The sequence below is a fragment of the Pseudopodoces humilis genome, chromosome 14 (assembly GCF_049639895.1).
Source record: "Pseudopodoces humilis isolate 2021_Gansu_Grassland_sample_001 chromosome 14, ASM4963989v1, whole genome shotgun sequence".
In the NCBI taxonomy this organism is placed as follows: domain Eukaryota; kingdom Metazoa; phylum Chordata; class Aves; order Passeriformes; family Paridae; genus Pseudopodoces; species Pseudopodoces humilis.
In genome coordinates, this window is record NC_142213.1 from 3658354 (window position 1) to 4235069 (window position 576716).

Below are 576716 nucleotides of genomic sequence, written 5' to 3' on the forward strand. Positions count from 1 at the left end.
AAGGTGCAAACATGCAGTGATGGGTTCTGAGGTGGTTTTGGGGCTGTGGGGGTGCTGGGGAATGGCCAGCAGAGGAGTTTGGCCAGCTCAGCTTGGGGTTCCCAGGAGATGCTGGCACTGGTGACATCTCTGCTGGCTCAGAGCAGTGACAAGGTCACTGGATTTTCACCGTGGCCACAGAAGAAGAGCTGAGAACCCAAATATAAGAAGGCAGCATTAACTAAAATAGATGAAGAGGTAATTAACCTTCAGACTTGTCAGTATTTCCAAGAACTGTAGGCAACCCAAAGACTACCAGGCTTCTCTGTGTCATTGTATTGTGAATCACCCCAGGAAGATTTATTTTTCACGTGCCCAATTTCACTGCATCTTCTTCTTGTAAAAATCAAAGCAGTATAACTTGCTTAGGGTAAAAAAAAAGAAAAAAAGGCAGCATAATATCTTGATGATTTCTTAAGAGATCTCTTCTCACAGTTTTAGGTATCTTAGAAAGGAAATTGATGCATCTTCCTTTCTTCTTTGTGTGTTCTTGGTGCCACAAGCTGTGCACAGCATGCTTTCAATTAATTTAAACTAACTTTCCATCTGCTCCAGCAAATGTAGGATTTGAGTGAAAGACAGTATGATGGAGTGACACGGAGTCTGCTGATGGCCACTAATGTGGGAGCCAGTCTGCTGTGGAAAATGGAATATCCACTGCAAAATGGAATATCCCTTTCCACTCCACATTAAAGGCTCGCTTTAGTGAAAAATGATTATTGTTTTCAATATTTGCCTAATCAGGACGGGGAAGGAAAGCTTTAGTGCTGGAGATGGTGATTTACATTTTACAGAGCGTGGTAATGTGGAGAGCAGGATGTACCAGATCGATTCCTTTTTAATTGCCACTTTCATCAAGCTTTATGGTATGGAATTATTTCATTATGTTTCTGCACTTAAAACAAAACCACAAAAACGCTGGATATGATTGGAACTTGGAAAGCTTTGGCTTCGCTATCAGTCTGATCAGAATACTGTGCGTGTTGCAAATATACTGCTTTTCCCCAAGGAATTAAATTCCAACAAAGGTATTTAAATTAGAAAAGCCAAAGCTGCAGCAAAACAGCGACAATGGCAACATTCAAGTAATGACACAGTCTAAATTATAGTAAATGTGTACAATAAAAGCCTTTTGCTATTAAATGCGTGCACTTTACAGACATTAATTAGTCCTTTGTGTGGGGGTTATGCTGTTGGGTTTTTTTCAGAGCTGATGGTGTTTTTTCTTTATTTTTACGTTATGAAATAGGAACTAACTGTAATTCTGGCACCAGCCCTTCAAGCAATAACTGTTTAAAGCAATGTGGTAATTAAGTTTTACCTTTAGTCCAACCTTGTTCCCAGTTTAACTCAGGAGAATAAGTTTATGGCTTTTTTCCCCCCAATTTAAATTAGCACATGAATTTGCAAAGTGGAATTAATGCAGGGCCCTGCTTCCTCCTCCCTGTATTTCTTACTTTAAGTACTGTGCTTTCAGCCCTGCTTGGCCTCTTCAGCTGGTCAAACACATGGAAATCAAAATCCTGGGGCTTGGTGGGATGTGCAGGGAGCTGTGGTGGCTGTGCTTGTGTGAGCAGCAGCAGGGAGAAGATAAGAAACTGCCCCTTGGAATTCAAACCTCAAACTCAACACCACTTGCACTTAGGAGTGGATTTCATGGAGAATAATAATTCTGTATAATCCTGTGCAGTTTCATGGAAATTGATGTCATGTTTTCATGGCAATTATGTACCTGCAGTAAGGGCAGATTCTTCCCTGCTGCTGCCACCTCTGTCCCCTCAAGTACTGGCAGTTCTTGGTTTGGGGGGTGTTTTCCTGTTTGTTTAGTTTGCTTTTTGTTTATTTTTTTTTTTTTAAATACCTCATTCTTGGCAAGGCTGAGCAAGAGCTGAATTTCAGGTGACCTCACAGCCTACCTGTAGATCAAACACTGTAAGATACCCAGTGAGTGTGGGAGAGGGTCCTTCCCCTTCCCCTTCCCCTTCCCCTTCCCCTTCCCCTTCCCATTTTGGGGGTGACATTTCTTGCTGGAGCTGTTCCATTCTGCAGACAAGAGTTTCAGATTTCCCAGGGCAGGATGATATGTGAGTAGGAACTGTTTAATTTCCTTTATTTCCTTTCTGGTTTGCTGCAGACAGACCCAACCAAAGAGATGTCTGCTCATCTAAAAGCTGCTTTTCCTCACTGGATATGTTTTATATGTGGCAGTGGTTTCAAACTTAGAAAAATATGAGGCAGAAAAGTTTATTACTAATTTTATCTGACCAGCTGAGAGAGTTGAGGAAAAGAAAAAACAAAAAGAGGTTCTTTTGGGCACGTGGTGAAATCATTACTCACTGATATTTAGCAGAGATCCCGTGTGTCCAAAACCTTGTCTGCTCCCCCAGTTATGTCATCTTGCCTAATGAAAAGTGTTAACTTTCCCTCCAGACCTCTCCTCCCTGCTATTCTGCAGGACATTTATACACCTACAGCAGATAATGGCCTCAGGAATTTATATGCTCAACCTGAAACCCTTGTAAGAGAAGTAATTAGACAGGCTTAATTAGAGCTGGCATGACAAAATTTATGTCAGTAAACGTGCCCAATTCTGCCCAGAAAGGCATTTTCAAAGGGCTCTGACTGCTGTGTTAGTCATGCTCATTTTCAGGCAGTGTGTACAAGTGTATAATATTTAACCACCATTAAATGTTTTTCCAGTTGGAACTGTTTCATGCGGAACTCATCCATTTAATCAATCCATCTCGTTCATTGTTAGACTGCAACTGGTGTGGCTGCAAAGAAGGGAGAGAAAAGGAGAAAATGAGATGCTCCATTAGAAATCACCATTTGGAAGTGACAGATTAAACTATTTGAAATGAAGGAAAACGTGAGTCATTTTGGGGACACTTTATTTAATGCGTAAATTGGATCATTGGCTGAAAAATAATCACTTGGTCCATCAAAGACATAACCCAGAAATGAGGTGGAGAGAGAAGTTAACAGAGGATGAGTAATAGAGGTAAGAGAACAAGCGTGTAGCAAGGCAGGAAAGATAATACAAGTTATTTAACATGGCAAACAATGGCAGCTAATGGTAATTAACAGCTAAGTGAACACATTTTTCCCCTTAAAAATCTGTTGTTGGTGTCAGTGGGACTTGCCTGACTGCAGATGTCGAGGGGAAACATGGATCTAAAGCAGGAAAGGATTATCAGAGCATCACTTTCAGGAGGAGAGGAGAAGTCCAAGGAGAGGAATAAAAATTAAAAATAAGGATATCAGGAAAAATGTGCAGTCTCCTGGCTCACGTTTCTAGATCTTTCCTCTGCCTATCAGAATAAAATTCCTTTATGAATATATCAAGATGTATGTTTAACCTGTGGTTTCCACATGTTGTCAGGGCAATTGTGCTCCAAAACACAGCCCCTTACAGCTCTTCCAGGGTGAAAACTGTGTCCTGAAACCATTCCAGGGTCTCTGGACATGCAGCTGCCACAGCCGAGGCCACAGCAGCACAGGACTCTTCCAGGGTATCACAATAACCTGGAATAAATCTGGCTTGGTAGCCAGAACAGCTCCCTGCTAAAACCTGTTCCCAGCTGTGATGGTATAAACATTTTATTCAATGCAGTTCCAGCATTCTTTACATTGTTAATACAAAGGTATGTTTTCCTGCTGGAATAGGAGAAAACATTCTGAGCAATAGCTCAGGTATTATTTTCAATAATATTCTGGGACATGATAAAGAATAACAGATATTTGTGGTTTAACCTGCCTGCTTGAGGCAAATTGCCTGGCTCCACTCTCTGCTTTCCTGCCTGTTTCTGTGCAGCTCCATTTGAAACAGCCATTTTTGGAGTATATTCATTTATCCAGCGTGTGTGGGTGCACAGCTCTGCAGTCCCCACAAGTGGAAGGTGTTTTCAGGCACAGATTGTCCTGTGTAGGGTGCAGGAGACAAAAATTCAGCTGTCAAAGATTCAATATTCCTCATTCAGCCACAGAGAATTCTCTCTGTCCTCTCCCTATCTTCAGGAATGCTCATTCCTTGGAATAATTCTTTGTCCCAGTCATGAAGGATGTGAAGAAGAGGATTTAGGGTTAAGTAAAGCTGTTTTTTCCAGAAAGATTCACTCTGGGGTCTTCTGGGTTCGGCTGGAAGTTAAATTTGTCTGGCAATAGCATAAAATCCAAATAGCCCATCCTGAGCAAGGAGTTCAATATTCAGGGAGAAGACCATGGTTAAAGGACATTAATAATTAACCATTATTCAGAGACAGTTTGCATCAGGCTGTAGGAATTATAAAAAATACAAATTAAGGCTGGAAAAGTCAGCTGAGTTTGAAATCACCTCCTTTCCCAGCCTATATTGTATGTAGGATTAAGAATTGGGTTATTTCAGATTTTTAGGGCTGCACTCATTCCTGGGCCACTGGATGAATAAAGATGTCTGTTATTTTTATAGCAGGCTGTTGAAAATACAAATTTATTTATAATGCAGATAATGGTTGAAAGCATGTAATACTTTTAAAATTATTTTAGACATTAAATTTTAGCTTCCCAGTCTAAAAATGTAGGCTATAATTTTTAAACATTTAAGGTATTCCATGGTTACAAGGAATGTTTCTGGAGCACTATTTACTATTTTCTTTTTTCAACTTAATTTCTTGTTTTTTGGGAGGTTGGGAGTTTTTGTTCCTATTTTGTTGTTTTGTGGTTTTGTTTTGTATTTTTTTTAGGAAATCTGTCTTTGATGTTTATGGTACCTTGGAGGTAATTATTGAGATTAAGCACCTGGCTTCTACAAATTGTTATCTCAATTCACATCCAACTAAATCAGAATTGCAGCGTATAAGAGAAGTCTTTCTAGAATTCTCTTAAAATGCTGGGATATTTGTGCACTCCAGTTCTTCATGCTCTCATTTTTGTCTTGGTTTCCGTGGACTGCTTTTAAATTAATAAACAGGCTTTCAAGGCTCATGGTAGGTCCTAGATAAGGTGCAAAAATTATGCTAAAATATGCGGCGATAATTGGGTGTCAATTTAAGAACATGTTTCCCATTGAACAGGTGCCTGTTGTTTGCTGTGCACCCGAGGTTATTGGTAATTCACTGTTAACAGGTTCCCAGGGGGCTCCACGCAGTTCATTTCACACTTGGACCTTGCAGTATTTGCAACAATTCTCAGAGTTCAGAGATGTCCAGGGGACTTTGGCAGGGACAGCCAAGCAAAATGTTAATAAGGGAAACAGAGCAGGAGCCTGAGCCAGGATTCAGCTGTTGCCAGACTCCATCAGCGCTGCACAATGTTGACACAGAAAAAAAGAATTCTTTCATCTCTCCCAGCCCTAAACCAAAGGGTATTTTATTTATTTATTAACAGAGAAATAACAGAATGAAATGCAAGGGAGGGATTGGAAGCAGGCACTGTGTTAGGCCAGCGACACCTCTCTTGAATGAGCGCCTGTGAATGGGTTTTGCTCCTCACCACAGCTAAAAACCGCAGTGCTCCAACGTCAGAACAGAGTGTTCCATCCTGCAGAGTGATTTACAGCTCTGCAAACTGGGGGAAGAGCTCCAGCATCAAAGCTGAGCTGGTTTTATGTCTTGTGCTCTGGTGTAAATGCTCCAGCTGTATAAATGTGCTCAGGTGTAAAGTGAGACTCAAAAGGATTCCCAAAACCAAAGCCAGTCAAGCTTCAGGTGCTGAGAACATCTTTAGTGCAGGTGGGAGCAGCAAATATTAAAGTTGTGTTATGTAATGAAAGACTGACCTCCACAGGGCAGAAATCAGAGCTGGCTGCTTTGTGAGGTTCCCACCAAATCGCACAACAAGGCTCAGACTTCCAGCGGGGAGCACCAGCACCAAACTCTAGTTTGGCTTTTAGCCTGAAACCCACCCTGGGTTTGGGTGTAAACAAGTGTTCTTAGTAAATCTCTGCTATTTACCTCTCTGTGAGATGTCCATGTTATCAGAAATGAGGGGCAAATTTCACTGTCTGGACTCCTGCTTCTAATCAGGAAAACTATTGGTTTGAAGGCTTAAAAATGCAAACAAACAAACAAAAAGGCTATCAGGCTCCTTCAGTGTTTTTTTCCTTAGAAAGATAGCATTCTTCTTTCATTTCAGCTATGAGAAATGCAAATTCCTTCCCCTGAAGATCTGGTTTACACCTGGTGAATGTCTTCTGGCTCACAGGAAATTGGGCACCTCTTAACAATGGTTCATGGCACAGCAGCCTTTGGGAAAAACCAACTTACAGGGATCTCCTAAAGGGAAAAATGCTCCATGGCTGAGGAGCTGAGCAGGCTGAGGATTCTGTTGTCAAATCAAGGTAATTTCAAATGTTATTTGTTAAAAGGAATGATGCAGAGAGCCAAGAGAGGGTCTGTGCAGGAACAAAGGGAAAGGTGTTTTATGGGGTAAGTAGATTATCATCTTTTATATTTATCCAGGCCGTGTGAAAACCCACAGAAAAAAAATTCCCATTTCACTCCCCTCTATGTCCTTTGAAACTGAAACCAAAAAATAGAACCTTCTCAAAGCCCTCAAGAAGAAGGAAATCCATCTGCCAGGCCAATCAAGATGACTGGTACAAATCCATGCTGCCAACTGTTCCCACGTCCACCTCTTTAAAGGTATTAGAATTGCCTCAATTCCCATATTAATTAGTCTGTACTATAATTTAATTGCATGTTATTTTTTTTCCCAATGAACCGAGGTTTTAATGAGCATTCACTGTTTAATAAGCAATTAAAAATAGCCTATTATTTAGTGTGTGCGTGTAATAATGAAGCGCATCACCTTAACAGCTTATATTTTTATGTACATATATTTTATAACTTTGATTTGAACAATGAATCTAGTACACCTAATTATTTATCTCTGTTTTAAATGAGCTATACCTTCACTTAACCACTCACAATGCCTCCCTCACTTATTTAGCTTAAACAGGAAGAAGAGCTGCAGTGGCAAGAGGACTTTGCCTGAAATTGAAGGAAGAGCTGAGGAAAACAAGGCTTGGATTGCATCCCCTGAAGGCCAGAAGAGATGTGACCACAGCACCCATTTACTTTTGCCTCAGGTAACTGGGAGAACCAGAAGAGTGCCAGAAAAAGGGAATTCGGAGCGTGAGGAAGGGCTGAGCTCCCCAGGTGTGAGGGAAGGCAGACACTGCAGTTGGAAGTAGATTTATCGCAGAACTGGTGAAAGAGAGAGCTCTGGTGGTTCTTCCTCAAGGTGCCAAGGACAGGAGCGATGGCAGGACATCAGTGCACAGAAACCAGAGCTGAGACAGAGGGGGAAAAGTCCAACCAAAGGGAAAAAACCTCCCACAAGCAATGTTGTTCCGTTTCCTGGGTGTCTAATCACCCAGCACCGGTGCTGACTGGCACAAACTGGGGCTCTGGGAGGGCTCCAGCTCTCTGCCCAGTGCCTGGCACAGGTTCTGGGGTGACGTGTCCCTGCACTGTGGCTCTTTGCTGTCACACCTCTGCCCTTGCAGAATCTCCACCTGGTGTGGTTTGAGCAGGCCTGAGGGTACAGAGGGCTTCTCAGCACAAAGGATTCCTCTCCAGAGCCATTTCTGCTTTGACTTCTCCATGCAGGATCCAAGGCCAAGCCATTTGCACGTGGATGGACGCAGTTTCTGGCATTTGTCACAGTGGCAGAACTTGCCAGGCACTGTGACTGGGCTCTCTAGCACCAGGGTGGATCTAACATGATGCAGTCAATGGTCACAGCTTGTACATGTGAGTTTAATGGCACAAAAAGTTTAAATCTTTCCTTCAGACACTCTTGTAACAACGGTTTTTCTAATTACTGCAATATATGGTTTCTCCTGTGCTTTATCTATGGACTCTGTCACATTCTCTGTGATCTCCACATGAATTACACATCCCTCATGTTGTTCTTTTTCTTTTCAGCAATCAAGGATATGAAAGGCTGGGAATCTGTTAATTGGGGCCCCTGTTCTCTGGAGGTTTTGCTGGTTTAGCTCAGTATGAAGCATGATGCCAATTAAGTTACCTTGGAGATGCAGGAAAAAAATTTAGTGCGTGTATTAGCTCATGATGACTTAAAACCAGAGGAAGTGCTTTATAGTTATATAATTATTCTATCCGTTGGGGGAGGAGTCGTTCAGCTCTTAGGTTTTTAGTATTTTAGTGATTCCAGTGGGAACCAGGTGCATAAATCCCACCAAAGGCTATTTCCCTTGGTGCCAGCTGAGCCAATACTGCACACTGCAACCCCACGGCAGGTTATAATTGCTGCTTTCAATTATATGACACACTTAATTACAACTGTCCAGCTATGCTTTGCTTTCTGAGTTTTCAGCATCCCTGGCAGTAATCAAAGAGTCTAAACACTTTTTCTTGTTTTGGGCAGCCTGTCTTGGAAAGTGCATCCAGGCACAGAGCAGGTGGGGATATCCCACAGCCGCACATGGAGCAGTAAGCTGGGAATGAGAGGAGTGAGCTGTGCTGCCACAGACACTGGGCTGGGCTGGAGTCACTCCCTGCAGCAGCCACGGGAGCAGCAAAAGGTCAGCAGGCACTGGCAGGAGGATGAGCAGAGTCCGGCTAAAGGCGAGGAGGTTCAGCCTCCCAAAAGCTTCGCAGCAGGAGCAGTGACCCTTGCTTTGTTTCTGCAGGTAAGAAGCTTGTGCTGAAGGCAGAGGGATTGTTCTGATTTACTGCTGCTGGAGGAAAACCATAACTGGGCTGAACTGTGCAAAGTTACCAACTAACAGCAGTCTGCAGTCCAGACAGGGAGGTGTGAGATGAGACACGGGAAGGTTGAAAGGGCAACACAAAACTTCCCCCAGCTAAAAACCATTCAGCATTCTCTCTGTGTTAATGTCTCATTGCTTATGATTTAACTTTGTGCTCTTTCAAACCTTCTCTCAAGGTACAAGGTACAGCATTAGCTTAGGACAGCGATCTCAGCTGAGACCAAAGGAGGTGACACATGTTTGCTGTGGCTTTCAGGTAATGAATGACCTTCTGCTCAATTACACCACAAGCTTCATGTAGGCTCTTTCATCCTCTACTTATTATGGACCACGTGAAAAAACCCCTGTAGATTCAAAGCCTGATAAAGCATCAGCAATAGGCAGGAGCTGGAGGTGGGTCTCAGTGACAGAAAGCTGCTGGGGCTTGTACTCAAAATGTTTCCTTTAACTGCTGCCCTCCCTCCCCAGCTTCCTCTATTCTCACAGGTATTAAAAGGATATTTTAAGAGATATTCTATCTTTGTGTGGCTCTGTCACTTTAGATAACTTCCTAGAAGATCTAAAATACAACCCACAGGAATTTCAGGAAGATGGCAGGCTTCAGCTTTAGGCTGGAATGAGAATTCCCTGGTAAAGAGGAATTTGTTCAGCCTTTTTCTGGGTGGTTTGTGCAGTTCTGGTGCCTGGCTGCTCTCTCTAAGCTGAACTGATGGTAGTGGGTGGGGAAGGGGACCAGGTGAGGCACAAAGGAAATGCACAGAAATCCGTGAGAGCTCCTGGCTGCAGTACAGCCTGGGGATATCTGGTTTGGGTTTGGCTCAAGGCAACCTCTTTAATGGAAATGGAACTTTAGACAGCGAATGATTGTTGTCACCTGAATATTCAGCTGCTGCTCTCTTGTGTGAGCAGAGCTTTTTCTTGTGTGGTCAAACCATCCCTGGAGTGTCCAAGGCCAGGCTGGATGGGGCTCTGAGCAGCCTGGTCTGGTGGTTGGAAGGAATATCCTTGATATTTAGATAATTCAAAAGATGATTTTTAAGGTCCTTCCCAACCCAAACCATTCTCTATGATTCTATTTACCTCTCTAAGTTCCCGATTCTCATTCTCAAACCACATCATGGCTGCAATTTATCCCCTTCACTATGAACATCCTGGGCTTTCTGATGTTTAACACTTCCATTCCTTTGCCAACCTGGAGGTCAGTTTGTGGCTCCCCGTTCCTGTGGCGAGGTCTACGTCCAGACAGAAGGTAAAAGCCCATACATCCTTTATTTGAGCATTTCACAAATAAATTACAAGTTTCTTTGCAACCACGTCATAAATCAAAACGTTTATTTACACCTCAGAAACAGCAAGCGATTCAGCAACTAGGGCCCAAAGGAATGATTAACTGGAAAAGTAGCTGAATAAAGCATCTTGAAAATCAAACAAAATATTTTCCTCCTTGCTTGGACTATTAAAAAAGAAAAAAAGAATCATAAAAAGAATTAATCTTGATGGTAACTTAAAGGGACAGAGGTTGTTATGGGGTAGATGTGGTTTTACAGGAGGGTTCTGGATGAAATGGCAACAACAACACAATTTGTTTGTGCTGAGTTCCCCATCACAGTGCCCAAGACATGGATTTATTCCTCAGCTCCAGTCCCAGGGAGGACATGTGTGCACCTCCAAACACCCAGCCTGGCTCTAGACTACATTCATTTCACCCCAAATTATGGGGTGCAGTCACTTGCTGATGCAGAGGAGGAGTGGAATGTTCAAGGCTGGATGAAACTTTCCCAAGCAGCTGTCCCACTGTAAGCTCAGGAATGAGGAATTCTGGCTCTTAACCCTTCCCTTTCCACCACTGGTGACCTGCTGATCCACAGACAACTAAAAATGAGTCGGTAAACAGTGATGCATATCTTCAAATGATGTAATTGTGCTCTGAGGGGACAGCTCAAGGTAGCAGAAATACAACAGGAGAGTTGAGATAAGCCTAGGGTTTAGTGTGTGGGCTTTTACCTTTTTTATTTGCTTTAAATCAGACTGCCAGTACATGCTGTCCCTTATCTCATGAATTCATCCTTAATTGAGGGAATTAAACTGCTTATTCCAAGTCCCTGTGTTGTATCAACCTCCTTCCACCTGCATATATATATTATATATATATTTATATGTGTATATCTCTATATATCTACATATATACACACATAGCAGTTGTGCAACTGGAACCTTTCCACGGAGGGTGGGGAGCACATCCATCCCACAGGGACAAACCCAGAGCAGCTCCTGGTGGGTGAGTGAGGCAGGAGAGCAGGGCAGCCCAGTGGGTTATGGGCTTTGTGCAGGAAAGACTCAGCTCTATCTGCTTTAAAGAGAATAGTTATAATGATAATTACTAATGTGCACTGCATGTTACTTCTTCAGGATTATAGAGCACAGAGTTTACTGAAAGAAAATAATTTCTGTTTTGTTTTCCTTTGTGTTAGCATTGGACTGGATCTCTCAGACAACAGAGTTTTCTGGAGATGCAATAAAGGTAAGACAGGAGCAGAGTTTTGCTTTAGACCTGGTGTTCTTGAGCCAATGTGACTTTAGTACAATTATATTTTTTCTTTTGATTAAATAAGACATTTTTAAACCTATTCTGAAAGTAACTTAGCCTTTGGACCAAGTGATGTAAAATTATTTGTGTACAGAATTCTGCTCCAAGTGAATTAGCAACATTTGAGAAGAAAATTGGCAGCTTCTCAGTATTTCAGACAAGAAGCCTTTGCGAAGGAAAGACAAAAGTTGTCAATATCATAGATGTCTTTTTGTAGTGATAAGGCATTTAAGATAGGGCCCTACAAACTTCTTGTAAATCCATAATTTAATAAGGTTTGTATTATAGTGATCCAAAAAACAACTATGTAAGAAAACAGGACAAATTATCTGACCCCATCTATTTCAAATAAAGATTAAACCAAATTACTCTGGGAGCTTTAGAGACACCTTCAGATGGTCAGTGAAGGGCAGGAGTCACCTGTGGGTGGCTGGATGTCACAAACCCCAGACTTCTGATAATGTGTAAGCACTCAGCAATCCTGTGACAAATACTGCAGCTTTACTCTTCACAGCCAACCAGCAAAAAATAAAAAAACAAAACAGTATGTGGGGAGGTAAAATTTCACCTAAATTTGATTAGTTGAATCTCAGTTTGGGTGATGGAGCTGCTGTTTGATTTCCAGCAGTGTAAGCACGATGAGAACAGGGCTCAGGGAGTGGGTTACCAGTGCTCCATCCTTACCTAATTTTCCTCCACACCCAGCAGGAAATTCACCTCATTTCCCTCTTTTTTCTTACTCTTCAGACCTACAGCTGCTGAACAAAATGGACATTAATAAATGCACACAGGCATCTTGGAAAAGCACACAGGAGGAGCACAGAGCAGGGTTCAATTAACAAGCACACCAAAAATGAGACTTTTCCCTTGATAATAAACCCCTCTCACTGATTGTTATTCCCAATTTTTGTTTCAGCAACACATAGCCTTTTCAAGTGAAATGACTTTTACAAATAAAAAGTTTTGTGCATGTTATGAAATGATAACAAGTTCACTGCCTTTCCAGCTCTAGACAGAATTTATATATCTGCAAACACAGACTGAAATAAATGTTGGTGGGACTGAAATAGCTGGGTAGGAATAAGGGGTATGCTATAAAACCAGCAAACTTGGCTGAACAAATGTTAAACATAATCAACTATTAGAAAATTATACAAGCAATTTTGTAAATTTTCTCCTTTTTCATTGTATTGTAGAATTAAATCACTGGTAATCATAGGGTAAATCATTGTTGCTCCATTGTTTCAGGAAATGGACATTGGTTTTTTGAGCCAGAGGTGACACTCTCTATTCAGGTAGGAAAATTCAGATTTTGCTGCAGTTCCTCACTTGTGTCACACCACGAATGTACCACAGTCTGTGTCAAACGGGGAGAAGCATTGACATGGCAGCTTCATCTTCTCCTGCAGTGCTTGGGTACGCTTGGGAAAGGCTTTGTTATTATTCCTGCTTTAATGTGGGAGCAGAAATAAAGGGAAAATAGGAATGGAGGCTTGGAGGCACCATGGGTCAGAGCTTCAGCCAGATTCTGACCTCGATGCACATCAAAATTTTGCAGTGGATCCAAGAAGAAAGATCTTATCCTTGGGCACAGGGTGGTAGGAAGAGTCTTCCCCCTGTTCTAGCTCCAGGCAGAAGAGTTTTCTCTTTGTTTCTCATTTTGGCTGCCCTTGGAATGATCCACCAAGTGCTCAGTGAGCCTTGGTTTAAAGCAGGGAGGGGCAGATTTTTCTGGCATTTGTTGACACCAGAGTCAAGGGGGGTCTTTCCAGAGGTGGGTTTGGCTGGGTGGAGAGAGGAAAAAAGCAAGTAGAAAAGAGTATTTGTGGGGGAGGGTAATATAATTTCTTTTATTCAAGATAGAGGTTTTGTAGCTCAAAGCACAGGGTGCAGAATATCTTTGGGTGCATTCATTGAACATACACGTTGGAATTCCAGAGGTGCCGTACAGGAGTTTAAATCGTTCCTTTTGGAAATATTTCATTGAAAAGAATATATAATTTTTTTAATAAAAAAGATGTGATCGTTGATGGCAAAGCAGCAGCGTGGGCTCAGTAGAAGGCATGGGCAGGGAGAGAGGAAAAGAAGAGTGCCCATGTTAATGTTTGGGATCAGGCACTTCCCACCTGGGATGCCTGAAGCTGCCAAAGCCACTCCTGCTGTCCTTGACCAGCTCCCACTGACCCTGAAGAGCCTCTTTGGTGACCCAGAGGCTCCTGCAGGGACCAGGGGGGGATTTCACTTGGTCAGGACTGCAGGAGTTAAGCTGGAAGAGAAAAACTGGTCTGAAGGCAGCTCATATCTTATCAAGAAATCTACAATGCTAGGAAAGCTCACAACACAAACTCATTTTTCCTCTGTCGCTGTTGTTATTACTCCTTTTGATTAAAAAAAAAATGGAAGAAAGATAAAAAAAAAAACCTGTTTCATATTTGGTACAATACAGGTAGTCGGAGAAAAGCTATTGTACAGCAGATTTTAACCACCAACACACATTTAATATCTAGTGTAGCATTATGGGAAACTAAATATATGTCTGGACTTATTTTTAACGTTTCCAAAAATCTTTACTATTGTGAAACATAGACGTGGTGTGGAAGATATGCTCATAATCTCACTGTAGTAAGGATGCCATTGAGTATGACCCATAAGTACTGTAAAAATGCTAACTAAAGAATGCAGCTGCAAAGTTCTATTGCATAAGGAAGCTTTCTTGTTTAAACTTTAAATAAGCAAGTTTATTAAAATAGTCTAAGACACTTACCTTACCCTAGTTACTGGCAAGCTCTAATAAAAGCCACAGTCTGTCACTAGTATACTTTTTGTGTTAATTTTATAAAAATTTGGTGTGAGCTTTGATGGATCATTTACAATTTATTAACAAGATGATCATCTTCATACAGTTAGAAGGAATTTTTTTTTTGACCTTACATGCTCACAGAATAAAAAAGGATCCATATTCATAGAGAACAAACACCCTTTTTTCCCATGTCTGCAAACAGGTGTGGTAAGTTTACACACACAAAGAAATGCTCTTGTTACTCTTAACTGGAAACTGTGTACATGTGTATGTATGTATATATATATATATCTCCAAAACGATGTGTTTGTGTGTTTGTGAGGGTATTTATAGAACAGGGCACCTGTGCTGCTCCTGGCACAGAGGCTGAGATCAGCACTCTGGCAAACACCGAGGCTCTGTTGGCTTCTCACCTGCAGAGCTGATAAAAACATTCTGCCACCTGCCCCAGAGAACCTTTCCAGCCTTCAGCCCCTCAAACCAGGCTGAGCTGTGCTTGGGTCACACCTGGCTGCTCCTCCTGCATCCTCAGCTCCCTCTGGGGCCCAGCAGAGCAGTTCAGATCAGGAACAAGCCCCGGGGACTGGCATTTCTTGTTTGCTGAACCTGAGGTACGAGAAGGGCCACGGCAGAGCCCGGGGTGGGGTGGGGTGGCCACAGGCTCGCTCCTCCTGGCCACGCTCTAGACAGCAAACACAGCAGGTTTAGCCATGGTGGAACAGCTACAATTCATCTGTGGCTCTGGTTTTCTGCTCCCTCCCCTCTCACGCTCCAGATGAACACGGTATAAAAGCTAAACCTGTGGTATAACTCTTCTCTCTATATAAATATATATATATATATATACATACACTCATACATATACAAATACTAACCCACAGACAAAATATTTTCTGAACAGTTGAATAGCAACAAGTCAACAGATAGAAAAAAATGGAGTCAATCTGTTTTGATTTGTTTTTTTTTTCTGCTCCCCCAAGGTCGGGTTTGGATGTCATGGTCTTTTAACATTCAGAGAAAATTTTGAGTAAACCTTGTGTCCTGCAGGAGGAATCCAGGGACAAAGGGCAGAGGGGGTGGAGGCTGTCGAACACCAAGGTACAGTCGGACAGATTGAGTGAGATTGCAAACTAAACTGGAGCAACTGAGGCCGAGGAGTGAAGAACAGTAATTGTAAACTGCAATCTTCAGATCTGACGGGTTTTTCCTTCTTCTTGTTGCCGTGGCAACTCAGTAGGACAGCTTCAAATGGCAGGAATTCTTACAGACCTAAAGGACACGAGATGGGGGTGAGTTTTGCTATGCAAATCACAGGATCTTTTAACTGTTCGGGGTTTTTTTCCCCCCCAGTCAAATCATTGATTGAGTGCATGAGCATTGCCAATAGTTAAATATCAATTATCTGGGTCCAGCAGCAATTATTTGTGAATGCAGAAATGTTCTAGAGGAAATGTGGGGCAGTCAGAGACTTTTGTGGTGCAATTCTGGAAGATGTGGTGAGGGGATAAATCCTGAGCCAGGACTTGATTCCCCCTCCTTTGGACACCTCCATTGGTTACATTTGTGCAGGAGCACAAGGAAATGCCAGCCCCTCCCTCCCTGCACACCCTGACAAGAAAAGAGCAAACAAACAATATCTTTTGAAAAATAACACTCTAATAGAGCCTTATAGTTTGTGAATATACCAGGGAATAAAAGGGCTGGTGAATCATATTAATATCGCTACAGAAATATAAGACTTATACGTGGATCTTTTATTAAATAAAGTGAATGTGGCACTTGAATTCTGTTTTAGATGGACACTCTGATAATACCAAGGCAGCAAAGAAATTCAGAAAGGAGAGTTTAGGAGCAAATCTAACATTAGCTGTAGCTTACACTCAGCCTATAAAACCAGGAGAATGACACATCAAAACTCACTCAGCAAATGTTTGTCTAATATTTATTGTATCTGTTCGCTTCAAAGATTGTGAGATTGCAGTATTGACAGTTTTGTCACCACCACAGAAATGCAATGGTCAATGGTTAGATTCTGGTTTGTACCCTTTAAAATTTTTAATTATCTGTTTGCCTTTTAGGGCAAATCAAATTTAATATAATTATTGATAAGGCTGTTTTGTTTTATCTGTTTCTTTCTTGTTATCGTTTGAATTGATGTCAGTATTGAATTCTGCAGCGATGCAGGCACCTGGATGCCAACACCTGCCTGGCCCCTTCCCTGCAGCTCTTCAGTTCTCATAAACAAAGGTAAATAAAGCAAATTAAGTGTAAGAAATCCATAGAGGTGCTGATGGCTGGGGTTCACTGAAGAGAGAAGTTTAACTGAGATTTCCAAATAGGACAAAATCTGGAATTGCTTGGCATATGGATTTTTATCCTGCTGCTTAAAGAAAAAGTCTGGCCACAAAATCAGGATCCAGACTCACATATAGGAGATTTATGGTCATGACTGCCAAAGTCTGGATATATTTGAGTTAGGGATTCAGCTAGAACTAAATTCTCGTAAACAACCTGATCTCCTCGGTAGTGAAAAGAAAGAATCTGAGACTCTGATCTCACAGACAACATGAAAAATAGCATTTCCAGATCCCAATGAAGCTTAGTGTCATTAAAGGGCATTTGTTTAACCCTGGCTCAAAGGAGCTGACACTGGCTCTGGGATTGACGAAGCTGCTCTGAACCCTTAGGAGATCCTTGGAAGGCTTCCTGCTAAGGACTGACACTTGTACATGATGAATGAGCAGCAGCTGTGGCGCTGAGTTTCTGTGCAATCCACAGGCTGAAACGTCACCAGAGAAATCTGTCAGCACAAATTTATAAATATCCCACCAATCTGAGCAGCCAGTGAGCTGCTTCACCAACAGCCTGTAAATAAAGGGCAGGATTTGGTGATTTATGTGCACACCTGAAGGAAAGCTTGTATATTTGACATTATATTGACAGACATAATGAATGTTACCGCCTTTTGCACACATTGTCTTTCATGAGTAAATGATGTACAAAAACTAGTTAGCTCAGCTTTAATTATGAATCTTTTTCCTTTGTTATTTTTGTATCTATTGAAGGCTGGTTTGTCTCTCACAATAACCTCTTGATCCTCCCCATTACCCCACCTGCCTGTGCAAGCACCACCCCAGTCTTTACTCCTTTCACCTCAAAGCTCTACAATACCTGCCAAGATTTTCTTTCACTGAAATCGCTTCCCCACATCCTTCCTTGCTTTTGATCCATTAAATCACCTGCCTGGAAATCTGATGTTCCCCTGGTTCCTGGGACTATCTCCTCCTATAATTTTACTATGATTTCTCTAATCACTTTTCCAGCCTGTCCTTCGGCCTCATTCCTCCAGACCCTCATTTTTTAAATTTAATTTTCACCCCCACTTTGGTTTCTTCCCCTTCTCAGTGACACCATCCGTCCCTGCTCTGCAATCACATCGATGCTGACAGTTCAGAGCTCTTACTCTCTTCTCCCACTTTTCCATTTAGTCTAAAATGTCAGCCTCTAGCTCTGATAACTTTTGGATGTTTTCCTGACAGCTCAGCACAGCTACAGCTCAACTCTTAAATCTTCCCCCTGAAGCACTCCCTTCTTTGATTGCTCAGGACACCACCATCATCCTGCCTCTTGTTCAAGCCTGAAAGCACAAACAAACCAGAGGAGGTTTTTGTCATGGAATCTCCTTTCTAGGTCTGTATATTTAGGTTATGTCAATCTAGAGGATTCTCTCTCACACATTGTCCCAAAGGACTTTTTGTAGCCATTCAAACAGATAAATCTCCTACCCAGGCTCTCATTTAGCAGGTTTGCAGTGTCTTTTTTGAGCCCTTGACAAATTGAGCTGCTGTGTGCTCATCTCCTGCCGGCCTTGTGCTGTACAGAGCATTTTCCTGCTCTGCCACTTGGACAAAACGCTCTCTACCTGTGGCTCCTTCACTGCCTCTTCCCCCTGCACATTCCTGGATTTTCCTTGCAGGACCTGTTTTACCTGTCATTCACAGCCCGGGGTGACAACTTCCCCTTGATGTGTGTTCAAAGAAACCTGGATTTTTTTGTTTTCCATAGAGAGCTGTGTCCCAACATCTGCTGACACTTCCACAAAACCCTTGGCATTGGCAGAGGGTGCCAAGACAATTCTGAATTCAGCTAAGCCTTGACTGAGGTTGTGGTAAAAGAATTATTCCAAAGCTGGAAGCCATTAGTGGTGATTGACCCTTTTTCACAGGTGGATTATTGAAGGAGTAGCTTTTGCCTCTGGAAATCAGATTCAACACTCAAAGTTATGGTCTGTAGAGCTTCAGTAGAAAACCATCTTTGGTAAGTAAGAGTACACAAGATCAAATCTATCTTGGTTCTTCCCACTGCACACGAAATTGATTGGAAATTGTTTCTGTCCTAGAGAGCATTGGTCTTTTAGTTTCTGTGGTTAATAACAGTGTCAGCCACAAATTTACTTCCTACAAAGAGTGGTAAGGTCATATAAGGTGTTAATTGGCCAAACATTCTGGCCAGTAACTTTTTTAATACAGGAATCAAGGATAACCAAAGTATTTCCCAGAAAACTCAGTTCTGAATGTGGGGAAATCCACTGAAAACAGCACAACTGCTCTGTTAGAAACTCACTGGGGAGCTCTGAGCCTCTGGTCCATATTTAAAATCTCTCTGTTCTCCCAGCTGGATCTCCAGTGTTCATTATTGTTTCCTGTATAAGAATTGTAGTTTTCTTGCTGGCTTTTCTTTTTCTTTATTGTCCCCATAAAGAAGGAACAAATAAAAGTTCCAGAAATGCTCACACAGAACCAAATTTTTAGTCTACTTATTTGAGCCCCAGCTCTAACCAGCTCACCTGGTGACTTTTCCACTCACTTTGAAGGGGTTGCATTGGTTTTTAATTTTATTTTTTTTAACCCATTCTTATGCATTTTATAGCACAGACAATTTAAAGTTTGCAGCTGGCAGCAGCTCATAAAATATATTAGTATTTAAGGAATACTGTGAGCATAAAATGTGCAAATAATGCGTGCAGGGAGCGCATTCGCTGATCAATGAGAACTATTTCTTTTAAGAACTTAATTCCCTGGTAAGCCTGTGCCTGGCAGGTTTAGATCTGCACACTAATGATAATTAGGCCTAATAATTATTTTATTTTCTTTTTGTCAGCTCTGTCTCCGTACCTGGCCTCAGCACTCAGGAATTATTACACACCATGTGTTTTAGATGCAGGCAGACAGAAATTACCTACAATGAGTGATTTGCTGCCCAAGACATTCAAGCCATGAAGGTGGGGTGGGAATTTTTGCTCTTATTTTGTCCCTTCCACCTTTCCCTTTGGGTACCCAGGGGTGGACAGCAGTACCAAGTGAGCACAGCTACAGGGAACTCATTTCTCCTGAAATCTCTCTCATTTCAATCTCTAATGCGATCTTCACCAATTCTATCTCACAGTTCTCCTCTGCTCTTCTCTGATACTTGAGAGACACATTCAGCCTCATTCCTTCTAAGATAACAGTGGGATAGCAGTGTAAAAGGCAGGGTTTGGTGCCATGTGCTTCTGAATTATTCCATTTCTGGTCAATGGCCTCAGATAAGAAAGTGCAGCACGTTCTCAGAGTCAGCTGCTGGCTGTTGGCATCAGGGCTTTGGCCTTGGAAGAGGAGATTTGCTTCTGCTGGTCAAGAAAACTGACAAACATTGTGAGAGTTTGTCTGGATCTAATGCACTGATAGCATTATTAAAAATAATTATGATAGCATTATTAAAAATAATTATACTGTGGGGATATAGGTCTAAGTACCCAGTTCAGGGTAGGGAGACTCATGACATAGAAAATTAGATGCAATAAATCCCTCTTTCTACCAAGCCAAAGTCTGCTGACTGTATTTGGAGTTGGTGGTGGCCAACTCCACAGGAAAGCCCTGAATTAGGGTTTTAAAAGCTGATTTGGTTTGAAAAGGTGCAATTCACTTAATTCAGCCCAAGTGTTCTTAATATTGGCCTTTTCAATGCCTGCAGAGACAGCTCCCTGCCTCTTTCACACTGGGCTAACTCAAGGTTTGCTCCTCATGTTCATCCATGCAACAGAAGAAATTGGAGGAAAAAAAATACACATATTTTAAGACAAAGATTTCATAAGCTGCATTCCAGGGAAAAAGCAACTGGTAGGATGTAAATGCATTCCCCGTGGTTCAGGCTGCCAAGAGCTCATATTGCAGCAGAACCCTTCCCTTCAGCCAGCTAGCAGTGGCGTTTGCAGAACTTCTGATCTCAGAAAACGCTCTTTTGGTATTTCCCAGCTTTCCCTGTTGCGGCCTGAGCTTTCTCTGAATGTGTTTAGATATTATTTTATTTTTTTAAAATGCTTATTTTAAAGAAACAGGTCAAGATTGAGAATTCAGCTTGGAAGATGTGCTCCTTATGAGGCCAAGCTCACCCTCTATTACACAGACACTGTTTCTACATTGCAGTTAAAACCTCATAAAATTTAAAGGCTTTTAAGTTTCCTGCTGACCCTCTGTACAGGAATGAGCTTTACCCAAAATGCATTCATCCTTTAATTCCCATTAAAATAAGAGAGTTAACGCAGCTGGAGTTTGGAGTTCAGTTCATGCATGCTCCATTTCTTTCAATTACCCTTTCATCAGAAATATTACATTAATCTGGCATAATTAAAAGTCTACATTACATCATGGACTTTATTGAAACTTCAATAATGCTAAAGAGGTAACAAAAATGATAGAAGACATCAGCACCGTGTTTCTGATTAGGCAGCTAATCAACATCCAGGTACTTCTTTCCTGGATTTAACATCTAGGAAAGGTCATTAATTAGAGGCATAGTTATTAGTTTAGATGTAGAAGTTTGAAAAATATAAATTATTTTCATGTGCATCACTGGTTGATTTGTCACAGGTAGCTTTCAACCTCAGAAGTTTCAGTGTTTGCACCATGTGCCTATAAATTATTATAAATTTCCCCCCAAATCCCACTGCATTTGAAGGACTATTCTCAGACAGATACCCTGTGTTTTCATTCCTGCAATCAAGAAATTTGGGGTTAATACCAGCCAGAGCAAACTGGTGATCTCACTGGACACAACACATTGGGGAAAACATTATAAAGTCTCCAAGAGTAAATTAGTTTATCCTGAAAATATGCAGCTTATAACATCACACACAATTTGTTTCTCATTTATGTGAGAAATTATTTGGAAGTTATTAAAGATGGGAAAAGCTCTGTGTGCATCAGGGCTGTGTGTGTGAATTGAGAGGCTCATAATTGCACTCAGAGCTTCGGTGGGCTCTGGTAAATCAGTGCTGGTGTTTAACACCAGGAGCTGAAACGCTGCCAGGGGCTCTGCAACCAGCCCAGACCAGCAGGGCACAGGGGGAAGGTGCCAGTCCCAGGGGACACATCCCCCTGCTGGGCTCATTTCACCTGTGTGACACCAGGAGAGGATATTTCCCAGAGTGCTGGGAATATCACACTGCTAATTTATTATAATTCTATTTTTATTTATTTATTTTTATTTATATTTATTTATATATTTAAATATTTCTATAAAGTTTATATTATAATTTATTATAATTATATTTATTATAATAATTTATTATTACACTTTATAATAGATATTTTATCTATTATAAATGTATGATATATGATATATGATATATGATATATGATATATGATATATGATATATTATATATTATATATTATATATTATATATTATATATATATATAATGGCAGATCCAAAGCAGTGCTGGTGGAAGCCAAAGTGCCCTTCTGATGCTGGCAAGGGAACTGCTGAATCCTTGTTTGTGCCTTCCCTGTCAGGTACTCACACCCCTCTCTATGTAATGAGCTGTTCCTAAGTGCAGAAAAGAAACATTTATTGAAAGAAAAGTTGCTCAGATGAAGCAAAATTCCAACTCTCCTTGCTTGGAAATTCAGTGTCACATGCTACCAGCTCAGCGCTAGGTTTATCAAATAAAACACCTCCTAACAAAATTCCTCTTCTCCAGGGATATGAAGTATCTCACTGGGAGAGGGGGAGTTTAAGGGTAGAACAGCCAAGATGTACTCCGTTATTATTTTTTAAAATTGATGTGAATTTCATTTGGATACTTTGCCAAAGCAGTGTTGCCTTCATTTAAGCAATAAAGGAATAAACGCTTCCTTCATTTTCCAGTTCTGTCAAAACTAAAGAATTGCAGAGGTGGCTGCCTGCAGCCTGCATGGATTATTTTCTCCTGCTCTAATCTGATAAATTGAATGGAATTGTTGAAAATATTCAACAAGTGAAATGAATAAGTACAGTTTTGAAATAGCAGCATTGAACAAGTCTGCTGATTTTTTCACAGGGATGCTGGAAATGAAATGCATCAGCTGTAGCAGGAAGCCAGCGTTTTAAAGGACTGGAAGCTGCTCAGGCAGTCAGATCTCATCTCCCACAGCAGCACAGCACAGGTTACCATCAGTTCTAAACAAGCAGAACATGAACAATCCAGACACATTCAGATCTGTAGGTATAGAAAAAACCCAGCTTGAAATCCTAAATTAATCATCTGAAGAAATTCTTGTTGGGTAAGAATAAAAACTAGAGAGAAGTATTATGCTTAGAAGCCACAGAAAAGGAAAAAACCAAATAGAAAATTGCTGGGTTTGGCTGTGTTGGTATCAATGTGCTGATTTCAAATTTTTTGAAGAACTGCTCCTAAATGTGGCACTTATCTAAGCACCAAGCAATGACCTATCCCAATTAATTTTATGAAAAAATTATGGATTTGAGATGTAATCTGAAATACTCCAAACATTAATGGTCCTTTTAAAGGGCTTTGTAAGTATCCACTGGGTATTACAGAAGCAAAGGCAACATCACCAAACCTTTAGGCTCCTCCTAATCTTTAATATCCCTCCCAAATCTGAATAGAAAGCTGTTTACATCAAATTATTTGGATGTTATAGAGTAGGAAAAGATCCAAAACAAAGAAAAGAAACAAACATCCCACGGTGTATAATGACCATTAATGGCAGAAAAATGATACATCAACTGGTCATCTGTTCAGTGCTGGTTTTTAATCATAGGCCACTCCAGAGCAATCCTGATGATAACTATCTGAAATTCGATATTTATGTGGCTTTAAGAAGTTGTTCGGAAAAGAAATACAAAATATTATATATCAACAATTACTGTGAAGTACTGTTGAGAAAATGAAAACATAAAAGCGCTCACTTGAATTCACAGCACTAAATGGGCTATCAAACCAATCTCTTTAAATGTCCATTCCATGCCTCCAGAATGACCATCAGCAGTAATAGTGCAGCTCTTAGGGAAGGAGCTGTGTCTGCTCCCTCCAGCATTCCAAACACACACCTTCCAAACTGCCCTGTTTTCTCACCTCTGCACTTCTGGAATGTGTTTGGACGGTTTCAAATGTGTGTAAAATGCCATTTCCCACCTAATTGACTCGATAAAATGTGATGTTATTAAGCACATTTTAAATATGCTGATGTGTAGTTTGGGGGCATTTCTATTTGTCTTGTCTGGTGTACAAACATCCTGTTCCCAATTATGGACATCCATATGGATTGCTGGGCCATTCCAAGCCCCATTAACTTTAGGTGGGCTCCCAAACTGTGCAATATGTTGCAGGACTGGAAAAACCTGCAGAGAAATCAGAAGAATGGACACAGCTCTGTGTTAAAATTGAGATTCAAATCAAGGCTGGCTCAAATTGAAGCACCTCCTTAACCCCCAAGGCAGCCTTTCCTTAATAATCAACCAAAATCTTTAAGGACACAAATAAAAGTGGTGTTTTCCTCGTACAGGCATTTGAGAAAGCATCTATTTCAGTGATATTTGGCTGCAAAAATAAGAATATCAATGTGGTCCAAAGCATCTGTAAAAAGGGCAGTGAGTGATTACTGGATATTGCTGCTGTTATTTGGTTTAGGAGGTGAGATTTGCATTTCTGGAACTCACTAGATATCAATATAAATATATAATATATATTGTAGTCTATCTATATATATATTATACAAAAATATCTATTATCTATACTTATTGTATTTTATATATTATATATAAATATATATTTATATAATATACAGAATATTATATATCTATATAATATATATTATTTATATAAACATATACATACATTATATATATATATATAAATATTTTACTTGGAGAGCAAAATTCAGGTGATATTTTAGGTACCTACATGGTTGTGCTCTAGCACAAGAATGCAATTCAATTTAGAGCAGTGCAAAAAAAAAACCAACAAAACAAACAACCACCTCAATAAAACACCTCTCAGAGCAAAACTCTCCCCATTTTGATAATTTTCACAATTCTAGCCAAAATAGGGATATTTCACTTCTCAGAAATGGGAAAATGTATCTTGCAGACTTCCTCAGTCTTTTTAATTTAGCTGATTTTTTTTTAACTTATTTTTAAATAAACTGCTCTGCAAAGTAGAAAATTGCTGTAGAAGATTAAAAGGTGCTAAAATGACTTAAAATGTAAAGAGAAAACCACCAAACCCAACCAACAAAACAAAGAAACAGACAAGAATTATTGGTTTTAGCAAATTCACCTATTGGGAACCCTTCCTCTCATGGTTCCTCTGGAACTGGATGGAACAGGGATGAACTTTTTCCTTTGGAAAAACCCAAAATTCGACTGGAACAACTGAACTGTTGAGCCCTGAACTAAAAAATCAACCTGAATGGTTAAAACTAAGCCAAGTAATTCAAAATAAAGGCTGAAAAGTGGGAATGAGCAGGTAACAAATCTGCACAGGTAATGGGAAGAGCAGTGACCTTAAAGTTCTGCTGCATTTCAAACCTGCTGGGGTTTGTCTGATTTTGGCACCTTTCAGGAATTCATTGTTTCACTTTTCAGCCACTTGATGTTCCTACACAAGTAACAAGGGGAAAACAAGAGATACAGAGGCTGCTGTTGCTTTGAAAAATGAGTTGGGTGAGAGATAACACTGCAGGATTAACTCTGCCTGTCCAGCTCCATGGAAATTCAAACCCACCAGTTAAATATAATTAGATTTGGTTTTTTGGTGGTTTTTTTTTTTGTTTTTTTTTCTTTTGTAGTGGTTTAATAATAAATATATCATTTTCAAGGGGAAAAAAAAGCCACCTGTATTTTCTCTATGGGCCCTGTAGCTGCATTCCTCAAATCAGAAAAAGACAATACAGTGAGGGACAGCCAGCACTAAATAGGAAAAGTTTGTGGAAATTACTAGGAAATTAAATTCAGGGGTATCTCTAAGGCTTCTTTGCAATTGCAGCACAGACATCTGTGCAAGTCTGTTTTACAAACACACCTGAGGCCTTTCACCCTGACTTTAACAAATTAATTGCAATGTAGAGACCTCCAGCTTATTTAATTTCTTTCAGGAAGTGTTTTCCTCCCTCATCTGGCACCTCACTTTCCGTTCAGAATAATGGAACACTGCTTATTTCAGCTCAAGTCAACTTCCAGCCTTGTACTGGCCAGGTGAACAAAAAAAGCTTATTCCTGGTTGATAGTCAAAAAAGATAAAAAATTGGGTTTTTTCAATGTGAAGTGTTAGAATCTCAGTCTTTTTATAGCAAAGAAATGTAAGTAAAAATATGTGACTATTGTGCCTTTGGTTGTTCTTTTATTCCCTTCATTCCACACATTTGAATCTAACGTGGTCTTTTATGTTGGTAGAATGTGAAAGAAGATATGAAATGCAATTACCATTCTATGATTATGCAATTAAGTGAAATAGTTATTATAAAATCAAAAGCCCAGAATTCAAATACTACTTTAATTACTAATAATAATATAAATAATTTGTAATAGATCTAAAGCTTAGTTCTGCCAGCCAGAGTGGTTCTTTCTCAGTCTCCCATAGGGCCTGGGGGAGATTTTGTTGCTGACTTTGTTATGGCAATATGCACAAATTTGGTTTTTGCTTGTTTTGCTTTGCCTCTATCTCCATCCCTCATCCTCGTGCAATGTTAGAGCTGCTCTCTCCCTGAACACACTGAGGAGCCTTCCAGAGGGAAGCTGTTTGCAATTCTGGTGGTGTCGAGGTGTCCCTTTTTTACATTAATTCTGGGCAGAGCTGGTTCAGCTGTGTCCCTGGAAACACGAAGTGACTGAGGCAGTGCAGAACTCAGGGCATCATGGACAATCTCACACCAGCACCAGACCTGCTCCTGACACATTTTCATTTTTCCCCACTTGCTCTTCTCCTCAAGGAACTGTTTGCTGTACTTCCCCTCCCTGACCAGGAACACAGATTTTCTTTTCACATTTTTTCCTCAACCTAAAGCACTAAATTCTGGATATCTGAACATTTGATCCTGTCTCGTCTCCAGTAATGGCAAGGAAAAGCTGACACAGGACAAAATGCCACCACATGAAGTCTCATCTTAAACATGCATTAATGACAAGTGACAATATTCTTTCCAATATTTGTCACAATTGAAACTTTGGAAACTTCTGTGCCTGTCCAGTCTCCATCATCCCAGCCTGACCTCAGTAAATCCCAGTGGTAATTAGGTCAAATACAAAATATATAAAGATGCTCCTTTTTCCAATCAACTTTGCACTCATCACCTTTTAATTCCACCTCGATGTTTTGTTGTGCAAATCTGCCCATGTATTTTGGCATTTTATATTTTCTATTTCTGGCTGCCAGAAACTCCTAAATTTTTCTGGTTCTGACTATATCTACCTTCCCAGGGGCTTCTGGGCAGCTCTGCAGTCTGTATCCCATTATCCTTCAATATAGTGAGCACAGTAGGATAGCTCCAGAATGGGAGGAACTGCTGGGTTTTGCATCCATTTCAGTTTTAATCAGGCTCTTCACTTGTGTGCTCAGACACTTCAGAAATCTGCCACATCTGACTTCTTTCATGATTTACGAAGGAGGCACATATTCTAAGTATAGATAATAATTGCACCATTTAAATGATAATACCAAGATGTTTTCTATAGGAAAGATATTCATGCAAGACTCTTTTACCACGAGCAGCTCTTTCAGAGGGCTATCTATCCTCACACCAGATGTCAAATACAAAAAGAAATACTTTGGCATGAGTAACAAAGTTCATTTGACTGAAGGATTTACCTTCCAGGAACAAGAGCCACATAAAACACAAATACTGGGAGCAAAGTGAGCCACGTAAGGGCTTTTGCTAAAATTAAACCCATAACTTGCCACTAGAAATAGGACGTTTCATCTGTTCAATAAGCACTAAAGTCCTCTTTGTTTTTATGGCATCGTAATCTTTGATTACTCTGATAAATATTTGGACTATACAAAACATTGCAATGGAGCTAATCACAGTTATAAAAAATCTGTGTGTGGAAATGAATTGGGAAGGGGATGATAGCAGAGCATTTCAGAGAAGTTCAAACACAGAACCACATTATTTTAACCAGCTCCCAGCCCCATTCTTTCCTGCCTCCGTGCAGTCGTTCACACCTGAGGAAAATGCTCAGGGGTGTTGTGGTGCTTGCTGGCTTTGCAGAGACATGGCTGGGTAACAGCTCCAGAGGTGGAATGACAGCCATGGGATACCCTTGGGATGCCCTTGGGATACCCTTGGGATGTATTCCACTCACAGCTGAGCTGGACAAGACCTGTAGCCAAGGAGAACAACTCAAAAAGTGCTTTCCAATACTTAAAACTGGCTTTATAATTCAACCTAAGGAAAATGATCATACTTCTTGGTGGGGGCTGTAAAGAACCAACATGAAAATAACAGCTTTCCAAAGTAAAAAAGCTTTTTCTACCTCATTGTATTCTGAGCAGATGCACCAATGTAAATAAAGTTCAAGTGCAAATCACGTCAGATAAGAAAGTAATTCCAGTGGTGAAAGTCACGCCTAGCGTAGCAGCAGCAACATTTATGAAGTGGCAACAAGAATATATTTGAATCAATGGGCTGCATATTTATATCACTGCTGCAATAGTGTCACACCCTGTCAAATATTTTTAACATATTACTCCTAACAGCTGAAGTTTGCATTTGGTTCCAGGAGACTAAACCCAGCCCAGCTGAACCAAAGCCAAAGCAGACACTTTAGATGTCACTGATTGAGACTAAGAGCAGGAATTTGCACTTAGCATTTATATAGTCCTTTTCATCTTCAAAGAGCATCACAAACATTAGCTGGTACCAGCTCGCTCACGACCTTCATGCCAACCTTTTGGGATAAAAGGAGAAGAAAACATGGACAGGATGTGTAATCAAGCACACACCAAGCCTCAGATGTGTAAAGGATCTCTGCCTTGACCTCGTGGCAGATTTTCTCTGATGGACAGTACAAGGCCTTGAAAGTCACCAGACAATGTAGTCTGTTAATGGAAGGTGAAAGTAACAGTCCTTAAGTAACAGATTTACTATCTGTAGCTACAGATACTCCTTTGAAACAGAGAAAATTCAAACCTAACACTGCATCAAAAATTTTGCTGGCAGCTGTCACAGGACTAGCCAGGGACACACCCAGTTTAAATGGTGGATTCCATGGCTTGGAATTCCTACTTTTGAATCATTCTGGGATTTTTTTTTTCCCACTTCCAGTTCAAGTTAGCTTTCCAAATAAGATTTACAAAATTCCCTTCCCAGAAACAGCAGAAATTTCTTTTATCTGTCAGTTCTCTCTGCCCTCCAACCCAGACTGGGCATTTGATTATCAGCTCTGGGTGGTTCTAAGCCCAGAATCTCAAATAAGTTCCTCATGTTCCAATCACTTGCACATTTTATGTGGAGGAATAGATTGAAGCAGACAGTCCTCGTTTTCCTGGTGACCCAGAACAGCCATTGTTACATGAACACCTTTAATCTCCTCTTTCTGGGTTTGAACTGAATTCAAGTGGGGAGAGATGAAAGCAAGCATTGCACAAATCTGCTACTACAGCTGGTACTTCTTAGTTCATCATATGTTAGCTCTGATCCCCTTTGATTCTTCTTAAAATTATTGCTTCTATTTCTTAATTGGACAATCAGGCATTCATTGCTATTTTATTTTTTTTTACTATGGAAATCCCCCTACCCCCACCTTTCTCACAGCTATTCCCTCATGGAAAAAGAACCCAAAATTACAGCATTATGGTATCAATGTGTGAATTTAACTTCTCCCTTGGAGGGTTTTCTGATGTAGAGTTCAAATGAGCAGATCAACAACACCTCATTACTTACAGCTCAGCAAAAGACTTACAAAATAAACTGAGGAGTGAAAGGAGGATTAGGGTCAGGCTGATGTGGAGAGCATCAGATGCACTGCAGTCCATTTTGGATTTCTTGCAGGTACACACTTGTAATCTCAGTTCTGTGGTGTTGGTCAGAGGCGGTTTTCCAGAATCTGTCACTGAGATGGGGATGTTGTAATTGGCCTTTTTCAGGTTCTGAAGCAGGATGACCTGGGCATGGGTATCTGCAAAGGATGAGGGGAGAATTAATCAAATGTTGGTTGCTTGAAAGAGTGAAAGAATCTACAAGCAACATCAGACACACCAGTTAGCCATGGAAATCAGGAAGAAAATGAGAATACACTAAGAAAAAGGCAAATTAATTGAATTGGAGAGAAGAGACAGTACTGAAATTCTTTCATGGGCCGAAATCTAATTACAAACTTATTCCAAACCCCACCAAAAGAAAGACTTGCAAGAGCCTCTTTTGTTTAAATACATTATTTGGTCTGTAAATTATTGGTAGAAGTTTCCAGTTAAAACTAATATACTATTGACATGCTAAGGGCACGTCACCCCAAAAACGACAAGAAGAGATAATAAATTAACTTGCTAAAGGAAAAAATAACTCTTCTTGCCAGGAAGTACAGGCAAAGCTGCTGAAGCACTTCCACAATTTCCCAGAGAAGGCAGGGAAGGGAAGTAAAGCCCCTTCCAGATCCACAGATCTTCTCCACCTGGGAACTGAGGGCCACAGCAGCCCTTGGCACACAGGTGGGTGTGATAATTCCTTTAGGGTGGAACAGAGGGGTGCTTTGATGTCTGGGGAATAGCCCAGAAAACAGCTCCTCCCCTTTGTCCTGCAGGCAGGCACAGCCATCACATCCATCTCTAGTTTCTTCTAAAAATATGGCATGGACTAAAAGATTGGAGAGTGGCAGAGAAAAAGAATACATTCCAGAATAGAAATAATCTACATTAAAAAGAAATTTTGTACTTTGTGCCCTCAATTTGGCATACAAACCTTCTGCAACTGGGGTATTTTATTTGGGAAGAGTTTAAATACTTAAAATTAGGAAGTTTTTCAATTAAATTGCTAAAGTCCATGCAAAACTTTCATGCTGTCCTATAGCAAGGCCTTGTGCACCTCGTGCAAACAAATTGTGTGCCATGTGATACAGTAATCTTCACAAAATCCTCAGTCATTGTAGCCCCTCATTAACGCAAAAGTGAAAGGAGAAAGTTCAGCCAACATAACAAGAGAAGGAGCTGCAGGTTTTGGAGCTGGAGTGTTCCACAGGCAGCTGGTCCAGCAGACACAGCACAGGGTAAAGCAGCAGCAGTGGGTCCATCCTACAAACCTTTCACACAAAACCCCTCCTAAATTCCCCCAGTCCCTCTGGGGGAGTACACTGGGATGGAGGAGTGGGGGGAATCAATGCACAATAATCAAAATTACAGCCTTACTGTTAAGCCTGTTGATTCTCCACAACTTTTCTGGGCCGGATTGCTTGCTGAGTTCAAATTTGAATGGGTCTGTGTTGGGGTGAAGGTCTTTATCTGATGCTCCTAGAACCACTACCCTGAGATCTTTTGCGTCGTCACAAACTTTTGCCAGTGTTGGATAAAGGGATGGGACGTTGTCATTGACATCCTCCAAGGTGATGTGCAAAGTTCCAGTACCCGTAGCAGGAGGGTTACCTGTAGGAAAAAAAAACAAACATCTGTTTATTAAATCACATTTCCATAAACTCTTGCTCCTATTTGCACCTGCAGGCTTGCAAAGGGAAATAATTTTTATTGTTCTTACCTCTTTTATATGGAAATTATTGCTTAAAAAACCTGATGAGTCACTCCTGTAAATTCATTGCTGATTTTCAGAATGAAGCCTGTCTGATTCTCCACAGTGTGGAAAATTATTCTAATGAAAACCTCTGGGAGAGGAATATTTTGAAGTTAAAATGAGAGTAGGACATGAATAGATATCTGGAACAGAATCTGTTCATCAGCACATACTGAGAGAAACATACCCGGAACCATCCCCCAGATAGATAGCGCTGTATTAAAAGAGTCAGGAATAAGATAAGTCAGAGGAGAAGTGTCAGCAGAGAGGAATCAGGTTGTGTGGTGGGTGCCCAGAAGCAGAACAGGAGCAGATCATTCCTAACAACGCTGAGGGCCACGTGCAGCTCTGTCAGAGAAGTGAAAGCTGCCAGAGGCAGCTCTGGGAAATGAGATGGGTTATTTACCCGGTACCAGCAGCGCTTTCAAACCTTTGCAATGATTTGCCAGCCAGCCTCAGCCCTGACCCCAGAGCCAGCTGCAGAGGTGAGGCTGCTGTTTATTCTGCACTCCAAGGCTCCGTGCCAGGGCTGTGAGTGACAAACCAGCACTGGGGGAGCTGGGAAGGCAGAGTTTGCCTGCTGGGAGCGGGGCTGGGACCAGCACCTCATTTCACAGGGGTCACACAGGAGCTGACAGGAGGTAATAACTCCAGTCACTGCAGTCTGTGCCATGGCTGAGCCGCTGCCTCCAGCCCAAAGCACAACAGCTCCTCTCAGCTCCCTTTGGCACCCCGATAAAATCATCTCAAAGTTTTCTGAACACTCATTTTGTCCTTTATTGTGGCCAGCACTTAACGGGGTCTCTCATCTGAAACGCTGCACTCGTGGGTTGTTAATTCCTCTTTTTTTCTGGTTTAGCACAGGGAAAACTGTGATCCTGCACCTCCCTGAGCACAAACCCTGCCCAGAATGGGTTCAGGAGGCTGGATTCAGGGCAAGGTGCCACAACATTTACAGTTCAGCCCTGCAAGAGATTCCCCTCAGCATAATCACCCCGCCACAGCAGCCCAATAACCTGGGCTTTCGAAAGGATCCATACCCTGAGATCTATCCATAGAATATTTTAATAAACTGAGTTATTGCTGTGCTGGGAGAGAATCCCAAAGCAGAAGCAAACACCCCGTGGTCTGGATCTGATAAAGTGCTGCCTCCAGCAGAACCAATCAGTCCTTTCAATAACAAATGTTACTAATGGTGACACTTCATCTGTTTCCTGCACACAGAAATGCATCACAAAGGCAGAATGTTCATCCTTCTCCAGCCTTGCCCTCCCTTCTCATCTCACACTTTGTCATCAGAAGGGTTAGGGTTGAGTTCTTTTTAATGAAAAAGAAACTATTTTTCACTTTTTATTGGACTAATTGAATTTACAGAAAGACACCAATACGTTTTTTATTCTTGATATATTATTAAGTAAAGTCATACGGCAGAATGGATGAAAAGACATTCTAGTATTTGAAATATGATCATAAAAGCCAGCCTTTCATGCACTTAATTAAACTGCTGTCTTTAATTTTGAATGCATTATTTCCACACTGGACTGATAATGTCTTATGCACTGCCCTTCTTATCTTTCTCTGAAGTCAGTGATATTAAAATCTGCCCTTTGAAATGAAGAAGCCAACAGCATTATGGATGTCCTGCTATTTTGTCACACACAGATATGGCTGCGTTCTCCCTGCCATGCAAATGTTTCACTCTTTGTATGGTTCAGGGGCTGGGCAAATATTACACACACACGAAAAAAAAAGAGAGGAAGGAAATTGCTTCTGTCTATTTCAATGACTTATTCTCAGCTTGGTTTATTTATAATGATTTAAGCAAAAATCTTTCATTGATTTATGAAGACCTCCAAAAGAAAAACAAGCAAATGTCAGGGTCATAAACTGGAGCTTGTTAACACATGTCCTAAAAATGTAACAAGAAATGAATCAAGCAGAAATGGTCACAGCTCATCCATTGGGAATACATAACTTTCATAAATTTGATGGTATTATGCTGTTGAAATAATTCAAAATCCCAGGATCTCCATACACCTTTGATTTTGAAAGGAAAGTTACCCATAGGATATTTTAATTCTGAAGTAAAATTTTTAATTTGTATTGTCAAACCTTGTGTCTGAAAGCAGAATTAATGAGCAAAGCAAGACCTAAAGGGTCCAACAATCCTCAGGAGCAGCTTTTCCAAAGAACTCTGATCCCATTTGCCACTGACCAGAACTGGCCTCCTCTTTATTTAACAATTTAAATATTTGTGTGCCCTTAGAGCCACTGGGGACAGAGAGAATTCCAGACTCCCAGAAGTGGCACATCTGGGAATGTACCGTGGCAATCATGGGAGTGAAACAGCATCACTGCTCTGTGTAAAAGCTGCTGAAACAAAGGCTGAAGGATGGAAAATTTCCTACTAAAACAAAGTGAAAACTTGCTGGTGAACTGAGTCTCCAATGCAAGGGGCTGGTACCAGGAAAAGTGGATTTCAAATTGGATTTTAGTGCTACCAGCATAAATAGGCCATGTTGGTATCTCCAGTTGAAAAAAATTAGTTTGAAAAGAAATGTTACAGAAAAAGATACTCTATACTTTTAATGCTTGAATCTTAATGAAGAGCTGCACAGAATAATAGCAGGATTATTAAAGTCACACGACTTACACCCTGCTCTTCAGACAAGGGCTCTGAGAACAGTGCTTCTCACGCTTTCTAATGCTGCTGCTCTGAGAATCTAAACACAAATTTCTGTCTCATCCCTCACATTGGGTTTTTTTCCCCCTCCATATGCTGTTTTTCTGCTCAGAAAATCTGTGCTGGGTGCTTTGGCAGCAGTCCCATCCCTGCAGGCAGGGATCCCAGCAGACAGCCCCGTTCTGCTGCATCCCCTGCTCAGGATGAACTCCAGAATGGTTCAGCCAAAGCAAATGGGACCAGGAGAGGGGGACGACACCAAAATCTGGGTGTGCTGCTCACAGAGCTGTTCTCCTCAAAGCCATATGCTGACATTTTGTCCCTAATTCCCCATGAATTCAAATTTCCTATGCGTTTTCCATATATAATAACATATAGATGCTTTGTAAAATATATAAAATAAATAAGCTTCCAAAGTTACAACCCTTCATTCATCCCCTCAGATAATATATGCTGCTTCTGTTTTTGAGTAATTACATTTCAGAAGAGCACAGCTCTTTCAGCATATCAAATTGCTACTGACATATGCCATCCGTCTTAAATACTGTTTTCAGCATTCTAATTTCTTTTTCCAATCATGAGTCCATGATGACAAATTAAAACAATATTTTGTGTGCAATTCATACTTTACTGAAATTTAAAACGGCAAGAAAAGGATGATTCTTCAATTTATTTTCTCTTCTCAATTAATACAGCAATTAAGATAAGGGGTATAAAACCGGCTTAATTGGGTTGCCATGGTAACTAATTGCCTGATTTCTTCAAAAATAGCGTGTTTTAGGTGGAATCAATCTATGGTAATTTAATTATGTACATCATGGAGCGAGAAGACAGGTTAGATACATGCAAGGAACAGTTCTGATTGCAAACTGCCACACATCTCTTTGTTACTCCAGCTTTTTCGAGGTGCTGCATGTTACTGCTCATCACACAGAGTGCAGAATAATAAGTTTTCTTTCTAATGATTAGCAGTGCCAAGACCTGCACAATAAATGGGATTCAGGATTGTTTGGGCTCAGCTGCTCCTTGGGAACACGGGAAAAAGTGAAAACTAAACCTTAATTCACTATTTCTTCATTTTGCTCAGGAAAACTGGAACAGTTGCACAGCTCACAAGTGTGACTCTGCCACAAGCGAGGTCCAAGCTGCTCTTTTTTTAAACTGGCCAGTGTAGCTCAAGGCAAACCCTCAACTCACAACTAAAATTAATTTTAATGAGGTTTATTCTCTTTAGTTAATGCAGCAGAAGTTCTTATATTCCCAATTTTTGTCTCAGCAGCTCCCTGGTGATAGGAATGGCAGGGAAGGAAGGTGGAATTCTCATACTGGATCAGAGTCTCACACTGGGACAACATTTCTGGCTTTAGGTGGGACCCCACTGGGGTGCCACGAGAAAAGTGAAATCCAACTTCAGTTTGCATTTAGCCCAAGCAGCAAGATTGTTTTGTCATTATTTGTCTCCAGGTGACAGCCTTGGGCAACACAGGTGGGTTTTCCATCAGTCAAGCAAACAAAAAAAAACCCCAAAGATTTTGTTTTTACAGAGATAGATAAAGGCTACACAATGGGATATTAATTCCACAAGAAAAGAGTGATTATTGCATAAATAAGGGAAATCTGGGGACAAATTATTATTCGTGCCTCTAAAAGGAAGTGGAGAAATGAATCTTTTAAAGATTTAACACATTTTCCAGGTATTTTTTAGCTTCACCTCCAGCCATTGTTTCCTCTTCCCTTACTTTTTCTAGACTGTGACTCAAACTCTCAGAACACAGGGCAAAAATGACCTTTCCTGGTGAGTTTCTAGCTTGGCTGAATGAGAAAAACATACAGGTGTTCTGCTTTGTGCTCCTCATCCCAAATTTCCAGTGAATAATAGAATCTGCAGGGTGACACCACAGTGTGGTCACAGAGCACATTTGGGAGGTCTGTTCCACACGGGTTTCTCAAACCCAGACGATTTCTGTGTGTTTCACAAGGGTGTGACTGGCAGAAAAGCTCCCAAGAATGCTGTGACACCGCATTGGCTTCAGGGATTAGAGTGCTCAACCCAGGAAATAAAATTATCACCGTTGTTGGCACTTTTATTAATTGAATGAAACCTCTGATGTTTCCCAAGTTTGCATAAACCTGACTTTGCCCCATTATTAGCTCATTCTCAGATTAAACACAGTTCATGACACTTTAATGTGTTAACTCTGCTGCATGGTATTTCCTACCAGTGTTTAATTTCTTCTTTAATAGGCCAGAGACTCTGTGCTCACACAGGTCTTTAATAAAAAGTTTTCAAATTCTAAGGACACTACGTTGACCTTTTACTGAAATCAAATGTACTGAGAAAATTAGGATATTTCTTCCAAAAAGTCCTTTTTAAAGTGTAATGCACCCCCATAAAAGGTCAAAAATTATTATCTATAAATTAACACTCTTTCCATCAAATTTGCTGTTACACATTGTTTCAAGTGTGTTTGGGAAGATACAGGAAATGTTTAGATCAGGAATAACATAATTCATACTTAACCACCTTCAGCTGCAGTTAATTTGATAATGCTGAGAAATAATTTCATAAAGGTCAAAAGGAATCTCAGAAAGAGCTAATGTATTTCCTGCAGTGGAGTGACTCCATTTTCCATGCCCCTTTCACTGCCCCCTGTCCTACTGGTAAAGAACAGTTTTGTGACATCCCAAAAGAAGATAAAGATGTGATGGATTTATACAAAGAATTACCAAGCACAAAGCTCCAGGATTTTCTTATGACAGAAATATCCAAGACTTTACAGATAAAAAAGAAATGCCCTGGCACTTGCTCCTTGCACTGAAGTGTAGTAACAAGGAGTCAGTTCCTGCTGGAACTGGTGACAGATTCTCTACTGACATCAGCAAAAGGGGATGGAAAAAGGATCACTGTGGAGTTTGTTTTCAGCTGTCTCCTCTCCTCACCCGAGAATGTCAGGGCATTTTAGAAAGAGGTGAGCATGGAACACAATGGCACAACAGCAGCTTTTCTGTAATCCTACAAACTCTAATGCTGTGAGCATTAAATATTTGTATTTATGTGTTAGAATATGTCTCATGTACTTTAGCACAAGGTACAAGGCTTTGTATGATTTTTGAGTTATTGACTATAAATTCTGGTAAAGATGATCACAGATCTGGCAATGCCTGCTCTGCTGGGAGCTGTTCTGGGTTCCAGTTCCCACTGCTGGGCTGTGCCCTGGGCATTACCTGGGCTCTCTGTACTTCCAGGAAAGGAAAGGAAAGCCTGTGGCAGCTCAGACTTCCTCAGTGCCTGTGCCAGCACATCTCAGGTTTGACTCAGAGATAAGCTGAGAGGCCAAAGGAAATAAAAACCTGCACTGAACACATTTGAGAAAACAATTTCTGCTAAAGAATTTCTTTTTTCCTCTCTTCCCTTTACACCACAGGTCTGTTAGCCCAAGCAAATGACTTGTTCTATTGGAAATGCCTCTAAATTTTCACTTTATTACCCTATTTCATTTGGCAATTCTTAATCCTGCCTTTGGCTGCCCTCTCACTGAGAAGTCCCAGGCATATTCACTGGTGCTAGACAGGCTCCACTTATTAACCTGAAGAGATCGTCAATCTGTGGACAATGCTGCTTGAAAGAGATGCAGATAGTTATGCTCAATCTGATTTTTTCTCCTTTTTAAGTTAACACAACCTTCTTTTAGAGTCCTGAAATAATTCCGTATTCATTTCATATCATTCTCCCACAATTTGTCTTCTCATCTAATGCAATATTTCAAGTTGGACATTAGCTCTGATGGTTGGAGAGATAAAGTGGGTCTCCCAGCTGTGCTAGTTCACACTCTCAGTGGCCTGGAAACCAGTTTGGGAACTAATCCCAGGATTAGTCAGTCCCTGCTGTCCCTGCAGGGGACAAGGCTCACCCCCAACCTGTTGAGATCAGCTCTAAAACTTGCTTGGCTGCTTTAGCCACAGAGCCATTCATCCAGGCCAGCAGAAAATTTTCCCACTCCCCAGCCCATCTCTAAGTTTAATGTGCTCCCCAAGCTGCCTGGTAATTAATGCAGAGCCACAAGGTTAATATCAGCTAATTAATTCTACTGTTTGCTCCCACTGCCACGTGTGGCAGGGCTGCAGGCTGCAGGAGTGCAGTGCTCTGAAATGATCATTATTAACACCTTAGCATGACAGTCTGAGTGTGCTTTGTAATCATTGCCTTCACAGGAGTCAATAACGCTGGAGGAGATGAACTCTGCGCTGACAGAGCTGCACAATCTCAAATAAACACAATTACAGGGGCTGGAACAAGGTGCTGGCTCAGAACCCCAAGTGAACAGCATTCCTCTCATCTCTTGCCCCGATGTTCAGCACAGCTTCCCCTTCTCCCGTGTTTCCAGAATGGAAAAGAAAAATCTGAGCATTAAAAGCAGCAAAGTTTTGGGTTTAAAATAAATGAGCAAGGCCTAAATTGCAGCATAAAGGTGTCCCCCAAAATCCACATTACTCAGGCTGCTTCCCACAGTCAAAAACACTCATCTCCTTTGTCCACCTATTCTCTTTGACAATAACTGACTTCACCTTTAAAACACAGCTTTGTCCTTTGGGTAACCCCTCAGTAATATCCCAAATTTTTACTTTCATTGTGAGATGACATTTCCCAGTGCACCTGATTTTGAGATGCATTAAAATAAAATAAAAAAAACTCAATAGAAAGCAAAAAATAGAAATATCTTTAGTGCTACATTTCCCCCCAGAAATTTCCTAAGGAAAATATGTATATCAATGTATAAGTAAATCATTTTTTTTCTGTTATACTTAAGGCGATATTTTCTTTCTCCTGTCAGACCCTGCAAATGTTCCCTGAGTCATGTGCTTACAAAAATGTAGAATTGCTCTCTTAAAAACAGCATTTTACAATTCATCACCAGAGCTAAACCAGCTGCAGCTGTGAAAAAGTGTTAGCATATTAGCTGTTATATTACAGGCAAATCTTTTATTTATTTTGTGCCTTTAGCTCGGGAGATTTGGAACATTCAGGATTTTCTCTTTCTTCCTCTGCTCCAAAGTCACTTGCTGAATTTTTCCTGGATAGCTTAATTTGGATTCTATTTGACAGGAGGAACTTTAGTACACACAATATGCAAAAATTATTGCATTTTAACAAGGAGTTTAGTTATGTTTTTATTGTCACTCTCATTTGTTGAATAGATTATAATCCAGCATATCAAGGATGAGTTGTTATTGGTGTTTAAGTGCCTCAGGCACGCTGACTGCTCAAATATTGTGAAGAAATTAGCTCTGATTAGGATGATTTATTACATTTCCAAGAATGTTTCTAAACTAATTGCACCTAGCATTAAGACAACAGTGCAGGAATAAACAAGTGAGATATAAACCTATATTAAAACTGTAACAAATTTGAAGTTGCAAATTAATTCCTCTTTCTTCTGTTTTCCAGAATGGTCTCTAACACATTTAGGTGTCCAGGCAGAGAAGTGCTGCAGCTCATGGTTATTTTTACACGTGCAGCTTTCAGGACAGAGCATTTCAAGCAGGAAATCAGGATTTTATCCCTGCTGGGTACTCACCACTGTCGATGGCCAGGAACAGAGCAGTGTAGACGTTGTTCTGCACGAAGGGAGATTCCCTGTCCAGCACTGCCGTGGTGCCAACCGTGCCATTGGTGGGGTTGATTTCCAGCCACCCTGCTGGGTCCTTGTACACTGAGTACCTGAACAGAAGTGCAGAAGTTGTTATCAAATTATTGATCTGAACATGAAACAATTGCATTGCTGCAAAGGAATTTGTCTGTGCACTCAGTGGCTTTCGTGAGTGGATCTCTTAATATTTCTAAAACACAATTTAAGCTTGTGCCTTCCCTTAGAGACAGTTCAGTGTTGTCAGGCTTAGCTGGCAGAGGCAGATATAGAGAGAGGTTTCAGTCAATTCCTTTGGATATATATATATGTCCCAAAGTTTAGCAGAGAAATCAATATTTAGGATATTATATAGGACCTGTTTCCTACTGCTGTGTAATACAGCCAGAACGCTTCCAACAGGCCTCTGCACCCACCTTGACCTCATGAATCCTATCACAGCCCTTCTTTTTCCAGACCCAAAATTCCAGTTGGACTGGAAGTTGTATTTTTAATTTACATTGGAGTGATTTTAATTGTCTTTTTCTTACCATTACATATTTTGGGTGAGCTGGAAAGGTACTAAATTGGGGGGGATGGTAGCAAAAAGAGAGGCAATGAATTGCCCAGGTCTGTGGGGAGGTGGTCACACCCAGCCCTGCTTGCACACATTTGTTCTGCACTCTGGGGTCTGGAGCTTCCTCCTTCTTCTGATTAAATTCAACCACATTCACGTTGTCTCAATCAGAGTTTGGAAATGCTGTCTCCAAGATTCCCCCAACATGAAATTCCCTGGTGTGATTTTTTCCCTTTAATCAGCACAAATATTCAGCCCCCAAAACTGGAAATGCTTAGAGAGATTGTGGAGTTTACACACTGGGAACTTCCCTGCCTGACTGAAGCAATAAATGTAAGAATGTTCATGATTAGGGCCTAATTCTATACTCAGTTAAATATATTAAGTAATAGAACAACCCAGAGCTGAATTAACTGACACCAATTCCCTCTCCAATTAAATGTGTTAATATTTTAAACCAAAACTCCAATCATATAATCAATACCTGGGATAATAACGTGTTTATCTTTTTTTTTTGTAGTGAATTGTTATAGGTAATAAACCACCATACAACCTTTTATAGACATTTTAAATTACCAGTAATTGACGTGGAACCTGTTATTATTTAATGAGTCTGTGCTAAGGCAATGCCTCTCAGTGGCATTCACCTGAAAGTGAATTCACCTGAAAATCCTGTGTGATAATGTTGCAAAAACAAAAAAAATATCAGTGCAAGTATGAGGGAATAAACAAAAATAACACATTTTTTTGGGAAGTAAGAAAACTAAAAGGTAGAATGAAATAAAATGCCAGCTTCTAACAAAGTGCTGACAGACAGCCCTGCCCAGGCTGCTGCTTTTTACCACAACTTTGCTTCAGGCTTGAAAAATGAAACTTCCTGGGGGCTGTTGAGCCTGACTGTGGTGCACAGGAACATTCTGGTGCTCAGGCAGCCAGAGGGAGCATCCAAACTTCAGCATATACAGCCAGGAAAAATTACACATCTTTATGGGCTCTTATGATATTAAAATAAGTTAAAGAGCAGATTTGGAAACCAGAAGATTTTGGAATTTATGCAGAAGAAGAGATAAATAGGGAAAATTGTTGGCTTATTTATGCTGGCAGAAAAGTAACTCGAGAGTTTCACCACTGGCTTCCCCAGGAGCAGAAATTATCCCTTAGGGAATATGTGGAAAGGAATCAAAGGAAAGCGTTAGTGTGCAGTGAGATGTTCCATCAAGCCAACACGTCCCTCCTCTTAATAGCCATTTAAACATTAATCAATACCTCAGCTTTATCTCCTGCAAAAATGAGTGCCTGCAATGGCAACAATGCAGATCATTATTTCATTTCATTTCTTTGTTTCTTCTTTTATTGTTGTTTTTATAACTTTGCAACAAAGGTATGCACAAAAATATGAAACAAGGGCAGCCTAAACAATTCCTAGTCTATTGTAAAGCTGCAAATTCTCAATTAACCCCGAAACCATTTCAGAAGATTCAACACTTCTGAAGTAATGAGAATGTAAAATGGATTGTATTATCTTCCCTGATTGCTCTACAAAGCACTGTTGGCTGTGCAAATAAAAACCTGGATTGTATAACCTGTGATTTGGCACAGGATATTGTAAAAGTAGTACTTTGTCTTTCCCACCACATTTTTTACTTATTGTGAGAGCATATTGCAGTACAGTTAAGATGATTGTTCTTTGTTCCATTTTTTTGAGGGCTCTGCTAGCAAAGGTTTAGAATAGAGCCATCATAAAAACTGTGATAAAAACAGAAGTTTTGAATGCAAAGATTCACTTCCCACTTTTGACTTCGGTGGGATCTGTCGATAGCACAGCAGCTTTTAAAATCAGACCATTTTTTAGGTGGTCAAACATGAGCTTTTCTACCTGTACTTCCTGTATCTTCAGTCCTGAGCACTGTGATATATCAGAGGTACACAGAGCTGTGCTCTCTGCTGTGCCAATTACTCTTTAGTTTGGTTTTATTCTGCTTTGCAGCAGTGCAGTTTAGTGCTGCTCGTGGAGTTTATTTCATTGTGGATTTTTTTTTATTTTTTTAACATTGTAAACTGTGTCAAGAGCTCACAGTTCCCAAGGGCCTGTGTGACAAGAGAGGGAAGGGAAAGTGGGTGTAACATATTCTGACTGTGACCTCCATGCACTGGGTTCGTGTCCTGGTGCTGTCTGAGCCAGGTATTGCAAAGAGAGCAGCAAAAACAACTCCCTTAGACTGGAAATTGTCTGCTCCAATGTTTGAGTGCACACCTTAAACACAGACCTCCAAGGAGACACAGAGAGGCTATGGATGCAGAACAGAAATCAGAATTTGCACTTGGTGCACAACTAAAATAGACTAGCAGATATATGGAAATAATTTAAAATTTATAAGCGGCATTACATCAAGGCTGGTTGAAAAATCGTGAGCCACTAGCCCTGGGAAAAGGTTCACAGGTATTTGGGAGAGACTGGTGCAGCAATTACAGCACAAATATCCACACCCAGGGAAGCAGTGGAGCTTCTCAGAGAAAGATAAAAAAACCTTCCCAAAATATAAGTGCAACATTAAAAATCTGGATCAAAACTGTATTGTGCTCGATACAGGGATGACATAATGCAGAGTTTGAGAGATCAACCTGCTTCCCATGGAGCTCCCTCTTCTCCACTGTGCTCTCATTACCTTTTGCCTGCACTAATTACGGCAGCATATGGCACCAGGAAGAGCAGAAAGGGAACCTTATTGCAGCACAGCAATTCTCCAGCTGAACCACTCTCCACGCTCATTACTGAGGACACAGAAATTTTTCTGCTTTTTGGCCATGAGATAACAAAGGTATTCCTGCTCCCAGGCTGGGTTGTAAGCTTTGGGGAGGGCAAAACCCAGATATATATATAAATATATATTTATATATCTGTACATCCCCAGCCTTGCATAGCTGGGTCTCTAATTCCTATCCCATGTGAGATGAAAACAATAACAACAATTGTCTAGTGCATGTTATAGTAATGTCCTGTCACAGGACTGACATTTGATTCTGTAAAGATCATTTGGATGCAGCTTCCAAGATTGTGTTGCTTTGTTTTGTGGGGTTCTTTTATAATTTTAAAATGTTTGTGGCACTAAAGTCATTGGAGGAATATTGGATCAGGGCTTTCATTTTCCAAGGCCAGGTTGGGTGGGGCCTGGAGCATCCTGGTCGAGTGGGTGACATCCCTACCCCTGGCAGGGGGGCTGGAATGAGATCATCTTTAAGGGCTCTTCCAACCCAAACCATTCCATTATTTTGTGATTCACTTTCTTTTTCCACAATGTGGATTGATTGAATGTATTAATTAGGAGGTGCAGGTGAATACAGAGATTTGGATTCCATTTTTTTTTTTTACTCATATATAAGGCCACTGCCTAAAATCTGCTGCTGCAGCCCCTAAACAGGGCATAACTCCTGGTCCTTGTGACAAAGCCTGTCCTAACAGCACAGGGAAGGCATTATTTGCTCTGCCTGAATTAATTTCCACTGCAGGTAGGGACTGAAGGCAACCAGATGATTTCATCTCAAAGGGAAAAAGAAGCATAAATGCTTTATCACACAGTGCTATTGAGACAAAATGTAAGAATTTAGACATCTGAAGAACTACAGGCCAGGTTATGAGAGAAATGCTAAAGGGAGCAGTGGTGACCCCACTAAAGGGCTTTTCCAGATTTTCTCCTGTCAGGTGTAAATGTGTACATGCTGGTTCCTGATCCTCAAGGCTTTCAGAGCTCTCTGTATGTCTGACTTTGGGATCCCACAGAATCACAGAGTGGCTGGGGTTGGGAGGAACCCCTGGAGATCATCATTAACAGTTTTCAAAACCTTTTGTGAGTTTTAAACCTCACTGTGTCTAAACCTGAGCCTAAACACATTCCTTGTAACCATGCTCTGTTAACACAGAGTTAACCCAAAAGATGCTGTTAAAAAGTCAGAAAGGAAAATAAAAACTCTCTTCTGCTTGTGCTTTCCAGTGCCCATCTTTGATTTACACACTCCAGCTACCAAGCTAAGCCTAAGGCAGGCTTCTTTACCATTAAATCACATGAAATGAACAGATTTGAATTTGGATTTAAATGCACTAAAAGTGTGACTCTATGCTACATGAGCAGTAGGCTGTGAAAAACCTCCTGCAGTGCTCTCCTGCAGAGATTCGGACATGCTCAAATTGTTTTGGCTGGATTCTTTAAAAAAATAAGAAATTTAAAATTTAAAAAAAAGCAAATTTAACTGAAATCGATACTATTAGCAATGAGAATAAACATATCATTAACAAAATCTAAAACCTGAAATAAATCACATTTTCTGGAAACACTGCTAAGGAAGGTGTTAGGTCAGATGCAATTTTAAACTCACTGAAGATTTAGGATTTATGCAAGAGCCATTTTTCAGCTTTATGGAACAGATTTATGGCCTTACAGTATTTCCACAGACTGGAAATGTTAACTTAGAGTACAATTAAAAAAAAACCCAAACAACTAAAACCTCCCATCAGTGTTGTGCCACAAGTGGCTGTGCATTTTTGGTCACTGGAAACCCAAGTTTCACTGATAGCCCAGACACACCCCAGGCTGAATCCATCAGCTCTGCTGGTGGGGCACCTGCAGCAGCTTTTTCCTGGGTGATCCCAGAGCGTCCCTCAAATTCCTGGGAGTTTATACCCAGATTGAACCTTGCAGATGATTTATGCAGTGCCAGCCTGGCCCTGATCTCAGATTTTAGCCCTGGCAGGGGTTCCTGGGCCCTGGGGTGTGACCTCAGTGCAGGCAGGGTTTGCTGCAGAGCACTCACAGAAACATGCACCCCATCTCCCCGTGAGCAAAAAGGGTCCTCAGCTTTGTTTTGCTTGTCACATCAGGGATTTAACAGGCTGGTTCTCATCACAACCCTCCATCTCCAATGATACCATCAAAAAAGAATGAAAAATTAGATGAAATTCAGTTTTCAGTCCCCCGCCACTGAGAAATGAGAAACTGGTTGACTAATTAGTTATTTGTGTGGAGAAGTAAACCCCTTGGTAAACACGAAGAACGTAACAGGAGAGTCATTGCAACTCAAATAATATAATAAATCCGAACTCAAAACTTCCAGCAATTAATCCAATCAAAATAATAAAACTGTATTAATGAGGTGGTTAAAGAAAATATTCTGGAAACAAAAATGTTTTTTATTATTATTGTACAGTCTTTCAAACATTTCTCTATGCTGAAACCTAATTTTCTCTTTTTCTTTCCTTCAGGGCAAAAAAAAAACCCTAAAAGCTGAGGTGTAAAAATAAAATAAAACCCCACAAACTCATTTATGTATGTTTTAATCAGAAGTGATTAGGGCTATGGTTAAATGAAGCCAGAGGCCATAACTATCAGAATTATTCCTAAAGCTAGGGAATAATACACCATATCTGGGACTAACACACTGGTATAATCAGGTTGCTACTGTTAGAATAATTGTCAACACATGCAAATCGGTAAAAATTTTCTCATTGTAGCAATTGTGCCTCAAAAGCTAATCAGCGTCAGATGAGCTTCAGGGTCTTTTACAAACTACCCAGAGAAGGATTTTGGCAACAAAACTCCATCAAAGTTTCTGCACATGCTTGTTCTTTGTGCCTGTGCTTCCAGCAAAGGCAGCTGCTCCCGCTGCAAATCCAATTGCTGCTCTCACAGTCCAAGAACTGCCCTGGTAGCTCTTGAAAAACTGGGAAATTTTTATAAGAGCCCAGCAGATTCACCACAGAAATGCCAGTATTGAACACAGCCCGGACATTTTACAGCTTCTCCAGATTTTTTCCTAAGGGATGGACAGAAAGGAGGTAGGAAGTGGCTCAGGCTGTGAAGTTTTTCTCTGCCTGGACTGATAAAGCTCCTGCTGGCCTGTGGCTGCTCCCAGCCAAGGCATGGCTCTGGCAGCTGCCAGCAAGCCTCAGCTGGGCCCTGGCTGATACAAGAGTCCCACAGGACACACCCTGACCTGGGAACACCTCCCAGAAGGGCAGGGCAGGGGAGATTTACAACCTGAGCCTGAGTATCCAAACATATCCCAGCCCCAACCACTATTGACTCCGGGACCCATCTCTTCAGGAAGGGAATCTGTTTCTGCAAGTGAATTTCTGAGAGGGAGGGATAACAAAAGTGCTGAATAACCATTTCAGCCCAGTCTGTGTCTGTGCTGGTGCAAAGCCTTCACAGCAGCGATGCCTCAGAGCAGAGTGAGAGCAGCAGACATCCCTGGGCACCTTCAGCTGCCTCTTGCACACTCACTTGCCTCTTTTGTTGCCCTTTCTAATCAATACTTTTCAAAGAATTCCAGTCCAATATAAATCTGGAGGACACTGCATATCCCAGTGATGAGGAATAACACCCTGCCACTGTGAAAATAATGAATGATAAAGTCTAGAACTATCACAGGTCTTTCTCCCAGGACCAGGAAATATCAAGGGGGACATTTTGGGAATTAACTCCTGGAGATTTAGCAGAATTCCTTCCTTTGGTACTAAAAATTAACAAAATGTCCTGTTAATGACAGATCTTTGAGAAGGAAAAACTGTTCACAAATGACCCAAACAGAAGGGAGACAGTGTCTCAGTCTGAACATACACACATGGGATCCTGGCCACTCCCAGAAAAAGACTTTTCTCCATCCTATCCCTTACTACATGCAGTAGTTTTAACTTCTACAGTGCTAGAGGAAATCCTAGAATGGTTTGGGTTGAAAGGAAGGATGAACCAGCATGAATATTTTCATTTGCATTTTCTTAGCCTAGTAACAAACACCTCCCCCCCTCCAAAAAAATAAAAAGGGGGTAGCCTAAGAAAGGACAAAATCTAACACACAATAAATTGGCTGAGCAAGAAATGGCAATTCAGAAAGAAAATCTGTGAAGGAGCTGATAGTGCCAGAAAAGCAGTGGCAATATTCTCCTGTGCTGACAGAGCTGGGGCATTCCCGAGCTGGCTGAACTTGCACAGGGCTCATTTCTGAGACTCAGCTATTCCCAAGGCCTAACAGGGAGATGATGGGAGAGAAACAATGTTCTGCTGACTTAGGAAAGCCTCCGAGTTTGTTGGCACGTTGCAGTCAGGAAAGCAGCCCAGCCCTGCTCCTTCCCTGTGCTGTGAACACACAGCACTGCCCCAGCTCTGGTTAAACACGATGGGACAGCCAGGATCCTGCTGCTGCTGCAGGGCTCCCCCAGACACCCATTCTGCTGAGATATTGGCTGCTAATCCCATGATTAAAAGTGTGTTTTCATGTATTTGACAGGCATAATCTTGAGTGGCAAAGATCCATGCTGGAATCCAGACTTCACTGAAGGAAAAGGAAAACGCTGATCCTGGGAGTTGAGCTGAACCTGATCCAGGCAAAACCTGGCTTAAGTCTTGGGTTTTTTCTCACATTAGGGCACTGCCTGAGCCATTATTGTGGTCTTTGCTGAGTGTGGAGCTGAGCCCCAGAAGGATATTTCGTGCTTGCAATTCACAACAGCAGCTGAATTAAGAGCTGACATCTCAGAGGGGGGATTTGCTCAGTGGGCAGAGCTGTGTGACCCCTCAGGGGGCTGCAGCAGCACCCTCAGCCTCTGCAGGGCTGCTGCTCCTGCTGTCACAGCCTCTGGCTGCCACCAGCTCCTGGAGACACAGCCCAGGCACACAGGGACAGGTTCCCATCAGCTCCGTGCTCCTGCAGGCCGGGAGGTGCCAGGGGCACGTCTGTAGCCAGCCACGATGCCATGGATGCCAGCTCTGAGCCAACAAAATGCCACTGCTTCTCCCTCTGTGCCCACTGCGTCCCTGAAGGAGGGAGCTGGACAGAGCCCTGTGCTGGACATTCAGGTTCCTGCTGCCACAAAGAGTCATGGAATTATTAAGACTGGAAAAGATATTTAAGATCATCAAGGCCAGCCATTAAGCCAGCACTGCCAAGGCCACCACTAACTCGTGTCCCCGAGTGCCACATCCACAGGGCTTTGGGCAGGGATGGGGACTCCAGCCTGTCCTAACTCCAGCTGGGACACTGGCAGTGAAAGGCTTCTCCTGGCTCCAGTTCTTCATGTGGCCTTGTGAGATGTTTCCTTCAGGGAGACAGGGGAGTCCCAAAGCCAGGCAAAGCACTCCAGGGTGAAACAGAATCAAAGCAGAATTGTCACAGTTTGATGGCAATCGAGGAGTTAATTAGGGCTGTTAGTTAGGAGTCCTTGCTGCCTAGTTAAACTCCAAGCATTATTATGAAAGCTGAACTCTCCAGGACAGTGAAAGAGCAGGAGATAATATATTAAAATAAAATATGGCACTTTGTGATTAGTAATGCAAAAACTGATGTGTTTTTCCTTTCAGTTCCTTTGTTTATCTTTGTTTAGAAAGAACTGAATTCATAGTAGGAAAATAGACTCTTCTGGTGATGGGTAGAGTTATGTAGCCCAGAGGAATTAAGACCCATCAAGAGAAAACCCTTTCCAAACTTGTAGCATCAATAACAAGAAAAGGAAAGGGTATGTGAGAAATTCAGTAACATGTTTAATTATGTGAGTGCATAATATCCAAGGAAAAATTACATTACCACCTGATAATGTGAAGAAAAAGCACATTTATTCCTGGCTAATAATAACTTTTAAATTAAGATTTTTTTTTTTTTTTTTCCCAGCTGAACAAATACACTATGTACTTCATGGGTGTAGTTCTTACAGAAGAAAATTAATTCTCTTTCATTCTTTTGGTAATAATGGACAATCTCCTATTTGAGTTTTATTTGACCGATTACATTGAACTATACAAAAAATACGTGACCTCTTTCTGTCCTGAGTGTTGGAGCAATGCATGATATCATGTCACATCTTCTCCTTTATTTTCAGACAGTTTCTTTTGTTTGCCTAACTGGCTGTATTTAATGACCATGAAAAATAAGCAGGTCAGTGTGATTCACCTCCTCAAACCTCAGTGAACCAGATTCTCAGGCTGTCTCTGACCCACCAGGCCCTTATCACGTTTCCAGGTTGTGCATAACCACGTCTTTGGTGTTTTATTTCTAAAGTCATCAAGTGCAGGCTGTTCCATTTGTTAGAGGTTGCTGTGCTGGTTTCCCCTCCTCTCCACCTTTCTGCCTGTAGGAATCTCTAACATCCAACCTCCAAGGGATGTTAGAAAACAAAATACTGCTTGAACACTTGTTGAACAAAGCCATTCAAACTCAGATTCCACACTTTGTTATGTTCATTGTAACATCCCTTGTCTGAGTGATGTTACTGCAAAACAAAACTGTCCTTGCACAAGTAAATATTAATAGAGGATGCTCAAAATTAAATCCTGACAGATATTTTGAAAAAAAAAAAAAAGTCACAAGGTGTCTTGCAATATATAATATACAATATATAATATACAATGTATTAAACCCTCTTGTGTTTTCCAAGGAAATAAAAAACTTAAGTATATTCTTTAGAGAAAAATTATCCTTTAAATACTAAAAGGTGAGTTTATGCTGAAGAAGTCAGAAATTTCCCTCTGCAGGTTAAAAAGCTGCTTTCTTGCCAGGTTACACATCCTGTGTGCATCTGAGGGCTTGCTCTGATGTGCTGCCTACAACAAATCTATGATGCACAGCACAATTTTTATATCATGCTCATCATCATAATAACCAAGCCCCCTTCAGACATGCACTAAACAACATGACAAATGTGTGTCATTTAAGAAATCTGCTGGCCAGTGATGGAAAATGTGAAGAGGTTAGAGGGGAAAGCTCTAAAGAAGTATTCATTTATGATATAAAATGAATACTTTCATTAGATGTTGTGGGCTTAGGCACTGAAAAAAGAGGAAATGGAAGATTCAGAGTTGCTTGTTTAACCTTAATTTACCTCACTGACAGTCCTGATAAACTTTTTATCCAGGCCTTGCCTGACTGCAGGGTGGTACCAATGAGATAAATACTTTACCAAAAGTATTCCACTATTTGGCCATATATAGTTTTATTTTCTGCTTGACATCCTTTGCATTCAGTGCACACAAATATAGTGCTCTGTGAATTTCATGTATTTTATCTCCCAAGATTCTATTATGCCCTAGTTACTTCATGCTGTTTAACCCTGGGTTGGAAGCCCAGGAATTAGACTTCTCACACCCTTGTCTTTTGGGATCTGAATGTTTTGCCAGCCACTTTCCATGTAGGTCCAGAGCATCACTGTGAGGTGAATTTTAATTTGACAGAAAAAAAACTGGAAGTCTCAAAACTTGTAAAACTGAAATAATCTGGTTTTTTTACACCCCCTGAAATGACAGAAGCTGTAATAAAAAGACTCACCTGGCTGCACAAAGAAGGATGTGTTCAAAAGCACAGTTATACAAAGATTAAAGACATTAGAGGCTTTTCCTTCTTTTTCTTTTTCCTGGCACTTCAAAACCTAAACTGCAGCAGTTTCCATGAATCAACTGACTTAACAGCCTTGACATGGACATGTGCAGAAAGCTGAGACAGTGTTGTTTTCTTTCTGTGCTAAAATGTTTTTTAAACACTGATTAATAACTTAGAAGATTCCAGGGCCAGAATCTGCACACCTTGTTTCCTCCTAATAGAAAAATTCCTAATTTTTCTCCTGAAGCATTATCAGATAAAGGCTGGGGCTGCATTTGTGCAAAACGCTACCAAGGAATCTCCAGAGAGGCTGGGCCTCAGGCTGCGAGAATTCTTGTGGAAATTTCCCATGTGAGAGAGGAAACAGTACTCTGCCAGACCCATTAAAACAGGTAATTGTGTAAAAATTCTTCAGGGTTTGGAGTATTCAGTGAAATCTGGATGAGAAGGGTTGGTATCTCCAAGGTGATGTGGTGCTAAGCACGAGCCAGAGGAGCTGCCCAAGGGATCCCATGGATAATAATTATCTGGCTCTATGTAGAGCAGGCATGCATGTCTCTGTAGGCATATTTACCTAGAGTATAATGGTCATAAAATTAGGAAGAAGTCAGTCCCTAGTAATTCACATTTGAACCGAGAATGAATCTGCAGGCTTGCTGCTGCTTAACAAAGTGCATAATTTCACTCTTACTCAGAAACTATTTTGCAGAAATTGGCATCCTTATTACAAAGTTAATAGAAAAATTCCAACTGAACTCTACAAGGCGTTTTTCCTATTAAAGTAACACTGCAGAGCTCCATTTAGCAAAAATGAGTGCTTAAACCTTCTGACAATTTCTTCAGTGAACACGAATTCCACTCCAAGGATAACTATCAGTGAGCCTGAGAGGAGATGGGGCTTTTGTACCTTGAAATGCATGGACTGGGGCTGCCTTGCCACCGAGCAGTGGCTGCAAACACAGGACAGAAATTCTGCTTTTGGGAAATCTCCTGCTCCCAGATGAAAACCTATTCCTGGCAGGAATTTTGCCACTGAATTGGGAGCGCCCATGATTTATTCTATCCTTAGTCTGAAGATGGTAAATTAATGAAATATGGCCAGAATGTGCCAGACACCACCTGCTCAGTGCCACACAAGATCTGTACCTGCTTTAAGGACACAAGTGCTGAATTGCTTAATTAGACACTTTCCCTTCATGGCAGGATTCAGGCTGGGGGCAGCACCAATCTCCTTGGAAAACTTTGGCTTCAGTGCTTGCTTTTGCAGCTTTTGCCATCATGTAAAACACCACTGGTCCCTGTTCTAATCACACACATAACCAGCCCAAATAACTTTCTATCAAAGCACCACTGAAAGCTCTAACTACACACAGACGTTCACACACGATCAAACCCAGCTGAGTGAGACTCCAAAATTCAACAGCTTTAAAATATTAAGAGAAATTCATACCACCCCCTTCCCCATCAACACAGCTCCTCACACTGTGTCCTCAAACTTGATAGCTAACTTATTATAATCAAGATACTCTTTACTCCTTCCCGAGACAAAATCCTGCCTTTTCTGAGACTAGAAGAGAACAGTAATGACAAAGTGAGTTATTGTCTAGATCTGCCTTCCACTGCAAGCATAACTTGTGACTGATAGATCCTATTGTTATATTTCTCAAGAAGATCTGCAATATTGTTTAGTCAGTGACATGAAAAATGTGCCCTATAATTTCACAGTTCACCGCCATTCATTCTGAGTGCTGACACGGTTGAAATCATAATGTGGCATAATATTGTTATGCAGGATAAAGACAGAAGGTCTAATTAAACTCCCCTTAAATGCTACATTCATCCTTATTAATCAAGAATTCGGGATTCTAAAGGTAATATCAAGGCAAGTTGAAATAGGTGACTGTGGCTTATTTGATTTCATGGAAACACAGATTTTCAATGCTATCATCCACAGCTTTAATATCAACATATTAAGTATGATTTATGCCAACAGAGTAGAGCAGTGGAAAATTTTAAGAACAGGATCTTCTGACAAGTGTTGTCAGGAGTGAGGAAGTCTAGCTTCAGGTAACTGGGTTCTGGGCAAAACTATGAATCATGGATTGAGAATTCCTGAGCCCCCTGCTTTAGGTATCCTTTAATAATTTAATTCAGACACTTCTGCTATTTAAGAAGCCAATCAAGGAGAGAGGGGATGCTTTTTTTTTTCCCCTTAGGAAAGGGACACTTTTGAGACTTTTACAGAACAGCCTCACTCAGTCTGGATGAAAATTTCCCCCCTGCTCTGCCTCCTTTTCTACCAGGAGAGGAAAAGGAAATAATGCTATACCAACCAGTTTATGTACATTAACCTTTCCTCAAACTTTGGCAAGTGCTAGGAAGAATCGAGAATCCAGCCAGGATAGCAAGGCAAAAACTGATATAACAAAGCTTAGCTCCAACTGGTAAGCTGGGATTGGCCTCAAGCACTGAAAATTAAGATTTGCAAATGCAGAAAGAAGTAAAGAAGAGGTCAAACATCTGTCCCAACACAGAGGCAGAGAATATCAGTAAAAAAAGGGCAAAAAAACCATCAGGGGAGACTTAGAGGTGTCCCTCAGGATGAGAGACACTGAAAGCAGCTGGGGAATCAGTGATCCAGGGATGCTCCCAGTGCGAGCAGGGAGGTGCTGACAGGTTGGTGGCAAATTAAAGCAGCCAGGAAAAGCCTGTGAGGAACAAAGGGGCTGAGTGACAGAGCTTGGGAGGCAGACTATCAACATCTGCTCCCAGCTCCCAGGGAAAGCACATCCTGTTACTCTGCAGCTCTGCTGTGGGAGCTGACAGAGATGGAACTGGCTCTCCTGAATGGTCAGCATCAGGTGCTGTCCACAGCTTTTACAGGCCCTGCACCCCAGCTTTGGCAGACGTTTCAATTCTCTCAGCAGTGGGATTTAATTCCAGTCATTTGTTCTCTTCTGTCCCATCTCTGTAGCTCCCACCCAAAAATTTTTATTTATTTTCCTTTTTTTTTTTTTCTGTTTTAACCAGCTGCTTCCTCCACCAGCCTTGGTGATCAACCCAGACAGTTCTGGCCAGCTACAAACAACCTTCTGCACAGGGAAAATGGGGCTGACTTGGCTCTTGAGCCATTTTCACCCTTCCAGAGTTACACCAGTGTGGTTCTAGGTATGACAGGAGGTACACCACCACTCCAGAACCAACTTTGCTTTTCCCTTACTGCTGTAGGCCTGAAGAGTTTGCTGTATGGGGAAAGAGGAGTCATCTACTTTGCTCAGTAAATGAAAAGTAGAAGTCAGTTTGGGCAAGCTGACCAAAACAAACCAAAAAAAAAAAGACAATGCAAGCTTTTTTAGTATTTTTTTCCTTCAGATATTTGTTCTATGATAGTAAAATATAAACATCACAATAATAACCCACTGGGTAATAATTATCAGATAGTATTAACACCTTCAAGGAACAGTGTCAGGAAAGACTGCTGTGTAAAATACCCTTGAGCCAGTGGTTGACCAGTGGGAACCTGCAATTACCAGCGGTGTTTGTGTAGCACGAGGGAAACGCCCAAGTTTGTTCTTTCAGAGTTGGTTAAATCTTTTCTGCTAGATACCCCAATAGCCACAGCTCTCCAGAGCTGGTATTTCTGTGTTTCAGAGTTTACAAAGACAGAAGTGAAAAAACTTTTCTTTGCTTCAAGCAGATTCCGTCTCTCCCTGCCTTTCCATCTAACTCAAAAAAAGAGAAAGGAAGAGAAAAACAATGTACACTGCTCAATACACAGCAACTTCAGATCCAGAGATGCACTACAAATTCCCAGTGGCTGGGTTCAGGCAGGCCATCAATAAAACTGCAGAGCCAACTTGAGATGCTCCTGGGTATAACTTACAGTGAAAAACTCTGGTGCTGCATGCTGAGAGCATGGCTCAGCCATTCATTTGTAACAATGGAGCTATTCTTCTGTCTGCACAAGGAAAACAAATCTCCTGTTGTTAGGAATCAAAGACAAGTCCTTCAGACTCTAGGAGACATATTTAACCATGACTAAGTGTGTTGCTTCCTAAGCATTCACTCTTTAAGTCTTCCTATCCCTCTCTCATTATGTAGTACTTCTGGAAGTGATTGGAGTGTATCCCGAAAAAGCAAGTTTATTGACCTCCACCAGCAACAAAAGTGCTTTAAAAAGGCTTGATGTGCAACAAAGTATGCAAAATTGATCTCTTAAGTGGTTGTGAGCATCGTGATGTGAAGCTTCATCCTTGCTCACAGGGGGTTCAGGATCTCTCAAAAAATCCTGGCAAGAGACATGAAAAAGGCTTTTTGAATTGTCTTTGCAATTCATGGCTTATGCATTCGCTGTGTGGAAGGGTGGGGATTGGCAGCCAAGGAGAGGAACAGAAGTAAACCTCACTTTTTCCAGAGAATTCTCCTTAGTTTTCTCAACCATTTGAGATTTGGGAGAAAATCTCTGAGCTATGAATCCCATTTCAGTGTAGTTTCAGCACGATTTTAGAAAATTTTAAGCATTCATTTTATTGGCTTTTTTTTCTTTTTGATGATGATGATGGCTGCCATTGATTAGAGGTTGGAACATTTCCACTGATTTCCACCAGCTCCATGGACACCAACCCCAAAGCCAGGGTGATCTAATCTAAAGCAAAACACATCCCAGCAGTAAAAATCCTGTTCCCAAAGACATTGACCAGTCCATTATCCAGAGGTGAAAAGACAAACCATGCACAGAATCATCAGGGCTGCAAGAGATCCTCAAGATCCAACAGTCAACCCAGATTCAGCTCCTAAATTACATCTCCAAGTGCCACATAATCTTGACACTTCCAGATCTGTGTCCCCACCATCTCCCTGAGCAGATTATTCTAAAACCTGACCACTCTTGCACTGATTTTTTTTTTTCCAGTGTCTAATCTGAACCTCCTGTGGGAAACTGAAGGCCATTTCCTCTCATCCTTTCCCTGGAGACTTGGCAGAAGAGGCTCACCACAACCTCCTTCAAGGCAAACAAACACAGTCACTTTTAATTCACTTGGGTTCAGCCTCCTCCCTCCCCTGCTCTCATGCTCCAGCATGAAACCTCATTAACACTTAATTTGCAGCACAGAAAAATGCAATTTATATCAAGAGAAACAGAGTCTATCCCCTTCCAGACACACCAGTAGCTGTTATTTGGAAACGCTGGCAATAATAAATGAGTTTGCTCCTGTTTCCAGACTAGCAGGGCTTGGAAAGAGCGTCCCTGTGCTTCCAGGAGCCACCTGTACTATGTGGGGCAGCTTGATATAAATATTATATACAATTATATACCTTATCTACGTAAAGAGTTTCAGATATCTCTGCAGCCTTTCATGTTCCTGTAAAACTCGGTGCAGTTTGGGTTCTGAGTTCTCCAGCTTCAAATGTTGCATTTTAATTCTACTTAATGAATTAGATATGCTTTAGAGCTGTAATAAACTTTTCTTATGAAGATATTTCTGAAGCACTGAGTCACATTGCTTACTGAGAATAAACGCTGAAACAATATGTTTACATAAATAATTTAAAATCCAAGAGCACAGTAGGTAATAAAAATATATTGCCATGATAAGCCACGAAACCAGAAAACAACACTGCTCTAATTACAAATTACAAATACATGGCAGTAAACAACTTATTTACACGTAGTTAAAAGTCTAACTATTGAATATTCTGGACTTGTTGAATCCCATAAAAGGGAAAAATACTGAAACCAATCTCTTCACACAGTCAAATATTGAGAACCATAACTGTGTTTAATTAAGATCTACTGTTAATAATGGATTTCAGAGTGAGGTTCTTCTTTTAATTTCCCAAGGTAGAAAATGTTATTAAATTTGGCCTTTAACTTCTCTTTGACATGTACACTTGAAACTTCTGATTAAAATTTCAGAGGTTGGGAAGAAGTACCCAAAATTAAACTCTCAAATCTGGCACAAAAATAACAATGGTCCCTGATTAAGAAATCAAATTTCAGAAACTTCATTACTGTTCTATTAATAAATTGTTGGGTTATAATTAAAATGGGGCCTGCTGGATTTCTTTCATTTTTTAATTCTAGAAAAGATGGAAACTGTAGAGAGATTTAAATGCTTAAAGAAAAAAAAAATAGAAAAAAGAAAAAAAAAAGAAAGGCTAATGTATCTGAGAAATGTGACCCAGCTTGAACTGGTTCTTTTTCTTCCTGGGAGCAATGAGGAGTGGAACAAACACTGTTTTCCACCTCTTATTTCCAGGATGATGCTTCCACATCTACATCAAGTTCCTCTGGAATTTTAATGTCAATGGGATAGGGAAGAGCTGGCACCGTGCAAACTCTGCCGGTGCAGACAAATGGCCACAGCCTGAGGTCTGTGATTTGGAGTCTTTTTTCTTTCATTGAAACACATTTTTTGCCAGCTTGTTTGAGCTTTGAAATGAAATTCTTCCTCAGCCTGCAAAAACACTTGAAGCTGAAGAATAAGAAGGAAAATTGCTTCAAAAGTACAGCTGTCTTCAGGAAATTTTACAAAGTAAGCTATGTTTTTCAGAGATAAGTAATTTGATTCTGATTCAGATCTGCATTGTTCAAAGAATAAATTCAATCTAGTTGCAGACAATGGCAAAAATGGTTTCTCTACTCTTTTTTGTTGGTCTTGAAATGCATTTATCATGTTATATCTAGCAGAGTAACTAAATTTCCTGATTACAAATAATCAGCAGCTCCTTCTACAAGTTCTATACAGAAAATTAACTAAAAATATCCTTGCAGTTAGATGTATTTCAATTGTAACAGGCTGAAAAAAAGAACCCAAAGCCCACCAACATTACTAATTTTCTGCTGGTCTGCCCATTTTAAAGAGATTTATACTGTGTTGGGGGTGACGTACACTGCTCACACAGCACAAATCTGACATTCGTGGCTTCTTGCAGACAAAACATTGCTTGCTCATGGTCATTAATATTCAAATAATCCACAGACTCATTCAGTAGCCTGTGCTGTCCCTGCTTGGCCTTTATTTTATCATATAGCCATAGCAAGGACTGATGGCACAGTTATAGACTGGCAACCACAAATTTTGTATCAGTGCTCTGTAAAAGTCCTGCACATTGTCCCTCACTCCAAACACACGATTGGAATTGGAGGTAAATATTTCAGCCAGACCCCAGCCAGTGAGAGCAGTTTTGGCTTTTACATGTGGAATTTGACCCTGTCCTTCACTGCAGATGCTGCTCTCATACCACAGCCTGCCTCTTTCACTGCTGGTACCCAGCTGTTTCAACACCTGGCAGCATTAAAACATCTTTTAAAATGCTGTTTTATGCTTCCCTGTGATTTTAGCAATGGGACTGACAGGTAGTCAAATTAGCCTTTTCCTGATGCATTCTACCATTTCCAGATTTCCATTACATTTGCATTATTTTCCTCTAACACAACCAGTTTCATAGTTTCTTTATATGATCATTCCTCATTCCAGTCTAGCTTAATTCTGCTTTCTTTTCTGCACATAAAAAGAAAAAAAAATAAATAAATAAAAATTAAAATCTTTCTTTTGGCTATAAGCCTTCCATGCCTGGCTATGCAGATATAGTAAAACTTCCGGGAAAATTCTCTTTGAGTTAATCAAGATTTGGGGGTTCCTTGGCAGGCAGTTGTGAGGTGTGGTGAACTGCAGTTTATGTTATTTGGCTATTTATACACCACCCTTAAAGCTGATTGAAGAGTACTCAGTAACTCCCTGGGTGCCCTTTTCATTCTGGGTCAGTGTAATTTGGATAAATTCAGCAAAATCGTAGGTGAAGGGAAAATTACAGCTAATAGCTCCTGGAATGCTGGTTTTGATAACAAAATCCTCACATTTTCATGGCTTTTCTCTTTTAGCATCACAAAATCAGCTGTTACATTAATGAATGTTAGTTTTCCCATCTCCCATGAAAAGATGTAAATTAAGGAGAACATCAATAAATTTGTTTCTTAAACTCTGTCCAAAAGCCAAAGAAAATAAATATCTGTTTCCTGCACAAGCCAGGTTCTGAGCAAAGGTGCTGAGGGTCACATTGCCCTGTCTGACAAGCAACAGAAATTCCATCCATAGACAGAGATTTTTGTGTTTGAAATAAGAGCTCTTTGGAGCAAAAGCTAAAATTAAGAATAAGAAATTATTCTATAAATAAATCCATTTAGAAAACAAGAGAAATTATATGCTAAGAATCATCCTCCAGGTAAACTGTCATTTCCATGGTAGAAGAGAAACTGAACTATTAATGATATTAACTACATTATCTTTGAGGTGATGCAGAGAATTGAAACTTTTAATTATCTGCCTCTCATTTTCCTCTTTCCTTGGAGATGAGCACACTCACCTGCTTAAATTCACCTCCTCATCATTCAAATCCAAGTCCTTTGCAGTGACATTTTCACCAAGACTTGCTACTGACAGAGAACATCTTCAAGATCAGCAGCTTTCTTTATTGTAGAGCAGTACATGTGTCAAACCTTCTTTAAGGATTGCACAATCACTGCTAAATAACCCTGTGACAGCAGAGATCTCTGCCTGTGCTCTGGATTGACAGAGCCATTGTTCAGCTGCAGCTTTGAAGTCGTTCTCACAAAGTATTTATCCCCTTTTATATACACTGAGACCTGGGGGAAATGATACTTACAAGGAGAAATGAAAAATTAAACACGGATGTAGGTTTTAGTGGTAGTGCCTAACCTGTAATTCTCAAATGCTGAGAAAATCTGTCTGGAAAGCCAATTTAGTTTTAGAGAACAAAGTGGTTGGTTTTTCATTTTTCATGGAATCTAAGGCCAAAAAGACCAAACCAGGTGGAACAAAATTTAAGATGATGTTACCACATAATGCCCAGCTTTGCTCCTTGAGACACGGCACAAGTGTGGGTTTATATTATAGCACAGAAAAAATAATTTATTTTCATTTATCTGGACAAGGCCAAGTTGTAGTTTCCTTTAGCTTCAGTCTTTCACTGGGAAATATTTTCTCAGCTCTTGCAAGTGGATGGATGGCCATTATTTTACTGAAAAACATTATAAATGATCATAAACTGATTTAAACACTATGTAAAACAGATGCATCATTTCTACAGACATTTTTAAATTTTATATATCTACCCTGGATCTCATGAAGGAAGAGGAATAAACAAGCAGATTAAAATTTTGAAACTATTCAAAACCAAGTCTATTGCTTGTGGCACTTGATTGTTTTACTGTAGGAATCTCACGGTGTGGAAAATTATTGCTTCCTGTCTAATACAGCACTGTGTTTTCAACAAACTGAATCTATAATTGCAGCAAAATATAAAAAAATATAAATTGAAACTTCATACTGTGCAGAGCCAAAACAAGTTAAACTTAATTCTGCACTGGCAGGCAAATTCTTGGGCAGAAAAGACATTCCCTTAGTGAGGGATGAAAATGAGAGGGCTCTGCTCTCACCTGATGGTCTGGTGCTGCAAAGTGTCGGGGTCGGTGGCGTTCACCGTGAGCACCACGCTGCCAATGGGGATGTTCTCCTGCTTGGTCACTGCCATGGGGTTTGGGTGGAAAACGGGGCCTTCGTTGACGTCCTCCACAGTGATCTGGACGGTGGCTGTGGAGCTGGGGCCGTAGGCGATGTCTGGGATCAGCGGGTCTTCGTTTTCCACTTTGATCAGCAGCGTGTGAAAGGCCGAGATCTCGTAGTCTAAAGGCTGTAGAAGGGAAGGGCAAAGCTCAAACACAATGACAACACTTTTTCCTTCAGCCCATGGCAAACTTGCAGACAGCAGAATTAGCCGGAAAGGGACAACAACATTCCCTGCACCCAGGACTTGGTGAGAGTTTAGGATTAGACACACTCAGTTCTAAATGCATTGAAGATAATAAACTTCAAAACATAACAGACTTCAAAACCCGTGGAGACATCCCTCTGCCCAAGAGCTTACATTTTTTTGCCATTTACAGACACAATTCAATGCTTATATATACATGTTTATTTATATGTAGCATGTATTTAACAAACAAATGAGTCACACTCAGTAGCTACTCATGACAATAACACAAGCTGCTTTCTCAACTCCTGTCTTAAAATCAAAGCCACTGCCATGGAAATACATGCATTTGTCCTAAGAATTGACAATGCCTCTTCTGAAGCAAAAAAGAGAGCATTCTGGTATAGGCAGCAAACAGGGCTATTTTCTTCTTTTTTTTTATTTTTTTTATTTGTTAAATTTGAGACATAGGACTGTCTTCGTACAAAGACAGGCAGTGAATTTTCCTATGAGACTTTAGAAACGTGGGACTAATCCTCTTTAGAAATGTGGATTCAGTCTGAATCCATGTCCCTTTCTTTCCTGCTACTTGCACATGTTCTCTAAGTGAGACCAAAATGGGGCTCCTGAATTCTAATTGTACCTCCAGCAACAAACACGATATTGTTGTCAAATCTCACTATTAATTGTGATGATTACTGCAAGTCTGGGTGTTATTTAAACACAATGGCAATACAGTAAGGAACAGACAGTCCTTGTGACTGAAGAATAAGGTTACTGTGACAGAAGAAGGGGTTATACACACAGTTTGGACAAGGGCTGGCAGCCAACTTTATATCTTGGAACAACCTATCCCTGCTGTGCCTTGTTTCATGCAATGAGCCCAGGGGATGGACCCGACAACAAAGATACAGGGCAGGAGGGCATTGCTCTTACCTTGACAACAGAGAGCATTCCCTCATTAGTCTGGGGGTTGGTGTGGATCTCGAAGCTCTGCCCTGGGTTCCCGTTAATGATGGAGTAGACGGCTCTCCACGCCCCGGTGGCGGGGTCGTCCCGGTCACCCACAGTTAAGTTCACTATTACACCTGTGACCCCCTCCTTCACTGTGGCCTGGAACTGGAAAATAAAACACAGAGGAAATCATTACTATTTCCACTTAATGACCACACACACACACAAAATATCCAAGGCAGCGTTAATTATTTACCCCAGCAGGAGGAAGGTGGAATCCTTGACCGAAAATGAATGTTGTGGGCTTTAAATAATACATTCTCACTTATGAAATATGAGGCAGCACATTTCAGCTGTTCTTCACTTAATAGATGGCAGATAAGCAGCGATTTTACAGGAATGGAGCTCGGGAAGGTTCTGATCACAAGAAGAGAGCTCAGCTCATATTGCTGGAAAGTGAAGCATGAAAATGCCAGCAGTGCTGCACAGCTGCATGTATTTCCAGCACAGGAACTGAGGGAAGAGGAACCTGCCTTGTACAGACCACTCATGCCTTCAAATCTACTTTTATTTACAAACAACTCCAGTTTTGCATTTCACACTCTTTTTTTTTTTTTTTTTTCATGAATTATCCCACCCACATTCCTTTTTACAATGCATCGTTACCAGGACACAAAACAGGTCTCACAAAAACCATTCCCAAAGCATTTTTTTGAGGGTTTGCTCTAAGACACTCAAAAATAATTGGACCTCATGCTACCACTTTGGCTGCATAACTAAAAGCCAGCGTTGTTTTGTTTTTGCAGCAGAAGAATTTTTTATGATCTTGCGAAATGTGTTGCTGAACGATTCAACCAGCCAAGCCCTGTAAGAAGTTTCTAGTTTATTCTCCATCATTCTTGTTTATGTAGGAAAAAACATTAAGCAAACCATTGGAAAAGCTTGTAAGGGTCACACTTAATAACACTCCTCACCTTTCAAGTACTTGAGGCTGACGTGCTAAAAGCACTGTATAAAAGAGTGATAAGAAAATGCGTGCTTTAGAGGTGGATAAACCAGGCTGATAACAGACCTAATCCTGAGAAGTGCTGAACATCAGCACTGCCATTACAGATCATTAAGAAATCTTAACATTTCCAGGGATTAAACCTTCAAAAGTCCAAAATTACAAACTTTAATAACACAAATAGGTTTTGCTGTGCTATGGTTGGTGACAATGCATCACTCAAGGGCAAGAGTCACCCAAGTGGCTTCAAGACCTGAATAAACTGTCTTTCCCTCTTACAGAATACAAGAAGTCATAACACTGCAGAAGAGTTTGTGAAAATACCGAATCCAAAAAATGGCGTTTTATTAATATATAGATTTCCCAATCTGGACAAATAGGAGGTAAAGTGGATTTCCTCATATGAAAATAAAGAAAAGATGACTATGTCTTCCCCTGTGTTCACTTATCTTTGTTTTTCTTTTTTTTCCAATAGATTTAATTTCTCTTTCCAAACCCTTTTTCAATTTGTCTGTGAAATTTGAGTGCATGCACTCAGTTCAAGCTTTCCAGCCTCAAACTTGATTTCATAAAAGGATGACATTAATAACTGGCTATTTCTATCTTCCTTGGTGAATATAACAAAGAATTTAAAGATTCTTTTGATTTTGATAGTTAATATGTAACAGGTTGTGATTGAGCTTTGTTTCAGACAGTTCATTAAGCTCATTTGCAGTTTAATTAACTCTAAATGATAATATAACAATATTTTCACTTGCTTTGAAACAAATTAAAAGGAAAACTCTATTAAGAATCTCAGAAATAACAGAAGAATGATTACCAAGATTGTGTTCCTTCCAGCTCAGCCAAATATTGTCACAAGCAGACTTGGATACCTCTTACTCTGATTGAAAATAACCAATTAGCTCGATTGATATTTTATATTATTTCATATTGTCCCAATTTGAGCATGCATAATGAGACATTAGACCCATAAGGGTCAGAATTTTTCCCACAAGTGGGCGGTACCCACCAATTTCCATTCAGCTGCGTAAAAAAAGGTGACCAGACTTCAAGGAGCCTAATACTAAAAAATCTAACCCTGAGATTTGACCAGGCATCTGCTCCTAATTCATATTGATCCTTCAGAAAAATCTCTTCCTTAATCCTCCAGTCTGATTCAATTAAGTGTTCAATACTCCCTGGCTCACCTTGGGAGCTGTAAGAGCTGTTAGGGTAAAATATTAAAAGATATGGCTGTTTTATTCAGATGCATTATTGTGAAGCCTGTGAGAGGAATTTATTATTTTTACCCCATCAGTGCCAGACTGGGATGGAAAAGGTTGCCATGGTGTGCCAGCTAGTTCAAAAAAATATGGAATGTCCAGCTAAGGATATCTAAATCAAGGATATCTCAGCTGGGATTGGCTTTCTTCTGCATCCCTGTTTTCTCCTGGTTTAGGAAGAGCTCTCAGGAACTGCAGCTGCAGAGAGAAAGGGCACATGGACCTGCTGGGGGCACAGCACTGCTGAGCTTCTGACTCCTGCAGGTCAAGGAAATGCCAGCATTCACAGGGAAAGGCTGTGCCAAGCCAAATAATTCCTGCTACTGTGGTACCCTCACCCCTAGAATCCTTCACATTTTGGAAACGACCACGTAAAAACAGATATTTGAAGCTGTCTGGAAGGTTAGAGTAAAATCTGTTCAAGATGGATGGAAAAGCAGAATGATCAGACCACAGAAGTTGTCACAGTGGTCTACTCTAAATTTATAATATGAAAAGTGTAATAAATCACAGATTTATGATAGCAAAAGACACATATCTACTGTGAAACCATGTGCCTAGAAAAATATAGTGTATTTTATCTAGAAGGTGAACTCTTTTGTCTGTTCAGTCACCTTTATGTAAGGAATAAACCTCCCAACATTTAGAAAAACCTGTTACACTTATACCGAGTCCCTTTCAAAAACAAAGGTAAAAAAGGGAATTTAAAAATGATAAAAGGGCAAAAATAGGAATTAGATTTGGAAACAGAAAAAAAAAATAACCACAGGTTCCTCATATTTCACAGTGAAAGGTTTGCACTCTCAAAGCACAGTGCTTAACTGGGAAAGTCTGAACCAGTGCTCTAAAATAAAACCCCACAGTGGCTAACACAAATAATTGGATCACAAGTTAATTGATTTTACTCATTTTAAATATCTGCACATCCCTTAAGCACCACTATAAATTAAGAATAAAGTAGATGAGTTCGGTACTTTATTTAAACTGCTATCATTTGGACCTATTTTAACACTAATAACTTAGAAGGCAAATACCCTGGGCCAGAGTGGGTTTGCTGGAAGGAACTCTGTGCATTTAGTGCTTCTGAGTATTTGAAATGTGAGGTTAACCTGCTCTGTGATGTGCCACTCTGTCATTTATTGTGCCAGAGATTTTAGCAATTCTGTCATTTTTAAAGTTTTATAAATATAAGGGAGAAAAAAGATGCAGTTCTTCTTTCTTTGCATCCAAAATCCCATGGCAAAATACATAGAAAAGGGACTGATACAAACTTGGAAGGAAACACTGAGTGGCCAGCAGCTAATGGGGAACTGAAAGATTTTGAGGAAATATAGTGATGGATGTAAATGAAGAGAGTGAGGCTTGTGAGGGTGCATAAATAGACTTGAAAATGTAACAAGCAGCAATGTTTGCCATCACGATGGACTGAGGGGAAGCAGATGAGCACAGTGGAATTCTCGTGAGGGATCACCAGCGTGGTTCCACAGGACATGGAGGTCCTGGAGGGTGACAAGGAGCAGTTTCTGTTTCTTACAGGAGTCAGTACAGGGATGGCAGGGAGACCAGAAATGTTCAAAGCTGCTGTGCTCAAACACAGCCTGAGCAGAGGAGAGAGTCTCATCCCAACAGACTGTTTCTCCCTTCCCTGGATTTTACAAGCTTAATTTAGGGGTTGTTTCCTGCTGGAGCCAGGGGGTAACACTGAGCCAAATCCCCCTCCAGGCTGAGCCCCACCATGAACTGAAAGGACAGTGCACTGCCTGCTCTTACTGACAGAAAGTTCCTCTGCATGGTCTCAGGACAAACCACGCTTGTCAGATTCCCACCACAGGGCAGGTACACAAAAAGATCGCTCTGCAAAACGCTATCACCTGAGGACCCAAGCACCGACCCCACCTCATCTCAGACACAGCTGAAAATCAGGTTCTTATCTCACAGCCTCATTTAAAGCTGCTGTAGTAAATGAGATTCTGTTTACTAACTTCTGAGAGCAGATGAAGAGATGAACTTGAGCGATCAGAACCCCCTGAATGCCTCCTGTCCAACAGCAGTGTGAGCAGGCACAAACAACAACTTCATGAAGCCACTAAAAAACTGTCTCAGAGTGGGGCACTGACACCCAAATTAAAGAGCTGCTACAAGCAGCAAACACAAAGCAAGATAAACGTGCCTGGGGTCGGTGATCACTACCCAACGGCTCATTAAGATTCTGCACGCTGTGATTCCCAATCAGGAACAAACAAATTAAAACTCTATGTCAGTTTGCATTTATCAGGGTGATATTCCAGTGGAAGGTATTCTGTGCTTTCTTTCCTCTTCTATATATCATAAAAGATGGAAAATAATGGGATGTATTAAATTCATATGTCTGTGTTTGAAATTCCACAGAGAAATTGTATTATTGCAATTATCTCCCTCCACTGAAGCCCACTGCCTTTGTTACCATATTTTGTCTGTTTAATTTCCTGAGAATGTGATGACAAGTTATAGAATCTCTTGCAACCTGCTTTTTGCCTTTTCTTTTGCAGGCTGTCATTCAGTACAAATGCACCTGAACTGCCAGGATTTATTTGCCAAGGAAACAACGTATTTTCCATAGCTCTGTACCTGGAACGTCTCCAAGTACAAATGAATTTTCAGAGTGGTCACAAAGGTCTGCATTCTGGATCAATCAGGAATGAGAGTCTCATAAATGTCAGAAACGAGCATTTCAGGTGGAATTCAGTGGGACACAAATTCCAGTTTCCAAAGGACAAACCAAGTCATGGGTGTTTAAGGCAGGGGAAGCACAAGGAGGAAAGAGAATTTGTGATTGCCCAAAGTGGTGCAGCTGATCCTGCTGCCACTTTCCTCCCATCCCAGGGGACTAACCTGGGCCCCTGGAGGGCTGGAAAACTCCACCTGAGCAAAATCAGTTCATATCAAACCCTCCACTGGAGCAATTTAATGGAAAATGGTGTGGTCAAGGGGAATTTTAACTTGGTGCTTCATCTCCCTAATCTCTTCTGCAGATTTTAAAGGTATTTTACTTCTTAAGACTGTGCACAGCCTTTGCTACATGGACACAAGCAGCGGCTGTATCATAGTACAAAAATATCTGTACTGAAGTGATGGATTAATTTGATGTAAGCTGCACACCAAGCAACACATGAAACACTTGGAAAGCCATTTAGATGAAAGACACCACATAAATATAAAGCATTTTCATGGTATGACAAGGATTTGATGGTGTAAATGAGATGCAAAGCAGAAATTATAGCTGTGAGTCACCTAAACAAGCTTTATTATTGTCATTGTCTTACTGCCATAATGCTGGCTCATAGGCACAGCATTGTTTCTTAACAGAAAGTGTTTCTTTCAGCTTATTCTATATTTTTTCTGACTACATAATATTCTTCCACCTCCCTGGTGAAATTACAGAAATAATTCAATCGTAGCTTAGAAGAAAGAAAAAAAACAAAAAACCAAAAAAACTCAACAACTTTTCAAATATATGAAATTGACCATAATAATTTTGGATGCATTTTCAGTTTTTACTTTTGATTTTTCACAGCCTCTGCATTGTAAATGCTTTGTGATCTTTCAAGGCACAAACCAGTTTGCTTTACAAAGTAAAAGTAGGACTCAGTAATGAAGGACTGAATTAATTTTTTTTCTGCAAAATCTTTGTCTACAAGTCTGCAGCAAGAACAACCAATCCAAAAGATCAGTTAGGTAAATGGAAGGTTAAGGATTAAATTCTGCTCTCTGGAACATGGCTACAATGTCTGCAGGCTCTGAATTTGTGCCTTTTTATAGAAAAACACAAAGATGCTTAAAACCACTGATATTCATCAGGTATGGGCAAAAAAAGGGAAGTTTCTGCATGGCTTCATTTTGTTCTGCTGCTCATCAATCTACCTGGAAAGGTACTCACACAAACAAAAACTAATTAATTAGGCTCCAGGTAAAAGTCCCTCTGGGAAAACCTCCCAAACTATTTCTGGGACTGAGACCCCTTCAAGAACTCTTCAGGTGTTAAAATTCATGATTGAATTGTGGTGGGTTAGAATGAAAAAATAATGGGGTAAAATGGGGGGGAAGGAGGAAGGAAGGGAAGGGGAAGGGAAGGGAAGGAGCTGGGTGCTGCAAGAGCTGCCTGTAAGGCTGCCAATGTGAAGGAACATCCTATCCCTTTCTCAGGCACCATAAATCTTTGAAAAGTTTGGAAAATCTACAGAATAAGATCCTGACAGGAGCCATAAATTAATTTACAGAACTTTCTCCCTGCTTCTTCCCCACAGCAGTACTGAAAGCCCATTCAGAGGTGGTGCTGGTTTCAATCCTGTCACTTATAGGCTTGCAGAAGACTAAACAGCCATTTGGGGATGGTAAATAAGCAAATGGTGAAGGTTACTTGAAAAGCAGACGCTTTTCGGAATTATTTTGAAGATTGTGCACAAGATTCTGACTCTTTCTCACTGAGCAAAGGCAGAAAGATAATTCTAACACGTATTAATCATGTGTTGAATGCCTGCTCCAAAGCCAGTTACCTCCAGGTATGCATCAAATGTCTGAAGATTCAGAAGGAAGACAAAGGTGCTCTCTTTTATTTTTTTTTTTCCTGAATATATAAATAATTTAGAAATGATTCATTCTTTTTCACTTTTCCACTTATAAATGCAAGGTGCATTCAGTGGTTTCTGGAATAAATCAGGTACCCACAAATAATTGGACACCTCTAGAATGCTAGTTGTATCAGAGGAAAACAAATACTCCTTCTCCAGGTGGACAGAGCACAGTGAAAGGTCACTGTATTTATTACCTTTAAGGAACTTCTGAGAAAACCTCAAATAATGATGTTATTTTCTGAGCTATAAAAAATTCCTTCACCGCAGGTAGAACAAACCTTATGTTTAAAACAGCAGCATGAGAGAAAATGATGATCTGAGCAGGGCTGAAGGAGCAGACTGCACCTATTCACCTGCCCAGGGAGCAGGGAGAGCTCTGCCTTTCACATTTATGAGGTTCCTTGTGCTGAATTCAGCCAGCCCAGCTCCTCTCATTTCTTCCTCAGTGCACTCCCCATCAAGGGCAGTGTTAAGCCTGTATTCTTCCTAAGATGCTGGATGTCTTCTTTAAATGGAATGAGCTTTAAATAGAACACACCTCACTGGATTTTGCTTTCTTTTTTCATCCACTGGATTTGAGGAGCACAAAGATTTTGCAGGATTTTTTCCCCACTTGTCCTAATGATGGTGACATGGGAAGGGAAGAAGGCTTTGTAAAATGGTCCTTTTTCATTTTTAGCAGAGACTTTTTCATACCCAAACCAACTTTTCTGATGCTGAAGATGAACACCTGAACATATATGGTGGAACTGATACCGCTCTCCTAAAAGGAAAAACTGGAAGTCACCTATGACCCATTTTGCAAGGAATTCCTGGCAGTCCCAGTTAGAGGTGGGATTCATTTACTCCAAGGACCTTAAAGCAACAGCTTCCTCCCACTGCTTCCCTGAATGTCACATTTTTGGGGCCTGGACACAGAATGTGTTCAGAAAACACATTCTCCTTCACTGTTGCAGTTGTTACCTGCACCACAAAGAACCCTGAATAGCAGAAAAGGTGAATTTACTCTTCTCTGAATATTAAACTGGTAGAAAAAGGGAGAATTTAATGACAATAAGTTGTTGTTTTTTTTCTTAATATCAGCATTAACATATGGAGAGACCAGTTAATTTGCTAGAAATTTTGAGAGAATGAGGGAAGTGAAGGAGAGATTTCTCCAAGGGCTTTAGTCTGCTCCCAGGTGTAAATAAATGCAATGTAGCCTCAGTACTGATGGGCAGAGAGCTGGGCAATGATAAGACCTTCAGCAGATGAAACCCACTGATGATTTTAAAATTATTATCATATTTACCTCTAGGAAGCAGACAAGGTATTTTAGTGTTCTATAAAAGTACTAAACTAAGAGGAGTTAAAAAAAACCCAACAACAACACAAACAGAAAGGAATGCCTCATTCTAAATAGGTGAAAAACCAAAAATTTTCTAGATAAAAATCTAGAGGCATCTTGTTCAACTATTTGTGTACCTTGATATTTGAAAACAGAGGCATATCCTTGCTAGTTCAAGACTCCTGGTCTCTGCAGAGAGGTAGAAGTTGCAATGAAAATGAGACTTTCTCCATGTCAGAATCTCTGGCCTGGTTGAGAACAAGCAGCATATGCAGCCAGATGAGAAATCCTGCCTTTTCTGCCCCGGGAGGGCACTGATTCCAGAGGAGGGGCTCATTCTTTGTGCCAGTTTACAGCTGATAGAGAACCAAGCTGCCAACAACAGATGTTCTGACAGCGGTTCAGGTTCTTCATGGGGCCTTTGGTGGGCAGTGCTGAGCAGCCCCACTCCAAGCATTCAGAGCAACTTGTATCTCCAGAATATTTCAGCTACAAATTTCACCAATTCCCCGAACTTCTGGCATTTTAGGTTGTGCCAGTTGATGGGATGAGACGCCCTAGATTTACAAGCCCCTCCAGCTGAGAGCTGTCTGAAGTTATCCCAGTTTGAAAACTCTATTTTGGAAGCAGATAAGAACTCTGCAAGGTTTCACACTGTTCCAGTGGAAGCAGGAGGTACAGATGGAAGTTTACAGGCAGCATAATCTGCAGTGATACAGAATCTGCCTGAATTTTAAAAATGAAATCTCGAGCCAGCATTTTGTTTTCTGTGAAAAGCTGAGTGAGGAAAGGAGAATTTGGGCTGAACGCTCCATATTTCAATCCATCTGAACACAATAAGTCTTCCAAGTCTGCTGACAAAGTGATGAATGAAGTCTACTGCACACAGTTTCTTCTACTGGATATACATGACTTTTTTTTTTTTTTCTCAAATTATCCAGTCTACATCCAGTTGGCTCAACATTCATTGAGCAAAACATTACTGCTCTATCAAAAAGCTATGATACAAGAATAATCATTTAGAGATCAGAGACATAAGTGAACTTTCATGATTAATGATCTCTTTCCTTTTCTGTTTTCCTCTCATAGCAGAAAATCTTTATTATATCCTGAACATCCAGGTGAGCATCGAGTTCTCATTACCCAGGATGGGAACAACGAAAACCTGGGGCCTCTAACCCTGTTAGCACAGAAAAATTCTGTTTCCAAGGTCAAGAATAAAGAATAATAGATAGAAATGCAGTTTATTTGACTAATGACCACGGGTGATGTGAGCCTGCCCATCCAGCATGTGAGGGGAGCATTCCAAGAGCAGGGTCAGGGGAGTTCACTGGCAGCTGGGGTGAACCTGCTTTGGAAACTGAGATTTAAGCATATATTGCAGCAACAGATGTATGGTTTGGCACTGCACAGCTGTGAAAAGGTCAGGAAAAAAAATCTCAGCTATGCTAAACGGATTTATTTCTTTCTGCTTTAAGGCTACTGATGGTCTCCATCTCCCACCACCCAGCTCCTTTTGCCAGTGCTCATTTCATCTTTCCATGAAAGAAAAATATTTGTGATAAAGGAAAATGAAACATTCCTCTTGTAAGGGCCCGTTGTGTGCTTATTTCTTGTCTAGAATGTCACAGGGGGAACATTCAGGGCCCTTTCATTTTCTCACTGGTAATTTATGTTTTCCTACCCAAACATTCTCTGTTTTTTTTCCTCATCCTTCTGGAACACAAACACCACTGCAGCCTCAGCTGGATAAGTTTTGTGCAAATGGTTAAGCAACTATTTGCTCCTTTTTATTAATAAGGAAGATAAAAATGAGCTAAGGGTATTTTTCTATCCTGATACTGAATTCTCTCTGAGCTGTTTAGAGTTTGGGAATGACTGGCAGGACTCCCCAGTCTGAGATTTAGCAGCGAGGTCAAAACAGGCCAAGGTTCTGCACTTGTGTTCTGGGCAGAGAGGAGAGGGGCACACCCAAACACACACCCAAACCTGTCAGCCCTGCCTTGTGTGTGCTGCAGGGTCCCCTGAGGCTGCAGCCTTAGAGCCCGCTCCAAAACCTAAAGGGCACTTTAGTATTATTGTATTGTATCCATCAATACATCATTGTATTGATGAGTGATAGGACAAGGGACAACGGCTGCACTCTGGAGAAGGGCAGGGCTGCGATATTGGGAAGGAATTCCTGGCTGTGAGGACGGCAAGGCCTCGGCACAGGTTACCCAGAGAAGCTGTGGCTGCCCCTGGATCCCTGGAAATGTCCAAGGCCAGGCTGGACAGGGTTTGGAGCAACCTGGGACAGTGGAAGGTGTCCCTGCAGGGGCAGGGGGTGAAACAAGATGAGTTTTAAGTTCCCTACTAAGGTCTCTGGGGGAGAGCAGGCAGCACAAGGCACCTACACAGCCACCGGTCACTAGAGCTGACACTTGCTGGGATACCCAGAGTTTGTGCAATTCCCTCATCCCAATCCCAGCTAACACTCTGGGATGCCTGGAAATCCTTCAGAGCACCTTAGGTCCTCTGGTTCCAGGCACACCAAATGTCTCGTGCAAATAAAGGCAATTCCCGGGAAATACAGGTGGCACCAATAAGACAAAAAAGAATTTGGTATCATCTTCAGTTTATATCAGAAAGCTTTTCCTCAGGGCTAAACGTTTATTAAATCAGGACTTGTGTGAAGAGCATGAGTTCATTAAGAGACTCTGCTATTCCTCTCTTTTAAGGCTGGTTCTCCTTCTCCTGCAGAATCCTCCATGTAATGTGCTCATACATCTGCATCAATATTGCCACACTGAGCCCTTCCCAAGGACAGCCAGTACAGGAGGAATTAATTGGATCCTGACACACATTTCTAGATACAGATTTTTCACCTGAGCTTGCCAGTTCTAGGGGAAATCATTTTAAGGGACAATAAATACCACTTTATTTCTGTACACAGCAGTGTGATATACTGTAAGCAGCCACCCTTCCTCCCCTTGGAAGGCAGAAAAATGCTGTGCTTGCAGGTACCTCAGAAACATCTCCTATTTCTTGCCTCTGAGTAAGCTCGTAATTAGAGTAGAAACACAAGGAACAATTTCAATGGAGCTGTAAAATTCCAACAGGAGGGAAAAAAAAAATCTATTTGAGGTTAGAACAAAATCTTTTTTTAATCTGGCTAATGCTGCTTTTGTGCTGATGCCGATCATTATATTTATGACTAACTGTGGGACATTCCAAAGCATTGACACCTGACTTCACTTACTAGAAAAGCAATCACTTGCAGATATTCAACTTGGTGATTAATATGTAGATACCTAATTTTTAGTGGATTAAACCATGTTGTATCAATTTGGTGGTCTTTAGGATTTATAATCAAACCCTGACGACATCTGATTAATGCCAGCTCAGGCTCCCTGAACCTTACAATATTCTTGCTCCTTTGGAGCTTGGATCACAGCAGGCTGATTACCCCCTGATTATCCTGAATAACTGGGGTCAGAGGTTCACTGGCACCACAGAACACATTTAATTCAATCAATTCAGTGAGTGAAGCAGTAGGGGGAAGAAAAAAGATATTACAATTGCTGTAATATAACATTAGAAAAATTGCCCAGGACTTCTGTGCTCCAGCTGATGAGTATTTTTGCTTAATTTCTAATTTAGTATTCTGCTGGGGTTTGCAACTTCAATTACTTGTGATATTTTCACTCAAAGTCAGGGGCACTGAGCTTGGAGGGAGGGAGGGAAACCAGAGGGAGACAAGTTGCCTGCATTTAGCTGGATAAAAACCTTTGTGACAGCCACACAGGCCGGCATAGCTCAGCTCCTGGTTACCCTCTCCACTGGGAACTCACAAACTCCTCCTGGCTCTCACTGCCTTGCCTTTTTGCCACTGCCAGGTTTTTTGGTCTTACTTTCATTTCTGGTGGATTTTTGCTGTTTAGCAGAGAAGCACTCCATTTTTCTTGTAAGCAGGGAGACTTTGATCAGCTGTGACAGCACAGTGGTGATTTCAGACAGCCCAGCGCCCTCGTGGGTGCTCAGAGGAGTTGGGGAGCTCATTAAAGGCACCTCAGCCACCCCAAGCACCAAGTGCTGTGTCTGGGATGAAACACAAAAAGCTCCTCTTTCTGTTCTCTGAAAACCTCGAGGCACTTCACCTACAAGTGTCCAGCAGCTCAGTTTGACTCCTGCGAGTGAGGTTTGTGTCCTACAGAAGGATCCTGCGCCTGCTGATGCACAAATGTTCTAATTGTGCATCCTGAGGCTGCTGCCACAGCCAGACTCTGCCTTCTGTCCCTGGGGTGGGTGATTAGCACTGATGAGGGTGGAGAGACTGCTCAGGAGGGGCAGTAGAGGATCTAACAAATGTGAGGGACATCAGACACAGTAAATTTGGACCTAACGTGGAGCTTCAGGCCGAGGAAGAGGGCACAACACACAAAAACACATCCTCAAAGACATAAACGTGACCCCAAATGATCCCAAGGGCAGGAGGGGGAAATGATCAGAGTCAGTTTGTCCTGGCAAAGGACTCCCCACAGCACCCTGAGCTCAAACACCTGCAATGAAACCAACTTTATGGCCCAGAGGAGCAAGGAAATGGTGAGAGAAACAGCAAGAAAAGGGGTAGGAGTTAAGAAAGGTGTGTACAACACTTTTACATCTGTACTATTATCACTATTGAAAATTTTTCTAAGTCAAAGAAGATTTGTTTGTTTGTTTGAGTAATTCAATTGGAATTAACAATGATACTTGGATTAGTTTCCAATTTAATTAACAATAAATTCTTGGCTATATATGAAAGGTGGGCTTCCCAAACAACAAGATTTTGAGTGTAAAAATACAACATCAGCGTCAGCCGTTACCTGTAACGCTTCCTCAGAAATGAAAGCAACTTTCCTGAGTAGAATTCTTTAATAAAAGAAATGAAGTCTTAGACCGCTGTTTTCTCTGCAAGCAGCAGAAAGTTGCAATTTAATTTTCTGCTTGCCCACTGAGAAGATCCATTTTCTGCATGTTCCTTTGGGGTTCTTTGGAATGAAAAATGCTGTATGGTTATAAAACATTCTTTTAATGAAGCTCATTCTCAACTATCCCTGGAACTGATGAATTTCCTCCTGAAGTCCTGGGCACATTTGCCCACAGGACAAAAGTTTGGTGTGTTAGAGAAGATCACAGTGTTCTAAATGGGACATAAAGCTGGGAACCTATAGACAGTGCCTATAGTGCCCTACACAGTGCCTGCAGGCTCTCCTTTGTGTGTGAAATATTCTTAGCTTGTTCTACTAAAAAAATCCAAAACAAATAATAAGACAACACCCAAATGACTTAATCAATTCTCCACATCAAGCACAAAACCACAGGTAGAGAAGAAAACAAACAGCAACAAAATCCCATTGCATCAAAGTCCTCAAAATCTATACACTCCTCCTGTGCTGAGGATGAAAGGAGAAGAAACCACAGCCAGCAGATGCTGGTTTTGTCACTTTGTGCTGGAAAAAGAATTGTGGACAATAAAGAGGATTTGATGTTGTGCAAACAGCAAAGCTCTGCTGAGAAGTGGGAGAAGTTGCTGCACAGGCAGGGCGGAGGCAGGAATTGCTCCATCTGCTCGGAAATGGATGGCCACAGCCCCTGGCTCCTGCCCACAGCTGGAAGGAAAGAGCACTGGGACAGGCAGGGGTCTAAGGAACGTGGTCTGGGATCATTCTGGGTAGAAAACAGGCTGTTGTGGATAAAAGGATTGTCTGAGTGTCACCTGCACAGGGACAAGGCCAACAACTCTGGGCTTCGCTGGAGGCAAGGGAAATCTTCCCCAGATATGAGGCAAAACTTGTCCCCTGCAGGGAAGCTGAAGGACTGTAGAGGATTGCTGGGAGGTCACAGAGACTGCAGCATCAAAGCTCTTAAAGGAAAAATAAGCAAATACTGGAAATTATATAAATAGGAGGGAGGAATTTGAGGATATCATGAGAACCCTTCCCTGAAACTTGCACCCAAATCCAAGAATCCATGCAGAACAAAACACTGATTTTCTAACATTTTTATGGTTCATGATACTCATGAACACCCTGGAAATTTGCTGAATTGCCATGATTTTTTTTTTTTTTTTGTGCCAAAACCAAGTGATAGGAAAGAATTTCCCAGCTGAGATTCCAGTCTGGAACTCCCCATCACCCAAGGCTCCTCATCTCCTCATTATGCTGGGTTTGGTGCTGACAGCTGGAGATTCAGGGTGCAACTGCAAAATAACACTTGCCCTCCTTACTGCAGATAAAAATTGTGCCTGTAGCTTTCCTAGCTGGTCCTGTCCTCTTTTGGCAACAAAATGTAAGGAAAGGGGAGAGGAAAATAACTCTGATCTCAGCCTGGGGAAGGATCCAAAGAGGACAAGAGTGGCAGCACTAGATAGCGAAATTTAGTTGTTTTGAGGCTACAATGTGGCCACTGTAGCAAAATTCCTGCTCCAATTAGAACTCTTCTGCTTTTATTAGTGAATTAAAACTCTTCCCTTGCAGTCCCACAGGAACAAACTGCCCCTGCCAAGCAGACAAGATTTCTGAAGAAAATCATGCTTTTAACAAATCTCAACCATTATTTCATCATTTTCCTGAATTGTCTGGCAAAAAGGAATTTAAGGGCCTGCATTTAAATTCTGGAGCAGCTCTGAAATGAAGAAAGCAGATTGATTTGCATTCTGTTCCACTCCTCTCTTTGCCAAAATGATTTTTATAAAAAAAACCTAAAAATTAAAAAGACTTAAAACCCTACAATCTGAGCCTGAGAATTCAGTTTTCAACATGAAACCACCAAGGGTTTTTTTGATTTGCTTACGATATAAGCCCTTAGAAATACGGTTTACAGAAGAAATGCTGCCAGAACCCCTAGAACGTGTCATCCACTCATTCCTCACATGGAATTAAAGCAAAATGCCACCCTTACATTGCCTACAAACCCTGCCAACAAATAAAGATTGCGACAGGCTGAGAGCACTGTCTGGGGTTTTTATGCTCATTTTTTTCCATGGCAACATCTCCGTTTCACGTGCATGGTTTCATTGCCTCCAATCTCTGCATAGTCTTGTTTGGTTTATCCCTTCCAGGGAGCACCTGCCACGTCTCCACTCTGCTGCAAGACACAGAAAGCACATTTGGAGTGACTGGGGCCAGCTGACACTTGTTCCTCAGCCATAAATTTCACTCCAATCACTCTCACCTCTCACCACTCCCAGCCATTATTTGTCCTTTCCTTGGTTTCCCCCAACATCCAGCTGAGAAATTGCATCTCCTCCAGTGGCACTGTAAATGAAACACTGCTCTGTGCTGTCCTGTCAGGGACAATGTCCTTGGAGGCCACCTGCACTGACAGCAAGGGACTTTTCCACTCAGATGCTGGGTGTCCCAGTGCCTGGCTTTTGAGAATAGCCTTGAAGAGATGGGATTTAAATTGTATTGAGGGTATTAGTCTAAAGTGAATGAAGTGGAGAGTATACTTCTTTATATCCCCAGAGTGATAAATGAGAGTGGAATATTTTTTTTTTCCTTTCTAAGGCAAAGAAAATGGGAAACCAACATGGATTTCAGGCACATGAGAAATAGCTTATGAATTTAGATGATAGTTCAGCAGAAATAAATTGTACATCTGTTCATTCATTTTAACAAAGCAGGGAAATGACACGCTGCTGGAGCCTTTGGAGAATGCTGGTATTTTTAAATGATGATCCTATAATAGTAGCATTAACATTTGTAATGCTGCCCATACTTTAAGAATTTAAGAAAAATACATTTATGGGATAAGTGAGCTTCAACCTATAGTCTGGACTCCAGGCATTAAAAAGTGAATAAGGTGCTTCCTGAATACTCCCAAATTAGTTCAGGAGAGGCTCTACAATGGCTTTCCCATGTACCACAGATAATCCTCTCAGTGTGGTGATAAAGCACTCTTATTATTTCTGAATAAATAATTCAGATGTGCAACATGTAGCTGAATTTCTGCTGACTAGAATCCCAGTCTGCATTTACAGGCAGCTAAAGAGGAGAGTTTTCCTTGAAAGTAGTCCATTAAAGAAGTCAACGAGATGCTTTTCCCAGCTGCATGGATGCATGGAAACATGTCCTACCCCCTGCTGGATTCAGGCAGGAAAAGAACCTTTCCCCTGCATCTCCCATAACACAGAAGTTAGAAATGGAAACTACTCCATTGCTTCATTGTTTCTATGCTGCCATTATTTACAAATCCAACGTGCAAATTTAAGGAATAAACCAGTGAGACTGCAGGGGATGGTGCATTTTAAAAGCTATGTTTTGATTTTCCAAACTGATCTCTATGGGAAATAATAAATTAGGAGTTCAGTAATAGCTGCCATGTTCCCTTTAAAAGCACAATTATTAAGATCATTAAAATCTTCTTTTAATTGATTGCATTAAAGCAATTGCTGCTGGAAACTGATTAGCGCTCACATATTACTCTTTGATCAACTTGGGGTAATCCTCACTCAAGGAAAGGGAAACAGGTAAGTCTGGAATCCTTGAGAAGTGGAGAAATTCACCTAGAATTTGATCCCAGAACCTGAGACCCTTTTATAATGTGCCAATGCTGTTCCCCCCGACAGCAAAGGAGTGGAGGCTGCGCTATTGGATCTTCCCAGAGCAGAGATTTCCCAGAGGTGCTGCTGGAACTCCTCAGAGCTGACATCCCTGCCTCATCCAGCAGCGCTGAGAGTGCTCCTGTGCTGCTCCCTCCAGCTCCAGGCAGCCAAAAACAACCTCAGTGGGCAGGCCAGCTGAGCAGGGCTCTTTGCAATTTGGTTCTCCCATGAATACAGGAGGACTGAAGAAAAGAAATACCCCTGGGACACAGAGGCTCCCTGAGCGAAGACTTCCCAGCCACAGAACCCTCACAGATTTATTGATTGGAACTGCATTTTAATAATTTGTCTGGAGGAAAGAAAACAGTTCCCAGGGACTGTCAGCCAGCCCTAGCACGGGGCATGATAAACCTGTTTGTGCCAGGACTATCAGGCAGTGCCTGTGTCACAGGAAAAGGACATTAAAGAGTTCAACATCTGCAGGCAAAGTTGAATTTATTTACTTAGGGCTTCAATTATTATTTAAGATGGAAAATTTGAAAAGGTCAGAACTGCTAAATCAGAAAGGCTGCCTTTCATTTGTCTTCAGACCTACACAGGTTTCTTAGCTTCGTTCTGCACTGAATCAATTAATCAGAAACAATGTTCTTTGCTTTCAAATGCCAGTTGTGTTATTTCTCAATATGGAAATATATTGTGTTATTTCCAAATGGACTTGTTGATCTTAGAGCCCTTTTCCAACATAAATGATTCTGTGGCTCTGTGAAACAGACAAGTAAATCCAGGCTCCATTTTTGTTTTAACCCACGTTAGAAAATGCAGCTTTAGGAAAAGGAAACATTAGGCCTTCAGTTTAGGTAGGCAGCCACCTGTGGGCCTGTGTTTCTATTTATATGTATATACATGTATAGAAATCCAGATTTACTTCCCAGTGTAAAACTGCACTCCCATCTCCGTTTGGATGGGAGCCACAGCTTGGATGCCGGCAGTTAAGAATATCAATGCTACAGATAAATCTTCCTCCCTGATATTATTTCAGACAACTGTTGGTTTAGATTTAAGCTTATTTAGCAGGATTGATTTTCCTTATGTTTCTTTCAAAACTTCCTCACATAACTCCTTTGAATTTTCAAACTTTATTATTTTTTTTTAGCTAAAAGATTGCTTTCAACCCTTTAAACTTCTTGAGGACAGCAGCGCTCTCCTCACCATCAGTCTTCTGAATGAAGCAAAATCATTGCTCTAAGAACATCTGACAGTAGCAGTTAATGTATGGGCACTGCCAGCCTGGGTGGTGGAGATGGGCAGAACAAATGAGCAGGGGAGGAGGAAATAAAGCCTAAAAGGAGCAAATGAGGGGATGTGTGGGAGCCAACAGCAATGGGGCTCGATTTGTAGGAGGAAAAGGGACTTCTGTGAGCTCTGAGCAGATAATCTGTTTAAGGCACTGAAAAGAAGAAGGTGGCTCCCAAGGGAAGCAGGTGATGAGGGCATGAGGAAGAGTTCACTGGGGGATGGTTTCAAGGGGCGGGAGAAGGAAGGTCTTCAGAAATGATGAAAAAGGGTAAAAAACATGGGGACAGAACGAGGATCATGAAAGGACAAAGGTCAGAAAAAGATTTTGGTTGTATAGCAAAAAAAAAAAAGTTTTCCATGTAGGAAGACAGGGGAGAAGTGACGAAAGCAAGAGCAGGGAGAAAGGGGAGCTCAGCAAAAAGCAGTCGGGGGTTGCATCACTGGAGGGTCTCAGGAGTTCTGAGGCAGCACCTGGAAACAGGAGCAGAGGGGTTTAAGGAATGTGAGGTGATCAGGCTCAGAGTCCAGGAGTTTGGAGCAGAAGCAAAATGTAAAGCTAATTATTAAAATTCAGAGAAGGCTCCTAAGAGACTCCTGACTAAAGAATAGGCTCGGAAGGGGGAAAACCCAAGAGTTTGCTCCTTGGTTAGTTGGAATGGGGAGGTTTGTTTTGTCCTAAAAAAAAGAGAATGGTGTAACAGGCAGAAGGAATTTTGAAGGATAAATTTCATCACTGGGCAAATTAAATATCAAGAGAAGGCACAAGTGATTAACACAGAGAAGTGCAAAAAAAAAATCTCTATAACAGGTGCATCAAGAGGAGAACAGGAGTTAGAATATAAGTTCCAAAGGACTGGATGTAGAGCAATAGTGTTGGAGGGAAATATTGGGTGAGGAAAACAACTGGAATTCAGGGATTTTTCCTAATCAGGTCAAAGTCTAGAATGGGAAAGGGAGGATAACATCAATACTCTGCGTGGAGCTGGGCTTACACTTTGTTTGTGACATATGGACTGAGAACACTGGGAACACATTTGTAAAACAAACAAATATTATGTGACTGTTAGACAGACGGCTGGAGAAAGGGCTGCCCTTTTAGCAAATAAGCATCTGGAACTCTAAGGCAAACAAGTCCTGGAAACAGGCCAAGGTAGGAACTACAAGGATATGAATAAATTCCACTTCTGAATCATTTTCTTCAAAAGAGACTATAACTATAAGGAGTGCTCTACAAACCCCCTAATCTGCTTTCTCTTACATGTAACAACACCATTTTCATTCCATTAAGTACAAGACACAATCAGGCCTATATATTTTAAATTTTTCCAAAATTAATATCTTCCACAAGCATTTGCTAAAAGTTTTACTTGAATAAACCTACAGTTCCTTTTAGCATGGTGAGTTTTAGCCATTGTCTATTTTAATGCTTCAGAGCAGAAGGAAAAAAGATATTTTGTCTAAATAATCCTGACATTTTGATTCATGTGCACAGATGGTTAGCAAATTTTGGAGTAGCCAAATCAGTTTTAGTGTTGCTGAGAAAAACCTTAAAATCTCACTTGTCAGTGAAGGAATTGATAAACTGATCACAAAACTCATTCCACTCTAGCAGAATGACCCAAGCAGTCACATAAACTATTATTTTTGAATGAATAGACTTCAGCTTTACAAATTCCCTCTGCTCACATAAACTGCAGCTATGATACCAGCTCACACATATTGTGTAATTGGTATTAAATAGGGTTTTGTCTGCTGCAAATTGAATATGTTAAGATCTATAGTGTGTTATCATGTTTGATCCTGCTTTTAAAACAGAACTCCCACAGATGCTGCAGGCATATTAACAGTGTGGGTTTCTGAACTCGTGGGATTACTGTGATATTTTGCAACACATCTAACAATTCCTCTATTTGTTCTCAAATCAGCTGCGCTGTGCCAGACAAAGAGATTTAGAATTCTTGGTATTTCTGTTAGAATTCCGCATTCCACGGGTGAGGAACTGAAATAATTTATACACGGAGTAAAAGGTCCTTTGAGACTAAAGAGGTAACACCTGGTCATCTCTTCTTCACTGCCTGATAACCAATTTACATTCTGAATTATTTAAACTGAAAGAGGGAAGATTAGATTGGATATTAGGGAGAAATTCTGCCCTGGGAGGGTGGGCAGGCCCTGGCACAGGTGCCCAGAGAAGCTGTGGCTGCCCCTGGATCCCTGGAAGTGTCCAAGGCCAGGCTGGATGGGGCTTGGAGAAGCCTGGGATAGTGAAAGGTGTCCCTGTCCATGGCACATGGAATGAGATGATTTTAATGTCTCTTACAACCCAAATAATTCTGGGATTCTATGAACAAGATAAGGATGGCTTAAGGATCACTCTGCAATGAATATCACGAGTAGAAATCACTGTTTCCACACTACGGAATTTTGTCAGCTGGATGTCACATAGTCAGGTGAGGTCTCCCAGCAGAGACCCCCAAAGATAATTTCAGGAAAGAGATTGATGCATCATTTTGTATCTTAATCTGAAAGCAACTGTGTGAGGCTTCCTGAAAGTCTCTGTGTCATGTGCCAGCACTCAGTGTTGAAGCTGGAGTTGCTTGGACAGTTAATGGAATACAATATGCTGTGAACGCTCTTGGAGAAGAGTGAAATCAAAGGAATTTTCTATGGACTGCTTCAACAGTACATTTAGAGGAAAAAAAATATTATCAGGGGAAAATCCTCAAATTTTTAAATGTCCATTACAATTGAAATCTGCAGAAAACAATTCTAATTTGATTTGAAGGCAACTGCAAAATTCCAGCTGGCAGGGGTGTTTTTTTGTTTAATTGGAACATCACACAGCCACTCCTGGCAATGATTGCTAATAATTATGTTTACACAGCTTCCCTGAACAAGTGGTCCAAGACTAGGTCTGGAAACATCACATTATCTTTGTTTAGCTTGTGCTTCCCTCAAGAGCCTTTGTTTGAGCTTTCCTTCCTTTTTAAATTCTACTCCCCAGCTCCTCACCCAAACGTGTTTGTGCTAGAGGTACTCCAGACTCTCACTGCTACTGTTTACTTTGCAATCCTGACCTTAATATCTGTCGTAAAGTTCACACTTCATAGACCACATTGAGGAAGCATATTAACCTTCACTTCCTGGAGAAGAGAACAATAAATTGTGGGTTTATGGCTTTTCTGCTGCTCGCAGTGTTTGGATATTTGCTGTCTGCAGAAGCAGATGGAAGAAACCTTCCGAGGATAAGTCGGCACCGGAATGGGTTTGTGGTGAGAATTTGCCAGCTGCAGTGGGAATTGTTGTTATTACCACGGAGCTGCTGCTGACCTTCCCAGCACAACCAAAGGCTTGCAAAAGGCAAGGGCTTGCCCAGGAGCTGGCATCGGGATGGGTCAGGTCAGCTGATGACAACAAATCGGGGCAACTATACAAAGGGCAGGGAGGGAACAGCGCCAAAGGAGTGGGGAAAGAAAAAGGACTGGCAAAAATGCAAGTTTATCGTGTGAGCCTACTTGGAGAGCAAGAGAGCCAGGAGGAAAATCAGATCTGAAGGAGCAGCGCAGTGCCTTTGTGCTCCTCCCCAAATTCCTACTGGTTGAATGGTCATTTCTATTCACAGACCCTTTCCCTTATGCTCCTCCCCAAATTCCTACTGGTTGAATGGTCATTTCTATTCACAGACCCTTTCCCTTATGCTCCTCCCCAAATTCCTACTGGTTGAATGGTCATTTCTATTCACAGACCCTTTCCTGTATCCTACAAGTGTTTCTCAGCTGCTCCCAGGTTATAAAGCAAGCACTCTGTTGTTTTATGTACCACTGAAATGTGTTTATCCGGAGATTAAATAGACAACCTCATGTATTCCCTGACCTTGGTGGAGAGAAACAAAGCAATGAACTCACCCCTCACAAGCAAAGATAAATGCAGGAGTCTGCTGCCTCTGCCACGCAGCGTATCCAGCCCTAATTATGTGATAAGTGGATGGACTCTGTGTTAAACATATTTTACAAAAGTTCTTGAACAAAATGTTTACACTGGTTATGCAGATAGCTTGCTGAAAGACACATGAATACAGATTATTTTGCACACAGTGTGAATCTGGATGAGTACAGGAACCACTGGTCTGCCAAACAATATTATTTCATTGCTTTGGTTTTGTTTTTTTGCTGAAGAGTTCTGTGTTTCAGATGATGCACAGAATAATTGCATTTGTTCTCCTTTCTCTGAAATTATTCTATTCTTGAAATGCTACAGCAGAGTATTTGTTGTTAAGGTCATTGGTAATTCAATCCTGAGTGGTGCTGAGCATTTCTCATCACATGAGAATCCTCAAGCCAGCTAATTCTGATAAAAACTGACAAAATATATTCAAGAAAAGGTAAAAAAAAAATAACAAAAAGAGTAATTTCATTATCCAGATAGCCAGACTGTTTAAATAAGTCTTCCAGATGTCCTTGGTTTGGTAGCACCACAACACAACTCAGAAATATTAATCAACCTTCTTCTTGATCATGGGCATTTTTCCAGGTTATTTGAAAGTGTTTAGCAGAGAGACAGACATTTGGAATCCTAATTGCACTGAGAGTCAAAGCAATCTATGCTCCTAAACCCACTGGGCACTAAATGTCTTTACAGCTACTTTATTAAGTCCAATAATATTTTAAAAAATATTTTTGACATCTAAAATTACTTAAGGAAAAAAAAAAGCAAAAGGAGAGGATGTCTACATGCCTGGTATTTAGATTTTTAGGTTCCTAAACTGCTTATGTGATTTTGAAATCTGTTCTGCAAGTCACGAGAGCTCAGAAAACTCCTGAAGTGTACCATGGGTGAGACCAATGACCAATTATTAACCATGAAGAAATGGTACAGTCACAGAAAATTTCAATTTCATTTTTGCAGTGACAACAGAATGCTCACAGTCTTCATTTAGAAAACAAAATATTTGCTGCTATTTAGATGTTTGTTTCCTTTCTTGAATTCCGCCTCTCACACATGAGAAATGTACCAGGTAACATCTTTGCTTTGCTTTCAAGGAGACTTTTGGGCACTTGGAGATATGTCAAGTGTGTTGGTGAACTGCTGCAAGAGGATGAAGTGGAAACAAAGCTGAGTGAAAAGGTCAGTGCAAATATTTATCTGATGTAGAGGTTTCTGAAGGTTAAGATATGCTCCAGGAGCCTTTCTAGCTGTATTTACAGCTCTGGAAAAAACAAGGGTGGCCAAAGAGCTCCTCTGTGGTGATCCCCAGCCATCCTAAAGCTGTTCTTTGTGCCAAAGTTTACTGACAGCTGGAGAGGCTTTGCCCTGCTCTGTCGAGCTTCTGTATGAATTCTGATTTCTCTGCATGTAAACAGTTTCACAGCCCAAAAACAGGAGCCAAATGGAAATTCCAGTATGCATTCTGTTCATGTGGTTTTGCTGTAATGGATTTATCCACCCCACAAAACGATTTCTCCTGACAAATCAGCTCTGGGGGAGTTTGATCCAATTTGAACAAGCTGCTGGAATTTTAGATTGGTTCCCATCACTTTTAGGCCATAATGGAACTCTGATTCTTAGCTGTCAGCCTGGCTGGAAGAGGCTTGTCATCTGCTCAGATCTGCTGATGCTGCTCAAGCACCTCAGCCCTTCCACCATAGGAGTCTGTGATGTGGGAAGAATCCAAACTGCTTTATTTGGCAGCTCCTGCTGGTTTTGTTTCTGTTCAGCCTGGTTTGCACTGTGATTTCCATCCCAACAGGGAATGGGAGAGGGCTGCAGCCCTGGCCTTGCTCCAAAGCTGGGTTTGTCAGGGAACAGCACCTCTTTGGCTCTGTTTTCCACACAGTTGTGGTTCTCACTAGAAATTTCTCCCTGTCAGACATAAAGGCCTGTGGGAGAGGGTTGGAAGGGGAATCATCTACCATAAACATGATTGTGTCTAAAGGTGTGCTCCAGCTCACTGGGAGTCCTGCACAGAAAGGAACAAAATTAATTAGGAGTCCCAAAGGGCAAAATTTTCCCTGCAGGACAAGGTAAGAAGGACTCAGTCCACAGAAGAAGGAGAGGTGATTTTGGCTGGTTTTAAACATGCAAAGTCAATGGGCAGATCTGGTCTGGGTTGCCAAAGTCTGTTTACCACAGAAAATAAAAGTACCATGTCCAAGAGAGATATTTTTATAAAAGAAGAATGGAAAAGTGATCCAGGAGGAACCTGAAAATTGCTTTTAGCTCCATATCTGTTCCTCAGTACGGTTTAGCCAATACCAAGAATCAAGACAGGGACTCTCAAAAGCTTCAGGCCCATTTCTCAACAGCCTGAGCTGCAGAAGAAATCTCTCCAGATGGCGCTGGGAAAGTCTCCTGTCCTCTGAGAGCCACGAGCAGACGGAGGTGCAGATTGTCCTCCAGGGGCTGCTTTACCCAGTGGGTAACACAACTGAGTCAGGAGACAGCACTGCAAGACACCATAAATCACAGTGACAAGCAACCTAGCCACTTACAGGCCTCTCCAGGAACTGATGAATCATTTAGTAAAGCTCCCATTAGTCACTTATTACTCTTTTATAAACCATTTATCAGCTGGTATTCAAAATGTGAGCAAATCATATTTTTCACTTAAGAATCTCAGCACTAGTGTATCTCAAATCTCACTGTGGTGGTGTTTTGTCAAATTACACAAATTTTATTCTGTTCACAGGAGGCAAGGTCTTTATTTTACCAGAAAATTCTTTTCTAAGAACATATATATTATAAAAAAAAATATACCAGGAAAAATATTTTCCCTAATCTTGGTCTCCCTGGTGTGACAGAATTATTTCTGTGTTACATTTCTTTGTCCCAGAAATGGATGGCATTGATGGTGAGGCTGGAAGTGGCAGAATGAAGAATTGTGTGAGGAATGGCTGTTCCCTGGCCAAATGTAGTCTCTGTTATGTGCCAGGGACAGTACTGTGACAAATCCCACTTTTCCAGGTTTGGCTAGGGATGGGCTGCAGTCCCAAATCTGTGGCAGAGGAGAAATGTGGGAACTGGGGGCACTGCAGAAAAATCCTCCCCTTCAGCCACAGCACTGCATTCCTCTCTCAAGTGCCTGACAGGATTTACCCAGGGAACACAATCTATCTGGCATTAAGGGAAAATAACACATTAAAGAGCAACAATGGAAGTTTTAAAAATTCAGGGCAGAAGATAAAGGCAAACAGAGGAATCTCATTTTTGAGCACACACTCTGCAGGCAGGAATGGGATAAGTAGGATTCATTGGACTATTCTTTTGGAGAAGGAAGACAAGACAGAAAGGGGTCAAGTCCATATCTTTCTTGTGTTAAAGCTCATTTTTTCCCTCCCCTAGGTCTTAGGCAGTATCTGGGCAGAGCCAGGCCTCCAGGAACAGATACAAGAGGAGAATTTGCCAGTTCATGTCTTTCAGCAGATGCCACATTGTTAATTTTTCATCACACCACAGCCACAGTGACATTACCTCTGTACTAAAATCCCTTTTTCTTTTGCAGGATACAGCACTGCAGTGATCTGTCAGGCACTCTTAAAGGGACACAAGAAAAGAATTCTCATTTTTGTGAATGTTCCAGTATAAAAACAATACTCAGCACCATTAGTGTTCACTCAGTCCAGCTCATCCCCACCCACCTGGAATATCCTGCAGGATTCAAGACAGGTATCAGATTTTCCAGAACAATCTGTGCCTGCTCCTTGCATTGCTTCAACCCTTATTTTCACATAAGCAAACCCTGAACAAAATTTGAGCCTAAGGCCTTTTCCTGCTGGAAAGGAAACTCCAAAATCCTTTGTGACACAAAATAATAATTCACAAAATTAATTTTAAAACTTTTTCCCATTATAGAAATAAGGTTGTAAATTTTACAAAGAGGCCACTAACTTTATAAGTATCTCTATTTTCAGCCTCTGTAATTTAAATCTGGCACAATATCCCAGCCACTGTGACCTTTTAAAAGGTAGACCTTGCTACCTCACCTGGGATTTTTGCAGGAACTCTTAAATATTGCTCTATTTAGCATTAAAGATGAAATTATTAAAACCCCTGGAGGGAACAGGGTACTGTTTGCACACCTGAATGGATTTTTACACCGCTCAGAGCCCATTATTGCCAGCAAGTATGGATGTGAGAGGGAAGAGATATTTTGGAAGAGTGTGGAGTGATGAGGCAGTAAGCAAACAATGAATCCACAAAGCAATGTCTCATTTATTGAGCCATCAAAGCACCTGACACACGCTCAGAGCCTCCAGGGCTCTGCTGGATCACAGCCAGGATGCTCAGCTGCTCCTGGGGTCACACCCCGACTCTCCATGGATGAACTTTTCCTGCCTCAGCCTGGCCCAGGAGTGGCTGCAGGGAGGGGAAAAGGCTGGGTGGAAGAACAGAACCTCGGGACAAGCACTCCCTCTTCCAGGAGAGGCACTTGTCACAAGATCAGGTAGGGACAGGACAAGTGGGAATAGCCTTTAGCTGAAGAAATGTGGATTTTAAAGAAATTTTTGAAGAATTTTTGCATAAATTTCACCCTGTGAGGGTGGTGAGGAGCAGGTCACCCAGAGAAGCTGTGGCTGCCCCATCCCTGGAAGTGTCCAAGGCCAGGTAATAAAATAAATAAAAGAAGCTGCACTCTGGAATCAGAGCTTCAGATTTACTGAATTTGAGCTTTCTCCTTCAGAAGTTACCTTGAAAAATATTGTCTCTTTCTTTCAGCTCTAATTCAAATCAATAGTATTGCAGCCTGTGGTATGCAACTGGTATTAAAATGCAATAACTAAGCACTTTCAGCAGAAAATCAAATAAAGTGGCATTAAATCAGCTGAGAGACACCTCCATCCCCTTACACTGTTAATTTTAAACTGAGAATCTGCTCCTAAAGGGGGTGGGCACCATACATTAAAGACTGATTTTTCCTGCCTTCTTCATGGAATATGAATATCACCTAGCAAGGCAGAGGGAAGATTTCCGAGGTCATTAGCATCTCTAAATAGTGAAAGGTTTAAACCCACGTCAAACCATTAAAAAGATAAAGACATGCTGCTTCAGAAAAGAAAACAAAATGAAAGAAAAATTCTAAGAGCAGACTTTTCAAAGAAAACAATATAAATGCTTCTCTTCACACCTATTTAATTTCCATGCTAAAACCCCCATAATTTTTCAGGGTATAAAGTATCTTTTACTGTCACTGACAGAACTGAATGTATGAGAATTTATGAATTTTCACAGAAATTGATGCTAACAATACATTTGTATCTAAGCAGGCACATGAATTTTTGTCTCCAAGTCACCAAACTATTAAGTCAAGCAGGACTATAACTACAGAAAGACTTCTAAAATAATTCAATCTTGAAATATTTTTTCCAGAGAAGAATTCTCCAACTTCAGAAATTCAAGCAGGTAGGACTCTGAGTGACATGAATTGCTATCAATATTGATTAATCCAATAAATTCTTATTTCTAAATACACCAAGCTGTCCTTTTACACTGTTATTTTCCAGAGGGTTAAAAAAAAACCTCCAACATTTCAAAGATATTTTAAGTATTGGTTGTCAGGAATCAGATTTCAGAGCATTAAAAGCCTGATCTAAAAGTTAATTCTAAAGGAATTAAGAGTTTGATCATAGTTATCACTGATGTACTTGAAAGGTTTGGATCAGTCTCTCCATGGTAATTTTTAGGTGACTGAAACACTACTGCCAAAGCATTTTACTGATGTAGTTATAGATATTCCCTTGGTAAAATTGTCATTGCTTCTACTTTCTTCTTATTTTTTCTTTTTTTAAAAAGTCCTTCTCTGTCATGTTTGAATCTGGTATTCATTTACTTTGCATTTATAAAAGAAATAATTATTCAAGTAAAATAAAGGCAATTTGTTTCAATACAATCTAATCTCAAATCACTAATTTTAGGCCAGGAAACACATTTTAACAAAGGTAAAAATATACTTCAGGTTAAATAAAAAAACTTCTACAGCAACAGGCTTCCCTTTTCTTCTTCCACAATTATCTTAAAACCAGGATCCCTGGTTATAAATATCCCAGATATTTTGGGAATTTTTCCTTAAAAGTTTGCAGAGCCCCAGGAAACTTTTATATCAAGATCCAACCTGGCTGTTCTTAGGTAAAACTTTTAAAGTTCTCTCATTCTGTCCAGATACTGAAAGATCAGGCTCATGGAAGAGAACAATGTGAGCAGGGCAGGAAATCTGGTGGATTCAGGCAGGGAATTCCCTCTCCTGGATTTCAGCACCCTTCACCTGAATTCAATTTACAGGGAAAAAACCTTTCCTTGCAAATTCCACCTGCAGGTTAAGTTTGAAGCTTTTAGGACTGGAGTTTTAATTACAGAACCCCAAACTCTGGCTGGCTCACAGGGGAAGTGCTGTAGACAGGAATAAAATGCTGTTTTCATCCACAGTCCTGACCATCCAAAGCCTTAAGCTAGTTTTGTTATTTCCCCCCACAGGAGCAAAAGGAGAAAGTTACCACCAGCAGATTTATTTTACAGGTTTTATCCTGCTCTAAATGTATCCAGTCTCTAAATTAAAAGGTTTTTTTTTACCTTGTGGTTGTACTGTAGTTTGGAGCTGATGCACACACGTTTATTAACGTGAAAAAGAAAAGAGCAGCTCCAGGAAACTCTGTCACACCGAGCTAAAAACATTCTGTACGTGTCTTCTTTCCTTAAAGAACATCTTTATATTTAGAAACAAGCTAATTATGATTATTTGCAGTGTTTTGTAGAGAACAGATGGCCAGCTCTTACCTCCTTCTTGGTGAATTCTGGTGCGTGGTCATTTTTGTCATCGATAAGAATGGTGGCAGTGGCTGTGCCTGTCAGTCCCACATCCATCCCACCCATATCCTTGGCTTCTATAACCAGCTCATACTTCGGGCTTTCCATAGTCTGAAAAAAAACCCAAACAACAGAAAAGGAAAGGTTAAAGAAAAAAAAATTACAGAGATAACATACTACTTTTAATTAATATTAAAATAATAAATTTAACAAAAAAACAACAAAATTTTATTTGGCCTAATAAAACACAGAGAAATAGATCTGTTATCACAGTTGTACTGAAACACAAGCACAGCTTTCTATGAGATCAGCTGCTACCCTGGAAACCTCATTTGCAATCCAGCATGAAGGTGAATATTGGTAAACAGCTCATAATTTATCCTGTTATTTAGGAAGATTAAGAAAGAGGTAAGAAATTAAAATATACTTGCTCTTTAAGAGTAAGCTCTACTTTCAGTGCACCAATATTTAGCAGCTTGCTTCATCAGTGTTATGATGGGTACATAATTAAATACTAATGTCACAATCTACATATAAATTCACTTTATTAAATCCCATTCATTCTGGGTATTAGCATTTAGGCTGGTAATCTAAGTTTGCTTCACTGTGAGAAACAACAAAGCAGTTTCCAAAACGGGCAGAAATCTCTAGTTATGGCCCAAAACAAAGGTGTCAAGTGATATTAATGATTTATGTTGCTGATGTCTGATTGCCATGTCATGGGTGCTTACCTGGCTGCCCACCTACTGCAGAACCAGGCAGCACAGGCCCACAGTAAAATCCAACTTCATTTCCTCTCATAAAACACAGCCTTAATCTGGAAAAAATCCTATTTGTTTTCAGCTCTGGAATGGGAATGTGCCAGCCTCTGGAATTCACACCTCTCCCAGCAGGGATGAAAGCACAGGGGTGGGCAACACTGTCACAGGGAGCTGCTCTCAGCATCAAAACCTGCTCCCCTAGAATTCTGAGATGGATTTCACTTCATCAAAATGAGTTTTGTGTGGCTGCCTCGAATGGAACCACCCTCCCAAAGCCCAGGTGAGCACCACCAGCCCAGAGGACACTGCTGGGGAAGGGCTGCATGGTGAGGACATCACACTGCCCAGGAATGTTTATCCAAACCCCTCTGGAAAAGAAACCTGGATCCCACGGGGAAAGCTGCAACAAAGGCCCTGCTTCTGGAACCTTTTGGAGCAGTGTCTGCCAGAGCCCAGGATTTCCAGCTTTGACATCCCTCATCCATATCCTCTATCCAACACTCTCCCAGGGAATTGGCAGCAGGGACACAGCCCAGCAAAGGAACCTCTTGGGTTCCCAGTCTGCTCTGCAGCCAAGGGATTTGGAAGCTTTTCCCAAATGGTGAATTTTGCAATATAAATTTTCCTGGGCACATCTCACCATCTCTTTTTTTTTGGAGAATGTGTGAGAAGGAGATCCCAGCTCCTCAGTACGTAGATTTTGAGGCATTTTTAGCAACCACCTTGGTTGCTCATCAGATCAGCTATTATGAAACATATTTGCATGTAAAGTCAACAAGTCAAGCCAGAAGATAAATTTTGTTCTAAAAACATATGAACTAGGAAATCAAACACCACTGCCACACAGGGGATCCTAAGAAATGTATCTCCTGAATTCTTACAACATTATACCATGAATTTCATCTCAGAAGGCAGAAAACCAAGAACAGGAATTTGATTTATAACATCATAAAGATATACGCAAAGAAGTATTACTGACATGTCTGCAACACAAAATCACGTCATGGAGGGAAACTAAATTTACAGTTTTCATATATTTGTTTTCTAAATTGCATTAAAACCTGAATGAGACTTCCCTCCCCTCCCCTAGCTGCAACTTTTTCATTATTTTGATTAGAAAGTCATTATTATTGTATGGAAAACTTGCAAAGCCATTTATCACTTCATGTTTATAAGCCTCTTTGCTCAGAAAGAAGCCCATTTTTACTCACAAATTGGCCTTTTTTCCTTTGAAAACCGTCCCATTTTCTATTGAAAGCAAGCTCATTTATGCTAGAAATTGCATCTACTGCAGCAGAAATGTCTGTGACTGGAGTCCAATGTTTAAGCTAGCACAAAATGTGAAAAACATTGAATTTTGAGTAGTATTTGATATAATTATGAATACTTTACACTTCCCTGCTATGCAGCACTTCCTACAACTCGTTCTGTCACCAAATATTTGCTTTGTTAGAGGAAGCAGCAGCTAACAGATGCAAACCCCGAGCAGAGCCTTGTTCCCATCACAGGCTCTCTTTGCACTCGCTTGTAAAGGAGCTTTCAGAATTCTCCTGCTTCCAGCCCAGCAGAGTCAGGCAGAGCAGGGATTGTTTGGAGCAGTGTGATTTACCAAAAACTGGATTTCTGCAGCTGGAGCAGGGCTCCCTGTGCTGCCAGCAGCCCCGTTCCGCAGGGATGCCACTGCAGATGGGTTGCCCTGGAAGATCTCATGGCACCTCCTTGGCATTTCCCTCTTCCCAGGGCTCAGAGCTTTGACCCCAGTGTGTTCTCCTTCCTTTTTCTCCTGTCTTGTGAGGAGCATGTGCTGGAAGGAGGCAGTGGAGGAGAGCATCCTTCCTTCCCCATCTCCATCCCTGCCCAGCTGCAGGTGAGCAATAAATGCAACACCCAAATTTGTATCATTTTGGGACCCCACAGAGACTCAGACATGTCCCACCAAGTCACTGCCAGTCACTAAACCCTGGCCAGCTCCTAAATGACCTAAGCACAGCCTTGCAGAAGCAATCCAGTCAATACCACTTGGATAGTGAGATACTGGCAACAGAAATAAGCCCCAGCTCTCAACAAGTGGGATCTGCAGCTCCAGAGGATAATGGATTATTTTAATAAATGAACATCAAGTCGTTGCTGGTGTGGCTTATTATTTATCAGCTGTGACTTTGTGGAGTGTGGCACTGTTGAGAGGGTTTGTATAATTACAGCAGGAGAACCATTCCTTTCCCCATAAATTTTCCTTTTAGTCATTCAGCCGCGGCAGGGGTGACACAGCCAGCTTGTGTGGTTTGCCAAGGAGGTGAGCTGTGTCCTGCTTTCCTTCACAGGTCCCTGCCATCCCCACCAGAGTTCACAATCCCATCAGCTCCCGCTCCCCTGCTGCCCTGGCAGAGCTGGCTCAGCACCACAGAGCAGGGAGAGGCCAGCAAAGGCACTTTTCCAGAGTTCAGCTCCGGGACAAAGCCAGCAGCAGCTAACCACAGCACAGGGAAATAAACTGGGCAGTGCAGAGTGAACCAAGGGAGAGCTTTGGGGAAATGCTGAATGAAACCCCACATGATAATGGCTTTCTGCTGGGCTTTAATCTTTCAGTGTCACAGGTACAATAAAAAGCCATCAGTGAGAGAAGAGGAGCGAGCCCTGGCTGTCAGTATTTCACATCCTTGGTCTGGGCTGTAGGCAGCCAAATTCAGCTGGAATTGGCAGCACCATCGGAGCAGCACAGCTCCAAATGTAGGGTGGGAACCAGTGGAGCTGCTTGGGTGGTTACAGGGGAGGTTTCTGGCCCCTGGGGATGTGATTCCCCACAGCAGCACCCAGGGCTCTGTCAGCAGCAGGACTGCAACCACTTTCCCCAGAAGCCAAGAGGAATCCAAGGTTCCTCCAGTGCCCCCCTGCAGGACACCCATGGGTCGCTTATTTTGGACAGGGCACACTCAGTTCCACAGCACCAAGACTTCATTTAGTGCAAAAAAAAATATATATATAGTGGGGAGAATAGAAATCCCCAAATTTGCAGAAAGTTGCTGAAATCAAAATAAACTGTGTTTGGGAAGGAAACAACTCACAGAACGTTCAAAACACATACAAGGGTTTAAAAGATCCTTTCAATAATAATTATCAATAGAGAGTTTTCTGACTATTCCATGGATATTTATATTTCTGTAATGATGCAACAGTGCTTTGACTCTTCTACTTATAATTGTGCTTATAAACTATGTATTCATGCATAATATTGTATCAGGAGTGTGCTGCCATATCATATTTGGTACTAATGACTTTATAATATAATGCTAACCAGAAAGAAAAAATCCTTTGGATTGAAATAATTTCAGTTGGTGCTAAATAAATGCTTGTGTTCATTTAAGATGATAATTGCATATAATGCATACTGAATATGTCCTATTAAGACATAATCAATGTTCTTGTTGAGTAACAATATCAACATTGAATCTAACATTATCTCAGAGTAAGCTTGTCAGGATTTTGACAAATGTAAAATTAAAAAAAAAGGAAGCAAAGTGATTATTAGCAGCTCTAACAGACATAATGCTTTGATAATTATAATATCAGCATTTATTTTAAATGCCAGTTGCTGCTGCTTAAAAAGGGCGATATACACAGAGGCTTTGCATTTAGAGCTTGAATTACAGTTTGATGAATAGAAAAACCCAAACTATTTTGTAATATAAATCCTCTTTAGCTCACCAATTTCCAATTTTTTCATATCATAAAGGAATGTCTACAGTTTAATCACTGTAATAATGTACTTCTGTTATGAAGAAAATCAATATCTATTTACTACCCGAGGGAGTCCATGGGTATATCTGGAAGCAAAAGGAAGACTAAATTTTCTCCTTCAGCAGTAGCCATTAAAAAAGGAAAGAAGTTGCTCCAAAGTGTTTGAACCAAATTGGTTTCCTGGCCAGAGTTATTAGTTTTTCATCATGATGAAATCTGTGACTATTTAATATATAGGATGTATAGGATCAAGACTTAAATTTGTCATAACTTACACATATATTTTGAATTACACATAAATTTACACATTTAATTCTCCATAATGCTGGCCTAACCACAGGGCTTGTGTACATTGATGAGTTTGTTACATTTTACATGAAGATACAGGAACTTTATGGTCATATTTTCAACAGTCTGTGTAAAATTATAAGTTTTGACTGCTGTGCAAATTAGGATTTGGATATTGAATTAACATCACTTTGTAGAAGGCTGTACACATGTGCATTGTGGCTGTTATATATCTATTAATATAAATATTAATACAAATATTAACACCACTTAAGGGAGTTTCCTTACATGGATGATGATATTTACAAGAATTTCTCCTCAGGTAGAAAACACCAATCTCTAAGACAGAACAAGGGCTGAAGCTCAGGTTTAGTCTGAGATATTTCCCCTTAAATCATTATTGTTAGTTAGGCTGCTACTAAAATTAAGCCCAGAGAAGAGAGAAAATATTCAATATTGTAAATAAAATTGTCATAAAAGACACAACACCAGTGAAGTTGGTGTATCTACACTGGTTTTTACCAGGCAAAGATATTTCCCTTCATAGCAGAGGGATGTTGATCTGCTACAGCTATTCACAAGATGCTCATGGTTTGGGAAAAAGATTATTTTCCATGCCAGCTGTGCTAGAAATATAAAATACTATAATAATTTTTAATAGCTTTGGAGAATAAGAATCACAATGTTCCAAGGAAAATACCTGCTGTCAAATAAATATACTGAAATCACTCTTTTCTTTTTAAAATACAAGCTATGTTTCAGCTTTCCTCCTGGACTAATGTATGTAATTTCTTTTTTTTTTTTTTTTTTTCAGGCAAAAAAATCAGTTATTCCTCATAATTAAACAGTGCTGCAGAAATCTTTCACTCCAGTGTGAAAGCATCAATTATTATGTAACTTCTTGTGCTGATTTTAGACCACCGAATCACCCTTATTATTCCACACTCAGAGGTGCCAGGAATACGAATCCAAAGCTGCTCTCACCCAGACCCGCTGTCAGGGGCAGACAGTGGCTGGAGAGAGGGTCTGCTCCCCAGGAATGGGCTTGATTGGAGAAAAAACAACTCCATTATGGTCTGTAAGCAATTACAGACCCTGCTGGGTGCAAACAGTCCCTGCCTGTGTGGGGACCCTTCCAGGGGCTCTAAGGAACACACACAGCCATCCTCGCTGGGACAGAGCTCCTCTGGGCTCACAACCCATGGCAATTCCAGAGCTCACAACCCACGGCAATTCCAGGACTCACAACCCATGGCAATTCCAGAGCTCACAATCCATGGCAATTCCAGAGCTCACAATCCATGGCAGTTCCAGAGCTCACAACCCATGGCAATTCCAGAGCTCACAACCCATGGCAATTCCAGAGCTCACAACCCACGGCAATTCCAGAGCTCACAACCCACGGCAATTCCAGAGCTCACAACCCACGGCAATTCCAGAGCTCACAACCCACGGCAATTCCGGAGCTCACAACCCATGGCAATTCCAGAGCTCACAATCCATGGCAATTCCAGAGCTCACAATTCCTGACAATCCAGCCTGCTGGAGCAACCCTGCCCTTCCTGCAACCACAGGATTCTTTTGGGAGAGGAACCATGGAAATTAGGGTGCAGCTTCCCATGTGCTGTGTCACAATTCCCCGTTCCCAGAGCCTCCCACCCTCCCTGCACATGCAGCACTGAGTATTCTGGTGCTTGAAATGGCCCCTGGCACTACTCCTACTCCTTACAGACTCTAAACCTACCACTGTTTATACTCCAGTTTTTGGTGCTGGACAGAAAACACTCTATGTCATCCATCTTAATGAACTGTACCCCAAAAAACCCCAAGGATGGACTCGGTTACATCATTTTCCTGATGCTTAACATTTTCCAAAGCTTCATACTGAACACCTCAATAATGTTAGAAAGCAAAAGAATTTCCAAGGGTTTTTCCATTCAAATCAGAATATATGGTTGGAGACATTAAGAGCCTGACTGACAAGTGTAGGAGGCACCATTCTCACCAGTCCTGATTATTACACTTCTAAAAAAATATTACAACAACTACACAATCTGCCAAGTTATGTCTAATTATATTTACCGAGGTAACAATTTGGACAGAGCACACAAAAAAGAACTGTGTCTCAGAACAAATAAATGTCTGTGTCAGGACACCTGGCTGGGTGAGGGAAGGTAAAAAGCAGTTCAACTTTTCCAACAGGACTTTCAATCTGGTTGTCTCCACCAGCAAAATCTCAAGTGAGCTGTCAGGAGCACTCAAGAATTCCCTTCTGTATTACAAATATTTACTTCAAAAAAGTTTTTTATTTCCAAATCACTGTGTTGCTGTAATAAATGTTCATTTCGACAAACCAATATATTTCCATGAAAACTGGTCTCCTGCAACACCCAATCAGCTCTATTTGCAGTGTTAATTATATATTTCATTTTAACAGTCACAATTTGCAATTCAAATAATCCACAGGCCAAAAGGTATTTGCTAAAAAAAATGGTCAAATAATTTTCAGCTATTAACATATTAGAGTTGTACAATTGTCTGTTTGCAGACAATTTGCGAGGAGAAAGGAGGGCAAAGTTGTTCTAATAAATTATTAGTTGCAAATTATTGAATCATTCCTAGACCCTGCTGTAGGTAGGAATGAGTCTATTTAAATCCAAAAACATGAGAGACAAGTTTCTCCTACACAGGAACCTCAAGTGGCTTTTAGTAGAGACAGCTTTTCAAAGATCTCTGTATAAAAATCCCAGGGCCAAGAGAATTCCCGGAGTGTGTGGAGGGTGTAAAGGTGAGATAAAATGGATCAGGACACAGATGAGTTCTGCTGGAACTCTGAGAGAGGAGAAATCAGGAGCATCTCTGAAAAGATTCTCAGGCTAGAATAAATCAGCACAGCTCCACTGACTTCAAATGGACTTCCCATGTTTATTTATACTTTTATTAAGCTTTACTGTGCCCAGTTTGTGAATGAAAAACTGGCAGGTTTCCATGGGTTTGTACTCAAAACAGAACTCAGGCTGAGAGAGGCTGTTTGTTTGCTAAAACAAACCTGGCTGGGACAAGATCTTTGCACAGCAGCTGAAGAGAAAAGTTTTCCATGAGGTCTGATTTATAATCACCTAACCCAATATTTTCTGCCTAGGCAATAAAAGATAATAAGTTTTGTGATATTTGCCTAATGCCAGATTTTTAGATGATGTGTTATCGAATGAATCAAAATGCACCTTACTGGGTTAACACTAGAAACGACATTGCCACAAATTAGGCCCACTTAGATTATATTTTCCTCCCTAAACATTCCAGTTCCCCCAACAGAAAGCAATGTGATAAAGGTCAGGATGAAAATTGCCTTTCTGCTGTGTAATCTGCTTTGCAAATTTGTATCAGTGGTCAAAATGCCCAGAAAACTCAATTACCGACTTGTTAGGACAACCATACATCAGCAGGCCCTGGCAGACAGGGGTTATTTCTAAAATTAGTACCCTAATGCAAAAAGCATATTCTGTGATTCCAGATGTACAGCCTTTGCTTGATGTTTATATTGTTAAATATTAATGGAAGCACTGTCTATTATTTCAGGCAAATTATCAGGGACATAATAGTCTAGTTAAATAGCTGCATTGTCAGCTGGAGCTGGAGGGGTAAAAAAGCCTCTGTGTCTGTTTGAATACCACATTTCAACGTGGTATTCTAATCAAAATAGTCATCAAATGTTACTTTTGATCACCTTTATCATTCTTTTCCTTGAACTTTCATTTTTTATGCAAATCTTATTTTAGAGTTTAGTGTTATATTGCCAGCAATAATTCCAGGTAGCTTTTGAAAGAGAGGACCCTGCTGAGAGTGTAATGAATCAGTAAATGGTACCAGCTTTGCTCGTGGATAAAAACAATTCTGGTGGCTGCATTTACACTCTCATTGGGTTGTACCTGCAGAATATAAATTGGCCTAATTCTAAATCATGCAAGGGAAAACGATGCAAAATGGATTTCAATTACACTATTTCTGTTTTACCAAAAAGCTTATCGCACTATGGGGTGAAAAATCAACCCCTCCATAGGATTTATGTTCTGATGAAAGATGTAACAATGGAATTTTACATTTAAAATTTCTCCAGTCAATTTAATTCTTTTCTTTCTTACTCCTACTTATCTTTTTATCACTTTCCTTCATGATAAAAAAATAATTAAATGCCTTTTTTGGAAGTCCTGCATTTTCTGCTTCAGTTAAAAAGTTCTCTTTTTGCTAGACTTTCAGAACCCTACTCTTATTTTCTAAGAGCATCTGACAACCAAACAGCTGCCCACCATTGTCCTTAAGTCAGGCTTTGTCTTCTTGCAACCCAACCAACATTTGTAGGTTATTCTCACATTCAGACTTAGCCTGTCACTGCCTCATGCAGATTTTGCACTGCAGTACAGTTGCTTTAGTGAAACAATAATTTACATGACAGAAAATATAGGACAGGTTGCTCAAATAAATAATACTGCAGTATAAAGTCAGCTTCCCTGCTGTGCTCACGCTACTCAACGTCAGAAATTTCTGGAGGCCTGGTGCTCTAAAAAGTAGTTTTATATAAAGCTTATATACAACTCCCAAGGCACACTGGAAAGAAAAACAAATTCTTGCTAATGTGCAGAATAAAGAAAGAAATGAAGATAAGAGTTAATGACTGAGAGAAATCCACTGGATTTGTATTAAAGGAGTACAAACCGCAATTAAGTGAAGAACATGTAGCACCATGAGCCAGAGGGAGGTGAGTGCAGGAGGTGGGACACAAGAGGACGTGGGGGTGAGCAGAGGTCAGGGAACTACAATGGAGAGAGCTCAGAAAGAGTTCTGCAAACTCCAAATCCCGTTCCCAGGCAGTTCTTGTAGACTAAAAGCAGTAAAGCCAACAATGGGGAGAACGGTATGGGAGGCACTGGTAGCGGGAGGAGAAGTGGGAGGAAAGGAGACCTGAGCCTTTGAAGAACTGGGGAGAGACATCCACAACGTTATTAAAAGAGCTTTTCAAAGGCAGGAAGAGCTGAGCTGTGGATCTGAGCAGCATTTCCACACCCAGCCCAGCCCTGGGAGCCCTGTGCCTCCGGGGCAGCTTTCAGAATCCCAGCCCTGTGCTCCCCTCCTTCCCTGCTCTGAAGGTGAAGGATTTGGATTTCGCTGCTTGTCCAGGCTGTGCTTCCTAGGGACACGGAATGCTCCTCAACTCCCTGTCATATGGGAGGTGAGACACAAATCACAGTTTGGGAGCCTCTGCTCTGCCAAACCCACTCCCAGCTGCTCTGGAGAGAGATGTGCAGTCCCTGCTCGCTCCTGAAGGGATCCACACATCCCTGAATTCCCAGTGTGGCTCCCATGGCCACATCTCATCTTATTGTGATAAGCAAGCTGGGCCACAGGCAAGAGCTTTGAGAAGTATGAAAGAAACCGGGTCAAAATCCAGCCCCTCTTAGACACACGTAGACAAATGCAATTTTGTATTGCTGACAGCTCCTAAGGATCTGCAATTAAACCAAATCAATGACTCAGGCACCTTTGCCATTCTTTGCAGGCTGGCATTTCCTGTGTCTGGAATGTGCACTGTGAAACATCAAATTTGTATTTCAGGGCATTCTCCAACACCTGTTGGTCCAACAGGACATTTGATACTGACCTCAACCAGCTCAAGATCTAATTCCTGACATTTCTGCAGGCCACAGATCGTCTGACATTCTGGAACCTTTACTGAGCCCAAGAAACTTTTATTCACATAATTAATTTATGTGCACTAATCTCTTGCTGAAACTAACACTGAGCTCCAGGATCAGGTTCATGTGCTGGAATTACTCCAAAACACTTCTGCAGAATGGGAATCAAAGCAGGCCCAGCAACCACAGATCTAATGGGATTTAAATATAATTAATATTGAATACTAAAAATTATGATGTGTAATCATAATGACAGTTCAAGCTTAACAAGAGCAGCACGGTAATGAAAGAATTAAAAGCAATACACTTCCTCACTCTCAACAGAAGTGTTTGAAACTATGTTTTAATACAAATCCACTGTTTGAACTGAGATTAACAAATATTAGTCTCATTATAAATTTTAATATTATTTGCATAAACTTTATTGAGAGAGAAAGGAAAGGAAGAAAGAAATTTCAATTTCACAAAACTGGAAAATTGAATTTTCTTAAAAGCCTATCTTAAAAGTCACTTCAAGTTAAACAGATTTCCAGAGGCAGGAAACGCTGAGTTAACACTACAACAAATTGGAAGGGAGGCTACAAGTGAGACTATTAGCTTAATAAACAGATGGAGAAGATGCTTCTAAAATTACTGCCTTTGTCAAATGTTCAGCATCTTAAGCCTGGTAAGATGCTCTTCATCAAAGCAAGAATGCAATTGCTGGTGAAAAATGTGAAATAAAATGGATATTATTAGACAGACAATGTTTTAGAGCAGGACTGTGGTACACAACTGAAAGTAAAGCACAATAAAAATAAATCAGCACCTAGGTTTCTTCTCTGGTACCCAAAGGCTGGCAACAGATAACCAAGGAAGAATTCAGTTGTCTCCCAGTGTTCTCCCTCTCCCCAAGCTTTGCCTTCTCTGTATCTACCCTTGGTTAAAAAAAACCATTATTTGCCTAAAAATGTGGGTTTTTTCTTGTGAAGGAGGACCTAAAAGAGAGTGTCAAAATATGGTGAGTTTGGACACCACTGATTTCCTTGGACCTGATATTTTGACTCGGTTCTAAGCCAGGGTAGGTAAAATGGATTTATAATATCCATGGTATTTATCAGACACATTTTTTTCCCACCAAGTGATTCCAGTTCCAGGTGGTGAAGAACAGCATCAAACAACACCCATTTGAGAGGTCATTCAGATCATTCATCATCTCAAGTATCCCACTGAACCCTCCTTACACAGAGACAACCAACACCTTATTTGGGCCATTATGGAAATTTTCCCTTACAGCACACTTAGGAAAGGAGCACTTGAAAGGAAAATGTCACAGCACCAGGAGAGGAAAATATGCAGCTTTTAAAGTGCCTACAAACAGTGGCAAATTATGAAGCATTTTTTGATTATTCCTGGCAGATTGAAGGGTTATATTGAAGTTAATCACTATTTTTGAGACATGACTGCACAGAACCCAAATCTTTTAACCAGAATTTTATACATTTGAGACATTCCTCCATGAATATTGAGACCAGATGATTGATCCTTCTATTGGGCAAAATATAATGTCTCCAAAACCAGCCCTACATTAAAAAAGCATCACATCCTGCCTTTAAAGTTTATTTACAGATGCTCTGTTTACCAAAGGTCAGCATACTTGTTCCTGACAGCATCCAGAACCTCACCCTGCAGGGATCTAAGGAAATATTATGGGATCTTTGACTAGCATGGAACTGCTGGAACTTTTTCCATCAACCCCCCAAACAACTGGCTAATAATAAAGGCATTTCTGAACATAATTCTGTCTTCAAAAGGACCTATTGGAATGTGCAGTGGGGACTGGGCCAGGAGGGCTTCAGTTCCACCTGGAGGATAAATCCAGCAGTGCCCGCTTTGTACGTGCTGTTGGTATCTGGTGACTTGAGAATTCATATGCTGCTCTTCTATTCACTCCTTTCCCCACACAGACAAGTCACCAGGAAATGCAATTTGATTATAAAATAAGATCTGGTTACAGGTGGAAAAGGAATGGGAGAAAAGCTGCACAGAAATCCACACTTAGAGTGAAGGGTACTGCAGTATCTCCCAAGTCAGCAGGTGTATGAATTAACGTCAATGAACATGTTAATAAATAACAGTTTAGGTTAAGAAACTTTAAAAACCCCAAGATTTCATCCTCACAAGTGCCTTTTTAAGCAGGACATCTTTCCCCAAGCCTTGCAGGACAGCGAGGATCCAGCTATCGAAGGACACACTATTTAAATCTGACAGTGTTACTCGTGCTGTACAAGCCATCAGCTCTGTGTGCAGCAGGACACCCAGAAGTTATGAAATGTGTCCTCACATGCAGATCCTGATGCACAAACACCCATTAACTGGCTGCAGCATCAGCCCACGGGCAGGTTAATTGATACTGTGATAAATGGCACTGCACGAGGTCATGCTGAAAATCTCTACATCTACAGATTGAGAGCGTTCCAGTTCTTAATCTGGAGCTCTAAGCCCTTCCTCCCTTTTAGTTATGAATGAAAAGATTGAGATTCCCTTCCTGTTTTTCTAAAGACCTGCACAATTCCCTTGATGGCTGATGCACCAGTCCCTCGTGCTCCTCTCTCAGTCCCCACCTTGCCTGGCTGGCTCAAAACCTGCAGCCTGCAAGGTCGCGTTCCCCACACATCCAACCCCACAGGAAAACAGCACGTGTCCTCCTTGTGTCTGCTGGCCTGGCCTCTGTGTTTCAGCAGTTTTCTTGTTTGAATATTTTCATCTTCACTGAGTGTTTCAGTAAAATCAAGAGTTTAATTACCTCGGGAGGCAGCAGGGTGTCAGGGTTTCGGGTGAGGTCAGCTGCTGACTGCTTGTCACTGAGGGACTCTAATTGGAGCATTTGCCTGACAATTTTAAAGGCAATAAGCTTCATAATAAGATATTTGCATTTCTAGTTTGGTTTAGGTTTATCTTTGCCCTTATTAGGGCTTCTGAGGAAACAGCATTCACATGCTTATGTTCCTGAGACTAACTTTAAGCCCTCTGAGCCTCTAGAAGTTTGTTTCTACCATGTAATTGCTAGTTGGTGTTTGGTGCAGCAGGGCTCTCTGATGCTCGCACAGAGTTTGAGGCTTTACTGCTCAGATGCAGTTTTTATCAGGAGGACAGCACCTGAGCTTCACTTGGGAAAACAATAAGGAAAATAAAATCAAAATTTATAAGCCACATGCCCTGGATTTCTCGACGGCCAAGCGACACAGAGCTATGTAAATGTAAAACCACCACATATTCCCTGCAGAGGCAATAAAAATATTGTGATAATAAAGAGATCATCACACACACCTAGAAAATACTCTGTGAGTGTCAAGCTTTGAAGGCCTGAGGAAAGACCTCTGTTATTCATGCTATTGTAAGCTCTGTGTACCTTCCAATTCTTTATATAGAAAGCTTAATGGCCGTGGATTATTTGCCTCATTGGTTATGGTGCTTGGAAATAAAACAATGGGAAATATTCATTATAATGCTCCCTTGTATTGAACTTCCACTTGGCTGAAGTATTAAAACAAGCTGTAAGGAAAATTAAACCTCAGAAAAAAATGGCAGGTTTATTTATGAAAGTGAAAGACAAACTAACAGCTCTATTCCTCTTGGTTTGCAGCGGTTCTGCTGTAAGAGCTCTCTGCTCTGGGCTTACCCTGTCTCTCCAACAGGTTTTTGTTCTCTTCTATTACTAGGTGGCAGCCTAAGAACAGGAACTGGGGGCATATGGGAGGTGAGATTACAAAAAACAACAACAAAGCCATCAAATAACTGCAAAGAATAAAAAAAAGAAACCCATATTCGGTAGCTCAAGAAAAAATTATTTGTGTTGTCAAATTTGAAGGTCTAAATAATTAGAAAATCCAAAACAGACTGACTAAAGAGTAATCACAGAAAAAGATTTTAATGGAACAAAGGTTTTGGCTGAGGCCTACTGGAGTGAAAATTTACCTATAATTTCTTCATCAGTTATAGATTATGGCAGATAATTTTTGAGAAACTTCTGCAAAATATTTTGACAAAACCAATATCAAAATATCATCTCAAATGGCATGGAAATATTCATTTATATTATTTTATTGTGACTAAAGATCAGAGATTTACCAGTTGATTATAGTTTGCTGTGTGGAATCAATAACATCAATCAGTCAGAATGATCCCTAAAAGCTTTAAATTATGCTTAGCTGAGAAGCTAAATATAGGCTTTAAATGAATGCCTGTGAAAAGTGTACATCAGATATCACTGGATATTGACAATTTATTAACTGAATATTCGCTAATTACCTTTTCTGACATCCTAATGACCAGTGCTTTCTGCTGTCAATAAGCTGTGGCTGTAATCCCAAAATGCTGCTCTAGGTCAACACTGAACTAAATCCACATCACTCAGTAAAAGTGGTAAATTACTCCCCTGAAACTGGAATTCCTTAAGCCCTGGTTAGTGCATTTGATGACTGTCTCATTAATAACAGAGCAAAAACGCTTCAGGGATTTATGGTGGCAAGAACTGATGATTAAATCCTTTTTTAGATTTAAGGGTGGCATGAAGGAGCCATCTGAGATCCAGGAAGAGCGATAGGGATTTCATCTTGCTTGCTTCTTCCTGAAGATAAGGTGACTTCTTTCCCAGCACTTCTACATTTCATCTCTTAAGTGAATTAATATTTTTAAAGGCCAAGCTTGTGGTTTCATTTTTCACTTTGACAGGTTCTGAAATGCAGATAGATTTGATATCATATAGAATACTTCTCTTGTTTTAGTTTAGTCATCTTTTGTTCTAATGCCATGGAACAAACCACTGACTTTTCAAATGACCCTGTAAGAACACAACACCAGAAAACAGAGCTGTTCCTGTCCAGCTGGGAAATCACCTTCTCATCTTGAGAAAGCTGCTTTTTGTTCTTATTTTGTTTTATTTTCCCAGCAGTTTCTTTTTAATCTATTTTAGCAAGGGGTTTAACAACAAAGGATCTCTTTGAAAAATCCTGTTGAGGTTTATAATAGTGAAAATTCTTAGCACTGAAGTTCAAAGGTGACACGACAACAAACCGCTTGTCTCACCTGTGTCCTTTTATTCTCCTGCTTGCTAATTATTTTGGGGGGTTTTGCAAAGCTAAAAGGAAACACCAAACACTGAGAATTAAATAATTACAATATGTAAATATAGATTCCTGTAGATAAAGCTATAAGTGAAGAGAGGGAACCCATGGACTGTAGGAATAACCAATGTCCTTATGTACATCGGGCCACAAGAGATGGAAAACAATTTCTAGGGAATGGATTTGTTATTTTAAGGAGAATATTGTTTTATTTGCCATGGAAAAAGATACCTTGCTTTCACTTAGGGAAAGAACTGACAGTTTTAGAAACAGTTTTGCCTCCCAGCTGTCTGGATCACCCCGGTGTGCCTGGGGGAAGAACTGATGAAATCCAAGCCTGTTGAGGTATTGAACTTACACTTGTTTTTGTAGAGCTGCAGGTAAGGACTCTTTTACAAAAAAAAAAAAAATGAAAAATGTGTTTATTAGAAAATTGTCTATATAATGCATGCAAGAAGTGCAAAGGAGATGTCAGCAGGGTTTATCTAACACATGAATTAAAGCATTAGCATGACTGTGCTGACTATGCAGAAGATATAATTTCTTGGTCTAGAAACTTGCTTTAAGTGCTGCAATCTTGATTTTAAATTAGCTAATAAATTATAATATGTAGTTTACTAAACAGTAATTAAAATCTAATTTTTATTAATGCTGTGAATATTAATCCATCTCAGGTTAATTTTATTTTTTTTTAAACAATTCTTATAAAGCAATGCATTGCTGCTCTTCTAAAATAATTTTTGTGCAGCATTTCCTCCAAGAAGGACTGGAAAAGGTCCCTGTATGCATCCAACAGTTCTCAGTGTGATTTATTTTTGAGAAACTAACACCATATGGGCTCTCACAGCATCCACTGTAATGGTATTGGGCACTGGCTTATTTTTCTGTGCTGTTTTGTAGACTCTGAGGACATGAGGTGAATGCAAAACCTGTCTGGAAGGTATCAAAGTGATGGAGTGTTAGTCAGGAGAAGAGAAAACTTCTCCAAGTGATGATTGACTAGGGATGTGTTTTCCTGCAGACATTTTACATTGTATAATGAAGCCATAATATGAGCATACATTATCCTGTGTCTTCATTAGAAATTTAAACAAGCTGTAACAGCACCGGGGATGGACCCCAACGTGCACAGCAGAGCTCAGAGGGTGATTTATTTTCATCTTAAACAGAAGCAGAATTGGACTTGACACCGCAAACTTTGCTTCACCTGCATCAAGACAACTGCATGTCACTAATTCCAGCAAGAAGTCACACCCAGAATACAAATTAGTATTTTCCAGCTGCTTCAATTTTTTATAAAACAACAGGCAAGTCATGACAAGATGGAAATTAATTTTAAAAAAAATCAAAATAATTCTGGCCAGTATCTGATGTATCAATTGCAAAGTCATTCACTTGCATTGTACAGCTAAAAGGCTAAAATTTTATATTACTTGATTAAACAGAAAACACAAATCAGATGGTACAAGACACAACACTGAAAAATTTATGTAGCAGCAGGAGAAAAATGAAGCACAAAGTATTTAAATATTTCCCCAGGTCACAGAGCAAATTTGTGTCAGCAAATGATTCTAGAATCCTCACTCCCAGGACAAAACTTTAAATTGCAAATCTGTGCATCTTGAAGCAGTGTCTGACTCCTAATAAAAAACCAGCTTTTTATTTAGCAAAGACCTTCAGCCCTTTGCCCCTCCCTGTGCAGGGAACAAACCGAGGCAGGGACAGATTTCTGTTTGGGAATAGCAGGATGAGGAGGAAAAGAGCTTTTTAAAGAAATGTCATGTATTTACTGCAGTGAGCACCCAGCTCAAACACCCATCTGAAATCCCTCTCAGCCACGGGCAGCTCCTCAGCTGCTGCTGAACTTTGTGCTTGGTGTCCCAGAGCTGCAGCCCAGGCAGGGCTCAGTGGGCACAGATGGCAAGGTGGAAAACCTCTCCATATGTGTGTGCAGCTTTACACCACTGACACGGAAGGTACAGAAACCAAACTCAGGGACAGGGACTGCCCTGCCCATGGGCTGCTCCTGCAGCTCACCCCACACACCTGCCCTGAGCCAGACACTGCCAACGAGAAACTTTTTTGGATTTGTTTTTTCTTCCTCTTTCAGAGCCCTTGTGCAATGAGGGGCTGCTTGGCCTGGGTTAGTAACAGTGATCTCACACCTTGGCACTGGCAATAAGTGAGCAGGCAGTTCCCAATACATGAACAATTCCTGCCTGAAACCGATGGAAAAGTCTGTCTGTGCTGGCTTTTGTGGCAGGCCAGATGCTGTTCCCCAGTTTGTGCAGAGCTGAGTGCTTTGGATTGCATCTGGTTTTAAAGTTCTTATTACTTGATTCTGTCAACCACCAGTAAAAAATGAGTAACAGGCACCCTGATTTCACAGAATGGTTTGGGTTGGAAGGGATCCTAAAGATCATCAATTTCCAACTTCTCTGCTGTGGGCAAGGAACCTTCCACTAGACCAGGCTGCTCCAAGATCCTGGCCTCAAACACTTCCACAACTTCTCTGGGCAATAAAGAAATTTTTCCTCCCTTCCTCTTGGGAGGAAAAAACCCCACATTTGTACAAAAGGCAAGCATTAAGGATTAAATAAGTTCACAAAATATACTGAAATATAAGTGAAAATATCAAACTTAGACTCTTTATGTTTTAAAGCTGTCATTCCCTTTCAGATTGGTGTGTCTGAATTTCAAAACCCTGCTACCTCATTTCAATCCCCTTCTTCTATTTTCTTGCTTTCTACCCAAGCTCAGTAATATCTGTCACTGCCTCCCCTGATAACAAATCCCTTTGATTTAATTTCTCTTAATTTATTCACTTTTAAAAAGGGCACAATAAACAATAATGTCCATCGAAAGACCAAAACTGAAGATAATGAAAAATCCAGTCACCAGCAGCACAAACTGCAGTCTATTATTAACCTAATGATGTGAGACTGTTTAAATATGATAAAGCTCTTGTTAGGAGTTAGAGCTAAGACTAAATAAATATAAAGCCTGCCTCATTTAGATCATTTGGTCTGTCGTTTCATTTAAGTTAAGTGAGAAATAAATTAAATATTTTATGATCTATGCTGTCAGGAATTCCTTAATGTTACATATAGCCATGCCCTCCTCACCCTGCAAACACAAGTCTGAAGCTGCACTCATCAGATGAGTCCATATTTATCATTAAGGGCAAAGGGATAAGTTCAATTTCAGTAACATCTGCACACAAGGGAAACATCTTGGTTGACAGCACAGCACAGGCAGCCAGAATGATGAATTTTTGATGTTCCAGCTACGTTACAAACACTTTGCAGAAGAACTGAACATCAAACTGCCCCTGAACTGCCTTGGCTTGTGCAGCCTCCAAGGCAGAACCTCACCCTGATTATTGATCCTGGCTGGATATTGCTCCTGTCTCTGCCGTTGCTATTTTTGGAAAGAAGTGTTTTTCTGCTCTGAGCTCCACTGGTGACTGATTCACCAGCACACCCCAAGGCACATCCAGCAGCAGCAAACCCAGCACCACCAGTGACCCCTGAGAGGAAAAGGGAGCAGAGGGAGGATCTTGGTTGGTGTCCTGTCATGTCCAGGGCCCTGTGGGACTCGTCACCCTGCCTGCCAGCACAGCTGATTAATGCCATCTCACCACGTGCTGAGGCAGCTGCACTGGCTCCAGTCCCAGCAGCGACCTCCTGAATGATGCTGCAGCTCAGTCTCCACTGCTCCCTGCCCCTCTTCAGCTGGCTTTTTGTCCAGAATGTAGCCATCAACCCACAGAAATGCTACTCTTTTTTAAAAAAAAAATATTCTCTGTCTTGTCTTTCTAAATATATTTGAGTCATGAGGCTTTACAACAGGTAGCTGAACACATTGTTTTTAAATGGACAAAAATGTACTCAAGCAAAATCAAAGCATTTAAAACCTTCTCCACACCCTTCTACAACCACAGAACCACAGGGTAGGAGTTCAGCTCCCAGATTTGTCTCAGGCTGTCCTGGCTTACTAAACTTCAGGTTTCTACTTGCCATCATTCATCCAACACAAGTGCCACTCTGCCCCTGCTGATACCTGTGACTCCATCAGGAGGTGCCACTTGCCAGCCCTGCTGGCTCGGTGGTCACCAGCTACAGCTGCTCTGGGCACTCTCTCCTGTCAGGGACTGGCAGTCACATCATGGATTTAGAATAAAAGTAAAAGTAATCTACTGCAATATAAAAAAAAAATTATCCAGAAAAGGAAAATGAGTGGAAAAATGAAGATATTTTTTATAAGTTGATATTTTCCCACTCTACCAGCAGATAGTCATCTACTGTGGTCAGATTAGCTTCTGTTCTGGATTAGTATTTATTATCCCTTTGCTTTTAAATGGTTGTGTGTGTAAATCCCTTGAATGTGAAATATGAAGGGAAACATTTGTTGCTGCAAGGATGAGACTGACTGAATGCCCAGGGTATCCAGAACTTGTGAGAAATTATAATACCTCCAGGAAGAGAAGAATGGCTTAAGCAAAAGGCATCTTTTCTCTCTTTCTTGTTTCTCTTCCTAATAGTAAGAAGTTAATAAAACCTAATTCTTTGTTTTGTAGGAGTTCTCTTTAAAGAGTGGAGTTTATAATTAAATGCAAAGAAGGGGTCTCTTAAAGTGGCAAAAAGATGATAGAAGACAAAAAAATTAAAAGATAAATCAGAGGGGTTTGAGCAATTGTGCAAATCTAGCAGAGTTGTCCCAGTCACCAAAAGCACAAACCCTGGCATCCCTGTGTGCAGTTTAACTGCTCTGTTTCTGTGCTTACAAGCAGCTGCTCTGCACATCATCCCCAACACCTCTCTGAGGACAAACCATAAACCTCTCCCTGGTGCTAGGAGGAACTGGCTTCCTAACTTACACAATTCTGTGAGACTGAAAGCAATCGCAAATAAATTATTTTAGTGGAAAATAATCCAAATCTGAGGGCTGCCATGCAGAAAAGTGTGTGGGGGGAGATCACAGGGGGAACAAAGACTTCAAACTAGTGCATTAACTTCCTGAACTTCCTATCACTTACTCTTATGTCCCTCTCCATTTAAATGATTTCCTATTGAATTGCTCAGCAGTGCCTCCCCATTACAGTCTGAATATGTATAGACACAGCAGGTGGTTTAAAAATAGCTGCAAGTGTCTTGAAAAAAATCCCTGGAACGTATTAGGTTGGTTAGGGAGAATTTTAATGACACTTACAGCAATTTACAGTTGACAAATTTTTATGTTTCTGCCGTGCAGGAAGACCCAAAATGAATTATCTTGTTTATCACTGGGAAAAGGACAGTAATGAAACATGCTAATTTGGGAAGGAAAATTAAATTGCAGCCAAGGCAGTGTTCAAACAGGTGCCATCCGAATCACATTTGTTCCACCTTGGACTAATATTCCGCAGTATTAAAGGCAGAGAGGTGTCCCACGTTCACCCAAAGAGAGCTAAGCAAGCTCTGCACTGTTCTGCTGCCTCACAAAGCCTCACTCTGCCTGCATTACATCTCAGGAGGCTTTGCAAATTACACGGTGAAGGAATTTTCTCCATGGGATATTAAGGAATAGCTGCATCACCAAATAAAAAGCTGCACATTCCCCAGACTACAGCTTCGGCTGAAATTGGAGCCCTTCAAATATTCGTGTGGTAATGACAATGAACCCTTTCTAAAATGCATTTTGTGGAAGAAACCAGAAAACAAAGATAATTAAAACACACAAACTAACAAAAAAACCTGAGCACTCTCTAAAGATAATTTCTATTCTCCCAGCAGTATTAATGCTCTTTTGGAAGATGCACTTTTGATGCCACCATTTGCTATCGGTCATGACTCGAATTTATTTTTCCACACGCTCTACAGTTTTACTCCTAAGGCCTTTGATTAGGAACTCCCAGGTTTAATTCCAAGGGACTGTATTTTTAAAGTATCTGATAAGGAGGTGATGTGTCACTCTGTGGAGACACAGTTATTGCTTTGGATCCGCAGTCCCTCCCGTGGCCACCCACCATCATTTCTAATTATCGCTTCAAATCATACAAAGCACATCCCCTGCTATGCACAGAAGGCAGGTGGGTGAGTGGAAATCTATTATAGAAACAGGCCTCCAGGGAAGGAGAATTACACAGGGCTATTTTTCTTGGTTTTCAGGAAGTAGTCCTGTTAGTTACAGCCGTTCTCCTGGAACAACTTAAAAAGCTTTAGGGTCATCCCTAGGATGGGAAGATCCTCCCAGCAAGAGGCGGTGGCTGCACCTCATAAAGAAAGTGGTGTGTGTTTCAAAGCAGCAAAAAAAGTAGAAAAACAGCAATTACAGGATAACATACATGATAAAATGACTCCAGAACAAATCAGTTGTATTTCTGTGAAGAAATCCTGAAAATATGTTGAGAGCATAATGGCTCACAAAGAACTTTCTGAGTCTGAAATGAGGATTTTGGTATCCAAGGGAAGAGCAGAGTTCAGTTTGGCACAAGGGAGAACACATTTGTTAAATCTGGGAAATTAGGGAATACAAGGTAGCTCTGGTTAAGAAACAAGCAGAAAGTTCTGTCTCAGGATATGCTAGTGCCCATTCTCACTCAATTTATTAACTCTCATTCAGCATGAACAGCAAGCTCTTCCTACTCTGCAGCCGCAGCCACACGAGGTAAAACTCAGTGTAGCAGGGAAGGTGTCTCAGCATTCTCTTTCAACATCCTCCTCAGTTTCCCCTACAGCCTGGTCTTCCAGAGAGCTGCAACTACAGCCCACCCTGAGAGAAAGCCCAGGTTTCACCTCTACCTGTATTTCCCAATATATTTCCCTCTGCTTGAAATGACTTCTTACAAGGAGGAATAAGAAGTTTTTATCTCATGTTCATACAGGCATGTGATATATTGGGTCCTGATCCAAGACTGAAACTCTTCCTTGTAATAAAAATGTCCCAGACGGGGAAGAATCACCTGTGACAGGATCCAGGTAAGACATGGCAATAACAGCTGCAATCAAAGCACCTCTAGATTTGCCTCTCTGACATGATGGAGATTTAAACTGGACAAGATGATTTTTGGTAGTCCTCAGGAAGTCATTAGGAGGGAGTGCCTTCTGAAGTTGTCTCCCATGGCTCAGCTGGATTCATTAGCTTGGCTAAAGAAGCTCTGCTGCTGTTTTTGAGCTGTTCAGAACACACATTTGAGTCCTGCACATCTGACTGGGATGGAGCAGCCAAGCCCCCTGCAGCAGGGTGTCAACAAAGCTTTCTTAGTTTAACAATAATGAACATCACACACAGAACCTAGATGGTTTAAATCTAACATTGCTCTTATTTAATTTATATTTTTTATCTAAAAGCCTCATCACAGAAGTGCTAGACTGCTTTTTTTTTTGTTGTTGCCTGGCATGTTACAGTAGCACAATAAAAAGAAACTGCATGGATCTTTTATGTAATCAAAGCTATACCCCCACATCACCCAAAAGGGTAAGACACCCATTTCTCAGTAAAGACATAGGAGGACATACAAAGAACTCTCTCAGCAGTATACATGATAACAGTGAGGTCAGGAGGTGCTATATTTTCACCAGACTGTTACAAAACCAGGCTTTTAATGAACAAGTTTTATACAAAAGAGAAAAGGGAGGCAGATGGTGAGCAGGAAAGAATGAGCAAACACAACGTTCTACTTTTAATGGATCAGGGATGGGAAGAGCCTAAGAAAATAAGGCTATTTCAATTTCTCTTTGAAAATCCTAGTCCCAGTTCCCCCACTCTCTTTTAAGGATAGGATTAAAATGTCAAGACTCCATGGGTGGGAAGCAAAAAAAGAAGTGTGGCATTTCAGAGAATTTCTACTGGACCCTAAAGGGGAAAACCACCAAACAAAATCCAGGAGATGACTCTGAAAAACAAACTGAGCCCATCACAGTGAATTTGAATAGGGGATGGCTGTGGTTCAGAGGAGCAGCTGCTGGTTGCACACCATCAACACTCAAGGGTGTGAGAGGCTCCCAAGTTAGCCAGGCTTTGAGACAGAGACAAAATGACCATCTCTGAGCTGTATCACATCAGAATACAGACTCTAGTGGCTGGAGCAAGGCTTGGAGGGTGTGCTGGGTGGGTACTTTGCGATTTTGCATTTTCTTAAGGTGAAAATCCAGCTTTAGAGGGTGAAATGTATTTATAAAAGGCTTTGGTGAAAAAAGAAGCCCCTCACATTCACCCCCCGAGCACTGTGCACTGTTGGTAGGGATCAATTTTGCTCTCCCTCCAGCAACTTTCACTGCCTGCTCAATCTGTAACAAACTGGTACAGACCTCTCAGGAATTCCCTTTTTCTCCATAATCACTCTGGCTTGGCTGGAGATCTGCTCCCTGCTTTTTTGGCATGTCCTGTTGCTTCCTGCATGCGAGGCTCAGCTTGCTGTCTTCCTCCTGTGCCTGCCCTCCTGATAGCTCTGTTCCCAGAATCACTCACCTTGTTGCTCTTCCCAGAGGATGAAAAACCCTCCTGTCACTGCTCTCTTCCTTGTGCAGGAACCAAGACAAGACAATCACCATCCCTTTAGCTGCCAGCCTACTGTGGTGACAAATCATGCTGTGCCCACCCAAAAATGAGCAAATACTGCAGAAACACCTCCTGTCCCAACGGGTTGCTATGAAGAACCTTGAAACTACTGCGACAAGGAACTACAAATGAGAGAACAGAGAAAATAATCAGTAATGGGGTGAAAAGAAAAACATGTGACAGCTGATCAGCAGCTGAGAAGCCACCAGTGACCTCTCTGAATCCTGCCCAAGCACCATCCATGTGCTGATCATGTTTATTCACTTCATTAAATATTTTTTATTTAATTTAAATATTATTTAAATCATTTGTAGGAGCTCCAGCATAAGACCTGACCTTTGCTCTCCTTGTGGCCAGTTAGAAATGGCCTCAAGTTGTGCCAAGGGAGGTTTAGTTTGGATGTTAGGAAGTTTCTTCACTGAAAGGGTGGTCAAGCACTGGAGCAGGCTGCCCATGGAAATGTCTTGGAAGAGTTCACCAACCCTGAAAATGTTCAAAAAATGTGTGGATGTGGCACTTGAGGACATGGGTTAGTGCTGGCCCTGGCTGTACTGGGTTAGCAGTTGGACTTGATGACCTTGGAGGTCTTTTCCAGCTTAATGACTCTATGAGTATTAAAAAACCTTTTAATCAGCATCTTTGAGGACCATAATTTTTAATTGGAAAGAGCCAGTTTCAATAAAATATGTATCATTAAAAATTTTCAGCACCAATGCAATCTGTTAAAAACAGATTGAGGTTCAAGTTCCCAAAGGGAAAACACAGTGAAATCTTTCCAGGTAGACATTTTGACCATATCACTGTTGGCTTTTGTTTTTTAACAGTCTCAATCCTTGTGCTGATCCAGATCATCATTGAAAACTAAGCAAGAGATGAAACATGTGCTTTGTCCTAGGCTAATAAAACTTTTCCCAAAATTTCTAATTTAAAAATTTCTCTTTCCCTGCCTCACCCAATTAAACTTTTGTCTTTAAAGCTTCCAAGCAAGGTTCAAAAAGCTTAAAAGCTGTTGTAGGAGCCCCTGCATTCTGATGAGGTTCTTTAACTCTCCCAGCCGGTAGCACACAAGAGTCCAACATAAATCACACATGAAGTCACTCTGCTGCCAGATGGAACCCATTTGTTGAGAGCTTGGAAGACGAGGACCTTCATCTCATCTGAGCATTGCTTCTTATTAGTTACAGGTCATTCAGTCACAAGATGTTTCTAACACCTAACACAAACCGGTTATGACAGCACATTCTGCGCGGGGAGGGAAGCGTTGCCCTCTTGGGGTGCCAGGATTTGCTCGAGGGGCTCTGATTAATTAATATGCAATCAGCCTGATCTGATTCGAGCAGAGCAGCCCCTGCTCCAGGAAAGGAGGGTGCACAGGCTCCCGAGCTGCTCGTATTTCTGACGGCGATGGAAGCGTGCAAGGCTCCAGAAAAAGAGAACACAGACAGGCTCGATTCCGTTTGATGTGCCGTCTTATGTCTCTTTTTACTGCATTTAAAAATTCTGTTTCATTATGTTCATAAAAGCTGCATCCATCACGCTGCCGAGCCTAACAGCTGTGTTGCACAGAGATATTGATACCCACAGGCAAAACCCTTTTATGGGACATCACATGGGATCAGAGAGAGACACTCCAAATGTTTCAACTAAGCTGTAGCTGGGATGACAAATAAATATTTGAGACACACAGACGTGTACTCAGGCTTTCCACTTTTGATTCCTAAATAAAGTCTATAAAATATGTAGCTATGCCTGGAATCAAATGCCTTGTGCCACACACAGTGAAACTCATTACCTGGGTTTTACAGCACTGCTATCATCCATTTAAGCAGACAACTTATCCTAAGATTGTATCAATGATAAAGAAGATTAGGTTTAATATTTATTACCCCTCCTGACCCATATCTAAAGGAGCCACAACTGTTGATTTCTGCTGCACAAGGGATTATCTGTGTGGGATTTCTAACAAAGTTAAAGCAGAAGCTGTCTAAAATTAGCCAAAAAGCTTTCCCTTGGAGGTTTTCAAGCCTAATTTTCCATTTATGAAAACAGATTTTCAAAATGGTGGCCTCACTTGTGAAAGTGCAACTTTTACTGCCAGAAAAATGGAAAATGTACTCCAAAGAATTGAGCTCCTCGTTGCAGTTGACTTATTGCATTGCCTAAGTATGAAGCTGAACTGTAAAAGTATAAAATAATGCAAAAAGTCACTAATTTCTTTCTATATTAATCACAACATTAATATGAACATCTGTAAGGCATTTAAGAACAGAAAATGAACACTTACAGGGTCTAATTTCAAAAACTGTGTAAGCATATTCATGTTCAGCTTTACTTGCATATTTTACTCATATTTTAATAGTGATTCAAGTAAATTTTATCAATTCAAATTTTCTAGCTGATTTTGGCCTAGACATTCAATATTTCCAATGCTTCATCCTTCACCTCCCCCATGCACGAAACTGGTGCAGCAAGAACTCATTTTGCTCTCAGAGGCATTGGAAGGGATCCTCACACCTGGGAAATGAAGGGGGGCCACAAACAGCACAATAATTTGGCAGCCACCACCATTGCTGAGAGACAGTTGTGCTTTCAGCCTGGCTGCTCTTTCTGTCCTTTGCTGCTAGTTTTAGTGGTTATTTCTGTCCTAATGGATTGCTGCAGCAAAGGACTAGAAATGAGTAATAAGAGTAATTTGCTGTTTCCATTGCAAGACAACACAAGTCATATTTTCGGTGTCGAACAGAGAATATTGCAGGGAGAGCAGAGCCATGAGTGAATCCCAGGGAAGGTTAAAGGGAAATGTCAAGGCTGCAAGGAGCTCACTCACTCAGAGACAGGCAGCAAAGTTCAGGGGGTGAGGGCAGGGAAAATGTGACTCCAGGCTGTGCCACTGCAGGGCTGGGGCACCAGCGAGGTCACAGCTGGAGCAGAAGGAACAATGTCTGGACATCCCAGCCTTGCAAAACCGGGTACATACCCAGAGAGGACCTGAGCACAGAGGCTGTGAGAATATATCCTGGGTTCAGTGTGCTGCAGAGCACTGGAGGTTGGTGAGAGGGTCACTGCCCTGCTCACGGTAACCAAAATGTCACATTTCCTGTCTCAGACAGATCCCCAGGTTCAGGTCTCGTGTCAGCTGCCACATCCCCACCAGCTCAGCCACCACTGGGGACAAACCGCCTGCCTGGGACCCCTGGGAATGCACAGTCCCACCAGGACAGCTGGGGACAGGCACAGCTTGGAGCAGCAGCTGGAACAGCTGGCACCGGTGGGGGCACCGCCTGCCTTTTGGGGGAAAAATCAGCTGGATTGGGAATGGGATTGAGATCTCCCTCCCAGATACTGCATCTTTTTAGCATTATCATCCTCAACAATCCAGGATTTATACCAATGTGCGGCCCCTGTTGTGGTTTTAGGTCATGCAAATTCTTCCAAATATATTAATACAATTTCTGGACTGCTGTACTAGAGAGAAAAAAATGGACAATTGTATGTTCAGCATAAAATCTGTCTTGATTTTCATACACATTTCAGATTTCATTCTTGTATTAAAAAATTGGCAAAACTGGATTAATTTAACAAGTGGTGTCTGTAAAGCCCCTACATGGGACAGACATATATTTTGTAAATATTTTACTAAGCAGTTTAAATTGAGGTTCCGTTGAAGCGCCCTTGAAAGTCAGACCCTCAGATTACCCAGTTTTATACATTTCCTAAATTCCAGGAGGTAAAACAAGTACCAGGAAGCAAAACAAGCGCTCTGATCATGCTACTGAAGGAGTAAAGTAGATTTTTGCTGTTCACAGGCTAGATTTTTATTTCATTACACTACTATAAATCAAATTTAAACAGTGTTAAAAGACTCAAAAGGCTTAAAAGTGCATGTGAAAACAAGAATTGTGTAAAGCATCCCCTAGATGGAGCAGGTTGGCAAGGGCCGTGCACAGGAATCAGCTGTGCTGCCCCACTCAGCTTTGCAAAGACTTCAGAAACAAATTTGGACAAAGGACGCTCATTTTACACTCATTTTCCAGTCCTTACAGCACATGACTGATCATATTCACTGTTGGTCACTCACAAAAACCATCAGGACATTCCTGTGCTGAAAATGCCACGCAGATCCTTCCTGGCCAACACACCTGCAACCTTTCTCTAAAATTAGCTCCACACCCATCACCAATACATTATTTTAAAAAAAAAAAATATATTTTCTTAGCCCTGTAGAGCCAAGTAGAGCTACCAGGGAGTGTGATGTGATCTCCCAAAGGCTCTTTTACTACATCAAAGGTTTAAGATGAATGAAGGTTCAGAGACCTAGGTATCTCTTTCAGTTATTACATTTCAAAGTTCTGAGGACAGAATATAAATTTTCCATGTCTAAAGCACTTAGATCTACAGGGAAGAAAAATAATCATGCCTGTAAGGCAAGCAATTATATTTATTTGTCAATTATTAAATTAGATTTAGGAGTCACTAGAGAATACCAATTTTGAATGCCCCATAAAGCTCTGCTAATAACTATAGATACCCATGATTTTGACCTTTCTATTATTTAGACTTATATTTCCTTCCATTTATATGGCTTGATAAAAATTAATGATGCTTCACCCTTTAACTTTAATTTCCCATGCTCAAAATGATTTCTGGAAATTATTTTCTCTGTGTTTTGTTTGTTGTGCAGACCAAAGCTGACAAGAAATCATATGGCCCACTTAAAATCAGGCCATGCAGGACAGTTTTTGGAAGGTAAAGAAGTATCTGGGACAGACAAAGAATTCCCTCTTTTCCCACAGTTAAATAAAATCCCTTCAATAAGCACAACCATCTAACATTTTCTAAGAAGGAGAAGGTTTATATGAAAAGCCTCATGAGAATTTACAAGCTTGTAAAGTATTTCTCTTCAGCTTGCCTCTTTTTTTCAATCTTTTTAAAGAAATACTCTAAATACAGCACACAATCTCAGATGGCAAAAAAAAGGGATTAAAAATAGTAACAGAGTTTTTTAATGAAATGGGAACTGTTTCCCCCCTCTCAAGTCCAGGCAATGAGCATTTCTGACACCCTAATTAACAGAATGCAATCAGAAAAGCAGCAGTTTCCACAGGGTGGAATATTTAGTTCTGTCTTATTTTAATTATTTTGTACAAATGGGGCAAAATTTTACTCACAGCAAGGAGTTTGTGTTTTTTACCTAGGTCAGGGGTATAAAAACAAGCTTACCCACCACCTTTAGAACTGCTCAAATCTTGAACTTTGGCAAAACTTTCAGTATAATTGGCTTCAGGGTGAGTTTCCCTAAAATATGTTTTACCTTAAGCCACTCTGAGGTTTTACATATTAATGAATCCTAAAGATTTGGTAAATTTGCAGGAAATTCTCTGAAGCTCTTATGTAACTGCTGTGTGATCCCTCCTGATTTCCAGTATTTTCAACACTCAAAAGTGCATTTACAACAATCAAAAAGTTTCCTTTTGTAAGTAACATGATTTTTTTGTACCTGAGCAGCAAGCCTGATGAGCAGAATACATGTATAGCATAAATAAACATAATATAGCTGTACAATTATATAAAATAGGATCTCAAATAATTTAAGGTCACTCAACCACAATGACTCAATTCTGGAAAAAATATTAACCCTGAGTCCAGGAAAAAAAAAAAATATAACCCCTTTTGACAACCAAATTGCATCTCAAGCTAAGATTCAGAGTCTGAGACTGCAGCCCAAAGTAAGAATTTCTCTGTGCAAAACAGGCCTTTTCTGTGTGTTCCAAAGAAAATGGCATTACTGTCCCCCATCTAAGAACATCTTCATCCTCTCAAGCAGCTCTTGACAAGCACTGAGGACACAGAATTGCTTATTAAAGTGTGAGGGACTCAGAGCACAGGAGATGTGGGATCCCAGAGTGAGTGTTCTTATCTGCCTGTCCAAGACTGAAGCACAAGGTAGTCTTGGCCTTTGTATATGTTGTTTACAAAGAAATTTGAAATAAAGAAATAGCAACAGAAAAAAGTTCTGCTCTCCCAGGACTTTGATCCATTTGATTTAATATTATTTTCTCCATAACAAACTTCCACTTTCTTGGCAAATATTTTCTATTTCTATTTTTTCTTAAAAAATTTCTTAAATTTTTCTTCTTAACTTTTCTTCTATTTTCTTAAAATAGAAATATTATTTCTATTTTCTATTTCCTTATCTGCTAACACAGGTAAAAGGAACAGGTTGGGTGAACTCCAGGCTGAGGAATGGGGCAGCTCCAGATGAAATATCTATTTGAACCTGGGAGAACCTCTCATTCTGCATATCAACAGCTGATTAGCTGGAAATAGATTTCCCTGTGATTAAAGGGGATGTAATAAAGGGTATTGCTGTCTTCCTCCTTCTATTAGCTCATTTGAAACCCTTCATATCTTTTGTATTTGTAATACGCATCTTTGAGGAACATTTTCATATAAATTATATTTTTAAAGTATTACTTCCTCTCCACTGGTACGTGGAATATTGAGATGATCATTCCATTGCCATTTCCTTCTCACGAGGCAGCTGAGATTAAGCCAACGCAATTGGATCTGACATTCTGGCTGTCTGAAATGAGATTCCTGCACCTTCCTTCCACCAACCATGTGGAAAACAGTCTCATTTAAAGGTGTTGAGCAGCCCCACCTCTTAGCAAAGTCAGTACTTTTGAATCCCTGACCCTGCTCATTTGAGTGATTAAAAATGGACAAAAACATCCAATTTTACCCATCTGGATTAGAAATTTTGCCTCCAGTCTCTAATGCTCTGCATTCCATTGCCCCATGGTCTCACCTAGGTCAGGTAAGTATTCACTGTATCCATCAGCTCTCACTTGGATTGGGTAAATTGTGTCTTCGCTGGAAAAAACAACCACTGCCACAGGCCAGAGATTTGTAGAGCTGCTGGAGAAGTTTGCTTTTGGCTTTGTGGCAGGCTTGGACACACCTCCAGTGGTGATCAAACTGCCAACCCATGCTTACAGCAACAAAAAACCGAAGGAGTATTCAATGCAAATAAACAAATACACCACATTTAACACATTTTTGTTTTTTTCAATAAAAATTCCATCAGACTACTTTCTCTTAAACCTTAAACTGTGAATGGCAGAGCAAATCTATGCAGGGTGTCTTGGAGCCAGAACCTCTTTGAGGAGAAAGAAGTAACCCTCAACATGCAGCAATATTCTCCCCAGCACCGGATGCAGCAAAGCACATGCCAGAAGGTTTCTGTCTCCACCGAATCTCTCAACATGCTTTTAGAAGCTTGAAATATTATTTATCTGCTGGTTTTCTTTATGTGAATCAAGCAAATCCTGATTTCAGGAGCTGGTTTTGACAGATTTTTACTTATCAGTGATATCACCAACAATTTTTTCATTGGTTTGATGGTCACAAAAGGAGGTACAGAAAGAAGTCCTTAATACAAGCCCCATAAATATTTACATTAAAATTTATGCCTCTACTTCAGAAAACCTTGCACCTTGATTGAGTTCAAAGGCTGGAACTGAACCAAAAGTATCATTTAAGTGTCCATTTCGAGCAAGATGTGAGCAAGAGCTGTGAGTCTAAGAACAAATCTGGAAACACAATTTTTGAGCTAACTGCCTGGAGCAATTTCTGAAGCAATTTTCCACAGTCGAGAAGAAGCTCAGATGACTCATAAACTCTAAAACAATGTGGCTAAAACCACATTTCAAACCCTTTCTTGTTTCTATTCTTCTGCCATGCTATATCCGTCGATTTGCATTTTCTCTGAAGCGCTCAATTTATATCTTTTAAAAGACTTCCAGAGTCTGATGCTATCTAGAGAGAAGTTTGTGCTAACTTTAAATAGCACCTTATTATGTGAACATCTGGATATTCAGAAATGAGCAGTTCCTCACAAAAGTCATCAGGGCTCTTCAGAAATATCAGGGGTGCTTTTCACCTGTTTCCTTTTCCATGACAAGCACAGACACACCTCACACCTCTCTGGAGGCTGATCTTTGCTCATCCATTTTTACTGTAAGGACTCACTTTAATGGGTGATTTAAAATCATAAAAAGTCTGGCCTGGAAGGAACCTTAAGGATGATCTCCTTCCATTCCATGCCAGGACAGGGACACCTTCCACTGCTCCAAACCCTGACCAACCTGGCCTTGAAAAGCCTCTAAATGTACAAGATAAAAGACTTTGAACCCCAAAATTTATATTTTCTGATTGAGACATTGCTCATAAATTGCTTTTTGGGTTTTTTTTTTGGTTGTTGTTGTTGTTTTTTGTTCAAGCACATATATTGAAGTTGTTAGCTCTTTTTCTGTTCTCCTCCAAAACATACCCATGAAATTCTTTTAGAGAGGAATTTCATAGTTTAATCTTTGCTAGAAAAGGTTCCTGGATATTTTCCTTTACCCAGTTCCATTCTATTATCCATAAATACTATCCACACAAATGAATTAGCCAAAATTCCAACTTAACAGATTATATATTTGTGCTTCATGACCTTTTAAAAATTTTCCTATCCTTATTCCTCCCTGACCCTTTTTCCCAGTTTTGCTCCAATGTATTCCAGAGTGAAAAGTTGAGGAATGTTTTATTTTTCCAGTAATACATTTGTAGCTCCTTATGTTTCTTTATTTTTCTTCTTTCTTTAACCTTTCTGATGTTGAAAAACTTTTAAAAAATATATAACTTACTGAAACATAAGCTGTTGTTTCTTTATAAAGGAGAAATGCATCTAGAAGGTGAGAGACATTGAAGGGGTATTATTTATCAGACAAGGACTTTAGAAGAAAAAGGAAAACAGAACCAGAAGAGAAACCAGCTTTAAGATAAATAGTTCCAAACCAATCTTTTATTCTTCTGTCATCATCCATTCAGTTATTACCTCAAGACATAAATTCCTGACATTCTGGCTACCCAGTGTTCTGTTGTCAAACACACGAGGATTAGCAGAGGAGTAAATCAGTGTTCCAGCAGCACAGCAGTCTCTGCTCCTCCCAAGGAGACAATTATCCACAGGAAATGTTGCTTCCAGAGATGGATTACCCAGGAAAAGCTGGATGTGTGGAGAGGCCACTTGAGGTTTCCCCTACTGCAGGAAAGGGCTGAGCAAAGATGTAAATCTTAGTGGTGCTTTCCTTGGGCAGCCTCCACCAAAATCAGGATCTTGGGGAAGCAGAAATGGGTGGTTCTGTTCAGCCTGGTGCCCTGGTAAATGTTCAATAATAAAACATGGAACAGGAGCAGCAGCTGGATGTGCTCTCCTTAATGCACATTTTATCAAAGACCCTCTGGATGCTGACAGCAGCAGGAGAAGAATCCATGATTTTTTTACAGGGAGACAAAAACCAAAGCCATGGGTTCTGTCATTGGTTGAGTCTCTTGCAGATGAAGCCTTGTCTTTAATCTGCTAAGGATGTTGTTCTTTTCTGCTCTGACAAAGATCACCACATAAATTCTTGAGATCTGATGTGCACCAAGCTCAAAGCCGAAATGCAGAAATTTCTAGAATCATTGCCAACTAAATTCAAGTGCCTGAGATTTTGAATGCACATAATTGCACCTCTCCAGATGTTTGCACAATAGCTAAAATCCACACAGCAGTATTGCAGAGAGAGGAAATGACCATGCAAAACCAAATTTGTCCCGGGCTGTTTTTAGTTCCAACCCTTCCTGTGCCGCTTTTTGTTGCAGTACTTGAAGAACGCAGTCACCCCTTGCTGTCTGCAAGGAGAGGGAAACTTTTCATACCATTCCTACCATGGAAAATTTCTAAGCACAGTCTGGCCTATCAGAGATCAGTGCCATTTGTGGTGTCACACCTGTGGAACACACCTGAGAGCCAAACACCCCTTTTCTCATTCAGTGTGCAAGAACACGTCTTGCTCAAAAACCTAAATGAAGTACTCTGAATCCCTTCACCAATTCTTGAGCAATTCTTATTTGATTCTCATTTTCTTCTCTACTTCTTACTTTCCCCCAGGATTCTAACAAGAGATTAATTTCTTAACCTTCCATTTGCAGCAGATTCCTATTTGCCTACGAGTCTTAAATCAGCTGTTGCATCTTTGAGTGGTTACAGTCAGGCCCGTGTACAAATAGGAAATATATTTATATGCAAAATGCTATAACACGTTTCCAGTATTCCCCAATATTTATAAGTGGAAAATATGTTTAAAATTATTTCAAATATTCCAAAATGTTTTCTGCAGTGCATTTCATGATTTGTTTTAAAGATACTGTCTAGTACTTTCTGAGATGGGCTGCACAGAAAATAGGAAAGGGTGCAGGAAGTTACCTTCCTTACTCCTGTTTATTGAAACTTAGAATGTTCTGTTTGATCCATTACACTTATCAGTAATAGTCTGAACTACACTACATAATTTATCTTCCCTGGATAGGATTGAAAAAGACAGGTTTTGCTCAAACTAAAGCTCACAGCATCTTCTGCTTATCCATTTCCTCAAAATGCCATCTAAATTCTTAATTTATATTCCAAAATCTCTGTCAGTTTTCGGTCTTCCATCTTCATAAAACAAAAATTACATACTGCTTTCTATCATTTCTGAGATGAAAAAAGAAAACCTTATCTTGCTTTATCTATTGGAAATGAACACCCTCAGTTTAATTTAAACCCATCTCTTCAAGTAGGAGTAACTAACCAAGTCACTGAGATCAAATCAAACTCCCCTTTGCCTCCCAAAAATAACATTGACATGTCAGATCATGCAATCAAATCCTGTTTGTCTCAAGTGGAGGCTGATAAACTAAATATGATGTATAAACTTCAGGGGACAAATAAGGAGCTGATACACAGATGCTCCTGGAAAGCACCTAACGAGGCAGGAGTTTCTGTTAAAACTTTCTGAACTCAGGACTTCAGTATCTTGCTCCTCCCACCCAAAAGGAGACAAGACCTGCTTTAAAACTGAAAAGAAATTCTACTCATTTACACAATGCAAATCATGATTTTTATTTATTTATTTTAAATACTGCTTCCATCTCAAACCAAGCTGTGAGACTCCACTGGCAGCTGCTTTAGTAAAAGCTTTTTTTTGCTTCATCTACACCTTTCTATGTGATGGGATTGATTTTTTATGCTGAGATATGTCACCAAAACCATATGAAACTGGTTCCTATTAAAGGCAAGACAGTTATAAAATATCTTTCATAAAAATCCAAAATCCCCAAAGAACAAATCAGATACGTATATAGATTTACATATATATAAATCTAAATGTTCACAATACTCCAAAGATCCCTTTTAGACAATACATTTCAAATCCTCCCTATGTCTGGTGCACCCAAAGAACTGAAGTTTTGAAGAATTCCCCTTACCTGAAGACACTTCTGAAAAACTCAGCCCTTAACAAATTAGGCAAGATGCCAGACCCCCTGAAGGCTTGAGGGTATTGCTAATGGAATTTTCTCCTATGTAAGAAACAAATTCCCTCCCATGTTGGCTGGTGAAGAAGGGCCTTGCTGTCAGTAATGAGAGTGTTGAGGGCATTTTTTGTGGGGTGGAAGCGCCTTCAGCTGCATCATTCTGTACCCAGGGGGAAATCAATGCCCTCTGCAGAGTCACAGCTGGGCACAGAGAATGCAGAGTGGCAGCACAGCGCCAGCCTCGGCTGTGTTGGATGGAATCCAGCTCTGGAATCCTTGTTCAGTTTGCTTGGTTGGAGTTTGGGAGTTTTTTTGGGGTTTTTTTGGGGGTAGGGGGTACATTGGAAATTTTGATGCAACATTGTTTAATGCAAACTTTATATTAGGTTAATAAACAAGCTGCCAGGCATTATATATGCTTGAAAAAAGGAAAAAGTTGTATTGATCAGACTCTGCAGATAAGTGACAGGAAGTTGGGAGCTGGGAAAGGGATTATCCCCAGCAGATGGGGAAGGGAAGGGCTCCCCACTATTGACAAGAAAAGGCTTCACATGCTCTGCTCAGCCCCACGGCTCCATCCCGGTACAGGCACGGCCAGAAACAAACTCATAACAACTTCTAAAACTTTCTGATCAAACTTAGACCTTTTTACTCATCATAGAAAAAAAAAAAAAAAAAGAAAAGAAAACAAAACCAAAAAGCCAGACACCAGGAAAACCAATCCGTTTTAAAGTGCTTAAAGTTCCTAAGTGAACCCCACTGTTTTCTCCCTGGAATCTCTCCGAGCCATCTCCTCACACTGCTAAAAGCAATGCTTTTACCTGTTGCTGTCCCAGAGTGCAACCCTTGAGCCTGACAGACAGCAGCCTGCAGAACCTGGTGATTATTTCTCTTTTAAGGCAGGAACATGATGCCTTAATGTTATAATTAGGCCATGGTGAGAAGTCAAGAGTCCAGTAAAAAGCCCTGCTATCTCCAATTCCCTCCGCAGCTGCCTTGGACCTGCTGCAACTTCCAGGGTGAAAATCAATGGCAACAACCTCCCAGTTATCTCAGGAAAGCCTGAATCAGACCATTATTAGACCAGCACAGATTTCACTGCTTTTCCCTCATTTTCTCAAGCAGTTAATCACATTAGTGGAAATTTCTGGGCTTCCAGATATTAGAAGTGCATTTTTGACAAACTCTCCCTCATTTTAGCACTTTCCATCTCTCTAATGGTTCGCTGGAAGGACAGAAATCCCCTGGGAAAACTGTGATCTGCCTTCAATTTGTCTCTTCCACGAGTTGTGTATTTTATCAAGGCTACATTAAAGTACACAGAGACAATTCAGACGTTTCTTAGACAAGAGAAATTAGAGTAAGGGAAGATAATGCAGCCAACACAATTTCTGACACTTCTGTCTGAGACAGCCCTGCATGACAACATGACTCAGAGCATTCATTTTTCCTTAAGTCACCCTTTCTAACAAAGATTTTAGTGCAGGCAGCAAGGTTCCAGTGCTGAGGTAAATGTCAGAGTAGCAACTGCTTCATTCCTGGAATTTTTCTAATTAAACCACATACTCTTTTTTATTATGCTGAAGATCCCTTTCCTCTCTAACATGCAACTTCCCCTGAACTGCTGCCTGGATGGCCATTTAAAACTGCATTCCTGAGCTGTGTGGAGCTCCCCTGCCTGGTGTCAAAAAGGATTTTGGCAAGCCAGAAACTATTCAGGAGTGAGAGATTAGGCCAACTCTTGTATTTGATCCCTCACAGGCTGGGTCACTGTTTCATCACAGAAAGCCACCACCTGTGGTGGCCATGGAACAGCTACTGTTGTCCTCTGTGATATTTAGATTAAGATATTAACAGAAGAAGCTCCCGTTAGAAGAGGTCTAAAAACTAAAAATTGAAGTATATTGGAAGAAAATTTAATTAGGATCTTTTAGTTCATCAGAGGGCCGTGGAATGAGTGTGAATGAACTTACAGGGCTACAGAGACTTGTAGCTCCCAGAGGAATATGACTCTACAACTTTCCTTCAACATTTATAATGAAAATGCAACTGCAAAAAAAAGTGTGATAAACCTAAATTGAACTGAAGCAGCATATCTAATTTTTACAGTCTAGTTACTACTACTATCAAATATTCATTTCTCCCAACAAGCAGGTAACTATGGCAACAAACACACCATATCTGTATGAAAAGGTGCCAAGAAACAAAAAAAAGGTAAAAATCTTTACATTTATCTCAGTTTTTTTTTTACCTTCTTTAGAACTACCAGCACAGCTATCAACTATTTAAAATATCTGCAAAGATTAATTTAGTAAAATATTATGAAGACACTGAACAACACAATGGGAAGGATCCCATTCCTCTCTGAAAACTGCAATCAAATGTAATTTCCAATTAAAATACTTTCTGACAAGAAGAAGAAAATTAATTTAAATTTTAGCTCTAGGACGAAAGGAGAATGAACAACGTCATGTTTCATTTTCTTCAGCCTGTCACTTCAATTCTCTTTTGAGGAGGACTTATTTTCAGATGATATAATTACAATCCTGAAATGGCAGTTTTAAATATACAAGACAGATGTTTATTAAGTTGAAATATACTTGGAATAAAATCTACTGTTTTTCTTTGCTGTGGAAGCAAAGGCCAGATTCTGGGCCTTTTCTCTCTTGCAGTTCTTTAAAGTTGGAATATTTCCATGATTTTTAATGGAATTGTTTCCTATTTCAAAGACTGGAAGTCTCCCTGCCATGGCACTACCACACATCTCAGGATTCTTAAAATCATTAAATGAGCAGAGTCAGGCAAAATATTCTTGAGATAACAGATGTTGTTTGCCAAAGAAAAGTTACCTTTCATAAATATTTCTCCCTGCACCATCAGCATGAGAGGGAGAATTCATGTTTCGGTATTTTAGATGCAGGTATCTATTTGAGGATGGTGGGATAATATGGCACAAACTTAAAGTGTTTACAAATTACTTTTCTGAGTGAGCAATATCTTCCCTTAAAAGCGATTTATCCCTGGTCTCCAAGGAGCCAGCTCATACTTGTTCTGCGGGGAGAATGATGCTTTATGGATTTCCTCTCAAGGAAATAAAGTTTGCTTTGGAAAAAAAATAGAAAAAAAAGAAAAAATAAAAAAAAAGAAAATAAAAAACCATAGCACAAAACAGACCAAGTTAAAGATGTTACAAACAAACTGTAAAAAATAATCAGCAAAAGTGACTTGGGGCACAAACAGCAGCACTGTGATCACTGACAGGGGCTGCAGGGATCCTCCAGCAAGGGGAAATCAATCACCTGGGGAGCTGCCACAGCTACATCACACAGACAGAATGCACAGAAAGAACCAGAAAAGGACAGAAAGAACCAGGCCAGGCCCTCTGTGCTAAAGGGAACTTCATGTCTGCACTGATCCACCACAATTGAATATCTTCATTTATGCCTTAGACTTGGAGCTTCTGAAGGGTTGAAATGCACATAACAGGGTAATGGACAGCATCTACAAATAAAAACACACTCAGAGGAGGCCACTGACTCAGTAGGGTGATCCAGCTGTATTTTAATTAAGACTTCAATTTTTGAGATTTGCTTAATAGGCAAAAATTAAAAACAATCAGGCAAAAAGTTCCGTGAATGTTTTACAAGTGGAACATCAGTGGATCCTCCAGTCCAGAAGAGAAGCAGAGGAGAATTTGATTTAACATCATTCATTATATTTATTCACATTCTGCCTTCTCAAATTACCTTTTAATTGATGCACTAAGTATAGAAACAGAAAACTAAAAATTAATGTTATCCATGTAGACTAAGAGGAGTTTATTTTAACCTTGAATACAGTTTTGTAAAACTCTACAGTACAGACTGAAAACTAAAAGTTGAACACACACACATTTAATTAATGTTATTGTAATTAGATACTTCAGCACAAAAGAGAGTTAAATTTGGGTAGAATTTAGAGAGAAATAAATTTCCCAAATGATGGCATTAAGATACAATCGCCTAAAAACCAGAATATTTTAAATGATTTTTTCTACATTTACTCTAAAAATAGAAAGTCATAAAAAAACAGGAAAGATAAAAGAAAGTGAGAATAAAATGAGAAAGATGTGTCTGTTGTCTGATGACATTTGGGGAATCAAAAATAAAATCCCACTGGTGTTAGAGGAATTATCCCAAAATAACATGCTGGGAAATTGGAATTATCCTAGCAGAACTAAAAATAATCACCTACATATTTGAAAATACCCTTTTCATGTTAAAAAAACACCAAAAAAATCAGATGAAGCACCTCTGGGGTAACTCTTGTTGTGTCTCAAGTACTCTAAGCTGCAACTCCACCAAACAAACCAATTATTCCTGTAGTGACTTGGAAGTAATTCCATTTATTTTCAGTGCTAACTCTGCTTGATTCATGTTGGTTATAAACTGACCACCTCCAGATGTTTTCCTTTCTGCTCTCTTCAGCACTGAGCATTCTGAAAGTATTCATACTTGTGTTCAAAAGTCAGACTTGGAAGATAAAATGTCCAAAAGTTTTGTTTCCAAGCATTTTTGTTTTAACTGTGCTGCCTCCACACTACTTCTATAGCAAGAAGTTCATTCTGTCCAGCCAGCAAAAACCATTTGGAAATGGGAAACTTTTAGGAAAAATTTGGATTAATCAATAGCGACGCACATCTACCTTTAGAGTCAGATTCCTTGGCCCTGAGCAAGGGCTGAAAAACATTGCCAGTGAGAATTCTTCAGATTTTCTCATCTTTTGGCTCTTCCCACTTCTCTCCCTGAACTGAAACCACTGCCCCAAACAGCTACAAATATAAAACAATGCATGGTGTGTCCCCAGCCTGCAATTTCTAAATTTTACTGTCTTCAGTCATAGATGAACTTGGAAGATCATCGTGCTCTTACTTCTAGCAGAATATGTTACCAGCATTTAGCAATTACCCAGCTCCTCTGCAAAATATGCAACTGGAGGGTTTTTTTATTCTAAGTCCACCACTTCTTTTCCCTTCTTAGACAGCCATTGGTCACAGTAGGGTTTTCACATCTCAACAGCCATAAAGCTAACATTCCTCTTTTTTTTTTAAAATAAAGAAACTCTCACCAAAAAAAGAGACATTTCCATTATCAGCCTCTATTGAAAATATGTGGGCAGCCGATATCATGTTTTGTGTCACTCTTTGTAAGTGACTTGAAAATGATATTTTAAAAAATCTCTCTGCAATACATCAGTGTCAGAGAAACTCAGGATTTTTGGATGAGTGACATTTCCAGAGGATCATCAAACTATCTGCCATAGGAGCTAGTGATACCCAAATTCCTAACCCAAAACATCAGAGGGAGAATGGAAATATCTCTTAGTGCAGCTACAGGGAGCTGCAGGTTTGAAAAATCAAGTTCCCACATCATCTTATGGGAAATGTGGAGATGTTCCAGGAAACAAACTATGAAATTGATGAAAATCATGATGAAAATGGTGGTTGGAGACATCAACAGCTCAGAATCCCCTGAGTGCATAACGCACCTGAGAAATAGATCCAAGATCCTAATGAAGAACCAGGAATGCTCTTTCTTCCCTCCTTGTCAGAGGGAAACACAGAAAAAGCAAGAAAAAGATTCCTTTGTGAGATATCTTGGGATTGCTTGGAGAGGAGGGAAATGTCCTTGTAGAAGCTTTGCCTTCAAGTGGTAATTTATCCCACCTGCAAGCTCCAGGCTGAAAAGTCTGCCAAGGACATCCGCCACTATCCCAGGGTTTATTGAAACCAAAAAGGAGCTCCCACAGGTGGATGTTGGCCAGCAGAGCTGCAGGAGGATGCCCTGGGGGCTGTGATGGCCAGAGGGCTCCACCTGCAAAGCTGTTTCCAACAAACCAGAGCTCAGGGCTGCAACAGACACAGAGGGGCCGAGGCGGGGATTGAGAGCATCTCCAGAGGGTTTGGCTGTTCAGTGGAAAAGGAAAGCACAAAGGACCAGCAGCAGCGTCTGCAGGGACCTGTTCCTTCCAAAGACAGCAGAAGTGTTTGCTCATCCAAGGGTTGCCTTTTTCCAGAAGTGGGATTCTCACACGCTGTGCCCCACGTGAGGAAGAAAAGCCATCCTGGGATTTATCTGCCTTGGCTCTGGGTACTGCATTCCCTGCAGGAGGAGACAGGAACATGCTGGGATCCCTGTGAGCCCCTCATGGGATACATTCACCCCTCATGAATTTTACAGGAAAGAAACTCCACAGTAATAAGTAATAAGTATCTATTATTGTCAGATAATTTTCTTTTTTCTTCTTTTTTTTCGAACTATCAAGCTATGTGTTGAGTTAAATGAAATTAGAAATTATCTAACAATGCCATAAAAGTTTTGTAGGAATTCTGTCACTTCAAACAGATCAGATTTCTTTTTTTTAATGAACATACATATTCTCTCATGTTCTCTCAATAGGAGCTTTTCCTCTTTGTAACCAGAATCATACTACTCATATTTTGACATATAATTTTTACTTTTATTTCTCCTTTGCACATCTTTCAAGATTCAAGTACTGATTAATGAGCTTTCTCATCAAAAACATAAAAGGAATCAAACTACGAATTGTTGGTAAACTAAGATTTTTTTTTTCTCACTGCAGACATTTAAGCCCAATACTGAAAAATTCATCATAAAATTAACTTTAAATATAATTTTACATCTCACTAAGAAGCACCTTCAATCTCTCTGTCCATTTTTCCATATGTAACATTATAAATGGAAGATTTTATTTCTCCCCATTTCTAATATTTCAGATATAATGGGCTATGGAGTATTCTCTAAAAAGTGACCAAAGGCCCATGAGTTTTCCTCTGACTCAAGACCCTCTGCTATTTATGTTTACAAGCACCAGAAACCAGAATGTAAGAAATGCATTAACCAAGGGGAAATGGTGAATACCTTGTTTCTCTTGTATTTTAAGCAGAAAAAATAATAATAATAAAAAAAAGAGATATTACTATAGCTGTTACTAAAACCCCTCAAACCATAGAAACTGAGGTTCAGCTCTGGAATTTACCATACTGTAAAACAAGTTAAAGGTGTGCAAGTGGGAATTCTGTCAGAGAAGACAAGACAAAATGATACAATTATTCCAACTCAGAGCTGATATGCTCCAAGGTATATGTTTTCCCACAATTGCTGTAAATATGAATATTTTAGAGGTTAATACGAAGATCAAATGTGGAATGCATTTGCTGAAAAGATTAATATCTTTTCATTAAAAATGAGAGAGCACTGTTAGTTCAGCATTTGCATTTAGATCGAGTAGGTAATAAGTATATTGACTGCTTAAGACACCTATCTCAAAAATGAGAATACCAATAGAAAGGGGGATGTCTTTTGCAGAAGTGGAGGAGATTTTTCTATTTTCCATTGCTTCCCCTTCAGAGAAGTTCAGCCCTTTGAACCTGAGGGCTGTGATTTATTCATGCCAGCAGAGGTGGTTCATGCTGTAAAGAACATTTCTGCCCCGCTCCACGCCAGCAGTGTGCTGCTGAATATGGATCAGCAGGTGCTGCTGACTTGACAAATTGCCACCCACCGTACAGCCACGTGTCACTCACAGCCAGGAGAGACACTGCCTGTGGGTTATACTCTGCTTTTTGCTCTGGTTGTGGATTAAATCCCAGAGCCTTTGGGTTAGAGGGAGGTTCAGCCGACTGTTGCAGAGTCATAAAACAGGGCTGGAGCCTCGGGACATCGTCCAGTCCAAGCCTCTGCCGAGGCAGGAATGTCCCACTGAACAAGCAAAGTGCCCAGGTGTAGCTGGGATGTCTCCAGAGGAGACTCCACACCCTCCCTGAGCAGCTGCTCCGCTGCTCTGCTCCCTCCAGGGAAAGTTCTTCCTCATGTTGAGCTGGAACTTGTGTTTTAGTTCATGGCCATTGCTCCTTGTCCTGCAGCTGACCACCAAAAAGAGTCTGGGACCATTCTCTTATTTGTGTTTGTAAGGACTGGTGGGATCCCCTCACAGCCTTCCCTCCTCCAGGGTAACCAGGCCCAGCTCCCACAGCCTCCCCTCAGCAGGGAGATGCTCCAGACCCCAAACCATCTTTGTTATCGTGAGCAGTTCACACAAACACGAGCTCTGTGGGCTGATGTAACACCAGCTTTCTCACAGTTTATGGCAAAAGCTCCATTTTCCCAAGTCATAAGGAGAGGAAAAAGTGTTTATGACTCAAAGCATGGCAGATTGATGCACCAAGATTGGTTCAAATGGTCACAGAACACAGCAGCTGCTTCCTGAGCTTGTGGAAGCCTGCCAGAGTCAGGCCCAGTGCAGAACACACATCTCAGCCAGCCCAGTCTAGCCCAGGGTCTCCTCTCACAACCACAAAACGCTTGAACTGGTTTCCTTGAGGTGTTTGAAAACACATGTGCCAGCACACGGATCAGCATGCAGCAGACAGCTCAAACCATTTGCTAACTTTCACTCAAATTAAGCACAGCAGTTCCTATCAAAAGCAGAAGCAGGTTACTTCTCAAACTGTGAGAAGTAAATATTTCACTTAAGCAACTGTGGTGACAGCTTTCTTTCAGTACTTTAGTCATGAAGCTTATACAAATCACAGTTACTTTCCTACAGAGCACAGGGGTCTGTAACACTGGCAAAACAGCACTGTGGGCAAGCAGCAAACACAATTCCTGACCCATAAAGGAAATTTCAGAGTTGATTCTACAAGACCACAAGTGTTTTCATTGCTTATGCACATGAGGAGCGTTATTTTCCTCTCACTGCAGGGAAATGTCACTTTGAACTGGTGTCTCCATGCCTGAAATTTAGGACGTTTCCTCAAGGTTTCTTTCCAACTTCTTCCCCTCCCCCTGTTTTTCTTGCTTTTTTTACTCTCTTTCCCTGTTGTGCTCTATTTTGTGTCATTTAGACCATATACTTTGATGGAGGGCATCCTTCTCCTCTGAATTTATGAATCAAAATGTATTCTCTAACGGATACCTGGAGGTATAATTTGCCCCCTAACACTCTTCAATCTTTATTACTGACACATTCAAGGATGCCTAACTCCCACAAGAAAAAAAAAAATAAAACAACCCACATTAATCTTCAAAAATGTGTCCTTACCTGCCTTCTGAAAATGAAAATGGATGTTCTTTGAGAAATTACCTGAGTTTTGCTTTAAACCCCGAGGATCATGCACTTTTGGAAACAATTTTGAATCTAAAAAATTTATAAATTAAAATCTGCTGGAGTATAAATACAAATCCTGCTCTGTGCTGTTTCCTTGGAGGCAGGAAGTGTTCCCTCAGCACTCTGCTGGATGGCGCCTGGGGGGTTGCTGCACACCCTTTTCGTGCAGACAGGACAGAAGGATTTTTTTGTAGAGAATATTCCATGATGAAAACAGCTCCAAAACAACTCCATCACCCATCCCTGCCCCATCAAACTCCCAGGCAATTCCTAATGGGAGCATCCTTATCTCCAAACTCCCTATTTAGCAACAGACAATGAATGAGAGCCACAGAAAAAGAAATTTTGAAGATTTGTAGGAATTAAAAAAAAAAATACTCTTCACTTTGAGCTGATCCTGCATAGTTAAGATGCACAGATAGAGTGGACCAGGAAAAGGTTTATTCTTTCTTTTTTCCTTTTAAATTTTGTTTTAAAAGTGTCTACTTAGAAATAACTTTTTGTTTTCTGATAATATTTTAGAAAGAAAACTATTCTTTCATCTCTTAATATTATTAGCATAGATGTTTACTAATGTATACAAAGATTCTCCTACTTATATCATTGGATTTAAAAACTGAGCTCTCTAGATGCCCAAAATTTATTTCATTTTAATATAAATACCTCTATTTTGATTCTTTGCTCTGAACAAGTATGTCTAGTCTATGCCATAGCTACTTTTCTGAAAATTCTGAAGCATGGAGAAAAAATATAGACAATCCATTATGGGCAAAACCTGCCAGATGTTTTCTATGTCTACATCTCTGTCTCCCACTGGGCAAAACCTCCAGTTCCCTGTTCCCTCTGATGCACAAAAATGAAATAAATCATACTTGAAATAAAAAATAAAAGACCAAAACCACCCCTCAAACAATTTATATTCAGCTAATTTGTCTTAAAGGCAGTGAAGGCTTTCCCAAAAACATCAAGAACCAAGCAGTGGTAAGTGTTATAGAGAGATGGAAAATAGGAGTAATTTTCGTCAGTGTTTTAACATGCTTTGAAAGAGTTCATATAAACCCCTGGTGCATATACACATTAATGATGAAAAATAGCTCTCTCCGTGTCCATCCTAGGGAATTTTTTACATTAATTCAGCTTCTTAATTGGCGTCTAGGGCTGCTACAGTTTTAAAGAGCACACCTACAATCACAGGCAGTTGTTGACCCAGTTAAAGTTTTAAATTAAACCAAGGAGAAGCTGCAGGTTTGAAGTGGAAATCATGAATAATCAGATTCACCAGGACCAGTTTTTGTAGTGTCTGGACTGTGGAATTCACCAGCACAATCTCACTTTCCCCTCAACGCTATACAAACCCGAATAAACTACACCTGCAAATGTTGCTGACTCAAATCCCAGACATCAAACAGGACCAGCTGAGCTGCTCCCAACATCCATCCTCTTTTCCAAGCAGTGGAAAACCCGATGGAAGGATTTGCTGCTTCCCCTTCGTGACTACTATAGCCCATTGTCCTCTGAGATACCAAGAAAAGCAAGATAAGAAGTGCTGAGATAAAACCATTCCTGTCTCACAAATTCTCCTTCATGAGGATTTTGTCCTCAGTCTCCAGTTTGTGTCCTCTGGTGTTTCACACCTTCTAGCAAGGCGTTCAGGGGAAAGAACTCTTCTTCCTCCCATGTTTCTACAACACTTTTCATTCAAGATCATGACAAAGAGCCAAAGCATTTAGGATTTACACAGGTTCCCAATAATCAGGCATTAATACCAGCAGTTATCCTGCAGAGGAATGGCACGTGGAACTCCCTCCAGCCCAACACCTTTCCAGAAAACCACTCATTCAGGCTTGCTGATGTGTAGACACCTTATTCCCCAAGCAGGAATCCAGTCAGACATTTCTTCCTCCTAAACTACTCAGACATTTCCTCTCCCATGTTTTACTCCCCTCTGTCCCCACCTCACACAGACAATGTCTTATAATAATTCAATTTCATGAGCCACACAGAAATACACAAAACTTATTTATATAACATCAATATTAAGTTGGTACCCAGATTTTTATTTTTATTTTTTCAGAAGAAAACCATTAGGCAGCTTGTCTCTAAAAGCTGCAATTATGGTTAAAAATAGAAGTTATACACATTTGACCATGCATGACAGCTCCACGGATCTGAAAAAGGAGGCCTGACCACCAGCTTCTACTCAAGTTGTATGGGCAGGAAGGGGAAGAAGCTGAACCCATGAAGATGACAGACAGCACAGAGCTTCTTGTGAAAAAATAAACATCCTTTTTCCCAAGCCTTTCCTCTGACAAGACAAAGTGAGACTGGATTTTAACTGCAGATAATCCTTAATTTTAGTGTTAAAATCACACACAGCTGTACGTTTTGGCTGTAAACCATTCAGATTTGGAACAACAAAAATTACTCTGGAATTTCAACAGATCGCAGCTTGTCGTGTCACCTTCAAAGTAAAGGTATGGAATTAATTATTATTAAAAACCATGAGGAATTCTGCTTTCAGGATATACTAGCCAGCCATAGCACCCATTCAGCTGAGGCCAGGTTTCTTGCATGGAGACAGCATCATTATTTCATGAATCACCAGTGACCTGTGGAAGGCACTGAGAAAAGCATCCATGTTCATTCCCTTCCATTGATTTTCTAATTTTGAGTAAATTGGTTTAATCTGGGGAATGGTTATCTATGAGGAATAAAAATACCTAAAACTGTCTTTAGACAACAGTAAAAAACTTTTGATCTGAAACAATAAATTTAGAAGGGAAACTTGAGGGGAGAAAAGGCAGTGATTTTACAGTCTTTAACTTGGGCACCATTCTGTGGTCAGCCACCCAAACATGAATAAAATTAGAATCCCTTTAAACTTAAAAACACAGACCTACACACCTAGACCTTAGTTTAACCCTTAGTTTTACTGCACTGTGTGCCTGGTGTCTGTGCCTGATTTACCCATTAAATGATTGCTCTTAGAAAAGCCTGTAGAACAAAGTACCCACCTTGAAAAGGAAATGTATGGGCAGCATTTTCATCAGGTAAAATGAAAAATAATATGCTGAATATTGAGAACATTGGACAGTGCCGAGTCTAATCAAGTTAGGAGACAAGCTCAGTGACTTAGCACACACCTGAAACATCCTGCAAGAACAGAATTTGGATGTCTCAAGGAATCTAAAAGAGCTCAGGGCTACTTCATCAAAGGAAATTGTGATTTATAGAGTAACTCTTTTTTGTGCCAAGATTTTATATATTCTGGTACCTAAACCTTTGGATTAAGAGATTGCCTCTACTTTATTATCTTCTGAACATTAAATGATCATGCCTCAGCTTTCTTTGCCATCAATTTATGCTCTCATAATGTTAATGATCTGTTATAAGCATAGATTTTGGCACTATGGCAATTCACCTTAAAGCCACCTGGAGATTACCTGTTCCTTTCCTAGCCCTCCTTGTATTTCCTTTCTTTGGCTATGGGGTACCAAGTTAATTAGTTCATTAAGTCCACTCATAAAAATATTCTAGGAAAGATATAGATCACTAAACTAATAATCTCAGTGAGCTATATGCACAATTAGTTCTAGGTGTCAATTACTAACTCTAAGTTGAATTCTACTTAATCCTGAGATCTTCTCTCTAACACACAACATTAAATGTCTTGCACAGAAATTATGAACTACCAGATTTATAAATACTGATCAGAGCTTAGGTCCAAGTAAGAAATAAATAAAACTCTTAAAAGACTCCCCAAAAATGAGCATCTGCATCCCCACACAACATAAGAACCCCTTTGCACCTCCCAGAAGAAAATCTGAGGCACAACCACTAAAGTGTGAGACTGGAGATCGGAAGGTGTTCGCTTACCTCCCGGTCCAGCAGCGCGGGGGACACCACAGTGACAATGTCTCCCTTCTCTGGGTCGATGTAGAACATGTTTGGGGAGGGTTTGGTGGGGGTCTGCTTGAGGATGTTGTAGCGCAGGAGAGCGTTGTCCGTGCTGGCGTCGTCGGCGTCAAACGCTGCCATGCGCATCACGGTGGTTCCTGGGGAAAGGGGCACACACACAGGCACTGAGCAAAAAAACCTCTCAAACTGGGCTGCCTGGACAGCCAGGGAGGTCCAATCAGTAAATACCTCATCAACACCACTGGGTAGTTCCACCTGATATTTAGGTTGTACTTGTGTTCGGATTGTCTTTGCTTGTTACTCAGCCAACAGAAGACTCGTGTGCTCTAACACAAATTCCCTGTGTTAGAATCTGTGTGCTTTGAAGCCACCCAGAGCAATTGCATTTCACTAAATGAACTACAGGTGTATCTCTTGCACTTTAAATTCTGAGGGCAGAAAGTCCACAGGTGGCTACAATGAAAACAATACTGAAATATTAGGAAGGTCTATTTGCGTGGTAAAGTGTTGCAGTTCAAAATGTATTGGGTGTCATTCGTGTCAATAAAAAATTTCCAATTATTAAAGCCTACATTGCTCTAATTTTAATTTGTACAAATTTATGAGCGAATTTTATGAACATCTATAAGTTCCCCATCTCTGTTGCCCCACTGTCCTTCCAGAGCTGAAGGTTTCTGTGACAGGAAATTCCCTGAGCACACAGTCCTGCTGCAGAGGGCAATAAGGGAAAAGCAGCTCCCAGCACAGATCCCTAAATGCTGTGTAGAGGAAAAAACTCACTCTGCTTCTTTATCAGAGTTAATAGAGAGAGGAGTGAGCTGCTGCCAGTCCCATGCTTAGGAGGGGAGCACATCCTGCATCCCTGGATGGAGGATTTTCCTCTCCCCCAGACAGGCAGCCCAGAGGCTGCAAAATTCTGTCAGCGTTTTATCAGCATTGTACATTGAGAAACAAAGAAAAGGTGTAATGAGACCTGGGCTGAACTGTGAGATCCTCACCCCTAGACCAAAATGATTTCTTCATCAGTTCATCTACAATTGTAAATGTAAACATTAGTTTGGAAAGCAATCTAACTAAATAATGTATGGTCACAGCAAGATTAAATATTTCTGATAATATTGAGCTGAAGACAGAATGAGATTCTACAAAATAACAAAAAAACCCATTATCAAATCTAGAACTTCATTTCAATAGTGAATCAACTTTAAGTAACAGATTGGTTGGAGGTATTAACAAACTATAAAGTAAGAAATCTAGGAAAGGATCCAATCTTTGGCCTAAAAATCCCAACTGAAGCAATTTTTCAGAATCCATGATCTACACCATTTCAATCAAAGTAACTTTGCAGTGACACCATTATCTCATGTGTGAATCAGAGTGTCAGGGTGAGCCATAATTCTTTGTTACAGAATAATTCCTCTTTGGAAACTCACCTTTCTTTTCCCCACAGACTGGGCAAGTATTATTTTAAACTATCATGATCAACACAATTTAAATACAGCATTTTCATTTCTTCATAGATCTGTAAGACCATAGGATCTGTTTTCAGTATTCACAGAGACTTCTGAGACAAAACAACTATGAAAGGTTAAAACCTGATACAGACAAGGCCTAAGACATTAGATTGCAAGTGCCTCAATAACAGAAAATTGTATCATTCGTGTACAGGGAGTTTTTTTTTTCTTTTTGAAGGTCTTGGATTTAAAAAAAATCAAATAAAAAAGAAATATTGTGGTAAAAAAAACCAACAAACCCAGTCTCATTTACAGACTGATATAACAACTGCCTGATCACTGTTAAACAAACTCAGCTGGCTTGTTTAGACACTCATCTTCTTTTTTTTCCCCCTTTTTGTTGTAGCTCCCAGAGTACAGTGTTGCCTCTTCTTGTAGTGACCTTGAATATAAGCTCTCAGAGGTTTTATTTCATTGCTGCTTTGGGCAGAGTTACCCCCTTGAGAAAAATAAGAGAGACCTGACAGCATGTTGGTTTTATTCAGCAGTGATTAAAGGTCAGACAGCTCAAAAAGAAGCTTACCACTGGATACTATGCCATGTTTTCCAGTGTTACAAGATGATCCCAGCCCTGATATTTTCACCTACTTTGTGTGAGACTGATTCAGAAGAAAAGAGAGAAAAGAACTGCTTTCTTTTTTTTAAGAATTAAGATTCACCCTATTTTCACAAGTTCAGCACAATGTGCTGTTTTTAGAAATTTATCACACTTCTGAGAAGATTTTTTTATATCAATGTTAGATAGCATGTTTCACAAGGCTCTCCCAGTCACAGGGTTTCAGGGAAATAAATAAGGACTAGAGCAAATCTTCAAGGGATCTTAAAGAGTGCCCAAGTTCATGTGAAATTAAATGGGTTTCTGTACACAATGGTTTCCTGAAGAATGCTCCTTAACAAGATGCCATACTCAAGTGCATTAGAAAACATCTTGAATGAATACACAGTTGTTATTATTATCAATCTATTAGATGAGTTGATGCTCAGCAGAGATTTAGAAACTTATTACAGTAGATATTCAAGTAGAAATCCCATTTATACAGTTGTCCTACTGAAGTATTCCTGATGATAAAACAGTGCAAGGCACATTTAAATTTTAAGATCTGATGTAAAACCCCTAATCTCTTGTTACACTGACATAGAACTGGTTTAACATAATGGCTGAATCTGATTCTGATTTGCCAGCTGCAGTTCTTTAACCTTTCAACTCACTAGACATTATCTTGTTCCCTGCAATCATTCTTTTGGTGCATACAAATAGGAATTCCAGCAACTTAGATGAGCAGAATTTTACATTCATTTTGCATAGGGATGCCAGCTTCAGGAAAGCTAGAGAGAATTAAATAATACATCTTTTTCTCTATGCTTCTCTCAAAAGTTTTGTGGTATTGGTTTCTGGTTGCCATCAAAATGGCATTGAAATCTAATTTTAAAGTTATTCTATTCTCACAAGTTCTCATTATGTGTAAAAATGTACATAAAATGTGGGTTGTCTTTAGATGGTTTTTTTTGTATTAGTACAGGTTGTGTCTGTTTTTTATTTGGGAATCAACACAGAAAACTAAACCCGAATGTGCTTCATATTTGTGGCGGTTGCCTCAAAAATCACGAGATAAAACATACACCTGGAACCCTTTGGAGAAGTCTAATAGCTACATTTCCAGGGAAGAAATTCCCTATCCTAATTGAGGTGTCCAATGGGAGAACACAAATGAAAAGGTGGGATTGGACCACCACAAAGGATAATGTTAATATAGAGATCTCCTTCTTAAAAATATAGTGGCCCAAATGTATGTTTTGCAAGGCTCTGCACAGGCATCCAGTCCAAAAGAGCTTGATTCAAGATGTACACTTCTTCAGTATTTTCTCCTACATCATAAACTTTTATTTTTCATAAAAGATTCATTTCCCCAGGCCCATAAACCGACTACATCTAATTCAGTGTCGTTTTACAAATACTTCCATTCCTGGCATCAATCAAATGCAGCTGGCTTTCAAACCACAAAACAACAGCTTGCTACATTATCATGTTAAACAATATATATCAACTTATCAGGCTGGGGAAGGAATGTCTGCAAAATCAACAACTTCTTCATTGTGTCGATGACGCACAGAGATCCGTGGAGGAAACTCTCCCAGGAAAGCTGCAGTGCTGTCTTGCTGTGTCTCAATATTCAGGGTTTATTTGTCACACTTTCTGGGCAGAATCGCTCCGAATTCCCAGGGTCAGTCACAACCTCCCACTGCACCTCCCGGAGCTCCTCGCTGCTCAGACACAGATCCCACTCCCAGGCCATTGCTCCAGAGGCTGCAGCTGTCCATGTGTTGATCATTTGAAAATATTGGCAAAATCTCCCCTTAGGCACCAAGAAGTAAAATATAACACATGAACAGTTTTAGAGGGATTGGAAAAGAGGGTTTCTTGGGAAAATCTCTTTGGCATTTTGTTAATAACCTCTTAATAACCTGTTTCACTCTTTCTTTCTTTTCTTTCCTTTTCTTTTTTCTGCCAAGATGTCAAGAGAACATTACTACAGAACTTTTGTTTATTTACTATATGCAGCTGCTGGGTTTAAAAGAGGGAGTAGTCAGGAGTGGAAGTGAAGCTTACCTCTAGCCTGATGAAATGTGAACCAATGTTTCAAGCCTACAGCCTTAAGACTGAATTTGAATACCAACAATAAAATATTAACCAGTTTAAGGACTGAAAAATGTTAACTTTATGAGAGCTACAGAGCTCAAAAACCTCACTGTGGAGTTTTCTTAGCAGATTTTCACTCTTTTTTGTGGTTCTCCACTGTGTGTTCAGTACATTAAATGTTTTCTACATGTGTTACAGAAAGTGAGAGGCTTATTCTCTTAATTAACAGAGCTGCACTGGAGAGTTGTGGTTCCACCTTCCCCACAGTTCAGCTGTGTCTCTGTACATGATAACAATCAGCTGCACGGTGGTGAATTTTCCAAAAATACAGCTCTTTTAATCCAGTGAGGAGAACAAAGAGTAAAAAATGGGATGAAGAAGGAAGAAAGCAAGAGAGTTACTAGAGATTCTCTAGAGCCCGAATTTCAGAAACTGGAGCGAAGGAGGAAGCCCTCCTGACAATGTTCTCATGATAACTAATTATATGTTTGATTGTCATTTTGTACTTTAAGACAAAAAGCCCCAGGGGAGCAAAACAAATATAAGAAGAAAGGTCTGTAATGGTTCCAATCAAGGGCATTTGAATTGCCATTATGTGAATTATTAAAAACTTGAAGGCCTTGCTCAATAAAGAAGACATGTAGTAAGAATTATTGAGTTCAGGCTTTGAGCATATCATATATTTGCACAGGGCAATAATTTTCTACCCTGCAAGGCTCCTTCACATTCTCTATTTAGATGTTTGGCAGGTTCTTTAGACTCCAGATGAGATGGCATCACTGAGCCATCACTCTGGGAATGCCACTGTACTGCAGTCAGCAGGACTGGAAGGGTGAACGGGTGAACTGTCAGCTGTGGAATGAATAATAAACAAACTTCTCCCAGTACACAAAAGGAACTTCAGTAATATTAAGTAGAGATGAAGAACTGTCAAGAATTGTTACTATCTGTAGAGAGCTAATGCAGTCAGAAGCATGTAAAGTGAGTAAGAAATAATGGGACATTCCCAGCTGAATGTTATGACAGAACAGAGAAGATGTATGGGCAGGTCAACCTTTAGCAATACTGGTATTTAACCTTTTTTTTCCCATGAGCAGCACAGTTGTTTTGGCAGAATGAATTATTCACTCGTGGGATGTTTGGAACATGACTTATACCCAGCCCTGTCCCCAGCCACGCTGCAGCCACTGTCACATGGGGAGAACAATGTGAAGAGATTCCAGGTGCTCTCTGCTCCCTGCCAGACATTGATCTATGACATGTCAGTAAGGGAATTTGCATTAGCTGGAGTTATGTGACATGTATCTTACTTTGGTGTGTTGTACTTTGTCTGCAGTGCTGTGGATGTTTCCTTCTTTGAGGTAAAATTGTGTGGTGAAAACATGGAAAATTGTTAGCCCCACCAAGGTTTCCCAAATTGTCTGCACACTCCAGGTTATGACATTTTGTGGTAGCATATTTATACTGAAATTGATCTCTATTTTGTGCAGATACAAGAAACTGTGAAGAATGTAATTTATTTTTTTAGAACACCAAGATCCCCTTCACAGATTTTGTGTCATATAAAACTCACGATCCCCAAACAAGATAATCTACATTTTAGACTCTGTACATTTTCCCACACAAAAAAGAAAAAAAACTATTTAAAAAAATGCATGAAGACTTTTGTCTTACAGACTATAGATAGCATGAAGCAGGTATTTGTATAAAGAGTAAAATCAGTGAAGTCTTATTTCCTATCTGGTGCTGTCCAAAAGCTCCTCCCCTGAATAGATGAGATGATGTCTTTTAGAGAGATCACAAAAACAGACCTACTATGGCTCTGCCTTCCCCTGAGGAGTTCCCCCAGTTCTACTCATCACAGCTCCCCCTTCAGCAAACCATCCTTCCCTCCCAGGCAAGGGGAATCCCTCACATTTCTTCATTTACAGTCTCTCCAGATGGACTGGGAATTGCAAGTTTAGTGAAAGAGGACTTAGGAAAATGGAGATGCAGCCAAAAAAAAACAATATTCTTCCTCCAGATATAAACAGGATGAAGGTTTAAGCAAATCAGCAAAGATTTTTCTTAACCAGGATTCTCCCTAAGTAAAAATGTCACACTCTCAAGTCTTTTTCCCTTTTGACCAGCAAAGTTTACTAAGAAAAGGCATGAATTACTTCTTGGTTCATGACCATAAGCTATAAAATATCCCACTGTTCTAATATTCTAAGTGCCAATTCATAACATAATCTTATATGTCAGATCACATAATTCATAAAGCAATATAACACATTCTCTTGAAGTACATGGTTTAATGTAAATGATGATATGCACTGAACATCTCGCAGCAGGAGAACATGACAGAGCAGTGATTTATGAGTGAAAGAATATCTATTCAACATACAAAGAGCAAGATTCAGCCCCAGGCAGGAAAAACACAAAGGGCCCACATTCTCTGCAGAGTTTGACTAGCACTAGAAACCAATCAGGGAAATCACAGCTAATAGAGACTAGATGAGACATTTAAACATCATTAAAATCAGCCCCGTAAAAACAAGGCAGGACCATGCTCAAAGAGATACACGAGCATATTGGCTTCTTTGCTGAAAGGTCAGACAGAGAAATTTCCAGAATGTCACCAGGAGGGCATTTGGCCAGCACTGCAGAAAGGCAGCCCAAATCCCAGAGTTTGGCCAGTGCCAGCTGAGCTCCAGGCTGCACCAGAGGAGGAGGGGGGTGCTGAGCTCTTCCCTCCGCTTTTATCAAACTATCAGAGGTAAAAATCTCAACACCTCCTGCCCAAAGGGCCCTGCTCAGTCTCTGAGCCCCTGGATCTGAGCTGCCTGGCAGATGAAGCTTTTTGTCAGAGATGCTCACACCCCACATGATGCACCGTGCTGTTTTCCCAGGTCCCATGTAAAATTGGAATTGCCTGCAATCATTCAAATTTGATTTCAGGCGTATGCAAGCTGTTTAAATGCAGATGTAAACTTTATACTCAAGGGCAAGCAGAGAGCTTACTAAAAATATATGTACTTTTATAATCCAAATGTTTTCTTTTAGCTTTTCTTTAACTTTTCCTTAAGATTTCCCCATTCTTTACCCTTCCCTTTTTATCTTGGTGGCAAAGTTCTGGCCAGAGCAATGCAAATTGTTAATAGAGAGCAATTTTTAAAGCCATACAAATAAGTGAAGCCTGATGTAAATTTTATATCCAGAAATACCCATGAGAAATTACCTCTTGAATGTGGTAGAAAGCTTCCTCTAAACTTCATGACACAAAATTAACCAGGAAAAAATTAGATTAATCATTTAACTTTCTTCCCCAAAAAAAGAAGATAATATCCAGTTTCTCCCAACCTCTAAACAGTGTGGCATTCTTAATCAAGATAAATGTAGAAAAGAAAATAGAGGCTTCAGAGACTTCATTTAGGGTAGTAAAAAAGAATTGGCAATTATTTGCATTCTGAACTTCTGGGAGAGAACTGACTGTCTTTTACCTTGTCTCTTTCTGGGCCTGTCAAGCAGAATTAGAATTCTGAGCATTTACAGGAATGGCTTCAGAACCAAGTACAGATCCTTCTCTTAGCCCTTGTTAAACAAAACACTGCTGATCACTGGGAACCCAGTTCACATCCATCAAGCCAGGAAAGACTCTGGATTTGGAGACCTAAGTGCACTTCCCACTTCTTGGTAAACAGCCCAGGTATATCTTATCCCACAACCCTTTCACAGCAGTGTGCTTTAAACTGGGAGTGTATTAAAATCTAGAAATGCTTGATCATGAAAATGAGAAAAATATTTTTCCTTTCATTCCAACAACAAATTTTTTCAAACTGGAAAAAAAAATCAGAATAAACCAGTGTAATGTATGGATTCTAAATGCCTATTTTTTAAAAACACTAAAAGTTAGTCAGTGAGAACTCAATAATAAGAAGCCCAGGCTACACTCTGTGTGTATATTTTGCATTCGGACTTATTCCAGAACAACAGAATGGAGAGATTTTTCTAGGAAGGGAACATTTTCACAGATTTCAATAATCTTTTGATCAGGACCACACTCACAGATGGAAGATCTCATTCCAAAAATTACCTACTTTTGTACAGGAATTGACTGCCTTCTCACAAATATAAGAAAGGCAGCAATTGCACTCCCCTGTCTCAGTGGGCTTTAATCAAAAACACATCATTACTTCACAGAAATCACTTTTCACTATTCTCCTATGTCCAAGGAAGGTACTCTGGCATCCTTCCTGATTAAAAAGTAATAATATTGTTTTAAAGAGATCTCATAGTGCAAGGTCAATTTTCCCTGATTAGAAATGTTTTTTGACACAGTGGGCCAGAATTTCTGTTGATCTAATTCAGCCCAGCACTGCTGAACCAAAGATTTATCTTAGATGAGCCTGTGGAATACAGGGTTGACCTTGAAGGTTTTTATTAGGTATACACAGCTTTACATTGCCTTTATTCTCTTTTTACCTCCCTAATTTGTCACTTCAATATATGTGAAAAGAAAGAGAAAACAAAAGGACGATCTGTGCCTTTTTTTTTGTGCCTCTTCTATGTTGGACCCTTTCCCTTCTTGCTACCAGCAATTTGCACAAGTATCCAATTTTTCATATGGATGTAGGACTATGAATATAGAACACCACAGACTTCAGCAATTACTGCAGCTGGGAAGTTCTCATCTTTACTCTTTGCCTGTTAACTAATATGAACCGCTTGTGCTTTAATCTCAAATTACAAAGTGGAAATAGGATTGAAACACCCAGCCCTGTTACCCCTGAGTCTGTCACTGGCACTCTCAGCACCTACATCAATCCAAAATTAACCCAGATAAGCTGAGGGTGCTTCAATATTACAAAAGCAGTGCTAATGACAGAAGAATCAGATGTCCTAATGAGGAGGACATCAATCACCTCACATGGCTTCTATCTTCCTCTGCAGGAGCCAGAGCACACACTTAATTCTGATGTATTATTTCATCTTCGTATTGATTTCATCGCCAAGTCCCAGCCATTTGATCTATTAAACATCTGGGAGTTTTTATCTGAGGGATAAGTGTGTCCATCATAATACAGGATCCTTTTAGGTGAGTTTTGTTTTTCTTCACCCCCTTCTGCAGCTGAATTCCTCGATAAATTATTTGGATGGTCTCATAGTGTCTGCCCTGTTGAACTTATTTAAATTCACCTGCCTGAGCAATATTTCATAGTGGTCTTCACTGCTGGACTCAATAAATAAACTGGGCAACTACTCCCTGTTCTTCATTCAGAGAATTGCATTAAGTCCTTTGCATTTTTCTGGATAAATCATATCACAGATGCAATAATTCCTATTAAAACTACCAACAGAAGTAGAATATTTGATTTTAAGGTCTCAAATAAGTATGGAACAAATCCTCAGTGAGGATCATAAGGCATATCTTGGAAAGATATCCTTAAAAAGGATTCATTCTTCCCTCAGGCATTCTCCTGAACCCAGTTCAACAGCTTCCCACTATAAAGGAGTCCAGAGGAGGGAGGATAGACACCATCAGTTATTCTGGAAACCTGCACTTCAAATTGGTCAGCCTTTAAATCAAGTCCACACAGCTCATTCCCTAAGTGCAATCTGGGATAACAGAAGATGGAATTGTTTTCTGCTTTTTTCCCCCCATTTTGAGATTGAAGTATCTGCACATAGAAATCTTTGCAGCCCTTCTTCAAATTATCTTTTTGGTTAAATTATATTTTAAAACCATTGATAGCCAAATTTAATAAATGATTCAGGTGCTGCAAGAGTGTGCTCTGTGATTTTAAAACAGGCCTTTGAAACTATCTTGTATAAATCACAGGTTTCAAAACCATCCATATTTGCAGCAAGAATACAATTTGGGGTATGAGATATATATTTTCAGTAGGGATCCTGATATTCTTTCCTGAATTAAGTCATTGATTAAATCACTTACTTCAGCAAGAGTGATTAATTTCACTCAGTTACAACCATTTTAGGCTCAGATATCCTGTCTTTTAGGATTTTTTATGGTCATTAAAGAGGGACTGGAATTTTTGGATGCAGTTCATCCTATTCTAACATAAAAGCTTATGAAAGATGAGATAAAGTCTCTTTAGAAGCGGTTCATTCTGGATGAAATCTGAGAAGATGCCAAACTCCAGGGCACTTAAAAGATGTGATACACCCCCATTATTTCTGCCCATTACTACAGGTGTGGAAAGCAGGGTTAGGATAAAATGGTTCTCCTGAATTTTTGTTCTGGTACCACAGACTCCAGAACCTTTTCTCTCCCCATCTCATCACTGCTTAAAGCTGAAGGGATCTTTGTGCTGCACAACTTTACACTGGCACTCAAACCCTGCTAAGTGGAGCCCTGCAGGCCAAGATATCCCTGATTTTATTCCATTAGAATTGATGCATCATGTTGGGAAGAGACCTTAAGCAACAAATCAAGATATTTTAACACTCTATTGTATTGATTTAGTACTGAAAGGGCTACATTATGTCCCTGCAAAGAAAATATGAGCATGGAAAAGCTTCTGTATGTCATAAACCATCTAAATATTGACTATGAAACTCCTTAATGTAAAATTAATAATTAAGCACAGAACAGGTCAAGATATATCACTGCCAGCATTTGGGTACTTAGAGATCATAAAGATTTGTGGAGCTGTGTGCAAATATGGTGTCATTAAGTCACAGGATTGCCCAAGTACATTTATACTTTATAAATGCACATATTCCTTCTTGGCCAGGAGGAAAACAAGCATCAGGCAGTGCTAAATCATCCTGAGAAAGGAGACCCCAAAAGAGATTTCCAATTTTCAAAGTTTGACTTTTCCGCCGGGTACTTTTCTACAACTCTCAGCCTGAACACCCTGAAAAATTCAAATTTTCCACTCAGGGCTTCAACCTCTCAGGGAGAAGGTGGGTCTGGCTCATGTAAGGGATGCCCTGGAGCCACCACAGGTGAGTGTCCATTCCACCCATCCCCTTTCCCTGTCTGAAGTAAATTGGAAGGCAAAGAGGACCTGAGAGCAGACACAGTTGCTCCTGCCTTGGGTTCCCTGCTCACATTTGCCCTCACAATTTCCAGGGTTGAAAATGTCAATACCAATGCACCACAAAATTCAAAGGCAATCTGTAAACACCATTTGCCAAACACATTCACAGAGTTTCCCTTCAGCCTCAGTTCTTTTACCATTTTGAGTGGAGCCCTGCTGCAATGTATGGAAGAATGAAAATTCCAAATGGTATCAACCTTCAGGGTACAATCCCTAAGAGCTTGAGTGGATTTCTTCCATGCAAAACTTCAGTTAAATATTTTACTTCAAACCCCTGTGATTTATTTGTTTGTTTTCCCAGTAACTTATATGAAATCCTACTTCCTAGGGATGTGAGCTGTAAATCTCCCCAGCAGTTAACAAGGTCAGCAACTGAGTCAGAGTTTTTGTCTCTGCGGTGTCTGCTAATGTCCATCCCTGCCCCTGCCACACACTTCATAATTAGATGAGATCATCAATAAATTGTTACACATGATATTTATATAAACAAAGGGTTGAGGATCACAGATTTCCCACCACAGCTGTATTGCAAATTCCTTGACTTTTGGCAAGACCAGTGGTTTCCAAACCCCATCCCAAACTTAATATCCACTAAAGAAATAATAAAAAAGAAACCAAAAAAATCCAAGCAAAAAATTTTCCCCAAACTTATCAGATTTGATCACTTTACATTATAATTATTTAATGCCTGTTTATCCACAGCAAAGCCCCTATGACAGCCATAAATGAGCCACAATGATTTGTATTTGTGCATCTGTAGATTGTGTCTATGCTTGAATCACAAACCCACAACAGATCTGGAAAGCCTGAAAGAGGCATTCCAGTGACAGGTACCAGTGTCAAGTGAGGTTATTCTGTATTTTTATACAAACTCTTTTGTTCTGAGAGCTCTCTTAGCTTTTTATCCAAATGTGCTGCTTTAAAGAGAGAAGAGTTTGTGATTTCAGTCACTTCCACACCACTAAGAAGTGACCCATGGATACCAATCCCAGCAGATTTCTCTCAAGATTCTCTCACATTGGATTTTCTCTGCCTAAACATCCAGATCTGACAACGATCTTCTTTGCACTGAATATATCTGTTGACACAGAAAGACTACAAATTAAACCAAATGGGTAATTTGCTAAAGCAAATAAAAGATGGCACATTTTTACAAGTTTCCCACTCCCACAGAGTACCAATAGATTTTAAAAATGTAAAGGAAAAATCCAGCTGTGTATATACATGCAAGCATTGACTTTTAAAACTACAAAACTGGTGGCAAGTTGGCTCTGTTGTTAAAAGCACAGAAATACAGGTGCCAATAGCACTGTGAAAAAAAAATTAGGTAGGAGTAGGATGTTCTTAAAGAAATTAATCTCTAAAGATGTCAGGCATGTGATTTTTTCTGTATATATTTGCTGAATTTTTCAGATTTCCCTGGTTAATAACTTTTTATATTTATTGAAATATACATAAATATTAATCCCAAAGAGAATATATTTAATAATATATATTAAGACTTTATAGAGAAGCATTTATCTCTCTCTGTTGAATACCAGGGATATTTTCTGTCCTTGAAGTGATCATGGATTTAGACTAAGTTTTAATTGAAACTTCTAGATGCATTCAGATCTAAAAATCTATGATTGAAAAATCTCTAATGTTCCATACAATTATTGTATTTAACAAATAAACCCCTTGTGCCTTCTGAGATTTCCATTCTCTCCTCTCCCTTTGCCATGAAACACTGTGATCTCCTAACCAGTATTTTATTTATTTGTTAAATATGACAATTCCAAACCGGTTTCTCTGATGTTTTTCATAACCCAAAGCTGCTGCTGATTGTATCCTACAGGAGTGGGCTCACCCTGGTGCCTGGAATGCACCAGAACCAGAATTCCCTCCCTTGCCTGGGAATGAGGAAATGAGAGTTTTGCTACCTTTGCTTGTCTTCACACCTGCACTAGATAAAATGGAAAATGTTGCCATTCTCTGCTTGGATTTTGTCCATAAATCGGTTCTTTTGCAGAATTAGGAGGCAGCAGAAGCTGCAGCAAAGCACCATTGAAGTTTTTATTCCAATTTAGCAATCTTTCCAGCAGAACAGGATATCATTCAGCAGCATCCCACTCGCAGAAGGACCGGGGTATGCTAATTTCAGAGGGATTTTAGCACATTTACACTTAGGAAATAAGCTGGTGAATGTTCTGTGGTGTCTCAGTTGTGGAATCTCCTGTGTGTGTCTGTTCCACACACAGACATTTCCTGCTGCTTCCAAACAATGACATTCCCATGCTCAGGACAACGGTTATATCCTGAATAATGCAATGTAATTTGCTTCCAAAAAATCTTCTTTTTAAAATAATGCTTTTCTCATTGAGCTGTCAAGGTCTGGGCAGTGGATAGAAATGTCTGTGTGAGACATCATGAGGGTGTTTTTCCATCAGGATTTGAGTGGAAATTTTGCCCAGTGGCCCCAGTGTCCAGGACTTGGAAAGAAATTAACACAAAAAGCAGTTAAGAAACTTTTTCGTTCTCTGTTTTTGTGTCTGTTTCTAAAGCAGTCAGATCTATGTACAAATCCACAAATTGCATTATAAATTACCCATGCTACAGATGTTTATAAGCCATAATTAAAATCAACCCAGTGCCCCTCAATTAAACATTTATGACAGATTTATTCAAAAACTAGTTAACCATTTATAAGGCACTTACATTTAAACAGAGTTTAAATGATGAGTTTCAGCTTTCTGGGCAAATTTTATGAAGCACTTTCATTTCATCTTCTGTCCTGGTTATTGCATGTGGAGACTGTGCAATACTGGAAATAATTTCTGACAAGTTTGGAGTTCATGATGACTCCATGAATAATAGCTCAGGAGCATTACAGGCTCATAAAAGCAAATGAATACTTTAAGAGCTGGCAGTGCATTCTTAAACCTCAAATCTATTGAAATGTACTGCTCTGAAGCAAAGAGAAATATTTTAATATCCACATAATCATGAGCGTCTGTGTATTTTTCTTTGATTTAATTTCATTTTGTATTCATGTAATGGAGTTAATTCCTATATTATATACACATAAACTTTGTATAACAAACATTAATAAATACATAGATTTAAATGAAGTCATTTTTAATTTATACCAATGCAAATGCATTTCAAATTTGATGTCTTTTCATTGACACATTCACCTGCTGAATTTCTCACGTTGATTTGTCTTGAATCAAATAATTCTGGAAGAGCCCCTTATGGAATAAGAAGCTCAGCATCAGCTCTTAGCTGCTGTAATCAATACGCTTCCCATAAATCTGATCTCTTACCTGATCAACCAGCTCTAGTAATTAAATATAGACATGTTTTTAAAAAGCAATTAATGGAGATATAATATCCATATGGTTCATGTTTTGCTGCACGCATCAAAAGTAATTAGTGTTAATAAAAAGTTACATGTGTTGGCAACTACATAGCAATTATTGCAGAGGAGAAAAACATCATTTCTGCTCCTGCTCTGAAAACAGTTTCTTAAAAATCCCTGGGAACTGAAATGTGACACTACAATAAATACATCTGTTACTCAAGGAGGTTGTATTTTTGCAACTCTAATGTACAAAACTGCTTGTATCGATTCTTTCCCAGGCTTATTCAATTAAAATATTTGAAAAATAAACAAATGTGTGAGGCAAACAGCTGTAAATATTTGCAAAATGTAAGCTATTGATTTTTATGTTCAGAAAGTATCATAAGTGAAATTTTCATTTAAAGTTTCAGTTCTCAAATATAGTAACAGAGAAGTAAGTACAGAAAACTAACCAGCACTGGAATTTAGAGGAAGAAAACCTGATTTCCCCCATTTGTTTCATGTAGGCAAACATACAAAACCTAAACAAAAGAAAATTTAGAGATTCCTCTCCCTCTGTAAGAAAACAGCTTAATTTGCATAATCTCCTACAAGTTTAATTTTCCTTTATGATATTTTGGAATGTTTTCCTGATCAGTGAATTCCCTACGGCTGCATAAAAAGTTCTCCACTCAGTAATGAAACATTTTTTTACATCACAAAATGAGGATTTGCAGTACAAATATCCCTGGCATCCTGCCGCAAGACAAAACTATTTAATTCCTTCCTTTAAACAGAATCCATATAATCAGTAACAGATTTATGCCTCTGGAATACAGCAAAGGAAAGCTTCCCTGAGAGGGGGATACTCATGTTTATGACAAACCACCTTGAAATGTTGATTAGAGCAGCTGAAGCTGTGATTCCTTGGAAATCTCTGTCCTTGGTGGGACAGGCAGGAGGAATTTGAATGGAATTTTTTTTTAAAAAAACAAGGTGTGTGAAGCCAATTCTTTAATTCTTTAATCCTTTCCAACCTCAGCAGCAGTGAGGGTGTGAAGCACATTCCTAGAAACTCCTGCCCTAATTGTCCTGCTTCCCAAATCCCAGAAACTCCTGCCCTAATTGTCCTGCTTCCCAAATCCCAGAAACTCCTGCCCTAATTGTCCTGCTTCCCAAATCCCAGAAACTCCTGCCCTAATTGTCCTGCTTCCCAAATCCCAGAAACTCCTGCCCTAATTGTCCTGCTTCCCAAATCCCAGAAACTCCTGCCCTAATTGTCCTGCTTCCCAAATCCCAGAAACTCCTGCCCTAATTGTCCTGCTTCCCAAATCCCAGAAACTCCTGCCCTAATTGTCCTGCTTCCCAGATCTCTTTCCCAGCCGGCTCCTGCCCCAGGTTGTGAGGTCCAGCTCTGGGCCATTCCCGAAGGCACAGCATCTCTGTATCTCCACTCCAGCATCCCCATTATCCTCCCCACATCCACCCTGGACATCCCTGCCTGGCTGGCAGTGGAGGGAGAGGTGTGGAAAGGGGCTGTTTGGAGAACCTGGGCTGGGGGTGAAATGAGTGACCCCGGATCCATCAGGAACCCTTGGGATGGCAGAGCCACAGGAGAAGATGCAGACAAAAAAGCCACTGAGGTTCACTGCTCCAGCAGCTGCAGAATCACCCAAAAAAGACCAGGGCTGAAGGGGCAGCCCCAGGCAGCAAGGAGAGCTCTCCTGCTCAGGCCCAAGCCCTCCTCTGGTAGAGGCAGGAGGTACCACAGAAATGGGCCTCAGACAGGTGAAATTAAATGGAAATATGAGCAGGGAAATTTAGACAGTCTGGGACAATTATTTCTGGTGATCCTGAAAGGCAAAATGATTTATTTTTGCATAATTTTCAGTCTGTTTCCTCCCACGGAAAAGGAGCAAATGCAAAGCCTCTTGGTGCTCAGTCCAAGGGCCAAGCAGGGTCCCAGCTTTATGAAGCACCACACTCTGATGTTCTGCACTGCTGATTAGTGGCACCTCATGGTACTGCTGGAGAGGTGCCTAAAGTGAAACTGTTTATTTTGCTGTTTACAACTCGTGCTGAGAGGGTAGGCAAAGGTTTCAGAAGGAAATACAGACATCAAAATAAATCAGCACAAGACTGATATAAAATGAAACTGTCATCGTCTTCCCTGCCCTTGAATATACTGAAGGGATATTGCTTCGGCAGGTTTCATCCTTCTTCAAATATTAAGTAACCGTGGAAATTTAAGGTCCTAAATTTAAATCCACATTAGTGAGCAAACTGGTTCCCAGGTACTGTCAATGAATATTTCCAGGGTAGTAACACTTCTCCTGCAGTGTACAAGTCTTTCTCTGAATGAAGGAATACTTAACAGACATTCTGACATGGGATCAAGTTCTTTGAAAGATGGGCTAGATTTTATTACACATTTTATTATATATACATTCCTATTAATGCAGAAGAAATGTTAAATAAATGTTACTACTGCTGACAGCAGTAATAGTAACATGATGGGCAGATCATTATTTATTTAGTTTCCACATTTCCAATTTGTTCCATTTCATAACTACACAAGCTTGAAAGACTTCTTAAAGTGAATCACAGAAATGAGAGCATCAGAAAACCAATTAGATCGAATCTCCATCATTATTTCTTTACTCTCCTGTTCTCTACATGTTACATATGTAGGAACATTAATGTACCTTTTTAAAGGCAATTCCAACAACCTTTTTTTCTAGCACTAAGTCCAGGTTTTCCTTCCACCTCTCTACAGAATGCAGCAGTGACCATGAATATATTTATAAATGCATTTATAAATAGCCTGAAACTAGCTAGAAATGTGACAGTCCCACAGCACCCAACAGATTGTGATTTATTCTCAGCTTCCACTTGAAACCAGGAGCAATGTTGCTTTTTCTCTGTACTGTTTTTTGGTTTTGTTTTTTTTCAGATCAATGATTTCCAGCTGCATTTTAATTATAAAACTGTAACGCAATCTATTCTCCTTATGCATGCACAACACAAAATGCTCCAAGAAACGTGTATAAGAAATGAGGCTTGTTCTGAACATATTAAGAGAAAAGGCTGATTCAGCTTTTCTCTCAAAAGCAGAAGAAATTGACTTGATTCTCAGCTCTGTCAAAGCAACAGTGAAGGTCTTTCAGGAATGAGCAAAGAGATGAAGATGCAATGTGTCTCTGCCTTTCCCCGCTCCAAGGGACAAGCAAAGCCTGCCAAAAGCAACCTCCACACATCCAGATTTGCTCTTTTTCCACACCTGCTGTTGTCTGCTGATGCCACTAAAGCATCCCTTGCTCTGACAGTATCAGTGGCAGCAATTCCACAGAGGTTTGGGCTGCTCCATTCACTGAACAGCTCTGAACTCAAGACCAGGCAACCTCTGCACCTTAAGAAGCCTCTATAGTATGTGCAGGACCTGAAATTCCCATTGAATTCCAAAGCAAACAAGCAAATATCCTCCACAGAAAACCAGCACTGATTTTAACTGAAAAATATAACTTTGAGAAAAGAGAAAAAGTTTTGGGCACAACATCTCTTACTTCAAGGGCACCTTTCAAAAGCGTTTGGTGCTCCAAAGAGAGTCTGCTGCTTCCAATTTGTTGTACAAGTAAACATCATTTTTCAGAAGTTATTCACAATCTTAGGCCATCACAACCGCAGATATGGGTGTGCAAGTGGAGTTTATGCTGAAACCTTTACCCAGACATGTCCTGCTCTTCGGCTCTAAGCCAGGCACCTCTGTTCCATCATTCCTGAGGTGGGCTCTCAGCAGCAAAGTGATCCCTGAATGCCTCTGGCTCACACTGGATAATTGCATGTTTGTGCCACAGGGAAGATGGGCCTGGCAGCCCAAATCCAGGAGGAGAGAGTTTGAGCACAAGGCTCTCCCCACCCAGCTTGTGCTCCAGACAATCCTCTCTCAACAGGAGTCCTCCAGCCCTGCAGCGCAGTGACGGGAGCAGCTCCTGCTCTGCCAGCTAGGAGCTTGTGCCAAAATCTTGGGCTCCATTTCCCCCTCACAGATTTGGGGATGCACAAAATCTCACCCTGCTCAGACCTCTCTGGCTTTTCTCTGGCCATCACCACTGATGGTAAAGTTTGGTGTCATTGTATAACATGTGCTGAGAGAAATATCTGCCTGCTTGTCTTGGTCCTCTGCCAGTTCAGCTGTTTTACCAAGAGCCATTTAACAGGGAAATTTAACTGCATCTGCATGAAAATTGTACAGAGTACAGGGCAGAAATAAATATTTTACCAATTTCAACCTTTTTTTTGTTTGTAAACTTAAAAAGAGGACCAGTACTGGGTGTTTGAGAGAGCAAATCTACATAAGCCCAATGTGAGAGATTTCTGAAGATGAAAATTTGACTCCTGCTTTTGTTACATTTCCTTCTTCGTCCTTGGAAAACGTGCATGTATAATAAAACACACAGAGTTTTTCTGAGGCTGATTAACTAGCTTGTTTCCAGTAAAATTACTTTCCCTTGAGAGGAACATTAAGATTTCTTTAATGCAATCTTCAGCCATTACCATTGATTATGGCTTCATTAAATATGAAAATGAGGATTTACTCTTTGCAACAGATACCGTTTTCTGTGTGAGTGAGTAAAGACTTTCCTCTCTGCTCCACTCAAACAGAAGCGTGAACAAATATTTTATTTATGTACAGTTTTGAAGGAAAAAATTGCCTGTGGCAAGAACACAGCTCACTTTGCCAGCAGGATGAAAGTCTGGGGTACAAATCACTTCAACCTAGGCAGCCTCTGAGGCACCAGGAAGTTAAATGCAATAAACATTCATTAGTGAGATAAACAGATTAATCACAGCAATCCTGATTTGTGAATGAATCCATACATATATTAAAAGGACAATTGAAGACAGAAAGATATTTCAAGTGTAAAGCCAACTTGGTAATAGGAATGGAACTCTGGCAGGTACAAGGGCTTCATCTAAAATATACATAAAATAGCCACAATTTTAGGGAAAACAGCAAAGAAATTCCATATTAATGTGCCAATAGCACTTGAGCAGCACTAAAGATTTATTTTTTTAAATTATCTTTTTTGTTAAGTACGTTTTTGTAAATGTCTAACTTAATTGTCTTTGGAAGAAGAAAGGAAAAAAAAAGTGACCTTTAAGAATCTTCTAATACAGAGAGAACATCAGAGGTTTCTCTAATTAGTACACTGTTCTATAATCAATACTCAGTCCAGGAAGCTTTGAAAAGTTAAATTCTGGGTAAAAAGACAACTTCTCTGCCTTGCACTCTGGGTTACCCAGCACCAGGGGAGCAGGTGCTGTACCCTCCTGGTGCAATGAGATATTCTGAAAATCATATCCAGATTCTACCTCTACAACTTGCACAGGCTGTAAGTCGACAAATTCACCAAAAATTTGCTGTAAAGGATATCCCCAGTTTCCCCATTTATCAAGGAGATCTTTTTAAGGGCTGATCTATAACCTCAGGGATCAATTTACACAAAAGTGCATCAGATCAATAAAGTAGGGAAGAAAAAGCAAAGCCAGCAAGGAAGTAGAGAGGAATAGGAAGGTTTTACTTTTAAGAGCTCTGTACAAACAAGAGCTGTTCTCATAACTGATACCTCACTCTTGTCTTCCCTCTAAACTGGTAAAAAGTGAATTTTTAATTCTTCTTCACATCAAAGTGCCAGACATTGGTTTCTCTCTTAGGGGCAAACAGATTTCCGTTGGTAGGAATTCAGCTGCTCTCAGCAGCTCCTTGTGAGGAAATACAATTAAATAGGTTAGGAAATGTGCCTCCCTCTCAAAAAAATAACCCTTTGCATGATATAACACTGATATAATTAATATTCACAAGTTCCTGGTGAGGGAGGTGCATTCACCCAGATAAATTGTAAATGAAACTTATGCCTCATTTTAAATGTCACAAACTTTGTCCTGGGTTTTCATTAGAATTTGTTACCACAGACAGAGAGAATTTCATTTTACCTCTCATGTAAAAAGTTATTATTTTATCCCCAGTACCTTATGGGATAAAGAAACTATACAAACTTGAAAGTCTGCAGAAGGAAGTCAGTTTCTAAAAAACTTAAGAGCTATAATTCCAATGCCATGTAATAAATTGTACTTGAAATAAGATGAAATCATTCTGTCAAAAAGAATACAGATTGTCAATCAACAGCATCTTTTTGAAAACAGACTAAAATAAACATGGCAAAAGAAGAGTTCCATCGAGAGGACTCTCTGCAATTAAAATCTTACAATGGCATCTTCTAAATTCCTCTAAAGCCAGAGAAAAAGGGACCCTGGGGATTGCTAAATACCAACATCAGCAGGGAAAATGTATTCATATTCTCAAAGCCTTGGACCAGAGCCGCTCCACTGTTTTCAAGGAAATTGCAATAAAGGTGAAGACTAAATCAAGCTCCAGTGCACTGTGTGAAAAGACTAAAACTGGATAAATGTATGTAGAAAGCTTTCCTCCATCTCAAGATCTCGAAATGGCACGGGAAGCCATTTGACATTGGAGGCATACGGATGGCCCCTAAATATTTTTTCCTTAAATATTCCACTAGAAAGATAAATAACAGGCCCAAAATATGTAACAAGTGGATTTTTCTTGTGGAGAGATCATAATCTCTTAGAGCAGTCTTTGTTTTCTGCACAGCTTTGGAGCAGTACAAACAATGAGCCAAATAACCAGGTGATACAAACAGAGATATTGATGTCAGAGCAGGGAGCTCCTGCCTTTACTCCTCTGGGAACAGAAGCCTAATGAAAGATCTTTAAGGTCTTTTAAATATACCTTTAAAAGGTGCTGACTAAACTCCAAATTAAAAAAAATTCAATGGGAAAAGGAAATGTCAAATAATTTATCAGTCTCCTGAACTATCCCAAATTCTGCTTTTGATCTATGACAGAAATCAGGCAGTGGGTGAGACAGAAATCCAGAGTGAGGGATGGGCTTACTGGGTCTATCCATGCAAGATTATCTTTCAATATCAGTTATTTTCTGTGAATGCAGTGTGAACTTGGCAAAACACACAAGCATATTCCTAATTTATGACAGTTTTAATGGAGCACTGAAAAGCAGCTGCTTAAGTATTTATTTGTTTATGATGCTTTTTAATACTTTTTGTTTATTATCATCCTGGATATCCTTTTACAACGTGCTCATTTCTGCCATGAATCAAAAATTATTAGCATTAAAAGCCATGCAATATTTATCACAGCAATGTGTTTCCTGCCTAAGGGAAGAAGCTAAAGAAAATAAGGATTTCAATTTTAAGAACAGACAGCACAACATTTAAAGATACTTGGGCAAATATTTTTTCTCCATAAAGGTACAATCCTGTAAACTTCCCTTCATAGTGAGTATGATCAGAGCAGCTCTTATCTGACAAATGAAGACAGAACAGAGCAAAAAGGACAGTTTTGAACTAAATATAGCTTTGAAATGGGAACAGAGGAATCTTCTCAACTCTGCTAAACACTCATTGTGACCTAAAAAAAAATGCCCTGGACCACTTCATATTATTTTTCATTTTTGTATGGTCCCCCATCTATGAAATATGCTCAACCCAGAGGAAGACAATAGAGGTGGTGGGCTGTAAATCATCATGTAGATAATGAAATTATTTATTTCAAATAAATAAACAGTCAACTGAAAAGGTAAATAAACACATTGAAAGCATAAATAAATTATGTATAAGTATGAGAAAACTCTAACATTTACTTTACCAAAAGAACTCAAGACTAAACTAAAATAAACGTACACGCATTTTAAAGATCACAGAGTATTTCTTATCTCCACTTCTTCAGCTAAAGCAGAAATACCAGCTCTGAACAAGTACATGTGAAGGGTATCATAACTTGCCATTAGGCTGAAAAGAACCATGAAGGTTTCAAAAAGATTTACTGATCAGCTGGAGACTAGAGAGATCAAGGTAACGATGAATTTTAAGTGAAAACAACATAGTTGAATTTGAACTTCATTTTCTCATTTGCACTTCAATAAAAATACATTTTCCTTAAGAATACTTTTTCTTAATAAAACCCAAAACACTAGACACTCGATTCTTAATAAAATATTGTGATGTTCAGTACGACACCTTAGACATCTCCAGCTGGTGGTTTGAAATAGCACTAAAAATTAGTACCTAAAAATCACAGAATCAGAGAATTATTTGTGTTGGAAAGGACCTTAAAAATCATCCAGTTCCACCCCCTGCCACAGGTAGGGATGGAAAAAAGGGCATTTAACATGCAATCACCCTTAGAGTGCACATGGTACATGACTTTTTTTCTAAATTAGAGGCCTCCAAATGTGGGAAATCTCTGCTTTTGGCAGCTTTAGTTTGACTGAAAGGGCAGTCAGCTAACGTGGCAGAAGATGAGGGTCATGACCACCAAAGCTTCCAGCACCAAAGCTAAAATTCAAGTGTTTCAGGGATTCCAGCCACTCTTTCCTAAGTGATTTTGGCAAGTTTCCTATAGAATACCTGTCTCTGATCAGCAAAGCCATGAACAATCACATCAATCAAGGGCAATGAAACACAGAATAAAAATTTCAGGATCTCTCCTCAAAGCAGTTTGCTCCTGTTCACCTCTCCTGCTCATCTCTCACCTGACCAGGGAAGAGCCAAGTAAACCCAACATTGATTAAAAGTCCATATTTTTTCTCAGCTTTAATTAGGGGTAACTGCTGTAGAACTGTCAGGGTGATCTGTTACCTTTAAACCTGCATGGTGAGTGCTTTGCTTCTGATGTTCTCCTCCCAGGCACAAATCCCTCAAGATTATCCCCCAAAAATAGAATCCACAGAAAGGAGAATTGTATTATAGCAGCTTGAGAAGCCAATGGGGAAAAATGAGAAAGAGTTATTGCAATGACTAATAGCACATTAAAAATATATTAAAAAGGTGTAGTGTAAAATGAGATAATAAAAAACAGGTTAGTAGAAATTCATCCCCAGTGAATCATAATTTCAAAATATTTGCAGAAACAAATGGAGTTACAATATAAAATCCCAATTATTTAGAATTGACTCGAGTATCTTCCTGCCTTACGTATTTACCAAAGAACTATAGAGGTGCTGAAAAAGCTTTTTAAAGTGTAAAGTAATGAGAAAAATAATTTTCTCATAATAAGATCTTTGGCAAACATGTTATAACTGTATAACCAAAAATTCACCTATTATAACTTCCTAACTGCTCAAACTTCCTGCAGATGCACTGACAGCTAACCCTGTGAGAGGTGCACAAAATCTCTTTGCTGCTAGGAGATTCCAGCTGGAAATTTGGACAGCAAGGTTGGTAATGGGAACCTGTTGAGTTCATGTTTTAACAGTTCACCCCCTGTCCTACACTGACTGACACTTGAACACAGAGCTTCGTGTTTCTTTTCCTTCTACAGCAGCAAACATTTGGTGGCAGCTTTCCCAGTATTCCATACAACTTTGAGTTTATTTGGAGTGCTGCTCAATTTGGAGTTGACTGCAGATCCTACACTGCTAGGCACAACCAACAGCTGGGAATGAAACTTGCTTGGTTCTTTTGCTCTATTGGCTCTTGCAGAAGGTCACAAAGTGGGGAAATGCTGCTTCATTTGTCCTAGAAATGGAAAAAAAAGTCCTTTTTCTTCCCAGTATCTACTATCTGTGTTTTCATCTCAAAGGCTGCAAGTTTTTTCTGTGAAACCCATCCCAGAGTTCAAGGCTGCTAGTTAAGAAACGAATGGTTGAGTAGCTCAAACCACAGACTCAATACTCGGGAAAGCCCTTTATGATCAGGAAATCCAGCCATGAACCAGCTCCAGCTCCGTGTTCACCACTGAACCCATCTCAGGTGCCATCTCCACACATTTTGAGCGCTGCCAGGGGTGGTGACTCCAGCACTGCCCTGGGCAGCTGAGCCAGTTGTTCAAATCATAACAGCCCTTTTTGCAGCCTTTCACTCTGCTGTAACAGCCCCTCCTGTGACCTCTTTAAAACACTCATCAATTGGGCAGCAAAGCCAAAATTCCCCCTCTGCCACCATCATCATCATCCATGGCCTCTTGCCACCAGCAATTAGCACATTGGTGTCAAAATGACATCCCCCTATCACTCTTTATATGCACCCTGTGATTGTCAGCTGGCTAAATGTGAGGAAGAATTTATTCTTGAATGCTTTGCATGCATGCAATCTCTTATGATATTGGCATATCAACTAGGTATATGTCATTAAAAAAGAAATTTACTAAATGGCAGGTGTGAATGGCTGTAATTTATTCATTTTTTCTGCAATTCAGCTGTCAAAATTTCAGCCTAAAATTATATTGTTAAAAATAATAATAAAAAATAGATTCAATAACAGAGAATTACTTTTTCTTTCCCCACTAAAGGACTAGAGGAAGCAATCACATTCTGCCCTAAATCAGTTATCCAATCTTAAAATTGTTGTTGAAATGAGACTAAGAGAGCTCTAGGAAAACAGGAAGGGAAACATCAGTGTTGAGACAAGGCTTTTATTCCAGTGAACTCTGTATATCAGTGCTGATTCTGTACTGCACTTACAGCAGCTGCTGAGTCAGGGAAGAACCTGAAAAACAAGGTATGAGCCCCCAAATGCACAGCCAGAGTCCTGCCTTGGCAGTGCTATAGAAGCAGAGCTCTCAATATATTTTTCTCTTTTTTGTGAGACCTGTTTTTCCCCCACAGGGTTTTTGGGCACTGAACAGGCCCCCCAAGGAATGGTCATGGCTCTAAGCCCCTCTGAGATCAAGAAACCTCTGGACAATGCTCTCAGGCACAAGGTGGGATTCTTGGGGTGTCCTGTGCCAAGAGTTGGACTGGATGACCCTGATGGGTCTCTCCCAGCTCTGGATATTCTGTGATTCTGTGACAGTTTTGTACAGTGACTACATCCCAGTTCAGAATTCATCGAATCAAATTATAGCCATGGCAGAATTAAACAATCTGATACCACACCCCACAGTGCTGGAAGAAGAAGGACAAGAGTCCATTTGCTAGTGTGGCTCACCCACTGCCCTAAAAATTTTGAGGATGACATGAATGATCCTCAAGAGTAGATAACAACTAATTTTTATTTTGGCTGGAGTGCAGGCACATTGTTGTCATCATTCTGACCTGAGTCATCACCCAAATGCCAGGCAAGCCTGAGCTCCACAGCACCCACCCTCACTTAATTTGATTCCCATGTCTGGACCAACCACCCTGATTCCCTCGAATCCCTTGCTGGATCACCTCTATCTCTGTCTCACTCAACAATGAAGTCAATCTTGTGAGGTGCAAGACAACCTCAGCAAAAAGCTGAGCTCTTTTCCTACCACAGAATGAAATGGAAGCACTTCAGCACCTTGAAGGATGTGAGCCTTCTGGGGAAAATGAGAAAATTGCAGGAAAATAAATTGTTGGGATTTGAGGTTATAAAGCTTCCTTTCAAAAGCAAGGAAAAGATGTCACTCAACAGCAGGACAAGGCTTTGGACCTGACTGATAATTTAGATATTGGTGAACTTTGTCTGTTTACAAATCCCAAGAGAAACAGACACTAAATTCCATTAACAATCCAGCAGCTTGAGGTTTCGTTTTGAGGAAAAAAACAACCAAACATAAAAAAAAAAAATTTAAAAATAAATAAATAATAATAAAAAAGGATGCATTTCCCAAACTAAAGGCCAAAACCCCTGGAGTCATGAACAAGATTTAAACTCAGAAATCAGACTGTTCACAGAGCACCACAGGAATGATTTTTTAATGAAACCATGTCTTAATGAAGGTGTGGTGCACAGACAGATCTCCTAAAAGAATAAAAAGCTCTCTTCCTGCCTGTGAAGTATCCTTCATCTCTGTCTTATTGTTTTGATCTATCACAATTACTTAGAAAGGCAGCAGGGGCTGTGCCAAAGCCAGAAAAAAACATCTGTACAGGCAGTCAGGAAAGTGCCAAAAGCCACACAAACCTCCAGTACACGTAGAAAGAAACATATCATGAGAGAGATTGCCAAAACTTTACAAAAAGCATCCAGCTTTGGGTACTGCAGGAATACTGAGGTAAAGAAATAAAACTACACTTGGTCTCTATTCAAATAATGAAAGTGAGATGCAGTGTTTAGCTTATGTTATCCTGGGTGAAAAAAAGTACCAGAAGTGAAGATTAATACAAGGGAGAAAAAAAACAATTATTCTTTTATATATAAACAGTCATTCTGCACTTACATTTTATCTTTATATATTCTATAAAATTATATGTGCATCTTCAACTCCAAAAGCTGATATTTTCACAATTGATGTGATTGATGGAAGTTTTTAACTCCCATTCTCAGTAACTGGAGAAGGGCACTGTCCCTAAATGATGTCTGCTGCTGTTCTTGTAACTCAATTTAAATATAGATTTGTTCTCCAAAGTTCTGCTTCAGCAGGGGAGCTGTAGCCCCACTGGAGGGACATTGAGTGGAGGGCTTACACTAAACTCTCAGAGTAAAATAACTCCTGCTCTACCTTAGGGGTTCAAATCAAACCAATTCCCCAAAGAACACACAAGAATTGTTTAGAGAAGGTCTCTGCTTCAATTCATTAATATTGTCCAAAAATTGACAGAGTTACAGATATCTGCTGATGACACCTGGACAAAACATGGCTTGTTCCACACAAAAGGCCATTGAAATCCACATGGAGATGATTTAATCAGACTTCAAAGGAGAAGTGAAACATCAGTATTGTAGGAGATATGTTTTTTTCTCTTTCTAAACCAACACAAAAAAGATCCATTAATTTTTTTGTCACTTGGCCACTCTAATTTAAAGTACGTTAAATGCATGACTTGGATAGAAGGCTGTTACAGTAAAACTGAAATAATTTAGCGGTAATTTCAGCATCTCAAATCACACATCCCAAGCAGACCGTGGAAAATGATCATTGTGCTATTAAAAATAAAACATGCTCCAAAATGGTTTGAGTACTGTGGATGAAATACAGCTTTCAAAATAAACATACAGCCAGAGAGAATACCCTTAAATCTTAAAAGCTGTTAGAAGCTCTGACGTTCCTTGTTATTAAAGGTGTTTCTCGTGAGTCTAGATGATTTTGTGATTTATTTTTATTTTCCTACTGTAGTTCCAAGTTCAACCTACAATTTCACACCAAAATGCTAAGCAATTAAGAAATTATTACACCCTACTGCTTCTGAATTTCTCTGTCCTTCAGATAACTGCTAATTTAGCACCAAAATGGCACATTAGAGTGCTAGGCCCAGCGCTGTGGTTGTATCTTGATTTACAGAGCCCTGGAAGGGAAGTGCAGTGTGATGCTGTGACAAAGCTGCACCAATGATTCCATTTTTACTTGCAAAGAATATTTCTCTGGGACCATGAGGACACAATATTTTAGGAGTTCTTTTTCCCTTTCCAGACAACATCTGTGCAGTGTCCTTGGCAAAGAGGTCCCAGAGCTGTGGAAGAGCTCAGTGCAGGAGGAAGGGCTCTGTGGTTGGGCTGCTGATGGCATTTGGGGGAGGAAGGTTGAACTGGGAGAATGTTCCAGACGGGGAATGGGCCACTTCTCCATCTCTTATCTATCTAAAATGGAAAAGCAGTGGATCTGCTCTGACTTTGGAACCACGTGGAAAAGCGGTGGATGTGGTCTGGCCTGGCCTCAAAGCATGGACTTGGAGCACCCCACTGCCTCTTCTGGAGGGAATGTGGTCCTGTGTTTTCCAGGTCCCTGTGGCTGTAGATGTAGAGTGAATGATATTGCTTTGGGAAAAAAAAACAGCTTACAGTGATCATAATTTTTTCTATATGTTCTCCACTGTAGCTTTTGGCAATTGCCTACTCGTTTGAATTACTTCCCAATTAATGAGTTTGCAGGGAACTATCAGCCAATATTTCATTTAATAGCTTCTCCTCTTAGTCCTTTTTCCATTTTCTTCCCCTACTCTCCAACAACTCGTTGTCTTTGTTAGATGTTCAAGCTGGTACGTATCGTTTTAGCTTTTATTTAATTGCTTTTGACTTTCAGTTGCCACAGTGCCCTTTTTCATGTAATAACAGACAGCAAGGACTGCCAGCAAAGCTGTGAATTTTCAAGGGTTACTGCAATTTTTTCTCCTGTAAATCTATTCCTTACGATAAAAGGAGCAGTATACATCTGTTCTGCAATAGAGAACTCATTATCTTTTGGGGCTTCTATTAGCTACAAGCTGTGCAACATATTTTTTTTTACAAAGGATGGTCATTTGCAAGTGAAGTAGGGGATCTGTTGGATACATTTAGCAAGAGATTTCCTCTGTAATTTCAATGGTTGGAGAGCAATGTTAAAAAGTTAAGAAATAAATGAAAAAAAAACCTCACAAAAAAAATCACAGATAAAAACTTATAGAAGGCCCAGGTTGTTCACAGTTCACCAGCTGCCACGAAGAAATGAGGTTAAATGAGGCAGAAATAAAGAAAAGGCTACACTTGTATAAGGCAGCCCCATAACCATAAGTGTGCAAATGTATGTCTTTTTTCTTACTCTTTTCACTACTCACTTATAGATTAAGTGAGGCATTAAGAAAAATATAAAGCTTTAGCGCTATGGTTTTTCAGTAAATTTAACACAGTGGAATGATGTCACCTTCAGTAGTTCTTGAATATCATTAGTAGGTGGCTCCCAGCCTCTTGAGAGGTCTAGTTCAGAGATGCTTTAATTATTCCTAAACTATTCTTAACAGAAATTAACACATCAAAACAATGAGAAACCAATGAGAAAAAATTCCCCTTGTAGAAGTGCTCAAGTTCATTGAGCCTGACACCTGATTATAAAAAGTAACAATTCTGGAAAAGTGTTGTAAAAAGAGGACATAGAGAGAGCAATGAAATAAATTTATTTTTAATTTTCACTTGTAGAAATTCAGTTAAGTGAAATTCCTTCAAAACTCTCAATGTTTTACAGACAGGCTGCTGGAATGTAGTTTTGCAGAATATGTACACACATGCATTTAATTCTTGTTTAGGAAGGTGTATGAGGCAGCCTTAACTTAGTTTTCTCTTGATCCTCTTATTTACATTAAAGAGCCAAAATCAATCCCTGCTGCTGTTTAGCAGCATCAGCTTTGAATTCAGCTCTTTGACAAGAGCTTTGTCCACACCAGACTGAAAGAACCTGGACACCTGACACTTCAATTTTGAAAATAATTCTAGGATGGATTAACATATTAAAGCCAAGAAATAAGAACATTCAGTTATAATCAGTTATTTGATAATTCCATTCCATAAAGGAGAGGTCCCAATGATTCCTATCCTCCAATGCCACCGCTGAAAGTCTTGTTAACAAAGGTCTCAAGGCAAAGGAGTTCCAGATCATTGGGCATTTTATGTCACTTTAATGTTTAGGGAGGCAGCTGAGGAAATGTATTGGCTTATACCCCTGTTCCAGCATTCATCATAGACACAATTTATAGGCCAAATGAAGGACCAGGTTTCCTTTTTTAATAGATGCCTGCAAAGGTATTTCCATGGTATAAAATATAATTAAATTCAAATATTCATCCTATTAAACATTTCTATTAAACATTTCTACTTTAGTTTGACTCAAGTACAGAGATACATTTGCCGGCTTGCTTTGCCAAGCTGCCTGTCTGCAGGGAAGATTAACAAGGGAGACAGGCTGGGATGCAGATTCATTCCAGCACTTGTGGATTTTAAGATTAGATTGGCCATTTCTTTTTATGCAAAATGTAAACATATCTGCAATTACCTCTAAGAGAAAGCTAAGCACTTGTAAGTTATGACTGATATGGCAGCCACTGTATAAAGACACACAGCAGTGCTCTTCCTTTTACTCGATATTCAAATTAGTCCGTGGTAACTTTGTCACAAATCAGATTTACCAGCAGTGCTGGTACATGACTGCTTTCCTCATTCACCCTCTCTTGAAACAAACCCACAATGAATAAACCATATTTTGTCCCTCTCCTGAGAAGGAGCACATGTTTGATGGCCGCTGTCAGCTCAGCAGTCAGCGCTGCTGGTAAATCTGGCGTGCATGTTAACGAAAGATGGGTGTGTTTGGATGTACCTCTGCTCTTTGGCTCCTCATTGGGACTGATGGATGAAAAATTACAGCAGTATTGACAAAACAACGGTATCATTGTGCAATGGTCATGCAGGGAGATTTCTCAGTATCTGCTCTTAAATTTGCTAAGTGAAAGTTGTGCAATTTCATCAAAGACAGCTCCTAAAAGATTCACATTTTCAACTGCACTGTCACAGCTCTGTGTCACAGGGCTGGGGACATGACCCAGCCTCTTCATGGTGGGAGAGAACAGAAATCATGACAGAACCTGAGACCACACAAAACACAACAAGGACAATTCCTACACTCTTAAGTAGCAAAGGATAAAACTTAACATAATGCTGCTCAGACCAATAAATGGCACAGCAATAAATGCTCTGAGAGCAATCAGAATTAGGCTCTCAAATCCTACAAGCATTGCAAAAACTTGTTTAAAATTGCATTTTGAGATTGATATTGTAACTTCACACAGAAAAACTCACAATGAGGGCTCTACAAGGAAGGAATGTTCCTTGAGTTCCTTTTCAGTCCTTTACCCATTGTTCAGTAGCACTAAAGACTATCAAGACTTCCTCAAATATTGGTAGATATGGAAACCTTTAATAAAGGAAATCTGCATCTTTTAAAGCACCTTGGACCTGGCAGTCTTTCTGTCTGGAGAATCCAGATGAAACATCCTTCTGGAGAGCACTTGCATCTTCCCCTCCTGAAAATGGAAATTCCCTGGCCCAGTGTCACCAGGGGAGTGTGCAGAGAGACAGAGCAAGGCTTTGCCAGGGCAATCTCTTGCCTCCTGTCCACAAGATCAGATATTTCTGCCATCCTCTCTGACTACTCTGGGGGTTTGGGGTTTTTTTGTTCTTCTTTTTTTAGAATTTAATATCTTATCCAAGCACAGCTACCCCTCCTCTATTCCAGACCTAGGCTTCGCAGAATCTGAAGAGAAGCCTTGGAAAGCAGATTTAAGATGACATGCAGAGCTGATTAAATGACAACTGTTAAGTTAGAGAACTTTAAGGATCCCAGCTTGAATTTTATATGAGTGTAAAGGACAGCATTAGCAACATAATTTTTAAAGAAGAAAATACCCAGAAGTAGTGCCAATCTGCCTGCAGATTACCAATTAAATTTTGTCACTCTGGCAGTGATGCCGCAAAGTTATCAAAGAACTTCTGCACTGAAGCTAGATAACCACCAACCCTAAACAAAATGACCTTTATCCTAAGATAGTAAAGCAGCATGCAGTACATGTAAATCCATTCCACTTTATATCTGTCTGCTTTCCAATTCCTACTGAACCATCCCCAAACACCCACAATCCAGCAAATCCATAGTCTGGCTCCTTCTTCAGCTCTCTCCCAGCTTTAGATCTTTGTTTATCTCTGTAGAATTATACAGTATGTGTATCTCTTTAGAGCTCTGTTTATCTCTTTGGTATTAGAAAAAATGGAAATTGTTTGAGGAGTCATGGACCTACAGAAGACACTGGGAGTTCAGAAGCTGTTACACTGCACTGCTTTCAATATTCTGGGTTATAGATCTGGGTGAAAAGGAACTGTTTAAAAGGTATCACATTAAAGGTTATTTGAGCTTTCCTGCTGGAAGAAATGGGAACAGATCATTTTACAGTTAATTTTATGGAATAGTTTGCCTTGTTTTCCACAGAACTCCCAAATAACCAAGTTTACAAGGAGAAGCCGGTTACCCAATATAAATTAATTGTACCATCAACTTTGCTCTTATCAAGTGTTTTTATTGTGAGACCACTTAAGGATGGGTTTCATAGAAAGATGTTGGAGATAGAGAAGACAACTTGAGTCAGTGCCTGACACGTTTCCAGCCATTAACTCATCAGTGGTAAATAACAGAGGAAAAGATGTGTAAAAAGCAAAACCATGTGCTGAACCAAAAGCAAATAAATAACTTGTGCCACCCGTGTTACTGGGGCAAGAGCTGTTAATGGCAAACAATAAACTTAATTAAGGTTTGTCAGTAAAATAAAAGTGGATTTGTTGGCTTTTTGTTTTCAATTCTACTCTCAGTCCCTGGTTTATTCACTCTTTCCCATCCCCTGCCCTCTGCAATACATGAGACACAGGACACAGTTGCAGCCACCTGAACAGCAGAGAAATGGAGCCACACACACATACGTGGGATGGACACTGCCAGCACAGACCAGTGAACCCTCACTGTGGCATTTGCTGGCTTTTCTTTCGAGCTGTGATCATAAAAACCATTCAGGAAGTCTTTGTGAGATTAATTAACCGCAGCCAAAAAACCTGAACAGGCTCTAACCTTTCTAATTTCATGGTGTATAAAACAGAAGTAACACAGACGATTATCTCATAGGGAGAAACTCAAGACCTACAAAAGGTTTAGCAGTTCTGAAATATTTATAGAGACAGGCACAGTGAATGTTGTGTCACTGAGATCAGGAGAAGAGAAGCTTTTCACGCTCATATGGAAACTGAATCTCTACACTGACTTATATATCCTGCTTGTCTTCTTGTCTACCATTTCTCTTAATTTTATCTCACCTTCCTTTACCCTACACAACAGGTGGGTATAATGTCAAAACCTGTATAAAAAATGAATGGAGTGAACTTGGCAATTTGTTCTGCATTTTACATGTTGGGATATTATATAAAGATATTTTTATAGAAAAAGAACCTTCATCTTGACTTTTATCTTTTCACCTCAGAATTGGGTGATTTTCATGCTATAAACATTCATGCTTTTTACCTAGATTTGTTTTTAAAGTAAAAGTATATCTGCTAAAAACAAGCAAATGAGAAGTGTACACAAGTGAAGTGAAAAGAAGATCAAGTCAAAACCAAATCTAATCCTCAAAAGTAAGACTTAGCTTGCTCAGTGGATACAACTGCAGATAATATTTTTGTACTGGTGAAATTAAAAAGGACTTTTCAAAACCATAAGAACAATTATCTTAATGAAATATAAGAATTAAAAGAAATATATGGGTGCAAAGAAATGTGCCCTTTTAAATTTATAAAATATTTAATAACTACACAAAGCTGCCATTCAAAACACAATGGAAGATATTTGGTTCACCTTTTTCCCTGTTTTAAGTTAAAAATGTTCCTCAAATTTGATAAAAACTGTGCAAAGTTTCAGGGTGGCAAAACTGCAGATTTGAGATCCTGGCTGCTGTGCACACAAGTCATGATTGAGCAGAGCTTCCAGTACAGTAAAACGAGTAAATAGATGAGCAAAACAAATATGAATCAGGAGCAAATGAAGAGAATTTCAAGTTCTAATTCCCATTCCTTCATTTCCCTTCACTGTAGCCCAACAGGATCATTACAAGAATTAGGTATCCATGAGTAACCAACCAAATGTTTACTCTTCCCAAATCAACACATGCCAGACATGAAACCCAGTTTCATGACAAACATTGATTTGGCTTTAGAAGCTGCCTATAAGCTGATGCCCCCCAGCTAAGAGACCCTCATTTATCCTGGGTGAAATTCAGTTTAGTGGGGAGTGAGCATTTCACAGCTCCCACGGGTTCACTGCAGGATTCCTCACCCTTCGGAGTCACCGATTTCTTCCCACTGACTCTAGAGGGAAGTAGAGCACCGAGCTGTGATCCACATCTCGTGCATCACAGAAATCCTCCCGCTCTACAGCTCTGGCTATTTTACTGCCTTATTGGGAAGGTGTTTGCAGGGGTTTGTTGATGCACGACTCAGCATCTACCACGTTTTAAATTCTTGCCTTTTTTTGGTTTTTATTTTTTTTTTATTTTGTGGATATTGATTATGTTTGGAAATTGGACGCTGCTCTTTAAACATTTTTAAGGCTGAACTTTAGTCTTGAGTTTGATGGCAAAGCTCCCAATGTATTCCCCAGAAGCTGTATTTCACCTTGGAGTGAACAACATTTTTAAAAAATAAAATCACCCCCAAACTTCTCTAAGTAGATTTTATATCTCAGTATTGTCTCTATTATAATGATAATGTGTGCCAATATGACCATTTGGGTTTTGAGGGCAATTTGGAAAAAACATTAGTAACTTATAAAATATCACATTTAAAGTATTACATCTTCCTCCAGTAATTAGAGGGAATTATTAATTCCCTGTATATTTTTTCAAAATTCCACATGCTCTATTATAATAAATGTTATAAAGATAACATTGGGTCCAACATTATTCAGATTTTAACAATTAATTTACATAATGTAAATATTAATGTAGCCTTGAGGAATTCTGAACACTGTGCATTTCATTACCTCTAATACTGCAGCAAGTTAATTCCTGCAAGGCACTTGGGAGATCCTTGGAGGGGTTCATATTGTGTATTAAAGTAACAAAATATAACATGAACTTTTTAAAACTCAGGATGTTCTTCTAGAACTACCTAAGAATCTCTTAATGATTCCTTTTCTATAGACTTTTGTTTTCATTGCTAAAGGATTCAAGACCACTCTTCATCAGAGCTGTCCCAAATGTGTTTTGGTTTATAAATCTCAAGGGTTTATGGTTCTCTTCACAGGGTAACATGACTGATAGCAAGAAACAATGACCACATATAAAGCAGTCAATATTTTCTCACTAACAAATATACTCCAAACTCCAGTGAGGCCACATTTCTCTCTCTGCTTTCTATCAGAACTACACACACCTGATGCACTTTTTGTCATCCTTCTCTGTTAACATCCCAAATGATAAATTAATTTTTTTCATCTACAAAAGGTAATTTTCCTGTTTTTTATCATTTTAAAACTTGACCCAGATAATGTAAAGCTATTTTTCTGACTCTGAGAGGGAATACAAGGCATTTTACTTGATTCTAATAAACATTAAAACTCAACCACACGGTGGAACTTTATGAATTAAGATGTGAATATACATCTACACACTCCGGGTACATGATGAGCACATCCAAACATCATCATTCACCTTTTCAAGCCAACAGAAAAGATCTCCATAGCAACTTTCTGTTGCCAAATGTGGCAGCCATTCCCAACCATGCAAAAAAAAATTAATTTGCAATCAAGGACTTGTGTTCTTGACAATTAACTGGAAAAGTCAAAAGTAGGAGTAACAATTGCTGTATCCTGTGTCAATGTTCTCCAAAACTGACCTGAAAAGTTCAAGTGATTTGTTTAAAAGTAAACATATGAAGATATAAGTGCTCAGCAAACTTAAGGAAAAATTAGGAATCAGTACTTCAGAGCAGCTTTCATAGGACTCATCCCCAACAGTGATTTGCAACAAAAGACATTGAATTTGTATTTACATGAGCAAGAAGGCATTTCAAAAAGTGCCATCTATCAACACATAGAAACATACATTTCTTGGAAGCTTATGGGCAATAAAGTTCTTACTGTGTCACAGATCACAAGGTCATAACACACATCAAAGCTGAGACTATCAAAGCCACTTCAGATATCCAAGCTGCTCACCTGAAAATATTTCTTACACATTTAAAGAAAAAAACTATCCTCAAATCATTATCCTTTAAGAAATAAATAAGTTTACAAAATACATCTTCTGGAGTTTGCAGTTTAACACTCGAGAAAACATGCAGCATATGTGATGCAGAAGAGGTCAACAGAGCTGTAAGGCAAAATTATTTCAATTCCTGCCTTATCCATACTAAGCCTGTGCCCTCGCAGCTCCGAGGCACCCTGGGACTGCTCCTCAACACGAGGCATGGCAGAAGCAGGGCAGGGGCAGAGAGGTGAGGAAACATGCTGCTCTGGAAGGTGTGAGGCACCCCAGATTTGCTACAGCCACAGGAAAAGAAAAGATTCTGCTCAGAGATCAGAGAGGAGCCACACGTGGGTGGAATGGCACAGACACAGCGACCACCAGAGGCCCCACCAACTTCTCCTCACAGCCAGCAGCCCCTGCAAACATCTCAGTGTTTGTCTCTCCACACCTCTGGTGAGTCGGCAACACAATGGACTGTTGATTTTTTTAGTTTTTCACTTTTTATTGCCCCAGGAAAAAAAAAAAAAGAACTCAGGAAAAATAACATATTTTTTCCCCAACCCATTTTCAGTGGGAAAAAAAATCTGCAGTTGCAATTTTTGACCAGGACTTTAATTTCTTGAAAGTATCTCCCCCTATTTGCAGTGCAAAGCAAAGATGAAAGGTGTTAATTTTTTAGCTACTAGATAAAAGCAAATGCTGCATAATGGTGGAAATTGTACCAAGGCTGCAGGAGATCTGTAAATGCATCCATGGATAAAACCTAAATGGATCCACAGAGTAAACCCTGCCACTTGGAGGAAGTAATTTAGAAATCAACTGGCTGGTTCTGGTTTTCTCAGAAAGTTGACCTAGATTAGAATTTTGGGAGAGTGAGGAAGCAAGCACCATTCTCAGCTGGTACATTCCCCTCAGCTTCCAGCTGTCCTGAGCCCTGGATCATAAAAAATAAAAGGTAAAACTGGCAATTAATTTGCACACCTTTAAAAAAAAGAGAGGAGCAATGAGGATTCCCCACCCCAAAAAACTTTGTGTCCCTTCTCTCCACCCACTGACAGGAATGAAGAGAAAGCCTCAGCAGCAAAGTGACACATCCCTCTAGGAAAGCTGTCAAGGAGAGGAGGATTTAAGGACATCCCATGGCAATCACAGCAGCCACTGTGATTGTAGAGTCTGCTGCCAAGACTCTACAAGGCAACCATATCCCACTGTCTCTTGATCTCTGAGGTTCCCTCACATCAATCTGGGGAAAAAGCGTGCTTTAGTTCAGGCTTGAGACAACAGAATTAGCCAAATAAATATCTGAGAGAAAAACTACAAAAAGTTTTACTGGAGCACAGGTCCTCAGTGCTTAGCATCAGGCCATTAAAATTCTTGGCAGCAGCTTGCAGTCCTGGCTTGCCAATGGCCCACTTTTCATGCAGCCTATTTTTGTTTAGAAAAAAACCTTCAGAACATCCTGAATATTAAACCTTTCTTCAAGCTATAATGATCAGGGAGATTAGCTCTGATCAGCAGTTTTAGGCCATATGTAAATTCAGTGTCCCTAGGCAGAGTAGCAAACCATGAAATACCCTTCTTTTCTCCCTTTGGCTGGCAGGAATGAGGAGGCTGCTCCACAGATCCTCATTAGTATTGGTCCACACCACCTATTTAGCATTCAACAGGTTGTAATTCCTGCGCCTATGAGGGACTAGCCTGCAGCTAAGGTACACCAGATTGGCAAGAGAAAATCCACAATAACAAAGAAACCTTTACTTCTTTTGGTTTCTCTTCATTAACACTTTTAAAAAAATGTTTTCACTACTTTGGTTGCTGCAGCCCAAGCAAATTTAGAAATATTTAAGCAGCATCACCACTACCCATCCCCACATCTTAAGAAAAGGCTGAAATCTAAAATCCATAATCTAAGGAGGATTTTTTTTCCTCTACTCCAGCACGCAGTGTTTAAACCCCTCAGGGCACACCAAAGTAATAGAAGGATGTACCAGCACTGAGTAAATATCACACCACTTTTTATGGAACAATGTATTTAGTATAGAGCCATGGTGGGCATGAACAAACTCCCTGCTACAGCCTGGGCAGGAGAGCATCTCTCCCTGCATGAGATCTGAGAAAACAATCTCTGCCTTTATCAGGAAATTTGATTTAGTTTCATTTAGGAGAAAGACATCTCCATTCAGCAGCAAAACACTCTGAACAAAGGTTCTTTGAGAAATGGTTCCCAAATTGTGGCGCCCGGCAGGAGGCGGCGCAATCAGCAGTTGGGGATGTGTCTGTGCTGGGGCTGCTCCGAGCACTGCACAGACTCCTCTGCTCACTCTGCTTTCAGGAGAATGTCAATAATGCTGAAACTGCTGCTTTAACCTATAGAGTGATCCAGGAAAACATTTGGAATGTTGATGTCCTTCCCTACACTTTCCAGTTGGAGTAGCTACCTGTAAAGGAACTACTTTCCAGTTGGAGTAGCTACCTATAAAGGAATTGACAGACAAATTGTAATCTGAAAAGCAGGAAGAGGGGAAAAACAGAAGGCTTGACTGCCTGCTTGCTTCCAAATGGATTCTTCAGCTTGAAGAAAAAAAAATAAATTAAAAAAAACCCAAAAGAGAATAGAAAAATGAGTTAAAACTTTATTCAATAGCAATGAAGCCTGAAGCTGATAATTTCAGCTTTCTGGGATACAGCTGTAGCAATGAGAAAATAAGAGCCCAAAGGATGGATAAACTATATTATCTTAACTAGCAAAGGCAAGCCTTCAAAAAATGAAATTGGAAAAGAAAAGCTATACTATTAACTGCTTTGTTCCCTGGCTAAGGAAATACGATCAAATTTTCAATTCTTTAGTTCTCTCCTCGTAAGCCTGCAGCACACACCAAGCCTGCTGAAAGTGTAACCTGCCCAAATGAAACTGCCAAATAAGCAAGATTACAACAAGCCCAAGAGGCACGTCTATCTTTTGGTCTTGTAATTATTTTGAGTACAGTAGGTTTTTTTCCAACAGAAGCTATGATAGGGTTCAGCTTAAAATCAAGAAGGCAAAACCGTTTAAATTAAAAAAACCAAGAAGTTTGCAAAACAATGCTTGCCAGTGTGCCCCGCAATAATGTCTGCAATTTCATGATCCATTACCCTGTCTGTTAAAACATGCTGATGTTTTCCCTGTGCTTCTGTTTTCCAGGGCCCTTCTCTGCCACAGCTGGGAACCCAGCTCCTATGTCAAGTCTGGCCCATCAGATTTGGGGACCACTCATCCCATCTGCACAAAACGTTGACATAACAAGATCAGTACTCCATGGTACATTGATTAAATTTATTGCTAACTTTGCCTGCTAAGCCTGCATCTGTTTTGATAACCTTGTACAGCAGTGATGGTAGGCTACGCAAAATCCATTTGCTCACACCAGAGAAATTTCAGCATTTCAGGTCCCTCCATTAACAGAATTACATTATTTTAGTGTTATTTCTATTTTTTCTGTTTATATGAATATTCATTCAGTGTCTGGCCACTATTTGCCAGAAATTCTCAGAGTGGTTTTAGGGTATGAGCTTTCTCTCCAGCACGATTTATCTGACTAGTTCTTCAACTTGTTCATATTTTTGCAGAATTTGTCAGGCCAAAACCTTAAACCACTTAGCTGCTGCTGGCACTGAATTACTGAGTCTCATGGAATGCAGATCCCAGATCCCAAGCACACAGATCCCATTTTTCTGCCTTAGGATGATGACCTGCTGTCTACTAGAGGAAGAACCCAAATCCATTTCAGTTGGAATACATCAGTAGGGTGCTCACTCATTCTACATTCACCTGACTTCAGCCTTATTAAAAAGAGGAATAGGGATTTTTATAGGGCAGCTAGTGACAGGACAGGGGCACCGTTTTAAACTGAAGAAGGGCAGGTTTAGATGGAATATTGGGAAGGAATTCTTGGCTGTGAGGGTGGGCAGGCCCTGGCACAGGTGCCCAGAGGAGCCGTGGCTGCCCCTGGATCCCTGGAAGTGCCCAAGGCCAGGCTGGACAGGGCTTGGAGCAATCTGGGATGGTGGAAGGTGTCCCTGCCATGACAGGAATGGAATGGGATGAGCTTTAAGGTCCCTTCAACCCAAATCATTCCATGATTCTGTGATTCCAGGGCTCATTCAACCCTAGCCCTACTCTTCAAAAGTTAAAATTCCTCTGACAGTGGCACTTCCAGAGCCTGTGGGAGGAAGAACCTATTCTTGCATACAGGACGAAACTCGATAGTGTTTAACAGTTTGATTTGCTATTATGTGTGACTGCATAAGTTTTATTTTAATATCACGCAACTGCTGTGATTGCATTTTTATAATTGGTGGTCTGCCCCAGAGGAGAACTTTTTGAAGAGTAAAAAATGCTACCTAGGTGCTGACTCAGAGAACTTACAGAGTGCTTTAGGTAGCAGTACTTAAGCATGAGGCTTTCCAGCAAAGGTGCTGCAGGTGCTGAAGAATTCAAACTGCCAGATCAATGACGTTAATTAATGGTCCAGGCAACAAAATATAAAAGAAAATTAAGGTAGTGAATTAAATTCCGAAAGAAAAATCCCATACAGAGTTGAGTTGAGATGCTGACAACCTTATGAAATTTTGTATATCCTAAGAAATCCAGGCCTACATTATGGCCACATTCTGAATCAAAGAGCTGGTGATGTAGCAGGGCTGGATTTTGCTGTGCTAGACAGGGATGGTTGCCAATTTCATCTCCAAAGACTCAGATTTGTAGTACATGGGCTTTTAGCAGTAGTGAGCCTGTAGGAATTTCACTGACATTCCCACTGATTTCACAATATGCCAATCCCAGCTGACACAAGGAATTGTCATTTAAGAGCAAACCACAAAGAGATCTTTCACAGACTCTCTGTAACTTCAGTGTTTCAGATGCCCTCCAAATTCTCAGATACGCCACAGGAGCACAGGGTTGATGGCAAGAAATGACAGATAAAAAAACTTTTAAATAACACCTCTTTAAAAATTTAAAGCTCCTTTGAAGAAAGATACTGTATTTATAACTTCTAATGGTAAACGAGAATGACTGTTCAAGAGATTCCTTTTTAATCAAACATCATGAAATTCAGATTGTAAAAACATACTGAGACTGGCAATATTTTCAAAGCCCAAAGGTTGTCACTATAGATGAGAGACTTCTGCTTGGAGCAACAAATAACACATCTTCATTTGAGAAGTAAAAAGGGTTTGACAAAATGAATGTGCACAGTTGGGGCCTTTTGGTTGCTTTTTTTTTTTTTGCTTTTTTTTTTTTTTCTTTGGTTTTGGGTTTTTTTTGTCCCCACTCAACTGGGGAAATACATCTTCCTTACCTCCCTCTGTGAGATCAGCTAAACTCTGCCCTTTTAGAGCCTAAAGCAGCAAGAAATGCAGCTTCCATGTGTGCTTAATAGAATTACACCCTCGAGTAAACTGGAAGAAAATTCATAATATATTAATTGAATGAGTAATCATATGGCCCCATGGACAAGACCGCAGTGTATTGCAAATTATTTCATTAATTAAAGTACTTTTGTCTTGAGGTGTGTCTCTCAATTTCAAAACCATACTAAAAATAAATTTCCCTGCCAAGTTTCTTGACAAAGCTTTTGATGATTAAAATGAAATGACCTTAAAAGTGGACTGTGCTCTTTACCTTCATAATGGGAATAATATTTTGTTTTCCTCTCAGAGATTCCACAGAGGGAATGGAAACATTTTCATCCAGTAACGTACATCTCCTTTCTTGGAGGTGTTATATCTGCTGCCATAATGTTTGCATGGCAAATATTGCTATTTTAAATAATATTCCTGTCTCTTAAAACAATTATTAAATACTTCTAGTACTCTTAAAATCATGTTTTACCCACACATAATTTTTAGTATAGAACATTCTGTATAAGCACACAGTTAAAACCCAGGTTTGCAGCTGGGAGAGAGCTGTCCAAGAGAACATTCACTACTGTCACCAACATAATTCTTGGCACATAGTAATTTCCATTTTCAAACTACAAGAAGTTTTTAAGTACACTAAGTAAGGAATGACCAGTTAAAATTCTTTATCCAAGTTATTTTCTCCTTTTACTTTGGAATCAGAATGTTTTACCTAACTTTGACTTGTACAATTGAAACATGGAACTGAAGTAATGTATTTTCCATCAAAAGAATATTCAATGTATTTTGCTGCTCTGTGCTTAAATCATAGCAACATGAGCTACATTTATGTTCCCAAAAATCACTGTCTTCAATATGTATCTGTTAATATTTCCTTCAAACCCCATTTAAAAGACATTTCTGCTGGAGTTTCTGACATGTACCAGCAGAAGATGGATTGAAAGGGAAAACTGTGAGATCTCACCTTCAACCTGTCTGTCACATTCCCTAAGTGTGAATCTAGTTCAGCACCAGCTGACAGCACCTTTCCCCCTTTCCCTCCACAAGAAAGCCAATAATAAACTTTTCAACGTTTCCAGAAAGTTCTTCAGCTACAAATGTGTCATTTTATAAAAGCTTCTCTTGCTTACCTTGGAGCATGTTAGTGGTGCTCACCAGGAGGGCTTGATTTTTAAAAATAAATGGAATTTCCCACCTATTTTTGGTAGACAGCCATGGAAAACTGCTTTACAGAAATAGTGCAACTGTGTGTGGGAATGAATAGTGGTGAGCAAAGGTGACATTTTCTGTATTTAACAGATATGATCTGAATGAAGAAGACAAAGTGCCTTTTCCTAGAAGTGGTGCTCAATATCAGAAAGCCAAGTGAACTATTTTGAATATTTCTATAAAATCCCACAAACTTCTCATACTGCACAATTAGATTATTGTGGGGTCATTCTCACTGAGGTTTCCTTTCCTATTGCAATTGTCTTCACTCTTCCAAGGGTATTGTGCAACTCCTTTTTGACTTCGTGGGATTACAGACTGCAATTTAAATCCAAAGCACTATATATATATATATTTAATGGTGGGGAAAGAAGAAATGTGAGGGCACAAAATAAAGGGAGAAATGAGAAAAAAAAAAGTAAAAAAAAGGTTAATCTACAGTTTTAAAATAACTTTTTTTTTTTTTTTTTAAAAGCACTGTCAGATAATACCTTTCAAATAAAATTGGGAAAATTAATCAGGTTAGCCTGCAAGGGAATTTAAAATCCTGCCGTTGAGCAGTGGTGAGTTTTGCATCCAGCTGTGTATCTCTTCTACAATAAAAGTGGGATGGATCTGCCTATTGGCAATGCACACTGAGGCAATTCCTGCCTGCACTGACAATTTCTTGGCTTTTTATCTTTGGCGCTTGGAGCAGTGGCCACAGCAGGGCCCTGCTGTCACAGGGGACGATGTCCCTGCCACCAGCCCTGGTGACAGCAGCCTGGCACCACCCAGATGGGTGTGAGGATGAGGATGAGGATGAGGATGAGGAGGATGGGATGGGGCTTCACCTGCAGCATCCCTGCTGCCAGCCTCAAACCATATCATCAATTTATGGCACATGATTGCAGCTTCTGGGGATTTATCACCCTTTTCATGCATTTCTAAAGGATCTGGATGAAATATGGTGCTGTGGATGCTGCCAGGCCCCTGACTCCTGTAGAACCTGCGGGGCTGCTGGCCTGCACAGAGGGGATGGCAAGGCAATATCCACAAAGGGTGATTTAGAAGTGTATAAACACAAACTGAGGGTTTATAACACTAATAAAGCCTGCCCAGAGGGCTGCAGCACGCTCTCTCCCTGCAGGCTGCCGCACAGCCAGGAGTTTTTTTCAGATAAAGCTTTCTTGGGACTGCAGTATCTTTCAATTTATTGATTACATGGGTGAGTTTATCTCATGTGTCCAAAGTGCTTGGAGCTTTAAATTTCATCCCTCTCTCTTCTGAGAGAACAGAAGGAGATGCACAAAGCAGGTGCAAAAGCCCAGGTGCAAAAGCCACTGGAAAGTAAATTGGTGCATAAATTTCCTTTTGCAAACAATTACATCCCAAATTGCACAAATTCATTTGAGCCCTTGTGTTCCAGTACCCAGCAAGGATTCCAGCATTTTTTTTTAAAAATTCATCTGTTCTTTGATTAAGAAACATACTGATTTTTATTTCATGAAGCTGGGCTATAACACAAAAGGAGCCAAAACTCCAAGCATCGCTGCTCTGTGCAGGGAAGTGCGAGGACTCCAGGAATTGTCCAAGGCACAGAGACCATAATGTTTTTACAGCTTTAACATCAGGCATTATGCTGATCTGAATTTTGGTATATCTTGTGTGCAACTATGGAAAAGCCAAAGAAAGCTCGTTTTAGGAGGAGGGGCAGTGAGCACACACATCACTCGTGCAGAAAGGCCAAGGGAATTTTCTGTCTGGGGCTGAAGAAGGTGACTCATTTCCAGTCCTCCCAAGCAGACCAATAATTCTACCTGTGCACCTAAGCTGGTCTGGAGCCCTTCCTTGGTTTAACCTCCTTCTGCTGGAAAGCAGGATTAATTGAACCCTGGAGGGGGCTGCAGCCTGCTGCCCCCAGACATTCCCATCACACACCCAGGCTGAGTGAACTGCTAATTGCTACACATGAGATTATTTTAACTTCCTCCAAGTGCACTGGTTTAACCACACTTGCATACCTGGGAACCTGTTAATTACTTGGTATCCCTTTAATGGGTTATTCCTTTCAATTCCCAACAGGCAGATTACGGTGGATGTATGGTTTTGACTGCCATAATACAACAAAATATTAGTAAATACATATCTTTTTTTTCCATCATGTACATACACAGTAACTAAAATATACCAGAATCCCTAATAAAAGATCAGATATTTGTGTCTATATATGCTCATCTCTCTGCAATATATGCACATCATACATATTAAAAACTATATATATCTATACATACACACAATAACCATATTCATATACAGCTGTATTTTATTCCACACAGATCTGTGAAAAATTTCCTACTGGGATAGACAAAGCAGCTGTGCATAATTAGCCTGGCTTCTGCTTGGTTTCTGTTTGGAAATTTAAATATTGACATTACAGATGTTTCTACCTAGTTCACATCCGTTACATTTACAGGCCAGATTACAAAGGATTTGGAGGCAGTGAGTAGAGTTTTGCTGAAATGCAGATGATTAATCCCAAGAAAGGATGGCTGAAAGTTTGCCATCAGCAAGATCTCAAGTTTGCCCAGAACTGAACACATCTGGAAGGAAAGGAACTTAAAAACTACTCTGCTGAGCTATACCCAAATCTGAGTGTTCCATCTCCAGTAGGAAGGACTGGGAAAAGCTCTGAAATGCTGGTTTTAACAAATAAAGGAGGCTTGTGTATTCTTTAGCTTCCTTTGACTCAGAGGCTTCCTCATCCACAGTTTCATTCCAATTTATTATTTTGTTTTCCACAAGAGCTCATAGCAGTCAATTCCATAATTAAATATGTAACATTTGACATTTCAAATCTCCTCTAAATCTAAGTATTGCTGTGAGTGCTGGAGCTATGAATGAAAAAATATCAGGTTCAAACATTTAATTTTGAGATAGTTTTGAGGTTAATTTTCTGATATATTTCTGCTTTGCAGGTCAGATCTATAGATACTTCTAAGTTTATATTGCAAAAACCCAACTCAATAAAAAAATAAATTAACATTTATGCACAACACTCTAGCTTCTGTGAGAAAAAGACTCAGTTGTCACCCTAACCCTGGTGCAGGCAGAATCAGAAGACTGGAAAACTCCAGATTCTACTTTTACCTAAATAAAAAGATACTATGTCCTTTACTATCCTTTGCTAATGTCTCCTTTTGACTTTTTTAAACATTTTTAATCTTTCAGCAAAAAGACAACTTGTAAACACACCCTTTGCTATCCCTCTGTCCCCTGGGATTTATAGGTCAAAAGGAAGAGAAAGACTTTGAGACTTCACCAAATTCAATGCAATTTGATTCATTTTACAGCTTTGGCAACCTTCTTCAGCCACAGGCCAGCAAGGATTACGAGGCACAGATAAAGAGAGTCTGGAAAACAGCACCAGAATATCTGAAATGTATCAAAGCTGGAAGCAGGCGTGTAAAAGTCAATGGTGATAAATTTATTTTTACCACTTTACTAGGCCAGCCAGCCTTTTGTTTCTCTTTCATGGACTCTTTTGACTCCATCTATCACATACAATCTTATTTCTAGTAATTTATGTATTAAACTTATTGTTAGGTTAAGTATAGAAAGACCCAACAAACCAACCATCCTGGCAGGTTGTTCTAAATAAAAAGGCACCATTTCAGCACCAGCTTTCATTTACCTGAACCACTGCACTATTTTCCAGTGATACTCAGCTTTTCCTCATGCTTTATCCATCTCTACAAATTACTATTTTATGATACTGCAGAACCCTCTAGGCTATTCTTCTTAATTCCTTCTGTCTCCTCTCTAAATGTCTCCAAGTGTCCCTTTATTTCCAGCAATTATTTATAGACATCTGTCAGTCCAGGCTCCTTGGCTGGATTACAATGGATCCAGGCTATTGTGCAGCACAGAAAACAAGTTCCTTTTTTAATGCAATTCTCAAGCAATTTTGCTAAACCACTGTGGTTAAGATTTTACCCCACCGGGTTTGCAGCATATTGTTGTAAGTCACATAATGTCAAATGTGTTTAAAATAATTTCTGTTAAGTGCCTCCAGCAAGAGAAATGAGTTGGCTGCCAAGTTCATTTAACCCTCCTCCACTTCCCAACCTCTAAAAGTGAGATATCCAAACGTTTCTGCCTGCCTGTGGAATCCATGGGATTGGAGTCACCCTCATTAATGTGCTGAGGTGAGGCTGCTGCAAGACTCAGATCCTCAACCCTTGAACTGGCAGCTGGAAAAATCAGAGATCTACAGGAAATAAACTGGGTCATAACTCAGAAAACAAAAACATGAGAAATCAGCAGTACAGCGAACACAAAACCCATTACAGTCAGTCCAAAAATTGCCATCAGTGTCACAGAATCAGGCTCAGCCATTATTTTCCTAGTACATATATGCTGACTGCAACCTCATACAGAAATGAGAGCTGGTATAAATAAAAAAACAACAAATCAAACTGCTTCTCCTGTCTTCAAACAGTTTCTGCTGGTCTTCCAATTTATTTATTTATGATAAATAGTCTCCTAGTTTGCAATTCCTCCAGGAAAAGACCAAATAGAAATCTCAGCACATCTGTGGTCACTTTAAGCACACGTTTGAGTGTACTTTGTTAGGATTTGACTCTGGGCTATTTTCAGAACCATGACAATTTTCCCTGAAAAGAGCTAATTTACTGTAACTAACTATATTATTAAATTTCCCTAGGAATGCTATATCAAGAAATAAATCTGCAGCAATATCACCTAGCAGTCACATATTTTTATCATTAATTATAAGGTCTGGCAAGCCCTAGCTTGAAATTCAGATGAATACTTATTGTAATGCAGTTTATATTCTCAGTAATTATAGGCAGGTACCTGCCACTCCAGAAATGTGATGGCACAAAAATTGCAGGTGCCCAAATAACCAGTGGTGTTTACTGTGAGTTTAAAAATCACACACACAAAAATGTGAATGGCCTTAGTGACATAAAAAAATCTATTTAAACACCATCCAAACCATCCTCACCAGGACTGTGCTCAAAAGGCTCTTTAATTATTCATAGGCAGATTAAATAAATACAAAAATCACACATTGTTTCCATGTTTTCTTCAGTTTTTGTGGATTTACATCTATCTCAAATAGAAGAGAAAAGAAGATTCTTAAAAGGGGCTTGGTACAGGTTTTCACTGTCATTTCTGTGTTGCTCCCTGATTAAGGAATTAACATTCAAATCAAATCAAATCAAAACATTAAAATCAAAAAAGTTACGTTATAAAACAATAAAAAGCTGGAACATATGTGTTACAGCTACACCAGGGAAGTCTAATATGAATATTCACTTGACTTTTAAAATTAAGGTTTACATATTTAAATTTTTGATGCTAACTCTCTCCAAGATTTATTTATCAGTACTTCTCTGATATTCTGGATGAATAGACAAAATCTAAGTTCAATTGTAGAGCAAATAAATGAGTGGGAAGTCTCTAGATAATTCCATTGATTTTGTGACTGATAAAATTGTGACCTAACAGGAAAATACAGAAGAACCCTGTAATGGGTAATTTAAAGTAAGATAAAAACATCGTCTGAACGGTTTAAAAAGGCCCCAAATCCTTGGGATGAGTTTCACACTAGATTTTCATCTTTCTCTACATAATTGTGCCTCTCTCTTGTATTTATTTGTATCCATGGACATTTACACTTTGGCCCATGGAATATCAAGACAAATCCAAGACACCTACTTGAGCATTTTTTTATTTTTAGCAGAATTTCAGTGAGTGGGTTTGATTGAGGCTGAAGGTGGATGTGATAAGAAATAAGGCTATGCATCCAATGCAAAGCCTTTCTTTTTCAGCTTCAAAAATGAAATGCAGCACAATTGCAATCCAAAGGGAAGGACTCAGGAATCTGACATGCAAACACACCAGGATTTCTATCAAGCTGTGTAGTGTAACCTTTGATTTGGAACAGCACGACAGCTGGCGGGTCCCTTCCAGCTCGGAATATTCTCTGATAACCTCTGTGATAAAATAGCAGAGCCTGATGAATAATTTGAAGATATGTGCCATAAGTTGTGAAGAACTATGGAAAACAGATGTAAACACCAGGAAATCTCGGCTGAGTGGGTGCCATCTGCATAGAGAGCACTGACTGATTCCAGCCAACCCTGATTCCACAGGTTCAGTTGTGCACAAAATAATTTTGCAAGCATTGGTGCTCTTGACACCAGGCAAATGAGGTTATGAAGCTTAATGTGATGAATACCTGGAGGGAAGGGAGGGAGGGAAAGGGAAGGAAAGTTGAGAAAAATTGTTCAAACTTTGGCCAACGGGAAAGGCAATTGGAATGTTAAATGATACCTGAGTCACTACAAAGCAGCAATAGGAGAAAATGGATGAAACTATTACAGAAGGATTCACTGGAAGCTGGGCTGAGAAACATCTCTACTGGACCAGAAGTGTAAACTTCAATATAAGCAGTGGGAAAAAAGGAAAATCAAGGGGAGTTTATAGATAATAAAAATAGAGAATTGCCAGTTTAAAAATGTACTAGAGACCTGCAACAGAAAAGAGTATTCCACTGGCAGCCATAGTCTCACATATGAAACATTTCTTGTTTGGATGAAAAGATCATCAAAATCTTTATTACATGCTTGTCAGATTTGAGGTAAATAAACATTTACCTCAAAATTTTAATTAGTTGAAGGAGCAGCTTGTAATGCATTTCATACCCACAGGATTTTATGAAGATGGTTTCTATATAGAGAATTTTTATGATTTTACATGAAGAACTCTATGTGAAAATGCAAAATTCACCAGAAAGCTGACATAATATAAGGGAAGAGTTTAACTTGGATGACTGTACCCACATTCTTGGAAGAATATCTTACTCTTGTAGAATTTCCTCATCAGAAAAAATCAACAGGAAGTTTAATCAGAACACTTTCCTTACTAACTTTAATTATCAATGTGTTTTTGTTTTGTTGCAACTGTTGTATCTGTATTTACATCTGTTTATCAGCATTGTTCGGTATTTCAATCTGCCCTAGAATATTAGTTTATTCATAATGTGCTTTCCATTTATTTGTGTTATTAGCTAGACTCATGCTACATAAACAAATAAAAATAACTCTTCCAGTAACTAAATTTGTGGGAAAAAAAGTGAAATTCCCACTCTGCACAGAAATTGTTCGTGGTATGTGGTTTGAATCTTAATCATATCCATGGGGTTGTCTTCATTGATTCCAGAGATGAATAAAAAACATGAACCTAGATCAAAACTCCTATTTCCAACTAATTTCTGAGGTTTTTTTTCCTGTTTCTTCTATTTTTTTACTGCACAGACTTGTTTTTTGAAAATCATTACCTGTTGTCCTAAAGTCGTGCCGCTACCACTTCTTTTTCGTGGAGGAAGAGCCCAGTGAGCCACAGAATCAACAAGAAAACTTGTACAAAGTGGCAACAATGCATTTATCAAAGGAGAATTTGTTCAGGCACCGTTCCCTGAGCTGTGACTGGCACAGACTCACCTGTGGCAGATCCCTCCATGACATGACCAACGTAGGGGCCCTCCTTGAACATGGGCCTGTTGTCGTTCTGATCGATGACCGAGATGTCCAGGCGGACTGGGCCGTCAATGGTTTTCCCATTCATATCCACCACCTCAACTTCCAGCTGTGTGAAGAGAAAAAGGAATGAAGTCATCAGTTCACTGGCACAGTGAGAAGAGAGTAAGAAGAAAGGAGTTCTGATGAGTGCTGGTGTAGCCAGACCCTGCCAAAGACGCCTCTTGCAGACAATTCTTTTGGACCAGGCTCAGAGCAGATTTCTCCTCTAAGCAAAAGAGAGAGACAGACGTACATTCAAACTGAGATATCCCCTGGCAGCTTAAAAATGTCTTGTTGCCCAAAGAATTAATAGACTAGAGCTTAAAAAAACCCTCAAAAAAAGACCCCTTGCAAATTTGATCCTAGTATTGTGAAGGTTTGGTTAGAATTTCTTTACTTTTATCAAACACACCTCCAGTGGACACATTTAGAATTATCATGGTGGAATTGACAATGATGCTCTCTCAAAAACCTTTTTAAAAACAAACAGAAAACAAAACTAAGAAAAAAAAAAGCAGGAATTCTGTAGACATTCAGACATTTTCCCAATGGTGATGGCATAAAGTGTTTGTTAGGCCATTTTCAGAGTTCTCTGAGTTTTCTAATCAGGTATGGAAGAATGAAAGAACATCTGCAGTCTCAATCAAGTGGGTATATTCACAAGCTGAAGATTTGTTTGGACTTTGTTTACTTCCAAAAACTGGAGAGAAAGATCCCATTGTACATTTCAACCCTCCAAACCTTGTGCAGTGCAAAGTCCCAATGAGTCACCAGGGCAAACTACACCAAAATTTCTTAAACAGCAGAGAAATCAATTTAGATTGCAACTGTGTGCTATACCTGCAGTTCTCTCCCCTCACAAGAAATCAATAAAATACAGCAATAAACATGTCTGAGACACCACTATCATTCTCACCTGCCCTCCCCATCCCCAGCCTCAACTCTTTAATGGAGTTAAGCCAGCCAGAAAATGAACCTGAGCTCAGACGTTAATATCACTCTTTCCCAGTCTTTCCCTGAGAAAGTGGTGCCAGCAGGGGCTGGGAGCCTCTGAGCATTTTGTTTATACTGTTAATTTATTCTTCATTTCCCTGTCTTATACCTGTAAGTTATTTATAACTTAGTGATAAATCCTGCTGGGAAAGAAATAGGTCAGAATCCTAATTCCTTATTAAAATGGATGGTTTATTATCACCTTTCTCTGTTTTTGTTATGCTTGTAAATACCTTCCACTCTTTTAATTCAGTGTGTTGGGTGTGAGTAGGAGTATTTGTTATGTGTGAGACACCTACTTACAGGCACTGTTGGTAAATAGTGTCACAGTCCATTTGAACATCTACTCACTGCTTATCCTCACTTGTCTGGCAATTGTTCTTGCAAACCTTTCCCAAGCCTTAATTTTTATTATATGGCTTAACAGCTTAAAGGCCGAAAAATATTCTGATTGGAATGATTCCTGAAGCTTTGGCACAGCTGAAGATTTCTGGGAACACCTCCCCTTTAAATTTTGGACTTGTTCAACTCTGAACTCCAAAGTCAATGAAGGAATCTTTGCCATGGGATGTGATGGGGATTGGGAAGGGAAAAGTGATTCCATTCCTGAATGACATTCAGGATACAGGATAGTCAGATACAGTTTTAGCTACAGTTGGAATCTGCTGACAAAATGAATCGTAAAATCATTTGGCTTGGAGAGGACCTTTCAAGTTCATCTATTTCCACCTCCTGCCATGGGCAGGAAAACCTTTCACTGGACCAGGTTGCTCCAAGTCCCATCCAATCTGGCCTCAAAGGTTTTCCAGGGATGGGACATCCACCACATCTCTGGGCAACCCATGAGTGTTTTACCACCCTTATTGTAATTCCCCTCTCCTTATCTCTAGTTTAAATTTCTTCTCTTTTTGTTCAAAACCATCACTCCTATCAAACAGGCCCTGCTAAATGTTTATCCCCAACCTTCTTGCAATCCCCTGAAAGGGGCTCTAAAGTCTTCCTGGAGCCTTTTCCTCCCTGGGCTGAACACCCCAACTCTCTGAACTTGTCCTTATAGGAGAAGTGTTCCAGCCCTCTGCTCATTTTTGTGGCCTCCTCTGGATCCCCCCATCCATATCCATGTCATTCCATCCCCAATATCCGTGTCACTGCTGTGCCGAAGACTCCAGAGCTGGACACTTTCTCATGGTAAAACTGGCTCATCAAAACTATGTTAATTGCTTTGGGAAGTGAAAGAATAGCAATATTTCTCTGTGAAATTCCAGCAAATTAATTTTCAAATTCAAGATAATTTGCTCTTAATCTATCTCTCAGTATCAAGTGACTGTGCTGTTCATTGGAAAGAACAAAGGCTTTGCTAAATTTAAAAAGCTACTTCAGCTGCTTTATCAAATTTGTAAGTCATTTAAAACAAAGTCTGATCTAACAGTAGTTTTTGGGTTTTTTTCCTCAGACTTGCACAGCTTAAGGAAAAGAATAGGAGGTTCTTATTAATGACTAAAATAGAATTACTTTATCTTTGCCAAGTCCACTCCATCTGAGAGCAACTGTCCAAAAAATTTGGCATGACAAGTCTGTAGGAACAGTTACATGATATCTTCTTCATTTTATTAAGATGAGAGAGGACTTTATTTTATTAATCTTTGTACAATAATATTCAAAGCTATCCTAAGCAGTGAGTTAACTCACCAGCACCTTTTAAACCCATCCTACAATATTTTCAAAATAAAAGCCTGTAGCACTGAAGTTATGGCCATCATTCTTTATATGACCTGTTTGTGAAAGAAGCTGATATCTTACCTCGCTTCCCCATTGAACAAAACCAACAAAAAGCCCACCCCAAATTAAAACAAAAAACAAAAAATCCATAAAATCTGCTGACAAAATAACAACAGAAGTACATTGTTATTTCCAAAAACCCAACACATACAAGTGAGAAAAGCATTCAAGTAAAAGACAACATTGGCATTTTGAACAGGCTGTAAATAAAACCAGGTGGAAAATTAGATTGTCCTAACTTACAGAACTGCGAGATTTCAGTCTTTCAATGCAGAAAGCAAGAAAGCCTATCTGGTTTTCATGTAAAACTTGACTGATGCATGAAAGATACTGAATTAATTCTTTTGATAACAAGAAATTGTAGTGGCACTTTCAGAAAGGGTTTAAGTTCCTACCTGACTATAACAATGCAGCTCCAAGTATATGTGCTAAGCATTAAGACAGAGTTGAAGAAATTGAAAGAAAAACAACCTGCAGAGTTCTGTAGCTGTTTATTTTGTGAAAAACTGATGCTTTCCCACTTAAAAGTTATGGAATTATGTTCATGGGGGTGGACACTGGATGGTCCCTTCCAACCCGAAGCATTCCATGACTCGATGCTAATGATGTTTTGTTCATCGTAACCTAACCTGTGATTTTCAGGAACTCTCTAGGCTAAACCCCAATTTCATTTTTGACGCAAGTCTACATGCAATCCACAAAGGATAATCAAGGCTTTAGGAGAATTTTTGCACCTCACAGCACAGAACTCCATGACCAGATGCAAAGCAGATTTTGGCTGGGGCCTCTGATATAGCTCAGAAACCCTGATCAAATCAGGTACAGCAATGGAACAGGGAAAAGCAACACAAATCCCCAAAGTGCAGGCAGGAGTAGATTTTATCCTATTTGGCAAACTCCTACTGAACCCTCTCCCTTCTCAGAATGAACTATTTCTAGACTTCCCTCAGCATATGCAGAGCAAGGATATTTCATCGCCCCAAATATAATGAACTCATCAGAAGTTAAGCTTATTCAAAGTTGCTCATTTTAAGCTTTCTGCATTATTTTAAACAGTCTTGAATCCTTTCTACTCTGCAGTCAGCAATAACATTTACATGAAAAGATAACCAGTCTCGTTCTTACCATTACTTCAAGTAATTTCAAAGGTTTCTCTTCACAGAAGGGTTGTTTTCATTCATTTATTGCTTTTGGTGAAATGGTTCTGGAGAGCCACCTTCCCTCTCTGCATATAAATGTCTGTTTTCACTTTGCAACCAGCCAGCCAATGGCCCACATAAAATTACATCATAAATTTGGAGATTTTCATAAGTAAATCTGGAATATCTTTTAGTGCTTAATTATCTTCAAGGCCTAAGACAGGCTATTTAGTCATTACCTGCCATCTAATTTTAATTTCCAATTTGTTGCCCACAGGAATGTTTCTCACAGAATTTTTCCATTTGTTTCAACAGATGGTTTTTCTACTTGTTCCTCATCCTCAGCTTCACAGGAGCACTGCACCATCCAAAATACCAAAATACAACTCCACCACCTGCTCCACCTCAGTTATTCTAATGGCTGCTGGATTTATTTATTGACCGGATTAATTATTGAGCATACTTGTTAGGTTTACTTATCATCAGTTTTTAAGTGTGGATTGACATTAAGGAAAGACAATGGACTTATAGATCTTTCATTCAGGCAACTTCCTGGTAAGAAAAGAAAATTTGGCCATCTCTAGGTCATAAAATGTAGTAAAGAAATTCTCTTTATAGTGAAAGGCTATAGTAAGAATTTTGTGCAATTACCTAACACAGCTCTGAGAAGACAATAATTCAGACAAAGAGAAACTAATTACAAGTAAATTTTCCTGATTTAAGAGTATGAATAAAACATGAACTAATAGTTATATTGCTGTAATATGATGATGATAAGATGGTAAGAGATGGATGCAAAACAAAAATACCCAATTTCTTGGAGGTAAACATAATTCTGTCGACCACCACAGCACAACTGTAGAGATGATGGCAAAACCCAGCACAATTACTTGCTACTGCATCCATCTCCAAATTTAATTATTATATAGTTCCTATTTTCTTAGCACAACTATCTCTTAACAGTGTTCACCAATTAAATAAAATTTTAAAAAAACCCAAGACTTCTATCTCTCCAAAATGACAAAGAATGAATTCTTCAGTAAAAGTCACTTCATCATCTTTGATCACTTCAGATGCAAAGGTTTGTAGACACATTAATAGAAATTTTAAGAAAAGAAAGAGGAATTTAATATTATAAACACTCAAATATGTGCTTTTATCTCTGGATTTTAAGGCAGTGGGCTTAATATTTTAATAATTAGTCACATCTGTAGACTGAAAGGTCAGGGTCTACATCATATTTTAATTTGTGAAGCATAACACAGCAAGTTCTTCCAAGATTATAAACTTTTGACTAAAAATAACCTTTTACCTTTCCAAAGCTAAAGTTGCATCTGAACCTGTCAGTAAGGGGGTTTATCTGTGTGGCACTGTGACAACAAACCAACATTCCCATGTAATTTTAACTGGTTTTCCTTTAAACAAAACCTGCCCAAGTCAAAAAATTTAGAGCCTTAATTAAATTTAATTAAATAATAACTTTCTGCACATTTTCCACATTATTTTTTTGTGCAATAAATCTATTGTTCACCCTTCCCTTGCAGGATGAAGCACAAGAACATTTTCTTGGACACTTTTTCAATCAGTACAGGCCAGCCCCAAAAGCTCCTGCAGCTCCTGTTGCCTTGAGATATCATCAGAAACTCTTTTTCCACTGGAAAATTTGGCACAGAAAATCCAGGAAAGTCACAATATTCCTAAAAAATGTCATCAGTGGAATATGCTCATTGCTGCAAAATGAAGCTACAATGCTATATATTAAATATTTTTTGGTTTTAATATATTAAACTGCTCCATAGCTTGAAACCAAGCAATTATGAATTCATTATCTAATTGGATGTATACACTGTGCCACCATTAGTGTCACAGGAAATGCATTTCCTTCCCAAGCTGTGTCTGTGAATCACAATATTGTTTAAAAAAGTGCTATTTTCTTGTACAGCTTAAAGCCTGAAAATTTTTCTCTGCTCTCAGTATAAAATGGCCCCTTTCCCATGAAAAAAAATCACAGAGGAGGAATATAAAAAGCCCCAAAATTGTAGACAATGATGGCATAAAATACAGAAAAAATACATTAATTACATACTCATAAAAGTCTTACACCAAAAGGAACTCTGACTTTTCTGTACACTAAATCCAATTCCAAAAATTATTTTGATGTTTTCACCTCATTAAAATATAAAATAAACAATTTGGGATTGTGTAGCAGATTTTTTGTATGTCAACTGAAAAAATAAAACCACAATATGAATAATTTAATCTCATATTTTTTTACCATCTATTCTAGAGGTTGGTTTTAAGTTATAAAAACAAAGGTGTCAGCAAGAAGTAATTGATATTTTCAGGGGGTTTTTAAGTCAGTTCGGAGAAGGCAAGATTTACTTGTAAGTCTTTGTGACTATTATTTTAAGATTTCTTATTTTTAAAGTTTATATATTTGTAATAAACAACTCTTTGCAAAGATTCCTTTTGACATTCACAGAACATTTAAGGTTTTATATAATATCAGACACCAGTAACCAGCGATTTTCCAGAGCTTCAATCCATCTTTTGCCCCGGATGTATCCCTATAAATTCCAGTCTCTCTGAGAAATGTCTCATGAGAGAAAACTGGGTTTAACTGGTGACTTACGCAAGAACTCACAGGGAAAGAGGAATTGGGAGCACAGAGGGAAGGCTCTGACATTATCCCAAATTCTCTCTTCCGTGGGCAGCAGGGATGGGAGCGTGGCTGGGCAGGAGCTGCTCCAGGGTCTCACCATCCTCACAGAGCTTCCCCACAGCTCCTGGGTGCATTTACAAACCTTCCAAACCCCCCAAAATCCCCATTTTAGGATGGACATAAAGGAGGTGTGAGGTGTTTAAATTGTAACCGTCCCAATTAATTATGATAGAACTGATGGGACCAACAGCCACAGAGTGTTTCAAAAGAGAATCAGTCACATAAATAAGATAGGCAAAGGGTGGGAGACAGAGATGAAATGATTTCACCAAAGCCACAGACCAGACAAAATTTAAATCAAGCTTGAATCTGGGTTTTTGATCTCTTCACACAAGACTGATAGTGATATTCCATCTCTTGCTGAGCAAGTAATGTAAAATTAGATTTACAAAGATTATTAAGCTACCAACATGTGCACAGTATGATTTTTCAAAGTGCCTTATGAGACTGGATAATATATCCTATTAAAATCAAAACACCTTTGAAAGATCTTTGAAAACCCAATTGTCCTGTCAGTATATTGTTTTTTTCCCCCATTACACACTATTCCACATCTATAAAGACACAAAAACACGAGTGAAAATAATTTTATGCATCCTCACAACAGAAAGCCTCAAAGAATCTCTCATATGGCTACAAAAATAGAATTAAAATAACTTCTGAAGCATACATCCTGTTAAATATTATCTAGAAGTTGAAATGAGAATGCCTACTCCAAAAATAACCCCTGTGAACAAACGAGAACATCCCTCAAATCTGTGGAGCAACACAGCTCTTCAAGGAGCCATGTGTACTTCACACAGACCAAAAGTATTAAGGATGATCATGTAAATACTAATTAAAATCTTCCCATATCACAAGAGAGCACACGTTGATCCCCTCAAAAAGGGAGCGGGGGTGGGGGAGAGAGAGGAGGCATCAGGATTCACCAAAGCAATCAAGTCTAATCACCACAAAAATAGTCAAGAAATCAAAAAGAGACAAAGTAGGACTGAAATAAAGGATTAAGACATAAGCTGTGCCAGAATTTTTAGACTCTGTGCTGCAGCACAAAAGCAACAAAGACACTTACAAAAGAAAGACTGAAAAAAAAAAAGCTTTGCACTTTTAAATAGCTCCTGGCATTATTTGACACTGCTCACCATTCCGGCTGCTCAAAAATAACTCCAAAAGTGGAGGAAGTGGCAAGAGTTTAACAGAATTCAACTCGTGGAAGGATGCAAGAAGCAACAGGGTCAGAGGGAGCCCGTAGTTAATCAGACCTAGAACTAAAATGTAAGATCTCAAATGCGTTGGTGACAAGAAAACTGACTTCTTTAGGCATAAGAAATAAAGGTCAGTGCAAATGTCAGGGATATATCACACATATGTATATTTGGCTTTGTTATTATTGCTTAAAATATCTGTTCCTGCAAATGAGTAGGAAAAGGTCTTTGAAGTCAAGGCTCACTCGGGCTGATACCAGGCTAGAACAGAGGTAACAGATCAGGTCTGCCTGTTTTTAAGTAACAAAACAAGCAATTACAAAAGCACTTTACAGAAGACTTTACAGGCTGCACTGGAGGGCCTGCAGGTCCCTGCTGCCTTGCAGCACAAGTTTCCAGCCCTGTCAGCATTCCTGGTGTGACAGCTCATCCTCTTCACCCTGTCAGTGCTCCCATGGACAGCTGCAGCCAGGACTTCTTCAAACCCATCCAAGAGCAAAATAAGAGTGCTCAGGATCCAAGTGTCAGTGGAGAAAACACTTTAGAGACAAGTGTTTTCCTGGTGGAGTTCCTGAAGAATTTGCTTTTCCTGACAATAAAATTGCTCTGCTATTCAAAATTTGAAATGATATCACCATATTTTGCACACTATATTTGTCACAGCCTTGTAAGATGCAATTCTATAGCATTACTAAATGTCACCTTTTGGAAGGCTGATCCCCAGAAGCCAGAAAAAGGGAACTAGATGAGATTTGTCTCAGCTTACAGGATCGAGATGACCATGCTGCAGATCGTAAGGGCCACGTGTTACAATGCCCATGAACATTTCAGAGCTGCAAAGCTCCCATCACAGAAGGATGCTGTGAAGGATTGGATTGTGGTACAAGGTGTCTGCCACACCCCTTTTCCAGCACATAGGATGGGATGCTAAACTGTTAAGTGGCCTGTTTTTGTATCTACACAGTTCCTTTCTCAGTTATTTATTTAATTATTTAGGATTTTATTTATTTATTATTTATTTTTATTCTGCTGCTAAATCTCCTTCTAACTCCTTTCCCAAGCCCTGGCAGCCTCTCCTTTACTCAGTGCACCCACTTTACCAACTGGAACCTGCGTGTTTGACCACGTTCCTGCCATGGAGCAGCCCTCTCCTCCCTCCTCACATCCCTGGCTAGTAAACATTTGTCACTTTGCTGCCAGTTTGCTGAGCCAAAGCTGACACATTTCCATGCTGATGATAAAAGGTGTAGGAAGCACCATCTCCACAACACACTCCCTGCTGTGTGTTTGGTTACACTTGTCAGTAAAAGTGAGTTTATCGATCCCCCTCAATAGCATCAGAGCTTGGAAGCTGTTATATTAAGAAATTAGACGTGTGTGGGGGTAAATATATCAAATATAGCCCAGAAGGATTCATAGTTTGCTCTTGGCTTTCCCTGCCCTGCTGCACCCCACGCCCTCAGCAGCTGCGGTGACGCGCAAGCTCTGGAGGTAACACAGCTCTCTTCATCCTGCCCTCTCATTCCAAACTAAAGGAGATTTTGCTGATTTTTTTCTACAGTAAGCTTTCTTGAATTTCATATTATGCCCAAGTGTTTTGATTTTTCCAAAGGGTGTTTGTGGCAGATATTTTTGTAATTCAGACAGCTGATCCTCCTGGTAAGAGCAGCTAAACAGATCAGCACATCCCAGATCACACACACTGAAAAGTTTCTCTGTTTCAGTCCAGCAGTGTAGTGGATTTTTTCTATTAGATCTGTATTTCATTCATAGGAAAAAAGAAATTATCTGAACAGTTTCCACATTAATATAGCAGAAAAGTAGTTTGCAGACATGGATGTGGTGGGAAGATATTCCAAGGGCAGCCTGATCCAAAATAAAATGTCATTTCAAATTACCTCTTCTGTCTCTCTCAGCTGAATCTTTGTCACTGTTAACATGTTAGACCATCTCTCTACATTAACTGTGAATAAAGGAAGATTTAGTCAATGAGTCAAATTAGGTGAATTAACACAGTAAAAGTCTTTTCTGAGTAGTCAAATAGCTCTAATGTAATTCCTGAAGGACCAACAAGCATCTGCTGCGTAGTGACACATCCAAAGACAGAATTTATTTCTTCTTCTTTTATTTTCCTTGCTTACATTTCACCCAGGAACTTTCTGAAATGCTTCACTGGTCTTCATCTCTCATGACAACATTACCTGCTAAAACTATTAATCTTAAGGTGTAATTTGCAGTTCTAGCATGCCTCACAGGATTTATTTATTTATTTTTAAATACCTCAGTCAACCATAATTTATTTCATTTAACATGCTAGGAAGGCACTTCCTCAGTAAATTTTATGCTCCACCACCACTTTCCCTTAATTCTGAGATCTTACAAGATGTTTCACAACACACAGCAATTTCTGTGCTGCACTAACATAAAATCAGATCTCAAACCAAATCCACAGACTTCTGACTTACTGGTTCAGTTATTCCAGCAGAAGGCTAAGCCTGGGTACAGTCAGTCTGTATCAAAAATCAAAAAACTGATTAAATGCTCTTAGCACCAAAAATTGGAAGTGAAAAAATTTTGAATTTTTGAATTACAGCAATCAGCAAGGCCCCTTTTCATGCACCCACAAACCAAATGATCATAAAAGGAGTAAATTCCAGAACTCATCCCAGTGAGTGTTGCAGGAACATTTGCTCCCCCTATTGCAAAACTGTGACTCAAACACCCAAGAAAGGGATCTTTGGGACCCACAAAGATCATCACTAACAGAGTTCCAGGGGTCAATGAAAGGCATAACAGAAATAAAAGTATATCCTAGTACAAAGTAAGAGGAATTAAATAAAGGCAACTATTTTCAAACAAAGAGGTTTGCTGTGGCAAGACTGGAATTAAACAGACAGTAGAAACAAACATGCAATGGAAGAGAAATCTTGCAGTGTTTTGAGCTGTTAAAATCTACTGGGGAACAACAATATTTTAAAACTTGAAATGTCCTAGAAGAGGAAGCCCTTGCAGAGACTTTTGAAGCTGATGCTCCAAAGCAACACAGGGACTTCTTGCACAGACCAGACTATTCAACCTTGGTTTATCTATTCCCAAAAGTGTCACTGAAGTCACAAGGTGATGGAAAATCATCCTGTGGTATTTTACTCCAATACACTCCCCTTGAGGAGTGCACTCCCCTATGTTGATTAAGGAACTTAACATCCCATTACAAATCTTTTCTAAAAATAATAGGTGTGTGCTAAAATCTGAACCTTTTTAAAGCAATGGGGAGCTATTTTAACAATACAGCATGATTTGCTTTAAATGTATTTAATTATAGCTCCAAGTGTAATTATTTCTGCTAATCTAATTGCAACAGTCTCGTTCAGTACAGACAGTATCTTATTTAGACACTTTAGACAGTGCCTAAAAAGAGGAGAATGAAACTTACTCACCAAATTCTGCTCTGTGACTTGGCATAGTCCTGTCTCTATTCCATTGTTCCTGTCACCTTCTTTTTAAGTTGACAGACACAGCAAACATAATGATTGGACTTTACTTTCAATAAAACAATTAGTGGCAAATTACATGAGCACCTCATTCAGTTCTGCTACATCACCAAAACAGGTTCTTCTCCTTTGGCCTGGCAAGGTGACTTCTCATCAATATAGTGCTGGTTCAAACATAAGATAATTTCTTTTATTTGGAGTAACTTATTTATAAATCTATCACTATTAAGTAACTTGCTGGGTCAATGCAGAACACACAGAGAAACTCAGTCCAATCGATCCCAAGAGTTTGATTTTGGAGCTGAAATCAGTAGCAATCCATCAACCCCATGGAGCCTATCAAAAACAGTAAACTATTCTGCTTTTAGTTGAGGTCTTTTGCAGAATTAAAGGTTTGCTGTTACGGCACCAAGTAAATAACAAAAGGCTCCTAACCCCATGTTTGGGAGGGATGTGGATGATTTTATGGTTCTATAAGGAAAGCAAAACCAACTGCAAAAAAACCCCAACTTAAATGATTACATATGTGTAGGAAGGCAGAAAGACCTCAAAATATTTTCTCAAACCTAAAGAAAGCCATGAAGAATTATTTTAGAACTTCTGTGTTGGTTTCATTTTACACCAAACAAGGAAACAGGAATGAGAGGAACCAGTTTTTCTGATTGTTTTTGTGGAGGTGAAATGTTTTATTCACATGGTTTTGTGTCCCCTCCTTCCCAGGCCAGGCTCACACCAGTGTTCAGTAGATGGCACTCGGTGTTCTGCAAGCAGCTCACACACCATCACATGGAGCAGCAGACAGACAGACTGCTCTGCTTTACCCAACTGCCCTGATTTTACTACAGGCACCACTCAGAAAGGTTTGTTTTTATCAGGAGATAAATGACCTTCATACTGAATAATTCAGAGAAATTGTAAGTTTTGGCCACAGAAAAATATGCTTGTAAGAAATGTATTTCAAGTGATCAAACCTTCATCTCTCACTAAGAGGTCAAAAAATAAGCATGAATATGGATTGTGTCTTCAGCAAGGAACCAAAATTGTATAACAGGAACATTTCCCAGCAGAAAAAAAGACATTCAGAGAAGGATTCAGAGTGTTCAGTAGAATGTTGGGGAAAAAAACCCTTTAAAAATGTATACTACTAAATACAACATTCATAGCTCATCAAATCCTGACATGTTCTGGAATACGATAGCACCAAACTATGTCACTTATCTGGGTTTTACAGCAGGTAAATTATATCATGTAAGAGTTTAACTAAAATGAAGTTGTTCACCCAAAAAAAAAGATCTTGTTCTATACAGGATTTCCAATGTTATAAAAATGTTTTATCACCAATGAAACAAGATACAAGAAAAGTGACATTAAGCTCATTTTCCTGCTTCGTGTTCTGCTTTACCCAGCAGAAGATCATAGAAAGCAAAACCAAATAAACATATGGAAACATCTTCCTTCTTTTAAACCTTTTTCTCTGAACAGGTTAATTTTCAGAACCACATTTTTCTTTTAGAATTACCCATCAAATTGAGCACATTTCAGCCTTTAGCTTTTGAGCCCAGAGTTAAGTGGCTGTGCTGACTGATCCCTTCAGTCACTTGGCATTACTGGTACTCTCTGACCTGCCTTATAAACATTTCTAGCACTGGAATATGGAATTTCCAGCTCAAAACCTCATGGCAGCACATGCTGGTGTGCTTATCTTACCCAATAGCATGACTGCTATTTTAATTCTATAAATATACAAATTTCTTAAACTCATACCATTAGAAAATAGATACACAAACAGCTTCTGCCACTTCTGCCATCACAGCAAACTTGGGGTTTGCTGCACAAATAAATATTTGACTTGCTGCTTTTTCAAGGTTCACATGATACAGCTAATTTCTGCTTTTCTTGGTATTTAATATTTGTATAAAATATTTATTCATTAATGAATGTAGCTGGATGATTTAACAGACAGAGCCCAGTAACCTAGAGATGGGCTCACGTTGAAACCTACAGTACAAAGTGGTATCTGCAGTTACCAATAGCTGTGAACACACAAATTTAATCCAAAAGTGCCCGATTTTATTGATGAAAGTGTCTCAAATGTTCAGTGTTTCCTGGAAGAGTGCAAACTGGTTTTCTGTGATCTTGCTTTCATACCTGTTGCAGTTTTATAACTTGATTGCAGGAAATAATATTAGAGACTAACATCTGCTTGGTCAGCCTGCAGATTTGGAGCTGGGTATTTTTATAAGTCCTTCCCATAGAGAGAAACTTGGAATTGGGGTTCTTTTTTATGCCATCACACAGCAAATATGGTTGGTTTAATTCTTGTCATAATGAAACATTAACTTGTACAAGTTAACCTCTAAAGATCCAGAGGACAACTAAAAATCGCATCAAAGAATGAAAAAACAGGTAAATTCTGTAATTACCAAGGTAATAAACTATATAATAGCCTAAGAAATATTTCTCTAATGATCACTCAAACTTCATATCCTCTATTCTTTGCCTGCCAAGAAACTTCACTTTTCTATTACCAAGGGAGGTTTCTGTGCATTCACAGTCCCCCAAGTAAATTTTACTCCAAATTTGTCTATTATTAATGGCAACATTTCTTAGACTTGTTTCTTGTTCCTTCCACCAACAACCACCAAAGCTCATTTACCTTATGCAGAATGCAATTAGCAGGTATCGTATTTATTTGACAGATTTCTCATTTTCTCAATTCTATGTAATTTGACAGGGACTATTACAGATCTGTAACTAGTCTTTCAGAATGACTTTCACAAGGTTAGTTCACTTATTAATTGACCCTTGGTAATGGTAATTTAAGAAGCATATTAATCTCATCTGTCAGTTCCAACACATACTAGATGTATAAAATAATTCGTCTTTTGCAAGGAGCCTTGCAACAGAAATGAAGTGTCTAAATTTTTAATTAATATATATTTTCCTTCAACAAATGAGATTGGACTGGAAAGACACTCCTTCTCAGTGTTTTTCTTTAGTCTCCTTTAGAGCTCCTGTTTTTTCTCGTTGTGAAGGTAAACATGATTTCACCAGTCAGTAGGGCCTATAATCAAAATAATCTTCTACAAAAGACATTCTGGTATTTTTAACAGATTCCTGAAACTTAAAAATGTGCAACAAAGCATTTGGCACTTCAACAGCAATGTCTTATTACCTACACAGATTAATGGTTTCTGGAATTAAGGAGCTTTAATACATGAAGAACACCAAACTAAAGATTACTACTCAGAAACTGAAAAACTTCAACCAGTAGCAGATGCTTGAAGTTGCTTTAATCTTATCAAATCTTGTTTTATGATGCACCATAGCTTGAGCAGAGCCTGCAGTTTGTGCCTAAGAAAGAAACACTTGACATTCCTAATCCCAAGTAAGGGCCTTATGTAACTTCTCCCTCTTTATTCCTTTCATTAAATAAATTATGGGATCAGCTAACAGCAAGGGAACTGCGTAAAGAACCACTTGTGCCCTTAGTGTGCCATCTACACTTGGTGAAACACAGGGGAAGTGCAGCTCCTCCCCTGAAAACTCCAGAGGGCACAAGCTCTCCCTGATGAACCTGCAGAGTTCTCATTGAGGGCAGCACAGGTGTGAGCTGGAACAGAAATTCTGTGGGCTGTGGGTGAAATTCAGGGTGACAGCTGAGGTGGTTCCTCAGCCCTGTTCTACCCCTTTTGTGCTCCCAGAGACCTGAAAGGTGCCTGTACAGAGAGCAGCCCCTTACCCTGAGAGCTCTGGGGGGCTGTGCTGAGACACTTCTGCGTTACCCCACAACCTCTGGCAGCCTCAGTTATCTTTGCCTCATGCTGACAGAGGACTCCTGCTGTTAACGTTCTGCAGCAACACAAAATCCTACCTGTCCTGCAGGATGGAAAGCCCTTGCCAGCAGCAGAGATTTTGCAGCTTTGCAAGAGTAACCATGCAAGATTAACAGAGGGACATCCAGTGTTCTCAATCACTGGGTCCTCACCAGGCTCACAGAGGGCCTCCAGGGGAAAGGAAAGGAATCTGGAGGTGGCAGAAGCTGGGCACCTGCCCTGGGTGATGCAGTCAGCCCCCAGGAACAGGTGGGGGAACAAACACCATGGGAATCCACCACACAGAGCTGGTGTTTTCTGCCGTGGAAAGTTCCTGTGGAGCAGGAATGAGAAGTCAAGACTACACTAATCCCTCATATTACTCCACATGGAACTTTTTCTCTAGTAATGACCACTCTGTTATTTAGAGTAATCTGGTTCCAAAGAGGAGTAAAGTATCCAAACCCAAAATGTTGCCAAGCATATTGGCCAATGCTCCCTTGCTTAAACTCCCACAAGTTCCAAATGCACTCAGGTCCAGCCAATAGTTCATTAAGAAGTCACTTTTCATGAAATGAAGCAAATATTATGGAAGGCAGAAGCAATAATGCTCTGATCTCTTGTTCACTGAAGCTTATCCCACTGCAATATTTAAGGCACTAACAACTTTGATCATTAAAAGCTAGAGGCAGCTAAACCAAAACCACAGATCTGACTTTACAAAATTTCACAGGCACACGAATATCCTTTTCCTCACAGCCAGTATAACAGATTTTGTTGGCAACTATTTCAGATACTTTAAAAAACCCCAACGTAACCATCCTATTTATTGGCTGTATTGTCATAATGTCACCCCCCACTGTTGGTCTGCAGTGTAAACAGGTATTCAAGCAATTCTTTAAAAAAAACAAATTACTCACTCGACAGAATATAGTGTCTCTTTCAGAATCATTAGTGTCAATCATGTGAGTACAAGTTTTAAGTGCTGTTGAAATTCAAGCTACTTAAACAATTGATCATCATATGGAACCACTTCACCACTTCCTACAGCCCATGAGTAAACCCACTGTTAAAAACTCAGCTCTAAAACTCCATCTTTATTTTTAACAATACAGTAAAAACCGACAGCAAAAGCCAATGCCTGTTTCTTCACTCAGTTTCCTAATTTTTAACCTTTTAAGCTTGGAAAACTATGATTTCTTATGAAGGTCAGAGGTGTTAGTGCACATACCTCAAGAAAGGATATGGACCCTTGTATGTAGCTGTTAGAAGGCAGGGAAATCACATCAGACCACAAAACTGGTAACAAAATTATCTTTTGATTCCTAGAATTCAGTGGCATCATGCATTGATTTCTGCCAGCTGAACATTTGCATTTCATTGGAGGGTCTGAATTTAAAATTATTCTGGAGACTTACAAGTGTCAAAGAACTTTGCACAGACAGAAGGAGCATTTTGCTCTGTCCCAGGGTGGAACACGGCAGCAAAGGCCAGAGGTGATCTGGGACATTTTTTGTGCTACATCACCCTCATTCCTGGATTGGCGAACCACACTAATCAAAAACAATCCTACTGCTGGAAGAGCTATTGACAACTGAAGAATCCCAACTGTTACACACTGTTTTCAACAGCAAGTGAGGAAGCTCATCATATTGTCAAATAAAATAAATCCTGAAAGCTTTCTTTTATAACATCTCAGTCCCTAACTTCCATCCAGTACCTTCACTTGAGTTTCTGTAGATCAATCTAGCAAAAAAATGAAAAATGGGGAAGTGGGAAGAAAGGCGGACTTGGGCATTCAGTGAAATAATTTTCATGCATTGGAAGGTTTCTGACTAACAAAACTCCATATTTTACTGCTTGTTCATTTTTATACCCTGTTTTGCCTTATTTTCTGATGATCACTTGTCTTATATATTTGACAGGAAACCTATATGCCCAAACAACTTTCTTGACTTCCTATTAGGGAGAGCAACACAAATATTCACACACGCACATAAAAAGAACATAAACAGCAATGCATTAAGTGTTTACTTTCTGCTTTGGATAAAGTATGACCCTTTTAATACTAGAAGAAAAATCTCTCTCTTGAAAACAAGCTGCTTTTGAAACTCAGAAGAGATGAATGCCCTATTTAATACTTTTGAAAAGGCTGAATTACTGCACAGATGGCCATCACCTTAGCAGTTCTCACATAACTGTAAAGAAACTTCACGCACAGTTTTGCAGACCTAAGGGAATTTTAATGTGTTTTATGGAACTTTTCAATAATACAAAAGGAATCCATGCTTGCCAGCTAGTATGCATTTTAATAGGAGAACAAGCAATTACTCCCAGTGGTGTGATCTGTGGTGCTAGGATTGAAGCAGCCAGGGCACAGAGAGGTGGATGGGCCAACGGGAGATCCCTGGAGCCAAAGCCAGTGAGGAACACCTCACACCTGCCCTCTGCTCTTGCTCCCCTCTGATGGTGAGCTCGAGGATGAAAGGTGAGCTCCTGAGCGTGGCTTACAGTTTGCTTTCATTCAAATGGGTTCAGGTCATCACCTCCAAGCCTATTGCACAGTCTAAACCCAAACACCGTCAGAGGAGGCAGCTGCAGAATCATTTCTGAAGCTCCCTCCCAATCTAAGCTAAGAGCTAAAGAGGCTCCTCAGGTGAAATCCACTGTCCCACCTGCTCAGCTGCTCTGCAGCCTGTGCCCCTCGGGGTCTCATGCAACTCATCACCAGCTGCAGCTCCAAAATTGCTCAGTCTGGATGGGGCCTGCTGCTGACCTTGCTTCTCTTATGATGAGATGAGCCTGGGGTACGAAACCTTTGCATCCTGTCTGAACAGCAGCTTCGCAGGAAACCTCACACATAAAGCTGTTTGTCCTTCATGAAGATGAAACCCGAATTGAAAACAGGCCATTATGTAGAGAGGGCTTAATTTATGCCTCCCTTTACAAGCTGGAATTAAAGCAGCTCACAGAAGAATCTCAACACTGAGCTTCATCTCTGGGCAAGTCGGAATTCAGGCTTTTAATGCTCATTTTGCCTTCCTTTTTCAAACTGTCCAGGAGAAAAGGATAATAATGGAACAATTTTTCATGTAAAATGTGCATTATGAATAGCCATTAGCTGACAAAAAAAAAAAAAATGAGAGGAAAAGCAGGTAACACACCATGTAAATCTTTGATGAGAATGGAAGCTTCAGGAAGATGTAAAAGTCAGGGCCGAATATACTGAGATTAAATGGAATTCTCAATTATGCTGTTGGAAAATGAAGTGAGTATAAATTTGATTTGTCTGCAGCTGCAGTCCTGTAGGTTGCTTGGTAATGGACACTGACAAATAAGTCTAAAATCAGTGAAATCTCTTCCACAGGTTGCAGGATAAGGCTGTGTCAAGATACCAATGTAATGAGGAGTTCAAGAGCAGTTTTCTCTACTGTTGGCATAGGAATGCCATGCATGTGTGCAGAGATTAAAAATGAATGGGACAGAGGGAGGAATAGGCAGGGAGAAGGGACAAATTTGTAAAACCCAACCATAAGTTTCTAATGAGCCAAACCAATTTTGTAAACTAAGCTTCAAAATGTAAATCACCCTCATTCCTTCAGTAAACTGTCAGCATGGAATTTAAAAATGTGAAAGACATAATTTTTAAAGACTTCTAACTAAAACCTCTGCTCCCTACTTTCACATTATTTCACCTTATTGCTCTTATAATTTCTATTATGGTAAGAGTGGGAATAAATCAGGATCCTTACTGAGATGAGGAGCATGCTAAAAAAACCCACATGGTTAGAGACAGGCCCTGCTCCAATATGCTCAAAATTTTAATTTAAAAATACTCTTGTGACTACAAAACAGGCATAACTGTGTTTTTATTTCAAATTAAGATACAATCTCTGGGCCTAACTTTGGAGTAGTCTGCACTGCCTGGACACTGTGTCATGAGCTAAGCTGGGAAAAGTGAGTGATAAAGTTTTGATTCTGTCCTATGAAAAACTCATGGATAGGTTCTCCTACATCTTGACAGATCCTCACTAAGCTGTTCCTTCATCCCTGCAGGAAGCTCTGAAGGCAATAAGAGAAAAAGTCTTAGAGGTCCTTAGGTACTGAGAGAACTTGGAGGTCACATCAACTGACCACAGCTTCAGAGAGTCAATGTAAGTAGAACATTCAAAATCCCATCATCACCTAGAAAAAGCCTGTGGGATCCTCTGATTTGGCATCACAGAAGCAAAACATTAATTAAAGGGTGGGAAGATAACAGCACAAGAAGGCCCCACTCACATCCTTCCCCAAGTTATGGTCATTCTGGTGGTGTTCTCATTCTTTCTGTACATACTCTTCCCCTTGGCAGAGAGGTGTTGAAACAGCAAAACACAAACACTGTTCCCCAGTTCATTAATAACAATAGCATGGTTTCATTCATGTTGCATTTTAAAAAATAAATCAACAATTTTTCACCATGTTCTGGTCATTGTGTCCAGAGAAAGTCTCTGCTCTTGTCACTTCTGCTCTTTTTTTCTCTCTGACCATCTCGGTGAATTTCTGAGCTATTGATGGGATTTTGCAAATTCAGAGAATTTGTTGAAGGTGATAATGGTAGCTACAATGCAAATGTTGTAAGTCTTTCCAAAACTAAGAGAAATTAATAGCTGAGACAAGCTGATGATCGCACCCACTGAAAGCAGTAAGGAATCTGGCTTGGACTGCAGGACAGCCAGGATTTTACCTTGTGGGTGCCATCTGAAAATGCTCTGTTTGCCATATTTTGCTTGTACCATATGGAATGTAAATATAAAAACTTCCCTCCTACTCCAGAGCACTCAGCCTTGACTACAGCCACACCTCACATCTTCTCACAAACAGATGGCAAGGCTCTTAATATTTCATGGCACTGCCCTTCGCAGTTACAGGCTTTGCACAAATAAACAAAACACACATTAGACAGCACTTTGCATCTTGCCATGAAATACATCAGGGGGAACATTTAGCACAAGTTTAGTACATGGAACAGAAGAGCAGAAAATAAGGATTTTAATTTTTCTAAAAAAGAGTATACAACAGAATTCCCCGTCTCCATTAATTCTGTGAGTTCTCAATAAAGAATGCCTTTGGTGAATACACTTTTAATGTTACAAATTTACCACTGAATGGTAATTACTGCTGTAACAACTACAATGTGTAATGCACTACTTGTTAACATTCAGCAGTTGACCCTTTGATTGTTTAGTGCTCTCACTTCACTGAGGTTATTTAATTACAAATGGATCCTGTTATCTTGTATTAACCACCATATCAAGTATTATTGTCCAATTAATGAAGAGCTATTATTTACAAAATATTCATAGATAGTATTTAGAATGAACTAGTTGAATATTTAAAGCATATATTTATGCTCAGCAAACTCAGCTCAAGCAAAGCTGAAGGTCTATCCAAACAGTCACAAGTAATTGGACAGTACAGGAGCAAATCACTTCCTGATTCTGGCAACTGCTCCCTTTTTGAGATGACTGGAAAGACATTAAAGAATTTTCTGGTCAAAAATTGTTTTTCTGCATTTTAAAGATTTTGACATGAATTGAGGAAATGAAACACAAAGTGAACACCCACATTCATATCTCTTAATATTAACCATCCATGGGTTCATTCCTCAGCTAAGAGTCACATTTTTGGACTATAATCCAAAGATCAGAAAAGCCAAGAAAAGTCTTCCTTATTCCTTTTGTATTCTATTTCTAAACTCTTTGCTAATCTAAACTCCACTGAAAACACGGGAATATGCCTAGGGATATGTTTTATTTGTATAGTCTTGCCACAGGAACAAGAGTAACAGGAACCAGGCAGGGTTCTCCAGGTACAAATCTGAGATTTTTATCACCTGTCCCATGGCATTTTGGACACACAAAAGTCAATTGATCTGTACAGACATTTCACATAATTTAATGTATCCTTCTGTTCTATAAAAATCCCTGTGGAATGACACTTTATATGACTTATATTTAATTTCCTGAAGCCCTTTACATAGGCTTGGTATATATTGATATGAAATTAACACCACTGATGATTCAAACAGTAAGGAACCCTTCAAACAGAAAAAAAACCAGTGAAAATTGGTTCCAGGGTAAAAATTTCTGCGTGGGGAGAGCCATAAGACTGGGCTAGTTTATATTTTTCAGTGTTTTTTTTTCCCCAACACTGCTTTTCCCTTATTAGCCAGAGAGCAAGAAACAGGAGTCTATGAAAAACCCCTTGTCAGAAAGTGCTCAACTTTCTTTAAAGTTCTTTAGTATCAGCAGCACTCAAAGCTATTGTTCCAACATGACACATAAGCACATTTTCTTTTCAGAGTGAAAGAAAGTAGGTCTCTAAAACAAGCTGTGAGTAATTACTTCTCAAGGTTCTATTCATAAAACACATCTGTTTTACAGTCAGGTCACATTTATCCCACGTGGTTTTGCACTTCAAGTTGATTTAGTCAATTCAATGAGAGGGAAAAGTTTATTTTTTTTAATTTTTTTTTTGCCAGTACTTTTCAGGGGCAGGACGAGTGGTCCTTCACTCTCCCAAGTAAAAGAAACAAGAATTATTGAAGAAATTAGCCATCAGAAAGCCTTTGTTTCCTCTGTGAGCTCCCTGCTAATGGCAGCATTGTGGTTCACGAGCCCATACGTGTTGTGGCTCATCTCAGGATCACCAGCTCCTGAGCTCTTGTTGCTAAGAAACAACACTCTGTGATATTTGAAATATATATTATGAAAAGGTGCTGCTTTTCTTCATGAAATAAATATGTTGCTAGATTGACAGCCAGGGAAACAGGCTGAGGGATGTATTGTTTCTTTCAGTGTTCCACAATACCAGCCATGTGCCCTGATTAAAGCATTTTAAACTGTGGAACACCCCTTTAGCTGATGGCATTGTGCTAAAACAGCTCAAAAGTGCATTGTACAAATTAAATTCAGCCTTTATATAAATATATATATATATATAATATATTTATATATATATATATAATATATAATAAAAGATATTTATTCCCATTGAGTTAGAACCTGAAACTTGGAGTCCTCATTATCTGACTAAACATGGAGCTGGTACATGTCCATGACAAACATGTGTGTGCATCTCTTTTCTGTGTCTGTGTGTGACCAGACAACTCCTCATGATATTTTCCCTAGTGGAGAAAATTATTTCAACAGGACCATGATGTTGCTCCTAAAGATAAAGAATTTAAAGCTTCACACCTTCCTTTCCCCTCCAGCTTTTACCTTTTATCAGTAAAGAAAATATGCTAAATAACCCCAGATGACCATTAGAGGAAAAGAAGTTAAAGCAAAGTCTGGTAAAAGGAAATTTTTTCTCCTAAGTATATATTAGCAAATAACATAATACAAAAATCCATAACATCTGAAAAGTGCTTTTCTCAACCTAAGATTTTAAGGTTATTTTGTATTTCCTGCTTCGATAAGATTATTCTTTGCCAGCACATTAACTGCAGTCATAAACAATAAAAATTAGGAGGATACAATTAATCTTAAAAAGACACATAAGATGAATGCCTTTTTAACAATGCACTAAATTATCAAAAACAATTGAGAATTAAGACTGCCACCTCTTCAGTTCCATTGAATCCCTCTAAAAATTTTTGCAAGGGTATTCATCCTCTTACTGATTATAAAATCTCTCGTCCCTTTTATAACAAAATTTAGGAGTTCAACAACCACAATTTACCATATCATGGTTGCTCCTGAGGCAACAGCATTTATAAAAGCCTTTTTCAATGGCAAGTTGCTCAGTTCATTACCTCTAATTAATTAGGGCTGAATTGCTGCCCTGATGAGCCAGTGATGATTTGGTAATTCAGAGGATGCAACTGGAGATCCCAGTAAGGTCTGCAGGAGAGCTGCACTCCTTTAGTTGTTTAAATCAGGAACACCCACGGGTGCTGTAGCATACAACATCTTCTGTGATCCTCTGACTTCAAATAATGGGAGTTTGAACAAATTAATGGTCTGAAGAATGATAATAGTAACAGAAAATTGAGCAAGAATGGGCTGACATGAGCAAATTTTAAGAGAAATAAACAAATTTTTGATACAGAGTCATTCCTGAGTCTTTCCTCATTAAACTTTGGTTCTGATTCTGTCATACAGTGTTGGCCTTCTAAAGCAGATTTGAGATAAGAAGTGAAATAGAAGCAATCATGAACATAATTAAGACTTACTTAATGAATCCTTAACATTAACCCTGTCACAGGCAGGGGTTTCATTTTAGGTTATGGTGTACATCAGTCCTTGCTATCCTTGGTGACGTGATATGGGACCACAAAAAACCAAGCTGCAACTCCTTATTTAATTTCCTTTTTTAAATATGTATAGGTTTATACAACTATATACATATGTATGTACATTTTTTAATGTAAGGATCATCAACAAAATAAAGAGGGAACTGTTCAAAAGAAAATGAAGCAAAAAATCACCCAAAGTACCAAACTTCAAATGCTTTCAAATTAGTTGATAAGATTACAAAAAGTGAAAAAGCAGAACCCGTAGGAAATTTCCACACTGATTTCTGCTTAAAAACTCAAGGCCAGTATTAGGGCACAAAGAGAGTCCTAACAAAACAACTGAATCCAGATCCTGTAAATACAGCTTTTATAATTTTCCATTAGAAAATATTTGAAAAGGTTGTTCTAAGAAATTGTCTCAATTTCTAATCTCTATCCATTTTATAAGAATACACTGGTTTTGTATGTCAGTGACTTAATCCACACCTTAAACTTCACTTCTCCTAAGGTACATCCACCTTTCCAAAAACGTGTGCAAGTCTCTTTAGTCACTCTTTATTTGCATTTGAACCAAATTCCCCTCCAGTGAATGATATCCAGTGTGCAGCTTCCACAAAGGCTCAGGATATTAACGAGGCTGCTTAATGAGCTTAGAACCATTAGCTTTGGTCCAAAGGATCAACCTGGCTGAGACAGATCTTAGCACAACACACAAAACAAGTGATTTCATATCACAGTGTGGTTTGTTTTAAAGATGAAAAAAAAATAAATTATAGATTAAGACAGAAAGAGAGCTCACCAGGACTTCCAAACAAGAGCACAACAACAAAAAGAAATCCCCAAGCTGAAAGAATAAGCTGATTACTGTCAAAGTCTATGTTCTTACAAGCTGCAAAGTTATAACCTGGGATTTCAGCAGTGGTCAAAACGTTGGCATGTCAGTCTCCTCTCTCACAGGCTGCAGGCAAAACAAAAATGTGATGCCTTAGTTTGAGACTTGCCTCTGCAGAATTCCACTCCAAAGGTAAAACATATATTTGCTGTTGTAGGTGATAAAAAAATCAAAATAGAAATGGTCTCTTCTGTAGAAGATTTACGAATTTTTAAACGTTTTTTTTTTGACAGATTAAAAGAAGAGGCTATTCAGGTAATTTACTGCCTATTCCTACCTCACAAATCCTTGAGGAAAATTTATCTTAACCTGTTTGGATCAAAACTAAGGCTCTTTGATTCCAGAGAATATTTTTTTTTTTCCACATTTATTTATTTATGCATTTTCAATAAATTTGAAGACACAGAAGTAGAGTTCAGAACAGAAGAGTTCAGAAGAAAACCAATGCCAGGTTTGGCATGGCTACACAAAACCAGCATAATGTATACTCTAGAAAATTCTTTCATCTCTCCTTAATTGCTTCTCCTTTGAGAAACACAGACAGAAGGAAAAAAAAGCAAGTTCAGTTCAAGGATTAATATTTGTATTACTAATGTCTTGTAAAGGACTTGGAATGGGTTGGTCCAAAAAAAAGAAAAAGCAATCCAAATCCATTTCAAAAAGTCAATTTTGTTTTCATGCTGCTGTACCTTTCTTCTGAGTGAGTAATAATAATATGCAAGATTGCAAGGAGAGGTTTGCTGTAGCTGAGGCTACAAGTAAATGAGAATTGCAAGAGCCAACAAACAAGAGCAAAAGGACAATTTCCTGAGCCACAGGATCCTGCTGGTTGGCTGGCACAGCAGGAGCCACTCTGTGCTACTGAGACCATTACTCTCACAATCTGAGACATAAATGATCCTTAAGAGAACTCATTGCCTCTCCACCCAATTAAAAACAAGTTACTAAAACAGACAAACAAAACCAAATCAAATTCCAAGTGAAACATATCCATTTTTTTTGTGTTACATTCTCTGAAAAAGGAAGGTAGAGCCAGAGGAGCTGGAAAGCCTCAGGACTTCATGGAGTCCCAAAATGCAGCAAAACGGAAACTTTTAGTGCTTGGCGGAAGCAGATGGCAAAACATGGGAACTTCTTAGCAAGCTCCTCTTTACACCCTGCTCCATCAGATGTGAGCCAAGAAATTGCCTCATTCTCTTGAAGTTCACTGGAGATCTTCCCATACGGGATTTATTGGCAGCTCGGATATTACTGCGAGCTTGTTGTAAACCACCTGGTTTAATCTTAACATCAAAGAGCTGGGGATTTAATTTATGAAACTTTAAAAAGTTTTTTCTGAGCCTGTAGCAGTTAAGTATATTTCACATCCCATCTGCTTTCATTCTTGTTTCCTCCTCACAAGAAACTATTCTGGTAACAATCACACTTGGGCAGAAGTTAAAGCCAGAAAAATGTAATAAATGAATATTCTGAAAAATAGAGAAATGAGGAGCATGTTCATATCTATTTCACTGCAAAAGAGAATTACACTCATAATTTTTTTTCTGAGAAAAATTATGATAGATTTTTTTCCATAATGATGAAAAATACAAGTTTTAAGTAGTTTGGAGGGTGAGAGGAGAAGAAAAGAGGAAAAATAAGTACCGGTTAATACAGTAGAATTCCACTGCAAGGATTATCAAGTATTTCTACTTCTTCATCAATAAAAGCACAATGGCTTAGTTCAAAGTGTTATATTTTCTGGTGGTCCATTACTCCATCTTTTTGACAGCTACTTCCATTCACAATGTACAGTCATGTTAATGTTCTCCAATGTTGTAATGAATATTAAAATATCAAGCATTTTCCTTTCACTAACAAGAGATTTTCTATTTCCAGCACCACTCAAAAGCTCTGAATGCCTTTCTTCCTATTCAGACTCCTTGATATTTTCTTGAAAATGGCTTGTTAAAGGCATATTTTTCTGTAATGACTTAGTGTTTAAGTTAATGCTGAACTAAATTTTGAAGTAAGGAAAGAAAGTCTAGAGCATACACCATTTTGCCTCAGCACAAAATTGGATCAGCCCTTTGTGCTTTTAATATCTTAGGTATCTACCCCCTCTCAGATATATAAACAAAACCATTAATAATTATTTTTTCTCTGCAAAACTGGAAGAGGTTGTTCAGTATAATCCACATCAGTATCAGTTCAAATCTGCAGATTTTAAAGCACCACCAGATTCCAGAAATCATCATTCTCATATTCCTTAGGTCTCACAAGTTTCATTTCAGCACTTTCTGGTATGTTCCATGCTCCTGATGCAAGATATTTGCAGCTTTAATTTTACTGCCACTGACAGAAATTCCTTTTATTAGGAATTTTTTATTCCTAATTTATTCTTCTTATTATGATCTAGTAAAATATCTTTCTTTAAATGAAGAAACCCAGACCTGATGGTTGTGATACATTAAACAAAAAGGTTTGAATAGAAATCTGCTGCCCACCCACTCTGTCCAGTTTTAGTCCTCAGGAAGAAGCTCACCGTGCTTTTTGAACAATGAGAGTGTTTTCCCCTCAGTCTTTACTCACTTCTTTGGGTCAGTTTTTAATGTTAAGCAACAAAAGTACTTTCCATCTTCAGGAAAATTGGCAAATATATTTTCATATATATATTCATAAAAAACATGGGTTGGGTTGGGTTTTTTTTGTATAATAGGAGCCAACAAAGGATGCAGAGAAAGAAGAAAGCAAAGAGAGCCCAGGGAAAATCCCACAGACAGGAGATTCATCAGAGATTCTCACAGAACCAGAGATTGGACACAATTTGAAAAAGGTGAATTCACAAAATATGAGGAAATTTTGGTTTCCTTACCCAAATTATGATGGACAATGCCAAAAACACCATCATTATCTTAAGCTGAACTAGAATTTACTTCATGTTTTACCAGCTCTCTCCACCCTTTCCTTAGCTAGGTGGGTAGAAACATCACATGTGACATCTATATTGTGGTATAATGAATCAACTTTGTCAAGCCTTTTAAAACAAACCCATTTCTTCAGAACAATAACTTTCAGTGACGTCAAAATAATTACAGCCCGTTTCCAAAGTGCCAATACAAGGCATAGTAATTAAAAGCACCATTTAAGCAACAATAATAAGGATATGAAACATGTACCCATAGTTTATAATAACACAATGTGCTCTATACCATTAACTTTTAATTAACTCCAATTTTGCCACAATTAAACTCAATTAGAGGAGAATGTCTGACATTGCAATTAGCTGTATATAAACACCCCAGTTGGTGTCACATTGAATTAATGTCTCCTGGTGGTGGCCTCTCTTTCCAAGGATAATGGATTTACCACCATCAGACTGTTAATTGGACCTGGCACCTCATGTGTTGTGTGTATCTCAGACATAACACCAGATCTTTGCTTCCTCAACAACTGTGCTTGTCACAGCTACACAGATTCCAAATGCAACCAGCCAAATTCTTTACTGCACTGTACATTCCGTAATCATTCTCATATAGAGAAGCTCTTAAAAAAATTCTTCATCCTGTTTGTTTGGGTTTTTTTAAATCCCAAATGTTACATTCAGTTTTCTCTTCAATTGCTTGTCAACAACGAAAATTATTAGTTAAAAAATGCCATTACACACGTAGAAAAAGAAATAACATCTATTAGCCAGTGCTGTGTTTAATGGAATAAACTGTTGCTTTTTAGCAGAGTTCAGTTTGAATCATCTATTTTTTCTGTCCTTTTACATGTTAGAAGTTCAACCATTGCTCATGAACAATCCTGAAATTATTAAGGCTTGGCCTAATCCATCACAGTCTCAATGGGAAGCAGTTAGACAAAACTAGTCTCAGTTTAATTTTGGATATTGATGTAATTATGCAGCTCCAAAGGCAGATATTAACACCACCCAACAGTTCATTGCCACCTCACCACTGCTGAGCCACGTGTGTGACACCAGTGCTCATTACTCATAGAGCAAATCAACATTTACTACTACAAAGTGCAACTGTGCCTTGCCATAAACAGCAAATCTGTAAAACTGAGGAAAGAAAGAAACCTGACCCCAACACCTCTAGGAAAATGGTTATTTAAATCCTCTGGATTCCCTAACTGCTAGGAAAAAGTTACAAATCTGACTCAGTGACAGGTAAAATTCAAACACTGGCTTCATAAGGAAAAATGAGCATTTGGTTCCCTGCATATTTAACCCTAAAAAATCTGTAGAAAAATTAATTACACAAAGACCTATAAAAATACAGAAATACCATGTTGTTTAAAGAGTTAAATCTTGTTCCAAGAGATCCTAAGTATTTAACACTGAAACCAATGGGCAGTGGAGTGACATAAATGCTGAGCTGGTTGTTTGTGGGTATTTTTGATAATTATACATTTCATTTCCTAATTCTATCGAACCTCTGCTTCCTTTCCTTCTGTCCTAACACCTCCATTTCATCCCTGTTCAGAATAAAGAAAGGAGCTGTGCAGAAGATGTTAAATTCTCTATGCTACTCACACATGGCAAGTTTTGAGCTCTGAAAAGGAAAACATTCTCATTAATAAGCAGCTTTAATAAGTCTACTTTAAAATGATGCTTATAAACTTCATACACATGTCCTGGTGTTCTCTGAACAGATAAAAGAGAATTGACCCAGTGGAAATGACTTTCCATAATTACATGCTTCTCCAAAGTTTGGGGATTTAGAGCAGAATGCATAATTGGTTCAAATCACACCTTTTACAGTGGCCATAAAATACTGTAATTTATGGTGTTGAATAGCAAAAATTAAGCCCAAGTAGCTCCTAGCAGCACACTTGCTTCTCACTTAACCAAGATGATAATATCAGCAGGAGCAAAGGATCCTTCAGCAGAGCTGCAGTTTGAGTCAGTGCTGATGCTGTGTGAGGAGCAGCAGCTATTAAATCACTAAAACTACTTCTCTGGGGATCAGAATGTGCTCTGCATGGCCAAGGGGTGAGGTGAGCAAAATACGGCATTTTGCAAGGCCTGCTGAGGTCTGAATTGTGCTCTGTGGCCATTTCCAATAACACAGGACAGTCTCACAGCCCGACTGAGAAAGTTGGATGATGGAGATAGAATGAATTATGAAAATATATTCAGAAAGATGGGAAGGAGGGAAGAGAGGGAAGAAGAGAGGGAAGAGGGGAGGAAGGGGAGGGAAGGAGGGAAGGAGGGAAGGAAGGAATTTCCCTGTCATCAGGGAAGATTCTGGTTCAGACTGAAATGCAAAGGTTCATGCCTGAAGTATATCCTGACTCTCAATAACCTGTAAATAGTAACTACAATTAATATACAGTGCCCATATTGTCACTTTTAGCTGCATCTATTGGAAAAAAGAAATCATTATATGCTACTGATGTTATTTGTCGGTAATTATGTTCCCTGAATCACATCTTCAGTATTTTCAAAAATCAATGGAATTTCTTCTTTAAGCTGAAAATACTGAAAAAAATATATATTACATCTTTTTTTGTTTAGCAATTGCTAATAATCTGAGAGATTAATTTACAAAAAGAAAAAAAAGTTATTGAAAACTGTTTTTATTCATAATACAAACCTAGTCAAAAACCTGTAATCTGACTGCTACACTTTGAGCAAACGACTTGAAGCCTAAGAAATACAATTTTGCCTTTAATTGTAATTGTAATTCAGAATTCAACTAATCAATTCATTAATCCCACTGACAAGAATTTAGGAGACAAGTTGCCTTCCGTATCTCAGCCTGGGTAGATGAGCCAGGAATCGACATGGGAAATTATTTATACGCTTACATCTACAAGTTCAAAGCACATGGCAGAGGTAGTGAGCACAGCATTGATCAAAGCTCCCAGGGAAGAAATGAAATTAAATGCACATCCTCAAACACCACGTTCCTTTAAAGCCTATCTCTAATAAATACACTGCACATATCAATTGCAAATGGGCTGAACAGGAGCTGGAGATCGGTGTTGTTGGATCACTCAGTACCTGGAAATTAATAGTGCCTGTTAATTTTTCAATTTGGAACCTGGAAGAACTCAAGGTGTCCTTCAAACTGAGGCACAGAGGGATGTAAAAGGGCACAAATGAGTTAGAGTCTCCCAGCTCTGCAGTGCCACATCTGTGTCGCACCAAGCTGGGGAAGAAGGGAGTGACACATCTGGAGAACCAGGTCCTCTGAGGCCAAAAACATCCCAGGCTGTGTGGTTTTTGTTGGGTTTGTGGACAGCACATCCACCATTCCTTCAGCTCATCATCCCTGGACACTCAGCAAGGTGTGAGCATCCCAAGATATCAGCTTTAGGCCCAACAAGAACCAAAATCACTGGGTTTTCAACAAGTTTCTGTTGGAAGTTCTGGATTTTTGGCTGATTGCAGCTTTTTCTGAGGGACAAGCTCCAGTTTCAGGGGATGAGGCTGACGCAGCTGAGAATCCCCAAGGAAAATCAGGCGCTCCCTGAGGGACAGAACACCACACTGGTCACAGGGAAACTAGAAGTTCATGAGAACTAGGAAAGAGACTAAAGGCCTTTTGCCACAGAAAATGTCCTCTTTAAAGGAGACAATATAAAATACAGTAAAGTTTTATAACATTTGGGCAATACATGTTATTTTTAGAACAATTTCTTTACCTCCTTTTTGTCCCCTCCTTATGTTTCCTTAGCAGCAAGGAAAAACATGTAAGTTTTTCACAGGTTGTTTTAAACAAGAAAAATTGGTAGTTTAAAACTCCCATGATTTTCCTCTCAGTAATTTCTAAATAATAAATCATAATCTTGTTATTTTCTGTTATTACTCTATTAAATCTTCTGAATCCAACAGAAATGTACCTGTAATGCATTGCTTTATTTGTTCCCATCCACAAATAAAATCTGTACCCTGTATATAAACACAGATCACCTGTGTTTTATGGATACATAATACATTTAAGAATATATATAATAACAGAGCCTTAAATAGATAATAGGTATTTTCAATTCCTTACATTCAGCTATCTGAATTGCCAGTGTGTAAAATAAATATTAAGAATAATGTCAAGAGCAGAGGTTGTAAAGAATTCTGCAAAGATGAACTGTCTCTGTTTGCAAATTTAAACTGCAAATGCAGCTGCAGAGCAGGGCACAGCACATCACACTTATTAATGACAAAGCTAGAAGAAATAATTTATATTTTTCCAGGCTTTCCATGCACAGATCTGTTCCAGATGGAGGTTTTCTGGCTCCACACCACCTTCTCCAATATTTCCCCACTTTCCCACTCAGAAGCCTTCAGTCCCAACTGGATCATTTGATATTCTTTTATGTTCTAATGTTGGACTTGAGAAGAGTTTGAAGCAGAGCATTTCCCAGCCCTGGCAGACAAACAAGTTTGGACAAAATGTTTTTAAGAATCCAAAAATCAGAAGGAAAAAATGTCTCTATGGGGTAACCTCAAAGAGTTGGGATTCCAGAGACTGCCTTGCAACCTTCCAGTCTCACATCTGGACACGAGGGGTTTTGCCAGCAGCTCCTGGGACCTGTTCTATTCTCTACAAAAAAAGTGCAATACCCCTCAAAAAAAAAAAAGATTTATCACATGAGTCTAAACATATGGTGTTTTACATGAACTCGTATCAGCAAATTATCTCTTGAAAATTCGTAAGCTAAAGTCACATCTCCTGTTAATGAGCTACTAGAAGAGGAAAAATAAACCAAGACACTTGTGTATATAAATGTAGCTCAATTTTAGAGAATTTGTCTAATTAAGAAGTAATTAGTTATGACCTGGGCAAACCAGGATAAATACAGCAAGAGTTTTATCATTTACATGCTAGTAAAATCATGCCGAAGTAAAATTTCCATAATATTAGAAGTCTCTTCATGCAGTATTCTCTAAATATTTATAACTTTAGTTCCCTCAACCTCTCTCACTCATTTGCTCTTATGCAGTGAAATAGATTTAAAGAAAGAAAAATGTGAACACAGACGAATCACCTGTTTCCATGAATGTTTCCATCAAAAACAACTAATAAAGGAAAAAAGGGGAATTCTCACTGCTCTGCTTGCAGTGTACAGTGTTGCAAACTTACATTTTTATGAGTTGCATGAGAGTGAGTGGTTTTTCTGAACTTCCACCTGTTGAGTCCTTTCCTATTTTCATTTTAAAGAATTAAATATCTAACTGCCAGAATTCCAGACTTCAAGTACTGCAGATCAAATAAAACAGGTTAAAAGGATACACTCAGGGTTTATGAAATCATACATTTGTGCTTGTGCAGTGACATATATTTTGGGCATATTTGGATGCATTTTGTCAAAGATTAGAAAAAAGCACAGATGTGAAAAAAACAGATGTGCAGCAGAGAGATGTGCAGCTATATTTTCTTAAAATGGACAAGTATATAAGTTAATCTCTTCCTGCTTGCTTGGTAGATGTAGCAGTCAGAACTATATTAAAAAATCCTTTTATTTCTTGCAAACACCTGTGATGCTGCAGGAAAATGGGTTTATTTCTGCTCCTGCAGGATTTGTGAGCTCAGCTGTAGCTGCAGGGCCCAGAGGTGCTGGGGCTGCCTCAAGACACTGAGCTCCAGGTAATTGTGGGGTAGCAGAGAGAGCTGATGTGCTCTGGGGTACAGAAAAGACAACCCACAAAGGGTTCTAATTCAATTTCCACAGATCAAAATATAAAATGTGACTATCAGCCACCCACAGGTGGTCATCTGCCTCACCCCTGGCTGGGATACAGATCACACCCTGCAGTGGACTTAAAATGTAGCAGTCAAAAACTTTGAGGGTCACCTGGCCAGTTGGACTCTAATCTTCTGTGTCTTTTAAATTTCTTTTTCCAGCACACAGTAATTCTTGTATCATTTCAATAATGGAGACCCCATAGTCCATAGTGTCATCTTTCCTCAAAGTATCTTACAGACACCTTAAAAATACATAAAAATGAACAGTGTTTGGGGTTCTGTGAAACTGCTGCATTATAAGGACTCCTAAAACTTGGTGAAAAAAAAGAACAGATACCAAAAGTTTGGATTTTGAAGATAACTGCACATTCAGCTGGACAAAGATGTTTAAATTTTCTCACTTGCAGCCTAATTCCCTCTAATGATGTTACAGTAACCCACTGAGTCCACAAACTGAATGCTTGAAGCATCCCTATTTCCTAATTTTATACAAATTCTTTTCACAAATTTTGCAAAAATATCATATTAATTAAAACTTACCTCTGCATTAAAATTAAAAACCTCTTCAGTGCTTTTGCCCCAAACACATGTAGACACAGACTTAAAATTATGACCCATTATCCTACAATAATTTTACAGAGATCAAGCATTAAACTCACAGTTCTGAAGCCACAGAACTAATTATTATATCAGGCATGTTCACTTTTGAGCAGACCACCATTCCAGGGCTGATAGAACTAGGTACTAAAACTACTTGAATAAACTAAATGCTGGAAATTTCCAGATAATCATACACTTCTTCAATTAATACCTATAAGCTGATGGAGGAGATATACAGACTGAAAGGCATTAACATGGAAACAAAGTTCAATTTTCCACTGAAATTTCCTTAGCATCAGATATTTACAACCTGGGCTATTTGACAAAAATTGCAGAAATGGCAGAGTCCTGTAGCAAGCAATGAGAAGTCAAAGGCTTCCAGAACACAGCTTCTAAAGGGATTTATTTATGGACACAGCTGATCAGAATGGATAAAGCAGCACAGCTTTTGCAAAGACAGTGGAAAGGTTCTACTCAATAACCAAAAAAATTTGTTCTCAGATGATGGTTGTGTGTTCCCCTCACAACATGATTTATAAAGAGCAGAAAACAGGTCAGTGTCTAAACAAGGAAATGCAGAGAGTGTAGGAAGAGTGGAAGTGAATGGCATAACACATCAAGAAAGGGGGAGTAAAATGTTGTGGAATGAAGCTAAAAGTGCAAAGGAAAAAGAGCAAGAAGGTGGAAAATGGAATGAAGATGGCAGGAAAGGGTAAGACTGGTAATATGGTTTTCTTCAGGTCCATAAAGAACAAGAGGTCAGAAAGGAGGCAGCAGCTCCTCTTGCTGCAGAGAGGGAATTATTGACAAAAATATAATTAATTCATTGTGTCAGTTCTTAAAAAATTAAAAAAGAAAAAGAAAAGATAAACATTACAGACCACACCCATCTTGTTTAGAAACAGAAGCTATAGATAATCCCAGACTCACGTTTCCAGGTTCAGGACAAAGCCATAGAAATCAAGGTCTTTACAGCAAGTAGAACATTAAGATTCTGAATTTTGAATAAATATCTAAATAAGACAGAATTCTTTCTGTGTTGTGAGGAACAAGAGATGTGGAGGTGTGAGCAGCCAGACTGCAAAAATGTCTGTATTACATTCTGAAGGTTACTGATGGATAACAAAAAGCTATTATTAAATTAGTAAGTAAGGCCAGACCTTCAAGACTTTGTCTTGAGCCACAGGACAGGTACTATGTGTCAAAATTCCCATTGCAACATTTCTGCACTTTCTAGCAAAGGATCAGGAAACTCAGAAATTGTGAAGTTTTCCAGAAAAGCGAACAAACAAAAATTTACACCTAAAAAGAGATGAGGAAAGATCCTCTTAGCCATTCCTATAGACAATACTAATAGTTTTTATTTAACCCGTGGTTGGTTGTGTGTCAGGCTGGCTCAAGAAAGGTTTATGAGCAGATAAAGATTTCCTACCCAAGTAGTTTGACTCACACCAACAAGAAAAAAAGATATATTCCCATCTTTCCCCTGAACTCCTAAGATTCCTTCCTTTCCTGCAGGAAAACACGAGTTCTGGGAAAAAGGCAGTGTTTTCCTGGATATTGTTGCTGCACCCAGAACAATGAGGCCTCAGCAAGGTACTTTGAGGGTTATTATAATACAAGCAGGGAAAAGAAACAAATAAACCAATCATGCTAAATAGCAAAGAAGAAACATGATGACTTTTAAATGCCTTAAAATGCAATTAATATATAACAACAGAAACAACAAAGAGGCATCATGATGACTTTTAAATGCCTTAAAATGCAATTAATATATAATAACAAAAGTGGTTTCATAGACAATTAACATAATATGACAAAAAATGTTATTAGTCTCCTTGTGTTTTACTGAACACATCATTATTCTTTCCAGGAGTGTTCTATTAGAAAATAATTTTGAAAAAATCCAAAGCAACAAAACAACAGACAAAAAAATCTACAAAAATAAACCACCATGAAAACAAATTTTATGTCATTTGTTATTGTCTCAATAAACTCACATTTTCCCATAGTTCCTATTGCTCTTCATTTCTACTCTCCTACTCCTCATTAAGAAAATACCCATTTTTCCTGGTGTTTGGAGAGTGTGTTATCTTTAGGATGGAAATCCAAGCCCACTGCCCTAACAGTTGTAGGTTACAAAGCTTTGCTGATTTCTCCTTTTTCCAAAATTTCTCTCTATTCCTGCTACAAATGACTCTCCAGTGCTGTTGGACAGCAGGGATGACAGAGCCACATGACCAGAGCTCAGAATAAAGCAAATGCCCTCCAACAAAACCAGCTGTTGGCTTTTGCAGGCTTTCCCCAGAAATAAAATGAAGATGTTACTGCCTTCTGAAAGGAATCACAGTTCCCTGCTGATATCTCATAACATTAGGAGGTATTGATTTACATACTGTATTTATTGAACAGGCTATTGCCAGTAAAAACGAACAAGATACGGTAAATTAGAGAGTTCATATAGAATATTTTGTTCCCCCAAGACAAAATACATAACAATGACATGAATTTTAGCTTCACTTCTTGTCAGATTTTCTCTTTATCCCACAAACCAACTTTGGGAGAGAAATGTTTCCAGTAGCTGGAAATCCCATTTCCATCCCAGCTGGGCAAGCAATTCTTTAAATCATAGTTTCAAGAAATGTGACTCCACTTAAAATTTATATGCTCAAACATTTGATTTATGCCTGCAGTAATGGTGATCACCTTGGCTTTGACCCTGATAAACAATCAATGCCTCATTGAAGGATCCAGGCCTTTCTTTCTCCTGGATTTGTTTCTGCCTCCAGGTGTTTTTGCTTTGAAGGGTCCTCTCTGAATTTACCTGGAGGCCCAACATGTCAGCACATTAATGACTATATATGTAAATTCTGCAGTATAAAGGAAAGAGACATCTATCTCCTGCACTCCCTACATATAACATGCAACACAAACTACAGAGATCTTTTTCTCTGTCTGAATTTTCAGCTGTATTTCAGTTGATCTGACTGCAGCTCAAGTATATAAATAATTCTCTATCTGATTAATAATTATATTTTATACTTCCACAAGAAATCTTTTTTTTTTTTTTTTTCCTAGTAAAATTTTCTTTCATTTCCCTTTGCTAAATAGTCAGGATTCTGTCCTGAAACTTTGAACTCTGCCATTGCTGCATGTTTTTTTGATGTAACAGATGCAATTTGAAATCACCAGTATTTCAACAGGCTTGATCTGTATATTAATGATTATTTAATTAAATCAAGCCCATTTTACTGCAATTTACATCTCTACAAGACCAGACTTTTTTCCATGAAAGACTGAATGCCTTTTTTTTTTTTGGGATACTAGTAAGAGATGGCTGGGGCCTGACATTCCCCATCAGGTGGTTTCAGCTCAAAACAGAGCAGATCAGTTACACTCCAGACAAGTCTGCCAGGGCAGATAACCAGGGTTAAAATACATTTTACACTGTTCTTGAAGTTAGAAGCAAACTGGTGATTTTTGAAGGAGCAGCATGTTTCTGAGTGCTGTCCATAGATCTCCACCCAGCATCATCAGGGATTCAGTACCAGAGGATGATAATTCATTCTAAAAAGGATGTGGCTGCACTAAAATGGACTTACACAGACGACAAATTCCTTCTCCTGCACACGATAAATTACAGCCATTCACTTCCAGGGTTTTGCTATAGTAACTTCCCTTATCTGCAAAAATGCATTAAAGCACTCACAAATCTTTCCCACAAAATGCTCCTCAGCACCTGACCAGGCCAGTTTTCCTCATCATTGTGAAGTATTTCCATTGTTAGTTCCTTATTAAACAGGGAAATTGAGCCCATTAGGGCTGCAGCCTCCCCTCAATGCTTGACTCAGTCCAGTGTACCTGAAGTGAGGCAGTTCACAGCAGAGAGCTGTTGATGGGTCACATCTTTACCCTCCTCTCAGCCTACTTGTTAGCCAACATATAGAAACAATTCTTCATAGAAATACACATTCCCAGTTTGCTTTTCAGTCCTGTTAACATAAGTTTTCTAAATATCTCAGTCTGTCACTACCAGTTGCAAGGCATCCTCTCACAGAAGTGTGATCTGCCATTATAAAAAAAGCTGAGCGCTGATTTCACACCTCTGCTTGTTAAGTATTTTTTTAAAGCAAATAAAGCACTTTTACTTAAAAAATAATTAAAACTAACTCTTCATTAGCAGTTCAAATTGCCTAGGTAAATTTGGTCACAGCTCTAATTCGCACACAGTGTTATCAAGCTGCCTCGTTTCATGCTTGCAGAGGATCACTTTCTGATTATTTCTCCTGCACACACATTTGTTGCCTTTCAGTGATGGCAGCACTCTTTAAAAGCTTGAGTCCCAGTTGGAGCACCCCAGTGGCACTTTGCCACTGATGCTTTAGAGGCTGCAGGGCTGGATTTCACTGCTGCAGGGATTCCATGCAGTGGGAAGTGATGGGAAATGAGCTTCTGCAGCTGGAGGCTTTGTCCTGTACCCAAGGAATGCCCAACCCCAAATCTCATGCATAAACAATAAAAAAATAATGGACTATTCGTGCCAATTCTTCTGGACCCACTTAACTTGGAGTAAAGAACACAACAGAGTTCTTGTAACTCAGAAACTTTTCGTCATCTCGGCGGTGGCAGTCGACCTCTGCAACTTTTCCTGCTTTTTCTTGCATTCTGCCTACAAATATATTATCAAGGTAAATGTGAGGTTTTGAAAATGAGCCCAGGGGTTTTAAATAACAGATTACCCCATAATCACTGGTTTTCAGACTTCTATTTTCACTGGCCCTCTGTCTGACCCTTTGTTTCCCAATTCATTGGGGTTTTATCAACACTGAGCACAAGTAGCCTTCCAGCCTCCCTGGAATCCTTCTGCTCTGTTATCACATCTCTTTACAGAAACACTTGATTTTTTTTTTTTTTTTGCTCAAGGAAAGAACTGAAAAGTCACTAATATTTCTGCTCTGCTGGAATAAGAAAAGACTAAGGGTCTGAAGGGGGCTCTGAATTGCATAAATTATGGGCAGGTTTTGCACGGAGTGCACACCTTACTGATCTGGGCTAGAAAACCCATCTGAAATCTCCCAACCAATCTCCACCTCTTTTTCCACATCTGCACTTTCCAATAGCAAATAAATAAACTATATGCCATTGTCTGAAATTTTGGACTTAGTCTGATTTATTCAAATCTCAGGAGAAAACTAAATATGCTTGAGAGCATATTTGTACAATGCAACACCTTTTGCTCCCACTAAACAGGGGCTCTAGGCTACCTCTTATCTCACCAGCCCAGAAGCAACTCCATAACGTGCCCAGAGCCTGCTTAACTCAACTCTTCAGAGAATCATTTAGCAGTTTTGTCAACAAGCTCCAGCCAGCCCCAAAATAAAACCATTCCATGTAAATCCACGGGGGTACTCTGACCTGCAGAATTCCTATCAGGATGCTCCTTAATGAACTTTCTGAGAAGGAAAAATAGAGTTGCTACACAGTTTTCTACCACTGTATCTCTTTGCTGGGCATAACTTCATCCCTGAATCCTCCTGCTCGTCTTTGCAAGCAGCTTTCACTTAAAACTGAAGCTGACTGACATTCCTTGGTCTTTAAGAACACAAATCACAAAGTTTCATAAGAAATAAGCTCATAAATCAGGTGGATGAATAAGTTAATTTCAGAGGGTGAGGTTGGTGTCATTAACACGAGCTGCCTTACATTCCTCTTGCCAGTTTGAGTTCCTTTGCTAAAAATCAAATTTTAAACTCGTCTGAAAACACAACTTCAACAAAATTGGCTTCCACCAAAAAGATTGGCAGGCCCTGACCCTCAGACAAACATTCTCACTCTATTTTAAAATATTTTCTAACTTTTACTAAAAATAAAATACTTAAAACAAACCATAGAAAGAAGAGATCATATCAAACAAAGAACAGAGTTGTCTGTGTAGAGTATAATATTCTCTAATTTAATAATGTTCTCTTGTTATGAATCCAGAGAGGAACTCCTACGAGTTTTTCAGGATTCCTCCAGGAGAAAGAGGACAGCAAAACCCAGATTTTCAAACTTTCAGTGAAAAAAAAAAATAAAAAATTAACAGATTAAATATTCTTAGCTAATTTAAAACATTCTGGTAAAGTGTGCAAAATTCTATGAAATACCATGATCACCAACACTTTGTTTTGTGTCCTATTAACATTTTTAAATTTACCCCTTGAGCATATATGCACTAAGTGCAGGAAATAAATCAGTGCTCAGGCAGAGCAACCCTGGGTGTAGCTGAAGGATTCAAACAGATTTTACCTTTGCATCCTTCTCCCACCTCTGATTACACAATCAGAATATCACTTGATATTCTGATGGTTTGCAAAGAACTTGTATTTTTTCATAACGATCTCTTCTTCGTTTGCCTTTTGCTTTGAATTTTTCCTTTCAGAACTGCAGTGTTGGGCAGGGGGAAGCTCAAATAAAACCAGAAAACATTTTTTGAGAGAAATTCAAGGATCTTTTGGGTTATTCACCGTTCAGTGTACCAAGGAAATTAGGGAGAAAATCCTGATGTCTTCCTGACGCCATGATACATCTTTATTGGAAAATAATAGGCTGGATTTGAGACACATAATCAAGTTGAAGGTTCTCCTTCAGAACATTCCAGCCCCATTTTTTGCTGCAGGATGGGGAAGAGCTGCTGAGCAGAGTGTTGGATGCCAGCTCAGGAAGCACCACAGCCTCTCAGGCTGTGCATTCACATTGCTCTGGATCACCTGCTATGTGACATTTCTTGTGCATAACTTACATTCCTTCAAAAAGCCTCCTCTGGGGAAATGGGTTTGTCTTAATTTAAGTGTATTTTTTGCCAGATCAGATACGAGGGCCATTTGTGGTTTGCTGCATTGAGTTGGAAAGTCTACTATGATTTTCCAGAAGAAAAAATATTCAAGGTTTATACTCAACGCATTAAGGTGGAAAGCCACTGATAAAATAAGAAACAGCTGGCAAATGAAGACAAGGAACAGCGTTAAAAAGAGAAACTGCAATGTTTTTCTTGCAAGAAGGACGTCAGCAACTCCCATAAATCCTGTGCATGTGCTTAACACACATTTCACTGCAGACCCAGATACGAAGGAGATGTTCAAGTGTTGAAAACCAGCATATGGTAAATTTTAGCAGTGCTGTTTGAGCAGTAGGGCCCATCATCAAACTGGGAAACTCTCCCAGAGGAGGAAGGAAACAGCACTGGAGGTGCAAGTGCTGATTATTACACTGCAGGAGATGAAACTGAGGGGTCAGGGATGGCAGCCAGAACTGTCCCCCACAGGGGCCAGGACACCATGTGCTCCCTCTGCCAGAGGCTGGGAGATAATCCCTGTGTGGGACACAAAAGGCAACATTCACCGAGCACTGGGCACTTGGAATTCTGCTGCTCCTCTGGATCAGAGTGGCCAGGGACAAGTTGTGTGAGCACACATGCCCAGAGCTGGATAGAAAACATTATTGACAGGTCCTCTATTTATTTGATGCATTTTGGAACATGGTGGGGCAGTTGTTTTACAGGTTCCAGAGATCATGTGTTGTGTATTCAATGGAGAGAAACATTTTTAGTGACAAGAAGAATCTTTAGTAAGACTTTTGTAGGTGATGTACATTTCATATGTAACATTTTCATATCACCATTATCTTCTTTATCTCTATTAAAGACACCCATTACTAAAAATGGAGTTCAATAGTACTTTTCATTGACCATTTGACAATAAAAATGTATAATCCTGTAATACCATAGTGACAACTTCCCCAGAAAATCTTCCTTTGTCCAAACAAAATTTTGCATTCAGAAATCAAATTCATACACAGTGTTCAGACAGCATTTCCACTGAAGATAAAAGACAGAAATTCCATGCAGAAAGAAGACAAGTTTCAACTGCGTGAAGAACAAACACATTTACCATTTCCAACGATTCTTGAAATTTCACAGGACAGTGGCAGCAATTGAATCTTCAATTTAAGTGCAGATCTTTCAGGAGCAAATACACGTTCAGAAAATGCATGCTATCAACACAGAGGCAGAGATGTTATCACTCTGAGTACTCACCTCGTAATTGGCAATTGCTTCTCGATCAAGGCTTCGGGTCACGGAGACGTCCCCGTTCATTTCATTGATTCTAAAAATTCCTTTTGGGTCTTGATCTACTCCCTTTCCAGAGAGCCGGAATTTTACTCCATCTGTCCCTTCACTTCTGATGACCTGCATGGCAGGAAACAAGTGATGGGCCATGTTGTAAAATCTTTTAAACTCATCCTAAAACCACATAAGTCATTTCAGTCTTTTAACTAATGCTGAGCTATGTTCCCTGCCAATAAAATGTAACTATAAAATATGATTTCAATCATTCACAAGACACACTGCAATTTTTGTGTTAAATCCTGGAAAAGCTACTCATGTTCTTGGCTGGTTCCTATCTTATCTTTAGTGTCTTCAATTTCACTACTTAAAGTTACTGTTATTCCATCACAGAATTCACTCTATGTCTAGAATTTGACATTTCATTTAATGCTCTTTCTTCTTTTCAGTTGAATTGATAGAACAGCAACAAACTTACAAGAAGAAAAGAATATTCTATTGATTGCCATGAAGCACTCTCATTTCACAACAACCCTTACCATACCAGAGAGCCATCACACAATATTTTATTAGTCATTGTGAAGTCATTACACACTACTTTCAGGTTGGGTTTTTTCCCCTCAATTCTCTTGAACTCTTCCTTTCCCAGGATTTTTAATCCAGGGGAAAATATTTGCTTGAAAATATCAGAATAGCCTGCTCAGAATACTCCTGAGTCCCACAGCTGGAATTAGTTCACAAATGTCTATTTATGTATATACCCACACCCATGAGTGTACGGTGACTCTTTGTTACTATCACCTTATTTTCCCATGAGAACAAAATCCCCAAAAATCCAATTTCATGGCAGCCTCACATTAGCAACAGTAACATTTACCAACCTGCAGAGCCACACAATATCAGTTATAAACTACACACTTTGCAAATGTGTATTTGTACACCAGAATCTGAGGGATTATAAATTAATCTTGCCCTTTAAGGCTGACAATCCTGCCAAGCCATTTCTTCCCTCTGCTGTTCGGTGTTCTTTTGTTTCTAGCAATTTCATATCGCTGATTTCCGCAGAAACATTAACTCAAAAATTTATATTCTGGTCTGAATTACAGCTCAGGAAGAGGAAGGGAGAAAGTGGCCTTAGAAATTTGGACCTTCTCCAGTTTTCAGATAATAAATGTGCAGGGTATTTAATAATGTCCCTGAGGAAATAAATGTTTGCTGCCCTATTGCTGTGGATTGAGCAATGCTGGTTTGCAGATTACTGGGCAGTGAGATTTTGACTTAACCCTGTAATCATTATTCCTTTATTTTAATTGAGGAAAAAATTGCCATGAGATATGAAATAGGAAATCAGCATTTTCAGAGATAAAGTTTTGCTTTCCAAACCCTTTGGGGAAGGGAGACATTTCAAAGTAAAAACCTGTTTCACTTCTTTTTTTCTCCATCCTTCCAACACTCAGAAACACTAATGGTTGAAGTTTCCTTCCTGTGTATTTTTGAGTAAATCACGCCAAAACACAGAGGCAGACAACACTGCAGGTGACAAAAGGGCAAAGTCACTTCTGGTTTGGTGATGAAACTCGGCCTTAATGTCTCCTACTGGAAAGTAACCTGCTGTTCAGGTCATTTTCTGACCAATTTCTGGTCTTTTTACATCAAGCCTAAAAATACAAGTTTTTCTTAACATAAAGCTGTGCCTGAGATTTTGCAATGTCATGACCATTTCTCACATTTATAGGGGACAGATGAATTTATCCTTTTCTGCCCTGATGCCTGAGATTTATTATGAGGCACCTTCCCATATCAGAGCAGCAGTTTGAAAGGCCCGAAATGAGCCCCAGGCCAGCACAAAAGTCTCACAAAACTCAGAGGTGTTTACACTGCAGCCATTTTCACCAGAGCCACCAAACATTGCCTGTTTATGACAAATTTAAGATGCAGTACAAACACAGTGCCTCAGTTGTAGCAATCCACGATAAGAAAGAAAAACAAATATTGGGCTCTGAAGGGGAAATTTGTAAAAAAATCCAGATATTCATATGGAAGTTTTTCTGCACACTAGATAGAAAAGCAAGAATGCAATAATAGTAATAATAGTAATAATAGTAGTAATAATAATAGTAGTAGTAGTAGTAGTAGTAGTAGTAGTAGTCCCTGCAAACCCAAGTGGTGGGAAAATTTCTTCTCAATGTCAAATCTGGCAGAGATCTTCACCTTGAATTTGATGGTGAGACATCCCAATGCGGTGCCTGAAAGATTTGTGCTCCTTGGGGCTGACACATCCCATGTCTCATCTCAACTCCAGCTGCAAACCCTTCTGCACCCTCATTAACGTATGGGATGAACAGAGTTACCAGAGAGCAGAGGTTTTCTGAGTGGCTGGAGGAACTCACTGAGTTTTTAGAAGACTTCAGGGAGCCGTCACATTCCCACTGCAGCCCTTTGCAGCCCTTTTCCTGTTATCAATTTACCTGTCCATGTCTCCGGGCACTGCCCAGCAGCTCCAGCCCGGGATTGTGACCCCGAGCGGGCACGGAGCTGCCCGGGGCACCACGGCAGTGTTTGCCCAGGAGTTGTGGGCCTCTCACAAAAAGTCATTTTCAGAAGGTTCGTTAAAAAGCTTAATTAGCCACAAGAGGGAGCCGCGAACTCCCCGGAATGTCAGGGAGAACATTACCATCTCCTAATTAAGATGCTTATATAATGGCTGCATAGTTCAAAGAAAGTGCATTTCCCAGTTCACGCGGAGCCCAGTACAATGAAAAGTTTAATAAAAATCGGGCTTAATTTGCCATATGGTTTGGTGCTTCAGCAGGAGCAAGGAAGAAAACAGGAGGACTGTCTGTCATCTCTTGTGGCAAGGCTGAGGCTCGGAGCGCTGGCATAAACACAGCACTGTTCACAGGAAAATTTCCTAGCTCACAATGCATTTGCAGAACAATGTTTTCCCAATATCCTGGTGGAGATAAAACAAGGCCAGACTATTTCTACTGCAATGTTTACTTTGGGATTTAATTTTCACTTTTCTAAAATACATAAATGAGATCCCACAGTCAGTGCTACCTGAAGCCCAGACAGAAGCAGATATTTCCATAATTTTTTCACAGCTTCAGGAACTTCAGTGCAGGTTCTAATACCGAAAATGTCTTCACCATATGGCAGTGGCTATGTGTTGCACATAAAGGCTCTGCATTCTTTGGTTGTTAGTCCAGCACAGGACCCCACCACCCACCCACTGGGAATATGGATAAGACAGGAATACTTTATCCAGCATCCCAATTTCTACCTTTTTCATTCTCCCTTGCTCTGATCTCACAGGTCAGAGGGGATTTTCTGTGGACAGATGGCTCAGAATAGACACCCATCCCACAATAACATGGATGTTGGAGGCTGCTCCCTCACCCAGGACACAAGGACAGCACTGGACGGACACTCAGACATCGCCCACTTCCCCATCTCAAGGGTACTTCAGAGAATAATTGGGAATTGAAGTGATCCATCCCACAGGCACAGCAGCCACGACAGCCCAGCAAAAGGCTCTGTGATCCTGCTCAGCTGAAGGAAAGACACTTCCAAGCAAACAGAGCATCACGGAGCTGACAGGAGCTGCTTCCTGCTGAACCATGGCCAAAACGTATTTCCCCAGCACAATTTTTCAGCTGACATTGTGTATCCCTCACAGCTAAACTCATTTCAGCAATGTGATCCCCCTGTTGTTACGGGTTTATCGCAGAAGTAAATCAGAGTGTTCTCAAGAGAAGAAGAGAAACAGAAGTACAAAAACTCCACGCTGCCCTGAGAGAGAATTCACAGCTCTGCAACACCAGCAAATCTGTCCTAAACAGCTCCATCCCCAGTTACCAGTTTTATTCTTTAAGAAATGTTTGCCTCAAACACTCCCATAATTTCTTAGTTCTTGATGCCAGGTGAATTATAGATGCATCATAATAGTTGCACTCACTTTTTAATTAAAAAACTAATCCCACCCCTAGAAAGGAATATTTGGTTCATGCCCCAGTTCTTTTCATTTCAGAGCATTACAGTGTCTCCCTTGTGGTTTATTTATTTTTTAATTTTATTTTTTTATTTTATTTTTTTATTTTATTTTTTTATTTTATTTTTTTGTAGGGTTGCTTGGTTCTGGTGTTTCCTGCTTCCCCCTAGCCTCTTAGGAAGCAAATTTATTCATTGAATATTTAAAGGTGAACTATTTTTTTCCTCAAATCACTGTGCTCCACAAGAGGTTTAGGCCCATTGTTTAGGTATTGTATAAATAAACAGATACTTCCTGTCCTGCCATACTGAAAATTACTCTTTACAGTCAGAGGCTCCATCTGCTCCATGCTGACTCAAATACTCTTTCAACCAAAACAAATGCAAAATATTCCCATCGTTATTCAAAAGCATTAACCAACAGAAAGTGCTTCATTACTGTAAGCTAAACATACAAAACCCATGGCTAGAAAGGAAATTATATATTTGTTGAGTTAAATAATTTATTATGTAAAAATTAATACCTCTCGCTTCTTTAATGAAATATCAGATAAAGTGGCTGAGTATGGGAGCCAAATTGTGCTCTGTGATGGAGGCAGATATCAGCCAAAGCTGACCTTGGCTTTCCCTCTGATCAGAACTTTCTCCTGATTCACTCCATGGGCAGGTGACAGCCAAGGAAATCCAGGGGTTTCATTCCCATAATGGCAACAGGAATTGTAAAGCTTCTCTGAGTGACTGTGTCCTTTATTGGTGATAACAGGGGATAAACTCAGCACAGAGAATTTTTCAGGCACCACTTTTTCCTGTTCACATAATGGACTATCAACTTCACCCTTTTATCAATCAGAACACATCTGGGCAGGTGTCCTTTCAGAATTTTATCCAGAGAATCCAAAATTTAATGGAGACCAGACTGAATGATATTTGTGAAATTCGAGTAAAGAGCAAAACAAAACTTCAGCAATCAGAGGTGTTTATGGAAAGCAACAACACAGGCAACACCACAGTCCTAAATTTCAAACCATTTCCAGGTCAGTTTTCAATCTCCAGTCCATGGAAGAGATAAGTTTTTCACAGCTGTGTCAATCTCCATGAGCTTTCCTACAAAGCTGAAACCAGCCAAAAAAAAACATCCCCAAAATCCTGATATCTGTGCTTGCAACTGGAGGGGCCCTCAGAAACCCCAGGATAGAGAGGGAAATGTCACCAGCAATGGGAATGTGCAACACAGACCCAACATCTGTGACAGCCAAGGCAAGGGAACACAAAGTTGAGGTGAAGAGTTTGGGTTCTGGGGGGAGCAGAGCTGGGGAAAACTACATTTAGTGCCTCAGACATTCCCTCTATGCCATCAGCTCCTAACTTTTTGCTTGGTGCCGTTGACAGCCCAAATAACAATGAACATCTACAGATGTCCCAGAGAAAAGAGATGTACATAGACAACAGGTTAGATTTAACCCAGCAAAGAAAGCCATAATTCAGTTATTTTAAGCTTTAAGGACCTATTTTCTGTTTCAGAAACTATTTCAGAGTAGTTGGTTACAGAAACCAAGTATTCTTTTGTTACATCAGTACAAACACGATGTTTTACTAAGTAAAGAACTGCAAATCTGAAATTTGACAAGGTTCATAAATTCCATAGGTAAATATTTCAACAAAGTATCTCAGCGTATGAAAATGGCACGATATTTTAAAAACCAGTGAGGCTGTTTCACCACCAGGGCTCCATTTTCCAGGCCTTTTTAGAATAATCAAAACAAATAGGATATTCGATATTCAACCAAAAAAATATCTTCTCAAGATAATGGCTTTTTATCATAATTATGGATAAATGTTTACAAAATTCAGATCAACTTTGTAGTGGCATACACAGGTGTTCAAGTGAAGCAAAATGAATTTATGCATGTGGGAGCCCTGGGCACTGGTGGATCCCTTCAGCCCCAGGTTCATTATCGTAGTTGTACACAGATGCAAGAATTCTCCCTGAAGAACCCTTTCCAGCAGTTGCAGGGATTTAAATTTGAGGATTGAACCAATATAAATAGCTAAGAGTGAGCATTTGCTCAGAGATCGAAGCAAAGTAATTCAATAAACACATCAAGATGTGCATTAGCTTTTGTAGCAGGTAATTCCTCAGCTTCCTTTTACTCCTAATTTATAAAGAGCAAGAAGATTCATTACAAATAATTTTCCCTTTCCCTGTTCCTAGCAGTCTATTTCACAAATATATCTGCAGACTCAGGATTCTGTGCACAACAACACCTCCCTGCTGACAGCAGAGAATCCACAAACACAGGTTTTTGTGACCTCAGAGGGAAAGGACTTGGAAGTGTTCCCTGTCACAGGAGGCCTGGCTGTTCCACTGGCTGGTCTGGCCTTTCAGGAGCTATTTAAGAACCATTTTTTATTTGCTTCTTAAGTGACTTGCAAACCTGTCACTTGAAGGAATTGGTGCACCGCTCTCTGCTGAGTGACAGCCAGACAGGGTAGCTCCAAAGCTGTGGTCTGGTAGGGAAAACTTGACTGTGATTGACAGTATTAAAAGAAGAACTCAAAAGTTCCCCTTAAAAACAAACAAACCAAGGGATTATTTGGATTTATAGAGAAGTTTTGGTGAATGTTTTTCACAGATCTAAAAGGGCAGAAATCAAGAGACAACATTGCCACATTTGATGATTTGGAATTGCAGCAATTCAGGACCTAGGACAGAATACACGACGTGTAATCACCACAGGTGCAGCCAAACATGGAAGAAATGGGAGAAAAGAGAACAGACCAACTTTACAGCACCTCTTCCCAGGTATTTCACAGTGCCATTTATTCTGAATAAAATCAAAGTCCTAATTTTTCACTGGGTGCCTCGTGTGCAGCATCCAGACAAGCACAAGGCACTGATGTGGCCCTGGGCTGGGAGCACCAGGGCAGCATTTGAGCTGGAATAATCTGCTGATTGGGTCTGGAGAGCCGTGCCCTGACTTGTCTGGGGAATACAAAACCTGGCTGCTTCCTCTCCCTGCAGCCACATTTACAAACCCTGGGACTCAGCTACAAATGTTATCTCCAGATCCATGCATGCAGCAAAGAAAGGAATCAAGATCTGGATTAAGTGGGACCCCCCAGCTGGGCAGAGTAGTTGGAATTGCAGAATGAGAAACCGAAGTTTCAGAAGTGACCTGAGGAACTGAATAGGAGTAGTAAAGTGAGAAAACAGAGCTGATGAGAATGATTCACCTAAAATGCTCTTGAAAATTAAGACTCTGTTGAAGCTGAAGAAATTTCTTGGAAGATTTTGACTAATTTTATTTTTGCTTTAGCTAGCGACCTGATGAGTCTTGAATGTGAAAATATTTTGCAATTAAAATGAACTTAGAGGAATAAGCACCCTATCAAAAGTACTTAATTTTTATAATTGAAGATATTAAAAAAAGAAATATCATGATGAAGGGTACTTTTTTCTAAATTTGGTTCGATTACATGAAGTCTGTCTAATACTTCTGGATACTTTAAGAACCTGCTTAGCACCCAATTCCCACTTGTAGCAAACAACCCACAGATCTAATTATAGATTTTCCTCAGTCACTAGTTCCCTAGGAAACAAATCCATGCCTCATGTCGTGCTCATGGAAGGTCACAGGAGGAAGATAAATATTTTTTTGTGTATAGAAACTTATCTAGAGGTCACAGGTCTGCATCTCAGCAGATGCTGGTGCTTCTGCCAAGGGCAGATGGCAGCTGTGACACTTATCTGGAATATCTAATATTTTAAACATTTTGGTATGATGAAGCACTGAATACTTCTATTAGTAACTTCATGGGTTTTTTTAAAAATTGTTAATTAAGATTTTAATTTTGGTTTTCTACACTCATTTCTATTTTTATCAGTGGATCCACCTCACTTTTCATCTAAAAGCATCAGAGGTCAATTCGAAACAGCTGTGAGTAGTCATAATTCCTTAAAAATTGTAGGCAGTAATGCAATTTAAAGTTATGAATGGTAAATGTAATTTGTGTTTTCTTCATATTGGCCCTTAAATTATCAATGTCTGAAATGTCATCACAAACCTGATCAAAAACTTTACCTCCACGCTTGAAAAACCTTGTTAGCAATTCCATGTGTGACTGTGTTTGAAGGTCTAACATGGACTACTGGCAGAAACTTCTGATAATCTTACTCAAAAGAAAGTTTTAACTACATCTTGATGAATTTGACTGTTTCTAATTTGAAATAAAAGCAGTCTATTGTGACTAAATGTTAGCATTAATGTCTTTTTTTTAACCAAAACCCAGGCAATTTAGATAATATTATATTGATCTACTGTATTAGTAAAAATCCTAGTCATACTAACACTGAGAAGAGATTTAAGAAACAACAAATTAAGTATCTACCAGAGTGACTTCTGTTTGGTTTTAGTAAAGCCAAGTACTGAGATCATAAAGTAGAATCATTACTTGATCAGTCAAATTAGAAGAAAATGAAGGCTGGATCTCAGGTCCTGATATTTTTACTGCAGGTTTTTCCATTTATTCTGTGGCAATTTTATTTCAAAATGGCAATTTGAATATGAGTAGACTGTACCCCAAGCCACAAAATGCTAAACATGCAGTAATTTGAGGGGTTTGGAGAAGCCTGAAACACAGAACGTCTGTCCAGGTACTCGACAAAAATACTGGAGGTCTTTGGAGTGAACTCTTAAAACTACTGATACATTTCTGAAAACACAGAAATGGATCAAGGTAAGCACAGAGTGCTGGAAGGTACCAAGAGATCAGGATGGTTCTGCTCCACACCAAGGATTTACTTTATGTACCTTCTGTAAACAGGTCTGCCCCTGTTTGTGGCCTTTATAAGGGCTCTCTCCAATAAAATTGTAGACAATAAGTTATTCCTGTTTACTCACATCAAGATATATATATAGATATATAGAGATATATATATATATATACCTCATACCTAATTCCAGACTTGCAAAAGGATTCAACTCAAATTTGCAACAGCACCAATTACTCAACCTGAATTTATGTAAAAATAGCTGCATGTAGGTTAGTGTGATAATTCATTTTACAATTTCCTTCCTCAAAAAACTGGAAGCTGAGCCATGAAATTTAAATGCAGAGAGCATCTACATTTTGTGACTCAGCAAGCTAAAAGTTGTCACTGTTCCAAGTGAGGGTTCTGTGGTTTAGTCTCATCTCTTATCGACACAGATATTTGTATCAATATTTCTGCATAAACATTTGCATTTGCTTGTGAAGACTGGCATCTATACCTGGAGAAACTGTGGAAAAAGCCAAATTTGGAACAGGAAATACTTTAACTACCCTTTTCTACATAGTGAGAACTCTCACAATGACAGGTCTTCGCAAGCATTACCTTAAGTAAACCAGTTGCCACTGATTTTCTCTGCTGGCAAACAAATGTGAATTTGATTTAATCTAACTACTCATTTAGAATAAAAAACTCCACATAAAGCCAAAAAACTCCTACAGAAATAATCTGAAACATTGAAGGGATTACAAGAGTATTGGAAAGAAAGAACTGCACAACTGCCCTCTTTGAGCTCAAAGAGATTGTTTTAAGAGTATAAGATTTGCTGGTATATCTGAGAATAAATAACAAATAATCCACAGAATGTTGAGTGATCAATTACATTGTACTTAAAGCTTGATGTTATCTCTTTCAAGAAGCCTTATTTCAGAATTCAGCCAAATCAGTGTCTTGATGACCATCAGAAGAAAAAAAAAGCCTTCAAGTCAGGTGACACAAAAATATTCTTCAAAATATTTTCTCAGTTTTCAAAGTTCACTGGTAAATACAGATCTTTTTCTCAACTTTCACTAAGCCACAAATAAGACTACAATGTAATATTGTGAAGCAATGATTCTCACAATCAGCATTGCCCACTTGTGTGAAAGATTCCAACAAAAATAGTAGAGCTAGAAATGTAAGCTCAGTTAAAGCTTCAGTAAATTGGTTCTTCAAAGATTACACATTACAATCTTTGGATGTTTTCACCAATAACTATTTAATATGGGTTTAAAATTTAAATGCTCTTTTAAAATATTCCCAAAGTCTAAGATGACCTTTATGGGAAGCTCTAGACTGAAATTATTAGCATAACAATCTGTACTGCATTCTTTTTAGGCAGCTTTCTAAGCTGCCTGAAATGTGGTAATGTTGTCATACACATCATCAGCTAAATAAATATATAAATAAATAAATAGGTGAATAAATAAAATTTTAAAATGCAGCTTCAAATATATTCATCATTGTCACTTATCTCTTTTTTTTATCCCATATGCAGCTGTGTTTTCCAATGTTCTGTGAAACCCAGTCCATCAATGTCTAACTTAACGCCTTTTCATAACAAATATGCCTTAAAAAGCAATATTTCATGACATCTAAGACTGCAGGGAAAAAAATATTCCATATTGCAATCCCTGAATGTAACAAGAGTATTGTTAGCTTTCCATCACCTAGTATTAACAATTAAAATATTAACATTCAAGAACCCATATAGTACACAAAGAACATAAATTCTGTTCTTGAATTAACTGAATAAAATTTACTTTTTAAAGGAAGGACCCAGAGGGAAAATACACACAAGGTTCCATAATAAAAGGTTTGATTTTGCCCAATGGCAGCCTGAGGCCAAGAAAAAATTGTAGGCAATAGAAATAACGCATTTATTTTTTTATTTTAACACGGCATCCCATAAACATGCAAGTTGGCATCAGCCTCTGAATTTATCATTTATCATTACTTAAATCTTAATTACAGTTATCATACAAGGAAAACCAAAAATTTTCTGAGCTTTTTAATCCACTTGTGGCTAAATACAAAATATTTTTCCACTACTTCTATCAGCTTTATCTTTTCTAACTCTGACAAAATTAGATGCTTTCCAGTCACATAAAATTGCTTTGCCATAACACTGTTCAAAGTCAAAAAATACTATTTAAAGCTAATAGTAAGATTTTGTGAAAGTTTGAGCTGTTAAATTACTAAAGTGTTACATACATAGGATTGGTGGATAATGGCTATGGCGTTCTTTATCTTGCAGAATGTAAATGTAGCTAATAGTGTGGAAAAAAAAAATCATTTTAATACTTTAGCTGAGATTGAAGAAAATAAAGGATAGAGAAAGACATTCAAGAAGTAAAATTCACACTGAATAAACCAGAGCAAAAAGAAAAAATGGGATATTTTTATGAAGTATTCTAAATGTTAGAAAGAAATTCCCTCTTTTGTAACAATGAGATTTTTATTTAAATGATCTGAGGAGTCAAGGAGGTTCTGTTCCATCTACCAGAACAAGCTTATGCAATTTTAACCTGACTTAAAGAGTTTAATGCTGTTTAATGGGAATGAATCTGACATAATCTAGTCCTGCTATTCTAAGGGACATATTGGATTCCAAGAGAAAAATCCCCATTGATCTGAGCAGGGAGGTGGATTCACCCCAGGAGTGATCCTGATCCAGAGCATCCTTGGAATGGCATCTCCTTGGTGTGTCCCTTAATCCAGTGTCCTCAGGGCTTTACCCCATGGTGCTTAACAAACATGTCATCTATCCCATAATAGAATTAAAACAGGAGTCAAGCAGAAACACAGGTCTCCAGTGCCATTTTAAACTGGTAAAATATAAATATCCAGCCAGTCTGTGCTCCACTTTAGTGTGCAGAGAGAGGATCCAGCTGGATTGTGCACCAATATTGGAGCCACAGCTATTCTGGGCCTTGGCTTTAGCTCTGGAGCAGCACCCAGCCAATCCTGGGGCCTTGGATTCCCAGCCCTTCCAGGGCACTGACACACTGCTAAACAGGGGAAAGGAGAAAGCATGCCCAAAAAACAAACCAGGATCTCATTCCATGGCTGTTTACACTTCCTGCTAACCTTACTGATAGTGCCATTATTAAGTGATAATCTATAATCATCCATGGCCATATCTGACTTCAATTACAGCGCTGTGAATCCAAAATACACCTGGTTTTCATAGACATTGCTTCAGCTCAGTGTTAACAAACAGCCCAATCCATTCTCACCAGTTCATACAGGCTAAGATCATTATTGTAATTCCATTATTCAGAACAAATGAAAGCATTAGCAGCTATTTCTGATGTAATTAATTGCAGTCTCCCTATATTTAACTGCAGTTATAGTATGACTAAAACATCCAAAGATAACAAATATTATATTACCTATACCTGTATATGCAATATCATATTTTACCTGTTTTACTACAAAGTTATTACATATTTTCAGATAAAAAGGACTAGGCTTCTCTAAGATATTAGAGAGTCTCATATGAAAATAAAAATGTATGGAGATCATCCAAGTTATATGTTGACACCTATAAAGATGAATGCACGAGAGTGCCCCCATCCTCAAAAAGAATTCAGCAATAAACTTAAAATAATGTCTTTTTCTCTTCTAATTTATGGAAATGCAGGTAAAACTGCAGCAATAATTAATGAGGCAAAAAGAGCCTTTAGATTAATGAAACCAGTTCATTTTCCCAGGCTCAGGTATTGTTTAACTTTTACCAGAAGTTAAGGCTGCAGGCATATGATCACAATTCTCAAATAGAAGTAAAAAAAATATTTAATGGTATTAGTAACTTTTTTTAAATGTAAATTAGTCAACAACCCATTGTGGAGGTACAAAAATAATTTAACATCTACCAAGTTTATTAATAATTAAAATCACCTTAATATGTATGTTTCTATGGCTACACTTAATGTATTTAGAATACAGAAAGATCTTAAAACAGGATTTCCCAACTAATATGAAGAGCAGAGACGGCTTTGAAATTGATCTTTAGAAAGAATAGCCAAGTCATTTCAACTGCAAATCATTCATTTCAATTTCAGCCAGAGAAATCAATGGGCAAGAAAACAGATCTCTCATCAATTAGGACTGCTCCTCTATATCTATCACTTTGACCTATCTTGGGAATTTTCAATTGACAGCACAGTATATCAGCATTAAACTAAACCTACAGAAAAATTAATTTTGGAGAAATTTATATTAGAAAATTTAGTCACTAAATTTAGCCCTTCTGCAGTATCCTGGAGAGGAAGCCTGAAGTCACCCAGTTAAAAACTGCAGGTCCAAATGACCCCAACCTCCAGGACAATTCCTGCAAGTGGAACAGCTCAGGACAAACAAGGGATGTGCCAGCCCAGCATCCCAGGGGGGACAGCAGCAAGGAGCCAAACTAAAGCCCAGTAGCAGACATTATAATACCTCTTTTTACACTGCAGGACAACTGGAGATCCACAGATTATCAGAAATTCCAGGGGAAGGAACTTTAATTCCATTTTAACTGCAGATTACACACAGCATCGTGATGAAGGAAATGAGATACCTAAATTCCCCTAAAAATCTTGGCCTTGGTAACTTAAATCTCACTGCTTTCAGAAACAGTTTTTTGTTTCTACATTGCCTACATGCTTTTGAAATGCAGAACGACTCTATAAATAATAAAGCAATATTTGAAGATAAATAATGAGTCAGACATTCCTCACCCCTTCTTTCTGCTTTCCAGATGCATTTGAATGATGGAAATTTTATTTAGAAGAACAAGAGCTTAAACTAGACATGGTTTGTGGAATTACAGAACTGCAAAGTAATTATTTGTGCAGCCACCCTGAAATGTTTCTGTGGTGTGTTTTCTTTACAAGGAGCAGTAAAAATAATTCAAAGATGAACCAAAAAATGACACAGGGATCATTCCTGGATACATCTGCCCCTGGATTCTCCCTGCAGTGGTGATCGATGTCATTCTGTGCCAGAATCAGAAACCCTCAGGCACAACAGCAAGGACACCCTTTCCTTTTGGCCTCTACATCTTGTGACAATTCACAGAATATCACAATGCTTGACAAAAATTATCAACCAGTTCTAACCTTCAGTACTGTTAAATTGCTCTGCAACACTCTAATCTTGCCATTACTTGTCAATCTCATGACTCATTTTGGATGATCTGCAAATTCTGTCACTGTAATGTCTCCTCTTCCAGATAATTTCTGTTCTGTTAAACAACACAAATCACTGTATAAATCCTTGAAAATATCTATTGGTAAAACCTTCCCTATGGAAATCTGTTTTCACACTGATGTTTCAATCATTTTTAGCTGAAGGAAACATTTCCTCTCAGCAGAGAAACCTGGGTATGGTTTATTGATCAGATTTATCTACACCTTCAGCTTCTCCACAGACCTTAATACATTTAGGAAATATGATTTGTCTTAAAAAGATCCATGATGACTGTTCACTTCATGATCATTCCAAAGTTTATCTATTCCAGGGACTGCTGCATCTTGGCTTTGACTGATTGCCTGGTGCAGGAATGGGATTCAGTGGTAGTTCTTATATTTTTCAAGGCTTCTTAGGGAGCTTTTAATAAGAATGGGAAGAATGTGACCCCCACGTTCCAGAGCAAGTGAAGCCAAGGTGCAGGACTATTTACATACCACAGCCAGGAGTTAATTCCCAGTTTGAACTCTCTATAAACTTGCTCTTTCCTATTTTATAATATTTTTTTTTTCTCTTTTGCTCTGAATCCATTTCTTTTGACACATCATTTTGAGATGCTCCTTCATACTCCTGTCCCTCCACTGAGAACATCTGCAGTGTGGCACAGCCTCCCTTCTTTCCAAAATAACTGAAATATTTACTGGTAGTTTATCATTTTCTCTTCCACTTTGGCAGGACTTTCACTATTTTAAGGGAAGTTGGGGATTTCGAAGAATCCTCTCACAGTCTTTTTAAAACTGCAGTAGAAATAAAACTGTATGAACAGTTTGCCAGGTATTTGTTTGTCAGGATTTGACCTGTGAAATTCAAAAACTCCTGACTGTAAATTCATGACTGAAACCAATGGCAGAACCTGTTCTTAAATTATGTGCAATGAGATAATTTCTCTCTCTCCTCAACATAATAATTTCTTGCTTTGAAAGCTACTTCATAAGGGTCTACATGGTTCATTGCACAAGCAACAGGGAGTCCCTCCTTGGAAGAATCAAGGACAAACAATGACAGCTGAGCTCTATTTTGCCTCTAGTCCCTGATTTAAAAAGCTGATAGGAAAATGTCTCTCTAATTCTAAAAATCTAATTAACTCTGATGTCTAATAAGAATTTTAGAAAGTACTTATTTTGAAAAGCATGTGAAGAAGAATTTATTTTTTGTTCTTGGCTCTGCTGCACTGGACTGGATTGTACCTGTCTCCATCTGCTATAAATTATAGGCACCTATGCATACACATAAGTTATCATCAGGGAACATGTGCTTCATTTGTTCCCAGAATTAAAAGGCTGTTCAGGATGGGAGTTTTCAACATGAAAAATGTGGTTAAAGCTTGTGTTCTAGTACATGAGGAAAAGAGCTGGTGGGTACAAACAGCAGCAGCATGTCCTGAGCTCACAGTGGGTGACTGAACCACATCTGTATCTCCTAAGATGAAAAATTTGGAATCACCAATCTTCATGGAATCTTGGGGGAATAAATAGAATCAATTTTCTACTACTTACAGAAGTAACTTTCTAGTCCTTACAAAGAACATCTTTCATCAGTCATGCCCCAAAGGAAACAATACGTGGTTTTTGAGATTTCTCATTAACAGGTAATTACACTTTTTTTTTTTAAATCATTATTGTATCATTATTGCGTTGACTTTTGTTTTTTAAGAACAAAGAATATGATTTATTAACAATTAGGATTCTCATAAGAAAATTACTTAACGCGGTAATGATAGTATAGGAGTTTTAAAAAAATAATCCATCTACAATAAATTCTATTAATTCAAGTTAATTTTCGTGTTCCAGTGACCCTTAGCAAATTCAGGTTTGCCCAACAGCACAGTAATAATAACACTGGATGAAGCTGATTCATTATGTTTTCCTATTTGCACACTTTCAAGATGCTCTGCATTGCCCATTTTGTTCTATGAAATTCATACAACTCCTTAGAGGTTTTTTTATGTAATTAGCAAATTGTCCACTGCAGACATTGCTCTTTCCATGTGTCTGATTTAACCATTATTCCATCCCTACAACAGCTTCCTCAGGAACATTTAAAGGCTTCTTTGTCAAATAGAAAAGGATCTATTGAGGAGGAAAGGCTGTTTTGGTAAACATTTGACTCTTTAGTCTGATCTCTTGAAAAAGATAACGCTTAACTGATCCAACTTAAGCCTTTTGGCTAGCTTTGACCAAATTTGATTTGAAAACATCCAACATACAAAGTGCCTAGAAGTTCCACAAAAACTGGAACAATGCAGAGTGAAAAGATTTATTGACACCTGCCAAAGCAGAAAGGGAGAATTTCCATTTTTCACATGTATATTCATTGCCTGATCAGGTCAGCTGCAGCTCCAGGATTTGCTCCCTCTTATCCCAGTTTGAATCATCATGAGGCAGAAAATAACCCCAGTGGTGCTGAGGGGATTATTTAGGGTCATTGTGCTCCAAGCACTAATATCGATAAGAGCACCTGGATTTATTGCAGAAAGCTATTATTTGTAGGAAACTAGCTTTCATCACTTCTATTATCTTGAAATACTTGTAATATATTGTAAATCAGGCTTGAACATGAGTTCTGTTAAATTAATATAACCCCTGAATTCAAGTTGTAGCCAAGCTCAGCTACATCTGCACTTCTTTTACTTTTTTTTTCCCAATTCTAATAAGTAAAAAATATATTAAGACACATGTTATTGGATTATAGGGATCACTACTACTTTCAATTTCTGGACTTCATTGTTGAACAGATTCCTATTATCAAATCCATTCTCAAGCTCAATTGGAAATGTAAACTTAATAGCTTCGTCCATGCTTTGTAGAAATGAAAAGAAAAGCTTCTGAAGCTGTTTGAACCTTGATGAAAATCCTATTTTCCAAGTGCACTTTAAAAATTTTCCCTAAAAACATATTGAATCGAGTATAACTTGATATGTACATGATCAGCTTAACTCACACTTCCTGCAAGGCTCCTTTTTTCCCACTGCAAACTCCCAGAAGGGTTGGCCTTATGAAAATTCCTTTCCCACTTTGATGGAGAATTTCTGTCAGCTTCAATGTGCTTGGGGTCAGGCAGTGGTACAGGAGAGTGAAATGCTTTAGCCTGTGCTTACAGGACCCCATGGCTGGCCCAAGGGATGAGCACAGGCTTACAGAGACTCGGCTTAAACTGCAGCTCAAGCTCAAGAACATTACTAAAAAATGCCCTGGCAAAATTGTGCAAATATTTTAACAGTCACTTCAATTCTTAAACAGAATTTGTATAAATATTTATCCCATGTTACCCACCTGTTCTTCAGGAATATGGTACAGATGGAAACATGGCAGGGAAATAAAGTATGGAAGAGCAGCAATGCAATGGAACTTTGTGCACAGAAAAATAGAATTTCCAATAACACTGATAGGAACCCACAGCAGCAATTTATAGATAAAAATGGGAGAAAAACACCTACAAAGTCAACAACACTGACCAAGAGAGCTCATGAAAGTCTGGATCTGTTGTAATTTATTGTTTTGCATCTCTGGAATGTGTTTATACACAAATGTATATTATATATATTTAAATACAGCATGGACAGTATGAGTCCTGTGTTTAAACCCCAAATATGTAAATTCCAGTAATCACCATGACTTCATAAACAGCCTGAGAAAATTTAAGGAATATTGTGACCTAACCAGAAATCAACTCTCTCACTAAGTTAAATACAGAACTTTGGAAAACAGGTTAATCCCAAAAAGCACAGTTCTCTGAATTCTAAATTTGCCTTTGTATAAGCAAAGTTTCAGTGGCAGAAAGTGATTTTTCCCTTTGTGAGTCATTCTAGACAAAGTAGAGTGGTCAAACTAAACTCTTCCAAATACAAGCAAAAGTAAATTGCTTAATATGTGGGATTTCTGTAATTGAAAATTTTAGCAATGGAACATTGATTACAATGAAATAATTTACATTTTATATATTTGACCTGGAAAGAAAAATAGGTCAATAGAAAAGAATGACATTAACTTCAAAATTAGGTATTCCAGAAATCTTTTCCAGCCTCAACATTCCATGATTCTGCCCTATAGACCAGACTTTACTTTTTCCATTTCTGAATTCAACCAACAGGGTTGCACAGTAAGTGATAAAGCAGAAAGGTTAAAGAAAGGTGCCTTTAGAGGGCAGCTGGAAAAGAGCACCAGATGTTTGGGAAATGAGAAGGGAAAATGTTTCCTGAATTAAACCACAGCTGTCATTATGGATAATAGCATCATACTCCTTTATTCACCCTATTGATCTGTTGCTGTACATCACCCTAAAATACAAGGGAAAAAAAAAAAAAGTAAGAATCATCCTTGGATGATAAAAGCAAGGGCAAAATGCAAAAAGGTTAAAATTCTCCTCAATTAATCATTGAAGAGAATCAGCAGTTAGAGAGAAGGAAGAAAATTACTGTTGTTCCCTGAGTGACAGCTATTTACTCCACCTTACAGATGAGCCATATATAATACATATAATTTTTCCTTCTGGAAATGCTCTGCCAACCATCTTTACTTAACACCATTTTAACAATCCACAGCTGGTAATATCAAATTTGTCGCCAGACCAGTCTGCAAAATGCTTTTATTAAAGTCTTTCATTAATGAAAGCACCAAGGTTGACAGTATGACAGTATCTAGTTTGTAAATTGGCAGCAATAAGTTAATTTTGTTCCTAAAATGTCATTCATTTGGATATTGCTTTATATTGTATTATAAACTTGCTAACAACTGACTGTGTAACAAGAAACTAGAGGAATTATTTGGAATGGAACAGGAAAACAATCATGTTTGAAGCAGTATGAATCAGCTCACAGTTATCAAATAAATATCTTAATTGATTTAAAGGAAGCTCTGTGGTTGTGTTCTCTCCCCTGACTTTGATATGATGCAGTTTTTATGTTTTTGCTGGTAACATATTAACACAGCACTCTGCTAAATAAAGCTGGATAAGTCTGTTGCATCTCTCATCTCACTTAAGATAAAGTGTTACTCTAAGTAGATTTGTAGGAAGAAACTTTACAAATTAAAGGGATTAAGCAAACAGAAATCCTGGATCCAAATATCCTGTTCTACCAATCCAAAATTACAGATGTAGGCTCTACATCTTGTTAAGTTTCAAATTTGGTCCTGCTAAGAGTGCAGAGACCAAGTTTTAGCTCAAAATCACACATTCAACAAGAAAATAGATTATAGAAAATGGACAGATTGAATGGGAATTCCAAACAACTGAACTGAAACAAGACAGAAAGTCAAGGTGGAACAAAACATCTTCCCCTCAGTCAGCTGAGGATACAGGATCATCATCAGACTGTAAAGATGAAAGCTAACAAAAAACCAGTCATGAAAACCACAGGGAATGGGGTTAGGAAATGGCAATTCTTATTCTCCATCCCTATTCATTAAATGAAATAGCTGTTATGTCTGAAAATAATCCAAACATTTTAAACTTGAGCCTACAATTAAGTTAGTGTGGCAATGAAAAATTACTTGCTGGGGTTTTATTTCATCTTAGTTACTATCCATAGGCAATTTACTGGCAGGGACAGACTTCTTTCTCACCTCTACCTTAATTTGCAACACAGTGTAAAATTATCAACTTCTGAAATCAAAGTTAACATAAACAGTGTGGCAGTTAAACTGAAGCATACTTTGCCGAACAGCTTTAGAGCAAAAAATCTCTTCTGTTTGCGGCTTTCCTTCAGGTCATTAATGTGATTTATTATGAAGCAGGAAATTAGGTACTGGATATATCAATATTGTTCAGAAAATTCGATTCCATCATTGCCATATAACTGCTTTATCTCCAACAAACTTGTAACCATAGTAACTGGATTAGAAAGTATTTCCCAAATGCTTTAAAATTCTTTTATTCTTATTAGCAACACCAAACACTGAAAAATAATGGTAAATTATTATTTTCCAATTTTCCAAGGCATTTGCATGTCTCATCATGTGTGATTCTTCTGAAAGTCTTAAGTAAATAAGTGTATTTTAACAAATTTTTCCAATAAAATTCTATTAGGTGAAAGAAAACAAATATGTTCCATTGGAATTCTTGATGTGAATTCTTAATAAAGAGAGGGTTGAAGAGACACAGCTCAGAAAAAGAGACAAATCAAGTGCTGTTTTCACTTAATAGTTTGTTAGGACATCAAATACATATCCTTTAATGAGAATTAATATGCTGTAGCTTAATAATTCATGTACTTGCATTGAAAGCCCTTTAATTGAATGGAGTGCTGCATCTGTCATCACTCTCGTTGCTGAGGTAGGCTGGTGTTTCTCCCTGAAGGTCAGCAGTGTGCCATTCCTCCATGCAAGCCAGGAATTTTATCAGATGTCAAACTCTGACACCTCCAGCTGCCCGTTCAGGCCTGGCTCAGCAGGGCTTTCCACATTTCCAGGAGCACCAGAGTAGCAGGAAAACTCGAGGTGTCTGTTCTATCAGGATCAGAAGCAGCTGTGTTATGCATGTTATGTGGAATTGTTATATATATGTTATATATATATGTTATGTTATGAATATATGTTATGTTATGTGGAATTGTGATCACATATTTATCAAATTTTGTGTTCCCTCTTCACCACTGCTGTTGGAAATTAATTCCTCTTCTCTGGGTACCAGAAATTTTTCTTTTAATCTTATGCCAAAATTTATATCCATTAGTTATTACACCAGTGTATTCCTTTCTCTTAAATCATCTGGATTTACAGAAAATGCTTTTGCTAGGCCAAACAAATTGAGCTCATATTTATTTCTACCCAATCTTACCGTACCTGAACCATAACTTGATTTTTTCTCTAAACCCAATCTTTGTTTCTTGATGGATTTCAAAGAGCTTTATTTATTGCCTAAGTGCTACCCATAAATAACATCCTTTTCCACCTGTACACTTTTCTACCTTGTTCACTTCTTGTTTCTATATCCTCACCTGCGGATATGCCTTTCCCACATGGAACTGTAAGCATGTTTTAGCAGAATGCTCTCCAAATTTGCCATCAGACTTATGCAAGGACTCAGAATTCCTTGTGTCTCTAATTCCATCTTCTCTCTGAGAAAGGTCCTCACTCACTTCTTCAGCTGTCACCAAAACATTCTTGTCCTCTGGACAAGTCAAAACTCTTGCCAATGACCATTTCCTGTTTTCTGACCATACTCTGGCACAGCACAATCATTGCATTTGACATGGTGATGATTTAAAAAGGAGAAATTGGATATTAAAAAAATAATTTTTAAAAAGCCAATAGATTTTTCCTGTAGAGCCCATGTCTAGTTCCATCATGAGAAGTAGATTCTTTTGCTTCCACATCATTTTTAGTAACTGAAACAAAGATTCAGGCCAATAATTGGGATTCAGACCTTTCCCAGCTAAGCAGCTGATAAGCAGTCACACAGAACTCTCTCATGGTGTTGTAAAGGTTTGGAGGTTTCTGCACATTATTCCCATCTCTGTGAGCACACACCATTATCTTCCAGTCTTGGACATCCATCTTTGCCAGGTCCCTTCATCCTCCACTTCTCTTTAGACTCCCTCTCATTTTCTGCTTGATTTTCCTGTAGTAACAAAAAACTTCTTAATTCAGCTTTTATTTCACTGTTTTATTTCTCTTGTGTTTCTCATTTCTTCCTCTAACCTACAAACCTTCTCTCTAGGTTTTCTTCCCAGGCTGAGAGATCACGATCACCTCTTTTTACACTTCATTTTTTTGCCTGAAGTTTGACATTTTTTACAGCTGCTTCTTTAGTCCATGACAATTCTCTTCTGTGAAGCATGCAATTTATCGTATATAAATAGTTGCACTAAGATAGCCCCTCAAAAATAGCAGCTTCCAGAAGCTTTTTACATCCAGTTTTCTTCAGTTTCCTCCCCTCTTTGAGTACTTTTCTACTGCTGCTTTAACAGACAAGATGCATTTGCTCTTTGCCTTAAATTCACATCTCAGAGGAGGAAAAAAAAAACCACTTCCTCATAGATCTTAAAGATTTTTATCTTGTTTGCAAGCCTGGACCAATTCCAGTCTTGAGTTTTTGCTGGGCTCAGTCCTGCCATGTAACTGCAGCTGACAGCCAGATCAGAGGCAGGAACTATAGAAAGCTTCCGATCCAAAATACCTGATCCACCCCCGCCCCCCTTCCAAAAGACAAAACAGACAAATAACAACAGCAAAAAATTCTTGGGGGAAAAAATACGAAGTTTTGTTTCTGATTTATTCAGTAATTTCCTGCAAAGACTCCTGTGTATCTCTGTCTGTGTTCTGCCCTTCACTGAGCATAAAATGTCCTGCCAGTTTTCACCAGGCCACTCATGGCTTCCAGATTTTACATGCCAACAATTGCAATACTCAATTGTACACAGGACAATTCCTTTAAAGTGAAGAACAGAATCCTTGATTCACCATTTGTCCATCAATAACATGAAGAGTAAATCCTCTGAGCCTGGATAAACACAGTCTCACTTTGCAGGTGTTCTTCTCTTCTGATGTGTGGAAAAAGAGCTGGGACTTGTTGAGCATCTCCACAGTTCCCTTCCTGCTCTTTGGGAGGATCAAACTTCAAAAGCAGCAGCATCAATTAAAGGGTGTCCAAAGATGATTTTGTAGATGCACAGAATCACCACTCTAAGTTAGTCTTAGCAAACATTTCCATGGTGTAGTGGAGAATAACCTGCCAGTGGAAGTACAAAACAATCCTGCATCCCACTGATTTGTACTTCATCTGACTTCATGTGGACAAATAAACCAGGAAACTAACATATGGAGAGAGACTAAAAATTGAATATCACATCCCAGTGCTCTATCAGCAAGAGTTAAACAAAACACATCAATAACAGTCAAGAGTTGTAGCCTGGGCCATCTGGTCACAAAGGCCCACATTACCAAGTTTCTATTAAAATGTTTTAATCCCAACGTTCTCCCTCAGGCACGAAGCATGATATGCAAAATCTTAAATCCTGCTAAAAGGTGAGACTTCTCCACCTACAAACACAGCAGGTGTAGGACACTTATTTAATTAAGAGCTACCCTGGTGAAGGGTGTGGAACTGGCAAGGCAATAATCCAGTTCCTGAGTGGGGATGCTGGAAAGCCAGTAACAGCACAGAGAGCAGGCTCGACACATGTACTTTCTTGTTAAGCTAAATTTGTAATTAATTTGAACAAAACACTGTTTTCCCTTGCCCAGTGCAGTCTCCTTGGTATATGTATATAAAACAAAACTTCATGAAGTCCTCTAAAATTCCTATTTTTTTTTTTTCCTTTATGGTATTGTTTCCTAAGTGTGAAATAAAACTCAATTAATTGTTCTCACCCTGTTCTCCACTTTCCACACATGTGCCCTGCTCCCCACTAAGTGCTAATCAGCATTTCAACTGTTGGCTGCAATCACTTCCAAACAACCCTGTGCAATTCCAGCCAACACAGCATGGGGTGGAAAGCAAGAGGAAGTGGGGACAAATTAATAAACCACACTGGTCATTTGCTAAAGCAGGGGAAAGGAAGGGAAAGAAAGAAAAGGAAAATAACACACTGGAAACCTGATTTCCATGTGAACAGGGTCAGAACAAGTCAGATCTGAAATTATCACTGTCATCCATTTCATGCAGTCAGGAAAGCTTCACATTCCTTCTCATTTTTTAAATTCTGTTATAACTTGCAAATTACTCATTCTCTGGATGTTTCGCCTCTTCCCCAAAACACCATGGAAAACACAGTTAATGTGCAATGTCCTTCTGCAGGGATTGCAAGAGAGTAGAGATGGCAAAGCTGAGGCTCAGGAAACACCAACGAGCAGAGGAGCTGTGATCCATCAGTCCATGTGGTGACCCATCAGGCTTCTGAAGATGAGCCCCAGAATATTTTGGAAGAGGAAATGAACACATTCCTTACACCTTACAGATGTAAGGTGTAATGGGCAACTAAATGAATTTTTTAAATTTCATGAAGCTATGGAAAGTTGACAATAAATATCTAAATTTAAGAGAGGAAGATAACTTTTTCTCCAGTTTGTGCATGATCTGAAACAGGAGCCAGTACCCTGAGTTAGTACAGACATTCATTGCACTTAGCAAGACCTCCCAGCCTATCTTATGAAGATCTGTGACAAGTCAAAAAGACCTGAAATAACTGCTTTTCTTTTCAGCATCAATTTTGACTGAATTTCTTCCCTATGATCAGTATTTCTGAGACTCCAAACCTTTTTATTTATGCTTTTTTCTGTATTCAGTTGCAAATTACCGCAATTGACCTAGAACATGTCATTCCATTATTTTAAATATCTCTAAAATTTTTGTCTCCCCTGACACATGCACGATCTCTCTTTCTGTTTGCAATATACTCCAGCCAAATTAATCATCTCGACACTTAAATTAGAGCTATGCTGAAAAAAAAAACAAACATAAAAGATTGTAAAAATTATGACAGCTCCAAGTATTTCAGGGTGCTGATCATTTGCAGTTCCTATAATTTAAACATTAGTTGAGCACAGGTTTCTCAGGGCCTTTGAAAAAGAGCTTCTCACAATTCTGTCTTTGCACATCCTCTAAGGCGCTCGTGATCCCCAAGCAGCACTTCAGGAACAGGAACGAATCAGGATGATGAGATGCTGGGAAAACATTGCAGTACAAACAGGGCCTGGTTTGTCTCCCTGTGACTGAGGAGCCTCTGCTACCAGAAATCCCATCTTAAACTCCCCATAAAAATATTCTTAATGAAAGAACTTCTACAGAGAGACTTAGGCTGCCAGAGATCCAAAAATGCAGCGCTCACAAGCAGAAGGGATGGAAAAGAGTAGGAAGAAATCTGGAATATTACTACAATGTGATAAGCACTGCAAAACTATAAGAGTAATAAATCAGTTACTTAATATCAAAAAATTGATCCAGTATTGTTGACTTACCTTGCCGACTGATCTGGGAAATGGAGGTCTTTGATTTTCAGGAATTAATATGGGAGTTGCCAAAATAGCCCTTTTTTGTCTTGGAATTCCAAGGTTGCCTTCTAGTTTTAAGATTTCCTAAAAAAAGAAAAAGACCAATTAGGAAAACTTCCAGATATTCAGTCATTATTCCCTTTCTCTGTACCTTTAGGCAAAATTACCATGAACCACCAGATTCTAAGTTCAGTATTATATATTTTCCAGCAGGGAGTGATAACATATCAAAGCACAAATATAATCTTTCAGGTTACACACTTATTTCAGTGGCAATAGACAGCCCATATTCATTTTGTACTTATGTAAACAAATAATAAACCTAAACAGGTGTGTCTATAATCCTAAACTGATAACTGCTTAAAACAAGCTTTGAGCAAGGTTTGGTTTACCTCAAATATTTGCACAAGACCAGTAAAAAGCCACACTTCAAATGTCTTTAGAGAATTTTCTCTAAAGATATAAGTGATGATATCTGTAATGATATTGATGATATGACATCATTCATATTCAGTCACTTCTCAGTCCAGGCTTTCAACCAAACAGAACAGAGTGAATTTGCAAACACAGTCTGCAGGTAATGAACATTCAATAAACACCAAAAGCTTGTAGCTTCAAATTAGACACCAAAACTCATAATAATATTTATAATATTTATATAAATAATTATAATGATAATATTAAAATATATTTAAGAATATAGTCTATAATAATATAAAAATAACAATATTATATTATATATTAGATATATTGCTATATTTTGTATATTAATTATTATATATTAAATATTATTTATAATAATTTAATTTTCTAATACTCAGATATAAACTAGTAAGTTGTTGGTTGTCCTGGTTTAGGGATACAAGCATCATAAAATCACCCCAGGACACTGGTGTTGTATGTTTTGTGTTGGGGTTTGCTTTCTCTTAGAGAACACTTCATGCTATGCTCTCAGCAGGAACAAAAATAAAAGTGGTTTATATACAAGACATTTTTTTCTGCTGCATTTTCTGGAGTGTTTCTTTCTCTCTGAGCTTCAGGCAATTCAGCACTTTATGAGCTGAGTGAACTCTCCTCAGTGGCCTCTGGAAAGCTCTGCCCACCACACCTTTGCTTTCTCTTCCCTCCTGCTCTCTGATCTGCTCAGTGCTCTCCCTGCAGCAGCTGCAGCTTCCCAGAGACCACTCTACTTCTCTGAAACTCTCCTCAAGCACAGCTACTACCAAGGTCAAAAAAAGCCTCTTCCCATCTCCCAAAGCTCTCCCTTGAATCAAGCCCTTTTTAGGAAGAGAAAAAATAATAAAAACCGCACAAAACAAACAAACACCCACAAACAAATGAAACAAAACAAAACAAAATGAAACCCCACAAAACAAAACAAAACAACCAAAAACCTAACAACAACACAAAAGTCCAGAATTGTAATGTGTTGGGAACTGTGAAACTTAAAAATATTTCAATCACTACTTTTCATTCAAGTTGTAACAACAGTTTTATAAAAAAAATCACTGGTTGAGTAAAATGTCTCATTCCAATAAGGCAATTATACCCTACAGATATCACTTTGCTCTCTTAAGGCAGAAACTCCAAACCCCTAAGTTTTCAGCCAGTTCTGCAATCCATGTTGTTGTTTTAACAATAATCACACAGTGAAAGTTCCAGTCCTAGGCTGCATTTTTAAAAAACTTCAAAGCTGAATGAGTTTTCTTGGTGGCACAATCTGGATCCATCAGCCAAGTTCTCCACAGGCTGCTCCCATCAAATGAGCCTCTCATCACAAAACTCTGCTCTACCTCTGCTGGCTTCAGCATCACTTCTCAAATTTGACAACAAACAGGAGCAAGGGAAACTCAAGTTTTCACCAGTTTGCTTTAGTCATGATAAAGTCAAAGAGCAGTGGGAACCGCACAGAGAATCTCTTCTCACAGTGCTGCCAGTTTTCATAACTTTTTGAGGCTCCCCTTGGTAGAGTTCCCAGCTCTCCCCAAGGCTTTGCCATTTCTCTCTAATCTTTCAGTCTGAAGGCCACTTGGGTCCCTGTTTTTGTCTTTCAACTCCTCTCCCAAGAGAGTTTCCCTTAATAAAAATTCATGAGAAAGTTCAAGATAAAAACAGTTGAAGTGTCAAAAGAAAAGAGCTGAATCCTGTCCAAAGGCAAATGCACAGAGCAATAAAGCTTTCAAAATCACTTGCACTGTAAGCACAGACATGTGCCTGAGATGATCCTGAGGAGCAGCAGTGACTCCCAGGACATCCACAAGGAAACCCCAGTTCTTTAGCCCAGCAGCAGCAACATTTATCTGATCACACCTTTCAGTCCTGCTTTGACTGTCGTGGTTTTCCTTCAGCTCAGGGAGATGTAGGGCAGAACTCCCAGGTCTTTGCAAATGAACAAGACATTCAGATTGGCTTCTCTTTGTGCCATGGAAAGGTTTGGGTTGAAAGGGACTTTTAAAGACCCTCTGGTCCCACCTGAAATAAGCAGGGACATCTTCCACCTGATCACTTTTCTCCATCCAACATGACCTTGGATGTGTCACATTTCTTTCTGTGCTAGTTTGAAATGGAAAAGCAATTTCCAGATTGTTCAACATCTAGGTCTCACAATTTTGGTAGCCATAGACCCATAAGCAATTAGCCCATCACTTTCCCCTGAGGAGTTATCCTTACACTTTTCCAAAAGTTCTCAAATGGAAGTAAAACCCAAATTATACTCAGCGAGTCATTAATATAAAGAATTTAAGTTCTAAAGGAAAGCAGTAGGGTGGTAAGACTTAAGGCCTTTAAGTCCAGATTTCTAAGCAGAACTAAGAAAAAAAATTAGAATTATTGTCTTTTGTTTCTAACATAATTATTCTGTTTCATGAAGAAGGAAGTTCTGCAGATTAGGCACAGAAATGTAAGCACTTCTCTGAATGCATTTCATATTCTTCAAATCTCACTGTGTTTTTCTAAATAGCAATTTCTTCGTGATGATTTCTTTCTTGTTATCCCCTGGTGTCTAACAGCAATGACTGATTAAATGAGCAGCCAAAAGCACCACTAGGGAATGCAGGTAAGCAGAGGACAAGAAAAGGTCAAGAGTGCTTCACCAACACATTGAATAATTCACTGCTGTTTGTGGTTATCATGATTTCCACATTTGCAAAAAACTAAGAAAAAGGAAGCACATTTCACTTAGTGCCAAGAAGCTGCAACTGAAGGTTTGATCCTCAGTGTAAAAGCAGAAGCCGAGGACTGACATTGCTTGTGCACTTAGACTCAATAGCTAAAGCTGATAGCATTCATCCATGGATGGATAAATATATCCATTAGATATATATATTTTATATATGCAATAGCATATATAATAATTTTTACAGGATTCACCTATATAATTTCTTGGAGAAGCAACTCAAAAGGAATGTAAAATTAATACAGATAGAGTTGGCAATTTTGCTTCAAACTTTCTCAGAATATCAGGCTGACATTGTCACAGGAGTGACCTTCTGGACCTTGCCATGAGTGAAGCCCACACAGGAATTCTCCATCACTTTTGTTGGAACCAGCTGATCAAAACTGCAGTGGCTGCAAACTCCAAATGTGTATTTTTGTGCCAGGACAGGCTGGAATGGCCTGTCCCAGGTGGGTGTGTCCCACCAGCACCCAGAGAGACAATGGCTGTGGTCACATCTGCTTCTCCCACAGGTGCTGCCTCGTATGAAACACAGGAACATGAAAGTGTCTGTCCACAAACACCCACCCATCAGCAAAATTTCAAATATATATATATGACATCATGAATATGTGCCTACATAAAAAAGTGCACCAAAACCAAAAATTCAATATTTTTGATTGCATTTGGTGGTTTTTAAAAAATAAAAATGGTAGGAGAGAAATCCTATAGTTACGGTAATATTGTGATCATTATATTTCACATGGTCAGTTAAATATACTTTTCATGGTCAGTGGATTATGATCAGAATCCTACTATTATTTCACTGCCACCATTTCATAACCAGCTTTTACACCCTCTTTCTGACTTCCTTAATTTCCCCTTCTAGACATGGAATCACCTCAGCCATAGTTTAGCTGATTCACTGGCAGTAAAATTTGATTTTCTGTTCCAAACAAAAAAAGCACCAAACATGGCCTCATTTTTCCAGCATTTTGGTTAAACTTGAATTGAGAGATGCCGCTGCAATTTCCCTACATCCTTCAAGAACTCTTTGTTTTGTTTTTCTTCCTTTTTACCAGGCCCTCTTGCAGTGCTTGAATATTTGAACGAATGGCCTGGTCACTCTCCAGCAGCACGAACCATCACTCTTGGCAAAGAAAATTTCATTAGAACTTGTCATGGGAAGAGGGTGGCTGAATTCTGGTATCGATTTGTCACAATAAGGGTTGGAAACACCACTGGAGTGGCAATCTGTAATCCAACCTGGTGACCAGAAAAGTGCTTGAGTTTCTTGTAATTTAGTTGCTCTTATATACTAAGGTTGATGGTATAAAATGGGGTCAGTCTTAAATACAAAAATAAAATTAATTGGATGCTTGTTGCAAGCAAAGTTCATCTGAAATAGGGAATGGGGTGTGGTAATATGAGGTATTACCTCAATTATATTTTGTCTTCCTACAAAATAACATCACAACAATGTTAAAAAAGTAGAACTCTTTGCAGGTGAACTTAGGAAATAATTTTTATATAATTCTTGAGTGAAATTTTTAATCATGCTGTAATACTTAATTCCTTTATGTATGTTTTTTCTATAATCAGAATATTGTTATCATCAGCAGTATTGAAGTTAATTATTTCTAAAATATATGCCTAAACCAGAAAAATATTTTCTCATGCCAGTAGTAATATAAAAAAATCTAATAAATGTGCTGGAACTTTGTAAATGAACAACTGTTTAAACACATAATGAACTCAATGAATAAATTTAAGAAATCTAAAGGTCAATGGCATTCACACAAACATCTGCTCAAAAGTAGTCTGTCCTCGATGCCCATAAATGTCACCCTAAAATCACTTTGTGTATTTGGGAAGAACAAACCCAGCTAAAATGCAGCTGACTAAAGGGAATCAGGTATTTCAGAGAAAAAAAACTTCCCAGCTGGTGATGCATGGTCAGATACAACATCTGAGTAATGGAAATTGCTGGTGGAACTTGGTTTAATGACACTGGGTGTTCCTACTCCTATAATTGATCTGTAAGTGGAGATGCAGAGCCTCACACTGCCCAATTTCTGATATCTCCATTCACTGCAGAGACTCCTGGTGATCTCAGCCCTCAGCTTTGCTCCTGGGCCCTCCATCTGCCTGGGCCAGAGGTATTTTTATAGGATGGAGGCTCCTGTTATCTTCAGAGGAGTCAAGAATAGGTGAAAAAAGTTATTCTTGTTCAAACCATTTGGTCACATGTAAATCAGAACCATTTTAATGTTAATATATTCTAGAGTGATTTTGATACAGAGGTGACAAAACTATGCTGGAGACATATCTGATTTTTTACTCTGTGAAATAATTCATTCAATTATTGCCCTGAACTTCTGCAGTACATCTTTTGTGATGGAAAACTCCGGCTTCTACTGAAATATAAGTTCCATTTATCTACACACCTGCCTTATTCTGTGACAGGGAAAAGTTTTTCTAAGATGAAAACAAAGTACCATTAACTTTGCTTTAGACATGGGAGTTACCTGTTCTGAGAACTCTTCTTTTAAATTAACATTTCAGGCTTTTTTTGTCATCATTTAGAGAATGTTATTCTCATTTTGAAGCATATGTGAATCACCCCCTCTTACTGGAAATCTCATATTAGTTCAACAGTGCTCATTAAATATAATGAGGTGTCCCTTATACACAAACAACCAAATATGCTCTGACTGCCTCATCTGTCAAACAGCACTGAAATACAGGCTTGAGGAGAAAGACAATGGCTGACCTTATGCCTCTGTCTTCACCAGGATACATTAGCAACACATCACTTATCATGGGTAAAAATACCCTTTTCTCCACCCCTGCTGTGCTTACACTTGTAGCAAAGCAAACAAAACCAGACTGCTTTTACAACAAGCCAGAAGAAATGAAAAATTCCTAAAGATGTCCCAAAACCTTCAGCACCTCAAATAAATGTAACTGAAATAAAGAAAGCATTTTTGGATGCCATTGTCTAGGCATAAAAGCCTTAATAAAAGTGTCTTGCAATAAAAATTTACATTAAAAAATAGGGGGGTTTGGTTTTTCTTTCATTTAATGAAATCATTTGCTTTTGGGTGAGATACCAAATTGCTACTGAAAATAGAAACACAGTGGAGATTTGAAGCAATTAAAATATTTCAAAAATATGATTCTTTTGAGACTTAACCAAGGCCACGTGGAAAACACCTTGCATTGCATGGACACAAGGCCTTAACTTCTTACTCTCAATATTCCTGCTCTCAATATTCCACTGAGTGGACTCATTTCTCTGCTTATATTGGAGGAACTCAAAATTCAAGAGTCCTCTGAACATTCAAAAAGGAGAAAGAACACACAGGACATAAATCTCAGTTCTAGGGCATTATAAATGAGTTAAAGAAGAGTTTTTGGTGGGGCAATAATCTATGTGAAGCCACAAAATCTGCAGATCAATAACACACAAATGACAGCTCCAAATGTGGAATAACACAAGCAGCCATGAACAAGCAATTCCATGTTTCCCTCCTGGGATATAAGGACAATTTCTAATAAAAAATGTTTATTTCTTATGTAAAATAAATATTACTCATAGCACAAGTTGTTTTACCTGGGAAAACCAGCTTTCTATGTCTTGCTGTAGGGCAGCCAGCTCTAAGTGTGTGCAGACAACAAACACATTTTATACCCTTATTCTGGGCTTAAGTGCTACAGAATTCACTGCATTATAACAGTGCTGCACAAAAGCAATTCCATGGTACCCTAAAGCAAAAATAGTTTATGTTAAAGCCATGTGTGCTGTTCAGTGGCTGAGCAGCTGCAGCCCCAGACCCCTGTCTGAGTGGACACATAACCACACCTCTTTCCCTGTACATTTTGGTCACTTGACCTGTGCAGGTACATCAGCTGGGCACCTCCAGATGAGTCACCTCTCACAGAGGAGACCCAGTTATGGATAAATTTCCATTTCCCTTAGGCTGAAAAACAAAAAAAAAGATCACATTTATAAAGAGTGTGAGAAGACTGTTTCTAGTTGGAGCAATCAAGGTGAGTTTAACTGGGAGGAACTTTCAATAATTTCCATTAGAATCGGTACTCTCTTGCATGTATAATATTGTAGCCATGTGCCTGCATTACTTCCTCTCTCCTTTCCTGCTCTACTATCTCCTAGCAAAAACAATTTTGCCCAAGACTGCAGAGCAGGGCTGCATTATGTTTGGATCACAATAAAAAAGTCTGGGTATGTTCTATTAGGCCTGACTGTGCATGCAGGGTTCTCTCCAGAGCTGCATTCCTGAGCTTCCCATACAGGAGCTGCCAGGCTGACAAATGAAGCTGTGGTCTGTGATGAAGACAAAATGCTCACTTAGATCCAGGCTGCAGCAGAGCTCCTCAGTCACCAGGCTGGATTTCACATTTGGTTGAAAGAAGAAATGTTAGTGCATTAATCCACTTCACTGCTTGGTCCAGCTACACTCGGAACAAATTAATTAACGGGTATTAACTGAGTTCAAAAAGCTGAAACCATCGTGTATTAATCCAGTTCACAATTTGGGCTGAAGTTTTACTCCTCAACACAAATTAACAGGCAGTAACTGCCCGACAGCAGCAGCTTAACTCTGTTGTGTGGCACAATAAAGAGGCAGTGCTGCAGTGCCTTGTGGACAGCTTTTCATTATCACCTGAGTGCTGCTGGGCTTCCTGCTGCACTTTGGCTGCATTTTTCAAAGGTGAGAATACAAGACCTAAACATGCCTTGTGTTATTTGTTCCCCACCACAGCGACCCAATTAAATTCACAGGACAATGCTTCTTAGTTCTAAACCTCTCATTAGTCTGGACAGTCTCAAAGACCCACATAGTATTACTAAAGAAGAGAGAGCCCAGTTGAAGTTCTGACTTAGATGAAAGGTGTCTAAAAATTCACATGCGATAAACCAAATTTTAAGAAGTATTAATTCCATGACACATTAAAAAACCTCCAGTCATTCAGTCAAATTTAACTTCTAGATTTAATTTCTGCATAATTTATAAAATGTGCTGGCTAGTAATAGCAGCATTGTTTTGATTCTGCTGTATCTGTTTTGGGGTGGGAAATTAAAGCACAGCCTTTTTTTTGCAGAAGATTTCCAAAAGAAAAGTGAAACATGCAAGATGGAAACCCAGCCACAGGCTTGGACATCTTTGTGATTCTCACATTTCTCCTTAATCACATGCTGGCAATTAAGTCTGCTTCAGGAAATTCAAAGAGTGTACCTGTCAGGAATCAGAGGCAAATTAATTGCTGTACTGGAACAGATCAATGATTCATGAGCTGTAACATCAAGCTGCTAACAATATTAATTGCCACATACTTCAGGGAGAAGAGCCTAAAATGGCAGGAGTCATAGTTTACAATGGTTTGAAGATGTTTTTTCTGGATTATAACTGCTGAAACTAAAGCCAAGTACACTTTACAATACATGAAATGTGACACGAGAGTTCCCAACTGTAAATCATTCCAATTCATGTTTGAATCTGAGCATCTTGCCCTAACAACCTGCAGCCAGAGGAGCACAGAAATATTTATATTCCTTAGTTCACACCTGCTGACCTTTAAGTGAGTGTCTCTGTGGTTTGAGAACAGTTTCCACCTACACAAACACCAAGTAAACAGGTTTTATTAAAGTTTCCTGGCCAAGAAAAGACAGATCCAGACTTACTCCCTGCATGTCATTTGCCTGCCAAACAGTGCTACTTGTTTTTGTGGCACTGGCCCTGGGCTTCCCACTCTGTGTTTCTGAGCAGTGGGAAGCAGAATCCAAGATTATTAGAAGGAAATGATGCTCTCAAAGCTGTCAGAGCAGCTCCAGTGCTCCTTGTTAACTCCAATGCAGGGACTGAGCAGGGACAGGCAGCCCAGCAGCCACAGCATTCGCAGGGGACTGAGGAGACACAGGTTCTGTATTGTTCTAATAATTGCTCCCACAGACCTTCCAGTGAATGCTGTCATTTTAGCACTCCACAGATCTGAAAACCCTGCTCAGGTCTCGATTTCTAATCTAGTGTGTTTCTGAGGAAGAAATGACACATTCAAATGCATTCAAAAGCCTGGGCTTTGACCAAAAGAGATTATTACCCTTTTATTTCCACTTTACCTTTTTGCTCATATTTCATATTTGTTCAGTTCTATTTTTATCTACATGAATTTTCTTGCTCCCAAAGTAACTGAAGTCATTAAAACCAGACCTGTGATGTCTGCTGCCTCTACTGACACATTAGAATTTAAACAGGACAATTCTAGAACTGAAAACCTGGGTTCTCACAGCTTGAGCTAAATCAGCAATATTTCTCTACCCCTCATAATTATCCATCATGCAGCCAGCCCCAGAAGAACCTCGAGTGGACTGTATTTAAATGGCTTTATGAATTTGTAAGATGGATTCTTCAGTTCTCACTGCACACGCCAAGTACAAGCGTCCTGCCTCCGAACGTGACCAAAGACCACCGTGTGTGTCAGAACAGGCACAGCATGCTGCTACTACAGCGCGCAGAATTTCCAAGGAACGTGAGAAAAATTAATTCAACTCTGCATTATTCAATTCTCTTCACACTCTTTGGTATCCCAGCTCCAAAATCAAACCTTCAGCACTGTGCTGGAGGGTCTGGCTGCTCTTGCCTGATCATTGCACACAGCAGTGAAGTGCAGTATGACTTTCATAGCCTAAAATAGCTTTATTTTGCTGGAGCTATCTAATAGAGACAAGTTAATAAATTGCAGCATTCCTAATTTGATACATTTTTGGTCCCGTTTCAGTTTACAAACTGTCCATTAGCAGACCCTGAAATCTGTGAACAAATACATTATCTACCATTATACGCAAGTTTTTCAGATGAGTAATTTTTGATCTTCAGATTGCTCAGGCAGTTGCTTGGAAACATTTGTCTGTATTAGTTACATGAGTCATGTGGCATTATTTGTCTTTTCAGATTGGATGGCTTCTGTGAATAAGCAACAGAGCATGAAATGCAAATTTCATGATATAAAATTCAGAACTTGCTTTTGGCAAGGATTTGATTTATTACATTTAGAGCACAAGATGAAAACAAAAATGTTATCTCTGTGATCTGAATGACTTGATGGGAAGTGATGCCTGTGCCACTTGGAGGAGTAAGGGCATAAATTACAAAACCAAAAAATCATTTTAAAAGATGGAATGAGGTTTGGAGTGGTCGTGCTGTGGAGAATGAACCCATCCAATGGAAATACTTCTGTTGGTTAGTACTTTCCAGGAAATAATACTTTTCTAGATTAAAACATAGGTGGGTAGGTCAGAAAATTCATGGGAGCTCAAGTAAACTATTATTTTTCTTATTTTAGAGTTTTGAGCAAGCAAAGAAACAGAAGCAAGTGGTTTTGTTCATATTGATGGTAACAGCCTGGTATCATTCAATAAGATTGAAGAAAGTATTCATTGGTATTTCACTGTACATTATATAAAATACAACAGAATCATTTTTCTGCTGATTCTATCAGTATGAGGGAATGGGAAACTCACACATTTTCGCTTTTAACTTTGTAAAAGAACCACTTGTTCTAACCATTTGCCTAAGAACCACCATTTGCCTAAGTGTTTCTGCACTGATAGTAATGATTTTTCCTCTCTATTGGATGCAACAATTTATAAAAAATCATTGGTTTGAAACTAAATATAGAATTTTACCAGCAGAGACTGGTCCTTTCAGTAGAAGAGAACCAAATATGGTCAAACAATGTTACTGAGCACACTCAGACTGTGATCCAGGCTACTTCTACCAGCTATAAATCCCACGTTCAAAACACAGACAGAGTCCACAAGGCTGAATCCAACAAACTCTGAAGGAGGAAATAGTGCTAAAACAGAGAAGAAAAGGATAGAAAATAACAGGGCTTTTTTCCCCAATAAAGTTTTAAACCCAGAGTGCAAGGGCAGTAAAAATCATTTGCAAAAAAAACATTTCTGAGGTTTTTTCTGAATTCTAGTACCACAAGCAAATATAAAATTAGTCTATCTTATTATCCTGTGCTGATTAGGTAAAGTCTGACTAACTTTCCTGGTGCTCCCAGGCTTTCCCTGGTATTTTCAGGCTGGGATCTTTGCTAGGAAGAAATGTCAGTGGGTCCCAAACCACAGCCAGTGCCTGGCAGCTGCAGCCTGACTTCAGAACAAAATATTTCTGCCACCCGTGATTTAAACCAGGCTTAGTTTTCAGTGGACTATGAGTAACCCATGATTAAGGTCAAATCCTTCTACTGGCAGAGACAGCCCTGAGTGTGTGTGAAATATGGGTGTGCAGTCCTTGGTTACTGTTTAATGCTTTGTCTCATAAATCCCAGCAAAGGAGCTCCAGGGAGCCAGCCAGAAGTGGTGTCACACTCTGGGCACCACTCAGAGTGCAGTCAGATGCCAAGGGGTTATTAATGAACTGTTCAAACACTAAATATAAACTTGTTTGGAAAACAAAGGTATCAATTTGTATTTTAATAAAGCCAAATGCTTCAATAATCCCAAATCTCTCCACTGTGTGTTGTTTGTATAAAAATCATGCATTTCTTAAATGCCAAAGAATCACTTTTTTGTCTCCATCCTTTCTCCAGCACACATCTCAGTCAGATCATGCTCATCCATTTTCAACAGCACATTGTTCCCTTCATAACTGCATACAGAAACTTGCTTTAAGGAGTATGAGCTTATAAATCATCACCCATTGCCTGTTCTTTAAATCAAGCATAAAAAAATAAAACTAAAAGAACCAGCATCCTGGGCTAAGATTAAAAGCTGGATTCATATTAAAGAATGGTGCCTTTTAACCATTGAAACTGAAGCTGTAGATTATTCTGTGCTGATTAAGTACTACAGTGGGCAAAGGACTTTCTCATAATGAACACTGCTGTAAAACAATTTATCTACAAGAAAGGGAACAAGTTTGCATAATCCATTTATGGTTGATTCAGTTTTAGAGGAATTTGTTATATAAATATATCTCACCCTGGGGAATTGTTTTGCCAAAATAACTAATGAAAGTGTTTGAACAACTTAACACTGATAATTAATAGGATTTTTCAGTATCACAATGGAAAATGACACCTTCCCATGCACATTAACCATCACATCATTGAGAGACAAAAACTTGGCAAAATCCAAGAGCCAAACACATCAGAAAGTAGAAAATTAATTAATGAATTAACTTAGCAGATGGAAAATTGCTAAGCTGGTGACATGTTTTAACTGAGCCTCAAAAGATGTTTAACAATAGTTCCTTAAAAAACATTCCATAGCTCAGTAATTACCAATTTTAAAAATTCGTAATTAATAATTCAATTGTTCAAGTGACATCACTAATATTCTAGCTGTCATGCTGGAATGTTTGAGAAAGCGTTATCAAGTCCCATTATGTTGTTATCCACTTTTCTGGCAATCCCAAGTAATGTTTTAAGTTTAGGTGTCAATATTTAATCACCAAGAAGGATCACAAGCTCATCAATAACGCCTTGCCAACTGCAATTCCCTAGAGACTTAAAACTTACAGTGAACCTCACCTGCTTTTGTGGTCAGATAATTATTTTTATTATGCTTTGTGGCAATGTTGGCTGCCAAAAAAGGTTGTCCTAAAATCCCAGTGTGACAAAAATCAATTTTCAGATGCAAATGAGGGTGCCATAGGTGACATTTTTCATACCCAATAAATTGCCTGTCTGTGGCTTTGAACTAATGGACACATAAACAAGAGAGATTGGTGCCAAGGTATTGCATTATAATCTTAGTGAAGTTTTATGAGACTCATGCTACAGGCTGCAAAGGGAAAATAAAACAGAGGGAGGGGGCATGAACAGTTTGAGGAGACTTGTAAGAATAGATATTTTTTTTTTGTACAATATTCTCTTAAATTTTTTCCTGAGCTCTGATTTTCCATCCAGCTACTTCTGCCCTCTTCTCCTCCCTCCTTCTTTTATTTTTAATTTTAGGGCCTTTCACGACCCCTTCTGTCTGTCACAATTTTTCTCTCATTATGATCCTACACTTCTCTTCTGCTCTGTCCCACACTCATCTTCCCAATTTCTCTCACAAAAAATTTATGCAAACAAAATTTCTTCCTGTCCTTCATTTTAAATTCTGACAGCTCTGTGTCTATCTCCACCTCCTTGAGGTGATATTTAAACTTTCTTAAAAAATACAAGAAATACACTGAAACTCTCATTACCTTTAGAAACAACAAAGGCTTTAAGTGAACCCTCTGCTCGTGTCATGCATGGCTACACTGAAATGAGATCTGCATTTGCACCAAACAAATAGCTGGGATTTCTTAGGCTTGTCTGAAGCTTATCCTGAATAATCACAAAATTCTTGAGCCTGCAAATTTAGGTTGGAAGTCCTATGAGATATTTACCCTTGCAATACAAATAGAAACAAGATAAACCCAATATTTTTATGCTATGTTGATAGTATTGTTTCCAACTGTAGCTGAAATGAAAGATATGATTGCATAATAGCTTTTCAAGCGTCTTCAAAAGATTTAAGTAAAGTTCAAATTTTAAGCTTTTGAAACTTTAATCTTGGAATAAAGAACAATCTTTTTGTTATTTCACATTTCTCTCCTGTTAAGAAAACATGAGTGATACTAAAATGACAAAGAAATGAATCCTTCATCAGACTTATCCCCATGCAAGAGCTGAATAATAATTTGTGGGAAAGATCTGAAAAATACCAATTCCAACTCTCATCCTCTCATCTTTACTAAACAACATTATTGCTGCTGATTCTCCTTAGCTCCTTGGAGTTCTGTTTGAGGTAGGAGAGAGGAAAAGGTTACTTTTTTTGCTGCACATCTATTTCCCTCCTCCTGCAAAATCAGAGCCCTCTGAAGCCAAGAAACCACTGCTCCTTGTCTTTGTCCATCAGCATCACGTTCAGAGTTGGAGAAGGGTTGGGACAGCTCTCCCAGGCACAGGGGGGATTGTTGGGTGTCCTGTGCAGGGCCAGGAGCTGGACTTTGATGATCCCAGTGGGTCCCTTCCAATTTAGGACATCTTGTGACCATCAGCACGACAGCAAGGCGGAACCAGTGTCTCAAACTGTGCAGGCACAGCCCTGAAAATCCAGTTTTAAACTTGTGTTTGTGCCACAGCTCTGGCTGGCCCAATATCACCAGTGTATTCCCCTGAGACAACAGTTTATTCCCATTGCCAGAGCAACAGTGGGCAAGGCACACAGCTGGAATCCAGGGCAGGACGCCACGGCCTTCGCCCATGGTGGGAAGCGTGGGACGTCCTGTTCCCTGCCTTTTAAGGTCACCAAGGAGGTTTGCTGCCCAAGCCTGTGAATACCCACGGCCTCTCTCTCTTCCTTCACTCCATTTCTGCATGGTTTGTTAGTCATGCAAACATTTAGAGAATCTTTAATTCCAAAAGTCCACAAGTGACTTCAGTGGCCAAATTCCCTGGTCAGATTAATTATCTCTGTCACTGCTGGCAGCACAGGAAGTGTCTGATAGAAAATTCCCAGGTGCTGGAGAATTACCTTCTAGTAAATTTACACCACAGAGCAGTACCACTGTCTGCTCTTCCTCCAAAGCACCAAAGGTACTTCTGAGTTGTTCACACTACTGGTTGGTTCCAATGTAAAACTCAATTTTACAGTTTTACAGTACTTCTGAAAGCAGCTGCAAGTTGTACGGACAAAGAAAATCTACACTTAAAACTACAAAATAGGATTATATTTTCTGAATGAGATTTGATCAGCTCATATCTCCCAGCAGCAGGACATACCTGTTCAATCACATTCTCCAATTTAGCCATGTAAAACAACATCAAAACAGAATTTGGAATAGCTTCTTAGATACCAGGTATATTAATTTAAAGTACATCAGGGACAAAAAGTGTAAAAAGAAGTTCAGGGAAAAAAATGTTCTGAGAGCTGGTTCTATGGTCCTGATCTCTATTGCCACTGTCCAAAGCTATTAATTTATACAAAAAGTTAATTTAAAAATAGATGACATAAGGTGGCATAGTTTTATTCAACATAGAGCCCTAGGACTGAGTGTACTTTCATTTTAATTGCATTCACATGTAAATATTCAAGACTTAAAAATATTGGGATAAATTGATGTAGACTTGCTTAAAGGTTCTATAAATAGCCCTCTATTATGTCACTTTTCCAGGTGTCTCCTTTGTTGACAGTCACTTCATTCCAGTTTTCCTTTAGTGAACATGAAACAGCCACCTAAAGAAAACCTTTCGTAATTAGAACAAGGCAGGTACTAAACCTATCCTGTGGCTTATCTCTGCATTTGTAGCTGGAGTTCATTAACTTGTCAGCACTGATTCCTTTTGAATAGGAAAGTGAAATGAAAAAATGACGTGCAAATCAATATCAACTGTTAAGCCATGTTCTCATTTAGCGCAGTGTCAGATATGAAATATTGAGAATCAAAATGAAAATTTCTGGTGGAAATATATGTTTAGTGTGCCATTTTCATAAGACAATTATTACAGTGCATTAAGTTATTTTTCATCCCATGGTAAAAGTTACAGCATGGGGATATTCAAAAGAAAATCTTCTAAACTTTTTGTTTGTTTGTTTTCAGATTATTTTTAAAAAACATAAGTCTTGATAAATGGAAGAAACATTTAAGAATGTATAATTCATGCTTATTAGCTGAGACAAAATCCATGCAGCACCTTCATATATATCTAGAGAAAGAGACATCTCCTTAAATGAGTTCCACAGAACTCAGCATTCTATCACAAGTCCATTGATATTTTTGAAAAATACACTTCACACATACAAATCTGTTATCAGAAGGTTAAAAATTACTCTCCATGGACTAGATAACAATGGTGCTAACGGGGTGCCAAAGATCAGAGGAAATTTATTGGAGATGAGCACATGGTAGAGACAAAGATCTGTTTGGATATCCTGGTACGAGTTGAATTTCTCATTCCTTCCTAGGGAGAAGCCAAGTGAGGCAGCTGCACCTGGAGAGCTGCAGGGCACATCCAGAGCTCCAGGTGTGGCTGCAGGGCATGAGCCCCTGGAGCTGAGCTCACCTGGCACCCACTGAGCAGGTGTAAGAAAGTCAAACTGTGCAGAGGAACAGCCTCAGTGTCAGAATTCACTCAAGTCTCCAGCAGCAAAGGTAAAAGTTCTGTATCCAAGCACCTGGGTCTGTACATCAGATCAGTGTCTGACCTGGTATCACCCTGGACCCAAACAGCCCACCTTTAATGTGCTTATTGAATAACTCCATTTTCTGCAGGGGTCAGACACAGAGAGGGATCAAAGTGAAGCTTGTCAGTAGTAACACTTTTTCCTTTTACCCAACTTGGTTTCTCTTCTGGAAGCTCTTTGCTGTATTTCCTGCATGTCTTGCCTAAAGCCACAGTCTTTCTCAGTGTTTCAATACTGCAGTGAAATGAAGCAGAAATGCCAGTGCAGGAGGTTTTTGCTCTCCCTTCGTTCTCCTAAGCACATACCCTCACTGGAAACCAGAGTCTTATCTTTCCACTGTCTAGACTCGAGGTTAATTCACGTTATTTTCTCATTTTACAGTTTTAAAGAATGGGTTTTAATCAAGCCACTTATCTAATTCAAAATTGTTCAGAAACATATTTTCCGTTAATAAAATGATCCTAAGTGCAGCCTAATGCATCGAGTGCCAACAAAAAGAAAAGACACAATAATTACCAGCACTGACAAGGAATTCAGAAAGCCATTAAACAAAACCAATAATTTCTCCCCCCAGTCCTCCAACTATAACTGTCCCATATTTTTATACCACTAGAAGCTGCAGTAATTATGTCCCTCAAGTAAACCATCCACTTTTCTGTTTAGCAGACAAAAATTAAAGGAACCCTTTCCTTTTAAAACTTCTAATATATTCCCCATGTTTTTCCTCTAATTGAATTAAATATGACACGTTGAAGAAGGAAACATTTCCATTTGGGATACAGACGATTGAACTTTTCTGACAGATGTTAAATTTAATAAACATCATAGGACTGAACAGAATCTCCTTTATGTTATTTACAAATTTGAGATATAATTTTAAAGTAATTACAGTCAGTACACAAAATCTGGGATTAAAAGCCACTGAATAAATGCAAAACTTCTGAGATCCTCTGAAGAGCTGCTTGATCAAAAAAACATTAATTTTGCAGGGATTCAGCTGAAGGCAGAAGCAACATTAAAAATAACTGAAGAGGTCTTTTTTTCCTGTTTCACAGACACAAAATATAACTGGCAGACTGTGACTACCCACTAACATTATGCACAATTAATATTACATATATCAACTTGATGCTAATAGTATTCAATAGAAAGGACCATACCATATGATAGTCCCTCTAATGCATTCAGCTTTCCTTGCAATTAAACAACATGGAAGCACTAACAATTAACATCAAGGTCACCCCCAGATAAATTTTGATTTGGACACTCCTCACAGCAGATTTATGAGTGGATTCAAAGCTCATTAAAGGCAGTGGAATGACTCCTGTTGACTTAATGGGGATTGCATTTGGTGCACTGCTTGCTGTGTTTTCCTATGACAGATTAATTACACGGTTTTCTGAATAATCAGGCTAAAATCAACCCTGTAACTTAAAGCTCCAAGCCCTGCTCACACACTCGTGTAGCTTTGTCAGTGAAGAGTTTGAGTGTTATAGATGTGAGCCAAATTCAGACCCAGATCTTCCCCAGCTTTGACTTTTAATCTTGAAACTGAAATTTTAACATTCCCCCTCTCCTTACCTCTGCCTGAATTCATGATTTGAGCTTTGATGACCAAGCCAGCTGCAAAAGGATGGGTGTAGGGAGTGGAGGGAAAGACAGAAAAAGGACAACACAATACAGCAATACAGAGAAAGTGATGTTGTCTGCAAATACAGCCAGAAAGGTTCTCAGGCTGCCCTGCACCTGAGGGATAAGCACAGATTGTGAACTATCCACAGAAGAGCTGCCGGTTTTACCCTTGACCTGTTGCTGAAACAATTCACCTCCACTGGAAACCAAAACAGGAACAAATAATTTTTTTTTAGTACCAAATTGCAGTGGTTATTGAAACAGAGTGGATAGAACAGCCAACTGTATCAATTTTAAGGCTTAAGTCATGCAGGAACATGACTTGGTTGAAAAATTGTCACATACTGTTCCTTTCTTTTTGTCCCAACCCATATCTATGTACATACCTATATCTCTATTATGTTCCTCAACACAAAACTATAATGTTAACACTGAACAGAATGTGTTTTAAAGTCTCTCTTGCAAGATATTCCACACTGATATATCAGTAATGTTTCCACAGGCACAGCTGGAAATAAAACACACGTGAGCAGTTCCAATGAACCTCTGAGTTTAGAGGTTCAGGCTTTGATACAATCAGTGACAAAACTGAATCAGTCCATGACTGTTGACTGAGGTAGTACCAAAACAAATCATGAAATCTCCATCTGCTAAACTAGGAATTCAATCTAAGTTTTTTATTTCTAGCAGGCCATTCTGCTGCAAAGGACTGGCAGGATTAATGTATGCTAGAGCAAACACACAATATTAGTGTAATCATCATAGTCTACAGCATGAGTTGAGAGTTTGCAGCAAGAGCAGCAATAAGAACAGATTTAGTGTGAAAACTCTTGTTGCAGATGCTGCCTGGCTGGAGAACATTCCTGAGTAACCTGGGCCCTCCTTCCAGGGGTTTTGTCACCAGCACAGTCTTTCAGCAGTTATGAGTCTCTTATCAAGCAAAAGTAGCTTTCAATTTCATCTTCAGGGAAAAGGAAAATGTCACAGGTATGAGAATATTCTTTCTGTGCAGAGAAGAAACTGCAATGCATAGTATTTGTCAGCCAGTCAGGAATTTTGTATTTATTGGATTTTTTTTTTTTGCATGAGTTCAACAATATCCAAATCAGAATGATCTGGCTCTGGAGAGCGCTTGAGGTCCCTGTTCCAGAGAGGTGACTTATCACCACACTGCTGGGCTCGAAGAGAACTCTCTGCATTTTGATACAGCTTTTTAAGCTGCATTAGTAGTGCAAACATGAACTGATTTCTAGCTAGTATTCTCATTGGGTTGGTCAAAAATTCAGGTAATACCAATTCACTCTGATATCTGTGCAGGTATAAAGCCGTCATCATCTCCCAGTTCTTCTTGGGATCACACCCTTGAATCCCTGGACAAAAAATTTCTGTGCCAAAATCTGAGAATGAAAGTTTGGTCTTCCAGATTTAAAAAAAAAAACAAAACAACAACTTCTACTATCACCTTCCCCCTGGTGATTAGAGGATAAATCTTTATACAGTGCAATAGTGTTCAATACTGTAATAAAAACCCAGTAAACATTCAGTAATTTAACACACAGCATCAAATGGGTTCTAGATGAATTAAAAGAAAGATAATTTGGATTTTTATGGTTTTTAATAGCTCACAGATTATCATGAAGAAATCTGCAAACTGTAAATCTTCATATGATGGATACATTTTGCACACTCGTTCTATTAGTTCTGAAAATATTTTGTCCGTTAGGAGAGTATGAAAATGCTGAAGTCTGTGATGTTCCTTATTAGCAGAGTCCTTAAAACTCCATAAAATCTGCTCATTTATACATTTATATTCACAGAAGACATGTCTAATCTGAAATCCACACACACACACAAATAAGACTCCAAGCTTCCATTTATAAATACACAGGTCATGTCCCTTTTTGACCCTTTTTGAGACAAAACAAACCAGCCCACCCACACTGTCCTGATATTACCTGGCCACATCAAATATTCAGCAGTTCTGCAGGACCATTGGTACCACCAGAGAAACTTTAAATGGAGGGAAGCATTTGCACTTTCTTCCTGTGCAATCACAACCCCAGCTGCCCTCTCAGTAAGACACTGCATAAAACAAGTGGTAAAACTATTTTTTTTCTCAGATGGATCAACAGCTTAATGCAAAGGTTATTCAGTTTGATTTGCTGGTGAAATAAGTGAGGGGAAGAATGATTAATAACTCCAAGATGACTGCAAGCATTAGCTGAGTTGTTTATTATGAAGACACCAAATTGCTCTAAGCTTTAACTCTGTCATTCTTCAAGTTGCCAAGTTATTCTAGGTACTTTTAAAAAAAAAATCCTAGCTGCAAAATAAGATGCAAAGAAATAATCATAAAAGCATCAAAATAGTAATGATCAACAAATAAGGAATTTTAGGTCCAAAAGGAGCCATCTGTCCTTGAAATGGCAGAATCAATTCTTGGGGGAGGACAAATGTAAATTTTATCCTGTGATGCTCCATTAAATGTTTAAGATGTGAGCTGAGATAGGTGTTACTGTAATAACCATAATAAATGTTCCTTCAGGATTGTGAAAATCAGCATGGAAACATTGGGACAATCATTAGGGATTATTATTGATGTGTCCAATGGAGAGAAATTGCTAAACTCTTACTCTGGGAATCATCTTTTCGTGTGAATAATTTCTCCTATCATGACTCTCTCAAATCCATGCTGCTTCTGGAAGCTGAGGGAGCAGCTGATAGTGGGAAAACACCAGCAATATTTTGTGTCTGCGACTTATAAAGAGAACCTTGAGCTTAGTTTTGGGCACAACTTAGTTTGATTTCCTCTTGGAATTGTCTCTGGTCCTTAATAAATCTGAGAGCTCTCGGGTGGATCTGGGGTAGTTGTGGTGCACCAGCTGCATCATTCCTGGTGTCAGATGAAAGAATAACCATGGAATAAATGGACAATTTTTCTTCTCTACCCTGTCTCACATCTTCTTCTGGTTTCTGTAACATCTTTTTCACAATGGATTTGAGAACATTAAAGCTGTCATGGCAATTCTAATATCAGATCAAAATTGCCAGCTCCTTTTCCATAATCCGTCTTTTAAGAAGACTCTGTTCCTATCCCGATGTGAAAAAGTATTATGAAATAAGTATCAAAAATAAAGATATCTATGCAAATGCCTCTTTTTAGAGATGTTTGTATTAAGACAGGCACACACACATTCTGCCCCCATATACTTAATAGTTGCACTTTGAGGATCTTACAGGATGAAAGCCACTTTATAAATTAAAGATATTGCATATCTTAAGAGATATCTACTTATCCTATATGATCTTGCCTAATGTCCTACTAAATCATGCTTAGCCTCTTCCTTTCTTTCTTATATCTTCATTTACTACACGAATTTTAAATTTAAACCTTTCACAAAGGGTTTCTTCAAATGTTCCCCCTACCTCTGGCACGAGTTTCCACAGAACTCCATCAGTCTCTGAAGATTAAGGCATAGGATTTGGCACAGTTTTGTCTCTTCCAGAATACTCCCAGGATAAATACTTTAAAAATAATTATATGCCAATGCATGATGGTTTATCACTCATCCACAACATTTAGTGGATTTTTTTCTTTTTATGGATAAAGGACAGTTAATGTAGTGGATCATAAAGAGAAGCTAATTAAACTCAAAATATCTTCAGATAACTAATCCACCATTCAAACTCTCATAAAATGTTTTAGTCCCAAGAAGTATGACTATGTGCCAGATTCAATTTTAGCTCAAATACAGGACTTTAGCAATCCTTGAGTAGTTACTCAAGCTCTCATTAAGGCTTGTGGGAGCTTTGCCCTGAGCTCTTGTGGATGGAGGATAAAACAGTGTGTTTTAAAAGAAAATAGAATAAATTGGTGCATTCTGGAACTGCATCTGGTTGTGAGTTTCCACCAAAAACTGAAGTTTCCAGCAGAAGCACATCAAGCCATACTGAAATGGTACCTGTTGCAGCAGGGAGGGAGAACCAGCTGAGCAGCCAAAATACAGCTCAGGGCTGAGAGGAATTCTGTTTATAACTGGTTTTTTTAATAAAATGCACTCATTACAATGAATTTTGCCTGTCATTTCACTTTAGTCTATAAATAATTTGAAATCGTTAACAAGGTGTGCGTTTGTCTCATGATTAATGTAATTTCACCTTTGAATCACTGCTAAACACATTCAGTTCTTAGCTCTGCCTGCTACTGAAGAGCACAAAGTCCCTTTTCCTGGATAAATACATCCCTAGCTCACATGGAATCTGAATGTAGATTACTCACAGAGAAAGGCACTGAGCACTCACGGAAGTTAACACCTTCTTGTTTCACAGGCAATTATTCATGTTTCCAGTCTACAAGCCCGTTTTTCTCTCCTTAAATAACCAAGTTCTTCTCATTTGCATGCTGAAGTTGCACACTGAGGGAAAGAGGAGGAAAGGGAGCCCACACATTTGATCTAAGCACTTACACACACAGTGAATAAACTTACGAGTCACACTTTGTCCAAAAAAGGAACATTAAATTAATGAAAACTACCAGTGGCTCCTGTTCTTTATAGCATTTACTCTGGTATTCAACACAATATGTAATTGTTGCTATGGCAACTGCCACATCTCTTGGCACCATAATAATTCTCAGATAAATGGATCTTTGTCAGAGCAAACTCCAAAGCCAGTGGATATGAAACCTGCATTTCCTTGGTGCTGGGGAAGGGTAAATTCAGTGCAGGCCTGAGGAAGCACAAGCCTGGCAAAGGAGGGGAGGCTGCAGAGCTGAGCTAAAGGGAAGGGTGGGTGTGCATCAAATCAGAGCTGCTCTGGGTGGGGCTGCAGGGACACCCAAAAATTGCCCAGCAAAGGGGCAGGGGAGCCACAGCTACACAGCACTGCCAGACACAGCTCCTGCTCCCAGGGCTTGAGCTAAATCCCACTGGAATCTGATCATTTCAGCAGGTTCTGGATCAGGCTGAGGGTTAAAAAGGGAAAATAGGTGACTGGAATTTCTATGGAAGAGAGAGGTTAAGGAGATTTCCGATGTAAAAGGATCTCTTTGTTGTTTCTGTGACAGCAAGTGGTGTGCACAGAGGATTTTTATAAAAATATAGTTTAAAAGGCAGCTAAATGACAGTACAGAATGACCCATTGATGAGAACAAGCTCTGGCTTTCATTGACATTAATTGAGATGTATTCTGTGAAATCCTAAATGTAGCATTGCAGACTTTAAAAGAAAAAAAAAAAAAATAGCATCTATTCACTGGTGATTATAGCAGGGAAAAGTCATTCATGAAAATGCCACCAATACACAGGTATTAAATTGATCACTTTTACCTCAGCTTTTTATGCATGAATTCCAAGTCAATATGTGTTTGCAGTGTGATAACAAAAGTAACAGGAGTGATAACAACTTAATAACTTAATGATTGGGAGAACGCTGATATGTTAAACTTTCTGCCAAACTGAACACAACAGTGAGAAAATGACTTTTTCGTTGTTTGATCTTTAAGAAAATCCTTCTTTATATGCCTGAAGGACACTTTCATATCTGAAGGCAAGGGATCTCCCCAGCTTTTCTGGAAATGCTATTCTATACACAGTTTTGATCAGTATAATAACTCAAACATATCATAGGTATTGATGCACCTCCTGTGACTTACTCTATTTTATACCTTAAAATTAAATGCAAAAAATGGTATTTTATTTATGCAGTGCATCCCTTTCTGCAGCAACTGCTATGTGCAAAATCTAATAACATGGAACTCTTCAAGCCTGTTTGTCAATATCTCATATGAGAGTCCATCTCCATACCACTGCACAGTCATTTTCTGCCTATTTGGAATTCTGTTCTAAACTGAAAAATGCTAATATACATTAATGGGAATGATTGCCTGCTATATCAGAAGGGCTGATTTTTGATCTTATTTTCCAAATAACTTATTGAATTGCCAGATGAGTAAACTCAACTATTCACACTTCCTTGCCTGAATATTTTCTGCTGTGAGAGAATCCTGATTCATACTAAGATTATTGATCCATTATCATCTGTTCTAAGGCAGAAAACCATACATGTAGGATTTAAGGCTCTAGGCACTTTTTATCTCATATCCATAATGTTTTCAATCTGTATCCTGTGGGGATGAGCAGAGAGCAAGACACAAACAAGAAATGCTAAGGTTTAAATCCAAGGAGCTTAGTTTCATTATTTCTGTTTGATACTTTAGGAAACATTCACAGGCAGAAAGCAACTGGCACAAAAGGTATCCATGCAGGCAGAGGCTTGGTAGGAATGAGAATTCAGCTCTTCAAGGAAGTTTTCAGCCAGGCTGCTGAGGCTCTGTCTCTGCTGTAACAACCACAGCTGCGTGCTGGCGTTGGGAAAAGCAGTGGTTTGGCAAAGGGAAAAAAAGCAGCAGCAGTTTCTGCCCAGCCCCTGGCTGATACAAAGTGCAGTGGACAAAGTAGCAGGACTGGGGCAACTTCATTTCCTTCAGTCTGAGCTGCTGCTGGAGACGGCTTTAAACTTTGCCTACAACATGCTGTCTCAGGGTGTGCTCCTCACTCTTATCTCTTCTTTTCTTTCTCCTGTTCCTTTTCTATCTAGTGCCTGAAATGTGTCCTGAGGGTTTGACAGCTTCTATTTAATCATTTCATCCTTCTGTATGGAAGACTGCTGAGCACCATGCAGTGAAGTTACTACCAGCCTGGAATTTCTGAATATCTGCCTGCCCTCTTATCTGCTTTGGTGCCAGACTCTTGATATCTCACTCCCCTCCACCCCTCACCCTGTGTCTGTAATGGTGTAACAAATAAAAGTTCTAAATAACTGCCTTTGCTGTGGGGAAGGAAAAAAAAATAAAGGCTGCCAACACAGAGAGGCAGAGACAGATTGTGTCCCAAGGTTTACTTTTAGCTCCCAGTGTACTGAGGGTATGTTCATTAAAACCAGCATTAGATTTCAGAGGGGGAGCAGGACCAGCAGACACCATTTTATTTAGCCTTGAAGGACACGGTTCAAGTCCCAGCTTGCCAGCTTTTGCAACTGACCATTTATTATGAGGGTCTACAAAAGCCTGGCTACACTTTCCCACAGAACTTGACTCTTTCAATAAATACATAAATCCACTAATATCTTGACAAGTGTTCACATGAGATGAAATTTCCAACTTTCAGTTGTCCTACTTTCTCCATAAAACAAACAAGGGATCCAGCATTGGACAAGACACAAGTTTTTAAAAAAGAGAATGCTGGCAGTTATTGGCTCAGCCATTTTCTCCCCTACTAGGGTTTCTGAGAGTGATTTATTTTTCCATTAGGGATTTGAGGCTTAGCAATTCTCTGAATTATTCAGAATGAATCCAAAGTTCATTTGGGGAATCCTGGGTAAATCAAAACATTTCCAGGTCTCTTTTTTTCTTGATACCCTCAAACACTCCAGTCCTGACTGTGAGAGGGCATCAAGCAAACCCTGGGCAAAGCAGGGCACAGGCAGAGCAAGGCACATCCCAACACTGCTCCATGGAGAATGTTCCATTGCTCACCAGCACTGCTCCATGGGGAATGCATGTGCCATTTCTCTTTCATTGAGCACTGATTTCATCAGGCTCCAGGTGTGTACAGGCACATAACTATTAAAGAGTTAACTATTAATACCTTCCACAGGCTTTTCTGTGCACTCACACTCAAAAGCCTCTCAGAAATGATAGAAGATTTTTGGGAATGTTTCCCTCTGTCAAGACAGACCGAGACCGGTACATCTATCCAAAATGATGGGAGGGAGGAGGTGCACCCAGCTGGCTGCAGAAAGCAATTCCAGCTGGAGTCTGATCTGGAATCTGATGTGGAATCTGATGGATAGATTTCTGCATGTATCAATATGTGTAGGCAGAGATTCACAGGGTTTAGGGTATATTAGACATGCAGACATCAGGAAAAGCAGCAATGCAGTATCTGCTCCTGCAGGATTGTGTGATCAGGGAGCCACAGCCAAGCTGGCTCCTGATTGAGGAACCACCTCTGCCCATATTATTGCCACGGCCACCCCGGGATGGAAAGCTGCAGGCTCTGCAGATCTATTATGCTTCTGGCAGAAGAGGAGGAAAACAGGCCCTTCAGATGCAAATAGCAGTTAAATAGTAAGTGATATTCCAACAGCCACTGATTATACTCTGGCCATGAAGTTAATTTAGTTAATCACATAGGACGGATCGCTGAGGCCAGCTGGAATCATCCCCCATCTTTAGCAGGAAAGAGCTGCACCCCTTCACCAGCAGAATACCAAAAGCTTTTCTGCACACTCCAGATTGCACCTCTAAATAATTTCCATATTCAGCCAAAGTATGGTTGGTAGCAATCAGAAAGTTTTAGGAGCTACACTCTGTTCCTAAGATCCGTCAGCACATCAGAGATCATTGTTGAGAGCCATTCCCAAACATGTTGGGAATCTGCAATTAGCAACATTAACAATGGGATTTCACAGATGTAGGTTACATGCTTTCAGAAAAGAAATGGCAGTTGCTGGCAGTGGGGAAATACTTAAGAACTACTTATCCTCTAATTAGACAAGGTACTGTTCTCTAAGTACTGAATGCTAAGCACTGCTCCAGCATGTGCTCATCTTAACCCCACAGAATTATGCTGAATTACTAAGGTTCCATCTGAGCATTTCTTAGCCAAGGCTCCCTGCATAAACAGATGGAGCAGTTCTGCTGCTTCCGTGCTGACACATTTAGACTGTAAAAGTACAGGATTAAGTTCAAATTTATCATAAAATCACTTTAGATAGGACACTGTAGTCTTTATATCCTTCTCAAGTATGACAAACAGAAAGACAACACTGTCTGTGTGGTGTTTAAAATAGGCAAATAGTTGGAAAGGTTGGGAAGAAATACTGGTTTAACAGCTACAGGGGACTGGGTGAGGCCAGAGCAGGACAGCTAGCCCCAGAGATTTTCATATTCCCTTGAAGAGGGCATGATTCTCACTAGATGGATTTCCCAGGACACATTAAGGCATCATGTAACTCACATTGGCATTGCAGCCACTGAATACCGCATTAAATGTGTAATTGTCTGGTTATGGGCACAATATCAAAATCCAGAGAGAGGTGATAAATGCAGGTTGAGATGATGTGATACTGTCACCTGTGAGGAAAGGCTGGCAAGTGGCAGAATGTGCCTGATTTAGACTGCTTTTCTCCCTCTGAAGCAACACAAAGTGGTTGGAACAGAACCCAGGAGTGGGGCCAAACCAGCCCTGGCTTTCAAACCTAGTCTGGAGAGAGATTTCAGCACTAGACATCAATTAATATTGCTGGAACCTTCTGAGGGGAGACTCCCCAGAACCCAAACAGGACTTAAAGGGAAAAGGTCACTGGCAGAGATTGTCATGGTCTGCACAAATTCACATCCTGGAACTCCTGCTCATGAAACAAGGCTTCCCCCAGATTGTAGCTTCCATAGAATATCTGACAGTATTTCCCTTACATTGTAGCTTCCATAGAAAATCCCCCCTCACAGATATTGAAGGGCTGCTTCTCTAAGAAAACCAGAATAAATCTTCAGAATGTGATTCTCAGAGAGTCAGATCTTCACACATAAACCAATCCCTTGAAGTTTAACTCCAGACCTCCTGTCAGAGACGTTTCAAACACCTCAGTGGTTTTAGTCACTTCTAACCAGAGAATGATGATCCCCATTTTGAAACTGCTCCTAAGATTTCAAAATAAAATCATTTGAACATTCTTGTGAATGTACCAGAAGGAGCAAGACTTGCTAGTCTGAGGCACAGGACAGCCAAGTGCCCAGCTTGCTCCTGCAAGTGTAGCTTTCCTACACTGAATTTGGCAGTCTGTGGTCCTAAACTCACAGCTCCTCCACCTAAGAGACTCCCTCAAGTATGTGTTAAAATTTAATTTTGTGAAGAAACGGCATATTTAAATAAAATTAAATTCCATTTCAGTGCTCTGATCAGCTTTCTGCAGTTACCCATTCTGGTTCTTTCTCTCCTGCTGGCAATCCATATTCACATTGTGTGCTGTTTAAAGTGCAGAGCAAAACCTTTCCTCAGCCATGGACTTTCAGAAGTTTGTTCAACCTTTCTCCTCAAGATAATTTGTTTTTATAATGGAAGACTTAAGTTATACTAATATATTGTTGGGAATATAATGAGAATGCTGGTAATTTAATGTCTAAATACCAAATCAGGACAGCAGTTCAGTCATTTTTATCAAAGTTTCTTTATACCTCTGTGAAATTATAGGTCTGTAAATGTACCAGACTTAATTGTCTAGTGATCCACTACCTTGCCTGCCTCTCTCCTAAATGCCAGGTCACAGAAGTGAAGGCTCACATCTTTTGTTACTTGCAGGGGTGTGAAGTAAATAATTCAATCAATTTCTGAAGTGCTTTATCCCCCAAAGGATGACGTTTGTTATACAGTGAAATTCAGGAGGGGGAAAGAAAGGACAAAACATTCAGTGGACAGAGAAGAACAAAAATCACCAGGGTGTAGAGACACGTGTAAATTCATGGCACTGCTTGTGTGCAGATGCTTAAGCAGTTTGCCACATAACAATGTCAGATAAGCAGACCAACATGAAAATTTAAATTACACAGAATTCATTCCCACATCCTTAGACTTGGAGCGAAACACAAAGGTTCTGTAAATTCTAAATTACACATTTAAACTATGATTTTCTGTTTTCACTTGTGGCCAAACTGTGATTACCTGGCATAACATGCACTGGAAGAAGCGGCCAATTTTAATACTTGGGCTCTTTCATTTGAATAAAGTCTTTATGAATGTTTAGCATCCACACCTAAAGATGTAATACATCTTCCAAAACCCAGGAAATCTGCATCACAAATTAAATCAAATGCTAAAATGTTACCGCAATATCTGCATTGAAGACTGATTTTGATCTCTGCTAACAGATTAAAATTGCCTACAATCCTAGGTGACACATGTAAATATTTAGCAGCAGCATCTCCTTGGCCCTTTTTTTTTTTTTTTTTAATCTTTGGTATTTATCTTACCTTTAATGCACCACGTTTCTCATTTGCTTCAAGAATAAAGATTTCTGCCATGTCCTCGGCGTGCTCCGACCGCGCGTGGACAAACAAGGCTCTGCCAACTTCTGATACATTCTTGAGTGCAACCAAATTCCCATCAAGTTCCACTGTAAAGTCTGGGTTAGAAACTTCAAAGTTCAATTTGTTGTTCCCCTTGCAGTCATCAAATTTCACTGGGGGTGAAAAAAAAAGGGAAAAAAAGGAAAAAACGCATTATAAGTATCCACTTTGGAACAGAAGCTTCAGATATCTTTATGTTATTAGCTTGTCTACAGATTTGGGAAGAAATGTCTCTCAAAGGAAAAAAAACATTCAAAGAAATTAAATATTTTTTGCCTCTTCTTCATAAATAAATCCATGAATATGCACTTTCAGAAAGATGAAGAGGCTTTGACCAGTCGAACTGAGTAGCAGATAAACAAAACACTTTGGGCATGAGCCTTTTGTGATCACTCCAATCAAATGCACACCCAGTTCCACAAACTGAGCAGTGGCAATAGAGACCTTGTTGTGCTCCTCATCACAGCCCAGGATCTCAAAAGGCTCTTCTGTGGCAAAGTGTTTTCAGATATTCAGTATATCTTTAGGCTCAGCACTGGTTGTTTACAGAATATTCAGCCCCAGGCTACTGCAAAAGTTTCATGAAACTGAAAAACCAAACTATAACATTTCTTACGACCAGGATTGTCAAACAGCTCATGAGCTGGACTGTATCTTAGGATTGTGAGAACTTTTAATTGAACAGTAATTGTCAATAATCCCATTTCACTTTACATGGAAAGTTTAAAATATTCAGGAATGCTGGCATAAAGAGGAAAATGTTCCTAAAGCACAAAGATTTGAGACTTTGTCTCAAATTTCTTCTGAGTCATTTTACACAAAATACTGGATAAAATCTTAGTGATTTAACTACATGCTATATGAGTAAGAGATCTTCAAGTAAGAGATCTTCACCACAAATTTGCAATTGCTAAATGAGCTTTTCAGGTTTTGATATCTCTGAACAATGTGCTTGCATGTGAAAGGTTTTTATGCAGACAACCTGTTCAGTATTCCCCACCTTCTCCTTGAGTTACTGCTGCTGCAGATTTTTTACTTACCTGTATGCTCTCACTATTTTTATTTCGCATTTCAATTCCACTGGATCTTTAAAAACTGCATTACAATTTCAGAAAAAAAACTACAGACAGTGATGCCAGCTACATAAAATCAACAACAGTGGAGTTTTACTACAAAATAAAACACTTGACATAATTGTTTAAATTCTCTGTATAGACTTCTTGTATTGGGTCATTATTTTTAAAGGAAGAGAAACAATCCCAGAGTGTCTCATGACTAATCCCTAAACTATTCCTGACTGTGTGATCTCTATAACTGGGCCTAAACACAGGAATAGTCTCATAGTGGGTGGCTACTCAACACTCTCGGGAAACTACACAGAAATCCTCTTCATCAAATTTTGTATCTCTCCCAGGCAGACCAACATGAAGACAGGGCTGCCAGAGGACTTTGTGACTTTGTGGAGATCCTTCTTTTCTGGGCATTCACTGGGATTCGACCCCAAAGCAGAACACCACAGGGAAAAAGAACCATCGCTGGTTCCAGAATTTACAACTTCATTTTACGATGAATATTGATGATATGGGTTGGATTAAAAATTAAACAATGCCAAAATCTCAAACATTCAAACAGAATAAGGCACAAAAAGAGACCTGGGACACTATTTACCAAAGCAAAAGTGGAGGGTTGGCCTTGGGCAGCTCCCAGCCTCCCACCCAGCCACCCTCTCACTCCCCCACCTCAGCAGAACTGCAGAGAAACAGGGAAAAGATAAAGACAGGGAGGTCGCTTACTAATTGCCATCACTGGCCAAACAGAAATGACTTGGGGAAAATTAATTTAATTGCCAATTAAAATAGACGTGGATGCTGAAAAACAAGACAAAATTAAAACCGCCCCATGAAGCCGTGACCCTGTGAATCCACAGCACACAATCCTCCTCCCCAGGAGAGTCCACTCTGACAAACACCATCATCTCTGGAAGAAAAACTCCCCCAGCAGCTGAAGGATCTGCTGCTGCATGAGGTTTAAGCTCAATTACATGTCTTTAACTAAAATCTGCTCCCATTTCCTCCGCTTCACTTTAGGGCAAGAGAACTATCTATCCTTGGATTCACAGTGGGACAGAAAACCAGAATTTCATCAGCTCATTTGCTGTTTCATTGAGTTTTGCTGAAAGCAAGGGGGATTATAACTAAAAAAAATAAACAAAAACTCTTTTCCCTCAGACACTGCAGTCTCTCCAGACAAACCTATCTCAGACTGTCATGTGGAAGATCCTGCCTGCAAAGTCTTGTACTGAAGTAGAACCAGGAGAGAAAACCACTGAATTTGGGAGCAGCAGCAGCTTAAAGCAATTTCAGAGTTCTCAGAGTGTGCTGGTGCCCACACTCCGAGGCTGGGAACAGCTTCCAGGAAGGATCTTGTGCCCACAGCAGGATTTTGATGGGAGGCTCACTGAGCAAGGCCTCCCTGATGAAAAACCACCCTTTGCAGTTAAAGTTGGGTTTATGACAGGTGTTTTAACAGATTCACTTCAATTTCCCAAAGCTACTGACCAACAAGAAGGCAACAGGCAACATTTTCCTGTCACTACAAATGTGGGAAGTTGAAATTCTCTGTACAAAGCACTGTATAGATACTGCTTAGATTGCAGCCTCTGTGAATTACAAGTCTCTTATTTTTTAATCCCCTAAAAAAACCCAAACCACAACTAAACAATTGAAAAAAAAAAAAAATGAGACAAGTTTTAGGAAGTTGTTGTATTGGTGGCGTCCCTTCCCACTGCTGAGGGTTTGGAGCTGTATGACCCTTAGGGTCACTTCCAACCCAAGCCAGTCTGTGATTCTCTGAATAAATACATTCTTTTCATAATCAAAATCTGCTGCTGATTTACTATTATAGTTTATAACTGGAAAAAAATTAGCATTGGCCTCTGGGAAATTACATCAGGAATGAAAAGTTAAAGAAAAAAAATTAAATGCCAAAGAAAACTATAATAAAATAATCCCTTAAATCCAAATGTCATGATTCAGAGGTGCAGCATCACCCAGCCAAACACTACAGGTCCTTTTCAAGAAAAGGACAAACTGTGTTGCATTTCTAAAGCAGGGAGGACCTGGCTGGGAGTGCACTGCTCTCACCCTTCTGCTCAGTGTCCTGTCCACAAACCCTGGCATTCCTGCATCCTGCCATCCCCATGCTCTAGGGAAATTCAAAGACCACATGCAGATTTGGCACATGGAGTCAGGAGAAATACTTTAATCTATTCTACATTCCCTTGGAAGTATGAATTTGACACTTTTAAACATTTTATGTTTTGCTCTTTGTCTTGTTCTATGAAACCCTGCAACTATTTCCAAAAAGGGCTAAGGCAGAATTGTTTGAAAGTGGGAAACTATTTTTTTTTTACCATATCTCATCCAAAAGCACTGATGCTTTCAATTCCCAGTCCTACCACAGAAACGAGAGTATTTGGTGAGGTTAATAACAAGGAGAAGGAAAGAAAATGAAAAGGCTCTGAGAAGGACTGATATGTAGGAGAGAAATTAAAAGTGGGAGGAGACGAAGTGATCATAGGGATAGAGAACACTGAAGATTATTTGGCCTAAGGGCCAAAAGGGATGAAACTGAAACCAATTGTTGAGAGAGTTGAAGGGGACTGGAGCCTTAGATAAAATCCCTGGTCTGAGCTCAGGATCAAATGTGGACCTTATCAGGACAATGCTGTCTGCTGGACTGGGCTGACCAGGGAACATCACCTGAGGTGAATTGCATTCCCAGTCACCCTCACGATGTTCCTCACAGGGAATGTTTGCTTCCTTAAACTCAGGTGGCTTCTGGGGAAGAGCCAGTGCAAATTTACCATGCTTGAGCTGCCCGTAACGAGCTCCAGGAGCAGCTACACAGCCTAAGGAGCTGGGCCTGGCACTGACCACCTTCCCTACCAGGCACTCAAGAGAGCTCTGAGGATTTTCAGCTTCATCATCTTCCTCAGATTTCCTATCCATGGCATTACATCTATCTCTTAACCAAACCTGCACATTGTTAGTGCCTGTTAAATACAAGGGAAATAGGATTTTTACTTTTTATTCTCTCTCAAATCTTGCTTTGTACATAAAGCCAGTGTAGAAATCTCTAAGGTAAACTATAAAATGTAATTAATTAATTACTCTTTTTGTCCCCCAAGTACCAACCAGTGTAGCAAGAAATGAGACAGAAGTTGTGGATATCAGCTGTGGAAAGTGTCAGCCTGAGCTGCAAAGGTGCTCTCTGAATATCCAACACTTTGCTGCTTGGCAGCCCTGGGAACATATGGTCTGTGTGATGATGTTTGTGATGTTCATGCATTTGTCACGGAGCTGAGGTGTGAGGAAAGCCCTGAGATGGATAATTGACATTATTCCCACTACCCACGTGCATTTTAACAGGTTGGGTGAGTGGCAGCCTGATGAGAGGGGCCACACACCCCAAAATTTCCCATGTTCTCCTGCACATTCACTCTCTATTAGAGCTTAAGGAGTTTAACCGGATTTTAAACTCCTCTGAGCAAAGGCCACTTGTTCACCCTGTGTCTGTACAGCACTTGCAACAAAATGAGTCATGTTTGGTGCTCAGAGTGCTACAAAAGTGCAAAATATGAATAATAGCAACTGTTCAGCTCTAGCCCCAAAATAAAACGTTGGTAATGCTGCACCAGGCATGACAAGTGAATGTCTCATTGACAAGAATTCAATGGGCAATTAAAACAGTGAGCTAATATTTATATGAAGGTGGAGTTCTTCATTTATTGACGCATCTATGACTCTTTTGATGTTCCTAGTCATGCTCCAGCTGCCAAATGAACATCTTTATTGTGCCTAATATGCCACATGCTATGAGACAGGCTCCAAAACTCCATGCAAGCAAAATGAAAACACTGCCAAGCAGCTCCCAGTGAAAAACATGAGTGTCATTCATCGCCCTCTGTTCATTTCTCAGCCTCCTGTGTTAGACTTTTACTCCTTTTTGTAAAATTCACATGTGAATTGTACAAAATATTTCTCTCCACCGAGCAATATTCATTACTAGCAGTACCTGCATGTATCCCAAGGCTTTAATCACTGACTTTGAGCTTATTATCACCAAAAGACCTGTTGGAAAAACTTGTGCAGGATCCCAAATCCATTAGTGCAAAGTTGTAACTGGAAATATTAACCTTCATAGATCTCAGCAAGAAAACTCATGTTCCTGGGATTCCTCCCTTCAGTGCATTCTGTTTTCCCTGCTATATCACAAATGTGAAGTTTCTACACCACTGTGATATTTATGATAATGACCCACAGCTGTTTTAAAGGATACCATTTTAAAACATTGAAAGGTTAGCAGTTGCATTTCTTGGAAACTAAAGTAAAAAAAACCAAGCTGAAATAGGTTTGTATTCAGAAGCATATGTTGGCTTGATATATTCCACTTCCAAAGTAATTTTTTTCTGAGTTTAATTCTCAGAAGTTTAATTTGTTTTGAGCAGAAATACTGAATCCATAATTTTCTCTCTGGTGAAATCTCCACAGAGGTATTCCAAATAAATAAGTACACATATTTATCTATAAGCACACCAAAACTAACTCTGTACATCTCTATGCACAAGCATTCATATTTTTCTGTTAGCTGATCATAACAAGAAACAAAATGGCTCCTGAATGAGGAAATTTCACATTGAAAATACAGACTTAATTACTCTATCAATGAATATTAGGATGCTTTTTGTAAATATAACCTAGCCTTGCTCAAATCCTTGAGAACTGCAGTAGCAAAGCAATGTTATCTTGTGCATTTTTTCCTTCTCCTTTCTAGCAAATCACTTGGGATCCTACTGAAGCCACAAGTGAGAAGGTGCATCTGTGAGAGGTCTGGAGGTGCAAGAAAAGCACATTACAGCTGCACAAAGGCAACTTAACTTCCCACTCAGCAGGGATCCCCCAGCTCTGCTCAACAACATTTGCAAAGCAGGGAAGTTAGACAGAGACTGGCGAGGCTGAGCTTCATTAACTACAAAGAGAGAGAAGTGATGGTTGAGGCAAATGGAAATGCTTCTGAGTGCTGTTGTTGTGTATAAAAATTCATAAAGCACCATGACCTGGCAGGGCCCTTGTTAGCGATGAGCAGAGTGAAAACAGCAGGACAGGCACTCAGCAGCTCCCACTGCACAAACACAGAGGGCAATGAGTTATCCTGCCAGTGTGGGGAGCATAAAATCCACCTGGAAACCAGCACATCTGGACTACCTGAATCCATCCCAGAACAAGAGAGGGAGCTGTCACAACAGCTACCGGCACAGGAGCTGGGAAACAAAACAAATCCTGCCTTTCAAGCCAACAAAAAGGTCCACTAGGAGAAACAGCTTCTTTCCCTGCCTTTGAGGTGCCTTCAAATCCACCTCTGGAACACGAGATCTGGCAGTGAGCCCACAGCCCTGTATTTCTGCTGCTTTTCTATAAAATACCTGAGCAGCAGAAGGAAGAGGTGTTGTTGCCCCATGACAATTTGAGGGAAGAATAAAGTCCACTGTCAACAGTTAACTCAGACAGGTTGCTTCTAAAGATATGATATTTTCATTAATTCACATCTAAAAGTGCTGCAGAAATAATGATTTCACAGATTAGAAAACCTACTAGTGTGATTCAAGTATTTACACAAAAAAACTTTCTGAACATTTAATAAAATGAACAAAATGAATTTAAGAAAACCCTTTTTCAAGGTTTTTATACAGCTTAATACTACATTCTAACTCTGCAGTAGAATTGCTACAGCATGATTTTTTTTTTTAAGAAATCCAGCAAGCAACAGTGGGTTATTATTTTGCACTGCATGTTTATGATTTTCTTGCATTTATATAATTTCTTTATGTGCCCCTGAAGTAAATTACAATGATGACTTATTTAGTATCCAGAGAGTCAGAAATTGAGGGAACATGAACAACAGCTAAATGTTCGTCACAACACAACAAGAATTGCTTAAGACAAATACACATTTATATTTGACTTCTTTGGAAGAACAAGTACTAAACAACAGACTTCATCCCTGTGCACACTTTTCAAGTCTGAAAAAAATAAACTGATTACCTAAACTGGCAAACATCCCTTTGTGGTTTTTGTGTGATGATTAGATTTGTGCAGAGCCCTGGTATGATACAAAAATTAGGCCAGCAGTTCATCTGCTGGGCACAGGGTGTCCATTCCTGCCCTTTGGAGAACACCCTTCCCACTGGAGAAATGGTCCCTATTAATAGCCACAGCTTTCTCTGTGCTGTCAGGATCCATTGCAAGCACGTAGCACAGATAGGAGATAAGCTTCCTTAGATGATAAAAGACAAGGGATTTCACCCAAAAGCCAGCTGCAGCTGAGGAAAGGTGTGATGTTCTTACAAAGGAGTCACACTGGTCTCTCTCCTGCATATTCTCTATTACCTACAGTCACAGAAGAGCTGGAAAATTGCTAAAAACCTGAAATTCTGCAGCACGGATCACCTGAGCAATGCTAGTGCTCAGGAACAATAAATAACACCTGACTGAAGGCTCCCTCTCTTGGATGATGGGTTTGATGTGTGATTCCAGAGCCAGTGACTCCATCCACACCAAAAACCCCACCTCAGCCATGCCCTGCTCTGCCCCACCCAACACTGCACTCTGGCATCTTTTCATGTCTCACTGAGCTCTGCCTCTCTTCTCCTGGTACATCACACTTGGCTTGATCTGAGTATCACATCTGGCACCCTGAACTGAAAGTGATCAACTCTGCCCTAAAAACAGGGGCTTCACAAATTGTATCAAATCAGGTCTGGAGCAAAACGTCCTTGCCCTGCAGTGCTGGGGTTGCTGTTTGGGATTCCAGCAAGTGCTTGCACTGAGCACAAGTAAGCAAGATGGCTCATTCAGCACCAAACTCAAGGATTCCTGACTTTTTCCATGTCACTTCTACTTCTTACCTTTTCCCACCATGCTCCTCTTTCTTTTCTCCCAGAAAGATCCCTCAGTAGCATCTCATGCTCTTCAACAAATTTATTCTGACAACAGGGCTCTATCAGCTGTCTGTGACTGTTTGAAATTACAGGAGAATACAGCCACTGCAATCAAAACTGAAGGCATTCCCTCCTCCCATAGCAGACTACACCAGCTCACATTACATGATATCTTCACATATCATTTTGCTGCCCATTGTCTTATTTAGGGCAAAAAAATTTAATCAGGTGGAAGGAGCTGTAATGAGTTGTTCTCAGTTGGAAGTTATCTTGACTTATTCATTACAACACAGAGGTGTTATTGACTGATCTCCTGGGTCAGTAGCTGCATTATAAGCCACAGCAATATTGTAGCTGCTGTTCTAAACCCTAGAGAAAAATTACTGTTTCAACAAAAATATTATGTCAGGGAGTGTGTCTGAAGGAAAATAAATAAATAAAAAAAACCTTTAGATGTTATATCACAGTCATTGATCTTCAGAGCACAACACAGAGTTCAGGTTAACCGGAGCTGTTTTCTCTCTGTAAATGCAGACAAACTGACACCACATTTGTGGAGCTCCAGTCTCAAAGGAGCTGTCACATCTGGGGAGGAATGTGACATTTTCCTGTTAATGCTGCATCACTTCTTAGCAGCCCAAATGACCCCAGAGCCAGTGCTGATATGTAGAAAAGATACTTTTTAACTTTGTTGGTTTCTGTGAAAGGGTTTCCCATTACAACGCAAATGATCAATAATATTCCATTTTAGCAGATTTACACAAGGTTCTGCTAAGGTTCTCAGGAGAATATAAGATGAAATTAACTTTGGATTCTTACAATATCTTCACTGGCTGGGTCTGAGACACAGGCAGACAGAATCAAAGACATTCACATGAATTCAATATGCTCATGGCTCTGCAGATTGCTGTGAGAAGTTTGTCAATATGAAATCAATCGTGTCTATAGAGGAGGGAGATTGGACAGAAGTCTGAGTTTGTACAAGAATTCCCAGTGGGATACAATGGATTATTTCCTTTGAATGCTGCCTGAATAAAGCTTGGAGAGGCAGTGTACTACTGACCATGAATTTCCTTGTCTTCTGCACACTTCTGACCTTTGAGCAGTCACCCTAAGCGCCAGCAAACTCATATTTCTTGATAGATGTAATTTATTAAAAACTAATCAGTGGAGATTAAATTCAGGGGAAAAAAAACCCAAACTGTGTCCCGGGAGATTTAACTGTATAAATAAAATGCTGCCAGCAGATGTCAAAAAGTAACAACAAGCAATCACTCACAAGAAACACCTATAATGAAACCAGCCCAGAAAGTTCTTTATTTACACCAGTATGTGTTTCAAATGCCTCCAAAGTCACAAATTTAGTTAGTAAAGGTTTTCCATTAACTAGAAAATTAGTCAAAAGTCATGGGGATATTTTCCCTCAAGTTGACAATTAAAACTGTTTATCTTCAAGGTCAGTTTGTTATAATTACAGTGGTCTGCCATTTCGTAATGTGATCTGCCAAAACTTTATAATTTTTTTTTTTTAATTTTTTTAAAGGCACAAGGTTCTGTCTGCTCTCAACTACTTATCTGTGAGTGTTATATTAATCTAAGAAAAATTGTGATATTCTATTGGATGAACAGAAGATTGACTGAGTTACACATTTCCATTTGCTTGAGGTTGGGCCATTAGTAAGGAAGGCAAATAAATGATAGAAGTGAAATATGGAGCCTCACTGGAGGAATGGAAGCTTTGTCTGCTCCTCCAGTGGCAAGTTCAAATAATTTGGTGATTTGAGGCTGAAAGACGAAATTACTATTGTAAAAACTAACTTTTGTTCTATACCAAATCCATGGCAGCTACTCACAGCCTTATACACTTGCTTTTATCAGAGATGGGAGAAAAAATATTGCTTGAGATATCTCTCCTGCTGTGGCAGTGCTTGGAGACAAGAAGTCAAAGGGCAGGAGCTTTTCATTAAATAAAGCATCACTACAAAGTGCTTTTTTGCACATTAGCCACAGATGCTGTGTGAGGCAATATTGCCTCCACCTCCTCAGTCTTGGGTCTTGGTTTCACCTTCTTTGTGGAATGACAACTAATCTGTGATTCAGCTCACTGCTTCCTCACCTCAACACTCCAAAAGGACCCAAACTGTTGGTCAGTACACGCTAGGAAATGTTAGAAACCCTAAATACATGGACATCTACGTACAGCTGCCCTTCTTCTGGAGTGATAATAATTATAAAATTATAAAAGTACAATAATATTTCCTTAAAAGATGTCCCCAGGAATAAAGCTTTCATCCTGTGCCCTGTGAAACAATTTCCAAACAGCACTCAGTGGTAGGAGTTTGTTTCAGAAATAGAGGATGACGCATCATTTACAATACATAAAAGGAAATAAGAGTGAGTAATAAATCCACTGTGCAATATTTTCCTTTCAAAATGTATACTGTAGGTTGCTGGCCCATTTTCCCAGCTGCTGAATGAGTAATGCCATGCCTGAAAATCTGCTCAAACCATTTATTCTGTAGATTGTTCAGCTTTCCCAGTGAAAAAGTGAAGCAAAGGTCCTTCCAGTTCCAGGGGAAATCTTTTGATTTCTCATCTTCTCCATCAATGAACCTGACAGAGGAATAACAATTCCTCTTTGTGGTTTTACCAAGTTCTCTCAAGAGAGCTCCCTCAAACTTTTTTTAAGGGTCACTTGTAGAAAGTTGATTTCTCCAGGCTGATCTGATAAATGTGCAAATAACTGACCTACACTCCTTTTCAGCCCTCAGTCTAAAAATCAGGTTAATAAAATTAAGCCCTTGGACACAGTTTATTAATAACTTTTCAGAAGGCCTTCAAAATCTAAACTGCATTTAGTCTTACAAACTGAGCTGGTAGTTAAGCTTTTGTTTTACTCAAGGAACCATCCAATTCCAACACATGATAATTCTGTAAGCCACGCAAAAATCAACCTGCTAAAACACAAAAAATTCCTGAGAATAATGAGGAAAGCCACCTCTCAGAACTGTGATGGATTTTAAACTTTTTAAACTTATTGTCATCTCTTTCAAACAATAGCAGTGCTTGACTAGCACTTACAGAACCAAATAACCTTGGTTTGAATTTTGACTCTCGCACTAAGATCAGACAGGTTGCATTGCTGAGAACAATGTAATTAAAATTGCACCATGTAATCTTGCCCTGCACAGTCATTCCCAGAACAGTTTCTATTCAGATCAAACACAGGCTTTTATACTTTAAAGAAAGACAGGCTTTGGTATCTTCTACAAAAGAACTGACCTTAGGGAAAGTATATTCTGTCAGTCAGGATTATTTATAAGCAACCTGAAATTTGTTTACATAGATAAACCAAGGGAAGAACATCAGGCTGCTGAAGTTTGTGCATCTTCTAATAACTAAGGAACAATAAAAATAAAAAAAATAAAAAAAAAGGAAGAGAAAACACAAACAGCTCAATAGTGATTATTTGATGATCTGAGTGATGCTGTTATTCTCATTTGCTACTGAAATGGGTGGAATTGCTCAACGTTTAGACAAGTACTGCACATGAAGCAAATGACAATGAAAAGTTGTGTCAATTGCTTCACACAATCTATATTTCAGATATCAGCTCTGCTTCTTTGGGCCATTTTCTGCTGGCTGCTTGTCACAGGTGGATGTCCCACCTTCACCTGACACCATGTAGGTAACGCTGCCAACCTCAAATTTACACCATTGGAAGCACCAGCCAAGGTTGGGATAAAGGCAGTGCTTGATTCCAAGTCTTTTTGTCACCTTCAGGAACACAGACCAGGCCCATAACTGGCAGTTTCCACAGAAAGTTGTGACCAGTGAATAAAACTGTGTCTTGTATTAATCTCCACAGTCAACAAAGGAGTGCAGTGAAAAACTATCTGAGCATTTTATTACCAGATACTCTCTTAGATTTAATAAATTACAGTTATCCCTAAAAGTACATGAACTCCAGCTGCTATCATAGTTGTCAACTCAACAAAATTTGTGTCAAAGTCATAAAAAGGAAAAAAAAACACCTTAATTTCTCATCTTCCCTCATTTCTCCTTAGGCTTGGTATAGGTCCCATTAATGACAAATGCTCCGATGGCTGAACTGGGAATTTCTCATACAGATTTTCTACACTGTCACCTCACTTTGCAGCATTAGAATGCAGAAACCTCAGCACATCTGTTTGAATAAGTGTCTCTTTTCCTTCACATTAGAATAACTATAATGATTATAATGCTTATGAAGTTTAAAGAGGTGAGATAATAATCAGTCAATCTTTACTTTGCTTCTGGTTATAAAGCCATTAAAAAAATAAAAGATTACAAAAAAACCCAAACCACTGAATCTGTGCATTTTTCCTGCTCACGTCCCCTCCCAGAGCATCAGTCTCTTGTGACAAATAAAGCTCTGTCCTTGTGTACACTGATATCCCTCATTTGTGACCCACTGTGCTAATGGCTACAATCGTGACAAACAGAGAATTCATCTGGTAATTGTGAGTTGCCAAAAGTTTTCAAGTGACACAATGTTATATATTTATACACATGGCTGCTTAGCAACTTTGTAGTAGTTCCATCCAGGAACTGAGGCGTAAATAAGTAATTATGCTATAGCAGAGAGAGCATGAGACATTTATAAATACAGGAACAGAAAGGTTATCAGAATTCATCACCTAGCAACAAATATAATATGATCGGCTCCCCTGTCTAGCAGGCATCTAGAAAGAAATGCATGATAAACTCTGCTGCCTAGTGAGTTAACTTGGGAGTTTGAAGTTGAAATGAACTCTACAGCTAATTAAACTTAGCTCAGTGCTTCTGTAGGCTGCTTGTTTGCGTTTCAGCACATGCTTTATTCTGGAATAAACAGTTGCCATTCACTCATCCACAGATGGGTCACATTCAAACACTGAGAGAAGCCAAGAAAATGAAAATACAGAGACACCCCACACTTTCTCACAGCTCCCAAGAAATTGAGACTGGCTGCTTAATGCCTGTAAATACAATGCACAGAGCAATTCTGGGAACATGTTGAGATCCCTCAGATTCAGAACATGATCAAACTGTAGTGTCAACATGGTTCCCACAACGCAATTTTGGGGATGATTCCAATACAAAAGATTGGTTTTACAACTCCACACTTGTCTTAAACATTTCAAAGTGATGGATGTAATTATTCACCAGATTCACTTAATAATAGACTAGAACTTGCATCAATGAATATTAACTAAAAATAAAATTAGTTTTGAAGTACCAAATGCTTTGTGTATTCAGCCTGATAGACAACTTTCATTCCCTCCCTCCCTCCTCTTTCCCCACAGTGTTTTACATAAATACTCTGTTATTACAAAGCCTGCTGTCTGGAAACTGATGAGACTCATTATTGCACAGGCAATGGCTGCTGTTGTACTGCAGTGTAGAGTGATAGAGGGGCAGGGTTGCCACCATACTTCATTTTACTTTGTTCATCTCATATTATTTTTGGAAAGCAATTCCTGATCATCACCTCCATGTCTTATTTCACAAAACTCTTCATTAAAATTTCCTTCCAAAGCTGAACAAAACCAGATTTCATTACAACCCTGAAAGATGTCCATTAATGCTTTGAAGTTCTGCCAGAGACAAGTCTGGATTGGGAGCACTCTTCACCAGGGAAGCTTTCACAGAAGAGTAAATTACAGACAGAGAAATGAAACCTGAACTGGCAAAAGCAACACAGCCCTTCTATCCATTTCCTAGACATGGAACAGTTATCTTAGATGAATCCCAATTCCAATAGCTGAGAACATTTCCTCAAAAAGAGATGGAACCCAGCAGCTCTGGCTTAGTGACAGTAGATTACCTGGCCAATCATGACATGCAATCAAGGAATAAAATATAGGCTCTTTACATCCTCTACATCTGCTCCTGCCTTTGCAGAAATCCTCTCTGGTTTGTACACTCATGGGCTCCTCCTCATGACTCACATCCTGGGAGCACATTCCCAAACAAGCACCAGGAGGAACGTGCTCAGCTCTTGGGGAAGTGTTTCTCTTATCGTGATTCCCGTGCCTGCCTCCCACCCCCTCTCCTGCTGACACAACCTTTCCCTACAACGTTCCCCACAGTAGCTGGCAATGAGTTGTGCTGCTCAGCTTAGTTACCTTTCCAGGCTTGTTTCCCAATTATTCATTCCTCCTCCAGCTTGCCAAACCACCAAAGGAGTAAACATTATTTTACTACTGCATTCACTTGCTGTTCCTGGAAGAGACACTGCATTTCTCCCTCTTTTCCTTTGGAAGTGTCTAGACCACCCTCCTTTATAGCCATGGAAAATAAACCAACTTTTATCTGTGCTAACATGTCGGGAGCTCCAGGTAAATTGGTCATTTGAGGTCACACAGCAGGCACTTCTATAGAACCACAGAATAGTAAAGGTTGGAAAAGACCTTTGAGATCAAGTCCAACTTCCAGTCCAGTTCCACCACCATGTCCTTCATTAAATCATGTCCTCAGGTGACACTTCCACAGGTTTTTTCCAGGGGTGGTGACTCCACCACTTCCCTGAGCAGCTGTTCCAATGCTTTACAACCATTTCTGTGAAGGAACAGTTCCATAGCTCAGGATGGCTCTCTCCAGTGCAGGGAGCTCCACTGCCCACAGCTCTGCAGGGCACTGCTATCCTAGAAAAAAGCTGGAATCACCACACAGGGTGAAGGTGCATGTATTCCAGAAAAACAGCATTTGGACACAAGCATCAAGACTTGCCTAGGAAGAAACCTGCAAGTGCCAGAATAGTCAATCAGCATGCACAGAACAGTCTCAAAAAGTTAACTACCACCTGAAAGCACCATAGATGGTGTCACAAAAACTGCCACTCTCAGGAAGAGAAAAGCTTTTCATAGGCCAAGTATGTTAAATGTATTGCATTGTCTCCATCTACAGAAGCCATCAGGTTTTTCTTTGCACTGAAATGGGGTTTGGCTACAAGTATTGAAAATTCATTTGTTCAAAATGCATCCTGTGACCTACAGAAGCCTATAACAAGGTTTATCTTGAGGGCAAGCACATGTGTAAAGTGTTGAAAATGTTAGACAGGGATGATCAAATTGATATTTAGGATTAAATAAGGGTGTTAAAGTTCAATAGTACCAACATGAGTATGCACCTGTCGAATGTGGACAATAATATTTTAAAATATGAATTAGTGCATTTAATTGCTATTAGAAATGGAAAAAAATCCACCAAAGAAGATTCAAATACCACATCTCTATTCCCATTCCCAGATAGGCAGTATTTATAAACACGGACCAGCCTCTTCACAGGCAGACACCAGTTCTCCCCAGGTAGCACAAAAGACACAACATGGAATAACATCAGCAGGAAAAATCAACAACCAAAAATCAGGTTCCACAAAAAGTTACAAGATTATGGATAAGAGACAAATGGAAGGAAATGCACATATTCCAAAGGAAAGTGTTACTGGTCATCTGAGCAGGTTCTGTAACAGCTGGACAGTTCATTGGTGGTGAGAGAATTTGATTCTAAATGATGGAAAAAGCTGCACCCAAAATGAGTGTCCTGATTTCTGAGCTGGTGGAGAAAGAGAACACCAGCACTAGACTTTGGTAAAAGGATAATGTGGGATTTATTTAATTCTACCTTCACCACTCATTCCAAGCATGACTCTTTATACTAGGTCAAAATGAAAAATAATATTATTATTAAGAGATTTTTAAAATAGATTTTTAACTTAAACAAGGGGGAAAAAAACCTAGAAAAAAGGACCACAGATTTTCAAATTTAAACAAATGTATGGGTGAAAAAGCAATTGTTCTCACACATGCATGAGGTGAATTATGAGGCATTATTCCAATAAACTGATGTGTAACACTGCTCAGGAGTTATGTCAGAAGCAGAATTTCATTATGGAAAAAAAAAAATTCATAGCCAAAATAGTCAAAGCTCATTTAAAAAACATCACCTTCCAACCAGTAAAAGTATTTAGGGTTCTTCATCTTGCTTCATGCAAAGTTAAAGCAAACCAGATAAACATTTTTTCTATTTTAACTGTCTATTGTAACTTTTTTTTTTTTACACAAACCCAATATCCATTTTACATGGAAACAAATACTAGTGCTGTGTAAATTAATTTCTTGTATATTAAAATAGTATCACATTCCTACAGGCACAGAAGGGAATTAAGAATTTCTCTTTTCAGATTTTACCTCCTCTATAAATCTTAAAACTTTATACATAGTTAATTAAACACTGTTGCAATGTATAACTCATCATTACATATATCAGCTAACATTTCTCATTAAGGCTACAGATTTCTCAATTGCAGCTGCTGCATGGCAAATAAAGACTTTTTATGTATCCTTCTTATGTATCCTTCATAAAACAGCCTCTGCTGCACATTCCTGGTAGACATTTCTGCTGGTAGATACGGACTTTTCTGCTATTGCTTTAAAACTGCATTTACCTGAAAAGCAGGAGTTCAAATCCAGAACTTTACCAAAGCTCAAAAAAAAAGACACTTCTTAACAAACATCAGAGCAGAGCAAATAATTCACAACAATCATTTATTTATTGGATTTGCCATTTATTTTTCTATTCACCACAGATTGCTAAATTCTTATATGTAAATTATTCATGAATTTCTGCCAATGCTTCTGCTATTTAAATTACTGTGAAAATGGAGTTGCAATTATTCAGATTTCAACATTGGCTCTTTCAGGTTTTTGGAGCACTGGTTCTGTTCCATGATTGGTTGCAACTTGCCAATTTGGAATATGTTTCAAGCATTACACTTGAGTACACTGTTCAAAATTTACTTTGTCGGTTCTATACTTGCAATTTGTGCTCTGAATATAATGTTTTCTGACATTTCCATACTGACAAAAGCTCTAGTGTAGACAGAGCTATATCTTGCTTCAATGGACATTTCAGTGGCATTATTTCAGTCATTTTCAGAGACAAAGCCATTACCAAAATACATAAGACTGACAGAGGAGGTTTTTGACATTAACTGTCTCTGTGTTTTCTGTTGTTTATAAAGGTGCCTGAGTCAGGAGGGCTCTTGCTGACGATCCCAGCTGGTTGCTGCTCAATCCAGAAAATGTGTACCCAGCCCTTGAGGGAGGAGCATAACAGATCCCACCCCAAGAGCCCAAAAGGAAGGGAAAGGAATGGCAAGGAGAACTCCTTCCAAGCCAGAGGGGCAGAGCTTGGCTCACTGGTCAGTTCCTTCCACCCAGGAGGGAGAACTCTGCCAGGGAGTTGTTAATCACTCTAGCTAAAGCACGCTGGCATTCCATCAGGCCTGCTCCAGCCCTTCTCCAGCACCTGGAGCTCACCCATGTGCACAGAGGAAAAGCCTCACACTGCCCCTACAAACCTCTGCCAAAAAATAAGTGGGAAACAGGGACACTGAGACAGTTCAGTACCAACAGAAAACCAGAGCTGCCCTAATGTCAGATGGGGCTGAGGGGTTCTCATTCTTCAATTTCAGAGCCAATGTGAAAAGTGATTCACCTCAACGTTAGCATTACTGCAGAACATCTCATTTTCATCTCAAAATCTCCAAAGCTACCTGTGCTGGGGATCTGCATTTGGACCTTTACTGTTAAAACTTGGCTTTGCAGCCAGTGACTCTCCTGACAACAGACAAATGGCCTGAGGTTACACACAGATCAGGAGGGACAGGCAGAGCAAGAAGAGCAACAGAAAATACTCCAAGTTTCAAAGTGGTAACTCACCACCTTTTTAAACTTTCAACAGTTTACTTCTTCCCATCACTTTTCAGAAGATAAATCTTGGGAGAGAACGGTTATAATTGAATCCCCCAGAGTTAGGAGCAATGCATTTTACATGAGAGAGCCTGATCTCGTTTTACAGGGTTGAAGAGTGTTTGCAAGCCAGTAAAGCCCATCAGTTACTGTAATACATCCCTCTCTCCTCAAAACAGTAAGCTCCAGCAGTGATGGAGGAGGCACTCAGTCGAAAAGATCCGAATTTGAAAGTCTCATCATGTGAAATGAGGATAGATTATGTGCGACACTCAGCCTGCTCATTTCGGGAGTGAAGTTTACCTAAGAAATGTACCTTTATATTGGTACAGACAAAATGCACTCAAAGAAATTATAACATAATCTAAAATTAAATCAATTGTAATCTAAAAAGTCAACCTACATTACATTAATAATTGTAGCTGGGATTTGGAAACAAAGCAATTTTTAAGAGGATGTATTTTATATAAGTTTTTCTTTGAAGTCCCTGGGCACCACATCAAAGAGAGAATGTAGTATGATTTTTCTCTAGGGATGGTTCTTAAAAAAATCACAAAAACTCTATTGGGGACACACTTTGCAACTGCTTTCAGCAGCACAAACACAGAGAAGAAGGTTCTGCGTGTTGCCTCCAATGGAGATCTGATCTGATTATCCCATTTTGGTACAAAGAGCAGCAGATTTGGGAATTGGTGACTCTCTGCACAAAGTCAGGAGCAGAATGTGTCACCCAGGAATTACCCAGTGAGGGACCTCACGGGGACCACCACCAAAGTGAAGAATCTCAAGTTCTGCTCCCAGTTTTTGGTGGAAAGCAGGCTTGAGCCAAGACCTCTGAAAGTAAAACCTCTGAAGGAAGAAATGTGCATCTCGTGTGATTTCTTTCAACTGTATCAAGTTTTGGTTTTTCTTTTCCAACAAATGTTTCAATATCATTTCAACAGTACTTGGAGGAGCAACCTGAATGCTTTTGCAGCCTGGATACTTGTTAGAGGAACAGAAGAAAATCAGTTAAATTAAAGAAAAATCTAGATTGTGCACTGCAAAATTTTGTGCAAGCCACTTATGCCGCAGAAAATTGATTTTCCCGCAGGTTCTGCAGCTTTGCATTCCCTTTTGAAGTAGAGAAGCTAGATATATTTTTCTACATATATTTCTCTGAGCTGGAGCCCAGAATGGTTTTATATTTTGCTGAACATTTTCCAGCTGATTAATGTTATGTTTACCAAACTATAAATATAGGATGATGCCTCCTTGAAGAAGTGATTTAACTTTTCTCCTCTATTTTTGTAAATTGTTTTTGCTGTGTGTTTTTAAATAAATGGTGTAAACATAAAACTGAAACTGGATAACTACATTACATTTTATGGAGAGATTTTGTCTTTTAATAATGAGCAATATCAAAATAACAGTACCTCTCCTGTGTACTCAGATCTTTAACATAGAGCATGTGCTGAAGTTTAATATAAACTCAATAAGCTATTCAGTAAAACAGAAAATTATTTCATTTTTAATGAGTTGACATTGTAAGAGGATTTTAAGTAGAGTTTGATATTTAGTGGTTTCTTCATGACCTTTCTAGGAAACCTCTCTGCTGCCATAAACACAGCCTCGCTTTTTTGACTACTTTTTTTGCTTCAGAGAGATTTGGGACATAGAGTTCTTTGTCTGGTTTTGTCTGTTCACTGGAATATTCTGCTTTTACTTTCTCACATGAACAGGAAGCTCATTCCTGCCTGCTATGAGTTTGTACCCACTGACAGAACTGATCAGGTCACTGATCTCAGAAGGTTCTGGTTAAGCTGCAATTGGAAATATTGTTGTTGAGATGTAACCATACAGATATTTTTCATTCAGAGGGTGATGAGGTACAGGGTTCCCAGAGAAGTTGTGGCTGCCCCTGGAAGTGCCCAAGGCCAGGATGGGCAGGGTTTGGAGCAGCCTGGGCTGGAGGGAAGTGTCCCTGCCCAGGTTGGTCCCTTCCAGCCCAAGCCAGTCTGTGATTCTGTGTCAGACTTATCCTCACAAAAATAAGTTTTCTTCTCCCCTTCCTTCATTTCCACAATAATATACTAGCTGTTCCCAGAGGTGCTGGAGCAAATGGAGATATTTCAGTGCCACTGCAAGATCCACCTACAGCAGATGACATTTCCCCCCAGCCACACTGGGACATGGATTCATCAGCACTGGGAATGCCATTCCTCTAATTGCCCCATTATCCTGGCATTAGGAAATGTCTTTGGTAACGATTTCACCAATCCAAACCAGGGGTTCTTTCCAAAAATCCTTTGGTAACAACTCATTTCCCATCTCTCATTTCTTGCAGAGCTCAGTGCTTTTCCCCTGTGCTAAGAATTCCAGATTTTGTGTAGTGTACAGATTATAAACAATGCTAAAATTAATTTGTGTCTCATGCATTCAGCTTCACCCTGACTTAATCATTCTGCTGTGTGCTTACTTAGATAAATGCCTGACAATGTTATTGACACTTCAAAGAAAATAAACCGTTTTCTTTATGCACGTACATCAGCACTGCTCACATTCACCAAAAAAAAAAAAAAAGAATAAAAAAAAAGAGGGATAAGATTAAAAAAAATAATAAATAATCCTGGCTTAATCCAAATTCCATTTCCCCAAATTTGCAAGCATTGTAGTGCAAATATTTCACTAAATTATGCTATTCTGTCCTCTAAACAGCAAGGAGCCATGAACAACAATCTGATTAGTCAGGGCCCCTTCTGAATGGCATTAAAATGATTTGTTTTTCTCCCACCTCTCAATTCTCTCATTTGAGAGCTCTGTTCATTTCAGCCCTTGAATAAACTCCATTCCAAATACACTGACTGCTCCTGACACTTATTGGGGAAAACAAATTGTTTCCATCAGAAATAAAGAATCTAGCTAGTAGTAAATAATACTTTTTTCACTAAATGAATTGATTTTTCTGCATCAATTCCTGTAGATCTTGGGTTTAACAGGGTAAAGGAAATCTTCACGTTTCTATAACACCATTAAAGCAATGCTTCCTCACCTGCCTTATCTAAGGCCCTGTAAACAACTGAGGAAAAAACCCCAAACTAAAGAATCTTATTTTCTTTTATTTTCAGAATACAAACCTTTCATATTATGCATATTATGTTTACTTTGAAAATTTGGAATAAAATAATGCTTTGTTTTCCTCTTTTTTGATTGCACAGATTCATTTCACTCTCCTCTTCCCTCCAATTCATGTCAAAAAGCTCTTAGGAGTCCGAAATTTAACTTTTATAAGCATATTATTTTATAAACTTATTTCATAGACTTACTGTTGCTATTCAGAGTCTGGTAAATTTGTAAACCACATTTTTTTTTTCATTAGAATGCTTTGCTGTCTTTACAGTAATGTTTCTAGGTCAATATTTTTCCGTTTGTTTCACAGATTTGAATTCTTGTCCAGATCTAAAAGAAAGTAATTTGGTTTTTAGGGCTGTTTTTTTTTTTTGTTTTGTTTTGTCTGTTTGGTTGGTTTTTTTTTACAAAAGTTGAAAATTTCTATTGGACACTGATTTTTTTTCAAGACCAGGTTCAGTTTGTGTTTTGTCCCCTTAGAGCACTGAGAGGTTACAGCATGGTCAAATATGAAGAATAAGCATTGATGTGTGAAAAAAAAGCAGCAAAACTGAATGTTACGAGGCAAAGCAACTTCTTAGCATTTGAATCTGAGATCCATAACAGAAACTACAGCACTGTAAAAGCCAAATCTGTAATACAGCTTAGCCTGGCAGATAAAGAAAACAAATGGCTATTTTGCTGATGCTGAGGTATAGATACATTCTTCCGGCTGTTAACAAATTTAATCACTAAATAGTACAGCTACTGGATTCCCTAAAACATGAGGGGCACTGCAAATGTGTTCATTCAGTGCTTGATGTGATACTGAAATCTTTAACAATAAAACCAGAGGAACTCAAAATCAGAGTTTGTCATATTTGGTTTGCAGTTTCATGTTTGGCTCAATAGGGCCTGATGGGCTCATCCTAAATTGTGCCCCTCTCTGCAGTGCCATAGGGAGAGTCATTTGAACTGGCCAAGGGAACACCCCAAAAATTGTAGCCAGGTCCACAGGAACATCTGCAAAGGTGTTAGACCCAGGTTTAATGCCTCACCTTTCGTGCAGAGCCCACAGTGAACAGTCTCAGTCAGATTTCAGTGTCACTCACTAGCTTTGGAGACACAGACTGAAGCATCAGAGATGGATTTCTCTTGGGTGAACCCAGGGAATTGGTAAAAGTGGGGTTTCTCTCCCATTACTAAGGTTTGTTCATTCAAAACAAGTGGCTGTTGCTGAAACACTCCCAGTCCTGCCTCCATACACATGTTTTTCCATCATCCTGTGCTTACTATTCTACATATGTACCACCTTCACATGAAGGAACTTCTTTTTGTGTTTGCTTCAAAAGATCTTGTAATTTAAAAATGAAAACACAGGGTGGTCAGCAGCCATCCCAGCTTGACAGTACATCCCACCTACATGGGGCATTTGATTGCAGCAAGGCTTTGCACAGCATCAGCCTCTGGAGACAGAGAGCACTGAAGGAGGATGTCATTAATATGAGCTCTTCAGGTCATATACTCTTCCCTTTATCTGGCAGAGTAGTTTTTTAGATAAGACCTTCTCAATAGTAAAAAAGCATGATTTTAAACTATGCTTTTTTAAACTTTGTTGGAAATCATAGGTGGAACTCCCAACAGTGGGGCACACTTCTAAAAATTATGTAAATGACTTAATTCTGAATATCAATATTCACAGTTTCTGAAATTATTTTCCATCTTTCTGTAATTGGATCACTTTGAAAGCTCTTCTGCCATGACTTTCAGAAGTACAATTTTCAAAGTTTGCACTGGTTGTTCTATGTTGTGCCATTAGTTATGTGATCTCATATAAATTTGCAGAAAAAAATTATTCAGCAGAAATGCCACAAAATGTGGAGTGTGTCTGCATCTCCTTTATAATAATTATTAACAACGTAGGATTTACCTGAAACTTTTCCCCAGTGCTTATCAAACTGTCCATGAATTTTGAGGGAGGACTTTACGATGTTCCCATAACTCTGTGGTCAGGACTGGCAGTCACTCCTCCCCTGCCTGGTTTCTCAGCCAGCACCATCAGTGAGTCCTGCTCCGTGCTCTGATTACCAACTGCAATATGGGACAGCACCATCCCCCCTCTGAGCAGTGTCACTACACACAGCTCCTCTGGGGCTCTCTGGAAACACTCGAGCCTCCTGATAAGATCTGCTGTAAAGTCCTGATATCTGTCAGTAACACTGGAGCAGGTGCTCCCCTCAGCAGCGGGGACAGGTGAATATTTGCACACCTAATGGATAATCCATGTATTTACCCACTGTAATTACTTGTGTACCTTTGAGAGCTGCACACGCTTCAGAGCACATGAAGTTCTGGAAAACCTGAGTCTGTTGGTTTTTAACAAAGAGAGAGATTTTTCTCTGTCCTAGTTGGATGGCAGTGTTGCATGCAAGGAACCAGGACCTCAGATAAGGCTGAAAGATATTTATCTCCCAACAATGCTGTTGTGGGTGTTAATTTGGGGAGTTAAAATACACACAAGCCCGCTGCATTTATGTGACTTTTTCAGCAAGTGATCAAATATCATTACATAGTAAGACACAAATTTAATTCAGATGTTAAAGAATCATACAAATCTGTCTAATTAATGATAACTAAAAAACAAAATACACTGTTAATTTCTAAGAGAAATTCTATCACAGATTCTGCAAAACTGCAGCAAAAGAAAAAATCCCAGTTTCTGAGCTATCAATTAGTTATTGTGCTCTTTCCCTGTGAGCTTTTCCATAGGTTATGCATTAAGGAAGTTTAAATGATATCTGCCTGACTGTATTTTCTATACACCTGACAGCTGCTTTCAACACAGCGTTGTTAACTTGAACTTGCATTCAATAAAGGCTCTTTCTGCATTATTGTGAGCAGCACATCATAGTCCCTTTTTAGGCAGCACCTTTCTTTCCTTGCTGACAGCTCTTCACTGATAGTTCAGGCTTTATCAGCAGTGCTTGCTTTGTCAGGTGTACACCTGACACCAGTAGGCTGACCATCGTGGCTGTAGAAGATCTTCCCCCAAAGCAACACGATTTTGGTCTCAGAAGAAGCAGTGGGGATGATTCCAGCAGAATTCCAAACCAGCTCACCACACATGGTGTAGAAATAAATATCATAAATGTGCTGGAAAGTGTAAAAGACTTATTTGTCACGGAGCATTCAGCACAACACTCCTACTGCTCCATGTAGAAGTCTTCAGTCAGCATCCACAGCATCTCTCTCCCGAGAGGGAACAATCCTTGCAGCAGAGGAGAGGAAAGAAAATTTCTCATCAAATGTCTCCAATGGGACTGAAACAGCAACACTCCAACATTCAAAATAGATCACCCTTCTCTGTGGGCTTTTCCACTGGCCACCCTTCAAGGAATGGTGGAAAGGGCTCTTGCCCCTCCAGCCCTGTGAGACATGAAAGGAGGGCGGTCACTGCCTGGGAACTGCTGCTTGCCACGCTTGGTTTCATTGTGAGGCAAAATTCTGTGTGAAGGGAAGGAGGGATGGCCTGGAAAATACCAAGGAATGGAAAACAAAGGAGACCTTTGAGGTATCATCATTTTCCAGTGAGGCACAGGGAACACACAGCTTTATACAGCACTGCATGCTATATCCTGAAACTGTGGAAAAGTACGAGCTCAGAAACAAGATATCTTATGTGTTAATAAAACATTTTACAAGAGCACCATTTCTCTCATCCTGCTACAATCAAGGTCACACATACATGAAATTCTTGAATAACACCAAGGCTACTTTTCCCTTGAAGTATCATCACAACTGAACAAAAAATTACTTAATGAAGTTTTCAAAAATGTCTAAAGAGAAACTGCAACTTTCCTTCTGTTCTGAATAACTGTTTAAGGAGACAGGTGAACAGAGCTTTGGGAGTCAGTTTAGGCAAGACAAAAGGAAACTCCAGGGTCATGGAAACAGCAAGTAAGTCAATGGAATAGAACAGAAACTCATATGGAATTATATGTGTTCACAAATCCACCTCAGTACCAAGAGCCGGTTTTGGGCCTTACACAGTTTTTGTCATGGTTTGTCAAATTTTGATTCCCTAAAGCAAGGAAATAACCTTGGGGTCAGATCCTCCTGCCCTTTGCAAGGTAAATAATTCTCTTAACATCAAGAACATGAAGGTTGGGATTCCCAGCTCTTCTCTTCCTATTGCTTAAAAAAACATAAAACTAGGACAAATAAATCCCTCCATCTGACTTTTTCAATCTTGGAAGAAGAACAATTCTGTCTTTGAGGAGCTGTGTGTTATAAAGTAGAGCAAGAAAACAAAATCAAATAATTGAACAGTTAATTTCTTTCTGTCCCAAGCAATAATTCCATAAAACATATTGGTACAGAACAATATAAAAGTCAACATTCTGCAAAAAGTAGCACAAATGTCTATAAATAAGCACATAACTTCTAACAGATCCTTTTATTATCATTATTATTCTTGCTATAGATATTTAAGTTGAAAGTGACCGGGAGATGCTGCCAAATGAAAGGAGGAGGGAGTGGGGAAGATCATAAATGTACAGGGTTCTAGAGAAAAGTTGCTTATCAGTTTTGCCTCAGTGATGTTGAGTGGTGTTGATGCTGCTTGAGACAGAGCAGCAATGGCAAGAGAACACCTGGAGGAGCTGCACTACCCCCACGTTCCTACCCACATTTTCCACTGATGTAAGATATTGACACTTATCAGGTTAAAGAGAAAAAAAAACATGAGGGGGAAAACCCAACAAAAACCTGTTTTCTATTAATGCTTCTCCCCATCAATGCTTCATTTTATCAAGAAAATTTGTCTCTATCAGGCCAGACTTTCTTTTTTCATTAAGCCTTGAAATTGTTGCACCCCTATATATATATATATATTTTTAAAAGGTCATTTTTTCAGTACAAGGAATTTGCAATGATTAAAAGGCTGGTCTGCTTGTGTGATCAGCCACAAGAATAACAGTAACATACAATGCCATTCCCTAGCTTAGTATAAAAAGCAGGTACAGATCTGTTTATGAATATCCATGAATATGGATATCTTCTCCACTTTTACTCTTTAAAGAAACCTCTAAGTTACTACAAACAATTCAATTTCATTCCACTGTAAATTATTTTTCAAGATACTTTGGGGTTCTTTTTAATTTGTTTGTTTGTTTTCCTGTTTCCACAACAACTTGAAATATAAATAACTTAGAAAGCAGATTTATAAATACATGAGAATCCAGAAGGGGAAAAAAAGAAAGTCACCATTTACAGCATATCTTGGTGTGAAAGATTAGAAAAATTAGTGTTTTAAGGAGCTGAATGTGGTGGTGGAATGATGGTCTTCTACTCTTGGGTATTAAATAGCGCCAAGAACAAAGTTTTGAGATATTTCTGAGACCTAAACTTCCATTATGGAGTCCAAAACATCTATTCCAAACAAACTCATTAAACCCCCTTAGATTCTGGCAGAAAGTACACAACACTCAGGTCTATAAAATCTCCAGAGTAGAACCAGATTAAAAGAAAATGAGGCAAGTAATTTAAAGGGAAAAGTCTGATTAAACTCTCCATCTTTTAAAGAATTCCAGCACCTTCAGCTGAAGTTAGGCAGAACTGAAGTGTCTGTGGGCTTTTGAAGAAAGATCTCCAAGAACCAGGATTTAAAAATAAAATTAGCATATTTCATAACAATAGAGATGCATCCTGGCCACATTGAGCTACTGCACCAGACCTGCAGCCTAGTCCCCAAACGGGGAGAAAATCTGCAAAAACTAACATAGGAATGGCTTGAAATGCTTGAGAACCACTAATGAATCCCATCCTGCTCAAAAAGAAACCCCAAACAAACAAACAAACAAACAGAAAAGGAGCTGGCATTGCTGTGGCAGTGCTTGAATGCAGCCATTATTCCATTCAGTATTTGCTAAGTAGATTCCCAGGGCTGCAATCCTGAAACAGACAGTGCTCAGCAGAAAGAGAATTGAAGGTATTTTATTAAAATGAGATTGCTCCAGTGGCCAGTCTTTAAAGCCTCCTACATTTGTATTAGACAGAATAAAGGTAGAGCTCAGTGTTTTAGAGCTATTTAAATTCAAACCAAGATATGCCTGAATGGCAACACTTGCTGAGGCAAAGTATTTCTTCTGAAAGGCGGCGTATGGGGAAGTTAATCTTGGAAATCCTGGGAATTGCTTACATATTTGTCACATTCTTGAGGACTTTTTAAAACAGGAAGCAAAATATAGGTACAAAAAATTTTGTACACTCCCATCCTCCAAGATGAAGATTCACAAAAGTCCACTGAGTTTTCTGCCCTGAGCATCCTACAGCTCCTAAATCATGGATATAGTGCAAACCTGGATTAAAAGATTTTTCAGTGAAGACATTTTTTTACATCCACAGGAGTCAAAAGGCAAAATCTATATTATACATCAGGAAACATGTTTACCATTTTTGTCAAGCCTAACACCTGATGTACACAGAGATGCAAGCGTGGCAGTTGACAGAGCATTCCCTAAAAAGCCAATTAAAGAATGGATTCGATGATGCCTGATGTGATCCTTCTCCTGAAATTTTCCCCAGCAGCTGTACCATTTAAACACACAGATTTCAGACAGCAAAAGAAGCACAAATGCTTTAAAGTTTTTCCTTGTTTCATGGCCATTTGCTCAAACCCCTTTGATGTTACCATGGCCTTTACCTGGACCTTCCTGCAAAATGAGCTGTACGCCAGGAACAGCTCCCAAGGCAGCCATGGGATGTCCTTGCTGAGCTTTCACCAGGCAACAGCTCTGAATTTACTCTTATTGCCATTCCCTGGGCACTTCTGTTATCCAAAGGCAGAAAGTTCCTTGGCAAAGATAGGAGGGTACAGGGTACCCCACAGGCTGCGAGCAGAGTCCTGAGGAGCTGCTCTTTGGAGCTCCAAGGGACAATGGGAGATGGACAAGAGGACAGCAGCTGGAGAGGGTTGGGTAGAATGGCCACTTCTTCCTCCAGAGAAACCCTTTCTGACAGCCTGCAGGGAACAGAGTCAGGCTTCTCCACACAGCCCAGGCACCTGAGTTACACATCTCATTAAGAACTTCTATTCCCTTAATGCTTCGTGAAACTAGACAGGAAATTCCCCAGTCTAAATAAATGCAGAAAAAAAACAACAAACCCTAAAATCTGGTTTTTTACTCTTGGAAATGGTTACAAAATCAGAAGATACATTAAAGGAACTCACCACTGTAAGTAAATCAAGGACAAATTAGGAAAATTGTTGCCTGTAGTAATGCTGAATCTCCAGCATCCAGACCACCACGGTCTCTCCATGGCTGAGAAACCACCAGGACTCCCAGCACTGCTGCATCCCTGAAGAGCAGCAGCAGCAGTGAGGAGCAGCGGTGAATGCAGCTGTTCAGCAGTTGGCCTTTTTATCACCAGCCAGGGAACGCTAAAAACACCACAACTGAGATCAGAGCATGGAGATCTTTGCTATAACACAAACAAGCTGCCCTGGCAGCATTAATCAGGCTATACAAGGATAGAGAGCTCATTAGACTAACAATTCCTCTCCGAGGCTCCATGATTAAAGCAGAATGAAAATAACATACAGCCAAAGACACACGAGAGAATACTGAATACAATGTAGGTGTCAGCACTGCTAAATCTATATTTTGTAGCAGCCATAACATAAGCTATTGAGCCACTTTGTAACTCTGGGCAGTTCTCTGAATACAAACGTAAGACTTAGAATCCCCCGAAGTCTTTGCTATGAGGTTTAAAGGAAATTCTGTAAACCTTACATGTGTTATCAGTGAAGCCATATTCAAACTGTTTTCCTGCCACTGCACCCAAACTCAGCCTTCTTCTCACTCTGAAGCAAAGACTGTTTTCTGGAAGTAAAGTGATCTTTTCTGGTGTTCACCCCTACTAAATGGAGCTCCAAGAGGCATTTGTCCCTTTTCCGTCCAGTTGTCCCAGCCACATTTCCCAAAAGAGCCCCTTCATTTAGGAACTCATAGTTTGTGACTTTGAGAATTAAATAGCAAAACAAATGTCAGCTTGAAAGGTGCTCTCAGTCACCATCTCCTGTTTGGCAGTTGTTAAAATGCACCTCATTTACTGAAAACTTCACAAAAGTGTTGACTTGTTTATCTTCAATTTTGTTACTAGATTTTTTTGCTATATATCCCATAACTATTAACATGAGAATAATAGTAGAATAGTAGAACATTCTGTTCAGAGGGAGACTATTAGCTTTGCATTTTCTAGCACAATAGTTCTGGTGTACTTTGCAGTGGGGGAGAAAAGAAAAAATTAAAAATTATATATAAATCTGTTTCTCGTCTATCTTTTTTTTGTGGTTGATCCCATTTTCTTATTTGTTTCTTGTGCTCTGGCAAAGCCCATCCAGATGGCAGAGCAGCCACAGGGAGGTGGAAAACACAGTGGCCTTCAAGCTCATCAACACCTTCAGGTGTAAAGCAGGGATGTTCCTCAAATCTCATCAAATTCAGGATTCATGCAGATTTTCCTTGTACCTCTCCATACCATAATGGATGAGTCCTCACCCCATGGACACAGCTTTTATTCTTTTCCATCTTTCTCCTGGTACATCTCTCTGACCTCTTCCAAAAAATGTTTGTTCCAAAGCCTCATTTCCCCACAGCTGGAGTTACTCTCATCCTGTACCACTTTTCCTCTCTCCTGCATTAGGCACTCTTTCCCCCACCCCAAACCTTTGCTAAAAATTTCTTTCTCTCAATTCCTTTTAAAGTTTTTTTCCTCCTGCTGCTCCTAGCCAAATGATAGACTTTCAAATTTCATTCACCACCGAATATCTTTAAATTGCAATAACCTGCAATTTCTATTGTGCTGCGTTTCCCTTGTCCCATTTAATTCCAGAATGTGTTCTGGCATACAGACAATGCATTAGGGAAGTGGAAGTGGGAACAGCAACTGGCAAATAAAAAGTCTGAAATTTTGTGTTTGCACTGAAATGTGTGTGAGACATAGTTAATGGCTACTGCAATACTGTCTTCAGCTTATACAATACCAGCAAAAAAAATAAGTATATGAACACAATTTTTTTAACATACATAAACCAGTGAAACATTATCACAATAAAAAAGTAATTTTCGGTATTTTAGAAAGTGAAAGTTTGAAAAATTTGACATCTTTTCCTGACTTTGTTATGACACTGGAAGTACACCATTTGATAAGGGGAGGAAATTAAATTAGCCTTGAAGTCATGCACAAGTTATGCTTTTTTAAAATATTTTTCTCTCACTGGCTTTGGTTGTACAATCCTAGCAAAAATAAATGTGCATTTGGTTTTAGGTTTGTTTTTTTAATGCAAGTTTTGTGCTTTAAATTATTTCCAGGTTCACTTTGAAATGGTGAAAAAACAGATTTGTAGACAGAATTGTCTGTTTAAAAGTCTTGTAACAGGCCTGAAATTTTTGAAAAGTCCTGGCTCTTTTCTGCTCCTACGTATAATTTTTCCTCTGTTCAAAAGAGACATAATTCTCATAATTATGAGAATGCAAGGGATTCAATGTCAATAAAATATCATGTACTATATTTCATATAAGTGTAACCTGACTGAAAATGAGGGTGGCAGGTTCTGGGTGTGACTCTGCTCTGCAGTCCTTGAGCAGGGAAATTCTTGTTTGTCAAACAAGACACAGCAGGAGAAGCTCAAAAATCAAAGCCAAAAGCACCTAAGATTTGCAGTAATGGAGCAAGCAGATGATGTCTACAGAAACAAACTTTTCAGAAAATTTTAATTGTTCATGCTTTGTTGTTCCCATATACCTGAGTATTTCCTCAGAAGTCTCCAGGATTTTGATGGAAACATTAAGTACACTCAAGTGGAAACTCTGACCAGGAAGGAGCTCAGTCTTACTGGGCCTCATCAGCTAAACATCCAGCACATCAAGGTCTTCTTTCTACCTAATTCTTGAAATTTGTGTGCTGCTGCAGGGTATGAAGTACAAAAAACTCCCGATGACAATTCTGGAAGAACATCCAGAATATATCCAGCTGAATAAATCAGTGTGAATTTAACTCAGTTCACTTTACTACCATATGAGGAGGATTATATAGGATTTCAGAAGAAATCCTATCTCTTCTTCCCCTTAAAAAAGATATATAATATTAGTTGATCCAGTTTAGATTAACCTGACCAAACCAAAGCATGTGAAAAGAAAGCCATCACTAACTGCTTTAATTCATCTTGGTCATAAATTCAATCCCTGGAATTGGTTCTCAGCTGAAATTCAATAGACTTGAAACAGTTCCACTGCAAAGAATGTGTGGACAGTGCCAACAACATCGATTGAAATGGACATTGAAATGTCCCTGACCGTCTCAATGGAAATCTAAAGTGTTTTTCCGAGGAGGAACACAGTGCATGTAGATATATAATTATTCCAGAGTTTGCTAAGTACAGCTGAGAAGAGCCTGACCTAAATTTGTATTTGAATATGTGTAATATAATACAGCACACCCGAAAAACTTGTAATGATTCTTTCAGAACTGTCCTTCTATTTAGCAACCAAGAAACAACAAAAACCTGCTACAAATCCTCCACTTACACTCTTACACATGGAACTGAAGATGGACTCCAACATATTTATGGAAATACAACCTCCCTAATGCTATGAGTAAATGGGAAAAATGCAAAGGAAATCCATTTTGGTATATAGATCTGGAACTAAAAATCATTTGTGTTTTAAAATAGTGTCAGGGAGGTATGCTGTGATATTGATTTTTTAAGCAGAATTCTGTTTAATTCAACAGAGAAGTTCTGCTGGAAACAAAAGGCTCAGCATGCCTGCTGTATTTAGGGCCAGGTGATGTATCTCAGAACAACACTGATTATTATAGACATATCTTGATTCATTTCAGCTGAAAATTTGGCTTTTGGAAGCTGATGGAAAACATTTGTCTGTTCCCCAGAAGGATGAGAACAGAAGCAATGGTATTGTTTGGATGCCAGCAGGCAAGACATCACTGTAGAAGAACATTTGCTTCTAAACCAAATTAACAACAAGTGAAAGCTGCCTTTTCCAAAAGCTTTACATGAGGCTGCTGCTGGGGCTGCTTGCTTACATGTTGATTTCATCTGGCGTGGGTTTATGAGTCTGTGATCAGAACAGCCCAGGAACCTGTGTTCTGCTCCCTGGTCCTCAACTGTATCTGCTGCCAATAGAGCCATGAAACAAATCATGACTCAAGTACCTGTAACAGAACTTAACTGAAGCAGAATAAACCAGTAGACTTAATATCTCCTTGGGTATGAAAACACTAATTATCAGGATGTATGCATGTTAAAGTGCTTTATTTGGTGTCAGTGTGGAAGAATGTGTGCACCGAAGGAAAATAAAGGGGCTGCCAAAGAAGCCAGGCTGCGAGCACGCTGTGTGTGCCACACCCTGGAGTTAAATCCCACCGTGCACATTCTCCTGGCACTGGCACACTGCAGAGCAGGAATTGCTTTAGCTCGGGGAATTTGCCAAAGGAAGGTTTTCAGGTTCATCTGAACACATGCTGCAATCAAGGAAAACAGGGAGCAATAGGGACACCCCACTTTGCTTCATAAGACAAAGTACTATTTGCAAAGGGTGAAATTTAATTTCTTCTCAATTCTCCACTACTGGTCATTTTTTATTTTATTTTCTTCTGGTTTCCTCCCCACAGAACTGCTCAGGGTCAAGAGGAACCAGTTTAGGGAAACCACCTGACCCATCAATAAGGGGGATAGAATGAAGCACTCATAGGGGTCCTCTGTGGATATGTAAGGTGTGAGTTCTCTCCAGAGTATGTTAATTACTGAAACCAGAAACATTTGTTGGCATCACAATGTAATGGAAGATATTAATCAGGGTAAAAACCCATGATGGCATTTTGAAAATCATACCAACATTCAAGGCTTGCATCATAATTCACTTTAAAACAGAAATTCTGTATATTTAAGCTAAAGTACAGAGAAAATACAAATATAAAGTTAATTATATTAGAAAATATTAGGATTAATCTTCTCCAATAAAATCTCTCGACTGTCTCAGCAGATGAAGTCACTTATTAAATGCATTCTGTGATATTACAAGTCACGGTTTGAGAGATGGCAAAGTCTTCTGTAGACTAAATGGTTTAAAAGTACGTGATACAATGATTAGCACTGATTGGCACATAATTAAGGAGCGTTACTGATTGATTATTGATTCACTATCAGGAGGTTTCAAATCTCTGATTCTTATTTTAATGTCAAATTCACCCTTGAACAAGGTTATCTACACTACATATCTCAGATACAAAACTATATTTTAAGTAAGCATAGCTAGTCAATATAATGCTATGTTAGAATTATTCAACAGCAGCAGAGCCCTGCTTCTTTTATGCTCTGATTTAAAGAGATGATGTAGATCTCTATTGAGATAACAGATTTTTCTGTGCTCCTGAATCAAGAGATAAAAATGAAAAGGAAAAAACCAATTCATGATTTTGCTATTTCATTTGACTTTGTCAATCTATTACCGTGACTTTGCTGAATCCATCACCTCCACTGCTCTCAGGGGCATTTACCCACATGCACCACTTAAAACAGAATGACAAAAAGTCTCAACAATTGATGAGTGGGGACTTGGACTTTGAATGAATCTGGGAAGGGATCAAAGCTGCTTCTCCTCTCACATGGAGCATGAAGGGAGTGTGGTCTGTGCTCTGGTATCTCTCCATCATTGTCACAGACATAACAAGTATTGATCCTCTGAGCAGAGGCCCCACAAACACAAATGCTCACACGGTGAAGTGAAAATGAGCCTGTTCTTGAACCCATCCACTAAACCCACGATCCCTCGCCATTCATCCAGCTAAATAAAGGATAACACAATTAAGATAATTATCCCCTGTGCATTCATGGTGTATTTGATGCACGACATGCCTCCTTAGTCACTCTGAAATTACTTTATTTATTGAGAGCAACAATTATAGCACCAAAACAAATTATAGCCGAGAAATGTTCTTTCCACCAGGGTGAGGGAAAAATGATGCTGGGAGCCAGAAGGGCTCTTATTTATTCTGGGCTATGCCTATGAAAATTTTCAGAGTCAAGCAGAAGATCCAAAAACCACCTGGTTTGGAGGTGGTGTTGGAGAGGAGAGAATAAGAAACTTATTCAGAGCTCTGTTACTCTCTGAGATTCCTGCAAGTATAAGTTAAAATATTTCCCCTTATTTCTGTACATGCAACAAATGTAATTGTAAAAAATTAATTAAAATAAATCATAAAATAAAAACCTCTTTCTTTTCACTAAAAAGTACCTCATAAATGGAGCTAAGAGAAAAATGATCACAAATGGTTTTAACCAAATAATTCCCCAGCATAAAGTGAAACTGGTACATTGATGGAATTGAAAATTTGGCAAAATATGAACTTGTCCCAAAAGCACCAAGGAAGGTGTCTGACACTGCAGGATCATGTGCTGCTTTAACGAGTGAAGTGCCAGATTTGCGCCTGATCCTGTGCGAGGCAGCCAAGCATTATCTGCCCAATTTAATAGAATGCTCAAACCCTTGTATTTTACAAGTTCACTAATAATCCTTCTGAAGTCTGGGATCTGTCCATGCAGTGAACATTTAACAGTGAGCGAGACACTCGAGCACAAATTTAACATTAAATACAATCCAAAAAGGCCTGCTCATTAGCCTGGGTGTTCTGCTAAATTAAATGATGGATTAAGCACTCGCTCCAAGCCAAGTATCCAGCCTTCCAATTTTATTGTCTCATTCTCTTACAGACACTCATTTATGCAAACAGAGGTGAGTCTCTGCCCACTTTGGTTTGTTGGGCAGCCTGCCATCCTTACTTGGTTTTCCAAATCATAGTGTGGTTTCTCTTATTCAAAAAGTAGAGTTTCTGCCATTTCCACAATGAAGCTATTTCTCCATTTATTCCATTGCAAGCCCTACCCACCTGGCAAATTTCTGCTGGATTTCATCAGCTCTTCACAATAATAAACAACATTAACTAGGACAGCTTTATATACTGCTTTATATAAGATCCTGCTTTCCTTAGCATCAGTTTGGTTACCAAATTATTTCAAGAAATGCTTTGGCAAAAAAGGTTGGATCCTGCATCAGATGAACACCTGGCAGAAACCAAAATAATACCAACCCTATGTCAGGAGGTTACTAATAAGCATTTTCTTAATTATATATTCTAAAATAATAATTGAGAAATTATTTTTCTCTTTCCTATCTTTCAAAACAAAATCTATATTTTGATTAAAAAATTTCGATTTCACTCTTCCTCAACTCTTCCCTTGTCTTTGATCTTTGAAGAACCCAGAAATAATGACTTGTCTAGAAATACTTCTTCCCCAAGGATAAAGTGTAAATTTATTTTTCTGACTGTGTTATATTCAATAACACAGTCAGAAGTCAAGAATAGATGTAACTTCCGTACCTGCTGTTTTTGAAATTTGAACACGTTAGACCCAAAACATGCATCTTAATCCAAATGAAAGAGCAACTTCTACCAAGAGAAGGACAACGATTTACAGAACAATTACTTGAAGTGTTTCAGTGAGGGCCTGACTGAAAAGCTTCTGAAGTCAAAGGGAATTCCTTCCACTATTCCAAGCAGAATTTAGGCAAGGTCTTTGCTTTCTGAAAAACGTTTATTCATCAGGTCGTGATGAATAAATGCAAATGAAATGCTCTCATAATAAGGCTTTCAGTGGTTACAGGAAAGTGTCCTGAATTCAACTGGCATGGGGAGAAAACACATCCCAGCCTGGCACAGGGAGAGGGGAGAGGTGTTCTGGCCACGGCTGCTGTGGCATCACCCTGGCACAGGGAGCAGCAATGATGCCTTTTACAGCCCTGATGGCAGCTGGAATATTGCACTGCCCTGCAGAAAAGCACTGACGAGTCACTGGAGTGAAGTACAAATAATCAGAGGGCGAGAAATATTGATCTGAGGTAATGACAGAGAGAGCCAGACCTGTCCAGCTGGGCTAAGGGAAAACAAAAGGTGGGACCTGAGAGCTCTGTTTAAACACTTGAAAAGGGCAGCTTTCAGGAGACAAAGGAATTATTTAGGGTCTTTCACAAAAGAATCAGCAGCAGAAATGGGAAAAAAGGGGAGGTGGTACCCTCATCTCATTCCTCACAAAAACAAATCTAGTCCTCTTTGAATAACAGAAGTTTGTGCACTGAGAATTCAGGGTAAAACTTGGTAGTATCTCACAAATAAGTGACCCAGAACCGATTGGGCACACACAGAGCTGTCCTGTGGCTTATTCCGTGTTTGCAAAATCCACTTGACTCTAATTAGACTGAAAACCCTTCCAGGCAGGGCACAGAGCAGTAGAGTCTTTATCTTAACTGATGCTCTGGTTATAAATAATACACTAAGCTGGTTAACAACAGACTCGTTAGAAAGCTTTAGGCTGGGTGCTTGTAAGTGTGGTGGAGTTTGGGCTGTAAATAACTGCAAACTCCAACCCAGCAGAGCTGAAACATTAGGGATGTTTTAAGGAGAAAGTCTAATTTGGGGAGGTTTTGAAATCTATATGAACATCTGTTTTATTACTGTCCTAGCAATCTGTAAACCCTCCAGTTCAGAAAATTCCCTTGCAGCAAGAACATTAGTGGAAGAAAATCAACAAAAAGAATTCTCCAAATTGCTTTCTTCAAGAAAACCAGCATCTTTCTTCATCTTTTTGAACTATGAGTGGAAATTAGGTTATGAAATCAAGGCAATATAATACAGTAGGAGCTAAATTTTCCAGCACTCATTCATAGCACTTGATACAATATCTAAGGTATATATTTTAAAGTACAGCAAAAGAAAAAAGTCATATGAACTGAATATAAAAAATACTAGTACAATAAATAACACCTGAATCACAATGCAGGAAATGGCTCTTTTCCCATTGCACTCCAAAACTCCATTATGATGATGAGAATAGTCTTATTTCTGCCTTGTTTTTAGCTCCATGTGGTGACAGATGGGCTTTAGACCTGAATTCTGGGACTTACATTAGGCAAAGGACTTGTCAGATGGAATATTTATACTTTTTCTAGTTTATGAAATATTTCAGAACTTGTTTATTTTCAAACAAGAAGAAATAAAGTGTAAGCTCTCATAGCTCAGGGATGTGGGGAAGTATTTTAAAGACATATTTACAAAAATTCAGATTCCTTGAATTTGAAAGTCAGTGCTCTGGATGTCATAGGACATAGTCATAAGATTGCAAATTCCACATCAACAAGAAACCAGCATCCATTTAAACCACTCACTGTCAAAAGACAGTGATATTCAAATAAATCCAAAATGGAACGGTGAGTTTTTAGTTTGAGTGAGAACAAGTAAAACCAAACTTTCCAGCTCTGGGTGACACATGAACCATTCCTGTCTGATGTTCATCCTCTTGTTTAATCTGATGATGAAAAGAAAAAACAAACAAAAAAAGCCCAAACCAGACCAAACCAGAAACTTCAGTGAATAGACAGATTTTCCCATTGAGGTAGCAAATCCCAATTTAAAAGAACACAAATAACAGTCCCATATCCCCTTCATACACTGCCCAAATCCTTGCAGGCCTCCTGGGGCGCATGACTGTACTCATGAGCCCTACAGGCACATACCATATTTATTTGTGTCTTCAATAAAGTAAAGAAAAATAGAAAACACAAAGATCTACAAGTCCTCTCTATCCCCTTCAACATTATCCTTTCTATTTCCACAAGGCCCAAGTAAATAGCTTGACTTCCCTGGTATAATTCACCTCACTAACACTTATTTACATCATAAAACCCAGCACATGTTTTTAGTGGGATAATTAAATACAGAAAGAGGAAAAAAACCAAAAACATCCTTCCAGTCCAGGCAGTTGAGGTGTTTTCTGCAACCTGAACATGCTCCTTGGCAGGGACACAAAATAAAGAGCAGGAATAGCAGAGATTATGTCCAACCTCAGCTGCTCAGCTGTGTGCTGTGCTCAGACCTGGTGTGTTCCACAGAATGAGCTGGGGTTTTACCTGTAATACATAAACCCTACACACTTCATCTTGAAAGCTTATTTTCTTGAAGCATGAGGTTTAGTCCTAAAAAAAGGGCTGTGTTTAATTGCACTACAATGGACGGATTTGAAGCAAAGCTGTGAATAATGGAACTTTATCCTCCTGCAAACAAGAGAGCTGACACAATGTATTGAATAGTAGAAATCCTGCTGTGCTGCCAAACTTATAATAAGGCATTCTTAGAGGAAAGCCTAATAATGATGGGGAAAAAAATACACTTTTTTTTTTTTTCCTTACATGAGATCATAAATTTTCTCAGAATCACATCTCAACAGTAAGTACCTTACCTGCAGGAAAATAAATTACCATTAAGCTGTTATGTTGGTTTTGGGTGGGGCTTTTTTTGGAACCTGATACAGATTAGGTTTTTTCCTGAATATTGCATTGAAGTAGGTATTAGAGCAGAGCTTTTAACACAAGCAGTTTGAAACGTGGAAAACAGCTTTGGTGAAAGATTCATCTTAGACTCCTGTCTGTTGGATTTGTTTAAATGCTTCAAAAAAATTCATATCTGGTTAACTCTGTAGTCTACAAACACATAATGATACTTTGTTGTACAATTTTGAAGGTTAAGCTGTACCTGCCATGAATAAACCCAGTGCATTAAGAGATCATGTTGGAAAAATTCAGAGATTCCTATTTTCCTTTTTGGATATGAAAGTGTGTTTTTGGCTTCTTTAGGGGGAGAAGAAGGACTTTGTCTTCTTTTTTTAAGTATAAAGCCTTTGGACACAAACCCAATTCTTAGTAGTGGAACAAATGAACAAGCAGAAAGTGCTGCAAGACAATAGAAAAAGATATTTTCCTCATTATTTTTACCTTGTGGAACCCAGAATATCTTTTTTTCTCACCATCCAGGAGGAGATAAACACAACGATTTGCGGTATGTTCACAAATATTCCTGGGGATTACTAAATCCCTCACCTTCAGTTTGCCATTTAATTACACACAAAAAGTGTTTATTGACTAATGTACTTCTCTATTATGAGCAATTAATTGATGTAACTATTCCAGCTAGGGCTCAGCATGCACAAAAATATCCAGAGAGAATTAATGTCTCAGGTAGACCCACGTGGAGGTTAAACTGACTTTGGCGTATTTTATGCTACTGTTGTTAGGCCATAGAATTGCACAAGCAATGCTGTTTCCAGATAAAACCGAATTCATGAGAGGGTGAGGCTTTGAAAACATGTGTTGTACAGAAATTCTCCATTCATCACCGAAAGCTACCCAGCAGATATCTCATGCCACAGCAGGAGTCAGATACTGTACACCAAGATAAAGAGTTTTGGGCAGGCTCACCACTCTTTTACTGGGAGAAAAAAAAAAAAAGTGAGCACTGTCTGTGCTTCTCTGAGCTCTAATAAGCAAATCATCCTCTGCTCTAATGACAGTAATGAATTAAATCACGCTTCAGTAATGAATTGCTCCCATCTAGGTCTGAGGGATAAATCATACTTCATACAAGCATCCCAGGGCCACAGACATTCCCATGCAGGCTTGCAGGGCTCAGCAGCCTGAAGGTGCAGAGTTAACATAACTGGGGCTCTTGTTTCGTGCTGTGCAATTTGCATTTTTCAGGGGGCTGCTCCAATTCCAAGCCACGCGGGATGGGGCCACGGCAGCAAGGCTGGACCTGCTGCTGAGTTACAGAGCAGAGCTTTCACCAGTCTGACACCAACAGAAAATCTCGTTTCACTTAATGACCTTCCAAACAAGATGTGGGACAGATCAGATTTGAAGTAATAGCAGTGAAAACAAGAGCTTGCATTTTTTGAGTGTGATTTGTCAGAGATCACTCTGTGCAGGACAGGAGGTTAAGAGGATCATGACACAACCAGCAGATTCCTATTACCCAATCCTGAGGAATCACCTTAGTCTTGACTTCAAAGAATTTAACTGGACTTTTGTCATATTTTCTAAGAGAACAGGATTAAAATCCTAGAAACACAACTACAGATGAAAGCCTGTGTAGGAATTACCCAGGATGTCTAAAATGAGAGGACAATTGCAGTCACCACGCTCTGACAAGTTAGGGACATGCCTTACACAGAACATGTTTTGGTAAGGCTTTATGTGGGAGGATGTGTGTGAAATGAGTTCACTACAGAAAGGAAACAATGAACCAAGAATCAGTTCTGAGCCTTTGTACGGGCAGAAATAAAAATACAGAATAATAAGCATAAAATATTTCAAGAAAACTTTCTTATCCTGACTATTTGGAGAGAGCAAGCCTCAAACCAGCATTTCAATCACAAAAGAAAAGATTCTTAAAAATTATTAAAAAAACCCCACATTATTCTGAATAATGCATTAGAGCAAATGATCATAAAATGTAACTTTATAATTACTGGTTGCAGTAGTTATAAAGTTCGTATTTCAGGGTCATATGTTTCACTTATACCATCTTAACAAGATCAGGGGGTTGGGCTTTTTTTTTTTTCCTACCAAAAGAAAGGACAGTTTCTCCATAAAAACAATAACTGAATAACGTCCTAAATATCACAAATTTGTGGTTTTTTGCAATAATCACACTAATAATGCGTTATCTCCACGACACATTGGACTATTAACTTAATTCTCTAATTATATTGTTTAAAACACAAAGATAAACAAAAGCTATAATCATGACACGACTCTATGCCATGTTATTATTCCAAAACAGCAAGTCCAACATTTTTCATTTAACTCCTAACTGAAAAAACTTTGTATCAATCAGATGGGGCATTAAAGGAAGCAGAAGCATCAGGGGGATCAAAGGATTTTTGAAATCATTTTGCAATCATAACCAGATTGATAAACTGTTCTGCTACCACAAAGCCTTCATGTCTGATACATTTAACTCTGACATTTCAGATAAACACAGCGACAAGAAACAGAGAGCTCATTTTGTATAAAAATAGTTTTTGCCTTAATCTCACTTCAGGAGCTGATACAGGAGACAAAAGAGCACCGGTCTATCGCATATTCCTTTAGAGCAGTGTTTAATTTGGAGATGTGGAATTGAATGCCTGTGGACAGACACTTGGGAAGCGTTTCCACAGGAAGATAAGGAAATAGGCTGCACTTCACAACGGGGCTTGTGAGCAGCTGTCAGGGAACTTTTGAAGCACTGATGTGATAAAGGTGAAGGCCCCTGTGGAGCAGATCTCAGCCACCTTCCATGTGCTAATCTTGTTATAAAGGATTGCTCTAATAAAAGAAGACTAAATAAAAAGCCAGACTGACAAAACCCAGCTTTCTAAAGTTCAAAACAGGCTTCTTTGTCATTAAAGTCCAATGAGAAATACTGACTCCTTCTGTAACATAATCAAGAACAAAGCCTTTCAATAATGAAATGATGCTGTGAAGAACGGTTGTAAGCACGTCTGTCTCAAAGAGATCAATCCCACAAAAAATCTGCTCCTTTATGGACCCAAAGAAGAGTCCTCTAGCACCAAAAACTTTTCTTCCTGTAGCTTTCCAGCTTTGCCTTGGCTTTTTCATTTCTAGTGGACAAAAGAAGTTGGTAGGTTGTAGGAAGCAGCATCAGGAAAGCATACTGAAGTATTAAAAAAGCTGCTGCTTCAAAAGTAAAATCAAACGCCACCAAATCTGGCTTCTTTCACATTAGCCACTTTCAAAAGAATATGTGATTACATTTTGAAATTCTGCTGCTCCATCGCAGCAGTTTTGAAACATTTATAAGTCAGCCTGTGTGTGTTCTAATCCCAGCGGCTGGCGTAACAACGGCCTGAGGATCCGAGGTTGTCAGGAACAACAAATTGCCAACAAGAAACACATCCTGTAAAACACTGCCTGGGTAGTTCATTTAAATTTGAATCTGTATCTCTGTAGTTGGCACATAGCATTAGTCATGACTTAAACCATTAGTAACAGAATGCTCTCCCCTCCCTAGCACCCAGTGCAACAACAAATGCCGCTGCCATATCAGCAGAGAGCAGGCTTTTTATCAGTTTATTTTCAAACGCTAGTTATTTGCAAAAATAAAACAAAATCACAAAAGCCAAGTGGAGTGTGCAGCAATCCTTAAGTGGTTATCTAGCTCCCAGAGCAAGGACAGAAATCAGAGCAGTAGAGGTGCTGCTGTGCCTGTTGCAATGATTTTCATGCTGGCACACTTAGAATGGTGCAGGAGCATCAGCACATGATAAACTACGGAGTGTTTCGTGTTTCGTAAAGGGGTGGTTTGCATTAAAAAGGGAAAACCACGGAGGTTTGCTGGGTGTAGGCCACAGCAGGCAGTCTTTACTGTCTTGGGGCAGCATGATTTATGGTGCTGCAGCACACACCAGTTTGTATCTGCTCTAGCAGCTGTGTTTAACCACCTTCATTTCCCTTTTGCCAAGAAGAGATCACCCACCAGCCAGTGATGCAGTCAGCGGGGTACTGCTGTGCTCATACCTACACTAAAGTGATGCAAACCAGCTTAAAACACTGGGAGAACCCACTCTCCTAGGGAGACTCAAAAAAAAAACCAAAATGGACAGAAATGCAGTTTTTCCACTTGATTCTGGCTTATAAAACACTTCAACAGGGACTCAGTCAGTTCAAGTTCCCTTCCGAGATGATGGCTGTGGCTTTCAGGAAGGCTAAAATCACTCTCTGATGGTATTCACATTTTCTTCATTGATATCACAATCACTTACTTTGTTCTGGTGCATCTCAATTTGGTATCCCAAATAAATTCCAGAGAAATCTGTACACTGATGGTTCTTTATTTACCCTGTACCAATGAAGTCTCACGGTGTCAGTTGCAGAGGGAGAATTAGGAGCATATGGGAAGCTTGTGTCTCAATGAGACATCCAACACCTTTCCAAAAAATATAAACTCTCCTGATTTATCTCAATTTTAGGGCCTGTGACATAACATAGAAAAGAATGCAATATAATCCCTGGTAAGGCAGCCTACCCCACCCCAAAGAGTGGGGATGATCCTAAAAGAGCATTAATACAGAGCTATGGCAAAGCTACAGGATGGATGAGTTGGATTTAAATGACAAAACCACAATGACACGTTTTTAATGGCAAACCCACAACTTGAAGTTTTATCAGGGGCTGAACACACTCTGAATTTTTAGCATCTTTCACCCTTTTAAGCAAGTACTCCAGAGTTTGGTCCTTGGGCAGTAACAAGCCCAACTGATGTGAGGTTCATAACAATTCTCGACTCAAAGTGATGACAGCTTACATTTGTTGACATCACAAGAGATAAACTCTTCAAAGCAAACTTATTATTCTTCTACCCAAAGAAAAAGCTAAGTTTCACAGAAGTTTGAGTTGTTTTCCCTCCTCTCACTTTGTCTTTTCCTGCTCTTGGAACACATTTCACCCAATCCAATTACTCCATCTCTCTTACAGAAGTGCCAAACCTGCTGCTTTGACAGGGTAACCTGGAACTTGTCAGGGTTTTGCCATCCCTGAAGGGAACTCCTGAGCTCAGAGAAACTCCCTGTGCCTCCCTCCTGCTCAGGTTCTGGTTTGGTTTCAGATTTGCTTTTGAACCAGGCTTTAACCTTGTAAACACAAAGTACTGAGTGCAACCATAAATGTGATCCTCTTACAATAAACTCGTTCTCTGCTCTTTTCTCAAGGTCTCCAGTGATCACACTTTTGTCTTTTCAGCTTTCAATAAGCACATTAGATTTAGCAAAATGCAGTCAGAAAAGGTAATAACATGCCAGAAAACCAAGAGGCATAATGCGTAAAGAAACCATTCAGAGGGACAGGAATTTTGCCGGTTGTTTGGAGCTGTTTGGTTATTTAATGGAGATCCAGTAAGTTTTTCCCATGCTCAAATATTTACAAACAAAACAAGTTAAAATAGAGAGGGAATTGATATATCAAAACTTTGATTATTTAGAGAAATATCTTTAGAGACAGCAGATATTGGAAGCTGAAAGGATTTTATAAATAAAATTAAGAGTCAATTAAGATTAAAAATTATCTCCTAAAGTCTGTTGAATGATAACAAGTGAAAGGGTGTTAGTAAACAAATAAATTGGATTACAACAGACCTGTTAATTTGGAATGGACTCAAATTCACAGCCAAATGCATACACATTCTCAGGCTGAATTTTCTTTTAAGTGTCTTGAGATTTTTATTAATTGCTCTGCAAGCAGTGTATGTGTCCCCTAAGGTTTTTCATGTACTTCCTACTCTGTTTATTAGAGAATAATTACCAGCTGCCTCTTACTAGCTTACATTTGTAGCTTTGAAGAAACACACTTTCATATAATATCAAAATGAAAACTGCAACTGTGTCCTCCAAAAGCAGTTGTTATAATTACTTCAGAAACCTTGATCAATTTAAAATATGTAGCTCTGCTTTGAACTAATAAGAATCAGTCTAAGCAGAAATATTTAAAGTGTGGTTCAGATCTGCAGCAAAGGTGATAGGCAGAGAAAGCAGAAAAAACTGCAAGAAAACCTTCTATTCCATGAAAATGGGATTAAAGTATGAATCTTAAAATAAACATGAAGAAAAAAAGATATTAAACTCTAATCCAGCACAACTGAGCTGAAAAACATGTTGTACTACATTCACAATCATCTATTTTGTCAAAAATTTGCTTTGGTGACTGTTTAATATGCATGGTGTATATTCAAATGCTTTTTGCAAATAAAAAAAGTAAATCTTTGTATGTAAGTGCTTTACGTATACACTGGAAACAACAATTAAAGAGAAAAAACAAAGTAGGAATTGGTGTTAAAACAAAAATAAAGCAATCTGAAATTTATGAGCTTGGTCCCCAGTTTTACAGTTTCTCCAGATTAGTTCTGCTGCTCCCCCACTTAAATATTTGATTAAAAAGACCCATCTGCAGAGGGCTGCGTGCATCACACACTGCTCAATGAACCCTCCTGTTCTTTATGTCTCAGTGCAGGCTGATCTCCTTCCAGAGAGCTGACTACTGGCCTGTGTTACTCTGCAATACAGGACACTTCCCTTCTCTGTCTCACAAGTTTCCCAACTTTGCTTACCCTTGAGAATCACTCGAGCCTTTTAATAACTGCACTTTATCCATGCACTGGCCTTGGAACAATTTAGCCACTCATTCTCAAGAGATCATTTCCCAAGCATAAGAAATTCTGTGCTCCAGAGCTGCTGGGCTGTCCCTGCTGTCCCAGGAGCAGATCAGGATTTGATCCAGTGCCTTGGTTGAATTTTGGCATCTGTTTGTGATACACAGCCATTTGAATGCTTGGGATATGACAGAACATTCATCATCATCCTCCTCCTTCAGCAGAATCCTTCTCAGTTACTGCACATTGCAGCAGCTTTTCTTCCTTCTATGGCAAAATAGGATTCTGAGCCCTGACAAGTTCACCCAGAGATGGCCATTCCCATTTTTCCCTTACCATGAAGGCCAGATTCCCACATCTCTCCCACATTTGTCTCTCTTTAGCTTGGACTCGCTCTATAACCCTTAACCATGACTGGTTTTATCTGTTTCTCAAATTGCTGAGAGAGTGCCCCAGAACCTGCTAGCTGTTCTATTGTGCAAGGTATTCCAGGTAACACTGTTCCCCTAACTCCTCTTTTCCCTTCAGAAAACAAAGCGGAGATCACATCGTTGCCATCCCCTTCCTTTCCAGGTCAGATGAGTGCATATGGTCCAGCAGTAGTTGCCCTGATTTTGGAATTTTTGTTGTCTTGTAATCCAAACCCCTCAAAGGTCTATAAGGCAGCACACATTGTTTTATCTGTATGTTCAACCCATCCCTTCTCTTCAGTGGGCTCTGCTGGGCTGAATTCTGCCCCTGAGATACACAGGCAGAATGCTCTGTGCTTCTGACACTGAATTCTTTATCACCAGAATTCCTCCAGGAGGCACCACGTTCATTCCAGCCTGGTTTCTCAGAGCTTCCACAGCCCCACACTCTGTTCTCCTCTCCAGTCTGTGTCCACACCTTCCTCCTCAGCAACCCAGGTCAAGGTCCAATGCACTCTGCACAACCAAATTCAACACTGAGAAACTACAAACAGAAAAATGATGCGCCAAGGAAGCCCATTGTGTGAGAGCAGTCAACGTCTTGCTGGTCCAGTCAGAAGCATCTTTTCCAAAAGCAATTTCATGATATACAAAGCCTCTAGATTAGCACAAGTTTCAGAATTTCCTTTTATCCCCTTCTACTCCACACCCCAGGTGAGCAAGGACAAGGAGGAATGGGCTCTCTGGACAAACTACCCCTCAAAGTTCAGCTTGGAATAAACAGCCAAAATTCTGGTATTCACCCCAACTATTTGGTTGCAAAAGGTGCTTTTCAGTTGACTGTGCAATGTCAGATTGCCTCACTTGAATTGCAGAGGAGAAATTACACATGACCTTTATCCTTCTGCTCACTGTTCTCTGTCCTGGAGCTTTTTAATACAATTTAGCACAATTATTTAGAATGATTTCACAGCAACACGAAGGCAACATTTTTCATGCAACCTTCTAAAAGGCTTCTAAGATATAAATTAATTTCATGGACACTAATTCTGCTGAGCTCTCAAAAGAAAACATAACTAAGAAAGTTCAACTGACAAATAGTATGGAGCTGTGCAATTACAGAACATTCTTAAAGGGGAAAAAAAAGCTGAGTTCTCATGTAAACTTAACTTTGGCATTTTGCACTTTCATTGGAAGAATTTACTCTTTACTTAATGCAGAATTCTCTATTTTAGAATTGTACATTATTGAGAGACAAGAACACAACACACACTTTTGGGACAGATATCATGTCATGTAAAGTGGTTTTACCTGAGCCTTCATTTTATAAAAGTACTGAAGTCTCAGGAAGGCTCTGTTCACACTGCCCAATAATGCAAACACAGAGAATATACTATTTTATTTATTCAAACAAAGTTCTTTACCCCTGCCAAATCAAAACCAGTTTCCACCCAAATAAAAACATTTCCTAACAATGAGTAATTCTGCGTTACTGAATTTCAGCTGTCCTCCTACACACCTTGAACTGTGAGCTGCACAAGATTTGTTTTTACAGAAAGAAAATGGGAATTCTTCTTCCTGCTGCATAGAAAAATACCTGTTTTCCTTTTTGAGTTGAAAACTGTTTTGCTTGTTTTGGTTGAAGTTTTTTTTCCTAGATAAAATAAAATTGAAACTCAATAAAAATACAGACAACAACTGGTTGATGCCATTTCCAACAACTGAGGAAAAATGTCTCAGATATGAAAGATTAAGAAAACTAAAAAGTTTAATGCAAATGCTTGAGCAACCTTCACTGTACATACCTTTTTTTTTTTCCACATGTATTAAGTTTATTAAAGAACATTATCTTCAATAATTGCAGACTCTAATCATAAATCATTTAGAAATATTTTACAGAATTGTTTTTCAGCAAAACTTTAAATGCTGATGTTTTGTTTGGGGTTTTTTTTAAGGTTAATACTATTCAAAAACTCCAGAGGGGCAGGGACATTTAACATAATCTGAAATTTATAAATGTACAATTTAGCATTCTCATAAGTGCAATAAACATCCCAATACATGAAGAAGGCACAGGAAAGTAATTTACTTTTCTACAGAGGAAAGTAACTCATGAAAGGTTTGTGGTATCCATAAAAGAAAATTTCCTAATCAACAGTAATAATTTCTGTAACTACTAACTTTTAATGAGGATAAACAATGAAATAATTAGATTGATGCATAAGACATATTGTACTGTATAGAAAAAAAAACTCACTGAATTAGAAACACTTTTTTGAGCTTCTACTAAGTCTAATTTTTCTCTCTCCAAATGTCCAGCACTCTCAACATCATCCTTTACAACAGAACTCAGTTTTAGCCTGACAGATAATTACTATCATTTCTTCAAAACAAAAGAAAAATGGATAAAAACATTCTTGGTGGCTTTGAAATTTCATTACTTGTTCCATGTCAGCAGTTCTTCCCCGTGTGCTTTGAAATAAAGTGCCAATTTAGACAGAAAAACCTTACAAAATCTTCACCTTCAGTTCTGCTGACCTCGAGTCTGTATCTCCCTGCTCCGAGATGCCCAGATGGCAAACACCTCACAGAAGTCATAAAACAAATGAAACTTTGAAACTTGATTTAGATTTCCTGAGCTTCAAAAGGAAATGATCAAAATAAATGCTGAACATTTCATTTATCAGTTTGATCAGTTGGTTGCAAACATGCACTAAATAGGGGTTTTGATTAAAAAAGTCAAAACAGCAAGAGCAGTTTATCTTGTATAAGATTTCTAAGAGCACATTATCAGAACAGAGTTGTACACCCTGAATTTAAAAAGAACCTGAGATACAAACAACACAGTCAGACACAAAGGACAACTTTCATCACCAGGGATTCCAAATTAAACACTGGCTCAGATACTGCCAAATTTATAGAGAATAGTGATAGAGAATCCTCCAGGAAAAAGACTGACTTTTGAGAACTGCAGAACAGACTCATGAATGGGCAAAGGTCACTCAGACCTTGTCCAGTTGTAGTGACTGATGCAGCAGGTCTGGTCAGCATATTCAGCTACTGACAGGGCAGGAATTATGCAATGTTTCACTGCGTTCACTGCACTGGTTCTATGCTGCAGCTAATTCAGACTGTGTAGCCTTAACCTTACAAATACAGATCAGATCTTAAAAACTGCTATAAGCTTTTAGATTTATTAATACATGGGTCAGGGTCTGCTGTGCACACACTGCAGCCCAGGAAATTTTGGTTGGCCAAGGCTCCTCACATGCTAAATATCCTTGCTCGGAAGGGACCACGGCCTTGCCCATCTCCAGCAGCTCTGACTGCTCAGAGCATCAATATTGCTGATCCTCACATGAGAAACCTGCCAGAAACACGCCTGGCACATGCTGGCATTGCCATATGTGCTCAAATCCACTGCCAGGCACACAAACAATAGCTTTGACCTGAAATGTTGCTGATCAAAGTGGTCAGTTTGGTCTCATTAGCAGCTACCACAGAATTCACAGAACTACAGCCCCGAGGTGACTGAACAATGCTGAGAGGCTTCATTTAGATATTAAAAGTAAGAGTTTGCTCAGGAGTTTTGGGAGGTTTGAGGGCTGTAGATATGAAAAGGGCTCTGGAGAACAAATTTCAGATGAGTCCTTCTGCAGACACACCAAGCTGGAAGAGAGGCTGGGAGCCTTTGGAGGGGAGCAGCCCAAGAAAGGGGTTCATTTTCAAAGGAAGGGATTCAAGATCTCCTGCTGACTACAGTGGCAAAGTACTGCTGTTAATTAGCATCAGCTGGAGGGAGAAACACAGAATATTCTAAACAGGACTTTGGTCTAAGTCTTCAAACACTGAAAGATTTATATCCAGCAATGTATTTCACACAACATTGTCTGTTACTCATAAATTAATGGTTTCTGTTGCAGAGCCTGGTGGGTTTTTGTTAATAGACACCAACAAGAATGGTAATTAAAGGATGCACTGATGGGTACTCATTATAAACAAAATGCTCCCTTTGATTCTCCAGGTCCAGGGCCCTCTGAAAAACCTTTATCTTGAGAGGAGATAAAAACAATGTTTGAGAACCTTTTGACTTCCCTGCTATCAGCCTTGAAACTTTTTTTAGTCAGTTTTTAATGTTTCCCTATATAATTAGCAGCACCAACGTAGAAGCTGATTGACAACCTACCAGCAGCTGTTTATACAGCGGGAAAACTGGAAAATTATAACAGTGTGAGATGTTTATTTAACTCCCTGTGCAAACACAACACATTTCCCATTCCCTGTGCTGCCTCAGAGCCCCTTGTAAGTGGTGTGGCAGTGAAAGATGTGCTGACCTCAGGATTCTCCCCATGCTGGTTCTGCACAGGGCACACACAAATGGGAAATTCCTGCCAGTCCTCACGAGTGCCAAGGCCTGGGCACCTGTTAACTACCATGGAGTCCAGCCTGGCTCTGCCACTGGGATCAAACCTCAAAGTTGGTGTGTGGAGAACAGCTGTATCAAACATGTAAAATCATAACCCTCCCATCAAAGGAAAGCAGCTCACAGTTATGTCATCTCCAGGCTGAGAAGCAAAGCCTTTTTCTCTTAGAGCTTCTTAAAGTTCAAAAATGTTTTAGTTCTGTTTGTCTGTGCCATTCTATTAAGAAAGAGCCAAATAGAAAGAAGTTTCCCCTTTTTTTTCTGCAGACAAAAGAGAAATTTAAAGACAGTATTTTCCAGTTGGATAAACCGGTAGAAAAGGTTTTGGGAAAACAGCCCTAGGAATTAAGCCCTATTTCTCCAGCAAGTATCTGGAACACCACTGGAATTGACTCAGCGCCAGCAGGTATTTAATAATTTACAAATGTGATTTTAATCAATCCCAGAACACACTTGAAAGAAGAGTTCTGATTCCACATCTTTGTGATGGACAGAGGTGAATATCTGGGCACAGATCACCAAAAGTACTTCAACACATTTCAGGGATCTTTGCTAAAATAACTGCTCACATGAAATCTGAGCTTCTGAGGAGTAAATGGAAATCATCTCAGCTCTGAGCAAAAGCCTGGTCTCTACACTCTCATCTTTTAATGCCCTGGCCATGATGAGGGAAGACAAGGACCCTGCTTATCTTCCTCTGCAGTTCTACTCATTTTTGCTCTTGAACAACAGCTTTTGGTCATTGGGAATTTGATCCAATTCATCAAAATGCAGGATATAATGTTCCAAAATGTTATCGTGTATTTGATCCATCTCTGTTTTATGGTTTCAAGAAGAACATAACTGAATACAGGAGAAAAAAGAGAAGAATGTGCCTATCAGAATAGCAACAGCAGACAAAAGCAAAATAGATTATTTTCACTCCATTTCTCCCACTGTTTAATAGCTTGACTTTTGCATACCAGCATTCCACACATATAATACAAAGACAGCTACAGCATAATGTGTTTTCCTTTAAAAGGTCATCATTATATTTGCAGTATTTGATGCATTGTGACCAGAGCACATATTTTTAGAGATAACAGCCTATCTAATATTTTTCTTTAATTTATTGGCATCAAGAAATTCTATTTAATTTCTGCTTTCAGAAGAACATCTGCAAGTGATTGGCATAACTCAAAGGACCTTTGCAGCTGCAACTTTCTCCAAGAGCAGAGCAAAAAGCCATGTTTGTCAATATGCCTGAGTAGGATTAAAAAAGAACAAAAAGAAATAAAAAATAAAAAGCCCCAAACTACATAACAGCTAATTATTGGAAGTAAATGTTTCATGATCTGTGTATGGCACCCGGAGCTGAATAGATCATTAGCTAAACTTCCAGTCAGCATTCCACACAAGCATATGTTTTCCTCATAAGTGCTTGCATAAGTTTGCCAGCAGCCCCAGTGACTTTACTAGAAGTACTTATGTACATTGTGCAATAAGCAAGGCCAAGGAAAAGCAGTGTTTTTTTAGGATCTTAGCTCCTTAATAATATGCATTTCCAACAGACCTAAGCACTTTTTTCCAGCTCTTAAATTTTCCCTCCCTATTGAATGCTCAAGGTAAAGCTGCTCCATCTGGTTACTGCTGCCAAGAGCTGCACCCGAACCCTCAATGACATTTAGTGCAGCTCCTTCTCTTTTCCACTTGTGCTTCCTTGTGGCAGCCTAATTGTGTTCCCAGCCCTGCTTTGAGGGGTCAAGGATCATGCACAGGGAACAGCTTGCACACAGCCACTCTGGTTTTGAGAGAGAGAACTGGAAGGTTTGGGTACAGGCAGTTCAGCCCCGCTGGCTCAGGTGCCATCGAGCAGTCCCGGGCACTCTTCCTTTAGCAGCAAAATAAATGTGGCTGCAGAGCATTGATGAGCACCACTGACAGAATCTGGTGAATTCCTGTTTCCTCTCCTCACAGTGCACACACTGTGCTGCCTGAATGCTGTCTGTAAATTAGCTGACAGTTCAAGATCAATACACAGTGCAACCAGCTAAACAAAAGCAATTCCAGGTAGAAAACACTGCAAAGATCCCGAGGGAGCCCATAAAGGAATAAGTCAGCAGGTGCTGACAGTGACTCCAGCCAGTTCAGGTCTGACCCACAACTATTCTGGCATAAGGTGCTCAAACCATCTGTGTGTAAAGGTCCCTTCAGCATTAGGTTCCCAGCTTGGCAGCAACAGCCTGTGCACAGGACAAAGTGCCCTCAGATAACCCTGAGGAATGTCATTATCCAAAACTCCAAAGCCTTCAGTGCCCTATTTGTGTTTATCTTCCAAGAACATGCTGAATTGTTTTAATATTTTCATCATTTTATGAGGCATTGTAAAACCAGGAAAAGTTACTAATCTCCATTTATTTCCAGCAGTGGTCTACTAAGATTCTGACTGACTCAAAATAGATGTAGGAAGATATTTCCTGCCTCAGAGGTCATATTACTTCTGGCAGTTAGAACATCTACCAGCTACAGGATGCTGCTGTACTTGGTGTAAATAGGATGCAATTTCAATAATGGACCTCCCCTCTCTATTACCCCTCAAACAGGTTATTTTGAGACAGGTTCTGCATCTCATTTAATTTTAGAACAAGGGGGACATGCAGATTGCTGAAACCTTCTGGTCAGAGCTGTTTGTTTGCTTATTTCTGGTCTGTAGGTGGGCTGGTGCTGGAGTGTTTGAGCTCAAGGAAGCAGGTGGGTGGCAGGGACCTCTCTTTCCCACTGCACCAATTTCCAAAGACAGAAATAAACATAAAAGAAACAAGCACAGCTCACAAAAGGTGTTGAAGCACATCAAATGAGCTCCAAAGTCTCCTGGAGGCAGAGTCTTCCTGAACAGAGAAGTTGCAGTAGTAAAGGTGCAATATTAATTAAACATATGTAATAATATCTGCTGGGACACACTTAAACAGATCCTGGTTTGTCCTGAATTTCTCCAAATGCAGCCATGGATGAGGACTGGGCAAAAAGTTGAAAACTTGAAAATTCTGTCTTAGAGAAGAATTTAAAAAATAAAGAAAGAAAAATCATTTTAGTGGTATAGCACATGAGGCATATGGTAAGAGAGGACAGCTATCCCCAGAGCACTGTCTATTACCTCCAAAGAAATATTCCTTAAAATTAAATCAGGAGAGCTAACACAAGGTGCTGAATTTCTTCCTAAAAATCCCAGTGTCTTCCTCGCTGGTCCCCTTTCCATAAGCATCATTACAACATTATTTCAATTACTGGTGCTGGCCAGGCTTTGTACGGATTGTGACCTAAGCTCACCTTCCACTGCTATCCAGCCCTTCTGGGGCTGCTGGCTGCTCACAGGTACAGCTGGACAGGGACTTGAAAGGCACCAGGATTCTTTCAAACCACACAGCAGAGCTAAGGGAACTAAATACATTATACGTGAAACGAGTAAATAAATCCCAAGAAATGGAATTAAGATCAGCATTAGTCAGGAGAGGATTGAGCATGGCCCGTGAATGGCCCAGTTCATAGAAATCTTGCTAATTGCCTTTCAGAGACCACTTTATTCTATTAAGATTATCCTCAGGAGACCCCCAAGACTTTGGGGGCAGTGGGGAAGACCAAAAAAAAAACTGGTCACATTGATCATGTTTAGAAACAAACAGGAATTGGTTTTCATTTATCTTATGAAGCAAAACCTCCGTTATCTTCCTCTCCCAGTATTTAATCCCATTTTTTTCCTAGCAATATAAATAATGAGAAAGACCAGTTAAGCTCAGGGCAGCCTTCTGGGTGAGGAGAGATAAATGCCTCGACACCAACTGCAGTGAGCAGCACGTGCCATTTCTCTTGTGCACAAGTGTTGATGCAGATTACGTGACAGTTTCAGACTTATTGCTGAGGCAGAGCCAGGTGTAAATTATGACAGGTCCACATGGATTACAGATGATTTGAAGGAAATCAAAGGCATTAACTTTAATGTGGTGCTCTGTCTCTCTTAAATGCCACTCGTACTTTCTGTAACAGCAACCACTAAAAATCAATGACCAGAGACCCCTACGAGCTCCAGGGCTGTTAACCCCTGGAATTTCAGCCAAAGGAGCCCGTGCACCCAGACCACAGCCCCAGCTTCCACACTCCTCTGTCACACACAGCATCTGCAGGAGCTCCATCATCAAAATTCATAATTAAAAGAGGTGTAAATATTTCTTACTTTCAAAGTCTGTTCCAAAAGGGTCTTCCTGAAAGCTCCAGTCAGGGTTCACAGTGCCCTGCATATAGAGAGCTACGAGACAGACATCGAGGTGCTGCAGAGCTGGGAAGGGCCTGGAGCCCAAATGTGAGGAGGAGCAGCTGGGGATGTTTTTGCCTGGAGAAAAGAAGGCTCAGGGGAGACCTTGCTGCTGTCTACAGCTCCCTGAAAGGAGGTTGTAGCCAGGTAGAGTCGATTCCAAAATTAACAAGTCATGGGAAAAGAGTAAACAGCCTCAAATTGTACCAGGGGAGGTTTGGATTGGGCGTTAGGAAAAATTTCTTCACTGAAAGGGCAATCAAGGATTGAAAGAGGATTCCCAGGTTAGCGGCTGCATCCCCATCCTTGGAGGTGACACTTGGATTTAGTGCTGGGGAGATGGTTGGACTCGATTGCTGGGGGCTTTTCCAACCCAACAATCCATCATTCTGTGTAGCAGGACCACATGCACAGCTCAGCTAACATGTAAGACCTGAAAGAGATGGAAAATTGAATCCAAATGCTAATTATACTTTCAATAACACAGCAATAGTTCAAGCCAAGTCTCAGCCAGCTCTCAGGGAAGTCAATGAGAGTTGTTTCATTGAAATCAAACGATGTGTGATTAGGTCCTCACAGAATTATGTGTAATACTGTATTCAAAAGTGTGAGGAGTTTCAGGTTGACATCTAAAAGCCCATTTTCCTTCTGGAATTCTGTAATGAAGCTACTGCAAAAGAATCAATACATAATTCAATATAGCAGAAAGATTATTATAAAGGGTTATTATATATAGCTTCACAATTGTGGATAAAAAGAATAAAATCCCTCATTGTTTCAATCGTGCTGTACTGATGTCTACCAAGCACACTGATGCAGACAAAGAAAAGCTGTTCCGGATTTCAAAGTGGAAAAAGAAACAGTAAAAGCAATAACAGCAGGGTTTTTTACAAAAAGAGGGTAAAGCAGGGAAAAAAAAGTTCCTCAATCTCAAGATATATTTTAGTTTTGTACACTAATAAAAACTTATAATTTCGTTTTTTGTGAAGTGTGCCAGGACAAGGCAGGAAAGTGTTTCTTAACTTAGTTTGCCAATTTTCCTTTCAGGCTAGCACTGTTATTGATAATATCCATCACAATTCTTTGTCTTCCCAACAGGCTGGCAGAAATATCAGAGTAAGTGCTGACGCACACACCTCAACACCTCCCTGTCAAAGTTAATCTGAAATTGATTTTACTTTCCAGAAGTAAAACAGAGCTGCATGAAGTCAGCTACAAATGGCATTTGCAGATCAGTGTTCAGCACTTTTTATAATTCCTGTAAGATTTCATGACTACACCTCAACAGTTTTCAACAAACTCTTGCAACCTTCAGATCAAAACTGTCCATCATATTTCTACTATTTTGGGAGGAAAATTAATGTGTATTTTCCCCCATTTTGTTCCAGTTCCTGTAATCCTTCTAATTAGGTAATTTTTTTAGCACAGAATTGGAAGGGAAGTGCACAGAACATTATTTGCATTCATTACACCAGACCTTGCAGAGTTTAGGTTTGCCAGTAGAACTGGCAGAAACCCCTCACTGTTTTCAGCATGGTAGAAAAGGAGCTTTGAGATCAGGACAACTTATTAGAAGATGCTACTAATCAAAAATTTTTCTTTAGAGCTAATTTATTCATTCTTGTTTCAATCCCTTCTTTCAAGGGAAGGTTTCTCTACTTTTTCCAAGTCTCCAAAACAAATGAATCAGTCTCCTCCAAACCTGAGGAAGCATATTCTCTCTAAATCCGTGGAGACCTCCTGGAAATCAACCATCAACAGCGAGCTACGATCTGGGAAAACTGAGTGAAATTCCAACCATTCCTGTCTCCCATGCAGGAGGGCAGGCCCAGGTAACCTCACCTTCACCTTTGATCCCCCTGCTGGACCCAGAGCACCCCAGCTGGCAGATCAGCCACAGCCTGGCCGATCCATAATTATTCCTGAGCGAGGAGCGGCTGGTGCGCGGAGGAAGGGAGACGGGCTCAGTGCCCTTCAAGGACACCCACGTTGCTGTTCTCATTTCAGAGCAACAGCCCAGTTATTAATTTCTCTGTGAAATTTCCATTGTCATTTATCATTAATAGCAATCTCTTTGGGGCATTCCAGAGAGGAAACACAGTCTTGTGTTCTAGAGATATCAATTTACTGGCACCATTAGGACTGTGCAAGTAATTTTGTTGTTGTTGTTGTTGTTGTTCAGCTTCCAAGCAGAAGGTGCTGAGGAGTTCCACCAGAATCAAATTTGAAAGAAAAAAAATCTCTTTTCTTACCAAAATATAAACAAAGTAAAAAGCTGTTCAATGCAAGAAAAAGCATTCTTGTTGAAAAACAAATGTTGAATTTCTAACAAATATAGGAAAGATAAATAAGAATTACAGAGCAATACGCTGGGGGGGAAAGACCTAATTTTCTTCATGTAACCAGGAGCTCCAGAATCCCACCAGGACCTGGAAGGCTCCAGTTCACCTGCACTGCTAGTTCTAAGCTGCTGGAGCGTGCACTGCCCCCTCTACTTTACAGAAAACTCTGCTACACCAGCAAGCTGTGCCAGCCCCCCTTTCTGGAACCATTTCTGCTGTATCTCATTAACTATTGCAAGAAAAAAGAAAAAAAACCAAACCATTAGAATGATACTCTAGCACGTGACTTGAAAATCCAGAATACAAGGCACATTTTCCTCTGCTTCCTGCTAAAAGTGAAGTTTAAATATTCTTACATTGGAATCATTACATCCAAATATTCTTGTGCACACATTAGAAGAAAGTTCCAGTTCCAGCACCCTCAATAGTGATTAAAACACCTATTAAAGTAGTTATTTTTAAATCACTGATGCTTCTCATGGTTTTATCTATTCATTGATTGATTTAAGGCATAAAAAATATAAACACTCAGGTGAGTAGGGATTTAAACAACCACTTTAACTCATGGAAATGGGCAAACTACCAGGCTGTGGAGTCACTGAAGTAATGCACATGTCCAGCTGTGGGCCATCCATTTGAAATGAAACTCTTTCAGCAGAAGGAAGAGACAACACAAGGATAAAAACAGGCTTATGTGCACAGCTAAGATTTGAGTCTCCTGGGAATATGACACGTGTAGTTGAAGTAAAAACTCTGCCCTTCAGGAAAGCCTCAACAATAAAACACTGTAAAATCTCAAAGATTGCCACAAAGACTCTCACAGACTGTCACAGAGAGGTGAGAGGACAGGAAGAGAAGCAGAGGTTGCCTGTATTTTCCTGAATGTTGCTTTGAGGGCTCTGTTCAGTGTTTATATTTGTTTTGGTGGGGTTTGGCTGATTTTGGTGTGTTTTGGTTTTTTAAACAAGCAATAAAGGCAGGAGGTCCCATTGTCACCTCACAGCACTACCCAAGCACACAGTTTACTCCTGTCTGGTGCTGGCTCAGCGTGTGCCACCCCCAGCACATCCCACCCCTTCCCAGCTCCAGAGCCCTGCTGTGCACAGATCCATGAACTGAGTGATGCCTGGGCTCCTTGCCATGTCCTTTTGGTCTAAAAAGGCTCTTTAGCTGACCTTTGCAGGCACTATTTCTGGCGAGAAGAACTCAGGATGAAATCTGGAGCACTGCAGCTTGAGTGAAGCCTACGCTCCCCCACCATTCCCAAACTGGCAAAGCTCTGTTAAAATCATCAGGTGCTTTCCCAGAGCACAAACTGAAGGCTGAGGCTGCCTCTGGGCTCTCTGAACCCCAAACTTTAGCAGGAAGACTTGTTATACACCTGGCTTGAGAAACCTGCATGAATAGTAAAGCTCGACAGAGAACACCTTTACCCATAACCTATCATTTTCAATCTGGCCCAATCAAATCTGGCCTTTAATCTAATTTAACGAATATTTATCTCTGTATTAAACTATTAAATCTGTCAGTTCTCCTGAGGGCAGTGCCAGCTGTTCCCCCCCAGCCATTTTCAGCATCCCAGCCTCCCGAGGCTCTCACCCACACACTGCCAGCAGCAGGTGCAGCACCAGCCCCTGCACCTATTTCCAGAGCTCAGCCCTATCCAGAAAATTGTTATATTTAAAAGGTCATCAAGAGAACATTAAAAAGACCAGTCTAGACTTGTTTAATCAGTTACCTAAAATCCAGTAGCCCTTGCAGACAGACAGGATGAGAGTTTTGGCACCGGCTTGTGCAGAAAAACCCAATTTCAGCAGGAACAGCACTCACCCGTGGAAATTGAACTCCTTGCTGTATTTATGGTTCTGAGCATAATCAGCCCAAATCATCTGTTTCAGCACAGAAAACTCATGTGCTGGGAAGCTTCACACCTTTCCTTTTGCATGGCTGCATGGGGAACAGCCTCCTCCCAGCTCAGCCTGAACCTTTCCCAAAGGACATTCTGTGCACAAAAAACTGAAGCTGAGAGAATCTGGGCCTCAGGTGCCTTGACAAAGCTCTGTAGAGTGGGGAAGGAACTGAAATTAAGGTGCTACTTAAATACCTTCTAAATCAGGATCTAAAGCACAGCTACAGTGCCAGAAAGAGTTAAGTCAAACGTGTCCAGCCCTCATTCATCATTTGAGTAGTTTCATTTCAATTAATTACCAGTGCTGACTGTAGTTAGTATCTGACAGTTCTGGGAAACAGTGCTGACTTGTAAAAACAGCAGTAAGCAGTCAATGCCTAATGTTTTCAGAAGCATTACAATTAATAGATTTATTATGGAAGCGTTAAAGCTTCTGCATTTCCTCAAACTTTATTGGAGAAGCTATTAAAGGCAACTTTTTTTATTCTCAAAGAATAAAAGTAAAGTGCCAGAAGTAATAATATAGTTTTAAATAAAATTTCTTATTTTGATTTACATTGAATTGACAGAAACTGCTATTCCATTATGCCTAAAACCTTCTGCCTACCTGCATGAGATCTGACTGATTTCTCAGAAGAAACACCAAATCTTACAGAACATTTGGAGAGTTGCGTTTTCTTATTAATCGGAAGAGTGAACTCATCAGCTCTGTTATTAAAGATAATTTTAGGCTCTTTCCTCTGTCACAAATGTAACTTTTAAAAATTTAAATGAAATGAGCTCTTTGGTTGCAAATTACCCTGTATGACTCCCACAATACTGCTTTCATTGCTCTAGAAAAATACTATAAAATCACTATTTCTTATTTGCACTTGAGTGGTTTTTCCATAACTACAAACCAGGCTGAATAAAAATTCTAGCTAGAAGAGCCTTGATTAAAAATAAACACGAAAAAATTCTCCAAAAAGCAGAGCAATAGTAAGTGGACAGCCAAACACCAAAGCTTAGGCAGCTGAGCTCATGGCTTTTCATTCAGCCAGAATGACCCCCTGGAAAGCTCTTGACCACAATATTGAATTACTGACTTTCTACCACCCCCCACAATTTTTGTTTGCATCCAGCATGCAAACAAAACCACAAATTGACCACAAATATAATATGATGTGAAACATCACATCAAAAGTTAGGGAAGAAGAGATTTTAGCAGCTGGTGCTTCACCTGGCAGCAAACAGCAAAAGAAAAATATTTTAGGTCACATGAAGGCAACCAGAAACCTTGGCATTCAGACATCTTCAAGTTTTCCCTTTATTATGGGACATTTAAATTATCCTTGTGTTTACAGCTTCAAGTCAGTTTCATAAAAGAAAAAAGTGACATTTATTAACTATGCTTATTATATATTAAATCAACAAGAGAAGACCTGGAGCACACTATTCATCATCATTGCATGATGACAGAACTAGAAAATACTGTGAGCTGCCACACCACAACTCAGGGACTATTTCAGCCAGAATTAACCAAAAATGCATTTGGACTTCCTTGTGACCATGGAATGTGACTTGTGAGCAGCTGCTCCCACATCTTGCAGCCAGTCCTGCTGTCCCTGTGATAAGTCAGCAGTGCTGCTGCACTGACATTCCCATCCAACGCAGGCAGGGACTGTCCTGCTCCATCCCTCCTCTTCCCCACCTCATTCTGCTCTGGCCTTCAGCAGGAAAAGGGAGCCCTTGGCCCAGGGTACAACTCATCACAGGGGACTGGCACAAACACTTCAGCAAAGAGGAGATTCAGAGGGAATGGGTGGGCACCTGAAGTTTCCTGAACTGGCTTTTCTGGGGAATGAAACAAGCTGGCTTTTATCCATCAGCATTTCCCGTGGGGTTGGGGCAGCATCCTTTACCCCACACCTCACAGCAGCACTGATTCCCCCAAGTCATGAAAAAAAACATGAGAAGGTTCCTCTGCCAAAAATGCATCATTTCTGTACGAGGACCACAAGATGGCTCAGGAAACCAAACTCACCAATATCACACTTTGCTGGCCACACGAGCACATTGCTGTGCTTTTTCTAAAAGTTAAAGTTTCATAAGTACACTGTTTTCATAATTTCTTGAATTCTGCCTCCCACTGTATTCTTTTAAGCTGAAGTTATGGTTTTGTATAGGTTGGTGTTAATGTTTTATAAAGGTCAAATTACAGTTGTCTCCCTACGGTTTTGTTCTCAGTGTTGAAAGCTGGCACTGTAATTAAAATTCTAGCTAAATAAAGTCTGCAGGGGTCCTGCTTGTAACCAGGCAATTTGGGTTTTTAGCAGACCAGAGCACATTTTTGTTTTTCCTCTGTTTCACTGCCACACAAAGGCAGGTAAACAAAACCCACGTGCCTTAACACATTTACATAAGCCATGTTTCCTACCAGTATGGTTAGTAGAGAATTTGAATATATTTAATTATAGAATACAACAATAACAAAACTAAAAATGCACCCATTTTCTGCAACCTTGCTTTGCACTATTTTAGAAAAAGTCCAAGGCAAGACAATCCAGTTTATACATAAAACCAGATCCAGCCAAAGCATTCCAAACACTGTTGATAAGGGAGAAAAGATTCAAAATCTGCTCTTCAGTAAAACAAACCTCACTCCCTGGCAGCAAAATGGTCCTGTGCATCAAGGAGATTATCATTTACTTCAGTCTAACCTGCTTTTAGGTTCTGGTACATGCCAGCAAGTGTTTCAAAAGTGTCAGAGATTTACCAATGCCTGCTCCAACTTCAGGGAGGAATTTCTCTTCTGCTATCGACTACCTGTAAAGCTGCTCGAGCATTGCCTCCGCTTTGCTGCCTTATTAAAGGCCCCTCAGTTCTGCTTCAGTTCTCTCCACAGCTGAGAGATGAAGGTTGCACTGGGTTTTTTATTGCTTTTCTTTTTTTAAAGAAAGTAAACAAATCAAAGTGAGTATTGTAAGTGGAATTCTTGTCTAAAAAGCAACATTCCAGGTAGGAATCTTTTAGGTCCTCCCAAGGCTCATAGTTTCATTTTAATTTCTTTTAAAAGAATTCCTTGGCAAAGGAATTTCAAATTTTATTGAAGATAATCCTTTACAAGCAGGGATTCTGATTTTTCCAGGGACTAAAAACACCACAAGACCAAGATTTTAGTTATTATTCACATCAGAGAATATGACATGCACTTATTCCCCTCTCCACAGGTTCACTTGTCTGCCCCAGAAGCAGCAGGTACAAGGCATACAAATATGCACAAAGTCATTCCAGACTGAACAGAATTTTCAGAATCAACCCATTAAAAGTTACTTTTTCTTTCCCTTCTCTAGAGGAAAAAAGTTCAGGTGGATAGGCTGAACAGAGGCATAAAACAAAATCACAGCATTAGCCTCCAGCTAGAAAAATCCCCCAATCTAAGAAATTTCTGAAAGACTTCCTGAGTTTACAGCCAGTGGTATTTATTCTCAAGGCAAGACTGAGAAATCCCATGGCACAGGAAAGCTGCATGAGAAGGAGATGTGTCCATTAAAGCAGACAGACTGCTCTGTCTGAAAAGGATTGATTTAAATAAGCAAAGAGAAAGAAAAACTGCAAGTTGAAGCATGATCATAATTACATTAGAAAAGTTATAATTTGATTTGGATTAACAGAGAAAAATCCTAAAAGCTCAGAATTAATTGTGAGCCACATCTGCAATTATTTTCAAGAATACTTGCATGCTTTAAGATATCATTAACTTAAATGAGATTCTATGTTTAAAGGAAGATTTAACCTCACATACTCCCATTAATTCTCTCTAAATGTCCACACTGCACTTTGAAATGTAATGGAAAAGGTTAGCTAGCCATGATTCTTTTGAATGGTGCTTTCCTAAGATCCTCAAATTAAAAGTCCTGTCAGAAAGGCAGTCTGCGAAATATCAAGAAATGTTCTACAGAAATGCATTAATATCTCAGTGAGGGGTGATTTGCATATCTTTTACAGATATGGACAATGTTTCCTCCTGACGAAGCTGGGCTGGTGCTGGATCCTCTCCAGAGCGACCTCAGCTCTCACCTATAACCAGAAATCTCCCATCCCTACCTCTCATTTCCTCAGGAAGATAACCCTGTTAAAATGTTGTCAGCCATAAGCAATCAGTATCAGGTTATTTGCTTATGGAGTTTGGCCTGAGCTAAGTCACCTACATTTTCCGAAAAGAGATTTTGGCCTTCCTATGTATTTCTACACCTGCAGAGAAGGAGCTGCCTCGTGGCCTGCGTGGGTAATCAGTTCAGGAGTAATAGCTTAGTTAATTTGATTTTTTTTGTTATGAAATTGCCAACTGGAAATGAGCAGTGAAGTCTTCCACTGAAACACCTGGGGACATTATTAATACAAGGTTTGCACTGCACTGAGCAAGAGACCCAACCTGCTAATACCAAGCAGTTGGCCATTGATTTAGATTATTAGGAGAACAGCTGGCATGTTTCAGCCAACCAAAGCCCACACCTATTTCAAAAAAGTATTAGCTGTGAAACGCTATGGCTCTTGGAAAGTCTCCAGAAACAAATTAAATCTCAAACCAAGTAATCTGCTACTTTTATCTTCTTAAATCCAGACCAAGCTGCTAACAGAGCATTCACTGTCACTGCAAAGATCCTCACCCACTTTTCCTGTGGGTTTATTTATGTTTGTTTTTTCAACAGGATTGTGTGGCTTTTCTCAATGAAACAGACAAGAAACTTTGGGTTTAGATCCTCATTTACTCCACCTTTGAATTAAAATGCCAAGGGGAGGTTTCACCAACACATTTTTTCCCTTTCTTACTCCACAAGAGCTGATTGCACTCCTGAGAGGTTTTGATTCAGCCCTGAAGATATTTTTCAGACACTAAATAATTCTTTCACTGCTCAGTCTAATGTCCTACCTTTGCAAACACTAGTTTAATTAAATATATATGCATAAAAATCTATTTTTGATTCCTTCTCCTCAGGTCCTGGAAGCTGACACTCTATGTTTGGGAGGGAATTGTCTGACCACCTGGCACTCAACAACTATTCTCTCCTATTTTGTTTTGCTTCAATTGTGTGTGAAAGCAGTAAAACAGATGATGTGATATTGTTGTGCTGCAACACCAATCTGCGTGTATCTATTCAGAGGCACATTTGAGACATTCTGCATTATTTAGCCATAATATATTATATTATATATATATATCTAAAATTATATATTCCCAGACAACTTTCTCCCTCCATGTAGGAGTTCAGCATCAAACTTCAATTAAAAGGCAATGCTTTAGGTATTTAGGTGCAAAAGGATCTTCCTCACCCTGCCTCCACAAACATGCAGCACCTCCCACTTTAAAACTTCCACAACATTGCAACCATTTTGCACACAGCCTCAGATATTTCTTGGGATTTTACTTACATGAGTTTGTCTTTCTATGACCATATAAATAGTAACAGTGTGTTTAAGATGTGTCGCTCCAAATCCTGACCAATATTTCTGTTCACATGGAATAAGAGGTCCAGGTGCCTTATCTTAACCACGTACCCAAGTGTCAAATCGAAACTCTAAAATTTTATCCATGCATATGAGCCCATTAAGACATATATTTTAGGATTTAACAAGCCCTCCCACATCTGGGTAGCAAAGTTGAGATGCTTTTCCATTGAACCTGCTCCCTCATGCCAAGGAATGGGAACCAAGTCGTTTTTCAACATCTTCTGAAGCACATTCTTAACACAGTGAGTGATTTACGTGAATTGAAAGAAAATTTAAGACGTTTGTAAAACTCAAAATGCATTAAAAAGTCTTCATTTTGAAAAGCCATAACACTGTTTCAGCAAGGACATACTGAATAGGTGGAAAATACACAGTTATCTTGCTATTAACCAGAAGCCCAGACAGCTTTCCCTGCAAGAAATTGCTAAGCTTAAAATCTTACCTTGCCTGAACATGTTCTTTTGTGAGCTACAACTACCATGTGCAATCCCAATTACCCAAACCCTGCAATATTCAGCATGAAGAGTTAACATCGCATCCAAACCCTGTGTCAGAGCCCTGCAGAGGCTCTGGCACATCCCAGGAGGCTGAATGAGGCTCTGTGCAAGGGGTGGGGAAAGGCAGGGAGGGGAGATGAACGAGTGAGTGTGATAACTGCAGGATCACAGTGGGCAGGAGAGGAGCAGCACCACTACTGGTAGCATGGAACAGGCACAGGAAGATTCCAGCTGTGCAGTCAGCTGGCAGTGGGAAGGGTGGATGTAATAAATCACAGCTCTCACACAGCATCAGCTCAGAATCAACTGGAATTATTTGGATGCAAGCATGACCAATGCCATGATCCATGTGCACACCAGGCTGTAGGAGGAGGAATGATCTTCTCTGGTCTTTCCACAGGTTTTATTTGGTTTGAACAAAGTAAAATCTTGTTGGAGGTCACAGCTTTGCTAGACAACTGAAAACCTGCTTTTAAGCATTAATAAGTACAATAAGATATTTCACATCATATGAGTAAACAATGATTTTGATATGGTTGAATAGAAAGCTCTTTGTTAAAATCCACAGACTAAAAAGTACCCAAATGCAGGCAGACAAAACCTTGATCTTGAAGCAGCCCAGGCTCTGAACATGCAATTTATCACGTAAGAGACACAAGAGGTCAGCCATTAATTAACATCCAAATTAAAGCTTTTTAAGTAAGGGTCAAAACTTCCTTTGTTTTGACATTTCAAGCACTGGCAATGCTGTCCCCAGTTTAGTATGCACAATGCATCACCTCGTGTCTTATGTTAATTGCCTCCATTATTCAAGTGCACTATTTGATTCATTGTCAATTAAAATACCCCCAAAAGCCAAACCCGATGTGTGTTAAGTATAAAGGTGATTAATGTAACACAATTACATTCCCACATTTGTTGAGTCTGATTAGGAAGTTTCCCTCAGCCCAGCATGACAGAGCTCTGTCACTGCCAGTGACCTGCCAGCCTTGGCAGGGCCAGCCTTTCTGTTGGGGAGGAATTTCATGGCCACAAGTGCTTCTGACAGCTCTAAAACCTGTAAATAAATGCTGTCAATTAGCACTTCATCAAGAATGTGGAAATCTTGATGATCTTCTCTATTGGATTGCAAAAGATGGTCTTAGGTGTAAAGTAAAAAAAAAAAAAAAAGCTATAAGGAATGAAAAAACAGTGAACAATTGTTTGCTAGAATAATGATTATGTGGACAGAATTACTATTTCCAGAAAGTGACACCATGGATCTTTTCTCACTTCATCAAGGGAACATCTGGTTCTGCACACAGAGAAAAAATTGGGCAGACCAAAAGTAAAAGACCAATGCCTTATTTTGCTTATAGTTTTAGAAATCACAAGTTATAAGGAGATCTGAAGGGGTCTGAGGGGAAAAAAAAATAAATTACCAAACTGGAACAAGGAAATGGTCAAAGTCTGGAAGTTGCTACTATATGAGATGCAAGAGCAATAAATAAATAAATAAATAAGAATTAAAAAGCCAGTCCAGCCTGAGCACAATAACAGGAAAAGTAATAGTAACTGAATACCAGTGAGAGGTAGGAAGGAGAATATGCAGACACAGATGGACTTGTTATGGCCAGCTTATAAGTAGGCTTTAATAAAAATTGTTCTGAATCAGAACAAGAACTAAGAAAATTCAGTATGGTCTTCCCTTCATTCTTCCCATCAGTAAATGTAAAATATAATTAACACTTCCATATGCAGAAATAATAAATGCATAAGAACCAGCCACAACCTATATTTAATTACAAGGGAGGTGCTAGTAATGAAACATACAGTAGGTTCTTGTTTAAATTGAAAAAGAAAAAAAAGAAAAAGACTGTACTATTGCATCTCAGAAAAGAATTAAGGAGCTCCTTGGCTTATTGAGGACTACAAAAACAATCACTGCTATAGGCCTGGTTTACATATTTGCTCTATTAATTTACACAGCCCTGGTAAGCCTCATATTGCAATGCAACTGCTAAATTACACTGCTCTTCGTAATGGGCATAAAAAGATGCAAGAGCATGAAAAGGGTATTCAAACAGACAATTAAAATTATCAATTCTGTTGACAGCTGAAATGAAGGAATTGTGCTAAGGTTTAATGGTGCTGCATGAAGGACACCCTGTTTGTGGATGATTGAATTATCCAGGATCACGTGTTGACAGTCTGCCTCTGTCCAACACTGCACATTAGGCCAATTTAGTGTCTGCTTATTAAAATAATTTAATTCCAGAGATTGTTCTCAGGCATTTCTGAGTCTCTTCCTGCTCTTTCCTCCTCCTCTAACTAATGATGGCATCTTAATTAATATGCTCATTTTAAGCCACCACAAATGGCTGGGTCACCACAGAGCAGTCCAGTCAGTTTGGCTGAACCAACCATCCCTGGGGTGATCTTCTCCAAATCAGCAGGAGGTCTGGCCAGACACACCACAGCCTCAAAGTTCTGAAGCAGTAAAAGTATTCAACAAAGGCTGTTTTTATTCAATTTAACACTAGTGTATCCATGTTTTTTTGATGCTTCTTTTAATAGGTCTTCAAATCTGCATGTTTATTAAATCTATTATATTCTAAGAATTTCAACTTTTAGCCATGTAGGAACAATTTGTTTGACAACTCCAAAATAAGAATTCCAGAGAAAATAAAATTTCCCAAAGAAATAAGAAGTTTGAAATCTCTTTTCTAAGCTGAACAACAATCTCACGTCTCTGACTCTAATTACTACTCGTGATCTAAAGTTCCTGTGAAAAATCAGCTCAGACTAAGCAACATATCAAAATTCCAAGACTAAAAACATTATCCTACAGGTTTATTTTAGTACCTCCAATGGCTGAATGACTGAAGTTTAAGAGAGTTATTTCAATAGACTTTGGCAACATTTCGTTTGGAGAAGTTAGAGCTATTTTAAAGTGAATGTGCACAGATTACACCTTCGTCTGAAGTGAAAACACATCAATATGCAGCAGTGATATCTGGAGGGAACTGAGATGGGAAATGTGTGCATTTGGTGAGTAATATTGGTTTGCATTTCTCGGTTCCACCGAGCTATGGGCTGTATCCCATTGTAGGATCCATATATTGCACATGAAGCCAAGCACCACTGCCCAGTGCTGGACACCCAGGAGAATTCCTGGTTCAGCACCAGCAGCCAAGTACAAGATATCATTAGTAATAAATATCACGTGTAAAAATGCAGGTGTTTGGAAGTTATAAAAATGGCAGTGCTTACATCCTTTTTTAAGCCTTTGAAGACACAGACCACTGGATAAGACACCACTTTTGTTTGACAGTGCTCAAGTTCCAAAGTCCCAGATTGGAATGAACAATTTGTATACCCTGATATATTGGAATGAACTAACACAAGACCTGAAAAACTGTTAAATCTCCTTCATCTTAATGCTTTGGGTATATGGTGCCAGGCTGGGTTTTATAATGTGGCACCTGCTCAATGGAAATATACTGAATATTCCAGTTGTGTGACACATTGCTATCACTGATGATCCCGAACTTCTTCCAGCCTTTGAATTTCATGCAAAGACTGGGAATTATATTGGTTGTGAATGCCTTCAAAATGCAAACTTCTAAATCTGAGTTGCAGAGATAATTTGATAGAGATGTTGATGGGAAAGTCCTGATTTCCAAGCTCATAGGTAAGATTATAAAAAAAAATTCAGAGTAATTTTAATTTTTAAGAAGTGGCTGATTTTAGGCTTTCACATAGCCCTAATTGATTACATATTGTATTTTGCCATTTCTAATACGCGAAACAGAGTAAAGTCTGTAGAGACATAGGATTAATGCAAGGGAACTCAGACTGAATCATGGCAGTATCCAAAATCTTAGATATAAAACAAAAAAAGCTTTCTGATAAATGGCAGGAATGAAATGAATACATAAACAATTGTGATTTTTGCACAATAGTAATGTATGAAAACAACATACGGTTCAGAACCAGCTGGTCCTCTGTGAATTCAGACGGCTTTTCTATATAAAAAACCTTCTGCTGGAATCCAGGGACACATTCTAAATCTTCTGCACATGCAAGCAGCAGAACCTGAGGGAAAAAAAAACAGAAATAGACTTTTAACATCCACTCCTTCATCCATCATGTTGGCTTCTGGGAAGCATAGCGGGTTTAGGCTCAGTGCTCATAAAACAAAACACTGGGGTCCGTATCCATAAAACAAAATATCTATCACATCACACTTCCCCTTCAAATCTTGCTAAACAATTTTTTATGTAAGGTTGCTTTTATATATATGGGCTGGCATTGAAATTACAAAATAGTAGCTTTCAAGGTGAATTTCAGTTCAGAATACCAATAAAGAATGTTACTGGACCATAAAAACATAGGATGCAATGCTGTCCCTAAAAATCACATTTATTTAGGCCCAGCTGAATACAGCTGGAACCAAATATATGTTGAAATTAAGCACATGCAAGTTGGTTTGAATACCTGATAAACTAAGAACTGCTAATCTGCCTCAAAGTTGATCACCAAGTTGCAGAAAAAATTCTATGTTCAAGGGTAAAGTTTCACATACAGAAGTTTCATTTACAAAAGAAAATTTTTGCTAGCAAGTCTAAACTGCTTCTTTTCTTTCCCTCTAAGCCAGAGTTTGTCCATTTTCCCTCTAATCAAAAGCCTGTTTACACCAAGGGAAGACTGAAGAGGAAATGTGTGCATCATAGTGGAGGTAGATCTGAAGGTTCCAGCTGAATACAGTTTGTGTCACTGTTGGTACACGGTCACTCAAGTTCCGTGTCACCACAGGAACATCAAAGGAGGAAGCTTAAAAGCAAAGTAAAATTGCTGGGAATAGGTACAATTCTAATCTTGGACTCTGAAGCATTTTATCCCTGAATAGAGAAAACAACCTGAAGGGCTGCTTTTCTTGGCAGCTGTTAAATGACAGCAAGGAGGTAAGAATGGTCAAGAAAGAAGCATCAAGCAAAAAAGAAATTACTAAAAAGTTTAAAAGGTTAAAGAGAGAGGCAAAAGGAGACAAAGTTAAGAGCAGGAAAAGCCAAATCGTATTTTCCAACACATATATGTGTAAGTACATTTTCAGAAGTACTTTCTGCTTTAGAACATCTAAAGGTGTTTTACAAAGCCTGACTTGCAGGTGGTGCACTGACCACTCTGATCTCAAAATTGTTATGAGCAATCTGCTGCTTGTCAGGCAGCCTGAGCACAATCAACTAGAGAGGGCATGTGTGGCAACCAAGAAGGAAACCAACACAGGGGCTCTGAATGACATTTGCTCCTAAATTCAAGTGGCTCTGCACAATGGGTCTATTTACTCAAGACATCCTCAACACACAATTACAGTTTCAGAAATAAAGTTCTTCAGGGGTAAAGTGAAGATAATTTCTCCCCAATACCACACCAATGGATGCTGAAGGCTCTTTTCTCCTTCACCAGCTCAGGTGACAATAACTCTCACTTCTCCCAACGTACCAGCAGCATCTCTCAGTCCCACCTCTACTCTTTTATCATCCAAGTCTGCTGATCCTGATCCTAAAGAGATGCCCTGCAATATTTTAACGTCTGCATGTTTCCCTATTCCCCACCACTCCCAGTCCACCTGCTAAATCAGAGTGATACATGATCTGCTCTCTCCCTCCTTGTATTTCCCACTCATTCAAAATCCTGTGTGATCCCATTTACAAAATCCAGAGGCAGTGATGCCCCACCTGGTCTGCATTCGCTGTTCTGTTGGGAACCAGCTGCTGGATCATTTGTTTCTCTGACAGCTGATATAAAAGCTTGGCCAGAAGTGCCAGCAGACTATGGGAAACAGCCAGAATATTTCATGGCAATTAATCTGGTGGAAGGTAAATGCAACAGATGGGACACCTTTGCCTTCCGTCCTGACCTGCTCCACATTGGTTTCTTGGAAGGATTAACCAAGAAAGAAGAGAAAGCTTTAAAGTAATGCACCAAGAAATATGCAATACACTTGACTACTATTAATTTCAGTATCATCACACTACTCCTGCCTTTCTTAAGGAGATTTAAAACCACAGCTCTCAGTTCCTCATTCTCTTAAAGGCATTGATATATTGATTTTGTTGGAGATTTTGGGGCTGAGAGTTGGATGTGTCCCCTTCAGCCTTCCAGCAGGAGACATCTGCAAATGTGAACCGAGGTATTCAGAGCCTGCCCTGAAAATTGTGCATAAAGCTTGATTACTGATTGTTAAAAAACCTGCCTTATATACATTTCAATGGGCATATGCATAGGAAGAAAGGCACATATGCATCTTCTGCACACATTTCTGTGTGCACAGGTGCAGGTTTAAAGTACCTGTCTTTCTGACTCAGTGTTCCTGGATGAATATGCATAAAAATGTAATCACAGCAAGAGAAAACCTCTTCCCATCTCGAGATGTAAGCAAAGTTATATAATGAGTCCCCACCAGAAAAACAGTCCAAGCCATATATCCTGAAATTTATCTACAAACAGCTCTTCCCCTAAAGGATTAACACAGCAAGTAAGAAGCAAATCATGTTCTGATCTCCCAGCTACTCAAGCCTTAAAGCTGGAACTCTTGTCTTACAGAGCTATAAATAAAAAGCCTCTTTGGACATCATCTATGGCAGTACTTAGAGAAGTGAATATGTCTACTTTATCAGATTTGTGACAGTCTAAGTTGACTTTGAAATCTGGGCAATCTAAATGGGTCATGAGTTAACTTCTGTAAGCCTGGTACAGAAGCCTCACATAATAGAGATGCAGCAAATAGAAAATGACCTTTACTCCCTTTGAAATAATTACAAGACTCAAGCTTGGCCTTGCTGTGAAATGGAACATTTTATTCCACTTGTGCAATTCCAGGCACTTTCTTCTTCTCAACATGTCAGACAAAATATTAAATCTGTCATCACGTGGACAGTTTTTAATTAATTGTCTTTTAAAAGGAAAATTATTCTTTTAATTTATTTTTCTCATGAATAAACTTCTGTTGAACTAAATGCCTATCTCATTAAAATAATTTCTGTTAAGGTTCTTCACACTGGGGACAGAAGTGTTTAAAAATATCTTATAAAAAATAAGCCAGGCAGATATATGTTTAAGGCAAAGAGACTTGTTCAAAGCAGAATACATTCTGAATGTTAACACCACGTAGATGTTGTATTTTTTGATATAATAAAACGGTTTATGGGCTGATAGATGCCTAAAGAAAGGCTTCATCTAAATACACTCTAAATAATATTTAAATGCCACATGTAGAACTCTGAATATACAAATATTTTTCACACAACTAGTCAAGTACTGGGCAGTTAGTACAAAAGGATCCTTCACCTGCTACCAAGAAAAAAGCCAAATTCTTGGGCAAAAAAGACAGTTACGCAGCAAATAAATTTGCTCATGAAAATCTAGATGGGTCCAAGTCTCCAAATCAAAGGAGAGTCGTGACTACTCAGACCTACAGATCCTGCGTTCATCAACAAGCAAAATCAAAGCATTTCATAACGTCCTGCTTTTCAGAAATGTACAGACCAAAGACTCAGTGTTAATACTGACAGCTTTTCTTTCAGAATTGATTGCCACTTGGTGTAAGGAAATGTCATATTTCAGATAACTCCTGTGCTAGTTTGGCCACTGTGCTAGGACTGGACTCCTGGTGAGATATCAAGCCTAAGAAACACCTTTTTTTCATTAATAAACCAGCACATGCTAGTGACCTTGACTGACCTCAACATTTGCACTAAAAGCTGCTTATATAGAACATGGTTGGAAAGAAAAAAAGAAGAGCAATTTAATAGGGTACTGCAGAGGAAATGAATAAACTCCCTGATGCTAAAGTACCTTTGGGTATCACGACACCTCAACAGAACAGGGTCCTTCTACCTCCTCTTTTGGTGGCTGAAAGTCATCTCAGAAAGGTCTTTCTAAGGAATTTCAGAATCTTTATTTTCTTTTGAACTTGCACAGTTTCAGTTTGGCCACATGCTCGTTCTGCAAATGAATTTTCTCACCTTTAGCTGTGTACACCCTCATATCTTCATTAGCCCTACCTTTAGGAGATCACCTAGCACAGAAACACAAGCTGCAGAATATTAATTGCATTTCACACATATTCTTACAGTGTGAAATTCATCCTTGTGTAAGGCTTTATTTAATTAGAAATGTAAATGGTGCAGACACCTGTGAAAGCCATCTGCCCAGACAGGAATTCTGCACAGAGTAAATGTAAACAAATCTCATTTCAGAGGAAAATATTCTGTGGGACCACATTCTACCTTTGACTTCAGGAGAGTAATCTGAAATGAAAACAAATCAACATAGAATGCAAAAAGGAGGAGCTAGGATTGAAATCATGCTTGTTTTTACTAAGAGCAATAATTTCAAGAGTTCAAAAATTATGAGGCACTTCCTGAGAAATGAGTTTTTAGTTCTGGTTGTTTTGTTTGGAGTTTCTGGTAGGGTTGGGGTTATTTTTTTTATCTTTTAAAGCGTGGTTTTGGGGTTTCTTTTTTATTTAACTCATTCACTTGGAAGTGGGTATCGAAAATTTATGCTTCTGAGCTTTTCTGTGGAAACACGAGAAACAGAAATTTGTTTTTTGCATATGAAAACTTCAGATTTTCATAAGAAACACGGTGATCCTTAGAGCTGAGAATGGAGAGAAAAATGTAATCAGAATAATGAGAACTGCCAACACTGAATTAAATTGCTCATGACAAAATATTTTTATCATGCAGATTGAGATCTTTGAATCTTAAAACCTTTTCCATGTTCAGGTGCTGCAACACCAGACCCACAAAAATGGATAGGGAGGAGACCATCAGAGAAGAAAACAAGTGATAAACAGCACACAGCCATAGGGAAATGATGAAATTTGAAATCTTCTCTTTAGATTTAAATGAGGAAGTTATTCAAATGGAATTAACAGAGGGATACTTAAAATAAAATAAAGAGAGCGTTGCTCCAAGATTCTGATTCTGCATGACAGACTCCAATTAGAGTGTCAGCAGGTCTTAAGGCAATTATTTCATCAAAACACACAGACTGGACATTAAGTTCTCTGTGTCTTCTGTGTTTTTAATATCAACTGGAACAAAAAAACTTCAAAAGCTTGAATAAATTATCATCTGATTGACATAATTAACAAAGGTATGTTAACTTTACATAAAGGTATGTTGAATTATTTATCTCTGAATGTGACTAATTAAACACACAGTTCTTTTAAATTAATTTGATTTCTAGAATGTTATGATTTAGGGCATATTTTATGCAATATTTTCATTTGGGAGAGAATTTTTCACTGTTTCAGGCTTTATCTGCTCTTCTTTCTATCAGTAAAAAGTTAAAAAAAAGACTGCTCCCAATCCCTACAGCTCTACCTCTATATCTGATAGAGAATTCCAGTCATTTTGTAAGAAATGCTATTAAGATTTGGCACTAAGATTCTTCAAGGATGATAAATATCCTTTTAAAGGGCCTACCTATCCATTTACTGCACAGTTCCATCCTAAAAGGGAAAGTCACACTCGGAGTACTAAAGAGTGGGCTATGAAAATGCAAATTAGAGTGACTTTATTGGCTTAAATGAATTCAGTTCTCCTGTCACTGAAGCTGTGTGACTGTGGTAGGCATCCATTAAGTGGAAACAAAATGTGACAAACCCTTTTGTGAGACTATCTACCGCAGGAACTTCCCTTTTATGAGCACTTTCCTTACATACCCTATGTTTATTATAAGAATTTTATCATATATTCAGTAAAAGGTGTGCATCTCTCTTGGCACTGGGAATCTCGTTAAGCTATTCAAGGAGCGATTTGCCAGCGGTAGTGTCAGAACAGGTAGTTTCAAACAGCCACTCGCCTTCTGAAATTGAGGAGCTCTGGAAGAGGCACCGTCATTTTCTTCAGAAATTATTTATTCATTTATTATTGCTCCCAGGGTCTGTTCTTACATCAAAGTGACCACAGAGCCCAAACTGTTCAGGGTGAAGAAGGATAATATGGGCAGTGTCTGGAGAGTACAGGAGCACTTTGACAGCATCCTCATTTCAAGGCAGAGCTGGGACAATCCTCTCTCCCCAGTCACTTTTCTTGCTCTCCCAGTTCCCATGAACCCAGTCACCACAAAGCTCCGTGAGTCCCAGTGCCCACAGGACAATGTAGCTGGAAAAACAGGGCCTGGTGTGAGACCCCCACAGTCTGCAGCCCAGCCTGGGGCAGCCACCATGAAACTGATCCTGAAAATAAGCTTTTTCATTAATTCTTACTAACATATTTTACATGCTTCAGAACTTGAGCTGGCTTAGATTTCCCTTGGAACCCAGGAAAACTTGGGAACTTGAGGGAAGGCCTGACATTCCAAACTCATCTGGACATGTTCCCGTGTCACCTGGACCAGGTAACCCACTTTGACAGGAAGGCTGATCTGGATGATCTCCAGAAGTCCTTTCCAACCCTAACAACCCCGTGATTCTGTGAAACCCTTATACAGGAACCACATCTGGTGTCACAAGCAGGCACAAGTGATCTGCTGGCCAAATCACTTGATCCCAGTCATAAATCCTACATTTCACAATTCCTGATTCTGATGAAATGACCCTTATTCTGATGGTCATTTCATATCTTCCAGAATAAATTTGTTCACAGTCAATTTATAGCCATTTATCCCTGTACAAGTCTTGTCTCATAACTAAATTAACATTTGTCCTCTCTAAATCTTCCATTTATTGAGCTAGACAAACCAAACTCTTTCCATCTCCTCTTATTTGGATACAACCCTGTGATCGTCTCAGTAACATTTCTTTGTGCCTGCTTAAGCTCAACCTGTGCAAAATACGTAAAGAATGCCAGATAAATGTTCTTCAGGGTCTGGATATTTCCTTAAGCCCAAAATATGTTGCCTAATGCTTCCTAAAATTCCTTTTGAAGTCTTGTCATGCTGGTGGCTCACAATCATTCTAAAATTAACCAGCACACAAAGAGCTGTGAAATTTGACATTGGTGGAGGCATGGCTGCCATTTACCTAAAACAATGTTAAGCAGTTTCTGCAAACAGAGCCAGGATTGATCTTTATGAAATATAAACACAGATGCAAACCCTCATGCATTGATAAATCGATGCCCTTTCTGACCAGCTCTGCCCACGGTCAGCAGAGGTCTTCCAGCCTAGAGCCCAAGCTCAGCCTTCCCTCTCTGTAAAGATTCCTAGCTGAGGTTCAGGATCTGCCCCTGGGTCCAACAGAGCTCCCAGCTGAGAATGATTTGTACCCACATGTCTCAGAGTGCAGGATCAACTTCTACTTTCAGCAGATGCGTCCGAACATTGTTCCGATTTTTGTAATCCAGGGAATGGCTCTCATCTCGCTTCATTAAATATTTTTTGATTAATAACAGAGACCAAAACCTGCTACTTGTGTGCAAAGTAAGTAATATTTTAAATTACTCAAGTATTTAACAAGTAAATAACTACCCATCATGATTAATAGCACCATTTAACACACTAGACTCCAGCAAAAGGACGGGTTGGGCTCCAAGGTTATTTTTTGTTTATTTTTAGGCATTATGAAAGAAGTAATCATGTTTTGCTGAAACCCATACACCACCGGAATGAGATTACAACTGGTTAGCCTATTTAGAGAAGCTGCATAATAAATTCATTTTACAGGGTACAGAATAATGCAAATGAGCCATTCAATAGCACTCCTGTACCAGTGAAAGAGGCATAAAGAAGAAACATTGAAAGTCAGAGTTCTGGACTGGTTGTGCTGCAAGGTGTGGAATTGCTGAAACCTAAACTGCCTTACAACAATAACCTTTTTGAAGATCTGCTCATACCAAATGTTTTAGTTATTTATTGCCTAATGAAATAAACAGGCTGATCCTCTTTTCCAGCAGTAATGACTTCATGAAGCATTTACACCAATGAAAATATGGATCTCTGGTTTTCTAAAAAGGAAATATATTAAAAATTGTTTAAACTTATTTAAAAGCCTTCACATGGAGTTGCATGGGGCAAGGTCATTATTCCACATAGGAAAACACTGATGTGGCAAAAGCTGTTAGAGAAAAAATTAAAATCATATTTCTTACAGCAGATAGTGGGTTTTGGATAGGATGGCTGGAAACTCTAAGGAACATGATACATGTTTAATTTCCCAGCAGTGTGATAGTTATCAAAAAGAAAAAACAACCTTCCACCTATTATTTTCCTCGTATTCCACAAAGTTAGAGTCTAAAGCAATTATTACTGCAGCACAAACTGAACTCGGTGTAACACTGAACATCTGTCTTTTGCACTGCTAAGCTAAAACTGAAAATGAACTTGCTGAAAACAATCTCTGAAAGTATAACATGGATTTAAGGATTAAACACAAACAAACTTCTGTCACCTTCAAACATCACAAAAACAGGAACCAACCCCCAGAACTCATAAAAGTATAAGGACAAGCGAAAATATCTGTTTTCCAACTTCAAAAAAAGATTTGTTGAACGTTTTCTGACCTTCTCCTAAACACTCACAAATGCAAGATTTTTTAAAAATTAATACTTTTAAGTAAAATCCCTTGATTCCAGCAAGGTTATTGGAGAAAAAATAAGTCTAACATCCAAAAACTGATAATAAAAACTGTGAAATTTCTGCAAGGAGCCCAACAGAAACCTCTCTACCAGTTTTGACAAGATTTTATTTGACATCAACAGGAAGAGGACAATCTATTATATAAAACAAGCTATAGAAAACTTTTTCACGAAGGAATCTGCATATCACATGGTTTCTTTTTCTTTACAGCAAATAATATAGAGTAGTCATAGTATGAAAGTGTTAAAATGAATAGTTCTGAAGATTGGCTTCTTATGGGTTTCTACTTAAAAACCAAGCTCAGAGGTGTACTCTTAGTAAGGACAGGGCTGTAAATCACCTTAATCTTTTTTAGTGGGTCAACACATTCTCTGTCTTCTCATCTGTTTCTTATTTTCACAAAAATCTTGTGAGCTGATCTTAGAAATCTTCTTCAGAGCTGTTTTTTAAGTGATTTTACTTTGTTTTCCTAAAGAGCAGTAACTGTACATTAGTAGTAGTACAGTAGTAACCATACGTGGATTTAATTCATTTTGACCAAAGTTTTTGCATCACTGCTCATTTTATAAGTCTGGACCCTATGTATTTACCTACAACAAGTAGTAATTCTCAAGCTCATAGAATCATCTAGAAATAACTATAAAAGGATTTTTTTAAAAACAAAAACAGATATTTTTGGCTATGTCAGCTGCTTATTGAGGAGTATTTTTAATGAATTGCAAAAACACACTCAGAAATTAAAAAGAACTTGTACTAACTCTTCTGACTTGAGTGAAAGCAATCCCCAGGGGGAAGACAGAAAGTAGTTCAATATTTTTGAGCTCATCACAATCAAATAAAATGTTTAAAACTTACAGGCTCACTTGTGTTAACAGTGACATTACATCAAGAATGACCTTTCGGAAGAAATAAAACCCATTAATGCTAGGAACAGGCAACTATTAAAGATCAACACTTTGTAGCCAAAGCAGGGGGAAATGAAAATCAGTCTGGTAAGTTAATTAGAATATAAATAATGTGAAACCAAGACCCTGGTCTATAACCCTCCCTTTTATAATTGCTTACAATTTAAAAGCTGAATGAAATCTTTTATGCAAAAATACAACTATTGACCTCACATGTATTAGGTAGTCAAAGAAAACCCTGACACGTTGAGAATGAGATCTCAGGAGTATTGCAGAAAGCCTCAGTAACACCCTGTTAAATACTTATTTCCTTGCAGAAGAACTTTTTTTTCAACTGTCAAGGAATATTTTTTCTGGGAAACATTGGATGTTAATTTCTAAAAACGTCAAGGGTTTTTTTTTGTTCACTGTAGAAACAATAATCATAGAAAATGATCTGTACCCATGAGAACAGTGTTTTCCTTAGGTGGAGGAATAGCTGCCAGTCCTGGGGCACAAGAACAGACAAATCCCACAAACTCCACCATGGAACCTCTGCAATAATTTGCATTTGGAATCCATCCTTCAGATCAAGTCCAGCTCCTGCAGTGGTCAGGAAGCCACCGTGGCCTCCCCACTAAACCTTGTGGATGGCACTTCCACTACATTTAATTGTTCTGTAATTATCTGTATTCACCAAACTAATCAGCTGTTCCACGTGATATTTAACAGGCAACAGACACAAACAATAAACATAAAACACATGAGAAGTTGTGAAAAATGTAAATCTCTGCTCTGTATCCTGCTTTAATAATAATAGTACTGAGAACCCCTACAGCAGGATATGTGACATTTGATTGTGGAATGTCCCAGCATTACTACATGGTACAGAGGTTAATGTACTATTTTTCAAGTTTATAAAATCAGATTGTTTGGCTTGTTTTGACAAAGTAAAACTATTTGGGTTATACATAAAAATAAGAAAATTTAAAGAAAAAAAAGAAATATCCTGTAATTTAAAGGCCCTTTGCCTTGTATATAGCAATTTAAATTTACTGGAGAACTTCAATCTTTTTTTTTTTGGTATGTGCTTCAGCCTGAAAGTGATTTGGGTTCTGTGCTTGCACAGTATAAAGCAATTTAAAATTATTCATCTGCTTCAATTTTTATAGGTACTTTTATTTGAAAATGATTGGGGTGCTGATCATGCTCAGCATTGAACAATTTTAAATTATTTAAATGCCTTTTTTAAATCAATGCCTAATGTTTGGGCCTGAATTCTAGGAGGCTATAGCACATTATCAGGCAGTTTAAATTATACAAGAATATTATATTTTGCACAATCTTTCATCTCCTAAATAAGAATCAGTTTGCAAGGGTGAAAGCATAAAGCATTACACTTCAAAATAAATCACCGTTATGCAAAACCAGAAACCTAATTTTTCTTCTTTAAATATTGTAAGAGACCCTTTTCCCATAATCAAATTCCCATGCCTTCCTCCATCTTATGAAGCAGGAGCATTTCTGAAGCTACATATATTCCTACTTCCCTAAACTGATATAAACAATTTCAAAGGATAAGAACAGTTTTAATGACATCTGAGTCCCTGAAAAAATGAGAAGGATTTATTCCCACAACATTTGTCTTATCAGACATTTTATCAATCAAGCAGTCAAGTTCTCTGTTGTGAATATGAAGAAATTCAAGCACTTCTAGTGCAAGTTTATGGTAAAGTATGTCAAAGTTCAGGTTGGATTTCAAGGACATCATTCTCGATTTAACAGGACTGATGCACAAAAATCTGTTGGGTTTTGAGTTTTAATTGATAACTTATTGCTCTCAATTGTAAAGAACACACTTTGCCTTTAAGCATTTTTCTATAAAAGGAGGGGAAATTGAGGTTTGCAAATGGTGCTGGAGATGTACAAGTGGAGAGCTGGGAACTACAGGTGCCAGGTCACATTTTTAGTGAATCCTCCACTTTATTCATGTCTGATATTCTCTGTCAATGCTGTGCCAAGGTGTTAATATTTACTACAAAAATCTACTCCAAGTATTTTGTACTTCCAACCAAGATATTCAGCAAATATGAACGTGGACAACACCTCCAGTTTAAAATGGGATATCCTGGAAAGAGAAACTTACTGACTTCTTCCAAAGTCTTATCTCCATATATCACCTTTCACACTTCAACCCAAATGATGTAGGAGAAATAGGATATTTCCTCACCAAGAAAAACAATCCCGTGTTCCTCTGCACTTTCGAAAAGATAGGAGCTAGCCCTCAAAGGTATTGGCATGCCTTACTAATCACAAGCTTTTAATTCTGCCTCTCCAATTTCAATTAATGAGTAAACACTGACATCCTCAATTGCACTACACAGAGCTCCCCTTTATCCAGTTAATCATGTTCACTGCAGCTATTCCCCAGACTGAGGTTTCAGAGTTCCCAGATTCTGTAAATCCTCAGTATTACATCTTTTGATTCAGTAACAAAAATACTGACACATCTTATCATTCAAAAACATGTGTCCTGGGCTCTGGAAGGAGTGTGCTCTCCTCTCTCCCAGTAGTCAGCTGCCACGCTCCCATGTACAGAATTAAGTTGCAAAGCATCGCTAAACTCATCTGGAATATTTTGCTTAAGTTAAACCTCATATTATAATAATTAAAGTAGCTGTGAGAAACCATAATTAGACTAAGAGTCCAACAAATATTAATCAGTAAAGTAATATTCTATTATTAAGAAGCAGCTATTCACAGTAGGAGTTTCTCTTGTGAGAAACTAGATTAGGAACTGAGCCAAAATCAAACCAGAAGGCACGGCAAATTGGGTCATTTGGAGTCTCGTTTTAATGTATGAATGCTTTCACCTAGATTTCACACATTTGTAGCACCATTTTAGGGCAGAAGGTATGAGCAGGCTCCAGGTTTCACTCCTAGACCTGTTGGTAATTCCCAATGCTCCCAGTCACTGTTAAAAGGATTTCCCTTCCTCAATTCTAATCCATGCCAAGAGACAAACTCGGGCCTCACCACTGGCAAACCATTTAACCTCCCCATGTTCCCCCATCTGTAAATGAAAATAATGCAATTAGCACACAAAGCAGGGAGTCTCTGTGATTTGGTTCAATAAATTTATCAAACCTAAAGAAAGAAACACTTTCTTTAGAGAACAGAAGGAAGAAATATCTACAAAATATAAGAATTAAAAAGTTGAGGCTGCAAATTATTTTCTTTATTAATTAGGCTAAGTAGGTATATTTGTAGGTATATATTTAAGGCAAACATGCAGGTATTATGTCCTTTTCAACACCATGAATAATTGTAACAAACCTTCAGTTCTGTGATTTCCAGCACTGATAGAAAGTTCTTTATTACTGAAGAAGCAGCAAGTGAGCCAAGCACACCACCCATGGCTTCCAGAAGGCTCACATTTTCTAAATGGTGAACTGCAACCCATCAATTAAAACTCATTCTCTAACTTCACATATCCTACAATGTTACCTTTTCCTTTTGTACTCGTTAGTGCCTTGACAACAGCAAAGGCTTCATTAGTACCTAACAAAAAATCAGGTTTAATACACAAGATTGAAGAATAAAGCCCTTGAAAGATGTTTATGCTGTGACAGTGGCTTTCAAATTGACACAGGGGATAATTTTACAATTCTAATTCAAAGCAGAGATCTACATTGTAAGAGACAAAGAAAATTTTGAAAAGCAAAGCCATAGTGCAAATGAGAGGATCATCTTAACTTCTGCCAACAATTAAATTACAATCCCTCATTGCGTCCATTGGCCACAGAAATAAATAACAAGCAGCAAGAGGAGCAAATATTATATGGAGCGGAGGGAGAATGGGAAATTGTTTGATCAGATGTCTGTGAAACCGCCCATTTTTTACTTTCTATTGTAAAAGAAAGAGTGAAATCTGGAAAAATAGACACAATAGATGGGGTAATAGGTATCTACTGGTAAAAAAGCTCCTGAAAAGCAAGTTTGCTGCTATAATTTATTCTCATGTAGTGAGTTAAGAAGGCACTTGCAGGTTGGCTCTGTTTTTTTCTAATCAATTGATAAAAAACTAAAGGAAAAACTTAGTGAAAATAAATTAGCCCAAGGGGAAAGGACCTCAACAGAGAGGACCTGGAGGAGAAATGAGGGGGAGGACATGGAAAAATTGTCCTGTTTGCTCTGAAAGCTCCCAGGAGTTATTGCAGAAAGTGTTCAGTGGTTCTGCATTCAGCCCCCAACAGCTCACAGGCTCCTCAGACTGTGTGCTTTTCTATCCTATGTAAGGGCACCAGTGTTTCTTGGCATCCAATTTGTTTCACTAACATAGTTCATATTGTTTCCATGCTTACAAAAAACTGTTAAAAGCAGGCAAGAAAAAAGAAATAATTGCTCTTTCATAGCATGCTCTAGTCAGCTTAGAGAATGGAGAATTCCATCAAGCAACAAGGGCAAAATCCATCCTAACCCCTAGGGAAAGTCTCATGTGTGACAGAGCCAGAATCCCATCCCATTTATTTTTATTTAATCTCCATGCCTTTTCACTTAGCAGTTTGCTTTTTGCCATTAGCTACCCCTCTGTCCTAGATTTGGGTCCTCTCTTCTTTTTGCCTTTCATTTCTGCTTCCTTATCCCCCATCCCAGAGGCTGCTAGGATTATGAGATAGCTGGAAGGGGCTCATGTCCCTGAATTCCCTCCACAGCCATGACAGACAGGAGCCTCCACCTCACTCTGAGAAGTGTCCAGGTGCCAGCTCTAAAGGTACAGGTGGTTTGTGTGCTTACAGGCAGTGTTTTCAGAGAATTTCTCATACCCTTGCACACACAATCATATTTAATTCCAGTTTCCCCTGGAAACTGCACTGCAGCTGCCAGACCAGACCAACACACTTTATAACCTTCACCTCCACAACAAAATTAACTCTTGTTGAAGCACATTAAACACATCAAGAGCTAAAAATTATTACCTTGGTTAACTCATTAATAGGCACTGACTTCTAAGCTGAAAGGATGCAAGAAATCAGCATGTAAGGCTGTTAAGATGTCAAGGGAAAGTTTTGTTAGGAAGAAAATTTCTACTGAATAATTGATATGCACCTTTCTGCTTGTGAAGAGCTTGGGAAACAAATAATAAAGTCCATATCTTTGAGGTAGGTCATTATTAAAGCACTGCAGTGGGAGACCAGAAGACCATCTGAGACTAGCAAACAGTAAATGGGGAACAGAAATCACACTAAACTGTTTTTTCCCCAGGGATCCAAACATGAAGAGGAACAGGACTTCACAAAGAATAAATTAAACAAAACTACTCCATTCTGTTAATACTAACCATATTTGTTGTCATTTGTTGGGCATAGCTTAAAACAATATTCTAAGAAAGAATTGAAATGTGATTTTTTTTTTCCCCTCCCCTGGGCAGTATCACTGCTTCATGGAAGTAACCCTGGAACCATAAAAACCAACAAAACACTTGCAAATTTAGAAGTGTGTGGGAAAAAAAAAACATCCTGGAAGTGTTGAATCACTTTGTTTAACCATTTTTGAAGAAAATGAGTAGTTAAAACTCTCAAATCAGCATGCTTCATTTTGTGTTTAAGAGCCAAATTATATGCATTCATTCATGTTAGCTGAACATTATACTTCAACTGCTGTGCAATGTCCTGGAAGGCAGGAATTTTGTCTCTCTTGTTGTGTGAGACAGGATCTCCACCTGAGTGACCCCTCTGGATGTTCCTGCCCTGCAGCCAAACGGGCTCTGTCTATGAGGCACCTTGGGGCCATCAAGCCTCACCCCAAAATGTTTTTAAACTGGCACCAAAGAGAGTTCTTGTTCAATCTTTCAAAACTGATATTGTTTTTGTATATTTGGTATTGTTTTTTCTTACAGAGTAATCTAAAACAGGAATAAATATTAGGGGAGAAACAGTAATCTTAAAGAGCAAAGACAAGCATTTCTAAGTCAGGATCATGTTATGAAGTATTATCAACAAGCTGTCTACATAAAGTGTTACAAGCCAGACCTGTGGTCTATATCTAGTTTTAATGTCCTGAATGACATGAGAGTTTTGTGATGGATACTACTGAAATCTACACTTTCAGATTTTTTTATTAGAACTATTTGATCTAGAGTTTGAAGATGAATAAAGCTATAATAGCATCTCCAATTTACCTGACCTAGTTTCTACAAAGCTACACAGTAAGCTACACTTTCATTAAGCTGAGTGAATGCTCACCAAAGTGGATTCTGGCAAACAGGAATAACTCATGAACTCTAAAGGTATTGAAAGATGCTTTCCTTCTCCATTATCTTCCCTAGTTTGTATTCCCCATTATATTTGGGTCCCCTGTTGTGCCATAAAGAATGGTGAATCTCTCTTGAGCATAAATTAATGGGAAGCTACTGCAGCAGTTTCTTGCTTCCCCCATTCTTGCCACAAGACACCTGCTTTAAGCCTGCAGTAATTGTTTTGCTGTTACCTGCTCTTAGAAGAAAGGAAGCTTGATAGCAATGAATTGAACTTGGCCTTTGTCCCCTTTCATTGTATCTGCCTACAGCAGACAGCTGCAAAATGCAGCTCAATTAAACACAGCCCTCTTGTCATCACAGAAACAGAAGCTCTTCTCACAGCAGAAGCAGGAAAGTTTTGCCATGACACCCCTTGTTGCATTTGACAAGTTTATTCAAAAGCAAATATTTCAGTGGGGAGGTCTGTCATTCTAATCCTGTCCTTTATGCCAGAGCAGCTAATGCAATTTCAGCTACCTGAATAGGAGGGCTCTCGCTTCCAGATGTTCCATTGTGCCTTGCAGACAACAACTGACACCAAAAGACAGGTATTATGAGTATTTTTTCCTGTCATTAACTTGCTCCTAGCACAGGGTTTACAGCTGCTTTGTTGATTCCTGTAATTCTGATAGGCACAGTAGGAGCCAGTGAAATGCTCTCCCTCTATGGCTCTGCCATAATAGCAGCACAGAGAGTGCAAATGGACTGAAGCAAGGTGGTAAACTTAAACAGCCTTCCAATAGCTCAGGACCAACACAAAAGATGAAAAAGAAGCTGATTCAGTGAATGGAAGCTCGAAGAAATTGTAGAAATTGTCCTGTTTGTGCTTCCAGGACGCAAAGCCCAAACTGCAGTGTCACAGGAGAGCTGCACCTCCTCTGCTTGGAGCCAGGGCCAGCCCTGCAGGGGACACCAGGGCAAGGAGCAGAGCAGCCGATCCTGGCTGGATATTGCAGCTGGCTGAGGAAAGCACCTGGAGAGAGGCACCATTAACTGCAGCCTCAGAAGCCATTCCAGCATATTTCTTGCCTGCTGTGATGCAACAAAGCTAAAAAGTAAAAGAAAATGCACACTAAGATGTAATAAAAAAACAAGGCCTCAGCTTTTCCTGTCGCATGTTGCACCACTGGCTAACAAATAAACTGCTTTCATTTCATTAATTATGTACCAGTGTTTATAATCAGTGGAACAGGCTTTATCCATGCAGCCTCTTCAAGGATTGAAGACATAAGCCTCACCATGAGACTGTTGAACTTTTTAATCCCATTGGAAAATAGCAACTAAATGCAAATAAAAAGCCAGGCATGGACAAAAGAATAATTTTAACAGATTGATATTTGCACTTCTCTTTGGATCTTAATATCAAGCTACATTATTTGAATATGTTGTTTATTGTCTAATAGCAACATACGTTCTCTCCCCACCTGTGATTTGTGGTGTATCAGCCACATTTATTTTCCATGAGCTTCTGCTAGGAAATAAAGTGCTTTCCTTATAGAATTTCATTCTACATACTCAGGAGTGAGCAATCACTACATTATCACTTCACAAATGTTTTCTAGTTGCCAAAATCTTATGGAAAACAATCTGTTCTACTAGTTTTCTCCTTCAGAATAGAGGATGTGTTATAAAGATCAAAATCTGATCCAACTGGATCGGGAGTCAGTGATATTTAAGAAGTGACGTCACCACAGCCTACCCCATCTATTTCCTAAGTGCAGAGATGCATTCAGACACCACACATGGCTCACACTCAGAGAGACTGAAAGAGATGATAGTGTCTCAGCTTACACAGAGAATGATTATTATTCTCATGGGGGGGAAAAAATCTTATTTTGAAGTACTGTAAGTGATCCTCTTTTCTCTGAAAGAAAAAAGTAATTGCTCCTGATTTTCTTGTTATCAAAGCATGATGATACATCCTCTTCTTCTGTACCAATTCTTGTAATAGACACACGTAGCTGCTCAGATATGCCATTTTTCATCCATATGCTATTTTCTTTGCCCAGTGTTTTGGGGGAAAAAAATGCTCCAGCACAAAGGAAGGCAGGCAAAAATTCAAATCTGTTCAGCAATGTTAAATAGCAATAGAGATGTTCTTCCAGAGACTTTAATGCAGACTGTACCCTCCCTTGTTAAACATACTAAGTAATGGGAGCAAATTAGCCACCTGGTCTGTATTCAAGTTCCTTTTCCAACAGCAATTCTTTTGTAATTCTTTCCCCTGTTAATCTAGTGTTGAAATAAGAGAGAAATCTGTACAGCCTTAGAATACAAATTGCTATTAGATAGTAATGTGGTGTTCCATCTCCATGAATTATGTTGTTTTTCTAACTGCAAAAGGAGAGAAGTGTATTGATAGAGAGGATTGTAATGAAAGCACTGTCCTCTAACTCAGAAAAGCAAGTCAAACCTCCAGCATTTGTTTTCAAATGTCTTTCAGAGTGGCTGGCAGATTTCTGACTGACATCCATGAGGTTTGGCTCAGGTCCTTCACAACTTGCAGGAAATGTTTCTAACACAGCTGCCATCTCTGCTTGTCTGATCCTCTGCTCCTTCATTTACCCCATAATTTGGGGAGACAGATTTATCAGTCACGGCTCCCGGCACCACAGTGCCTCGTGCTTCCCAATCCCACTCAAGCAAGACCTAAGAAATTCTCGAGGTCATGTCTGGATTTCCTCCCTTTCTCCAGCACAGAGCCCCTGCTATAATAAATCATCCCCTGAAATGGTAAGTGACAGAGTAAAAACACTTTGAATAACAACATATTTACACCAGATGCGAACATAGGTCACCAGAAAGATGTTCAGAGTAAAACAGATGGAGAATCAATGAGGCAGAGAGCTATAGGAAAGCACTTCTGGATGACAGGAGCAGCAAAGGAGCCTGTAACTTGACTCTAGGAAGGGAGAGAGACTCTGAAGAAATCCAGGGAGAAAGCTGCCAAGGACCTTATGATTTTTCTTTTTCTACACTGCCACAAGCTGCTTTTGTACTGAAAGATCTTAAGAAACATTCTAAAACTTATGGAAATCAATCAAAATCTGTCCAGAAATCACAATGAGGTTGGGATCAGATATGCAACAAAATATTTCCTCATAATAAAAAGAGATCACATTTCTCAGGTCATGAAGTGAGAGTAATAAGTATCCAAACATCTGCCAATGTTTGCCAGGGGACAGCAGCACACACATAACATGGGGCTGCTCAATTTTACATCAATGCACAATCAAAGGGAGGATTTATAGCATCTCCTGCATAGAAAGAAAAAAGAATAAACGGATAGAAAAGATAAAATATTGTAGGACCCAACAAAAAAGCAGAAAAAAAGGCAGAATATCTTAATATAAGTCATAAATGATATGGTGAAAAGACTACATATATATTTTATAATACTCACATGAATATTCGTTTTCTATAGAAAACATTTATTGATATCTTAGGTTTCATCTCAGCAAGTCAGAGCCCAGAGCAAAAAGAATTTTATTATGTTCTTTCTCTGAGACTTTGAAAGCTTCATTGACTGACATTGGTTTGTGTCTTTCCTATTCCTCTTTGCAGTTCTGTTTTAGTTACTTACTCCGTAAATCAACAGTAGATGCTTCAAAACACCTTTTTCACCATGGAACAAGTTTTAATATTTTCGGTGCAATTTACAAGAGCCAGGGAGGATGCAAAACATGAGAACTAGATCATCCAGCTGATCTTTTTATATCTAGAATGTATTTGCACAAAGAAGACACACACCAGTGATCCAGGCCACGTTAGTCCTTGAAGTTATCTTCTTTTTCAGGTTTCTTATTTCAAAGCCACACAAACCATATCTGATTTGATCCAATGTCTACTGGAAGTCTCTCCTTGGATCAAGTCACAGATAAGTACTCTAAGAATTCTTCCCCTTGCCAGCATATTTACATCCAGCAACTTCTTTTTTAAAAGATCTCTAACTTCTCTGCTGTTCCAGTCCTCTCAGTTCATAGTCACAGCCTTAAAAATGGGATTTGAGAGAAAGTCTTTATTTATTTCCATGATAGTTATCAATACAAAAAGAATCCAGAGCAATTAAGGAATAAAGAAAAGATGTCACATACATGTTTGCTTCTATATTCAGTGTTGAAAAAAAACCAACAAGACACTTACTGAGTTTTTGACTTTTAAATGACTTGGCTCAGTGAGGGTCCCACAGTGTGAGGACAGGCTGACAGAAATGGAGAATAATCATTTGCAAGAACAGTCTTTAAAACAAGGTACTGAACTCAGTTGAATAATGAACCACCAGCAGCTCCACAGGCAGTGTTTTTCACTTGTATAAAGAACAAATTTACAGGACTTTTTCATTTAGAAAGCTTAATTTTAAAAAAGAAAAAAAAAACCAAACAACTTCAGCTCTAAACATTTTCTTCTCAACTAATATACTTCAGTGCTAAGTCCTTTCGAGACTGTTTTATAAAAATGTTCTATATCAATATAATTTGATGATAACTTTCTTATTCCTTGCTCCTTTCCCTGCTGCTTTAAAAACATCTCCTGGATAGACACAGCAATCACATTAGGAAAATATCCTGCTGCCCAAAGATTTCTTTTCCACTCAGAGCACACGTTCCCCCTCCCAGAGGTGCCATGGAGTGAGCACACACAGCAAATAGCAGCCATCAACTTGGTGCGTCCTTTTCCCACTCCTCTGCTTGTTCCCAGGACACTTTAGCCAGGCTTGTTCACCACTCCACGATTTCTCCTGCTGCCCACCTGCACAGAGCAGAGGATTTCCCTTTCCCACTTTGCTTTCAGAGCCCATGTCAACACAGTCTACCTGTGTGGCAAACAGAAGTCACAGGGAAGAGCTGCCTCTGCCAGCTGAGATCTGTGTCCCACAACAACGATCCCATTGCAGTGCCTGAGTCTTTAGTGAAAGCAGCCACGAAATGTGGATGAAAAAATGTATCAGACTGGTAACTTTACTCCTGAGGCAGCTTTCCCAGCTTTTAGAAGAGAATCCCATCCAACAGTGCTTCTGTACTTTGGATTCATGATCACAAGAAGATGACATAATAGCAAAGCAGGGAATTGGGTTCTCCTAAAGAGGAGCTCCTTGAAGGACTGTGATAAATGAGAAAGATACAGCAAGAGAAGGTAGACTTAGAAGTCCTGTTACTTCTGCAAACTCTGTGGTAAATCACTGGAGTGTTTCAGACTGCATTTTTAATCTCCCTCCCCTGAAATCCCTACATAGGGGGGTCTTCAATAAACTCGAGTCCTACATGGCATATGAAGCTTGTGACTTCAGGACTGCTTTGGCTCCCTCACAACATTGCAGTGATATTATCCCTGGAACCATTTCCAAGGAAACAATTATAAATCTTCTTGGAATTCTACAGTTCTTAAGGTGACATAGATTGTAAAGTCAAAAAGAAACACAGTGATCACCCAGGTCCAAATTACTTAGCAAATGCCAAATATTTTCCTTTAGTAATTCTTCCTTTGAGTTCAATGACTTTAGCTCTCTGCACCAAGGACAAGAGGATGCTCTAGCTCATTGAAATAACCTACTTAGGGACTTTGCTTCAGCAAGGGATGTAAAAGTATTAGGTCAGAATTCTCATGTGATGAAAACCCTAAATATGGAGCAGAGCCCATTTCACAGGGTACTGAAAATCCCCAACTGCTAAAATATTAAAACCTTCCCACTCCCTGGAAATGAGATTTACCCACCTCAGCTCAGAGAGACTTTCCTTGTTGTAGGGCTTCAGGAGGTGGCCCACAATAACTCAAAAGGGGTCCCTATGATGACTGAATCACCTTGTGTATTTTAACAAGAATAATCTTAATTTTAATCTATACCACATTAAGTCATATCAACAGAGGAAGTAATAAACAGAGCCCTTAATGGATATTTATTATTATTTCTTTTTCTAAGCAGCATGCATAAAGATATGCATGCCAAAAACTTTTATCCTTTCTGCAGATCAGAAAATAGAAATCGGGTTCTTGTAGCAGAAACAGTTTGGGAGAAAGCCAGAGACACACAAATGAGATAATTTTTGCTGAAACACAGAGCTGACCAGTTAGTTTTCAACACAGGAGCTTTTTATTAGAAAAGGCAGTTTTACCAAGAAATAAATTTTTCAAGGGCATCTATTTCTGTTTAAACCTGATTTCAGCGATGCCAAAAGAATTAATGTCTGATCTGCATAATATTGAGTTACATAGTGGCAAAGCTTTAATATTTAATATCAAAACACAATGGTTCAGTAATGAGAAAATATGGCATTTAGACAATTCCAGTGGGTTGTTTGTTATTTTGCCATTTGAGGTCTATAGTAATTTTTACTGGAGAAATATTCAAATGTTTCCTTGAAGTGTTTTCCTCTCCTTCAGAATATCAATTCCACTTCTCAGCCAGTGCTAATCCACTGCACTTAATTGAAATTTGGTTTCACTCCATCTCCAAAGTCCCAACCCAGATGCTTTAGATTTGTCTTTTTCCTAAGGGTGTCATCTATAATTACAACCCTGGGAAGGAACTTGCATTACACCTCTGTTAATTCAGCAAGCAGGGGGAAGATTCCTCAGCTTGCAGCATCCTGGCCAGCAGAACAGACCTTGGTTAAAAGCCTCAGGGGCGCTTTCTACATGTGCACACTTGTGTTTGTTACATGGTTCTTGGGCATATTTATTTCTGATTTTCAAAAGCCAACACAACATTTCTCTAAAGACTCTGGGATATTTTTATAACCAGTTGTAAATGAGTAATGCCAGCAAACCTTCATAGAATCATAGAATTGTTTGGGTTGCGAGGACCTTAATGGTCTTCCTGCCCCAGCCATGGGCTGGGACACCTTCTGCTTCCCCAAGCCCCATCCAGCCTGGCCCTGGAAACTTCCAGGGATCCAGGGGCAGCCACAGTTTCTCTGGGCACCCTGTGCCAGGGCCTCCCCACCCTCACCAGGAAGAATTTCCTCCTGAAATCTAATCTACATCTACGCTCCTTCAGTTTAAGGCTGTTCCCCTTGTCCTATCATTACCTGCCCTTGTGTTAACACATTTATTCCCCAAAAGTATTAAGGTTCTCATCACTGACTGCATTGGTTTTGATTTAATGTGATTACATGGGTTAAAAAGATGCAGAAAAGGCTGGTTTTAACAGGCAGTACTTGTGTGCATGCATGTATTCCTACAGGGCTGGATCTGCCCCAGGAGAGAACTGTTCTGCTGATACGACTGAGCTGGCACAACTTTTGTTGTAGGAAAAAGCATTAAATGAAAGCAGAATTAGGCCAGGAATGACCACTTGTGACAAAGCCCACTTAACAGTGCTAAGGTGGGAGCCCAGACAATGGCACTGGGGAAGGGAGTGCAAGGCATAATAGGAAACGCCAGCACATGTCAGGCAGAGCTGCCTGCTCTGCAATCAAGGGAAAAGGCACACACAGCTCCCCAGAACTGCTCCATCCTCTGCCAGCACAATGTGGAAATTGCAGGTTCACCTCCTCCCCAGCAGAGTTCAGCTGAGCTCTAACAGAAATACCCAGGACATCAGGAGTGATGCATGGGAGCATCTTCTCAAAGCCACGTGAGTAATCTGATACAAACGATGGCACCTGGGTGCCACATATGAAAATCAGCATGATTTCCCTCAACCCTTAATTGCCATGCAGCATCTAATGCACCTTACTCTGATATTCCTGGCAGGAGACAACAATATTAGCTATGAAATCTGTAGGCTTCTGCCAAATTCACAAATACTGGCAGGGAAACCTAAGGAAGGGGCAGATAGGGCTGGGAAAATGAGGAGTAATTTAATGCAAATGTTCTGTACAGCTCCCCAGGCTCCATGATTAGGGATGTCAAAAAAAATTTAAGTGCTCCTTCTTTAATATTATGGAGAACTGATTATTACTCACTGTATACAAGGTTTTCTAAAATGATTGTATTTTTCATAAGTAAGTCTCTCATTATTTCCTTCACTAAAACGTGTTTTGCTTTGTGCTCAATAATTTCCCCCCCAAAGTGAAAGCTAATTCTTGAGTTGTGATTTTAACCATGATTTCCTTTTTACTTAACTTATTTTACTCCCTGGTGTAGTAGATAATGGTATATGTTTAAAAAAAAATAGAAAGAGGGTAAAAAAAGAAGAAAAGGGAAATACTTTTGCTAAGGCAGGTAGGCATAACTAACTTACATTGAGAGCTAGATTGTTTCCAACCCATACCATCTAATTTTCTGAGGGAAAAAAATGTTTAAAAATCCAATTCAGAGATTGCTTTTGAAGGTGAAAGTCTTCCTGTGCACAAGGTGAGTGGGAGTTATATTTATGTTTTTGTCCACAGTTTCAGATGATGAAGATCACGTTTGTACAGATCACTTTGATTCATGGAGCTGGATGCTCCTTACAGTCACTTTTATATAACAGAAATTGTCCTGATTAATTACTGAAAAATTCTGGATTAACAGCTGTGCTCTCATACACAGCTGGATAGTTCATTAGAGAATTTAACCTCACTGCAATATGTCTAAAGAAGAACAGAATATATTGAGAAAGAACCGTACGAAGATAAGAATAGTCTGCAGTCACCTGTGAAAACTAAAGTAGACTTCTACTTCCACTATTTAATTTTTTTTTCCTTCAAGTTGGGCTGAAGGAAAGTTTTCTTTCTTGAATCAACATAATAAAAACTGCCAGTGAAAATTCATCATGTCTGATTTATAAGCATCCTACTCCCAAAAGGCAAAGACTTAAGTGGCAGCATCCAAGAGCTAATACTCCACAGAAATAATAATCTGCTATCTCCAAAAATGAATGTTTTCATGGGAATACAGCCTGAACTTCATCAAGGTCTTCGGTTTGGCATAACTGCTTCAGGAACACATCTCAAATATCAAAGAGATCAGTCCTGCACTGTGGTTAAGGGATTCCACTGCACAAATAAACCCTTGTGGTAAAACCCTGCAGAGATGCAGAGTGAAACCGTGTGGATCCTTCCTGCAAAACACCTGTTTGGAATCTCGGTATTGAACCAACACAAGCGTCTGTTTCACGTTCCATGAGCCAGCAGCTGCCCACAAGTTAACACCCCAAAATGTGATCTCCCCTTTGTTCATCTTCTGATCTGTAAAAAGTGACATGTTTCCTTAATTTGACTATTCAGATCTATTTTAAGATTGCATATAAAGAAAAAATCAAGTATACAAGTAATGAAGGCTTCATCTTCATTGACTATTATAACAGCCAGGAAAATGAGGTCAGATAGAGCCACAGACAGACAAATTAAAATGGGATGTATGTAAAGAAGCACCCAAAGAATGGGCATTTATGAGAATCTGTCTCTCTCTCTACATATATGAATATACTTAATCTGATCCAGCTGCTCCTGTAATTGATAAAAGCCACCTTCTTTTATTCAGGGAAATCCAATTTCTTAGTTCTTACTATAGCCACAAAACTATCTTCAACTACTTTTAAGAGGTTTATATTTTTACCGTTCTTTATTTACTGAAAACAGTCATAATGAAATTCAAGTATTTGCTAAAATTGCTTTATTTCCAACAGCAACATAGTCAAGATAGAGCCACTGCTAGAAAACTGATGGAAAGAGTTCATTAAAAACTAAAAAGTAAGTCCATGAGAGATGCAACTTTCTTTTGGTTCAGAAAGAGATAAAGTTGCCCACATTCCTCAGGATCATTCTGAAATCTTTAAGAGATGCATAACAGATTAATCTATAATCAAATGTTCTCTAACAAGATTAAAACTTTTTAAAGTCAATCCACAAGCAATGGGATCTGTTTATTACCCAGTCTAAAACCAAATGTAAAATTAAGGAGATGGTATTCACCACACAAAGACAGTATCTCTTACTGGAATTCAAAGTGCAATTAATTAAACTCTTACTCAGAGTGATTTATCCTACCCCTGTCTCCACTGGTGCTTCAAATGCCTGCTGTGAACATCAGGTGCGTTACTCTGCTTTACAGGTTATTCTGATTCAAGTATTAAATGTTTAAATGATTCAAGTATTAAATGCTGAATTTGAGATATACTAGAATTCTCCAAAATTTCATAATTACTAATATTTCCAGCCAAAGAAATCAGTACCTACAGATATACCCAAACTGAATACTGCTGCAATACACCCCCAAAATGTACAGAACCCAAGGATAAATGCAATCAGCCAGGTACAGAAAGAAATTTCTGAGATCCTATGAAATCACACAGATTTGAATGCCCAGAGAGTAACACCAGTGCCAGCCTAACACGCACAAGTGCAGTTTCCCATCTGACAAGGCTCTGCAAAAGTTGCTGATGTTATGGCTTCAAACCATCCCTTAAATCTGTCTTTATATCTCTCTTCCATGCCCACAATAAGCTGCAGTTTCTTACATTTGGATGCTCATCGGGTCAATAAAAGGAGAAAAATAAGAAAGGGCAAGATGATATTTTGACAAACAGCTGGCAGCTAAAGGTACTAAGCTGCAATGCAGAAGATAACACTGAAAAGATTAAAGCAGATAAAAATAAATGAAAACAACATAAAAAAATAAGAGCAAAGCTTTTTCTATGACACCCACTTTGGAGCAGGGAAACACCAAAATGATAAAAAAGATGATTAAAAACATCTACTCAATAGACCCAGAATACCCCCACTTCATTCTGCTGGTTTTATAATCATGCATTGGTCTGACTCATGAACCAGAACAAAAAACTTTCCTCCTTAGTGGTAAAGATGTTTAGAAAGTTGTTTTACATTTAATTTTTGCTTCATCAAATTCCCACCCCTCAGGGGATTCAGTCTGAATTGCATGAGTATGGAAAATGAGTTAACCACACTGTAAAGTCAAGGCTGAATATAAATACATGCTCCTCTAGCCATTTTTGACTGGATTATCTCACTCAAGACAAGGATATTCAGGTAACAGAGCACAAACATCTCTAAGATTAACAATGTCCTGCAAAACTGTCAGTATGCCTAAACAGACCTACTCTCCCATAGATAAAAAGCTCAGGTTTGGTAAATTTTTACATCTGGACCATATAAAGTAATAATGTTGTTTTACATCTTTTTTTCCCAGGCATTTGGAAAGGAAGAACAGATCTTTACAGGAACTGATCAAAAGGGAACATCAATTTTTGAACCAACCCAAGCAGTTAAAACACATGGTCTTTGCTCGCTGCCAAAAACATAACATCCAGATTTGTGTCCCTTTGGAATCCATCATAACGCAATCATTAATCAGTCTGATTTAGAATAATGTTTGCAACAACTGATTACTGCTGCACATAACCATTTATCCTTTAAATCTGAAAATGCTTCCCCTGCCATCTGAAACAATGCAACTAATTCTCTCCCAGTGTGCTGGGGCTGGGCAGAAATGCCAGTGACTCATGTCAAAAGGGTGGAGCCTTGCTTAAAATAAACAGCACATACTTTCAGTAAATCCAAAAGCTAAAAGTTCTTCTCAAGACACTCATGGCAGACATCTGTACCCAGTGACTTTAAACATCAGTGCAGGCAGGATGCAGTTTTACTGCTCTGATTATCAGATCAGGTTTCTGTCTGTCGAAGTTGGATACAAGACAAACAATTTCACGCCACACAATAGCAGGAACTCTGGAAATAGCTGTCACACGTATTACGGAGTTAGAATTGCTCTTGCTGAGTGTCATTTGAAATAGGAACTGATCAGACTTTATAATAGGTTGGTTCCAGACAGATTTTTGTTTATCATTCACAATGTATACAAATGAACTGTTCTGTTCAAGTTCAGACATCACTGGGATATTTCAATCTGGAGATGGCCCATTTAACATAGGAACAGGTGTCCCTGGTGAATCCAAAGGGAACACTGGAACCAGGAGAAGAAGGGGAAGCAAACAGCTTGATGGGAAGAATGAGCATTTTTTAGTTGGTAAAGGTGTTTGCCCCAAATAAAAGTAGATTCCAGCCACAGGGAGCTTGCAGCATAGCTCTGTCTTTTGAGAAAGGGTTTTAATATTTTGATGGGGGAAAAAGTTTTTTAGGTTGTTAGAGGGAAAAAGTGTAGAGAATCATGTAGTGTTTCCTTTCAGAGAAGTTCTCAGAGAGCCTTTTAATGGTGGATCCCAGTTCCAAAATATCTGTAGCCCTAAACCAGCATGGAAATCAGTGGAGATCCTTCTTTTGGTGCTCACAAAGGATACCAGGAGAAAACTCCTAATACAATTGGCTCTGACCAATTACCTTGGAAAGCCCTCTGAGGAGGTGTTCTCTTTGCTCAGCATGACATTTAGCATGATAGGGTCTCAGGGGAATATTAAGAAACAACCAGAGTGCAATTAAATAGCTATTTTAAAGGCTCAAGAACCACCATTCCTCTTACCCAGGAAAAGAACACCTTCTAGAACAAACTCCAGCACAAAAAGAGAAGAGAAAGACAGTGAAAAGCACAGAGCAAATGAGAAAATGGATGGAAATGTAGATAGGAAAAACTTTATCTCCCAGTTTAGAGACATTTTTGGAAACTAGTATTCATCTGTGGTAGGAAAAGTAATAATAAAGCCTTTAGACTCTGAATTAACACTAATTTACTGGTAAGGAAATTTAATAATTTTCTATAAGGAAAAAGTAAACTGCTAATCAACAGAGAAATGTGTCTAAGTGTGTGTTGTCTTGATGAAAAGTCACACATTAGTAGCTGTACTGCAGAAATGATGAAATAAATCAGTGATATAGCCATACAAAAATCCAAGAGGATCCTGATATTTAGTACAGAATATGCACACTTTGTATTTCAATAATTAATTATAAGTAGTAAAAGATGAGAATCAGCTATATAACAGTCTGATTATGTTCTTAATCAAATTAGGAGATATTAAAAAATGTTAATGGAATACCTTTGAAGCAACACCAGGAATAAGAAATAGCATAAGCACTTTGGTATTACTCTGGCTAATTAAAGACCAAAAACATTAATACCTGGAGTTAGTTATGAAAGAGCCTTTATTCAAGGCCATTCTAACATCAAGCAGAGTTACAGCTTGGACTTCTCTTTATACAGATCCTTATAAAAGGTTCAATTCTGCCCCCAAACTCTTCCCAAGCAGTGAAAGTGTGGATGCAAAGTGGGCAAAGGCAAGATAATGACAGACTCACAGCCAAGAGCTGTTCCCTCTCAACATCCTCTGCAAGTCTCTAAAAGCTCAGAAGGTTGAAGTGGTTGTGTATTAAGAAAACAAAAATTTAAACCAAAAAAAGCTGTAATTTAAATAAACTCCAAATAGAACCAGGATGAAGCCATACTGCACCTGCACCTTCTCCATGGATCCACACTCCATTAACTCCACCAGCATTCCAACACCTGCAGGAGCAGACTTTGCCTAAACTATTTTTAGAGCTGGTCAGTCAAAAGAGCATTTCAAATCATTCTCTCATATCTCATTTCCTTGCTCAATGGCACAGGTAAAAAGAAACCATCTGTCTGTGTGGTTTTTTGTGCAAACTCATTTGCATGCTATTAATAAAATTAATATTATTTAGACATTTATACCAAATTATTTCTGATTCTTCCAGCTCAAAATACTCCAAATTTGTAGACTGGAAGGCAATTTTAAACCTAAGTGAGCTTGAGGGCACTTCAGAAGCCAACTAAATTGGGGAGAGGGAGAAAAAACCAAACCAAACAAACATGCTCTTTATGAACTGACAGGCTCATAAGATTGTATCAAAAGCCAGTTACATTTTTGTCTGAATGCAAAAATCATTCAAGGCAACATGATAACACTAATGAAAAAAGATATTTTACAAAACCTGTTTCATTCTAATCATGTTTCTAATTTTGGTAACACCACACATTAAGAGGCAATTAAAGCAGCTCTAATGTTGTGGGGATTTTTGTTTTGTCTTTGAAATGACACAATTTGCTTCAGAAGCAAATCCAATAAGCCATCTGAAATTATCTTTGAAATTGTGTTTGTGACAGTTACTTAAAGCTACAGAAACATAATAGCTTCACTGACATCATTTCTTTTCTGAAATGTGAAGGGAACCTTGATTTTCTGCATGGGCACAGGAAGGCTGATGTTATCCTCTGATTAATTCAGAGTGTAGGATTCTCACCTGGGTTTGCTGGATGTGTTGCTTCAGCACTAGAAAGCAGCTCCCCACAAACCTATAGCGTCCCCTTTTTCATTATAACTATTCTAGAGATATGGGGCCAACTCATATTTAGCTACAATTATAATATTCATTATACTTTAGCTACAAATGTAAAGTCAACTCACTCCCTGAGCAATATATACCTACACCATACAGCAAACATTTTCTTGCCATTAAACCTCTCAGGGATTTGCACCCAAGCAAGTCACAGAAGTATCAGCCTCTGCTTGGATCTGGGGGCATCACACAGCAAGGACAATTTCCCAACTCTGCAGGAACAATAACATTTCATGTTGAATGGTGACAAACGCTGTGCATGGAGCATTGTCAGTGTAATCAGTCAGTGGTGTCTTTGCCAGAGAGGCGATAATTTGGAAAACCATTGTACCATAAATGTTTGTGTTTTTTTTAAAAAAAAATACTGTTCTACTGAGAGAATTTATCAGGTCAGAGACATGGCCAAAAAATTCCATCTTAAGAAGTAAAGTCATTGCAATTTTCAGGCCATGTTTAAATTGCTGCAAAGTGAAGAACCTACTAAAGAAAGATCAGTTTGCTGGTCGTAGAGGAGCCTGCTGTAAGCTGGAGCAGCAGCTGTGTTATTGTGATAAACAGAGAACATCTCTGTGGCTGTTTAATCTGACAAATTAACAGAGAAAATCTGTAGTGGCCATACCAGTGTGAGTCAGCCTGGCTGCTTTATCAGCAGCTCTAGGTCTCCTCCTCTATCAGCTCTTTGTTGTGTAGAGCTCAGTGAGCTGATGGACCAGGATCCAGGCCGCTGCCTGCCCTACCATCATTGCAAGGGCCTGGCAGAGATTAAGTGGGTGGATGAGACGAGCACAGGCAGGTTCTGCATCCATCAGACACAGCAGAACTCCCAAATCAGAGCACAGCACCACTGCAGGAGAGTCAGGAGTGAGAGCTGCACAGTCCCAGCCCCAAACTGCTGAGCTGCAGTCAGGCTCAGTACAAAACATCATTTAGAGTCTATTAAAGAACCTTTTATAATCACATTTACCACCAATATACCTCTTTAGCCTTCATAGATAGTCCAAATACTTAAAAATTTCATGCATTAAGGAATCATATTTTAGACGAAACAAGGTTAAAACTGGTGCCAAAAAGAATGAGAAGGAGCAATTTCCCTTTTATGGAGAGTAGATAACACTTAGAGGCAATCAATCCAATGCTCCTGAGCTACTCCTGCTCGAGAAGCTGTGGCTGGGACAGAGATTGTCCTTGTGCACATCAGGCTGATAGGCTCAAATCTCCCTCATGATAAATTCATTAATCTCTTCTGATAGCTTTTTTTTTTTTCATTTATGTTCATTCCACTTTTTTTCCACTGCTTGGAATAAGATGTATTTTAAGTTCATCTTTCTGGTTTTCTCATGATGACATTTTCCAAGAAAGCTATATGTTGTCTTTTTTTTTTTTTTATAGATGCTGGATTTGTCCAAATTACTTTATAATGTCTGAAAAATAAATAAAGGAGTCCTTGGACAACTGATTTGAATGTTTGTAAAAGAAGGTTGTGTAAGCAGCTGGGCTGCTAAGAAAAAAGATAAATTTGAGAGAGGGAAGAGTTGATAGACAACATTTCTATGGATATTTACATATCATAAGCCAAGACATCCCATCCTCCCATCCCTTGGTCTCCCACATTTATTTAAACATAGATCTACTACTCAAGTCAGTCAGGACTATTTGGATTATAAATATTTTGAAGTAGAAGCTGTGTTAGATGGTGTCCAGGCACAGAAGAAGAATCAAAATTGACGTCTGAGGTAGAGCTGAAAGAGAATCTCTCTAAACACAAATCAATTACAACAACTTTAGAAAGAAACAGATCTTGAGTGTGCTTGATTTTCTTTTCCTGAAAAGAATGTGGGATAACCTATATATAAATGTGTCCAGTAAAGGCAGTACTGTATCCTTGTGGGACGTCCTGCCTCTGCCCCAGGTCCTGGAGGTTCCATGCAGCACTCTGGAGCAGCTCCGGAGCACGCACTGCCGGCTCCCAGCTGCAGCGTGCTCTGTCTTCATTAGCATGTGATCCTCTCCTCTTAGTCAGAGGGGACCCTGGTAGTGCACACAGCAATGATCATTCCAGCTAATTAATTTTAACTAAGATGCTCAAGCTGATAATTTCTAAACTCGTGCATCTGTGACTTGGGATGTGCTACCCCCAGGAGAAATTTATTCTGAGAATGCTTGTACCAAAGAGAAAATTCCATTAGTTTGTTTCCTCCCTTTCCACTAGCACTGACAAAAGTCTTAGGGCATTTAAGGCGTTATTGTGTCACCCATCCCTACACCCACAGCTCAATTATTATGTCCTGGTTGGTCCCTCGCAATGCAGCTGCTCCCCTCTCCTTCCCACTCCTATCAACAGCCTGCAGCCATCCTGCACCCACAAGGATTTGTTTTTCAGCTCAAGATCAGCCTGCTTAGACAGGGGAATTTTAGAGCTCACTCTATATTTTGTGTTTTATTTATCCACATCAAATATTTCAATCAGGAAATTAAGTTTTGATGGAAGATAAAGAAATGGTTCTTATTCACTCACTTTTATGTGCTACTGTTCAATGCTTTTTTTTCATTGCTCCTAAAAGGGAAACAGGGGCAGAAATGAGTCATTTGTAACATTAAAGTTTAATATAAATTTCATATCTACATAACTGAATATTGATGAATTGTGGCCAGTGCATTACAAAGAAGAAGAAACTTCCCAATCTTACAAAGCTCAATTCAATTATTTTTTTGTTGGAAAGCAAGGTGAGGAACTGCTTCTACACCAAGTAACTTTCTGGCGGTGTTTTTGAGTTCTTAGTTCCACTTCTGCAAGCTGCAAGCTCTGGCTCTACAAGGCTCCCTCTGGTCACGCCTTTCTGCCTTGGAGAATCTTTTCCAGGACTGCTTTGCATGTTCCTATAGAGCATCTCACCTCCCAAAGGCCCTTTCCCATCCCTTTATATTTTATTGTGGACTTGGAACATTTGGGGATGCGTTTACTTTTTACTTCCATGGAAAAAAGGTTATATTATGTTGACGTAGAAAATCAATTTTTTTAATATTGTGGTTCCTGTTAAAGCCTCATTACAGAGCCTTGTTCACCTTCATCTCAAGCTCAGACACTTGGAGGTAGCAAATCAAGGCAGACAAGATTCTCCCATTTAGAGTGTGGCCTTTCCTAGGCTAAGACCTAAATAAAATGACATACAGAACTATTCAGAATCAGTGAATTCAGTAGAAAATTCACTTTTTTTTAAGTACATATATCACCTTATTTTTTTTAAATTATTGCTGTTTTAAATTTTTAAATATTGCATGTGAAAATAACACATAAGAAGGAATACACTGGCCTGGAAAAGGAAAATTCTGATCTATAACTCTATCTTGGACTTTTGTGTTCAAAAGCACATAAGGAACCAGCAGTTTGCAATTTTAAAAGACACCCTCAAGTTGCCAAGTAACTTCCTGACCATGACAAAAAAAATTCCACAACTTCAAATTTATCACAGCTTTATCCAGGAATCATCCTGTGATAGAAAATAGACAATTTTTACACTGCTGAGGGGCATTTATAGGCTTTATCTGTGATTGCATTTGCAATTTGGGTAATTGTGTATGCACAACTGGGCAGCTGCACACAGAATCACCCAGTTTGCACATGTTGCCATAATTGCCACTAGAATTATGACATTTTACAGTTGTGTGCATGCAAATATGAGCAGAACAAGACTCATTTGATAAACAAAGCACTTTGCACTGGCTTTCAGTCCTTCCTAATCAGTCAGAGTACTTGAAGCCATTTCTGCTGACACTTAAAACAGTAGCTGTATCCTGGATTTAGTACTGAAGAAGCATCTCTGACCTTATGTAAGCAAGGAAAACAGCAATGGAACATGTCTGTAACTGCACAGTAAATTACCTGGCACAAAAAGTATCAGCCTATCTCTACCATGTATCACTCTGTGACATCCTGGATGCAAATCTTCATTGATAGTTAAAAGAAGTATCTTTGTTGCTTTGCAGTTCTACAGAATTGTAGAACTACCCACTGTCTCCAAGTTAAACAAATACTAAAGGTCAAACAATGAAGCAGCACCCAGAAATTCCACAGAAGTGAAGTTATTCTGCCTTGGTCTGCTTTGAAGGATCTCAGTTATGCTGGGATTGAACCAGCAGAGCTGGATCTTCCACTTCAGCCAAGTTTGTGACTCCAGAGAAAGAGGTGAAGATTCAGGATCAGCACCTGGAGCCTGCCAGTGATGTGCAGACTGTAGGAGTTGCAGCATCCCTAAGATCACATTTTAAAAGGGCAGAAAAATTAGCTCTGTGATATACTGTATGTGGTATAGGAAATATTTGAATTCAAAAAGGTTTCCTTCAGAGTTTAACAGAAATGGCCAGATGGGATTTAATTAAAAAAAATAAAAATCTGCTCCACAAACCTACCCAAATTTTCCTTCTTCACAGCTCATCTTGCATTCAGCTGTGCTGTGTGGTGAGGCTGAGGAAGTCTATTTCCTCAAATATAAAAGTATGACTGGACAGAGGCACCCTGGAGATTACATCATCCTATCTTCAATAAAGTCAGTTTCTTTTTCATTAAATAAACCTTCCTGCTTAGAGAAAAGTGAGCCTTCCTGTTTACACTGAGAGACAAACATAAAGAAAAGCTATCAGCATAAAAAGATGCTCAGCCTTGGGAGTGCAGAGCGAAGATTTAGAAAAATGCATTTTCAAGTATTCACCACAGGTCGGGCAGGAAATTAGAGTCAAGTTCTAAACTTATTTCCAACCTGAGCATTTGTCTCTGGAATGTGTTGTTTGATAATGTCTGAAATGACAAACACATATTCACATGTTTCTTTTTTCCACAAAGACTAAATCCCTGCAGAATCTGGAAGCCTTCTTGATGTATGAATTTATTCTCACTGAAGCTGGGAAGAAAGTTTGACACTTTGTTTAGGAGAGAGCGAAGAAAGGAAGCCAGGGACTCAGATCATGGCCTGCTGAGTCTGACAGAGGAAGGCTGTAGCAGCTGTGACACATTTCACTGCTGCCACAAGGAACAGCCCAATAAAGTCAGGTTGACAACTCAATAGCCTCAAAAGGGACCATTCCCTAAAAAAGCTCTTCAGTCTGTGACAGGGGCACCAGGACTGCCTCTGTCTCACCTCTCACTTGGTTACAGCTCTCCTAAATCATTCCCAATTCTTTAAAGCCACTTACCAGTGCAATTACAACAGCAAACCCTCCCTGCCTGCTGCATCCAGCAGAACACAGAGGTGGATAATGGATGCTCATTGTTGAGCCTGGGAGGTCAGGTGTGTGAAAGTTGTAATTGCTGTTTCACATCTGCTAATGCCAATTGTCCACACATTAAGGAAAGAAGGATGAAACTTTGGGTTCCTCCCTACCCATGAACATAAACAGCATCTTACATTTCTTTTCTACTCTGCAAGCAATTAATACACAGAGTTAAGAACATAAAGGTATCACACAGGACATGAATTCTAAAATAATACTTTCTGAGCTACATAGCCATAAGTTTTCATGTGAGACATAATTCTACCTTTATTCTTTATATATTACACACAGGTAGTTCAAGAACAAAGTTTCAGGCTTGGGCAGGCATCTGCCAAAACATATGGGATATTTAGCCAATATTCAATTCTACTCAAAAACTGTTTCTTCTTCAAAACTTCCTACAGGAAAAATAATTAAACAAGATTCCACACCCTTGCAATCATCTCATCCAAAGTTTCTTCTGCTCTCTTGAATTTCTCAGGTTTTGTTTAGCCTTGCTCCAAATACTAGTTTTTTCCCACTGAGTCATGGCAGACTGAAACATTTAATTAGTGTTACTAACAACCATCTCAGCAAATAACCTTTGCAACTTGGTGAAGCTAAGGGCCAGTAAGGATACAGGAAGTTTCAGCCCATAAAGGGTTGGGTGTGTGTCTCTGAAGGTTTTATATTACAGTCTCTAATTTTTTATTAAAGTGAGTTGCAGATCAGGAAACTAGTTAAATTCCTTCTGCCAAAGGTAAAACCCAAAGACAAAACCCTCTTCCATCACCTTCTGCCTGTCAAGAAGAAGGTCTGCATTTACGGAAGTCAAGACCCTGGAGTTTTATTTTTGAGCCCCACACTTTGGGGGACAGTAGATTTCAGTTTCTCTCTTCTCAGGGATTGGAGATTAAAGAAATATGTCACACCCCATTGAAATATTAGAGCCTGCATTCTGTCTGCCAAAGCATTGCTGACACTTTAAAGGTCAAATACTTTCTCCTCATATTCTCTGGACCAAAGCAAAGTTCTGCAGTGCTTCACACTGGCTTTACAAACACTCCTTGTTAATAAGAGTACAAGAGCAGGAATCACACTTTATTTTTACACACCCCTCCATCTGCCACATGCTGGCAGTTTTCAGAACCATTTCCCCCTCTCTCTTCCAAGTGTTTGAATGGACTCAAACTGGCTGCATCAAAAGTGTTTTTCTTAAGCAGCATTAGGAAGGCCCTATTAAAAATACCTCAAGCAGTGTAACAAAATAGAAAACAGTTTCCAGGAAAACAGAAGAACTCAAAGTCAGTGAAGTTAAGGGCAAAACGTTGATGGGAGCCAACTGAGAGATTGATTCACAGCTGTTTATTTTTAAATATACAAATCTTCATTCAAAATTATAGGCTACATTCTAGATATCCTTGCAGACAAGGAGTAAGGGAGCAAGGTCTCTTGAGAAAACAAAGTGAGCTGGCTAAAAACCCACTTGTCATATTCCAGCAGATCATGGATGGTGTGAGGCACCTGATATGTAGAATTTTCCCCTTTTTTATATTCAAGCATATCTAGAGAGGAAGGAACAACAAACCCTGTAAATTGCTGGATGCCATCCTTCCCCTTCTCATAATGTGCAGAGATCTCTGCACCTTTTCAACTACTCCAAAGTTAGGAAACCAACAGAAAAAAAACCAACAAAATAACAATAAACAAACAACCAACCACTTCAGCTGAGAAACAACACTTAGATAGGAACAGACCTTTTATTTCTGTGATTTTTAAGGTCTCCACAGCAAGACATTCCCCCAGTGTACACCGCAGATTTCCAATATCTCCACCTCCTCTGGTGATGTGCATCAGTCCAAGCTAAGGTCAGCGGGATACCAAGCTCCCTTCCTCTGTGAAATCTCACGATTTTGGATTAAAAAGGATACTACACAATAAACCACAAAAGAAGTGTTTTTCTACTCTTTGGGAAGTCTTCATTGAAAGCCATAAAATATACACATGCACTGATGAATTATCTATGAGCAAAAAGGATTTAATAAGCATATTTCCTATTTTTAGAGAAACACTACAAAGCGTAGATACACAAATTTTCTACTGCCAGTTTCCATGCCTTGGCTTTCACTAAAACTTACTGTGCTGCTATAAGTCTAACACCCACTGGAATAAAACCTAAATTAAATATCAGGCATTTTTACCAATATGATTTATAAATGCACTAATCATTTCCTAAAATGAAGGCTTTATCCACTACAGAATAGGAATCACTTCTGATTATTCTGTACAATTGCTGTCCACCAAGTTTTTGATTATTGCTTTACACACCATCAGGAGGGAACATACATGTATCTGTCACTTACAATTTATTACAATGTCCTGAAAGCAAGTCCATCAATTTATTTTTAATGGACTCCTAAAAGAATTTTTAAGTACATCCCTTAGACTTATTGTAGTTCACCAACACTTTCAACACATGATGGATAGTTTCCATTTTAAAATATGACATTTGTTGTAATACAGTTTAAATTACTTTTCTTCATGGAGCATGTGTTATCCAGAGTTACCATTATGCACTAAGAAATTGTACATTATGTTGTTACTTTATCTCCTTTTATGGCTCATGTTACAGTTGCATCTATTCAGGTATAATTACATTGGGAGAAAATGATTTAACATTTGTATTAAGAACAGTTCTGTTCAGCAAATTTATTTTAGCTTTTGGTTAATTGCTAAAGAGTACTGAAGATAATCTAAAACAGCTACAGAATGTAGATTTTAAATTAAGCAAATAAAACATATTCACCCCAAGATATGTACTCACAGTACAGCAGATTTATGACACTGTGTCTACAGGAAAAGTTGTAGTAACTTTTGTGTATTCCATAAATTCCTTGCAACATGGGCTTAAGCCATTTTTTCCCCTACAGGAGTAGCTTTTAGTATTACATCATTTTCTGAGTTCTCTCAAGTTTCACTGAGAGGAGTTTCACAAGATGAACATCATTGAGGATAAATGTATTGTAGTATATACTTGCAGTAATGTATGAATTAAGAGTGCAAATTTCTCAGATTCTGAGCATTATTTCATAGTATAGAACTCCAAATAAAATAATTAATACCTGTTCAAAATTATACTGTTTCTCTCTTCTGCTTCCAATGAAAATGCAAAGCATTTTCCCTATCACTTTTTACATCTATGGATACAAACAATAAAATTTATGCTGTAAATTAGAATCTGTTTTGTTCACATTTCCAGTAAGATGGTGAAACAATATTTTTTTATATACAGAGTGCAACCTGTTGGACAAGTACAAAGATATTTTAATCAGGCTATTATACATATTCTTTTTCTGTTCATTAAGATAAAGAAATGTTTGGCAGGCAAATGTTTCATTAGGTTGTAATTTGCTTTGATATGCAAATTAAGATGTAATTAGTTTTGCATTTCTGAAGAGGTAGAGTCTATGTGCTACACATTTTTATGTGTTGAGTAATAGAAGCTCAAGTAGATACTTTTGTTCGTCCCCAAAACCAACCTCCAAACCTCCACTCCATCCTCTTGTAAATATCCTTAAAACCAAGAGCCACCTTTCTCTCAGATAAGTTCTTAAAAATTTACTTCAAAAAAGAAATTACCTCAGGGGATGCCTGGTCAAGTTGCTTTATTTTTTGTTTGTTTTCAACTCTCTTCTGCAATATTGGAAATTGTGAGGCAGAAGGAGAAGCTGCTGTAAATAAACATGACTACAGCATCTGCAGGACAGTTCCAGTGACTTACACCAGCTGTAAACCTGACACTGAGAGCAGAGCTGAGGTTAAGCAGGGCTGCATATTTGAAATGAGAGAATTAAGCTCAACATGCACAGGTATCTGGAGTTATTAACAAACAGTGAAGGAGACCCTGATTAGTTCTAATTCCTCTTTTTAACAAGGCAAGCAGGAAGTATAAAGACAGATTTGAAATTTAAAATAATCTATTGGGCTGAGCCCACTACAACAGATCAGTAGGAATTAGTGGAGTAAACTATGAACCAAGCCACGACATTGTAGGTTTCGGGACACATCACAAATTATGAGCCACTTATCTATGGTTTGGACCTGTCAGTGTGGCATCCTCTGAAAGCCATTTTGTTAGAAGAAAAGAATTTTTCTCTGTATTTATCCAGAAACCTGGAATATTTCAACCTATGAAAGGTTAAATTATTTACATTAAGGGTTTCAGGTGTCATCTGCTGTGAGCTGAACAGGGACTGATGTCTACCAGTTTCACCAATGCTGTTGAGGAATTCCTGACTTTAGGAAGAAAACACATTTTTCAGTGTTTTAAGAAAGTCTCAATAGGAAAACTTTCACAACTTTTTGTGTAAGAACTTTGTCAAAAGCTCTTTGGATAGGAATCCCCCTTTTTACTTTTTTTTCATTTCTGCATCAATTCATGAGTGCCTCGTCATTTCAGTGTCTCAATGCATTCATTTTCAACAATGAATGAAAAGACAAAACTAAAAGTTGGTTTATGAACATCTCACAAACCCTCAAAATTTCATATAAGTATTTTAAGGTGCATATTAATAGTTGGATTTTCATTCCAAGCCAGGCTGAAAGTGGTCCAAAATAATTCACACAACTGAGAAACCAAGATTTTTAACCAGGTTCCACCCTAAAGGTGAGAGACTGACTGCTTAACACAACGGGATACCATTGTGGAATTTTTGTATAATTCTGTATTCTCCTTCCAGCACTCCAAGCCATGTGAAGTTTGCCAGTGTTGCACCTACTGAATGGCTTAGTGCCACTCCAGCAAAGCAAACATTTTTCTTCAATATAAGTTGCCTCTGCAGGGTTTTGGGGCTTTTTCAGGGAATAATGCACTTGCTGTTTTTAAATTGGACTAAACCCACATGTTAAGGAGCAGTAAAATGTTCAACCTGTACATCAGATGAGCTCCAGCCTGCTGCCAGGTGACAGATATGCATTTCTGGTTTTTTGACTCCGTTTTAACCTTGCCCTTCTTCACACAGGCTAACTAGACAGTATCATGCATGGAATGCAATTATTGAGGACTAAAATTACAATATAGTTTTCAATATGAGCATGCATTAATATTAGCATGCATTTTAATCAATTTTATCCATTATTTTTAATTTTGTGATCTGATAAAAAAGGGAAATTTGGAGATCACTAAAGGAGACAAAGCTAGCCAGAAAGCATCCAGAAATCCAGAGACTGAGGAAGCCTCCCAGAGGCCAGGCTTCTGCTGTTTTGTTGCTAGGCTGATCTGTTCATCTTTCAAGAGATAAGGAAGGAATAAGAAATTATTTAGCAATGAAACAGCAGGTCTGAATTTGAAAGAGGTAAAGAGGGGCAATAAAAATGATATTAGTCCATAAAATTGAGGAACTCTTGTTATTTCTAGGTGATAATTTTGGTTTAACACACTCAGAGCAAGTACAAACATGAGGGAGATGATGATGTGCTCAGCCCATGGTGACAGCAGTCACTGCTCTGAAATTGCACTGATGTTCCCCAGTTTCTTGCATTCAGTTCCTCCCCAAAAGCAGCACCTGCCAGAAGTCTGCCCCGTGTACTCACATGCTGGCACATGACAGCCTCAACACAGGTAGCAGATGTCACTGGAGAGTAACAAGAACTCTCTTTAGATATAATCAGTGCAATAGTGGTTTTCAAATACATTATTGGCACTTACAGATCATCTACAGCTTTTGGGGTTTAAGATAAATCATTCTTCAGAACACATGCATCTTTTATCCCACAAGCCTGAAGTGTTGAGATCTATCACACTGAGAATTTACTATGCTTATAAACAAAAGCACAACATTCAAAAAACAAGAGTTTACATGGATCTTTCATCCTGAGACTACATACTGAATGTAGCAAAACATTCAGTTCCCCTCTGGTTTTATTTTCGCTGCCTGAAATAGGAAGATGACATGGATTTAATGAAATTGCATATGTTCTATCAAGACACAACCCAAGAGAAGAGGGCTGAAAATGAAAAGCTTCAGGTTTTGACAATGGAAATAATGAGGAGACATTCACAAGAGATAAGGAATGAATGATACTGATCTACAAAGATTTACAAGTGTGATTTGTCATGTTCTGAGCAGGTCTGATTTTATGCCTGTCAAACTCAATAGAAATATTCCCCTGAACTCTACTGTGTTTAGGTGCAAGCCCTTAATCTATAATCTTAACAAGATCTACAAGCTAGAATTTCAAGCTAGAAATTCTGGACTTGAAATGGGATCACAGTTTAAGTGAGTTGCTCTCCAACTTTCCAAGACATATATCATCTAGACCATCAGTGCAGACTTTAGAAAGACATTGAATATTGATTTAAAGATAAGCTGTATTTCAGTCACAAGACTGAGACCAAAATTTCCATTTCAGATCTGCAGAGACACCACAGAGGTCAGCAGCTGAAGCAGCTCAGTCTCACCTGGAAACTCCTCAAGGCTCAGACTGAAATAAAAATGTTTATTGAACTTCTTTGTTTGCAACACAGAAAAAAAAAAAAAAAAAAGAAAAAATGAAAAAGGAATCAAATCAGTGTTGCCATAAGGTGTTTGGTGCTGTCACTGCTGCTCCAGGGAGCACAGATGAATCTCATTTGCAAGGGAAGAGCTGTGTGAGAGCAGTGGGCCGGCACTCACACACGGGATGACAACTGAAGTGTTGTGCTCAAAACAAACAGCACCGAAGCTCCAGCACAGCAATAGCTCACAAGCTCTGCCATCAGTCTGGAATAAAAATAAAGTTGTTTCTTCTGTCGCACTTTCCCTTTGATAAGCTTTCAAGTGCATTGCAAATGTGAATTAATCAGTTCTTGGATCACTCATGGCATGAAAAGATGGCTTCGGCAGAGACAGGGGAAACAAGATAAAAGAGACCTGACTGCTCCTGCTGGAGAAGTCATCAGCTGCTAATGGAACTCTGCCTTATCCAATGGATAGAGCCAGGGACAGTCCACAAGAAATTAAGGTTCAACATATTAAAGGATGCTATTTAAAAGATCATCCCACATCTTGTATTCATTATCAACCCAACTCGGCGGCAGCAGAAACATTTAGGGCCTTTATTATAGGGTCATGTAACTGGACAGGAAGGCCAGTGACACATCTTTGTGCAGTGTCACTCTCAGGCTTTGCTCAAATTTATTACAAAATGCTGCATAGAAATTCTCATTCTTTGGTCACCAGTTTACAGTTTTATTATTGCTTCAAAACACCCACACAACTCAATGTCTTCAAACTAACTCCAGTAAAGCACGAGATCTCCTTAGTTCTGTGGTGAATTCTTATCTTAGAGTTTCATAGATCTAACACAAGTAGCAATAATGTGACTTTTTGCTGTTTAACCTGAGCAAACATATTTTAGCTTTAATGCTCCTGTCAAGCCTGTGATTTTTTTTCATACACAGAATCATTTTAATACAAATTTGTGAAAGACTCTGTCAGATATTTAACTGATAATGATTTAACTTCCCTTTTACGAGTTTTTCTAACAGAAGCAGTGCTGCAGACACATGTAGACAAGGTCTTGAAGTGCAGTTCAAGCAACTACTATTAGTGATGAGAAACTGCACAATCTGAGTTACAGATGTGACCCACTTCACCAGCACAGCAATCTTAACTGCTGTCAGGAGACTAGAAAAAAATACCTTTGCAATATTGGATTTCAGCAGCCCCACAGAAAACATTCTTTCTGATGTATTATTACTAAATTACTTTTGAATATCTGCAATAAAGCATGAATTTATATTTTTTTTCTGAAGTTACATATTTTCAGTAGAAATGAGAATCTTAATTTGTTTTGTTGCTGTTAATGGATGGAAGAGTAAAGCTTCACTTCATACATTAAGCAGAAAAAGCACATCTGAAAAAGAGAGAAGCATGCAAATTTACACCATGCTCTAGTCTACTTCAGACTTGTAGCACAATATAATTCTAAAGAAAAATAGATCCCAATGAGTTTTCAAGTTTTTAATTAGTTGGTGCAAGTATGGGCACATGGGATTCTCTCTCATCCCTTGAGTTCTTCAAATGAAGGCTCAATCTCCTTATAAAAAAAATCTGAACAAGACTTGATATCACAATAAAAATATGGAACTGCCAAGGTCATTTAACTTTAGAATTTTGTCTCCACACAATTGCTCTTAGAAACTCCTTTATTTACACATCTCTTACACCTCACCATCAGTGTCCCACCAGTCTACTTTAGAAAGTGTTTCAGTTGCTGGCTTGGGCAATAGAAGGTCACAAGCCTCTCCATTCTTTTCTAGATGCTATGAAAGAAGGTTTCTATATCTCACTGACTCAAAAGTTTTAACTCTGTGCATCTGACAAAATGAAATTTTAACTGCACTCATCTTGACAAAGTGGAAAAATATGTATATGCAACAGCCACCTGATCCTAGTAGTTGCCATGCTTGCTGCTCACACTGTATTAATATATAATAAAAAGAATGTTCTGCCTTATTGATCTTGAGACCACAGCTAAGAGCTCTAATGCTTGAAGCATACCAAAGATGTCTTACTCTTTCCCTCATTCTCTCTCTTTTCCTTGGTTACATTGTGCTAACCTCTGCAAAGTGCTTTTTATTACTTGATACGTTGTTGGTCTTTTCACCTTGAAATTGTTGACAGGAGAATAGAATGCTCTGTGTTGTATATTTAATCTCTATTCAAATATACATCTTGCTGTTTTTCACCCTGTCAAGTTAATCCCTTGGAAGTATCATAAAATAGCAGTGAGGTATAAAACCATAGAAGTGCTCAGTGTGGGACAGAGCTCAAACGTGCCAGGCATCTGCGCGGGAGCCTTGTCTCTCCCTCAGAATGGGCAAAGAATTCCTTTGGGCTTTTTGTTTGTCATCCTAAACTGAAAGCTGTCTTGGTGATAAGGTGACTTGAAATAGAAAGCCTTGCATACGAAGCAGCCTTGCTTTGTGTTTTCCAGGATCAAGTTGAGTTTTTTTGTTTGCCTGCTTTTATTGTACTTTTCTTTACTCACTTCACAGCTATTGCTCTCTAGGATTTTAATTATAAGCTGCATAGAGCCTAATATTCCTTTTTCTGTGCTTTTACTACCCAGAACTTGTGTTCTGAAATGTTCATAACCATCTTATTACAAGAGAGATGACAAAAAAGCCTTTGAAAGGGCTGGCACACAGAGCTGATTCTATCAGAGGACAACGATCAGCTGCTCTATTCCCACCAGCACACGCTCAGGAGATCAAAGGGAGCGTTAAGATTGTGATTCCTCCACGGATCCATAGACAGGAGCACGTGAAGGTCACTCTTTCATGTGGAGGATACCATCACACTCTAATTCATTCAAATCACACTCAGAATTTGCTGTGAGGATTTCCTCACTGCAGAGCAAGGAGATTCTTCTCAGATCTGCGAGGGGCATTGTGCCTTTTGATGTACCGGGTTTGAAGGGCAACTGGAGCAACTTCTGTCAAAGAAAATGAATTGCTTTGGTTTCCACAGCCACCCTCATCCTTCTGTGAAATACAGGGAACTTGCTTAGATGTTACAAAGCCACACTAATCAAAGTTTCATAAAGCATAATTTAGGAAACAAAGAAAGATACTTTAGTTTCTTGTTTAAGACTGTTCATCACTGGTGCTACATTATTTATCTTTGTTCATGTTATTTTAAGTTAGATGCACTCTATGCCAAAAATACAACCTGTAAATTCAAAATAGTAAGCATGGAAAGGGAGTCTTGACTTGGTAAGGAACTTTCCCCCTTGCTCTCCTGGACATGCTACTTAAGTTGGGTTCACAGGAAAAAGGGAACTATTCACAAGTTTCTCTTCCACATAATGGACTTGGCAGTGAACCAGATTGAGAAGCCTTGTGAGGAAAGTAACATAAACAAAAAACTCCTAAACAAGTCCTAAAAATATCTGAATTCTTGTGTACTCTCAGCTGTGACCTGAGGTTTCATTACAATGAGAGTCCTCCATCACCTGGACTCAAATTCCATTTCAGCAGTTTCCTATTCACTGATATGAAAGCTTCAGCAAGACCAGTTTTAACACAATTTCTATGTCCTTTGAATCAGGACCAAGATTTTGTAATGGTTGAAGCAATCCTGCAGCTATTGTCTCCATTTGAAGCTGATATTAAAAAAAAAGACAAAAGTTGAGCTCTTCAAACAGATACTCTCCTTGATTTTCACTACAGGCTGTCACTGTTCCTCTCTTCAAGGAAGAGCAGCAGGATAAAATTGAAGTTGAATTAATAGCAGGTATTATGTGCTAATGCAATCACACTGATATTAACTGGACACTGAACACTGGAATATATTATGTGTTAGGTTTTAATCCATTCCCATGACACATTTTAATGCTTCATTCTCTCATTTACTGGCATAATATTTTCATGCATTCACATCCAATAAAACACTAAAATCTAGAGAGAACCAGCATCCTAAGGGTTAAGGTACATATTGGGATATGAGCATTTAAATCCTTCTACAGGAGATAATGAGCTGGGCTTCTGGAATAAAAGCATGCTAGGGTTCCTACTGACACAGGGGTTGGCTCACAACGAGAAAAATGATGGACCAAGTTTGGCTCAAATTGGCTCCAATTCCTCAGCTAACCAAGCAATATTAGCATTTTTCTATGATATCTAAATTAAAGGAAGAAATGTTTTGGACTGCATATTTTGAATGAACCCACAGGGAAGGTCATGGGGATGCTCCATCTGTGCTATCTTCATCTAAGCAACCGCTCACATCTATCATATACCATGCAATTAGAATTGCTATTAGGTTTTCATTTCCTTTTGAATGATCTACAGCTGTTAAAATGCAGCCCTTTTGAGGGAACATGCTGATTTGATAAAGGTTTTGTCAGAAAAATGTTTCTTAGCTCTACATCTTAGGAAGGTACAAATAGGAATTTCCAGGCAGTCAACAGATCAAAAATTAGAGCAGTTCAGTTAAAGCTCTCCAAATTTTCATTTCCTGCTGGCAATTCAAGAGTGTCTATATCGATTGCTTAAGAAAAAAAAAAAATTAAAAAATCTTTAGGACTTGGGATCATAAGAGAATGACAAAGCAAAACCAATAAATTCTCAAATACTTTCCTGAGAAAATTATTTCCTATGAAAACTCATGTTAAAAGTACTTTGACCTGAGCTTTAAAAATTACAATCAAATGCTCTTTGCTGAATCTTGTGAGAAGTTACACTTCTCACTGCTAGCAATTACGAGAAAAACTTAAAATATTCTTGCTTCATTTAAACCTTAAGATTAAATATGTGTCAGGAACACAGAAATTGAAGATCAGGACTCCATTTAAGACTGACATCACTTCTGTTGAGTAAATAAAATTTTCATTGCTGTCTTAGTTATAACTGTGTTCCCATTCCCAGACAGATAAAAATATTTATGGTTTTACAGAATGTGTTGTACCACCAGCTCTGTTTATTGCTATATCAAGCATGGATGATGCATTAAGATTGTATAGTATGAACACCTACAGAAATTTAAAAAGACAAATTCAGGCAATATGGCAAAAGTGAAGTTGCAGACAGAATGCAATTTAGAATAATCAATCCTCTCCTCCAGATTAATATTTTAGTAACCAAAACTGGAATCTTACTTTAAAATTCTAAAATTTCTGTTTAAAATTAACAATCCTTTTGTTAATTGTCCATTAGAATTATTATTTCTAATTTTTCACAACAGAGATATTGTGAAAGGACCCTTTAATTCCTGATGGCCAGAACGAATGATCTAAGAAACATTTTCTGGTTTAAATGTGCCCTAGTGAGCAAAGCAAACACTGCGTACATCACACCAGAGCAAACCAGGATTGAAATGTTCACCACTTTTCCCTCTGCTTCACACAGATCTTCAAACCTTCAGAGCAGTGTCAGCAGATCCAGACTTTGGCATCCCAAGGGTGGAAGAACAAACCTGAAGAGCTCTGCAGTGCTGCAGTTGCAAACCCTGCTCCAGGCAGGTGAAAAAGAGGGGCAGAACAAGGAAGAGCTCAGACCCTATGAAATGTGCCACAGCACACATCCCTGCCCTGCCTCTCAGAGGCAGACCTGTGAGAGCCATCAGCAGCCCTGCAGAGAGCAGATCAAACTCTTGTGAGCCCTCAGGAGCCCTATTCTCATCTGCCTCAGCTCAGAGGTCACAGTCATGCTTTTGTGGAGTCTCCTTGTCCCCTACCAGCCCTCTGGAATTGTAGAAAATTACCTCCTTATTCTCCAGGGTAACTCCAGTGCTGGCACTAAGGTGGGGTCACCTTATGTGGGAAGAACCGCAAAGAAACTCTCAAAACATGGATAAGTGCTTGCAAAAGTTGTCTTTGTTCATCCTGTCCATTAAAAGTGATTCTCACACCCTAAATTATTCTGTACACAGTGGTGAATATTTTAGCATAGAGTAGAAATGGCCACCAATTTTTGTAGCTCCATAAAACAAGATTTGTCTGTCCCCCAAATTCACTTGTACAATAGTGTAGGAAGCAAGCTGTCTGCAATGAACATGGTTACCTGTATTTTGGCAGCTCAAAAAATATGCCATGAATTGGCATTCAGGTGTACTGAAGAAAGTCTTGCCAAAAAGAGTAGACAAAACTGCATCCATGCTAATACATGACAAAGAATATTAAACAAAAATACTTTTCAAATAAAATGCACACAGTTCAACCATTTCTTACTGGAAAAGAAAGAAATAAAAAACATTTTTCTAGATTTATAGGAAAGGAAGACAAATACAGGTATTTACAGCATTTAGACAGTTGCAGTTCTAGGGAAGTTTATTGTAATATAAAATTAACCTCCAGTATTCCTGTCCTTCACCCTAAAGCTTAGAGCATCTTTTGTACATTCCATGTGTGTTCAAGGCACACATTACCAGTTTAGAATGATCAAATAAATTTAACCAAAAGAGAAATTCCACTGTCAATGTGTTCTTCCACTTCCAAGTAAACTTGAGGTTTTTGCTTAACTGCTGAAAGAGTACAAAGAATAAAGAAACCAGCAACACACCATGAAAAGGGAAATTATGAAGCCCAGGTAAAGGGGAACCACAATGCAGAGATGAAGTTTAAAAAGTGCACCAATGCATGAGAAACTCATGGGACTACATAGCATAGCACTAATGGAATGTACACATTCCAACTCCCTTCGCATCAGTACAAGTCATCCCTAACTCTGGAAGGCAAGGACACCAGAAGCAGTGAAGAACAGAAAGAAAACTTGAGGCAGAGATGACAGCAAGAAAACTCAAATCCTTTCTCAACTCCAAATGCATCACCTGAAAAAAAGGCAGGTAATGACAACAAAAAGGGGTGCAAACAGAAGTTTCACATCAGCACATATCACCTCAACTCCTTTTTTGACTCAACTGTTTGACAAGCTTTGAAATAAACTGGGTAACGACAAACAGGAGTATCAATGAAAATATAACCAAAGAGAAAAAACACGGCTACATCAATTTTCAAGAGGCATCTGAGCACTTCCAACCTATTCATACTCTGAAAAGAAAGGATTGTCAATGCATGTTTTGATTTTTTAGAAGAATCGCAGTAATACGTTCACACACTACATTGCATTTTAAGTTACTGAGCAACATAAGTATGTAGAATCCTGATTGCTCTAAACTGAGTACAGGCACAGGCAAGTCAGAGAGATAGTTCTCTGAAGTTCAGCTTTGCTATTTTTAGTCAGGCTAAGCCTGGAGATCTGCTCTTACTTCCCTTCAAGAAATATTAACACCTTGAATAACAGTCACCAGAACAAATAAAACCCAGGGAAATTAAAATGAATAAGTCAGCAAAAGTGACTCTGCGTGTCTGTAAAACTCCAGTATCTGTCATCACAGATGACTCAGCAGAAGATCGATGCTCTCACTGCAGAGCCCTGGGAATTCACAGCTTAGCCCGTACTGAGACTTTACAGGAGCAGTTTCACATCCCCAATTACAAACAGGTACAAGGAGAAGGTGAGAGACAGGACACGACAGCAAAGATGCTGGTAGGAGTTGTTTATGAGCGCTATAAACTACATGGAGAAACATTGCCCTTCTACAGCAGCGGAAAGGTAATTTTCAAACAAGACAATGGAGATGATATCATAAGTCATAGGGTGCTATTCACATATCCATTAATCATGTCACAGAACATGCCCTGGTGTCCCATTTTCCCTGTTGAAGTGTCTGGGATAACCTTCCAAGGATGACTACACCTGCAAGAGACTCAGTAGATCACCAAAGCAACAAACCTTTCACTGTGTGCAGTTGGTCAAGGTATGATAATTGCTGAACACACACCTTGATAATGTCCCCAAACCACAGCATAGATGGTGACAAAGGCCAGATCCAGAGTAATTCCTGACTTGTTTGAAAATATGAAACTAATTGCATTCATTCTTTGGGAATATCAATCAGGATACTCTATCACCTGCAAGGGAGAAGTGGATCCCATTTAGAATTTGATGACAAGGCTGGTTGCTCCTGTACCCTGGAATTTCAGTTCAAGTGAAATGTTCATGGTTTGAAGAGAAACCAACTCAAGATTCATTCCCCAAGTCTAGAAAGAAAAATTTCTGGCTATTCTCTAACCAGCACAGGAATGGCTCTTTAGTCCCTTTTGGCACGTTTCCTCTGGCATTACATGCCATCTCTGTGCTTGATGGCAGCGGGATTTCCAGAAGGCTGTACCTCCTAAAGCACCAGGATCCTGCCTCTGCAGAACAATTGCTGTGGGCACAAAACTGCCTGGGCCCAAAAAACAATTGTTTTGGGGGAGTCAAAAGCACATGGTAAAATATCAGGCTATAAAACCTGTCCCTCTTCTCACAAGCTCTTTCTCCTTGGTCACAGGAAAGTAAAAGGCTTATTTGAGAACTAAAGACACCTTTTTCATTTCTCCAATCTGTTCCACTTTCAACACCTTCAGTTTATATTTAAACAAAACGCTCACTCCTGTTAGACCATAGACATCTGTTCTGAGGTGTTCAGGGTGTACCAAGGGCACAGGCACCACCAGCCTTTCCAAAAGCATGTTCTTAATTGCACACTTAATGACTGGTAAAAGTACAGAACTGATGCATAAACAAGCAGCTGCTTCATCTATCTGGAACCTATTAAATTATAGCAATCAGAGAAGTCATCTGTTCTGCCAATCTTTATGCTGAAAGCACAAAACTACAAGTGCAAGCCAAGAGTCCCACCAGTGTTCTCATGCAAGGTACTCCAGAGGAGGTTATGAATGGAAGGATTCTGGCCATATTTCAGTAAGGGCTGCTCAAACGGAGCCATTCTGTCTCATAAGCCTAATCCAAGGGGGTTTTCCTTCTAGGTCTAGAGTAAGGAACAGTGCAAATTTTACTTTTAATTGAAGATTGGCAGAGAGAAGTCTCTAGGGGAAGAACCATGTACAACCAGTTAGCTAAGTTAATATAATATAAATTCTTACTGAAAAGAATTAATAGTCACCAACTCTCAGGTGAATGTCCTGCTATGAAGCCAAAATAGCTCTACTTCTTACCACAGCAGTCAAATCCTCAGCAAGACTGCACAGGTTACATCTCCTGTCTCTTAAAGAGGGCCCACATTAGGACAGCATCAGTGTGTGGTCTAGGTATGATGAAATGTGTGCACAGAGGGAATGGAGCTCCAGTGTCCAAGACTAAATGCTTATCTCTTATTTTTAAAAGTAATTTGCTAATGCAATAGCGAATTCCCCAGCTGGGTGTTGATAATTTAGACATAATCTACCTCAGGCAATAGCAAGGCTGAGAAGTGACCTTCTCCATGCCAGTCAGCCCCAATTATGCTTTGTACAAAAATGCTTTCTCACCTGTATATCTAAAATACAGATATATTCCTTCTTGCAGTGCTCACTATAAAACCAGAGAGGAGGCTCAAATCAAGTCCTGATGCCAAGACACATTTTGAAACAGAGCCTCAAAGTCAGAAAAGTGGAAAGATGCAAATACAAGTAGTTTGATTAAATGTTCAGTGAGTAACTTAAGAAGGACAAGGGGAAAAGCTCATTTGTTTCCACATTAGATGAAGAGGGAAAATTCATAATACATGGGCAAAAGACTACATGTCACACAGACAAAAGAACTGTACTTGCACAGGCTAAAGGACACCAGTCTTTCCGTAGGAAAGATCCATTTGTCATATCTAATCCAATTTTTGCTTCTGAAAAAGACAGTCAGGAGGGCACTGTCAAGGTACTTTGGCACAATGATTGATATCTCCTGACAGCAGCTGCTCAGCCTGGAAGATGTGGCCTCCTAGAGCACAAGGATTCAGCTTTCCCACCAGCTGCCAAACACTTCCTTCTCGTATGTAAGAGCTTTGAATTAGTGTAAATAGCCAATATGTTGTTAAACTGACAGAGTCAAGTGTCTCTTTTTGCTCAAGTTTCATAGGGAAACTGGCAGGTTGGAAGCAGTAAGGACATGCTGAGGCTCCTGTTGAGGAGCAGCCATGGTTGGTCAGGGTGTGTGACATGGTGAATAAAGAGCATGGCTGGGATCAAGCTGTAAGTTATACATCTTTCCATGCATGAAGTGGCTGTTCATCATGTAAACATCAATCCTTAGCAATAAATATTAAAGATTTGTGTACATGAATACTGCCCAAATCCCAAAAGCCTCATTCCAGCAAAATCTCATTGACTTTTTGGTCAGCATTTAACAGAACACTAAAAGAAAAGCCCTTATGTGCTTTTGGAGATGAATGTGCAGCCAGCCTAGAATGAAGCGTGTATGAACATTTCATTAACAAATTTTCACTCAATTCATAAATATGCATAAATATTTGGGGCTCATTCTTTATCATTTAGAGCCTGACCTAAAATCCTCTGAAGTCACTACTGAGATTTCCATTAACTTCTCTTGAAGCTGAGCATGTCACCTAATCTGGGAAGATAATGGCAATGAAAATAAATTATATGCACTGAATATTTTTAAGGTATGATAAAGTTAACAGGGAAAAAACATTATTCTGTCAGTTCTAATCTTTATCCTCATCTATGTACATTTTTTTCCTTGGGAAATCTGTAATGCCAGTAATAATCTGTATTTATTTATTTTTTAACTCAAATCCACAGTTCCATTACACGTTACAAGGTCGCAAAGGAAAGGAGCTGTTCTCCGCAAGGTCCTGCACGTTTGGTCGATGTGCTCCTCTTGCTGTGTCAATCAACAAGTTACACTGAATAAATTCAGCTCTCTTGGAAAAACAGCTTACGAACACTTAAAGTCTAAGGGTAGTAAAGTAAACAGGCTGCTAATCCTCCAAATGCAAATAAAGGCTCAACATCCAAACAACATTTTTTCTCCAGGCGATTATATGGCAAATGCACGCACAGGCCTTTGAAGTGCCAGCTCTTATGACACTTTATTTGCATAATAAATCTCTCAATAAACTTTTCTTAGCACAGACTACAGTAAAACACGATGTATGGCTGTACGATTTGTGCTCTAGCACCCCGACCATCCTATAGATTTATTCATTTTGTAGTCCAGCCAGCATTTATTTATTCCAACTCTACCTCATTTTCATGAAGCTTCAGAGTAGCATCCACAGGACTTGCCCACAGCTGGAACACCACTGTTCCAAACTGGCAAGCTGTGAAATCTGTCACACTTTGCAAGCACTTAGACAAAACATTACAATTGCAACAATCTAAACAGCAGCAGAGGAACCAGTCAATATTTCAGCTGTAAGGAATTATTAAAATGACTGATCCTGGTAGGTTTTGGGAATATACAAGTTTATTGCTCAGTCTATTAGAAGATACAAGTCATGCCACTTCCAAAGTTGTGAGTGGTATTACCAAGGAGTTATACTCAGCTAAATCAAGCTTGCTTTAATAAGTTCCTCCAGGAGGAAGGTGAGCTTTAATTAAATGAGCATAAAAGCCTTTCCAAAGAGTCTCTGGTACTTTCAATTATTTCAAAATTAATATATGACAAGTTTTCCTATTGAAACTTCTCTTTGAACAACAAAATGAGTTCATTTACAATGGTTGATGAGATTGCAGCTAAACAAAAATGTCACAGTTGGTTTGGTTCAGTGTAACCTCGACTCTTTCATAGCCACCATGAACAGAATATTGAGTACATCATGCTGAAGACAGAGAGACTATTAGCAATTTTAGTAGCCTTCTTATCAACTATTTACCAAATTAAGTCACACTGTGTGTATCCTGAGTGATCTCACTGCTCAGAGTCAGAAATAGTCACAGAGCGAGGTTTGACATGGTCTGTCAGTCCCTGCTGTGAAAAACGCTGGAAGTTTCCCTGGTGGTTCTGAGGAACCACATTTCATTGTACTTTAAAATGTTAAATGTTAAATGTTTCATGTTAAAAAAATCTTAATTTTAAATTGCTACATGGTTTTCTCATCATACCTCTAATCTGCATAGCTGATACTCTTTGGGGGAGTAATGGGGAAACTTCCATTAATTAATTACATTCAAGAAACCTGAGTAAACTGTAGCTAAAGAAGTTCCTGTAATTTCATAGCAGTAGTGCTTTTCCACTTCAGTTATATTAATATTATACTCATATGTAGGAACAATACTTGCATTTTACAGTAGAAGTTGAAATTTCATTTTCATGCTAAAGAAGCCTTTTTTCCCTATACAACCAGGTCACCTGCACAGAATAGAGTAGGCTGAAAATAACAGCATCAAGAGACAAAGCAAGGAAAGAAAAAAGGGCAAAACCAGTTTTATCCTCTCTGAAAACAGAATATTAAAATAGAAAAAGAGAAAGCAGCAGAGACAGCTTTCAACCTCTGACTGTCTCTCTACAAGAGCATAAACTTCCATAAACTGCTGGCATCAGCACCACAGCTCTACAAGCAGCAAAGAAGACAAGATCCTCTCTCTTCATCCCAGTTTCCCTTGCCAGCCAGAGTGTGCCCATGACATGGAAGGGACAATCTGCCCAACATTTCATTCTGAGGATATGGGAAGGCAGCAAAGAGGGGACTCTTGACCTTCCCAGAGCAGGCAGCAAGAGGAGAAGGGAACTCGGATCCTCCCACACTCTGTTCCCTGATCTCACCCACTGTGAGTTGGCTCCTAGAGATCACTGCAAAGGCAGAGGAGCTCAACATCTCTTCCTGCTCCCTCTCCCTACAGACTTAAATTTTACATTTCCAGATATAACATGGCACACTTGTATTTATGGATTCCCAGAGAAAGGTTTACAATTTAAAACTTTACAGGATTGCAGCAAGAAGGAATCTAAAAATGTCTTCAAGTGAATGGCACAGATTTAGGACTGAAAGTTAGCAAAACCTTATGACAGACATTTCTAAGTTGTTGAAAAGTTTGGCAATTGGTATATGAAGTTTTAAGATTAAATGAATTATGATTTCTATAAAGAATTAAGTTATTAAAGGAGTGTTCTTAGATAATGGCATGGACTACAGCTGTTTGAACATGGTAGTCTGACTGCTTCTGGTTCAGCACTGAAAAAGAAAACTTCTCAGACAACCAGATCAAAGGCTGTGTCTGTCAATGCTTTCAACAATCATCCCAGTCTGAGAATGGCCACTGATCTTCCTCTATCCTTAAGTCTCCCTTTCTCTCATTAAAAGGGTTCTCATCTATATAAAAACATTTTTCAGAGGACAAAACTACAGAGAACATGCAGCAAGTGATCAGTGTCATGCACAGAGACAGTGAAGAAACAGAAACCAAGCTTGTTACAATGACAAGTTTTACAAAATTTAATTAAAAAAGCAAGGACTAATCTTGCACTTTGCTGATCCCAGCTGGTCCCATCTATGGGAACCAAATATCAAAATTCATGTAAAAACCATCAGTTGTAGCAGATATTTAAGATAATTCTCCTGTGGATGTTCCCAGACTCAAAGTGGAGCATTTGGAATCATGTAGAGGGCTGGAATAATTTCTGTTTGTCTCATATCCAAGCCACAAACCTAAAGAAGGTATAGTTTTCCCATTTAGAATTGCCACAGCTGGATATTTTCAGGGCACTCCATTTGGTGTACCTTTTAGTATGAAACACTGTAAAAAGTTAACTAATTTGAGAGCCATCATTACCTTGGCACCCAACCTAGTGACAGCAGCAGCCCAGATGTTTTGTTTTTACTGTCAAGGTCACAAAACAGAAACAGCAAGTTCTTGTATAGAGCTGCAATAGTGCCTTGCTAGAGCTTAACATGATTTACAAGAGATCTCAGTATCACTTTCCACATCTTGATATGTGAGAATATGAAATAACAGAGCCTGCAAGAAAACACCAGAGGCAGTCACTCCTAACTACTAGGACAAACACTATACTGGTTACATCAGATTCTAACAGTAGTTTCATTAAACTCCTAATTAAACATCTCAAAACTCTGACAATAGGGAACAAAACTCTGACAACAGAAAACACTGTCTGGATTTTTAATTATTTTTTTTTTTTAATTCAGACTTCAGTTTTTAAACCAGGTGATGCTTGTATCAGCAGCACCTTGCTCCATCTCAGCCAAGCAAGCAGAACAGAAAACAGCAACCCAGCTGCCGTGCCCCCCTGTTTTTCCATCCATGACAAGCAGAATTATACCAGCTTGACTGCCATGGACTCATTGTAGCATGCACTGACATTCACACCTGGTACCCAGAATTCAATTAGTCATTCATAGATGCTGAATTTGTGGCAGCAAGGTCAAAAGCCAACTTTTAGAAGGTATTAGTCGATTTGGCATGAGAACTGAGCAAAGATGCCAAGAAAGCATTGAGATAAATTGTCAAATGAGCAGTTAGACAGGGGGAAAAGCCCATTAAAGTTCTTGCTGGTGAGAGCACAGCAGAGCCCAGTGTTCCTGGTGTGAGCATCAGAAGCAGGCCTGTAAAAGGATTTGCAAAGCGTGTGGTTTGTCGGTATTTGTTAATAGATGCCTCGCTGTTAGCAGGAGAGCCAGGCAAGCCCCAGGCTCTGCTCTGAGGGCGTGCCCTGCACTCAGCACAAGAATTCCCAGTTCCTCAGTACCCCATGTCTGTCCTGGGCAACTGCAGCCACCACTTCTGCCAGGGTAGATGGGTGATATAAAAGCAGTGAGGGCATGGCTTTCACCTCTGGATTGTAAGAAAGAATTGGAATGAACCCTTGACCCAGAGCTGCCTCTGGATCTTTATTCTTTCAAGCATTAGACTCTTTCTGTTGTATATATGGTACTCCTCCCCCCACTCCTCTTTACCATGCTCTAACCTCTTTCACACCAGTTCCTGAACACCCAGATAACTTTTGTCCCAGTTTACCTCTGGCTTGGCATTAGGAATTACAAGGGGAAGAGGATGCACCCTATAGCGGGACAAGTTTTGAAAAGCATCTTTCCTCAAGTACCTCTCCTAACAAAATAATCAAGAGGAGATAGACCAAAGATTGCAACACCCTGAGTACTTGAAGAGGCAGGTATCTAAACCTGTGGGTAACAGAGCTGGGACAGAGAGCTCTGCCAGCACTGCAGAACACTCCAAAGGCTCAATAAATCAGTATACAGGTTGTATAATCACTGGTACTTTTCATCCAGCAGCTGGTTGTGCACTAGAATAGGCACCACCATCATCACTGTTGAAGTCTGAAGTCTAGTTTAATTTGTTTCTGCGGATCATGAGCACATGGCCTAATTAGCTGTTTTCAGAAGCATAAATTGACTAGAAAAGCATGGGTGACCAGAACCACCTCTTTACTTGGCAGTTTTAGCGTTGGCTTAGCTACAAGTGCTGTGTGTGGCTGTGTCTCACCATTATTGTGCACCTGAATACTCTGTTACCATCATCATCCTCTCCAAGAACAAACTGCATTACAGCCTGTGATGTTTGCTTAACCCCTGCACTAAAAGGGCAAAAGGTGCTGCATTCCCACTGCACCAAAACAGTCACAGAGTCAACCTTTCTCCTTTTAGGAAAAAAAAAGGTCTCAGTTAATAGAGAGAGAACAAAGAGATCACCAAATCCTTCTAAGTGTTCCTTCAGGTCTCTTGAATCAATTTAAGACCTTCTTAATGCTCTCCCAAGAGCACCTGCCACAACAATTATCATACATTACACTGTTCCTAAAGTCCTTTCTTTTCCCTGTTTGCATGCATCCTCTGGTATGAGTTTGCATCTGATGCCAAACTCAGCACCTGCCAACACTCACACCCCAAGGGTGCCGTGGCTTTAGCTCAGCCCATTATTTTCTAGGTGCCAGGATTTGTCCCCTTTCTCCTGCTTAGACATCTCCCTAAAGGAGCACAGAGGAACACAGAATGAAGATGGAAAAAGCTTTATGGACTAATAGGAAAATCATGCATTTTGTATGGTGAAAAACAAACATTTGAATATCAACATTTAATTAGAATGAAACTAAAATAACTAAAATAAGAATATTCTGAGAAAACCACACCCTTTCACAAATCAAGTTCTAAAGCATAGTATTGCTCCTTCTTTCACTGAGGAAAGAATATTGGGTTCATAACTGCACTATGGATGGTGGCGATCGTTTCTTTAAACTCCTTTCTGCATAGATCCAGTAACTCAGAGCTAGAAGCTGCTGCTGATGGCACTGATAAAAAACACTGAGGCTGATGGTTCAAGCTGAATAACAAATAATATGCTGCTAAAAATTCAAATCTCTATAAGCTCACCCTTAACTTGTATTTCACTTGTGGATTTCAGCAGTTCTTTCACAGGAAGAACCATCTGAACACTCAAAGATTTCATAGGAGTTTCTGTAGAATTGCCCTTAAAAAGACTTGTATTTGATTTGTAAGAAAAACACTCTAGCAAAGAGCAAAGACCAATTTTCTTCACTTTCTTTGCTCACAAAGCATACTGTTGCTTCTGAATAAGATATTTGGATCTAATTGTTAATAAATAACTGGCAGCTTGTAGAAGACAAGCTGTGGGATTTGACATCATTTTGCCACTTGAGTTATTCCTCCCATGTCTCACTTGGCCCATATTTATTGAAGTTGTAAGTTAATGCAGGCTGACAGCATTAAAGCAGCCTGGCCTCCAGGATATCAGCCAGAGATGCATCCTGTGTCATAAAACAGAATAAAGTGTCATGCCTCTGAGTGTCATGGTATAACATGCAAATAGCAAAAAAAAACACCTCAGGTCCCATTTTTGCACCAGATTTAAAGTGTTATTTCAGAATATCTTTTCTTTTTTATGTGTGTCATAAGAGTCACAGAGGGTCAAAAAAAAAAACCACATTTCAAAGGTTTACCTAGTGAAATCATTAAAATGCACAGGGTATTTGAGTAATGATTGCAAGGAGAAGAAAGTTAAATTATGCTTGTTCACTTGGTCTCTCCTCATACAGTTCAGAGGCCTGCAAACCAATTAGCAAAACTCTTATTTCTTTTCTATTCATGAACTGAATCCTTCCAGTGAGGTGTTTGCCCAGTACTCACAAAAAGGGAAACAAAACAAAGAGTGTGGAGAGTTCTGTTAACATTCTCATCCAGCATAACCAGCCTCTTGGGTCTTTCACTACAGACTAATCCCTCCTCTTTCACAACTTTCATGCAGATGGGGATGCTCTAATGTCCCCAGTGAAGGAGTTTAGAGGTCTGTTACAGCCCAGTCTTCCCATCTGATCCTCACAGGGGCTTGAAAAATAAATGAGACAGCAGCTTAGATTATTCACATTACATAACTTGTCAAAATCAGGCACACAGCTTCATGATACTGGCAGAAGAAAGAAGCAGATTCCTAATTTAGATGCTTTCATTTGCCTGCTAAAGGCTGAATTACCATTGGAAAGCCTAGGTAGCTAACTTAGGCTCTTAAATCTGTATGGGATGAATACATTTCCTTCTCCAATCTCGCTCTCAAAGCTGCCTTTTATTCACTAATTGGTGAGTGTCAGAAGGGAGCAAAACAGGAAACACCATTAGGAAATCTGCCTGCGAATTCATACAAGTGTCACGAGCACATTCAAGAGATTCAGGTGCAGAGTCAATACCTTGAATGTTTCATGCTAAGATTGCTCATATTGATCTAATGCCTTGGCAAGTTCTCTGGGGTTTACACCAGTGTTTGCTATTTACACACACAGTGGAAGGATTCCCCAGGCCAGGGCCAGTCCATGCACAAATTCAGAAGCAAAAATCTCATGCCCCAGGCACCCAGCCTAGGACACAACAAATAAATCAGAGAGGAGTGGAAGATAGTCCCAATTAGTGTTACTTGTCCATAACTCCAGAGTGAAGTTACTGATTCCTTACACAGAGAGGAACATTAAAGAACAGTTAAATGAGAATAAAGTAGTCTTGCAAATGGCTACAGATAGCTCCTCCCGGGTCAGAGTGGCAGCATAGAAGAAAGAATTTGCATTGCTGTTCTCATCATAGGTAGAAGAGAGAGCTGACATTTCAATAAATAGGAGCAGATCATGCAAAGGGCCATAGAAGTGCCCATACCCAATGAAAATCTTGCCTCTTCCTCCAAATAAGAAATACAAGAACTGCTTAAAAAAAAATTATACTGTGTCTCTGATATAGAATGTTCAGATTCTGCTGTAATGCAAGAAAACAAGCAAATGTGGGAATTATAAATATCTCCACACCTGACTTAGTGACATTAAAACTTTCATTTAGCAAAGCCATTAAATCTTTTGAGAACACATGCACAATTCAAGCCCAACTCACTTGGTACAGCCAAATTAATGAAGTTTAGAATTGCTTTAATGGTGAGATCAAAAAGGTCTCATTCTCTGTTACACCCATACACTGAAAGAACATATTTTTCAGAAAATAAATATCTTGACAAGTATCAGCTAGAACGCCCTCCACGGAACCAGCCCTCTTACTGGGGCACAGATGCAGCAAAATAGAAAGCCTGTATCAGCTTGCTGATACAGAAAGCCACATTCAAAGCCCATCAACTGTAAGTTACATGATGACACAAGCTACAAACAGCACTTGGGAAATTATTGAAGTTGCAATCGATATGTTTTGCCATCAAAAAGCCAGAATGAATTACAGAGAATGAAAGACATAAGCAGAAATACTCACTGTATAAGAAAATTTTCCACCTACTTATAAGATATCAAACCTCTACTTTCAGTTTGTGGTTGTGCCAGGGAGTTATTTCCCTTGCAATGTACAGATTTTATTCTTCTCATTTTCAAAGGCTACAGTAAGACCACAAGCCAATCCAGTTTGTAACATAAATACATCCATAAGGAGAAAGGAGAACATTTGGAAAGAAGGACATTACAAATAACAAGATCACCACAGACTATTTGAGGTTGGAAGAGGACTCTGGAGGTCAATTAGTCCAACCTCCTCCTCAAAACTTCAAAATCAGACTATCAGATCCTTCAGGGCCTCCTCCAGTTGAGTTTTGAAGTCTCAAAATATCTTTCTCTAATAGAGAGGCACTACAATATCTTCACCAAAGATGTCCCAAAGGAAGTGAATTAAAATCTTACAAGGGACAGTTTTGCTTGCTTTCATTAAAATAGATTAGAAAGGCAGCCATAAAAAAGTTCTGGATGTGATTATCCTTGGCATGCATGCTCTGCACCAAATAAATCTTTGCCGTCTTAACCAGTTTGAGATAAAACAACCTAAGGTAAAGCACCTGCTGCCTTTTATGATCTTATTGGCTACAAGGGACTAAAAAGGTCCCATTGTCTTTTGGATTCATAGCTCCAGGACCCAGGAACCCCAGAGATGCCCATGGTCTCCTTTTCCTACACAGGGACCGTTGGACACAAACACAAAAAGCATAAATAAAAAGTCCTCATTGTGTGCAAATGCTTAGAGGCAGCTGCTTTTACACAGAACTCTTGGGTTAGCTCCCAGTACGAGTACGCTGGCACATTTGTAAATTAACAGAGGGCAGAGCCCATTTCTAACAAGCCTTCTGCATCCAGGCAAAGACAGTTCAATAGCTGGCCACTGCTAGGACAGTCTTAAGCACACATGGCAACAGCTTATGTGACCTCAAGTGGATGTAGGACAAAGTTCCTTCAATTTGAGATACTGAACACTTAATTTTGACCTACTCCCTCTCATCCAGGCAATCCATCTTTCCAAGTGACAAAGGATGATGACAAGGTAATGGGTTCGTATCCTCTTATTTTCTTGTCTAATGCCAAGAGCCTTCACTCACACTCTGCTTCGTTCTCTGCCCAAAGATGACACAAACCCACAATTTGCTCTTTCCCAGGAGAAGAGCCTCATTTGCCACAGTGAGCAGGCCCAGAGCCAGCACAACCTGCAGAGGAACATTTCAGGAAAATGTGCAGGGGAGTCCCAAACCAGAGGAAACTCCACAGAAAATGAGAAAGCTTCCAGGAGCCCCCAGATCACAGGACCAAGACCCCTCATCCACATAAGGGCCAGGAGCACCAACCAGTGCAACAGGACACAGAAAAGCAGTTCATGCAAAAAGGACAGAGTCCAGGGCTGGACTTGGCTGTGCTGGGTAAACCTGAAAGGTCTTTCCAACCTAAACACTTCTCAGACTCCAATTTGTTGATGCAGAATGAAAACTCCCCTGTTCCAGTTGTAACCTGGTGACAATTTGTTGCATTTGTTGCTTGAAGGAGCATCATGTTCCAGACAGCACTGGCTCAGGTCTGGTTCCAAGGAAATATCCTGTGCACACAACCAAGCCAAGATCCTGTAAGTACTGAGAAATTACTGCAGCTACCCTATGTATGCACAGAAAAACCCTTCAATTTCATAGATGTGTTAAAAATTGCAGGATCTAGGTCATAGTTTTTAGTGCTCTTCCAAGCTTTTCAAATAAGATTACATTAAAAATTATTGTGCAATTAATGGAGATTAATTTGATTTAGTAAGAAGTGAAATGTCATCATTTTATTTTTTAGGTAAACACTTGTGGTGAAATCCTGACATTTCTGAGGCCAAGGGAGTTTTACAAACAGACCCTTGGGAGTCCGAATGTCATCCTTAATGACTTATAATATAAAATTACTGATATTTAGCATCCTCCAGCATGAGGCTATGATTATAAATTATTTACACTTGAACATCCATACTTCATAATGCACTTAAAATCAACTTATAGGTAAACAATCTGAATCATCCAGTAAAATTGTCATTTCACTGTAACAGAAAATTGGGAATTTTTCTAGTTACACAGGCACAGAATGACTCAAAACTTGTGCCTACACAGTCAAAAGTTTACTTGTTCTGCAACACAGGTGTACAGACTCATGGTAGGCACAGGTCAAGATATAGAGGGGTGGCTGTTCACCACTGCTAGAAATAGGCAAACATCAAAAGAAACTCAATGCCCCAAGACAGAAATAAATTTCATTGTGCTCATGTTCTTAAAGAGTCCTCTCATGTCCTTACTAAGAAGTGAAAAGGAAAAACAGATATCCAGTATCACAGTCAACCATTTGCACTCCTCAGGGATTCTCATCATACAGAGTGAAAAAAACTATTCAAGTGTCAAATATCAACATTATTCCACCCTTAAAGTGACATTATTCTGTATGGGTAGTGTATACATTGGATAAAGGAATTGCTACAAGATTGGTGTCCTAAATAGAACTCACATCCCAGAGGAACCCAGAAAGGACCATCAAAAGAGAAGGAAAAGATGCAAGTGCCACATGTAGGGCTTTTGATGCTCTGCAATATCCTGAGATCTTATTCTGCTTCTATATAAACCCCACCACCGGCTCCAGAATGACCAGCATCTGCCACAAGCAGCACTAAAGTCAGATTACTTGGCAAACCTCTCTGCTTCTTACAGTGGCAAGATATAAAAGGAACAGTTTATAGAGACATAGCACAGGAAATATTGCTTGATTGTGCACATTCAGTTCTCCCATAAACACATTCCCATCACTGGGTGTGTCTGAAATGGGTATTGCTCATCCACTGCACGGTAGAAAAACAAGCTGAGTACCCAGGGTCAAGGGGAGTCTCAGGAGGTGCAGCTGTTGCTGCATCATCTCCTCAGCCTCAAAGAGCAAATACACCTGATGGATGCCCCGGGACAGAGAGAAATTGTGAAATGTGACACCGCAGAGCGGGCCCTGGCAAGGTGTCACAGGTGCAGCTCCAACTGCAGCAGCCCAAAGGCACCTCTGCCCTGCCTGCTCTCTGCTCTGTGTGACAACGCAGCCCCCACATTTCCCGAGAATGCCAAGACAGAACCAGACAGGAAAAGCAGCAAGTGAACTGTTGTCACCTCATTTTCACTTTGCTTTGTTTGAGGGGTTGTTGGTTGTTTTACTTTCCCTTTAGTGTTCAAGTACGAGTAATAGAATTGTATGTATATCACCACAGTCAGAGCACTGGGTAACTTTCCTCAGAGGAATAGGGATTGGAAAAAAATCTCAATATGAACACAATTATAACAGATCATAAACTTTTAATGGGATGCATTCACTACCAAGCCACAGTATATTTACAGACTATCAATAATTTTAGGATTTCTTATGAAGTTTTTTTCTTTTACTTCAATAGAAAACAAAATCTTTTTAGAAACACAGCTGTTTTCCTAGTCAACATTTTATGCAGACCTGTTCTATTTGCTCAGGTCATGAACAATATCTTAATTTTCACTCACTCTTTCTCCTGAACTATTTCATAGTGCATCTACTCCAAAACTAGTACTTCCAGGAAAATTAACTATAACAGCTATGGATAAAATCATGTTTTGTTTATATTTCAGGTATGAAACAGCTGCTACTAGATATTGCTACCAGATGCTTTAGAATTATATGTGACATTATGCTCAATCTTAACTTTTACAAAATTGCAAGCTAATAAAAGATGACACTACTGTAGTCAAATGATTTATTAAAGGAAAAATCATTAAGCTCCTCTTAAGCTTCACACCCCACTACCCCAAATAACTCGTCATTATATACATCAGCGAACAGATGCAAACGTCTGTAACATTTTGAGGTTTCAATACTATCCCATATCCCAGTTATATATCCAGATGCCTTTAACAGCCCCATGCACATCTGTCCACCTGAACCTGGACGTGTGATGACTGTTCATTTCGTGCTTGAGCTACCTGCAAGATGACACAAATCTGGGTTTCACACAGTTCACACAAAGAGCAGCTTTTTCTGCCGCACAAATCAGTTCTTACACAGCCTAAGTAACAATTTACACATTGAAAGCACTTGGAATATAAACCTTGGGATCACTGAGCAACAGAACATGCCAAGATTTGGGGTGTTACATTCAGTTTAATTTACACCTCGCTCTGCAAATAAACATTAAAAACTGGAATATTGCAGTGTGATTTTAAGGGGTACAGGGGGTGGCTTTTTTAACAAAGTCTAATAACCTGATGGTAATCAAAGTACAGGTGTTATTTTGTACAAGCTCCCCAACTGAAGCCACAGAGCAGCAATAGCCCATGTAGCCATCAACCTTTCCCATCTACAATCACAATAAACATGAGTAACATCAAACAGGAGCCACAGTAATTTATAGACCTGAATACTGTCATGGGTTCTTCTGTGCTAATGGAGCCAGGCACAAATATAGCACATCTAAATAATCTCAATCTTCTAACAGGAAAATACACACATTCACTGGTCTACAGACTACTTTAGAAGTTTGTGTAAACCTGTGTCTAGGCAAGCAAATAAAACATTCCACCTAATTTCCCCCTCACATGTAACAGCAGCAGGTCCTCAACAAGCAAAGCAAATTGCCACAAGCTGGAGCCTGTAACAGAGCCCATTAGAGTGGAAGACACAGGGCAAAGGTCCTTGAACTGTGTTCTAAATCAGGAGCACGTTCACTTAAGTCAAGGAAATCGCCCCAGGACAACAGGAGGGAAGAGAAATACAAGTGTAGAGTGGCTTCAGGTAAGTTTCAGTGGTTAAACAGCTTATCCTGGAGCAGGAACATGTGCATGTGGTACTTCATCAGCATATGCTACCATGGAGAGAAAAACAAGCTGAATACGAGAAAGGAAAAGAAACAGAGAAATAGTGAGGGAAATGAGCCAGAAATGATTGTTTATAACTTTAGATAGCAAATCCCCAGTTAATGCATACTAGTCTAGCTCCACTGAGGCCACAGTAGCCACACAATTTACACAGCTGAGCATCTGGCTCTAAATATTTAACTGTTCAGAATTCTAGTGTGCATCCTTGCATAGCAGAGCTTCTCTGACTAATCACACTAGAGGTAACCACATCTTAAGTGCGTAGTTCTAAATTGAGTAATATTACCGTTAATAACAGTGCCTAATTAAGACATCTATAATGTTTTTAATTAGAAAAATTGAAAGTCCTTCTGGAATTTTTCCAGTCAAATTAATTCTGAGGACTTTGGACGTTATTACAAGCAATGTTACAGGAATGAAAATTAGGTCTAAATTAGGACATGTCACTGTACTTAAAAGCAGGAGAAAAAAAAGGAAACAGATTCCATTTTCTGCTTTACACACCGTTCTCTGCTATAACATCACACCACAGGGGAAAATAAAAACGCCATTTTGTGGTTTGCTCTAAGTTGCCCTGCATATAGTTATACCTGATGTATCTCTAAGGTCTGCTCATATTTTGACACTTTGCTTTAAGGCTCTTTTTAAATATCACATCAGTATTCTCTTGTGAGCAAGTATTTCCAGAATCTTAAAGTGACAATTCCTGTTGGCTTGATAGAGACCCAAGTCCTTGTGGTTATAATTCATAAGAATTATGCTTGTCCAAAGAAATCCTTCTGTGAAGCTGCATGTTTAGGTAGGGCAGCACTTGTGGTTAAAAACTATCAGATCCAGCCTGCCAAAACCAGACAGGAAGGAAGGATCCACATGGTCCTCAATGAAGCTCTTGAGGATAACAACCAGATATTTCAAAAGCTACAAACCTGGCGAGTTTTAATTTGTACTTCTCATAAACCAGTTCTTCAAACTACTCCATGCACATTTCTGATCTGCAGCTGCTGTTGCTTTATCACTGCTCCCATTGTAAGAATTTAGCAAGCATAAACCCATGAGTCTAGTGCACAGCTGGATCAGGTTAATTTGAAGCTGTAAAGACACTCAATCCTTGCTTTTCAAAACAGCTTATTTGAGCACTTGCTTTCATACTGCTGATGCGAGTGTGGGTGTGTTCAAAAATACACACAGGTTCAAAACCTGGAAGCAAGAACCAGGACCAGGTTCTGGCTGGATTTTATGTGAATATCTCAGACTCAATCAGGGGAACTTGAGGTGAATCCTTAAAGTTCAGAAGCTTCAATCTTAAGGTATGAACATAAGCAAAATAATAATGAGTCACAAACCAAGTATTATCTTTAGGAATAAAAAAAAAGCCAGTGTAGCTCAACAATACACAAGTTTTTGCCTGTCCTACATTGTGTATATGATCCTATGTCTATGCATATATATTTTCACATATATATGGATACATACAACATGGATATGAACACACTCAACGTTCTCCTCACTGTGGTACTTAATGCCTTCACATTTCTCCACTCTCTGCCAGGAAATATTTCCCTCTGATCATTCTGATTCAAAAAAACAACTTTGAGTTCCGCAATTCATTATGTCTTTATTAAGACAAACAACAGTGTGTGTTTCAGGCTGGTCTGTTAATTAGGTGGCTTGTCCTTGAGACAGAGATTGCACAAAAGGCTTTTTTTTTAATGCATTGTACTAACACTGAGGATGTTTTCAGGCTTTGATAATACTTTGAATGGGCTTGCAGCTTACAATGATTAAAGTTATGATAATAGCAAGGACATTTAGACATATACAAGTTCCCTAATAGCTCAGAGAGGTTTATCCTCTTTCAAATCATAGTGTTGTTTACTGCATCCCAGCTTAATTGAATTTAAGGACTCATCAGAGAAAGAAAATCTGATTTCTATCTTCTGTTAATACCACAATATATTAAATGCAGAAAACAAACAAAATGTTTATCTGTTATTAGTACTTGACAGATAAACCTCTCGGACTTTGGAAACAACATCACAATTATTGTTCTCAAGGATAATGTCAAGATGATGAAAAACTTTAAAAAGTGAGCACTTCTGTTCAAGATCTTGTCACTCAAATGCTGCATTACACTTAAAACAAGTCTAAGAAAAAAGTGCTAGGACAACACTAATATACATGTGGATGTCATAATGTAATTTTGTATTTAAATTGTAGCATTCACACTGGCTATCATTGTTTTCTTATCAAGTGTTTCACATAGAGGAATCTGATCAATTATTATTCATATTAACTATTAGCTATCTAGTTTGAATTGTGTTATAAAGAAAAAAAATCCATTTTCGGCAGTCAGATGCCAGTTTTTTATGTAGGACTTCTAGCAAGCACTTCACTGGGGACACAAAGGATTGTCACATCTTACTTTGGGCTGCACAGGTGCTACACATAGAAAGGAAATCACCAACTTGGGGAAGTTTGGGCAGGTCTCACTGCTTCCCTCCTCAGACCAGAGTAAAACCACAAGAACTGGGAGAGGGTGACAAACGTGGCACTTTGAGCCATCTGAGGAGCATCCAACACCATATTTCACAAAGAGCTGTTGACTGCTCTGAAGTAGGTAGATGAACACATTATTCCAGTGAAGGGGAAAACTGTACTAATTTGTTCTTTCATGCAGAAGGAGAGAAGCATTCCTAGTAGACCACCTCCACTCCTTTCTTTGATCACAGCAAACTGCAGACAGCTCACTGAGAGAATGGGAACTGAATTCTTTCAGCAAGCTTAATGCACAACAGAAACACAAATCCAGCAATTGTCACACGTTCCAGCAGGTTGTTTGACATTGCTCCTCTAAGAATACCAAAAATTTCATATCTTAATTCCCCAAGTGCCTTTGTCTATCAGGATGACAAAGGATGAACTTGAAATGAAGGACAGTCTGATGACTTCTATGAGTCTGTGCAAGATGGGGTTTATCCAGCAATGGCAAAGAGCAGCTGAGAATAATCCATTATCCATCTGCCAGGATTCACATGGATCCTCATATAAAATATGTTTTTCAGTGCCTGATTATCGTGATTTAAAGGGTAGAGGGGAGAAGGTAAAATAAATGCAATAAGAATAAAAACTTATTGTGAGATAAATCTTTTCTGCTTTCATTCTGATTTGTAAGCACACAATTTGCTTTAAATGCTCACAAGCAAGTTAATTGAAGTTGCCAAGCAAAGAAAATGACAGAGTACTTCTGGAAAAGAAAAGAAACCTTGGGGAAAGAGGATAATATTCTTAAATACCCATTGATTCTAACCTTATTTTCTTTAAGAAAGCATTGATGCTGATGACATATTTCAGGTTATTGAACAAGAACAAAATGACAACAGTCAAGCTTTCCCTTCAGGTGAAATCATTCTGTTAACCACAATTGCCCAAGTGCCCTGAAAATACATCTTCACTGGCACAAGAAGCCTGCAACATATCTTTATGATGAGGACTAAATTCTGGCAGTACCTCACAAATGGAGGGATGGATCACTCATTAAGATACAAATTAATTACTATAATTAAAGTAATTAGTTCAAATAAACAGATTGAGTACAGGACTCTTTCCAAGATCCCCCACAAGCCACGTTGGTCTGGGTTCTTCGCTACCAAGGTCAACGTGTACTGATGGATGATTTGGGAATCCTGAGCTGTGACTGCAAGCAAAACCTGCTTGATAAAGACTTCCTATTAGACTTTTCACAAGCTCCTTCTTTGATTTTTACTTGAGTTTCCTCTTAAGTGATATTGTCATCTAACTTCTGTGAGAAGTCAGGAAAATAAAATCAGAGACATAACAGCATGCAGAAAGTGAGGTCCCTTCATTATGTCATGTTAATCACTGCCCCCAGTGATGCAATTCTGCCTCGAAAGACACATCCAGGTGTTTGTAACTGTAATAAAGAGTTGTAAAATACAATTGAGAAGAGTCACTTGGAACACAGGCCATCTGTCTATCCCCATATTTGCATTACCCTCAATTGCATGGCTGTGTGCAATTCCCATGCAGATCTGTATTTGCAAGGGGTAGGTGCCCCAGTTAAATCCCAGGAGACAAGTGTCCAACATCTCCTAAAACTCAGCTCATCTGCCCAGAACTATGATTGCAGTTATAACCTCAAAACTAACAAAAGCTCATTGCTTAACTTCTCACTCTTCTAAATGCTGGCACCTTTTGATTAAAACTCTAGTCTTCATAGTTTTTATGTATCAATTTCTGCCATTTTGCAGCCAGCATATTAAAATCCCTTCCTGATCTCCAGCAGTCCATAAAAATCTTACAGTAAATCCTGCAGCTGGAGACATACTGCTGGTGTCTTGCTGGGTGCATTAGACAGCAAAAAGAAATAAAAGGCTAATGTAAGAAACAATATTAACTTAGTTCCAAAGAGCACTTGGAATTTTTTTTTTAATTTTCTGTTTTCTTGGTTCATATAACAATTGAAAACTTTGGAAGTTCTGAGAAAAGCAGAGTTATTTTTCCTCACCAGAAAAATTAGTTCTAGGGCAAAGATATACTCAAACTCCAGAAACCCTGGAGACCTGACTGCAGGACAGTCTGTCAGGCAGCAACTGACCCCTTTAAAGAAAACTCAGTTACTGCTTTATGTTATAATAGCTTTTTTTCAGTAGTACACCAGAGATTTCTCACTGTTATATTTCCAAGTCCCTTCCAGAGACACACTCATTAGATCTTAGGAATCTCTGGACAGGAAAAGTTCAGAGAGGACATAGACCTGGGTTCTCAGACTGATGCTCAATTCTGAGATCTTGACACAGGTCAATTCACACACAGAGATTAAGATTCTTCATTTCCAGTATACTTTTCTATGATACAAGCATAAAGCAGCATTGAACATGTCAGGGACTACTCTTGGTGGCAAAGTAATGTTTTCCAAAGTGCAGTTACCCACAAGATCATTCTGACATTTCAGGAGTCAAGAGGAGCTATTATTAGCTGTGACTAATAATATTGCAAGTTCCCACCCATGGAATCTGTGTGCAATCCTCCATTGAATTGGCAGCCTTTGGCAGTATAACTGCCACATGATTTGAACCAGGCAAGTCTCAAAAAAAACTGCCATAGCACTGTGTAGCCAGCTTGAAAATACCCTCACTGCTCTAGGGAGATGAGTGATCCCTTTGGAATTGGTTTTTGGAACAGCAAACTAATGAATCACTAACAGCTCTAAAGTAGACAGAATGTATTGCAACACAGCATGTAGTGCTGCAGAGCCGAAGGAAATCTGTTTACAGTGCTTCAACAGACACTTGAAATCAAGATGCTCAACAAGGATGAGGCTGTTAAGAGAGAATTGAGGCTCCAAGTACTGAAGCTTCAAGTGAAGTTATCCCCACCAGGACCAGCAGCCATTCCCTGGTGCCAGGGGTGGGCTCTGACCCAAGAAAAACAAAGGCAAGGCACAGCTCAAGGGAGGGAGTCCACATGGAAACAGGGAAGGGATGGAGCAAGAGACAGCCCTGCTCTCCTGGGCCTGTTGGTGCCTGTGCTTCAGTGCTAATGGAGATCAGAAATCACTTCTGTCATTCAGACACACTCAGTGCCAACCTCCTCCCAGCCACAGCTGCCTGGAAACCTTGTCACTATGATTTATGTGATATTTGCTAATGGTACAGGGTTGACACCCAGCTTTGCATTCAAGCCAAAGGTCAGCCTGATGCATATGGTTGGTGGGATGGGAAAAGGCACTGCTTTACAGTTCATGTTCTTAGTGAAACAGTACAGTCTGCAAAGAGAGGCTAAAACACAGAAACAATATCTAAGTCCACACAGAGTTTGCTGGGCTGGGGAAAACCAAAGCTCAAAACACACTTCAAACTAAGGACACTCAAAGCCACAGCCACTGCCCTGCTTTTTCCCAGCCAAAGCTGGGCTGTTACACAAATATGATTCTTTGGTCAGAAGGCCAAAAATGTAGTCCCAAAAGTATGCAGAAAGGAGCACAAATGTGAAGGGAACAGTTAGAGCTTTGTCTGGAAAAGACAGAAATTTCAATTTCAATTCACTAGTGCTGCTTATCCGGTGACTAGTTATGTATTTTACTGCAGAGAATTACTAAATAAGACAGGATACTAGTTTATCCTTTCCTACCCCTATTTTTAAGTCCACAAATTCTACAACTCTCCCAGTCCAGCAGCCTTGTTTCAGCATGAAGCCTTGTCAGTAGCACTGAACAAAACCAGAGAGAGCTTTCATTACAGGTGTTAAGGAAGCTTATCAGATAGTTTATCCATTCACACAAAAATATGGAAAAGGGGCAATTTAAAAGAAAAATTGATTATTACTTAAGCAGATTCCTCAAGATTTGTTGCTAGTGAAATTCATGTAAATACAGCCACAGGAGGTGACTACACAATGAACCAAGGAATAAGAAAGCGGGATAAAGGAAAAATGTTTCTCTCTACTGCACAAGACTTGACCAGCATATGACAGGCAGCAGGGTAGTACAAATAAATCAAAGATGGATTATCATTTATAACTAAGAAGCTTCAGACCATAAAACCATCCAAATTCCACTGCAGTTACTGGAAAGTAGTTTTAGAAATACCAAAAATAGCTGTAGCAATGCCAGATCAGAGCCCTACCCAGCTGCTGCATAGTCTTCCCTCCCTTCCCTCCTTCCCCAAAGAGGTTCAAGATGAGTTAACCTGGTCACCTCATTTAAAACCTACCCTTAACCCAGAACCTGGCACACAATTCTGCACACCCTGTTCATCTCTGGCTTGTGGGCTGGGAGAGATGGACTGCACATACCTCCTCTGCTTGTAAAGCAAAGGAATGTGCTCACAAATCAACCCCAGTTTTACAAGGAAAAGAAAGGAGGCTCTTCATTTCCCATCATATTTGGAGCATTATTCAGAGCTGCACATCCTCTCTGGGAGCAGTGATGCCGTGGGGAGTGGCAATGTCACAGGGCTGATGTGCCTCCAGCACACTTCTATTTCCATCCCCTGCCCTTGCAGGAGGGATCCAGTGAGACTGAGCTCTGCAGCCCTGACTGAACAGGGTCCTGACACCACAGGGCACCCACAGAGTTACTCCCTTTTTAAAGCAACTCATAGCAGTGATACGAGGTGGCTGCATCAAAGCTACAGCTGCAGTTGCCTGAGGATTTTGGCAGGAACTTCCCACAGGTGCCCAAGCCTTAGTTCTATGTCAGTGTTACTGATTTAAAGTGACACTTCCAGGGAAACTTTATACTTGGAATACAGACACCTGCCCACCAGGAAAGTCAGTCAAGACCAGAGTGCCAATTAGACAAGCACAGCATACCAAACAGTAAAAAGTTTTGGATGCAGCAGACATCAGGCTAGTCCCTGACCTGGGGAAATCAAAGTTCCTCTACACCAATACCAGGCTAACACACACAATGGAACAGGAGGAACAACAGTGGAGCTCAGTCCTGGAGGTCTCTGTGATACTCAGGCTCCAAAGGCAGAAATCAGAATGCTGGTTTGCTTGCAGTCATTACACTTGTACAAGGAAAAACTGCAAAGTAACTACTTTTCTATTTTTGTTTTCTACTCAGTGTTTTGAAAGGTCAAATGTATTTGCACTCTGCTGTGTTGCCTTTATCAGTGCTTAAACTCAAGCACTGCCAGATGAATCACGAGTCGTAAAGCCCAGAAATACAATGTCAGAAGCAGATCCATTGCACATGAACTGTCAGCTGTCAGGGGAGGATTGTTTCTGTTTGAAGCATGGAAGGACCTGCAGAAAACCAACAGCTAGTTTGCAAATGTGCCTGAAGCCAGGTTCTCTTCCTTTCATCTCTTGCTCTTTAGCTAGCCTCCAAGAGTTGCCAGAAAAATAAGACAAAAGGGATAAATTTCTGAAAACATATTAGCAAAAATAGTAGGAGAGGGGAAGTCACATAACATCTGTCAAAACTTTGGAGCATTTCTCTTTCCTAACAGTTGCTGCATTTCAGCAAAACATTGCTCAGCTGTTCCTGGTAGCTGCCTTGCTTCATATTTATTGCTAGAAAACCATAACAGAGTTGTACTTCCCCTTGGAGGTTCTCTGACCCTTTCCTACTTCTCCATTTCCTTTGGGACATACGTTCATCAGCAGGCAGTCAAAATCCTGCTGCTGTCACACAGGGGACATGTGGCAAGTCACCTTCCTGATACACATCAACCAGCTTCAGGCAGCTAAAGAAGTGGCATGCAAACAGGTCCAAAAGAAATTGCAAAATACTGTCCTGCAATCAAGGCTGCTTTGGCTTCATAATTTATAACCCAGTTGTCTTCTCTCCACTCCGTTTCCTTCCCCACTCAATTAGTCAATTAGAGAAAGGGATGTCCTACATTTGTTTCATTTGTGTGATAACAAGTTTCCCAAAGAACCAGGAGAATGGATTTAACAAATAGAACATCAAAGCAGTAGGGATAAATGTTGTCCATTAGGACATAGAACAAATTATAATAAAGCCCCACCAAAATACACAATGTAAAAAAGAGGAGAGTTCTGTGGCAGCTAATGAATGCTGGAAGTGGATAAAGAGTTTTACAAAGGATTAAATTTCCTGCCTCTCATAAACCAGCTTGCTGATATACACAAATGTGCATAAAACGTTATCACCATTTCCTGGTGCCAACAACTTCAGATCTAGATATGAGCAAGAGCTCTGGATACGGGTGCCAGCCGAAGCTCTCAGGGAAGATCTGTAAATGAAGATGTGGAAATCAGGCAAAATCAGACTGTGCTCCATTCCTGTATACATCTGTTGACTGTATCACAAATATAAAAGGCTGCTTTCCAAATCTAACAGCTGCAAAAAGTGACAGAACACTGAATATAATTTCATTTTTCTTTTTCCCTTGGTTTTGCTTTCCCTTCCATTTTTATGCTTTAGGGTTTGCTCTTCCTTCTTGTACTCCTCAGTCAACCAGTGAAGAGGAGAAATTCAGCAGCTGTGTCAGCATGTTTATTAACAAATAACCACCCCAGCACTTCTGGCTCCAGGAGATCATCAACCTAACACCATTATTGGGGATGATAAATGAAATTCTTTTCCACATGTGCAGAAAGAACTAGACTTCTCTAAGGGACTGAGGGAGAAAAGAATAGGGCAATATGAACATACCAGAAAAGGCACAGGGTGTGAGCCAGATGCAAAAGTATTGACATTACAACATTTAGAGTTCCCTACCACATTAGCCAAAGGTTAAAAAAGTTAACACTGCACTAACTCCTGGGAATCTTCAGATTACCTAGTGAAAATATGACCCATGTGAAATGTTAAAGGAAAGCAACTCCTTAAGTGGGTCTGGTTCTCTTCACAGTGCAAGAAAACATCCATCCTCTTCTCTTCTATCACCAAACTAAAATCATCTCTAAGCACCAAGAACAGGGATAGACTTTTCAGCAGAGCCTTTTGAACCTCATCTAAGTTAAATCACAGTAGTAAAAATTATTCACCCTTTCCCCCAACACTAGAAGTTCTGGAGGAAAGTTTGAGTATAAAAACTAGAAGCACTCAGACTATCTGCATTATTTTAAACAGATAGAGGAGAAAAGAAAAAAAAAGTAATTTGAACAAGGAAATTACAGAAAAGCTGATGCTTCCAGTCAGCCTGGAGGTAAGGCAGAGAGAACCATTCATGCTGTGCACGACGGCTTTTTATTCTTACATATCCCAGCTAGACTCCACAAACACACAGCATGAAGAAATCAGAAGTCAAGAACAAGTTGGAGAAACAATTCTGTTCAGGTTCAACATGAGTTATTGCAGACAAGCAAGCCAGTTTGTTTTACGCAAACTCCTTCACCCACCCCATAATCAATGTTTAGCTCCCATGCACAGCAAGAAACAGGTTCTGTGCTTGTGTGCCTTTGACTCCTGAAGGAGGAAAAAGCCTTGAAAATTCTATTCTTGGGAAGCAAGTGCAAGACTGAATCCTCCTTTCAGAGAGACAAACACACAGGAAGAAGCAGCTGTTCCATGAAATCAGACTTTGGCTTTCAACAGTCCATACAAATCCACAGAGTCTCATGCTTTGAGCATGTAACAAATGGTGCGTCCATGTGTCTTTGTCCTCCCAGGAACATTTGGGTGCATCTCCCCCAACAGTGACACTTTAGGTCAGCCAAATCCCACTTCCAGAAGCTAAACCTGGGAGGGAAACAGCCACGGCCAACAGGTCACCTCCTGCCAGAGCAGCCGAATCTTTTGGTAGCTCTGACTCCTCCAAACTGAAGAGAGGAAGGAAGACAGAAACCTCTGTCAGTGAGCAGATGGTGGGAGAAATATTCTGCCACTGAGACTGTGTCTACTCTTGCAGTGGAAAGATGCAGAACCTCTGCCCTACTCAAGCAGGGCTGGTTTTGAATTATCTGTCCCCATTTTCTACCCCAAACCTCTGTGGTCTGAAATGCCTTGAGTGTAAATAGAACTGCCAGCCTCATCCTCCTCCTCTGCTCCACCTGATCATTGTGCCACCAGCTATTAGCAAGCACTCTCCACTTCCTTATGCCTAAAGAACTCTGCACAGCTAGGATTATATTTTATTTTATTAGTTTCGTTTGTATGCAAGTAACTACTGTATAGAGATAGGCAGTTCCTTGGCAAATCATAACTAATTACATTCTCAAAAGTAGAGCTGCATTATTAAAATACTACTGAAAACACCACCTTCTGACTGGCCTAAAGACTGAATTTATTCTGGGCTCCCTCCAATCAGAATTAATCTTTCTGGAGTACAATGAAGTGTCACCACTGAATCAACACCAGCAGCCCAAGTGACAGCAGCCAACATCATTACTCACCTAAGATAACAGACCTCAAGTCATTGAAACAGGCAGATGTTGGAGGCTGTCTCCCATTTCAGAATAATGTTCCTGTCGTAACTGAGCAGTTATTTTAGGGAAGCAAGGATAAATTCATTACCATTTGTAGGGTGTTCAGATATCATAGCAATAAAAGCCATGTAAGCATCCCAGTACGGGCACTGTAAGAATGCACATGGCACTGACACCAACCATCCCTCACCCAGATAACAAAAGGAGGGGCAATGCAATCCATCCACATCCACTGGAGGCTTGCTCCTGAGTTGGTGAAAGCAGCAGCACCTCACTATTGTATACACACAAAACTGAAACTGGGAGATGTGCATGACCAGAAGTACTTTCCATAAGAGACAAGATTTTGCAATGTGTCCCCAGCACCCTTATCTTACTTCCTGGTAAGACATGGTATGCAAACTTACCAGCTGCTCTTTTTTCCAGATTAAAATAATCAATACCCTCACCACACCAAGTACCACATTTCTTCATTAAAAACTAAACTGCAGAGATCAACAATTAGGGAAAACTATTGGTGACATTTAACACTGGAGAATGCAATTTTTTTTTATTATTTTTAAATGAGACATTGTAGTTTAAAAACATTAGAAGAAAAGACTTACTTCAAAACTAGATGTCAGAGGATTATCCATTCCCAAAAAGTAGGGAATATGGGTGCAAGAAGGTGTGCTTCCCATTACTCCAAGCTATCCTGACCACCCCTACAGCTTTGTTCCACCAGATAATGACTCTTGCAATGATATTGCCACATTCCACACAGGTCCAGAAGCACAAGTGCAAGACAGAGAATGGACTGACGGTGTTCAAGGCCAGGCTGGACAAGGCTTGGAGCAACCTGGTCTAGTGGAAGGTGTCCCTGCTCATGGCAGAAGGGTTGGAAGGAGATGATCTTTAAGGTCCATTCCAACTCAAACCATGTTATGATCCATTATTAAGGAAAAATTATCAAATATGCACCTGACTAGTTTAGTGTTCAGGTCAGAGCTGTGTATCAGTAAGTTGACAGGAATATCAATATCCATAAATCAAGATTTCTAGAGTTCAGAGTCCAGTTAGTTCAATCTGACCATGAATTATGAAAACAAACATTTTAGAAAACAATAAATTCACTTTGCCTGGCACAAAATACCACCTTCAGGTAGCAAGCTAATAAATATGTCCAGAAATCAAAACTGATTTTTATTCATTGTTCTATCTTAATATCAGTCTCGTTTATCTTTACCCAGAGGTATTTCATTTTGCATTTCACCTGGATAATACTCAGGACTTCCTGGCACTTGCAAGACCAGTTATCTTGGCAGAAGGTCGAGCTGAACACCTTTTAATTTGGCCGGCTATTTAACAGATCAACTCAAACCCGCAGCTGAGATATCCATTCCTGAGCGCAGTTGGAGTTGCTCAGCTTCCTCTGACAGAGCTCAGAAACAATGGGTTTAATGGGGAAGGAAATGCCCATCCAATTCTGATGCCTAATTCCATCTCCTTTCACTCAGGGAGTAAAGTACCAGATGCTCTGGATTTCCTGCTTTGTCAACTCCAGAGCAGTGCTATGTTCAGTTCTCACATTTTGTTATAGCTGTTTGTTGTCTGATAAAATGCAGCTCCTTGGGGATAACACAGGGCTGTCTCAAGAGAAGTGTATAAATACACCTTATTTGGCAGCAGAGGAACTTAAAGAATGTTAGTCTATGGGAAAATGCAAGATCCTGGGGACACCATTTCTGGGGTTTTCTCTTCTCCAAAGCAGTTACCAACTACTGAAAAAGTAATTAGACACAAGAGCACTATAACAGGCTAAGGAGGGGGAAACTTTACATGATACTCCCCTGCCTCTATCCTTATATGCTGTCTCTACGAGCTGTGGATCATATTCCTATTTCAGACAGCTGATATATCTCCCTTTACATGGTGACCCCATGGACAACTGCCCGCTTTTGTTTTACACTTATGGGTTCAAAATCCCCCACATTTGACTCGAGGACTGTCTATGGACAACTTGCACAGAAGCCCAATTCCAAGATGAAAAGAAAGTGATTGAGTGTCTATAAAGCAGATGAGCCACTTATCATCTTGATAAGTGCTTTGTAACATGTTTGGGGGTTTTTGCTCCATAGCAGTTTGAACAAAACTCAGTGTGTCGACACTTTTCTGGATTGATTTGAAGCAATATAAGCAGTTATCCATGCTCATCCTGTGTGTGCCACAGATGTGTTCCTGCCTGTGTGGCAGCCAGCCATTAATGCAGAGAATCAGGGCTCCCTCAGCTGTGTGTCCAGCCAAGTTTGTCAACCTGGCCTTGGAGCAGGAAAGGATCTCTCACACCCAGCCCAGGGAAAGGGAGAGGTGTAACAAACAACAGCCTTCAGTACACAAATAATGACAGCTGAGGTAGCCTGAGCTTACAGGTACATATATTTGTAAATTAGCACCCCCTGTGATAAATTCCAGTTGTACGTATAAATATCTCTTTGCCTACAGCCACATTAACAGTGCTATGACATCTTAATGGCCTGGAACCTGAGGTTTGTAGCATTTTGAGTCCTTGCTACACACAAATTCCATCTGTCATGATTACTCAAAATCCTAAAATATCTGCAAACTTTTAGAAACCAACTTGCTGTCTGTACTGTTAACACAACCTTCGTGCACATAAGAATTATTTGCTCTTCATTACATACCAAAGTCCTTGGGAATTAAATATTAACTTTTAGAAATATATACATTGCCTTTACAAATAAGGAATTAAGCATTAGTTGTTCACAGCAAGAGAAAGAAATTATTTAGACTGAAATAGAGAGCTATTATTAATAGTTTGCTAGGGGTTTTTTATTTATTTAAATGATTTCGGGAGTCAAACCTTTATCAAATGGACTCTAAGGAATCCTACATAATAAAATCTTATTAATTTCAGGGAGATGTGTATGGGCATCCAATTTTGAGACATTTCAAAAGCTTGAAAGTGGATGTTCAGTTTTTTAAGAACAAGGCCCATAAAGATACCAAATTAGACATCCATACATGGACATTCATAGATATCAAAAGTTATTTAAACACCTTAATCAGCTTTTCCAAGTGGTTAGAGATACTGAAAACTGCTGTGTGCTGAAAAGATTCACCCCACTCTTAATACCTCATATTTATTTTTGTCTGTTCATAGAACTGTTTTAACCAGCTCTATCGAACCAAATCTTAAAATCCTTATTTTTTCCCTCTATCCAAGAAAATTAATGGTGCAAAACAGTAGAATATTGGATAAGATAGGAGTAGAATGAGTTCCCTTCATATGAAACAGTAAGGTTTTCAAAGAATTAGGTTCTTCCATTTGACAGAAAATACAGTCCACATCACACACACGAAAAAAAAAGATCTTAAAAAAGCAGTAGTGGGCAAATTTCCAAGACCTCTGAGTAATGAAACAGTGGCTAATAAAGCAAGTCTTACTTTTCTCTCCTCCTTGGCATTTAATATCCTCCTGATTTGTGTACACTAACATTGTGTTAGCTGCAGGACATGTGAAGTGACAGAAAAACACAGCCTCCCATCTGGACTGGTCCCATCCATCTGGTGATTAGGGCAGGGCACAGTGCAACCATATGGCCATGATCAAGAACCCACTAATATCATCCAGAGCTAACTGGGAAATGCAATAGCCTACTTAGTCTCCTAAGGATGATAAATGTCTCTCATTCTGTTTCTCCTCCCCACTGGACATTGTAGATTTGTCTTTTTGCCTGCACAGATGAACCTCTAGTTAGAATCACAGAATGTGTGGAATTGGAAGGGACTCACAAGGAATATTGAGTCCAACTCCTGGCCTTGCACAGGACCATCCTCCAGAGTTGCTCCATGTGCCCAAGAACATCGTCCAAATTTTTCTTGAGCTCCCTCAGACTCAGTGGTGCAACGACGGCCCTGGGGAACCTATTTCACCCTCTGGGTGAAAAACTTTTCCTAATACCAAACCTAAACCTCCCATGACACAACTTCAGGACATTCAGTCCTGTCACTGGTCAGACAGAGCAGAGAACAGTGTCTGCTCCTCCTCTTCTCCTCACAAGGAAGTTGTGACTGCCATGAGGTGTCCCCTGACTCTCCTCTTCTCCAGGCTGAACAAGCCAAGTGCCCTCAGACACTCTTCGCACTGCTTCCCCTCGAGACCCTTCACCATCTTCATTGCTCTGTTTTGGACACTCTCTAATAGTTTCATATTTTTGTTATGTTGTGGTGACCAAAACTGCCCTCAGCACTCGAGGTGAGGCTGGCCCAGTGGAGAGCAGAGCAGGACAATCCACTCCCTTTCCCAGGTGGCAAAGCTGAGCCTGATGCCCTCAGGACACGCTTGTCTCTGCTGGCTGGAATACCAGTGATACACATCAAAACAATGAATTTTGCTCCTGGAACTGTCCATGAAAGAATATAAAAAACCTGCAAACCTGACCTTTGTACTCAGAGTCCTCCAGAAAGGTTTATGCTGTCATAGGAACTCTGAAACCTGAGGCCAAAGTCCTGACACAGTGCACTGGTGCAACCCAGCAGCTGAAGATTAGAGATGCAACTCCAGCAGTGATGCAGGAAGAGAGGAACACTGAGAGCTCTGTTATCTGGCTTGCTTTTACATATTAATAGAATGGGAAGAGCCTACTTGTCTTGCAGCAAACAGGAAGAAAAAGAAGGCAGAACTTCACAACTCCTTGAAGGGGCACCACTGTTGCCACCTACACAGTTGTAATAGTCCCTGCCCCACTGATCTATTGAGACAGCTTTTCAGAATACTAATTTCTTAGCTGCCAAGTTCCTAAAAGCCAGGTCAATAACACCCAGTGGATCACAGCACAAATATTACATGTGCTGAGAAACCCTTCTTGAAGTTTTGATCCTCAGAAACAGAAAACAGGTCCCAACATAACACTTAAGCTGTTTAGATTGAAGGATTGGGCCTCAGGGGGTATAAAAGTGGGGTTTAATTGACATAAGACTGCAGAAGCATTTTCATGTTTTCGCTTGTCTACTATAACAAATCCCCCTTGCTTAGCAGTAAGGACTGTGGCCAGGTCCTGTGTAAGGATATTTTTAGAGGTTAGATCTGTAGCCAAAAGCCATCCTAATTCACTTGTGCCAACCTTCCCTCCAAGGTAATATTCGGGAAATAGGAGAGCACAACTGCTGGAATGGCTCTGTGTTTTGGGAGACACTATCTTATGAATGAGATATGCAACTGGAAGATGTTTTTTGACTGCTAGCCAAAAGTGATGGCCTGAAACTGTGGGGAGCCTCCTCACAAAGTGCTCATCAGTAGAAATAATTATATGGAGAAATTGACAATCAAGATTCTTTAATATTTTTAAAGCATTTTTACAACTCTGATATAGCACAAAAACCACAGGACTTCTCAAGAACTCTCAAATAATGACCTACAGCAACATAATAGAACAGGGAGATACTTGGTCAGAATTTGAGCATAATCTGCAATGCTATATCAACACATGTGTGAGCAAGACTTGTCTTTTTTCCTGAAGCTGTTAAATTTCTTTTGCTTTCAATACCTGGGTGCTGCCTTTCAAGCTGTGCATGGAGCCCTCTTCTGGAGAAATTTGAACAAATAAAAGCTTAAGAATGCAGCAGTGTGGGCTCTGCATTAGGGGAAAGAGTTTGAGGACTAATTTTCTCTATTCACTCTAATGACAAGCTTGGAAAATCTACATTTCTCCAATTCTCTTAGTTGCAACACAATGAAATGTGAGTTATTGTTAAAATTATCAAAAATATGGGGGTTTTCCTCATCTTGTAAACCTTTCTTACAAAATTTTGAGTCATCTCTCTGCATGAAACACATAACATAGAAAAGGAAGCCTATGAACAACTTTTGTCTTAAATATTTTGTATTTAGGTTTTAGAAAATCTCCTTTGGGGAAACATAAAACATACAGATTTTTAAATCTATATCAGATCAGAATATGCATTTACTATTTACTGTACTCTGTACAGTAAAGTGCATAAGCTACCAGAGTACATTTGGTTTTTATTGTCAGCATCAGATCAATAAAGCTGTATATTATAGTTATGCTTTGGAATTTTAAAGGTGATTCTGAATTAAAGGATTACTTGAAACATCTTTCTCAGTTATTCCAGCTAACGCTCAGTTTTCCTCTTGGTGAAAACAGAGCAGTTGGTAGTAGTGTAAACTAAATCTTTGCAAATGGAAAAATTAATTTATTGCCCACCTGTTTACAACAGTTTTTGCATACATAATGGGCTGCTTTGATATGAAAAAGTAATTCTCCATCTTCATCCCTTTAATGCCTCAAATGGCAAATATTTTGTACTTTAAAAATGCTGTTGAATTAGAGGCAGACCAAGAAAACAAAAAACCTAAGTTACTAAAGCAAACAACCCAAGTTTTTTCACTAAAAATAAACCTTCTGCAGTTCACGTTCCTATTGACATAGAAGAACTTCCTCAAACTTTTTTCTCTACGCTGTAAACTTTCCTAGCATTACTTTGAAACTAAGTTATCCACATCTTCTGCTTCCACAAAAAAGATTACTAGATTGCTTCTGCTTAGAAAGAATTCGATCAGACTTGGTCCTTTCTGTGTCCACGAGCATTGCGTCATATGAGACATTCTTGCTACTCCTAAGGGAGAAAAAAAGAAAACTTGCAGAAAAAGATCCCCAAATGTGTTACAACCACTACACAAAGCAGATGGCTGCATTTGTTTAATATGTTGTTTCTCACATTCTTCTGTTTACTTTTCCTGTCACACAAAAGCTGTGCATGTGGGGTGTCAAAGAGAAAAGCCAAACAGCGTTTCAGTAAATCCCATTTCTTTCCCCAGCGTGGCACCCACTCCAATTCATACTTTAAACAGCCAATACTCAACAACCTAGACCTGAAGACAGAATTACATACACTTCCATATTACAGTCTGATTCATTCCCCAATTCATTAACTCTTAGACACAATCTAGAAAGTAAACTTGGAGATGCATTAGTTCACATGGTGGAGCGAGACATGGCCAAATAGAGCTGCACATGCTGATAAAGAAGGTGGAGTGCAATTTGAGCACTTAAGCTAGAAGCAAGGCTAAAGCACCACAAGCTCAGCCCTGTAGTACAGCAGAACTCAGCCCAGCCTGGGAAGAAACTCTGAAGTATCACTGAAAGTAGTCAATAAAGTGCACAGGTGTTTTCAGAGTCAGGTGACTTCACCGTGTCAGATTTTAAGTAGTCATTAATGTTAAAAAAATGCCAGCTATGTTTAGCAGGCCCTAGAAGTCCATCTTCTTGTATCACATACATATTGCTTTCCTACAAGCAACCGCTAAAGAAAACCCAAATTCAAGCTGATTAATTCAGCCGTGTCTTAGAGAGGCAGTACCAAAAAAAAAAAAAAAAAAAAAGACTGAAAACAGAGAGAAAGCCAAGCAAAGTAGATAGGAGGTCTCAAAGCCAAGATGAGAGAGCACCAGTTCAGTACAGCCACAGGTTCCCTTTCCACTGCCTGTGCCCTCTCCCCCAGCCCCCCCTGCTCCCTGAGCATTGCCTCCCACTGCCTGCCCAGCTGCCAGCCCGGGCTGGATCTCAGCCCACTTGTGACAGCTTCTCGTCCCCAGGAGCCCTCTGGGTTTCCCCAGCCCACGGGACAGTGTTCAGCCCCCCCTAAGCAGCAGCTTGGCCACTGTCCTGAGGCAGTCCCGGCAGAGCCAGAGGCTGCTCTCGGACACTGCCAGGGAGCCCCAGCCCGGGCTGGCAGAGTGGCCCTGCCAGGAACTCTCCATGTGGCACCAGCACACGCTGCTCGGCACCAAACCCATGGCCCAAGGCAGCTGCTTTCATTTGTTCCACAGCCCGGAGCAGGATTGTCATCCCGAACCCACCCAAATGCCTTTGTGCTTGCTCACTGCCGATGTCCAGCCACCCAGACTCCTGCTGTCCCACAGCTCCAGCCGCCCACGTCCCTGCGCTGGCTCCTGCTCAGGTGAAACCAGGACCTGAACGTCCTAACCTTGATCCACAGCATGTGTGCATTCTGCTCACCCTACCGCCTCTCCTCGCACACCGTGGAGCTGCTCTCAGCAATAAAGCTCTCCCAATGGTGATCCCTCACCGTTTTATTCCTTACTGCCCTGTTTGGGATTAGCAGACCTAATGCCTGCTGGAGATTGCGGCTACACAAACACGGGGCTCAAGCTCAGGATCCTGAGCACTTGTTTGACACTAAACCCCACCAGCCTTCTAAGGGTTAACAAAACCACTCGATCGCAAGTCAAAAAGGAATTAACTTTCACCCCTGCTCAGTGCGGAGGATCTCAGCCCACTGCCACTAAACGCAAGTTTACAGAGCTCCTAAAACAAAAGGAGGAAGAATGCACTTTAGGTGGACAACAACAAAGGATTTCCGAAGCTGCTCTGAGCTGCCCAAAGTGAGCCCCGTAACAGCAGCGAGAGGGAAAGAGTGACCGGGAGGTGCTGAGAAGTGAAAAGCAGCGAGTCCCTGTGCTTTGACAGGCAGCAGCAGCGGAGCTTCAGCAGCTCCGTGTTTTTAAGGCTGGGTGTTTTTTCCTCTGCTCTCTGGCAGAGGGGGATCTATTACATTTAATAAGAGAAAGGCTACATAGCAAGTCACTAACGGAGTATTACACATCTATCAGGAGAGTACGAGGAAGGGAGCCTTTTGCAAGGTCTGGTTTTATTTTGCCTCCATGTTCCCCCCCTCCATTCTTTTATTTTTAAAAAAGGCAATAAATAACGTGAGCTGCCTGTAACAGCCTATAAACCTACTACCCAGCACAAGCCACAGAGGAAAGAGGCAAATCAAAGTTGCAGCATTTGATATGACAGAAAATATTGCCGCTGCAGCTGCAACCAAGACACTTGAAAGATTCCCCGCACCACCCTTCCTGAAGGGAAACAAAAAAATGCTATATATCACCCAGCAAATTGGTTGTAATTGTAAATCAGGGAACTATGAGATCCTACATTCCTAGCAACTGGCTTAGAGCAGAGATCCTGCATCTTTAAACAGTAATTCAAGCAGTGTATAATTACTCGGAAATCAGAGCTGAATTTCAAATACTTTCAAATCCAAAACACACAAAAGCTGAAAGATGAAAGAAGGCAAGGAAAAAACACACATTTCTTACCTGGGACAGCAGAAAAGACAGAGTAAGTTGAGTTTTGTGCTGCATTTTGCCAGACTAGAAGGTACCAGAGGCTTTTTCATTCATGCACTCGGCTGCACTGAGCATATTTTCACTGTGAAACAGCCTTTGAGAAGAGACTCTGCCTTGAGAGCCAGCCAACTTCCCAAATAGATCAGCAGCATCATCACTAAAGCATTGGATAGAGTCTGATGACCAGAACCAATGGCTTTACAAGGATGATTTCTTCACAAAGCATCCCCATTTTGCATCACACATATTGGGCAAGCACCTCTACAAACACAGCACCTTTAGAAAGCATTTTGCTTTGGTGTATTTCTGTGTTTAGTTTCAGTCTAACATCATGCTTTACAGATCTCAATGGTATTTTCCCTTTCAGAGACTGGAATTGCACAGAGAGAAATAAAAGCAACTCTGAGCACCACTGCAAAGATATTCTCTTTATTAAAATGTTAATAAGGTAAACTTATTTTTGATAATTCAAAAAAATGACCTCTGCAGTTGTGGTTACTTCCAAGCCTTAGAAGGAGAACACAGTGAAATTTTTCAGTGCAGTAGAAGTATAGGTTATATTTTGTGTTTTCCCCTCAATCTCACAAATCACAAAGAAAGCAGATCCATTCTAGCCTACAGAAAAAATGCATCATAAGGCAATAGATTTTATTAACTGCTCGGGTAATGGCAGAATTGGCTTTTAATTCAACAAACTGGAATCTAGGACAGAGTTTCGAAGGCGCCTGTCCTTCAATTAGAAAAAGTTTTCCTGTTTGAAAGAGGGGACCTGATGTCTCAAGACCTCCTTTCTCTGGATTGGTTAAGTTGCAGCCCAGCAAGCAGCACAGGCAGATGGACCAAAGATTAGGAATGAATTCCCCTGAGTGCATTTCCAACTCCACCTCTCTTGCCACTCCCCAGTATCACAACACTCCAGTCCTTTTTTGAGTTGTCTTCTGGCAGTCACCAGGGTTACTTAGCAGCACCCTTCCCCCATTTTTAGAAGGATCAAAAGTCTCCTCATCTCTCATCAGTGATGTTTTTCCCCTCACTTGCTCATCCAGCAGAACCAGCTGCCATCACTTTCTGCTCTGCCCCACCACGGGTGGCTGCTTCAGCAGTGGAGATGAGAAGAAACACGGAGAGGGAAAGGCAGGTAGGCAGATACGAAGGGATAAAGGAGCTGCCAACCACTTTGAGCTCCCCAGCATCTGCAGGAGCTTCCAGCTGTGAATAATGTTGTTTGATGCAACCACTGCTAGTCTACTACTCAGAGCTTACATCTTCCTTTACATACCCATTGGACCAAAACTGAGGGAAAACACTGTCCTTCCAAGTCTAAACCCTCACAGGCAGCAATAACTCTGTTCTAGTACCTCCATTACACGAGTTTAAATTAATACTCAAGTTGGAATAGACTCCAAACAAAACCAAGCAGGTACTACCAGTAGCAATAATAATGCTCTACATAACCACAAAAGGTTCACTACTTAGACATAAAAAGAAGAAAAAGCGGGAAGCTTGCTTTCTTTTTCATCTTTTTTTTAAGCAGAAAGTCAGCCAAGCAGATTAAAACAGAAAAACCTTAAAGCTCTTTATGACTAGAAATACATGACTGACCACCTCTCATTTCTCTTTCAAGGAGCCGGTTTGGCACCAAGTATAATTCCCAGCCTCAAGAAGAGCACCTAGGAATTGATAAGCCAGGCTGGGTGCAGTTTATGGGGCATATCCCACAGAAAACAGCACCAGACATTTCACAGTGTGCACAGCCTTTGTATGGGGATGCTAGGATTTGGACATTCTTAACCCCACCAACAGGGGCCAAACAGCTGAGTGAGTTACCAGACCAACCAGAAGTAGGTGGTGGCTGAAAGAAACAAAGGCATATCTGCATCCTGTTTTACAGGAAAGGGACTCATTAAAAAAAAAAAATAGAAGTTAAGTCATGGGGTAGATGATTCACTGCGAGATAATGCAACATGAGATTTGAGCCAACATGAGCAGTTATTTTCTGTACAGGGCACAACATGGCTATGGGGCCCTCCCAGCACAAGGGCAGAGGGGAACGAGGACTTTGAGGTGTTCCCAATGGTGCTGCAGGAGCATGGCCATGCCTGCAGCCACAGCACCCCTCCATATCCTGAGGGGCTGGGCACCACAGCCTGGCACAGGACAGGACCTGCCTCCCCAAGCAGCTCTCCAAAAAAAGTCACATACCACAGCCCTTTACCTTCAGAAACAGCCAAGACCCTCTAGCAACAATTAAAGAGAAACTTATTTTTTAAAATAATTTTATAACGTTTTACCTCCAGTTCCACAGAGCTTCTTCCTCCTGCTGCAGCTGCCCCTCCTGCTTTGGCCTCTACTCACAACTGCTCTTACTTACCCCCTAAAAGGGCAACTATTGATTCCTGGAGGGGCGATAACCATTTCTAATGGGGTAATTAACCATACCTGGGGGGCTACATAGCCATTCCTTGAGGGGCTGGGCCTTTACAGGCCACCGCCAAGCCCTGGCACAACATGGCGCCCAAGCGTGAGGGCAGCCGTGCCCGTGGGCAGCGCTCTCCCACAGGCCGCAGCCACACTGGGAACGGCCCTGTGGCACTGCTGGCCTGAGGACAATTCCAGCACTGCACAGCCCTGCGTGCTGGGCTTATCAGGGGAGCTGGGGACCCCAGCAGAGAGAGGTGGACAGCTGATACCGTCAGGGGGCCAGGAGAAGGGTTTGACCACTTGCAGGTGGGCCCCCAGCCCAGCTGTGTCTTCTGGGGTTAGGAGCAGAGTCTTCTCTGCTAATTAGCTTATTAATGAAGAGTTGGTAGGTTATTAATTAGAAATTAATAGCTGGTGCCTATGTCTCAGCTTTAGGTAACTGGAGGAGGTTCAAACTTTGCAAAACTTTACTGAGGAGCTGGACAGGAGGCAAGACTGTAGGTGATGGAGCGTGGTCTCTCTCTAAACCCCAGCCTGAGACAAGTTTTCTGCACAAATGAAATAAAGATGAGCAACATGGAGCAACAGTGATAGAAATAATGGCCCCAGGTTTAAAGCATAGCTAAGGAGAGGGTGCAAACCTCCCCTTTTAGGGTGAGCTGTGCTTCTCCTCCCTGCCAACACAAAATGTGTAGCAAGCTTAGGCAGTGATGGAGAGGGTCTTGGTTTGTGACAAAAAAGCTCCTGCCAAGACCTTTTCTGATCCAGAACCATGTTAACTGATGGGTGTAATATGGTCTGTAGTCTTTAAACACAAAATGCCATCTTTTTCACTTAAAAAAGTGGAGCAACTTGACATGTCAGCTCAGTCCCTCTCCATGACATTCCCTGGCCACAGGGGCCAACACTGAGCTGAGGCTAATGTGAACACTGGTAATTGCCTGCAACACACAAGGAGTTTTCAGAGATAGACCCATTAGCAGATGAGGGAGTGACTGCATGCTGCCAGAAATGCCTTTTGACCTTCAGAAGATTTGCCCTATTTTGTAAAAGCTGAGGATCAGCTGCTGTGAAACTATCAGAACAAGGGAAGTTTAATTTGCTATTAAAATGGGTCACATGAGAAACCTGGATATGAGAGAGAGGGACTAATTTCCCCTGCTATAGTACTGGCAATCTCCAATCCTGGCTGCTTCACCATGTTGCATTTTCTTTAAGCTTGGGAAAATGTTTTAACCCTGGGCTACAGCTGAGGTTGTGACAGTAGGACAAGAAGTTGTAGTAAATGCACCTGGATTGAGCTGGAATCCATAGAGGAGTGAAATCCCATCTTCCTGCCTGAGGTTCTCCAGCAGGAATGAGTGAAGCCACTGGCTGCAATAATGTTTTATTCTGGGAGATAGATGTTTGGAAGTCTACAACAGAACTGATTTAGTGACAGTTGAGGAATACATTTCCAGGTACTCTGGTTTTCTTGGCAATTCTATCAAAACAGGTTTGGGTACTGATTTCCAGTCTTAGTGCAGCTGAAGTTTCTTTGGGAAAGATTCACAAAAATACCCCACAAACCCACAAAAAAGAAGCGGGGTTGCAGATTGAATTTGAACCCACGGCTTTTCATTATGTACTCAACCCAGGGTTTCTATGATATCCCAAACTCCTACAAGTCTTTCTTACATGAAAGATTTACTGGCAACAGAAGGTTTGGCATTAGTTCAGCTTTCTCTAAAACCTGTGGGGCTTCTGAATGCTTTGTCTACTCTTTCCCTACATCCCAGCCCAAACTCTGGGATAGTAAATGGGTTTGTTTTCATACTTGGTAACAGGCAAGCCACAGGCAACTAGAACAAACTGATACTTCAGTGGAAAGAAATAGGGTGTGTTCCACTGTCAGAACATGACTAAAAATGGTTAGCCAAACAGGAGTTTTACATTCTAAAAAAACCCTTAAGAGACCATCACACCCTTTTTCATGCAAGTAATAATAATCAATGAAATCCCTGTTTTTGTGAATGCAGGATAAAATTTTTCAGTTCTTAAAGGAATAAAATCTATTATTGTTTGGGATTTGTATGTTTTTGGATCCTTGAACCCTTTAGTATAACAAACTTCCAACTAACTGTTGAACTTCCACAACTGAGCTATTGTAAATCATTCTAGAGTAACAATTTGCAGTATTCTACAACTAAATTTCTAATCCTTACTTGAACCGGAAGCAAACTCTTCCTTAATTCAACCTTAATCTGAACCAAGAGATACAAATTAAGATCATAAAGATGGTCAAACCCAGAGCTGTAAATGTCTCAGGCACTTTATTTTCTTTTGTGTATTGAAATAACCTGTGGCCTTCCTGGGGGACCCGTGACCTTCCTCTGTTATTGTACAAAACCCAGACTGAACCATAGCCTAATTCAGCATCTCTTCCTTGGCTGAGCTACCTGTTCCCATTCCCCACATGTTCCTGTCCCTCCTTGTTTTAGCACCACTGCTCCTTTGCCCTCCCTCCTACACATGATTGTATCTGGCCAGAATACAGGTGTTCTGGAAGCAATTACAGCTCCGTGCAAGGAGAATATGATGCATGGCAGCTCATTAGTTGTTTGCCATTATTATGGGAATGACTCCTTGTTTCCCTTCTGACCTCACCTATTGTCTAGGAAATGAATGGATATAGGAGTAAGAAAATTTGTTTTGGCAATGGGATCTGTATTTTCCAGGGCTCAGTAATATTGAATTCTGCCCAGAAACACAAATCAGAATAATTAACCAAACAAATGCACAAAAGACTTTATCATTCCCTATTTTGGTAGCAACTATACTAACTCAAAGTCATTATTCAAAATTCACTGTGCAAGTTTATTAGAAAAGTTACTCTTTTATACATTTAAAAAAATAACATTTCCACAGGAAATGGGAGAAAAAGCAAGTTATCACTGTCAGAAGTTCTTCTAAGACATATCCAAACTCAAGATATTCATCATGAGTAATGGGAAAGTTAATACTGTAGGAATAAATTAACCACAGAATTTTAATGGCTTTATTGTGTGACAGTTTCTAAAGCCCAACCAAATATCAGCTAGGAAATTCAAATGTGAGAGATATACTCTTAAATCTCACAGTTATGGATTTTTTTTTTTAAATCCCTTCTTATGATATAAGGGTCATTTAAAATATTCTACCATGAACATACAGCTTACTTAAGGGTAGAACATTTCACCATTCTTACCCAGCCACAAGCCAGCTTAATCTTTCATCTTTTCACAGAGGAACAGCAGATACATAAGTATATTTTAGGAGGAATAAAATAGTTGAGAGAGAGAGGGAGAATGTGTCAGCCTTTGAATATCTCCGTGCACAGGACTTGAGCTGACACATCAGCCCAGAGCTGTTAAACCTCCTGATTTTGGGCATAGCTGCTTGCACTGGAGGTGTTAAGAGAGCGGGACTCTGCTCCCTTTCATGTCATTTTCAGCTCCCTTTTTTTTTTTTTTTTTGCCCAGGCCAGTGCAGCTCTGTATTTCACACACCATTATCATAAAAATACGTTTGCAAAGCCCTTCCATCAGAATCGTGATTGTATTTACCCTTGGCAAGGCAACAAATGCCTGGTCTTGGGTTAGGAACTGGGTCAGGTAGCAGAGGACTGCCCCAGCAGGAGGACACAGCTGTGGGAAAAGAGACCTGACCAAAACCTTCCTCAGAAAATGAACACACATCTGAGGCACATCTGAGCAACCTGGTCTAGGGGAAGGTGTCCCACCCCCAGGTCCCACCCAGCCCAAAGCACTCTGTGATTCCCTGGTTTTACAGCCTGACTGTGGAGAATAGGCTGGGCAGCCCCAGCTCTGGAGCAGGGCCAGGCTAAGGCTGAGCTCAGGGATATCCTTGTCCCACAGAACTCAAATTGCCATCGATTGCAGCACCATCAACATTTCACCCTCCATCCTTAAACTCCTTCTTCCCCATTTGCATTCACAACCTTTTCTCTATGCAACAGTCATGGCTTTTAGGCAGATAAATATCTTACATGCCTCTCAAGGGTGTCATACGCTATTTAGTATTTTCCCTCTGGTATCAGCACCTGTTAAGCATGGAAATAAAGTGATTAGTCTTACATGTTTGGCTTCAAAAATTGAATTTAGGATACATCTCCTTATCATTGGTAGATTTGCCATCTCAAAACAATGATATTCTCTTAAATTATATTTTTTTTTCAGTCTCAAAAAGTAGGAATTGCATTGGGAATTTTTCTAGATATCCCTTTCTCATGGAATTTTCTATACCTATCAAACCATTTAAGACAAAACTCTCTGATACCATGTAGCCTTAGAGGAAATTTGTCTCTGCAGATCTAGACACGACTTAAGAAAAAAAGCCCTTGTGATACAGGGATGGAAAAATTAACATTTGAAAATTGAATGTTCTTTTAATAACCAGAAAGCTGTTTTATTTGGGTGCTTTAGGTCTGAAAATAAGCTTGAATTTTAATTAGGATAATCAGATTGGATAAAACGTAGCGCTCAACCTGCATCAGAGGACCCTTTCAGCCCTCCTGCAACCAGAAAGTGCATTGGGCTTAATGCATCTTCAAGTTTTGGCTCCTTGAGGAGGAATCTTTCTCAAAAAAACCACTCTGTATACACCAAAAACATCTGATTCTTACACTGCTTCTTTACATGCCTTTGAAATACTGTATATTATGCATGAATTCTTGGTTCATCATGTATCTTGAGATCTCTTTGTATTTCATTGTTTGTCTTCAATTTTGTATCTTGCTTATGTAAAATTCATTAAGCCTTTGTAAATATGAGGAAAAAACCTGTTCCTTTTGCTGTCTCCCTTGGGATGCTAGAAGGTTACCTTGCCTCATGCTCATCTGTAATCTCTCTCTTGGGTTTAGCTTTTAATGTGTGCAACACTCCAAGAAAGAGGCAATCTAGGGATGTTTTACTAGGCTTAGCCTCAATGTGAAACAAACAATTCCTTTTGAATTGATGGAGCTGGATCTTCTAACACTACAGCAAAATATTCTTGTATTACCTTGCCTTGGTCAGGTTGTGACCATAAAATTACCTGCTTTTTGCTGACTGGGCCTCTCAGAGGAGGAGCAAACAGCTTTCACTGGGTCTTCTGGGGCTCTGAAGCATCACTTAACCCTCATTCTGAGGTCCTTTGTCAGCTGCTCAGTGACAGAGTATGGGTTGGAAATTTGCTTTCTTTTAATCAGGAATGAAGGAGGGATGGAACGCTGTGAGAATGACCCCCATCCATATACTAAATTCCCTATTTTTTTCTTATTTAAGTCAAAATAGGACTTTGATAAATCTAAGAAATCCTACTGGCCACACTTGGTAAAAAACTAGTGCTGCATAGTCTCATGCCTGCCATGCATCAGATCTTTGGTCTCCTGGGAGCTGCAATCCACTGACATTTATTAGAGAAGCTTTGGGCATGTTCAACTTTAAGCTGAACCCAGCACTGACAAGCCAGTAGATCAAAGAAGCCACAGTTAGCTCCACAATACCTTTTTTCCCTCATGCTACAGTTAACAACATCAGATCAGGAAATCCCCTGAGCTGCAAATAGCTGGAAGCTGGAAAAGCACTCAGGGGAAAGATCATGAGAATGGCTTGTTCCTGCTCCTCCTTAGGCATCTGTTTATGGCCACTGTTGCTGTGGGTCTCTCAGACACCAGGGTAAATGCATTCCTAAAAGATGACAAAAGAATTCCTGAGAAGGCAAAGGAGGAGAGCAGAAGGAAGGGAGGTGGGGGCTGTTGGTGTAGTGGTACCTGTACAGGAGCAGTGATGGTGGCAAAGGTTGGCATCTCAGGGATCAGCATGTGCAGGCAGCAGTCCCTCCCCATGGAAGAACAGGAGGTGTGTAGGTTGGCCCATCATCACTCTGCTGGTGGCCATAATTTTACCCTTTTCCTTCCTTTAAATGAGGAGAATCATCCCTCCCATCAGTGCAGATGATGCAGGTTGATGCACAGGGGGAAAACAGAGGGTCTGTGCAGCTGCAGGGCAGGGACTGTGCTGTGCCAAGGGGAAGCCGTGTTCCTGTCAGGATGCTGTTAGCTCAGGCTATGCAGGTGAGATGGATGGAGCCTGTGCAGCTGTTCTTGTGTTAGACACCGAACAGAGCTCGCAAGGAAAAGAAAAATCCAAATAAATAAGAATTATCCTGTAGTACTAGGAGTATTCTATAGAAATAGAGATATTTTCTAAGTAGCTACTTCTGTCCTCATTTGGAGAATAAAAGAAACATTTTCTTCAGAGAGCTGTTTAAATCTGGGGAAGCCAAACCTATTTTCTGAGAGATTCCTCACAATGATGGATGTCTGCTTCCGAAAAATGGCCAACTTGAGCTCCTAAAGCCCATGTACCACACCCTGTGTGACAACACCAACCAGCTGCAGCCCTAGAGAAACCTGTGCATCACAGTTTGGGGATGCAGCAAAGATAATAAGATGCTGAGAGGTGACAGTTTTCCACTTTTCAGCAGGTTTCAAAGAGATTCAATAGCACCAAGGCAACGAGAGCTCTTAGAAAGCTCTGGTGGAAGTGTTTCAAGTGCAGATCCTGGAATGACCTGGGTGGGTGGCACATGGGATCCAGCTGCTCTGGGAGCAATGGGAATGAGCTGTTTGTCACATCTGTGCCACCCTTCCCTGGAGCCCAGCTCATCCAGGGTGCTGCAAGGACGTTCCATAATAAAACATCAGCTCAAGGCATTGGCTCTGTGCCTGGCACCCAGAGAGATGTGAACTTTTTGTGCTGTGGCAAAGGAAAAATTGGGGTTTTAAGCTTTTTTCATCTTTTTTTGTAATTCTTCCCACTAAGTAAAGAGGGATTAAAATAAAACTTCAGATCAGAATGCGCAAACTAAAATACGGCTTTATTTTAGGAAGGCAGATTTTGGGAATGCTGACTCAGCTACTGGAATCAACACTTCCTTGATTGCCCTCAGTCTGAGACCAAAATTTAAGTATTTAAGTAAGACACAACAAAATGAAGCATGCAGATGTGCTTGTTAACCAGTGGGTAGAGGGTGCACCAGAGAGAAGAAAGCTGGATCAGTGGAAGCAATTATTAATAGTAATTATTAACAATTAACTCTTTCAGTCTATTGAACCCTGAAAGCCAGGGTTATAAAGTAATAGCAATCAAATGTTATTAAACATGCCAAGAGTTGTAAGAGGTAATCATATACAATCAAGCTTCAATAGGAAGAAATAAAATTTACTTATGATTAGATCCAAGTCAAAACAGTCAAAACAGATGCAAAAGGAACGAGTAAACTCAGCAGAAAAAAAAGTCCTTGGGATATCTACTTATATGGAAATCTAATGGAGTTTGCTAAATAAGTGAGTTGACTAGAAAGTGATAAAAGCTGGTCTCTGAAGGAAGCAGTCAGGTTGTATGTTCTTTGGGAAATGTCATTGCTTATCTACTAACACCATTTCAAAGCTTGTAGTTATAATATTGCCAGGGAGCCATCAGCCTGAAAGTAGAAAACAATAGTTGTTGAAGAACTTCCTGAGAAACAGCTTTTAAACCTGGAAAGCTGAGAAGAGATGGGTTTAATCACAAACCAAGTTAATGAAGAAAATGATGAAATGGAATTCCAATGTAGACAGAATGCTGTTTCAACATTTAAAAACAGTTGCAAAGAGGAGCTGCAGACAACATTTCAGCTTTATACTTTATTTAAAAGATGTCAGCACATAAATTAGGAGCCTTAGTCTACCATGACAGGATATTGGATCACTAGCACAGAAAAAGAAAACACCAGTAATATTTTCTGCTTAATAAAGAGGGTGATTAGAGAGGGATCTGTTGAGCAGTAACTTTCAGGCAACTTTAGGTAGGTGTCTTTGTACAGGTATGCAGTCAGCTAACACAGGAGTTGATCTAGGTTTTTTGAAGTTTTCAGCTGAAATGGAAGAGAAAATGGAGCTGAATCCTGGCTTCTCATAAATTCTTTTTCCAACTGGTTAAGAAAATAAAGCATATTTCTCCCTAAATCTCTGTCTCACTGTGAACTCTTTTGCACAGTGTCATTACTTGGATGATGATGCAAAAACAGAAGAGAGGCAAAGTGTAATATTGTAATCCTTCAACCAAAGCCTACAGTTCTGACCTAATATTGCTGGAATATTGGACAGATTTAAAATATTGGGGTTTGGGGAATCAATTTTCCAGTGGAATGCCAGGGTAACCTGCCAGCTCCACATGAGCTGTATCCAAAATTACTATCTCCTGCTGCCATCCCTCCCCAGCACCCTCCAATCCTGCAGCACAAACAAACTGGCTTTGCACTGCCTGCTGCTGCTGCTTTATGCAAAACCCTTGCAGACCATAAACCTCATAACAAGAACAGACAAAACGGATTTGTACACTGAGGAAAAAGCCCTGGAGGTCTGGCTGTGCCTGCTGGTGACACTTGCCCTAACTGGAAACTGCGTTTCTATTGATTAATCACGGAGGAGCAAGGAGGCAGAGTGCTAATACATCCTGAGGGCATTGATTAAAGGAATCAATGCTGTCACATATTTATGCCAGATTTTCTTTCTTGGCACACCTCTTATTTTACGGTTCTGTGGTTACACAAGAGCCTGGTGATACTCTGCTTCTCCCAACACCCGCTGCTGAGCAGGATTTTACCTGAGCTCATGTGGTTTCACGGGTTTTAGCAGCAGTAATTTCAGTCGAGCTTAGCTCCTTGCTCTCCCAGTTTGTAGGGAATTTATCCCAAACCATTTCTTCCACACCAAGAAATACATTAACCTCAGCCAGCAAGTAAGACGCCGTTAGAGACGACAGGTTGTCTTGTTCCTTCCTCTTTGCCACGGAACAAGCAGCATGGAAACACATTCAGGCTGATACATTTTTCAAGCCTTTTACAATATGAACGCAGCTGGTTCAGTTGACAGAATTATCCAAGTATTATAAAGCATCCAAACATCACATCTTTATCTCCATCCTGGACTAGCAGGCAAAAATATTTTTATTCCCCACTAGAGAACTGGTGTATTTGTCTCCAAGTATGTTCCCTGCAGGAGTTCTCTCTTGCTCTTCAGGCAATTCATAACTATGGCATAAATGGCCAGTTCATAGCATTGACATTTACGTGAGGAATACAGATGCAGATGACCTGGTTTCACTGAATATTTTATTTATTTTCCCACAGATACTAAAAAGTCTCCTAGATTTCATACCTATGAACATAATTCTTCATCAGGGGAGTTTAGGTAAGAGACAAGGTTTACTGGAGATTTTGGTAGGAACTGCCCCACACCTGATGCTTTGCATTTCTTAAGGAGATTCCCTTAATAGCCAGATGAACTGAACCAGACAGACAGTGTACAATAGCACCATCTGGTGACTCCCAATAATCTCACTGTTGCCCCAATTGCCAAAGACAGGATCCTCTAAAAAAAGAAAGAAAAATAAGGATGTACATATTTGTAAAAAGGAGAAGGATTCAGTAAGAAATCACTTTAAGTCAGAGAGCCAGACATCTCCATATGTGTGCAATTTTCATACTGCATGAAGTGGCAACAGCAAAAGGAGATGGTTCATAGAGGATTTGGGGAATCTGGTTATAGCTACCAACTGTGTGACTTTCCACCCCTAGTCCAGCAAATTCTAGCGTTTAACAAAATATCCAAAAGTCAACCCAAGCCCCAGGAAAACCATACGTGGTTAGTATTTAATAACCAAGCATTTTGCACCTGTGCAAGTCAAATGGGATCATCTTTCTGCTTTCATTGTGACCTGTTTGGGCTGAATGAAGATGAATCTGCAGCCTCTGGGTGGAAGGGGCTGATCTGGGAATATTGTTCTGGGTATTCTCTGGGAAACAATGCTGCAATCTTAAATCCTGATGAAATAATTACAGAAATATTTTCTCTCTGAAAATAGAGAAGAAAATATCCTTAAAGGATTTAAAAGAGTTCCAAAATTCTTTAGCTTCATTTATTCCTTGCTGGCGTAGCCCAATCTGAGCTGAATTTTGTAAACACCCAGCCCAGTTTTCTGCAATGAATGTGATATGATTAGAGACAACATTCAGGTAACAAGCTGATGCTTGGGTAAATCTATGCCTTGAAACAGAAAAGACTGAGAAGTTTCTGTAAGAGCACAGGAGAAGCATGGAAAAGTCCAGGAGCTTCCTTACATGGTTGGTTATCACTTAGAAACGAATTGCAGGAGAAATATTGAAGAAAAAGGTTCAACTTGCTGTGACTACAGCTGTGTTTATTTTTTCTAAAAAAAAAATCTGGAGTAGTTGAACACAATAAGATTTTCTGCAGAGTTAAAGCCAAAGGACAAGGCTTGGAAATTTAAGTAGCAGTCCCGGAGCTGATGAGAAGTCACTGGAGAGTGAAGCCAGTAATTACAAGGTCATTGTACATCTCAGGGGTCTAAATGATACCCTTAATGCATTTTTGTGCTGCACATGGATCCCAAAAGATTTCCATTACTCTGCTCATGTCAGCTGGGACATGTGTTTGGTTCTGTGCCATGAATTCTTCACTGACAGCACCACGTGATTTTACATTGGCTTGAAACAGTCTTTTCAGGTGCTCTTTTTTATATTCAGTTTGGTTGAAGGATGCATATGAAGGGACAATCTTGCTGCAGATTTTTCATTTAGGTATGTCTCAAAACTGTGAGGAAACCATTTTGAGCTGTCTTCTGTGGCTAAGAATAAATTATTGTCGTTTTGATTTATTATATATGTACCTGGTATTGCAGTGACCTGTAGCCAGCAGGAGCTCAGACTTTGACTGTAATACAACATGCATTAGTTTTCTCTATTCATGAAGAGTGAACAATCTGCTCCTCTGCTATACATATATTCATATTCATATTTTTTTATTGAGGATAGAAATTGGAAATATCCAGAGAATGGGATAGGAAACTATTGACTGAATGCCAAACATCTTTCCAAATCAAAATAAAGAACTAATAATCCTTGTTGTGCCTGTCAGCTGTAGCCAGGTTAATGGTATGATGATAAAAATAAACAAGCTATTTCACAAATTGGCTGTAGCACACTATGGAACTCATAATTCCCCATTTGTGGTTGGCCTTTCCTGCTGATTTTTCCATTTTTGGGGGTAGCAGAGATTTCTCTGTGTTGTTTGCCATGTGAAATAGGAATTCCAGAGATTGGCTATGGCTTAGTGTACTCTGTACAGCTGATAGATGTGCAAGTATGTGTGTGTGTGTGTGTGTGTGTGAAAGAAGCTTTGCACATCATTACATCCTCCAAGGGCTTGAGCCATCCAAATCCTTTGGGCTGTGCCAGGTCCCTCTTTTCCAGGGAAAAGCAGACAGAAAATGCTTGTGCAGATGCAGGAGAATTCTTCAAGGAGACAGTGCTTTGTTTTTTTCCATAGTGTCATCCTCTGGTGAGCTCTTGACTTCTTGTCTGGGATCCATGAAACATCATTTTGACTACAGAGAGCCATTTCAGGATGATTTATTGCACTAAAACCATCGCCACAAGCAGAGGAATATATTCTGGTTCCCACTTTCTGTCTGGTCCCATGTGTGCTGCTATCCCTCATGTTCAATACACAGGGGGATGAGTATGTGGGTGTAAATATGGATTATTTATTTGTTAAGCTGAGAGTGAGGTCTGACACAGATGATTTGCAGCATTTTCCACATCTTCCTGTCGAGAATGTGTGCAGAGAGGGAAGGGGCATTATTTAGTTCTCTGTAACAAGCTGTAAGATTTGAGGAGAAAGCACAGCAAGTCCTTGTGAATACAAAGCACCAGCCTCTCACTTCCTGCCTCTCCCAAGACACATTCCCAGTGCCACGGCAGTGCTGGGATGTTGGAACAGGGATTCACAGCCTGCAGATTGCTGCTCCTCACACGCTGGGTCCAGGACAAGCCTGGCACTGCTGCAGTGGCTGCTTCTTATTTTTATCTTTTTTATCTTTTTTTTTTTTTCTGTTAGAAGCCTTTTGAAAATCCCCTCCTGACTCAGCTTGCATCTTTAGATATTTAAATATTTAAACAGGCACTGGATACTGTTCCCAAGAGTGTTTTGTTCCCTCCACTTGTGGACCTCGATATATTTCCTGTCATTTTTATGTGGCATATAGATGTCCTTGGAAATCCTAACCATGCTTATGACTGGAAGGGGACAATGCATTGTTCTGATGATTCATGGAAGGTGTTAACATCTACAATCAAAAATAAGGACCTCAACTAATATATGTTCCAGGTCATTTTAGTTCTTCAAATTTTAAATCATTTTTGCTAGGTATTTTTTAAAAAAACAGAAATTTAAATTTTGAGGGGGAAGAAGTGAAGAAGCAGAAATCAGTTTATTCTTGGTATAGTTTTCTTCTCTTATCCTAAATCCTTTAAAATTTGCATTTCTCTGTGTCCAGAGATAGAGTCCTGTCACACACTGAGTTTCTCAGCCTTATAAGCTATTCACTGAAAGTCAAAACTTTATTGAAGGGGAGCTGCAATGTAAAGTTGTTTCTTCTGGAGTATTATTAACATTTGACAGACACTGATAGATGTTACTAAAACATCTTGGAAAGGCAAAGGAATAATTCAGCCAACAGTTCCACTGATTTTGCTTTTTGATATATCCCTTCATAAAAAAAAATATCCTTTTGATGGATATTTTTTCCAGAATAGAATGCTGTATCTGAAAAAGGGAAGCACAATATTTCCTGCAGCTTTTTCACATTGGTTAAAAGCTTGCAAGAAGGAAAAGGTCACTGCACTGGGATGAAATGAAATAATTGATATGAAATAATTAATACCTAAGACACAATAGAGAAGAAATAATGACTAGGTTCTGCTTGAAATACCCAGTGCTGACTTATGTGTTCCTTTCCTCATATAAACAAGAATTTTGAAAGTTGATTTTTGAGGAAATCCCCAGCTGATTTTAAATCATTCCTGATAAAATCTATTAAGTAAAAAATCTGATCTCTCTTTGTGTATAATCCTTTACTTACTCTCAGTTCTGCTGATGAATTTGGGCAGCTAAAGTTTTTATATGAGACTGTTCTGAAACTCTTTTTTTGCATGAACATTTCCCTCAGCTTCAATCCCTTCTCTCTTTCTCTTGAATTATTCAGCAGCACAGATAACTTATTGGCATGAATCTGTCACCTTTGTCAGGAGTTTATCTACCTCTTTTCTCAGATAATCCCCTATGACTAGCTAATCTTTCCTTTTGACTTACATCCCATGAACCTTTGAACCCTTATTTTTTTTGTTGTTGCTACAGCCCTAACCACTTCGATCTCTGCTGAGTATCTTGTATTTATTTCAAGGACCAAAACTGTTCATAAAATGTTAATGGTGTCTATCTTATTTCCCCATAATGCTAAAATAACTGTGATGTTCTGTGGGCTTGTCTACCCCAAGAAACCAGTGAGCAGCAAAGCAAGGGATGAATTTACAGCTCCTCACTCCTCTCACAGACATTTTAAGGGCACACTGAGTAGAGGATGAGTTCTTACACTTTTAAACGCGGAGTAAGCCACCGTGAACTCAAATGTTCATGGGGCTTTAGAAAGTAGCAACTAGGGCAGAGAAAAATCCATAACAGCTCCCTACCTCCTGTAGTAGAGAATTCCTGTATTCCTAAGCAGCTTCTTCCCTGTCTCTAAGAAGGATTTTCTTGTGGTTATAGCAGAATGGAGGAGAGTTGTGTTCAGGTACCCCGCGCATCTCCTGGTGGGCAGACATCAAAGCACTCCATATAAAACGGTTGAAAATTTCTTTTCAAATTAGTGCCTCTTTAAATTGGAAGCTTGGCTTGCAGAGAGCTAATGTGCATATTAATTAATTCATTCTTCCACTTCCTTTGAGAAAGCTTTTCTTTTGAGGGCAGAAAAGGAAAAGACGTGCAGGAATATTTTCATTGTTTTTTGTTGTTAGCCAAAACACTGAGGTTTTTAGCTGAAGCTCAAAATTTCCCATGAGAATTGTGTCAAAATTTAAATATTTTTCATTTTCAGCTGTATTTTTAATTAAAAGGTCACATTTTTCAAACAGCTGAAGTTTTACCATCTCTCTGTCTAAGTTCTCTGTCTGTCATTTGGGATTATAATTCTTTTCTATCTTTTTTTGTCTCCAGTCTATTTAGATTATAAAATGCCTTTTACTGTGTGTTGACCCAGTGCCGAGCAGAATGGGATCCTGAGCTTGGCTGGGATACAAAGTTGCTACTATAATGCAAATCAATACTAATAAATGAGCATCAACCAACTTTCCTTTTCACCTTTTACGTTTCACGTGTTTCAGTCAATATGCTCTTGAAATTATTGCTGGACTTTCTCTACTCTTATATATCTATTTATCATCTAAAATCATCTTTAAACCCCCATCATGATCAATGTCTCCTAAGAGTAAAGCCTTACAATTGTCTTCTGTCCCCTGCTGCATTACCTTATACTTCCCTTCTAAAAAGTGTATCACCCATTTACTTGCACATAAGCCTAATTAATTTTGTCAAATTATTTTTAATTTGTTGGCTTTGTTCCATCACATTTGTTGCCCTTCTTTCCTGATGCTAATAAATTCATTCCCTTCTCAAAATACACCTGCTGCCAAGTTTACACATGTAATATGAAAAGTAGTCCCTAAATCATCCTTGATGGGACCAATCCCATTGCCTCAGCCACCCTTTCGAAACGCGGCCAGTGACTTATTCCTTGTCACTCAGCAGCCTTTTCTGGAGCCAAATGAACAGCTTTCCCCATTTAACAGGTACACTGATTTTGCAGATTAACCTTTTGTGTGGTGTGGCTTTTAAATTTGCATCATTTATATCATCTACTTCACCTGTGTCTGCTAATTTGATCTCGTGCTCGGCAGTGTCACTGATGGGAGCGCAGGGGGAGAGGGGCTGAGCTCGCTGGGATCAGCTGCACTGCCCCAGGGGCGTCCTGTGGGAATTCCTGAATTCCACCTGCACACAGCAAAGGGGAAGGACTGCACTGAACCCAGAGAAAACCAAAAAAATCCTCAGTAGGGATGCCAAATATTCAGGGAAAGGTTTGCTTTCTCTAGTTGTCAGAGAGAGAGGGAACGGGAGGGTTAAAAGTGCTGCGATGAATTAAATGAAAGAAAGCAAGACATGACACAAACCGTGCTCCTAGCTGAGCAAACTTTCAAATAGAGTATTTTAAAGGTAATTTGAGAGGAATTTCATCACTGCACATTTGTCAAGATGCCACAGCAGGTTGACCTTCCGATGCTTCTGAAGAGATCTGCACTCGAAGGGCCTGATATCTCATGAGCTCATCCAATATCTCAGGTAGCTCTTGAGATTGACAGGCCTTTTTTGCAGCCATAAAACTAAGCCTGAGTATCTTTATTCTTTGGTGCTATCAGGTCTGGCCTTCTGAGCTTCTTCCAGCAGAAGTAGAGAGTTTTCACAGGGGAAAACTGGAACAAAAAAAGGTAGTAATCTTTCTAAAAGAGAGAATCAATTAATAAAGTCTGCTGGATTTGCTCCAGGTCCAGCTTTGCAGGAGCGTCTTTGGAAGCACTGCCATCTATGAGCAGTCAGGACTCCCCAGGCAGCACCAGCTCATTCAGTGTGTGAATTATAGACTTCGGCCTTGAGACTATAAATGATGGTTGGGAACAAGAGAGCAGATACAGAGTTGTAATCATTCCAGCTTCAAAGTTAACTCAGCACTGTATTGCTTCAGTGCATGAAATCAGCAAAGAGATTTGATTCATCCTTGATGGAAGTTTCTTGACATGCCCTGGTTGTTAAAACAGACTTCCTCTAGCTCCTTCATGCTGTTTCAACAAACATTTGAACAGCTCCCACAGCACACAGATCTCAGGAAAGCTGAGGGATTTATATCATAAACTCATGCTTAGAAAGAGGTGAGTCCAAGATGACTAACCCAACACACCAGAAAAATGCACTTACCTAATCAGTTCATCAGCCTTTATTAATAAACTGATATGGTCCTAGACCATAATGTAGAAGAAAACATTTGGTCTGAATTTAGTGACTGATAACTTTTTAATGACAACCATTAAAATGCAACTAGCTGGGTGTAGTTGTTCCTGCCTGGAACGAGGTAGAAGCCATCCCAATAGCATTCAGAAAATTTCTGAAAGTTAATACTTCAAAAACACCTGCACAGAAATTTGCAAGATCAGAGCAAAATCTGCATGTGCAGTAAAAACAAATCCCAAACAACATAAATAATTTGATAGAGCAGTAGCCAATGGGACAGGCTCACCAGTCATCCCTAGAAAAAGACAGATACGTGCATGGATATAGATATATTTAAGAATGTATTAAAAGTACCATTTAGTTCCTACAAATCTGGAAGTGTAGTCAACTATGAGGGGTAATTGTAGTCCACTGACCTGTAGCCCCTGCAGCTACTCACAGAAGCACAGAGCTGATTATTTCTCAGAAATGCTCTCTGGGGTTGTAAAATGTATTTTGCTTAATACAGCGATGGTGGAGCTTGGGGTCATGGGGAGAGTGAATAGTGGGCTTTGTAATGAGCCTTAGAAAGAGAAGGGCTCTCAGAGCTTCATCTCTGTGTGTCCTGGAACACAGATCAGTATTTTCTCTCATTGTGTTTCTGCCCTGCTGTCAGACTGAAGCAGTACTGAGGTAAGCACACACCCATGTGCACACACACACACACAAACCAGCACTCCCTAAAAATCCCTTTAAACACTGACTCTCCCTCTTAATAATCCTCCCATTTGTGAAGAGTCTCACATTGGGATAATCTCATTATGGGGTATCTCCTTGACAGGTTAATCTTCTCAGTTACCTCCTGAAGATTTTGTCGTCTTTTAATCTGGAATACAATCGGATAACATCTACAGATCAATATCTTCTTTGTAGTCATGTTCCAAAGGCTATGAGAGCTGTTCTTCCATGCAGTTCAAATGCCTCATTAAAGATTTCTCGCACTGTAAAACCCTTCCAGAGACACCATGCCTTCATTTGCTATACACTCAGTATAATGTTCCTTAATTCACTCGAGTGTTTTAATGTCTGTCACAGTGTCTGTTCCTTCCTTAAAGTCAATATATTCCCTTAAAATAAACTTAACAGCTCCTACACATTTTCAACAAGTAGTATATTAATTTGAACAAGCTTTAAGTGAATCATATCAGAACATTTCTTATGATGCTCTGTCATATTTACTGCACACTTCAACATGAATATGGTATCTTCTCATTTGTTAACTTTATGTCTCTAGTGACAGTAAATTAAAATGATCTGTTGAACTCTGATTTTCTCTTTTTGCCTACACTTCCTAGAATAATTACTTTTCATCATTTTATTGACTTTTTTTTTCTTCTAGTAGAATGTTCCACATATATTAAGCTCTTTGGGATTATATTAAGAAAAGACTGTGAGGTTACCTGTTGAACATTCTTGGCTTTGTGCGTATTTTTAATCAACAAGATTTCTCATGCATTCACAGAATTTTATTTATTTTTTTTCTTTTCTAAACAGTATAATAAGGGAAATATATGGGCCAGGAGATTCATAACCATTACCATTCCCAAATGCTGGTTTTTCTATTAATGAATTCTACTCACCAAAACGCAGGGAATAAATGAACTAGGTTTTTCCTTCTATGACAAATATCATAATGACAGAAAGAAAGAATAGACAATGTTAAAAAGACAAATGTAACAAACTTTCCAAAGATATATGAAGAATTAAGATTAGCAGTGAATGAGTGTTTCACTCAGAAAGGAGGAAAAAAAATCAAATAATGATTTGCCATTTCACTCTTTGGTAAGCTTCAGTGATTAAGAGTCTGAAAATATACCTGGTCTCAATTTACACAGCAAGGTGTTTATTAGTTTGTCAGATCTCACATAGGCAGAAGCTAATTTGCTCATAGGGTATTCTGTAATTATACCACTGAGTAGTTGTTTTAAGGGATCCAGTTTTAATTTCTTCCTCTTTTATAAAGTCATTTAATTACAACACAGCACAATTGATTAATTGTAAGTACAATATTTTTTTCTGAGAATTCACCTACGAAGTACGGTAGGGTAGACAGAGCATGGCAAAGAGCTGCAGGATTTAGTTTATGAGGCCAAAAGAGCATATACAGAATATTGAGCTGGTTTTTTAGGTAGAAATACAGTACATGCTGCACAGGTGAGATGATTCTGTGTTGAGTTCCCCACTTCAATCTCTATTAAATACGTGATGGGGGTGGGAATCTTCAGTGCCTCTGTTTGCCCCTTTGTCAGAGCTCTGAATGGCCCTGATCCACAACCCAGTGAATCCCATGAAAAAATTTCTATTGACTTCGGAAGCCTTTGGACTTGGCTGGTTACGAGCTCATCTTTCTTTCTGATCTGTGAGCTACCTCAAGCCTCTGAGAGCAGTTCAGAGTGGTGATAATTGAATCAGCACGGGCTCCTCACCTCTGCTCCCTTCCTGGGTGACGCCGGCCTTGCCCAGAGAGCTGGAGGCAATCAGAACCTGTCAGATGATGCCCAGATTGCCTTGTTACCTTTTCCTCAATAATTTTCCCCGTAAACACAGAGGTTAGAGACAGGCTAATAGCCAGTGAGACAGTTGGTGTCAGCAGAAAGCTGCTTCAGTGAGGGTCTAAATAGTCAGCTATGCACAGGAGAGACAACAGGATACAGGCATTGCAGCACAAACACAAAAACTTTCGGGCTTTTGGGAGCCCTCAGGAACCCACTCAGCCCCGTGCTAAGTCAGAGGCTGCCAGTAACAAGAGCAGGTTGGCCTGCAGAGCCTTGCACTGATGCTCCAGGATTTCTGGGCACCGCCTCAGCTGGTGGTGGATCCTGAAATGCACTCCAGGCCCTCAAGAGAGCATCCAATCAGCCCAACCACACCAGACTCTTTGTGGTGTCGCAGTCAGAGCGTTTGGATGGCACACTGCACTCCAGGCCACAGTCACGGCCATCCTGAGGGGGAGATACAGCTCTGTGTCCTCTCCTCCCGTGCACCTAAGGAGGGAGGAGGATGTGGAGTGGCAGTCCTGATCTTTGAATTTTACCAGAGCCCCCTTCAGGTCTCCTTTTGAGGATCTCAGCCTTAAAGCTCTAGTTTCTCAAGGCATTTACTGCAATGATCAGTAAAACCACATAGGAATGTTCTTTACCTCGCTGTGAAAAGGTTGAGCTTCAAATCTAACGAAATTTAATTACAGCATTAACATTGCACAGATACTGATTTTAATTCAGAACACCAGAGTTATAGGGAGCATCTCAAGAATTAACTCTGTCCTAACTTACCTTGTTTTATGTGGTGGATTTTCTTTGTAGACAAGAGGGAAATATTCTAGCACTAAATTCACAGGGAAGATTCTGCTTTGATATATGACTGAACAGTGCACCCAGCAGGGTTCAAACAGCCTGACTTCAAAATTAATACTACAAATATGACCCTAAAACCATCTGGACTTCTAAAGTAGTGGGCCATTAACTTTTACAGTGTCAACCTATTCACTCTTACATCAGTTTAATTAGTGCACAACATAAGATATAAGAGTAAATAGCTCATGGACAAGCACAATACTTACTGTTGGCTTCAAAGAAATAAACTTTCTGATGAGCTGCAAAACATTAAAAAAGCCACCTACACATTGCCCACACATACCCATGGCAACAAATATTCATCAACACTGAGCAGAAAAAAGCTGAACCTATCGAAGTTCTAATATTCATCATCTGAGGCCAGTGTGATCACATTTGCATGTCTTTGCTGCTTTTTTTTCCCCCCCAAGGACAAAATGAGGAGGGGAAAAAAGTGTAGAAATGAAACAGAAAGTGCTTTGAAGCTTCTGAATGGTTTTGATCATACATCCAAAACGAATCAACAGTTACTTACTGCAAGTGTGTGCCTGTTACAGGACATCACTTATGTCCTCTGAAAACAAATCAAGATGGACATTAATCAATATGTGAATGTGCACAGAAAAGCAACTGGTGACACTGCAGCCCTGACTGTTATCTTCTAGGACAAGTGGTCTGTCACCAAACGGACAAAAAGTGTGATAAATTCAATGTAATTAAGATTCTTTTTCACTCTCTTGAAAGAGGAAGGTCTTTGCTATTCTTATATCTATTATTTTCCAGTGGTAAACCAAAACATCTGGTAAACAATAACCCTAAATTGCTATAAAACATAGCCTACATTCCTTTCCATGCATGTGTATTGACATTCTTTTCCTGGCATGGGCTCAGATTCACTTCTTGGATGCAGCAAGTTTTATATTTCCTTCTGCTTTTTTCATCCTATTTGCCTGGCATTTACCCAGCACTCTGGACCTTCTCTTCAAATTGTTTTTACAGCAACAGAAAGGGGCTCAACTTCCAAGAAGCCCAACCCTCCCTGCAAAACACCAAATGATTTCTGCTCAGTGAGATGAGAACATCCAATATCCTGCAGAACCTGTCAGTGTGAATGGGTCTCAGGGCAACATCCAAAGGGTTATGAGCTTTTGTTGTTGTGTGGTTTTTCTTTTGTAATAGGTTGTGAAATGGGTCCTGACATTGCTTCAGCTGTGACATTGTAGCTTGAATTGGAACCACTGGCCTATGAGATTCTCCATTAATGTCAGCTCCACAGCATCCCTTTCCTGCTCTCCCCTGCACAATTTTATGAACTCACCCACCCTGTTTGAGAGAAGACACAATGTGCAGATGTGGCAATAAAAGTGATTAGCAGTGTGGAGAGGCTCCTGCTTAAAGGGAGACAGGAACAGAGCAGACCACGTAATGGAGGCAAGAGAAACCCCACGGAACAGAGGGAAACAAACAAAGTCAGGGGGATAAGAAAAAATACATCTGCTACTGATATTTGCCCTCTCACTTAATGAAGTCGCAATCAATTGACCTGAAAGGCGACAAATTAAAAGCTGATACAAAATAAAAGAAAGCACAGCGTGATCCATAGCAGCACTAACTAAAATGAAATATCACTGAGGACAAAAGCTAAATTCAATCCAAAACCAGATTAGATATGCAAACAGTGTGAAAGTGGATAGTTACACTGCAGAGAAACACAATTGATTTTATTCATATCAAGTAAAAATTACTGTGATATAGGTCATAAGTCAACTGCCACTAATAAGGTTTAGAAGAATTTTCCCCGGGATCATTTTGCTCTGGACTAGGCAGACTAAAGAGCCAATAACTTCTGTGTTCTTCCAGCAATTACAGCCAGGCTTTTCACTGCAGATATATGGTTATGTCGGAGGGCGGAACAAAGTTTGCATATATACTCTATATCCAGGACAATGTCTGGAAACAAATAGGTCTGTGCACAGTAGAACCAGTGAAGTCCCATGCAACTGTCTTAAATCACAGCTGCTGTGTGAATTTTCTTTTAGTGCCACTTTTTTCATCAAGTACAAAAGCATTTTTAATGTCTGTTTTAATGTCTGAAGAGCTAAACATTGCAGGGAAAATATTTTTGACCACTGGTAACCCTCATCTCAATGGGAATATCAATTGTCTGCTCTCCCTGTTTACATATGGAAAATTTACAGTATTTTAACAGCTATCAGATTAGCCAATGGGTATAAAATGGGTATAAAAATATTTAAAAGAGACCAGTAGCTCAAAATGCACACAGAGCACGCTGTAGTTGCATAAGCACCACCATGAGAAATCAGGACAGAAACATTTATATGGGAAGTGCACTCCAGCCCAGCCGCTTACCTCCCCCACACTCCCCCAAAAATCATTCAGGAACAGCAGATTGCAAAGAGCAATCACACCAGCCACAGGTTGGCAATCACATCTTCTCCAAACAGCAATCATGGCTCATACTGATGGACAACAACATGTGAGAAACTGTCATTTTGATATTTAAAATCTGTGGTGTGTAAAACACTGTCAGTCTCAGCTGGTGGAATCCGAGTTACTGGCGAAGAAACTGCAGAAATAACAGGACCTGAAATGGACCCTACAAGTCGAAATGTTTATTTTTTCACAACTTTTCAACGTTATTTGTCTATGCTGCAGACTGTACAACTCATTTATTTACCTGACACTGTATTTCAGTGAATAACATTTGCTCTTAGGACTTGAAAATTGTATTTTTTTTTCTCCCAACATCTTCTTACTGAGTATTGGGGACAAAAAGATGTAATCCTGCCCTAGGGTCTAAGAGCTGAAAGCAAAGGTGTCTGAGGCCACTTGTGTGGAAAAAAAGGCTGTGTTAGCAGCATTCCCCCTGTCCTGTCCCTATACACAACCCTGCTGAAATGCTGGTAGTGTGACCGGTGATGCTGGAGAGGGAGCAAGGGCTTGACCCAGTCAAACTTTATGGTTTCCCAGCTGACAGTGAGAAATTACTTCCTGTGTTCCCAGTGCCAAAGAATGACTTAACTGGAAAAATTGGATTTTTTTTTTTCTTTTTCCTTTTTTTTATTTTTTTTTTTAAAGCAGACAGAAGGAGAGAGTCCTGATGGTTTTATGAGGAGAGGAGAACAGAACAGCAAAAACTGTAATGGATTGTCCAGCACAAAATGTCCATGGGATGAATGAGGCCCTTAAAACATCATTGCCGGGGCTGACATGCTGCCAGGCTTTTGAGCAGTTTCAAGACTTTGCTTTCCATTTGAACTTTAAATCAATCGCTCCCTTGATTTCAAAATTGAATTTCTTGGGGGACAAATGTACCCTTTTGATTCTAGAAATATTTTTTTTTTTAAGTGCATACATAGCTTGAGAGACCAAAGACTCTCCCCTCCAAAGACACATTCAGTAGGGTTTCCTTCTGGAAACTGAGGTGAAGTGTTGACAATGAGAAACCATAAATTGAATGTATTCTACTGTACAGTACTCAGAAGAAAGAATCATGGTGATTACACAGAGAATGGGAAAGTCCTAGAAATTATTATGAAACAAAACAAAAATGTTACAGTACAAGTGGGGACCACATCAAGATGCAAAAGATGCAGCATGTTGTTGCAACAGACCAAATTCTGTTCTCTTCATCTTTTGAGAGAAGTGTGTGAGCACTGACCTGCTATGTCTAGTGATGGAGGAGTTATGGTCATTATGTGGATTGACAAAAGCCTGATTCAGCAATTTGCAGATTTAGAAGGGGCTAATGGAAATACCATGCACTGAGGAAAAGGTGTGACACCTACTTATTCCATCTGGAGTTTCTCCATTAACCTCCACAGCCTTTGGAACAGGAACTAAGAGTGCTGCTGCACGCTTCTCCCTAAAACAGGTACAGAGCCATCTATCAGGGGACATTGTTTGCCATATTTCATTGTGAAGACTTTGCTTATTTTTGAAGCCAAAAGTGGGATTTTTTTTTTTTTTGCATAACCAGCACTGAGGAGTACTCAGAGAATCTGCACCTTTTATCTGATTTTGGTGCTGGTTAACAATGACACAGCCCAGCTGATGGGAGCCTCAGCACAGCTTCCAGTGCAGCAGCAGCAGCAGCAGCACAGCCCCTGTGACCCAGGAGAGGAGCACATTCCTTCTGCTCCTCCCTCATTCCACACATCACCAGCCTTGGGCAGCGCCAAGGAAAACCAGCCTCTGGCTTCTCTGCCAGAACAAGCACATCTGAGAGATGTGCCAGTCGTGCTGTGAAGCCACAGCTGAAACTTCTGCAAAAATGCCAGCTACAATGCTTGTTGCTTTTGTTTGCATGTTATTGGCACTCAGTCAGTTGGTGTCCTTCAGCCGCCACAAACTTGAGCTGATTTGGCTCTCCTTTACAGAAAATAGCTAGAATCCAAACTGCATTTTTGTGCTAAAATCAAAAAGGCTGTCTGGGTGGTTTTAAAGGGCCTTTTTTTGGTGTTTTTTGTTTTATTTCTTGGAGATCTACTGACACAGCCCTGTCCTGAGTGGAGCTGGGTTGTAGCAATTCATGAGTTTCAGGCAAATGTTCAGCCTTTCAATGATGAAGAGCTTTGCTGCTATTGGAGGGAAAGCTGATCTGGAGTGCAGACCCATCTGTTCCTTAATAACATTTAGAGGCAATATTCCATTTCTACCTGGAAGGCAAGCCTGGAGACAGAAAATAATCATTTTTTATGAGATATTTAGATAACTATCAGAGACTCCTGCTTCTTACAATCAGCGGTATCTGCTACTGCTATTCCTCATGCTTTAGTGGTTTGGACTTGTGACAGAAAATTCATCTTTAGGAGGATACATCTGTGAGTGCCACAGCATATAAGATTGATCAACTTCTGTTATTGCTTTGCTGTGTTCAGGTCTTTTTCTGGATGTGTATCTAGCCAGAGAGATAGGCGGTCAATTTTCTCCTTTTTTTTTTTAGACCACTGATTACTTCCTGCTCTTAAGGCATGAAAAGACGGTGATAATTTACAAAGACATTGGACACAACCCAGAATTTGTATTGCAGAAAATGGTGGAGTGCAAACATCCACTGGAGGTCTCCTAGAAAAAAACTGGGCTGCCAACTCTGCAGAGTTTTTTGTGTAGTAAAACCAAATTCTCAGGTTCTAAATAAGTATGAAGCTCATTCTGCTGAATGACAGGGATGGAAAAGTAATCACTGCTGGAAAGGGAAAAGATAAAATTCTGTCTCTCTATGGTGCCTTTCACGAGAGGATTTTAGTCATGTTAATGAGGCCCTGAAACATAATAGCAATATTGAATTTCTTATGGAGGATGGATTCAGGATTTGCAGAGATGTGAGGCAGAAAGTCAGAGTGCTGAGGGCAAAAGTGGAGCTTGGGTAACAGCTTGGCAGCCCAGATTTGGGTAACAGTTTGACAGCCCAGTCTTTTAAACCATCCATTAAATCACCATGATTTAAGGAAGGAAAAGAGCAGCTCCCTGAGGCTCCATGGCAGTGCTGTGCATTCCAGCCTCTCTTCTGCTCTGAGAACTGGGCAAAAAGGAGCGGGGAAGAGACCATGGCTGTTCAACCTCACTCTAATTAATCTTCTAAAGGGGCTGAGAAGTCCTACCTGTTTTAGGATCTTTGCTCTGCAGCACATCAAGGGCAGGTAACACCATGCAGGACAGTCAGCAGAATTAACACTGGGAATTACCCAGTCACCAGAATTAACACTGGGAATTACCACCAGAGAGTCACCAGAACTAACAGAGAGGAAAGAAGTGCTTGCCTGGCTGGGGTGAAGCTTTGTGAGGTCCTTTTGACTCAAACAGTGCAAAAGTGGATGAAGGCTGCAGATCCCAGCACTCCCAAAAGCTCCAGTCCTTTGCTTTCCCCCAAGCTGGGCTGATTTGTTTCCAGCAATATCTTCATTACATGAAGGTATATCCACAGTTTATTTGATTTTCCCTTTCCCAAAGCACAGTTAGCTGAGGGACACTGCAAAGTGTAATTGCTCGTGCCAATATCTCTTTTGCCTGCAGATTTCACTCACGCAGTTCATTCTTCTCTCCCTTCTCCTCCTCCCCAGCTGACAGTGCCAGGATGCCCTTGCTGCACTCTACAAACAGTATGAGCCTAATTATGGATTTTTTCAGACTGGATCTTAGCGAGTTTAAGTGAAAAACAAAATATTTAGTTTCTACAAATTAATGAAGACAACAGAGCACACATCCGTTGTACGTCAATTAGCGACATATGGTGAAAGGCTTGCAAAATAATCAAACGATCTAACAATAAAGAAATGAAATAATGTAGCAATTTCTCCCTCTTAGTAGCTAAATATGTTACATGATGCTTCTTTCACAGATTTTCTAAGCAGATTGTGGAACACCTGCAAGCACGTAAGTACTGCATTATCAGGACAAGCAGCAGGTAGATTTTCCGTGTACACTGCTGTATTTTGATTTCTTTTGGGCAGTTAGAACTGTATTTAGGAAAAAAATAGAGATATCAGACAGCTTCCGGGGGTTTGGTATGGGTTTTTTTAATTAGGTTTTGGGGGTTGTTTTTGTTAGTTTTGGTTGGTGTGGGGATTTCCTAAAAAAATGACAGAGGAGACAGTAGAACGTTTCCTTATAAACTCAACCCTTTACACCTACTTTTTTTTGTGCACCAACCAAGTGCTGGGGGTTTTTGTACTCTCAAGAGCAGCAAAGGAAAATGGAAGGAGCTGGGATGTACTTCCCTATTGCAGGCCCTCTGCTCCTGCAAGCAAGCTCTGCTTCCCAGAAAATGTGCACATCTTTCAAATTCTAACTTCTGAACCCTGCTCATGAGCCCAAAAGGGACAAACTTTTCACTAACACTTCTGAAAATCTGGCTTTTTATTTCAATGTGAAATATAAATTAGGACTTGTATTGAGCTTGGCTTTCAAGCCTTGTGTAGCTTTGTTACATGAAGCTTTTCTCAGGCTCACACCACAAGCTACCTGCAGAAAAATCTCCCTCCTGCTACAGATAGCTCTACTGCTTGGAGATAATATATGTACATCCTCAGATCCTGATTTTCTAAGGTTATAAATCCACCACTCAGAAGCACAGCAGCAAATCCAGTACTTGAAAACACACTTTACTGTTGATGATGATGGAAAATTGTGTTCACTGTCTTCAGCAGCAGAACTGCTGCTTGATCCAGTTAGCCCAGATGCCTAAATTGTAAAGTGAGTTTATTTGCCTGCAGAAAAACTTACAGGACGATGCCAAGGGACTGAGCAGAAGGACAGATGGGGATTACTGGGCCATGGAGATCAGGAGGAAAAGAAGAAAACTGGAGTAGAAAAGAAGGATGGGCATGCAAATGGCCATCTTTAGCTGTATTTTTGTGACAGCTCATGGCATGGAGATAAACAGTGGGGAGGTGTCACCAGGTAGTGCAAAAAACCACAAAGCATAAATATTATAATGGAAGTTTTACCTCTAAACTTTTCAAGGTCTTAAAAGGAAAGAAAAAGGCAGTAGGGAGGGGCATTACTGCCATAAATAAAGCTAAAGGTGTCTGTTCCCCCCAAACCCCAGAACTGCACTTCTCACCATGCCTCTCCTCTCAGTCCACAGCTGTCAGAGCAGGTCCCTCCTCTGTCCTTGAACTGAATCCCACTTGGCAGGGATAAGACAGGAGTTTAGAGGAACCCAGGGTATTCCCAAAAGTATGCCAGAGGGAAGGAAAGCAGAAGAGGAAGTGTAGTGCAGGAAAACAATAGAAAAACTCAGCATCCTGAAAAAGTATCAGATTATAAAAATAATAAAGTGATAAACCAACTGTTCTTCTTTGGGGTCGGTCTTAAGAAGCTGTGGGATGAAGCTGAGGTAACCTGGAGTGCAAAATACTAATAACTTCAATTATGACTTCTATAAAATGGACCTTATCCATTAAAAGGTCTTTATCTCCTCTTTTTTCATATTCAGGGACAGATTCCAAGGTGAGGCAGAGCAAGAAAAAAAAGATCCAGCCACTGAAGTACAACAATGGTTCAGACCTTAAATTCCAGAGGAGGCAGGAAATGTGGAACCAGAGGAATGGCCCAGAAAGGAGAGGTGGAGGAGAAAAAAGGGTGGTGCCACAAAGCCTCTGACCTGTGCTCCAGGGCTGGCTACCACCAGGCAGTTCCACATGGGCAGGAAAATTCATCTTCTGGGAACAAAAGGGACCTCAGGATCAATGGCAACATGACCAGGGCACCGGTGATCTGCTTCTGGTGCACAGAAATCCATCACAGAGCTGCTCCTGAGCGGAGAGAAAGCCAGCCAGCCATCCCTGCTGCTCAAGGTCAAGTCCAGACAGGGAATATAATGCTGTCCTTGACTGCACTGCAAAAGGAAAAATTGCTTTGGTGCCTTGTCACAGAGTTCAAGCGTTTCCAATCAGTAATCACAGTGCAAAATCATGCCTGGTTTGTGTTGTGGGGAGCGAGGCCGAGTGGAGTTTTTGGCCTATGCATTGAAAACTAAGCTGAAAATAACTCATTTATATAGGCCACCAATTACTTATTCAATTATAACTTTCACTCTCCCCATACAGTGATAAAAGGACCTTTAACTCGTACCAATGGCATAAAGCAAATCTTCTGGATTCTTTTAGCTCATACAAGAGATTAAACATTCCTCTTTAAGCATTGTGATTTCTCTCTTCTTTCTTGTAGAGTCAGAAATAAAAATTTCGTTTCCTCTTTGTTGTACCATGAAATCTCCCTTTTCTAATGAGTGTATGAACCAGTCATTTCGCTCTTAATAGGCCACTTACTGAATTTGATGGAGGAGATAATTAAATGTGACAGATATTCGTACGCATCTATCTTAAAACTAGCACTCAAAGATTATAAAAGCCATAACATTCTCTTAATGAAATATGGCTGAACATGAGAAAAACACATTTCAATGTATCTGAAAACAACTGCAAAATTTAGAGATAAACACTGTTAACACTTGATAAGCCTGCATGGTTTTGATATGTACCACGAACATAACAGCAGCAAACAAATATCCTTTTTGAAGTAGATGAAAGCTGGAGATAAATTTGTTTGGCTTCCAAACAAGAGAGAATCAGTATGAAAGTCCAAGAGAATATACACAGTATAACTACTGAAGCAAGAAAGAGGCTTTTTATAACTTGTGAAGAAAATGCCAAGGAAAATTCATTTAAATAAACCTTTTCAAAACTTCAGCACTGAATTTCAGTGGCCATTAGTCAGGCCTTGTGTTCCTGAGTGTTGTTAGAAGCCTGGACTATGGTAAAAATATATTGGGAAACCAACTGGATCAATAACTCCAAGGATTTTCTCTATTCAATCTCAGCCCTGCTCTATTCACCCAGCTGGGTTCTTGGCACTTAAATTTAGTCCATTTAACTAGGGGAAAAGAAGATGATATGGAAGGTGGAGAACTAATTGTAACAGCATTCAGAAACCAGGAAAATGGGATGATTCTTAGGGCTTGTGGGCTGACAGATGCAGCCAGGTGCACTGCCAGGAAAGCACTGGTGCACAGCCAGGACCCAAAGCCAGTGCAGTGGGAAGGAGCACCAGGGCAGGGCAGAGCTCCCACTTCTCACTTGGCAGAGCTCCATTTGTGGAATAGCTGCTCTGGAAAAGTTTAAGCACTTAAACCTTTGTGACAGGTGAAAGATACTAGAAGAGAAAAGAGTAATTTCAAAACAAGAGAAGAGCCTGAATTTGAAAACCATTCCAGGATCCAAATTATCTGACAGGGAATAACCTCCTTTTCCTGCTTAGGCACAATTCTCTCTCAGATACCTGCAGGATCACTACCCACTCCTTAAGTTTATTTACAAGGGATCTCTTGTTTACACAGTATTTAGACTTGAAATTATAAGAGGGAAATAAAAAAGTCACATAATTTCAGGGCTAGAAAACCAGTTTCTAGCACAGGTAAACTCTCCTGTTCCTCCTCTGCCTCTCAGGATGTTGCTCCTTTTGGGAACCTTTCTTGGGTTAAATGATTTGATGAGCAGCTTCCAGTGGAGAAAAGTATTATCCCACAGTTTTGTATCAAGAACCAGACACAAGGTTCCAAGTGCTGGAGCTGTGTCAGGCAAGAGGTTGGGCCATGCCCTCTCGGATGGTTGGTGCCATTAGAACCCAAAACTTATCCTCAATAAACAGAAAGGCATTCTGGAGCATGCGATGCCTGGTGGCTGCAGGCTTTGCTCCAGGAGCAGAGTTCAGAGTTGAGTGAGATGCCTGAATTCCCTCTGCGCTGAAGGGAGAGGATTAAGTGCCTCAGAATGAGATTCAAAGCAGGCAGTGAGTAAAGCAGGGAACACTTAAACCTACCTTAGGAAATACTAAAGAGAGGGGTGTATTTGAAATCCTCCAAAGATTAGCACTGACCCATATCCACAAGATAGGAGATGCTGTGAAAATGGGATTCAGAGCCCATAACGCCATTCCAGAATTATTTTGTCAACTTTGAGTAAAAGACTTCTGCTTGCTGCTAATGCCAAGGTTAGAAGGCAGATGGGGCAGGAAGTATAGGCTGTAACCACAGTCTACTTTTAGAGCAGCAAAAACCTGTGTCTGAGTTCCTTCATGAGTTCGAGGGGCAAAACCACATCCTTTCCTTTCCAGAAGGGCACACATAAATCTCAGGAGCCACTTTCCCTTTCTCAGTTTGGAGTAAGAGAGCAGATAACAGTGGGGCTGGAGATGGGGAAGGGACACCAGGCAAGGGGTGGCAGACAAAAATGAGCATCGCAATCCCTTCCCCGCCAGCCTGCAAAGCGAGGAGCCTCAGCTGCCTGCAAGGACACAGGGCTTTGTGCTTCACTCACCTCTGTCATGTAAGAGGAATACAGCAGGTGCAAGGTGTAAGAGGAAACTGTGCTTTGATCATGAACAAAATTTATTTCAGGCCACATGAGAGGAGAGAGGCCATGGGGCAAGAGGGAGAAGGTGGTGGAGAGGAGCCAGCCATGGCAGCTGCAGGCAAATGTGCTCTCGTTACCAAGCTCTCATCTCACACTAGTAAAGCCTTTGGATGAAGCACTTAAAAGAGCAGCCTCTAGCTATTAGCTGAAGATTTTATTAATTTCCATGTATGTGCCCTTGCAGAAGGTTGAATTTCTTTCCACCTCCTTCAGCCCTGGTGTCCTCCAGCTCTCTTCCAACATTCCGTGTTGGCAGCACTTTCCAGCGTGTGTCTCTAGGGAATATAATCCACACACTTCTCCTCCTTGTGTCTGTATCATTAATAGAAAAATTCAGCAGGACCCATGGCAGGCATGATTTTTAGTCTCCCTCCCTCCTCCTCCTCCTCTCATGTCTGCTTTTATTCAGACAAATCAGCACCACTTCAAAGCTCCCCACTTTCCCAGCATCCAGAACACCTTACCCCGCCTGCTTCAGAGACACTGGGAAAAATCAGATCCGCTGCATTTCCTCACCCTATTAAATCACCTTTTGGGGATTTGTTTTCAAACAAAATATCAGGATAGTTTGGCATGGGTTATTTTTAGCAAAGTTTAGTCACATTTTCTGTTTTTCACTCAAGAAAATGTCTTTTTCCACCCTGAGTAGCTGTGAACCTCAAGCAGAAGCTGTGCCAGGAATGGGGAATCTTTCGGGTTTGTTGGGACAAAGACATATTTATTTTTTAAGCATCATAATTCTTTCTCCTTTGTAGCAACGCAAATTACCCTGCACACCAAACCTGACTGATCAACCAATGGTTTGTTGTCCTGGGTTGAATAAAAACACCTCCTGTTTCCTCTATGATGTGGTTTTTTTTTTTGCTTTTCTCCAGTCACACTGGAGTTGTCCAGGTTTGAGCAGGAAATTACCAGACCTGCAGTTTGTTTTGCCATTTCCCTCAGAAGTCTGGAATGGAAATTATCTAGTCCCCCTCCCATGGATGCATTAAGCTTTTTTCTTTAAAGGAATCTTAAAGATGCAAACAAACAGTAATGGGTAAAAATAAGGTTTTTTGGTCTTGTTGAGTGAAGGGATTTTTTTTTCCTTTCAAAACACTGATATGAGGAGGTTAATGTGTCACTATAAAAGAAATGTGGCACTCTGCTGTTCTCTCATGGAATACATTACTTAAATTCTCTCTATGAATTTACATCTTTTTGCTGAGATGTAGTTTGGCACTTAGTAGGAAATGAATCTTAAATATTTTGAAAGTGTAGTTTAACATCTCAGCAAAACCCTGAATTGTGAATTGTGCTTTATAGAAATTTTAAAGGCTTGCTGAAGCTGACTTTAAAAGGAATAGGGAATTACATTTTTAGGTGGTACTTTAGCTGCAGATGATTCTCCTATAGTTTTTAGATACCTTATTTATCCAATTATAAACTTGGGCTGTAGTTATTATATTTTTTAAGGTGATTTTGTTTAATGACTTTTTATTCTTTGTATAAATATCATATATACACGCAAAAAGTTATATGCAACCAAAAATTGCTTTTTAACTAAACAATAGCAAAAAAAATCCAGAAAAAAATCCTGATACTCTAGAAAGAGAGATGAAAATGGTTTATAATTCATCTATGTGCTTTATAATTTCTGGAGACACATCTAAACCATTCAGATCAACTCCACAAGGCTTGGGATAGAACTGATATTGAATTCATCTTTCTGTTTTGTTCCCATCCATTTTGTTAGGAATAATCTGCCCTTCTGCTTATATCAGTTTTACATCAGTTTAAATCGATGCTCACACCCAACAATTCAGTTTTACATGGATTTAAGTCAGAAATTAGGGTTGCTCTGAGTGTATAGCTGGCAATCCCAAAACATTCGGGGCCAAAAAAGCCCCAAAGTTTTACCCTGCAGAGAGCCTTTAGTGGGTGTCCCCAAGCCCATGTGCACAATGTAAAACCACTCATGCCTCTTTTATGTGTTTTTACAGACAAGCAGCCCCAGTTTGTCCTGTGATGGCTCAAGAGCAGCACTTTTAAGTGGAAAAGCCCAGCTGTGGTGACCAGCTCCCAGAGGATGCCCTGGGACACATGGCCTTGGCAGATTTACCTGAACTCTCCCACACCTGGCACCTGCTTGGTGGTTGGTGTTTGCCATTCAGTGTGATCATTGTGTTTCCTCCTAAGTGCTGATCCAAAATCCAGGAGTGGAAGTCTTTCCTCCAGCCTCAGTCAGCAGTGTTCCAGCTCTTTGGGATGCGCCTGTTTCAAACTCTGGGTTTGATGATGTGTTCAGCACACACACTGGAAGGGCTCATATTTTATTAACCTTCCCCCAGGACTAATGAATTGTTTTATTTTGCAATTCATTAACATCCTAATGGTCATTCAGGTCCTGTTCCAACACAAGGGGGGGAAAAAAGCCTGAAAACATACAAGGATGTCCATTTTGTTAGGCTGAAATCAATGTGTGTGTGTGTAACTGCTGGTAACAGTTCTGGTCCATCCCAATGTGCAATTCCCCTTAAATCCAGCTGCAATATGTTACACATTATAGGAGAAAGTATCATCATTTTCATCTTCTTGTGGCCAATGCTGAACAGGATCATCTGACCCACCCACACCACAGCGTCTTTTATTTGGTAAGATAACCTCCTCTTGTTTTTCTTCTCCTTTTAGAGAAACAAATCTGGAATGCCTCCTTTTACTGAGGCTCCACTTATTTTCATTTTTCTGTTTTTTTGGGTTTTTTTGTGTTTCTCTGGATGATGTCTATTTTTGCTTTTTCTTTTCTTGAAACAAGACTGCCCAAATTAAGCACACACCATTTACAAGGTTACTGAGAGTTTTGTTCTCATCTTTCATAGTCTCACCCCTGGGTTGGTCTGTGTTTGCTGACTCGGGAAGTTTTCCTTTCCAGGATGGCTGCACCTCTATTTATTTCTTCTAATCAGGCTGAGTCAAACATATGCTCCCTTCTGCTGGAGCTCTCTCCTCTCTAAAATTGTTTTGGCTGAGGCTTTATTAGGTTGTTAGATCTATGCTGCTTGCCCTCTTGCTCAAATCTGCTTTGGGGCTTTTGTTTTTTATGCTTGTCTCCCATCAGTCCTTTTAAAATGAGTAACTGTCAGAGCTATGAGATTTATTTTTATTCTCACCATCAGTTTCTGCTAACAGAATTACTGATTCCAGAGCATGATCCTGTGCCTGACTTTCTTTTCTTTCCCTCCATGAGAAATAAGTGTTCACAAGAAAGTTTGGAGATTTAACACTGGGAGCAAGAGGCAAATAGGGGATCCAAGAAGAGGAGGCACATCCAAAAGAATTGTATTTCAGCTGGAGGCTGATCTGTGAGGCTATTCTGCAGCTAAAGAAACAAAAGAAAACCTGGGGGTGGAAGGAAATGAAAGCAGTGTAGAGGGCAAGAGGAGTCTTTGTGTTTGGGATAGAGTTTTAAGCTTAATTTAAATCATAATTGGAACCAGGATGCAATGGGGAGAAGCAGACAATGAGAATACAGCAAAACAAAAGACTGACCAGGCTAAGTGCAAAGAGATGTGAACAAGTTCTTTTAAAAATCAAAGGCAGAGCTGGTGCAAGCTTGGAAAATCCTCTTCTTTACATTCTGGTCGTTTAAAAAATTCTGTTCAAAATCAGAATGAACCCAACGAGTGTATGACAGTTTCCATCAGAAGGAAAATCCTGGAGAAATTAATTTGGAAGAATCAAAAAACTGTGTTATTTCGATGTTCCAGGGAACAGCCAGGTTGTGAGGAGCAATCTGGGCTAGCAGAGATAGACCCCAAAATCTGACAACACTGGGCAGAGTCAAGACAAATCTGTTTGTACTAATGCAGTGGTTTCACATTAGCCACTGCAACTTTCACATTATACCACATCATCACTGTAACTTCCACATTAAACCACTACAACTTATCTGCACATGCATATTTTTAGATAGAAGTTACATCCCCATCTTGCAAAAGGTAATATTTTATGGAGAGAGAAGATAGCAGTAGTTATTAAAATAGACATTTTCTTTTTGACATGCAGTATTCCTCACAGTTTTCCCTTGGATTTTTGCATTTTTTCAATGGAAATTTGGCCCCAGATATTTTCAGAAAAAAATGAAGCAGCCAGTGGCTGGCAGGAAATACATCTGACATATGTCTGTGCAAACATGTGAAACTTATTGTGTTCCCAAGGACTGAGGTCTTCACACCTAGCAATAGATAAACTGTGCTGGTGGCCTGATATTTTATTTTGAGCCCCTAACCAATGGTATTTTTTATTTCTTTTTTATTTATATCTTTGTGGTACGTGTAATGAACATAAAATTTATAAAGAGCACTTACGACAGCACAAGGAATTTATTCTCTAAAGTGACTCTAAATGTGTGGTACAGAGGAAGTCAGCTACGATGATCTAATGAACCTAAAATCTGTCAATCTATTAAACTGTAAACAACAAAAAACTCAACACCCAGCACATGTTTGTGTGAGCTCTTATATAAAAGTATCTCAGCTAATGGGCAGCATTCCCAAATGGGAAACACTTGTTAGCAATGCAGGAAATTCAATTCTGAAACTGGTCACGTTATATTGTACAATATATAACAATAGCAGCAACCAGAAGAGCCATTTTATCCCATGTTTTGACAGAGGTTTAATTCACAGCTGATTTATAACATGACCATGAAGACCTGAAAGTCCATGCACTGAGTATCAGCCTGGGGAGAACTTCACTTTTAATACTTTACATTAAATATAGTTTATTGTTGGCCCATTCTAAAAGGATGGAGCAGCAAGGACAAAATAAAACAAAAGTTGGTGGTGTTGGCAGTTTTGTGGCAGTTCTGAGCATCTTCTGAGCAGGAATCACAAATTATATCTACTGACAAGCTGAACTATTGTAAAATATAAATGAAGTGAGGAAAGTTTTGGTCCTGGCGTTTCCTTTCTTTGGTTTTCAAGGATTTTTTTTTTAAGGATTTACAGTTTAAACCCTATGAATAGTGCTTATGCCTCTTTTGAAGCTTGAAACGTGTCAGCTGAAGCCAGGCAATAATTTACAAAGCAATCTCACTGCTTCTGCACCTCTCCACCCCTTCCTCCCCAAAAATCCAGCTGTTGGCATCAGGCTGAGCAGCACCTCGGCAGCATCCTCAGTGCCTCAGGCACCCACAGCACCCTGCTGCTTAGAAATACCAACTGAGGCTGCCAGCAGCACATGCTGCATCTGGGAAACCCCTAGAAATTAAACCCTGCTGGGAGGGTCCTCTGCACCCGCTCTGATGTCCCTCTCCTTCCAGCTGGTGACAGGGAGATAATGGATGGCTGTTTTTATCCGAGTGATCCGGAGAAGTGAGGGAAGAATTGTCCGCTACAAGCCCAGCATTATTACACTCCCTCCACTCTCATTAGAAGCAAAAACTTCGAGGAGTTAAAGCCCTTCAGCACAATCAACAGCATTTACATCCCTGGCAACCCATGGGGCTCTGATTTTTATATTTATGGCCAACTGTTTAAAGTCCATTCCTGGTTTGGTTTTAGTGCCTGACCAAGGCTTGATTGCCCATTACTGAGGCAATCACTGAGTTCTTTGATTGAGTGAGCAGCACAGGTTAGAGGACAAAGGGATTCCTTTTGGCAATTACCACTTGAGAAGCGTCTCCACGTTAAATACTTGATTCTAAAGTAAATTTATAATCCTCCTTCTCCAGCCACTGCAAAAGAGATTTCCACAGGTTCTTTCCATTAATTACTATTTTTCATTTCTAGATGTAGTCCTCGGCATTTCGAGCACGGTTTATGAAAGCCCAAGGAATGGATGTGCCTGGATGACTAACCCCAGGAAACCTGCAATCCACAGTTTAGGAGAGTTATCAGTAAATGCGAGTTTGGCAGCCCCTTGGTGCCTGCGCCACAAAAACGCCGCTGTTGTACCCTCCAGGCATGGTGGTGAGAAATCTGCAGTCACAGAACCAAAAACTAACAGAGAGGAGCTCCTGCAGCATGGAAAGGCTCATGATTAGGAGGATTTGGCATTGCCCTGTGTAACATTCCAGCACAGATCACACTCTTTGTGCACAGGGAGCTGCAGAGGAGATCTCAAGCACTGAATTTTCTTTCTTTGCCTCTTGCTATCCTCATTGCTTTCCTCTAGCCTCTCACCACTGACACAAAGGTATCAGATGAGAGAGAGGATTTGGTCTTAAACCCCAACACTGTGGTCACAACAGCCAGGGAAGAGAAAGCTCCTGTTTTTTGCATAGCCCTAACTCCAAGCTGCAGCTCTGCCTTGGTTTGCTCAGGATTGCTCCATTTTGCTCCCCACAGCCAAGTGGTAAAAGGAGGGACCTCTGCTACTCTTGGAAAAGTAACCAGTGTGTGAAAGGCAGAACTGCCCCTTTCTGAGCAATAACTTGGAGCTGGATCATCCTGCTGGAAAACAGGGATCCATCCTGCTGGAAAACAGGGATCCATCGTCCTCCTGCACCGGCTTTCAGGATTCATGGTGGAGAAGGGTGATGTCTCCCAGTTCTTTTTGCATTTCATGTGTCATCTGCAGGAACAAGGAGTTACCTCTGAGGCAGGGACAGGTGTCTGGCAGCCTAGAGCAGGGGCAGAGCATCGTAGATTTGGCACTTGGCTGCATGACCAAAAAGTGGCTTCTCACTTCAGCTTGTGTTTCACTCTCTGCAAGCTGTGTGGAAGAATTTAGAGCTGCCTGGGTAACCTGTGATATTCTCACTGTAGCTTGAAATTCATCTAAATGTTGACTCTTTCAGAGGAGCTTTGATGGAGAAAGGCAGCACCTTGGACCAGAGTGTTTGCACTAAACCCCTTGAAGATCAATGAGCCAGAATGATCAGACAGTTCCAGTTACTTTTGGAGTCTGCATTTATCTTACAAGCCGGCCTTAAAATTTGGTCTTCATACATTATTCAAAGTCCAGATGTACCTAGCCTTTATGAATTTCTTCTTGCCCATAAAGTCTCTTCATTGCTTTTATTACCACTGTAATAATAAAGTGGCCTCTTTAATATGCACAGTACAGCCACCAGAGCTGTACTTACTAAGCAAATGTTTTGGATCAAGTCAGTTTGGCATAAAACAGATTCTGATGGTTCCAAATGGAAGCCTCTCTCCTGCAGGAGCTCCCAGAAGCTGGCAAATGTTGTACTGCATAAGACACACGCACCTTGTAACCCGGGGAAAACATTTCTGGCCTGTTGCTCCTCTCTGTGTTGCAGCAAGGGTTTTTTTCTAACTTCATATGCCTAAAATGCAGTGTCAGGATGTGTACGCACACAGCACAGGGCTACGTGATTTTCTTCCTCTTCTTGTTTGCTCTGTTGGATCAAAGCTTTAGTGAAAATATATAAAGAATATTAGCCTACATAGGCATATGATGCATTAATGTGCATGTTTACATACATAAACGCATATATTTATATACACATGTACATATTTTACTTAGTATTCAGTGCCACCAATCCACATTTATAAGCTGTGAGGTGTTCCCAAATCTGGTCCACTGGGGTAGGCAGGCAAGGAAGACACGACCCATTAAAAGAGGCCACTGAATTTCTCTGGTATAATTGCAGTTGTGTTTTATTCATTTGCTGTTATCTTGCAATGGTTCTTTTTGTGCTTTCTTTGTTTTCTCCCTGCAGCTTCTTTATTTGCCAACACTGGGGAATTTTGCTTTTATGAGGTGTTTACAATGCTTGCTTTAAGGCACATATTTAAGTACCTGAAACACTTTGGGTTTGTGATGTTTGAATTAAATATAGTATTGCTCTGCCATGTACAACATGTAAATATCTATGGTGTAAGCATTTTAAAGCACTCAGATCTGAAGTCCTATTCCCCAAACACATGTTGTTTTCAATACAGGTAGATTAAGATTAAGTATAAAATGGCTGAATAAATGAACAAGGAAATTAAAAATTCCCCAAGACAGCAGTTTAAGTCTGCCTGGAAAGCCCAGGTGGGCTGAGTTCAGGTGCTGTACCGGGTGTTGTTTGGGTGTGGTGTGAGCGAGAGGCTTGGGAAGGCTCAGGATGAATTCTTCACTCTTCTTTAATTCTGTGCGCCTCCACTGAGCCGAGAGAACTTCACCATTCCTGATGAAAGTTGAGATAAATGCAAAGGAAACTGTGAAAGTCTGAAATAGGAGGTAGCAGGGCCATGTCAGCTGAGGTGTATTTTGTTCTGCTAATCTCTGGCAGCTGGAGTCTGCAGAGAGGAGGGAGCTTTTATGCTGAACGAGAGCGACAGGGTCACGCAGGACTTCGTGCACCTGAGACAAAGATTCAAAAAAGAGTTTCAGTCTTTCATCAACAGTCTCTGCAGCTGAAAAGCAAACAAAATTGTTTAAAGAGCTCCAACAGTGCCATACCGATGGCTGTCTTGGGGGAGCAGGGTGGTTGTTAGGCCATCACCAGGGTAAGCTTATTGACCACAAAGCTGTGGAGACAATAAGCACGGAAAATGTAAGAGCGCAAATTAAAAACCTTTGGAAAAAGCCTTTGTGAACATGTAGGTTCTTGGAGGATGTTTCCCACCTCTCTATTGATCTGTTGCTGTAAGTCACAATGACTGTCCTGCTCAGAAGAAAGGGATTGTTTCCCTCAGAAGGTGCTGTAGACAAAGATTGTAATCATTGCCCCCTAACAACAGCAAAATCCATCCTCAGCTCGGCTGTACGCAGCAGATCTGACAGCCCTGCATGGGAAGGGTGCGTCCCCAGCTAATTGCTGCTGTCTGTTTTATGAAGGTATTATCTACATGTCAAGCTCCATTTCCCTTAAGGGCCCCACGTTGCCTCTGAGCAGGCAGGAGCAGAGGGAGCTCAGCACCTCAGAGGGATGGAGCCTTCCAGGAGACACCCGGCACGGTGGGAGCTCCAGCACCTGCATTTCCCACCCCGCTCCTCGCCAGGCTGGGGCTGTATTTATAGCAGCAGGGCTCTGTTATGTGGTTGGCGCATTCTGCTGAGAATTACTTAGGCAGAGAAATGAGCTTCTGTCTCTGACTGGCATCAGAGCTCTGTTCCGGCTCACACCGTGGTTCCAGGAGGGCGAAAACCCACTTGAAAAGCCATTCAGACTTCATTATTTATTAAAGCTGGAAAAACAGGTTGCCCAAGTCATAAATACATGGGTAGCATCGGTTAATCCTGCAAAGGCAGCACTCTTATCACGACTTCAAGCACAAATAAATTGTTTCTGGGACCAAGAACACATTTACAAATGTGACTGAAGCTACTGGCAGTATTAAGATGAAGATGCAGTGGGGTTTAGATCATGCAATGAGTGATGTTGAGGACAGTCCTGAAACAAGCCCTTTTATTAGTGCTCAGTAAGCTTAACAGAAGTGGTGTGCCCCAGATTTAACCAGGCATGAATAAAACCCAAAACAAACAGTGTTTGTAGGGAAATACTACATGAAATGAGTTGAGCACATCTTCTGTGTGGTTGTGCAGCCACTTTGGGGGATTGTTTTCCCAGCTCTGGTTTAGAAATTGTTCTCCCTCTAGAAACTGGAGGCCTGTACTCCTCTCTGTTCTGCATGGAACTGTGTCTGTTTGCTGCTGTGCAGACATAGCAACAACGTCACTGGGTAAGAGCAGGGATTAAGATGACGCAAAACCAGGATTGTTCCTCTAAAATGAAGGCACTGCCCTTCTGTGTGCAGTGGGCAAATGTTAGTGTGTCACCTTGCTGCTTCTTGCACTGATATCACTGTTTGATGGATTACTACCTGTCTACCATATGCTGCAAAAGAATGAGAAACACCAGTTCGTATAAATTCAAGTTTAATTGTTTCTCATGCCAGTGGCCTTGTTTATTTTACTTCTAAGGGATAAGGTTTTTCAACCCTTTTCAAAAATACCTAATCTGCATCTATTCTTTTAGATCACACTCTAATCCCTTTGACTGTTGTGATTGCAGCAGACTTCAGAAGGTTTTCCACCAATTATATTCTTATTTCTGGATGTCATCGGTAGAGCTTAGAAGGGTGCTTTCTTGTCTTCCTCTCTTCCCACAATAAAGCAGCTGCACAGAAAACAGATGGCGTAGAGTCAATCCAGTAGAAATTAATGGAGTCAGGCTCTCCACACAAATCTCTGCAATGAAAAAGGAGAGATTCACGTACAAGATGTATGTTGTTTGTAAAGGAATTTAGTTCACGTAAGGGATAAAAAGCTGTAACCAGTGAAGGGGAAAGCCTGCTTTTTAAATCAAAACTCAACTGCAAGTACACAGGAGCAGTCACACTGTCTCAGTGGATGCCTTCACATTTGGAGTTCAAGGATGGAGGAATATTTGTATTCCAGCAAAGTTATGTTTAAACCATCACTGTGCATGCACTGTTACAACATGCAGCCAGATTTCACATGCAGATTAATAACAAATTTATGGCTGGACTCATATGAACCCACATAAACCCCTAAGACTGCAAATAATCCTTAAACCACTGCTCAAAATTGTGTGACTCCATGGATAGGTATTTGTACCTTGGTGTTTAGAGTCTCTGTCCATAAAAATCGGGTTGCACAGGGGAGCAGATTTACAAAGGTCTTTTCATGCCTACCAGGAATTTCAAAAACACTTAAGCAATTAGGCTCTGAATACCTTTATGGCTGGTACAAATTAGGTGACTAACTTATGCAGGTGCTTTGGTGAATCCCACTAGGCTCATCTATGCATAAATAGGTTCCTAAACAATGCTGATATGTTTGCTCCGTGGTCCTTAAACCTTTCGGTGACATATTTTGTTCCTTCCTCTGAGTAATAGAATTGTCTCCTCGCTGTGAGTAATCCACTTGTCAGGAGCTAATGCTGCATCTCGCAGCTGCTCCGTGCAGGTGGGGTCCTGGCTGGTGTCGAGCCAAGCCAGTTAATTCTCCTCCTCCTCCTCTTGCTGCTGCTTGGAAAAAATCCAAAAGTGCATTGCACGTCTGCTGGAGCACACCTGTGCTTGGCAGCCGGGAATTGCAGCCCGGATTTCCAAGGATGGATCATTAAATAAATGCAGGACTGGAGTGTGTGGTGGTTCTGCACCAGCCAGCTTGGGTGGTGCAGGGCTGTGTGGAGGGAAGTGCTGGGAGGAGGTGTTAGAGACTCCTCTCTGCACGAATGTGTCACAATCTGGATGTAGTAAATATATCTGTGTTGGGGCTGAGTCTCACACTGTTGTGATGAGACAAAATGACAAGTGTACTCTAAGCAACAATCTTACATCTCTTCAACAAAAATGTAAAAGCTTCTTTTCATTCACAATAATCAGGGATTTGGAAGAAGAAATGGCAGACGTAGCACAATGAGGGTAAAAAGGAATTTCAAGAGGAATATCAGATGCTCCTGATTAGCCACGAAATGCAGCAGGTTATGCACAAACAAAGCCGCCTCAGGATCACAGCAGAATCCTGCTGCTAAAGGTGTGAGCTCTTTACAAACAAAGCATCAGGAAACCTCACACAGTCCCCGTTCCTGGAGTGACAGAGAGAGGCCCTGGGGCCCTGGGGCAGCAGTCAGGGAGTCACATTTTGGCATTCCAGGGTGCACAGCCTTTGTTTGTGTTACTTTTGGGCTCAGGCACTGACATTTCTGTTCCTATGAAAGCCACGTCTGGTTAAGTGTTGCCATTTCAGATGTGAGTGTTGTGTTGGCTGGGGAGGAGGGAGGAAAGGAAAACTTTCTAAAAGTGAGCCTGGCAGAAAAGGGAAAACTAATCCAGCTGATACTTCAGGTGAAGTTTCACAATTGTCAGCCAAACCATCATGCAGTTTACCCACATTGTTTTCCTGTTTGAAACATTTTATTATTTTCCACTTCCAGATTCAAACAGCCTTCAGGGATTTATAACATTTACTTAAAAACAGCAAACATTTTCAATTATTTCCACACTGTTCAGAGACCATAATTTACTTAATGCTATGAACAATCACATTTCTCAGGGACTGCTGTGAAATGTCACCTCTAAAGGATGGCTCCCTTGTTGGTAGCAAAGAAAGCCTGGGTTGTAGTTTTCATTTTTTATTATGATTTAATTTTCAGACAATTCAACTTTCACACCATGCATCAGTGACTAAATTCATTTCACTTGTTAGGAGAGAAAAAATTTCATATTAAAATCTAAACCAAGGGTGGCCTTTTGCTTGCTGACCCAATATTTTCTTCTCCTGTGGTCAGCTTTTATTCTGGACAGTGTGGGGCTGGGTTTGGGTTTTTTTGTGTCCCTTCCAAGCTGAGGGAGCTGGGATTGTTTTGGCTGGAGAAAAGAGGCTCAGGTGAAACCTTGTCACTCTCCATGACCTCAAGGGAGGTTGCAGAGATGTAGGGGTTGGTCCTCTCTCCCAGTAATATGTGATAGGATGAGTGAAAATGGCCTCAAGTTGCATCAGGAGGGGTTTAGGTTGGATATCAGGAAGAATTTCTTCACTGAAAGGGTGGTCAGGCACTGGAACAGGCTGCCCAGGGCAGTGGTGAAATCACCTGAGGAGCACAGGTTAGGGGTGGAATTGGCAGTGCTGGGATAATGGTCAGACATTATGATCTTAGAGATCTTTTCCAACCTTAATGATTCTGTGATTCTATTATCAATAGACAACCTTCAGTAATTTGTCTGAACCTTGGAAGAATTTAAATGAAGGAGCCATGTGGGCTATGGATGAAATTCCTCTCTATCTACAGCGAGACAATCCACCTCTTATTTTTTTCCAGAGCAGTACATTAAAAGTTGATATCATATATAATTGAGCTTTTTATATGCATGAGTTCCCTCAGGAGCACCCTGGTGTGAAAAATAGTGTGTGAACTTGCTTGTCACTCTGTCTAAAACCAGACACGTTCCAGCAAGGTCACCTCTCTTTGGCTGGTGTCCTGGAGCTGTGGCCATGGCTGGTGCAGGAGGTGTTGGTGTGTTGAGCTGGATATTGCATGGCAACAACCTGAATTTCTTTCCTGCCATGTGGACAATCACTGGAGGTGAAGAATCCCATCCCACCAACCAGCTACTGAATAAAGACTAATTTAGCTACAGTTTGGAGTGTCCAGTGCCAAGCTGTAGCTGAAGTTGACAGTAAAATGGTTGTGGCTCCTTCACCTGGCTACCGTGGAAAGGTGGGTTGGCCCCCCTGCTTGGACCAACCACTCTGACCATCTTCAGGTTCTTGGGAAGGGTCCATCACCTCAAACCAACCCTGCAAAAAGTTCCCTGAGCTGTTCTCCCAGAAGCTGGGTTCGATTCCATTAAGAATCCATACACTATTCCATGAAATGTACTGGGCATTAAAACCTTATGCAAATAATTATTACAGCTAAGCCGCGGTTGTAATTTCCATTTCACTGAGGTCAGTTGCATTACATTTTCTGGTTTAGCTTCTGGTGGTGTAAATGGCTTGTGCTCCTCTTTGAGGGTGCTGGTTTTAAATTAAATATAAAGCTGGGATGTGTGCATCAGCTGTAGGCTCCCAAGCCGCTGAGGTGCTCTCTTTAATCAAAACCCATTACCTTTCATGAGATGCGAAGGATTAACCCTTAAGCGACTCTGGGGACACTGTTCAGTTAAAGTTGCACTGATAAAGTCAGAGCTACACAGTATTTATGCTTTTCTGTTGAGATAAATGGTCCCTGGGAAGCGCTGAACTAAGCAAACCAACAAGCATAGAATTTCAGAGGTTAATTGTATTCATGTTCTTTTCCAAACATGGCTTTCAAAGGATTATTTCTTCATTTTTTATTTTTTTTTTTAAGCTGGTTAAAACTTTTTAAATGCTATATGCATCCTTCATACAACATGGTTCTGCTTTTCCTGCTGCCAGGAATGTGCCTTTTAAAGATATGGAATCACAGATGTGCACACAGTTGTGTTATCAAAAGTTTATCTTTCGGTTAGCCGAGGTTGGGAAAAAAAGTGAGAAAATCAAAGGTTTCGGTTGCTACAAAAAGTGAAGGAGAAACAAGCTTTAATTTTAAGCCGTGTAGAGTGCATACTGGAAATGAATTGTACTTTTAATTAAGTTTGTCAGCACGTTATGCATGGCTGAAGCTTAAGAAAATACTATGGAGGTGTGAAAATTTAGGGAGAGAGAAGTTGGTATTTTATCTCTTATGGTCTCGAGGAGAAACATGGTACATGTGAAAAATCAACCACCCTGCAGCACATGAGAATTATCTAAATAATGGTCTGATAAAGAGAAAGATTCTTCAGCCTTTCCTCACTCACATCCGTTTTCATCTGAACTGGGGCTGCTGTAGCTAAACCAAAACTTCACTCATGTGGAAAATGACTTGTTTATTTAGCACAAATATAACAGCAAATGTACAAACAACCTTGCAAATTCAACCAACAGAATGAATTTACCCCAGCTGGTGGTAATCCAAACGTCTGAGCAGTAGAAAAGAAATTCAAAACCCGCTGTTGTATCTTCCTCAGCCTTGGAGAAGTTCCAGTCCACGTCTCCAAAGGAAGCTCCCCAAACAGCAGGCTCTGAGCTGGCCTGGGCAAAGGGCAGCTGCTCCTCTGCTTCCAGCAGCTGCAGGGCTGCTCGTCCTTCCTGACCCAAAAAGGTCACATTTTTACTGAGCTCTAATTCGAGGATCTTTATTTACATGTTCCAGACTTGGGGATGTTATTTTACCTTTGTGCATGAACAAATGGGAATGTCTGCGGTGATCCTGATAAATCTACTCAAGTATTGATTCTTCTCCATCAGCAGGAATTGAGGCAATTTGTTGTCCTTACAAGTATCTCTTTATCACTTTTTTCAGGAGTTTCTCATTTGCTCTTAACCTTTGGGGAGGAGGGTAATCTCTTTTTTTAACAATGATTTGGTTTTCCCCCTCTCCTCCACAGAAATTAGCAGACAGTGCCCTGTGCACCTCCATTCTTCACATCAACTCATCCAAGAAGCCTGAAGCTGGAGGGGTGTAAGGTGCAATTAATCCTGTCGTAATTAATTAGGTACAATTAATCCTGTTGAAATTAATTAGGTACAATTAATCCTGCTGGAGTGGGACAGGAGGTGTGGAGTTGGGAGGTCTTGTTGCTCTGCCTCCCTGGGAAAGGGTGTCTGTGTCTGAGAGCTTTGCTTTGGCAGGGATGGGTCCTTTGGGAAACACAGGGATGTCCAGCCTGGAAAGGGTTGGAATTCTGGTGCTCGTGCTGCTGATGAGGGAGGCTTGCTGTTGTTTTTCCCCAGGAGAAGGATTTCATCTCAGATTTTTACCGTCACTGAAAACTGACAAAATCCTTGAAGTTTCCATTTCCTCAACATGAGTCAGCTTGAAAACTCTCATTTATTCGCTGTGCAGCATCCTCAATATGCCACAGGAATCATTAACCTACGTAAATTAACTGCATCCTCAAAATGTATAAACAAGTTAATTTTAAGCATCCTCTAGATCTGAGTGAAACGTATTTTGTGTGCTAAAACATTGAAAATTAGGAGACATGATTGTGAGAAGAATGGTGTTTAACACTCTGAGTGCTTTTTATCTTCAAAGAGCTTAACGAACTTCAGTTGATTAATAATTTAATAAGTGATGTATATTAAAGTGTAAATAGTGCAAATACAAACCTCTCATAAAGATTTGGATGCCATGGCTAAGGATTTTTTTTTTTTTCAGATAAAGCTGGTGTAAAATTAATTGAGCATCTAAATTAGTTTGTACATTCACTCACCTTTTAAACTTGGAGTTTCAAAAGTTATTGCAGTAATATATAACCTGAAAGTATTTAAAAATAAGGAACTAAATTTACTTTTTAATTCCTGGTTTCAATGGCTAATAAATAAGGTGGCTGACAATAAACAATAAATTAAACAATAAACTAAATAATAAACTAGTCTAGAAAATTGTTAGAAAAGTCCTGTGCGGGACAGTCACACTAGTTGTCATTTGAAAATGCAATTTACCATGACACATCTTCCATTTGATACTTACAGAACAAATTAGGCAGAAAAGCACCTCATATTCCCAAATACTTTTAGCCAGTGGCTTTTTCAAGGTTAAATAGACAACACACACGATCTTTGATGTAGCAAATGGTGCTAGTAAAAAATCCATTAATACACATATTAACACAAATTTGACAGGCCCTCATGGCAGTGGTTGGAGACAATTAACAAGGGATGCTTCACAGGACCAGTCACATTTCCATGAGGTTCATTTTGTTAATTATTTGTTACTCTGAGTGCAGTGATAAAAACATGCTAATACTCCATAGAAGCTTCTTTCCTCTGGCCTAATTAAGGACAAACTCTTCTTTTGGGCAAGACATTGCAGTGGCATATCTTCAAAAAGGTACTTTTACATTTCTTTTCACTATGTTTCTGATTATTCTAGAATTATTATCTAGGAAGGAGCAATCCACTGACTGGAGCTGTCAAATATTCAACCCACTGAATAGCAGTAGCTGTCAAATTAGTAAATATTATCTGTATTTGCAACAGCCAGCAAAAATACAACAGTGTGGTGAGAATTCTAAGTGAATGTGAGGGAAATAGATCTCCTTGGCTCATGGAAACTTACACCAGCAATGGATTTGCCCATTTCAGGGACTGAGCATGCAGTGAGTGCACCTCCATCATCATCCTTTGGAAAATCTCCCTTTTTATAGAGAGCTCCTGTGACCAATGGTTTTAACTTCGGGGCACACCTGGGCTGATGTTTTGTGGCTCCTGTGTAAGCAGGTTGGATGATTGCTGAGGCTGAAGTTTTTTATAAACCCTGCTTCTGCTCACCAAAATCCCTTCAACACATGTTCAGCTTTAAGCCCAAGGATAATGACATTCCTGTCCAGCAAAGCACTTAAGCAAATGCTTAAATTTCGAGGTAACAACAGCCTTGCATTAAGTAGATGCTTCTCTTTAAACAGACAAGTCAATATTCTTCTTTCCCAATATTTCCTTAGCTACAAACTGTAGATCACCCAGCTCCTCCTGCACTTCCTTTGCAAGTAGGATCGGTGCCATTTCACCCTTTCGCAAGATCCTCAAAGATGTTTCCCATTCCTGTTCTTCCCATGAGATTTCCTCATAAAAACAGCCTAGACGTGGCTGCCCATGTGGGTTTAGAGCTGAACACGAGGATTGTGCAGGCAAAAGGCTTCTGCTTCCAGGGCCAGCAGTTTTTCCAGTCCCAGCACAGCGCACGACGGTTCTTGCTGGATCAGCACAATCTACCCCTGAGCTGCTTCCTCCTTAATCAGGCTGATGATCAGGACACTCAGGAATACTTTTCTTGTTTCTCCACTTCTCTGTGCAGCACTTCCATCAGCCCTCAAGCATCCCCAGATGAGTTTTCAGTATGCATATGAAAATTGCCGTCCCTGAGATCCTCTCTGGGATGGTTTTGAATGCTCTCAGTTTGCTTTCACCGTGTTAGAAGTGTTTGTGCTGCTCTCGTCCCCACGAGTGCTGTGGCTGTTGAGAAGCATTGCCCACTTCTCAGAGACGTTCTCCCCCTTCACTCTCTTCCCAAGGAGGTGACAGAAGTCCTTCTCTGCATTTCCTCTGCTGCACAATCCCCTCTGAGATCTCGGATATTGTACTTGACCATCACGTTCAGCAAAGTGGGAACAATATTCTGTCTCTTTCCCAAGGCCTGAGGGCATCATATTTTTCCCCCCTTCCCACATTATGCCAGCCTCCACTCTTCCCTCATTTAACAATGCATCACCACGTCTTCACTTAAGAACATGATAGCTCTTTTAAACATTTCTGTTCCTCTCTCCCTTGCAATTACACAGTTAAATCCATTTGGCATCTTGTCAGTTTACTCTTCCTGAATACTAAATTATTTTTTTTCCTTTAAATAGGTAGTCACTAGGTTCTGTCATTAAGAATTTTGGCAATGCTTAAGTCTGAAAAATAAATAAAAATATGAGTTAAATGATTCATGATTGTGCTCCCTCACAAGAGGCCACAATGTCCTACATAATCAGCCTCTTTCCATATGTACGAAAAACTAATTTCCATTCTGTATTAAAAATAGCGCCTTGTTGAACCAGATTGACGCTAAAATTGTTTTAAATGGAAAGATGGTATTAAATGTATCAAAACCACCTTCACAGCTCTTCAGGTACCAAAAGGAGAAAAATCAAAGGAACTATGGAGTATTGATGAGGAAGTTATTACTAATGGCTTGAAAATTCAGCAGTCCCCAGGCAGAGTGTGTCTTGGAGCAGGGAAGTGGCTTGAAGGTGACTTGAGCATGGATCAGCTGGGCACACAAAGTGCTGAACTTTCCTCCAACCTACTGTGTGAGCTGAGCAGACCTTTGCCTTGTTTTCCCTTGTGCCAAGGAGAGGAGCCACAGAATTCAGTATTCCTGGGGATGATGCTTAGTCTCTTTGAGCTGAAAAATTTGCAGCTTGGTTACTTTAATGTGGTGTCAATCTTCACAGCTTTAGGTGTGCTTTTTCCAGAAATGAGGAGCTGTTTGCACCCACCTTGTTGTGCTGGTGGACAGCCAAGGCACCTGGGGACTGTGGATCACCCAAAAAGTCATCAGCAGAGCAAGGCTTTAGACCTGCACCACAGCATGCCCAGTGTTATCCCACCTCCCATCATGTGCTTTTCTAGCAAGGGAAAAGGCGTGGAGAGACAGTCTGTGTCTGCTGAAAATGGCAAGCTGGTGTTTTGAGCCATTCCTTGCCCCCACCCATGGAATCAGAACGGGATTCTTCCTCTCTTTGAAGCTGACTAACGTGGTTTTTCACATAAAATCCATTTACTCAGGCTGTATGCGGGAGGAAGAAGGGTGAACTTCCCCATAATGCTCACAAAACACTTTGATATTTTAGCCTGGAAGGCACCATCGAAGTGCAATGGATAATCATTAATGAATTAACTAAATGATTAATTTAGTTAAAAGCTAAATTATTTAATTATTCATTAAATTAGCCCCAAATGTGACAGCAGCACTGAGACAAGCACTCAGTCTGCACAGCAGTAAAACTGCTGGCATTAAAAAGTTGTTTTCACCATTATTTAATGAATTAAAGCTTTGGTCATAAACAAGTCATCCAACAGCCTTTTCAGTCATGGGACAACTGATGCCTCTCTGGTGTGTCGTTACAGATGATAGCAGTGAGAGATTGGAGACGAGATGAGGTTGTTCCTAATGAAGATGAACTTAACCTTTTTGGTAGTGAGATGTCTAAAACTAATTAATCGTATTCTTAGAAACTCTAACAGAGGTGATTAAAGATGCGTCATTCAACAGAAACTTCCCTCAGGAGAACAATTGAGGGTTTACCTAAACTGCAGAGGTTTTCCAGAACTTCAGCATATTTTCTAAGTAAGACCACGTGGGAAGGGGAGAGAGAGGGAGAGGGAAAGAAAGAAAGTGAGGCCAGATTAATTTCTGGTGTGTAGCTCCACTGAAATCAAACACAACAAAAAGGAATTTGAGCTTGCTCATTTTTTAGCTGCACCTCTAAGCCAGGATTTTAGCATGTCCCTCTTCAAACAAAACTAATTGAAAGCAAAAATGAGGAGGGGCTGTCTCTTGCTGTGTGATGATTTGCCTTCTCTGCCCTAAGAGAAGCTCTAAAATAATCATTTTTTTGAGTACATGTGCAGGTGTAACTGCACAGGAGATCCAGCAGTGGCTGGAGGTCACTCAGAGCACGGTGACACCCCAGACAGGCAGCACAGGCTCTCAGAGGAAGTTCTTTTAAGATCATAATTTGAATGCATCAGGCAGACCTCTGCAGAGGAACAATGGCCTCTGAGGAGTTGTTGAACACAAGTTCAAGGGCAGGTGTTCAGGTGATACTGTAAGTGCAGTGGACATGGTGAGAAGTAACTTCTCTGGCTCATCAAGGATTTCATGGATTTTATTTGTTAGTGGAACTACTGTAGTAGTTCCTTTCCCCCCCATAATAGCAGCTGAAAGGAATAACTGTAAAGGAGCATTTCTGTGATGGTGGGCACTCATCCAGGATGTGGGAGATCAGAGTTGAAGCCAGGCTTGGGCTTCCATGTGCTCACCCAGCTGCCTCTCCACATGGAGCAGTCCCAGCAGAGAGACTGGAGAAGCTCTGCTCGAGAGCAGTGGCAGGGAAATGCCTTTGAGATGTGGGAGAACAACTCTCTGCTTCCAAGATCACAAAAGTGTGTATTTTCCACTCTTTAGGAGCATGGTCCAATTAGCTGTTTGTGTCTTTCTCTCAAGACACTTCATTTTGGAGGTTAGAAACCTTCCCCAACAAACATTTTGATGAATTTGCTGTAAAACATGTTTTCTTTTCTGGCATACTAATGTTTGTGAACAGAAAGATGTTCCAGCAAAAATCCTCAGCCAGCTTTAGACAGCACGTAATGCAGCAGATCGAGCTCCAATCTTTAACCCCCAAAGCACCTCTGCTCCCTAAGCACTGCCCTTCTCCCTGGAGACTGCCAGGACAGTCCCAGCCAGATGTGTTGGGATGACCTGGGCAATCAGGAATGTTCCTGGTGGGGAAACATCTCAGCTTCTTTTCAATGCAGTGATTTTCATCCTCTGCTCAGCCCAGTGTTCCTTTTGCTCCCCAGTTCCCTTCTGTGGACACAGAGACGTTAACTGGCACTGCCATTATCATCTTACAAGGCAGAGAGGAGTCAAGCTGCACTTGGGAAGAGCTATTTAGCCAGTTCCATGAAGTCTCACAGTTTAGACCATCTATCAGCCCCTGGAGTCCAGTCCTTGATTCAGCAACATCCCGAACAGACAATTAAATCTATCATCCTAACTTGTCCTGTTGAAGTCTGCTGGCAAGCACAAGGCTGAAGTTATGTCTGTCCTTGAAAGATTAGACCCCTTATTCTCCTCTAGTGCTTCAAATAAAATAGTTGGAAGCCAATTTCTTGTAAAGTTCACTGGTTTTCCACCTGCAGAGCAGCTGTGGGCAAAGGGCCTTATGTTTTATGACTATTAATAATTCTAGCCTGTGCTACAAAAATATGTGAGAAACTTCAGCAATTTTTTCAGTTCAGTACTTGAATTCTAGAATTAGACTTTGAGACATCTTGTTTCACACATACTGCAGAGGCGGAGAATGGAGACAAGTTGTCATGCATGAATGAAGATGCTGGGAATTAGATGAAAGAGACTTTCCCACCTCCTAATAAAAGTCAAAAGTGACTCATCTGAAATACAGGAGATTAACAGTGGCCAATAATTTCATTACTGCTTTGATAAAGTTTGATGCTGGATATTCTTATGAAAAATGTGACCCAAGAAAATCTGTGTGGAGCACCCAAGAGCCAGAAACTTGATGGTTTCATGTTAGAACCATTTTAGGCCAAAATTTTGAAACAGAATGCTCTCCTCTCTTTTCTTCCTCAAATCCACAGTTCCTTAAATCTGAAAAAGCTTTAAGAAGGATTTTTTTGGTCTCTTCCTAAAACAGGAATTGACAGGTTTCAGAACATCTATTTTGTAAAAGAAGAAAGAAAAATGGTCTCGGGTTCGTGGCCATTAATATGCCAGCTACATAAATCAGATATCTTCTACCCTGGACCTTAATATTAAAAATAAAATATCTACATGACACAATGAAAAGCAGGAAAATAATCACCAGTAGACCTTTATTTCTCCCAGGTTGCAGGGAGGAACTATGGAAACATTAACTATAGAGGCATTTAAAGCGTCATCACTTAAATTTATCTTTATCAGGATTTCTGGCTGACAAAGTGTTACTTTAAACTGATTTGCAGTATCCATCAAAAAGTAGGTCTTCAAATGAAAAGATTTATATTTTTAATGCAGGTCCATAAAGTCCCAAGGACTTTTAGGCAGTGAACAATGAGGTCAGCATCCTCTTCAGAAGCCAGGGTGATCTACAGACTCCAGAGGCTGTGTCCCAGTGTTTATTGCTGCAGGGAGATCTTTCAAGTTCTGTTTCACCACACAGAGATCTCAAAAGTTCACTGGGGTTTGTCCTGGGTTCTCAGAACCACCCGTGATCTCCAGCTCTGCAACCAGGTGGGAGGGGATTTGCACCTGGTGTGCTCCAGGAATTTGGCTTGGAAGTATCAGGAGTTGACTTGGCACCAGCAGACAGATTCTGGAAAGGTTTTATTAGCGTGATATGCAAGAAAATGTTCTGTTTCTTCTCCATTTCAAGGGGGAAGAGGCCATAAATTTTGTCTTTTTGAGGCTGTAGTGGGGGAGGTTTTCTGGCTTATTCAGGTGCAACTGTCAGTGATGGAAGAAACAAGTTTAGAAACAAATACTGTCTAAACCACTGTCCTTCTGTAGATCAAGAGGAGAGCAACAGGTCAGAGGGATCTCTTCCACCCTTCTGCATGAAGATAAACCATGTGCTGAAGCCTTTTAAGTGGGATCCCTGAAAAAAAAAGCCACAGAACCTTCTCCCTGTGAATCTCCATTCAGCTCATATTAGAGCTGAGCTGCTTTACAGACAGGGGAAGAAATCCCCAGCTCCATTTCAAGTTGGGGATTTGCAGACCTGGAGGTCTCAGCCTCTTTAGTGGAAGAGTGTTAAGAGAGATGACATAATCATATATTAACAGCACAATAAGCTACTTACTCCTCTCTCTGACACTGAAACTTGGCTCTGGGGAGGCAGCCAGACCACTGTCTATTTGAGGGAGCAAAGGTGAGGCATCACACTGGTGTTTCTATGAATATTTCATAGCTCAGAGCAGTAACCTGTCTGTTCCCTTAGAGATGCTTAGTTATACTTTAAACAAAAAGCAGAATGTAGCTATAAGCTGACGTACATTTGCTTAAATTTTCCTTTGTACATCAGTAAGCTGATTGAAATTGCACAGAGTGTGAAAACATTGTACAGAGAGGAGGAAGAAGGGAGGAAAACAGACCTCAAGGGTCTGTTTGATTGACAGCAATTTTCCTGTACTCTTTTCAAATGAGAGGGAAGCACTTAACCAAAACCCTCATAACAAACCTCATCTGCTGCCTGTGCCCTGCATGGGGATGTGCCCCCTGTGGCAGGGCACTGGTCCCACTGCAGGAGACACCAGTTCCAGGTGATGCTGGAGGAGAAGAGTTGTCCTCTGCTGCTCACAAACAGGCAGCTTGGACTCCACCACGTCAAAGGCAAGGGTAACTTGTGCCTCTAACAGCGATTGCCCTCTCTGTGACTCTTCCCTTTTCATTTACTCAGCACTTTCAGTCCAGCCTGTTTCTTAGGAAGCTATGACTAGAATAAAAAATGATAAAAAATAATCCAAAGTATTTCTCAATAGCGTTTTTATGCCCTATACTAACGTTAACCCCTAGCAGAGTTCCCCAGAATTATCATTGATGGTGTCCTATGGATTGACTTTAAATTTTGTTGCCTGGCTTTTTCTGGACTTCTTCACAGTATTAAGTACTGGTGGCTCTGCAGTAAAAAGTGAAAATTCTGTGTAGTTTTTTGTTATTAAGATAATGAAAGCTTGCAGCAAATTTTTTATTGCACAAATTTTCACAGCTAACAACCTCCAAAAGTAGCAATATCCTGGTGCATTTCCTACGTGCTTGTACTGCAAGAGGAAAGCAGGTAGCTCAGAGGACTAGCAAATGCCACGTGCAGTAATTTGATGCACAACTGCCATTAACAATTATGGGAATTGTATGTCTGATGATCCATCATGCAGAGCAAAGAATATTCAGCCCTGGGGGTTTGCTGTGCTGCCTTCAAAAGTGCAAGGCAAAGTATGGAGGCAAGTAAAGGCTGGGGAGCTTGTTTCTCCTTTCCTGCCCATAAAGAGATGCTAAGAACTGCATTTTTAAGACTCATGAAAAATCTACATCTCTGCTTTGTTTTGTTATTTGGGGAGGGGGGTTTTAATGGATAAGGCAAAATAAGTTTCTAAGCCTAGCTATCAAAGCTCAGACTGAAGCAGCTGCTGATAACCAGGTGATTAAGGACACTTCTGCTCTCGACCCTGAGGCTTGGTGTTCACAGGGTCGAGAGCTTTGCTCTCTGGCTCTCTTCCCTCTTGAAATAAACAGGCTAAGCTGTGTAAATGGCAGGAAGGCCCAGAAGAGTCTTGGCCCAGCTCCTTTCCCCGGTGTTATTTGATGAGCTACCTCAGCATTGTAGCTGGTTTAGAAAATAAAATACACCCACAGTTTCCATCTGAGCTCTTCCAGACAACTTTAATTATTCATTTCTTAAAATCACAAATATAAAAATATTCTGGGATAATTTTCATCTTTGTTTAGCTGGTTTCTACACAGTTTTTTGGGATTTTTGCCCAAAAAAAGAGTATTCGGTTTCCTAACCAAATTTAGATAGGACCCAGTTTGCAAACTTTGTCTCCCATCCATCTGAACAGAGAGGCAAAATGTTCCCCACGGAAGAGGCTCTCACTGAGGAAATAGGACAGTGCCTGGTGCACAAGGACAAAATCTGGGCCAACACAATTCATTAGATTTCTAAAAACAAATGGACCACTGCATCATCTCCCCAGACTTCTCATAAGGAAGCTTTGGGATTGCAGCCTGCTCTCAATTGCTGACCCTAAAGTCCATTGTGTAGTGATTTTTTATGGGTTTTTTTTTCCTTAATGATACTTTTATTTAACGCGCAGTCTTCCTCTGAAAAGCCAAACTCTTGGCAAAAGATCTGATTATTCCTGTGCTCTGGACTCTGTTCTCCAGTGTCAGCAAGGAAATGTATTTGCCCTCCTTGTTGCTCAATCAGTGATGGAAACCAGGCACAAGCAGAGGGCAAATGCTGGACCTCAGTTTTAGGTGCGTGCCCACACTCTCACACACACAGGCTCAGATGAGTTAAAATGAGCACACTGAAAAATGGTGAATTGGTGATTTGAGAGCCCCAATTAACTTAAAATTCTTTTGCTATTTATGACTAAGTGTGGAAAAAGAGAAAATGGTACAAAATGAATATGAACTTCAGATCCAGAGCAGAGCCTGCAGATCTGTCAGGCAAAGATGCTTTTGAGTTGGAAATGGGACACACCTTTTTTTTTAGGTTTCAGAGAATTAATGTTGGTCTCTTTTGTGTCACTTCTACCTTCATGTTTTGCACTTAGTTGGAGTTCACCTTCCCTGAAGGTTTTTCCCTTCAAGGCTTCATTTCTCATCTACTTGCCACTACCTGGGAAAAAATAAGTTCCATGGAAGATAAGCTGAAGGATTGTTCTTAGACACGAGGATTTCTTACAGTTTGATGTAGTTCCTCACCCTGCCCCTTTGAAGGTGTCTCTGCAGTGTGACACTTGAAAGGGAATAGAAGAGCAGCCATGGGATGCTGCCAGAAGAATTTTGGTTCAAAATCCTTCTGTTGGTAATTTATATGTTTTGGTTTTTTATTAGAGAGTAGAGTTGTTTCCCAAAGTGGGAAAAGCTCCGTCATTTGGAATATCTAAGAGCAGTGAATAAGGTATTAAAAATTCATTACCTGGCTCAGCACTAAGGGGTTTTTACAGCTTAGATGCAGAGTATGGACAAAGTGGCCTAATAGCCTTTTTTTTTATCTTCATGGCCCTAAAAGGCACTTGACTTAAATAATTCACTTCCCTGTGTTCCCAGTAATCTCCCACCTGTCCCTTTCAGAGCACATGATTGTACTGTATTAATAAATGACTTTACATTTGTGTAGTCATTTTCCTGCTACCTGTCTCTTCTACTTTTTCTGTATTTTTTGTGACCTAAGAAGTCCTTTGGAAAAAAAAAAACAAAATTTGCTTAATCTTTCCTATGCATGTACCAGTGTTTTATAGCCACAACAAAGAATGGAAAGATTGATATTTTTTAGTGGTACGAATGCAAGATCAGGCATTTGGTGATATTCCTGATTTGATCATGGAATGGTGGTGACTGCACACAAATGACCCAATTACAACTTAGACACTTCAGCAGTCATTTGTCCACACGCTGGTGGGCACAGTGGCACACGTGTGATGTGATACACCATTGCCTGTGCCCCGTTTAAGACAAATAGAGTTGAGATGTTTGAGATCTGCATTTATTTAGTTTTTCATTGCCGCTTTCTGATTGACAGCTATTCAGAAAAGTGTTTCCCTGAGCTATGTTTGTATTCTCTAGGTAGGAGTGTGCACTGCATCTATTAAGACCTTCTGATGCCTGTCACTTTCATTTTACTGAATAATGTACCTGTCATTTTAGCTAAAACCCGATTCCCGTTTTTGTGGGAGGTGTTTTTTTTCTCTTTCTTCCAACATTAGCTTTTCAAACACCATGGGCTGCATCTTCAGAACCAGCCCCTAAATCTGCTCCAGCAATCAGCCGCAGGTGCAATTTTGTGAGTACAACCAATTGCAGGAGAAAATTATGGAACTTAAAGATCAAGCATTGCCCTGATTTGGAAGCACAAATAGCGAGGATAAACGAAGTCGATGGGAACTGTAAGTGCTCAGTTTCTCAGCGTAACGCTGCTGTTTGCACCCACAAATTAGATGATAAGAAATCAAATCCTGCTATTCACACTGTCAGTTGATTGCAGGATTGAGGCAGGAGACCAAGATATGAAGTAAAATGTGATCCTACAGGATTACTTGTGCTTTTCCAATAAAGGCAGCATTTGTCACACATTGTTGGCTATTCTGTCTGGTTTGGCTTCTTCGGCAGTGGGTGGTATCCCTTGCTCCATGTTTTTTGAAAAAATCAAATTAAAAAATGGGGAAACAAAACGTAAAGCAGTGGGGAGGCAGAGAAGTTGCTTGTAGGAAGCAAAGGGGTAATTTTATAGGATATGGCCTCTTACAGTATCAATTTTGAGAGCGAGTTCACAAGTGCTGGAACAAGAACTGGGTAAGAAACTTGCCCTGCCCCATTCCCCTGCCTTCCTCAGTGTGTTTGGAGCACGTGTTCCTCAAGACTGTCTCCCAGGACATCTCTGTGCATTTACAGTCCCCAGCCTGGTGCAGCCCGGTGGCAACAGAAATTGCAGTGGGTAAATCGCTCCATAATCACTGTGCCTTCTTGTGTGTTCCTTAAAAATGAGGTGTGAAATGTTTTATGTAGTCCCACTGTTGGATTATAGGTTAAACTCAAATCCAGACATATTTTTTGAGCCTCTTACACTTTGGACTAAAAGGTAATCATTTACTACTAGCTATCCAGAATTTTATATCTATATATATCTCAGGGGTTTCCTAATATACACTTAGTAGTTTGAACTCGACCATAATTACACTGTTATTATCTTCATAAGCTTTACTTATCTCATTATCAACTCCTTCCCATGTTGGAGGTCAGTGGAGTCTCCCTTCTATGAGCCATTTAATCCTTTTACCCAGTAGCTCTGTTCTCATTGATTCACTTACTGTATTTCTGTGTAGCTAATATTTCTGACATTTCAGACCAACCTCTCCCCTTGCCTTTTACTCTGTCCAAAGTAATCTCTACCCCTATAGATTCCGAGTTCATTACTGCCAGCTGTAGAGTGCTGCAGGTCGCCAGTAAAACCTTTATGGCTTTGCCTTTGGAGTCGTGCACGGTTTGCTGGGGCTGCCTGTCCTTGGCACAGGGCAGGGCTGGGGAACACCACCAAAATGTGCATTATTTGCAAAGAGATAGGTGAAGATGGCTGTGCTGGTGGCAGTAAATAAGAGGAAGCCTTTCCCATAAGTAGGAAAAATTACCATTCTCATAGCACTGCTTTTACTGATTTATATCAGGTATTGTAGCTGATGGATACTATGTTGTTTTAGAAATAGCATTTATTGATTTTACTCTCCCTTTGAGATACAATTAACATTTTTGAGGCTTTGTTTCTCAGTCCCTTTCCATCATATTGTCATTCACATGTGATCCCATTCGATGTGAACCCTGGTTTGTATTTCTAACAGAGATTGTTGCTGCAGAAAGAAGATTCTGTGGAGGAAAGAGAGAGTTTGGCTTTGAGAAGTCTTCCATGTATTTTCCCAAAGAAATTATTTCCTGTATGCTAGCTTGAAGTATCATTGAATTATAATTCTTTTAATTATTTTTTTATTTTAATGAGGTGACAGTTACTTAGGCATCCGGAGCGTTCTTCAGTTCTTGGCAGCCTTAAGCTGAACACGTGCTAAGTCTAGCAAGGATAATTACACCAGCTGTGACCTTTTTGAACACATATTTGAACCAAAGTAGTTTTCAGTCACTTTTGATTGACTTAGAGCTTACTTGAATTTGCTTTCTGTAAACTTCAAATATTACCTTCCTGGTGCTGTGTTAAACTGGGCTGTGTACGTGTGTGGTGAGTGGTTTTATCATTTGATATTTGTTCCTCTTTATGATGCCTGATGGCTTTGGAGAAGTTTACAGAAGATTGAGACACAGGTCTAGGTGCTGCTTTGGGCTCAGGTGACTGCAACAGAAAAGTGAAAAGTGTCCCAGAGGTGGGTACTGGGCTCCAACCCCTGGGGGAGTCAACCTGTGGTGCCTGAGCAGCTCAGAGATTCCTCTTTTAATGCCTCAGCTCTGAGGAGAATAAAGGGGAGATGAAAACTAATAGAGATAAAAGGTTTGTTGGGTTTTTTTGGTTGGTTGGTTGGTTGGTTGGTTGGTTGTTGGTTGTTTTTCTGTTTTGTTTTTGGAGGGTGTGGCTGAAATGTTTGTTCAAATCTAGAAACTATTGGTGCTCCTAAGAGTCTCCTTGGATCCATAGTGTTTTGGTTCCACTTCATTCTTTTACACCTGCAATGCTACACCTTTCACTCTGGCTTATTATTGAAGGGCAGCTGCTTAATTAAGAGAGCTTTATTCAAGAACAAATGTCCTGTGTGAGAAACGAACTTGTAAAAATTCGTAAAAATCTAAATAAATGTATATAACAATAATGATATAAAATATAAAGTACAGTATGACACACAAGCCCTTCCCAGATCTAGCCACGAATTCCCACTCAAAGGATAACGATCCTAGCCGGCGCCCATCAACAAAAGAATAGACAGGACGCGGCCCATCAAGCTGACAGGAAAAAAAACTCCTCAAACTGACAAGGACAGGCTCGGTGACCATCAACGGGGAAGAATAGGCAGGACACGAAACATCAAGCCAAAACGGAGAGGCACCGACGAGATATTCATCACCGGACCCGAACACCTCGCCTTGCGGGCTACCGTTGGGGGAAGCCATCAAGTAAACAAAAGGAAAAATCCAGCCGAAATATCCATCGGCTCCAACCCGGATCCAGCCATCCCATCCGGATGGCCTGAACCACAAGAGCCACTCAGAATTTCTTTACATATGAGGAGACTCGGTCCGGACGTCCATTCGACTCTATTCTCCAATGCCAGGAAATCAATTCATACGACAATCAAGGACTGTTGATGAATGGTGCCTGCCTGGAATTTGGCCTCAAGGCTAAAAATCCCTATAAAAACCCCGGACAGTTTACCCTCCTGGGTGGATATGGGAACACCTATACCTTTGAGTATAGACCCCTGTCCACCCAGCGCTGCGCTGTTTGTTTTATTGTGGTTTTCCCTCATTGTTTATTTTTTTATAGAAATTGTTTTATAATAAATTGTTTTTATTTAACCCAAATCTGCCTTTGCATTTATAACATCCTGCAAGGTATTTAAGAGAAATTTTACTTCTGTTTTCAAGATACACCCCTGAGTCCACATGCTGGATAGTGGAGTCAGTTAATGCAGCATGATTATTAATTTAATCTAATAAACAGACTTACCAGTAAGTAAGTGAGAATAATTTGTTGCTATTTATGCAACCCTCCTCTTCAGTATTCTTATGCTCACAGGATATATATAGCCACATTTCATTATTTCACCTATTTCGGCTTCTGTGCTACAGGGCAGGCAGAGCTGGCAGCGTTTATCTGAGTTGGTTTCTTTCCACTAAACAATTTCACTGTTGACCAAACAATGCCTTTGTTTCTCTGGGAAGGGTGTGAAATCCAAGGAACTGTCAGAGTGGAGACACATAACTTCAGGCTGCTGAAAAGATCCTGGCCTTCACAGGGCTTTGAGCCTCCCAGGAGCTACAGCTGGGTCCAGCACGAGGTTTCCATCACTGCTGAACAGAGCAGGGTTTTGTGGGAGGGAGTGTTTTCCAAGGAAGGTAAGCAGGGGTGATGCTGTTGCTGGGTAAACTACACCTAAGAGGATTAAAGAGGTGGCATTTGTGTCCCCTCTCTGATCAGTCACTTCTGTTTAAGGTTAGAGAGGGGGCTGTACTACTCTGGATGCACCAGTCTGTGTCTGCCTGGGGCTGGCCAAGTCAGCCCCTTCCCTTGAGAAGCCCATTTTGGGGACATCTGTGATCTTACCAGATGGATTCTTGCAGCAACAGCAAGGCTTGTTTACGCTGGGAAATGGCACAGATTTGCACAGGAGAGCAGTTGCTGCTGAGGACAGGAGTAATTTTAAGGGATTTCGCTCATGGATGGCTCTAATCTGATCATGTTGGCTGAATGTTCATCAGTGCTGGGAGCACACTGCACACCTCTGGAGCACATCTTCCAGGGCTGCTTCATCCCAGCGTTTGCGCCCTTGGGGATGCTCTGCCACATGAACCAGATCAGAGTGGGCATGACGAGAGGGGTAGCTCAATGGTGCACTGCTGATGTGCAATCAAACCCTAACAAAGAGCCACTCTCCTCATTTTGCAGCCGTAACAAAGCTTAGAGTGCTTTTAAACCAACCCACAGCCTGTACAGATCCATCTCACCTAAAATCTCCTCTCTGTTTTAGACAAGCCACTTGTGTTCAGATCCAGCTCATCTAGCACCAGGGCCACCGATCCCCCGTTAAGCCTTGATGATATTTTTTTTGTTTTTGAATTCCCCGGCTGTGAGCTTGGCCACAGCTACTCCTGCAGCTCGGCAGGGTCCCTCGGGGTGGAGTCTGCCATCCAATTACCCAGGCTTTGCCTCCATGCAGCCCTTAAGTGGCTGCTGAAGGGATGATTCATCTTAAATCATTCTTCCTGCCAGCTTTTCTGCTCTAAACCACACTCTTGTTTGTTTAAACCAATATAGTCACATATAAAACCCTGACAGCACATGCTCAACGTGCAGGTAATAAAGAGGGCATCCTCTCAACAGCTTGTCCTCTTCAGCAAATCCTTATGTTTGTGTATTGCTGTTTCCACTGAAACCCTGCAGGCTGGGATTTTGCTTGTGGGGAGGCATCAGGCTGAACATTTCTGTAAATCCCACCCCAAACTGTGCATTTGGCATAATCATGTGGTCTTAAAAGATGGTAAAAGCCAATGGATGGGATGTAATATCCCATTAGCTAATCATGCATGCCACACTGAGCTGGATTTCTGTTCCATGCAGGTTGTACACAGTGCTATAAATATTGTGGCCCAATTTTTTCCTGGTTCCAACATTTTTGCTCTGCTGGATCCCACAGGTAGAAGAGGGTGATGAAGATGTGGCAGTGCCCAGGTGTGTGACTCCTCTAGCAGCCACTCTGCTGAAGACAGTTTGACCCAGCGGTGCCACACATGAAATTGGATCCTGGTAAAAGTTCCAAGGAAAACTGCTTTTTGCATTTGTGAAAAGCAAATGCCCAGCATGATGCAAATTCCTTCAGAAAAACAGATGCAGGTTTACACTCAGGGGACTACAGTAAAAAAGCAAAATGCTGCATTGAAATAAAGGAGATTGGGGGTTTTGGGTTGGTTTGTGGGATTTTTTTCCCCTTCTGGAGCACTTTAAGCATCCATACTGATTAATGAGTGTGACCCAATGAGTGGCACGTTTCAGGGTCCCTGTCTCTGACCCATCTCCCACTGGGAAGATATAGATAAGAAAGCCCAAAAAGTTCAGCACTGGCTTCCACATACAACACTTTGTGAGTTTCAGCAGTGTTTTGCAGAAGTATTTTCTCCTACACTGCCTGACCTGCACAGTCGGTGCTGCAGGGCTGTCACAAGGTGAGCACCAAGAGCAGCATCCCCCTGCACCCAGCGTGGTGGGAGCCTGAGATTTTCCTAGATGTTAGTGTTATGAGCCATAATATCCTGAAAGTCTTTCTCTCAAACATATCTTGGGATATATTCCCAAGAGTTTGTTTTTTGGTTTGTTTTTTTTTTTTTTTTTACCTTGGAGAGAATCCAGGGCTCATTCTTTTAGGCTATAAATTCTTCAGCGCAAGGATTTTTGTTTTCCTTTATGTCCCCAATGCACTTCGTGCCGCTGCACCGCTCAGTCCGAGCCACGTAATATATTACCATATGAAAACATCATTTACATTCAGCCAAGGCTCCTTTTTATTCTCCCTCGGAAGGCTCAGAGGTCTGAGAGGCAGATGGGGTAAATCACAGCAGCTCACTCTGAAGGCCACCTGCTCTAACCTGGGCCAAACCCAGCTCTCTGCCCCAGGCCACCCCACCACCCACACTCCAGATCCCTCAAAACACAAAGGGGACACAGAGCTGGCCCTCAGCTGAGTAAGAGTTTAGCTGGGGGATGTGGCCCCAGGGGAAAAATCAAGGCAACACCACACAGAACATCCAGTAGGGGAAAAAAAAAACACTCTGGAAATTTCTAAGTACTGATGATCTTGTGAATTCCTTTAGTCTGCATAATAACAAGGATCATTAAAATGAAAACACTCTGCCATTACAGCCAGGAAAGGAATCTATACCACTTATATGATAATACTATGGAGCTACATAGAGGTTCATGAAATATGGATGTGCTTATATGCACCATAGTCTAAGTTACATTTGTAATGCTAAATAAAGTATCTCCCTGCAAAACACACACCCATGCAAAAACATTCCAGTGGGGAAGGCTTCCTTTGATTTAGCTCAGGTTAGCACTCTGTTTTCTTATTATTGTGGCATTTTATTGTGCTTGTTATGCAGAAGTTCTGGCACTGAGTCTTCTCATATTTGTATTGATGGATGGGAGGTCACTGAGGTTCAGCTCTGGGTCATTTTTTACATCTCCCTTTTCCTGACATCTATCTGTACTCTTAGCTTCCTGCTTAAATCTTGGATTCTCCACTTCAGAAACTGCAACTAAATTACACGTGCTGCACATTCTACATGTGAAAATACCTCACACACACGGATTATATGGGATTATTATTATTTGATAATTATATATTCAAAGTTTAAAGACCTGCTCATATCCATCAACAGCAATTTATACAACACAGTGTCCAAATACATGGGAAATTAACTTCTGTGGCAGTGAATTTACAAATTAAGACTACACACAAGTTTAGTTTTGTACACTTTAGGCTTCATCTTCCAGCATGGGAAGGTTTGCATGGGTGGTATAAACATTTATGTGTTCATAAATGCACTAAATGAAAGTAGAACGTGATTACAGTGAGAGAATAAAAAAATACTGAGCTCAGAGAGGGTTAGGGCAAAGATTAAGAGACTCTGGATTTATCATTTTCAGTTCATATGGCTGAATTTTGGCTTCAGCTTGCAACTGGTGTTACGCTGAAAGCACACAAATTCGTGGAAATCACCCAGAGAAAACTGTACTTTTCTCAGCAAACGAATGGTTGGAGACTTAATGAAAATAATGGTGCCTTAGCCACGAAAGACTTCTCTATTGCTCATTGGCACTATATAATTGCTTTAAAGTGTCATGTTTTTGGAAAGGAAAAGAATATTTTTTGGATGCTGAAGAGAGAACTGGACAGACCCTGCAGTGATGGTGGACTTGGCCCAAGCCATGACAAGCACTGCCACTGGCATTCCAGGCCCCTGGCTCTCTTCCCTCAGCAGCAGGAGCTGGGATGAATTTGCAATGCAGGCCCTGTTTTAAACAGGCTGACACTGCAATGTTTGACACAAAACAGTGCTTGTCCTCCTCAGTGTCCCAGGTACGGGGTATTAGACTGGACATTCAGCCCCGTGGGGAATTGGGGTAATTTTAGGAATTAAACTTCAAGATTAAACTGTTTCAAGATGCTTCTCCCAGCAGGGTGTCTCTGTAGCACGGCTGGCACTCGCGCTGCCCCATGGATTCGGGGATGTTTGAAAAAGCTACAGCGAAGCTTCTTGTTCTTCCATTTGTCCAGGGGATTTGCTACCCAGGGAGTCTGTAATGGATGGAACCCACGGGATGCTCAGCCCTGGTTTTGCTGATGTTTCTTTTCATTGCCAGGAGATTTTTTGGGGGTTTTGTTACAGGACTAAACCCAAGCCTCCTGCAGCTCCCCAGGACCTTGGGGCCAAGCCCTGCCCTAGCTGAGAGGGGCTGTAATTGCACAGACAAGAACCAACAAAGGACAAATCAAAGATAAATCCTGCTCCTGCAGTTTGATACATTTATAAAAGCTTTTTTTCCTTGAAGCCTTTAGGAGAAGCCTCTAACAGCCTATTTTAACTTGTGTTTAGATTTTGAAGTCTGTTTCTCCCCAGGAAGTTGAATGGATGAGCAGGAGCTTGATATTATCTGCCCCTTGCTGTGGAAAATGTCAGAGGCATGCCATGACAAATGCCACTGCTCTCCTCTTTCAGAGGCAGGAGCATCAGCTGCCAGTCACACACAAACTGGGGGTGTATATTACCAGGCAAGGAAGGCTGGCTTTTACCCAAATCCGCATTTGTGGAAGAAAAAATGCCGTACATTCCTTTGTGGCAGAAATGAAAACCAAGATCAATGACTGACTCTTTTTAAGTCTTATGTGCAAGGTAAAACTACTCTTTCACTCTGTGATAATGTCAAGTGCAGAGAAATATACACCCAGTGAGGTCATGGTCAGTTCAGGAGAAATATGTTTGAGAATAAATCGCCTGCCTTTTTTCTCTGTGTGGGGGTCGGGAGCGGCCTTTTTGGTAATGAAAAGTGTATTAAATGGATGATTGCCATATCTGGTTGAAATATCATGAAAATTAAAAATTATGGGAATTCTTTTCTATTTATTTTTAATCTATGTGATATTTCTATTCTTAGCTTCCTGGATGTTCCTCCAGGGTTTTGGTGGAGGCAAAACTGCTCCTGGCTGGCTTGACATTTATTTAAATGTTGTCAGCTGCATTTTGCATCACAGCCCCATAGTTTTCCTAATATTTACAGCAGTGTGAGGGCGAGGTACGCACAGAACCACTGTGGAGAAACTGGAAACCAGGAGGCACCGTGCTCTGGAGGGAAGGAGAGGGATTGCCCTGCTCAGGTATCAGCCAGGAGCTGAGTCTGGTTGCCCACAGGTTTGGAATATCGGTTTCTTATCAGGAATACCAAGAAGCCACCCTGAAGGTGCTAATTGGGTGACAACCACATCTTCCAGAGCTTTAGCCACAGCAAAGATGGAGAGGCAGGAGGTGCAGCTCCTTGCTCCATTGCCAGGGTCAGGGAAGAGCCAGCAGCTGCCTCTGCCCCCTGCAGCAGAGACAACTGTGCCAGTCCTGCTCTGGGCACCATTTTATTTAACTTCATCTCTTCCCAGACTCAACTGAGAAAGTCAGAAGTTAATTTAGAAAAAATAAAAATCAAAACTTGGACCATCCACAGCTGAGGATTTCCTCAAGAAGGATTTTTCTGCTGTGACTTTGCACCCATCCAAAATCTAAATTTGCTGCCCATGTGAGCCAGCACTGCATCTTCTAAGGACTTCTGTACAATATTGTGTGACAAGCATTCCAAGTTATTTTTCCTTTATAAACAAACCCTGACTTTGCCTTTATTTTGAGTATCCCTGTATTTAATTTAGACTTTTTAAGTAATTTATCAAAATTACCATTGGGCAAGATCTCCCTTCTTTGTCCTGGAACACAGCACAACATTCCAGTTTGGAGATCCTAATGCTGCTGTGAAATATATAACAGGTGATGGCTGAAATGAGCACTTTCCTTTCTGTGTGTAGCTCTGCTCTTCCAGCCTTGGGCACCCAAGGCTGGAACTTGGATCCCTCAGGGAGGAGATTTGCCAAACCACTGTTGGCTTGATTGTTTCTTTATTAAAATTAATCTATGAAACTGGGCGTTAGAGGAAAGGCAGTGCTTATAATCCACCTACATTTTATAACATACATGTTATAACATTTCCATAGTTCTACTTGGAAAAGAAGTATGAAGGAAGCTGATGGTGCACATGAATCTGCACTGGCTGAAGGACAAAGTGTGGTGCATCAGTCTGGAGAGAAATAATAATTAGGGGTACTTTGGGGATTGGTGTTAAGCCTTGTTTTATCTAATGAAATGAAAGATGGAGCAAACACCAGAAAAATGCAACGTTTTCTAAATTCTGAAGTGTTGTATCAGTTTGAAAAAAGGCAAAAAGGAAGGAAAATAAAAAGGGGAAGAAGAAGAAACTTCCTGGTTTAACATTGTGGTAAAATTCAGGTTGTTGTAATGTGCAGTAAAAACAACTGGAAAAGGAGAAATCTCGGTAGGAAATCAGATGGGGAAGGAAAAGGGATTTAGGAAGCAGCAATGACTTCAGGCAGCTGTGGAAAGCAAAATGAGAATAACACGGGCACGCAGAGCAGGAGCACATTGAAGGCACCCTGGGTTAGTGCTCCGTGTGTGTGCCATGAGGAGATGTCTCTTTAATGCCACAGAGAAGGGCACCTCTGAAATACTGAGGACATTTTGTCCTGAAGGCTGGAATTTTCACAAATGCTCTGTTCTTGCCAAAACCTGCTTCCAGTGAGGATCCCGGGAGTTGTGCCATTGGTTTCAATGGGAGCAGATTTGGGCCATTGCTGAGACCTCTCTAAAATTGACCCTTAAAACACAAAAGAGGCTGACAAGTTAATTTGGCCTCAGAGGTAGGCAGCCAGGGTGATTAGAGCGATTCATTTAAAAGACAATATTAAAATAATTGACTGCACGTTGGCTGCACGGATGTTTGGCAAGATAATGGCCTTAGCAGCAGTTATCTGTGGGCAGCACCCCAAACTGAGGTGCTAAATGTGGATCAGGAATGTCCAAAGGGCGAACATCTGGAGTGAAAAACCACTGTGAGAAATAAAGGTTGAAATGCAAAGTCCTTTGCCAGGATGAAGGGCAGCCAAGGACTATTCATCAAAAAAAAGTGTTAGGTTTTAAAAGACAGTGAACAGAACATGAAATTAGAGTGTAGCACTAAGGGGACTCTCTCTCCTGGTTTCAGTTATTCCATAGCAATTAATTGGATGGATATTTGTGGACAGAAGTAAGAATGCATTTTGGTTGACAGGAAACAGTTCTCATCCCAGATGCAAAGCAAGAATTTTACTTTTCCTTGCATCTTTTGGAGTGTTTGTACTTCTCTAAAACCCTCCTGTTATCCTCTTGCTATAGGGCTTTAAGAGGACATTAGAGGCTCAGTTTCTTTTATGAAGTGGTGACATTTGGGGACAGGAATGTGGAAAGACACTCCCAAGCCTGCAAAGAGCACTGGGTTTGTATAACCCTGTTACTGTTCAGGGGTGGAAAATGCTTTACTGATCTCTCTCTCTGACAGATTTCCTCTAAAGACATAATACCCTTCATGGAAAATAGCTAGGTATGATTTGTCAGTACAGCAGGAAACATTGTTTAGAAACATCTGAATACAGGTGTTTAATTTAGCTTTCATCTGGGGCCCACTAATGGACATGTTGTTAAATAGAGCATTTTACATCTCACTGCAGAGCACCCTGTGCTGCTGGGAACTTTTCAGGGCTGATTGTCACTAGTACCCACCAGCATGAAAGGGCTCTGGAGATAATTATGCTCTTCCTGACATGAAATAGAGGGTGTAAAACTGAGTCAGGAAATGCTTTCATCAAATCCTTAATGCAGAAGTGCTTTGAGGACAGCGAAGAGCAAATTCTGGGGTTCACTGAGAACCAAGCCAGAGTGGAATGAACTAAAACATCAAAAACTGTTAAATCCAAGTCAAGGGGAATTTCAGACATCTTGTTCCTCAGATATCTACGTTTGGTTTATTATAGATCCTTATTTGATATTACATATTTCATATCCTCATCCCAACCCAAATATAGTGAAATTTGCAATGCAAAGGAGGTCATTGTGTTACGACAAATGAAAAAATCGCTACTGCATTTGTTAGCCTTAATCTATGATCTCATCTACAATATTTTATTCATAAATGCATATCTGCAAATCTAAAGTTAGTATCCTCATAAAGTATTACAATAAACACCTATACAGAAATATTGGAGGATAAAGAGGTGAAATAAATCTTTCCACTGCTATTCTGAATTTAAAAAAAAAAAAAATAAAGTTCAATTAGCTTTTTTAAGTCAATGTCTTGGCAGTGAGATGAGCAACAGATTTAAAGGGCTTGATGCATTTCAATGGAGATGCAGGAAGTTTGGGTATGAGGAAGGAGGCTTCTGGCCATGAGTCAGTATTGCCATCCTTGAGTACTCTGAGATTCTGATTGAACGCTAAAGAAAATATTTGCAACTTCCTTTAATGAAGAATAAAAAGATGTAGATGATGTTATTTGACCAATAGGTTTTGTCACTTCAGGGTTTCACATTTCACTCTACCTCTCAGCTTCCTGTGGTATTAACCAAATGCCAATATCCTTCCCTCATCCTGAAGGAATTGTTCTCAGGATTGGACAGTGAAGAAGAAAACAGCTGGAAAGTTGTCAGATATGTGCTCTTGCCAGACAGCTGATAAAATTGAATACTGATAGGAAAATGTGAAAATTTCAGCTAGGAAAAAATGCTTGAAAAACCCTGAAAGACAGAGAAGGGGCAGAGCATGGACCATGGATATGCTCGTCACAGGGACTGTTTGTGTGATGTTCTCCAGGTGAAATCCCTACTGCTCCAGTCCACAGGGGACTGGAGCTGTGGTGACCACGCTGTGCCTCGGTCTAGAAGGTGAATGACATGAGTATGATGATTTTACAGGCATTTTGTCTCAGCACTATATCAAGAACTTCTTATTTTGCCAAGAATTGATGTCTAAATACCACAGCATATTTTGGTTCTTTGCAGTATCTGATGAGTGTTTAGCACTGACTTGCATGTGTAAAAATTATGCCTTACCAGACATCCTAAGCATTTGGAAACCAGCTAAACCTAATATTTTATAATTAATATCGCTTTAAACAGTTTTCTTTAGCCTAGTGAAAATCATGCATCATTGCAGCCATAAAATCCTAAGTGAACAAGATTAATCTGTACTCCCACAACTCCAAGACTTCGTAGAAAGGTTTCAGCTATGGCAAGGCCCAAACTAAAGTCCCAAAAGCTGAGCAAAGCAGTTGGGCAATATTAGTTATAGTAGCAATTTTAAAATTTTGGTTAGAGCAGCAAGTCCTTTAAAGTGTGATCCCAAGTAAATTTGGGAGCTGTGGCAAGATTGGGATCACAACATGTTTGCCACGTGCCAGGATGACCCCAGGTTAGGAGATAACCTTAGCCCAAGGTCACCCCAAGTTAATAATACCCATGTAGGGGCCAAATATGGATTTTTATTCATGGAATTGCACATACCTTGTGTATTCCATGCATATTTCGAGGTATTTCCCATGTATGTGCATATGTGTGTAGATAAATATGTGAAGGATGATGGAATCCGTAAGAATAGTGAAACATTTTAAGAGCAATGAAACAGTTAAAATTTGCTCAGAAATATTTTTTGAGAGATACCATAGCTGATGGACGAGGCAATTTTCCCTTCCCCCCACCTCTTTCCCAACAGAAAACTTTAAAATGCAATGCATTTATTCCAAAATCAAATTTGCAGCTCGCTAAACTTTTTGTGTGTGTTCAGAGCTCACCCACAAAATGAATTTATCAGAAATAATTAGTGTTTTTATAGCCAGTGCTGATTGCTGCAGCATCACATTCCGGTGCTGGTTTGTATAATTGCAAATCATTTCCTAGAGGTGTCACACAAAAGGAGAAGATGCCTTTGGAGTAGCATAGTGCCCATGGAATATAAGATTAACACTTGTATAGTACAAGAAAACATGTAAAGACTTGCTATCCCTTTTTTTTTTTTTGCCCCCCTTTCTAACCTTGTTGATGTCATGAATATCAATTTACATCTTTCTTTTTTTGAGATAATTTAACACTCCATTTAGTCATCCTTGGTAATGCAAATCATGTCAATTCTGCTGCCAGACTACAAGGTGATCTCCATTGTATCCCTTGGAAGTGAGAGATCCATTTTTCTTCGTTTATCTTTATTAAAAGGAAAATCCTTCTTTTTAAGCCTTTTGATAAGAAACAATTGAGAATTCCAGGAATTTTAATCAGGGAGCAAAGTCGTAACCACCCAAAAGTATTACCCTTTCCTCCTCAGTTATTCTGTCTGCCTCCTCTCCCTCCTTCCCGCTCAGTCCATTTGCATAACGTGATTAAGAGAGCAGTGATAATTACAGCAGCACATGAGGGATGTAGAGCCTCGCACGCTCCTTGTAGGAGGCAGCAATGCTGCCCTGCACATTTTCCAGACATGTGAAAGAGCCTCTGGGGTCCTGGCTCTGTCCCAGCTCCACCTGCAAGGTCCTGGAGCCTCCTCTCCCGGGAGCTGGGGTCACACCAGGCCCTCTCCCAGCCCCGTGGGGCTCCTGCTCTCACATCACCCCGACACCCCAAAAAGGTGCTCATCTCCTCCAAGGCACCGCGGTCCCCGCACTGAATCACCCTCCTGAACCACGGCCCCTGTGAATGCAAAGCCAGAAGATTCTGAGCACTGCAAGGGAAAGTTTTCCACATAGAAATCAGTGGGCAAAGATCTTAAAGCTTTGCAGAACACTTGTTCTTGTAATTTGGTTGCCTTTGTGTTTTTTGCTATCGTAACTTGAGTTGCAGACATTTTGTGTGCCCATGTGTATTCTGTTCATGCCTTAGCTTTGCCCTGCCATTAAAGCCAAACATCATCTTAGCATGAGGAAATTCAATATGGAATTTCAATATAGTGTTACAAATCTGTTAACCAGGACCAGTTCACTCAATAATCACCACTGCTCAAAGCCTCTGAGGTCCTTTCCAGCCCCACAGCATCTCCATGAAGGAGGAAGTGTCCGGGCAGGGCTGTTAATCAAAGCACCAGAATAAACCCCTCCTGCAGCAGGAGAGCAGCACCTGCTGATCAGTGCCTCCCCATCCTGCTGGATATGCACCTGTTTATATTAAAGATGAAAATGTATATCGTCTCTTTATTTTTATTTTCATCACACAAATGCAAAAATAAGAGCTGAACACATGCTGTAAAAGAGGAAAGACCTCAAGGACTTGTTTCTTTATGGCATAAATCAGATAAAAATACATTCAGTGTTTCAGAGGGGAGAGGAAATCATATTCATGAGAAAGTAGGGGGTTTTCCTACTGTATATATTCAGGTTAAAAAAAGAACCACAAAACCATTTGACAGTGTCTTCAAGCCAAATATAGGTAATGTTGGAGTTTTTTCTTCTAGAAAAGATTATCTGTTTTGGTTGTTCTGGGATGGGTTTGCAGCCAGCTACAGATAAGGACTGACACATATGGTATCTGATAACACTGATATTTCTGCCTGGCACACAAAGCCTGTTGTTGCAAAGTGGAAAGGTGCTGCACTCATGGAAACAAATACATAACACCCAGAAGGAAAGCAGAGAAAGTCAGAGCTGAGTAAAAGATCAAAAACCTTCCTCTGCTTCTCCAGGAAAGCCCAGCTGAGATGGGACCATCCAAAAACTCTCCCACCCTGCAGCTCCCAGTGATGATGGGGATGGGGATGGGGATGGGGATGGGGATGGGGATGGGGATGGGGATGGGGATGGGGATGGGGATGGGGATGGGGATGGGGATGGGGATGGGGATGGGGATGGGGATGGGGATGAGCTGGTCCAGGCTGCACAGACTCCCTGGGCTCTTGAGCAACTCACCAGGGCTGGAGGGAGGACAAGGAGGGGAAGAGGAGGAGAAAGTGAGGCCAAAGATCTATTGCATAAAACATAATGGCTTCTTGGTTTCTTATGGTGAATACTGGGGGTTCTTTTGATGCAAATAAGTCAATGGTTTCTTTTTCACTTTATTTTCTGCTAGGTTTTTTTTGTCAATTCTTCAGCAATTCACTGGTCAAGCACTGTTTTCCATAAAGACAGGTCAGCCCAGGCTGCTGAATGGAAGGCTTGCAATGGAAACTGGCTTTCCAGGAGAATGAATATCCTCTGCTTCCTGTGGGTCTCACTGAGGAGGTCACTGTGAAGAGCTGGACATCCAAGTGTTTCCCTTTGAAGAGAGGGAAGGTTTGTGGACAGACCTGGAAGCACAGATCTGCACAAGGAGATCTGCAGAGAGAGGGCCTCTCCTCCTTCTGCCTTCTGCCTTCTCCTCCTCCTGTGAGTCAGGGCTGAAAGGGAGAGCCCTTCCCATGGCTTCACATGAAATTAGCTTGTGCAAAGGCATCCACATAACTGATTAAACATAACTCTTTCTTGTTCCATTTCTTGCGGGTTGATTTGGGAACACCTTTGTGACAAATCTGCAGAAAGCTTTTGCTTTTAAAATATAATGGCACTGGTGATTTCTGATTTCACTCAGGAGGAAATGCCTGAGAAATTTTCACTTTAGAGGAAAATGCACCAAAAATGTTCTTTTAAAGTTCTTGTTTCCATGGCTTAAAAGCTGTAATTATTTTAAATGCTTAATGGTATCTCAGTATCTACACTGTTGACTGTTCACTTCTGTTTGCCCTGTAAATTTATCTTATTAGTACACGTGCATGAGTGTGTGCATTTATGTATATTTAAAACACATATGGTATGGAAAAAAATATATATTTATCCATTAGAATTTACTTGTTCTTCCATCTTTTCAAGTGTCCTGCTGCCAGCTGCCTGTTTCAAAGGAAGTGAACAGCTGAAACATTACAGCACTCTAATTTTATGTCTACTGGGCACTGCTGCTTTGCTGTATATTTTCTAAAATAGTTTATTGTCCACTAGGGCTCTTTTAAAGGGAGGTTTGGCTACTGGGGACCTTGAAAGTGATGAAACTTAAATGCAAATCCATTCACCTTTTCCTCCACGCAGTAAATTCCACTACCTGCACTCTGAAATGCAGAGGATAACTGTTGCAGTACCCTAATTTTTAATCTAATGTTGACTCTTTTCAGCTAATTTACTTATATTTACTGTGTCCAAATGTGATGCAAAGCTCAGGATACAGAAATCACCAAAAGACAGTTGTTTGTTCCTGTTAGAGGAGGATTTAACATCTTTGGTCATTGCTGAGCTGGTAATACTGCTTTCATCTTTGCTAGAGGGCCTGTTCCTGAATAATGGTGTGTCCCTGGATTTGAAAACACAGCTATGGGAGAGGAGGTGCTGGTAGGAAAAAGTGAGGATGGGTATGAAGTACTGAGGTGGAGAAAATATTTCTTCTTCAGATCAGCAGAGTAACAGATGTGTTTCTGCTCTGTCTTTTGACTCCTCATGACTCATCTCTACAGCAAGGAATCAACACTGCATCCTCCAGAAGAGATTGAGTCCTTGAGTCAGAAATTCCTGTAACAGTCTGTGCTCAGCTCTGAGCATGTGCTCAGCTCTTAGATTGCCCTCACTGCTGCAGGGATGGCAGAAATAATAATCTGTGATGCTCAGTTTTGTTGGAAAAAGCTTCCACCCATCCGAGGGATTTACATAATCGATTCCTGGGGCCACATTTTCAGTTCCAACAATATTAGTTAGGAAAAACTTCATTAAAAACAGAGCTCATCTGTGTTCATGGTGCTTGGTGGGACCATCCCCATTGAGGGTGGTCCTCAGGCTCAGGCAAGATCAGCTGGATGACAGCAGCACCTGCTCAGCTCTTTTTAGGTGTGATTTGCAGATGGTTTTTCCTCTCTTGCATCACCTCAGTGATGCTTTAAATAACGATCCTCATCACGAGCAACCTTTTTGCACGGTCACAGGGATGTGCTGAGGCAAGCAAAACACTGTATATCGACGTGGAGAGCTGTTCTTTTCATAACAGGGAGCTGCAAGTGGAGACTTGATGCTTCATAAAATTCTGACATCCTGGAAAGGGAGTCCTAGATCTGTTTTATACGCTGTAGTAAAGGTGATCTTTGGAAATTGCTTGTTGAATAACTCCTCAGTCTGCTGTACATCATTTTTATTGATGATAAGGAAGATGTCATCACTATGACTTGCCTTGGAGAGGAGGGTGGTGCGGCATTGTGTGGTTGAAAATATGATATTCCATGTTAAAGACCTCGGTGCCTACTGTGGAAAGAAAATGTTCCCTCTGGTACTCCTGGGTGTATTGGCTGCAAAGTTTATCAACATCTCCCAGCACTGCACAGCCCAGTGGCACTGAACTCTGCAGCTTCCTGGAGGTCCTTTGCTCCTGTGCTAGGGATTCCTATTTTTCACTGCCATTTGCTGGTAGCTTGTGTGAATTACTGACTTCTCTTTGCAGTCCAGCTGTGGGGATGGACCTGTGCAGGTCTTTAACCTTCAAGCTCAGAATCACACCCCCGCCTGCTAAATATGGCCAGGGTGGGTTTTATGGTGGCTGCAGTTTGTAGACTATTAGGGAAGAATGATTGGTTTTATGAGTGGAGCAGGATCTCTCTCCTCTGCTGTGTGTGCTGGATCACAAAGGGGTCACCTATCTCATGGGGGATTTACGTGGGCAAATGTTCACTGTGCTACTGAGAGCAGAAAACAATTCCAGGGTATTATGAGAAGCAGTTTACAGTTTAAATCTTAGAGCATGCACTGCTACAAGAGGACTTTGCAAATGGTCTCCCTCCTACATCTGCTTGTGTCCATTGAAATCGCACAAAACAATTAAAAATTAATCATTGTTAAGGCAAATGCTTGCTTTCCCCTTCAGATGGGCCCTTAAACTTCTTTATAGAGAATTTTCTCCTGGAGTTTTCCACCTTCAGAAGTATGCTTTTAGCCCTGGGAATAAGGGATGTGCATACATACCAGATTTGTCATGTTTCTGTAGATCTCTGGGGTTGCAACCTCAGTACCCAGACTTGAACACAGCTGATTTCTGCCTGGGAAAGGAATTGTGAGGCAACATCATCTGAAGCTAGGAAAATAAGGACTTAATGACTCCACAGATCATCATTCTGTCTTATTATTTAGTACTTGGGCTCACGACTGCAATTTCAGTGTATCCCACACAGTCTTGTATTTTCTGTACATTTAAATCCTGTATGTTTTCTCCTTTTAGATAATATTTGATGGAGGCACCCCAGAGACTGGAGCCTTTGAGAATCTCCTGTTAGAGGGCAGCTGCTCCAACCTTCCTTCTAAGACATTCAGATGTTTTTCATCTCTTCCTTCAGGAACCTCTGGAAAGAGGGCACACTTGAATCTTGAGATCTCACAGCATTTGCCATACATGTGTTTCATTTCACAGCTGGAACTTTCTCAAGGCATTTGCTTTCAGAGGCTTTTTCCTCCTATTTGTAGTTTTGATGGATTTTCAGCTTTTCCCATCCATTACTGAAAACAGGAATTAACCTTGAGTTTGAAGATTCATAGTCTGGTCATTACAACATTTACAGCTGAGAGATCAGTCTCATGTGAGCAGGGGAATGCAGCTGTTTACATCCCAAAACATGGAAAGCTCTTCCTGCACCTGCTGCCACTCCCTGCCAAAACTGATTGATTGACATGTGCCCTCTATGTCTGCACCTTGCAGCAGAAGGAAACTCTCTATGGTAACATTTATGAGATCTGAGTTTTCTCAGTGCCATCTGCTCTGGGGTCTCTCGGTCTGGCCACTGGCGGCCACCATGTGGGTCAGAGAAGATGAAGGAAATTCACAATTTCATAGACACATGGGATAGTTTGGGTTGGAAGGGAACTTAAGGCTCACTTAGTCAAACCTCCTGCCATGGCTGGGACACCTTCCACTATGCCAGGGTGCTCCATCCAGCCCCATCCAGCCTGGCCTTGGACACTTCCAGGGGCAGCCACAGCTTCTCTGGTCACCCTGTGCCTCATCACCCTCCCATGGAAGAATTTCTTACCAATATCCAATCTAACCCTGCCCTCCTTCAGTTTGAAGTGACTTCCAAAATCTGGAGAAACTGCAATTACCACTTGGGTGGAACACCAAGGACTTCTTGAGACCCAGCATGTGAGAACCCCAGTGAGGCAGCAGTCTCCAAAAACAGGAGTGATTCCCCATGTTGGGAAGAGAGGATGTCCCACATCAGCGGTACAGGAGCCTCCTGTGACAGAGCTGCTGCCTCTGAGGGCTGTGCAGAGCTGCCACAGAGGCTGCACGCTGTGTCAGCAGCCATTAAAAACACTAAAAAGGTGAAAACTTATGGCAGCACTTCGCAAGTCCCAGGTTATTTGCTAGGTGTGCAAGGAAACCTGCGTGTCACATTTTATATCGGTGCATGCACCTGAAGCACTTTTAATGTGCTGCACAGAAAGCTTATTAAACACTCCACATTTAATAAATGTGTGTGTGTGTGTGAGTATGGATGTTCAGCACTTGGCCATGCGAGGAGCAGCCTTTTTTTTTTGCAAATGAGGCCACCTGTTCCTCTTTCCCTGATTTGACAGGTTTTAGTCTCTCTACTCTGCGAGTGGGCGGACAGTTGGATTTGATTTACTGGATACTCTCCTCTGGTGTGATTGCAGCATAATTATATCGATAATCAGCTCCGTTTGTGGTCAAAATGTTCTCCAACACACACACACTCTCAAATCCCAGATCCTTCAATGCCTGGCAAACCTGTTCCTCTTTCTGTTTCACAAAGGTTTGGTTATGTGATAAATATAGATTGATTTCTGAGGGCTCGTAGCTGTTACTCAATCGACCAAGGGTGTGTGGTAGACAATAAAATTTACAGTTACACTTTGTAGGTATTTCATCAGGTGAGACTGGTCCTTGTTAGAGAAGTGTAAAAAATTGGAGAATCGATTTTTTTTTTCCCCCCCACTTATTTTGATGTGTGGGTTCACCTGGAAAATGGGAAAGAGACTAAAACTGTTGAAGAGGGGTTCATGCTACACAGGAAAAATATATATATTTTTCCACCAAAAAGATTGATCAGAATAATTTTGGAGAGTTTTTCAGTCATCTGAAAGCAAAAATTGTTCTATTTGTTTGGCTTTGGCTTGATTTTTGCTATTTTTAAGCTTCAAGAAAGTATAAAGGCAGATATAATTAGAAACATCCTTTCATTTTTAATAAGTGTCATTGAAAATATTTTTTAAGGGTCATGGCTTTTTTTAGATAGAGTTATTTTTCAGTTTTATTATTTTTAAGTGGTTGCTACATTGGATGCACACTCATGGATTACCAATTGGCCAAGTATTTTACCATGGGAAAAAGTTGTTCTGAGCACTTGGGCTGGCTTTAAAACACACACAGCACTTTACCATCAATGTCCATGCAATGAGTGTCTTGTAAATTGTACTTAAAGACAACCCAAGTGCTTAAATGCTCTGGAAATGAGGGGTCTGGCATGGGTGTGTGCTGGACTGGTTAAACCCTTAACCCAAGCCAAAAGCAGACCCAGGAATGTGCTGGGATGGCAGCTGAGCAGCTGGAGAGGTGTGGAGTGGTACCACCTGCACTCAGAGGCACCAGGAGCTGGCATCTGGCAGGTTTTGTCTGCACTTCTGTCCTCACCCCTTAGGCTGCTTCAACAGAGCAGCCTGTGGGTGAGGGTGAGGGTGAGGGTGAGGGTGAGGGTGAGGGTGAGGGTGAGGGTGAGGGTGAGGGTGAGGGTGAGGTTGAGGATGAGGGTGAGGATGAGGGTGAGGATGAGGGTGGTTTCCAGAGAAGCTTCTAGGCAGGGATAACTTGTCCCAGTCCCCACCAGAAGTGTCCCTCGTCATCCTGCAGGCATAGCCAGGCCTATGTCAGCAGAGGGGCATTTCCTGCCTTCTCCATGTGCTCAGATTTGGGATACATCTTTGAACCTCCAGCAATGCTTGTACAAAACTTTTCAGTGGGTTTTTTGTTGTTTTTTTTTCCAAGCCAGCAAAGCCATTCCTGCTGAATGCTGAGCACTCAAACCAAGGCACCCTCAGTGCCCACACTGGGCCTGTTCTGGATAAACAGGCAGTGTCAGGACTGTAGGACTGGTGCCTTCCAGCATGCATGAAAGCAAACAGACCCCTCCAATTTGTGCATGCAGTGTATCTTCATCAGCACTGGTGGTTTCTCAGTGGATGGTGCTGTTTCTCTATCCTACTGCTCCTAAAGCTCCTTGCTCAGTTTTAAGACAACCAGGCTGTGCAGAGCCAAGTGTGCAGATGCCCAAGGTCACCCCACCCTCTGTGTGATTCACACCAGTCTGCAAGACCATGACAGACAAGTGGTTGATTCATTTTTGACACAAAAAATAAAAAAAAAATGGGGGGAATCACTAAACCTTAATTAATTACTGTAGCAAAGGCTCCCTCTGCCTTCAGCTCCACAGCTCTCTCCTTGAGGAAATGCCAGGCAGGGGAGGGGATGTTTTTCTAATCAAGAAATTCTTCATGAGGTTCCTTGGCTCACGCTCACAACCTGGCAGACCTGGAGCCAAGGCAAGCTACAATTGCCTTGATTTTGGGGGAGCTGATGTGAATGACCGGATGCAAAAATGAGCAGAAGGAAACAACACTGAACAATGCCACTGGGTTTAGTGGCTGACCAAAACCAGGCTAGCAGAAGATGCTCCAGAGAAAGATGTGGCAAGGTGTGGTGAATCAGTCCTCAGCAAAATCTTTGTGCAGTGCCTTGCATTTGAAAATATTTAATACAGAAAGGAAATCCTGGCTGGCTGGGGTTTATGTGCTGTTTCTACCCTGGTCCTTCCTGCTTCCCAGGTCCCAAAACACCTCTCTGGGTGAGGAGGTGGCAGCGATGTCTGCGACACCTCTGGGGCTTGCAACATCACATCACCACCCAGAACATTTCCAGTAAATAAGGCAGGACTAAGGTGGTTTGCCAAAGTGGAAAATTTAATTTTATTGTTGACTACACTGAAACCTGGATGTTATAGAGCTCGAGTTTTGCCTCTGTGTTCTTCCTCTTGAAGATAATTGTATGTTGTGCATCACAGTCTACCTCCAAGCACCACTAACAATAACAAACCTGACACCTGCAAAATTAAAGTCCTTCCTGGAACCTTCCTGTTTGGGATCACACAATGGGTAAGACAGAGGAATAATTAATCAGAGCACTGGGAAAAACTAATTTCTTTATATACATGCTGGAGGGAGAAGTCAGAAAGGAAACTTGGCAGGGAGGAATATCTAGTACCTTGCTGCAAGTGATCTTAAAGATCACATGTCTTTAATAATATAAAAACACATTTCATATTGATTTTCTGGCAGTTGTGTATTCTTAAATAGGCCAAGCAAAATTATAATATTTGTTTTGCTTTGTGAGCAGAAAAGTTAAATCATTTCAGTTCAAATAAAAAAAAAATAAAAGGCAACAAACCCAGAAGAATTATTCCCCCAGCCACAAGAATGAAAATTTCTCAAGATCTTAAAAACATCTTTAAATAAAATGCATTGAGAAAGACAGTAGTTCAAATAAGCTCAACCCTTTTTACATATAAAAAGCTAGAAACTGTTTGCAGAGACAAATTCTTCTGATTTGATGTCACCATTTAAATGGTGAGGGGACTAAAACTCATAAGAGTCTGGTTATGAGTCAGGCCTTCAATTAGTGTTTTCTTATCCTAAAAGTAATGGAAAGCTCTAGAAAGGCTGGAGACTCTTCAGTGTCTGCATGCATGAGAGTGTGTTTATGTGAGTATTTAATTGCAGTAGGTCTTTATCTTTAAAATTCATATTTGAGTAGAAATTTACCCAGACCTTTGGCTTCTTCATGCTGTGAAAATGGAAGGAGTTAACATTTTCCTCGTGAAACATGTGCAATCAAAGCAGAACATGGCCTTTAAAATCCCTTGGGAACCTTGTTTGATCATTTTCTCCCTGATAATGTTTGTGTTGCTCGTGCGTGGCTTTCTTCTTGTTGTTTCCTTACTTTGAGATTTTTATCTATTCACCAAAAAAAAATTGTTTTATCTATTTTATGAACCTGTGCAAGAGAGTTTATTTATTAAGATAATTGGTCCACAGAAAGAAAGATCAGGAGATTTTCCCTCTAGAAAATTGAACTTTAGTTAAGTGAAAATATGGAAAGGAACAAGTTTCTTTCTGTTTTTTCTTCTGTCTGAAGTGGAAGAGGGCATCAATTCTTGTCCCCTCCAGCCTTGCTGCTGTGTCACCCTTCCTTTGAAGATCCACCTGCTGCACTGCAGGGTCCTCCTCTGGGATGGGGTGTCTGCAGTGGGTGGATGGGGATGGTTAAACAACAAGAGTAGATCAGATCCACACTCCACCCTGCTCCACTGGATCACAGCAGCAATAAATGAATGGCTCAAAGTGTTTGCTGCACCTCTCACACAGGAGGATAAGTGCAGCTCATCCATCTCCAGCTACAGAGGTTCATCCATCACAGGTGACTTCTGCTGGATATGACCAATTGTATCCAAGTTTCAGGTGGTGAGACCTTGGAGAACTGCAATTTTATTATTTTTTTTTAAATAGGGCAGATTCTTTCAATTTTTCCTAGGCTGTCCTACTTGAAATGCTATTTCTGCATCTGAGGCTGCCTGGCATTGATATTCACTAGACACAGTCCAGCCTGAGATGAGAACTCAAGACAAAACCTACTTGTAGCTCCAACACTTAGCTTCTGTCTCTAAAGCAGAGCTGGAAGCACCTTCCACTGCAACCTTCCCCTTCTGCTTCCTGTAGATATTGCAGCTGTTATCATCCCCTCTGAGAAGGGTCTGTCTCACATGCAGTTCCATGTGAAGTGTAGTACCTCAGCCCAGAGGAACAAAAACAAAATAAAAAAAAGAGCTGCAGAACTGAAATGTTTTCCACTCCCTTGTTTTAGACTGTTCTAGTGTCACTGTTGTGTTATGTGCAAAGAGAATTGAAAGAACAGACCGTGGGAAACTTTTCCTTGGTAGAGTTCCCCCAGCAGCGAACAAAATGCCAAAAGCAATATCCATGCTCTGAGCTTAATATTAAAGAGGAGGCTATTTTTAGAAGTTTTACCCAGAAAGCACAAACTTTTAGCAGCACAGTGGTGCACCAGTGAGCTGACTGTGTGCTTTGGAAAGCCCTTCTCATGGTGAGTGCAGACAAATTGTCCCTGCTGAACCTCTGTGCTCAGCCAAAGCCTCTGCAGCTGGAGTCAGGCAGCAGTGAGCAGCTCTTTTCTGCTTACAGACCGTCCATGGCTCTAAAGAAACTGTGGACTTTCTGAAGAAAACATATGGGGATGTTCTCCTGTCTGGTGATCATGCTAATTTTTCCAATTACATTGTTTTTTTTGACTCAGTGCTTGCCAGCATTCCCCCAGCAGCGGTGCCAGGCACTGGCACGAGGCTGCTCCAGGGGCTGTGACACAGAGGGTGACAAGATGCTTCTCTCAGCACAGCCCAGATGGACCAACTTGAGATTTTCCCAGCAAACCACAGCTGCAGTGCAGGGAAAACCCAGGCCACAGCACCTCCATGTGTGCTTGGCTCTGGCTGTATTCAGAAGTTCAGATATAAAAGGTATAAAGCACCATTTGGAGTTTGCAGCTGGGATGCAGACGGAACAGGAAAGTTGAGGTTTTGGGGAAAGCAATAGCAAGGAGGAGGTAGCAAAGCCAGGAATGTGTATCCTGCAAAGAGCAAGAGAAAAATGATGAAAACTAGAGAAAAAAGGAGAAAAACTAGAAACATCCAGGGGTGTGTTTGACCACACAGGATCCACTTCACCCCACCTTGACATTTGGTCAAGTAGGAGCCAATCCCTCTGCTCCTCTCATGAAAACAACCCTGGCATTTAGCAGATGTTGGGTCCAAGAACTCTAAGAGCTACTGACTATTTCAAATTTTAAGTTTGTCTTCAGATCCATATTTATGGAGCCAGCACCCACCTAGCAATCTGCCCTATGAAGAAAAAGATTGTAATAAAAAAATAAAAATTCTTTACTGATAAATTAAACCAGATTTCAAAGTGATTTTGGCAAAAGATAGATAAGGATTTTTGTACATTGCTGCTACGTTGGATAGAGGGGGTGATTTTTTTTTAATTTTTTTTTTTTTTCACATTCCTATGTGTCAGAGCTGGACTAGCAAAAATTCAAATATAGACCAAGTTTAAGAATGCAAGTTGTATTTTACCATTACTCCTCAGGCTGGGAATATGGCACATATAAAAGCATTTCACTTCCATGAGTAGCAGATGAAATAAAACATCCATTTCCTTTTCATGCCCAGAAATAGTAATAGTGTCTGGAGAAAGGAGATGACAATTTATTTTGAACACCAGTCATTGCAGGATGGTTATAGCAGAGTTAGGGTTGCTCTATGGCTATGCTGCAGCCAGCAGGTTTTAGAGTGGTAATTTTGCCTGTCTGCTTGCCTAGGTATAGTCTAGAGGGGTTTTGAAATGCATCTGTATTTGGAACAGTTTCTGGGACAGACCCTCAAGCCTGTAATGCCTTCCCTCCAACCCAGCAGTGTTCCTGTCTCTCCCATTTGCTAACTGGGACCAGCTCAGGGTTAAATTGTTCCTCCTGACTGTCCATCAGGTTCCTCTTCTTTGTTTGCACAGGTTCTGATTCAGCAAGGTATTAGCATATATATGAATTCAACTGTGACTATTTCCACTGAAATATAATAATAGCAGCTATAACAATGATAATAATTATAATAATGATGACGGTGGTGATGATGATGGGGATGGTGATGGTGATAGTAATAGTAATAATAATAATAATCTTTCAGACCTAAAAGTGAAGCTTATGGTGCATTGTCCCATCCAATCCTTGCCTGAATGCTGATGTCTGAGGCATATAGCAAAAGGCTTTATTGGAGTCAAAATCTCAATCTGAACCGTGCACCACTCTTAATGAGCCAGGTGTTGGGTTCCTTGTTTAGTCTTGAGCCAGGCAAAGCTCTCCCTGAGCTCTGCAGAAGCTTTATCAAATCTTCAGGCTCTTGCTCATAAGGATTTTCCTTTTCTTTCCTTCTCACCACCTTGGCACATCCACCATCCAGCCCATGCTGGCAATCCCTGCCCAGATCACTCTGCTCCTGGGAAGTTTTAAACCATTTCTTCAGACTGATGGGGGAAAAGAGAGAGAAAAAAGAAAGAGACAAGGCAAAGAGATCTATCACATCAACTTTGGGAGCCCTGGAACGTTTTGCCTCTGGTTTGTGATGTTCCCTTGAGTCGAAGGCTTTGGGCAGGGGCTCTGGTCTCCCTCCCCAGTCCATCCCACCAGGCACGCTCGCAGCAAGGAGCACTGCAAATTCCAGATGGCATTTTCCCCCCAGAGGGACTTCCAAGGCTTTTTGGAGGGTTGCTACACAGGCTGCAGCCCTAACCCCAAGCAAAGGGGCTCGTTGCAAACAGAGAGAGGATTCAGAGCAATCCAACTTTAAACAGCAGCATTGTTAAAGCAGCTGCTCTGCTCACCCAACCCGAGCGATGTGTGCTCCAAAAATGCACCAAGTAGGTAAAAAAATGCACTTCAGTGACTTCATGCTCTTGTCTGAGAAAGGCAAGAGGGAAGTAAAAATCACTAAAAAGCAAAACCCAATTCAACTTAGATATAAACTGACCGAGAAGGAGAGGGGACAGGAGAGACACTGAAGGGAGACTTGGTTCAAATGCATCAGGAACCTGAGCAGCAGGCGAGGTCCCCAAGCTCCCACAGAGACCTAGGTGACCTTGGCCAAGCCTCTCTGCTTTTTGCTGGGCTCATTTTTTTATCTGAACTGTCTTAGGTATTCAGGCTGCAAACTCTTCCCAGCTGGGACTGTCACTGCAGATTCACACGGTGCCAAGCAGGAAAGGTCCTGAGTGATTCTGCTTTTCTGGGCACTGGGTAGAAAATAACTGAAAAGGTCTGGGGTTAATGCATGAAGATCAGGCATTACAGTGGATGTGAAAAGAGAATACAGACTGCACTGAATTTTTCTCTCCAGAAGTCCTATTTATTTATTTTTTACATCTGCAAGGAGTCCTAACCACAGCTGAAAACCAGTCACTTCTGTGCAAAAATGAAACAGCTATTTTTGCAGCACACAGTAACTTTGGACAGGATATGAAGAATATTACATCCGATTGAAAGTATAGCAGTAGCAGAGGTGGGCAGGATATAATTACCCAAATTGTGGTTTGGTCAGGACAGCAATAATGTCCAGTATGAAATGCCATGAGGCTGTAGATTCTTTTCAGTGTCCAGCACAAGTATCTCACAGGGCATCCAGAGATGGCACCACCCCCCAGCACAGACCATTCTCCATCCAAGGACAAGTGTAATCAACTCAAGTGCTCATCAATACTTTCTGTTTTGATTAACACCTTCCTTTTCCCAAGCTGTATAAAGCCAAACCTATTCTCTTGCAACAGCTGCCCAAAACACTGTGGCTGCAGGGAGGGAGCCAAGACATCCTTAAAACTATGGAGCACGTGTGGGGTTTGAATCCACTCGTGTTCCATGGGCTGGAAAATGGCTCCCTGGGTGGAATAGGCAAGAGAGGTGAGTGATGCATGATGGATTTTAAAAAGTGGCTCATGGGCAGTGCCTGGGTTTGTCTGTGCTGGGACAGAGGAGCTCATCAGCCGTTTGGGGCTTTGTTAGGGGATCTTGCTTTAGTCAAAGAACCAGTCCTGAAGCCATGAACTGTAATAGGAGCAGGATGAGTGAAGGAAATCACCAAGGGGAGGAAGTAAAAAAAAAACAAAAAATGGGAAGGTACTAGATCTCAGGTTTTCACACTCTTTTCATCATACAGAGCCCGCAAGGATAACCCACAGAAGGGCTTCTCATTCCTCCCTGGATTGCAGGATGGTTGCTCCTTTTTTTCTCCCTCAGAGAATAGAAAGGCTTCTGGAATAAGAAATTATTCCTTGAACTTTGTAGGCTGGTTTTCATACATGAGCCTTTAGACAGCTCATTCTCGCTGATTTCTACTTCTGGCAGTACTATTCATGCAACCAGACTCTCTTTAGTAAGGATTGGCAAGAGTAAGCTGACAAACCCTTTGGCAGTAGGGAGGAAGAAAAAGAAAAGAGCTTTTTTTGCTTTATTTCCTCACCAGAAGTAATTTGTGGCTCTATATTTGAAAGTTGTTTTTTACTGAATATGAAATTACTGTAATCCCAAAATGGTCTCCAAAGTGCCACAAAATTGTATTTAAAATGTATGTTAATCTTTACATCACAAATGGCCTCCTCATTTCCCACTTCTACAATTCCTTTTGCTTCTAAGAATTGTTTTTATTTACATCTCTATGAAAACACAATCAATTCCCCCATACACATGGTTGCATATTCTTTGGAGTGAATATATTGATTGAAAAACCTTCTACCAGTCTTATTAATCTCAAGCAGTATTGACTAAGTACAGTTGTACGTATCAGTTGTACACATGGAAAGCTCACAAAATAACAATATCAATAATGTTCTGCAACAGAAACAATCATTTTATAAATAATGAATGTGCCATATTGAATTTTACAGGTATTTGGGGCACTTTTTTACTTTTAAAGGCCCTGTGTCCAGCTTTGTTGACACATATATAAATAAAAAATAAATCCATTGCATTCAATGCAGTTACACTCAAGCAAGAGCCAATATAAGGGAGTCTTAGAGCAGTCATTTGTCAAAAGAGAAAGTAGGACATGGCATAAGTACCATCTGTGGAGAGTGATTCATAGGACAAGAATGCAGAATAATCAGTTAAATAAATACTACCCTTGTGTTTTCTAGTCGAAGTGGACCTTACTCCAGCACAATTCACAGCACAAAGCCAGAGCAATTGCAGGGACACGTTGAATTTGTTATTCCAGTGCCTTGAACTAGGAGGAATTAAATCCACTTTAAACCAGAGCAAAGCCAGAGACCTGCAATTATTCTTCTCCCCAACAAGCAAGATCTCAATTTCTGCCCTGAGGGACATGGCACAAGAGGCTGGAGCAGCTCTTAACCAATAACTGACCCAGAGATGTGAGTTTTTGAGGCAAGACATGCCCCAGCCAGTGCTAATCCTTATTTTGGCTGTGCTGGGCCACCACAGGTCCATGTGGGCACACACCAGCACGGAGAGGCTGGAGGGTTGGCTGCCTTTGTGGGGTGAAGCAGCAGTTCCTGGGGCGTGGATGAGCAGTGGTGGTGCACAAAGGATTCTGTGTGAGCACAGCTGAAAGGCAGACCCAGCTCTCAGGGCACGGGCAGGTTTGGTGGATGAATGGATCTGCTGGTGCTTTTAGGAGAGCTGTAGACAGTCTGAGGTCCTGTGAACAGAGGTGAGGGGAGCTGCAGAAGGAAGAAACCTCTCAGGCTGGTTTCCCACCAGGATGTGACCACAGTGTGCATGTCCAGTCAAGGAGATGAGGGAAAATATAAAAGCAGTGCTCAAATGTCATCGGTCATCTGGAAAATAAATAGGGTGACTTGTGGGCAAAACTATTTCATGTACATTCTCCTATTTTTCTCTCAAGAGTGGGTTTTGCAGGGAATTTGCTTTGTGTGTGCTCTGCTTAGGAGGAGGAACCTGTGCTTTTCAGAACCTTGACTCCATCAGAGTTCTGATATCCTTTAAAGCTAGAACAAAAATTGGCATAATAAATACCTTAGCAATGAGTAAGACATTTAAAGTTACTTTAAAAGGTATAAGATTGTTATGATGAAGGACATATCTTTTATTTTTTATTCATTATACGATTATCACTTCAATCATCAGAGGTCCTAAAAGTCATGTCTACATCAAGTGTTCAGTATCACCAAACTCGAGTGGGACAAAGCCCCTTCTCAAATAGGGTCTGAAATGTCAAGTGATCAGACAAGAAAAAAATTAGAAGGACACCACAACATGACTCGTCCCAGCAGGCAGCAAGCCAAGGAACAGGCCTCAGGTCTTGTGGCTGAGAGCTGTAATTTTTCCTCCAGCCTCCACAGCCTCTTGGTTATCTTTTCTATTCAGCTCTGTTCCTTCACCCTTTAGCTATTGTCACACTCACTGTTCTGGACTGCAGTGGGCATGATCCAGGAGGGAAGTGCCCTTTAGTTATCAAGGATCAGATGGATATCAGGAGATTGGGTGCTTTGTTTTAGTACCCTCAAGGTTTAAATTCTAATTTCAGCAGTGCTGGGGCTTGGGTGTGCCACAGTGGACCAACTCCCTCATTTTGATCTGGTTAATCACAGCCACAGTGACTCAAGCCCATACGTGCAAGCAAGGCTGGGACCCAGGAGAATGTGTCTCCCTCTGTATTTCTAGAACTCTTTGTTCTTGCTTGTTCCAATAATAAAAAGAGAAAAGCCTTTCTTTGGTGGCATTCTGGCATTTCTGCTGCTGTGACTCATCAGAGGTATGTAACAACAAGAGGAAACTTTTTCAAACTTACTGGCGCTGGAAGGAGACAAAAGTTTATTTTAACCCAGTTGCTTACATTTTCCATTTTATTTTACAACTCTCTTTGTAAAAGGGAATGCAAATTACTGACACAAACATGTAAAGAAGATGAGCATTTAGAAAACTGCATGGAATGTACAACTCTAAATCTCTACGAAAGTGCAAAACTAAACTAAACCAAATTTTAGTATTTGGACACTGTCTGAAGGACAAAGGATGTTGAAAACATTACAAATGCACTAGCTTAATTTTTCAGTTTGTGACGGATTAGCTTTAACATGCATTTTAATTTGTAGTTGGATTTTATCAGCTGTAGACAAAGTTTGATAATCTCTTCTTGTTTGATTAGCACAATCCTCTTAGGAAGGAGAAAAGCACAGACAGTAGTAATTTATGTACTCTGACAATTTCATACTGACAACCTGAAATATCTTCTGTCTTTAAAACATACCTACATGTGGTCCTTTCAAACATCTTTGTCCTACCTTCTCTTTCTGTAGTGCATGCACTTGTAAGGGGAAAATAGAGGGAGCTTATAATTCCTCTGCATAAAGAGCCAAGACAACGTGTAAATAGACTGCATAAATAACAGCTGGCTCCTTAGAAACCAAGAGGAGCACTCAGAGAGAGGCTCCTCCGTTACTCTCCCTGATGAGTGAATCCACTCATTAACATTGGGGTTTTAATCTGGTTGTTTTGGGGGGTTTCCTTTGCATGGGTGGGAGCTGAATTAGACCTTTGGGTTCCATGTTTAACAAGCATTTGCTGTTCTGGAGAGTTGAAGCCTTTATCTTGGATGGGGGGCATTTTCTCCTGGTATAAAGAGAAGTTTCTCGCCTCTGCTCAAGTCCCACCCCATAAATCCATCCTTTTCACAGGGATGCTGCTCCTCGTTGACCTGCTGTGGGCAGGGGCTGCTCGTGGATGTCCGTGGGACTGCCTTTGTCAGGAACAGAGACTTGTAACCCCTCGATCCCTTTTGGAGTTAAGCCTGTATCACCAGGTTCACGAGGTCAGCATGGAGCTCCAGGAACACGAGTTATTGCAGGGGAAGGGAATGCACTGAACCACCCCATCCCCAGAGATGCCCTGAGCTCCCTTCTCCGTGCCAGCAAAGCCTTGCTGGGGCAGAGGGCAATGACCTGTGGCTGTTCAGCTCATCCACACAGCCTGCACAGCTGTCCCTGCTGACTCCAGTCAGGCTTTGCCCTTCCACTGGGAAGAGCTCTTTGAGTTCCATGGCGTGTAAGGCCAGCAGGAGCAAGGTTGAGCTTGCTCTATATCGCACCTGTGCATACGTATAACCATAGAAACCTGACATAAATTTTTTAGTGCACATTTTACACTGCAAGGCTTTTTAGGTCAGACTTTAAAAGGACTGAATATCTTTATTTTTTTTTCACTCTCGCCTTCTTTTGACTCTCTTTTTAAAAATCAAAATCTTCCCCTCTGATTCCAGAAAGCCCTAATGGTAAATTAATGCTGTTGTAATAACTTGGGCTGTGCCTTTGGAAGGCATCAGAAGATTCTTTTATTGCAGCTGCATCCAAAAAGCTCTATCCAGTTCCCAGCCCTCTGTGAGGCCATTTTCCCACCCTTCCCTGCCAGTTTCCAAGCAGGAATAGATGAGCATTGCTCTGTACCCATGGATGGCTGGAACAGCACTGTCAGAGGTATCATTTTCAGACTTGTGGTTTCAGTATGCTCATTCTGACCTTTAGGGGAAGCAACAGTGCCCTGACATTTAGGTTGATTTATATCCCCTGCAACCCCTTTTCAATTAAAACTCATATCTTCAGGGCTCCCTCTGAGCACCCCACAAACATTTATGATAAATCCCCAATGAACCAGGGTTGGATGGGCTGGACTATGCTTTTACCTGGCTTCCAGGCTGCTCTCAACATCAGAAATCCTTGATGTGACCCTCTCTGGATATATTATTTTGGTCATGAAAACCCCAGAGCTGCCTTAAAAAGCTGTGGTGTTTCAGATGAAGGCAGTGTGGGAATATTCCAGCCTTCAGTGATGCAGAGCAAGAGAGAGGTCTGCTCTCCATGCTGATGAGGCCAGTGGTGGTCCCCGTGGGGAGCTTGTCTCTTAATGATGTGTAAGAGTGGCTGCTGGATCAGGAAGAGGCTGGGAGCAGCCAGCCACGGAGATAACTCCATCCTCTGTCTTGCAGTGGCTGCCCTGTGTCATTGTGAGCTGCTGCATCAGAAATCCTGTGCAAAAATGCACTTAATGAATTAGCTGCTAAGCCCTGCTTCCCCTGTATTATCTGGTTCACACTGATGTCTCTACCTTCTCATTCTGCCTTTGAAGTAGCTTCTTTGAGAACTCATATTCTGTGTGCTCAGGCTCAGTGGACTGGGATAACACTCCTTAAACTCCTCGCCTTCCCTGATTATGCTTTCCAGAATAAATATATGCAGATATTGTTGCATTTTCTCGCTTAATCTCAGCAGGCAACTTCACTTTAAAGTAACTTCAGGCAATTACTACCCAGCCCTTCCCACAGCAGATTTTCTGACGTGGGACCCAGCTTTGGCGTGACAAGACCCAGATCAAAGAGTGCTCAAGTGTTGCTTTTGCTTTTGCACTGGGCCAGCACGTGAAGGAAGATCTCACCCGTGCTTGGAGACCCCAAAGCAGAGCTTTTCCAGCTTTCAGTGATTTATCACTGCACACAGGCGACTCTGTGGCCAAGAGAAGGGTCTCAACAGGAACCTCAGCTGAAGGAACTGAAGCTTTAAGGGAGGGTTGCTGTAAAATATAAATGACAGCAAGTGTACCCATTTTATCTGGGGTGGAAGAGAGTTTATTTACTTCTCATGTATACCAAACAAAAGAGTTTGTCCCCTTTTTTTATTCACCTGTGTTCAGCTGCTCTCACAGTTAGTGCAAGATGTTTGCAATATTGACTTGTTCAGACTCCCTGGGTTGTTTTTAGGATGTTTTCAGGCTGTTTTTTAAACAGGCTGTTGTTGTTGTTTTGCGTGTTTTGCTGCTGGCCATAGTCAGCAATAGGAGTTAAGTGCATTATTCATAGAGGTGGTGTGAACTGTGAACAAGCTAGATAAAGAAACCAAGATTTCTGCTACAGTAAATCACATCCTGCCTTTGCCTATCAGTAAATATTATTACAATTATTATTAAAATGTTAATACTATCAGCAGTGTTTTGCAGTGCAGGCATTAGGAGGCACAGCTGAGCTTGTCTGACCTGATCAGCTGAGGCAACGCATGCATACTAATGAATTCATTGCCTTATTTGTCTCCTAATATGTTTTTAAAGGTAAATTAATGTTCTTCTATCTGGCCTTTAATGAATATCTTACATCCTGCATTAGGAATTCATTTACTTTCCTAACCTATTGCCAGCACCAGTCACAAAGAACAGTTAGAAATTTGCTGGTGCAGGAAGCCATCATCTTCAGAGCTGCAGATTGCTTGATAATGGGATTTTTTTCCCTTTTCACACCTATGTTTGCAGCTAGGATAGTTTATATCCAGCTGATGAACTGTATTTGAAAGATTACTGGAATAATTAAGATTTCAAACAGAAGCAGTTGCACATTCCCCTTTTCCTATCAACTCATATATAGGCGGCTGTGTCTTCTACTATTGTAAATAAAGAGAATTATTGATGCTCCCTTGACATTTAGGGGCTGTCTTAAATGCAGTGCTATAATTTCCTCAATATAGCAATTTTTTTAAGAGAGAGACTTTTTATTTTTCACAACAAAAGTGGGTTATTTTGCTTTGCCTTGTGCACTCTGACATCTCCACTGTAACCACCTTCCCTGAGGAGTCACAGTCAGCTGCAGCTCTCAGGCACTGCTGGGATACAGACTACTCAGTATATGTACCTGATAATAAAGAACTTTTTTTGGGGGGATGATAAAATATAAGGAAACACCACATGGGGAGAGTTTGAGGTTCATCGAATCTGCTTTGGCAGTGACTGTTAGCAGATGAAGCCAGGAGCCCTCCGGATTTGAGCTCCTGTAGTGCATCTCCTCCAAGGAGCTGGCTTTTTCCTGTCATTCTCAGGAATTCCTTGCCACAGTTATGATCTTTGTGAGCTGGCTCAAACCACTGGGGTTTGATTTAGGCTGTGGTTCTCCAAGTCCTGTGCCACAAGAGCAGAAATTCAGGAGGGAAGGCTCTGAGCAGGGCACCCTCCTCATCAGCTGCTGAGGGCTGGAGCGCTTCACATGCAGCCAGGCACCCCTGTCACATCACAGCCTAGATAAATATGGGATTTTTAGCTGAAAAGTCTCACCCTGTCAGGCTCTGCTTTCACATCCCCACTCAGAAAGTGAAGATAAGGATCCTCAGTTCCCTCCCAAGAGAACAGCAAAGGTGTTTGTTTGTTTATGTGTGTGACAACCAGAAACACAGAATTACAAATGTCTGTTTTAACATTGCTCTGGGGAAGGCAGTGGAATTGAGGAGGTGACAAGAGGGAAGCCTGGCTAATGAATGACAAAGTCCAGGTCCCTGTCAGTCACTGCTGATCTGTGACAAGTTTTATCACTCTTTGATTTCATGTTCCAGTGATGTGAGCATTGCAAGCACAGAGCGAGAGAGGGGACATGGCTGGGAGAGCTTTCAGTTTAAGTGAGCAAGAGACGAAAAAATCAAGGTGAAAAAGAAGGTGGAGCAGGATGCCCACAGCTCAAGGTGAAGGGCCAATCCCACATCTCCAGGACTTTTCCCCATTGTTCTGTGCACTGGGCCAGGCTTTTCCCCAGAAACACATTGTGTGAATGAAGCAATGGCCCAAGACACAAGCCATGGGATGTCCTTGTCACTGGACAGGTGACATGGGAATTTGCATCACGAAAGCCCTTGGGTGCCAATGAGAGTTTTCACAGAGATAATAACTGGCACAGTAACCAGTCCTCATTGGATAATTTCCTTGACTAATTTTGTCATTAAACATTTTCAAATTAAATATAAATTTAAAACAAAAAGTGAAGAAGGAGTAAAAATATGGTTGGTTGCCTACTACCCATTTTAGAGTGTAATAATTCTGACAGTATGTGTAAGTTTCTCCATGGACAAAAGATCTCATGATTTATTGAGCCATTTATTAATTAGAAGATTACAGCATGACTGCTTCCCAGTAGCACAAAAAAAAAAAATAGGCTTAGAGTTAATTATAAATGCTGTAAAAGAGAATGAGAAGATTCATAATCCAGCTCACAGGTTCCTCTTGCTTGAAGTTATCCATGAAAACACTTAAAATATGTTCAATATTAAACCTGCTAAATCCTCTTCAGCAAAAACATTACATTTTGGTAAACGCTGTTATTCCCATTCTTAGACAGGTCAGATATAGAGGCATAAAATATGATTTCAGCATTAGAATCTCTCTGCATCCTGACCTGGGCTGTGTTCCTCATGAAGGCTCCTGTGTTCCAGAGCCTGGAGAGGTTCTGTCCATTCCCAGCCACCTTTCCTCCAAGCTTTTTATCCCTTTGCTCTTCAAGGATCAGCACTGTTAGAAGCTGCAGCTCCTGACACCTGTCCCTCCAACATCTTCACTTCAGTGAAACAAGAAAATCTGATCCTTGTCTTTTGCTAAGAGTTTTGTTCCTATTTCCCACAGGATTTCTTTTTCTGTCAGTTTAATAGCCACAAGCTCTCTCTTTGCGCTTGATAATCCCTTTGATCTTCTTCACTCATTGCTCAGCACAGTGCCATGAGGATGTTACTACCTTTAATCTTTTTTGCCATTGATCAGTAATATTTCTGTCTGCTGCTTCTCTGTGATGCCTTTGCTGAAATTGCCACTGCACCCCCTCTATGTTTTCATGGAGGAAGTGCCATAATATGGGGAGCTCTGCTGGAGAAGATCATAGATGCTGGAATGAGTTAAAGAGCTTGAGGAGAAGGGTTAGGACATTAAGAGCAAATTTTTTGGATGTTTTACATGTTTGTACTGCAATATTTTTTTCTAGATAGGGAAAAAAATACATTTAATCACAGTTTCTGGTCTTTTGAGCTGTCTCTGCTTCCTTTCTCTTCAACGCATGAAGAAGGAATTCTATAAACACTATGAGCTCCCATTTCTAGTGTCTCTCAATGGTTTGTGGGTGGAATGACATCCTTTTACAAGGCAAACAGGAGATTTCCAACTCAACTCGAGATCTGAGAATGCTCAGCTTTCCTGCTGCTTCCTGAAGTAGGTCACTGCCAGGAGCAGATTAGCTGATGATGTCGCTGGTGATAACAGGGGATGCAATGTAAAACCTAACCTTCCTTCCACAGCTATATTGCCTCACAGCAATAGTAACAACAAAAAAAATATATATATACTGAGAGGAAAGTGATGCCAGCCTGACTCAGAGCCTCAAAAAAGGTGGGCACTGGTTCAAGAAGAAATCTTTTGCATATGCTCATTATTCTGGATATAATTACACTTCACTGCAAATGGGCTTCACCTGCCACGTTTTGTATATAGGTTTTTAATTGTCTAAGTTGTGAGGCGGGGGAGGAAGGAGGCAGATTTGGTTGTGCCCATTATGTGTATGAAGAGCCTTTGCAAAACTGTAATTCAAATATGAGTCAGAATTTTGAACACACCGAGGAGCGAACCACAATTACCGACTTTTATGAAACTAAGATTGTAATGCATCGGTGGGAGAAATAACTTTAAGTTAATCTGTTAATCACCTAAAAAGGGCAGAGTTTGGGGGGTTAGATTCAGCTCATGCTTTGTTACAAAGGTGAGATCTGCTCTGCCACAGGTATGGAGATGGAAAAGGGGTGTCTCCAAGATCTCATTTTTTAATGAGCTCTCCCATCTGGCTGTGTTGGTTGAGGGAGAGCAGATGAGCTTTGCTGGATGTTTATTCCAGTAGTGCCATCTCTGCCTGCTGTGGTGCCATCTGACCTGCTTTATCTCTTTTTTTCCTTAGCTGATTAAATAAGAACCTCCTGTTTCAAATCTAAACAAGCAAGAGATGCTGCTGCTCCACTCACAAGGTCTTACATTTCCAGAGGGATTCTCTTCCTCACTGCCCTGTGTTCAGATTTGCTTTTTAACCAGGAGTGAAGACTGTCCCTCTACCAGACCAGGAGCTGCTGGAGCTGAAGTGTCAGGGTTTATGATGTATGGCAGAGTGTCACCTGTACAGAGAGGAATTATCCTCTCCACTCCCTCTGTATTTACACCTTGTATCTGTGACTTATTGCATATCTTCCTGGCCAAGGTCTTGATTGCCAGAGAGAAGAGTAATGGGCATAAGGGAAAATTCCTGTCTGGCTTCACCTTGGACTCTGGAGGGTGGTTATTTCCAAACACCCACCCAGGCTGCACACAGAGAGCCGCACACAGGGCTTCTGTGATCCCACGTGGTGCAATTCTGCAAAGCTGTGGAGCCTCTTCACTTATATCAAATGTTCCTCAGTTTGGGGAAAGTTGTGGGTTTGAAGGGAGCCAAGGAGCCCACCCAGAACCCAAAGACTGCAATCACAAATTTACAGGCTGAAGCCAGCCTGTCGGAGGGACTGGCTGTCACCTGCAGCCCCCTTTGCTCACTGTCGGTCCCGTGGGGACCCCAGAGCTCCCAGCCCCAAATCCCACCCTGGCAGGTGTCTCCTCTGCAGGCCACAGTGCTATCAAAGCTGGAGGCTTCACTTTCAGCATCATTTGCTGTTTCTTGAATTATTTATTGCAATTATGCTGGTGATCCATGCAAGCGGTACTGCTGCGCATTGTATCCAGATGTCTGCAAACACACTCCCAGGGCCAGATCCTAATTTTAGCTGCCCCTGCAAAATATTCTCCTCTGGACTGAGGCCCTATTTGTGTTCCTGTTGAACTCTACAGCCAAGCAGATTGCTGGCTTAGGGGGGCTAGATACTGCCCCTCTGAAAGACAGGGATCATGAAGGGCACAGATTTAGCTGTGCAAGATGATTAAGTCAGGTTTCTTCTCCACATGGAGACCTCTTGCAAGGCCAAGAGGCAGGGAGAGGAGCCAGGGCACACCAAGGGAAAGATCATCTGCTCTAAAGACATTGCAGATGTGCAGCATCCTTCCCCCGTGCATGGCAGAGCCCCAAGGCTGCAGATCCTCATCAAGCTTTGGTGTCACATGGGAGCTGCAGATGAGGTCCTGGAGCTTCAGTGAAGTCAAGGCTGTGATATTCATAACACCTAAACCTGTCACCAGGAGATACTGTCATCCAACCTGCTGTTCCTCATCTGAATGAATTGCTAAGCATGCATAATGAGATGCATCTATTTAGTGACAAATATAAGTTGTTTATCAGGAACTTGGTGTCAGGATGGGTTTCGCTTTGTTCAGTGGCACATGGGGCCAGCCTGGGACACGAAGCTGTGTCCCATTACTTAAATTAATTAATTAAAACTCCCCAGGGAAAATGGCCACACAACATATGCCAGAGTCAGGGGGTTATTTATTTGGGCAGTTCTGAATTGCTCCTACGCATTGTTTTAATAAGATTTTTAAGCTGAAGTTTATTTCCCTGTTCTTCTGATCAATTGGCTCGTAGGTCAGTTTGAACAGTGGGTAGGGAAGGAGTAAATACAGGAAAATCCACAAAATGTGTGAGATGGGGAACCAGCCCTGCTTCTTCTCACAGTCCTCTTTGCTTACCAAATTAAGCAACTAATGTGTTATGAAGCTGAGTGTGTAGGAGCACACCAGGCTGCCCCAGCGTGAGCGAGTTTTTGCTCTGGACTCCCATCTCCATTTATTGTTGTCATTATTATTGACAGTGGTGGTAATTTTGTGTGTGCAACACCTCCAGGCTGAGCATTTGGGGCACGGTGCAACTTGTTTTCAGAGTGATGCAGGAGGCTTAACAACACAGGATTCAAATCCATGCTGCTTGTAAAAGGCATAATTTTTGTATGGTGTGCTATAATTATTGTCTGGTGTGTTTATTAATAATAAAAGTCACATTGGGAAGCTTTCTGGCTGAAGTGCTGTGAGAAATGAGATGCTTCCACCATCTCCCAGTGGGCCTCCCCATCCCAGGCAGCAATACTCTAATTAACTTTCGTCAAGTGGCCCTTTGAAACTGGGAAAATAAAGTGATCTAGAGGTGCCTACAGAGCTGCAGCTGATACATGAAAAATTCCTTTCTATTCTCCAGCAGGAAAGAGGGAGAAAAACCCACTTGGTAATGATCAATCTTCTGAATGTGGTATATCTTGGGGCAGCAGAGGAACATGAACGTGGGGGAATGAAGCAAGCCCCAAAACAGTCAGGATCCATAAATGAAAGGACAAAAGGTGAGGAAGAAAAAAGGAAAATCTTCCCCAAACTGCATGGCTCAGTAAGGAACATTTATGCAAAAGGTGGTAACAGCATAACTCTTAAGATGGAAAACGATGATGAACTACTGATACTGAAATATTTAGTGTCCATTTGAGGAAGAGTTAAAAATCAGCAATTCAGCTTTCCCAGAGTCTGCATACATATGTAAAATCAAAAACTTCAGTCATAAATTCCCATCTCACTCATCTTCCCTCTCTCCAAAATTCATAGATTTTAATACCAGAAGAGACTATTATGAAAATTTTTACTGACTGCTGAAGGGACCTTATTTCCATACAAGAGTCCTGCTGAGACTTTCTCATCCCTACAGCTTCCTCCCCACCCTTTCACATTTCCCTGGGGTCCCACAACTCTGGCAGCACCTCTGTGCTCCCCCTGCCATCCCTGTGTGCACAAAATTGCAAAATTGGGTCCTTTGATTGCAATCTTGTCAGGAGAGGAGGGTTGTCTTCTGTTCCATGAACTGCCTAGCACAGTTTTAGCCCAGCAATGATAATAATCACACTTCTGAAATCTGGTCTCTGGGCATAAAATGACTTTGGTGCCTACCAAAGGTCTTGGCTGCCTCTGTCAACACTTTAGATCTTGAGGACCCTACAAAGAGCAAAGTTTTTAACCTGGAAATATACCATATTTACCCAACACCAAACCCACATCAGGAGTGAGAAACTTGGCATTTCTCTGATGAGACTCAGCCCAGTAAATGTCCTCAGAGTCTCCTTCCTTTTTGGGTCTAAACACATCCCAGCAGCTGCTGGCACTTCACTGCATTTCCACACATTTTTCTCTTATACAGCATCTCTCCTGAATGAAGGAGGTAAGATTTTTTTGGTCCCTTTTTGTTCAAACCTCAAATCTTCTATTTTCCAGGGAAGAGTGTCAACCCTGTTTCCTGCACACAAATACATTTTTTTATATTGGTAGTCTTCCAGCTGTTTATAGATGCCTGTGTATGTGTTCATCACTTAAAAAAAATCAGCATTTCATTGTATTTCTGTGTATATGTAATAGGAAATGGAGATTCATTTCAACCTCAATCTTGTTATTACTTCCACAAAATACACTCCTAATAACATACATAAAACTGCACAATTTTACAGTGCTACATTGTTTTGACTTCATTTTGAGCAAGAAATCTGGGTTACAATGGGGAAGTTCATGAGATCATAAATTCTCACTTCTAAAACTGTGCCAGACACTGAAACCACCAACTACAGATTTCACACACATAAGTATTATAATTATGGAGTTTGCAAGGTAAATTTGAACACAAATGCTTGCTTTATAAATTTAAAGAGACAGAAATGTTAATTATATGGTCCTTAAAGATAAGCAATTAATTTCTTAAGGGATGGGTTTGAAAAATCCCCCTTTGAAGGTTGTCTCACAATTTGAGCTGCTGTTGACATATTTTTTTGCTGCATATTGTATTTTCTGGTGATAAAGTAATAGGAATAAATTTGATCCACAATAAATGTAAGAATGAAGATAGAATTTGAAATTGTTGGCTGTTCAGGAAGCTGCACGTGACATTTTATTGTTGGACAGTATTTCATGCAAAGCTTAGAACAAGTCTTTTTGACTATAGATGCCTCTTTTGTTTAATTTAAGTCTTTGAATAGTATTTTAAGAGTGATTGTCAACTTTTCAACTTATTGCCTTGTGGAATCATTATATTAATTCATACAACCTGTAACCCTTGTCGTTTCCAAATTTGAGATTCACCATTCCTCACTGCTTGAATAAATCATGCCAGTTTTTAAATGTAAAAATACCTTTTCTGTCAGTGCTCCACTGCAGTTTTTTGTTTAACCCAGTTAGTGCACAGGGTGAATTTTTGTTCCTGGTATAACTGAATGTGATTATCTGCCCCTCAGTTTTGCACAGGAGTGTCTCAGATGTGGGAAGTGACCATCCCTGTGCTTACCTGGCTAAAAAACACCCCATGGTCCTACCCACAACTGGGGTCAGACCCATGAGCTGGGAAAGCTTTTGCCTTTGGAAGCTCCCTGCTCTTCTTCGTGCACATTTCATGTACTTGTGGGAGCTGGACAGAGTTTCTTGCTACAAACTAATGATTTCCTGGTTTCTCCAAGCTTTCTTCAGATGATTTCAAAGAAGTTTGGATCTCAAAGGTGCAGAAATTAACATAGCACGTAGCAAAGTGAGGTTTCCCATTCAAGGTCAGCCAAATCCCACCCACCTGACACCATAAAGTCTGAGAGAAGGAGGAACAAAGGCTCTGCAGGTGCTTTTTCAGACCCAGCTTCCTCCCCATGGACAGGGAAGCAGCACCTCATGTGAAGAAGCTGCTGCTCTGCTGGGTGTTGGCTCTGTTATGTCCCATCATAACACCAGTTTAGCAGAGGAAAATTAGTTAATTAATTCTGCATCATTAAAGCAGACTGCTGGCTTTGCTCTGCCCCCTGTAGAAGAGGAACTAGTCGTGGGGAGAAGGCTCAGTGTTGCTAGCAGGCTTTTCAGATTTGGTCTCCTGGGATGTGACCCTGTGGAGAGTCACACATCTCTGAGCCCCTGCTGCATTCCTGGAGAAACCAGGGTTTGATCCACTCAGGCTCCAAAATTCTTTCATCTTTTGCTTTGTGGGATGCTCACATGCTAATATTTTGGAGAGCTGGTGCATTATCCCTGCTCTGCCTCCATCCCTGCTGTATGGAAATTCATCTTCTCCAGGGCTGTTTCTGTGTGAAGTTGTGGTTCAGGCCTATTATCGTTATTTAAAGTCACTTTTGCAACAGCGTAATAGTAAAGCTTTTTATAAAATATATTATCATTCTGAACTTTGTTGTTAGCAAGAGAAAGCAGGAATAACAGCGTGCTGGGTTCAGCCATCAATATAGAGGGTGTATCATCAGTCAAATCCATAAAGCTTTTAAGCTGTCTTATTTTAAATTAAGGTTTACAATGCATTACAATGGGATATTTTAAACTGTGTACACGTTTTATCCTCGTGACTCTGTAAATACTCTCTGATTAGTAGGTCTGAACAGAGCAGGCTTGATCCAAAGCTCACTTTTATCATTAAATCCATTTATTTTGAAGGATGTTACCTGTATTTTGTGGGGGAACTGAGGGCTCTGTTTTCATTTCTCAACAAAGGCAAAATTAAATTGGAACCAACTTTGATATTCACCAAAATCTAACAAGATTTGCTAGAGCTGTTGAATCAGAAGATTGGTGTTACATGGAGACTTTGGACAGGTTGTTACATTGTGGTAGTGAAGGGGAAATATACAAAAAGGGACAATATTTATAAGCCTGGTACCCAAGCCATCCCCTAAAATTGTGCTTCCATATCCCAAACAGTGTCAGGGCTGCACAGTGCTAAATGTCCTTTGGGCACATCAGGGTGACATTAAGGTGCTGTAAAGACCTCACATTCATTTAGACATCCCAGAAAGGGTGGAAAGGGGAACAGATGTGAAATGACTCGTCTGCAGTCAGAGACCATCCGGCAGGAGAGCTGTGATTACAGCCAAGGCTCCTCATTTGCAGTCTGCTGCTCTGAATTCAACCAGACAAAATCCACGTTCAGCTCCTGGTCATAACTGCACATCCTGGCAAGCAGCTGAGAAGGAGAAGCCCTGCTTAATTTCTAAGGGTAGAGGCAGCGTTGTCAGTGGCAGAAGGTCCCACTTCAACCCTCCTCCCACACTGCCAAGCATCTGCTCTGGGTCTAGGTGCTTAACACGGGGTGGGAGAGGTTTGATAAGGAAGGATAGTTTGCTTTCCAGAGCAAGGTTTCCCCAACAAACCTGCCAAAGTGACCTTCCACCTGAAAAATTTGGTGATTCACACAAAGACAGTGCAAGGATGAGCTGGGATGCAGAAGCTGTGGATACAAATGTAGGTGTTGGGAAAATTAAATTTGGTGCTGGTAAATAACTTTCTTCTTCCCCTTTTCATTTAGAAACTTGTTGCCACATTGGCAATAAGAAACTTTGGTGTTGAGCAGAAGGTCTGCAGACAAACAGCAGTGGAGGAATAAAGAATACACAGTGAGATGATGATGGAAGGAGGTGTCTGTGGGGAAATGTCAGGTGTACACAGACCTGTGAGGTAAATCCCGATGGCAGTGGAGGAGATCAGGAGTTTCAGGTTGAATCATAATTGTATTTCCAAGCGTGACCGCTCTCTGAAATATCGGCTGGCACTGTTAGGCTAGAAAGAATAAGCTTCTAAGTTTCACATTCAGCCCACATTAAATTAATGGTATTTGAGTCATGCCTACAACTGGTGCAAAGGCGGGAGAAATCAGAGCCAGAAATCAAAAGCTCAGATTAAACCTAAATATTCTCTTAACAGCCTTACTAAAGGCTGTGGTCAAGGCCAGATTTGGCATTTAACTTTGACTATACAAGACTGACAACTAAATGAAGGGGAAATCAAAAGCCAGTTTAATTGTTGCCTGTTGTTATTGTCAAAATGACCGGCTAATTAAATATTTATTGTTTACTGGTTTCAAGCATACATTTGGCATGTTGGGATGCTGTGTAATCAGTAGATCATGCATTTCCCCAGAAGGAAGTAGTAGCCTCACAAAAGCCTGTTGTGAGGATTAGCTGGCTAATGGGTTTGATTCAGCCCCCTGAGCAGTGAGGGTGCAATCTGCAACTGCGGCTCCGGGCTCCCAGCTGGAAGTGCTTCATGCTCCCATTCCATCTCCCAGCAGGGAGATGCAGCTCTTTGCCTCTAGCCTGGGCTCTCTCCAGCCCTTCCAGCAGAAGCTGCCCACCAGAAGCAGGGATTTAGCACAGCTGGCTCCATCCCCTGCTCCCTTTCCTGCCTTTCCCTCCCGTCTGGCCACGTCCCACTCCTGTGCTTGATGGCTCATTGCCTGCCCTGAGGAATGAGGTTGTGTTCCACTTCCCTTCCTAAACGGGAGCTTCCCAGCAAGTGTGGAATTTCTGAGACTCCAGAAACCACAGCACTTTCTGCTTGGGCTATGAACTATTGGCTGTTTCCACCAGCAGGAAAAAGAGAGATCCTACAGGATCCCACACTCCTGGCAAGTCTTAGTTGAACGGTGGTCCTTTGGGGCACAGCAGTGACGTGTGAGGGATGGGGATAATGCAAAGACCTTTGAAGATGAACAAAGTCCTGAGATGGGCAATGAAAGGCAAGAAGGGCAGTGAAGCTGGGGAAGGGTCTGGAAAACAAGTCCTTTGAGAAGCAGATGAGGGAGCTGGGGCTGTTCAACTTGGAGAAAAGGAGGCTCAGGGGAGACCTCTCTACAATGAGCTGAAAGGAGATTGTGGCTAAATAGGGGTCAGCATCTTCAAAGTAATAGTCCAAGAGCAAATGGCCTCAGGTTGCACCAGGGGAGGTTGAACTGTATATTGGCACTGAAAGGGTGATCAAGAACCGGCACAGGCTGCCCAGGAGAGTGGTGGAGTCAACACCCTGGAGAGATTTAAGGTTTGTAGATGTGGTACCGAGGGACATGGGTTTGGCAGTGCTGGATTAACAGTTGGAACTGATGATCTCAGAGGTCTTTTCCAACCTAAATGACCCTGTGCTCCTTTGTGCTCACAGCTGCGGCTTCTCAGTGGTATTTTAGTGTGGGGAGAAAGAAGATCTGCACCACATCACGGCTGGAATGGCTGGCACTTGGGTCTCAGAGCTGAGAGCTGCTCCTGTGAGCCCTCAATGGGTGCAGAGCCAGCTGCTCTGGGAGAGGGGGGAATCGCACTCAGACTGCACAGCACAAAACACTCCATGCCTCCAAGGAGCCTTTTTTCTGATTTACATCCCCGAGGAGCACAGTGGGGTCTCAGCAGACTGTCAGCCTCCCTCGTCCCTGCCAGCAGTGAGGAGGCAGGGGCAGAAGGGCACCGGGGTGCCAGAGCAGCCCTTCTCAGCTGCAAAGATTGCAGGGGCACAGTGCCAAACTGGGAGTGAGCAAGGCCTGGGAACGCTCACGGGGCTGGAGACAGCCTACTAGGGAGGAGGAGGAGAATCCATGCGAGCCAAGCCAGAAGGAAGGTGGGAAAATCTGCAGAAATGACAGTGGGATCATTGCAGGGAGCTTCAGTCAGAGCTATGCCCACTAACAATCAAACAAAAAAAACCAAAAAAAAACCCAAAAACAAATAACCCCCAAAAAACAACAACAAAAACCATCGAAAAACAAAACAAACAAAAAACCAAAATAACAATAAAAAAAACAACACATGAAGCAAAATCTGGTATTTCCAATTCCTCAATTAAAATGTAATTTACACCCTGCCCTCTCCCTCGGATAAAAGCATGCTTTGTTCACCCAAGTGTGAAACAATATTTACAGAAACATTTTGTGGCTTAGTACGCTGCTCTGATGGAGGAGCCGTCTGCACAGGCAGGGACCAGCCCAGAGGCAGCTCCCTTTCCAGGGCTCCAGGACTGGGGGGGCACTGGGGACAGGGCTCTGGCCACCATGAGGAGTGGAATTTCTCCAGAGCCCAGGGCTCAGTTTGTGGCTGTGGAATAAAACCATCCTGCTATACAGTGCAGCCCATCAAAGCCCATGCTAGCTGTGCAGGCTGGGACCTTCCCAAGGAGCCTTCCCTTCCTACAGCAGCTTCTGGGCCCCAGAAGAGGGTGTTTGCACCGGCTGGAACCTGATTTTTGGGCTGTTTTTCAGAGTCCATAGGGAGTTCTGGGCATGAAATGAGGTTGTACTGGTCTGGGAGGAATGGATAGGAGTGGGGGCAGAGATGTTCTCGCAGTTAGAACTGCCTGTGATAAGCAGGAGTTGAAGTGCTGAAGGATGCTTTCCCCTCCAGCAGCTACTCCAAGACGAGAAAAGATGTGTGGAGAAAGAGTTGTACTTTGCTACCTCATTTCTGATCCTCTTGATTGGCTGGTGATCGCCTTCCAGGACTATCAATCCCAGACTGAAGGGTTTCTGGCATAAATAGGATTGGAAAAGCTTTCTGGTACTTACCTATTTGGTATGAGGACTTGGCACAAGGTCTTTTAATGGAAGGATTTAATTTCCAGTACAGAATCCCACACTTCTTTCAGTAGCTTCATTAGAAAATTCTGGTTATTTCAACCATCTTATTATTTTTCCAACTTACCTAAATGCATTCAAGGGCAATGAATATGCAGTTTGTGTTCAGGAAAAAAATCTGCATGAAAGTTAATGGAAATCTGCTAACAAGAACCCCACTTCCATTAATTGATTCCCTAATCCAGTGAAGCATTAGTCATATAATTAATTTCAAGCATTCGATCTCTACAATCAAAATTGCTGGCTCTGATCCGAAGCCAATCAAACCACCAGCAGCCTTGCCATTGATTTCCATGGATGAGATCCAAAGGAACTATGCACATGTTAAAATTAAACACATCCTTAATTGGCTTGCTGGGGGCCATATTTAGATCTCCCTAAATTACCTGTGCCAAGCAGGGCCCTACAAATGCTTGAAAGTGAGAACAAAAATGTAGCTACCTCCCAAAAAATGGTGCCTATCTCTGAGTACACAAACTTACCCAGTGTGCTGCTGTGCTTTCCTGGGGTTTGGCTCTTGTCCCTAATCCACTTGCTAAATTAGAAAACTCGAGCCACTGTGACACAGGCTGCCTGAGACTGAGAAATATTTGGGACCAAAAACCTCCCTTAGCACCTGACCCAGTCAGGAGGGTCAACCACCTCTCCTTAGCTCAGCGACAGCATGACTGCATGTCTGCAAAACCAACACAAAAGAGTGGCACTGCAGTCCATGGGGGACCTGAGGGGCTTTTTGTAGGGCAGAGCCTGCTGGAACAATTCTTCTGTCCTAAATTTACCATCAGAACCCAGAGCACAACCCTGGACTGATCCCATCTCTTTTTATTTTGGATCAGTTCACTCGTAGTTACTGTAAGACCTTTGCTAGGAGCACATGTGTCCATCTTAGTCTGGATCTAGGGACAGCAGGGCTTCTCCAGGGAATCAGGAATTGCATCAGGGAATTCAGTGACCCAGAATGTCTCCCCCTCCTCGAGTCCGGTGTTACATCAGCTGCCTAAAAAAATTACTCCAGACTAGAAAAACTCTCCAACTAGGCAATTAAACTGACAAAATACCTCCTGTTGTGAAGAAATCTAATAATCTGTGGGTTGGGGGCTCTTTGTATTTTTTCCCCCTACTATTTTTTTAGTTATTATTATTATTATTGCTAGAATGGATTAGCTCTGCACACTCCTCTTATTTGCAAGCCAAAGAATTATAGATAGTAATTGGATAATCTCTCAATTATCCCCAGTGACTTAATTATCATCATTAACTGTATTTATTTCACTAATGTGGTGGATTTCTTTTGGGGGTTTCATTCTCCAGGCCTATTAGTTTGACTGATAATGGGGTATACTGAGATCAGCAAGGCAGAATTATACAAGTTTGTGTAAAATGATGGGTCATACATTCCAAAACACAAGAAAAAAGCAAAACCCTTTCTATTTCAGGGATATGTCTAAACCCAGAACTTTCAGCTCAGAAGTTGAATATGTAAATGACGGAATTTCATCTACATTGCACCGAGTTTCTGAATAGATGGTGAAATTTGTTGTCTTGTGCTACAAGAAGAAACAGCTACTGTAAATTGAAAGTCAACACAGACAGCAAACACAATGCCTTGAGGAGAGAGTGCCACGATCTGAAATTTCTGCAGGTAATGCAACTTCTTTGTCTGACCGGCACACTTGTGTTTGAGAGTAATCAACAAGCCCTGGAAATGAAACTAATTCCTGCAGCTTTCTACCAGAAGATGGATTGCCTGACTAATGAGAAAGATCTCATCCCCACAGCCTGCAACACCATGTCCAGTGCAGGGCTCTCTGAGCCCCATCCTGCTGCTGCTGAATCCAGAGGGGGCTGGGGCTGGGTATCCAACACTGCTAATAATCCTAATAATTAGGAACACACACGAAAGCTGGTCCAACAAGCAATAGGTGACGAGTCTTCTTCCTTTCCACGCCGATTTTCTGCATGGCTTTGTTTGTCTTTTAAAGAGCCTGAAGCAGAAAAATAGAACTGTTGGAAATTGCTTTACATTAGTTGATTATCTCTGGCTAAGTTGAAAGCATTTGGCCTTGCTTATTTGGAATAATTTTACGAGGGAACCCCACAGAGGGTGGTAGTTTAGAGGGTATGGTCTCAGCTGTGGGATGTTCACATTGCAAGGTAAAGGGCTGGGGAACTGCCAAACATATTTAGATAAATCTTTGAATTGCTGCTTATTATTCCAGGCTTTACCTTGTTTCAGTAGACCAAATACTCTTAAAATCACTAACGTGCTCATATCAGAAGCAAAATCATTTGATGTTCTTCGTCTTTCAGAGCCATAAAGCCTAAATTTCCAGTGTAACCCATTCAAATGGGCTGTATACACACCTATGCTTGAGTAGATTGTGTGAGGAACCCTGTTGTACATTTGTTGTTGTACATAGAGGGCTGCTGGGTTTTTCTGTCCCCAAATTCTCCAGGTTATTGCCTCATGCCCCTTTGGGCTAAACAACCCCATCAGCCATCACATTGCCACCTCCCACCTCTGGCAGTCTGAGCTTTGTCACTGCCTGTGCTGGGGACCAGCCAGCAAGGGCACAGCTCAGAACCAGCACCTGCTGCTGATCCAGCTTTTGATTACCTGAAGGATTATCTTGAATCGTGATTGTTATTTTTTTAATTACAATGGGTGAATTGCAATGCTGTTTCGGTAACCAGATTTCCATTTTATACATAAATATTGGTTTTTCAGTCTGGTGCAGCAGGAGGATACTCACACCTCTGCCAATAGCTTCCTCCTATGTAAGTAATTGGTTTTCTCAAGGTTATTTATTTAGATTATTATTTGATAGCAGACTGCAATTTTGTTGTCTTCAACACATGAAAAGCTAATTTTTCTCTCTATTAATTTGTCCTCTGAACTTTATTCCTTCACTCAAGCTAGAGCCAAAAGACCAAGCCCAGTCATAGATCAAATGCCAATATCTGCTGTAAATCCATGTAAACCAATGGATTAAACAAGCAGAGAATCTGGGCCCATATATATTAGAGAAAGAGAGAAATAAATCTCACCTGCACTGAGAGACTGCATTAGCTCATTGTGCTTGCAAGACTTTGGAAAAACCTGATATAGATCCCTGTAGTGGATGAGCACGGGGAGTTCCATCATTTCCTACAACCACTACAACGTGGAGCTGCTTTGTGCTTTTATTTTTGTACCTTGTTAGGACGAGGCAGGGAGTTAGTTCAGGTGGGAAAGTTAATCAGTTAAACCGGATTTCATCTCACAGCAAAAGGAGCTCAGGTGAAAACAACCCCATGTCAACATGAAGAGGTGTTGTTAAAATTTAATGTGCATTAGCCAGGGCACTTTTAAATCACGTCTCTGCTTAACCCAGTGCTTTCCACAAGTGTCCCCTGAATGGCTACAGCACAAATTTAGCCAAGAGTTGTTTTATTTTCACAGAGTGCTGCAAAGGAGGTGTAATTGGGGGGCACCTGGGCAGTGCCCACCCATGCAGGATCACATCCCTCTGGCTCATTCCGGTGTTTCCACAACAAATTCTTCCCCAAAGGCAGAGCTGGAGATCTCTGTGCTGATTCTCTTGACGCTTGGTTTCTCTCTCAGACCTGGAGCAATTTGATAAGGTGAGAAGCTCAGCTCTCAGCTAAGACACCTTGAGCTTTCCTCATTGCAGAGAAAAGCCTGAAGGCATGAAATGGGGATATCTGGAAGGGCTCAAAAACTGGATAGCAAAATAAATCTCTTGCCTCAAATATTAACACTTCAAGCCCTTTCTCACGATCCTGAGGAAGGAGGGCAGTGTCAGAATTTTGGGGAGACCTGAGCACTTGTGCTTAACCATGCTGCTCATCCTTAAAGAAGGAGCTGCTAAATCCCATGAGGTTTAGTAGTCTTAGTGGGAAATGAGAGGTACAAATGAGCAGGAACAAGGGAAGCATATCCTATCCATTTCCTTGCTGTTGCTCTTACACGGGCTTACAGCACAGAAGGATTGTATTTAAATCCCCAAAAAGGTTTTTAATTTAAAAAAATTAATAAAAATATTCAGGTTTTGTAAAGTTCACCTTTCAGTGTAATCTTCCAGTGATTTAGAAATGTAATTATAAAGCAAATTGACAGTGCCCTTTAAAATATGTCATGTAGGGAAATTAATTTTAGTATTTCTTTCTCTCTCTTTTTTTTTTTCCCTTCACTGCCGTATTTTGCACTAGAGAAAAGCCATCTGAAGGTCCAGTGAATCTTCCTTGCAGGAATGGGGAATAGAGGGGCAAGGACACACAATCCCATCACATTCCTCTTTCTTGCACCTCAATTTAACATTTTCCTACGTCACAAGCCAGACGCTCTTTTCAGCCAGCATGGAACCGTGAGTTCCACGGAGTGGGACTGACCTGCTCAATTCCTCAGGCACATTGGGCAGTGTCTAGGTGACAGCACACAAGCTCTTTGGGATGAAAGACTGCTCACAGAAGGAGAAGCAGGGTGGAGGGGGAAGCTCAGCCCTCTCACACATCTCCCTGTGTGGGGGACAGACCCCTCCAGCCTCTCCTGGCTTCCCAAGCACAGCCTGAATTAAGTTGCTGCAATGCAACTTGCACAACTACAGGCTAATATAATTTGTCACAATTAGGGCTTGATTGGATGTTTTCATTCCGGTTGATCCAGGCCAAACTGCTACAAGAGACCCCTTAGGCTTAGAGCGTGAAACAGATTTGCTGAACTGAGGGTGAGATGGGAAGGACACAGGGAGCAGCTGTCCCCCATGGCCATCACCTCAGGTGTACCAGTGCCATCCAGACTTGGAAGCACTTGAAAGCAGGGAAAATATGCAGGGAGCACTGTTTAGGAACATTCCTAACTTAGGAACAGTATTTTAGTCTCATTGAGTATTTTCATCTCTGTGAAAGTGCAAAGCATGTGCTGAGTGTCTGGCATCCACTTGGATGGAAACATGGGAAGGGAGGCAAATGGGAATTTTTCCTGCAGCCCCCCAGGTCTGCAGTGAGATCAGGGGCAGCAGCCCATGTGTGTAGGGCAGAGGGGGGCCCTGCTGAAAGGTGAGGCACTCACTGTCAGCCTGTGGGAGCTGCCCAGTTTGGAGCTCAGGCTGCAAGGGCGGCTCCAGGCTGAGCCTCTCCCAGGAAATGATTCCACTTTGCATGGAACGCTGCTATAAATATGAAACAAAGCTCCCCAGGCCATGGATGGGAATTGTCCCATCCACCCTGATGAGCACCCTGACCCACATCACCCCTCCAAAGCTCCCACAGCAGAAGACAGAGCCCAGCCCTTTGTTTCCAGCTGAGAAGCTGCTGGAAGAGCTGCCAATCCCAAACACACGTGTCCAGCAGCAACAAGCATCCGAGGCCTTCAATGCCCGTAGAGGACAGCTGGAGGCAGGGTGAGGTGCTCCTGAATATAAAGACAAGTTTGAGGCTCTCAGCTTGGCTTGTTTTTCCAGTGTCCAGGGCACAAAGCATCCGCTTCACCTTGGCACCGCTTCGCTCCCGAAATAAGCGCTGATAATGATGGGATGACCGCTCTGCTCTCCTCCTCTTGCTGGTAATGATGCTCATTATGCATTCAATAGGCTATTTTACAATATGAATTCATTTAGAAAAGGATAATTAGTCCACAGCTTGCTTTACATTTTATTTAATTTTCTTTACTTCTGTTTGGGGAAAAAAAAAAAAAAAAAGAAGTGTGTAGGAATTGTGTTATTTTTGCAGCAAGGAAAATGGAGCTCTTTGATTATCCTCACTCACAAGAGATAGCACGAAAATGGTGCCCTGTTTTTTTGCTGAATAATTTCTTGCCATTGAGCATCCAAAAGAGCATTTTAATCTCAATGTATGCTCTGCTATTGTATCAAATTAAGAAGAGCAGGCACGGGAGGCTGCTCAGTGAAGAATCCTCTTTTCCATTAATTTGGATGTGTTAAGTGCACTTTCAGAAGCCAAAAATATTCTTGTAAAAACACGATTGCACAATGGGATTTCTTTCTAGGGCTTCAGTCAACTACCAGCATTCATCATTTCTAAAATTGAAGCGGGAGAGAGAGAGTAACATCTCCAATTAGCAGAGGTGCATCGCTGAGGTGTTTGTTTTGGTTGGGTCTGTTAGTGAGATCCTGTGGGGAACGCTTCCTGCAGACCTACCAGAGCAGAGGATTTGGGGCTCTGAATCCTTCCCTGCACTTCCAAATCCCTTTTGCTTTTCTCTCAACAGCCCAAAACAAAGCAGTCCCTGCTCAGAAGGCATTCAGACAAACCTATTTTCAGCCTGTGAAACGGTAATCATTGTGCTCCAGGATGATACAAATATATTAATTTCTATATTGGCTGCTGCAGTGCAATGAAGTGATACCTCTGGGGAAATGGCTCCCAATGGTTTCTAGAACATGAGGAATAAATTTGTTACTGGTCCCCTCATTGCTTCTAGCAGGGAAGTGTTGTGCTGTCACTGGAGACGTCTCTGTTCCCTTCATGGCTGCAAGCCAGAGATGCCCTGGATCAGGCCCCTCACCCAGCTGAGTTAAGGTCTGGTTAAGGGGAGCTCCCTCACCCCATTTTTGTGCCATGCACTGCACATGAAGCAGGAAACTGAGGTCACAAGGTTTTCTCTTTCTGTCAAAGAGAAATGGGATCCATATATTTGGGGAAAAACACCTGGAATTACACTGGTGCATGGCAGCGCTTCCTGGTGACTGACCCATTTATTGAGAGCTCAAGTACAATTTTCCTAAATATCCCCTTGAGTCCCTGGCCAACCCCCATTCCAGGAATTTCCTGAAGGTGCTGTCTCCTGTACAGCTAGAGTCAATAAGGCATGAAAGAAACAAGATCTGAAATAGTGTAATGTATGAAATGTGAATTGCACAGCAGCCTTGGATTACAGCAAGTCCAACTGCAATGCCTGGTGCTCCCCTTTACTTTTATTTCTATTAATATTCCTCAAGCAACAGCAAAGATCGATTTGAAGTCAGGAGCACAGAGAGTCATGGGAGTTTCATTAGCATGCAAATCTGAGTGAATTCATTAGCCCTGCAACTGATGCTGATGCTCCTGGAAACTAGTAAAAGAGTAAAGTCTGCAGAAGTAAATCAGGCCGTGCTAATGAGCCTGCTAATAAAGCTTTTGTAAGCCTTTTCCAGAGCCAAAGTGACAAAGCACATTGTCAACGTTAAACCTCTGCCACTGAGCCTTAGATGAGGGACTCATATTTATTTTATTTTATTTTATTTTATTTTATTTTATTTTATTTTATTTTATGCTGGGGAAGAAAGCAGAGGCCTGTAGAGAAGGTAGAGAATGAGACAAAGGCAGTTACAGAATTTTCTCATCAGAGATAAAAGTATTGTGTGGCTGCAGAAAAGAGATGGAGTGACAATTGCAACAGTGCAAATAAGATCCATTTGACTGAAATTATATTTTAAAGAAAAACAGGAGACCAAATTTGTTATAATGGGCCTTTCACCTTCTGGCTGTGTGTTCTCATTTTCCCTTTGCTTTATTAGGTATAATTTCAGGATTGTGTTTTGTTTCATCTTCTTCTGAACTTGCAGAAGTGCTTAGGGCACTGATGCAGTGCCCACCTCGCTGGGGGCACCACAGCCCCTTCACCTCCTCACTGTGTGGGGCACTTTGAGGGGACACCCCTGGTTATAGGGACTGGAAATACCTGTGCCAGGGCAGCCTCTGCTCCTGGCCCCTCATCTGTAGGATATGCTGCTCTGGTGGGCTCTGACACAGCCAGCCCCCTCAAACCAGGTGCTCTGTGGTGCAGGGAAGGGCTCTCCTGGGAGCAGCCCAGCCCAGCTGGGTCCGTGGCTGCTGCTGCAGGAGGGAAAGAGAGCTGGGAGCACCTGGTGGGAGCAGCAAGTGGTCCCTGGAGGTTGCTCTGGTTTTTGCTGGTAGAGACAAAGCTGAGGAGGGGAGGACATTGTGTTCAACAGATTGAAACCTGCATTTCAGTCCACACCACCTTAGAGTAGAACCTTCCTCTGCACACAGATGAGCTTTTCTCCACCCTGTGGTTACACCTAGGAGGGTGGGAACCTAAAGGAATGGTGAGGTTTAATCTGAAGATCAAAGCTGACTTTTAGCATTTCTCCCTTTACCTTCCATTTTGATACCATTTCAGCTGTTGCAGAGTTAGAGACCTCCTCTCCCTGCTATTGGACCAAGGCTTTAAATTCCCCAGGTGGGAAATAAATTTCAGGGCCCGATTCACAACCCCAGCCGTGACCTGCACCACCAAGCCGGGATGAGGCTCATCCCCCTCGACCCTGAGCGTGCTTTGGGTGGCAGCAGCAGCCACAGCAAGCAAAAAGGCTGTGGGTTCACCAGGCTTCGAGGCAGAGATAAGGGGGAGGCCAGGTAGAAATCTATTTGGTTTCCTTTTGCAGCAACCTCTTAGTGTAAAAGAGCTCGATGCAGGGGGAACCTGATTACTGCTTTCTCATCAAGTGGAAAAAGAAGTGCTTTATATACAGGCTGATGGAAAACTACTGGAATGCTTTTCAGTTCCCCTCTCTAACCCTCAGTGCTTTCTGGTGCCTTTAAGGGAACAAAAATCCAGGCTTGAAAAAGGGGGGAAATATATCAAAATACATTTGGAAATAATGGCAAGTAATACAATAGGCAATGCAGCTGGGCAATAAAAGAGAGGCAAGGGGAAGGCATCAAAAATACCATCAGAGAGTGGAAGGAAAGAAAGAAGACCAAGAGAAAAGGTAAAAGCAAGGGAATGAAGGAAAAAAAGCCACTTGTACCATGGGGTGGCAAAGGACAAGGAGGAGCTGAGGGAAGGAAGGGAAATGAAGAGACCCTGGGTGAGTGATGGAATAGAGTCATGGGCAGGGAAGAGACATGAAGTGGAACTGAAGCAAAGGGAAGTGTGGAATGCCATGGCAGTGCTGATCTGTTTCTGTTATAGTGAAAACATTTGCATTAATAACATCAAGATCTGGGTATGTGAGGGGAGAGCAAGCAGGGGCACTGCTCACTCTGTGCTGGGGGTTGAGAGATCTCTGGCCTTTTCCACAGCCTCCTTGAACTAAAAGGGGAGGAAAAGCACCAAGAGGGAGATGATGTCAAGACCCATTGGTCTGACAACCCACTTGTACCCTGAACCTTTTTCTCCATTGCTGGTAACCTGCTCAACAGCTCTGGAGAGCTGAACTGAATTTAGTAAAATATCAGAAATCTTTCTGCCCTGTTCTCACACACAAGTTCACCCGAGGAGTCCATCCTGCCTGTAATCCCACAGGCAGTGCCTCAGCTCCTGTGCTCAGCTCCATTTCTCATCACCTGCTGCACACTGGGCACTCCACAAGCCACACTTGAGGTGCAATTGCACTGGCAACTTCCACACTAGCTGCATCATCTGCTTTGATTCCTCTTCTTTTGTAATATATCACAATTTTTAGGGTTGGGGGGGTTTTTTTGCTGGTTTTTTGGTGGTGGTGGTGGTGTTCTTTGTTGTTTGGTTTTTTTGGGGTTTTGTTCTTTGTTTTTTTTTTTTGTAGCAGCTGCAAAAGCTTTGGGAACATTCCTACAATAACTCCCATACAGCTTGCTTTAGCAGATATTTGGGCTCTTTCATTCTTAGCTGCTGAATTACATTTGGTTATCAACGTGCATTATATCTGCTGTCAATTAGCTGTTATCTAACACCGTGAAATGACTTAACTCCTTCAGCCTGCTCTAAGATCTGTCCCCTACCAGCTCACGGCACAGCCTGTATCAGCTGGCAAAGATCCAGGCAATTTTGTCACTTTTTTTTTTTAACTGGTGCTCATTACAGCTAAAGGTCAGTTGTGTTTCCATTGTAAGCCTAGGGATAATGGCATGATCCAGCAAACTCTTTCTTGTGTAAAGTTAACAGGACGATTTGCATAAAAATCCTTACTAGGGGAGTAATTTGCAGGATTGCACCTTCAAATCCTTCGCCTCAGGAGCAAGGCAGAAGCTGGAACCTGGAACAGCAATCTTCCAGAGCCATATTTTATCATCAGAAACGATCAAAATTTAATGAGGAGAAAAAGGTACTTAATGGCTGTAGATAGTGTAATTTCAGCCATAAAAATGGGATCATCTTGTGAGGCCTTTCCAATCAATGGCACAGCTGGCAGCAGCCTCAGCCCTTACAGGATGAAACCCTACAAGGCATCGGGCAAGAAGTCCCAGCCCACTGCAAAATGCACTTGGAGTGACTGGGCTTTTCCTCCCTGAAATCTGTGCTTGGCTGCAAAGTTGTGGCATGGCAGTGTTTGTAATCAAGCACAGTGAAATCCAAGGCAGAATGGCCTTGCCATCGTGGCTGGTGCTGCTGGCATCTCAGGAGGGTTTTCCTCTGCTCTCCCAGCAAATATTTCAAGGGTTTCACCAGCTCAGTTGTTTATCTCACTGGAGACTCCCTGAGGCTCAGTGCTAGCCTTGAAAATCTATTTACATTTTTAAATATATGCCAAAGCGTAAGCCCTGGGACGGTTTGGAGAAGTTAGGTAAGCAAAGCAACCAAAATAGAATCAAAAAAAGTTCTCTAGCAAGCCTTGAGTGAGTATTTCTGCATGTTTCCTTGAACAGCCCAAATGTCAAATGCTAGCCTACATATCCCAGGTCACAGCTCAGAAAAGCAATGGATGGATTTGGCCATTGGTGAGCAAATATTAGTCCTGGACAAAGGCACTGCTTTATTTTCCAACTGTACCAAAATTAGAGAACCCCCTAGTGCTGAATAATTTTGTTCTGCCTTACTGTGAAAATTCCCAGTGTTCAATAGCCCTCCACAAGTTCTCATTTGATCCCTGTAGTGCAGTGCTCCTGTGGCTATATGTCAGCTGCAGTGGTGGTAAACATGTACACACTACTCATTGAAGGGCTCTTAAAAGGCTTCTCACTGTGCCCAGAAATTACACCTGTGCTTTCTTTCTTACCCATGCTGTTTTCTTTGTTTCTCAGGCTATATTAAGCCCTTTTTTTTTTTTCCCCATTGAAAGAGTGGTAATGTAGAAATACCTTTAATCCTGCTTTCTCTCTAACTAGCAAATTGTGCAGAGGGACAGAGATAGTTAATCTGAACAGAGAGGAAAAATAAGGGGATGGCAGCAGATGTCTGCCCCTCCTGAAGACACTTGACTTTTCAGGAGCTCTGTGGTGTTAGCTGAAATCCCTGGCAGCTGCAGTGCCTGGTTTCCCGGAGACGGGGACCTGTGATATTCTGAATATTCTGACCGTATTTTCTCTATCCAGATATGATGAAGGGAGACAGAGGATGTGGAAGCCTGAGGAGCTGCGTCAGAGGAGGGGGGAAGGTGGATTCAAGGGTGCCATGAGGCACTGGCCTCTGATAAACTTTTGCATCATAGGAGAATCTTTCAATATTGAAGATGATTTGATAGAAACAAGAGCAAGAGAAGATGAGGTAAGTAAGGTAAAATACCATACCTAAAAGGCTGTTTGATCTGTTTGCACTACACTGCTAAAAGGGGGAATTCAAGCAGAGGTCCTGCTAATGTCAGTGGTCGGATTCTACATTGATCTCATTTGTAGATTTATGGGGGAACTGTCACTCAAGAGAAAGACAAAAAAATCAAAGAAACAGAAAAAGGAATCAACTTCAACTGCTTGAACAATCTCTGATAGCACAACAGTACTTTGGATGGTGTGAAGCTCTCTGATGAGGAGCATGAGTAAGAAAATTACTCTATGACTTTTGAAGTGAAGTGCTGGTGCAGGACATGTTTGGTACCTCCTCTCTGGCATCGACAAGTGTTAACAGTGACCCTGCACTGAATTTTTGTGATCCAGCCCACCCCAGTGACTCTCCTGCAAGATTCCCTGTATGTTTGTGGCAGTGATGCTGCTGGCAGGTCCACACCCCAGCCCCAGCAGGTTTCAGACTTCTACAGCTCTTTATGTGTTTTTTTTTCTATAGGACCAGACCCAAATTTTCTTCCCAGCACATGCCCAATTTGCAACGTCAACACTGTGGTTTGCTGTTAAATATCTGCTGATGCAACTCTGCTGAGGACTTAGCCTTCAAGTTTTATCCAATTCATTTAAAAATAATAAAGCTCTTGCTCTGCATTTCCCAAAAGTTAGAACCAAGCCTCGGAGGCATTTGCATTAATTACGTTTCAATCTCAAGAAATGCCTTCTGAGCTTCCTCCTCGATTCATTGCAGTTCTTGAACCTCTGACTGATCACACTGGGAGTGATCAGCACGTCTGCTCTCAAGCTCAGATCCTGCCTCTCCATCCTGCCAGTGGAATTATCTCCCTCTGTCTGCACCCATAAAGCCAAGTGCACTTGTGCTTCCAACTTCCGCAGAGTGCCAGGCAGTTCTCTGTGCTAAGGCTCCTATTAAAGCCTGCAATTAGCACTGACAAAAGTGCTGTTCCCCCCTCTCTTCCCCCAAACCATGCTGCCTTGATTGGTTTTTAAGAAAATCCCAGGGCACCGTAATACCTCCCTGGTAGTCATGTTTCAGCAGAACAGCAAAGTTAGTGAGGCGTGACAGTGCTCTTTTTTCTAAACCTATACTGAACATCCTTAATCAAGCTTTGCTTTTTAAAAAATAATGGGCCTAATTCTCTTTTGCCTTACAGTATATTCATGCTTGTGTGTATATTCATGCTTCCATCAGGATGTATCCTCAGCTCCTGTAAGCCAGCAGAGCCCTTCTGACTTCATTTGAACCCCAGGAAGACTGGGAATAGCTGAAGATTTGGACTGCTGATTCCCAAGCTATTCCTGATCATGCCAGTTCTAAAGGATAATGGATTCAAGCTTCTCCTTTTTTTTTCTTTTTTTTTCTTTTTTTTTTTGCCATTAGGTATATAGTCTTTACCTCATTTATGTCAAATAATACACAAAATACACCCAAAAACTGCTTTTTCCTGCCCTCTCCAACCCTCTCCATTCCTGCTGACCCTGTGTTAAAGCTTTCACACCCAGAAAACATCCACCAATCTCCCTAAAGACCTTCAGGAGGATCAGGCCAGACCATCAGGAGAAGTTGCCTCATACCACTACACATAGATTGCATTTTTTGTGCTCTCTAAATTAGATGTGTTCTTCCCATACGCAGACACACAATGACATTTTGCCAAGGCCAGACTGTGCTGTCTCCAAAGATCTCCCAGGAGGAAAGCTTATGGATGCCTCAGCACATCCCTGCCACAACCCAGCAGTGACAACAAATCCTCAGCCTTTGCCCTGAGCAGGTCCTGCAAGCTGATTTGGCTCTTCTCTCTTTTCTTCCATCCCATGTTGCACAGTTCATCTGTCTGAGCAGCACCCGCAGCTCCGGGGAGAGCAGCAGGCAGGAAGAAAAGTGAAGAGGAGAGACACAGCATGTTTCCTCTCAGTGGTGTCAAACTCGTCTTTGGTAAGGTCCTGGCCAATTTGAAATGCAAGGAAGATGTGAACCAAGACAGAAATGTGTTGAAGGGCTGCTGGGTTGAAGTCTGTTCCCGTGATCAGAGAGCACACGTTTGTAGGGGCAGTGCTGTGCTTGTCTGGCATTAGACTGACGTTTAAATTAGGTACAGGCTCAGTGATAGCTCTGATTGCACCTGGGACCCCCGAGTGCAGCACAGGGCAAATAAATAATGATGTCTGTGGCAGTAGATAGAGATGCTATTACTAACTTTGATACAGCAGTATGAAACACTGGGTGAAACATCACACAGGCTGACAGATTAGAGATTTCATAGGCTTCAGGTACAAGAATAAAGAAAATAAAACTTGAAATGAACTTTCTGTGATAAAAGTAGCCACGGAAGAGGCTTTTACGCCTGTAAAAGCTGCCATGTGTTTCTCACTACTGTCTGCACCCAATATTCAATGTAGAAATATGAACTGTAGCAATTGAGCTGTAGTTCTGCTATAAAATTTTTATAAACTTGGGGTTTTATGGGTCTGGATCACTACAGAATAGAGAGTATGAAAGCTGTTTCAGAGGGAAAGTGCCTAATTGTTGGTTTTGCACTGACTCACTGCATCCAAAAACATAACTTGGGGTCTATATTGTACTACACTAACCACAAATACTTGCAAAATTCAGACTTGTTAATTCAGTCCTGAAATATCAGTTATTCCATTGTGTCTCATCTCCCTCCTGAAAGAGCAAGGACAGAAGGAGGAGAGACACAAGGCAGGTACCAAAAAACAAACCACAGGAGTGTTTGCATAAGCTTCCTTGACATGGTACACAGTGTGAAATACTGAGGACACCTGTCAACGCATTTTTGGGACTCCCCCACAGTGATTTCCCACAGAGGCAATCACTTCAGTACTCTGGGCACCCTCACAGTAAAGTCAGTAGTCCACAAAAAGCTCCACTGCTCCCAGTTGTGCTTTGACACCTCCGTGGCTCTGAGCTGCCAGGACTGGGACATTTCTCCCACATGAAATCAAAAGGCACCCGCCTTTCCAAAATGCTTCATTTCCCTGTCGTGTTTGGAGCTTGGCTGCACAAGTCAGAAGAATTTGGTGTCATCTGTTTTGGAGGACAAGCCCTGGCACTTCAAATGTTTCCCTTCCTGTAGGATTATTGTCACCATTTATCATCCTGTGGACGTCTGAGGGTATGAATCCTTTCTCCTCAGCCCACCAGTGACATCCAGAGAGAGAACACCACACTTTTGTGCAATTGTTTCCTCTCAGCTGCTGCTCATCTTTTAATAGGGATCTGGATGAGCAAATCAGGACAATTTTATGGTGTGCTGCCAGTTGTGACTCACTGGTTTTTCCAGCACTTAAGACACCAATGTTTGTGTCCCACAGAGAGAAGCCTTTCCACGCATTCCTCCAGCCCAGAGAGATCTGAGTCCCTGCTGACACTCTGAGCAAGGCTGCCCACACCTCCATGCCCACCACGGGGGCCCAACAAGAGAAGGAAGGCACTGGGTGAGGGCTCAAACCAACATTTATTAATAGTGTTAATTATTAAAAATTAATGCAGTGTCCTTTCTCCATCACCCCCCATCTCTTCATTTCCCCTGCAATGTTAGGGAGTGGGATTCAATGTTACTTTTTGTTTTAAGTGCTTTCAAACCTGTAGAAGAGCAGGACTAACCATCATGAACATTTTTTTTAGCTTCAGCTGATTCAGAGACCATATCCTGAGATGTAAATCAGAACTCTGATACATTAGAATAAAACTGGCTTATCTTAGAGGGGAAAAACTCGTTCAGTTTGGTCTAAATTATCTTCTTTCACATCAGTACTCCTTCCCAGGAAGGCAGGGGTTCTCCAGGACACTAGCTGTTTTCTGTTGTGGATAAGATATATTTGCTGAAATCTGCTGCATGTTAGGAGGCTTCTTTCAAGATGATGTTTCATAAAATCAAGTGTAGGACAGTGCCCTCCCTCTCCCCACAGTACATTAGGGTTGAACTCATGGAAATAATACGGTTCTTGAAAAACGCTTGGTGAATCTACATAATTAAAAATCTTTCCTGCTGGGGGTTAATGATTTGGGGAGATTAACTTGATAATGTAATGTAAGATGTCAAAATCAAAAGTGTGCACCCAGAAACACTGCTGCAGCTCTGCAATGGGAGACAATTTTAAGTAAGCAACCAGAGAAAGTATTTTGCAATTAAAGATGTTTCCAAACTACTGTACTTTGCTATAAAACAGCATCATCTTGAAAAGTCAAGTTTCATTTATTTTAATTAGTGCTGTCATGAAGTATTCCATTCAGCAAACACTGACTAACAAGCCCTTTTCCAGACACCGATTTGAAGTCTAATAAATAAGAAATAACCACAGACCCTTCTCATGGTGTCTTCCAGCCCAGGTCTCAGGCTGTCGAGATCAGCCTCACTCCAGCAAAGTCAGTGTGGCATCCTGATTTACAGCAGGTGAAAACAGAGGCTTTACCCTCCCTGGAACACCCGTTGGGAGGTGATGTGAAGTCTGTTGGCATCAGTTGCTTTCAGGAAGACTCAGGCTCAAAGCTGTGTGTGCTGGGATGAATCTCTGGTCCCTTTTTCTCTCCTCAAGCTCGAGTTATTTAACTGGAGAGGCGTCAGTATCAAATTGATGGAAAGCCAAAGTGATCTTGATCCTCCTTTGAGACTTATTGTTGAATTGCATTATATATAAGAGAGAAGCTTTTTTATTATTAATGGGATAGAAAATCAGAACCATCAAGGAAAATGATATAATTCCTATTAAGATGGATGAGTTGAAGTTAAGTCTGTGTATCCCTAACAAGACTGTTCTCTGTAACTCCTGCAGAAGCATATTGCCCTCCCAAGGGAAAAACCTCACCCTGGTGTGGAAATGCTGGGGGAAATGCCATGAACTCCTCCTGGGCAGCTACTCAGGCTGGCAGGCAGTGTGCAGGCAGTGCCCACACGTGTCCAGGCACGAGGCTGCTTGAGGGGCTGCCCCAGGGTGGTAAATCTGGGGCTGCCACCCCAGGAGCTGACCTTCCTTAGGATCTCTTGTTTAAATCCTTTTCTCTGACATCCAGTTTGTTTTCACATCTGCCAAGTATTGAGGCTCCTTCTGCATGTCCAATGAGGGGATTATTTCACAGGCTTAAATCTCACTCCTAAAAAAAGAAAGTTACACTGATAAATACTTGTTGTCTACACTGGGAGGCTGGTGAGGAATAAATGGAAGTGAGTGCGAAGGGCACTGTCAATTCTGCAGAAATGCCTCTTATTTCACAAGGCTCCCATCACATCCAGAGGGCTCAAAGCAGCCTTTGTGCAGCACAAAGTGCCCTCCCAGGAGCAAGTGAGGAGCAGCTGTTCTGGGCTGCTCCCTTACATAGGTAAACCCTGGTATATAAAATCTAAATATCCCCTTTTGATTTCATCCTGTTGCCCACAGCTAAAACCCCCTGTTCCACCTTAATTCATCCCTTCTCTCTGCTAACGCCCTTGAATCGCTGACAGACTCTTTCCCCTTCCTCGCCATTTAGCCATGCTTTAATCTCACCTCTTTATTCATTCATCACAAATCAATCTCTCCTGTCCCTAATCAGGGCAGTGCAGCAGCTCTGCCAGGAGCTCCCTCCTGTCCCTGTGCCACTAATGAGCAGGACTAGGTACTGGAGCCTGGCAGGTGCTGCAGCCTCCTGCTCTGAGGGGTGCTCAGCACCCAGCCCCAGGGAGTCATGTTTTCCTTGTGCTGCTCCCACCTGCCCCTCTTACACCTCCTAATGCAAAATCAAAGTCTGTTTTCCTCCTGCTGGCAGCCCGACATATCACCTTTAGTGTCATTTGGGGAGGAATGGCTTTGTACAGATAATAATAATTTTCATTTCCCCATTCAGAATCTCCTCTTCTACCTGTAGGTAATTGATTGAGTGCTAAGAACACTCCCTCTTTCCTTCTTACCTTATAATAAGCACCAGCACATCTCTGCCAGTGTTGAACTCAGCGAGTGAGCTCTCTGCACCTTCGAGTGGATCCTAATCCAAACATTATATGGCTGAAAGCATTTGAGTGCTTAAAGGATTCACATCTCTTCCCTCTGTTCCCCAAGGGTATTAAATACAAACCAGCCTGGCAGCAGGTCCCTCCCCAAACCTCTACAGCAGCAGCAAGACCCTGAATAGTCTCCATCTATGTAGATTCTTGTACCTGATTTCCTCTCCACTGCTTATCAGCCATCTTCATCAAAATTGCTAATCTTAGGTTGTCTTTCATCACATTTTCCCCAATCTGTGAAATCTTCATTTGAAGAATATCTTTGTCTTTCTCAGTCCTGCAGTCAGTGTAGGTTATGGTGAGCTGGTCCCTGCCTGGTGTGTCTTTGGGCACCCAGGAGAAGCTGACCTGGAGCTGCCCCCCAGAACAGGTATTTTGTTCTGGTTTATTTTCTTGCCTACTCCTTATGGAAACAGAGCAATCTCTTTCTGCTGTTGAATGCACCCAGTCAAGGGCTCCTTCCTGCTCTGCCTGGGCACTTTACAGTTGTGGGTGTTTGTCCCTCACTGAAAGTCTGCATGTGCTAGATGGTGAGGGGGAAATCCCAGCTGCAGGTACAGGGAGGATGTTACAGACTCCTCTGGCTCAAACTTTGAGCTCATGTCTTCTGCAGTGGTGGCAAGCTGGGCTGGGTGATTGATCACTCCTGTTCTGGTGTGTCTACCATTCCTCAGTTTGCTTTGCTCATGTTTCACCACCACTGGGTTGATTTGGATATTTTCTGTTCTGTTTCTTGTTCCCATGACTCTCCTTTTCTCTTCTTTTATTGTTATTTCCACATGGGGGAACCTGGCCTTCCCCTTGAACATCTCCTGTGAGTGACCACAGCTTTTCTCATCACAGTGCAGTTTCCAGTCACTAACAAACAGTGCCAAACAGTTCTGTTCTCCATCTCCTCTTCACCTCTTGGGCAGTCTTGGCACCTTTGCTTAGCATGTGCTCCTGCTCTTTTTTCAATAAATTTGTGTCCCCTGGTGTCTCCCCAGCAAGCTGCTTTCCCACCTCCTCCCAGTTTCCAAGGCAGTCCCACCAATCCAGAGTGAAATTCCCCAGTTTTTCACACAGATCTGGAAAACGTTCTGGATCAGATATTCATACCCAACACTTAAAATGAACCATTTCTTCATACTTTAGTAACTGTTGCTCTCAATGCCCAAATAGCAGGAAATTACTTTTTTTTCCCTCAGCATGATGGACTGAACTATCCATGGCAATGTCAGAGATCAGAGGGAGAAGAAGAAGGCTGAAAAGAGCAGAGCTGAGCCAGGGCCATAGTGAGGAAGTTCGGTGATAAAAGAAATTGGTGAGATGACAGCGAGATGAGCTGCAATCTGAGCCCTCCTCATACCTTTTGTTTTTAAATATACACTCAAAACACTTCAGGGCTTGAGATTGTTTTCTCCTTTCTGGAGAATTATTTTGTCCTTCCTTTAGCTGACAGTCATCGGGGAGAATGAAGCACTTTGGTTAGCCTCAAACACCTTGCTGAGCATTCTGTGGGTTGAGGCACAGCAATGTTTTACTGCAGCTGACACCAATCAAGGCAAATGGACAAAAGTGAGATTTTTGATTTTGGATCCATGAAATGAAGGGAATAAGTAAATTGAATTTGGACTCACAGTTCAAAGGAAGGGGTAAGTAAGTCCCAGGAACGGGTTTATCTTTTCAACACCTGAAAAGATGATGCGGCAAGGATGAGTGCTTGGTACCATCCCCACTCCTGGGATTTCATGGCACAGCCAAGGTCATGGGAAACTGGTGTTAGGGGGGAAAAAAACATGGCCTTGTCCATCATAAAAGACTGAGCAGTTATGAGTCTGGTCCCAAAGGCTCCCCTAGGCTGGCATCAGTGGGAACAGCACAAGAATCAACCCCAGGGGATCAATGGGAAATTAGAACAGCTGAAGCAAACATCTACACTGACATCCTCATATGAAAAAAGGTGACAAACTTCTGCAATGAAATGTGGAACTGTTTGAAATTCACAGTTTTTCACAGCCCATTGTGAATTCAAGAACAGTCCTTCTTTCAAAGGAAATTTCTGTGATGGTGTACTAAGCAAAAACAAGTTACTTTCTAGTAAAAAATGGCCATCAAGCAGGCCTGCTCCTGAGTGAGGCTTTGATAATATGAGCCCATGTTCCAATGGCTTTGGCATTAAAAGCTGTCCACAGTTTGTACAGAAAACAGATGTGTTGTCATATCTGGGAATAAAGGGAAATAGGAGACACCTGGAGAAAGGCATTTCTAGACTCCTTTAGGAGAGCACAACCTAAACACCCACTGAACTCCTCTCCTACCAGAAAAGGCTGAGAGAATTGGGGTTGTTCAGCCTGAAGAAGAGGAGGCTTCAGGCTGACCTAATTGTGGCCTTTCAGTACCTGAAGGGGCCCACAGAAGAGCTGAAGAGGGACTTTTACAAGGACCTGAAGTGACAGGACAAAGGGGAATGGTTTAACACTGAAAAAGGGTAGGTTTGGCTTGGATATTAGGAAGAAATTCTTCCCTGTGAGGGTGGTGGGGCACTGGCACAGGTTTCCCAGGGAAGCTGTGGCTCCTCATCCCTGGAAGTGACCAAGGCCAGGTTGGACAGGGCTTAGAGCAACCTGGGATAGTGGAAAGTGTCCCCAAGGCTGGGGGATTTGAACTAGATGAGCTTTCAGGTCCCTTTCCAACCCCAATCATTCTATGGCTCTCTGATTCTAAGACTGAGCACGTGTTTAGACATGGAAGGAATTTATCCCTACATCCACATACTGGGAGAAAAATCCTGATGACTACGCCCAGGTCACAGCAGGATTCATGGCTCTGATTTAACATCAGGCTTGTTTGTGTCAATGAATTACATCACTTTTCTTTTTCACTCCTGCAGCGTTAATAGCAGGAAAAACAAGCAGCCTACAAATCCCCGCACCTTGAATATCCAAACAAACCCAGCTCCCAGGCAGCGCCCAGCCACCCCGCTTTGGGTGCAGGGATTTGTCTGAAAGGAAGGGGAAAGCCAGACCTCATTCGGTCTTCTTGCTGTCCTAAATTTCACCCTGTCTCGGAACAGCTTTGCCTCAGCACTCTGAACTTTGCAGAACTCTTAAAAATAACGTGAAACCACCAAAAGCGCCGTTTTCTTTCCGCAGCCCAGGGCGGTCCCGGCTCCGAGCGCTCCGGGGCCGGAGCACTGGGGGCATCGCTCGGGGTGCCCGGGGTGCTTCTGTGACTTAACAGTGACATCCAGCGGTCACTCGGGTCCCTCTGACACCGGCCTGACCGGGAAACCTCCAAAGGTCCCTTCTCTTATTTAAAAGTCGGGATATTTATGCAGCAGCAGGCGCTGAGCCAGGAGAGAGCTCTTTCGTCCTGCTCGGGATGTTCTAACTCAGCCGCTCAGCTACATCAGTCTGTGCCTTCAGCTTTTGGCTTAAACCTCAGAGTATCAAATAATCTTAAAATCATCCTGGTTTGCTTCACTTTTATAACCCCCATGTGTCTGCAGCATCATGAATATTATTCATAATTGAGCTGCTATGAATGTAAAAATCAAAACCCTATGAAACATCAGACCACAGAAACTTTTCCTCCTACTAGTTATCACACTAAACACAAAAATAAGCAGTTTTCATCTCAAGTTTAACACTACAGGCATATTTTTACATGATAATTTGGTCTTCAAAAAAAGTCTAACTGTGAAGTTTAATGATACCAAATGAAGCAGCTTGTCAGTTCATATTTATATTCAATTCTGAGCTTTTGCAGTTCCCAGTGTGTTTCTTTAGTATTTTGTTGAAGATATTCTGACAGTCTTTCTCAAAACTGTCTCTAGGAAAAACAGCATGAAAACCTGCAAAGAAACAAAAATCTTCCTACGCTCCTGGCTTGGGGTTTGGTTGGTTGAGGAGGAGACCTTCCTTTCCTACATGGTTATGATGCTGATGCTCAAATGTTTGGTAGTTGCTTTTCCTACAAGCCATGAGTGACTGCACCAAAGTCCTAGAAGAGTCACTAGAGGTTAAAAATACAGAAACCTGCATCATGGAAAGCTGCAGCCACCAGAGCACTGCTGAATGCACTCATGAAGGTCAGGCAGCAGTTTTGGGGCTCCCTGCTCTCGTTTTTGTCCCCCTGCCCTGGTTGCACAGGAGATGAGGTGTTTGGTGCTGGTTTCAAAGTGCTGCTCTCCAAGACGGTTGCAGCCTGCCAGGGCTTCGACCTCCTGGGTCATAGGACCTGCCTCACCTCAGGCAGCAACACCTGAGCCATTATTCATCATCTGTTGCCACACAGTGACAAATAAGGGTCACTTCCCTGCTGACAGGGGTCGGCAGGGGAAGGTCTAACTCCTGCCCTCATGCTAGGTGGGAACACATCGTGGAGCCCAGCCTGGCTGCTTTAAAGCTAGATTTCCTCTGTGGTTCCCACAAAAGCCATGTGCACTCTGAACGAGCCTCCTGTTGCTCCCCAAATCCCCTTTCCCCCTCAGCAGGATAGAAATAAAGGATGTGCCCAAAAGCACAGGCACATCCCAACACACAGCAGTGCAAGATGATCACTGAGGGAGGGAAAGGAAAAACCCGGGGATGAACCCTGCCTCTCCTGAGTACAGTCTCCTGCTGCTCTGCACTCAGAATTCAATGTAAAGCCCTCATCCTGTTGGAGAGCTAAAAACCAATCTGCCCCACTGTCAGAGAAGGTGACTTCATGTCACAGGCAGTGCAAGCAACAGCCCCATGTCAGGAGCCAGGAGATGTATTTCTTCTTAACACGAGACATGGTGGATCTAAAATGACTGCAACTGCCATCACACTAAAAATATATTTCTGCTGTCTTTAGGGTTTTGATGTGAGGTGCTCCTTTCAGTCTCTCCTTTGCTGATGGCTGCATTTCATGGTCTCATGTCTGCTCCAGAAACAAAAGCAACCTTTTCATCTCAATAACCAAGAGTGGATGACCTCCCTGGAAGCACCTCCTGATTCATGAGCGTTCATGGCTTGCCTCTTGTCTCTCTGTCCCCCTGCAGGAGACAGGACACAAGGTGCCTGGAGCTTGTGTCCATCCCTCTGTGTGACCTTGGGTGAGGCACTTTGCTCCCTCCCATGCTTTGCTGGCTGGGGATTGCAGAGGTGGAGGAGATGAAATGACTGGCACCGTGCCTGGGGGTGTCAGCAGTGGTCCTTGTCCCCTCGTGTGGCCAGCACTGCCCAACTCTGGGCTGCAGGAGCAGAACCAGCACCTCCAGCAGTTCCGACCGCAGGAAGCGCGTGCTAATTCCTGATCGGCTTTTAATGATCCCAAACCCCGCTACTGACTCAGGCGACAGCTAAATTTATCCCAAGGTTAGGGTGACTCTGCTGTACTGAAATCTATTTAAAGTCAAAGCAAGCACTTCAGAATAACAAGTTGTTATACAACTCCAGAGACCAGGCAGCTTCCCGTCCTCTTTTTTTAATGCAAAAGATAACACATTTCTGTATTTTGTACATGCTAATTGTTGGGAACACTGTCAGATGGTTCAGCAAATTGGAAATGACAACATCAACCTGTTCAAGCCATTAAAATCTCTCCAGGATTGTAAGGGACATTGTCAGCCAAGTGATGCTGGCACCCCTGTGGTAAAGCCATCTTGATTCTTATTAATGAGTGGCTTTGCAATTGAGCAGATTTCCTTAGCGTGCCCTGCTCCATCACATTATCCAGGAGGGGCATGGGCACAATGTAAGGAAACCCAGAGGTAAAAAGAAGACTCTCACCCCAATGCAGACTTAATGAAGAGAACAGATGAATAACATTTAAATAGGTCCCAGGCCACACGGCCAAGATGAAAGGCTGGGAAAAACTTTCTCCTTGTCCAAGGACCACCACAGGAGTTTAGAGGGAATACAGTGCAGATTCTGGACCAGGTTTTTATAGGAAAGAAGCAATGCCTTTTGGAAAAACTCTCGAGTCCCATCTTCAGGAGAAGCTAAGGAAAACAACAGCTCCAAATTCCCAAACAAAGCCAGCTGTAATTCAGCTCTGGGTAGTCATTTGGGGGTGTCAGTGTTTAATACCTTGACCTGGACCTCAGCTACTTTGTGCAGAAACACAAGCCAGCTCTAGTCCAAAAAGCTGTAGAGATAAGTTAGTGCCATGCTACGCCCAAGTCAATATGTTGTAGTATTTATTTCCACTAGTATTTATTACCTTGGCTGTGGTATTTCCCAAAAGCAGAAAGCAGCTGTGTCTAACTTCCACACCAGAATTTTCAGCTAGCCAGGACTGAAGGCAGAGAAAAACTTGCATCTGTTTTCATCCACCCTGATAGACACATCCAAAATCACTTTGCTTTTGAAAATGTTGTCATAAAACTGTTAATTCATTGTAGCTGTGAGATATTCAGCCCATCCAAAAGCTGAATGTGAAGATCCTGTATCTCACCCAGCTCATGGTGAGCAGGGCCCACTCTTCCTCAAAGGACAGTAGCAATGTCATAAAAAAACAATATCTTATTGTCCTAATATTGATGGCTCTCTAATACAAAAATAATAACTTTTTTTTTCATTTCCCTATTATTTCTGCACTCTCCTTGTCTCTGCAATGTTACAGTGGGTATAAAAGCTGTCGGGATGGATCACAGATAGAGACTGCATTCATTTAAAACAGTGATGGAATAACGGCTATGACACAGGGGAGAAACACAAGGCTGTTATTTAAGAGCAAAATTTTATTTAAGAGGAAAATTCCATTGTTTTGTGGTTTAGGACTGTGGAACATGTCCCAGGAATGGCACATTTTCTCCTTTGATATCCCCAGCCGTGCCACGCTATAGTCTCATGAGCCAAGCTGTAGCAGACTGTTAGTATTTCTTTATCTTTCATTGATGCCATCTTGTGAGCTCTCCTGGGCTGCTCCAAGGCAGGCTGGCATTGCCAGGGAGACTTACTGCATGTACTTTGTATACAGTTTAATTAGGTCTCTATTCATGCCTCTCACCTGACACTTACATAAGAAATCACTCATAAAGTGCTCGCACAGGACGCAGATCGATACATGTCTTAACTGCACTGTGACTTTCAGGCTGAAATTAAGTGCCTGCACTTCCTCAGGCTGTGCCCACCTCTTCTTTATGGGCTTGGAGACACATGGGTTTGTCCATGGGGGTTTTTGCAGCCAGGCTCAGCATCCCTGGGTCACACAGAGGCACCAGCTGCCCCAAGCACAGGGGTCTCAGCACATCTGGGATGGGGCATTCCCTAACTCCTCTCATTTTGGCACATACCAGCTGCAGCCAAGCAGGTGTGCAGGAATTAAGGCTTTAAACAAGGAATTGTTTATTTTTGTCACTTCAATTTCATTTTATTAGAGTTCCTGACAGCTTTAAGCTTCAAACATTGCTGGTAAGAGTAGCTAAAACATAGTACTATTATAATATTGTCACTTCCATTTTTGCCTGTGTTTCTAATAGAAATCTAAATTGTTAACTTTCATGCTCCATCAACATGAGGCAGAAAAAATACAGCTGTCTATATGAAGGTCTAGCACTCTGGAAAGGGCCTTTTTGGAGAGGGGATTGTCTCTCAGCTGTTGGGTTAAATGACTTCTCCTCACCCTGGCTGAGATGGTTCTCCCATTCACTGGGCAGATCATCTCCAGAGCAAGAAGGATGGATTATTATTCTGTTTCGCGGTGAATATTCAGCTTGTGCCAGCACTGGGTCCTTGTGCAGCCCAGCCCAACCCACTGCTGCCAGCAAGGCTAAGCTGTGAGTTTACCCCTGAGTGACTTTACACCCTAATTCCTGCTCTGTTTCTCTTCTTGCAGCCTTGTGAGTGCAGAATCTGTGAGGAGAGGGTATTCCTGAGCTGAACCTCCCAAGCTGCATGGAGGAGAGCCCAGTGCAGTCTTTATTTCCAGGCAGAGGGAGGTGAGAACCTGCAGGAGCAGGGTTCCCCCAAGTGTGCCAGACATACAGGAATCCACAGAGAAAAACAGCATCTGAGGTGTAATCCCCTCCAAAAAAACAATGTCCTCCATATAAAGCTTACATGAAATAATTTAATAAAACCTGAAAAGACACATGGCCTATGTAAACACAGACTTGTAAAAATACAGAAATACACTTGACAGCTGCAGGGTTTTTTTTTTCATTTTTCAATCAACAAATACATAGTAGAGCTCAATGTACTATTTTCTGTTTGTTTTTGAATAGAAGATACCTGGGTGCATGCATTCAAACATGCTCAGGAGACATCATCAATCATTTCCTGAGTTTTCCTTCATACTCTTAATTTCATTTCCATGTGTCCTTTTCCTCTCAGCTGTGACATTCAACTCCAGAGCTCTTTCTCCTCCTTCCTGGTCCCTTGAGAGCCACTTGCACTTCAAGAGTCTTCTTTGGAGAAGGGGAAACTTCATCAAAGGAAACCATTTTGACAAATGTGGACTGCACTGAGGGAGATGACTAAATAGAGGTTGGAAGCCTAAATTTCACTCCCATTTGGACTCCTTTCTCTTGGAATAAAAACTAAAAGTCTATTTTTGGTTTCAACAAATGGTCCCCACAGGCTGTTTTCCTCTTTCAGAGACACCTGTCAATAAATCCTTTCCACCCAGCAGCATTATTAAAATTTAATTTGAAATCATCACACTGTAACCTGCAAGATTGCTTCCATGTGATACAAACAGCAGCACTGCCTTAAAGAGCAGAAATGAAAGATTACATTTCCTGCGTCTGGACACTTAAATTTGAACACTACATTTGAATTCTTGACATCAGGAGTCAATTTTGAAATCTTCAAATCCAAAGAACTTTGGGGGGGATTCCCATCCTTACAGTTCAGAAGAAAGTCATCCCTCTGCACATGAGTACATCCAGTAGATAATCTCAAGATGGAAATTAATTTGTAAGCAGTATAATAGTTCCATTAATAAGATTAATGCCAGGCACAGCTCTATAGATTATTGAAAAGACAAAGTGGCCTGATCCATGCAGTTAGAACGAGATACCTGCATTAATTAGGATACTCACCTGACAGTAATGGTTACATCAAACAGATCAAGGAGCTCAGTCTACTCTCATCTCATATTTCTTTCTGATTTGTGCTGTCTATAGCTTTATCAGTTTTCTTCTGTCATACATATTCAGGAAGAAAAATATTGTTGTACTGACACGCAGCATAAAATCCCTTCTTTCTCCATCTTGGTTCTGATCTAAGTGAAAATCAGCATCAGGTGTTCTGTGTGGACTTATTTGAATTAGGGAAAAATCCGGAGGTCTGGTGAGTGTGAAACAGCAACACTGGCTCCCCTTGTTTGAGCACTGGACACTTTCCCCCTTCAGAAGCAGCAGAATCTACCACCTCAGTTTTCATCGTGGCATCTGCAGATTGCCCTCCAAACAACAACCCAGGCAGGAGATAACATGTTTCCATGGTCCAGAATCCTCCCAAAAGTCTAAACCAAGCCCAGATAACACACTGCTCAAGCAGAGGACACAGACCCTTGGTGTGCAGGTGCTTTGCCCTGCAGTGGGGCACCCCTCTGGACTCACCCCACCTGCCTGTGCCCTGGTTTGGGAGCAGGGCTGTGCCAGCCCCGGGGCCCTGCTGATGCAGAGCCCAACACACGAGCATGGATGAGGCCACTGGCACCTGGTGAGGGTCCCCCTGCTTGTGCACCCCCAGGACATCTCCCTGTTCTCAGCCACACGTGAGCCATTCCCTCGCTCTGCTCTGCAGCATTGCTGTGAGGGTTTCTGGCGTGCAGTGAGTCAAGCACCAGAGTCCCACGTCACCCTAACAACCATCCTTGGGGAAGGAAATCACTCTGTTCTGCTCTGTTGTACTCATTCCCAATTACCAGCCAAGTATCTCAGTCATGAATGTCAAAACAGATAATATCTGGTTAAATGATACAAGATAGGAGCAGTTAAGCCATAAGCTGTCATGCACCCAGAAGTGATTGACAGGGAAGCTGTCTCCTGATGGTACCTGGGAATTAGCAGAATGCTTAAGGGAAAGTCATGTCTGCTTAGTAGAGCCCCTGTTGTTCCACATTAGATGTAATTCTAGCAATGTTGCTGTTACAACACACTATTTTCTATTTTCTTTTTTTTTTAAACAAAGATTACCGCACTTTTGTATCTTTCTAAAAACGTGTTGGGCCCTCTAACCTGCTGTGATTAATTTTCAAAAATCAAAGCTACAATTTAGACTAAAGAAACCCTCCACTGTTAATCTCTGCATCCCACGAACCACATTGTGCTCAGAACCACTGCTCCCCTTTGAGGGACGGGTACCCTGGGTTCCCTTGAACGGTGAGACCTGGAAACGGTGCCACTCTCCTTTGAGGCCTGTCTGCACAGAGTTTTGGCCGCTGCTAGTGATGCCCAGCTGTGAGATTAATGTGTCATTCTTGTTATGTCAGAATTACTGGCGTGCTGTTCTGTCATTCTGCTGAGCTGCTGGGCAGCTCTGGATTCTCTCCAGCGGGGATGAAAGGAGGGAGCTACAATTGGGGAATCTGTACTTGAGATTTCACTGCTCGAGCTCTCAGAGTCACCTGCTTCTTTTTGACAGGTGCTAAAGTCATTTCTGCCTCCTCCACTATTGGGAAGGTGTTTGCTGAGAGCTTACAGGTGGGAAGGGATGGCCAGGTCAGCCAAAACCAGTTTAACTACACGGCCACCCCAAGCCCTGCTGGACCCATCTTCTTCCCCCCACCCACCAAACCACTGAGCAGGAGGTGGCTGAGGCTGGCACAGGTCTGTGCTCAGAGCCAGGGGCTCCATCCACACCCTGGGTGAGTGATAGCCTCACAGAAATGTGAAATTTGGCCTTTTTGCTGAGCGCTTTCCCTCAGACACACAGGTACCCCAGAGAGTGCCCCAGCAAAGATGGGTGCTGGAAGGAAGCTGAGATTCTTTCTCCTGCTCTCCAACCAACTTTCCATGGTACTTGGACATGCTGAGCAGTTTCAGGAGCTTCCCACCAGTTTCAGGTGCTCCAGGGACACCCTGTACGAGCTCTGGTGTCTGATGCTCCCTCACACTTCTCTGTTTCTCCAAAATATATTTGACCTCTGCCCATGGTGTTTGTTGAACAGTGAGGTATTTGGATAGCATTTGAGTTGGCTGTGTTTGAAATGTTCTGACTCTGCATAAATTTGTCAGGACTGAAGATTATATTAATAAGAAACTCGCAGAGGGAAATCTCCCAGCCGTGCACACTCGAATGGACTTGCTAAGTGCTCAGGCTCAGGAACCTTTTCAGTCCAAGTTCATGATTCAGTGAACCAGCCCTGAAATGCAATTTCAACCCTGAAAGTGAGATATGCTCTCATTTCACTCCCATATCTGCAGAGCTTGCTTTTTTTTTTTTTTTTTTTAATCCTTTTTTAACATTTTCTGCCCTGGTGTTTCTGCCCTGACTAGGCTTGTTCCTCATTGCAAAAAGTTCTATACTTGACAAAAGAACATCGGGGGCAACTTGGAAGATATCTTAGGAGGTCTTGAACATTACTAGAAGGCCTGAGGAGGAACAATTTAGCTGGCAGATAAATCATTGTTACAAGTGACCTGACATTTCCTTCACGTTTGACCATGCTGCACAGTGAAAATTGACAAAAACCTGTTCCAACTGCAAATATTTTCTCCTGGTTGTGTAGCTGCTTAATCCTTAAAAACACCCAGATTTTCCATCCCATCACGGAGGAGCTCAGCTGTGGCTATGTGCTCATTATTCCCAGCTGGCTGGAGTTATTATTCAGCTTTTCTCATTCCCAGCTATTGTTCTAGTTCACCTTAAGCCTGTTACACTAAAAACATCTTCAAGAATAGCAGTGGCACCATTTTCTGGACAGTTGAGGACTTGAAAGCATGAAAGCCAAACAGGCAGCCAGACTCAATCTGCACAAGTCAGCTCAAAATCAATAAGATGATACATTTCAGGTGAGAGGATGCTGAATAGTTATTTTAAAATGCCTTGGGATTAGACAAAATGCACTTCCCACCCCATTCATCTATAATAAGCTGTTGGCAATTTCTGCATGACTGAATTTCATTTCGTATCTAGGTTGTATAGTAAGGTTCACCTGTAGTTTTGGGGGTTTTTTAAGACCACAGATTATTTTTAAATGTTTGGGGTTTTGTTTTTTTTTAATAAAATAATATCACCCTGAGGGCAACCAGAGAAAATAGTTCTCTGGGATGTGCCTTCTGTTATAGAGCTTTGCTTGTAAATAAAATTGTCCTTTTGGGGATGACAGATGAAATACAGTTTGTGAGAGGGAAGCCAGGGGACTTTGCTGTGGGATGTGAGAGTTTGCAGTCCTGGCAGCTTCCCTGAGGGTGCAGGAGCAAACCCCAGTTAGTGCCAGCACTGGGTACTCCAGAAATGTGTGAGCACCTGCACAAACCCGTCTGGGGTGTGGGGGGAATAATGAAAATTCACTCCCACAGTAATTTGGTTAGCTCCATGATTAATGAAGAAAATGTTAGCAAGCTCAGTAAAGAGAAAATACAGGGGCTTCTTTATTTAGTTTCCCTCCAGTTCATTTGGGCAGTATGTGCAGACTGGGGGGCAGCTGAGTGAATTTAAGGGCTTTTTTTCCTGTGTCTTTGCAAAACTTTAACTGAGCCTGGTGTCTTCAGGATCTCCTCTAAGTGCTGCAGTGGGAATGGGAAGGGCTGCCACAGTGGTCCAGGCTTGCAGGGTTCAGTGTTGGAGCATCACAAGGATGTGACACGTTTCATCCCCTCCAGAAAGGGCATGGACCAGGCACGGGGTCCCTGCAGCTTCCATGCCTGGTCCTGCCCACCCAGCTGCTCCCCCCTGTCCTCAGAGCAGGGCAGAGCTCGGTCACAGCTCCTGCACAACTCCACACTGGCAATCCAAACACCGTCACGTTTTCCAAACTCTCTGGGATGCAAACCTGATTTCCTTGTTACCATCAGCTCCCAAGTTTCCCACAACAAAAGTCAGCCCATGCTGGGAAAACCCCTACCACCTGTGTGTCTGTTAGTCCCACGCTTTTCCAGGGTCACCCTCTGCTGCAAACAAATCTGTCACTCTCTGGGGTTACTGATCATTTCGGTGCATGATTAGTATAATGATGGGGGAAAAAAAAAAGTAGCATAAAGATATACATTTTGCCTCCAGTAATTCCTCCATCTGTTGATAGGCCTAGCAGGGTGTGATGCTCAGCCTGTACAGATTTCAAATTAAAGGTTTGCCAAGACACTTAACTGAGTTAAAGGCAAATCAAATACAGCACCATCAGGAAATTACAACCACCCCATTGTTTGACTTTCACAGTCTCTATTTCAAGCCACCTAATTCTTATGCAAAGCAAGGTTCTAAGCTCAGCTTAGAGTACAAAGCTTAGTATTTTAATAGTATGAGATTCAGAGCATTAATTACAGCTGGGACAACTGGTCTTTCGTGGTCAGAGGGACCAAAGTGCAACTTGTGGATGCCCAACATCCAGTCACATGAGTTTGGTGTGTCCATGTACTTTTTAATCAGCACTTAGGTCCCAGATATGGAAACCATGTACAGAAATTTTTTAAATCTTCCAACTGATATGAAAAAATAGTAATAATGTATTTTATACATTAATGGTTATAGAGGGGGATTAATTGTCCAAGAGTGATAAAGAAATGTCTTTTCCTGCATAATCAGTGACTAGAAATGGCATCTGGATGAATTAGCTCTCACAAGCATGCAGGCAGGTGAGCAATTTCCAAAGTGAAATATTGATTCTAAAAATTAACAACATTTTCAGAACCTGTGCACTGCCAAGCATTTTTGCCAGATGTCCAAATACATAGTTGTGTATCTAGAATGAAGACTTAAATAAGTATCTGAGTTGAAATAAATGTCCTATTTCCTACTCTCTAATCTTGTTGGAAGCTCTGGGAGTACCACCGTTCTCAACATCAGTTGGTAGTCAACAAGCAAATAAAGCCTATGTAGGATTAGTGGATTTTTGTTCTCCCCTTAGGACCTGAACATTTTTTCTTTTCTTTAATGTTCAGAGCGAAACACTTACTGCATAATAACAACAACCTGAATCAGATGCAAGATGCATAACTGTGAAAAATATGTTCATTGCTTTCCTTGCAGCCTGCCAGTTTGGGAAAGAGAGAGTCTGGCTCACATTCAAGCTTTGGGGATTGTATCATAATTTTGAATACAGCCCAGGATGCACCTGGATCAGGAAAGCCAAAGAGCCAGGGGGTTTTATCATCCTAAATATGGAAATATATGAAATGGTCAAAGAAAAAATCAATCAGATGACAGCTGTAATTAGTCTGTGGGAGCTCCTTGCAAGAAGGACAATGCTGGACACCTGGTGTGTGCAGTAAGAGCTGGTGCCAGACCTTATCCCTCTCCTCGTGCTGCCTCGCACTACAGCCCACCAGAGAGGATGGCAGGGACCAGACTTCCTGTTCTAGAGCACCAGAATTGGTGAAATCAAGCCTGTACAACAAGCCCCTGCTTCAATCTTGTCTCTGCTGAATGCCAGACCTCCAACTTGGATCAGCTCATCCAAAGATGTAGTGCTGGTTTTACTCAGGAGACAGCTGACAGGAGAAAACACTTCATTTCTGGGCTGTGTGGGTGGTTCCAGCCAAGCTCATGTTGATGGCAATGTGCAATTCTGAGAGAAATGTCCCTTCATTCATTTATATAGAAATAATTATAGATGTATACAACCATATAATGGAGACATGCAGAGATCAGCACAAATTAATGCAAACTGTGTGTTTATTCTGATACAGGAGAAAAGTTCATCTAAGCTCCACTTCCCCCGTATTCTTGATTCTAACTGTGCCCAAAAGCACGTGTCCTGGACAGGGTGGTACACATGGGCAGGCACTGG

The 576716-nt window shown here is 40.3% G+C and overlaps 1 protein-coding gene and 1 long non-coding RNA gene across 3 annotated transcripts; one reads left to right on the forward strand and one right to left on the reverse strand.

The window, feature by feature from the left end:
- Positions 1–10005: 10005 nt before the first annotated feature.
- CDH13 (cadherin 13) lies at positions 10006–438234 on the reverse strand. 2 transcript variants are annotated; one of them, XM_014257138.2, is made up of 14 exons: positions 438070–438233; positions 352896–353007; positions 284506–284714; positions 255467–255583; positions 230510–230662; positions 188766–188910; positions 138561–138739; positions 89985–90125; positions 61130–61312; positions 59880–60133; positions 39439–39581; positions 30804–31037; positions 29366–29581; positions 10006–15411 (listed from the first exon to the last, which is right to left on the reverse strand). In XM_014257138.2, the coding sequence occupies exons 1-14, from the start codon at positions 438112–438114 to the stop codon at positions 15404–15406; spliced, it is 2139 nt and encodes a 712-aa protein (XP_014112613.1). In that variant the 5' UTR covers positions 438115–438233; the 3' UTR covers positions 10006–15403. The 2 variants fall into 2 exon arrangements, with proteins under 2 accessions (XP_014112613.1, XP_005528285.1); XM_005528228.3 differs by lacking the exon at positions 10006–15411 and having other exon boundaries at positions 29343–29581; positions 438070–438234.
- On the forward strand, positions 65413–66702 carry LOC148183128 (uncharacterized). Its single transcript, XR_015773745.1, has 2 exons — positions 65413–65712; positions 65947–66702. It is a non-coding gene; the product is annotated as an uncharacterized LOC148183128 (long non-coding RNA).
- Positions 438235–576716: the final 138482 nt, after the last annotated feature.

Bases quoted from the DNA above. Each gene is read 5' to 3' on its own strand.
- CDH13 (XM_005528228.3), bottom strand. From the start codon at position 438,114: ATGCAGCACAAAACTCAACTTACTCTGTCTTTTCTGCTGTCCCAG. The intron at 138,740-188,765 runs GTGAGTCTGTGC...CCCTTTCCCCAG, and splicing joins CATGGAGGGATCTGCCACAG to GAACCACCGTGATGCGCATG. The intron at 29,582-30,803 runs GTAAGGCTGTAA...CATCCTTTGCAG, and splicing joins GAGAATCAACAGGCTTAACA to ATACCCATGCCCAGGTCATC.